This window comes from Leptopilina heterotoma, unplaced genomic scaffold (genome assembly GCF_015476425.1).
Source record: "Leptopilina heterotoma isolate Lh14 unplaced genomic scaffold, ASM1547642v1 Lhet_343, whole genome shotgun sequence".
Lineage (NCBI taxonomy): Eukaryota > Metazoa > Arthropoda > Insecta > Hymenoptera > Figitidae > Leptopilina > Leptopilina heterotoma.
In genome coordinates, this window is record NW_025111029.1 from 277,401 (window position 1) to 852,689 (window position 575,289).

Here is a 575,289-nt window from a genome sequence, read left to right on the forward strand (position 1 = left end):
TCCAAAATTAATTATTTAAAAAAAATCTTATTTAAGACCTAACAGACAATTATTGAAAAAATACTAGTTGTGTGCAAAAGACTCGAAACCCGATCGAATATTCTGTTCACCAAAATGTCATGCTCTTTAAAATGAAATAATATGTTTTTTAAATAATAACTAATTACTTAATTATTACAAAAAGTAAAGCTTAGGGGAGAGTCTCCAGTTGTGAGACACCTCCAGTTGTGAGACAGTCAATTTTTTTTAACATGCAATATTAAAAAGCCGATTGGTTTATATAAAAACATTTCTTTTTATATGAGCCAACTTTTTCGTGTACGCCGAAGCGGATATATAAACTGTTTTTGTTAAATACCAACACTGTGTGTGATAATCGACTAAAAAGCGTTTTTTCAATAAATACAAAGTACTTTTTTCCAAGTTAATTAATTGGAAAAGGTAAATGTAATGCATTTTCTTTTAGTGTTTTCCTTATATTTTGTGATGCAATATTGCATTGTTCCAATCTACGGTTGAAAATAATTTAATTTTCCTTTTTCAAAATAGCGCCAATTTCTGGGTGTGAGACACAGCATATCACCAGTTGTGAGACGGTGTCAACACCCATCTGGGCAGCATAAAAAATACGACTTTGCAGGCATACTATTTAAATGTTGTTTTGATTTTTTTTCTAGAATTTTTGGGCATGTCAAGTGGAAAAAAGTCAATTGATTCAGAAGAAATCAATTTTAATGCTCTTGTTCAAGCTATTAAATTGTGTTTATTTGATAGTCATATTTTGGCGAATAAATATTATTATTTAGTATATAATAATATATATTATTAATATATTTAATTATTTCTACTAAACATAACGTTTTATGTCAAACTTATTAAATTTTAGCAATTTTTAATGAGTGTCTCACAACTGGAGACATTTTTTTTTTTTGAAAAAAGCGATGTGCTCGGAAAATGTATCGTAAAATTTTTTGAGTTCATCGAAACACTATACTTTCTTTTAATAAAAGTTGCGTATTTCTGTTACCTTTCGAACGGTGTATTTTATTAACAATTTCGTTTACCCGTTTACAATTTACGGGTCAAAAATGAAACCCGTCTCACAACTGGAGACTCTCCCCTATATATAATCTTAAAATGTTTATAGACAGACAAAAATCTATCAATCTATACAAATTATATTTATTTTTAGTTAAGATGATTATTAATCATCATAATGTAATTTCAACTTAATTTGAAGTCAAAATTTAAACATTTTTATCACATATAAAACGGAGGTCCAAAAATTTTTTAAATGCACATAATGATAGAAAAAACATTGTATTTTCTGGCACTATTTTTAAAAAATTTCTAAGAATTTGAAAAAAAACCATAAAAATTTAGTTTTCTTATAGAAGTCCTATTGGAGAAATGTTAAAAAGACTTTGGAGATGAAATTATTTTAGTTATTGCATAAATTCAGTTGAATAAAATTGTTTAATTTTTTTTAATGATAAGTAAGTGCTAAATTTTTACTACGAAAATGGTTAATAATATTATGAGAGTAGATTTTATAAAATTAATCGAGACATCAAAAATATCACTTTCAGAAGAATCCAGTCATAATTAGAACATTCAAGTCATGTCTAAATTAAATAATTTTTATCTTTAAACTTTGATCAAAATCTTAAACTAAAAACAACTAGTAACAAAAAATTTTGACAATCGTAATATTAATACAGATAAAAATTTTATCATTTTTAAAGAAAAATAACATGTTGAATGGAATTTTTTTTAATATCTTCCATTAACCAAAAAAAAATTCCAGAAATTTGTTCAAATTTCATGCTATTTCCAGGTTTTCCAGGTTGTGTGGCAACCATGAAAAAGCACTTTTACGCAAATGTCTGTAGTTCCGCCATTTTGTAATATTTTTTACATATTTTTTATTGCAATTTTGTATTTTCTTAACATACCACATCATTTAATTCTATTCCCTTACCTTTCATAAAAAGAAAAATTCTTGAAAACAGGTGTTTTTTGGCGTTTACAGTGGTCTTAACCCTTAAAATTATGCTTGTTAAATGCGGAATTTGGTATATAAGCTTTACGATAATAAGCCTCAAGATAAGAAAGGTTTATTTGTTCGTAAAATATTTACTTTGTTACAAATTTTTATTAATTAATTAATAATTCGAAAACATATAAAACGGCATTTTTTCATTTCGGTCATTAAAAGTACACATATTAATCTTTACTTTAAAGAAAAAAATTTTTAAAAAGTTAAAAATATTTTTGATCTTGAAAAAAAAGTATAAATACTCTTAGTCTTGTTCAACTTATTAAATGTATTTACTCAAACTTTTTAATATAATTTAAATCAATTGCTTGTAAATCATTAGAAATTCTTTAGTGCAACGCTTTATTATAAATTTTCATCGAAATGGTATTGTTTATAACGAATTCTTGAAATGGTACGACCTATGGATCGTAAACTAAAAATAATAATGATGTTTTTAATACATTAAAAATATTCTAAAAAAATGTTAATGCACATTAAAATAAAGTTAAAGATCTGATGGTTAATTTTTTCATATATATTATTTATAAAAAGGAGAAATAATATTGCTTTTATAAATATTCAAATTTTACATATCGGCCCGAGTAAAATTCAAAGAAGAAAGACTTTAATATTTTCAAATTAATTTTGCACAACTTAAATTCTTACTCTTGAGTATGAAATGAAGTAGTTTCAATAGAAAAAATATAAATATAATTTTAAAAAAATTAATTGAAAAATCGAATATTAAAAATATCACTTTCAGAAAAATTACCCTTATGTATAGGTAAGTGTGTATTATTGTCTCACTTTGACATAAAAATGCCTGTGATTTTAACTGTTTAAGGGGACATTAATTTATAACTACATAATAATGAATATTGTTAAAACACTGTTTTGTAAAATACTTGTTTTTTCATCACAAATAATTCCTAAATTTTAACCTGGAATTTTTAATATTTTTGACCTGGAAAAAGCCTGGAATTTTGAAATCTAGATTTTGTGGCAACCATGTTTTTCTTGGAAGAGCTGCGCGGCACGCGGCACACAGGGTATACAAAATTGAATCTGGAACTAATTAAAAGATTTTTTCTTTATCTACATAATAATAACTAGATAAATACGTAAGGGATTTAAAAAATATTTATTTTTGTGTAATTGGCGAGAATTTGAGAAAAACCTCATTTTTTGATCAAAAAAGGCACTCAAATGTTTATAACAAATGTTTAAATTAATTTATCGAAAAGCCACTAAGTGTTTCTCTTTTGAAATGTTATTATAAAGATGTAAGAAAAAATCCGATTAAAAATAATGAATATTGTTTGAGTTATGCTGCGTGTCGATTTCAAGAAACGTGTTTTAAGAAAAACGCGTTTGAAGTTTAGAGATTTTAGAGATATATAAAACATACCTATGGAAAAGTGGAAAGTTTTACTGTTAAACATTTTTTACAATTAATCTACAATTCCATTAACATAAAGACATCATTCAGTATTTGTATCATCATCTGAGCAGTTCCTGTCCAGCAGGAAATCGATCAAGATTTTTTTGATGGAATGGGATTTGGCTATTATTACTATAGTGACATAAATTCATACCAATTATTTTTTCAAAATTTTTCAAAATAGTGGAGATACGGGACTTTTTAATTTTAAGCAACATTTTTTTTGAAACGCTGTAACTAGAGTTTTAAGTATTCGATTTTCATTTTCAAAGTCGCTAATGATTTGTTTTTAGATATACTATTACAAAAAATTAAGTAATAAAAAATTTTTTTTTGAAAATTTTGAAGATAAAATTTTTTTTTGATTTTCGGTTTTGAGAATACATTATTTTTAATTTTCTTAATTTTTTCGTCAGAAGAAGCTATAAGTATAATTTACAAGTCCTGCAAGTTTCATCGTCGGACTGCCAGTAGTTTCGGAGAAAAGAAATAAAATGTAAATTTGGTTCACATTGACTGTATTATAAGTCTTGATCAAAAAGAAATCGATTTTTTTAATATATACAGTGGCCTTACTCCTTAAAAAATTTTTAAATATAATTGTTAAATAAATAAATAAGTAATAAATTATTTATTTAATAATTATTTATAAAATATAGTTTAAAATTGAATTTTTTTAAAATAGTACATATACCATTTTTTAGTTTCTCAACATGAACACGTTAGGGATAGGTCCAATTTAAAGTAATTATATTTTCTGTCATACAGTTTTATTTAATTTTTAATTTATTTATTACATTCCTTGGTATTACCAATATTATAGAGTTCTTATAATTAAATAAGTTCGATATTTATAAATTTTCAGAATTGCAGAAGGAGAAAAAGATTCTTTTGATCCAAGATATAAGTTATGGTCCTATTCTTATTCAAAAATAGACAATAACTGAATGAAGAGAAACATTAAGTACAACAATAATTTAATATTAATTTTTTTGTCATTTAGCAAGTATATTATTTAAATTTTAATCAATTCCTTCTTTGCAATTTCGATACTGAATATATATAAAATCTATAAAATTGTTAAGATTTACGTTCCTTTTTTAAATGCTTTAACATATAAGGTACAAATATCACAGTTAATTTGTACATTGGTTACAGTTTTATTACTCTAACTTAAAGATCTTTATGTATTTCACTGTTTGTCACAATTAACAATAATTATTTTAAATCTATATTGTCACAAATTATAAATACCAGTACATAAACTGATTTCTAAATTTTTTAAATTACATCAAATGTAAACTATTTGAAATAAATGCATTAGTCTTAATTCGAAAATAAGAAATGGGAACTAAATTTTTAGTTTATTCGGAAAAATGGAAATGCACTGCTTTTTTCGTTTCTGATTTAATTGGTGAAGCGATTACAAATCGATGTAAATCTGCAGTGTCAATGTACGATATAACTTCATTTAAAACGAGAATGGGTAATTGGAATTTTACTATAATTCGAAAACAGTCGTAACTTAATTCTATTAATCGCTTCTCAAGTTTTGCTTTATTCAGACGGACTTCAAATCGACGGGCAAAATTCGGAAATGAAGTTTTAAAATCAAATGAATTTATGAAGTCGAGAAAATTTTCATTTCGCATTAAAATAGAAAGTCGTCTATGTGACATAGTTAGAAGATCGTACATTGTCACATCAGTTTCACTAATTTTTGTTTTTTTCATTTCTTCAAGTTCGTTGGGGCATTTAGAATAATTGCGATCTAAGATTAAATTTACGCTGTGATCACATGACAAATCAAATATTTTATCGTATTCAGATTGAGATCTTAATAAATCAAATATTGGTTCCATTTCCCCTGGAAGGCAAGTTGCACCATAATGCAGAAGTAGTTTTGTAATATTTATATTTACTTTCAAGGCAATAGCACAGAAAAGTAGAGTCTGGTCGGAAGCAAAGCAATTAACGTTAGCGCCAGCTTCTAGAAGTAATTTAACGCATTCGAAACTATCCATATAAACTCCGATGCAAAGTGGGGTTTCATTTCTCTTAGTGCAAGAATTGATATTGGCATTTTTTGTTAATAAGATTTTAGTAATTTCTACGCAATTGTACTTCACTGATACATGAAGGGGTGAAAGTCTATTTCTGCCTCCATTTACATTTACAATTGCACCACGTGCCAATAGTTCCTGAACAATAGTTGTGCGTCCTCCTTCACAGGCATGATGCAATAGTGTGTAACCATCAATCAAATAAGTATTGAGGTTACAAACATTGGGCAAAAAATTGTAAAAAATATCCGTAAATCCGTATTTAATGGCACCAATTAATACATGATATTCCAGAAATTCTTGCCTCATTTTTTCATCACAGGATGTTTCCTCTTTATTTAAAAGATTTTGCACATTGTTTCTTTGTTCCATCATCCTTGAATGATCTAGAGAGACTAATGACAATTTCTCTGGAATAAGCATATTTTTTATGTCTTCGGTGTTAAGCCTAAAACCATGATTATAAAATAATTCACAGATTAACTTGTTATTACGCTTATCACTACGGTCTCCAGAAATTTTAAGATCAGGTAATGTTTCAAAATAGGTACCCAGAAAGGAAAGGCAAAAAGCCATTTTTAAAGTCATATCACAAGTATTTGGATTCTCACCCAGAAGAATTGTAGCACCAATCAAAGATCGACGTAGAGTTGCGCAATTCAAAGGAATCAGGCCATAATAATTTTTGGCAGTTAAATTAGCACCGTTATTTATGAGAAACTTTAGAAATTCGCCATCGTCTTCATTGGACATATATTTGGCTGCCAAATGTAGTGGTGTGTCATCTGAATAAGTGTCAGTAGCGTTAACGTCTGCACCTGCGCGTAAAAGAAGAATCGAAATTTCTTTATGACGTATTTTGCTAGCAAGATGTAGAGGTGTTCCATCATATGCTGCATCAGCATTCACGTCAGATCCTCTAGATACTAGAAATTCAACAAGATCACAACTCCTACATTCCACCGCTCTATGTAACGCTGTATAATAACTAGAATCTATTTCCTTAATATCCTTATCATTATCAAAAAGCATTTTTATTTCATGCTGTGATAAAATAAGCTTAATACTATCATCATACGCCTCATGATAAGGTGTCCTGCCAAACTCATTACAAATTTTTAGATCAGCTCCATTTTCAAGTAAAAGTTGAATAACACTTTCAGAAGGGTTTATTCCTTTTGAAACAGCAATATGTAGAGGTGTATTTAACTCATTATTTGTTGCATTAACAATAGCTCCTTTTTCCAATAAAATTTTCACGATTTCCACATTTCCAATTTCGACTGCAAAATGAAGTGGAGTCTGATCGTGATCTTGAGTTTCGTCATTTACTTTCACAGGATGTTGCAAAAGAAGTTTTGAAATTTCGAGAAAATTGGCTAAAAGTTGTTCGTACACTTCGTATTCTGCTTGTAATTCGTTACGACGTTGTGGTGAATAAATAGAATTGTTAAGTATACTACAAAGTAGTGAATAACCAGAAGATGATGCGAGGTAATCATCAAAATTGTTTTGAGAAAGAATATGTCTTGCTGCCGACTCATCACCAGAAAAACATGCCGTTTGTAAAGACTGAAGTTCTATCGACGACATTGTCACTTTATTCCTTGAGATTTAGTTTGAATTATTCAATTGGATCAAACTTGTTGACATCGAAATTGAGAAAATCTGGAAACAAACAGTCTGTTAATTTTACTGGAAAATCATTAAGGGGTTACATGGGTCAAAACGTCCAGACAATGTATGTATGTTTAAATTATTTTTTTTTCATAAAATAAATAAATTTTTTTATTTGAGCACTTTTAATTCTTAATGTACACTATTAAATGAGTAACTTGTAAAATTTTCGTGAAAAAATATTTTAATTCAGACCTGTACTAACAGGTTCTTTGAGAACCCTCCCAAAAAAGCAGTGGTCACAATATCATCTGACCAGTTAATCGAAAATCAAAAAACTGAATATTTTCTGTTAGTGGATGAGTATAGCTCGTGATTTAACGAAGGAATATTTTTTTTGTTGATTAGAACCGATTTTACATGGTCTTAATGGTTCTAAAAATTGTAACTTTTGACAAAAGACATTGTCAAAAATCCAATTTTCAATTTTTTTAAAAACCATTCGTTCAGTCACGAGATATATTCACCCACTAAAAGAAAATTTTTTGTATTTTGATTTTAGATGAAGCAGTCAAAAGATATCTTGACCACCGCAAAGGCAATTTTTATGGAAAGGGGCCCGAAGAACTGTTACTACAGGCCTGATTTTTAATATTTCTTACAAAAAATTTGACATCTTATTTATTTAATAGTATACTTTTAGATAACAAAGTGTTCAAATAAAAAAATTTATTTATTTGATGAAAAAGAAATTATTAAAAAAAACATACGTTTTCTGGTCGCTTTGACCCATGTAACGCCTTAAATAAGTTATTATTTAATTGAAAATATCAAAAACTAGCTTTTAAAAGCGCACTCTGAAGAAAGAACCCAAGAAAGAAAAAATTTTAGGTTACGTTAATTATGTTTAGAAATAAAAATCCTCAAAGGATATCAACTCTTAATATAAACCTGTTACGCTCAAATCTTCATTACATCTTAAATAATTTATAAAAACAGATTTCAGCATTAAATTGAGCAAAGAAATTTTTTAATTGTGGTAAAAATAACGCAAAAATAACCTAAATATGTAATTTGATTCTTAGGTGATTTTCTTGGGAGCGCATTACATATTCTCGTTTCTCTTAGAAGCAAAGAAAATACACTACCGGCGGTAATTGTACGATTGCTACTTTTTCATGACTATTAAATAAGTTCTAACTTAAAAAAATATTTAAAATTTTTGCATTATATTTTCAAAAAAACTGGAAAATTACTTTAGAATGCAAGTCATAAATGTTCTCCGTGAGTCCCAAATAACTTGAACCCAAAAGTGCTTGCCCATCTCGGTTCATTTTCTATTTTGTTTTTAGGATGCTTCCTGATGATTTTGAGCCTAATATGAAAAATATCAGTTGGGCCGCTTTAGAAAGACTTTCAATTTTGTATTTGTTTAAGAGTAGGTTAGTCAACATATTTTTCCGAAAATATGTTCAAATAAGTGCCATATCGATTCTGGTCATTTAGAAAAGCTTCAGAAAACAAATAGTGTTGAAAACCTTGCAGAGTGAGATTAACCCATCAAATTAAATGAGAAACTGAAAGATCGTCATAAAGATTAGATTTTTGAATATTACTCCCTCCCAGTTCATACAGTACCGGCCAAAATTGTCATTCCACTCATTTTTGAAGGAATAAAAAAATTTTTTAACATAAAATTTATGAAAACTCAAAATTTTTTTGGTTTATATTTTGAAATACGATAAAATTTTAAAAAGAATAAGACCTCACAGAAGTCATTTGGCTAAAATTTGTAGAAGATATTCTTAAAAATCGTCATTCTCAATGTTTTACAAAAATTTGAATAACTTCTAAAATAATGAACGCTTTTTAATAATCTTAGGCTTATTTTAAAGGTCATTTTCTACGGAATAAAAATTACTTATAGGCATTAACCTGTAATTTTTTATTTGGAATAAGCATGACGTCAAAGTTGGACAAAAAAATTATAAAAATTTGAAATAAATTTTGTGTACTAAAAACTATTCTAGAACATATATATAAAACATAATGTGGTGTAGATTTTTCAAGAAAATTTCATAAAAAAATATGTTTGAATGTAAAAAATTATTTTTCTTTTAATAATATTATTTCAAATTTTTTGAATTTTTTTGTCCAACTTTGACGTCATGCTTATTCCAAGTAAAAAATTACAGGTTAATGCCTATAAGTAATTTTTATTCTGTAGAAAAAGACCTTTAAAATAAGCCTAAGATTATTAAAAAGCGTTCATTATTTTAGAAGTTATTTAAATTTTTGTAAAACATTGAAAATGACGATTTTTAAGAATATCTTCTACAAATTTTGGCCAAATGACTTCTATGAGGTCTTATTCTTTTCAAAATTTTATCGTCTTTCAAAATATAGACCAAAAAAAATTTTAGTTTTCATGAATTTTATGTTAAAAAATTTTTTTTCATTTCTTCAAAAATGGGTGGACTGACAATTTCGGACGGTACTGTACATTAAGCACAAAAATATCGATAGAAAACTAAAAATGTATAAAATTTGCTAAACAATTTTAAAAAAGTACGTAATTTTCATGTTAAAAAAGCGTGGCGGAAGTAGAACTTTTCTCTACTCCTCTGAACAGAGTAGCAAAAGAAAATTTAACGTGACGAAGAAAAATTTTGTCGTGGCGAAAGTAAATTCAGAAAGCACAGTTAGTCCTTGTCTTTTTTATCCCCTTAAATTATTAAAATTATATAAAACACCTAAAATCAAACATTATTTTCCCTTATTTTAAAAAAAAAACTTATAAAAATTGTCATTTTTTAACGTTATTCGCAAACTTTGGAAAAATTTTAGTTTTTTGAAACTTAAAAATCTTTTTTTATTTTTTTTAGAGTTTTTAAACTTAGAAATTTTTTCATAAAAGATAACAAAATAAATTTTACTTCTGAGAAAAATCAATATATAGTTTGGAGTTTTTGACATTGTTTTATTTCCAAAATAAATATTACTTAATTTTAAGAATAGTTTACTAATTTTCAATCAAATTTGCGACAAATATTATAAAGTTTACTCTGCGGAAATAACGATTTTTAATAGCAAAATTTATTATGTATTTTCAAAGTCAACTTTTTTAATACCAAAATTATTTAAATTTTCCTTGAACATTACAATTAGCTGTTAAATATTTGTATTTATCAAGAGAAAATTTTCCAATTTTTGAAACACGTTTTTCCAATTTTTATAAAAAAAATTGTCTTTTAAAATACATAGTAAAAGTTATTACGGAAATAACAATTCTTAGCATTTAAGTTTACTAATGTTTTACTGAAATTTACTTTGTACATATTAAGATTAATGGAATTTTTAAAACAAAAGTAAAATTGTAATACCTATAAATTTTTATTTTTAGAACTGAAATTACAATGAAAAAAAATCACAGGACGCGAAACTTTTATAACTTTTTTCTACAGGGTGGCCGCAAGATTGACTTTATCAATTTCCCTGACATTTTACTGACATAACAACGAATTTCCCTGACAAAAATTTTTTTGTTTAGAGCAAAAAATGTATTGCATGACCGTCTTAATTTCTTTAATTGCCCTGACAAAAAAATTTTTCCTGACATTTCCCTGACTTTACTAACAAAAAATTTTTTTCCTGACATTTCCCTTCTTCTTTAATTGCCCTGACAAAAAATTTTTCCTGACATTTCCCTGACTTTACTGACAAAAAATTTTTTTCCTGACATTTCCCTGACTTTACTGACAAAATATTTTTTTCCCTGACATTTCCCTGACTTTACTGACATGTGGCCACCCTGTTCTAGGTACCGCTCTGTTTGACGCGAGCAATAGAGAATTAATTTTTCTGAATTTTAACGTTCACCATGGATTAGTAGATCTCGAAGGTAATTCGCATATTTAGATAAGAATTAAAAAATCCAGGTTTTGAAGGAGATTTTTTGGAAATTCAATTACTCTCTATTCCTCGCGCTTCTTACCGTGTTGCACAATTACCGCCTGTATATACACATTTATCTTGATTAAAAGTTCCTTTTTTGCTATTATGTAAAATCGAAATATGTTTTTATTAAATATTTTGGACGTAATAAAGACTTGAATATCAATTTTTTGTATTAAAAATTGTTTCTCCTTCCGCACTATTACTTTAAAAAATTACAAACATAACCTAAAAATTTGGGTGAAAAGTGTGAAAAGATTTGTCCTATTCTTTCACTCATAAAATTCTACTTTCTTACACGCTTATTCCTACGTTACTGACTTTAAACATTAATATTTCAATAAAAAAAGCACTAATCATACAACTTTATTACCTTACTATATCCAACGATTGCGACGATTTTTTCTTTGTTGATTTTTGCAAAGCAGGTATATCGGCCAAAACCGCCAAAACACACGTTTGCGACAATTTGTTACGTATGTTTAGGTAACATACGTAAACTCGAGTTTGTTACAGTTTCTCATCCCTGGTTTTCATGCTTGCGATTTAGGCTTTATTCACATGTGGACCTTGCATTCTTATAACGAGGTGTGATTTAGACTTAAAAGTTCAAGGTATAGTATAGTAAACATAAACACAAACACTATACCTGTTTTGGCTGTTTGTTGTCATTTCAAAATTATCAACTGTTTAAACTAAAAAAATAAAAGAGTTGGTGGCTGTTTAAATGGAAATGTATATTTAGTGTATTTAAAATCGTCTTTTCCTTGGATTTAAAAAGTTAGTGAGGATTTTTCTAAAACTTGAGTGTAAATTTCTTTTTTGAAAATGTATTTAAAAAATTAGTGGGGAAAATGTCAATTTTTCATTTTGGTTGATAAGGTAATGTTCTTGTTAATATTTATAAAAATAATATGCATGCATTTGAGAATACGAGCAAGAGAAGGTTAGTTTGTTAATTTTTAGGTTATGTTCTTTGTTATGTCCTTTTGCTCATTCTTAAAATTTACGATTCTACGATTATGCTGAAGCCAAAGTAGAAAAATAAGAATACCCAACCAAAAGAATAATGAAAAAACATCAGAAAAACAATCAGAATTTCTTATTTTTTTTGGGTAGTATTTTCTATTTTTGCAGTTTAATTAAAGGTATGAGAAAAGAACAACTGAAATTCGATAAACTTGAATTCTGCCAAATTATAATTCAGACGAATAAATATTCTACTACATAATTTAAAATTCTTTCTTGTTTTCTTTCTGATAAATTAATATACTTTTAAATTACTATTCAGTTTTATTTAAATTCTGCCAAACAACTTTTCTCAACAATTAAAATTCAATCATATTTAATGTGTGACCCATTACTATTCTTACGAATAAAAATTCTACAACATTGATAATCGATTTAATGGAAATTCTGTCAAGCTCACGTTCTAAGAATTAAATATTCCGCTACAATTATATTCTAGAGAATAAAATTACCTACACTTTTATTTTACTGCCAACTTTTTTATCAGACCTCTACACTGAAAAAAATATATAATACTTCCTCTATGAGGAAGTAGTTGAATCAAATAAAAATTAATTGACTCAATCAAATGGTTTAATTGTCTATTATCCAATAAATATTTATTTAAACTAAGTAAATATTTACTAGATCGGAGTACTTTATTTTATCGTATCAAATAAATATTTATTTGTACCAAATACGAATTACTTAAGTCAAATAAATCGAATAATTGGATCTAATAAATATTACTTTAAATCAATTTTGAAAATTATTTGATTCAATAATGCATGGATTTTAATTCAAGTAAATATTTATTTGCTACAATAAGGTTTTCAAACAGAAATTTCTCTACGAAATTGAGAGAAATTTTAAAAAATAAAAAAAGCACTAGAAAGTTCATGAAATTCTCTTTTGATTCAGTGTATAATATGTTACACATAATTAAATTTTTAAATAATAAAATTTATTAGAAAATCACTCTCCTTGCGATTGTCAGGGTTGCCACGCAACCTGAAAACCTGGAAATGTCAGGGAATTTTTATAAACCTTGAAAAAACTTGGAAAAGTCAGGGAATTTTGATTAGAATCCTGGAAAATTATTGTTTTCTAAAGTTATTGTGCTTATTCTTGAAATCCAATTTTACTTAAATATTTCAAAATTAATTTAATTTTAAAAGAGTTGCCTTTCCAATTTTTCTTCGCAATAATTCAATTATTTTCATAAATAATAAAAAAATTTATAGATTTACAATTATTTTCATAAATAATAAAACTCATCGCAAAATTTCAATTATTTTTAATATAATTTTAATGGAATTTCTCGAAAAATGTATAATATTATTCTTAAAAATTTTATTAAAATTCATCAAAGAAATTCAATTATTTTCAAAAGTAATAAAATTCTATGCAGAAATTCAATTATGGTCAAAAGTTTAAAAAAATTATCGTCAAAATTTCAATTATCTCTATAATTATTAAAATTTTTCTCCAAAATTCAATTATTTTAAAAAATTTTAATGAAATTCTTTTTAACAAATTCAATTTTTTTTCAAAAATTCTCCTCCAGTCAATGATTTTCAATATCTACTATTTTAATAAAATTTTCCAAAAGAAATGAATTATTTAAAAAATTTTTTATAAATTTCTTCCCAATAATTCTATTATTTTCAAAAATATACAATTTATGTTTACAGAGATTCAATTATTTTAATAAATATGTAATACAATTTTTTACAGGGATTCAATTATTATTTTCATAAATAATAAAACTCATTGCAGAATTTCAATTATTTTTTATACAATTTTAATCGAATTCCTCGAAAAATGTAATTATTCTTAAAATTTTATTAAAAGTTGTCAAAAGCATTCAATTATTTAAAAATTTGTTAATAAAATTCTTTATGAAAATTAAATTTTGAGAAACATTCAATTATTCAATAAATTATTTATTTTTGTATTAAAAAATAATTAGGTATTTAAAAAGAAATATTATTAAAAAATTTATAGTCAAAATTTCAATTTTTTTTATACATATTAAAATTTTTCTCTGAAACTCAATTATTTTCGAAAATTTTAATAAAATTCTTGGTAATATTTCAATTATTTAAAAAAATTTTAATAAAATTCTTGACAAAATTTCAATTATTTTCAAAAACTTTTCTCAATTCAATCGAATTTTTTACAGAGATTCAATTATTTTTTATACACGTTTAATCTAATTTCTCGAAAAATGAAATTATTCTTAAAAATTTTATTGAAATTCGTCAAAAGAATTTTAATTACCTATTTAAAAATTTGTTGATAAAATTCTTTAAATGAGAGTTCAATTTTAAAAAACATTCAATTTAGATAATAATTGATTTTTGAAAAGGTTTCAAAATATAATCTTTGAGTGTTTGAATTTTTCATACTTTTAACTTAAAATTGTGTAGATTTAATTTTTTTGTAAAAGTTCAATTGAATTTTTTTAAGTTATTTGAAGTTTTTATTTGCTAATATATATTTGATTGAAAAATTTGATTGAATAATCGATGGAATTTCGCAAAAATGAATTGTAAACCAAAGGCTTTGAAAATGTTGAAAGAAATGTTTTGAAAATCATTAATAATAATTAATTTAAAGAAGAATTTTAGTTAAAAATTCTGGAAAACAAAAAAAAAAAAAAAAAAAATAATTTAAAAAAAAAAAAAAAAAAAAAAAAAAGTAAAGTAATTTTGAAAGTAATTTTGAATAAGTTACAGTAACAATATTCTTATAATACAAAATGATGATTTTATCAGTCCAAAATTTTTAATTATTATAAAATATGAAAATATATGTTGCTCCGAGTCGAAGACTCGGAGTGATCGATATTTTCATGTTTTATAACAATTTTTTATAAGATGTTTAATTTCAAAAAGGTTAGAATTAAAAATTTTGTAAAATATAAATGTAGTTTTAAAAACCTGGAAAAATTCCGCTTTTTAACCTGGAAAACCTGGAAAAGTCAGGGAATCGACGTGGAAAATTATATTCGATATGTCTATTTTAATTGCAAGTGTAAAGATTTTAAGATTTCTTATTTTTATAAACTTATTTTAAATTAATATGAATCTTACTAAAATTATTATATTAATATATTTAACACATTTATTATGTATACAATAGATTTTTATATTGTTAAAATAAAATTACCTAAAATTAGTTGAGACTTAAATAATTTGTATTTATTTCTAACATCCATTTACTTGAATGAAATAAATAAATTAATAGTTTCAAATAACTTATTTATTATCGTTTCAATAATAATTGATTTATTTGATACAATTATTTTTTAATTTGTTCTTATTAAATACTTTATTAGCATTAAATGATGCATTATTTGCATTAAATAATTTAGTTTACTTCAAGCCATAAAATGAATTAATTGCGCCAAATAATGTTTATTTATATCAAATATCCAATTAATTCAGTGGAATAAATTAATTAAATGTTTCAGATAACTCATTATTTCGGTTTCAATAAGTCAAATAATGTTTATTCATATCAAATATCCAATTAGTTGAGTGAAATAAATAAGTTAATTGTTTCAAATAACTCATTATTTGTAATAAAAAAATTTATTTATTAGAGTCAATTATATATATAAAAGCTACTTTTTCATATTTTCAATTAAGTAATAACTGTTATTTAATAATTTTCCAGTAAAATTAACAAACTCTTTGTTTACAGATTTTCTCAATTTCGATGTCAACAAGTTTGATCCAATTGAATAATTCAACATAAGTCTCAAGGAATAAAGTGACGATGTCGTCGATAGAAATTCAGTCTTTACAAAACGCATGTTTCTCTGGTGATGAGTCGGCAGTAAGAAATATTCTTTCTCAAAACAATTTTAATGATTACCTCGCATCATCTTCTGGTTATTCACTACTTTGTAGTATGCTTGAAAATTCTTTTTATTTACCACAACGTCGTAACGAATTACAAGTAGATTACGAAGTGTACGAACTACTTTCAATGCTTAAAAATTCTATGTATTCATCACAACGTCGTGACGAATTAGAAGCAGAGGACGCAATGCACAAACAGCATTTAGCCAAGTTTCTCGAAATTTCAAAACTTCTTTTGCAACATCCTGTGAAAGTAAATGACGAAATTGAAGATCACGATCAGACTCCACTTCATTTTGCGGCACATATTGGAAGTGTGGAAATCATAAAAATTTTACTGGAAAAAGGAGCTATTGTTAATGCAACTAATAAAGAGTTGAACACACCTCTACATATTGCTGTTTCAAAAATAAATAATCTTACTGAAAGTATTATTCAACTTTTACTTGAAAATGGAGCTGATTTGAAAATTTTTAATAAGTATAATAGAACTCCTCATGATATGACTTATAATACAAGAATTAAGCGTATTTTATCACAGCATGAAATAAAAATGCTTCTTGATAGTGGTGGGGATATGGAGGAAAGAGATCTTGCTGGTTTTACAGCGTTACATAGAGCAGTGGAAAGTGAGGATTATCATCTTGTTGAATTTCTAATATCCAAAGGATCTGACGTGAATGCTAAGACAGAGTTTGATGAAACACCTCTACATCTTGCTTGCCCAATACATCATAAAGAAATTTCGCTTCTTCTTTTACGAGCAGGTGCAAACGTTAACGCTACCACTCGTGAAGATAACACTCCTCTGCATTTGGCAGCCAAACATTCATGCAATGATGACGATGGTGACTTTCTAAAGATGCTCTTAAGTAACGGTGCTAATTTAAAAGCTGAAAATATTTATGGCCTGATTCCTTTAAATTACGCCGTTGAAAATAAATCTTTCAGAGAAACTACAATTCTTCTGGGTGAAAAACCAAATATTTGCGATTTTCCTCTAAAACTGGCTTTCTGCCTTTCCTTTTTGGGTTTCTTTTCTTACACAGTGCCTAATCTTGAAATTTTTATATGTGGTAGAGATAAACAAGAATACCAGTTAATCACTGAATTATTTTATAATCTTGGTTTCAGGATTAATATCGAAGACATAGAAAATTTATCAATTCCAGAGGAATTGACCACTCTAGATCATTCAACGCTGATAGAACATAGAAACATTGTGCAAAGTCTTTTAAATAAAGAAGAAACATCCTGTGACGATAAAATGAGGCAAGAATTTCTTGAATATCATGTATTAATAGGTGCCATTAAATACGGATTTACTGATATTTTTTACAATTTCTTACCAAATGATTGTAACATTAATACTTGTTTGATTGATGGTTCTACATTACTGCATCATGCCTGTGTAAATGAATGCTCAACTATTGTTAACGAACTTTTGGCACGTGGTGCAAATGTGAATGTAAATGGAGGCAAAAATAAACTTTCACCTCTTCATGTATCAGTGAAATATAATTTCTTAGAAATTACTAGAATTTTATTAACTAAAAACGCCAATATCAATTCTTGCAATAGCGAAAATGAAACCCCACTTTGGATCGCAGTTTATATGGATAGTTTCGAATGCGTTCAATTACTTCTAGAAGCTGGCGCTAACGTCAATTGTATTACTTCCAACAATCACACTCCACTTCACTGTGCTAGCGCCTTGAATAGAAACATAAATATTACAAAACTGCTTTTGCACTATGGTGCCACTTTCTGTTCAGAAGAAACGGAACCAATATTTGAATCTTCAAGATATCCATCTAAATCCGATGAAATAATTCATCTGACATCTGATCACAGCGTAAATTTAAAAGTCTTGGATCACAATTATCCTAAATGCCCTAACGAACTCGAAGAAATGAAAAATACAAAAATTAGTGAAACTGATGTGACAATGTACGATCTCCTGACTATGTCACATAGACGACTTTCAATTTTAATCCGAAATGAAAATTTTCTCGACTTTATAAATTCATTTGATTTTAAAACTTCATTTCCGAATTTCGCCCGTCGATTTAAAGTGCGTGTAAATAAAGCAAAACTTGAGAAGCGATTAATAGAATTAAGTTACGACTGTTTTCGAACTATAGTAAAATTTCAATTACCCATTCTCGTTTTAAATGAAATTATATCGTACATTGACACTGCAGATTTGCATCGATTTGTAATCGCTTCACCAATTAAATCAGAAACGAAAAAAACTGTGCAATTCCATTGTTCCGAATAGACTAAAAGTTTAGTTCCCATTTCTAATTTTTAAATCAAGAACAATGCATTTATTTCGAACAGTTGATGTAATTTATAAAATCAATAATTCAGTTTATATACTGAAATTTTTAATTTATGACAATATAGATTGTAACAAACATTAAAATACATAAATATTTTAAGGAGGTTCTATTGCTTGACTTAAATAATCAAAACAGAAACCATTATTTTGTGATTTGACTTGTTTGATACTTTGAAACGTCTGGCAACACCGAATTTCTTTAGTCTTGTTGTAAAAGGTTGGTACGACTTGTTTACATTCAGTTTTGAGTAGCAAATTCTGTGCAATGTATGTACCTAATGACATTTTTTTAATAGATATTTAATCATTAGATATCTGTTTCGTATTAATAAATGTTTCATGAATTTCATAATGTTAAATACTTCGTAGTGAGTAAATATATATGAAAAAGTACTCAATTTTCATAAGACTCAATGTAAAAAGTTAAAAAACCAAACGCTTATAACTTTTTTCACAAGTACCCTCATGTCTCCAAAATTTAACTACATATTTTTCAAACCTTTATCCAAGTTTCATTCAATTCTTAATGCTAATTCTATTTGCCATCCTTAAGTTAGAGTAATAAAAATGTAACCAATGTACAAATTAAGTGGGTTATTTGTATCTGACAAGTTAGAGCATATAAAAAAGCAACGTAAAATTTAACGATTTTATAAATTTAATAATTTTGTAAATAAAATTTTTTATAAATTTTATGTAATAAAAATTAAAATAAAAAATATTCAATCGTTAAAGTCGTTAAGTGAACTTATTATATTTTCAAGCAATTGTTATTTATAAGTGTCTGATAATAAATTATAACATAAGAAACAAAACAATGTACAATTAAACAATCTATGAATAATCTTCGTTAAATTAGAACACAATGAAATTAAATTATTAAACTTTTACAAAATAAACTAATTTCAATTTAAGCAATGTACAATTAAACATAATGTCAACAGTTAATTAAATTTAAGTATTGTACAATGAAGAAATTATCAGAACCTGCTAAATGGCATACAAAATTTGATATTAAAATATTCTTGTACTTAGTATATCTCTTAATTCAATTATATTTTGATATTATTCAATTATAATTTTGACATTTTATAATTATCGAACTTTTTTAATTATAAAAGTTTTCTATTATTTGTAATATAAATGAATGTAATAAATTAATTAGAAATTAAATAACTGTGTAAGAGTAAAAAATTACTTTAAATCGGACTTACCGTAACGTGTTCATCTTGATGAACTAAAAAAATGTTATATACTATTTTTAAAAAATTCAGTTTAAAATCTGCTATAATTAAAATATTTTTAAAAAAACTCAATCTTAAACCTTGTGAAAGTCCATTATTTTATAATACCATTTAAAACCTTGTACAAATGTATTTGCTACTTTTCCAGAATTAGTTATTTAAAAAAAAATTTTATTTAAGACCTGAGATTCAATTATTTAAAAAAATTCAATTTTAAGCCTTGTGAAAAAAGTCAATTATTCAAAAAATACTAGGTGTGTGCAAAAGGCTCGAAACTCGATCGAGTTTATTCGAGCCGAGTCGAGCTGTATAAAAAACTATAGAAAAATATCGAGTACTCGAATATTTTCGAGCTCTTTGGGCGGTATTCATAGTCGATACTTATTTCTTAAGCAGCGACTTAAGCTGCCACCTAGATTCATAGGGCCAGTTTCACCAAACTAGTTCAAGCACTGGGGCCGTATTCTCGAATCGATGACCCTAGATGTCGCATGCGACAGACCATTCGAGATGGAAAAAGCTATTCTCGAACGCTTGTCGCATGCGAGATTTCATGTCGTATGCGATAATTTCCGAATGGTTCATCTCGAGTGGGTAGTGGCCATTCGAGATGCAAAGTCGTATACGAAATGCTAGTAAAAAATAAGGTTGTGTGTCATTCTTGTAATAAACGTATATAATATAAATTAGTATTAGTGTGCATGAACCGCATGCTAAAGTAGAAAAAATATACAAAATAACCTAAATGTGTTGTTTAAGAATTAAAAGTAAACTTGTGAAATAAAAGTTTATGTAAATAATTTATAATATGCAAAATTTATAATGGATAAATTGCACATGTTTGTGTTATTTTTGTGAATGAATCATGTAAACAATATAAATTTTTTTAATTTTTTAATCTTCGTTTCATTTTTTCTGTCTGTTCACACTTTAAAGTTAGTTTTTGTGTATGCTTTTGTTTTTTTCTTTACAAAATATTGTTTTACAAATTGAAAGTATGCTCTTTTTTAAGATTTAAAATAAAATAAAATTTAAAATTATAAAATTACAAAAAATTTTGATTAACAAATAAATTTTCTTTTTGCAAAAATAGGAAATATATATATTTATTAATTAAAATTATGCATAATATAAAGGGATATATCCCTTTATTATGCATAATTTTAATTTTTCAATAACAATATTGTTCACAAACTGATTCTTTTCTTTAAAAAAAAAATATTACATATTCCAGTTTCTTAACATTTTTGTAAAAAATTCTCAATTTACAAATGCTAATATTAAAACTTTAATATAAAAAAAAATGTTGTTACATTTATTTACGAATTTCTTTAATTATAAAATTATTCGTAATAATATCAGTAACTTCTATTTAAATAAATATTTGATTGTTATTATTTTTCCATTATTTTATTACATTTAAAAATAATTTAATTTTTGTAATCATTTTGTAACGTACGTCTACAAAATTCAATGTATTTAGTGTTTTTAACTAAAATTCTTCTATAAATTCATTATTTTTAATAATTAATTAAATATATATTGCCAAATATAACTAATTTCAAAAGAATTTGAATTATCAAAATTTTAAATTAAATTCATTCAAAATTAAAATTTTATAAAATTTCAAACTGAAACCGCTTAAAGTTAATTTGTTTATAAAAATTGTAAACGCAAAATTGAATTGATTTTGAAATATTTAAATGAACGGATAACTATTTGTATTTTTCTCATATGTCAAGTTCTCTTCCTCCTCAATTATGATTGGCAGATAAGTATTTGGAAACGACGGCAACAATGTATGAATGTCGCACACGGAAATTTTCGAACAACCTATCTCGAACGGTCATTGAGAATAGACTTTCAGAGTCGCATGCGACATTAACCATTCGACATTTTACGCATGCGAGAATTGTCGAATGCTTTCGAGAATACGGCTCCTGGGGCCGTATTCTCGAATCGATGACCCTAGATGTCGCATGCGACAGACCATTCGAGATGGAAAAAGCTATTCTCGAACGCTTGTCGCATGCGAGATTTCATGTCGTATGCGATAATTTCCGAATGGTTCATCTCGAGTGGGTAGTGGCCATTCGAGATGCAAAGTCGTATACGAAATGCTAGTAAAAAATAAGGTTGTGTGTCATCCTTGTAATAAACGTATATAATATAAAGTAGTATTAGTGTACATGAACCGCATGCTAAAGTAGAAAAACTATACAAAATAACCTAAATGTAATGTTTAAGAATTAAAAGTAAACTTGTGAAATAAAAGTTTAATGTAAATAATTTATAATATGCAAAATTTATAATGGATAAATTGCACATGTTTGTGTTATTTTTGTGAATGAATCATGTTAACAATATATTTATTTTATTTTTTATTTTTTTTAATTTTTTAATCTTCGTTTCATTTTTTCTGTCTGTTCACACTTTAAAGTTAGTTTTTGTGTATGCTTTTGTTTTTTTCTTTACAAAATATTGTTTCACAAATTGAAAGTATGCTCTTTTTTAAGATTTAAAATAAAATAAAATTTAAAATTATAAAATTACAAAAAATTTTGATTAACAAATAAATTTTCTTTTTGCAAAAATAGGAAATATATATATTTATTAATTAAAATTATGCATAATATAAAGGGATATATCCCTTTATTATGCATAATTTTAATTTTTCAATAAGAATATTGTTCACAAACTGATTCTTTTCTTTAAAAAAAAAATATTACATATTCCAGTTTCTTAACATTTTTGTAAAAAATTCTCAATTTACAAATGCTAATATTAAAACTTTAATATAAAAAAAATGTTGTTACATTTATTTACGAATTTCTTTAATTATAAAATTATTCGTAATAATATCAGTAACTTCTATTTAAATAAATATTTGATTGTTATTATTTTTTCATTATTTTATTACATTTAAAAATAATTAAATTTTTGTAATCATTTTGTAACGTACGTCTACAAAATTCAATGTATTTAGTGTTTTTAACTAAAATTCTTCTATAAATTCATTATTTTTAATAATTAATTAAATATATATTGCCAAATATAACTAATTTCAAAAGAATTTGAATTATCAAAAGTTTAAATTAAATTCATTCAAAATTAAAATTTTATAAAATTTCAAACTGAAACCGCTTAAAGTTAATTTGTTTATAAAAATTGTAAACGCAAAATTGAATTGATTTTGAAATATTTAAATGAACGGATAACTATTTGTATTTTTCTCATATGTCAAGTTCTCTTCCTCCTCAATTATGATTGGCAGATAAGTATTTGGAAACGACGGCAACAATGTATGAATGTCGCACACGGAAATTTTCGAACAACCTATCTCGAACGGTCATTGAGAATAGACTTTCAGAGTCGCATGCGACATTAACCATTCGACATTTTACGCATGCGAGAATTGTCGAATGCTTTCGAGAATACGGCCCCTGAACTCGTTCAAAGTATGAGTTGAACGAGATCAAGTCTCTGCGTACGTTTCACCATCTACTTAACCACGTTCAACTCGGTTGAACTAAGTTTATATTTTAATCGCTGAATTTTGTCGGTTTAAGCAGAGTTGACCGCGTTCAACTTGCCGAACTCTCCCGAAGCGCAGTGCGAACTTTTACGATTTGTTGATTTTCTTAAGGGACCACTACCTATAGGTATAAAAAATTAATTAACATTCAGTGTATTATTTACTTAACAAAATAAGTGGAATCATTATATATACAAAGCATTCTATCCTAAACTGACCCACTATCAAAACAATATTGCATGTAGATGCTTTGTTTCAACAGATTTAACTTTATTAAATGTAAATTAAATTTAAAAAATATAAAGAAAGAAGGATTTTAACAAAAGAAAAATAAATCTGACAAATGTTTAGAAATATTCATATAAAAGCCTTTACAAATTTTAAATGGTCATTTAATTGACATTCGTATTGAAATTTACAAATCTGATCTACTACACCACAATCACAAAATATGTATGCACTATTATGTTATTAAATTAAGAAAATATAAAAAAGGACTTTAAAAAAAGTTTGGCTCTCTCTGTCTAATTTTGCTTTCAACAAAAAATTTAAATTTTGTAATTTTTGAAATAACTTTTTTCTTTATTAAAATTTTCATTTACTCTTGTCAAAATTGTATTTCTGCCATGAAAACGAATCGATTCATGTATATAAAGTATATATTTTATCAATATTTATAAAATTAATCGGACGATATTTTTATTTTTAACAAAAAATTCAAATTTTGTATTTTTTGAAATTTTTTTAAATACTTTTAAATAATTATTCTAGAATAAGAAATTAAGCAATTGGTATATATTATATTGTGGAAGCTAAATGATCATGAAAAGAACAATGTTTTTTACTCCACTACTCATTTTTTATTAAGGTTTTAATTTAAAATAATAGATATTAAGCTCAAAAGAACCTATGCGACATTTATATTTTAGGTTAGTTCAGTTGTTTATTTACATTCCGTGGTTAGATTTAAGCGCCATAACCACTAGGAAATTCTAGGGAATGTAGATTAACTAAACGCGTTCATTTTAAACTGGGATTAGGCTGGTGAAACGCACTAGCGGTTAACTCTGACGATCAAGAGTTGAACGAGTTCAGTTGAACCAAGCTTAACCGCCAGTTGGTGAAACTGGCCCATAGTCGTGCAATAAGCATTGCCTTAAGCCGCAACTTAAGCATATGCTTGACAAAGTAAATGCTTCGATTTTGAGATGCATAGTCCCATCTTAAGAATGACAAGTATTCATAGTCAAATAAGATGATCTTATTTGACATTGCCGGTGAACTTATTTGAACGAATTGAGGTTATGATTTTAAGTCAACGTTTTACATGACTTAAGCAATTACTTATTGTCTTTTTATAAATATTTATAATAAAAATGAAAAGATTTTTTGTTAAAAACAATTTAATAATAATTAAAATTTAATAATTTAGAAAAAAGGTTCAAAATTTATAAAATTTTCACGAGAAATAAAAAGTATTTTTTTTCATCGAAATGTTGAAAAAACATTTCGATATGCATCCACACACATACATCCGGAGAATTTGTTCCCCATGTTGAAATATTTATATACGCTATACTTGAAAATTTGTAAAAATAATTGATTCTAAGAAAATCGACACCCTATGAGAGGAAATAAAACTGTTAATATTAAATAATTATTAAAAAATACTATTTTTAAAAATTTTGTAGTTCCAAATGAAAGTTAATTGTTTTACCCCTTTTATATGCACTCTTGGTTCATTGTTTTAGGAAAAATAAGATTTTTTTATAAAAAGTTGCAAAAAAATTCATTTTACAATAACTTTTTTTAAACAAAATTTTTTCTGTCGTTTGTTTGTTAGAGACAATGGCCAAATAAAAATGCTTTTTTTCATTTCGATTATAAAAATACTCCTTATTTTTTGTAAAATTTCACTCATTCTGACTCAATAATTTTTTTTAGAAACAATATAATAATAGTTAAAATAATTTTTTCTATTTTTTAATACAGAAAAATTTAGAATCTAAATATAATATTTCGTGAGGAATAAGAATATTTCAATTTTCATCATTCTGGTAGTCATTTCTTGTATCCTTTTACTTTATAACTTTTATCCTAAAAATATTAAAATATGCATATTTTTCAGTTTTTTTGACCCCCCCTCCTCTCCCTTATCAGATATTTTATGTGCATTAGCGTCATTTTTTCTAATGAATATAAGCTATCTACTATCGCTTATTGGTAGGTACAAGAGAATATTGACGGAAAAAGCCGAACGCTCAATAAGATCATCTTAAGCATTTGCTTGGTCAAGAAGTTCTTAAGCTGCATTTCCTTTACCAAGCAATTGCTTATTTTTGACTATGAATACATACGGTCTTAAGCTCGACTCATTCGAATAAGACCGACTTGATCAAGCAAAGCTTAAGTCCTTGCTTAAGTCGGGACTATGTGTGTTCTGACAGTTGGCCTACCCATGCAGAAATTGAGATTGGAATTTTATGGGGTCCTAGCCAGAATTCCCTATCTGTAGTGGGGAACTGATTAGAGAAAATCGTTAGAACCCAACTACTTTCATAACGGTCGGCAGATGGGGTATAGACTAGAATATCTAGTCGGGAACTAGTATTAAAACTAGCTGTGTGTTGATAGGGCCCCGACTAGAATTTTCTAGTTGACTTTTAAAAATTATTATTTTTCAACTTAACCTATTTATAATTAAATTCTTCATTCATATTAACATTATTAATGAATGTTGTACACGAAAAACCTGAAACTTGAGTTGAAAAATCTCGTGCCCATGGGGGATCGAACCTTGGACCTTGGGGACTCCAGTCGGATACACATACCTCCCGGCCGTGATAGCTTGGAAGCACCTCCGCTTAAATAACATCCCGTGCAGCAATTCACCATTTGCCCCTATCTCTAGTAGGGCTCTCGCTAGATTCTAACTAGAATCTCTAGTCTAGAAAAACTAGTCGGGTTCCAATCAAATTCTAGTTAAATAATTTTTACCAGCATTATTTTTTAAAAAATTTTGCATATTATTTAATTATTTCATTTTTTAACATATTTGAAACCCAATTTTTAATATTGTAGAACATTCTTACATAAAATTCCAATAAAACAATTTTATTAAATAAAAATCTTTTATTTAATAAGTAAATTAAAAGAATAAGACACAAATAAATATTAATTATGTGAGTATAATTAATTTTTATTACCTAAATATTGTAATATTATCCGTAAAAATAATTATTTAAAAATATATGTAAGTGCAATTATACTTTAAAATGTTTTTGACAATTCATAAAAATATTTATTTATAGAAAGACAATTTATGTATATTACTTGTACACTAGTTTGTCGCTAGTTGGAAATCAATAAGGTCCTAGTGAGTTTTTCTAGTCTGAATTATCTAATAATTTCAATTAATAATAATTCTTTATAATCTAATAATAATTTAAATTAAAAAATTATAAAGTTATTAAATTATTTAAATTATTAAAATAATAAATAATAATGTCAATTAATAATAATTCTTTATAATACAAAATTAGTAATAATAATTCTTTAACTAGAATTTGATTGGAAACCGATTAGTTTTTGTAGACTAGAGATTCTAGTCAGAATCTAGCGAGGTTCTAGACAGATTTTTCTAGAGTAGATTTTCTAGGATGGTTCTAATCAGAATCCAACATTTGGTAGGGACAAGTAGGGAAATTTCTACATGGGTAGCTTCAAGTCATTTAAGAAAAAAAAAAAAAAAAAAAAAGTCGGGACTATGAATACCGCTCCAAGACGTTACCGCCAAACAATAATAATTGAAAAACAAATTTAAAGCCATGAAAAAATGAGGGTTAATAATGGTTAAAAATTTGGATTGATTTCGGACTAATACGAAATTTGTCCGAAACAGCGCGGTTTATGGTCAGGTTTTTGAATAATGAAAAAGCCAATTTCGAAATACTTTCAATGCAAAAACATTTAAACAATTTTTTACGAACGTTCCAAAACTCAATTACATATTATTATATGTATTTAAAATTTTTGAATAATATTATTCAAAACTTTAAATTTTTAAAAATGGTAACAAATTAATAATTTTTTATATTTGAATATTATTATACATTTACAACAATTATAGAATTTCAAAGATTTGGTAAGAATTCAATTTTCTTTCAAAAATAAGTTTCGCAGAAAGAATTCAATTATTTTCAAAAATTTTGATATTCAATTATTTAGATGAATTCAGTTATTTTTAATACAATTTAAATTGAATTCTTCAAAAGAATTCAATTAATTTCAAAAATACAATTTTTCGAAAAAAAATTATTTCCAATAAATTTTAATAAAAATTTAATTTAATTATTTTCAGTACAATTTTAATCAAATTCCTTGAAGGAACTTAAAAATTTAAAAAAATTGAATTTAGATTTTGACAAATTTTATTATTATTTTCTATTTTAGACATATTAGTTTCATAAATTAATTTAATTATTTTAAATAAAATTATAATAAAATTTCAATAAAATTTCTCAAAAGAATTTAATTATTTAAAAAATGTCGAAAAAATTAATTTCAATACATTATTAATTGAATTTCTTGCAAGAATTTAATTTATTTTTAAAGTTTTAATGAAAATCTTCGAAACAATTCAATTATTTTCAAACAATTTAATAAAATTCGTCACAAGTATTGAATTATTTTCATAAAGTTATCAAATTCTTCGGAGGGATTTATAATTATTTTTATTAGAATTTTAATACAACTTCTAAATAGAATTTAATTTTTTTTTTAAATTCCAATAAAATTCCTGGAAAGGTTTTTGAATTATTTTCACAAATTTCGATAAAATTCTTCAAAAGAATTCGCAATTAACTTTAGAACAATTTTAATTACATTCGTTGCATTTCTTGAAGGAATTTGATTAATTTCAAACGTTTTTTGTATAAAATTATTTTAAACAATAATTCAATTCTTTTAATTAATTTTAATAAAATTTTCTGCAAGAATTAAATTGTATCAGATTCGAAATTATAAATGTTAAAATATAAGAATAACATTCTTTTAAGAAAAGTGTCAACTTTAAAATTTTTAATGTCTGCTTATTAACTCAAAAATTTGATAAAATAAAATAATTTCTAAATTTTTCTGGGTAACGTAATTTTCAATATTTTTAAAAATATTGAAATTGAAAAAAATATTTCACTCATTTGAACATTTAAAACTTTATTTATCTTTCATTTATTAATATTTGCATTTGAAACCTAGTATTTTGTTACTTTTAACAACAAAAAGAAATTAAAAAATAAGATTTGTAAAAATTTCTAAAAAAGTCTAAATTTAAAGGTTCTTTTAATTTGCTTTCTTAAATTTATGATAATAAGTTTAAAATTTCTGAAAACTGAAAAATGACGTAGTTATAAAAAATTTTATTAGTTTCGTAACCCGAAATTAGAGAGATATTGGAAATTACAGGAAAATAAATTACTGACAAATAGGAAAGAATGTATGTATTAAATTTTCATATTTTATGAAACGTAGTATTTACAGATTCTCACAGTTTATAGGAATAAACACATCTCTGAGGGTTAACAAAAAAAAAAAAACATTTTTTGTTTGTCACATTGCTAAAACTTTTTAAACAAACTTTTTAATAAGCGATTAGTTCGTTAGTATTAATGTATCGACATCAAAAAATATTGTTTCAAAGCTCAAAGCTTAGTTATCTGTGTAATCGTAATTTATGTCTATAAATTTGAACTCGACAATCAACTTAAATTGAATAATTATTATTAAAGTTTAAATTACTATTCAGTACATTCTTGGGAACAAAAGTTTTAACTTCTTTTGATTTTGTACATTCTGAAGACATTCTTCTGTATATTCTTCATCGTAGAAGAAAGACGCTTAACAAATTATACATAAAAAATATTTCCGTTAATTCGGTATAAAAATTACATTTTAGGAACAAACTGCTGAAAATCTCCGCAAATCTATAATAGAGAGATACTGAAAAATAAGTCCGATGTCAGCTCGAGAAATTCGAATTTTGTGACATTTTTGAACCAAACTAAACATTAAGGTAGTGCACTCGTTGATGAACTCTTTTCTTTTCTCTGCAACTTCGACAACTTCGACTACATTATAAAGTAATTCCATGGTAAGTGATCATAGAAATTTGGACACCTTCTTTATATAATCTCTAGAAAATCGCACAAAACTATTAAAGATTGTGTATAATCGAAAACAAAAATAAATAAGAATAAAAAGGAAAAAGTATGAAACTGTTTACATCTTGCAATCAGCAGGGTTGACACAAATATTTAATTTTATTTTTTCCAGATTTCCAGACCTTTTCCTGACTGATTTTGACTTTTTCCTTGACCCTAAAGAATATTCTGATTCACTCTAAAAAATATTAGATACTCAAAAAAATGTTCTATTACATTTATTTGCAAATTTTTTAATTGTAAAATTATTCAAAAACATCAATAACTTATTTTTTAAATAAATATTTAATCATTATTTTTTCCGTAGGAATTAAAATTCTTCAAAACATTCAAATTCAAACCTTTTTGAAATTCAACAATTTATAAGAATATATTATTACAAAACACGAAGAAGGTGATCACTCGACTTTAAAAAAATGTATTAAAATTCAATTATTTAAATTAAAAAGTAAATAATTTATTGAATAATTGAATGTTTGTTAAAATTGAATTTTCATAAAGAATTTTATCAACAAATTTTTAAATAATTGAATCCTTTTGACAAATTTTAATAAAATTTTTAAAAATAATTATACATTTTTCGAAGAATTAATATATATAATTGAATTTCGGAGAAGAATTTTATTACTTTTGAAAATAATTTAATTCTTTCAAACCAATTTTATTCAAGTTTATAAAAAATAATTGAATTCTTGCGAAGAATTTTATTATTTTTATAAATAATTGAATTCTTGCAACGACTTTTATTATTTATAAAAATAATTGAATTCTTGAAAAAAATTTTGTTAAATTTTTTTTAAATAATTGAATTCCTGCGTGAAAGTTTTATTACTTATGAGAATAATTGATTATTTCGAAGAAATTTATTTCAAATTTTGTAAATAATTGAATTCCTGTGATATTTTGTCAAGAACTTTATTGAAATTTTTAAAAATAATTGAATTTCGAAGGAGAATTTCATTATTTATACACTGAGAAAAAAATTTAATTGTTTCAAATAATCGATTAATTGACTATTATCAATTAAATATTTACTTGAATCAAATAATATTTATTGGAGTCAATTAAATGATATTTGAACCAACAATTACAGTATTTGAAGCAAATACCACATTTAATTGACTTGAATAAATATTATTTGATTCAAGTAAATATTTAATTAATAATAGTCAATTAATTGGTTATTTGAATCAAATAAATCTTTTTTCAGTGTAAAGATGATTGAAATTTTGATAATTTTTAAAAATATTTTTGAACATAATTCAAATTCTGTGAAGAATTTTTATAACTTTTAAAAATAATTAAATTTCTGGAATCATTTGTAAAATTTCCAAAATTCAATTTTTTTTAAAGTACTTTTAATTAAATTTTCCTATCAATTTAGTATTTATGAAAATTGTAAAAATTATTCATTAAATAATTTATAAGTCATAATTTTATGATAGGCCTTGAAATATTAAGTTATTTGAAAATAAATTATTGTAAGTTATAGAAAAAATTGAAGCTTTTGTATTAAAATTCGTGGTGATTTCATAGTTTACAAGACAAAGAAATTAGTCTTTAAAATAATATAATTTTTGGAGCGTAGCAGGGTTGGAAAGAACTAATTGAGAGTTTAATTACACATATTTCACGAAATCACAGTTTTATTCCGTTACATTATATGAAAAGTACAATTTTATTTATGATTTGAACACAAGAGACAATCTTACTGAGAGTTAAGAAAGAAAACAATACAATGGAGTACTTTTTATTTTAATATCATATGCAGCTGTAGTATTTAATATGATATTATAGTGATTCACTTAATAATGGAAGAACATATTCTAATTTCAATAAACTTAAGTTTGCTTTTATAAAATACAAAAAATAATTAGGCAAGTGATATTTAAAGTGCCTAAATTTACATTTATACCGGCATTATTTCAGAATACTTTGTTTTTAAGCATCAAGCTTAGTTGACAATGTAATATATGTTGTAGTAATATACATTTGTATATTCGAAGGCAATTATTTATTTACTATCAAATTATTGTTTAATAATTCTAAATGTTGAATTACTTTTGTCAATTTAACAATAAATATATTTTTTATGAACAAGCTGCTGAAAATCTTCGCAAATCTACAATTGACAGATATTTGAAAATTTGATTGACTTCAGCTTTGGAAATTCGAATTTTGTGACATTTTTTAACCAAACTGGACATGAAACTAAAACATTCGTTTATAAATTTGTTTCTAGTTTCTGCTAGTTCGACATTTGCTTTTATAAACTCAGCATACGCTGGAAATTTTTCTTCGGAAGATTCGATTGCTTTTAGAAAGTTCCTGTTGCTTGCGTACTCTGCAAGTTTATCAGCTGATTTGGTTAAAGCATCATAGAAAGTGATATTTAAATCATTGCTTACTTTCGTTTTTCGCATTCTGACCCTCTCCTTCACACATTTCTTTCTCCACATATCAAGTTTGTTGCTTCGGCAAAATTTTAACAAACAAGAATGACGATTTCTGATTATTAACACTAAGCGAGCTACTATCAACTGCAAAACTGTTTTACCCTTATCAGAGTCTGACGAAGTATCCTGTAGATTAACACTAAGAAGATCGGCATAGGTTTTAGAATAATGGATCACAAGTAATTTGGATTTGTAGCTTTTATCATTAGGACTCAATTTAACATCGCAACATGATTTCGAGTCATCGTATTCCATCAAAAGATTCAGTAGTTCCGGCGTACGCTCAAGTAGATAGTGGTCGTTTAATAGTCTTTCTGAAAAGTGTTCGATTTTTTTATCGGATAGATAATTAAATATGCATCTGAGGATTTCGGGACGAAATGCAGAATTATCGGCTTCATTCTTCGGTGTTTGCCCACTTGAACCTTGATTTGGATTATTTTCTTCGACGTTATTAGATGAAACCTTTATTTGAGCTGCGGTTGTTATTAACATGTTTAACCCCGTGTCACTAGTTTCATTGATTGAATACCGAATTAACAACTCTGTGACTTTTGTCAATTTCTTGAATGTTAAAATAGAAGTAGGTCTGCGAAGAAAAATTGATGAAAATATGTCCAAAATCATTACTAATGGTGATCTTTTGCCATTACAGATTATAGTGGGGTCAGCACCGTTTTCTAGGAGATATTTTACAACAGATGGCTTTCCTGCAATTGCTGCAAAATGCAATGGGGTGAGACCATAATCAGTTTGTAAATTAATATCACCTCCTGCTTTCAAGAGAAGCTTTACTAATCCCGGGTGCTCGAGTGTTGCGGCAACGTGAAGAGGAGTTATTACCTTAAATAAGCTATCGACGGGGTAACCAGCTTTTAGAAGATTTTCTAATATTTCTTCATTGCCAGTTTCAGCAGCGATGTAAACTGCCAATTTTTTAGCGAATAGATCGGATTCATATTCGTTTGTTGGTTCGTTTACAATTGCCTTAACAGCTTCCGATTGGCCCGCTCGCACCGAAAAATGAAGCTGCTTCTCTTTACAATGCGCTTTTGCATAGATTGTCGACAACAATTTTACTAAATACTCCCACATGTCATAACGTTTCAAATTAATTACCTCATAAAATATGTCATCTACTGTTTCTGTCTTCACACCAATGTCCACTAAATACTTAAAAATATTCAAGTGATAATTCTTTATACTTGTTTCAAACAAGTTGAGTCTATCCTTATTGATAGTTTCACTGCTTTTTAAACCGTTTTTCATGAGATATTCTAGAATATCCAAACGTCCGGACGATACGGCAAGTTTAAGAGAAGAATCATTATCAGCTGGAACATCGACTTTGTTACATCCATTCACCATGAGCAACTTTACCATTTCAAAATTTCCTTTCCCAACTGCGTGACGAAGAGAAGTCATATTTGTCAAATCGTCATCACTTAAAACAGCACCGTGTTTAAAAAGAACTTCAGCTACCTGAACGTTCCCATTCGTCAATGCAGCGTAAAGAGGTGTTTTACCCTGACTATCTTTTTCCTCAAGAATCGCGCCATTATCTATAAGTTTTTTTGCAAATTCAGAACGATTGTACAAAGCTGCGTAGTGAAGTGGTCGTTCATTCTTAAGATTTCTTGCGTTCACGTTACTCTCTTCTAAAAGAAGTTTGAAAACCTGAGGTTGGTTCCCCATTATCGTCAGATGCAGAGGTGTGTTCCCTGTTTCGTCTCGCTTGGCGGTGAACAATTTTGCTATCTCCGTATGCCCTCTTACAGTCGCTACATGCAGCAATGTCCTGCCACGAATTATTTCCCTCGACGAATGTTTCATGAGTAGAGACTGAACAAGATTTAAGTCTCCATTGTGAACTGCGAGAAACAGTTCATTGTAGTCAGTAGTGTCGATGTAATCATTATCAAGATCCATGGTGACAAATAGGAGAAACTGAATCGAATGTAGTCTACTGTTTCTCTAACGGTGGTTTACAATCTCAATTATAGGAAGTATTATTCTCCACTTACAAATTCTACAACAAAAATTTAAAAAAATGTGTCAGGGCTTCAATGATTTAAATCAACTTGATATAAATCATGATTTTAATGTTGATTTAAATCTTGACATTTAAATTAAACTGCGAAATGCATTAGGAACCGAAAAGGCTGTAAAATTAGTATTTCTGTTTAAAGTTTTGAATTCAAAAAAGTAAAAAAGAATATGTTACAGAGATAATAATATCAGAATATACTAATTATTAGTTTTTGTTTATTTCACAGAAGTTATTGAAAGATGATAAATCAGTATCTTACATTTGAGCAAAGAAGCATTAAATATCAGTATTCTCTTAGAGTTTCCTAAAGTTTTTAAATTTTATTATAACAAGAATATATTATGTAGCTCTTATTCAGAGTGGCCACAAGTTAGGGAAAAACTATGCAAATCAGAGAATTTTTTTAGTCAGAAAAAAATCAGGGAATATTAATTCAGGGTTCCTACAGAATCTGGAAATCATGGAAATCATGGAAATGGTATCGAATTTTAAATTCGGATTTCTGTAGGAATCCTGTAATCGAAAGAAACCACAAATATTAAAAAACTTTGATAAATGTCAATTTGGTTTTTGTATTTATAATATTTAATAAATGATCATTCATTTAAATATAAATTTAACATTTAAATAAATACGGGCATCACAGTACCTTTTATCCTCAAAAAAGGGAAAAGGATCATTTTTTCCCTCAAAAAAAGGACAAAAAATATATACCAATCAACAAATTAAAATGTGTTAAAATTTATATTAACAATGTATTAATACACAAATTTCTTACAGTTTTGGATTCTTTGGTAATAAACTGTGATGCCTGTAAAATAAATACATAAATATAGCCTTTTGCCATCTGCAAACAATCAAACGAAATATTTCGCCATCTTGTATCATTTGTCATTTGACAGATTAACATTTTAAAGTTTAACGGAGCAAGAAGAAACTAAATTTCCATAAATTAAAGTGAGTATTTATGAGATTTGATACCAATTTAACTTTTTCAACAGCTGGTACATGTAAAGGTGAGTGTATTTTAACGTAAACTTGAAAAATACAAATCGGTACACACAAATTACATATGCTCCTATTTGTGAACGAGAAGTAAAATCTATTTATAAAAATACAATTTTTACATTATATAAAAGTAGATATTATTTTAAATAACCTTAATACTCGAATTTTTCAAAAATATTGTTAACTTTCAAATAAACAGACTTTTAATGTATTAAATCATTGGACAAAATTGTCAGTGTCAAAGTGAGTGTTGTTTCTTTGTCAATAGAGCCTTAACATTGAGGTTATTGAGTTCTAACTTTTGTAATTTATTTTAAAAAATCTCAAAACATCATTTTTTATAACCCCGTAGTTAATAATTTAACAATTTAAAATTAATAATATTAAATTATTGCAATAAATTAATAAATTGACTAAAATATTGGAAGTGCACTAATTGGTACACGTCTTTCCACAACTTGGGACAATTAGAATGTAAGCGTTTACAAATTGGTACTTTAACATTTTTTCATAAAAACGCAATATTTTACTATATTTTGACAATAAAAATTTATTTAAAGTTGTATTTGTTTAAAAATTGATATATCTTCTTTACATAAGAAAAAGATTTTTGTAAAAAGAAAATAAAAGGCATTTTTTAACTATTAAATGTAGAGGAAATTTAAGTAGTCTACAAATAGGGACATTTACCTTATAAAAATTAAACAAATTAAAGCAAAAAAAAAGAGAAATGATATCAAAAGCGTCAATTACAGCTTTTACAGCAACGGAAACAACGTGTATTTTGAGGTTATGTTGTGCACCGTAACTATATATAAAGCACATGCGACTTTTTTTGTGTAATTTGTTATTGTTTGTAATATATTGTCTTTACTTATTATCGATATATGTATATTTTTAAAAAATTGAAAAACACTTAATAAATACATAATTAAATTAATTTCGTTTAAAAATACTAACCATGATTAATGCAATATCAACATATCGCTTTTATAAACTCGACGATTTTACATGACGAAACATTAAACTTTAAAATATTTGGATTTTAGAAAACAAGATTTTCTAACTTGTATATTTATTTTATTTTATAATACGTATAACAATTTATAGAACTTGAATTGTAATTGTTGTAAATCAAGAGCATCAAGAGACAATTGACATTTATAACCATAAATCAAAAATGATAAATGTATTAACAGCAGTAGAATGGAAACTTCAGCTGCAAAGTTATAAGAACTATTAAGTACAATTCACAACTTCCAAATTGCAATCATAGATTAGGCCGACCCACAATAGTACAAATATTTGCAAATGTGTGTCAGAATGTATATTGTGCTAATAACAATTCAAACTAAAAACTCGATGAAAATGATATTCCAGAAGCAAAATTAATGTTTGAACAGGTAGAGAAAAATACTGTCTGTCAATTAAAAATATGGTTATAAAGCTGAAGTCAGTGTTTAAAGGGTAAAAAAGTCTATATTGTTTACATGTAAATAAGGTTATGTTATGAACATAACCTTACCCAAAGGTCTCATTTTCGATATACTTGACAATAGTTTTGCAATTACTTCGAATATTTTCATTCCTTATATTTCAATTTCTAAATGTTAAACGGTTTTGGGAAAGAAATAAAGTAATAATTTCCAGTCAAATAAGACTTGCAACGAGCATCACTTTTGCAATTCCCAAAACAATATTTTTTTTGTGCATCAATTTTTTTCCTTTGTGGATTATTTTTCTCAGGGATACTGCTCATATTTAATACACGCTAATTTTTTTTCTACATTCATTAGTAATATTTTTTAATTACTTTTCACTATTGGCACTGTGCATTTTGTACAAAAAGTGCTCGAAACTTTGTCGGAAGTTCTATATATATTCCGCGCTTGCGCAGTACAGATTCCTTAAATGAAAAGGTCTATTGTTTTGGATAGAAAATCTACCAAAATGAATAATTGTACTTGATTGGATTTGAATAGAAATAGGATATGCCCACTAAATTTTCATCTCCTTTTAAAAAATTGTCACGCGACTAATATAAATAAAAATAAAAAAAATTTCAATTTCACCCAAAATTTTTTTATTTTCACCAGAAAAATATTCACTTACAATATCCAAAGAATTTTCACTTCCAAAACATTCTTAATTTTACTTTTGCAAACAAATTTTCAATTTCACGAAAAATATTTTGACTTTTAATTTCAGAAAATACATTTTCATTTTGAATCAAAAACTTTTTACTTTCAATTATCAATTTCACCAAAAATATTTTCACTTTTACTCAAAAAATTTCCACTATGAAATTCACCCAAAATATTTTCACTTTGACTCATTGTTCTATTAAAAAATGTCAGATAGTCTACTATCATACGTATATGAGTATTGACTCATACTGAAGAGAAGTTCGTGAAAAATAGAAAAGAACAATTTTAGACAAACATGTATTTTATTAAACGTTGCATCAATTTGATATCTTATCGCAGTGTATAAGAATAAATTAAGGCCTCACAGAGGTTAAAAAAGAAAAAACTTATTTTTTTATTCAATGTTAAATAACTAAAATTTTTTAAATAACATTTTTAATAAACGTTTAATTAATATTAATAATTACTTTTAATACATTTATCGAAACAAACCCTTAAATCACAATTTCTTTATAGAGGAAGACAGACGCATAAAAAATATACAAAACAAAATATTTGCGCTAATTCAGTATTAAAGTTAGTAGTTAGATCTTAGGAACAAGCTGCTGAAAACCTTCGTAAGTCTACAATTGTGAGATATTGAAATATATGAACCATATCAGCTCGAGAAATTCGAATTTTGTGAGATTTTTTTATCAAATTGAACATTAAGTTATTGCACTCGTTAATGAACTCTTTTCTTTTTTCTGCTATTTCGACATTTGTCTTCAAGAAATCAGCGTAGATCGGGAATTTTGTATCAGAAGATTCGATTGATTTTAAAAAGTCACAGTTGCTCGCGTACATTGCAACCTCATTAGTTGATTTCGTTAGTACAACATAGAAAGTAACGATCATATTTTCATTAATTTTCGTCTTTTTCAAGACCTTTTTCTCCTCTAAACACTTTTCTCGCCAATCATTAAGATCATTGTCTTTGGAATACTCTACCACACCTTGATGATTGTCTTCGGTCAACAAAACTAAACGCGCGACAATTAACTTAAAAAATGCTATTTTCTCCTCTGAGATTTGGTAATCATTATCATCACCTTCAAAGGAGAAATCATTATTTTCAATAGACAAAAGATCACTAATGTTTTTAGAGTAGCAAATTACAATTAATTTGCACTTGTGACTTGTATCCGTATCATAAATTTCCATAGAACAACATGATTTGGAATTGTTATAATCCATCATAAGTTGTAGCAATTCTGGTGAATGACTAAATGAATAAGACTCATTTAGAACTTGCTCAGAAAACATTTGCAATGCTTCATCACTTAGATAACTAGACATACATTTATCGTTACAAATTAGTCCTTTTGGCTCGGAATTAGTGATATTTAACACTTTAATTCCAATTGCCAACAAATATAAGCTCTCAATAGTCTCGGTGTTTGAATAACGAATTAACAACTCCGTTACTTTGGCCAATCTCTCAAACTTAGAAACAGGAATGCTTGTGGGAAACTGACTTGAAGAAAACATGACCACGGCCATTGCTAATGGTGTTTCGCTGCAATTACAGGTTAGAGTGGGATCAGCACCGTTTTCTAGGAGATATTTTACAACAGCTGGCTTTCCTGTTGTTACTGCAAAATGCAATGGAGTGAGACCATGTTCAGTTTGCAAATTAACATCAGCTCCAGCTTTTAGAAGATTCTAATATTTCTTCATTTCCAGTTTCGGCAGCAATGCTATCTAGGGTCCAAGGACCCCTTAAAGTAAAAATTGTCCAGAACGAAAAATTTACATTGGAGTAGGAGAGACAGATATACAGTCTGTTTCTCTTACTCCAATGAAAAAATTTAAGGCCTAAGCACAACTGCTTCGCGAAAGTCGTTCGCGAACGCAAAGTACGAGTTAGAAAAGGACAGAGATATATTTGTGTCCTTTTCTATCTCATGCATCTTGTTCGCGAATCTATTGTGCGTTGGACTTTACGTTTCCTTTCCGTTCCGTTTTGGCCATTATGCAGAAAAATTTAGTTTCATTGTTAAATATTTATCAAAATATATTTTTGACTTATACTTTTTATACATTTTTATGAATATAATTATATTGACAATATCAGAGAGTTGTCGTGTAAGTTTGGAAAATCAGAAAATCTTATCCAAAGTAGGGTAAAAATATCAAATTTTTATTCAACGAAAATTCTAATTTTTAGTGTCGTCGTGGAAAATATTGAAAACCTTAAATTGTTAATAAATTTTCTTTCTTTCCCTTAAAAAATAATTAAAGCCAATCGAAAGTAATGAAATCCTTGAACATTTAGTGATTATACGTGATAGAAACGTGGAGGTATGTACAATAAGCGCCTTTTGGAGTAAATATTTTTAGAAATTAGAAGCAATGACTTCAAGAAAGTTATAAACATTACTTTATTATATGCATTTATTAAAAACTTCATAAAAAATACATTCTTTAAATATATATATATATATATATATATATATATATATATATATATATATATATATATATATACACGGAGAAACTTTTTCTTCTAATATTAAATATATTTGGTTATCTTTATTCTAAAAGTACGTTAGAATGTGAGGATTTTTCGTGCGTTGTGCTAATAATATCAACATTAATACGAAAATATGATAAGTTCGTTATATATTAAGCAACCTTCGGTGTACAAAAATTACTATCTGCGTTAGAAATAGTCATATTTTTCTTTAGAAAAGAATAAAATGCTAGTTTTTGTTTGTGAAATAATACGGTAATTCTAACCTTTTTTCCACATATAGATAGAATATATAAGAGACATTCTAACGTAACATACCAATTTTGGAAGGACTGCGGGCGGACATAACCGATTTCGCCCGAGCATCACCGAGTCCATCACCTGACGTCGCGAACTAACCCTAATGTTTTCGAAGTTGAAATTCACACGTGTATGAAAGAAAAAAACCTTTTATTAATAAACGTGAATGTCTCCTCATGCCAAATTAAATTCAAGAACTGTTCCTCAATATAACATAATTTTTTTCACGACTTTTACTTATTTACATAATTTGATTAGAAAGTTATTTAAAAAAATGCTCTCTCTCGAAGGTACATATTTTTCCACTCGTTTAATATATAAGGACGATTCAGCTGTGTACTTCTAACGAATCGTGCGATCTTTCGGTTTCCGTGACCAATCGTCGTGTCTTTACTTGCGTGTGCGTGTGTGCCCTGCTGGAAGTAAATAGATAGAAACCTTTTCTCTTTTAATCCCTTTCTATTGCTAATATAGAAAGAGATATGAATATTGTATAACTTTTAATCTCTTACCTATACTTCTTTATGCCTTTCTATTCCTACCTTTATCAACTTGTTCGCTATTTCTTTTAATCACCTTTTTTGAATAACTTTTAATAGCCTTTTTAAACCCTTCTATCTCTTTTTATATACAATCTTATTGCAACTTTTTGTTATCCCTTTCAATCACCTTTTCTCTATTACTTTTAAAATCCTGTCTATTTCCTTGTATCTCTTTCAATGTTAGACCTTATAGACACTATTCTTTATACCTATTAATAACCTATTCTCAATACCTTTTAATAACCTGTCTATAAACTTTTATATCTTTTTATGACAGAAGTTCTTGATAATCTTCTTTGTCCACATTTATAACCTTTTCTTAATAACTATTGATATCATATTTATACCCTTCCATCGCTTTTTATGTAGGATCTTATTAACACTTATTTATTCCCATTATTAAGATAGAAATGCGAGACTGCAAAACTTTAAACTTTTTCTATTCCTTTTTATCATTCTTCTTTTCCGAATGGTATTCTTTTTATCTTTTTTCAATCCCATATTCTATCTCCTTACTTCATTTAGAAGAGATATATAGGGATAGACAAGAATATGGGGATTTGAGGAGATATAATAAGTTATCATTCTCTTCTAATCTACTATAGTATATCCCTTTCTATATACATCTTCTTCTTCTTCTTCTTATTATAGTCATGGGTTGAACACAACTCACGACACATTGGCAACGTACTGTGGACTAAAGCCTTGTACATACAGCCATGATCTATCTGAAACATAAGTAACAAGCCGCCTCTCCACCGAGTCCACACCGTACTCGGAGGTAAAGCAGCACACAATCTCCCTCTCTCTCCAACCGTAGTTGAAGAGAGAGAGAGAACGACACAGCACCAATCGAGCGGACTCGTGAACGCATGGAGAGAATTTTAATCAAAAAAAAATAAAAAAAAAAAAAAAAATAAATAAATAAATAAATAAAAAAAATAAAAAAAAAAAAAAAAAAAAAAAAAAAAAAAAAAAAAAAAATTGTAATGATACCTGGTAGAAGAATATAAAAGTTAGACTTTTATATTACAAAGTTTTAAGAATCTAAATATAGGTGATACTAGTCTGAGTGTTGGATTGCTTAAAAACTGAATACTGCAAAATGGAGGAGGGCAATTTAGTGCTTTGGAGAATGATTTTAGTAGTGGTTTCCGATATAAATCAAATTTAGGACAAGCCCAGAGGATATGATCTATATCTTGCATCACATTCGGGTTACAAGAACATCCTGGAGAACTTACAAGGTTCTTCCTGTACATGCTTGCGTTTAAAGAGTAATGGTTACTCCTCATTCTGCCTATAGAGGTTATCCATTCTCTGCGTGAAATAAATGTATGGAACCAGGGTTTGCTTCGGATCTGATAGAAGTTTTTCATGTATAGTATGCCTTTGATTTCGCCAACAGTTTTAAAAAATTCATCACAAGTTTTAGTTAGTTCAATTTTTGGACATGTATAGAAGTCTGAAAAGGGCAGAGCAATGTTGAGTAAGTCTCCATTGTTTGCTGCTTCTTTGGCAATTTCGTCAGCTCGTTCGTTTCCCGAAATTCCCATATGTCCGGGAATCCAGATTAACCAGACTTCTTTGTTTAGATTAGAAAGGGTGGATAGTCTATTTCTAATAAGGAAGATAAGGTTGTTTTTAATATTGGTAGGATTAACAGAGGCAATACTTTGTAAGACACTTAATGAGTCGGAGTAAATAACTGAGTGTTGAAAGTTCTGTGTGAGTATAAAGTCTAGTGTGTATAAGATAGCAATGGCTTCAGTTGAGAAGATTGATGCATGGTTAGGTAGTTTCCAGGAGTTGAAAAAATTGTGAGAGGTACAAACAGAGGAGCATCCGGTTGCAAATTCGGAATCGGAATCCATCTTAGAACCGTCTGTGAAAAAGGATGCATAATTTTGAAATTTATGTTGCGTTAAATCTTTAAAGACTTCAATTCTATATACATACTCATAAAGATATACGCGCATGCGTCGATTTTCCCAGCTGTTATGTGTTATGGCGTCGGGTCAGTAGATCCGTAGATCAGAAAGCGTGTGTTATGCACTGTGCGATTTTACGTTTTTGTTTGAGTTTAACTTTCATATTTTTGTAGTTTATTGTCAATATATTTAACCAATAAATGCTTATCAGTAATAGACAACCAAAATTAGTTTTAAACTCACACAGCACCGAAACTTTTCTAAAAATATATTAAAGATTTACTTGCAAATTTTTTATAGTTAATAGTAATGAATTAGAACAACACGATTAAGAAACTCAATTAACAACAATAGAGAAAGCTTTTAATTGAAATTAATCGATTTCTTCTATAAGGGATATCTCTGTTTTTACTTTCCTGTGGATTAGAAAGGATGTGAAAATGGATAGAGAAAGACAGCAATGTGTGAATAGAAAGAGATAGAAAAGTTCTATCTTCTTTAATTCACCACTTTGCATCCCCAATTTTTTATCTCTTTTTATATATTTTTTCTATATATTTCTATATCTGAAACTGTATATAAAGAGATTAGAAGGGATAAAAAGATATATAAATATAAGGTTATAGAAAGAGATAAACAATTTGTATCTCTTTTAAGTATCCATTTTGCATCTCCAAACTATTATACCTTTTAATCTTTTTTTATCCCCTTTTTTTAATCTCTTTGTATCTCTTTACTTCCAGCAGGGTGCGTTATTAATATAGGTTAGGTTCTTACGTCGTGTTAAATACATTTACCTACAGTTACAGTGACATTCACTAATGCCATCTACCATCAGATCCAAGTATCACTATCGTCTCTATGAGTATCTATAGACAATTAATTTGTTGTGTTTCTTTTTAATTCATGGCTTTCCCAACTTTGCAAAAATTATTATTTTCTTTCTAAAACAACATACTAATTTTCGTTAGTTTCCTTATGAAGAACTGTAAAATATATACTGAATGAGTGTTTTTGATAGTCTCAATAGCAATTTCTATAACCTATGTCGTTTTTCCCTTGAATCTAACCTAACATACTAAAATGTCTCATCAGTTTTAAGAATTAGTGGTATTAAAAGTTTCTCCGTGTATATAACATTACAAATGCAGTACACTGTAAAAAATTTTTGGGGAAAATTCCCCAAAATCTTGGTGACGCAATTTTAACCAAAAAAGGTAAATTTCCACCAAGAAAACTTGGGGACTTTTCCCCAAGAAAACTAGAGGAAATTTCCCTTTAAAATCTTGTGGAATTTTCCCTTTGAAACCTTGGGGAATTTTCCCTTTATAATCTTGGGGAATTTTTCCCAAAAACTCGAGGAATTTTCCCTTAGAAACATTGGGGAATTTTCCCCAAAAACTGGAGGAATTTTCCCTTAGAAATCTTGGGGAATTTTCCCCAAAAAGTGTAGGAATTTTCTATTAGAAATCTTGGGGAATTTTCACCAAAAACTTGAGGAAATTTCCCTTTAAAATCTTGTGGGATTTTCCCTTTGAAACCTTGGGGAATTTTCCCTAAAAACTCGAGGGAATTTCCACTTAAAATCTTGTGGAAATTTTCCTTTGCAACCTTGGGGAATTTTCCCTTTGAAATCTTGGGGAATTTTCTCTAAAAGCTGAGGGAAATTTCCCATTAAAATCTTGTAGAACTTTCCCTTTGTAACCTTGGGGAATTTTCCCTTTTAAGTATTGGTTAATTTTTCCTTTATAATCTTGTTGAATTTTCCCTTTAAAATTATCAGGAATGTTCCGCCTTAAAGCATTAAGATATTTTTACTATAAAATCTTAGAAAATATCCCTGCAATATCTTGAGGAATTTTTTCTTTGAAACCCATGCCAATTTTCTTTCTAAAAGCTTGATGAATTTTTCACAATTATGAAAATTTATTAGTAGGAATAAAAAAATTTCAAACAAATTTTTAAAATACTGTTTATTATATTTCTGTGTGAACAAAAATATTTTCAAAATACTAAAATTAGTTAAGAAAAATTTAGAATTATGTTAATTAAAAGTATTTCCACTGAACTTTACGACATTATCAATCAATTTTTTTGCTTTCGGATCACATACAGTCTTCGGATAATTCTTAGTTTTCCGTTTATTGCCTTCAGGGGGATTGATGTCCAACAACATACTGTAAAAATAAACATTTTTTTATATTATGCAATTAACATAAAAATATTTAAAAATTGTATTAAACAGCAATATATCGACCAAAGACTTTGGCTGTAATAGAAATTGGTTTTTGACTTTTTTTAAACTAATTATTATTTTACATTTAACTTTAGATATGTAATTGAAAAAAATTAATTTTTTATTTTAATTAAAAAATTTAAAATACTCATTTTAATTTGAAGTGAAACATACGACTTTTTTTAACAAAAGATTTTTTTTCAATAAATAGAAAAATGAAAATATATACGAATAAGAAAGAGAAAAATTATATAAAATTAATAAAAAATATTTACCGCTGAATAAATTCGAGTGACGAAGATTGATTTTCGAGGTAATTGTAGCCGAACACATAGTAGGTTAAAATTAAAAGTAGAACTGCTTCTAAGACTGAATTTGATTCTAGCACAATATTTTTTTCTATAACAATTGCGCAAGAACACGTTTCATCGTAGATCGACATTCCTGAAAAAATATAATTTTGTTAAAATGACATAATTTTACAGTTAATTTAAAACTTATTTATGGAAATATATATACCTTTGACGATTAACATTGGCCTAGAAGATTCTTTTATTTCTCTCATTGAATCATCCGAAGTTGTAGCGTCCTAAATAAAACATGAGTAATTTATTTCCATACATTAAATAATATTAACTATAATTTGATATAAAATTCTATTCTTACCACTAAAGTAAAAAGCTCTTGTTCTTTGAAGTGTGATGCGATGATGGGTAGAAAAACGAGACTTTTTGGTTTCTTGCTCTTTAATTGATCTTCAGCTTCACTTGCTTTTTTTAAATGTTCTGCTACTTTTACCACATTTAAGGGAGAATTCTTCTTTCCATTATAAAAAGAGATGTAACTTCGAAAGTAATCATATATTGCAGGTATTTTTAATTCTATGTTACTATTCCAAACCTTTTTTACATCTTTTCCAAGTAGGGTATTTGCGTGGGTAAGGAAGTAAGTTGTTACTTGTAGATGAGGCCAACAGTCTTTTAATACATCCTCCAATTTTAAATCATATTTTTCTCGGTTGTTAATTGATACTCTTTGAGAAGGGTAAGTCTCAGACAGTAACTTTCGCACTCTATCGTCGTCAAATTCATCTCCATGAAAAAGCGAAATTAATAATTGCTTTTTTTCTTTCTGGCTTTCGTTACTTTCGTTTTCTGAAAGTGAGGGCTCGAAAGCCACACAGCCGTATAGGTCTTGATCTTTGCCATATCTCTCTGGACCAAAAAACTTACGTTTGTTACTTGTGCAGTCTGCGACGTCATAATTAAATGTTTTGCGTTTCCTACTATTTGGCTTTATGTATCTAAAAAGTTGTAAATAGAGCATTTATAGTTTCATTTCATAATTAAAATTTTAAAAACTGTTTTAATATTACATCTGTAATATTTAATTTATACTTACTTTATTCTTTCATAAATGCGTGTTTTTAATGAATCCACTCCATCCGAAAAAATTTCCGTTTCATCGTCATTTTTCCATGTGGTATGCTCAAAGGATCTTGGAAAACGTGCAACAGTTTCTTTAGCTACTCGTGTCGCATCTTTAAATTCAATAGCTTTAATGTCCATCATATAATCAGCCAAATTTCTTATTAGTTGCATTGTTTGTGAGACAGAATTATTTTGAATGTTTTTAAAACCTAAAGGTGTTATTTTTTCCCAAACCATAGGAGATATGTAATTTCCAGTTGCTGTCGAATTTTTAGATGAAGGAGTTGAATCTCTAGAAATGCCCCCAGGAGTTGAGGAAATTTCATTTTCTATAATAACAAAAATTTGTTTATTATTAGATCATAATATGTCTTGTGAATATCATTTTCATAGAATTTCGAAGAAGTAAAAATTGTTACCTCTTAAAAAATCAGTATTAGTTGTATTATTTTGAAGAATATTTATAGAAGGTGAAACTGCAGACTCCCAAACTTCATTTGTAGGAAGTATCATAAATTTTGAAGGATAAGCTTTGACGTACGTTGACATACTTTTAAAGCCTTGAAACTCTGCTCCATCTTCATCGAGAACAAACTGTGGGACATAATTTGATTAAATAAGCAAAATTTTGGTAATATATAAATAATATTAAACTATAATATACGTATTTCGATGTTAACGTTGTTTTTCATGAAGAAAGAAAAATATAAATGTATATACCTTGTAAATCTGATTCGGATCAAGATTTAAAGCCTGACAAGATTCGGAAACTAATTCGTCGAAGTTGGAACATGCTACCACTATCGTTTTATCCCTTTTTCTATCAGTGATTTTAAAGACTGCTTCCATATCGTCTCTGTGAATGTAAAAGTAAATTACTAATTGCATTTCTTAATCATTTGTATGGAAGATTTTTAAACTGTTACTCACTGTCAATATAAAAACCAATTGATTATTTTACTTTTGCCATACAGACAGTTATAAGCATTATACGTAAATTATATGTAAGTATTAAATAATTTGTTTTAATTTTATTATAATTTTAAAAATGCATGTGAGTTAATAAACCTATAACTAAAACTATTATGATTTTAAAATTTATAGTGAAGTAGTAACGAGACCATGATTAATTTTTACATATGATGTAGTATTTTCTACATAGATGTGAAGTGGTTCATATGTCATTAAGTTTTTAATTGCAATACATTCGTATCGTAAGCAGTTATCTAGCCTATATAGTCGAAGATGATGTTGAAATGTAGTTTTTAAAATTTCCAATACAAAGTACAAGCATCCTTTGTCATCGCACAATATAATTGCAATTCTTCCCATTTCGACATTTTCCTGATAGGCGGTTTGTCGAACAGCTACAATGCCTCCTTTTTTGTAGTTATATCCTTTTAATTCAGCACTTGCACATTCAGTAAGTGATGAATTTATTTCAGCATTAAATATTGCTTGTTGTATCTCTGCTGAATAACGGAAATTAAAAAAATCAGTTTCTTCATTTAGACGCAGTTCGCACCTCAATCCTGCTCCTGAACGTAAAAGGCTTTGGAGCAATTCATGCTTTTCAGTTAATGATAAAGTAACATTTTTAAAACATTTAATATTTCTCATAACCCTCTTGAAGAAAGTATGTTTACTTTCAAACCGTAATGTAAATAATTTTTTAACAGGACCTAATTGACGTATCACTTCTGGGTAGTGTGTTAAATAGTGATGTTTAGGACGTAGTTTAATTGTTGGAAACAATTTTTTTCTTAATGTTAGGTATTCATTTATAATATCTGCTAAATAGGGTATAAATGACAAATGAATTTGTGGTGCACAAACAATTTCAACTATCTCGGAAAGTTTCAAAAAATATTCCCATACTTCATCATTCGTATCAATTTTATATCCTATATAAAAAGGAAGAAGGCGGATTAAGGTAAGAAGTTGCCACGCGTTACCTACAATTTTTTTTTTTTTTTTTGATATAATGGCAGGTTTATCTCTTTGATCAGTAGGACTGTATTTAAAAGTTTCTATCTTCGAATTTAAAAACTCGTAAGTGAACCAACCTTTAGAAACAAAATAATCCAAAATTAAGCTTAAATCATATGCTGAAATGCCTTCCAGTAAGTCATGCGCCATGCACGGTGGTAGTCCTGAATTGCACACGTGAAAACTTTTCAAAGAATTGAATACAGAATTAAACTTAATACCTTGATAATGTTTTAATTTTTTCAAATTCTTTAACGCATTGAGATAAGAAGTAACAGTTCTTTTTTTATAAGAATACGGTATGTAATCTTTCCTATGTACTTCATTATTGTCTACATTATCATCTTCCTCTTCTTCTGTATCGTCTTCTTCGTCTTCTTCCTCTTCATCATCATTTTCGTCTTCTTCCTTTTCATTATCATTTTCGTCTTCTTCCTCTTCTTCCTCATTTTCGTCTTCTTCCTCTTCTTCCTCATTTTCGTCCTCTTCTTCACAAATTCCATTTTCTTCATTAAGTTCATCTTCGACTACAACTATTTCTTCTTCAGTAGTCTGACTATTATCATCAAATTGTTTTGGTATTTCTCGTTCTTGTTGACATCTATCACATTTATTAAATACAAATTCTTTTCGAGTAATAAGACAAAATCTGCAGAAATATATAGAAATACTAAAATTTTCCTGATACCCGCCTAATCCATGAGCTCCTAAATTATCATTTGCTATGAAAATCACACCAGCTTTGACAATTTTATTTGGAAAGGCTTCAAAACCTTCAGTTTCTAACTTTATTAAATCTTTTACGAGCCTTCCAAAAACTTTTTCATGACAAAATTCTTTTTCTTTACATAATAAAACAAGCTGAATTGAATTCATTTGATACCGCAAATAATCGGGCAAATTTCCCAAAGTAAAATACACAGCTAGAATTTTATGCTTTTTACGTGACGAGCCAATTGGATTTACTACCTCAAAACTATCCGTGTAAAGTATGATCTGAAGAGCTTCAGGATTTTCTAAAAAATATGGATTGGATTTGAACATTAATCCATCTGTGAAGTCTTTAAGAATTTGGGTATCATTTTGAGGTAATTTTAAATTAATATCAAAAGACTTATTTTTGAATAAAGCTTTTAATGTTTCAATAATCGGCACATAATGAAAGTGGGCTTTTTTCCCTCGAATTTTTCCTAAAGACACAAGTTCTGGTTTTACATATGTAAAGTGTTTCTTATAAAATTTCCTTCTTTTATAATTTGTTTCGAAGTTAGACTTGCAAATTTGCAGTGGATCAGTTGAGAAAACTGCTTCAACAATTTTATCTGTTTCATCATTTATAATTAACAGCGATAATTGTTTGTTTAAGTTTTCTTTTAAAACATTAAGTCGTTGATTGTCAATATTTTCTAATTCTTCTATAAAGAATTGAATTGTTGATACAGGAACTAAGAATTGAGCTTCTAATTTTAAATACAGTTGGGCTAAATTGATTTCAAAAAGGTTATTACAAATATGATCATTTATAGAATTACTGGAATTAATATGAATCTCATTTGTATTAATGTCATGATTTGCTAAACTTGTATCTGGATGGTTTTCTTGATCAAAACATTGAGCTATTTCAACATTTTGCATAATAGTTAACTCGGTTGAAGTAGAAAGCGATGAATTTTTGTGCCTTGACAAGTGACTAGTGAAGGAACTAACATTGGAATATTTTTTATTACATACATCATACGGACACTTAACATTTTCTCCGGCTCTAATGTGTTCTTTTAAATGTTTGATAAAAGTCTGGTATCTAAAATGTTCTTTTTGGCAATTGATAACACTGCAAATAAATGTACTATTTTGTTGAACTAATTTTTGAGACATTGTTTCATATAAATTGCAACGTGATTTTAAAGGGTGTTTTTTATTTACATGCATTTTTAAAGATTCTTCTGATTCAAATAACATTTTACAGGCATTATATCCACAATGCTTATATCTGCTGAGATTTCTGTGAAAAGATTGATGGGTGATATGTTTGGAAAGAATCACTGTCTGATGATCACAGAAGCGGCACAGGAACATGATTTCATAAAATATTTAGACCGATTCCTGTGAAATAATTATTACACTACTTTAAAATCAATCTCTATACCTACACAATATTATTTATCTTTTTTAATTTACCCAAATAACACATTAACCCAAGCAAAAATTTATAACTGACGCAGTACTGCGCCAGTACTGGCGGAGTACTGACATTTAACGGGAATGATAACGCTTTTTACGACAAGTTCGATGTTACTAGCGCATTACTGACAACCAGTACTGGCGCAGTACTAGTTCAGTACTGGTAAATTTTTAATTTAATACTGATTCTATCTAAATAACTGTTTTTTTAATAACAATTTTAGCAAATAGAAATGTCAAACACATTCAAATTTGATCCAATGTAAATTATGTCAAACGAAATTTTGATTGTATAAAAATTTGATTTATGGAATTTAATTTAAATGAATCTGATAGTAATTAGTAAAAATTCTCAGAAACAAAAGTTTACACTGAGAAAACAATTTATTTCATTCAAACATAATATTTTGTTTATATCAAACTTTGAATATCTTTGCTATACAGTCAAACATATTTAACATTAATTCAAACATATTTTTTGGTTCATTTTAAAAAAAATATATTTAATTCAAACATATGTTATGGTTGATTATAAATTATTTATAATCAACTTTAAAGTTTGAATCAAACATAAAATTTGTAAACATAGTTTTTGTTTAAATCGAAGCAGAAAATATATTTGAATTAAACATAAGTATTCAAACAAATAATATTTTTGAGTCAAAGCAGTAAATATTTTCTATATATTGGGCTTACAAACTAATTTAAATTAAACAAAATAACTGAAAATAATTTTTCTCTTTGAATTAAGTATAATGTTTTCTCAGTGTAGTTAAAAAAATTTCTGGCACATAAGATTATATTTTTCAAATTTCATCATATGTCTCGTATTTATTTATTATTATTGTTAATCAATCTTGATTAGAAAGTAAAAGATACTTAAATAAAAATTAAATTAAATAGTGAAATAAGACTTTTTTTACTTACTCTCTAAATTTTTTTTAATTAGTAAAAGTGTTTACTAATTTAAATTAGTGACTGACTTTTTGCTTTCGAATTAGTAAATGTTAATAATAAATAGTAATTTCTACTAATTTTTTAGTAAAATTTTCTAATTCAAAAGCAGAAAGTCAGTCACTAATTCAAATAAAAGTAGTAAAAATTTTTATTAATTCAAATTTAGAGAGTACACACAAACATTTCTGCAGTACTGGCGTTAAAAATTGTACCAGTACTGCACCAGTACTGGTTTTCCAGTGTTGTCCTCGCAATACTGGCACAGTACTAGCATAGAACTGGCATACCAGTCTTAAAGGGCAGTACTGGCGTTGCCAGTACTGGTGCAATACTACGCCTGTTATGCACCCTCACTGGAAAAAAATTTAATTGATTCAAATAACCGATTAATTGACTATTATCAATTAAATATTTAATTGAATCAAATAATATTTATTGGATATTTTTTCTATTTGTAGGACCTTAATTTTTATATATATAAACTTTATAAAATTTTGTGGCCTTTGGTCCGTAAAAGTAAGGTGTTGGTTTCAAGAAATAATTTAATTGAAAATAATTTTATTTCTATCTAATGCATTTTCGCTGTTAACACAGCTCATCAGTAACTACAATAAAAATATACCTGTCAGTTTAAGAGTACACATGTAGTTCAAAGTATAATATAGAGAAAAAATATATATCTTACCGCATTTGGAAATTAATAAAAAACAATAAAAATTTGAAATATAAATATTATAAGAAAACATAACCTCAGTCGACAAAAACAATTAAAAAATAATATTTATTATTTTTTAATTGTTTTTTTTAATTATTTTTTAATTGTTTTTTTAAATAATATTTATTATTTTTTAATTGTTTTTATCGACTGAGGTTATGTTTTCTTATAATATTTATATTTATATTTCAAGTTTTAATTGTTTTTTTATTAATTTCCAAATGCGGTAAGATATATATTTTTTCTCTATATTATATTTTGAACTACATGTGTACTCTTAAACTGCCAGGTATATTTTTATTGTAGTTTCTGATGAGCTGTGTTAACAGCGAAAATGCATTAGATAGAAATAAAATTATTTTCAATTAAATTATTTCTTGAAACCAACACCTTACTTTTACGGACCAAAGGCCACAAAATCTTATAAAGTTTATATATAATATTTATTGGAGTCAATTAAATGGTATTTGCTTCAAATTAATCGGTTATTTGAATCAATTAAATTTTTTTCAGTGCAGTGAAAAATATTATTTAAACCAAATATATTTAATTTGAGTTAAATAAACGTATATTTGTCTCAGAACCAACTAGACTTTTTATTTGTTTTAAATAAAAATTTTATTCGACATAAATAAAACATATATTTCAGCCAAATAAATTTTTATTTAAGCCAAATAAAATTTATTTGAAACAAATAAAAACTCTAGTTGGTTCTGAGACAAATATACCATTTCTCTGAGTGTGAATACTGGCATTTGATATAAATTTTTGCTTGTGAATCAAAATAATCAAAATATCTTAAATTGGCAAAGTATTTAAAAAAAATTTTGAAAGAGTCTACCCTTTAAAATAAAAACTTCGGAAATAATTTATGAGAAAATAGTTTCTTATTATTCTACACCCAGAGAAAAAAGTTATTTATTTTAACTAAAAGTGTATATTTAAGAAAAATTTATTTGTTGCAAATAAATATTTTATTTAAAATAAATAAACTAATATTTATTTCAAATAAATGCACTAATTAATCTAAAATAAAGAAATATATTTGCAATTTATGAAATAGTATATTTGTAGCAAATAAAAAATATATTTGATTCAAATAAATGTTTGTTTGACTTATAAGTAGACGCCTGCGCATATTGCATTGCTATAGTAAAACAATAAGATGTTTTGCTTTTAACAGTTTAACGCGTACAATTATAAGAGGTTTATTCATCATGAATAGTTAACAAATTTAATTGATTTAAGTACAGAATTTTTCTTTTTAAGTGAAAATTTTAATTAGTACAAAGTAACAGATTTGTATGTGATTTCATTTACATTTTAGTGTCTTATTTGAGATTTTGTGAGAAAAATGTGACAGTGGACTTTTACATATGAAGTGAAAAAGTAAAGTAAAATGACTAACAATAAAAAAACCTGACTTTATTTAACAAATATTCTTATAAAAATAAACATTTATTTTAATGAATATTAAAAGTTCCATTAGTGATTGTGATTGTTAAATTTATTTGAAGGTTATAAGTGAATTTTAATATTTTAGAATGCTTACAGGATTTATTAAAATGAAAAGTGTTTTTTATTTGTTCTAAATATAAAATATATTTAAAGAAAATATAAAATTTTTTTCATTTAAATAAAAATGGATATTTAAACGAAATATATTAATTCAAATAAAAAATATTATTTGAGCTAAATAAAAGTTTAGTTGGTTCTGTGACAAATATCCTTTTTTATTTGTTTGAAATAAATTTTATTTAATTCAAATAAATCATTTCTCTAGGTGTAATGGAGTGGTTTAACAGATGTGATCCAGGGATTCCCACAATAAACTGACCCTTCAATTGTAATTGCAGGTAACCAGGTATCTTCAAATGGAGGTTAGATATTTCATGCGACTCATAATAAAAGATTGAGGTTTTAGGCTTTTGCAAAAGTTCTATTTTATGACTTTTACTTTTATATAAATGCAACCATTTAAAAAAATAAGATTTTTCCTCACTAATAATTTCGTTTAAGGAAAACGAATGCCATATTACGAGTCATATAAGAGATACTCTATTTGAAAACGACCTCCTCATAAACATTTGCCAATGTAAGGTAATTTTTAAATAATTATTTCTCCTATTTAATAAAATCGAACTATATTTGTATTATTGGTGGTTTAAAAAAAATTTATTTACTTTATAATAGAAAACAGAATTTTTAAAGAAATAATATAAATTATTTAAAAAATTATGTTTGAAAGATAAATATTTTAATTTCATAAAATTTATTGAAAACAAATGTTGCTATGTTAGGTAAGCATATTTTAATTTTTAAAATTCTTTTTACTATTGTAAAGTTAAAAAACTTTTATTTTATAACTAATAATAGTAAATACACCAGACAAAAATATTATTTAAATTAAATATATTTTATTTGAGCTAAATAAACGTATATTTGTCTCAGAACCAACTAGAATTTTTATTTCTTTTAAATAAAAATTTTATTCGACATAAATAAAAATGTATTTGAGACAAATACAATTTTTTTTAAGGAGGTTCTCCGGCTGCTACTCTTGAAAAAATCGATTTTCTTCTAATTTTATTTAAATTTTGAGGAAATGTTTCTTCGAGTGCGCTCTAAATGTGGTAGAAATTTCAGAACCCTTTACCATGTCAAAAAACGAGACATCGTAGTTGGCATTTTTCATATTTTCAAAATAATCGCATGTAGAAGCTGAAGTATAAACTTGAATATTTCAAAATTTAGCATCGCAAAGGGTTCTGAAATTTCTACCACATTTAGAGCGCACTCGAAGAAACATTTCCTCAAAATTTAAATAAAATTGGAAGAAAATCGATTTTTTCAAGAGTAGCAGCCGGAGAACCTCCTTAAGTCAAATAAAATTTATTTGAAACAAATAAAAAGTCTAGTTGGTTCTGTGAAAAATATACCATTTCTCTGGGTGTAAAGTTCGATTTTGTTAAATAGGAGAAATAATTATATAAAACTAACCTTCCATTGGTAATTCTTTATGGCTAGAGGTCTTTTTCAAATAAAATGTCTCATAAATCGAGATAATGTACATATAAGTAATATAAAATTTTTGAATTTATTTTATCCAATACTTTTTATAATTTTTATATTTGTCTTAAATAAAATTTTTATTCGACATACATTAAACATAGGGTAAGTGCACTAGTTTCTGCGGAATTCCAGCCAAGATATCTTTTGTATAAAAAAAAATAGTTATAGCAAAAGAAATAAATTTAAAACTTATTAAACTAATTGTATGTATTCTTAAAAAATTGATACAAAAAATTAATAGCCTATAAAATTATACAATTTAATTAAAATTAAATAATTAAAAAGAATATCAAAAGCATCTAATTTTGCGCACTGAGTCAATTGCTGTAACTAAAATATTTAAAACTAATTAAATTGAATTCTATAAGTTAATTATTATTAATTATTAAATTAATATTATTTGGTAAAATATAAACAACTAACCAAATTTTTTAATAAAACCAAACATTTGTTTAAAATACTTAACAATACTTTTTTCAGTTTAAAAGTATACATACTTATACACATAAATTTTATAAGTACACAGAAAAAACGATAATCTAATTTTAAGAAGCATAATTAAATAGGAGCCATGAATACTACACCCAGAGAAATTGAATATTTGTCTCAGAACCAACTAGACATTTTATTTGTTTCAAATAAATTTTATTTGGCTTAAATAAAAATTTATTTGGCTCAAATATATGTTTTATTTATGTCGAATACAATTTTTATTTAAAACGAATAAAAAGTGTAGTTGGTTCTGAGACAAATATACGTCTTCTTTAACTCAAATAACATATATTTGGTTTAAATAATATTTTTCTCTGGGTGTATGAATAATACAAATATTCATTAAATATATTACACCCAGAGAAAAATTTTATTTAAACCAAATATATTTTATTTGAATTAAAGAAGACGTATATTTGTCTCAGAACAAATTACACTTTTTATTCGTTTTAAATAAAAATTGCATTCGACATAAATAAAACATATATTTGAGCCAAATAAAATGTTACACTTACATTATAATTATATTATATTTTTAAATTTGATTTACCTTTTTTTGTAATCCTTAAATGTCGTTCCAGAATATTATTAAATATTTGCGAATTCACTACACATCCATCACTATATATTCAATAACTTTTAATAGTTTTTTCACTTGCGGTTTTACTCTTCCGAAAGCTGAAGAGCAACTGACGTGTAAAACCAGTTTGTAAGACTTTTCCAAGACAATTTCTGGAAAAATGTCTACATTTTCGTACATTTCTTCCTATATTTCAATAGAAAAAAAATTCCCAAATTTTGAAGCTAAATAAATTTATAAGAAAAAAACGGGTCTTAAGAAACTCGTAAAATACGTCCTCTTGCAACGAGAAACCCATGTTGTTGGGCATCCTAAGACAAACCAGATGTATGACAAACCTTTCAAAACGAGAAAATTCTTCAAAACATTTTATATTTTTGACAAAGAGCAAAAAAATTTTAAGGCCCATGGCATAAATCTTTTACAAAACTTAACTATTTATGACAATGCTTTTTGTTGTAAGTAAAAAAATAGTTCATAATTGTTTGTTGAACATGTTTCAGTAAGAAATTGTTTACCAAAGAACTGATTGTATTTTTAAGAAATACATTCACTATAAATGGAACAAAAAATTTATGTAATTCATACTGAAAGTAGTTTTAATTATATAATTATTCTAATAATTGTAAAATTGAATTAATGTAATTTCTTCTAAGTGCGTCTTCCAGTAAAAACTGCTTTTTAAAATTCTAAATTAGACAATATTCATTTCTCCGAAACATTATTAAAATTAAATAATAAAAAATTTAACTATAATATCTAAATTAACTCATTTTGGAATAATTACACAAAATCTTAGTGAAATTTATTTTTCTTTTTATTTTGTGTATAATTTCATAAAATTTAAAAAAGTTTCTTCAACTTTGTGGAAATTTTCACTAATTTTGGAAAATTTCCACAAAACTTTCAAAAAATAAAATTTTTTACTATTATGAGGAAAATTCCCTAAAATTTTATACAAATTTCCCTATTAGATTGTTGAAATTTTCACTATATTGTGGAAAATTGCACAAAATTGTAGTGAAAATTTTTTCCCCTTCCAATTTGTGGAAAATTCCCTAATGCTTTATCACTTTTCCCCAAGTTTGAAGAAAATTTCACTAATTTGTGGAAAATTCCACAAAATCGTAGTAAAAATACTTTTCCCCATGAATTTGTGAAATATTCCACAAGAAACCTGAGGGAAAATTCCACAAATTTTTTACAGTGTATAAAAATAACAAATTTATGCAATCTTTGAATTTTAAATTAAAAAATATAGGAATTTTTCTAAACCAAAAAGTATAAAACTGATAAGGCTACTTTTAAAACAAAACAATATTAATAGTAATTATTATATACAAATATATTTACATTTTCTATTGAAACACTTTTCAAATGAAAAAATACTGAAAATGTAAAAAAAATAAAGGAAAATAGTGTTTGAATTTTAAATTCCCAAAAAAAGTAACGATTCTTTTTAAAAGGTATAATCATGGAGGAATTTTTGCGCCTTTTTAAATTTTATTTTTTTCACACTCTGAAGCTATACGTCTTTCATTGTAGTGTCTCTCCAGAATCAACAATACCTCGTAAAATTTTGTTTAAATCCAAAGATGAAACTTGATCGAGTTTTGTTTGCAGTTTTGTTATCTCGTTAACTGATAAATTTAATTGTTGCCGTAAGCCTTCGTTTTCTTTTTTAAGATACGAAATGTGTTCGATTAGATACGATTGAGAATTAACTTTATCGTTCTCTTTGGCAATTTTTCTGTCTTCGCCATTTGGATCAATATTTCCCTTATCTGTAGACATTGAGCAATTTTCAATTTTTGATTTTTTGTTCTTCTCTCCTTCCTCCTCTTGTCCGGGTTCGGAAATAGCAGCAAATGAACGTTTCGATGTCGACGGAGTATTTGTTTCGTTGATTTCGCCAGCTGCCGAAGAAACAGATTTTTGACATTCTTTGTTTCCCTTCGATTGCAAAATTAAAAAATAATCTTCATTTTCAATTGAGGATAATATAACGAATGGCACTGACAGGGGCGCATGATTATTCCCTAAATGTCATTTTTCCGAAATGTCATTTTACCGAACTGCACTTTTGCGAATAGTAAATTTTGCGAAAAGACAATTTTGCGAAATGTCACTTTTGCGAATTGTCATTTTTTCGAAAAGCTATTTTTGCGAATTGTCATTTTTTCGAATCGCAATTTTTACGAATTGTCAATTTTCCGAAAAGTCATTTTTGCGAATCGCCATTTTTACGAATTGTCAATTTTCCGAAAAGTCATTTTTGCGAATTGTCATTTTTACGAAAAGACATTTTTGTGAAATGTCATTTTTGCGAAAAGAGATTTTTCTGAAATGTCATTTTTACGATTAGTCATTTTTGCGAAAAGTCATTTTTGCGAATTGACATTTTTGCGTATTGTCATTTTTGAGAAATGTCATTTTTGCGAATTGTCACTTTTGCGATTTGTCAATTTTTCGAAAACTCATTTTTGCGAATTGTCATTTTTACGAAAAGACATTTTTGTGAAATGTCATTTTTGCGAAAAGCTATTTTTGCGAATAGTCATTTTTACGAATTGCCATTTTTGCGAATTGTCAATTTTCCGAAAAGTCATTTTTGCGAATCGACATTTTTACGAATTGTCAAATTTCCGAAAAGTCATTTTTGCGAATTGTCATTTTTGCGAAAAATACAATAGAAACTTGTAGGTATCTATAAATCCACTATTGTATTTTTCGCAAAAATGACAATTCGCAAAAATGACTTTTCGGAAAATTGACAATTCGTAAAAATGGCGATTCGCAAAAATGACTTTTCGGAAAATTGACAATTCGTAAAAATATCGATTCGCAAAAATGACAATTCGCAAAAATAGCTTTTCGCAAAAATAACAATTCGTGAAAATGGCAATTCGTAAAAATGGCGATTCGCAAAAGTAACAATTCGCAAAAGTGACATTTCTTAAAAATGACAATTCGCAAAAATGGCAATTCGTAAAAATGACTTTTCGCAAAAATGGCTTTTCGCAAAAATGACATTTCACAAAAATGTCTTTTCGTAAAAATGACAATTCGCAAAAATGAGTTTTCGAAAAATTGACAAATCGTAAAAATGGCGATTCGCAAAAATGACAATTCGCAAAAATGAGTTTTCGAAAAATTGACAAATCGTAAAAATGGCGACTCGCAAAAATGACTTTTCAGAAAATTGACAATTCGTAAAAATTGCGATTCGCAAAAATGACAATTCGCAAAAATAGATTTTCGTAAAAATGACAATTCGCAAAAGTGACATTTCGCAAAATTGGCTTTTCGCAAAAATGACTATTCGCAAAAGTGCAGTTCGGTAAAATGATATTTCGGAAAAATGACATTTGGGGAATAATCATGCGTCCCGCACTGACAATTTTCCTCCAAAAATAAATCGAAACTTTGCCCTGGAGAACGAAAGAAAATGTTGTGCTTCACAAAAAATTGAATTCGATTCAAATCGCAAAACAACGGGAAAACTAAATTCACTCCACTTATTTATACTTTCAGAATCAAATTCATTGACGATTTTAACAAAAAAGAGAATATTTGGTTTCCCTACTAAAAATAAAATCAGGAATGGTCAGACAAATGGTCAGGCCGCCTGACCACTTTAATCCAGTTTTCTTACGATTCTGGATGGATCTCGTCAGAAATCTATCACAACTGATCAGGAGGAAGTTTAAAGTGGTCACAAGTTTGCTACTATCCCCTCCTCTTTGTTGACCCCGCCCATATTTGGTGACTATTTGAGACCATTTGTATCTCATTTTTGACCATATATTTAAGCCACTTCTGTTTTATTTATTTAAACAATATGCAAAAAGTTGCAACAAATTAATTTTAAAAAATATATTTTATTAATTAATATCAATTTGTTTACATATACGGAACAACTTGAAACTAATTCCCGGAATTAAATTAAAATTTGGACCCTACGGGGATCGAACCCCGACGCATGACCTAACCTAGTACCTAAACTAACTGCCCTAACGACCGCGACTACCGAACCGACTTACATATTTCTGGATTCAACTGTTTATATAAAGAGCAACTGTAAAATAGTAAACTTCAATTACCAATATTATCAATAAATCAGAATAAACTGTTAAATAATTTTTATTAATTAATTATATTTCAATTTAGTCATAATAGGTTATGTGAATTAATAAAAATTAACATTATTAATTGAATGAATAATAAATTAAGTCTTAACTTTACAATTTGGAATGTTTCATAAACTATACTACGAATACAGATTAATAGTAATTATTATTATATCTGTATTTAAAATGAATTTAGTATTTAATATTAATTTAATTTAACATTATAATTTATAATAATAATGAATTATTAATGCAATATTGAAATATTTATAAATTTTAAATTTAAATTATTAATAATCATTATAGTAATAAATTGTTCTATTAATGAATTATAATAATTTAAATTTAACTGTATTTCAATTATAATGCAAATACTTCTTATAATAAGTACTGGTATAGTAAATTACTAATATTATGAAACAAAATTTATTATTAATTAACTATATTAAATAATTACAAGTAAATATACATATATTAAATAAATATATTATATAAATATATTAAATAATGTTAAAAGAATGGTCCGAATGTTTTGATTTATTTACCTACTTTTGCTGTATAATTAATTCAATAATTATACCAATTTGAAAAATGAGAACTTTTGTCAAGTTAAAAGAACAATTTTTATAATAGAATAATGTATTCTGAAATGTAAAAAATAAATTTGAAAGATTTTATATGTATATATAAATTTTCATGAGACTTTATACTAAAATTAGAAAGATGTACCAAAATTTTTATAGGTTATGTGTTCACACATTTCAGAAATAGTCAAGAATTTCAGAAATGGTCAGGAATTTCAGAAATGGTCACAGTTTCGAAAATGGTGGGAGTAAAGTGGGAGGAGCTTGGATATAGTGTTTGGTTAGGAATGGTGAGAAACGTTCGAAAACGTCAGAAGTGGTGAGACTGTTCAGGAATGTTCAGAAATTCTGACCATTCATGACGATTCCTGATTTTATTTTTAGTAGGGAGGGTAAGAATATCAAATTTTTATTCAACGAAAATTCTAATTTTTAGTGTCGTCGTGGAAAATATTGAAAACCTTAAATTGTTAATAAATTTTCTTTCTTTCCTTTAAAAAATAATTAAAGCCAATCGAAAGTAATGAAATCCTTGAACATTTAGTGATTATACGTGATAGAAACGTGGAGGTATGTACAATAAGCGCCTTTTGGAGTAAATATTTTTAGAAATTAGAAGCAATGACTTCAAGAAAGTTATAAACATTACTTTATTATATGCATTTATTAAAAACTTCATAAAAAATACATTCTTTAAATATATATATATATATATATATATATATATATATATATATATATATATATATATATATATATATATATATATATATATATATATATATATATATATATATATATATATATATATATATAACATTACAAATGCAGTATAAAAATAACAAATTTATGCAATCTTTGAATTTTAAATTAAAAAATATAGGAATTTTTCTAAACCAAAAAGTATAAAACTGATAAGGCTACTTTTAAAACAAAACAATATTAATAGTAATTATTATATACAAATATATTTACATTTTCTATTGAAACACTTTTCAAATGAAAAAATACTGAAAATGTAAAAAAAATAAAGGAAAATAGTGTTTGAATTTTAAATTCCCAAAAAAAGTAACGATTCTTTTTAAAAGGTATAATCATGGAGGAATTTTTGCGCCTTTTTAAATTTTATTTTTTTCACACTCTGAAGCTATACGTCTTTCATTGTAGTGTCTCTCCAGAATCAACAATACCTCGTAAAATTTTGTTTAAATCGAAAGATGAAACTTGATCGAGTTTTGTTTGCAGTTTTGTTATCTCGTTAACTGATAAATTTAATTGTTGCCGTAAGCCTTCGTTTTCTTTTTTAAGATACGAAATGTGTTCGATTAGATACGATTGAGAATTAACTTTATCGTTCTCTTTGGCAATTTTTCTGTCTTCGCCATTTGGATCAATATTTCCCTTATCTGTAGACATTGAGCAATTTTCAATTTTTGATTTTTTGTTCTTCTCTCCTTCCTCCTCTTGTCCGGGTTCGGAAATAGCAGCAAATGAACGTTTCGATGTCGACGGAGTATTTGTTTCGTTGATTTCGCCAGCTGCCGAAGAAACAGATTTTTGACATTCTTTGTTTCCCTTCGATTGCAAAATTAAAAAATAATCTTCATTTTCAATGGAGGATAATATAACGAATGGCACTGACAATTTTCCTCCAAAAATAAATCGAAACTTTGCCCTGGAGAACGAAAGAAAATGTTGTGCTTCACAAATAATTGAATTCGATTCAAATCGCAAAACAACGGGAAAACTAAATTCACTCCACTTATTTATACTTTCAGAATCAAATTCATTGACGATTTTAACAAAAAAGAGAATATTTGGTTTTTGATAATTTTCATCTAGAATGTAGTCTTCGTAGGATTTTGACAAATATTCAACAATTAGTTCCTTTTTGTTCGAAATGCAATTTTCACAAAGAGACTTCTTAGAATTGTTCCGTTTTTCAGTTTGAGTGATGACAATTTTTAGCTTTTTTATCTGTGGATTGAGATGTAGGAGAAATTCCCAATAATTTTTTTTTGTAATTACATGATTAGAGGAGAGGGCATCGATATGAATGAGTAATTTTTTTGGAAACTTGTCGTATATTTTCTGTAAGACGTTATTGAGTTTTGAAGCCACGTCCATAAAGTTAATGAGGCCCATTTTCAGTAATCTAGATTCAAGGCACTTTGATTCCATGTCACTTTCTTCGTATGTCGATGTGAGATAACCTTTAATACTTCTTGAAGTCTCTTCTGTAATATTTGGAAAAGTAGAAGACAGAAATTCTAAATTTATATTAAATTCCTCCGCTGTATTCAGAATGTTTAAGTATCGATTAATTAGTTTACAATTCATGCTGTGAATTTTACTCTGAGGATGTTCTTCGCAAAAACTTGCCACTGGACAATGAGGACAATTTGTTAGAGTTTCTTGTTTTGTTTGACGACACACGAAACACACTCGCGCACGAATAAACATTACAAATTCCAATGGACTTATTTCCCTTTCTAATTTGACAACTATTTCTTCGTAAATTACAATTAGCCTTGTTTGCCAATAAGACGTAGGTAAATTTGTAAACTCATCATAAATGTGCGACAATCCCTTTTCAATCAATAATGTTTTGATTACGTTGCAAAAATATTCGTGAACTTGCAAATGCTCTAATCGATGTGCTTCGGAGCAATAGGAAATCATGTTGCATTCACATCTTTTTAAATTGTCCCTCGATTTACAAATATAGCACTCATTGGGCAGAAATCTCTTCATCTTGAAAGAATTCATGTTTTTGAATTTCTTTTCTAAATGTTGATGACGAAATTAATTTTACGAGAACCTGCGAATAGAAATTTCATAAGTGTGAAATTTTAGAGAAAGATATAAGCTAAGCAAAAAATTTGAGGTTATGTTTATAATTTTTGGCGTAAAAAAACAGAAAGAAAATTTTAATTATTAATACAAATTATTTAAATTCAACTCTTCGTTACATCCAAAGTAGTCAATAAAAACTGGTTTCAAATTTAAATATTTGAAAAAGAACTTTTTATCAAGATAAATCCAACACAAACATAACCTATAATTCGTTTGCTTTTATATATAGGTATGTACGTTTCTCTGGGAGCGCGTCACATTATGAATACTTAGAATTTTCAGGAAACATAAGAATAACTTTAAAAATATTAAGTATGTAGAAAAATTTTCTTTTATTTTACTTACAGGTTTTAAACTTTCAATTGTTTATAACAACAATAGAGAAACATCTGACATTTAGTGTTTTTCGTAGTGTTTTTGTTTTGCTTTTTATGCAAACATAGAATAGTTAAATAATTGAGAATCAAAACCAGTACTGATAATTTATACGATATTGGCAGAAAAAAATTTACTAAAAAATGTCAGAAGATCCTTCACACCACTTCACACAAAACTATAAAGGTGTATCTACAATAATATTTAGGGTCCAAGAACCCCTCGGAAAGTAAGAATTTCACACCTCTGCAGCAGCTGAAGTTTCTATTCTATTGCGGATAATACTTTTATGGTTATAAGTGTTTTCGACCTCCTCTTTATTTACAAATCAATTGCACTTAGATACTCATGTAAAATAAATAAATACAAGTTAAAAAGTCTTGGTTTCTGTAATCCAAACATTGTAAAATGCCATCATTAGTTTAATGTTTCGTCCTGGAAAATCTTCGAAATTATAAAAACGATATGCATTGATATTGCATTCTATTGCATTCATCATGGTTAGTATTTTTAATAGAAACTAATTTAATTATGTATTTATTTATTATTTTTATTCATTTCTCGGTATTTTTTTTAACTATATATAGATAATAAGTAAAGTTATAACAATATCACAAAAACTTGATCTGTTATTTTATTTTTGACAGAAGCAAAAAATTTGAGGTTATGTTTTAAATTTTTTGAATTTTTTGAGTAAAAATACAGAAAGAGAATCAATTATTAATTAAAAATTTTTGGTCTTCAAGTCTTCATTATATTCAATATATTTAATGAATATTGGTTTCAAATTCAAATAATTAAAAATGAACTTTTAATCAAGATAAATCTAACTCGAACCCAACCCTGTTTAAAAAATTTGATAGAAATGGAAAGAAAAAAATTTCTTTCCATTTCAATCCTGTTTCTGAATCCAAAATTTTCAAAAATTACAATCAGTTTCAATCACATACTTTTAATAGAAAGTCTATCCAAATCAATACTTTGTCTATCCGAAAATTGTCCCATGTTGTCCCACTGATTTCAAAGAAAGTCTTATCAAATTCTATCAAAATTGATTATTAAAAATTGTTTCCAATCCAATAAGATTTTTTGATTTAAATTCTATCAAATCCTATATCGAAAAATGACAGAAAGTTCTTTCCTATTGTATCCAAGGTGGTTACAATTAAAAACATATGCTTTGAAAAAAAATATTTGTGGAAAAAATAATAAAAGATTCTTATGACCATTAATAACATTATATTCTTAGCACACTCCAAACATTTTAATTAAACTAGAAGAAATAAATTAAAATTTTTACCCTATGGGAATCGAACCCCGCACCTATGACCTATCTATCTAAACGCTTAACGACCGCGGCTACCGAATCGACGTGAGAAATATTTTTCGACCTGTCTATATAAACTGCAACTTTGAAAAACGTAAGTTTATGTAAATATTATAATTTTTGTAAGTACCTATAAAAATACAAGCAGAAATTAAAATATTTATAGAGATTTGCAATATATGCTATTATGTTAAAAATATTAATTAAATATTTAATAAATTTTTGCTTAAATGTCATTTGACTGCTTTGTAATTTTTTGCAAATCTTTGCAAAAAATAACATCAAACAATATAAAAAAATAAAAAACACAGCTCAACTGTGTTAAAAAAATTTCGTTGATTTTCTAAAATGTTAAAACTTTTATGAAAATCTGTAGTTCACAACAAAACAATAAAGGGGCGCATGATTATTCCCCAAATGTCATTTTTCTAAAATGTCATTTTATCGAACTGCACTTTAACGAATACTTATTTTTGCGAAAAGCCAATTTTGCAAAATATCACTTTTGCGAATTGTCATTTTTTCGAAAAGCTATTTTTGCGAATCGTTATTTTTACGAATTGTCAAATTTCCGAAAAGTCATTTTTGCGAATCGCCATTTTTACGATTTGTCAATTTTCCGAAAAGTCATTTTTGCCAATTGTCATTTTTACGAAAAGACATTTTCGAGAAATGTCATTTTTGCGAATTGTCACTTTTGCGAATCGCCATTTTTACGAATTATCAAATTTCCGAAAAGTCATTTTTGCGAAAATTCCTATAGTGAATCTATATATGCATACAAGCAGATTTACTATAGGAATTTTCGCAAAAATGACAATTCGCAAAAATGACTTTTCGGAAAATTGACAATTCGTAAAAATGACAATTCGCAAAAATAGCTTTTCGCAAAAATGACAATTCGTAAAAAATGACTTTTCGCAAAAATGACTATTTGCAAAAGTGCAGTTCGGTAAAATGACATTTGGGGAATAATCATAAAATTTGATAGAATTTGTATCCAAACCTTTTGATAGAGAAATAATGGATTTTCATGTGGAAAGAATTTGATAGATATTCAATCAAAACTCATGGATAGCAAACTATAAGAATTTCCGACTCACAGAATTTGATAGAATTTGTATCCAAATCTTGGATAGAGAAATATTAGATTTTCATTTGGAAAGAATTTGATAGATATTCAATTAAAACTCATGGATAGCAAACTATAAGAATTTCCGACTCATAGAATTTGACAGAATTCGTATCTAAACTCTTGATGAGACGCATGCTTGTTCCCGAAATCTTTTTTGACCAAATAGTTATTTGATATAAAACTATTTAACTTAAAATTCACATAATATGCACATTATTTGACATAAATTTCATTGCACACAAAAACCATTTAACATAAATATTATTTATCATAGAATTCATTAAACAGAAATATTATGTTACATAAAACTCAGATAACTTAATTCCCATTTGACATAAAAATTATGTAACATAAATTTCTATTGACATAAAAATCATTTAACATAAATTTCTTTTGACATAAAATTCATTTAACGTAAATTTTATTTGTTATAAAATTCATTTGACATTAATTTCATTTGGCATAAATGTCATTTAACGTAATTCTCATTCGACATAAATATCATTAGACATAAAATTAGCTTGACATAAATTTCATTTGACGTGAATATCATTTAATATAATTATTATTTAACGTAAAATGAAATTTATATAAATTTCATTTAGCATAAATTCCATTTAACATAATTCTCATTTGGCATAAAATTTACTTGACATAAATTTCATTTGGTATAAATCCCACTTAACATAATTCTCATTTGACATAAAGTTCATTTGACATAAAAGACATTTAACACAATTCTCATTCGTCATAAAAGTCATTCAACAAAATTCTCATTTGACATAAAAATCATTTTACACAAATTACATTTTACATAACAATATCGGCGCGAATTTTAAAAGTAACAAATTAGATATTATCAACAACATTGTGATTCGCCAATTTTGAAATTCGCGCCTATATTTCTATGTCAAATGATCTTTATGTAAAATTAAATCTATGACAACTGAATTTTATGTCAAATGAGAATTATGTGTAATGAGTTATCCGTCAAAAGAAATTTATATTAAATGAACTTTATGTCAAATGAAAATTATGTTAAATGGGATTTATACCAAATGAAATTGATGTCAAATGAATTTTATAACAAATAAAATTTACGTTAAATGAATTTTATGTCAAAAGAAATTTATGTTAAATGATTTTTATGTCAATAGAAATTTATGTTACATAATTTTCATGTCAAATGGGAATTAAGTTATCTGAGTTTTATGTAACATAATATTTCTGTTTAATGAATTCTATGATAAATAATATTTATGTTAAATGGTTTTTGTGTGCAATGAAATTTATGTCAAATAATGTGCATATTATGTGAATTTTAAGTTAAGTAGTTTTATATCAAATAACTATTTGGTCAAAAAAGATTTCGGGAATAAGCATGCGTCTCCTCTTGATAGTAAAATATTGAATTTTAGTATATTATTAACTTTTATAGATAATACATCAAAACTTATGATAGGAATGGATTTAATTTTCTACTTTGGATAGAAGTGGATTGGATTTTCAATATTTGATTAAATTGGATTCGAATTTCAAGGAGTGAAGGAAGAAAATTCTATCAATTCCTATCCATTTTAATAATTTTTTTAAACAGGGAACCTATAATTCGTTTGCTTCTTAGGCACCTATACCTTTCATCGCTTTCATCATTATATCAATATATAAAATGTTTTTAAATTGCTTTTATTATTATAAAGAAAAATTTTTCAATAATTTATATTTCACAAAATAAAAAAAAAGTTATTAACCCGTTGCCTGTTTGCGACCCAACGTTGGGTCGTGAAAAAAGATGGCCCAGACTGTTTGCGACCCAACGTTGGGTCGTGAACGTTTTAGCAAAAAATAGAAATTTGTTGTTTAAATTATAAAATAAATTCTTTTATATCATTATTCACATACTATAGGTATCAATGATACTAGAAAAAATAATAAATAAATAATTGTTTATTATTTTTAAATAATATAACAATTTAAAAGATTTTGATGGACATTTTGGGGCACTAAAATGAGTATTTTTCCAAACAGTGAAGGGGTTAAAATCCGTATTATTCTCAAATTAAACTATAATTTAAAAATATACAAGTTTTGAATAAATGTGAAAGTTGAAATTATTAAATTTATTAATAGAAAAATAAACTTTCTGAAATATTATAAATAATACTATTATTCAGATATATTAAAATAAATAGATTATATTAAAAAAATAAGTATGTTATTGCTTTTTTATATTTTCTTTTTGTTTGATTTAAAAATATTAATAAGAGTTTTAAATAGTTAGTTAGGTAATTAAATTTTAATATAATTAGTAATAGAATAATTATTAAGTTGTAAAAATCATCTAGTGAGAGTTTTCAATTTGCCTATTGGCCCTTAAACAAGTATTTCAATTCTGAAAACTAACACTTTAAGCAGTAAGTCAAGAAAGTCTTACGGAACTATTCCTGAAACGGTAGTGTCCATCAAAGAGGTATTCAAAATAAACATTAAAATTTTATTTAATTCCTTAAACGTGTCGTTTGAATTGTTTTTGAACTTTTACAGTTCTAGCTTGTAAGAAATAAAGATATAAAATTAAATTTTAACCATTATAACTAAAAAAATAATTTTAAATTTATAGTTGTGTGTCACTATATATCCCAACCTTATTGAAAAATTCGGTAAAAATATAAGGAAAGAATTTTCTTCGTGTATTCAGGGTGTCCAGCTACCTTAAAAACCTTAAAATCCTTGAAAAGTACTTGAATTTTTTTTGCTCCTTGAAAACCTTGAATACACCTTGAATTTTGTGACAAAACCTTGAAAAATTAAAATTCTTAAAAATGAGATTTATTTCCTTGAAGTTTTTAAGTTGAATTCTTTTCAATATTTTAATTATCTTTATAAATATAAAAATTCTTCGCCGAAATTCAATTATATTCAGGAACTTTAATCAAATTCATTGCAAAATACAATTATTTTCATAAATAACAATATTCATCAGAAGAATTCAATTATTTTAAAAATTAATTAAATTTTTGGCAGAAATTCAATTATTTTCAAAAAATTTTAAAAATTGTGATCAACAATTCAATTATCTTTAGAAATAAATAACAATAATCTTCGACAAAGTTCAATTATTTTGAGGAATTTTAATAAAATTCATTGCAAAATTCAATTATTTTCGTAAATAATAGTATTCATCACAAGGATTCAAATATTTTCAAATATTTTTAATAAAAATCATAGCAAAATTTCAATTATTTTCAAAAAATTTTCTTACTTCGAGATGGTTTTCAAAATTCTACTATTTTAATAAAATTTCCGAAAAAATTTAATTATTAAACAAAAGTTTTTAAAAAATTCTACACAAACTTTCAATTATTAAAAAAAAATTAATTAAATCAATTAAGGAGGAATGGGACACACATTAAAAAAAGTCAGAAACTCTTCAAATTTTGGGGATGAGTTTCTAATAATATTATAAAACAGCTCACAGAGTTTGAAAATTTTTGTCTGAATAGTTTAAAAGTTATAAATTTATTAATTTAACATTGTCTCTTATGGAAAATTCAAATACTCGGTTCTTATCAAACATAAAAATGATATTTCCAGAAGTCAACTTTTTTTGTCTTAAATATATATTGAAGTTCAATATCTCAGCTTCAATAAATAATTAAACTTTTATATACTTACAGACTAAATAACAAAGAAAATAATTTAAAAAGTAGAAAAATACAAGATTTTTGACATTTGCACATAAAAACATGGCAACGTTGTAAAGAAAAAATTATTGCTGGTAAAGAAGATAACTATTTATCCATTCATAGATACGCATCAGTTTAATATATCTCTCTCACTCACTCCCATAACTATTTCCGTCATGACAGTGCTACCAACGTTTGAAAAACAAAGATATTAGTTTACAACGTTGTCACGTTTTTTAGCTCATTAAAACCATTTATAAATAAATAATTACATTAATAAAAAAATGTACTACCTCATTATGTGCTATAATTTTACAAATGAAATATTTTTCAAGTGTATGTGCATTACATTTACTAATTGATTCGAACTTATTTTTCAACATTTTTCATTTTCTTAGTTTACATCTTAGTACAACCACTTCTAAAAGTTTTGTTTCGTACTGATAAAAAATGTTTATATCTTTTAAAAAACAATATCATTTTAATGTAATTAATGTTTTTCAGTCATAATTAGTTACCATCTTTGTTTCTTAATATTTAAACTTTTCTACATAGCGTTAATTTCAAAATAGAGATTTTCTCTAAACGTCATTAACTTTTTGTCACATTCTTTGTCCCATTCCTCCTTAATTAATTAATTAATCAATTATTTAAAATAGAATTTGCATAATTTTTTTCCGCAAAAAAATTCAATTATTTAAAAACAATTTTGATTGATGTCTCTTAAATCAATGTTCTTTATATTTCTAACATTTTATTAATAAATTGTATTTAAAGTTATTTATGAATAACTTTTGTATGTAGAAATTATAAAATTCTTTATAAGTACTCTCTAAATTTAAATTAGTAAATATGTTTGCTAATTTGAATTAGCGACTGACTTTTTGCTTCGAAATTAGTAAATTTCACTAAAAAAATTAGTAGAAATTATTATTTATTAGTAAAATTTACTAATTCAAAACCAAAAAGTCAGTCACTAAATCAATTATTAATAATTTTTACTAATTCAAATTTAGACAGTAAGTAAAAATTTACTTGAAATGCACTATTATACTCGATTATAAATAATAAATATTTTGAAAATTAGTACCCTAAAAATGGACCTTGAAAAAAATTATTTTGACCTATGACTGATTCAAAAATCTTCATTTTCTTTATTCATAATGAAGTATAATTTCTAAAGTGATTATTGCTTTATAATTCACCATATTTTAATAATAGATTCTCTACCAATAATTTATTTTTTAATTAATAAAATATAAGCAGTTACCCCTAATACAGTCGTACCTTGATCATCTGCATCTGTGTTATCCGAACTGAAAATTATTTTATCCGAACTTTTCCACCACCTTAGACCCTAATTTTCATATTTTTACATTTATGGGTACATTAAGGGTGCATTTTCAACTTTTTGTTATAGAATATTTAAGTGGAGCAATGATTCCTATTTGAATTGCAAATCATCGCCAAAGGAACAGAAAACTACCTCTGAATCTAAATCTTTTATTTGTTGCCATGGATTTTACGAATGATTACAACGACATTTCTGGTTACAATGACCTGTTTCTCGCAGTCCATAATGGAGACTTAAATCTCGTTCATTCTCTGCTCGAGAAATATTCGGCGACAGAAACTATACGTGACAGGACGTTGCTGCATGTTGCGGCTGCAAGAGGTCATGCAGCGATTGCAAAACTGTTCATCCCTAAGCGAGACAGAATTAGAGATACACCACTGCATCTGGCGATTAGGGAGAATCACCCTGAAGTATTCAATCTTCTTCTAGAGGAAAGTAACCTGAATGCAAAAAATTGCTGGAGCCAATATCCACTTCACTATGCAGCCATCTATAATCGCCCTGAATTCGCAAAGGTACTGATAGATAATGGCGCCATTATTAACGTTACTGATCATAATTCACAAACGCCACTTGATGTTGCCTTGGAGGAAGAAAACGTTAAAGTAGCAGAAGTTTTGTTTAAACTTGGTGCTGTTCTAAGTGACAACGATTTAAAATGTGAGGTATCTCTTCGTTCCGCAGTTGGGAAAGGAAATTTTGAAATGGTAAAGCTGCTCATGGCGAACGGATGTAACAAAGTCGATGTTCCAAATGATGATGCTATTTATTCAAAATCTTCTCTTAAACTCGCAGTATCGTCCGGTCGTATGGACATTTTAGAATATCTCTTGAAGAATGGGGTAATAAACAGCGCTACAGTTAATGCGGATGAATTACGTTTATTTTCGGCAATTATTACGGGTTGTGGTAGTTTAACTACTTTCAAATGTTTAGTCGATCTTGGTTTTAAGACGGAAGAGGCAGAACGTATATTTTTTTGTTCAATGGTTCAAAGTTTCCATGACATATGGCGATGTTTATTGACATGTTTCTCAAAGATTAATGCAAACACCATTTTCAAAGAGAAGCAGCTTCATGTTTCAATTCGAATGGGCCAAATGAAATCGGTTAAAGCAATCGTAAACGAACCAGCAAGTGAATATAAATCGGATCCTTTTGCTAAAAAATTAGCTGTTTACATTGCTGCTGAATGTGGCAATGATGAAATATTAGATATTCTTTTAAAAGCTGATTATCCTGTCGATAGTTTATTTAAGAAAACAAGTCCTTTACACGTTGCAGCAACATTCGAGCACCCGAGATTAGTAAAACTTTTCTTGGAAGCTGGAGTTGATGTTAATTTACAAATTCAGTATGGTCTAACGCCTTTACATTTTGCAGCATGTGCAGGGCAGCCAGCAGTAGTCAAATTCCTCCTTGAAAATGGTGCTGATCCCTTCATATCCTGTACGTTTAGTGGTGCACCATTACAAATGTCCTTGAAACTATCTTCACCCATGTTTTCTTCCAGACCTATTTCTCGATCAGTGTTTGAGGGATTGGTAAAAGTGACGGAGACGCTATATCGGTATTCAAAAACCGAAGATGTTAAAAACCTAGTTGGAGATGCAGCTAGAATAAGAGTTTCAAGTATCAATAATTCAAATCCAGAGTCAAATGGACTACCATCGGACCCATGTGGTTCTGAATTTCGTCCCGAAATCGTTAGATGCCTATTTAATTATCTAAGTGATGAATTAGTTGAATATTCTTCAGACGAAGTGTTAGATGATCCGTTTCCATTAGCACATACACCAGAATTGTTGCACCTTCTGATAGATTATAATGATTCCAACTGGTGTTTTCGAATCCGCATAAGTGATGATGAGATCAATTACAAGTGCCAATTGCTCCTAACTAGTTATTCTAGAAACATTGATAATCTTTTAAATACCGCAGAGACCATTAACTTGAATATGGATGATTGCAAAAAGGCCCACATAGAGGGTAAAATAGCTTTTTTAAAGCTGATAGTATCGCGAGTAGTACTGTTAACCTCAAATTGTTATCAACCTTTGATTGCATTTTGTTCAAAGAATGATTTTAATGATTGGCGAAATAAGTGTTTAAAGGAGAAAAGGATAATGCAAAGGACGAAAGTTGGTAAAAATCTGAAATTCACTTTCTATGATATATTGACGAAATCAATTGATAAAGTTACGATGTACACGAGCAACAATGACTTTTCAAAAGCAATCGAATCTTCTAATAAAAAATTTCCGATATATGCTGATTTTTTGAAATCAATTCTCGAAATAGCAGAAAGAAGAAGAAATTTCATCAACGACTGCGTTAGTTTAATGTTTGATTTGGTTCAAAACCGTCAGAAAATTCGAATTTCAAGAGCTGAAATCAATCAGATTTTCAAATATCTCTCAATTGTAGATTTGAGAAGATTTTCAGCGGCTTGTTCCTAAAATGTAATTTTAATACATTTAAAGCAAAGATCAGTTTTTATGTATAATTTGTTATTCATTTTCCTTCTATGGTGAAAAAATTAATGTAATAATATTAATGTTCATTAATGTAATAGAATATAATTTAAATTTTATAAATAAGTATTAAGATCACGTTAATTTCACACTATAAATTTAAAGATGTATATTGAAATTACACCGTTAACTAAGCTTTATGCTTTAAAACAATGTTTGTACGTCGGTATATTTACATTAACAATCTGAACGTTTTTTAAAAGTTTGTTTAAAATATTTTAATAATATGACATTGAATCAAAAATAAGCTTTTTTATCCCTCAGTGAGGCCTTTATTTTTATATTCACTTATGAGAACCTGTAAATAATAATACGTTTTATAAAGTACTTAATACCTTAAAATTGTTCTTTTGTTTTTGTCAGTAATTTGTGTACCTGTGATTTCCAATAACCCTCTCATTTCAGGTATGCTTTAAAATTGTCATATTTTTTAAGGCTTATTCGCTTATTTGATTCTAAAATTTACGATACTTAAATGACAATAGTAATTGTGCTTATTATTGTGTATTACTAAAAATATTAACTTTTCAACTTTTTTTTTATTAACTTTTTATGGGGACAGGTCGAAATTTGACGTTTTCAGCCTTAAAACCGCTTATTTAAGAAAAATTATATCTAATATTAGACTCAAAGGGAACTTTTAAGATTTTGTTTCTAAATTTCTAAATTATCTCTTAACGTTGGAATTGTAAAACAATATGAAAATTATTTATTATTTTTCCTTTACAACATGGAAAAAAAATCAAGTTCTGCTCTACTTATTACTTATTTTTAAAAATGTTAGATTTTTTAAAATTTTAATATTTTTGGATACAATGAATGAAAAACGTTATATAAGAAGTAAGAAGATGCGTCTGAAAAATAAATACAAAATCAAAGAAAAACAGTTTAGTGTCCTAAGATTTTTTTTTAAAGTCAGTGTTAAAAACTTTTTTCTACAAAATTGAAAATGCAAAAACAATACAATTTAATTTTATGAAATGAGTTCTCATAAAGCATCAAAGCCATACTATAAAATTGTTTCAGAAATAATAAAACAAATCACAAATTATCAGACTCATAAAAAGCATCAGATTTGGGGAATAATCATAATGTCTGATGTTTTGTCATGATTCCGCATTATTTTTTTTTTAGTATCTTTATAATGAGAAAGCAATAATAATTTATTTTAATAAGTGATACAAACTTTCTTATTTTTGTTACAGAACATTTAATTGGAGCTGTTTCTCCTATTCGGAATTGTAGATCACTATCAAAGCTGCAGTAAAGTTCACAGGGATTTAATTCTTCAATTTGTTGCCATGGATATTTCGAATGATTACGGCGATACTTCTGACTACAATGAATTGTTTCTCGCAGTCCACAATGGAGAATTGGAACTTGTTCATTCTCTGCTCGAGAAATATTCGACGACTGCATGTGGCGACTGCAAGAGGACATGCGGAGATTGCAAAACTGTTCACCACCAAGCGAGACGGAGATGGTAATACACCGCTGCATTTGGCGATTAGAGAAAACCAGCCGGAGTTATTCAATCTTCATTTAGAAGATAGTAATTTGAACGCAAAAAATCTTGATAATCAAAGTCCACTTCACTATGCAGCTTTATATAATCGCCCTGAATTTGCAGAGTCACTTCTAGATAATGGTGCATTTATTGAGGAAAAAGATAGATATAGAAGAACGCCACTTATGTTGCATTGTCGAAAGAAAACGTTCAAATGGTTGAAATTCTTTTTAAACATGGTGCGCTTTTGAGTGAGAACGATTTAACAAATATGGAACCTCTTCAAAATGCAGTTTTCAGAGAAAAACTTGCAATTGTAAAGTTGCTCATGATGAACGGATGTAACAAAGTCGATATTCCAGTTAAATATGTTTCTTCTCTTAAACTTGCAGTATCGTCCGGTCGTTTGGACATTCTAGAATATCTCATGAAGAATGGAGTAAAAAGCATCGCAACAGTTAAGGAAGATAAACTAGGCTTATTTAGATCAATTATTTTGGAAGGCAGTTTGGATACTTTAAACTTTTTAGTCGATATTGGTATTAAAGTACAGGATTTAGATGATGTATTTAATAGTACATTTTATTTGAGTCGTTATGACATGTGGAAATATTTATTAACAAGTTTGTCGAAAATTAGTGCAAAAACGTATTTTCAAGAAAAACAGCTTCATTTTTCTATTCGAACGGGCCAAGTGGAGACTGTTAAAGAAATGGTAAATGAACCATCAAACGAATATGAATCGAACACTTTTGCCAGAAAATTAGCCGTTTACATTGCTGTTGAAAGTGGCAGTGAAGAAATGTTAAAAATTCTTCTAAACGCTGGTTATCCTGTTACTGACAGTCTGTTTAAATTTATAAGTCCTCTTCACCTTGCAGCAACATTCGAGCACCCGAGACTAGTGAAACTGCTATTGGACGCTGGAGCTAATGTTAATTTACGAACTGAAGATTATCGCCTTACACCACTGCATTTCGCAGCAATGTCAGTGCAGCCAGCTGTAGTTAGATTTCTTCTAAATCATGGTGCTGATCGATCTAAAGCCTCTAAATTCGGTGAATCGCCGTTGGAAACAGCTTTGAAGATTCAGTCAGGCCTGCATCGTACCGTACCTGTTACTCCTTTGGTGTTTGATGAATTGGTAAAAGTGACGGAAATGTTAATTCGGTATTCGAATAGTAAAACTAATGAAAGATTATTTGCACATGCAGTTGGAATAAGAGTTTCATCAAGTATCAATAATTCAAAGCCAGTGTCAAGAAAAATAATGTCGGATATAGGTGATTGTGTATTTCGTCCTGAAATTGTTAGATGCATATGTAATTATTTAAGTAATAAAAAAGTCAAAAGTTGCTCTGAGACAGTTCTAGTTAAAAACAGTTCTTTACTTTTTCACCCACCAGAGTTGTTAGAACTTATGATGGAATGTAATGATTCGAAATCATGTTATTATGTGAAAATAAACTATGCTGACAGAAATTCCAAGAGTCAATTACTTATAATTGGTTACTCTAAAAACGTTGATAATCTCTCAATTGTTGTTTATGAAATTTCTAATTATTATAATGTTTACGACGACGAAGAAGTCTGGAAGAATAAAATTAATTTTATAAAATTGATAGTATGTCGTCTAGTATTGTTAAATACAAAGTGTGATCGAATTGACCTTGAGGAATGTGATTTAATTGATCTTATTGATGTTATTGATTGGGAGAAGAAGTGTATAGAGGAGCAAAGAGTCATGCAAAAGACGAAAGTTAATAAAAATCTGAACTTCACATTCTATGATGTATTAACGAAATCAATTGATGAAGTTGCAATGTACACGAGCAACAATGACTTTTTAAAAGCAATCGAATCTTCTGATAAAAAATTTCCGATCTATGCTGATTTTTTGAAGGTAAATGTCGAAATAGCAGAAAGAAGAAGAAATTTCATCAACGATTGTGTTAATTTATTGTTAAATTTAGTTCAAAACTGCCATAGAATTCGAATTTCTGCAGCTGAAATCAATGAAATTTTCAAATATCTGTCAATTATAGATTTGCGAAGATTTTCAGCAGCTTGTACCTAAAATGTGATTTTAATACGTAATTAGCGAAAATATTTTCTTATGTATTTTTTTACTGTACAAAAAAGATCCCTGAAAAAAACTTCAAATTTAGTGACATGTAACATTAAAATATTTTAGTATAATGTGATATTATATGTAAAAAATATGCTTTTTCATTTTTATCTCCCAGTGAGGCCTTTATTCTCATAGAGAATATACATGTATTTGTTATAATAATATACATTTTATAAAAAATCTGAAACTTTAAACTTGTTTTCATATAATATATTTGTCAGTTATTTCTTTTCCTGTAATTTCTAATAACGTTTTAAGGGGTCACCGATTACGAAACTGCCTTCACATTTTCAAAATTAAAAATGGTGGATCCAATATGGTCGACATTTTGTTTAAAACTTTATACTCCGATTACCTTAATATTACAAATATTGATAAAATTTACCAAATTCCAAAAAATTTCAAAAGATTTTTTAATATTTCAAAATGCATTTTCAAGGAGAGGAATAGTACTTTCAGATGTCGAATCGACCTTTTTGAAAAATTAAATGTTACATATAACCTCAAATATGGTCAAAAAACACAATTTTTGCATTTTTAGATTAGAATCTTATTCAAAAACATGACGTGCTCCAAAAATTTTTGCAATAACTATAATACAGTTCTTACAAATAGGGGTTTAAAAAAGTGTGTTTTTTACCAATTCTGCACCAGAAATTCTTCTTACACAATTTTAAATAGTTTATTAATAATTATTATTCTTAAAATAATAGTGGAACACCCACAGTAAATTCTAAAAATTGTCTTTGAAAAAGATTTATTAAAAATAATTTAATAACATAAAAATATTTTATAGAATTACATATTCCTTTTAAATATAAAAAATAAAACATTAAACGGAATTTAGAAAAGTATTCTTTTATATCGAAATAATAATAATATATATCCATGACAGATATTTACATTTCATTTCAACCTTCTTTCAAATTTTAAATCCTTAAAAATGTTAAAGAGAATAAGAGAAAAAGAATATTTGAATTTTAAATTCAAAAAAGAATATAAATTAGAAGAATCTTTTTTAAAGATATAACCATGGGGGAATTTTTGCGAAATTTCAAAGTTTCCCTTTTTTCACACACGACTAATTCGTATGTCTTTCATTGCAGTGTCTCTTCAAAATCGACAATACCACGTAAAATTTTTTCTAAATCGGAAGAAACTTGATTGAGTTTTGTTTGCAGTTTCGTTACCTCATTAACTGATGAATTTAATTGTTGTCGTAAGCCTTCGTTTTCGTTTTTAAGGTACGAAATGTGTTCGATTAGATATGATTGAGAATTAACTTTATCGTTCCTTTTGGCAAGTTTTCCTTCTTCGACATTTGGATCAAAATTTTCCGCATCGATGGACTTTGAACAATTTTCAGTTTTTGATTTTTTATTCTTCTCTCCTTCCTCCTCGTCTCCAGGTTCAGAAATAGCCACAAATGAACGTTTCGATGACGATGAAGCAGGTGCATTTGTTTTCTTGTTGATTTCGCCAGTTGTCGAACAAACAGATTTTTGAAGTATTTTGTCTCCCTTTGATTGTAAAATTATAAAATAATCTTCATTATCAATTGAGGATAATGTACTGAATGGTGTCTTCAGTTGTCATCGTAAATAAATCGAAACTTTGCTGTAGACGACGAGAGAAAATGTTGTGCTTTACAAAAATTGGAGTTTGATTCGAATTGCAGAATAATGGGACAATTTAATTCACTCCACTTATTTAATCCTTGAGACAGTCTTTGAATATTGATCTCAACATAAAACAGTATGTCCGGTTCTTGATAATTTTCATCCAGCATGTAATCTTCGTAGGATTTTACCGAAGCTTCAAGAATGAAGTTCCTTCCCTCTGAATGACAATTTTTACAAAGAGACGTCTTAAATCCAGATGGATCTGTAATTGTAGTCATGACAATTTTTAATTTCTTTATCCGTGGATAAAGGTGCAAGAGAAATTCCCAAAAATTAACTTTTGCTACTGAATAATAATAGGAAAGGTCATCAATGTGAATTGTCAATTCCTCTGGAATTGTGTCGTTTATTTTTTGTAAAGCGTTATTTATTTTTAAAGCAAAGTCAATAAAATTAATGAGAAAAACCAATCAAAATAATAAACAAACTCCTCCTATTTTCAAAATCAATTTTTCTATTTGTTGGTTAAGTTAAACAAAATGAAGAAAATAATAAATATTTAAAAAATAAAATATAATATAACCTCAACCCCCAAAGAAAAAATGGTTGCTTTAGACCAATTAAAATAATAAACAAACTCCTCCTACTTTCAAAATCAATTTTTCTATTTGTTTATTAAGTTAAACAAAATGAAGAAAAGAATAATATTTTTAAAATAAAACATATAATCCCAGCCCCCTTAGAAAAAATGGATGTTTTAGACCAATCAAAATAATAATCAAACTCCTCCTACATAAAGAAAGAAAATTTTCTATTTGTCGCTTCAGTTAATAAAATATGAAGCGAATATATAAAATTTAAGGTCAACCCTTTACAAAAAATATACTTCTAGCCAATAAAAATAAGATTCAAACTCCTCCTACTTAAAATTAAAGTCTACTATGAACTATATACAAAAATAGATTGAATCTCCTCCTATATTTTTTCGGAAAGGGTTGTGGTTAAATTTCATATTTTTTTAAAGTTTAATATTTTCTCCATTTTGTTCTATTAAACACACATGAGGAAAAATATCTTTCATTCAGAAGGAGGAGTTTAAGTTTTATTTTAATTGGTTTAAAACATCCATTTTTTCTTTTGGGGGTTGGAAAAATATATTTTATTTTTTAAATATTAATTTTTTCTTCATTTTGCGTTTAACTTAATCAACAAATAGAAAAATTGATTTTGAAAATAGGAGGAGTTTGGTTGTTATTTTGATTGGTCTAAATCATCTATTTTTTCTTAGGGGGTTGGGATTATATGTTTAATTTTTTAAATATTAGTTCGATTCTCCATTTTGTTTAACTCAACCAATAAATAAAACATTGCATTTTGAAAATAGGAGGAGTATATTTTTATTGGCCAGAAGTTTTTTTTTCCTAATGGGTTAAGACTAAATGTAACTTTTTAAAAATTAAATATTCCCTTTTCGTATTGTTAAACCAATGAATAAAAAAATTGCTTTCTTTAAGAAGGAGGAGTTTGAATCTTATTTTTATTGGCTAGAAGTATATTTTTTGTAAAGGGTTGACCTTAAATTTTATATATTCGCTTCATATTTTATTAACTGAAGCGATAAATAGAAAATTTTCTTTCTTTATGTAGGAGGAGTTTGATTATTATTTTGATTGGTCTAAAACATCCATTTTTTCTAAGGGGGCTGGGATTATATGTTTTATTTTAAAAATATTATTCTTTTCTTCATTTTGTTTAACTTAATAAACAAATAGAAAAATTGATTTTGAAAATAGGAGGAGTTTGTTTATTATTTTGATTGGTCTAAAGCAACCATTTTTTCTTTGGGGGTTGAGGTTATATGTTTTATTTTTTAAATATTTATTATTTACTTCATTTTGTTTAACTTAACCAACAAATAGAAAAATTAATTTTGAAAATAGGAGGAGTTTGTTTATTATTTTCATTGGTGTGAAGCAACCATTTTTTTTGGGGGGGGGTTGAGGTTATATATAATTATTGATTGATCCTTTCTCCTTGTGAGGTTTTTCCCTCCGTTTCAACGGAATATTATTGTTTTATCATTTGTAATTCCCGGTTCGTCATACCGACAATAGGTGTTGTTGTCGATGACCCTCAGAACAGTAGGAAATCGTGTTGCATTCACAACTTATTAAATTTTCTCTCGATTTGCAAATGTAGCATTCGTTTGGAAAGAATCTGGCACTCTTTGAATAAATATCGCTCATTTTTTGTGTCAAACAATCAGTGTATTTCGAACTGTTTTTCGAATTCTGTAAATAAAAAAAATAGTAAATTAAAAAAGAAGTTATTTTTTAGCTTATTGAATCAGCTGCATACTTATAGCTATACCTAATCAGCGATTTGCCGCTGATTCATATTTAGAGAGCAGGATAATATTTTGGATCCTGTAAAAGATCCTTCAGGGTTTATGTAAACGAACCTTAAAGGACCCCTTCAGGATCCTGTAAAAGAATTTCTCAGCTTGTTAGAATAGAAAATTTTAAAATCGTAAAATTTATTTGATAAATTCGCTTTACTTTAGTAAAAATTATCAACTTTATTTTTTCTTTTCACATTATCTTTATTTTATGTCATATTGTATATCAAGAATATAAGACGATACGTAAAGGGTATAAATATAAGCTTCACTTTTGAGAGAAACCTCACTTGCTGTTCTTAAATTGTGTACTATTATTTTAAAACTGTGCAACAAATAATACATTTAAAACTTCAATATATATAGAATATATAAGTTTTACTTGAAAATGGGTTGGGGAAAAAGCTATTTCTTGCTACATACTATGCTGTGAGTAACATACTGTACATTTAATCATTTTTTAAAAATAAATTTACTTATTAGTCGTAATTTTTATTATTTCCACAAACTTAGGGGATCCCACTTATCGACATTGCAGATCTAGAATGGTTAAAAATGTGCAACGACCGTTTCTTGAAAAATATAAGGAATTATGACCTATAAATTTGTGAAAGTCATTTTTTATTATAAATACATAGGATGAGTATTTTATTTGTTGTAATTATTAAAAAAAATTATTGTTAGAAAGTTAAATATGGGCAGTTCCCCTGTAACAAATCTTTGACTACTAGCTCAAACTGCAACGACCATTTCTCGAAACTGCCCATATTTAATTTTCTAATAATATATTTTTTTTAATAAATACAACAAATAAAATACTCATCCTGTGTATTTATGATAAAAAATGAGTTTTCCAAATTTACAGGTAATATTATCTTATATTTTCCAAGAAACGGTCGTTGCAAATTTTTAACCATTTTAGATCTGCAATGTCGATAAGGGGGATCCCCGGATTCAGCCAAAGTATGAACTCAACGAATCAAACAAGAGCACGCGGAGTTTGCGCATAAAACTCATATGTGCTCGTAACACTGCTTGCTTCTGCCCTCTACTGGCGACTTGCACTATGTACCGATTGTGTACCGCATTGAAAGCAGCCTACGCCGCATTGGACTCATATTTGACAGTTCAACTTACCTTCTTTTCTTAAAATTTCATTTCTACACTCACTATTATTATTTTCTCATTCCTTTAACTCGCATATTTCTCCACTGACACTAATTATTTCCTCCTGTCACGTATTTTCGTTTTTTTAAAGCTTAAAACTGGCACCGCATTGCAGGACCCCTTGATTTCCGTATTCACCACGACACCCAATGCGGTATTTCGCGAATACCGCATTGGCAGGTTGGCACTTGCAATACGAAATCCCGTAGTACCTCCCAATACTTTTTTTTACAGGGTTTTCACACAGCACGTTTTCGGAATTTTTAACTATTTGAATAACACTTAATTTAATAATCACTCACATTATTTCTATATATCCGTCATGACACACATTGTCAATTGTGTCTCGATTGCTCTGATTGCACTTTAAAGTTAACCTCAAATTAAAATCATATCATACACATATGTAAAACATATATGGTATACAAGAATTTGAATGTGTGAGTGATGTGCAGAAGCACCGCGCCGGCGACTTTTCGAAACGAAAAACGCCTGTATCTTGACTCATCCCCACTACCGAAGTTTCTCCTCCTTCTTGAATCGGACCAATCGGACTACTTCGTCAATCTTCGGTCTATTAAAGGCGGAAATAATTAAAATATTAACAAAGCGAAAATTTCTCATTCAAATTTAAATTATATATAAAAATATAGTAAATTAAATTCTTTTATTTCGTTGTAAATTTAAATGTGTGATTTTATTGGGAAAAAATAATGTTTTCGTGATCGCGTTCTCATTTAAAAAGTAATAAGAAAAAAATATTTTAAGTCGGGATTTATAATAGATTTATAATAGAGAAACAGTTTTCAACGGTTCGGTATCACGGTCTCATTTTGAGAGGATAAAATATTTCGGATTCATATTTAGAGGGGTGATAGAGGAATTTTACCAGATAGAGGCGCACTGCTCTCCGTTTTTGCAATAATTTTGCGAGAAAATTATTTGTTTAACGATTGAAAGTGGAGTAATTTGAGGTTTATATTATTCCTTAGTTCGAGTCGCGACCACTTCCGAGAATTGGCGCCACCTCCTTGACCACTGACATCCACAAAAGATCCACTTGTCTGTGTGATCGCCGCCGTATTGTCCGAAACTTTCGCAAAAAATGCCAAAAATACAACTTTTCTAATTTCGTTTTTCAATATTTATTTCAAAAATTACTTGCAAATTTTGAAAATATTCTTTATCAGAAAAGATTATATTATTAATTTAAATTTTTTATTATTAATAATATTATTATTACATATAATAATAATTATTATTATTTATAATTAAAAAATTTCAGATAATTAATTTGATTATTACACAAAAAAAAATTTTATTTGATTCCAATAAATATTATTTGATCCAAAGTAAATATTTAATTGATAGTAATAGTCAATTAATCGGTTATTTGAATCAAATAAATTTTTTTTGCAGTGTAAATTAAATATCCTCTGGTCCAAGGTGATAAATAATTTTTATGGAGTGACAATGGACAGTTATTATTGAATAAAATCAACATTTTTTATAATAGTGACTGCTGAAGAAAATTAAATTCCTTTGACTTACGATATACGACTTCTTTCAAATTTTAAAAAAGACAGAAAATATTTGTTTAAAAATTGAACAATTTTTGCATTATAGCAATATTAATATTTGTAATAATATGATAATATTTTTTTATTATTGTTTGATACAAAATATTTATCATTTTTCCAACTTGTATTTTTAAAAAAATTTACTTTTTTTATTTTAACAATTTTTAGTATTTTTCCAAATAGAAAAAGACAAATAAAATATTACTAGAGATATGACTTCAGATACTTGTGGTTTTGAAAAATTCACCTTTTTTAGTAGTTACTATTGAAAAAATATTAAGTTTTTTTAGTAGTGATAATCGATAGTCACTAAGCAAAAATTATTAAGTTTTAATTTTAAAAATTTTAATTTTTAAATATAATATTAAATTCAAATTTTTTAAACTTATATTAAATTAATTTTGTATATGTATAAAAAAATGAATTTTTCCACTACGATCTTATTTGAAAAATTTAATTTTTAACTTTTTATTTTTCTAAAATAAAATTTTCACTTATTGTAACACATTTCAATTTTCAATTGACTGAAGATATCTATAATTAAGACACATTCTATAATTAAACAAATTTTATAATAAAAATATTTTATTATTTTGATTTAAAAAAAATTTTAAATTAATAATTAAAAAATTTTGTTTTTATTGAAAAGAAATAATTAATAAATTTTGTTTATAAAAGAAATTAATTACAATTAATAATCAAAATATTTTATTTTAATTGAAAAAGTTAATTAAAAATAATAATTATATTTCTTTATTTTAAATTAAAAATTTTTTTTAAACTTTATTTTGAAAAATTGTTTTATTCGTTTTTATTGTTATCACAAAAACACTCTGTTTTCAAAAAAGAAAAGTAGTGATATTGGCGAGAAATAAAATTCTAGCCAATTCCAGCCTTTCATGACTCAAAAAATGCGATTTCCAAGTGGTAACCTTGGAAACGGCGAAAAGTTGAAGAGGGCAGCACTAACATACACTTGTGACGCGCCGAGTCTGATTCGCGCGGTAAAACTCTCAAAATTCAAATTTCAATTGTGAATTTAATATACTTTAGAGTTTAATTTTTAGAATTAAATTCAAAGCGGAATTCTCGACGATAATGACTGTTCGTTTTCCACAATAAAGAGCTAGGAAGCTCAACTCCCGCGGTGAAATATTTGATCTACTGTTTTATCAAATGAAAATGCAAGTTAAAATTTAAGGATGATTTGTTTAAAATGAAACTTCTAAGTTCTTATAAATTTATCTTTATTATTATTATCTCAAAGTTAACGTTCTTCCAATTCCGAAGTCGAACAGTATCTAACTTCTCGTTTTCCTCCGAGACCCTACGGTCCCATCCTGGGGGCCTACGCCCCCATCCCCGAGTGCCAGGAAGGAAGGCGAAAGTACGCCTCCTTTACTCTAATTCGTTAAAAAGATGAAAAACCCAAAAAGGCGGAAAAAGAAGGTGTTTCAGATTTTTTCTAACTAGTCCATGCAGCAGGGATGACGAAACAAAAGAATCCCCTTTTTATTGCTCAGGCAAAAAAGAGGGTCTTGGGGTTTCATGGTAAGTAGATGAGCGATTTACTCGAGTTTCTTTAAGAAGCAATAAAACCATAACTGTGAATTTCAAAAACGTGACAAATAAGTAAAACATGTACTTATTTTTAGTGTTATACTCAAATAATCCTAAAATATTTATTACGGGAAGGATTAAGTTTCGTCGCCTCCACTGCATGCTCTATTGTATTTGAGTTTATGATTTTTCCACTTAAGATTTTACTATGGGAAAGTATTTTGTCGATTTGCCCATTTTGCTTGCCAATATTCTAAATTATACGTAGAATTCTCAATAAATTAAATGTATTCATTATATTATTATATTAATTTGAATTAAACCGCGAATTTTAGTGCTGCCTCTATCGAGAGAGGAGCGTATCATACACATACGTCACACACTGAAAATTCAGTATGCTATATTTATATCGGTAGTCCCCACCACAGACCCTCGCCACATCTAGTATGTTTATCTAAGTTTTACACTTAAATTTTTATTTTAGAAACCTTGAAAAAATTTGTTAAAGATTATGGTAGGATTTCAATATGAAAATTTGCTTTGAGAAAAGAAAAAACATTTAACTTTTTATATAAATTGATTAGAACATTCATAATGACAATAATAACAGTCAAATTATTAAAATTTTTTTATAAAACTACATTTTTGGTCCTAAATATAAAAATGAAACACAAAAACATTATAAGGAGTGATTGAATTTTTAATTCAAAACAATAGTACAAATTTCCTTAACTGAAAATAAAAATGCGATAAGTATTCTTCTAAATCGTTCTAAATCGAAATAGTGCGATAATTGTATTCATTATACTACATAATATATACTTAAATATTACATTTTTTAGTAATATTTTACAAAACACTGAAACAGTAAACAGCGATATGAAATAAGAAAGTAATAATTGAATTTTTAATTCAAATAAACATAAAAAATAGAAGATTCCTTTTAAAGAAATAAAAATTAAGACATTTAAATACGGATTAAACTTAGTTGTTTTTACACAATGAATCTGTGTCTTCAAGTTCAGTGTCTGTAGTATCGACAATATCGCTTAATTTTGTTTATTAATTTGTCCTTTTTGCAGGTTCGAGTTTTGTTTGCAGTTTCGCTACTTCATTCAATGATAAATTTAACTCTTTTCATAAGCCTTTGTTTTCGTTATAAGGTACGAAATATGGCCGAGTAGATACGATTGAGAAAAATTAACTACATCTTTGTTGTCGAAACTTTCCAAGTTGACGAGAATTTTTTTATTACCTTCGAAAAGAAGGTAATTCTCTTCTAAATTCTTCTTTTCCGTATTATTAGGCCAGTCGGTGAGCGCAAAAACTGCCCAAAAATACAAACAGCAAAGCCTTAACAGTTTCTGGTAGTTTGGGGGCTCCTTATAAGAGCCCCACAGTTTGCTCTCGATTTCCGGGTGCGAAACACAGTATAAACAAAATCGCCAAAGTTTGGAAAACATGGTTTTTCGATGCTCGTTGCTTCCGGTTAAGTTTTAGGAGGAAAAGTTGTTATTGAAAGTTATAGAGCTTGGAAATACCTTTTAAATGATGGGTCATACGTTAAAAAAAGGTTAATTAGTTTAATTGCAAATGAATTTAAACCATTAAAAATAGCACTTCTTTAATTGTTTAATAACTTTGTTGATAATTAGCAAATTTGTTCATAACTTACCAGGAATGTTCTCCTTGCGTAGCTGAATAAATCCCAAAAAAATTAACTAGATCGGACAAATAGTTTATGTTTTATTCCATTTGTTAACTAAAAACATGTAATTTTTCAACGGAATTTCCCCACTTTTGGTTCATCGAATTTCGATTTTTTTTTTGGAAAGTACACTTAAGAAGTCAAACTTTCATCCTATTTAAATGGCCAATTGATTTTTTTTATCTAAGTGCATAATAAAAAGGGTTAAAAAAGATTGTGTTTTTTTGTCATAAACAAATGGAATTACTCAGCCAGTTTTCACTTTATCAATTACCTATAAACGGCATATAATTCCATTTGTTTCCACAAAATTAAAAAAAAATCCAACCTACCTTGAAGGGGGGGGGGGAGTTAACTTGTTTTTTAAAAAAATTCCTGACAACCCTGTTAAAAGTAGAAAGATAGAAATGGATAAAAGTTTTCTATCCTAACTAAGTATATACTTTGCATCTTTTAAAAATTATCTTTTTCTATCCAAAATTTTCTATCTATTTAAATATAATATAAAACTATAATTAGATCATTAGATAGAAAATATTGAAGATTATTTAAAATAGATTATGTTTTAAAAAATATGATATAAAAAAGTTAAGATAAATAAAGATTGATTAAATTTTGAATTAAGAATGTATTAATAAGGATTGAAAGGATAGGATCATGATTGGTTTAGATAACATTCTTGAGATCTATTTATATACAAATTTATGTGTCTGAAAAGAAGGATACATATGGATTGTCATGGATAACTAAAGGATAAAAAAGGAATGACACGAATAAAATATGATAGAATTAATCTATCTTTATTAATCTTTTGGATTAAAAAATATTAAATTGGATAGAATTTGTATCCATATACTTCCAACAGGGAAGTTAATTATTAATATTTTTTATTGAAACTCGCACGACTTTTAGTTCAAAACATGTATTTTATGAAAAAAAAAATTGAACTTAACGTTTTGTGCTTTTATTTTTCATTTATATCAAGTGAAAGTACAAAAAAAGTTAATAAAATTACTTTAACCCATAAAAAATAATTATTTTGCTACTACAACGCTTAAACTCGATGCTACACGCTTATTGGTTAATAATTTCAGATTTTTTTTAAATAACATTATATTAAATTAAATGAAATATGATGTACGAAGAAAAATTTTTGTTAAATATAATAAATAATAATAGAAATTTGTTGTTAAAAAAAAAATTTTATTTCTACAAAAAATATTTTATTTAAAAAATATATAAATTTATATTTGGATTCAGCATAAAAAATACATGGAATTAAAAAAAAGATTAAAATCGGTCAATGATTAACGAAGTTATGACCATTTTTGCGAATTTGAACGGCTGAATTCAGTTTTGTGGCGGGCGAGAATCAAGCGCCACCGAGTTCTCCCACTCCGCCGTCCGAAAGTTGAAAAAGAATGCATGTACAGTCAGGTCCCCATACTGTTAGATTCCAAACTGTTATGTCCTCAGTAGTGTTATGTTTTTGCAAAACCTCCAAATTCAGAAGTGTTAGGTGACGTCACGTTACGTCACCAATTTTCAGGGCCGTATTCTTAAGCCCAAAGAAAAGGGGGCATATACTTCTAGGCCAAACTTGAGGTGTATATATTTACGTTCTTGAAAGGTGCGCAGTAGGCATACTTTGAGCACATAACAGAGCTGAGTCTGGAGGAGTGGGAAATTTCTGGAAATGTAACAGTATGGGGACCCGACTGTACTTTCACTTGATATACACGGAGAAAAATGGAAAAATGATTTATGCAGTCAGTGTAGTACTCCTTTATAGAATAATATGTGACAGGTACACACTATAGTATTAGATGTTTCATAGCTGAGCACTTTGGGACTCAATACAAGTTATCCCATTCATCAGCTTAAATAAGACTGTTTATATAGTCTAAGAGGGAATAAGAGTATAAAAAATTGGAATGAGAAATTACTTTCTCATGTAATTGTTAAAAGAACGCGGCAATGTACAAAACACAAGTCAATAATAGAAGCGAATATTGAACAAATAGTACTCAGTCCAGTTCTTTCGAAAAATGAACGCCGTGCACATAAAGTAGATACCTACTCAAAAACCACAAGTCATTCTCTCTCTCTCACACTAATGGTCGTTCACTTATCTTACCGTTTCACTTACTCTTACTACTCTCAACTATTATGCAGTGCAGTTAAGTAAATTAAATTATTAAATATTACTTTGAGAATTATTAATTATACATTTCATTCAAGGTCAATTCACTATTTTGTACACGGAAAAAAAAGAATAATCAAATTTACCATGAGGAGTGTCAAACTTGAAAAAGGTTAGGAAAAAATTAATGTTTTTTATTATTAAATTCTAATAACCGTATCAAATTTAAACTAGTTAACAATATTATTTATATTCAATATTATGAATATTGTTGACATCCATACTTACATTAATTACAAAGTAAAATCCACGCATGATCTAATGTATTTCATTGGTAAGGGATGTTTCTTAAATAGGAAATTTTCCCCATCGATTGCGTAGCCGAGAGGCTTAATGTAAAAGCGTGCGATTTATGATTATGCGTATATTTAGTTGTGTGTTTAGGTAGGTGTTTCAATCCCGTATGATTGTAAGATTTTCCGATGCATTTAGTTGTTAATTGTAAGTATGAAGATGTGGGAAGAATAAAACTTGTGAATTAATGAATGTGAATATATAAAGAGTGCATTTAACATATTTTTCTTTTTTTTTTTAATGATTGGTTATTGTTTTTTTATATAAAATTGACGAAGTGAATACAAGGAAACACTCGTTTCGCGTCGCGTCGGCCATTTATTTTGACAGGTTCCGCGCCTGCGTTCCCTTATTGTGAAAATTTCGAAGTAGGGGACTGAGTCCAGTTTCTCTACTATGCACACTGCAGCGCGCCTTATAATCTTCGCCTGTGTTTCAATGCTGTTTACAGTGACATTTGGAACTAAGGCCCTCTATACACTATACGCAACACCCTAAGATGCTTGATGGAAATGAATTAATGTACTTTTACTGGACTGAGTCCAGTTTTTTCAATATTGACTCCCAGTTTTTCAAACTCCATTTTTCTCAGTGTAAATAAAAAATAAAAGCACAAAACGTTAAGTTTAATTTTTTTTCATAAAATACATGTTTTGAACTAAATGTCGTGCGAGTTTCAATAAAAATATTAATAATTAACTTGTCAGGAATTTTTTTTAAAAAAAGTTAACTCCCCCCCTTCAAGTAAGGTCGGATTTTTTTTTAAAAGTTTTGTGGCAACAAATGGAATTATGCATAAACTATTTCTCCGATCTAGTTAATTTTTTTGGGATTTATTCAGCTACGCAAGGAGAACATTCCTGGTAAGTTATGAACAAATTCGATAATTATCAACAAAGTTATTAAACAATTAAAGAAGTGCTATTTTTAATGGTTCAAATTTATTTGCAATTAAACTAATTAACCTTTTTTTAACGTATGATCCATCATTTAAAAGGTATTTCCAAGCTCTATAACTTTCAATAACAACTTTTCCTCCTAAAACTTAACCGGAAGCAACGAGCATCGAAAAACCATGTTTTCCAAACTTTGGCGATTTTGTTTATACTGTGTTTCGCACCCGGAAATCGAGAGCAAACTGTGGGGCTCTTATAAGGAGCCTCCAAACTACCAGAAACCGTTAAGACTTTGCTGTTTGTATTTTTGGACAGTTTTTGCGCTCACCGACTGGCCTATATCGTCTTCCGCACTTTTTTGTCCATCTTCATTTAAATCAAGCAATTCGTTGTCGACAGACTTTGAAAATTTTTCATTTTCTTCGTGAATTGATAGGTGTTGTTGTCGATGACCCTCAGAACAGTAGGAAATCGTGTTGCATTCACAACTTATTAAATTTTCTCTCGATTTGCAAATGTAGCATTCATTCGGAAAGAATCTGGCACTCTTTGATTAAATATCGCTCATTGTTTGTGTCAAACAATAAGTGTATTTCGAACTGTTTTTCGAATTCTGTAAATAAAAAAAATAGTAAATTAAAAAAGAAGTTATTTTTTAGCTTATTGAATCAGCTGCATACTTATAGCTATACCTAATCAGCGATTTGCCGCTGATTCATATTTAGAGACCCTGTAAAAAAAATAGTATTGGGAGGTGCGGGATTCCGCATTGCGAGTGCCAACCTGCCAATGCGGTATTCGCGAAATACCGCATTGGGTGTCGTGGTGAATACGGAAATCAAGGGGTCCCAATGCGGTGCAAGTTTTAAGCTTTGAAAAAACGAAAATACTTGACAGGAGGAAATAATAAAAAGCAGTGGAGAAAAATGCGTGTTAAAGGAATAAGAAAATACTATTAGTAAGTGTAAAATTGAAACCTTAAAAGAAAACGTTTAGATGAACTGTAAAATATGGGCCCAATGCGGCATAGGCTGACTTCAATGCGCCACAGCAAAAGCAACTTTGACTGGTTTGAATGACGTGAAATAGGTAAACAAACATTTTCTAACACATTTGTCTCCGTACACAGACACTTTTCACTAAATCTGCCAACGTACAATTGGTAAGCATCTTCTAAATTACAATAATTGAAAATATTGTTTAGATTCATGCAGAAACGTGGTTATAAAATAAAAAATTGGAAAGTAATGTAATGCAAATCATATGTCAGCTGGGCCACTGTGTTCGCTCGATTCGCTCTGCTTGCTTCTGCCCTCTACTGGCGACTTACACAATGTACCGATTGTGTACCGCATTGAAATCAGCCTATGCCGCATTGGGCCCATATTTTACAGTTTATCTAAACTTTTTCTTTTAAAGTTTCAATTTTACACTCACTATTATTATTTTCTCATTCCTTTAACTCGCACATTTTTCCACTGACACTTATTATTTCCTCCTGTCACGTATTTTCGTTTTTCTTAAGCTTAAAACTTGCACCGCATTGGGACCCCTTGATTTCCGTATTCACCACGACACCCAATGCGGTATTTCGCGAATACCGCATTGGCAGGTTGACACTCGCAATGCGGAATCCCGCGTACCTCCCAATACTTTTTTTTCTACAGGGGAGCAGGATAATATTTTGGATCCTGTAAAAGATCTTTCAGGGTTTATGTAAACGAACCTTAAAGGACCCCTTCAGGATCCTGTAAAAGAATTTCTCAGCTTGTGAGAATAGAAAATTTTAAAATCGTAAAATTTATTTGATAAATTCGCTTTACTTTAGTAAAAATTATCAACTTTATTTTTTCTTTTCACATTATCTTTATTTTATGTCATATTGTATATCAAGAATATAAGACGATACGTAAAAGGTATAAATATAAGCTTCACTTTTGAGAGAAACCTCACTTGCTGTTCTTAAATTGTGTACTATTATTTTAAAACTGTGCAACAAATAATACATTTAAAACTTCAATATATATATAAAATATATAAGTTTTACTTGAAAATGGGTTGGGGAAAAAGCTATTTCTTGCTACATACTATGCTGTGAGTAACATACTGTACATTTAATCATTTTTTAAAAATAAATTTACTTATTAGTCGTAATTTTTATTATTTCCACAAACTTAGGGGATCCCACTTATCGACATTGCAGATCTAAAATGGTTAAAAATGTGCAACGACCGTTTCTTGAAAAATATAAGGAATTATGACCTATAAATTTGTGAAAGTCATTTTTTATTATAAATACATAGGATGAGTATTTTATTTGTTGTAATTATTAAAAAAAATTATTGTTAGAAAGTTAAATATGGGCAGTTCCCCTGTAACAAATCTTTGACTACTAGCTCAAACTGCAACGACCATTTCTCGAAAACAACGAAACAAAATAATTTTTCCATTTGGGAAATTTAATTTTGTAGGAAAATACGGAGGATGAGACCTATTTGCCATGCAGAAATAAATAAAAACTTTATTTTTTGTAAAGTGTATATGTGACAGTTGTTCGGTGACACATGATATTTAATTTACTAACATTAATTTTTCTTTAACAATTTGAACAAAATAAATGTCTCACATTGTGTATCTTTCATCAGTAATGAATTTCCACTCGAAAAGAAGACATTATATTTTATTGTTGTTAATTTAAAGTTAAAAATAATCAAAATTTGTCACTTTTGGAACCTTTGGCGCCATCTCTTGGTTCTATAAACTACTAAACATCTGTCACATGTGTTCTTGTTGCAAATTTATATACAAAACAGTTTACATAAATTAAAGTTTTTTATTGTTGTTTTCAAATATGTAATGAATCTTATTATGTGTATTTTTTATTAAAATTAAGTTAGACAAATGGAAAAATTATTTTATTTTGTTGTTTTCAAGAAAAGGTCGTTGCAGTTTGGGCTCTTGGAAACTGCCCATATTTAATTTTCTAACAATATATTTTTTTTAATAAATACAACAAATAAAATACTCATCCTGTGTATTTATGATAAAAAATGAGTTTTCCAAATTTACAGGTAATATTATCTTATATTTTTTAAGAAACGGTCGTTGCAAATTTTTAACCATTTTAGATCTGCAATGTCGATAAGTGGGTTACTTTAGATAATTTCCATTAACGGTGTTGCGCAATTTCAAACAGTGGTCGCCTTTTAAAAATGGCTGTTTGAACGTAAACATAATTTGAAAAGGATTTTTCTCCTACACAGGAAAAAAGAAGTGTTATTTTAACACTAAAAGTAGTGTTAAAACTACACGCAACATTTTTAACCGACACTGTGTGATTTTAACACTACAATCTGTGACGTCAAATACAGTACATGGGACTGCGGCCTTAGTGGTGCCCGATATTTAGTTGTGGAGGACCCTTAATTTTCTTGACACGGACCTGAATGTTTTAGTTCTTGCTTGCTTCGAACAGTGCACAATATTCCCGACGAGTGCACTATTGTAAGATCCTACTGTACATTTTAAATAGGGGTTAAAATAACACCAAAATTGTGTTAAAACAACAATCTTTCATTTGTGCACAAGAAATTGAAAATCCAATAAAATACACGACGTCAGGAAGTAAAATGAGAAAATTATATGTGCCATTAGGCGCTGCCCTCTGGTGGTAATTTTATGTATCGCGCATTTGTTTAACTTTTTCCTATTTTACTTCCTGTCGTTGTAAATCTAAACAAATCTTTTATTTCTTGCGCGCAAATGAAAGATAAAATATTTAGGATATCTTGTATTTTCTCCGATTTTGCAATAACTGCCCGAATGGGGAGAAAAATCATTTTAAAATCAAGTATACATTTGAGCAGCCATTTTTAAAAGGTGATCACTGCGGAACACCATTAATTATACTATTTTAAACAATTTATATAAGTATATATATATTTATTTTTTTTTAAGGGGGGGGGGGGTTCGCTTCCCTGCGTGCTCCGCGCGCCAACCCCCTGATTATTTTTTATACACTGAAACCCCACTTATTTGAACATGGCTCGCACAATTTGACACAAAGTGTCGCGTTTATTTGTATTTTGGTCGACATAACCTATATTGGTGACGTAATTCAATGAATTGACATGATTGGTTGGTTTTGTTTGAACTCAACCATGGAGTAGTATAAGGAGACCGAACGACATGTATTGAAAGTGGACCTGATTTCGGTTCCCTCTTAACATCGTGAAAACACCGAATGCAACACTAGCGCTACTCGCGGAAAAATGAAGAAATAAACTGCATTTTTTTAATAATCACATGCCAGTTTACTATTTACACTTGGCGAATAATAAATATTTATCACTATATTTGACTACGCTATAACCATACTACGCTGCACGTTGCTGCACATACATTCCAGTAAAAAAAAAAGTATTCAGAATAGAGAAAAAGTATTGGTGGAGACGTTCGGTGAATGCGTTTTCGCGACAAAACCGTATTGGTGGGTTACGGTGAATACATTTTGCTTACCGTGAATACATTTTTTTTAAACTCTCGATTTAAAGATTCCTAAGCAAAGTTGAGAATATTTATAAAGAGCGTAAGTGACCTGAAGTACAAAAATGACGATTGCGAGAAGGAAATAAGAAATTTGGAGAAAAAACGAAAAATTAAATGTGACAAACCTACAACGTATGATGATGAAAAGGAACATTGACGATACCGACAGAAACTTGAGAAATCCAAGTAAATGTATGTGAAACATTAAGTTCCGCCGGTAACGTCAAAGTTCCTTTTAATCATCATACGTTGTGGCACAGAAAAGCATATGGTACTTGATCAACATTTGACAATCTGTTTGTCACATTTAATTTTTCGTTTTTTCTCAAAATTTCTTATTTCCTTCTCGCAATAGTCATTTTTATACTTCAGGTCACTTGCGCTCTTAATAAATATTCTCAACTTTGCTTAGGAATCTTTAAATCGAAAGTTTAAACAAAAAAGTATTCACGGTAAGCAAAATGTATTCACCGTAACCCACCAATACGGTTTTGTCGCGAAAACGCATTCACCAAACGTCTCCACCAATACTTTTTCTCTATTCTGAATACTTTTTTTTTTACTGGGATAATTGTAGATTATATTATGAATTTCCATGATAGTTATCACTTTTCTCACAAGTAGCGCTAGTGTTGCATTCGGTGTTTTCACGATGCTAAGCGAGTACCAAAAAGTGGTACACTTTCAATACAGATTTCGCACGGTCGTTCGGTCTCCTTATACTACTCCATGAACTCAACCAATAGGTATGTTTTCGTTGCCTGCACTGAGTGTAACTTTTACACCACCTCAAGAGTAGAAAACGCAGAAACGGGGAGGTATACAAGCGCCGATTACATTTATACATGAGATAAATTTAATTTTCAACCTGTAATTATAGGTATGTTTTCGTTGCCTGCACTTCTTACACTTTAACACCTAACCTGCACTATGCTGTTCTCTTTGCCGGATGTGACGCAATTTTACCATACATTTCGCTACACTTTCCCCTGTTTAAAAAATTTGATAGAAATGGAAAGAAAAAAATTTCTTTCCATTTCAATCCTGTTTCTGAATCCAAAATTTTCAAAAATTACAATCAGTTTCAATCACATACTTTTAATAGAAAGTCTATCCAAATCAATACTTTGTCTATCCGAAAATTGTCCCATGTTGTCCCACTGATTTCAAAGAAAGTCTTATCAAATTCTATCAAAATTGATTATTAAAAATTGTTTCCAATCCAATAAGATTTTTTGATTTAAATTCTATCAAATCCTATATCGAAAAATGACAGAAAGTTCTTTCCTATTGTATCCAAGGTGGTTACAATTAAAAACATATGCTTTGAAAAAAAATATTTGTGGAAAAAATAATAAAAGATTCTTATGACCATTAATAACATTATATTCTTAGCACACTCCAAACATTTTAATTAAACTAGAAGAAATAAATTAAAATTTTTACCCTATGGGAATCGAACCCCGCACCTATGACCTATCTATCTAAACGCTTAACGACCGCGGCTACCGAATCGACGTGAGAAATATTTTTCGACCTGTCTATATAAACTGCAACTTTGAAAAACGTAAGTTTATGTAAATATTATAATTTTTGTAAGTACCTATAAAAATACAAGCAGAAATTAAAATATTTATAGAGATTTGCAATATATGCTATTATGTTAAAAATATTAATTAAATATTTAATAAATTTTTGCTTAAATGTCATTTGACTGCTTTGTAATTTTTTGCAAATATTTGCAAAAAATAACATCAAACAATATAAAAAAATAAAAAACACAGCTCAACTGTGTTAAAAAAATTTCGTTGATTTTCTAAAATGTTAAAACTTTTATGAAAATCTGTAGTTCACAACAAAACAATAAAGGGGCGCATGATTATTCCCCAAATGTCATTTTTCTGAAATGTCATTTTATCGAACTGCACTTTAACGAATACTTATTTTTGCGAAAAGCCAATTTTGCAAAATATCACTTTTGCGAATTGTCATTTTTTCGAAAAGCTATTTTTGCGAATCGTTATTTTTACGAATTGTCAAATTTCCGAAAAGTCATTTTTGCGAATCGCCATTTTTACGATTTGTCAATTTTCCGAAAAGTCATTTTTGCCAATTGTCATTTTTACGAAAAGACATTTTCGAGAAATGTCATTTTTGCGAATTGTCACTTTTGCGAATCGCCATTTTTACGAATTATCAAATTTCCGAAAAGTCATTTTTGCGAAAATTCCTATAGTGAATCTATATATGCATACAAGCAGATTTACTATAGGAATTTTCGCAAAAATGACAATTCGCAAAAATGACTTTTCGGAAAATTGACAATTCGTAAAAATGACAATTCGCAAAAATAGCTTTTCGCAAAAATGACAATTCGTAAAAAATGACTTTTCGCAAAAATGACTATTTGCAAAAGTGCAGTTCGGTAAAATGACATTTGGGGAATAATCATAAAATTTGATAGAATTTGTATCCAAACCTTTTGATAGAGAAATAATGGATTTTCATGTGGAAAGAATTTGATAGATATTCAATCAAAACTCATGGATAGCAAACTATAAGAATTTCCGACTCACAGAATTTGATAGAATTTGTATCCAAATCTTGGATAGAGAAATATTAGATTTTCATTTGGAAAGAATTTGATAGATATTCAATTAAAACTCATGGATAGCAAACTATAAGAATTTCCGACTCATAGAATTTGACAGAATTCGTATCTAAACTCTTGATGAGACGCATGCTTGTTCCCGAAATCTTTTTTGACCAAATAGTTATTTGATATAAAACTATTTAACTTAAAATTCACATAATATGCACATTATTTGACATAAATTTCATTGCACACAAAAACCATTTAACATAAATATTATTTATCATAGAATTCATTAAACAGAAATATTATGTTACATAAAACTCAGATAACTTAATTCCCATTTGACATAAAAATTATGTAACATAAATTTCTATTGACATAAAAATCATTTAACATAAATTTCTTTTGACATAAAATTCATTTAACGTAAATTTTATTTGTTATAAAATTCATTTGACATTAATTTCATTTGGCATAAATGTCATTTAACGTAATTCTCATTCGACATAAATATCATTAGACATAAAATTAGCTTGACATAAATTTCATTTGACGTGAATATCATTTAATATAATTATTATTTAACGTAAAATGAAATTTATATAAATTTCATTTAGCATAAATTCCATTTAACATAATTCTCATTTGGCATAAAATTTACTTGACATAAATTTCATTTGGTATAAATCCCACTTAACATAATTCTCATTTGACATAAAGTTCATTTGACATAAAAGACATTTAACACAATTCTCATTTGTCATAAAAGTCATTCAACAAAATTCTCATTTGACATAAAAATCATTTTACACAAATTACATTTTACATAACAATATCGGCGCGAATTTTAAAAGTAACAAATTAGATATTATCAACAACATTGTGATTCGCCAATTTTGAAATTCGCGCCTATATTTCTATGTCAAATGATCTTTATGTAAAATTAAATCTATGACAACTGAATTTTATGTCAAATGAGAATTATGTGTAATGAGTTATCCGTCAAAAGAAATTTATATTAAATGAACTTTATGTCAAATGAAAATTATGTTAAATGGGATTTATACCAAATGAAATTGATGTCAAATGAATTTTATAACAAATAAAATTTACGTTAAATGAATTTTATGTCAAAAGAAATTTATGTTAAATGATTTTTATGTCAATAGAAATTTATGTTACATAATTTTCATGTCAAATGGGAATTAAGTTATCTGAGTTTTATGTAACATAATATTTCTGTTTAATGAATTCTATGATAAATAATATTTATGTTAAATGGTTTTTGTGTGCAATGAATTTTATGTCAAATAATGTGCATATTATGTGAATTTTAAGTTAAGTAGTTTTATATCAAATAACTATTTGGTCAAAAAAGATTTCGGGAATAAGCATGCGTCTCCTCTTGATAGTAAAATATTGAATTTTAGTATATTATTAACTTTTATAGATAATACATCAAAACTTATGATAGGAATGGATTTAATTTTCTACTTTGGATAGAAGTGGATTGGATTTTCAATATTTGATTAAATTGGATTCGAATTTCAAGGAGTGAAGGAAGAAAATTCTATCAATTCCTATCCATTTTAATAATTTTTTTAAACAGGGTCTGCACCTACTCTTGAGGTGGTGTAAAAGTTACTTAGTGCAGGCAACGAAAACATACCTTATAAAAATAGGCCACTTTTGACCAACATTTTGACACATAATTTCGACATCTACAGCAGCACTCACAGCTTTGGTGGAACAACTAGAGTAAGGGAGAGAAAACATATAATTTGAAATGTCTGACTCTCTTACTCTTATGTGGTTACCATGACCACCTGCAGGCAGGCAGGCAGCAACCAAAGGTGTGAGTGCGCCATGAGAGGGCCCTTAAGTCAAAAAAGCGACCTCATTAGGGTCATTCCAAGCGTTGATCTCTTACGTCATAAAATTAAAGTAAAAAAAAGCCTGAGGGTATAGTCCCATGGCAGCGTTTTACGTTGCATTTTGAAACTAGGCCATAAGTGCAAATATAGCAAACATATATCTCTATCTCTCTCACACTCATGGCCTAGTTACAAAACGCAACGCAATACGCTGCCATGGGACTCCACTCTCATGAAGACCCTACAAAGGGCCATTACCTTAGATCAAATGTGACTTATTTTCTAACCTATCCCATGGTTAAATTTCTACACAGAATAGGTTGAAAAATTAGTGAATTTTGACCTAAATTTTGACGTAAGGGAACAACCCTTTGAAGGACCCTAATGAGGTCGCTCTTTGATGTAAAGGTTAAAAAATAGGTCATATTTGACCTAAATTTTTACCTCGGGTAATAATCCATTAGAGGATCCTCATGAGGCTTCTTTTTGACCTATAGATTAAAAATAGGGTGATATTTACATATATTTCGAACAGGGGTTATCTTCAATATGAGACATTCCACGCCAAACCAACATATCGTAAAAATTCACATTTTTGATTTGGCTCTAATATTTTTTATCTTTTATTACTAGTTGAAAAAGAGCTTTACGATTTTTTTCAAATTTTTTTACCCAGCCGTTTACAAGATACACTGAAAAAAAAGTTCATTGAATCAAGTAAATGCATTTTCTTGACCTGATTTATTTGAAACAAACCCATATTTTCTTATTGGAAGAAATTTATTTTCTTGTGTCAAGTAATTCTGAGCATTAATCAAAGTTATTGAAATAAGAAAATATGGGTTTGACATAAGTAAATATCTTACTGTTTCAAACGAACTGTTTTACATGCACCAAGTCTCGAAAAAGTATTGAATCAAGAATATCATGTTCTCACGTCAAGTAATTTACCTTGAGTCATTTGGTATCTTGAGTCAAATCATTTTTTTATTTCCTTTAAAGCAACTATTTATTTCATCCAACACCCATAGTCTTGAGCCAAGAAAATGGGAAGATTAATACAAGTTAATAATTGTTTCAACTCAATTAAAAATTATTTTGTTTCAAAGAAATATTCATTAATCTAAGCATTTCTTTTACTTGAAACATTTCTATATTCTCATGTTTCAAAAACATTAATTTCTTGCGAGAATGTTATATTTTCTGGAATGAAATATTTTATTTATTCAATTCAATTAAGTGTAAGATCTTGAATTAAATCATTCTTTTGTTTCCTTTATAAAAGTTTTTACTTAATTCAACGCTCAAATAATCCTGATTCAAGAAAATACGAAGGTTAATATAAGTAAATATTTGTTTCAAGTTGATTAAAAATTACATTCAATTAATCCCATATTTATTTGAAGAAAGAAATTCATTTTCTTGTGTCAAGTAATTATTAGCATTGAACAGAATTCTTGAATTAACAATTTAGTATTTGGCGGAACTCAATATGTAATTATTTCAACCAAATATTTTACTTTTCCGAAGTACCAAAAAGTATTGAATCTAGAATATCATGTTCTTAAGCGAAATAATAAAGTATTGTCTGGAGAATTCATGTTTCTTGAATCGAATCATTTTATTTATTTGCTTTGAAACTTTTTTTTACTTGACACAATGCCGGTGTTCTTGATCCAAGAAAATATTTTTCTTCAAATGTATATGCAACTTAAATATCAGTTTTTGAAAACTGTCCATTGAGGCTAGGATGGCATAGTGGTAGCGTGACGGCTTCTGGCGCGTGCAACCCGAGTTCAATTCCTCCGACCGTGGAAAATTTTCTTTCAAGGTATATTTGTTGTATTTGTGTTAAGTATTAATTAAATGTAAATATGTATGTAAAATAACAATTAATTATTTAAATAAAAAATATAAATGTTAATTAATTAAATAATAAAAATGTTTGACCTAAGTATTAGAAAAGATGGGATGGGGGTAAGGGGGAGGGGGGTAATTTAAGTAAATAATTTACTTGTATTGAGAAAGTATTTTTTTGATTGAAATCTATAAATTTTCTCAAATCAAGAAAATATTTTCTCGGACAGAGAACATACTTTCTAGATTTGATACATAAATGATTTTGAATTAATATATTCTGCATTTCTTACATGCTACTTAATTTCTTGATCGAATTCCATATTTTCTTGGATCAAGAATATCTGCGTTTTCTCACAAAATAAATGTTTTCTTCATTTAAATCTTGAATTACTTGAACGAATGTTACAAAAAATTGAATGAATCAAATAAAATAATTCAATCATCTATATATATTCTTAGACCAAGAAAATATTTTATTCATTTAATACATTTTATATTTCGTACAAGTAGATTAACTTCTTGGTCGAATTCCATATTTTCTTGGATCAAGAATATCTGTTCTTCTCACAAAATAAATGTTTTCTTCATTTAAATCTTGAATTACTTGAACGAATGTTACAAAAAATTGAATGAATCAAATAAAATAATTCAATCATCTATATATATTCTTAGACCAAGAAAATATTTTATTCATTTAATACATTTTATATTTCGTACAAGTAGATTAACTTCTTGGTCGAATTCCATATTTTCTTGGATCAAGAATATCTGTTCTTCTCACAAAATAAATGTTTTCTTCATTTAAATCTTGAATTACTCGAACGAACGTTACAAAAAATTGAATAAATCAAATAAAATAATTCAATTAACTATATATATTCTTAGAACAAGAAAATATTTTATTAATTTAATACATTTCATATTTCGTATAAGAAGATTAACTTCTTGGTCGAATTCCATATTTTCTTGGATCAAGAATATATGTTCTTCTCCCAAATATCCTATGTCAAGAAAATCGTTTTCTTGAATCAATACTTTAATAGTCTTGGCCGTATTCAATCCCACGATTTGCTTCAACCAAGAAAAATTTTCTTGGTTCAATACTATTTTTTTTTCAGTGTATGAATTTTTCAAAATTTTACGTTTTGAAAAAAAATTTTTTTTTGAATGCTCATAACTTCTACAAATGTGGATCAATTTTAAACTTTCTTATATGAAAATTGTTTGTTTTTTCCTGAACTTTTCGAAAATTTTATGAAAAAAATAAAAAAAAAATTTTTCATTGCATTTTAAAAAATTTTTAGATTAAAATTTAATTTTTAAATCTGTTTGTATCCTTCGATTTTTTTAAAAAAATTAAAAAAAAACTACTTCCTTTTACGCAAATTTTAAGCCCTGTCCCGTCGTGGGAAAATGATTTTTACTATTTTTTCAGAATTTTTTTAAATTATCAAAATTTAGTATTTACTCATTCAGCCGCTGCATGGCACTGCCCTGCGCAGCGCAGCGATTTTTCAGCATTAGGTTTTGTCTAATATATTATTTCAATGAAACTACGATTCTTTAAAACATACAGTGACACGAAAAAATAAATTGTTATTAATCGAGTGATACATGGGTAAGAATTCCTGAAGTGGGCACCTATTTTTCATTCGGTCTGTGGATTTTTCTCATTCTTATATGTTTCGATAGCCTATGATGTTATAATAAAAACCTGTGAATAGTTTTCCGAAATTCGAATATTTGCCAAAGTTATTCAAGGTCAAAGTTATTTGTAGCGTTTTAGTAAATAGCTAATTACTAAAACGCTACAAATAACTTTGACCTTGAATAACTTTGGCAAATATTCGAATTTCGATCGGATGAACCGATATATCGGTTCATCCGATCGCGAGTAATTAGCTATTTACTAAAACGCTACAAATAACTTTGACCTTGAATAACTTTGGCAAATATTCGAATTTCGATCGGATGAACCGATATATCGGTTCATCCGATCGCGAGTAATTAGCTATTTACTAAAACGCTACAAATAACTTTGACCTTGAATAACTTTGGCAAATATTCGAATTTCGGAAAACTATTTACAGGTTTTTATTATAACATCATAGGCTATCGAAACATATAGGAATAAGAAAAATCCACCGACCCAATGAAAAATAGGTGCCCACTTCAGGAATTCTTACCCATGTATCACTCGATTATTAACAATTTATTTTTTCGTGTCACTGTATGTTTTAAAGAATCGTAGTTTCATTGAAATAATATATTAGACAAAATCTAATGCTAGAAAATCGCTGCGCTGCGCAGGGCAGCGCCATGCAGCGGCTGAATGAGTAAATACTGAATTCCCAGTAAGAAGTAAGGAATTAATAAGAATTCGAAATTTTTAATTCTTTTGAATTCCGTTTGTGACCAATTCTTTTCATTTTCATTTGGAGAAGCCGAAAAGAAGGTAAGTTTATTCTTTTGAATACCGTTTTAATATTTTAAGCGGAAAAAAGATTTGACGGTTCGAAGATGTGAACCCTCAAGCTTCATTGTCGGAGACAAACAGCTTGTCCGCTCAGCTATTTAAACTGTACTATGACTACCGAATTTTAGAAGCACTTATCTCAAAGTGTTGCAAACTTCAAAGGAATTAAAATATTAAAACAGAATAGACAGGAATTGAACTTACCGAGTATCATACAGTATTCCGGAATTCACAAAAATTTAAAAATTAAAGAAATATTAAAACGGAATTGATTGGAATTCACTTTCAAGAAATCTTTGACTCAAAAAGGAATACATAGGAATTGGACAGAAACGGAATTCAAAAAAATTGATAATTTAACATTTTCTGTAAAAAATTAAAAATGTCCAATTCTTCTCAATTCCATACTTCTTACTGGGTTTCGATAATTTAAAAAAATTCTGAAAAAATAGTAAAAATCATTTTCCCACGACGGGACAGGGCTTAAAATTTGCGTAGAAGGAAGTAGTTTTTTTTGAATTTTTAAAAAGAAAAATCGAAGGATACAAACAGATTTAAAAATTAAATTTTAATCTTACAATTTTTAAAAATGCAATAAAAAATTTTTTTAAAATTTTTTTCATAAAATTTTCGAAAAGTTCAGGAAAAAACAAATAATTTTCATATAAGAAAGTTTAAAATTGATCCACATTTGTAGAAGTTATGAGCATTCAAAAAAAATTTTTTTTCAAAACGTAAAATTTTGAAAAATTCATATCTTGTAAACGGCTGGGTAAAAAAATTTGAAAAAAATCGTAAAGCTCTTTTTCAACTAGTACTAAAAGATAAAAAATATTAAAGCCAAATCAAAAATGTGAATTTTTACGATATGTTGGTTTGGCGTGGAATATCTCATATACTATAGGGTGCCCTTAGTATTTGACCTGTAGGCTAAAAATAGGTCAAAATTGACCTAAATATAAATATACTACATTGGGCCCTTAGAATTAAATTGACCTATATATAAATATACTATAGTGGGCCGTTAGAATTAGACCTGTAGGTTAAAAATAAGTCAAAATTGACCTATTTTTTGACCTGGAGTTCTTTTAGTAGGATCTCTTTGACATCCTGTATGAGCGATGTTGAGCTTTTGAGTATATATTTGATTGTCATTCGATTGACATTTGATTTGAGTAATGACATTTGTAATTTGACATTTGAGTATACATTTGATTGACATTTCTCTGGACTTCACAGGCGACTTCAGCATCTTGCTGACCACTTCTTCCATTCTTGAAATGCACGCTGCCTCTTCCTCCCGCAGCTTAATGCATTCATCTTGATCTTTGTTAAGGTACTGCCACAGCTCTCTATTTACAGCTGCCTGCGCAGGCAGCCGGGCTCAATTAGGCGGCAGATTTAAATTAATATTTTCTTTTTAATTAAAATCATTATTAAAAATGAATAAAAAATAATTATTATTATAATTTTTATTATTATCTTCAATTTAATTTAATTTCTACAATTTAAAATAAAAAATTATTAATTTAATTTTAATATTAATTTAAATGTGCCGCCTAATTGAGCCCGGCTGCCTGCGCAGGCAACTGTAGATAGAGAGCTGTGGCAGTACCTTTATAGTTAGTAATGTCATTCGCAGAAGCAATAGGTACGTTTTCGTTGCCTGTAAAGGCCTTTCTCCAATAGGTTTTAAAAAGTGTGCGAATGACTGCGTCTGCGTAATGTATGGTAAAATTACGTCACATCCGGCAAAGAGAACAGCATAGTGCAGGTTAGGTGTTAAAGTGTAAGAAGTGCAGGCAACGAAAACATACCTATTAGGTATGTTCTCGTTGCCTGCACTTCTTACACTTTAACACCTAACCTGCACTATTCTGTTCTCTTTGCCGGATGTGACGCAATTTTACCATACATTTCGCTACACTTTCTGCACCTACTCTTGAGGTGGTGTAAAAGTTACACTTAGTGCAGGCAACGAAAACATATCTATTACTAAAGACAGAAATGCAGCTAGCTTAACTTGTAACACTGCTCATGCATCCTCTTCTCTCCACCTGTCCACGATGATCTGTGGTACTTCCAACGCCCTGTTGCCCTCCTGTTTCCTTAGGCCACTATGCCCACCGTTCTTGCGCCAAGCACTTCTCGATCGGAACCATATAGTGAGGTATAACAAGCGTTGACAAAAGTTAAAATAATTAATCAATGTAATATTTAAATAAAAACGAAAATTTATATTTATTTCTAGATCTGCATTGACATTCGTTTCCAGTTACGATATGAGTTCAGATGAGCTTGGTAAGTATAGACATTATAAACAACATGATAAATTTGCAAAAATAAATAAGTTATATAATTATGCATTAATAGCAAGACTTCTAGAATATGCGATTGACATTAACCAAGATCCTTGTGAAAATTTTTATGACTACGTTTGTGGTAACTGGAATAACACTTTTATAAGACCTGAGCATTATGATGTTTGGGATAATGATGAAATATCAAAAGATAGTATGATCTATAAAATTAAAAGTAAGTCAAACAAAAGAATATTTTATGTTCTGTTGAGGAAGGGGGCCGTCCAAGAATTACGTAAGACATTTAGGGGGAGGGGGGGGGGTCAGCAAGATCTTACGAACAATAGGAAAAATGGCGCTAATGTATGTAAAATATCTTACGAGGGGGAGTGGGGGGGTCAAATTTTCCAAAAAATATCTTGTAATTTATGGACAGCCCCAAGGATTCCACGGGTATAAATCACAATTTTCCGTGAGATGATATCAATTTTGTTAAAAAAATTTAGGCATATTCTATAACTTCAAAAATACTCAAGTAGTTAAAATTTCATGTCCCCATCAGTAGGGACTTGAATTAAATTTTTATTTAATTTTTATATTTTTCATTGTTTTTTATTATAGCAGTTTTAGAAGATCAGCATAATTATATTAATAAGCAATTACTTTCAAAGGAAAAAGCATTCTATCATGCATGCATGGATACAGGTTAGTGTAAATAAATATTATAAGGATAATAATCCCTGTTTGGGGTCATTATTAAAATGTATTGCAGGTCATTCGTTTGAAGAAGGAAAAAGACTGTATAAAAATATGGTAAGAGAAAGTCAGAATGCTGGACCAGAGTGGCAAGATGTAGCTGAATATTATGCTAATAAAATTGGTGAAATCTCTCTTTTTCATATTACATTAGGTCCCCATAAAGAACTGCAAGTAAGATCTTGTTTTTCATATTTAAAGCAAAAAATTTTATGTTAAGTTTTGGTTATAATAAATATTTGTTTCGTGTTTACTGTATTTTCTAAAATATTTGTAAATTAAAATACAACTTTCATTTTTCTAGATTCTTAGACCATCTCAGACGATATCAAACAGTAAACCATATTCACAGATGCAAAGGTCATTCCTAGACATGTATTTAAACAGTAATGCCTCCTATATGTGGTATAATGATAAACAACCAAAAACTTCCAGCTTCAAAAGAACTTTTAAAAATTTTTTATCATCTATAAATAAGGTAAAATTACGATAAAATATAATTAAATAAGATAAGTAGTCAAATTTTAGGTTTTGATCTCCCAGTAAAAAAGGCAGAATTGGCAGTGATCGAATAGAATTGTCGGTTAGTTTCTGCCAATACGTTTTCGAGTGAAAACCGTATTGGGGGCATTCTGCCAATCCTGTCCTCTGAAACCTTTCGATTTCACGTTTATTGATCGACTCGACTGTGTACTGTTCATCTATTACCATAATGTGATTTAGGGAGCTTTCGACGTTCGCGCTGAGGGCGCTGTGAGTATAAGTCACATCGCTTATCTAGAAAATACTCTTAATCATATGGTAATGGACCAACAGTTTATCAAATTTCATTTATTAAAGCTGCGGTTACACCTCTGCAGGCTACCTGCCTGCGCAGGCAGGAGCAACGAGAGTAAGGGAGAAGTTTGAAGTCACTGACTCTCTTACTCTTGTACGTTACCATGACACAACCTGCAGGCAGGCAGGCTGCCTGCAGAGGTGTAACCGCAGCCTTACATTTTAACAAAATTTTATATTTCCTTTTCGTTATCAGCATTTTTACATATTAAATCAATCAGTCTTTTTGATTAAAATGCCAAATCGAGTTAATAAACGTGAAATCGAAAGATTCAAGAGGACATAATTGACTGCGTGAAAGCAGGATTATCAGAATGCCCCCAATACGGTTTTCACTCGAAAACATATTGGCAGAAACTCACCGCCAATTGTATTCGCTCACTGTCAATTCTGCCTTTTTTACTGGGCTTATAACTAAAATTTAATTTTGAAAATTAATTTCACAGCTGGTTTATAGTCAATCACTTCCATTGATTCCAGTCACTATTGAAAGATTTCAAAAAATGTATGAAGATACTTGTCCTTCATTGAACTCTGTAACTAAGGTAAATTTATAAAATACTTTCTGAACTGAAAATGATTTTTTTTACTTTTTCATATAAAAAATGCTTGTCTACATTCTAAATTTGAATTTGAGAATGTTTTGCCTTCTGTACAAATTAGTTTTTTTGTGGTTTTTTGACTTGATTATTGTTGTATTATGCTTGTCTGTTTATATTTATTAGATAGATTGGTTACAATTTCTTCAACAACTTTCGGGAGGTAATATTGGTACTCTTGAAACATCGCACGAGGTAGAAATTGATTGGTCGTATTTAAAACATTTATGTGAAATATTGAGTTCTGTACAACATAGCGTAATCGGTAATTGCATTTGATGAGGAATAAAATTTATTTTTCATTAGTAAAGTATATTTTTTTATTAATAAATAATTTTTCAGTTCGATATTTGCAGTACAATTTTGAAGCAAATGATGATGTAATGTACTTTACTTCAAAGAAGTTACAAAGAATGAATCATAAGGAAAGGTATAGAGAAAAAAGTTTCAATAAAAATTAAATTTGATAAATTATAAAAATGTAGCCTAATATTTTCTTCTGGCCGCAGGTTTTTATGAAATATTAATGAAAAATGTTTCTCTGTGCATGTGTTTTTCATTTCTTTATATATAATTAATAATTTTAATAAGAATCTTTCTTAAAATAGATCGTACTCTTGTATCTTGAAAATGCCATTAACAGAAGGGTATTATAATGTTCTGGCTCCCAAAGAATATATTTCTAGAAAGTTTTCTTTCGTAAGTTAAGATCAGAGTTAAAACATAGCGATTAATTAAAAAATTACATAATAATATTACAAATTTGAACGGAAGCTTTTTAAACTGAATTAACAGTAGCCACATAGCACCGAAGCTTTTCTAAAAATTTATTAAAGATTTACTTGCAAAGTTTAGTGAAAATTGAGTAAAGATTCAAATGTCCCACTTCAATAAATCTTTATCGGCAAATTTTTCTAAAAATTTAGCTTAAAACTTACCTGAACATTTAATTTAAATTTTCGACTTCTCTCTTACAAGCGAAAATGTAGTTTATAACTTTCCTGAAAATTTAAATTAAATTTTCGCTTATATACAGTACCTAGGCGAAATTTTTTTTTAAATTTTCAGGAAAGTTTCACGCAAAACATTTATTGAAGTGGGACATTTAAATCTTTAAACAATTTCTACTAAACTTTGCATGTGAATACTTCGAAGTTTGTAAGTAAAACTAATAAAATTTTTAGAAAAGTTTCGGTGCTTTGTGGGATATTGTAGTAGATACTAAGACTTTCGTATTACATCTATTTAAAATCTAATAATGATAAATAAATATTTATAATTTTATCACTGCAATAGTTACTACTAGTACTTAAAAAATTACAAATCGAATTGATAAAACAAATTGGTAATAGTTGGTTGGATGATGGCTTAAAAGAAAAAGCAATGCGTGTGGCGGGACAAATAAAGCTTTACCAAAGCAAAATGAATTTTCCTATTATAAAAAACGAGATAGAATTAACTTCATATACGGTGAAAATCAAATTTTGTATAAATTTAATACTAACAAATAGTAAATATTATAAATTTATTAAATACCTTAATATTTAAATTTTTACAGTTTGAAGTTACTCCTGTTGCTGTGCAAAATTGGCTCAATTATAAGAAAGCCCAAACAGTAAACAAATTCAATTTGTTTTTAGTTACCACAAAAGGAAATAGGTAAAAATATAAACTCAATGTCAATAAAAACTTTTGTCAACACAGACAATTCAAAAGTATAATATAACTTTTATCAATTTTTTTTTCCTAATATAAAAATATGATAAGTAGAATTTTGAAAACTAAAAATATTACTTATTTAATAAAAATGTATAGGTTAAATAGAAGAAGTAAGAGGGATATAGAAATGAATGCATTCTACATGAGTCGTGGAAATATAATGGGTAAGTTGAATCAGCAAAAAAAAGGCACGCAAAGAAAATAAAAAATATGTTTCTTTTATTTTAGTGATATCACTTGCATTCTTGTTTCCACCCTTGTTCTACTGGGATGCACCAGTGTAAGTTAATATTTAAGAAGAAAAATCATAAACATAATTCATATTTAATAATTAATTTCAATAGGGCTTACAACTTCGGAAGAATAGGATTTATAATAGGTCATGAAATTTCTCATGCTTTCGATTATACGCGTTTTTTACCAGAATTTGGATGTAAGTATATACGCTTATTAACTAATTCATATTCATATGAAACTTTAAACCCTATTGAAAGTACCCACATGGGATCTTACGTGGGTTCTTATACAAAAACCTGTATAAAATGCCAGTTTCCACGTAAGAATCCACATGGGATCCCGCATGTAAAAGCACATGTATATTTGGGACACGATTTGAAGCAGGAATTCATGTGGGTTATTTACATTTCGATGTGATAGAAAATAATAACCATTTCTATAAAATAATTAATTAAAAAAATTAATATTTTTAATAATAAATAATAATAATAAATAAAATAATTATTAAATAAATAAATTTATTATTTAATAAAAGTTAATAAATTTTTTTTTATTAATGGTTTTCTAATGGCTTAATGATTATTTAATTATTGGCCTAATAATGGGCCATTAATGGTTGCCAATTATTGGCATCGGCGTGAACAACCCACGATTTTACCATTAGTGGTCCATTATTGGGTGCCAATAATAAACCTAGAGAAAACCAATGGCTCTCAATATTGGGCCATTAATGCACCAATGGTAGACTAAGGCTGGAGTCCCATGGCAGCGTTTTGCGTTGCATTTTGTAATTAGGCAATGAGTGCAAATAGAGTAAACCTATATATCTGTATCTCTCTCACACTCATGGCCTAGTTACAAAGCGCTGTCATGGGACTCCAGCCTAATGGCTATTTCCCATTGGGTGATGATTTGACATGCTAATACAATTTATTATTTAATTTTTAATTAAATAATTTTTAATCCTTTGAAAATTCTCACAATGTATCCCTAATTTAATAACATATCAAATCTTTTGTGAAATCCTATGTGAAATCTTATATATGAAACATGAAAACCCATATGAAATCCTTTATGGAATTCTTTATGTATTCTCACATAAGAATTCATGTGGATTTTTATGTAGATACACAAACTCAAATTCCCACATGAATTCCTGCTTCAAATCGTGTCCCAAATATACATGTGCTTTTACATGGGATCCCATGTGGATTCTTACGTGGGATCTGGGATTTTATACAGGTTTTTGTATAAGAACCCACTTAAGATCCCATGTAGGATCCCATGTGGGTACTTTCAATAGAGAATAGAAGATTAGAAAGTTGGTTATAAAATTTAAATTAAACTTCTACTTAACCACATGGAAAGTTCCCCGAAGAAGTGATCCTTAACTATTGTAATTCTTGTTGCTATTCCGATGAAATCCTTCAATTATAATCTATTATTTTCAGATCAACCTCAAAATCTTGATCATTTCAATGAGATAATGACTAATAAATGGCAATGTTTTGAAAACCAATTCGACCAACTTAATGACGTAATTATTGTTCCCAATAAATAATTAATGTATAAATAAATGTTCTAAACTGAAGGAGTTAACGGTGTTGCGCAATTTCAAACAGTGATCGCCTTTTAAAAATGGCTGCTCAAATGTATACTTGATTTAAAAATGATTTTTCTCCCAATTCGGGCAGTTATTGGAAAATCGGAGAAAATACAAGATATCCTGAATATTTTATCCTTCATTTGCGCGCAAGAAGTGCTGCCCTCTGGTAGTAATTTTATGTATCGCGCATTTGTTTAACTTTTTCCTATTTTACTTTCTGTCGTTGTAAATCTAAACAAATCTTTTACTTCTTGCGCGCAAATGAAAGATAAAATATTCAGGATATCTTGTACTTTCTCCGATTTTGCAATAACTGCCCGAATTGGGAGAAAAATCATTTTCAAATCAAGTATACATTTGAGCAGCCATTTTTAAAAGGCGATCACTGCGGAACACCATTAATAGCTTATAATGAGTATACAGTACGAAAACCTACCACGTCAGTCATATCCTATGAGTGGGAGTGAGACAGACTTATGTACGGAAGCGCCTACCCGCCACCTCGAGGCACTGAGGCATAAACTAGTGGTAAAGCAGTTTTAGCGAGGCATACACGCATATAGGCCTGTAGGCCTACTTGCCTTTGTGCTTTGTTCATGTTTTGTTAGTGGACTGACAATTTTGACAAAGTTAAAATTATAAATATTCAATACTTTTCAAACAAAAATTTTAAATAGTTTTAACCTATTCGACACATTATAAGTGATATATGTAAAAAAATAAATATATTTTGTGAAATTTATTTGATTTCCTTTGCGACAAGGTAAGTTACATTATGCATAATTTTAAGGTTATGGTTGTGTTTGTTACATGTGATGAATTTTATTAATAATAATAATAATAATAATATTTATCATTATTTACATTTTCTATGTGATTCAATGTTTATATAAAAAAATTTAATTTGTTTACTCGACAAATGGTACGCCCTCGACAATTGATGCATTTATCCTACTTTTAAGTTTCTCTATTTCCAAAATGTATTTTAAAAATTTTTTGGTCAAATTAAAATTTTTTTCCTATTAAAAGTTTCACTTCTCAACAGAACACAACTTCATGTTATTGTTATATTGGAAAATTTTAATAATAAATTCCACATTCTACATACACTTTTTTCAATGAAAATGTAATTTTTCATAGTACATTAAAATAATAATAATAATAATTTAATCAATAATAAATAAAATTCATCACATGTAACAAACACAACCATAACCTTAAAATTATGCATAATGTAACTTACCTTGTCGCAAAGGAAATCAAATAAATTTCACAAAATATATTTATTTTTTTACATATATCACTTATAATGTGTCGAATAGGTTAAAACTATTTAAAATTTTTGTTTGAAAAGTATTGAATATTTATAATTTTAACTTTGTCAAAATTGTCAGTCCACTAACAAAACATGAACAAAGCACAAAGGCAAGTAGGCCTACAGGCCTATATGCGTGTATGCCTCGCTAAAACTGCTTTACCACTAGTTTATGCCTCAGTGCCTCGAGGTGGCGGGTAGGCGCTTCCGTACTTATGCGATTCCCATACTTTCCTATGACTGACGGATAGCTTTTCTTACTGTATATATATAGATGAATCTTCTAAAGGTATTTAAAATTTGGTAAACGGGGTTTGGTAAATGATCAAGAAATAATTTTATTTGAAATAAGTGTGTATTTAATTCTGTCGTGCCCCCGAGAAACCCAGCCAGTGAACTTTATTGAACATTGTTACACAGGGGTTTTTTGGAGTCGTTTATTACGAATCTAAAGTCAGATTTTCAAAATTCAAAATGACGGACATTTATTTCAAAATTGCTCAAATTTGTATATAATTTGTTACTTGGGGGGTTTCAGGATCGCTGATTACGAATCTGAAGTCAGATTTTCGAAATTCAAAATGGCAACCCTGAAAACCCCCGAGTTTCTATTAACTGAGGGTGCAGTCCCATGCTGAGCAGAAAACACAATGCAAAGCAGAATTTCGTGAGAGTGGAAAGGATAGTGATAATATCTGACTATCTCTCTCGCACTCACGAAATTCTGCTTTCCCTACTAAAAAAATAATAAGGAATCAAGACAACACATCAGAATTCTGATTATTCGTCAGATTTTCTGATGATTCTTCTTGACTCTGATAATTTGTCATTTCTCTGATTATTTCTGACAGAATTTTTAGTATGGATTTGATGTTTTGTGAGAACTCTATCAGCTTCTCACTTCACTTCACAAACCAGGCTGACCATACTTGATGCGTATCTTTTAATTTCTTAAAAATGAAGTTTCTTAGAATAAATTTTAGATATTTCGAATCATGAAATATCACAGATTTTAAATTTTTAAAATATAAACTTCAATTAGCTAAATTAAACAAATTTCAAGTCATAAGATTTTTGTTTAAAAAATCATAAACCTTCAGAACAATGCCTTTTTTTGCCCACTCGACTCAACTCAGTCACAATGACCAAATTGATACGCACCTTTCTTTAACAATAGATTTTCTGAATCTATTGTGATGATTTAAAAACAAGAATTTTATAACTTTAAAATTCTGCATTTTAACTAATTCAACTTTGTAACATAAAAATTTAGTATCTATGGTATTTTACGATTCCAAATATCTAACATTTTTTAAAAAAAACATTTGTTAAAATAAATTATAAGGTTTGGGTGATAATTAAAAAAAAGATTTTTAAAATAAATTTTAGATATTTGGAATCGTAAAATACCATAGATTCTAAATTTTTATGTTACAAAGTTGAATTAGTTAAAATGCAGAATTTTTAAGTTATAAAATTCTTGTTTTTAAATCATCACAATAGATTCGGAAAATCTATTGTTAAAGAAAGGTGCGTATCAATTTGGTCATTGTGACTGAGTTGAGTCGAGTGGGCAAAAAAAGGCAATGTTCTGAAGGTTTATGATTTTTTAAACAAAAATTTTATGACTTGAAATTTGTTTAATTTAACTAATTGAAGTTTATAATTTAAAAATTCAAAATCTGTGATATTTCATGATTCCAAATATCTAAAATTTATTCTCAGAAACTTCATTTTGAAGAAATTAAAAGATACGCTTCAAGTATGGTCAGCCTGGTTTGTGAAGTGAAGTGAGAAGCTGATAGAGTTCTCACAAAACATCAAATCCATTCTAAAAATTCTGTCAGAAATAATCAGAGAAATGACAAATTATCAGAGTCAAGAAGAAGCGTCTGAAAATCTGACGAATAATCAGAATTCTGATGTGTTGTCATGATTCCCCTACTAAAAATAAAATCACAAAACGACAGAAATTTAGTCAGAATCTTTGACGTTTTTAGGCTGCATTTGTTACGATTGCAGCCACAGAACGTCAGGCTTGAGTCATGTTTAATCAGAAAGCTTCAAAAGTAGTCAGGTTTTTTATACAAAGTCGACACCCTTTTTTACCTGCGGAAAAAGGTTAACTGACCGTCATAAAATTGAAGGGAAATCTTTTTATTTGTTTATATTCATATTTATTTAAACATTATACTTGTTTTTCATCGACTTAGAATTCATCTAACAATATGCTCTTATTATGCATGCAGTATATTCTTTAGAACTTAAATTCAAAAATGATATCCTTTTTTATTTAACAATTACGGTTTTCGAGATACGTTACAGTTTCCTTAAAAAAAAGGTTTTTTATAATAAATTTTAGATATTTGTAATTGCGTGGAGATTTCTAGATTTTGAATTTATATTCATTTTACTTGAAATTTTAAAATTGCAAAACTTTTGAGCAATAAAAATTAGGTTAGAGACCCGAACCTCGTAACAACCCTGGTAAAAATTTCGGACTAATTCCGGATTAAATACGGACAGATTAGTACGGATTAGTCCGAAAATTGTACGAATAAGGTCCGAAAATGATCCGCGCTAGTCTGATATCAATCCGAACAAAAACCTGAATTCGAAAACACTCCGGAGTAATCCTAAATGTCTACGAATTCAGTTCGTAATTAGTCCGCAACAATCCGAATTTATGGCCCGTGAAGAATACTTCTGAAATAAGTACGGAATTATCCGAAATCAATATGTAAAGAATACGGAATCAGTCCGCAACAATCCGAGTTTAATCTAGTTAAAAAACTTAATCCGCAAAATGTCCGGAGCAATCCGAACTCTGTAAGCAAGAAATCCGGTATTAGTCCGCAAAAATTTGAAATTAAGTGTGGCAAAATCCTATTCTGAAAGAAGTACGAAACAATCTAAAAGCTGTATGTAACGAATCCAAAAATTGTCTGCAACAATTGGGATTAAATCCAATTGAAAGACATAATCCGAAACAAATACGAAATAATCCGAAATATGTATGCTAAGAATTCAGTAATAGACAGCCACCCGAATCATATTACATCCCTGGTAAAAATTTCGCATTAATCCAAATTAAATGCTGGTAAATTAGTGTGGATTAGTCCGATAATTGTACGAAAATGATCCGCGTTAATCTAACATCAATCCGAGTGAAATTGTGAATCCTAAATTCGTCTGGAGTAATCTTAAATGTCTATGAATTATGTTCCTTAATTATTACGCAACAATTCGAAATTATGTCCGTCAAAAAACTCATCTAAAATAAATACGAAATAATCCGAAATCAATATGTGAAGAATACGAATTCAGTCCGCAATAATCCGAATTTAATCCAGTTAAAAGATTTAATCCGAAACAAGTATGGAACAATCCAAAATCTGTATGCAAAGAATCCGGTAATAGTCAGCATCAATCCGAATAATATATCTGATCAAAACACCACAGTCCGAAAATAAGTCTTATTATTATAAGAATTTGTAAATATATACAATCCACAGACAGTTCAAAACAATCCATATTCAATCCAATTCAAAGACATAATCCAGAATGAATTTGGTATAATATTGTATTTGTGTATTAAAAACAGATAAATTAAATAAATAAATGCAGATAAATTCAAACTATAATTATAATTTCGTAGGACAAAAACCAGATTAATTCCGGATTTAATAATTTCATATTTGCAAGTTGCGTATTATCAGACTAACTTCGGATTAGATCGGACTAATTCCGGATTCACTGGTTATACACAAACCGCATTGAGTTTGAATTTATCCGGACAAATTCCGAGCGACAAAAACCTGTCAATAAGCAGACTGTTTCGGATTAGATGCGGATTCACTGGTTAAACCAAGCGAATTACTTCTGCATTTACTAGTCGCATATGATCTGACTAACTGCAGACTAAACCGGACTAATTACGGATTCAATAGTTATAAAAAACGGTATTGATTTCAAACTTAATTCATGGTAAAAAAAACTTCACAATCCGTATACTGTTGCTGACAAATTCCGGATTAGTCCGAAATCGTTCCCACTTTTTATTCAGGGTATTTACTTATGGTAAATAAAATATTTAATTTTGCAGTCAATTTGTTTTTACAAATTTACTAGTATTATTAGTTATCTTGTTTCAATATTAAAATTAACACTGACTATGTGTTAGTTTCTTGTCATTTCTTTTCGTGGCACTTGATAAATTCTATTAAGAATTTGAACTCCCATGCGAGCGTGGTATAGTGGTTAGTGTATTCGATTTCGGTGCGTTATAATGTTAGATAGGTGTAGGTTCAAATCCCCAAGCGTTAGAAATTTTAAGTTAATGTAAATATAATTGCGATAGGTAAATCGAAAAATAAGTTGAATGTACCATAAAGTAATAATAATTAATATGTGTAACTTGTATAATTATTTTTTTATTAACATTCACTAAATTGTCCAGACTAATTTTTGACTGTTTCGGACTAATTCCGGATTCACTAGTTAAAATTGACTGATTAATTTCGGACTTCACCAAACCAAGTCCGGTTTCACTAGTTGTTCACAAACCGTATAGAGTTCGGATTTTTCCGGATCAATTTCGGGTGACAAAAACCTGACCATAAACCGCATTGTTTCGGACAAATTTCAGATTAGTTCGAAATCTGTCCGGTTTTTTAACCAGGGAATAGACCCGCAATTCTATTGTGAAAAAAGGGCTACGCACAAATTTCAAGTTTTAACGGTACTTTACTTTTACCGGCTATATTTCGGTGAAGGGCTGTAAATAAAAAAAAAGATTTCAATGCTCAATAATCACAATCCATAAACATCAGGATTTAACAGGAGCATAAAAAATCCTTTAGTCAGAATTAACCAAAAGCTTCAGGAATCGTCAAAGTAGTCACAAAACATCAAAATTTCTGACGTTCTCTCTTTATTTCTGATTTTATTTTTAGCAGGGTCCTCATTATTTTTTTAGTAGGGTGTGTGGTGTGTCGATGATTCGGATTCAGATTTTGCAAAAAGTGCTTGTGTGCAGAGAAAAACTCGTTCGAAAATGATTGTTTACCAATTTCACGTCATTGAAACCAGGCAGTACCGATCTTGTAGGGCGACAAGTGTAGGTCGCACATAACCTACAAATTTTAGAGACCACACCTAGAGAAATGATTTATTTGATTTAAATAAAATTTTTTTCAAACAAATAAAAAAGGATATTTGTCACAGAACCAACTAAACTTTTATTTAGCTCAAATAATATTTTTTATTTGAATTAATATATTTCGTTTAAATATCCATTTTTATTTAAATGAAAAAAATTTTATATTTTCTTTAAATATATTTTATATTTAGAGCAAATAAAAAACATTTTTCATTTTAATAAATCCTGTAAGCATTCTAAAATATTAAAATTCACTTATAACCTTCAAATAAATTTAACAATCACAATCACTAATAGAACTTTTAATATTCATTAAAATAAATGTTTATTTTTATAAGAATATTTGTTAAATAAAGTCAGATTTTCTTATTGTTAGTCATTTTACTTTACTTTTTCACTTCATATGTAAAAGTCCACTGTCACATTGTTCTCACAAAATCTCAAATAAGACACTAAAATGTAAATGAAATCACATACAAATCTGTTACTTTGTACTAATTAAAATTTTCACTTAAAAAGAAAAATTCTGTACTTAAATTAATTAAATTTGTTAACTATTTATGATGAATAAACCTCTTATACTTATACGCGTTAAACTGTTAAAAGCAAAACATCTTATTGTTTTACTATAGCAATGCAATATGCGCAGGCGTCTACTTATAAGTCAAACAAACATTTATTTGAATCCAATATATTTTTTATTTGCTACAAATATACTATTTCATAAACTGCAAATATATTTCTTTATTTTAGATTAATTAGTGCATTTATTTGAAATAAATATTAGTTTATTTATTTTAAATAAAATATTTATTTGCAACAAATAAATTTTTCTTAAATATACACTTTTAGTTAAAATAAATAACTTTTTTCTCTGGGTGCATCGAACGCATTGGATTTTTGCATTGAGCTTCAATGGGAAAATCGAATCGACTTTGACATCCCCTTAAGCCATCACTATATAAAGACTATTTTTTAAATTATAATTTAAAATATTAATATTTTTTTAAAAACAAAAATGTTGCTGTTCCTAAACACGAATATAGAATACCCTGTTTGAAAAATTTGATAGAAATGGAAAGAAAAAAATTTCTTTCCATTTCAATCTTGTACCCTATGGGAATCGAACCCCGCACCTATGACCTATCTATATCTAAACGCTTAACGACCGCGGCTATCGAATCGACGTGAGAAATATTTTTCGACCTGTCTATATAAACTACAACTTTGAAAAACGTAAGTTTATGTAAAATATTATAATTTTTGTAAGTACCTATAAAAATACAAGCAGAAATAAAAATATTTATAGAGATTTGCAATATATGCTATTATGTTAAAAATATTAATTAAATATTTAATAAATTTTTGCTCAAATGTCATTTGACCGCTTTGTAATTTTTTGCAAATATTTGCAAAAAATAACATTAAACGAAATAAAAAAATAAAAAACACAGCTCAACTGTGTTAAAAAAATTTCGTTGATTTTCTAAAATGTTAAAACTTTTATGAAAATCTGTAGTTCACAACAAAACAATAAAGGGGCGCATGATTATTCCCCAAATGTCATTTTTCCGAAATGTCATTTTATCGAACTGCACTTTTGCGAATACTTATTTTTGCGAAAAGCCAATTTTGCGAAATGTCACTTTTGCGAATTGTCATTTTTTCGAAAAGATATTTTTGCGAATTGTCATTTTTGCGAATCGACAGTTTTACGAATTGTCAATTTTCCGAAAAGTCATTTTTGCGAATCGCCATTTTTGCGAAAAGTCATTTTTACGAATTGTCACTTTTGCAAATTGTCATTTTTGCGAAAAGCTATTTTTGCGAATTGGCATTTTTGCGAATCGCCATTTTTACGAATTGTCAATTTTCCGAAAAGTCATTTTTGCGAATTGTCATTTTTGCGAAAATTCCTATAGTGAATCTATATATGCATACAAGTTTACTATAGGAATTTTCGCAAAAATGACTTTTCGGAAAATAATTGACAATTCGTAAAAATGGCGATTCGCAAAAATGCCAATTCGCAAAAATAGCTTTTCGCAAAAATGAAAATTCGTAAAAATGACTTTTCGCAAAAATGACTATTCGTAAAAGTGCAGTTCGGTAAAATGACATTTGGGGAATAATCATAAAATTTGATAGAATTTGTATCCAAACCTTTTGATAGAGAAATAATGGATTTTCATGTGGAAAGAATTTGATAGATATTCAATCAAAAATCATGGATAGAAAACTATAAGAATTTTCGACTCATAGAATTTGATAGAATTTGTATCCAAATCTTGGATAGAGAAATATTAGATTTTCATTTGGAAAGAATTTGATAGGTATTCAATCAAAACTCATGGATAGAGAATTATAAGATTTTTCGACTCATAGAATTTGATAGAATTCGTATCCAAACTCTTGATAGTAAAATATTGAATTTTAGTATATTATTAACTTTGATAGATAATACATCAAAACTTATGATCCCAGTAAGAAGTAAGGAATTAATAAGAATTCGAAATTTTTAATTCATTTGAATTCCGTTTGTGACCAATTCTTTTCATTTTCATTTGGAGAAGCCGAAAAGAAGCTAAGTTTATTCTTTTGAATACCGTTTTAATATTTTAAGCGGAAAAAAAAATTTGACGGTTCGAAGATTTGAACCCTCAATAAGCTTCATTGTCGGAGACAAACAGCTTGTCCGCTCAGCTATTTAAACTGTACTATGACTACCGAATTTCAGAAGCACTTATCTCAAAGTGTTGCAAACTTCAAAGGAATTAAAAAATTTAAAAATATTAAAACGGAATAGACAGGAATTGAACTTACCGAGTATCACACAGTATTTCGGAATTCACAAAAATTCAAAAATTAAAGAAATATTAAAACAGAATTGATTGGAATTCACTTTCAAGAAATCTTTGCCTCAAAAAGGAATACATAGGAATTGGACAGAAACGGAATTCAAGAAAATTGATAATTTAACATTTTCTGTAAAAAGTTAAAAATGTCCAATTCTTCTCAATTCCTTACTTCTTACTGGGATAGGAATGGATTTAATTTTCTACTTTGGATAGAAGTGGATTGGTTTTTCAATATTTGATTAAATTGGATTCGAATTTCAAGGAGTGAAGGAAGAAAATTCTATCAAATCCTATCCATTTTAATAATTTTTTTAAACAGGGTACTGGTGGAATGACAGCAAAAGAAAATTATGCTGATACACAAGGACTGAAATTGGCATTTAAAGCAATGAGACGATATTTTGAGGTATTTCCAGATGAAGAAACTCAGAAATTAGGATATCTCTATCGTATCGATGCAAACAAACTATTTTTCATAGCCTTTGCGAATGTGAATATCAATTTTCTACTCTTCAAAAAAGAAAACAGTTTAGAATATAATTTTAAATTTAATGTCGTTAAAACACTAATTGAAAGTCGCTATAAAGTATTTTTTTTATAAAACTAAAATGTTTTCTACTTGCAATATAATAAAAACTATTATATTAGTATATAAATTAATATACTTGTATAAGTAGAAATAAATACATTTATAAAAATTGTTTTAAAAATGTTGACAGAGATTTTGTGAAAGTAGAAAAGTTCCATATTCCAGCCAAACTCATTCACCAGCCATGATAAGAGTCATTGGAACTTTACAGAATATGAAGGAATTTGCAGAAACATTTAACTGTAAAATTGGGTCACCAATGAATCCTTTAAGGGAGAGATGTGATTTTTGGGAAGCAACAAATTGACAATCTCCGTAAATATAATGTATACCTTTGGATAAATTTTGAAAAAATTATCTTTATCTAAAGAATCTAATGCAATTTTGTTAGACAAGAATCAATAAAAAATATCTAAAAATCAAATCAATAAAGAAAAGGCTAATTTATTTTACTCTTGCGGCTAAATAAAATTTATCTAATGAATAATTCTCGGTACCTTATACTTTTTTTTTAAAATCAACTTTTCTATTTTTCAAATTACAAGTTTTCTAGTATACATATAGTCATAATAATATTACAGCTAGTTACTGTACATTTATCTCTTCAAATATTACAATTTTTTATTACTCACAAACTGTTATCAGTTTTTCCCCCTACTATTAAAAATAATTTTTTCAACTCAATAAATTTATTAATAGACGAATTTTATTGTCTATATTTCTAAAATAAAGAATTTTGTTTATTTGTACTTTTATAAAACAAAAATTTTCACAATCTTGTAAAATTTAATTATTTTCTTCTACCCTCAAAGTTAAACAAACACTTCAATTTTTTCTATTTCTGACAATAGTTTCTTTTTATGTTCAAAAATTAAAAAAATTACTCATCAAAATTTCAATTATCTTTATAAATAATAAAATTCTTCTCTGAAATTCAATGATTTTCAAAAAATTTAATAAAATTCTTGACAAGAATTGAGGCCTTGGATCCAATATCTCGCCCGACGCTCGGAGGAACGCGAAACTGCCAGTCAGTGGGCAGTGAGCGCCTCTGGGCCACTCACTGCTACCCGACTGGTATTAGCTCAATTAGCCTCAATTGAATTATTTTAATAAATTTTCCTCATTTCAATTATTTTTAATATTTACTATTTTAATAAAATTTTCCAAAATAATTCAATTATTTACACAAAATTTTAATAAAAATTTCACAGGAATCTAATTACTTACTTACCAATTTTTTATTTTTTAATGAAGTTTCTCGAAAGAATCCAAATATATTCAGAGAATTGAACAAAATTCTTTACAAGATTTAGTTAATAAAATTGCAATTTTAATAAAATTTTCCTATACAATTCAATTATTTGCAATACAATTTTTTACCACGCTTTTCCTCATTTCAAATTCCCTGACTTTTCCAGGTTTTCCAGGTTAAAAAACGGAGTTTTTCCAGGTTTTTAAAACTACATTTACAATATTTTAGGGGAGAGTGGGGCAAACCGGACCCCTCTCAATATTTCCGAAATGGCGAAATTGGAAAAAGTGTTGTTTACAAATTTAAAACAACCATGTTTAGTATACCTTATGTTTAATTATTCAATCTGACAGTTTTAGCTTGCGTTTGTGCGACGAAGGGAGCAAAAGTTTTTTTTTTAGTTTTTTTCTACACTTTTACGAATTTTTTCATTCTAAATTCAATAAGAATGATAAAAGTAAATAAAAATTTCATTTCTAAGAAGAATTTAAGGTTAACTTAAGAAGCAGTCAGAGAAGCAGGCGCAATGCGCCTATACATCATATAGGGTTTCGTGGCCTAAAATGACAAAAAAATAAATAAATAATAATTTATTTAGAAATTTTTTTTGTACTTAAAATTCAAAATTTTTTCGTATTGAGATTTGATAATTTTCTCTTTAGCAAAAGTTTAATTTTTCTGAGCAATTATTTTTTGTTTTAAAATATATTAAAACCATCAAATTAAGTTTTATGTGCATATCTTACTTACTGTTTATTATTTATTAATAACAATTACAATTTTATTAATAAAGTAACGAAATTCACTGACATTGACAATGAATGACAGTAGACCTTTCAACATGGAATAAATTACTGAAATTACTTAAAGCCCTAAGCACAACTGAGTCGGGTACGGGAGACGACTTCGGGATATGGGCTTCCTAACCTCAAAATGTATGTATCTTACATATCCCGTAACCGTCTCCCGCACCCAACTCAGTTGTGCTTAGGCCTTAACACAGAAACACAAATATAACTGCAATCTGGCTGTGACTGGTGTGAACGCGACAAGAAGACTATGGCTGTTTTCGAGGTTCACGCTGTCAGCGCTGAGAAAATAGAAAACGTGGTTGGTTGGGTTAGGGGAAAGGTGAATTTTGATTGGCTAAAATCTAAATTACTAGATTTCATGCTCGGTTTTCACGCTGTGTCATATTGAAATCAGCATCAAATTATAGCTCCAAATCTGGTAATTTATATTTTAGCCAATCAAAATTCACCTTTCCCCTAACCCAACCAACCACGTTTTTTATTTTCTCAGCGCTGACAGCGTGAACCTCGAAAACAGCCATAGTCTTCTTGGAACGCGAGTTCGATATTTGTCGCCATATTTTTTCGTCTGACCGAGGTGCAAATGCACCTTTAGGCATTGTAAACATACTTCACATACTTGTAAAAAAAAACAGCTTTATTTTGAAATCTGCGCATGCGCAGCCCGTTTTGTTACCACAGCTGAAGTTTCCATTCTATTGCGGTTTAGGGTTGTAAAGTTTCATGAAACTTTGGAAAATGAAATGTTTCATGAAAGTTTCAATGCTTCATGAAACATTTCAAAGTTTCAAGTTTTAAGCGGGAAATTTCAAATTCAATGCAAGAAAGTATAATAATTAACGCATATTATTATCGACAAAAACATGAAGTATTATTATTTACTTTAATATCTTTCTTTAATTTTTATAAATAAAATAAATAATTAAAAAATATATTAATAATTTAATTTTAAGTCACTCGTTAGAGGTAATATTTTAGGTAATTTTTAGTTAATATTAACATAACTACTCTCGTGTTTTCGGATGTAAACAAAAAATTTTCATTAAATTGTTTCGAGCTAACCTAAAATTTCTAGAGATTATCTAACCTGAACTGACAACTGCGCATGTGCAAATAAAGCTTAATTATTGGTTCTTCAATGTTTTATGAAATTAATGAAACTTTCGCTTATGAAACATTGAAACTTTCAAATGAAAGTTTCATTGTTTCAATGAAACGTTTCATCACTCACAACCCTAGTTATTTAAATGTTTTCATGTTTTCAACTGCCTCTTGTTTGTTCTGACAGTTGGCTAAGCCTCAAGTCATTTAAGAAGAAGAAGAAGAACTGCCTCTTGATTTACAATTCAAATGATATAAATTGTAATTAGATACTTATATAAAATAAGTACAAGTTAAAAAGTCTTGGTTTCTGTAATCCAAACATTGTAAAATGCCATCATTCGTTTAATGTCTCGTCACGGAAAATCGTCGAGTTTATAAAAGCGATAATGTTGATATTGCATTAATCATGGTTAGTATTTTTAATAGAAACTAATTTAATTATGTATTTATTATATAATAAATATATATCAGTTTTTATATATTTATAATTTATATCTCAGTTTCTATAAATAGATTTTGATAATAAATAAGTAATGTTAACAATGTCACAAAAGCTTGATCCGTAGTATTTTTTTGACATTTTTACACAACACATTTTAAATGCATGTGAATAAATATTTAGAATTAAATTTAATTATAAAGAATTAAGATGATATCAACTTATCAAAATTCAAATGTGTTCAATTTTGGCTTAGAATTGAAACAAATATAAATGTAAACAGATGATTCTCTTGAAAGAAATTGAAAACTGAAAGTTGAAAGACGAAATTAGTCTTGTATAAATTTAAAACTTATTAAACTAAAAGTTCGTGCTATTTAGATAATAAAACAATAAAAACTTTATTAAAATTAATTATTTAAACAAATTAAAGCAATAAAAAATATATCAAAAGCGTAATTAGAGGTTATGTTGCGCGCCATAATTAAAGCGCGTGCATTCAATATGGAAATAGATAATGTGGTCTCTACTGTATGTTTAAGATCAATTTACAAAATATTTTCAAATCTATGATATTATTATAAAGAAAAATGACGTTTAAATTTTTATTTAATATATAATTTATAGTCTGATTTTCACTCTCTTAAGAATATTCTTCTTTAATTTTAACAAAAAATTCGGGTGTTTTTCAGTTGTAAGAGAAGTATTATATATAAATATATTGTTCGCCTTTGAAAAAAAAATCTTTTATTTCAATTTTTTACTCTAAACTTTGAATTTTTATACCTATATAAGGATAGTTTTTTCGATTTAGAAAAAACAGGGTTATGGAGCACTTCTGACTTCATATTTGTTTTCAGCGAGCAAAAATACTATAAGACATGTATTTTATTTTTCAACTTTTATTTTTTTTGTGCCTGTGTAATGAAGGATAATTTATAAAATGATTATTGTTTTATAATTCACTATTTTAATATCAAAATTTCCACCAATAAATTGATATTTTGTAATAAATAAAAAATGTAAATAAAATAGTAACAAGTTATTAACACAAAAATTTCATACCTACCTTCAATAACTAAAGCAAATGCAGATGTTAATGATGAAAGTACCTCACTAATAATGTGAGAATTATAACATTTAGAAAAGCCAATGGGAAAAGTTATTTCTTTCTAAAATATAATTACTATGCAGTTGTACCTCAATTATCTGAACCTCTGTTATCCAAACTTTTTCACCACCTTAAACCCTAAATTTCATGTTTTTACATTTTTGGGTACATTGAGGCTACAGTTTCCAAATTTTTGTTATAGAATATTTAAGTGGAGCAGTGCTTCCTATTTGAGATTGCAAATCACCGCCAAAGTGACAGAAAAATATCTTCGAATCTTAATCTTCTATTTGCTACCATGGACCTTGCAAATGATTGCAACGACACTTCTGGAGACAGAATTAGAGATACACCTCTGCATTTGGCGATAAGGGAAAATCAGCCTGAGACATTCAATCTTCTTTTAGAGGAGAGTAACCTGAACGCAAGAAATCAAAATGGTGAAACATCACTTCACTATGCAGCTTTGCATAACCGCCCTGAATTCGCAAAGACACTTATAGATAATGGCGCCATTGTTAACGTTATCGACCTTTGTTCACGAACGCCACTTGATGTCGCCTTGGAGGTAGAAAACGTTAAAGTAGCAGAAGTTTTGTTTAAACATGGTGCTGTTTTAAGTGACTACGATTTGAAATACATGGGACCTCTTCGTTCCGCAGTTAGAAAAGGAAATTTGGAAATGGTAAAACTGCTCATGGCGAATGGATGTAACAAAGTCGATGTTCCAAAAGATGATGCCAGTTATATCGAATCTTCTCTTAAATTCGCAGTATCGTCCGATCGTTTGGACATTCTAGAATATCTCATGAAGAATGGGGTAAAAAGCAGCGCAACAGTTAATCAGGATAAATTACACTTATTTACAGCAATTGCTTCGGGCTACGGTAATTTGGCTACTTTAAAATGTTTAGTCGATCTTGGTTTTAAGACGAAAGCGGCAGATTCTGTATTTTATACTTCAATGTATATAAATATCCATGACGTGTGGCAGTATTTATTAAAATGTTTCTCGAAAATTAATGCAAAAACCTATTATAAAGAGAAGCAGATTCATTTTTCTATTCGAATGGGCCAAGTGGAATCTGTTACAACAATCGTAAACGAACCAAGAAATAAATATAAATTGAACGCTTTCGATAGACAATTGGCTGTTTACATTGCTGCTGAAAGTGGCAATGATGAAATACTAGAAATCCTTTTGAAAGCTCATTATCCTGTTGATAGTTTATTTAAGAAAACAAGTGCTTTACACGTTGCAGCAACATTCGAACACCCGAGACTAGTGAAACTGCTATTGGAAGCTGGAGCTGATGTTAATTTACAAACTGAAGATGGTCTCACTCCATTATATTTCGCAGCATGTGCAGCACAGCCAGCTGTAGTGAAATTCCTCCTTGAAAATGGTGCTGATCCCTCTAAACCCTCTAAATCCAGTGAATCACCGTTGCAAGCGGCTTTGAAGTTATATTCGTCCATAGTTTCTTTCAAACCAATTTCTCCATTAGTTTTTGAGAGTTTGGTGAAAGTGACGGAGACGCTAATTCGGTGTTCAAAAACTGAAAATGGTAAAGGCTTACTTCCATATGCAATTAGAATAAGAGTTTCAAATAACAATAATTCAAATCTGGAATCAAAGGAAATAATATCGGACCCATGTGATTCTGAATTTCGTCCTGAAATCATTAGATGCCTATTTAATTATCTAAGTGATGAATTAATTGAATATATTTCTGAAATAGTGGTAAATAAGTCGTTTCCAGTAGAACAGACACCGGCATTGTTTCACCTTCTGATGGAATATAATGATTTCAACTGGTGTTTTCATATCAGAATAGATGATGTGGAGAATAAGTACAAGTGCCAAGTGCTCCTAACTAGTTACTCTAGAAACATTGATAATCTTTTATATACTGCAAAGCACATTATCTTGTATAAGGATGGTAACATATACAAAGAGTTCGAAATAGATGGTCAAATAGTTTTTTTAAAGTTGATAGTCTCACGATTAGTTTTGTTGACTACTAATTGTTATCTACCTTTTATTGAATTTTGTTTAGAGAATGATCTTAATGATTGGCGAGAAAAGTGCTTGAAAGAGGAGGTGGACATGAAAAACACGAAAATTAATGAAAATATGATCGTTACTTTCTACGACGTATTAACGAAATCAACAAATGAAGTTGCAATGTACGCGAGCAATAATGATTTTTTAAAAGCAATCGAATCTTCTCTAACAAAATTTCCGATATATGCTGATTTTTTGAAGGTAAATGCCGAAATAGCAGAAAGAAGAAGAAATTTCATCAACGACTGTGTTAATTTAATGTTAAATTTGGTTCAAAACCGTCATAGAATTCGAATTTCTACAGCTGAAATCAATGGGATTTTCAAATATCTGTCAATTGTAGATTTGAGAAGATTTTCAGCAGCTTTTTGCTAAAATGTAATTTTAATACATTTAAGACAAAGATCAGTTTTTATGTATAATTTGTTGTGAATTTTCCTTCTACGATGAAGAAATTTTCATTTAAGGATTCCTTCTCATCAATGTTATAGAATATGGTTTAAATTTTATAAATAATTATTAATATAACATTAATTTTAGAGTTTAAATTTATAGACGTATATTGAGATTACACGGTAAACTAAGCTTTACGCTTTAAAACAATGTTTTGTACGTCGACACATTAACATTAACAAATTGAACGCTTTTTAAAAGTTTGTTTAAAATATTTTAATAATGTGACATTGAATAAAAAATCAGCTTTTTCATCCCTCAGTGAGTTCTTTATTTTTATATTCACTTATGACAACCTGTAAGTAATAATGCTTTTTATAAAATACTTTATTAAATAATACAGTATTTTTAGTTTTATCATTTATATACGCGATTTTAATATTTTAATATACTTTGCTCCGGGACTCCCATTTGTAATTGCATATTAAATACATTCATTTAGTATATATTTTCAAGTTCTACATAAATCTTATTTTTTAAATTTCAGAATTTTAGAAGTTTAATATTTTCGACTGCAATGAACGAAAAGCGATAGAATAGGAAATCAAAAGATACACGCAGATTAAATTAACAACATACAAATTAAACAAAATCATATTGATGTTATATTTTTACTATGCATGAAATTTAATGCAAATTTAAACCAAGTCAACAATTACTAACTACCTAACTAACAACCATTACTATCTTACTAACTTAATAACTAACTCACTAAGTTAGTAAGTTAGTAACTAAGCTAGTTAGTTAGATTGGTAGTTAGATTGTTAGTTAGTTAGTAGTATTTTATTAAATATTAAAATATGAAGTGTCGGAGTTTTCAAAATAATCAAAGCCATTCTATAAAATTATGTCGCAGACAAAATGAAAAAATTTATGAATTTTATCAGATTCATCATTATTTTTTTAGTACTGAACCCTTCCTCTTTAAGGAAGCAAAGAGGATTTATTTAAATAAGTGATACAAACTTTCTTATTTTTGTTACAGAATATTTAATTGGAGCTGTTTCTCCTATTCGGGAGTGTATAGATCACTATCAAAGCTTCAGTAAAGTGTATTTGGATCTAATTCTTCAATTCGGTGCCATGGCTAGTTCAAATGGTTACGGCGATACTTCTGACTACAATGAATTGTTTCTCGCAGTCCACAATGGAGAATTGAGTCGAGTTCATTCTCTGCTCGAGAAGTATTCGGCGACGGAAACGATTCGTGGCAGGACGTTGCTGCATGTGGCGACTGCAAGAGGACATTTAGAGATTGCAAAAATGTTCATCACTAAGCGAGACGGGGATGGTAATACACTGCTGCATTTGGCGATAAGCGAAAACCAGCCTGAGGCATTCAATCTTCTTTTAGAAGATAGTAACTTGAACGCAAGAAATCTCAAGGATGAGAGACCACTTCACTTTGCAGCTTTGCATAATCGCCCTGAATTCGCAAAGACACTTATAGACAATGACGCTTCTATTGGAGTGAAAGATAGTAAGGGAAAAACGCCACTTGATGTTGCATTGGCGAAAGGAAACGTTCAGGTAGCACAAGTTCTTTTTAAACATGGTGCGGTTTTAAGTGAGAACGATTTAAAAAATATGGAACCGCTTTGTAACGCAGTTAGGAGAGGAAATTTTGAAATGGTAAAGCTGCTCATTGCGAACGGATGTAGCACAGTCGATGTTCCAAATGATGATCGCAGTTATTTGGAATCTTCTCTTAAACTTGCAGTGTCATCTGGTCGTTTGGATATTCTTAAATATCTCGTGAAGAATGGTGTAAAAAGCATCGCAACAGTTAAGGAAGATAAACTAGGCTTATTTAGATCACTTATTCACCAAGGCAGTTTGGATACTTTAAAATGTTTAGTCGATATTGGTATTAAAGTAAAAAACTTAGATGACGTATTTAATGCTACATTTAATTTGTGTCGTCATGACATGTGGAAATATTTAGTAACAAGGTTGTCGAAACTTAGTGCAAAAACGTATTATAAAGAGAAGCAGCTTCATTTTTCTATTCGAACGGGCCAAGTGGAGACTGTCAAAGCAATGGTAAATGAACCATTAAACGCATATGAATCGAACACTTTCGCCAAAAAATTAGCCGTTTACACTGCCGTTGAAAGTGGCAGTGAAGAAATATTAGAAATTCTTCTAAACGCTCGTTATCCTGTCACTGGCAGTCTGTTTAAATGTATAAGTCCTCTTCACCTTGCAGCAACATTCGAGCACCCGAGACTAGTGAAACTGCTCTTGAAAGCAGGAGCTGATGTTAATTTACAAACTGATCATGGTCTCACTCCTTTACACTTCGCAGCAACTTCAGCGCAGCCAGCTGTAGTTAGATTTCTTCTAAATCATGGTGCTGATCCCTCTATAACCTCTAAATTTAATGAATCACCGTTGAAAGCGGCTTTGGAGGTTCATTCAGGCTCGTATTGTCCCATACCTGTAACTCCTTTAGTGTTTGATGGATTGGTAAAAGTGACGGATATGTTAATCCAATATTCGAATAGTAAAACTTATGAAGATTTATTTTATTACGCATCTAAAATAAGAGTTTCACCAAGTATCAATAACTCAAAGCCAGTGTCAAGAGAACTAATATCGACTGTAGGTGATTTTATATTTCGACCTGAAATTATTAGATGCATAACTAATTATCTAAGTGAAGAGGAAGTTAAAGATTTTTCTGAGACATTTTTATTTGAAGAAAGTGATTCATCTCTTTACCCACCAGAGTTGTTTCAACTTATGATGGAATTTAATGATTCAAAATCATGCTTTGATATAGAAATAAACACTCGGAATAAAAATAACAAGTGCCAATTGCTCTTAATTAATTACTCGAAAAACGTTAGTAATCTTTTACATACAATTACGGAAATTATTGATTCTTGCGATGAAGATGACGACAATGACGTGGAGAAGAAGAATAAAATAGATTTATTAAAATTACTAGTATGTCGTTTAGTATTATTGAACAAAGATTGTGATCTAACTGAGTATGAAGAATATGAATTAATTGATGATCTTATTGATTGGCAAAATAATTGTGAACTGGAGAAAATTGTCATGAAAAGTACGAAAGTTAATAAAAATTTAAATTTCACTTTCTATGATGTATTAACGAAATCAATTGATAATGTTGCTATATACGCAAATAACGATGATTTTCTCATTGGAATAAAATCTTCACAAATAAAATTTCCTGCATATGCTGATTTTTTGAAGACAAGTGTCGAAATGGCCGAAAGAAGAAGAAATTTCATCAATGAGAGCACGACATTAATGTATCGTCTAGTTGAAAAATGTTACAAAATTCGAATTTCTACTTCTGACATTCGTCACATTCTCCAGTATCTCTCTATTGTAGATTTGCGAAAATTTTCAGCCGCTTGTTCCTAAAATGTAATTTTATGACAAATAACGCAAAAATCAGTTTTGTTGAATAATTTATGTATTTTTTTGTTCTGCGATGAAGAAATTGTAATTTAAAGATTTATTTCCATGAAGGTGTTGAAAAGTAGTTTAATCTTTAATATTAATTATTATTAACATTTCTACATTAATTATGAAGAGTTAAAATTTATGGATGTATAATATGTATATTGCGATTACATCGTTAACTAAGCTTGAAGCTTTAATTCAGTGTTTTGTACATTGGCTCATTAAGATTAGTAAATCAAACGCTTATTAAAAGTTTGTTTAAAATATTTTAGTAATGTGACAATAAATAACAATTAGATTGTTTTAACAGTTTTTGAAATTATAAAATCAGTTAAGAAATATAAATATAAGTAGAAAATAATAATTGAATTTTAAATTCAAGACAAAACGAATGTATGAATATTGTTTCTAATAAAAATAACAAAAAAGTATTTATCTTTTTGGTGATTTTAAGACTTATTCTTAAGTACTGAATCAATATCAGCAGTTGTATTCACAATATTACATAAAACTTTCCTCATTAATTTATTCTCTTCGTCTAAACGAAGTTGAGTTGAAAGAACTTGTTCATATTTTATTTGTTGTCTTGCCACCTCCTCGACAGATGCATTTAATCGTTTTCGTAACTCATCGATTTCATTATTAAGATATGAAATGTGATCGATTAGAAACGATTGGGAAAGATTATTTTGAGAATTTTCGACATTTTCCAAATTGGCACAAAGTTGTTTCTCATTTTTTTCTTCTGCTTCGCGCTTTTCTATTTCCACATTACTTTTTTCGTCATTCTTCTGTTCGACGTCTTCTGTATCTGAAGCTTCGTTGTCGATTGATTTTGAACAATTATCATTTTCTTCAGGTTTGGAATTCTCAATCACAGTATTTTTTTCGACTTCCTCTTCTTTTCTTTCTTTCACCTCTGCTCCGGGTTCTGAAATAATTACAAAAGAACAAACTGATGATGACGATGGAGAAAGTGTTTTATCCTCGGATTCTTGTTCCTTTATTTGTTCATCATTTGACGTACGAACTTCCAACGGAGTAATTTTCGAAGCATCTTCTACAGTATCTGTAATTATATTTTCAGCACAGTTGAGAATGGAATCAATATTTTTAACTAAAACATTTTCAGTCGTGTTTGTCCCATTTTTTCCACGCAGATTTCGTCCGTTACTGCAACATTAGTTTTTTCAAGTACTTTGTTCTCCTTTGATTGCAAAATTATAAAGAAGTCTTTATTTTTAATTGAGGATAATGTACTGAATGGTGCTCTTATTTGACCTGCATAAATAAATCGAAACTTTACTCTTGAAAACGAGAGAAAATGTTGTGTTTTACAAAAATTAGAATTTGATTCAAATCGCAACATAATGGGAAAATCAAGTTTACTCCAGTTTAATCTTTCGAAATTACATTCATTGACGATTTTCACGTAAAACAGAAGGTTCGGTTTTTGATAATTTTCATCCAGCATGTAATCGTCGTAAGATTTTGACAAATATTCAACAGTTAGTTCTTTTTCGTTCGAAATGCAATGTTCACAAAGAGACGTCTCTAAATTGTCCCGATTTTGAATTGCAGTGATGACAATTTTTAACTTTTTCATCTGCGGATTGAGATGCAAGAGAAATTCCCAATAATTTTCTTTTGTGATTGAGTGTTCATAAGAAAGGGCATCGATGTGAATTGTCAATTCCTCTGGAATTGTTTCGTGTATTTCTTGTAAAGAATTATGAATTTTTGCAGAAATGTCAATAAAATCAATGAGATTCATTTTAGTTAATCTCGATTTTAAACTATTCTCGTCCCTGTCATCAAAATCGAATATTTTTGTAAGAGCGTCAATACCCATAAATGTAGTTTTCTCTTTGACAAATGGAAAGGCAAAGGATAGAAAATCTAAATTAGTATTTAATTCATCAGCCGTTGTTAATATTTTTAAATATGTGCTCATTACTTTACAATTCTTATCATGAAATTCATCATGTTTATGTTTCTTGCAAAAGGTCGCTACTGGGCAATGTGGACAATTAATTAAGTCCTCTTGTTTTGTTTTGTGACAAACGAAACAAATTCGTGGACATTCCAACATTACAGATTCCAGTGGACTGATAGTTCTTGCCAGTTTCTTTATGATTTCATTCCGGATTACTTCTCTTTTTGTATCCCATTCGAGATCAAATATATAAATAAGCTCTTCATAAATGTGAGTGATTTTTCTTATTTTTAGCAATTCTTTTATTGCTGTGCAAAAATCTTTGTGTGTTGATTGATGTTGTTGTCGATGATCCTCAGAACAGTAGGAAATCATATTACATTCGCATCTTATTAAATTTTCTCTCGATTTGCAAATGTAGCATTCATTCGGAAAGCATCTGGCACTCTTTGAATAAATAGGCATCTTTTGGGTAAAACGGTAAGTCAACTGGTTTTTCGAAATCTGAAAATAAATAACAACAGTAAATTTAAGAAGAAAAATTGTTCTCTCTTATTATTTATAACCAAAGTTCTTAATTATATTATATGAAAATGCAAAATTATAAAGTCAGAAATAGTTTCAGAATTGCCACAAAACACAGATTTTTAAAATTCCATGACATCCAAGTTTTCCAGACCATTTTTAAAAAAATCCAGACCCAAAATTTAAATTGTTTTGATAAATCTTTAGCTACTTACATCTTACAACAAAAAATATAAAATCTTTCAAGTTAATTATTAATGTTTAATTTTTTAAATAATTTAAATTTAAGTTAAAATTTGTGAGATTATTTATGAAACACTCCGAAGAAAAGTACCTTAGAAAAAAATCGCTGTAAGGTTATATTTTGTGTTATTTTTACCTCAATTAAACGTTTTTATTTAATTTTTTAAAAACTAAATTTAATTTTTATTAATTATTTTGATTGTCATGAAGATTTTAATATTGATTATTTATATTGAGAGTTAATCCGCTTTGTGTAATTTCATACAAAAAATTACAAACATAACCTACGCATCGAAAAATTTAAATTTTGTGTGCAATTAGTTTTTGTTTCGTCTTTAATTATTTATAAAAAGTAATTACAGTTTAGAAGAATAATGTATTTAATTATTTTCAAATTTTGCAATTAAAATTCTTCAAAATTTGATTTTCAAAAATTTTATTTAAATCATTTAAATACTCGAAAAAAATCAATTGTTTTCAATAAAATTTTACAAAATCGTTTTACCCAGTGAGAAATTGCCAATAGACTTTAAACGGTCCAATATCGGTCCAATATTGGTTGCCGTGCTGGGTGCCGATTGACTCCCAATATTGGACCAATATGGGCTGATGCTTGGGATGTAACGGCATCGCCAATCATCGGTTGTTAATATTGGTCCAATATTGGCCGAATATTGGCAACCAAGAGAAAAAAAAAATTTTAAATAAATTTTTTTAATTAAATAATAATAATAATAAATTAATGTTTATAATTTTTGTTTATTATATTTATTTAATTATTTATTTTTAATAATTTATATAAATAATATATTATTTATAAATAATAATTATTTAAAAATGCAGCAGCTATTAGAAAATAGCATTCTGCAAAAAAATTCTATCATTGAAAAATCAATGATAGGTGAGAGAAATCCGCGTCTTTAAATAGATTCGCAGATGATAGACAAGAGATATCCGCGTCATTAAACGGATTCGCAGATATACTCTGGTCTCGCGACGAATCTCTCGATACTTATATACACTGGAGTCGCCGTGTCAGTTGCGAGAACGGTTACAGCGTCCCTCTTTCGGCGGAGATAAGAATTGTCACGTAAACTGCGGGTATAATAAGGCGGTCGGTAAAGCGATTTAGCAGTTTACGTGACAATTCTTATCTCCGCCGCAAGAGGGACGCTGTAACCGTTCTCGCAACTGACACGGCGACTCCAGTGTATATAAGTATCGAGAGATTCGTCGCGAGACCAGAGTATATCTGCGAATCCGTTTAATGACGCGGATATCTCTTGTCTATCATCTGCGAATCTATTTAAAGACGCGGATTTCTCTCGCCTATCATTGATTTTTCAATGATAGAATTTTTTTTGCAGAATGCTATTTTCTAATAGCTGCTGCATTTTTAAATAATTATAATTTATAAATAATAAATTATTTATTATTTACATGAATTATTAAAAATAAATAATTAAACAAATAAATATATTAAACAAAAATTATAAACATTAATTTTTTATTATTATTATTTAATTAAAAAAAATTTATTTAAAAAAATTTTTTCTCTTGGTTGCCAATATTCGGCCAATATTCGACCAATATTAACAACCGATGATTGGCGATGCCGTTACATCCCAAGCATCAGCCCATATTGGTCCAATATTGGGAGCCTTTATTGGACCGATGATCGGTCTCTTGGCTCCCAATATTGGACCGATATTGGTCCGGTGAGAAATTTCTCACTGGGTAATTGTATATTTCGAAAATTTAATTAGAAAAATCGAAATAAGTTGCAAATTATACTAAAAATATGGTATTTTGTTGAAATTATTGTAAAAAAAAGTAGAAAAAGTCACAATTTTTTAAAATAAATCGAAAAAAATCTTTTTTTTTTTGAAAATATAGTCGAAAAAGTCATAATATCCGCAGCTAAGTTTTGTATTTTGTATAAATTCAGAAACTGTAAAACGGAAATAAACTTTTGTCAAGGTCCCTCTGGAATAATATTTATATTTATACATTATTGAAAATTAATATATAAATATCACTTCAGAAAATCTGTATTTTTTTAATTGATAAACTAAATTTATGAATTTTCTATAGACAAACAACGGAATTTTCAAGAAATGTGAAAATATAAAACAGAAAAGTCTACTCATATTTTACTTACAGGTTTAAACTTTCAATTAACAATTAACAATAACAACAATAGAGAAGAAACCGAAAAATCCAACATTAAATTTTTTTTGCAAACATAGAATTGTTAGACAATTGAGAACCATAATAACTCTTATTTTAATATTATGGTCTTTAGTTATAAAGAATAAGGTAACAATATTTAGGGTCCAAGGACCCTTCAAAAAATATGAATTTCTTTATGATGCAGAGAATTTTATCACAATTTTAATAAATTCTAAAAAAAGAAAAATACATTGATTTTTTATATAAATTTATTGGAACTGTAATGACAGTTATATTTAAATATTTTTTATAAAAATACAATTTTAGTTTAAATATAAAAATGAAATACAAAAACATTATAAGGTGATTGAATTTTTAATGCAAAACAGTGTTGAATAAAAATATAAATTCGATAATCAATTTTTTAAACCGAAGTAAAACTAATGGTATTCATTAAATAATACATCACATTTTTTTTAACAATATTTTTCAACTAGTCACTGAAACAGTAAACGAAGATGTAAAATAAGAAAGCAATAATTGAATTTTAAATTCAAAACTAAAATATAAAAATTAGAAGATTCCTTTTAAAGAAATAAAAATGGAGTCATTTTTTCAATACGGATTAGACGTTGTTGTTTTCACACAATGAATCTGTGTCTTTAATTGTAGTGGCACCAAAGTCGACCCCCACAATATCGCGTAACATTTTCTTTATAAACTCATCTTTCTTGTGCGAATCTAAGGAAACTTTTTCAAATTTTGTTTGGAATTTTGTTACCTCATTAATTGATAAATCTAACTGTTGTCGTAAGCCTTCGTTTTTTTTTAAGATACGAAATATGTTCGATTAGATACGATTGAGAATTAACTTTATCGTTCTTTTTGGCAATTTTTCCTTCTTCGACATTTGGATCAAAATTTTCCTTATCGATAGACTTTGAACAGTTTTTACAAATTTCAGTTTTTGATTTTTTATTCTTCTCTCCTTCCTCCTTTTCTTCAGGTTCGGAAATAGTTGCAAACGAACGTTTCGATGATGACGATGGAGAAATTGTCACACGATCTACGGCTTTTTGTTCTTTGTTTCTGTTTCTTTCAACAAGAATTTCAGTTGTAGTTGTACCAATATTTTCCTCGGTGATTTCGCCAGTAGCTGTATCACAAGATTTTTCAAGTACTTCGTTTCCCTTCGATTGAAAAATTATAAAATAGTCTTTGTTTTCAATAGAGGATAATGTACTGAATGGTGCTTTAATTTGTCCCTCGTAAATAAATCCAAACTTTGCTGTTTTACACAAGAGAAAATGTTGTGTTTTACAAAAACATTCTATGTTGAACCACAAATAAATTTAATTGTTGTACACTTAAATTTATAAAGAATAATAGGGTCCTTGGACCCCCTTAGGGTGCGATTCCATGTAAGCAGAATAAGTCCACCGAAAGCAGAAAATCATGAGTGGAAAAGAGATAGGTAGATATTGTTGTTCTTTTCACTCTCATCAATTTGATTTGATTTTCTGGTATGTATAAAAAGCACCTTTATCGCATATAGAGATTATAAACATACAAATTAATTAAAACATAATATTAAAAATTAAAAGCTATTTGAAATTACGGGAAAAGAGGAATTACTGACAAATAGATTAAATAATTCAAATCTAAAAACAATTTTAAGGTTATTCAGATTTTTTTATGAAATGTATATTATAAACTCATGTATTCTCTGTGAGAATAAAAGCCTCACTGAGGCGGTTAAAAATAATAAAAGCTTATATTTTATTTAATGTCACATCACTTAAAATATTTTAAACAAACTTTTAATAAGCGTATAATTTGTTAATGTTTATATGTGTCGACGTACAAAACAATGATTTAAAGCGTAAAGCTTAGTTTACCGTGTAATCTCAATATACGTCTATAAATTTAAACTCTAAAATTAATGTTATATTAATAATTATTTATAAAATTTAAACCATATTCTATAACATTGATGAGAAGGAATCCTTAAATGAAAATTTCTTCATCGTACATAGACCGAAAATACATCCTAAATTATTATTCAACAAAACTGATTTTCGCGTTATTTGGCATGAAATTACATTTTAGGAACAAGCGGCTGAAAATCTTTGCAAATCTACAATAGAGAGATACTTGAACATGTGACGAATATCAGAAGTAGAAATTTGAATTTTGTAACATTTCTTAACCATACAATACATTAACGTCGTGCTCTCATCGATGCAATTTCTTCTTCTTTCTGCTATTTCGACATTTGCCTTCAAAAAATCAGCATATATCGGAAATTTCATTTGTGAAGATTTTATTGCAGTGAGAAAATCTTCGTTGTTTGAGTACCCTACAACTTTATCCATTGATTTCGTTAAAACATCTAAGAAAGTGAAATTTAAATTTTTATTTACTTTCGTCCTCTGCATGACCCTTTTCTCCTTTAAACACTTCTCTACCCAATCAATAACATCAATTAAATCACATTCCTCAAGCTCAATTCGATCATACTTTGTAATTAACAATACTAAACGACAAAATAATAATTTTAATATTTCTATTATATTCTTTTTCTCTAAGTCATTGTAGTAATCTTCATCGTAATCATTAATAATTTCTGAAATTGTGCCTAAAAGATTAGGAACGTTTTTTGAGTAACCAATTAAGAGCAATTGGTGCTTGATATTTTTAATGCTAGTGTATAATTCTATATCAAAACACGATTTCAAATCAATATTATATTCCACAAAAAGTTTAAACAACTCTGGTGGGTAATCAGATAAATCACTTTTTTCAAATAAAAATGACTCAGAAAAATCTTTAACTTCCTCTTCACTTAGATAATTAAATATGCATCTAACAATTTCAGGACGAAATACAGAATTACTTACAGCAGATGTTAGTCTTTCTGACTTTGGTTTTGAATTACTGATACTTGATAAAACTCTCATTTTAACTGCATAGTGAAATAAATCCTCAGTGGCTTTACTATTCAAATACTGAATTAACATATCCGTCACTTTTACCAATCCATCAAACACTGAAGGAGTAACAGGTATTAATATATGAATTATACCTGAATGAATCTTCAAAGCCGTTTTTAACGGTGAATCACAGCGTTTAGAGGTTATAGAGGGATCAGCACCATGATTTAGAAGAAATCTAACTACAGCTGGCTGCGCTGCAGTTGCTGCAAAATGTAATGGTGTTCGGTCCCAATCTTCAGTTTGTAAATTAACATCAGCTCCAGCTTCCAATAGCAGTTTCACTAGTCTCGGGTGCTCGAATGTTGCTGCAACGTGAAGAGGACTTATACATTTAAATAAACTGTCAGCAGGATAACCAGCGTTTAGAAGAATCTCTAATATTTCTTCACTGCCACTTTCAACGGCAATGTAAACGGCTAATTTTCTGGCGAAAGTGTTCGATTCATATTCGTTTGATGGTTCATTTACAATTGCCTTGACAGTTTCTAATTGGCCCATTCGAATAGCCAAATGAAGCTGCTTTTCTTTAAAATACGTATTTGCATTAATTTTCGACAACCTTGTTACTAAATATTTCCACATGTCATAACGACTCAAATAAAATGTACTATTAAATACATCATCTAAATCCTGTACTTTAATACCAATATCGACTAAAAAGTTTAAAGTATCCAAACTGCCTTCCAAAATAACTGTTATAAATAAGTCTACTTTATCTTTCTCAACTGTTTTGCTGTTTTTTACTCCATTCTTCATGAGATATTCTAGAATGTCCAAACGACCAAATGTTACTGCAAGTCTAAGAGAAGATTTGGGAAAAAAGTCACCATTATTTGGAATATCGACTATGTTACATCCGTTCGCCATGAGCAGCTTTACCATTTCAAAATTTCCTCTTCCAACTGCGTTACGAAGAGGTTTCATATTAGTTAAATCGTTGTCACTTAAAACAGCACCATGTTGAAAAAGAATTTCAGCCATTTGAACGTTTCCTTTCGCCAATGAAACATCAAGCGGTGTATTGCCCTTTATATCTTCTACCGCAATAGTGGCACCATTACCCAAAAGTGTCTTTGCTATTTCTGCATGTCCTCTTGCAGTCGCCACATGCAACAATGTCCTGCCGCGTATCGTTTCTGTCGCCGAATATTTCTCGAGCAGAGAATGAACTCGACTCAATTCTCCATTGTGTACTGCAAGAAACAACTCATTGTAGTCAGAAGTATCGTCGTAATCTTTAGATCTATCCATGGCAACGTATTGAAGAATTTGGTCCGAATACACTTTACTGAAGCTTTGATAGTGATCTACAATCCCGAATAGGTGAAACAGCTCCAATTAAATATTCTGTAACAAAAATAAGAAAGTTTGTATCACTTAACTTATTTAAATAAATTCTTGCTGCTTACTCATAATAGAGAAAAGATTGCATACTAAAAAAATAATGAAGAATTATGACAAAATATCAGACATTTTGATTATTTTTTCTTTTTTCTGATGCCTTTTTATGACTCTGATGATTCGTGATTTTTTCATTCTCTCTGACATAATTTTATAGAACGGCTTTGACATTTCTGAGAAATCTAACACTTCATATTTTAATATTTCATATTTAAAACTTTAATATTTAATAAAATTAAATAAGTATTTAAGAAATACTGCCCAATATCACCAGAAGTTTTGATAAATTTTTTTATGTTTTGTTATTATTTTTTTAATATGGTTGTATTGGTAAAAATTTTCAATTGTGATTTTTTGACATATTTCAATGTAGTTTGACCTCAGGAGACCAAAAAACGTGTTTCTGAAAATTGTCCGTACGTGTGTGTGTACTAAAATTAAATTAGCCTCAATATCTCAAAACCAGAAAAAACTATAGCTCTTCCCAGCTTCAAAATTTTCAACAATTTTAAGTCTCCCCAGAGGACATGAAATGAAAGTATTTTCAATCCATTTCATAAAGTTAAACTATATTTTTTGGCATTTCTAATTTAATCTTGATGTATTAAAATAATACTAGAGTGAATTAAAATAATCTGAAAAACTTTAATCCATCTAGAATTAAATGGACACCAGATATGATTAAAATAATCCATTTTAGTCTTATTGTTTACTACACTGAAAAAAAATTAAATTGAATCAAATAAAAATTAATTGACTCAATTAAACGGTTTAATTGTCTATTATACAATAATAGCTCGGCTATTCGATCTTTTTGCACACCTCTAGTAGTTACTAATTGTTGATAAGGCTTGATTTGCAGTAAAATTTCATGCATAATAAGAATAACACCAATTCTGAATTTATTTAATTTTTATGGTGTGTTAATTTAATTTGCAACGTTTTTTAATACCTCACAATTTACTGTGCATCTTTCGACTTCTTATTTGAAAGTTTTTCGTTCACTGTAGCCGGAGATATTAGACTTTTAAAAATCTAAAGCTTTAAAAAATAATATACTAAATGAATGTATTTAATATGTAAATGCAATTGAGAGACCGCATGCAAAGTATTTGAATCTACTATGAAAAATTGAAAACCAAATAATTAATATTCAAAAAATTAAAATTTGAACCTCTGTCGTAATGTTATTATATTTTTTATTGGCGATTTTTATAAACGCTTCTTTCACGATATTGAACAATTAGTCGCTTCAATTATTAACAATTTTAAATTCATCAAAAAATTAAAGTTTCTGGAAAATAAATTAAATCGTAAAAGAGTTAAAAGTTACATATTACATTTTTCGTACTATAATTTCAGGTATTAAAAGAATTCAAAAACAATTTGTTAGCCTTACGGCTACATAAGGTCCATTTTGAATGGCTGAAATGTTACTGGCTTTTTTTTCAAAATATACAACTTCTTTAACATTTTTTACTGTTTGTTGCATGGGTCTTACATGTTTGACGCGAAAATTGACTAATGAACAATGCAATGCTTGTATGCATTTAAAGAATTACTTTAAAATTTCATAATATTTCACATTTAAGAATTCGGAAGGTTGCATTCAAGTTAATTTTAACTTTCGCAGGAAACATAATTGATAATGTGTGGGTAACAGTTTGCTGTTCATCAAATTCAAAGTATATATACACTGGAACCTCGATTATATGGTGTGATCGTGTGTTTATATATTTTAAATTTGTTGATAGGTCTCCGGACCTCTATTTTCCGTAAAAGCAATTTCCGTTTAAACAAGATTCCAGTGTAATATGCAAATAAAAGCCTTAAAAAATTTATGACAATTTTAAAACACACCTAAAATGAGAGGGTTATTGGAAATTACAGGAAAACAAATTACTGACAAAAAGAAAAGAATAATTTTAAGGTATTAAGTATTTTATAAAACGTTTATTGTTTACAGATTCTCATATATGTGTAAAAATAAAGGCCTCACTGAGGTATATAAAAGCTTATTTTTGATTCAATATCATAATTATTAAAATATTTTAAACAACCTTTTAATAAGCGTTTAACTATAGTTTAACATTAACTATATTAATGTTAATGTTCTGACGTACAAAACATTGATTTAAAATTATGTTAACGATGTAATTCCAATATATATACATCCATTTGGAACTTTATAATTAACGAAAATAGTAATTAATCATAATTACTATTGAAGATTAAATTACATTTTAAAATATTGGTGAAAACAAATAATTAAATGAAAATTTCTTCATCGTAGAAGGAAAATGCATAACAAATTATACACAAAAATTACTCTTTGCCTTAAATGTGCCTATAATAAAATTACATTTTAGGAACAGGCTGCTGAAAATCTTTTCAAATCTACAATTGACAGATATTTGAAAATCTGATTGATTTCAGCTCTTGAAATTCGAATTCTATGACGGTTTTGAACCAAATCAAACATTAAACTAGCACAATCGTTGATGAAATTTCTTCTTCTTTCTGCTATTTCGAGAATTGATTTCAAAAAATCAGCATATATCGGAAATTTTGTATTAGAATATTCGATTGCTTTTAAGAAATCATTGTTGTTCGTGTACATCGCAACTTTATCAATTGATTTAGTTAATACATCATGGAAAGTGAATTTAAGATTTTTACTAACTTTCGTCCTTTGCATTATCCTTTTCTCCTTTGCACACATATCTCGCCAATCATTAAAATCATTCTTTAAACAAAATGCAATTAAAGGCAGATAACAATTAGCAGTTAACAACACTAACCTCGCTACTATTAATTTTATAAACTCTGGTTTACCCTCCATGTGTGCCTTATTGTATCCATCACAATCCTCATTCGAGATAATTGACCTTGCAGTATTTAAAAGACCATCAATGTTTCTAGAGTAACTAGTTAGGAGCAATTGGCACTTGTAATTGATCTCATTTTCACTTATGCTGATTCGAAAACACCAGTTGGAATCATTATAATCTATCAGAAGATGTAACAATTCTTTCGCATGTCCTATTGGAAACGGATTATTTAACATTTCTTCCGAAGAATATTCAACTAATTCATCGCTTAGATAATTAAAAAGGCATCTAACGATTTCAGGACGAAATTCAGAATCACATACGGCCGATGGTAGTACATTTGACTTTGGATTTGAATTATTGATACTTGAAACTCTTATTCTAACTGCTTCTGGAACTAGGATTTTAATATTTTCAGGTTTTGAATACCGAATTAGTGACTCCGTCACTTTTACCAAACCCTCAAACACTAATGGAGAAATAGGTCTGCAAGAAAACGAGGGTGAAAATAACTTCAAGGCCGTTTCTAATGCTGATCCGCTGAACGAACTGGATATGAAGGGATCAGCACCATTTTTAAGGAGGCATTTCACTACTGCTGACTGCCCTGCACATGCTGCGAAATGTAAAGGAGTGAGACCATGCTCAGTTTGCAAATTAACATCAACTTCAGCTTTCAAGAGAAGCTTTACTAATCTCGGGTGCTCGAATGTTGCTGCAATGTGAAGAGGACTTGTAAATTCAAATAGACTGTCAAAGGGATAACCAGCGTTTAATAGAGTTTCTAATATTTCTTCATTGCCACTTTCAGCAGCAATGTAAACGGCCAATTTTTTAGCAAAAGGGTCCGATTTATATTCACTTGCTGGTTCGTTTACGATTGCTGTAACAGATTCCACTTGGCCCATTCGAATTGAAAAATGAAGCTGCTTCTCTTTAAAATACGTTTTTGCATTAATTTTCGAGAAACATGTCAATATATATCGCCACACGTCATGAAAATTTTGAATCATTGAACAATAAAATATAAAATCTGCTTCTTCCGTCTTAAAACTAAGGTCGACTAAACATTTTAAAGTAGTTAAACTACCGCAACCCGTAATAATTGCCGAAAATAAACGTGATTCATCCGCATTAACTGTAGCGCTGTTTGTTACCCCATTCTTCAAGAGATATTCTAAAATGTCCATACGACCGGACGATACTGCGAGTTTAAGAGAAGATTTTGAATAAATGTTATCATCATTTGGAACATCGACTTTGTTACATCCGTTCGCCATGAGCAACTTTACCATTTCCAAATTTCCTTTCCCAACTGCGGAACGAAGAGACGCCTCACATTTTAAATCGTTGTCACTTAAAACAGCACCACGTTCAAAAAGAACTTCTGCTACTTTAACGTTTCCTTTCTCCACGGCAACATTAAGTGGCGTTTGTGAATTATGATCAGTAACGTCAATAATGGCGCCATTATTTATAAGTATCTTTGTAAATTTAGGACGATTATACAAAGCTGCATAGTGAAGTGGATTTTGGCCAAAGCAATTTTTTGCATTCAGGTTAATTTCCCCTAAAAGAAGTTTGAATACCTCAGGATGGTTTTCCCTAATCGCCAGATGCAGAGGTGTGTCTCTAATTTCGTCTTGCTTAGGGAGGAATAGTTTTGCAATCGCTGCATATCCTCTTGCAGCCGCCACATGCAGCAATGTCCTGCCACGTATCGTTTCCGTTGCCGAATATTTCTCGAGCAGAGAATGAACGAGATTTAAGTCTCCATTGTGGACTGCGAGAAACAGGTCATTGTACTCAGAAATGTCGTTGTAATCATTCGTACGATCCATGACAACGAATAGAAGATTTGTATTCCAAGTAGTTTACTGTCGCTTTGGCGGTGATTTGCAATCAAATAGGAGGCACTGCTCCACTTAAATATTCTATAACAAAAATTAGAAAATGTGCCCTTAATATGCCCATAAACAGGGTGTCCAGCAAGGATTGTGAGAAAAATTCTGACTTTTTCCCCGACTATTAAAATTTACTAACGTTATTTCTGCTTTTTTGGGACAAAAATAAGAATACTAACTTATTTAACAAAAAATTAATATCTAATGATAGTACCGAACTTAAATAAAAACCATTTAAGTCCTGTTAGATAAAAAAAATTTTAATCTTTTGATAAATTTCTAGAAATTTCCTTGACTATGAATAAAATTCCCTGACTTTTCCCTGGCCGCTGGACACCCTGATAAATGTAAAATTATAAAATTTAGTGTTTTAGGTGCCGAAAAAGTTGGGATAAATTGATTTTCAGTTTAGATAACAGAGGTTCAGATAATAAAGGAATAACTCTTCTCATTGGTTTCTCTAAGTGTTACAATTCATTTTCACATTATTATTAAGGTAAGTTCATCATTAACACTTGCAGGTGCTTCAATTACTGCCCCGTGTATAAATCTATCCTGGAAGTGTATAACTATCCAGTGGAGCTAGATTCAAGCCAGCAGCTGGAAGGGAAAACCGAACAGAAGCATATCGAGTTCCTATCCAGGTCTACTGTCTAGTTTCTGTTTTAACAAAATAGACCGTTGATAGCCATATCAAATATATACATATATGTACATAATTCAAATTTTATTTTATTTACTTTTTTAAAAATAAATAATGCATGGGTAATACATAGTTCACCCATCACATTTTGGATTAAAAAAGAAGCATATTATTTTTAGTATGAAGTATAGGTATGTATAAAATTATTGTGTAAATAACTTGTCACTACTCACTATTTTATTTATTTAAAAATAACAAATTATCGGTAGAAAATCTATTACTAAAATTATGGTGAATTATAAAACAATAATCATTTTATAAATTATACTTCATTATGAATAAAGAAAATGAACATTGTTAAATCAGTAAAAGTTTAGGCTTCACGGAGAGACAATATATTTATATTAAATTTTGCAAAAGTATTTTACAAATTGGGGAAAAAGTGCGACACAGAAAAATTTTGATATAAAAAATACTAAATTTTTAATAAAATTTATGTAAAATTTAGTAAAGTTCACGGAGAAAAAAGGAAAATTAAGGTTAATTAAACGTACTATGACGAATGTAAATTTAACACTCCTCAGGTTAAGTTCTAAACAGAAGAGTATCAACTTTTTCAAATTTGACACTCCTCAGGGTAAATTTGATTATTCTTTTTTCTCCGTGTTGTATTAGAATTTAATGTTTATTTTGAATACCTTCTTGATGGGCACTAACGTTTCAGGAATACTTTGGTAATACTTCTTTGATCTGCATAGAATTTTAGTTTTCAGGAATGAAATATTTAAGAGCCCCGGAGTCAAATAAAAAAAGTTGATTTTTTCAATTTATTTATACTTATTATTTTATTATTCATTAAATTAAAATTTAATTATCTAATTATTTATTTTAAACACTTATTAATTTTCAAATATGTAATAAATGTTTTTAAATCATACAACAAGAAAATATAAAATAATCCATTAATTAATTATTTAATAATTTCAACTTTCATTTTTATTCAAAACATGTATATTTTTAAATTTCAACTTAAAAATTTGAGAATCAGCATTTTAATAAATTCTTGTTTTACTGTATTAAATAGAAATTTAAATATTTTTCTTTATAATTATAAAATTATAATTTTAAAACATTTTATAAATAGATCTTAAATATACAGTAGAGACCACGCATATTATTTTGGATTTTCGAGTATCCGGTCAAATTTCAAATATTCTTTTTTTAATTTTAAAGTTTATAAGCATTTGATACAATAAATTTTTAACTTTGACATGAAACGTTGCGTTCTAATGTATTTTAATGATTTTAAGAGAATGTTTAAATACAAATCCAAATAAATACCTAAAATGATAAAAAAAACTAAGTGTAGCGCTGGTGCACTCACCACACCAATATAGTTTTCATTATAACTTTTAAAATACTTGTCGCTCATAAATTTTCTCGACGGATTTTGATTCCTTATAGTTTTTATTCTATGTTTATTAATTTCACATTTTTCCATTCTTAAACCAGTTTTGTAATTTTTCATGAAAATTCAACAAGTTGCCCAGAAATTACAGTATAGAGATCGCATTATCCGGACTAATGGATAACCTATCCGGATATTCAAAAAATAAAAAGTATATTTTATTTTATTTTTATTTTTTATTTATTTTATTTTTTTGTATACAAAAAAACGAATTTTCGGTTTATAATTTTAGGTATTCATTTGTACAGGTATTTAAATAAGACTAAAACGAAAGTCAACATTAGTAACTTTATAGTTATATTCATTCAATTTTAGTCAATTTTTATAGAAAAATATTTGCTCTTCTAAATGGAATAAACACAGCGGGTCTCTATTTTAATTTGTCTAACTATTGTCGTTTTTAATTTCTTTCAAGAAAATTCGTCTGTTCACGATTCTTATTTAATATTGTACACATTTTAATTTTAATAATTGTTTTGAGTTGACATCTTAATTCTTCAATTAAACTTATTTTGAAAAACTTATTATCACATGCAGTCAAAATGTGTAGTATATAAAAATATCAACAAAAAATATATAATATGTCAAACTTTAGTGATACAAGTAAATAAATACATAATTAAAACATTAGTTTTCTATTAAAAATACTAACCATGATGAATGCAATATCAACATATCGCTTTTGTGAACTCGAAGATTTTCCGTGACTAAAAGTTAAACACGTTAAACTAATGATGGCATTTTACAATGTTTCAATTACAGAAACCAAGACTTTTTAACTTTTACTTATTTTATATAAGTATTTATTAATAATTTATAGAATTTGATTTGTGAATACAGAGCTGTCACTGTCAGTCGAAAACATTTTAACGTTTATAACCATAAAAGAAAGTTTCCCAATAGAATGGAAACTTTAGCTGTGGAAAAAGCATGTAAAGGTACTCTCTCACCTTTAAGGTCATGTTATTCAGTGGTCACGTGCCCCATATACTTTACTATGGAAAAACTTCACACTGAATAACATGACCTTAAGTGGAGCAATAAGCGGGTTACACAACTCAAAATGAAAAGAGCATCTGACGCATCTGACTATATTTATCCTTTTCTACACCGTTTTATTTTTGGCAATTGCTCTTTGTAATGTATCTATTCAGTTGAATGTTTAAAAAGTTATCAAAAGTTGATAAATTCATAAGATGTGACTTGTAATTTTTATGTATTTTTTATTAGAAAAAATTATCAAAATCTTTAAATCACTTAATTATGTTAAAGTTTAATTAAAAAACAGAACGACATTGATATAAATAAATAAAATAATGCAAATTTTGTAGGAAAACGATTTGTTTCAATTTCTATTAATAAGAAAATATGAATTTATCAAGTTTTAAAAACTTGCTCTTCACTTGTATTATTTAAATTTGTAACGAAGTAAATTCGTTACTTATAAGGCGAATTATCGTTCTTAGTCCAGTGCTATAGTTTGTGACTTCGTCTCCGTCTTTTCTATCGCTCCGTCGCATTTTTCCCAATTTTGGTATAGTCCGTTGGTCAGCGTCTAGTGTCTATCTTCCGTCTTGTCCCTTCCCTGAATAATTTCTCGAGTAATTGAGAAGTGGGAGAAGTCAGGTGATGAGTAGCGACCCTTTCCCTCTTTCTTATAGGTAATTTCCATTGATTGAAAAAGGAAGGATGCATGGGAAAAATTAGAGAGTAGGATGAAGAAGGATTTTCCCAAAATCTACTGCAGGCTTCCAGGAAGGCGTTGGAACCATTCATAAATTCATTATTCGCAAGCAAGTGTTACGAGCTGGTCGAGTTTTTCCAAATTGAGCATTTCTTAAGATTTTATATTAATTTTCATTAAATTTTGATTTATAAATTTTGATTGTATTTTTCTTAATTAAATTTTCTAAAATAAAGTTATAATAGTTTAGTGAATTTTTAAGCGTTTTATTGAGTCTTTCTGAACTTTATTTCTTTGGAGTCGCCGGAAAGCCGTTGCAGAAAGGACGCCGTTGGTTGTTGGCGAGGGTTTTCATCGCAGGTTTGATTTTATTTTTGACTGGAGATCGATGCATCGTCGATCGTGTTCTCAGCAGTTCCTCCCTTTGTTTTATTTTAATTTGTCTTTCGTTTTTGTTAGCGTTGTTTTGTTGAGACCTTTTTGTGTGTTTATTTTAGAGTTTAGTCGCGACTTAGAGTTGGTAAAATATCGAATTTCGGGACTACGATGCAATAGCTATCTTCTTTAATTTATTATTTAATTTTCTATTTAAAAGTCCCGTTATAAATTAATATTAAATATTTCCAATTTGATATATGTGCGGTAATTTTTCAGTTAAGCAGCTTCTGTCATATCTAAAAATCTAATGCTTTTTGTTTAGTATTTTTGTTAATTTCTAGGAGGGTAAAAAAATTAATAAATGATTTTAGAAAATTTTTTATGCACATCAAATTTCTCGCAATGAACTTGTTAATAAAATAAATGTAAAATGGTTATAATTTAAAAACTTAAACATTAAAAAATATTAGACTGAAATTATTTTAAAATATACAGGCTTGATTTGAATAATCTGGGTCAGGTATGAAAATCAGTTTCATCCTCAAAATATTTTTTTTAAAGAATTTTAAACAAAACGTATTTTTTCATCGTCTTAAAAAATATTTTCGATTTCTGAATTATTTTTAAATACTTTTAATGAAAGGAATAATTTGTTTATTGCTAAAATTTTTGAACAAAATGTAGATTATTATTAGCATTATCATAATCTTCAACAAAATTTACATTTTGCTCAAAACAAAAACCATTCCAAAAAGGCTGCAAAATTAGTATTTCTGTTTAAAGTTTTGAATTCAAAAAAGTAAAAAAGAATATGTTGCAGAGATAATGTAATGAATATCAGAATATACTAATTATTAGTTTTTGTTTATTTCACAGAAGTAATTAAAAGATTAAAGAATCAGTATTTTATATTTGAGCCAAAGAAGCATTAAATATCACTATTTCTCTTACAGTTTCCTAAACTTTTTAAAACAAATTTTATTATATAAGTAACTAGAAAACGTATCTTTTATTCAGCGTGGCGACAAGTTAAGAAAAAACTGAAAATCAGAGAATTTTCAAAAATTCTTCAAAAGTAAGGGAATTTTAATCGAAAAAAAGTAGAAATTAAAAAATTTTGATAAATGTCAATTTAGTTTTTAGATTTTTAATAAATGGACATTGGCCGTTTATATCAATAAATAAAGCCGATTAAGCACGATTTAAATTGAAAATTTGCATTTACTTTTTTTATAATAATAATTTCAAACACATTAAAAATTTTTTAACAAACAATTTTTAATTATCATATTTTTTTTATGAATAAAATTGTTCCTTAAAAAGCATTGTTGCAATTTTAATTAGCAATGCAAAATATAAAATAATTTAAAAATTTGTTAATCAGGTAAAATGAAAAATTAGTCTGGAAACGTCAGGAAATTCTGAAAATTAAATTTCGCAGCCACCCTATTATTATTAATTTTATAATTTTTATAATATTAGGCAAATTATTTGAACCAAAACTTCAATTGTAAAAATAGTTATAAAAATAGTTTTTAACTAATAAGGACGATATTAAGTCCAGCATGGAGACTTAAATCGGGTTCATTCTCTACTCGAGAAATATTCTTCGACGGAAACGATACGTGGCAGGACGTTGCTGCATGTGGCGGCTGCAAGAGGACATTCAGAGATTGCAAAACTGTTCATCACTAAGCGAGACGGAAGAGGGAATACACCACTGCATCTGGCGATTAGAGAAAACCAGCCTGAGGTATTCAATCTTCTTTTAGAAGAGACTAATTTGAACGCAAAAAATCTCAAGGATGAAAGGCCACTTCACTATACAGCTTTGTATAATCGTTCTGAATTTGCAAAAAAACTTATAGATAATGGCGCGATTATTGAAGAAAAAGATAGTGAGGGTAACATTTACTGGTTCTGCTCTTAAACTTGCCGTATCATCCGGACGGTTGGATATTCTAAAATATCTCATGAAGAATGGCGAAAAAAATAGTGAAACGATTAATGAAGATGAACTCGGCTTGATTGAAACAAGTATAAAAATTAGGAACTTGAATATTTTTAAATATTTAGTACATATTGGTGTAAAAACAGAAACGCTAGATGTTCTATTTAATGATATAATTTTTTGGAGCCACCTTAAAATATGGGAATATTTAATAAAAGTTCTGTCAAAAATCTATGCAATAGAATAAATGTGGCAAAGGGTAATGGGAAAAATGATTCAAATCCAGAGTCAAATCTATTATTAGACGATGAGGATTTTGAATTTTGGCCTGAAATCGTTAGATGCATATTTAACTACCTAAGTGATACAAAAATTAAACTTTATTCTAAGAGAGCTTTCAAAACTATTGATTTATTAGAACATTCACCAGAATTTTTACAACTTATGATGGAATATAATGATTTGAGATCATGTTTTAAATTCGAAATAAGGGATCACGATATAAGTTACAAGAGCCAAGTGCTTATAATAGGTTACTCTAAAAATGTTGATGATCTTTTAAATATTAAAGTGGACTGTTTCTCGTCTTGTTTAAATGATGAAAATGATCAAGAGGATATAACGGATTGTTTTAAGTTGGTTGTAGCGCGTTTAATATTGTTGACGAAAGAGTGTCATCCAGGTGTGATAGAATTTTGTCAAAAGAACAATCTCAATGATTGGAGAGTAGAATGTATAAGGCAGAGAGATATTATGCGAAAGACAAAAATTGACATTGATTTAAACGTCACTTTCTACGATGTCTTAACCCGACCAGTTAATAAACTGGCCATGTACGCAAACAACAAGAATTTTGTGAAAGCAATTGATTATTCTCAAGCAGAATTTCCAGCGTATGCTGAGTTTATAAAAGCGAATGTCGAACTGGCAGAAACTAGAAGAACATTTATAACCGAATGTGTTTGTTTAATGTTTAGTGTGATTAAACAAAATCATAAAATCCAAATTTCAAATGCTGATATTTATCAAATTTTTCAGTATCTTTCAGTTGTAGATTTGCGAAGATTTTTAGCAGCTTGTTTCCTAAAATGTAAAAAATACTGAATTAACGCAAATATTTTTGTATGTATAATTTATTATGTTTCTTTTTCACGATAAAGAAATTGTCGTCTAAGTCGCAATGAGAAGTAATTTAAACTTTTTAATAATGAATATTAATATTAATTTATTATAGAGTTTAAATACATAGATGTATATTGTGATTACATTATTTTAAGCTTTAAGCTTTGAACCATTTTTTGTACGTGGGCTTAAAATCATTTACAAATTAAACGATATTTTGAAAATGTTGTTAAAAATATTGTAGTGATGTGATATTAAAATAAAAATGATTTTATTTTACCTTTTCATAAAATATATGCTGTAAATCTTATAATTATTTAGGTTTACTTGCATCCATTGCTATTGCTATTTCTCCCTTACAGATAAAACTAATCTAAAAATAAAAAAATTATGATTAAACATTTAATTTATTCTATTAATAATCATGCAAGTAGAATTATAAAAAAGGGCCCAAGATAAAGATTGCTTCGATTTTATTTTGAATACCAGAGAATAATTTCTATTTTAAACTCACAAAATTCAATTTTAGAACATTTTTTATACACATCAAATTTATCACAATGAACATGTTAATAAAATAAATGTAATGAAATAACTCAAATCATTTCAAAACAGACAGGCTTGATTTATTGGTCGGGTCTGAAAATCAATTTCATCCTCAAAATATTTTTTTTAAAGAATTTTAGACGAGATTTTTTTTTTAATTCTGAGAATATTAACTTTAAAAGTCGGAAAATTCGTTTATCAAAACAGTAAGAAAAAGACTTTGACGTCTTATAACTTTTTAAGTATTTAGGGTATATCGATTTTTCTTTTTGCAGGTGAAATCCAAATTAAGAAAATAGCGGCCTCTTTACTATAAAAAACTTAAAATTTAAATTGCTCAAAAGTCCCATCTTTATTATCCTTTACCTTTAAATACCAATCCGTGTGTCTTTTAATATTATTGTTTCCTCATAGAAAGCTTTATAGTGATGTCGATTTCTGAATTATTTAAAAAAAACTTTCAATATGAAATGAAAAATTTGTTATTTTCTTATTATACAGGCTAAAATTATCTCTACTATGTACTATATGTATTGTTACCTAAATTTTAAATTATTGCTAAAATTTTTGAACAAGATGTAGATTATTAGCATTATCATATTCTTGAACAAAATTTATATTTTGCTCAAAACCACTCCAAATTATTGTATTACTACATTTTTAGTTATAGGCTTTTATTATTTTTTATATTTTCCATCTTTAATTATGTGTTGATATATAAGTTTGAAAGAGTTCATTTTCAACCCAGTTGAATTCGTTACATGGGTCAAATTATTTGAACCCAAACTTCAATTGTATAAAAATAATTTTTCCAAAAATATATAAATGAATATTTTATAATATTTTATAATGAGGCGCAGGTGTTCTTTAAATCCGAAGTATATTGTTGGTTATTGGAAATTACATGAAGAGAAGTTTGTGAAAAATAAGAACAATTTTAAACAAACATATATTTTATTAAACGCCTTATCAATTTCAGATGTTCACAGTGTATAAAAATAAAGGCCTCACAGAGGTTAAAAAAGTGTATTTTTTGATTCAATGTCATATTACTAAAATATTCTAAACAAAATTTCTAATGAGCGTTTAATTTGGTAAATGTTAATTTGACGACGTACGTACAAAACATTAGTTTGAAGCTTAAAGCTTTGTTAACGATGTAATCATAAAATATATATACATCCATAAATTTGAAATTTGTAATTAACTTAATATTAATAATTACTTTTTAATACATATATGAAAACAAATCCTTAAATCATAATTTCTTTATCGCGGAAAACAGACACATAAAAAATTATACAAAACAAATATTTGCGCTAATTCAGTATTAAAGTTAGATCTTAGGAACAAGCTGCTGAGAACCTTTGTAAATCTACAATTGTGAGATATTGAAATATATGAACCATATCAGCTCGAGAAATTCGAATTTTATGAGATTTTTTTATCAAATTGAACATTAAGTTATTGCACTCGTTAATGAACTCTTTTCTTTTTTCTGCTATTTCGACATTTGTCTTCAAGAAATCAGCGTAGATCGGAAACTTTGTATCAGAAGATTCGATTGCTTTTAAAAAGTCACAGTTGCTCGTGTACATTGCAACCTCATTAGTTGATTTCGTTAGTACATCATAGAAAGTAACGATCATATTTTTATTAATTTTCGTCTTTTTCAAGACCTTTTTCTCCTCTAAACACTTTTCTCGCCAATCATTAAGATCATTGTTTGTGGAATACTCTAACACACCTTGATGATTGTCTTCGGTCAACAAAACTAAACGCGCGACAATCAACTTAAAAAATGCTATTTTCTCCTCTGAGACGTGGTAATCATCATCATCACCTTCAAAAGAGAAATTTTGAATACACAAAAGACGACTAATGTTTTTAGAGTAGCAAATTACAATTAATTTGCACTTGCGACTTGCATCCGTATCATAAACTTCCATAGTACAGCATGATTTGGAATTGTTGTAATCCATCATAAGTTGTAGCAATTCTGGTGAATGGCCGAATGAAATAGAGTCATTTAGAACTTGCTCCGAAAAAATTTGCAATGCTTCATCACTTAGATAACCAGACAGACATTTGACAATTTCAGGACGAAATACAGAATCTTCATCATTATAAATTAGTCCATTTGATTCTGAATTACTGATATTTAACACTTTAATTCCAGCTGCCAGCAAATATAAACTCTCAATAGAATCGGTTTCTAAATAACGAATTAACATCTCCGTTATTTCGGCCAACCTCTCAAACCTGAAAACAGGAATGCTTGTGGGAAAATGATTTGATGAAAACATGACCATGGCCATTGCTAATGGTGTTTCGCTGCAATTACAGGTGAGAGTGGGATCAGCACCGTTTTCTAGGAGATATTTTACAACAGCTGGCTTTCCTGAGGTTACTGCAAAATGCAATGGAGTGAGACCATGTTCAGTTTGCAAATTAACGTCAGCTCCAGCTTTTAGGAGAAGCTTTACTAATCTCGGATGCTCGAATGTTGCTGCAACGTGAAGGGGACTTATTATCGTAAATAAACTATTGACAGGATAACCGGCGTTTAATAGAGTTTCTAATATTTCTTCATTGCCAATTTCAGCGGCGATGTAAACTGCCAATTTTTTAGCGAAATCGTTCGATTGATACTGATTTGTAGGTTCCTGGACAGTTGCTTTGATAGTTTCCACTTGACCCATTCGGATAGAAAAATGAAGCTGCTTCTCCTTAAAATGCGTTTTTGCAAAAATTTTTGTCAAACATGTTAATATATATACAAATAGGTCGTAGTGTTTGTAGGTAATTGTATCATATAATACATCAGCCAGTCTTTCTGTTTTCAAACCTACGTCCACTAAGTATTTAAAAATATTCATGTGTTTATTCTTTATACTTGATTGAAACAAGCGGAGTTTGTCCTTATTAAACGTTTCACTGCTTTTCACGCCATTTTTCATGAGGTATTCTAGAATTTCCAAATGACCACAAGATACCGCGAGTGTAAGAGCAGAATCATCAAATATTGGAATATCGACTGTGCGACATCCGTTCGCCATGAGCAGCTTTACCATTTCATAATTTCCTTCCTTAACTGCGGAACGAAGAGGTCCCATGTATATCAAATCGTTGTCAGTCAAAACTGCACCGTGTTTAAAAAGGATTTCTGACATTTGAACGTTTCCTTTGGCCAATGCAACATAAAGTGGCGTTTTTCCCTCTTTATCTTTTACCTCAATAGAGGCGCCATTATCTAGAAGTGTCTTTGCAAATTCAGAGTGATTATACAAAGCTGCATAGTGAAGAGGCCTTTCGTCCTTAAGATTTCTAGCGTTCAAGTTAGTCTCGTCTAAGAGAAGGTTGAATACCTCAGGTTGATTCCTCATTATCGACAGATGCAGTGGAGTGTTTCCTGCTTCGTCTCGCTTGGTGGTGAACAATTTTGCTATTTCCGTATGTCCTCTTGCAGCCGCCACATGCAGCAATGTCCTTCCTCGTATCGTTTCCGTCGACGAATATTTAGCGAACAGAGAGTGAACAAGATTTAAGTCCCCATTATGGACTGCAAGAAACAGTTCATTATAATCAGTAGTATCGTCGTAATCCTTCGCAAGATCCATGGCAAAGAATTGAAGAACTAGATCCAAATGTACTTTACTCAAGCCTAGATGTTAATGGTCTAAAAATCTCCAATAGGCCGAATTGCTCCAAATAAACATTCTGTAACAAATATTAGAAAATTTGTATCACTTATTTAAAAAAATTCTTATAATCCTTATAAATACTCTCACATACATGTATCTAACAAAAAATTTTATGAATTTTCTAATGTTTAGAATTTTTGAAAAAATTGCATTCACTTTTTTTCGTTGGTACAGTTTCAGAATAATAAATATTTAATTATTATCTATTATGTGTTTTTCCGCAGGTATTAAAATTTCATTACTGTAACTTATTATTATTATTATTTTAATTAAAATTTTTTACAATTTACAACTTTTCTAAAACTTTAATTTGAAGCTTTTTAAAATTCAATCAATATTAATATGTATTAGTAATAATAATTTAACATTCTAAAATATGGAAATGCAAAATACGAGGCGCAGGAATTCTTCCCAAAAGACAATTGATCGTATAGACATTCGCTTGAACAGCATTTGATCGAAAATCAAAATCATTATTTCACAGAATGTGAAATTTTTTCTCTTTCAAATTTTTTCGATGAAGTTAATTAAAATTGTATTTTATTCAATTATTGTTAGAGATAGAAAGAATTTTAAATTAAATGTAATATTTTCCTTTTTCTTAAGTCTGTTAAGTTGAACAACAAAATTCATCATTTTCTTAAAAATTCTAAAAATTGAATATTCTTCCAGTACTTTGGATAATATTCCCTAACAAAGAAAACAATTTTATAAAAGATCGATCAATCTTTTTTAATGAAATATAATTGATAAGTCTTAAAATAAATATTTATATTTTTTCTTACAAAATAATATTAGTGTTTTTAACAAAAGATTACAAAACTTCCGGTCAAGATAAAAATTCACTGTTATTTCCCGGTTCTTACTGGTCCAAAAAAAATTTTGCGTTGGTTTAAGATATATTTTGACTGTTTCATCTAAAATCAAAATAAAAAAAAAATTTCTGTTAGTGAGTGAATATACCTTGCGTGATTGAACGAAGAGTTCTTTTTTGTTGCTGATTAGAACCGATTTTACATGGTCTTAATGGTTCTAAAAATGATAACTTTTGACAAAAGACAGCACAGTAAACGAAAACTAATTGAAATTAATTAAAATGAATTCACGCCTTCTACCAGTCTTAATTTATTTCAATTCGTTTGAATTTGATTTCATTTACTGGGTCAAAACTGTTACTAATTAAAATGATATGGGTGATTCTCCTGAAAGGGACCACTTCACGTGTCTCCAACATGAGGTTCATTATTTAAATTAATTTTTCATTAATATTTTATCAAGTTTAAATTTTTTGAAAAATTTATTTATAATCTACGAAGATTTATCTATCTTTATATAATCTTCTATTGCTTATATTTAAATTTCTTTCTATTTAAAAAACATATTTAATTTTGTCATCGAATTTTGGTTAAACAGAATGTATATTTTATAATTATATTTTAACGTATTTAAACAATTTCAACATATTTATGATATATATCAAATTAAAGTTCAGAATATAAGGATTATTTTTTACTTACATTTGTTTAAAATAAGGTAAAAAAAGTTATTTAAATTATTAATTAAAATAGTATTATCAATGAGAGTAAAAATTAAATTCATCTCCGAAGCCTCATTTTCTATATAATAACATCATATTTTTTAACGTTTTAAACATAATATGTAATCGATGTGAAAATATTTGATGATTAAAATTAAAAATATTGTTTAAAAAATTGTAATATTTTTAAAATTAGAAAAAATGAGAATTTTTTCATTAAATTATCAATTCATCTCCGAAGCCTTTTTTATATTTGATAGCCGTTTTCTTTTGTTTTTAATTTTTTAATCATTGTTTTGAAATATTTAAGGGCATTTGAACCATGATGACGTCACAGATTTAAAACTAATGCTTTGCACAAACTGTGACGTCATCAAGGTTCAAATCCCCTTAACCCTCAAATTAAATTATTAATTTAATAAAAATAAAATATACAATCAAAAAGTGCAATAAATTAAAACATAACAATTTATTATTTAAAAAAAATATTCCTACCGAGTTTTTTTTACAAAATAATTAATTTAAAAGTTATAATTAATTATACTTAACCTCTAGAACACATGATAGTAAAATGTTCCTGGAGGTCTTATTTCTGAAAATTAATTTTGCGCAACTTATATTTTTATCTTTAAACATTTTCTAAACTTATTTATGAAAGAAAAGTAACAAAAAAAGAATAATTTGATTTTTTGGAAATTCAACCAAAAAAGGGTCCCTTTCAGGAGAATCACCCATATACGAATCGATGGCTCCTAAATGAAAACATATTATTCGCGAGAGCTTTTGTAAAACACGTAACTCACGAAAACAAATAGAAAACATGCTTATTTAATTAAATTGAGTTTTTTTAAGGCTATGTTAGAATTTTTAATATTTATTATTTTTAAAGTGTAAACAAATTGCAAAAATATAAGTTAATAAAATTGTTTTATTAAAGCTAAATTAACTTTAAATAATAAAAATTCATATTGCTGCATTTTATACTTAAAATAAATGACAAAATTTAGAAAAAAATTATCCTAAAAAATATTTCAGATGAATAACGCTTTTTCTATTTTTTTTTCGTAAGAGTTAAGAGTTTTATAATTTCTCTCGCGAATAATGTGTATTCATTTAGCAGCCATCGACATGCACCAAAAAAAGTATAAAACTGTCAAAAAATATAGTGTCACTTATTTGTGACAATTGTAATCTTTTTTGTGAAATATTGACTCCACTTATCGATATAGATTTAAAACATATTTAATAACATTTAATAAAAACATAATTAATTTTTTATTAAAAATATACATACCATAATATAATATTTACATTTATCACTTATAAACATGACAATTTTCCGCGAGGAACATCAAACTAATGAAGACATTTTGCTATATGTTTGGATTATAGAATTTACAAGATTTTTTGACTTCTATTTATTTTATTTTATAATATAATAACTATATACAATTATAGAATTTTTTGGTTTAAAAATCAAGAGGCAATTGAGAATGTTTATATAACGTTTATAACCATAAATGAATTAAGCGCAATAGAATGGAAACTTCATCTTGAAACGGAGTAAAGCGGATTACACACAGTTACACATCTCAAAATGAAAAATGTGAGCAAAGGCCATAACGCAGAATAGATCTGTAACCGGAACCGCAATCGTAAGCGTAACCGTTAGAATGAGTTAAAGAAGGATAGGTATATTGTTAATCTTTCTCCAACTCATTCTTACGCTTACGGTTACGATGCGGTTCCGGTTACAGATCTATTCTGCGTTGGCCTCATGGTGCAGTCCCATGCTGAGCAGAAAACAGAATGCAAAGCAGAATTTCAGGCTGAATTCCCATGGCAGCGTTTTGCGTTGCGTTTTGTAACTAGGCAATGAGTATGAGAGAGATAGAGATATATGTTTGCTCTATTTGCACTCATTGTCTAGTTACAAAACGCAACGCAAAACGCTACCATGGGACTCCACCCTCATGAGTGCAAGAGAGCGAGATAGTCAGATATCACTATCCTTTCCACTCTCTCGAAATTCTGCTTTGCATGCTGTCCACAATAGGCTCTATTTATGTTCTAATCGGGCACAGAAGACAGCGAAGACAGAACTCAGCTTCATGGAAAAAAGTTATTGTAGAAAGCTCATTAGAATGTTACTAGGGAGTGGGGGTAAATGTAATGTCAGTGAGGTCAGTGATTGTCGTGATTGTCGAAGTGACAACAAAGAACAAACCGCGGAAGACACAATAATACTGTTCATACTGAAAAATAAATAATAAACGTTGTTTTTTTGTAAAATAAGAAGATTTAAAACGTTCGAAATACTAAATCCGACTATAACTTATTATAAACACGTGTAGTTGTCTTCTTAGTTGCTGACGTTGCTGATAAATCGCTGTGTACTGATGAGGTTAGGACTATTTGTTTATTGTTTACAACTTTACACCGTTTTATTGTTGGTAATAATTGTTCTTTGTTATGTATCTATTGAATGTTTAAAAAGCAAATAATGTGAAATCATCTGGTTTTGACTGTACGTACCGCACTCACTGCCTTTAACGAGTTTTTTGCCCGCCTGTCAATTTGGAGCATTTTTTTACGGAGTGTCTATTTGGCCCGTCAGCGGGCCAAATAAGTTACTTTTATTATTTAGCCCGTCACCCCACTTCCATGCATTTCAAGACGGGCCAAATAAAAAAAGTAGTTTATTTGGCCCGTCAGATAACAAATTAGCTGTAATTAATAACATTAGATTATTATTATTTCTATTTTTACAAATAGATTAATTTAATCACCAGGTACTATTTTTTACATGAATTTGACAGGTAATGTAATAAGAAAATTCTTCTTAAAAATTTTAATAAAATTCATTGAAACGATTCAATTATTTTTAAAAAACATAAACGAATTTTTCACAAAAAAATTAATACTTTGGTAAATAATCAAATTCTCTAAAACTTAATTAGTTAAAATATCTAGTATTTCAAAACAACTTCACGAAAGAATTTAATATTATTAATAAACAAAATTTTGATAAAATTCTACGTGAGAATTTAATTATTTTCATAAATAAATAAATTTTTCGCAAGAGTTCAATTATTTTTATAAATAAAAAAATTATTTTCAGAAATTCAGTTATTTTAAAAAATTTAAATAAAATTCTTCTCAAACATTTAATTATTTTTATAAATATTAAAATTTTTACAGCAATTATAACTTTAAAAAAAGTTATAAAGTCCTTTGGAAAATTTCATAAACAAAATTTTAAGAAATAATTAAATTTAAAAAAATCGCACAAATTCAAGACATTCTCATTTTTTATGAGAATGTAAAAATTGTATTCTTCGGAAATTTTTATTATTGTAAAAATATTTTAATTTTTATATTTTTAAAAAGTTAAATTTTAGAATAATTACAGTTAAAGTGAAAAAAGTGAAATTATTGAAAAAGTAAATAAGTACTTAAATATTTATTTAACTATGAATAAAAATTAGCCTTTTCAAGAAAAGTAATTGAAATTTTTTTTAGTTAAATTCCCATAAATAATTTTAAAAAATGAAATTAACTTTCCAATTAATTGGAAATTTTGTCAAATTTCATTGAATTTTGATTTATATTCGAAAAAATGTTATTGTTTACTTTTAAAAATTATTTTTAAATGTAATTTATAATATTATGTACTATAAATAATTATGTTTATAATTTGCATCTTTACTTTGAGGTTAAAATATACATTACCTTTTAAATTGATGTAAAAAAAATTTATGGTGATTAAATTAATCTATTTGTAGAAATAGTAATAATAATAATAATCTATTGTTATTAATTACAGCTAATTTGTTATCTGACGGGCCAAATAAACTACTTTTTTTATTTGGCCCGTCTTGAAATGCATGGAAGTGGGGTGACGGGCCAAATAATAAAAATAACTTATTTGGCCCGCTGACGGGCCAAATAGACACTCCGATTTTTTTATTAAAATATTCCAGTTGAATTCGTCACTTGACTGGTATTAGCGGAGTATATTCTTGAGTCGGTCAAATTATACGAAACTAAACTTACATTGTATAAAAATATTTTTTAAGAAGCGAAGACGATAGCAAGAACTTATTTGAACACACGCAAAAAAAATGTTTGGTTGGTTCAACAGAAAGTTCGTTTGCTGCAACCGAACTCTCTTGTTAAAATAGGACTGACCGTACACTCGGTTTTTAGTAACCAAACAAATTCGGTTGCATTTAGTTCCGTTGGATTAACCAAACTGACCGTTTCTGAAAACCAAACTCTATTTAAATGTGTTAATTTTTTTGTTTTTGAATTTTGAATTTAAAAATAGGTTTTCTACTTTTTTTACATTATAAAATTTTTTAAAGGTTCTAAAATAAAGAGATTTTTTAGAACACTAAAAAATATAAATTTAATAAAGGTTTAAAAATCTTAAGGCATGGGTAATTTTAGATTTTGAATAATGTTCATTTTTGAAATATGGAATTTCCTCTAAAAACTAATCTAAACTTTTCAACGTTTTTTGTAAATTTTTTGCAACAATTAAAGATTTAAAAAGAAGAAGGAGAAACGCAGAGAACTTTATTTCATTGAAAGTACCAATATTATTATCTTGTTTTATATCTCGTTAAAATTTTAAATTTTATTTTACTTACTTTAGAATTATATTTATAATTTATAAAGTTGAAATTATGTATACTTAGCGTTGTTATATGATTATAAGTTATATGATTCGCAAGTCAAAATATATATTAGTAATAATATAAGGAAACATGAAAATTAATTATTAAATAAATTTATTTCGTAGCAGTATAAGCATGTAAAAAGTGCCCCCTCCTGGATTAGGTCCATATTTAGGGAATAATTTTGACCTGTTATGAAACTCATTTTTACCAAGTTTCAATTCGAAAAAAAATTTTGTTTAACGATTTTTTTGAAAAATTCAAAAAAATTTAATTTTCTCCAAAATATGGCTGAACCCATTTTCTTGAAAAAATTTTTTTTGCACAATACAATATGAACAGTTGATAAAAAAATTGTCGACCAAATTCTTACAAAGAAAATCAGTAAAAAGACAGTAAAAAAAATTTTTTTTTTAAACATTTTTTTGGACAAAATTTTTTTTTTTGCACCACTGCACCGACATTTTTTTCTATAAAATAATTATCATTTCAAAAGTAACATAATTTTTGCAAGATGATTGAAAAGGTACTTCATACTTTAAAAAATAAAAAAACCGATTTTTGGCCCCTAAATAGTACCTACAGTTTTCTATATGAACGAGAGGCTAACATTTTTTTAAATTAAATTATTAATAATTAAATTAAATTTCTAAAAAAGCTAATAATATATGCCTATTTATTGTAAATATTGATTTTTTAATCAACTTTTCAAAAAAATTTACAAAAAAGTAAAGCTATCACTGGAAATTAATGATACATAACTGAAAATTTTAATAATTTATACAATGATTGCAGCAATCGACAAATTTGACAAAAAAAATTTTTTTAATAAAATTGTTTTAGAAATTTTTTTAACTTAAGCATATTTTTTAAAAATTGGAGAAAAAGTTTGAAATTTACATAGGTGGATCATTCAAGTTTTATCTTTAATTTAAGACCAAAAGAGTTTAAAAATCTTATTCGGTTCGTGAGATATATCATTATAAACGTCCGAGCATGTTTTTTGACAATATACTTTTCCAAAGTCCATTTAATCAGCAGTTGTTTATAATCTCCACTCATATTAATATTCTGCTGACTCCACTGACAGATTGAAATTTAAAAACATACATGAAGTAATGTTTTTAAAGTAACAAATGAATGAGTTTGGTTACCATAACCGAAACATTTTGATTTTTGCAACCGAACAAGTTCGGTTGAGACAACCTGCCCTTTGTTTCAATTAACCGAACTTTTTGTAACCAAACCCAGATTGGTCAATTTTACTGGACCATTTTTTTGCGTGCAATTAATTAAAATTTTATAATTTTTGTTCCAGAATACAGAATTTGTGCAATACTTCCCGTTTTAGATTGTAAATCACAGTCAAAACGACAGTGGGCTACGGATTTGGATCTAATTCTTAAATTTGTTGCCATGGATAGTTCGTCGAATGATTACAACGATACTTCTGACTACAATGAACTGTTCCTCGCAGTCCACAATGGAGAGTTACATCGTGCTTTCTCTCTGTTCGATAGATATTCGATAACAGAAACGATACGTGGCAAGTCGTTGCTGCATGTGGCGATTGCAAGAGGACATTCAGAGATTGCAAAAATGTTTATCCTTAAGCGAGACAGATATGGCAATACACCGCTGCATTTGGCGATAAGAGAAGACCAGCCTGAGTTGTTCAATCTTCTTTTGAAGGAAAGTCACCTGTTGAACGCAAGGAATTTTGGGAATAAAAGTCCACTACACTTTGCAGCTTCTTATGATTACCCTGAATTTGCAAAGCCACTTCTAGACAATGGCGCCACTGTTGAGGTAAAAGATAAAGAGGGAAATACTCCACTTTATGTTGCACTGGCGAATGAAAGCCTTCAGGTGGCAGAAGTTCTTTTTGAACATGGTGCAGTTTTGAGTGACAACGATTTGACAAATATGGAATCTCTTCGTAACGCAGTTTGGAGAGGAAATTTAGAATTGGTACAGTTGCTCATGGTGAATGGATGCAGCAGAGTCGATATTCCAAAAATTGGTAATTCTGCTCTTATACTTGCAGCAACGTCCGGTCGTTTGGACATTTTAGAATGTCTCATGAAGAAAGGCGAAAAAAGTAGTGAAACGATTAATAAAGATGAACTCCACTTGTTTAAAACAAGTATAGAGAATTATCGCTCGAATATTTTAAAGTATTTAGTAGACATTGGTGTGAAGACAGAAACAGTAGATGACATATTTTATGACGTAATTAATTTGAAACGTTATGACATGTGGGAGTATTTAGTAAAATTGTTGTCGACAATCTATGCAAAAGCGCATTGTAAAGAGAAGCAGCTTCATTTTTCGGTGCGAGCGGGTCAACCGGAAGTTGTTAAGGCAATTGTAAACGAACCAACTAACGAATATGAATCCGACCCTTTTGCTAAAAAATTGGCAGTTTACATCGCTGTTGAAACTGGCAACGAAGAAATATTAGAAACTCTATTAAACGCCGGTTATCCCGTCGATAGCTTATTTAAGGTAATAACTCCTCTTCACGTTGCAGCAACACTCGAGCACCCGAGACTAGTGAAACTGCTCTTGAAGGCAGGAGCTGATGTTAATTTACAAACTGAACATGGTCTCACCCCATTACACTTCGCAGCAACTTTAGCGCAGCCAGCAGTAGTTAAATTTCTCCTAGAAAACGGTGCTGATCCTTCTAAAACCTGCAATTTCAAAGGATCACCATTATCAATGTCCTTGAACATGTTTTCAGAAATATTTCGGGGAAGGAATATTACTACTTCAACGTTTGAGAAATTAGTAAAAATTACAAAGATGTTGATTCCACATTTGAAAAGTGAAGAATGTAAGGGCTTATTTCACTATGCAATTAAAATAAGAGTGTTAACTAGTAATGAGAAAAATGATTCAAATCTATTATTACACTATAATCATTTTGAATTTCGGCCTGAAATCGTTAGATGCATATGTGCCTACCTAAGTGATGAAGACATTAAACTTTGTTCTAATAGATTTTTAAATATTATTCATTCTTTAAAACCTACACCAGCATTGCTACAACTTTTGATGGAATATGATGATTCGACATCATGTTTTGATATAGAAATAGACAATTTCTATGTAAGTGACAAGAGCAAATTTCTTTTGATAGGTTACTCTAAAAACGTTAATGATCTTTTGAATATTAAAGCGGAAAATTTCTCGTCTCATTATAATGATGAAGATAACAAAAGGGAAAGAACGAATTGTTTTAAGTTGATAGTAGCGCGATTAATATTGTTGACCGAAGACTGTCATCCAGGTGTGTTAGAATTTTGTCAAAAGAACAATCTCACTGATTGGAGAATAGAATGTATAAGGCAGAGAGATATTATGCAAAAGACGAAAATTGACATTGATTTAAACGTCACTTTCTACGATGCCTTAACCCGACCAGTTAATAAACTGGCCATGTACGCAAACAACAAGAATTTTGTGAAGACAGTTGATTATTCTCAAGCAGAATTTCCAGCGTATGCTGAGTTTATAAAAGCGAATGTCGAACTGGCAGAAACTAGAAGAACATTTATAACCGAATGTGTTTGTTTAATGTTTAGTGTGATTAAACAAAATCATAAAATCCAAATTTCAAATGCTGATATTTATCAAATTTTTCAGTATCTTTCAGTTGTAGATTTGCGAAGATTTTCAACAGCTTGTTCCTAAAATGTAAATAATCCTGAATTATAAGGCAAATATTTTTGTATGTATAATTTGTTATGTTTCTTTTTCACGATAAAGAAATTGTCATTTAAGTTCAATGAAAAGTAATTAAAACTCTAATAATTATTATTATATTAAGTTGATTATAAAGTTTAAATACATAGATGTATTAAGTAATTACATTTCTAAGCTTCAAACCATTTTTTGTACAACGGCATAAAATCATTAACACATTAAACAATATTTTGAAAATTTTGTTAAAAATGTTGCAGTGATGTGATATTAAAATAAAAACTACATGAATCACTAAAAGTTTTGCTAATTTTGAGTCAATGGACAAGTTTTTCTTAATTCATCAGGTACAATTTCTGATTGCTTTAACGCATTGGAAAGGATAATCTTCTGGATTTGAAAATGATTATAGACTGGAAGTAAAAGATTATAGTATGTACATAAATATTTAAAAATTAAAACGCATTTGAATTAATTGTAGAATTTGATACAGTCAGACAAATATTGAGTTGATTATCAATTAACAGTAAGAAATTTTTTTTGTCAATTTCATTACTTATTACTTTTTTCAAGAAAATAAAATATGAAGTATACCTGATATTCTTTTAAAATACTCAATTTTGCATGTACACTTGATTACATTGAATAAGAATTTTGAACTCACCTTTAAAGGGGAAAAAAGTTATTGTAGAAAGTTCATTAGAATGTCACTGAGGAGTGGGGGTGAATGTAATGTCAGATTGTCGGAGTGACAACAAAGAACGACAAAGAACAAACCGCGGAAGACACAATAATACTGTTCTTACTGAGAAATAAATTATAAACGTTGTTTTTTTGTACAAATATGAAGATTCAAAACGTTCGAAATATTAATTCCGACTATAACTTATTATAAACACGTGTTTCTTAGTTGCTGAGAAATCGATGTGTATTGATGAGGTTAGGACTATTTCTTTACAACTTTACATTGTTTTTCTATTGTTGGCAATTGCTCTTTGCAATGTATATCATCTATTGATTGAATGTTTAAAAAAAGTAAATGATGTTAAATCATTTGCTTTTGCCTGCGTGTCGCACTCTTCGTCTTCAACTTAAGGTGAGTTTTCTGCTCACCTATAGAAATCGTTTACTCCTTATAGGACAAGTTTCTTTTTGTGAATTCATAATATTACGTTCTCAAGAAAAGTTAAGGCGGTCATAAAAATTGCTATAACTTTTTTTATTTTTCATATTTCTGCAAAAATGTTTAGGAAAGTAATTTTATGAAAATAAGGAAAATTTTAAAGCAAAAAAAAATTGATTTTTTTGAATTCTTTGATTTAATAATAAAGTGCAAAACTGATAAAATGTAATTTTTGACTAAGAATTATAAGAAAAAGGGCCCAAGATAAACATTGTTTCGATTTTATTTTCAAAAAGAGAATAATTTATATATTTTAAACTCAGAAAATTTAAGTTTATAGAACATTTTTATACACATCAAATTTATCACAATGAACTTGTTAATAAAATAAATGCGGTCATGATTTAAAAACTTAAGCATTAAAAAATATTAGACTGAATTCATTTTAAAACAGACAGACTTGATTTATTGGTCGGGTCTGAAAATCAATTTCATCCTCAAAATATTTTTTTTAAAGAATTTTAGACGACACGTATTTTTTCATTGTCCTGAAATTTTTTTTAAAGTTCTAAGAATATTACACTGTTAAAAATCGGACTCCAACTTAACACCGAAAGATTGATAATTATAAACTTTCAATCTCAAAAAGTGTGAATACTTTCATTTGATTGTATTTACTAAAAGGTTGAAACCGCAATAAAATGCAAGAATTCACACTTTGCGATATTGAAATAACATTATTTCAATCTTTTTGGTGTAAAGTTGGAATCAGATTTTTAACAGTGTAATTTTGAGTGATTATTGATAAAATTTTTGAACAAAATGTAGATTATTTATCATATACTTGAGCGAAATTTACATTTTGCTTAAAAATAGCTCATTAAGCACGATTTAAATTGTAAATTTGCATTTACTTTTTTTATAATAATAGTTTCAAACACATTAAAAATTTTTTAACAAACAATTTTTAATTATCTTATATTTTTTTATAAATAAAATTGTTCCTTAAAAAGCATTGTTACAATTTTAATTAGCAATACAGAATATAAACTAATTTAAAAATTTGTTTATCAGGGAAAATGAAAAATTAGTCTGGAAAAGTCAGGAAATTCTGAAAATTAAATTTCCCAGCCACTCTATTATTATTAATTTTATAATTTAAATAATATTAAAAAAACGAATTACTTAAAAATAATTATTAAAAAAATAGTATAAAAAATGTGATTGTTTTGATTTTTTTGTAAAAATCATGATTTTTATCAGACCAGAAATTTTGCTTCTTCAATTATTTATTTTTAATTACTTATAAAAGGGCAAAGTTTTAGTAGTGCCCAATCGTACAAAGTACTAAGAGTAAAACTAAAAAGTTAACATTAAGTGGCCGCATAACAAAAACTATTATTAGTATTATAATTTGTATCTAAATGAAAAAATGTCAAAATTACAAAATAAAACCCAGTTCTGATGAAAAAAAGACGTGTTGATATGCAAGTTTAAAAGAGTTCTTTTTCAACCCAATTAAATTCGCTACTTGGGTCAAATTATTTGAACTCATACTTTTCAATTGTATAAAAATATTTTTTAAATAATGAGGACGATAATAAGAATTTATTTAAATAACTAATTAAAATTTTATAATTTTTGTTACAGAATAAAGAATTTATGCAATACTTACCATTTGAGATTGTAAATCGCCGTCAAAGCGAAAGTGGGCTTCGCATTCGGATCTAAATCTTCAATTTGTTGCCATGGATACTTCAAATGATTACGCCGACACTTCTGGTTATAATGAATTGTTTCTCGCAGTCCACCATGGAGACTTAAATCTTGTTGATTCTCTACTCGAGAAATATTCTTCGACGGAAACGATACGTGGCCGGACATTGCTGCATGTGGCGGCTGCAAGAGGACATGCAGCGATTGCTAAACTATTCATCCCTAAGCGAGACGGAATTAGAGATACACCTCTGCATCTGGCGATTAGAGAAAACCATCCTGAGGTATTCAAACTTCTTTTAGAAGAGACTAACTTGAACGCAAAAAATCTTCGGGATGAAAGACCTCTTCACTATGCAGTTTTGTTTAATCGTCCTGAATTCGTAAAAAAACTTATAGATAATGGCGCGATTATTGAGGAAAAAAATAATGAGGGTAAAACACCTCTTTATGTTTCATTGGCGAAAGGAAACGTTCAAATTGCCGAAATTCTTTTTAAACATGGTGCAGTTTTGAGTGATAACGATTTGACATATATGGGACCTCTTCGTACAGCAGTTGCAAATGGGAATTTTGAAATGGTAAAACTTCTCATGATGAACGGATGCAGCACAGTCGATATTCCAACATTCAGTGATTCTCCTCTTAAACTTGCAGCATCGTGTGGTCGTTTAGAAATTCTAAAATATCTCATGAAAAATGGCGTAAAAAGCAGTGAAACGATTAATAAGGACGAACTCGGCTTGTTTGCAACATGTATAAAGTGTTTCAATTTGAATATTATTAAATATTTAGTGGACGTAGGTGTGAAGACTAACATTAGATGTTATATTTAGTAATATAATTTATTGGAGCCGCCTTGAAATGTGGGAATGTTTAATAAAAGTCGTGTCGAAAATAAATGCAAATACGCATTTTAGAGAGACACAGCTTCACTTCTCTATTCGAACGGGTCAATTGGAAACTGTCAAAGCAATTGCAAACGATCCGACAAACGAGTATCAATCGAACGCTTTCGCTAAAAAATTAGCCGTCTACATTGCTGTTGAAAGTGACAACGATGAGATATTAGAAATTCTTTTAAAAGCAGGTTATCCTGTTGATAGTTTGTTCGAAATTACAAGTCCCCTTCACCTTGCAGCAACATTCGAGCACACGAGATTAGTGAAGCTTCTCCTAAAAGCTGGAGCTGACGTTAATTTACAAACTGAGCACGGTCTCACTCCTTTACACTTCGCAGCAACTGCAGCGCAGCCAGCTGTAGTTAAGTTTCTCCTAGAAAATGGTGCTGATCCTTCGAAAACCTGTAAATACAGAGGGTCACCACTATCAATGTCTTTCAACATGTTTTCACGCTTATTTCGTGGAAGGAGTATTTCTGCTTTAACGTTTGAAAAATTGGTAAAAGTAACAGAAATTTTGATTCCACGTTTGAAAAGTAAACAATCTGAGGAGTTATTTTCCGATGCAGTTCAAATAAGAGTGTCAACTAGTAATAAAAAAAATTATTCAAATTTGGAGTCAGATGTGCTAATCTTAGACGATGATAATTTTGAATTTCGGCCTCAAATCGTTAGATGCATATTTAATTATCTAAGTGATGAAAAAATTAAACGTCTTTCTGAGGAAGAATTCAATAGTGACTGTCCATCAGGTCATACACCAGAATCGCTACAACTTTTGATGGAATATAATGACTCGAAATCCTGTTTCGATATAGAAATAAACGATTACGATGTAAATTACAAGAGCAAATTGCTTTTGATAGGTTACTCTAAGAACATTGCTGATCTTTTGAGTATTAATGCGGATTTTTTTTCGTCTAATTTTGATGATGAAGATAACAAAGAGGATATAACGGATTGTTTTAAGTTGGTAGTAGCGCGATTAATATTGTTGACCGAAGACTGTCATCCAGGTGTGATAGAATTTTGTCAAAAGAACAATCTCACTGATTGGAGAGTAGAATGTATAAGGCAGAGAGATATTATGCGAAAGACAAAAATTGATATTGATTTAAACGTCACTTTCTACGATGTCTTAACCCGACCAGTTAATAAACTGGCCATGTACGCAAACAACAAGAATTTTGTGAAGACAGTTGATTATTCTCAAGCAGAATTTCCAGCGTATGCTGAGTTTATAAAAGCAAATGTCGAACTGGCAGAAACTAGAAAAACATTTATAACCGAATGTGTTTGTTTAATGTTTAGTGTGATTAAACAAAATCATAAAATCCAAATTTCAAATGCTGATATTTATCCAATTTTTCAGTATCTTTCAGTTGTAGATTTGCGAAGATTTTCAACAGCTTGTTCCTAAAATGTAAATAATCCTGAATTATAAGGCAAATATTTTTGTATGTATAATTTATTATATGTGTCTTTTTTATGATAAAGAAATTGTCTTCTAAGTCCAATGAATGTTATGAATGTAATGAAAAGTAATTTAAATTCTTTAATAATTATAATTAATATTTAGTTGAGTATAGAGTTTCAATACACAGATGTAAACTGTGATTACATTGTTAAGTTCTAAGCTTTGAACTATTTTTTGTACGTCGGCATAATATCATTAACAAATTAAATGATATTTTGAACATTTTGTTAAAAATGCCAAAGTGATGTGATATTAAAATAAAAATTATTTTTCTTATTTTTTAAGGCTCTCAGTGAGGCCTTTGAACACTATGATAATCTGTAAATATAATATTATGTTTCGTAAAAATATATGTTTGAAATCTTATAACTATTTGGGTTTATACTTACGAAAAGCACACATAGCTCCTATTGTTCTAAGACTTTTTGTATATATATTTCTGTTTTGATGCATTTATTACGAAAATAATAATGAAAATTGAGACAAATTTTATTTTCATTTAAAAAAACATAAAAAAACAAAAAATCGTGATATATTTTAAGTTTAATTTGTGAAATAGAACCTGTTTCTATAAATTTTCACTCTAAATTTGAATCTCTGAAAGTTTCACTAATTTTTGAATTTGCATTGGAAAGGGAAATCTTCTGGATGTGATTCCCAACTCAATATTCTATGAAGAATCCTTTATGACATCCTTTTATTGTTCCCTACATACGATCCTGCAAAGAATTACGAAAAAGATAAATTTACAGTATATAATAAATAAATCTAAATTCAAATTACTGGGATTATAACTAAATCAATCAGTATAGAGTTACCAGATGATGTTTATTACGAAAAGTAGCACATGATGCAAAAGAGAGGATATATTTTTATAAATAATACAATAAACAACTTCAACACTTTCCTGCAATAAAATCAAATTCAGATGTTCAGAAGTGATCATTTTTAAAAATAATACGCTGTAATTAACGCACTTACCCTACAATCCCTATGTTACATCCCGAGCAGAAGGCGAGTTTGATAGGTTAGGTTAAAGAATTTTGGAGGAATGGTAGGCTGATTATGGTCAAGTTGGTAAAGCTTGACCTTTATTTTTAAGTAGGATCGTTTGCACTTGTCAAAACTACGGGTTTTGAGTTACAACAACAATAAATATTCCCTTTTTAACAATTTATTTAAATATTCAAGAGTATGTTTACAAAATTATACAATGTTACTTACTTTTAGTTTACAGATTAGTCGTAGATTCAAAATTGAAGCGCTGGTCGATATAAGTTTGGTTTTCAAGATGTTGTTTCAATTGAATGAAACTGAGAAAGTTTGTTATGTTACACTTATGTAACTTTCACAACTTTAGAGTTTTTGCGTTTGTTTCAAGAGTTAGTACCGTTTCTAAGTGTTACTTATCGTCACTTGCACCTAATTATGGAAAGAAACTTGTTTCTAAGTGTGAGAAAAGCAACTTGCACAATAATTGAGTACAATTCGGTCTGCAATTGCCAATTAAAGAAAGAATTGGTGAAAAACTACAATTAATGAAACTTGACACGCAAAATACGACAGTTAATACATTAAAATTATTGATTCTAAGTGTCAAATTGCTTTTCTTGCACCTTTTACGGAAAGAAACTTGTTTCTAAGTGAATAACAAAATTGACTTGCACAATAACCGAGTACAACTCGAACTGCAGTTGCCGATTAAAGAAAGAATACAATAAATAATGAAAAACTGAAGGGTCGCTCTACAATGACTACTGGTCTTATAAACCGCACCGGAACTTTTGACAATTTGTGTTAAAAAGCTTTGCCTTATATACTATAAAATTATTAAAAAGTGGGAGAGTTTGTAGACAATTATGGGGGTAAAAGGTGTCAATTCTTTAGAATAATACTTATTCATTATAATTCTATTTATAATTGAGAAAAGAAGAAAGAATGCGATTTCGACAAATGATCTAAATATCTACCTCAATTATGGAAAAAGTGAAGCTAGAGTTACAAGAAGTGATTCACAGAACTCGGGTTGCGTAATGAGGTCATAGCGGCTGAGTGCGAGCTTGCGTGAGTCACTCCTTGACTCAACGCATTGTTTCTTATTTTTGTCAATTTCTATCTCTGGTTTTGTTTTTTAATCATTATTCTAATATGTAGGACGAAGTATAGAATTTCAGTTATAACTTCTATCTCAATTTCGGAATATTAAATGCTTTTATCGTGTTTATTATATGTTATAAAAATAGTTACATCGCAGTTACATAAACAGTTTCTTAAAAATGTACCTGGGATGTAACACCCTACAATAAATTTTAGATATTTGTAAAATCATACGAAATATTCTAAATTTAATTATATTTTAAACTTATAATTATTGTTTTTATTTAAATTAAAAAAATGGTTGGTACGGTTGGTAGATAATTGTTGTTCTTTTCCGCTTTCGGTCGATGTATTCTGCTCACATGTGATCGCACCCTTAATTTGACGTTTTGTTCCCAGTTCACACCTCACTTTTCTCGTTGAAAAATGAGGGAAGATTTGAATACCTATTAAAATTCAAATCTTCCCTCATTTTTCAACGGGAAAAGTGAGGTGTGAACGATCTTCTGCCTGCGCAGGCAGGCAGAGCTGTGAGTGCTCCATTATACCCTACAATAAATTTTAGATATTTGAAATCGTATGAAAAATTACAAATTCTAAATTTTATTATTTTAAACTTTCAATGCTTAAATTAAAAAAATGTTTGATCTTAAATTTTTAGTCACACGCATAACAATATTTAGAACTCGTGTATTGTTAAAGTTAGGTTAAAGTAAAGGAATTGCCGTGGGAATTGCAATATAAACGCAATTCCCATATTTTTCCGCAAATTTTTTTTCTACCGATGGCGGTGTAATTGCACCTTTAGGGTGGAGTCCCATGGCACCGTTTTGCGTTGCGTTTTGTAACTAGGCCATGAGTGTGAGAGAAATTGAGATATATGTTGGCTATATTTGCACTCATGGCCTAGTTAAAAAACGCAACGCGAAACGATCCCATGGGACTCCAGCCTTAGGCGTTGTTTACATGCTTGTAGAAACAGCATTATTTTGAGGCTTTGTTTCACAGCCGAAGTTTCCACTCTATTGCAATTAATACTTTTATGTTTATAAATGTTGTCAACTGTGTCTTGATCGTCTTGCCGTCTTGATTTACAAATAATATTCTATAAATTGTAATTATAATTATATATGTATAGTATATAAAATATAAATAAAAGTTAAAAAGTCTTGGTTTCTGCAATCTAAACGTTGTAAAATGCCATTATTATTTTAATATTTCGTCACAAAAAATCGTCGAGTTTATGAAAGCGATATGTTGATATTGCATTAATCATGGTTAGTACTTTTAATAGAAACTAATTTAATTATGTATTTATTTATTTGTTTCTCGGTTTTTTTTAAATATATCGACAAGTAAAATTTAACAATATCACAAAAACTTGAACCGTTGTATTTTCTGACATTTTTACACTGCCCATTTTTAATGCATGTATGGGAATAAATATTACGAATAAAAAAAAAATACTCTTCACTTTTCTTGAAAATTTCACGAATTCTGACCCATGTAATTCTGTAATTCTTCAATGCGCAGAGTCTCTGAGATATTGAGTCTTATTCGAAGTCATTAAAAAACCATTTGAAAATTTTTAACATGAAAATCGAACTTTTCTGAAAAAAATATAGTTTTTCTCATATATCTTCAATTCTTGAATAAAAATTTTCCGAATAGAAATTACTATTTATACATAATATTAAGAAACAATTTTTGTCTACATTTCATAATTACATCGTTTCCTCCTCAAGATTTTTATTTTAGGAATACATATTACAAATAAACATCATTGACAATCATTGTTACATATAATTTATAATATCAAAAAACCACAAAATATCTTTTTTTTATGAAAATTTCTAATTAATTAAATTAAATTTGTCCGGATAATCGAAAATCCGAATATATACCTATATATTTAAGTTCAATTTATAAAATATTATTTTTATATTATGTTTAAAATATTAAAACGTTTATAATTAAATATAGAAAAACGTTAAAATTTTAAAATATACATATTTTGAATAAAAAAGTAAAAGTTAAAATTATTAAATTAATTATAATATCTTTCTAAAATATTAAATAATTCTATTATTTAGTTTTAATTAAATGAATAAATCATATTCAAAAAAATAAGTATTTCATTGCTATTTTATATTTTCTTTTTGTATACGATTAAAAATTATTTATTACATATTGGACCCTTAATTAAGTGTTTAAAATAATTAATTAGGTAATTAAATTTTAATTTAATTAGTAATACCAAAATCCTTCCTCTATGAAGAAGCAATAAGAATTTATTTAAATAAGTGATACAGACTTTTTTATTTTTATTACAGAATATTTAATTGGAGCTGTTTCTCCTATTCGGGATTGTAGATTACTATCAAAGCTGCAGTAAAGTTCACAGGGATTTAATTCTTCAATTTGTTGCCATGGATATTTCGAATGATTACAACGATACTTCTGGCTACAATGAGTTGTTCCTCGCAGTCCACAATGGAGACTTAAATCTTGTTCACTCTCTACTCGAGAAATATTCGGCGACGGAAACGATACGTGGCAGGACGTTGCTGCATGTGGCGGCTGCAGGAGGACATGCTGAGATAGCTACACTGCTCACCACCAAGCGGGACGAAACAGGAAACACACCTCTGCACCTAGCGATAATGAGGAACCAACCTCAGGTTTTCAATCTTCTTTTAGAGGAGACTAACTTGAACGCTAGAAATCTTAAGGACGAAAGACCTCTTCACTATGCAGCTTTGTATAATCACTCTGAATTTGCAAAGACACTTCTAGATAATGGCGCCTCTATTGAGGTAAAAGATAAAGAGGGAAAAACGCCACTTTATGTTGCATTGGCCAAAGGAAACGTTCAAATGTCAGAAATCCTTTTTAAACACGGTGCAGTTTTGACTGACAACGATTTGATATACATGGGACCTCTTCGTAACGCAGTTAGGAGAGGAAATTTCGAAATGGTAAAGCTGCTCATGGCGAACGGATGTCGCACAGTCGATATTCCAACGTTTGATGGTTCTGCTCTTAAATTCGCAGTATCGTGTGGTCATTTGAACATTTTGCAATATCTCATAAAGAATGGCGAGAAAAGTAGTGAAACGATTAATAAAGATGAACTCCACTTGTTTAAAACAAGTATACAGATGAAGCGCTTAGATATTTTGAAATATTTAGTAGACATAGGTTTGAAGACAAAAACAGTGAGTAATACATTTTTTGACATAATTAAGCATCGACGCTATGAAACTTGGGAATATTTATTAAAACATCTATCGAAAATTAATGCAACAACGTATTTTAGAGAGAAGCAGCTTCATTTTTCAGTGCGAATGAACCAAGTGGAAACTATTAAAGCAACTGTTAAGGAACTTAAAATACCACTGTATCAATTCATTCCTTTCAATAGAAAATTGGCCGTTTACATTGCTGCCGAAACTGGGAATGAAGAAATATTAGAAATACTTTTAAACGCTGGTTATCCCATTGACAGTGTTTTTAAATTCATAACTCCTCTCCACGTTGCAGCTACTTTTGAGCACCCGAGATTAGTAAAATTACTTCTGAAAGCAGGAGCTGATGTTAATCTGCAAACTGAAGATGGTCTCACTCCACTACATTTTGCAGCAATGTCGGTGCAACCAGCTGTCGTGAAATTCCTCCTAGAAAATGGTGCTGATTCTTGTAAAACCTGTGGTTGCTATAAAGAACCACCATTTGGATCAGCTGTAGCCATGTTTGGGACAAATTTATCTTCTAGAAGCATTCCTGTTGTTATGTTTGAGAGACTGATAAAAATTACGAAAATGTTAACTACCTCTACGAATGTTGAAGAAATCGATAGGTTATATTTAGCGGCAGTTACAATAAGGGTGCTAAACATCAACAATTTAAATCAAGAGACAAATAAAGTAACATGGGCCGATTATTCTGAATTTCGTCCTGAAATTATTAAATGTATGTCTAGTTATATAAGTGATGAATCATTGAAAATTAATTGTGAGATGGTCTTTAATGAGTCTCCATCAGGTCTTACGCCAGAATTGATGCAACTTATGATGGATTATGATGATTCAAAATCATGTTGTACTATCGAAATAAACGATCCGGATGTAAGTTATAAATGCAAATTGCTTATGATTGGTTACTCTAAAAATATTGATAATCTTTTGAGTATCAATAAAGTTGAAGATTTCATATTTGATATTGGTTACAAATTCGTCAAAAAGGATAGAACAGAATTGGTAAACTTGATTGTAGCGCGTTTGGTATTGTTGACCGAAGACGGTCATCCTGGTGTCTTGAAATATTGTCTGGACAATGATGTCAATGCTTTGCTAGAGAAGTGCTTGAAAGAGAAGGTGGACATGCAAAAGGCGAAAGTTAATGAAAATATGATCGTTACTTTCTACGACGTATTAACGAAATCGACTAATGAAGTTGCAATGTACGCGAGCAACTGTGACTTTTTAAAAGCAATCGAATCTTCTGATACAACATTTCCGGTGTATGCTGATTTTTTAAAGACAAGTGTCGAAGTTGCAGAGAAAAGAAAAGAGTTCATCAACGAGTGCACTACCTTAATGTTTAGTTTGGTTCAAAAATGTCACAAAATTCGAATTTCTCGAGCTGACATCGGACATATTTTTCAGTATCTCTCTATTATAGATTTGCGGAGATTTTCAGCAGTTTGTTCCTAAAATGTAATTTTTATACCGAATTAACGGAAATATTTTTTATGTATAATTTGTTAAGCGTCTTTCTTCCACGATGAAGAATATACAGAAGAATGTCTTCAGAATGTACAAAATCAAAAGAAGTTAAAACTTTTGTTCCCAAGAATGTACTGAATAGTTATTCAAGCTTTAATAATAATTATTCAATTTAAGTTGATTGTCGAGTTCAAATTTATAGACATAAATTACGATTACACAGATAACTAAGCTTTGAGCTTTGAAACAATATTTTTTGATGTCGATACATTAATACTAACGAACTAATCGCTTATTTAAAATTTTGTTTAACAAATTTTAGCAATGTGACAAACAAAAAATGTTTTTTTTTTGTTAACCCTCAGAGATGTGTTTATTCCTATAAACTGTGAGAATCTGTAAATACTACGTTTCATAAAATATGAAAATTTAATACATACATTCTTTTCTATTTGTCAGTAATTTATTTTCCTGTAATTTCCAATATCTTTCTAATTTCGGGTTACGAAACTCATAAAATTTTTTATAACTACGTCATTTTTCAGTTTTCAGAAATTTTAAACTTATTATCATAAATTTTAAATAGCAAATTAAAAGAACCTTTAAATTTAGACATTTTTAGAAATTTTTACAAATCTTATTTTTTAATTTCTTTTTGTTGTTAAAAGTAACAAAATACTATGTTTCAAATGCAAATATTAATAAATGAAAGATAAATAAAGTTTTGAATGTTCAAATGAGTGAAATATTTTTTTCAATTTCAATATTTTTAAAAATATTGAAAATTACGTTACCTAGAAAAATTTAGAAATTATTTTATTTTACAAAATTTTTGAGTTAATAAGCAAACTTTTTAAAAAATTTTAAAGTTGACACTTTTCTTAAAAGAATGTTATTCTCGTTATTCTTATATATATTTTAACATTTATAATTTCGAATCTGAAACAATTTAATTCTTGCAGAAAATTTTATTAAAATTAATTAAAAGAATTGAATTATTGTTTATCGAAATTTGTGAAAATAATTCAAAAACCTTTCGAGGAATTTTATTGGAATTTTCAAAAAAAATTAAATTCTATTAAGAATTTGTATTAAAATTCTAATGAAAATAATTATAAATCCCTCCGAAGAATTTGATAACTTTATGAAAATAATTCAATACTTGTGACGAATTTTATTAAATTGTTTGAAAATAATTGAATTGTTTCGAAGATTTTCATTAAAACTTTTAAAATAAATTAAATTCTTGCAAGAAATTCAATTAATAATGTATTGAAATTAATTTTTTCGACATTTTTTAAATAATTAAATTCTTTTGAGAAATTTTATTGAAATTTTATTTAAAATAATTGAATTAATTTATGAAACTAATGTCTAAATAGAAAATAATAATAAAATTTGTCAAAATCTAAATTCAATTTTTTTTAATTTTCAATTTCCTTCAAGGAATTTGATTAAAATTGTACTGAAAATAATTAAATTCAATTTTTATTAAAATTTATTGAAAATAATTTTTTTTTGAAAAATTGTATTTTTGAAATTAATTGAATTCTTTTGAAGAATTCAATTTAAATTGTATTAAAAATAACTGAATTCATCTAAAGAATTGAATATAAAAATTTTTGAAAATAATTGAATACTTTCTGCCAAACTTATTTTTGAAAAAAAATTGAATTCTTACCAAATCTTTGAAATTCTATAATTGTTGTAAATGTATAATAATAATTATTCAAATATAAAAAATTATTAAATTGTTACCATTTTTAAAAATTTAAAGTTTTGAATAATATTATTCAAAAATTTTAAATACATATATAATAATATGTAATTGAGTTTTGGAACGTTCGTAAAAAATTGTTTAAATGTTTTTGCATTGAATGTATTTCGAAATTTTAAGCAAATAAAGAACAATAAAAAAATTTATTTTGCAAAAATGATTGCAAATTCAAAGATTGTGAACGCACCCTTATTTTGACGCTTTGTTCCCACAGCTGAAGTTTCTATTCTATTGGGTTTAATACTTTTATGGTTATAAATGTTTTCAGTGGTTTTCAACGTTTTCATCCTTTTCATCTGACAGCTTTTTATTCACAAATCAAATTCTATAAATTGTAAATAAATACTTATATAGAATAAGTACAAGTTAAAAAGTCTTGGTTTCTGTAATCGACATATTGTAATCTGCCATCGTTAATTTAATGTTTGTTTCGTCACGGAAAATCGTCGAGTTTACAAAAGTAAATAAATGTTGATATGGCATTAATCATGGTTAGTATTTTTAATTAGAAACTAATATAAACGACAATAAGTAAAGTTAACAATATCACTAAAGTTTGACACATTATATATTTTTTGTTGTTGACATTTTTACACGCTACAAATTTTGAGTGAATGTGAGAATATAAGTAATTATTTTATGGATTAACTTAAATTATAATATATGTTCAACCTGATTTTTTTAATATAAAAGGGAACAACAAAGTTCGAAATTTTTTGCACAAATGTTATCTGAGGAAAAGAAGTTATTCCTAATCGAACAGAGTGATTAGTATCTATAATAAATGTGGAAAAAGAATTGGATCTGAGGCGGGGAAATAGAAATTATTTCAAAATTTCTGAATTTTCGAAACATCCGTGTCAAAAAATCAAAATCATTGCCCTCCCCGACCTGGTTCCAGTTGAAAATAATTTCTTATGATTCCTGAAATTAGTATTTTTTAATAAATGTAGAAAAAAAATTGGATCTGAGGCGGGGAAATAGAAATTGTTTCGAAATTTCTGAATTTTCGAAAAATCGGTAACAAAAAAAATGTCAAAATCGTTGCCCTCCCCGACCTGGTTCCACTTGAAAATAATTTCTAATGGCTTCTAACATTAGTATTTATAATAAAAGTGGAAAAAAATTGGATCTGAGGCGGGGAAATAGAAATTATTACGTATTATGTTTTTCGTCGAACAAACGTTGGTAACTTCAGTTTCATCTTTATTTGCAATTTTTTATTTTTATGATTTACTGCGTTTTATAATAATTTCCAAATCATTTCTATGAAATTCAAGCCTTCTTTTTATTTTGTATTGACTTACATTTTTTCTTCAACTTTTTCTTTTTATTCTTTCTACATTTTTCTCAAAAAATTTTTTTTTATTTTATTCTTTTTGAAGACATAACCAGGTCCTGCTTCAATAAATTCATTTCTTTCAAAAAACTAAACAATTTAATTACTCCATCCAAACAATTATTCGCCACATCGAAATATATAAATCTCACCTGGAAATTTATTTACAAATATTCATATTCCGAAATTAGTAATAATAATAACAATTATGTTTTAAATGTGCAAACAACATAAAAAAGAAATGCTAAAGGGAGCTTATGCGTACGTGCATTTAAAAGTGATACACATTTTCTCATTTTTGTTATAGAATATGTAAGTGGAGCAATGCTTCCTTTTTGAGATTGCAAATCACCGCCAAAGTGACAGTAAACTACCTACGAATCTAAACCTTTTGTTTGTTACAATGGATCATACAAATGATTACAACGATAGTTCTGGTTACGATGAATTGTTTCTCGCAGTCCACAATGGAGAATTGAATCTTGTCCATTCTCTGCTCGAGAAATATTCGGCGACGGAAACACTTCGTGGCAGGAAATTGTTACATGTGGCGGCTGCAAGAGGACATTTAGAGATAGTAAAACTGTTCATCACTAACCGAGATGGAATTAGAAATACACCTCTGCATCTGGCGATCAGGGAAAATCACCCAGACGTATTCAATCTTCTTCTAGAGGAAAGTAACCTGAACGCAAAAAATTCCTTTCACCAAAATCCACTTCACTATGCAGCCATCTATAATCGCCCTGAATTCGCAAAGGCACTGATAGATAATGGCGCCATTATTAACGTAAAAGATCATTGTAGAAAAACGCCACTTGATGTTGCATTATCGGAAGAAAACGTTCAAATTGCCGAAATTCTTTTTAAACATGGTGCGGTTTTAAGTGACAGCGATTTGACATATATGTGGCCTCTTCGTGACGCAGTTAGGAAAGAAAATTTTGAAATGATAAAGTTGCTCATGATGAATGGATGCAACAAAGTCGATATTCCAAATGACGATGGCATTTTTTCTCGATCTTCTCTCAATCTTGCAATATCGTCTCGTCGTTTGGACATTCTGAAATTTCTCATAGAAAATGGGATAAAAAATAGTTCAACAGTCAATAAGGATGACTTATGCTTATTTAACATAATTACTAGAATTGGAGGTGGTTGTGTAACTACTTTAAAATGTTTAGTCGATTTTGGTTTTAAGACGGAAGAGGCAGATGTTATATTTTACAGACCAATTATTTGGCATTTCCATGATATATGGCGATATATATTGACATGTTTCTCAAAGATTAATGCAAGCACCTTTTTTAAAGAGAAGCAGCTTCATTTTTCAATTCGAATGGGCCAAGTGGAAACTGTTAAAGCAATCGTAAACGAAGCTTCAAATGAATATAAATTGAGCCGTTTCGACAAGAAATTGGCCGTTTACATTGCTGCTGAAAGTGGCAACGCTAAAATATTAGAAGTTCTTTTAAACGCCTCTTATCCTATTGATAGTGTGTTTAGCATTGGAAGTCCTTTGCACATTGCAGCTACAGTCGAGGACACGAAATTAGTGAAACTGCTCTTGGAAGCTGGAGCTGATGTTAATCTGCAAAATGAGAAAGGTCTCACGCCATTGCACTTTGCAGCATGTGCAGGGCAACCAGCAGTAGTCAAATGCCTCCTTGAAAATGGTGCTGATCCCTCCATAGCCTGGATGTTCAGCGGAGCACCATTAGAAATGGCTTTGAAGTTATATTCACCCTCGTTTTCTTGCAGACCTACTTCTCCATTAGTGTTTGACGGTTTGGTAAAAGTGACGGAGTCGCTAATTCGGTATTTAGAACCTGAAGAGATTAAAAGCTTAGTTCCAAAAGCAGTCGGAATAAGAGTGCTAAGAATCAAGAATTCAAATACAGAGTCAAATGAACTAACAACAGGCGATGGTGATTCTGAATTTCGTCCAGAAATCGTCAGATGCCTATTTAATTATCTAAGTGATGAATTAGTTATATGTTCTTCTGACGGAGCTTTAGATGATGCGTATCCACTGGGACATACACCAGAATTGTTGCACCTTCTGATAGAATATAATGATTGCACCTCATGTATTGATATGAGAGTGAGGGATCGGGAGAACAATTACAAGTGCCAATTGCTCCTAACTGGTTACTCTAGAAGCATTGAGGAACTTTTAAATACTGCAGAGTCAATTATCTGGAGTAAGAATAATGATGACTACGAAAAAGCTGACATGGAGGGTTTAATAGTTTTTCTAAAATTGATAGTAGCGAGACTAGTATTATTAACTACAAAACATTATCTACCTTTGATTAAATTTTGTTTAAAGAATGATTTTAATGATTGGCGAGAGAAGTGTTTAAAGGAGAAAAGGGTCATGCAAAGGACGAGAGTTAATAAAAATCTGAACATCACATTCTATGGTGTTTCATTGAAATCAGTTAATGATCTTCTAATGTATGCAAGCAACAAAGAATTTCTGAAAGCATTTAAATCTTGTCAAGTACAATTTCCGGTATATGCTGATTTTTTAAAGGCAAACGTCGAAATGGCAGAAAAAAGAAGAAATTTCGTCAACGAGTGCTCCAAATTAATGTATCGCGTGGTTAAAAAATGTTACAAAATTCAAATTTCTAGTTCTGATATCTGTCATATTTTCCATTATCTGTCAATTGTAGATTTGCGAAGATTTTCAGCAGCTTGTTCCTAAAATATGATTTTAATATTTAATTAACAAAAATATTTTCTTATGTATAATTTGTTATGCATTTTCAGTCTGCGAATATGAAATTTTTATTTAAAGATTCGTTCTCATTAATGTATTCAAAAGTAATTTAATCTTTAATAATAATTATATTCATATTATTACGTTAACTATAAAGTTCAAATTTATGGATGTATATATTGCGATTACACCGTTAACTAAGCTTTAAGCTTTAAAACAATGTTTTGTACGTCGTCACTGTAACATTAACAAAACAAACGTTTATTAAAAGTTTGTTTAAAATATTTCAATTATATGACATTAAATAAAAAGTTATTTCTTTATATTTTTTAACCCTCAGTTAGGCTTTTATTCTTATACACTTGTGAGAATTTATAAATAATAATACTTTTTATAAAATATTTGAAACTTTAAGACCCTATGCTTATACGCAATAAGTGACTGTTATCGACAATAAACGACAATTCGGTTGTCTGGTGGGAACTATGCGGAAATTACATATTCAAAAGCGCTAGAGTGGGGATAAGTCAGCGTAGGCAGAGGGTTAAACTTGTTTTTTTCTTTTTGAGTAAATTCTTTTCCTGTAATTTCGAATAATTTTCTATTATTGAGTGTGTTTTAAAATTATTATATATTTTTTAAAAGGTTGCATCTCATATGATGGGTTCAAAAAATAGCAAAATTTTGTTTTAATTAATAAATTTAATTAATTAATTAATTAAATTTAATTAAATTAATTATTAATTAATTTAATTTAATTTAATTTTTATTTAATCTATAAATTGATGTATAGATAATAAAAGTTTTTGAACAGGAAATCTAGCTTTAGAAAATTCATAAATTTTATGATTGGTATACGCATGTATAGAGTGTTAACAAGAATAATTAGAATATATTTCAGTATAAGTGATGTAAACTCTCTTATTTTTGTTACAGAATATTTAATTGGATCAATTCTACCTATTCGACATTGTAGATTACTTTCGAAGTAATTTTTTCTTTCATTCGTTGCCATGGATCGTTCGAATGATTACAGCGATACTTCTGACTACAATGAGTTGTTTCTCGCAGTCCACAATGGAGACTTAAACCTTGTTCATTCTCTGCTAAAAAAGTATTCGGCGACGGAAACAATTCGTGGCAGGACATTGCTGCATGTGGCGACTGCAAGAGGACATGCAGAGATCGCAAAACTGTTCATCACTAACCGAGACGGAAGAGAAAATACACCTCTGCATTTGGCGATAAGCGAAAACCAGCCTGAGTTATTCAATCTTCTTTTAAAAGATAGTAACTTGAACGCAAGAAATCTCAATGGTGAAAGACCACTTCACTATGCAGCTTTGTTTAATCGTTCTGAATTTGCAAAAAATCTTATAGATAATGGCGCGATTATTGAAGAAAAAGATAGTGAGGGTAAAACACCTTTTTATGTTGCAATGGCGAAAGGAAGCGTTCAAATTGCCGAAATTCTTTTTAAACATGGTGCGGTTTTAAGTGACTACGATTTGAAAAATATGGCACCTCTTTGTAACGCAGTTGAGGAAGGAAATTTTGAAATGGTAAAACTGCTTATGGTGAACGGATGTAACACAGTCGACATTCCAAGTAAATATGGTTCTTCTCTTTACCATGCAGTATCATCTGGTCATTTGGAAATTCTAAAATATCTCATGAAAAATGGCTTGAAAAGTAGTTCAACAGTTAATTATGATAAAGAAGGCTTATTTAATTCAAGTATTTCAAAAGGCAATTTAGTTACTTTTAAATATTTAATCGATATTGGCATTAAGACACAAAAATTATATAATATTTTTAATAGAATAATTATTAGGGGTCATCATGAAATGTGGAAATATTTATTAACAAGTTTGTCGAAAATTAGTGCAAAAACGTATTTTAAAGAGAAGCAGCTTCATTTGGCTATTCGAATGGGCCAATTAGAAACTGTCGAGGCTATTGTAAATGAACCATCAAACGAATATGAATCGGACAGTTTCGCCAGAAAATTAGCCGTTTACATTGCCGTTGAAAGTGGCAGTGAAGAAATATTAGAAATTCTTCTAAACGCTCGTTATCCCATTGCCACTCTGTTTAAATTTATAAGTCCCCTTCACCTTGCAGCAACATTCGAGCACCCGAAACTAGTGAAACTGCTATTGAAAGCCGGAGTTGATGTTAATTTGCAAACTGATTATGGCCTCACCCCATTACATTTCGCAGCAATTTCAGCGCAGCCAGCTGTAGTTAAGTTTCTTCTTAAAAAAGGTGCTGATCCCTTTAAAATCTCCCAATGCAGTCAATCACCGTTAAAAATGGCCATAAAGATATTTTCTCCGTTTTGTGATCCTGTACCTGTTTCTGCATTAGCATTTGAGAGATTGGTCAAAATAACGAAGATGTTAATTCGATATTCAAAATCGGAAGCTATTGAAAGTTTACTTTCACCTGCAGTTAGAATAAGGGTTTTATCAAGTATCAATGATTCAAATTCAAAGTCTGATGGACTACTATCTGACGTAGGAAATTCCGTATTTCGTCCTGAAATTGTTGAATGCATATTTAATTATCTAAAGAAAGAAAAAATTAAATGTTGTTCTGAGTCAGTTCTAAATGATGATAATGATCCATCTGAATATACACCAGAGTTGCTACAACTTATGATGGAATACAATGATACGAAATCTTGTTTCAATATAGAAATAAACGTTTCCGATAGAAATTACAAGTGCCAATTACTCATAACTGGTTACTCTAAAAACGTTAAAGATATTTTAAGTGTTATTTCTGAACTTTTTTATACTTACACGGAGAGAAAAATCAATCGTTTATAGCATGAATGCTTTGTATTTTAAAAGTATGAAATGTTAGTATACTATGACTGCAAGAAAGTATACTGCGATTGCAAGAATCCTATGCTTTTTCGGTATTAGACCCTTGCAACTGGCTATTAGGCCACGCCCAGAGCCTGGGCCGACCAATCACATTGCAGAAAACTTTTACCGAAATCGCATAGGTTTCTTGCAATCGTAGTATGAAGAACTTCATGCTAAAAAGCCCAGATATTTCTCTCCGTGTACGATGAAGATAACGACAATGACGTCGAAAAGAAGAGTAAAATAAATTTCTTAAAATTGTTAGTATGTCGTTTAGTATTGGGGGCCGTCTATAAACCACGTAGCCCCATTTTTTGAGAATTTTGACCCCCCCCTCCCCCCATGTAGTACGCTATTACATGTATTAGCGCCATTTTTTCCTCTTGTCGTAGTCAATTGCTTGACCCCCCCCTCCCCCTCAAGAGGCTACGTGGTTTATGGATGGCCCCTTGTTGAAAACGAATTGTGATTTAACTGAGTATAAGAAATGTGAATTCATTGATCTTAATGCTTTGCGAGAGAAGTGCTTAAAAGAGAAGGTGGACATGCAAAAGACGAAAGTTAATAAAAATCTGAACTTTACTTTTTATGATGTACTAACGAAATCAATTGATAAAGTTGCAATGTACGCGAGCAACAATGACTTTTTAGAAGCAATCGAATCTTCTGAAATAAAATTTCCCATGTATGCTGATTTTTTGAAGGCGAATGTGGAAATAGCAGAAAAAAGAAGAAATTTCATCAACGACTGTGTTAGTTTTATGTTTCATTTGGTTAAAAAGTATCACAAAATTCGAATTTCTAGAATTGAAATCAATCAAATTTTCAAATATCTGTCAATTGTAGATTTGCGAAGATTTTCAGCTGCTTGTTCATAAAATTTAATTTCAAAACAATTAACGTAAGGGTTCGTTTTAATCAATAATTTGTTACGCATCTCCTTTCTACGATAAAGTATTTTAATTTTAAGGATTTGTTCCCATGATTGTATTGGAAAGTAATTTAATCTTTAATAATAATTACATATATTAATATATTATTTCATTAATTATGAAGCACAAAATTATGGATATATTTTGGAATTACATCGTTAACTAAGTTTTAAATCAATGTTGTTTTCGTCTACACGTTAATATTAATTAATTAAACTTTAACATAATAAAATATTACTTTTTAAAATATTTATGGAATTTAAAAATCCTAATCGACCCAAAGGCTTCCAAAATTCAAGTTATTTTGTTGATATTAAGAAGCAAAAATGTTACAAACTTTCAGAGTAAAGCACTCCCGGCAGCCGTTTTCTAATAAGACTTATATTATTATACATATTATAAAAAAATTAGATACTAAATGTTTATGTTGATCAGTATACATAATTATCGTTGTATCTACAATAGCTTGCAAATGTATTTATTATGTCTAATTCAAAGTTAATTATCACATTCTATACATATAAATTATAACGATAATTTACTTAAAATCAGACAAATCAAATGCATTTTCGGCATATTATTTTTTTCTTTCGACTGAGGTGTAAATGCACCTTTAGGCATTGCTAACATGCATGTAAAAACAGCCTTAATTTGGGGCTTTGTTCCCACAGCTGAAGTTTCCACTCTATCACGATTAATATTTTTATGGGTATAAATGTTGTCAACTGTCTCTTGATTTACAAATAATATTCTATAAATTATAATTATTAGATACTTATATAAAATATAAGTAAAAGTTAAAAAGTCTTGGTTACTGTAATCCAAACGTTGTAAAATGCCATCGTTATTTTAATGTTTGTTTCGTCACGGAAAATCGTCGAGTATATAAAAGCGATATGTTGATATTGCATTAATCATGGTTAGTAATAATAGAAACTAATTTAATTATGTATTTATTTATTTGTTTCTCGGTTTTTTTTAAATATACCTACAACAAGTAAAATTAATAATATCACAAAAACTTGATCCGTAGTATTTTCTGACATTTTTACACTGCCCACTTTTAATGCATGTATGGGAATAAATATTTCGAATTAAAAAAAATACTTTTCATTTTTATTGAAAATTTCACGAATTCTGACCCATGTAATTCTGTAATTCTTCGACGCGCAGAGTCTCTGAGATATTGAGTCTTATTCGAAGTCATTACAAAAACATTTGAAAATTTTTAATATCAACATCGAACTTTTCTGGAAAAATATAAAGTTTTTCTCATATCCTCAATTTTTAAATAAAAATTTTCCGAGTAGAAATTACTATTTATATATAATATTAAGAAACAATTTTTGTCTACATTTCATAAATACATCTTTCTTTCTTTCTTTTGGTTAAATGGCCTCTGGTCCCATAGGTATGGAACAACTAATAAAATCATAAATACATCGTTTCCAATCATTGTTAGATAATTTATAATATCAAAAAACCTATATATTTAAGTTCAATTTATAAAATATTTTTATATTATGTTATTTTATTATTATAAAGAAAAACGTTAAAATTTTAAAATATAGGTACATATTTTGAATAAAAAAGTAAAAGTTGAAATTATTAAATTAATTATAATAAAAAAAATAATCTTTCTAAAATATTAAATAATTCTATTATTTAGTTTTAATTAAATGAATAAATGATATTAAAAAAAAATAAGTATTTCATTTCTATTTTATATTTTCTTTTTGTACGATTCAAAAATATTTATTACATATTTGACCCTTAATAAGTGTTTAAAATAATTAATCAGATAATTAAATTTTAATTTAATTAGTAATAACATAATAATTAATTAAATATAAATACACTACCGTCGGAATTATCGGTACAAAAAAATTGTATTGTATATTGTATTGTAGATACCGATGCAGCATAAACATTTGCGCACATTCTGTTAGATCAGCTGAAAAAAGCATCACAAAATCTGAAGAATAATCAAAATGTCTGATGTTTTGACATAATTCCACATCATTATCTTTTTAGTACTAAATCCTTCCTCTATGAAGAAGCAATGAGAATTTATTTAAATAAGTGATACAGACTTTTTTGTTTTTATTACAGAATATTTAATTGGAGCTGTTTTTTCTATTCGGGATTGTAGATCACTATCGAAGCTACAGTAAAGTCTATAATGGATTTAATTCTTAAATTCGTTGCCATGGATCGTTCGAATGATTACAACGATACTTCGGACTACAATGAATTATTTCTCGCAGTCCACCATGGAGACTTAAATCTTGTTCATTCTCTACTCGAGAAATATTCGGCGACGGAAACAATTCGTGGCAGGACATTGCTGCATGTGGCGGCTGCAGGAGGACATGCAGAAATAGCAAAGACACTTTTAGGTAATGGAGCCACTATTGGGGTAAAAGATATTAAGGGCAATACACCGCTCGATGTTTCATTGGAGAAAGGAAACGTTCAAATGGCCGAAATTCTTTTTCAACATGGCGCTGTTTTAAGTGACAACGATTTAACTAATATGAAACCTCTTCGTAACGCAGTTGAGGAAGGAAATTTTGAAATGGTAAAACTGCTTATGGTGAATGGATGTAACAAAGTCGATATTCCAAATGATGATCGCAGTTATTTGGAATCTTCTCTTGAACTTGCAGTATCGTCCGATCGTGTGGACATTCTAGAATATCTCATGAAGAATGGCGTCAAAAACAGCTCGACAGTTAATGAAGATGAACTACGCTTATTTAGATCACATATTTTGAAAGGCAGTTTAGATACTATAAAATGTTTAGTCAATATTGGTATTAAAGTACAAAATTTAGGTGATGTATTTGATGCTACAATTAATTTGGGTCGTCATTACATGTGGAAATATTTAGTTACAAGGTTGTCGAAAATTAGTGCAAATAATACGTGTTTTAAAGAAAAGCAGCTTCATTTGGCTATTCGAATGGGACAACTGCAAACTGTTAAGGCAATTGTAAATGAACCATCAAACGAATATGAATCGGACACTTTCGCCAGAAAATTAGCCGTTTACATTGCTGTTGAAAGTGGCAGTGAAGAAATATTAGAGATTCTTCTAAACGCTGGTTATCCTGTTACTGACAGTCTGTTTAATTGTATAAGTCCCCTTCACCTCGCAGCAACATTCGAACACCCGAGACTAGTGAAACTGCTATTGGAAGCTGGAGCTGATGTTAATATACAAACTGAAGAGTGTGGCCGTACACCATTACATTTCGCAGCAATTGCAGCGCAGCCAGCTGTAGTTAAATTTCTTCTAAAAAATGGTGCTGATCCCTCTATAACCTCTAAACGCGGTGAATCACCGTTAAAAACGGCTTTAGTGATTTATTCAGGTTGGATATATGTATCCATACCTTTAACTCCTTTAGTGTTTGATAGATTGGTAAAAGTGACGGACATGTTAATCCAGTATTGGAATAGTGAAGCTAATGAGGATTTATTTTTTTACGCACTTAGCATAAGAGTTTTAAATATCAATAATTCAAATCCAGAGTCAAAGGAAATAATATCTGACCTAGGTGATTCGGTATTTCGTCCTGAAATTGTTAGATGCATATTTAATTACCTAAGTGAAGAGGAAGTTAAATGTTGTTGTGAATCAGTTTTACTTGAAGAAGGATATTCATCTCGTTACCCACCAGAGATGTTACAACTTCTGATGGAATATAGTATTGATGTGAAATCGTGTTTTGATATAGAAATATATACTTGCATTAAATATATCAAGCACCAATTGCTGTTCATTAGTTACTCGAAAAACGTTCGTAATCTTTTAGACACAATTTCAAAAACTATGAATGATTACGATCAACGTTACTACAATGACGTAGAGAAAGAGAATATAATAGAATTATTAAAATTATTATTTTGTCGTTCAGTATTGTTGAATAGAAATTGTGATCTAACTGACTTTGAAGAAAGTGAATTAAATGATCTTATTGATTGGCAAGAAAATTGTATACTGGAGAAGATTGTCATGCAAAGTACGAGAGTTAATAAAAGTTTAAATTTCACTTTCTATGACGTATTAACGAAATCAATGGATAAAGTTGCAGGGTACACAAATAATGAAGATTTTCTCACTGCAGTGAAATCTACACAAAAAATATTTCCGATATATGCTGATTTTTTCAAGGCAAATATCGAAATAGCAGAAAGGAGAAGAGATTGCGTCGATGAGTGCACGACGTTAATGTATCGTATGGTTGAAAAATGTTACAAAATTCGAATTTCTAATTCTGATATTCGTCACATTCTCCAGTATCTCTCTATTGTAGATTTGCGAAAATTTTCAGCCGCTTGTTCCTAAAATGTAATTTCATGACAAATAACGCAAATATTAGTTTTGTTGAATAAGTTGTTATGCATCTCCTTTCTACGAAAAAGGAATTTTAATTTAAAAGGATTTGTTCCTTTGGAATCTATTGGAAAGAAATTTAACATTTAATAATAATTATTGTTAATTATGAAGAGTTTAAATTTATGGACGTATAATAAGTATATTGCGATTACATCGTTAACTAACCTTGAAGCTTTAAATTAGTGTTTTGTACGTCTGCTTATTAAGATTAACAAATTAAAAGCTTACAAAAAATTTGTTTAAAATGTTTTAGTAGTGTGACAATAAATAAAAAATACGCTTTTTTTCTTTTTCAGCCCTCAGTGAAGCGCCATATCAATACGAAACCAAAAGTAATTTTTTAAAATTATGTTTATTATTTTCTAACTTTAAAAATTTATTATCGGATTTATCATGATAATTAGGGGAATTCATGATGATAAAGAATATTCTCGAAAATTGCAAGTAATGTTAGAAATAAATATTGAAAAACGAAATTACAAAAGTTGGATTTTTGGCGAAAGTGAGAGACTTGAACTAAGGAAATGTATTAAACCTCAAATTACTCCACTTTCAATCGTTAATAAAATAATTTCCTCGCAAAATTATTGCAAAAACGGAGAGGGCCGCTCCTCGGAGAGTCTTCCTCTATCACCCCTCCAAATATGAACCCGAAATATTTTATCCTCTCAAAATGAGACGTCTATACTGAACCGTTCAAAACCCCCTTTTTCCGTATATTTCAACAATTTTTTTCAATAATTATTTATCAAAATTTCTCTAAATTCCGAGAGGACCGCTGGTCCCAGAGCATTTCTCTATATTTACCAAAAAATACCGACTCAAAATATTCTTCTCTTCTTAAATGAGACGTCTATCACGAAGCCATTATTTTTTCCCGGATGCCCTTAAGCACCTCACTTTTTGAGATAAATTTTCATGTCCAAAAATACCCAGCAAAATCTGTTCACAAAAATTCCATGCTCTTTAAAATCAAATAATATATAAATTTAAATAATAACTAATTACTTAATTATCATCTTAAAATATTTATAAACAGACAATAATCTATCAATCTATATACAAATTATAATTATTTTTAGTTAAGATGATCACGATCCAACACATTGATAAATAATGTTTAAACGCCATTTTCATACGGTTGAAAAAAATAATGAATGACTTTACGTCCTGTCGTCAGCTATCTAAAAGCGACATTTTTGTACATGTGGGATGAAAAATAGTTTAAAATTAAATTTTTTTAAAATAATTGAATTTCAGGTGTTAAATGGAATTTTTTTTTGAAATAATTGATTCATAAAAAGTTGCATTACAAGTTCTATATGATTAATTAAATTGCACAAGAATTTAAACTGTATTTTTATAAATTAATTGACTTTCATACGGTTTAAAATTAAAAACTTTTTTTAAACAATTGAAATTCAGCAGGTTTTAAATTGAATTTTCTGAAAATAATATACGTACTATTTTCTTTTATTCCTCAAAATGAACACGTTAGGATAGGTCCGATTTAAAGAAATTTTTTACCATTACACAGTGTTATTAAATTTTTAAGTGATTTATTACATTAATTGCGATATTTCAAATAATATAAAACTTATATAATTAAATAAGTTCGATAATTATAAATTTTCAGAATTGCAGGAGGAGAAAAAGATTCTTTTGTTCCAAAATTTGTTATGGTCCTATTCTTATTCGAAAATAGTCAATAAGTGAATAAAGAGAAGTTAAACTAAGTGCAAAAATTATTTAATATTTCATTTTTATGTCATTTAGCTGAAACTGATAAATTTTTCAATTGTACATTACATAAATTTTAATTAATTCCTCTTCTTCTATTTCGATATTGAATATTTTAATGTTACAATTTATTAGACACTGATGACATATTTAATTGTATGCAGCGTGTTGTGTTCTAATTTATCAAACATTATTAATAAACTGTTTAATATTGTACATTGTTTTATATTTTGTTTTTCTTTAATAAAAGTTCTCTTTAATTTTTAATTCATTATTTTAAATCTATAGGTATTGTCATTAACCATAAATATCAGTACATAAACTGATTTCTAAATGTTTTAAATTACATCAAATTTAAGCTGTTCAAAATAAATGCATTGTCCTTAATTTGATACTTAGAAATGTGTATTAAACTTTTAGTTTATTCGGAACAATGGAATTGCACCGTTTTTTTCATTTCTGATTTAATTGGTGAAGCGATTACAAATCGATGTAAATCTGCAGTGCCCATGTATGATATAATTTTATCCAAAACAAGAAAGGGTAATTGAAATCTTTCTATAGTTTGAAAACAGTCGTAACTTAATTCTATTAATCGCTTTTCAAGTTTTGCTTTATTTACACGCACTTCAAATTGATGGGCGAAATTTGGAAATAAAGTTTTAATATCAAATGAATTTATGAATTCGAGAAAAATGTCATTTCGCATCAAAATAGAAAGTCGTCTATGTGACATAGTTAGGAGATCGTACATTGTCACATCAGTTTCACTAATTTTTGTTTTTTTCATTTCTTCAAGTTCGTTAGGGCATTTAGGATAATTGCGATCTAAGACTCTTAAATTTACGCTGTGATCAGATGTCAGATGAATTATTTCATTAAATTTAGATGAAGATCTTGAAGATTCAAATATTGATTCCGTTTCCCCTGAACAGAAAGTGGCACCATAGTGCAAAAGCAATTTTGTAATATTTATGTTTATATTCCAGTCGATAGACCTGTAAAGTGGAGTGTGATTGTTGGAAGCAATACAATTAACGTTAGCGCCAGCTTCTAGAAGTAATTGAACGCATTCGAAACTATCCATATCAACTGCGATCCAAAGTGGAGTTTCATTTTCGTAATTGCAAGAATTGATATTGGCATTTTTTGTTAACAAAATTTTAGTAATTTCTACGAAATTGTACATCACTGATACATGAAGTGGTGAAAATTTCTTTCTGCTTCCAATTACATTCACATTGGCACCACGTGCCAAAAGTTCTTTGACAATAGTTGAGCATCCTCCTCTACAGGCATGATGCAGTAATGTAAAATCATGAATCAAACAATTAACATTACAATCATTTGGTAAGAAATTGTAAAAAATATCCGTTAATCCGTACTTAATGGCACCTATTAATACATGATATTCCAGAAATTCTTGCTTCATTTTTTCCTCACAGGATGTTTCTTCTTTATTTAAAAGACTTTGCACAATGTTTCTATTTTCTATCATCGTTGAATGATCTAGAGGAACTAATATCAATTCCTCCGGTATTGACATATTTTTTATGTCATCGGTGTTAAGCCTAAAACCATAATTATAAAATAATTCACTGATTAACTGGCATACAGATTTATTTCCATGTTGTGTGAACATTCTTAGATAAAGTATTGTGTCATTATGAAATCTCAGAAAGGAAAGGAAAAAAGCCATTTTTAGAGTAATATTGCAAGTATCTGGATTTTCACCCAGAAGAATTGTAGCATCAATCAGAGATTGACACTGAACGGCGTAACTCAAAGGAATCAGGCCATCATTATTTATAGCTGTTAAATTAGCACCGTTATTTATAAGCATCTTTAGAAATTTGCCTTTGTCTTTATTGAAATCATATTGGGCTGCCAAATGCAATGGAGTGTCATCTGCAACAGTAGTAGCGTTTACATCTGCACCTGCTCGTAAAAGAAGAAGCGAAATTTTTTTATGACGAATTTGGCTAGCAAGATGTAGAGGTGTTTTTTTACACTTTGTCTTAGCATTCACTTCAGATCCTTTAGATAGTAGAAATTCAACAAGATCGTAACTACGACTTTCAACCGCTCTATGTAACACTGTATAACCACTAGAGTCTTTTTCCTGAATATCTCCACCATTATCAAGAAGCATTTTTATTTCATGCTGTGATAAAATACGCTTAATACTATCATTAAACGCCTCATGATAAGGTGTATTGCCAACCTTATTACAAATTTTTATATCAGCTCCATTTTCAAGTAAAAGTTGAATAGCACTTTCAGAAAGATTGTTTCTTTCTGAAACAGCAATATGTAGAGGTGTATTCAACTCTTTATTAGTTGCATTAACAATAGCTCCTTTTTCCAGTAAAATTTTTATGATTTCCACTTTTGCAATATGTACCGCAAAATGAAGTGGAGTCTGATCGTGATCTTGAGTTTCGTCATTCACTTTTACAGGATGATGCAAAAGGAGTCTTGAAATTCCGAGAAAATTGACTAGAAGGAGTTCGTACACTTCGTATTCTACTTTTAATTCTTTATGACGTTGTGATGAATAAGAAGAATTTTCAAGCATACTACAAAGTAGTGAATAACCAGAAGAAGATGCGAGGTAATCATTAAAATTGTTGTCAGAAAGAATATTTCTTACTGTCCACTCATTACCAGAGTAACATGCATTTTGTAAAGACTGAATTTCTGTCGAAGACATTGTCACTTTATTCTTTGAGACTTATGTTGAATTATTCAATTGGATCAAACTTGTTGACATTGAAATTGAGAAAATCTGTAAACAAAGAGTTTGTTAATTTTACTGGAAAATCATTAAAAAATAACAGTTATTACTTAATTGAGAATACCAAAAACTAGCTTTTAAAAACACACTCCGAAGAAAGAACCCCATCAAGAAATAAAAAAATGTTAGGTCATGTTTATTATTTTTGGAAATAAAAATACACCTAGAAGATCAACTTTTAATATAAACCTGTTACGATCAAATCTTCATTACATCCAAAATAGTTTATAAAAACAGATTTAGCATTAAATTAAATAATTTTTTTAATTTAGATACAAATGACGCAAAAATAACCTAAATATGTAATTTGACTCTTAGGTGATTTTCTTGGAAGCGCGTTACATATTCTCATTTCTCTTAGAAGCAAAGAAAATAAACTATATCGGCGGTAATTGTGCGATTGCTACTTTTTCTTGACTATTAAATAACTTCTAACTTAAAAAAAATATTAAAAATTTTTCTATTTTATGTTCAAAAAAACTGGAAAAATAACTTTAGAATGCAGGTCATAAAAGTTCACTGTGGGTCCCCCATATCGATTCTATCCATTTAGAAAATTTAGCTTCAGAAAACAAGTATTTTGTGTTGAAAACTTTGCAGTCTCGGTCTCGTCTCGAAATTCAGTAACGAGACCGAGACGAGACTAACACGCGTCTCAGAGTCTCGTCGAGAGTCTCGACTAAATGACTTTTCATAAGTAATTTCGTTAAATTTTTTTTGTAATAAAGTATCTCTAATTTTAATCATAATAGTTATTTATAGTTAAATAATCTAATAAAAATAGAGAACCTACAGTACATTTTGTTATTTCCAATCAATTATTTAGAGTAAAAATTTTATTTTTCTTCTCATTGAGAGGCTATTCTCTTTAGCAGGTTCAGTAGTAACTCGGCTTAGAAATTCATTAAAGATAAGTCGATCACATCACTTTTGTGCTTAAATTAAATTAAATTAAATAAATAATATAATTTTTATTTGCTTTATTCGAAGATAATTAAATCTAAAAAAATTATGACAAAAAATTCTAATAATTAAGTAGTTTTTAAAAATATTTTTATGTACTTTTTCGAAAACAATTGAATTTCTTAAAAGTGTTTTTTTATTATTTAAATAAATTCATGAATTTTAATGAAATATTTTGAACACAATTTTTATCTGCACTGCACACTGTACAAATTGTAAAATGTTAAAAATCATTCTAAAATGTTATTATTTTTTGTATGCATTTGAATTTTCGGAAATATATATAATTAAAAGTACTGAAAATAGTACATTTTAAAAAATTAGAAGCTAATTTTCATTAATTCTCATTTTTATATTTACGTTCAAAGATTTCTAAGTTTAAAGATTTCAATTATTTTGAAAATTTGCAATTAAAATTCTTCGAAAGTTGATTTTCAAAAATTTTATAAAATTTAAATTATTCAAAATCTTTTTAATTGTTTTACTTCGAAAATTTAAATAGAAAAATGATTCAAAAATAATTATTGAAAGATTTGTTTATAATTATTTTTCGCACTATAAAAATCGGAACGAGTTACATTTAATATTAAAAAATATGATATTTTGTTGCAATATTTGGAAGAAAATTCGACAAAGTCGCATTTTTTGAAAATATGTCGAAAAAATCCCAATTTACAGATTATACTTTTTAACATCTGAGATATTAAACCATATTATTGAAATTATATAAAACACCTAAAATCATACATTATTTTCCCTCATTTTTAAAAAACACTTATAAAAATTGTCATTTTTTTACTTTATTCGCAAACTTTGGAAAAATTTTAGTTTTTTGAAACTTAAAAATCTTTTTCTACCTATTGTTTCTCAGAGTTTTTAAACTTAGAAATTTTTTCATAAAAGATAACAAAATAAATTTTTCTTCTGAGAAAAATGAATATAGTTTGGAGTTTTTATTGAAACTAATGTATTATTTTCAAAATAAGTATATTTTACTAATTTTCAATAAAATTTGCGACGGATATTACAAAATTTACTCTGGAAATAACGTTTTTTAATAGTAAAATTTATTATTTTCGAAGTCAATTTTTTTAATATAAAAATTATTTAAATTTTCTTTGAACATTACAATTAGCTGTTAAATATTCCTATATTTTTTAAGAGCAAATTTTCCAATTTTTGAAATAAATTTTTCCAATTTTTATTAAAAAAAATTGTCTTTTAAAATAGTAAAAGCTATTCCAGAAATAAAAATTTTTAACAATAAATTTTACTAATTTTCTACTGAAATTTACTTTGATTAAGATTAATGGAATTTTTAAAACAAAAGTACAAGGTTGTAAAATAAATTTTTATGTTTAGCACTGAAATTACAATGAAAAAAAAATCACAGGACGCGAAATTTTTATAATTTTTTTCTACCCTGCTAAAAATAAAATCAGGAATAATAAGAAAACTTCAGAAAATTTGATGTTTTGTGACTACTTTGACGTTTTCTGAAGCTTTTGGTTAATTCTGACTAAAGGGTTTTTTATACTACTATTGAATCCTGATTATTATGGATTGTGATTATTTCTTATTGTGGGTCTGTTGTTATGAGCTTCGGGGGTCTCCAACCTGATTTTTATTGCTTAAAAGTTTTGCAATTTTAACATTTCAAGTAAAATGAATATAAATTAAGAATCTAAAAATCTCCACGATTACAAATATCTAAAATTAATTATAAAAAGCATTTTTTAAGGAAACTGTAATGTATCTCGAAAACCGTAATTGATAAATGAAAAAGAATATCATTTTTGAATTTAAGTTCTAAAGGATATATTGTATATAAATAATAAGAACATAACGTTAGAATTCTAAATCGATAAAAAATCCTCGTTTTTAAGAAAATTTTCTGGAAATTCAATTATTCTCTATTACTGGCTTCTTACCGAGTTGCACAATTACCTCTTGTATACTTATATTTTTATCTTCATTAAAAGTTCCTTATTTGTTATGTAAAATCGAAATAAGTTTTTATTAAATATTTTGGACAAAATAAAAACTTAAATATCAATTTTCTGTATTGAAAATTGTTTCTCCTTCCGCACTATTACTTTAAAAAATTACAAACATAACCTAAAAATTTGGGTGGAAAGTGTGAAAAGATTTGTCCTATTCTTTCACTCATAAAATTCTATCACTGTAAAAAAATCTGGTGTAAAATAACACGAAACTTGTAATTTCACACATCAAAATTATAGGTTGTATACGTAGTAAATTTATTTCGTTCCAATAGTTGTTTTACTATTTTTAATAATTTTACATTATACGACTATGTAATTTAATAGTTTTGTGTAAATTTACTACGTCCGACGTAGGAAAATTTGATCACTATGTCCGACGTGGTATTTTTACATTGCGTGTATTTCTACACTTTGATGTAATATTACGTCGCACGAACTGTACAATTACATGGCGAATGTAATTTTCTTATTCCTTTAAAATTTTCAAAAAAATTTCAAGTTTTTATAAATAACTCTAAAAAAGTGTATATAATGTACATTTATAGAAAGTATATGCTAATTTATAAGTAAATAATAATATTACAAAAAGTTTTGGGCTACATTTCATAAATACAAAAAGTTACGACTGAAAATATTTCAAAAAATATTTGCAGGTTATGTAGATTACAGTCGGCGTGTAAAAATACCACGTCGGACATAGTGACCAAACTTTCCAACGTCGGACATAGTAAATTTACACCAGATTTTTTTACAGTATACTTTCTTACACGCTTATTCCTACGTTACTGACTTTAAACATTAATATCCTTTCTTAAAAAAGACATGGAGTGGAAAGGTCGAATGTATCGAAAAGTATCGAAGTAAAGAATGGGCAATGAGAATGTAAAATCTTAATAGAAGGGTGTTTTTAATCCTTTCTTAAAAAAGACATGGAGTGGAAAGGTCGAATGTATCGAAAAGTATCGAAGTAAAGAATGGGCAATGAGAATGTAAAATCTTAATAGAAGGGTGTTTTTAAAATTGTTTGTACATGTGAAAGTGGCGCTGCAGTCGTATGTTATTTAAAAAGAGCGCGAATATATAAATTTTATTTTTGTTAAGAGAAAGTACTCATATTAAATCTTATTTTGCATTGTCAAAAAAAACGTCAACATTTTAAATATAAATAAGCAAATTATTAACTGAAAAAAATTGAATATTATTATTAATGAAATAATGGACTTGGACAATGGACATATAAAAACTAGCACCGAAGACGGCCGCTTGCGGCCGTCGGAGGAGCTAGTTTCAATAAAAAAAGCACTAATCATACAAATTTATTACCTTACTGTATCCAAAGATTGAGACGATTTTTTCTTTGTTGATTTTTGCAAAGCAGAAGCAAAACGGGTCGAGTTTGTTACACTTTCTCATCCCTGGTTTTTATGCTTGCGAATTAGGCTTTATTCACATGTGGACCTTGCATTCTCATGACGAGGTGTGATTTAGACTTAAAAGTTCAAGGTATGTACAGTATAGTAAACATAAACACAAACACTATACCTGTTTGACTGTTTACATGTTGTCATTTCGAAATTATCAATCGTTTAAACTAAAAAAATAAAAGAGTTGGTGGCTGTTTAAATGGAAATGTATATTAAATGTATTTAAAATCGTCTTTTCCTTGGATTTAAAAAGTTAGTGAGAATTTTTTTAAAACTTGAGTGAAATTTCTTTTTTGAAAATGTATTTAAAATTGTCTTTTCTTTGGATTTAAAAAATTAGTGGGGAAAATGTCAATTTTTCATTTTAGATGATAAGGTAATGTTCTTGTTAATATTTATAAAAATAATATGCACTGTAAAAAAATCTGGTGTAAAATAACACGAAACTTGTAATTTCACACATCAAAATTATAGGTTGTACGTAGTAAATTTATTTCGTTCCAAAAGTAGTTTTACTATTTTTAATAATTTTACATTATACGACTATGTAATTTAATAGTTTTGTGTAAATTTACTACGTCCGACGTAGGAAAATTTGATCACTATGTCCGACGTGGTATTTTTACATTGCGTGTATTTCTACACTTTGACGTAATATTACGTCGCACGATCTGTACAATTACATGGCGAATGTAATTTTCTTATTCCTTTAAGATTTTCAAAAAATTTTCAAGTTTTTATAAATAACTCTAAAAAAGTGTATATAATGTACATTTATAGAAAGTATATGCTAATTTATAAGTAAATAATAATATTACAAAAAGTTTTGGGCTATATTTCATAAATACAAAAAGTTACGACTGAAAATATTATTTCAAAAAATATTTGCAGGTTATGTAGATTACAGTCGGCGTGTAAAAATACCACGTCGGACATAGTGACCAAACTTTCCAACGTCGGACATAGTAAATTTACACCAGATTTTTTTACAGTGCGTGCATACATTTGAGAATACGAGCAAGAGAAGGTTAGTTTGTTAATTTTTAGGTTATATGTTCTTTGATATGTCCTTTTGCTCATTCTTAAAATTTACGATTCTACGATTATGCTGAAGCCTAAGTAGAAAAATAAGAATACTGATTTGAATTTTCTTTTAAGGGTCAGAATTTCCCAAACGGATCACCTAAATCTAAAAAATTTTCATTTTGAGCCAAAATATATTTGTTTTACTCCCCTACTAAAAATAAAATCAGGAATGGTCAGACAAATGGTCAGGCCGCCTGACCACTTTAATCCAGTTTTCTTACGATTCTGGATGGATCTCGTCAGAAATCTATCACAACTGATCAGGAGGAAGTTTAAAGTGGTCACAAGTTTGCTACTATCCCCTCCTCTTTGTTGACCCCGCCCATAATTGGTGACTATTTGAGACCATTTGTATCTCATTTTTGACCATATTTTTAAGCCACTTCTGTTTTATTTATTTAAACAATATGCAAAAAGTTGCAACAAATTAATTTTAAAAAATATATTTTATTAATTAATATCAGTTTGTTTACATACGGAACAACTTGAAACTAATTCCCGGAATTAAATTAAAATTTGGACCCTACGGGGATCGAACCCCGACGCATGACCTATCTAGTGCCTAAACTAACTGCCCTAACGACTGCGACTACCGAGGTCTATTAAGTTGGCACCACTACTTTTATATTTTGAGTTATCAACTATGTCACAATTTAGGGCTCAAATAGGGCTCTTTAACGCTCAAAAATCAAAATTTGTCGCTCCTCATTTTTAAAAAAAAAACTTTGATTCTGCTAGCTTAACGTTAAGTTGGCATAAATTACTCTATAACTTCAATAAACAATTACAAATCAAAAAAATTTTAACGCTATAATTTAGGGCTCATTTAGGGCTCTCCGATAGACAAAGAACAAACTTCTTAAAAATACTCTTTGTCTAAAAAATTGCCCATCCACATTTTTTTTTAATAAAACCTTGTTTTTGCTAACTTAACGTTAAGCTAGCACAAATTACTTTATAACTTGAATAAATAATTACATATCAAAAAAATTTTAACGCTATAATTTAAGGCTCATTTAGGGCTCTCCAAAGGGTAAAGAACGAACCTCCCAAAAACTACCCTTAAACTTAAAAAATTACCTTAACTACTTTTTTATATTTAAAAAATTTTTAAAAAATGACCTTTTTTATCTAATTAATTTTTCCAGCCTTAAAAATTTATTAAATACTATTTTTATTTGTAGTTAGAAACTCTGAATCTAAAAATCACTCTCAAAACATTTATTTAAAATAAAGGACGTTAATGTTACCTCATCATTTTTCTGGGGCCATATACGCTCTTAAATTATATGAAACTAATTAATAATCAAACATTTTTTAACACTATAATTTTAGGCACATTTAGAACTCTTCAATTAATTAAAAAACAATTTCCTAAAAATACCCTTTGCCTAAAAAATCTTCGCACCCCCATTTAAAAAAAATACCTCGTTTTTGCTTGCTCAACTTTAAGTTGACACAAATTATTCTGTTACTTCAATAAATAATTATAAATCAAACAAATTTTAACGCTATTATTTAGAGCTTATTTAGAGCTAATTTAGGGCTCTTTGATGTATGGAGAACGAACTTCCGAAAATACTCTTTGTCTGAAAAATTGCTTATCCACATTTTTTTTAATTAAACCTTGTTTTTGCTAACTTAACCTTAAGCTAGCACAAATTACTCTCTCACTTTAATAAATAATTACATATTTATTAAACAATATTGTTCTGTAAAATCTCTAAAAGTTAACTACCATATCTAAGAAGCTTTCAGTGAACTTGTTGCTGTTACAACCAACATAAGTAAAAATTAATGAGTGTTAGCTATCACAATTAACATTTTTTATTCTTAGCTATGCCTATTATAATAAACCATATGTTAGCTGCGATGGCTAACTTTTTCTACGTATGAGTTGTTTTACCTTTCATTTTTTGAAAAATCACTGTGCTTTTTTTAAAAATGTATTATTATATTTTTTTGTATACTTATTTGTCAAAATTGTTTATAAAATCTTTCACTGAAAAAATATTTATTTGATTCAAATAATTCAAATTATTTGAAAAATATTTAATTATTATTATTATTTTTTTTTTAATTGATTTTTAGATTCAGAGTTTCTAACTACAAATAAAAATAGTATTTAATAAATTTTTAAGGCTGGAAAAATTAATTAGATAAAAAAGGTCATTTTTTAAAAATTTTTTAAATATAAAAAAGTAGTTAAGGTAATTTTTTAAGTTTAAGGGTAGTTTTTGGGAGGTTCGTTCTTTACCCTTTGGAGAGCCCTAAATGAGCCTAAATAATTAATTTATTAATTTAATTGAAAATAAAGTTGAGGGCATTTTATGAAATCCACGAGGGCACCGCGTGGAAAATCCATATGGAATCCATGAGGATTTTCCTCGAGGGCACCCATGAGGGAAAGCATGTCACGCCTTCGAGGGCTCCGCGTGGATTGCCATTATGGATTCCACATGGCAAGAGGGCAATCCACGAGGGCCCCGCCGGGGGCCCTCACCATTTTTCTGCACGGGTATACATTATATAAATATATTAAATAATCCCGTGCAGAAAAATGGTGAGGGCCCCCGGCGGGGCCCTCGTGGATTGCCCTCTTGCCATGTGGAATCCATAATGGCAATCCACGCGGAGCCCTCGAAGGCGTGACATGCTTTCCCTCATGGGTGCCCTCGAGGAAAATCCTCATGGATTCCATATGGATTTTCCACGCGGTGCCCTCGTGGATTTCATAAAATGCCCTCAACTTTATTTTCAATTAAATTAATAAATTAATTATTTATTAATAACAAATTTGTCCAATTATTCATAAATAACATTCTTATTTAACAATTTTTACTTTTTTTAATTAAATCGTGACAAAAAAAAAAAAAAAAATCTGACGCACACGGGAATTGAGCCTACGACCTACTGACTACCAGACAACACTCTTACCACTATGCTACGGGACCTACTTGAAAATTATTGCTTTAATGTAGGTGACTTGCTGACTTGCTTTTGATGATTCAATAAATTATTTATTAACACTAATACACCATGACAAATAATTAAATAGTTTAATAATAATAATAACAATATCAATAATATAATAATAGACCATAAATATTCATAAATTAATATTTTTATAATTTCAAAAAAAAAAAAAATGTCAAAACATATGTGTTAAAAACGCGTTTTTCATAGTTTAAAATCATTATAAACATTAATTTTTGTATGTAAAAAAAAATTTTTTTTTTGGGCTTAGAAATTTTTTCTAGTTAATGATGTGGGCAATCCATGAGGGCCCTCGCGTGGGCCCTCATGGATTTGCCCTTAGGTAAGTTCAATATTTTCAAAAAAAGTAACATTAAATATTTGTTAAAAACGTGTTTTTCTTTTTTTAAAATGATAGTAAACAATAATTTTTTGTTGTAAAAAAAATTTGTCGTTTGGACTTAGAAAAATTGTTGAGCAGGGCATTCATAATGGCTAAGAGCAGGGGCCATGCTGGTGCCCTCGTAAATTTCCATAACTTTGTGACAGGATTTCTGGAAAAATGTCACTTAATGTTTATTTCAGGTGCTTTGAAACGTAATTTAATGCATTCTGAACTAAAGTTTTTCAACAAAAAATTTTTTTTTTTAAAACTTAGATAAATTTTTGAGCAGGGCAACCGTAAGGGCAAAGAACGGGGCCCCTACTGGTGCCCTCGTGGATTTCTCCTCATGGATCTTCCACGAGGGCCCCCGACAGGGGCCCCGGAGCTGTGGGGCTCAAACGTGGCTTTTTCCACACGGGATGTTAAAAGAATGGTCCGAATGTTTTGATTTATTTACCTACTTTTGCTGTATAATTAATTCAATAATTATACCAATTTGAAAAATGAGAACTTTTGTCAAGTTAAAAGAACAATTTTTATAATAGAATAATGTATTCTGAAATGTAAAAAATAAATTTGAAAGATTTTATATGTATAGTATATAAATTTTCATGAGACTTTACCAAAATTAGAAAGATGTACCAAAATTTTTATAGGTTATGTGTTCACACATTTCAGAAATAGTCAAGAATTTCAGAAATGGTCACAGCTTCGAAAATGGTGGGAGTAAAGTGGGAGGAGCTTGGAAAGTATTTGGTTAGGAATGGTGAGAAACGTTCGAAAACGTCAGAAGTGGTGAGACTGTTCAGGAATGTTCAGAAATTCTGACCATTCATGACGATTCCTGATTTTATTTTTAGTAGGGTCTTAATGTGGTTAAGAATAATCCCTGAAAATATTAAGCCAACAAATTTTTTTTGTAAAAGTTATTAACAATTGAGTTTTTAGTACTGCTAAATTAAAAAATTTTTTTTTTAGTTCCAGTTGACGGATTTAAAAATCAAAATATGTATTATTTTCGCCTTGAATTGCACTATTTGAATATTTTCCTTTAGTTTTTTTAATTTTTTATATTATTTGTTTATAAAATGTTAATAAAGAAATATGTTCTTCACGTCCTAACAAAAAATTAAAATTGTATTATATATTCTTTAAATGTCTCCGAGTATGAAACTTAAATTAAAGGAGATAAAATTTATAACAGATTCCTCTAAACCGATTTTTGAATTTTTATTTGTTTATATTTTTTTGTTACTCAAAGTTAACAATTTACAATATTTTTAGAAAAATCATGTTTATTTTTTTATTTTTCCATTGCACATGATCGAAATCAATTTAAATTAGTCTAGTATGTGTACCAGATAAATAATAATATGCATAATGCAATTTATTTAAATTGTTGAAAACAATATTAATTAACAAATAGATAACTTTGGTCATTGTTCATAAAACAATTGTTTTTTTGCAAACAAAATGTTTATGTAAGTAATTTATGCTTATTTTGCTAAAAAATTATTTTGAATTTAATAAATTATTTACTTAAATTACCCCCCCCCCCCCGTTACCCCCATTCCATCTTTTCTAATACTTAGGTCAATCATTTTTATTATTTAATTAACATTTATATTTTTTATTTAAATAATTAAATAATTGTTATTTTACATATATACTTACATTTAATTAATACTTAACACAAATACAACAAATATACCTTGAAAGAAAATTTTCCACGGTCGGAGGAATTGAACTCGGGTTGCACGCACCAGAAGCCGTCACGCTACCACTATGCCATCCTAACCTCAATGGACAGTTTCCAAAAACTGATATTTAAGTTGCATATACATTTGAAGAAAAATATTTTCTTGGATCAAGAACACCGCCATTGTGTTAAGTAAAAAAAAGTTTCAAAGCAAATAAATAAAATGATTCGATTCAAGAAACATGAATTCTCCACACAATACTTTATTATTTCGCTTAAGAACATGATATTCTAGATTCAATACTTTTTGGTACTTCGGAAAAGTAAAATATTTGGTTGAAATAATAACATATTTAGTTCCGCCAAATACTAAATTGTTAATTCAAGAATTCTGTTCAATGCTAATAATTACTTGACACAAGAAAATGAATTTCTTTCTTCAAATAAATATGGGATTAATTGAATGTAATTTTTAATCAACTTGAAACAAATATTTACTTATATTAACCTTCGTATTTTCTTGAATCAGGATTATATGAGCGTTGAATTAAGTAAAAGCTTTTTTAAAGGAAACAAAAGAATGATTTGATTTAAAAATTTTATGACTAATTCAACTAAAAAATAAATTTTTTAATTCAAGAGAAATATAATATTATTTTAAGAAATTAAATGTTCTTGAAACATGAGAATATAGAAATGCTTAAAGTAAAAGAAATGCTTAGATTAATTAATATTTCTTTGGAACAAAATAATTTTTAATTGAGTTGAAACAATTATTAACTTGTATTAATCTTCTCATTTTCTTGGCTCAAGACTATGGGTGTTGGATGAAATAAATAGTTCCTTTAAAGGAAATAAAAAAATTATTTGACTCAAGATACCAAATGACTCAAGGTAAATTACTTGACGTGAGAACATGATATTCTTGATTCAATACTTTTTCGAGACTTGGCGCATGTAAAACAGTTCGTTTGAAACAGTAAGATATTTACTTATGTCAAACCCATATTTTCTTATTTCAATAACTTTGATCAATGCTCAAAATTACTTGACACAAGAAAATAAATTTCTTCCAATAAGAAAATATGGGTTTGTTTCAAGTAAATCAGGTCAAGAAAATGCATTTACTTGATTCAATGAACTTTTTTTTCAGTGTACTATCAGAATAAAATAAAATTTTTAAAAGTATTAATTAATTTAATTTCATAAATAATTAATGTAAATTCCCTTGCAGAAAAAAGTATAAACAACCTGATCAGTGGGGTCCAAATGTGACCCTGATAAGGCCCTGATGTGGTTTTTTTAAATATTTCTGTCTAAAATTATTATTTATCATTTTAATAATGGAAAAAAATTTAATTTTAAAATAATAATAGCAAATTGTTTGTTTTTGTTTTCAAATATTATTTTAAATAATACAAAATTATTGTTTAAACTCATATTTAAAAACAAATATTTTTTTGTTATTAAAATCTGTAGGTAATAATTTTATATTATTTAAAATAATATTTTTAAATAAAAACAAAGAATTTTTTGTTATTAAAATGTATAAGTATAGGCAGAGGGTTAAAACTATATAAGAAATTAAAATTCGTTGAGGAAATTTATGACCAATTCTATACTAAAAAACGACTTGCATAAATCGATATTCGGTCAAATTAGATTTCTGGCAAATTGAAACTCGATAAACTTGACTTTCTGTCAAATATTATAATTCGAACGAATAAATATTCTACTAAATTAAAATTCTTTCTAATAAATTAATATTCTTTAGAATTTCTATTCAGTTTAATTTAAATTCTGGGAAACATCTTTTCTCAACAATTAAAATTCAATCATATTTAATTTGTGACTACTCATTACTATTCTTACGAATAAAAATTCTACAACATTGATAATCGATTTAATGGAAATTCTTCCAAGCTCACGTTCTAAGAATTTAATATTCTGTTACAATTATATTCTAGAGAATAAAATTCTATGAAATAAAAATCCGTATTTCTAAAAAAATTCACAAAAACAGTGTTCTTTTCCCAATGAAACCCTTACACCGCCCCCCCCCCCCCTCTTAATACCTACAGAATAGAAAAAATTTTATTTATGGTAAGTAGCAACACCTAATATTTAATAGTTAATTAGTTATCGTCTTTTAATCCTTTAATGGCTAGTGGTACACATACGTATCACCTACTTCAAAAAATCATAACTTTCTTAAAACTTAACGCATCCACTCAGCTAAGGTCTCATTTTGAAGGAGGGAGCGAGAGTAACAAATACATATGCATGTAATTTTTTTAAAAAAACTACCCTTTTTGAAATACACCCCTTCAAAAAACGAAAGAAATGACAAAAATTAAAAAAGGTATAAATTTAAAAAAAAAAAATTTCGGCTTCCACAGTAACATACACTACCGTCCGCAAGCCGTGTTTGATGTCATTTCGTTAACTATTTGTTGAGTTGTGAAGTGAGAAGGAAATAAAATAAATTATCAAATTTTCTCATTTTTGTCTCTTGACTTCAACTTTTTCAAAAATCTAAAAAAATTTAGATAACACTTTTTCTTACAACGTATCCCCCTCGTCCATATTTTTACTTTGGGGCCTGACCCAATATTCCTTATGTCCATACTCATATATTTAAATCTAGTTTTTGACATTTTCAATTAAGTAATAACTGATATTTAATGATTTTCCAGAGAAATTAACAAACTCTTTGTTTACAGATTTCCTCAATTTCGATGTCGAGAAGTTTGATCCAATTCAATAATCCAAAATAAATCTCAAGGGAAATAAAGTGTGACAATGTCGTCGATAGAAATTCAGTCTTTGCAAAATGCATGCTTCTCTGGTGATGAGTCGTCAGTAAGAAATATTCTTTCTCAAAACAATTTTAATGATTACCTCGCATCCTCTTCTGGTTATTCACTGCTTTGTAGTATGCTTAAAAATGCTATTTATTCATCACAACGTCGTGACGAATTACAAGCAGAGGACGCAATGTACAAACAACATTTAGCCAAGTTCCTCGAAATTTCAAAACTTCTTTTGCAACATCCTGTGAAAGTAAATAACGTAACTCAAGATTACGATCAGACTCCACTTCATTTTGCGGTACAAAATGGAAATGTGGAAATCGTGAAAATTTTACTGGAAAAAGGAGCACTTATTAATGCAAGAAATAATGAGTTAGATTCACCTCTACATCTTGCTGTTTCAGAAAGAAACAATCTTTCTGAAAGTGTTATTAAACTTTTACTTGAAAATGGGGCTGATATGAAAATTTGTAATCAGTTTTCTAAAACATCTCATGATGTGTGTGTTAATGCAAGTGTTAAACGTATTTTATCACAGCATGAAATAAAAATGCTTCTTGATAGTGGTGGGGATATTGAGGAAAAAGATTTTAGTGGTTATACAGCGTTACACAGAGCGGTGGAAGGTGAGAGTTATGATCTTGTGGAATTTCTACTATCGAGAGGATCTGACGTGAATGCTAAGACAGAGTTTGATGAAACACCTCTACATCTTGCTAGCCAAATTCGTCATAAAGAAATTTCGCTTCTTCTTTTACGCGCAGGTGCAGACGTTAACGCTGTCACTGATACAAATGATACTGCATTACACTTGGTAGCCAAACATTTATCCGATGAAGACGATGCCGAATTTCTAAAGATGCTTGTAAATAACGGTGCTGATTTAACAGCTATAAATGATGATGGCCTGATTCCTTTGAATTACGCCATTGAAATTCTAGCTTTGACTGAATCTACAATTCTTCTGGGTGAAAAACCAGATACTTGCGATATGACTCTAAAACTGGCTTTTTGCCTTTCCTTTCTGGGTTCCTATTATGAAACATTACCTGATCTTAAAATTCCCAAAGACCGAAGTCATAAATGTATAAGCCAGTTAATTAGTGAATTATTTTATAATAAGGGTTTCATTATTAATATCGAAGACATAAAAAATATGTCAATTCCAGAGCATTTGACATTAGTCTCTCTAGATCATTCAACGCTGATAGAACATAGAAACATTGTGCAAAGTCTTTTAAATAAAGAAGATACATCCTGTGATGAAAAAATGAGGCAAGAATTTCTTGAATATCATATATTAATAGGCGCCATTAAGTACGGATTTACGGATATTTTTTACAATTTCTTACCGAATGTTTGTAACGTAAATACTTGTTTAATTGATGGTTTTACATTACTGCATCATGCTTGTAGAGGAGGATGCTCAATTATTGTCAAAGAACTTTTGGCACGTGGTGCTAATGTGAATGTAAATAGAGGCAGAAATAAATTTTCACCCCTTCATGTATCAGTGAAATACAGTTGCTTAGAAATAACTAAAATTTTACTAACTAAAAATGCCAATATCAATTCTTGCAGTAGGAAAAATGAAACCCCACTTTGCATCGCAGTTTATATCGATAGTTTCGAATGCATTCAATTACTTCTAGAAGCTGGCGCCAACGTTAATTGTATTAATTTCGAAAACCACTCTCCACTTTACTATGCTAGCGTTTCCAATAAAGACATGAATATTACAAAACTGCTTCTGCACTATGGTGCCACTTACTGTCCTGGGGAAACAGAAATTATGTCTAAATTTTCAAGATCTCCGTTAGAAAACGATGAAACGATTGATTTGGCATCTGATCACAGCGTATATTTAAACTTAGATCGCAATTATCCTAAATATCCTAACGAACTTGAAGAAATGAAAAAAACGAAAATTAGTGAAACTGCTGTGACAATGTACGATCTCCTAACTATGTCACATAGACGACTTTCTATTTTAATGCGAAATAACGATTTTCTCGACTTTATAAATTCATTTGATTTTAAAACTTCATTTCCGAATTTTGCCCGTAGATTTGAAGTCCGTCTGAATAAAGCAAAACTTGAGAAGCGATTAATAGAATTAAGTTACGACTGTTTTCGAATTATTGTAAAATTTCAATTACCCATTCTCGTTTTAAACGAAATTATATCGTACATTGACACTGCAGATTTACATCGATTTGTAATCGCTTCACCAATTAAATCAGAAACGAAAAAAGCAGTGCATTTCCATTGTTCCGAATAGATTAAAAGTTTAATTCACATTTCTAATTTTCGAATCAAGAACAATGCACTTATTTCAAACAGTTTATATTTGATGTAATGTAAAAAAATTTTGTATCAGTTTATGTACTGAAGTTTTTATTTCATGACAATATATAGATTTAAAATATTTATTGTAAATTGTAACAAACATTAAAATACATAAATATCTTAAGTTAGAGTAATAAAAATGTAACCAATGTACAAATTAACTGGGTTATTTGTACCTGAAAAGATAAAGCATGTAAAAAAGCAACGTGAAATTTAACAATTATAAATTAAAAATTTTAGAATAAAAAAATTAATAAAAATAAAAAAAATTTGTTAAAGTCGTTAAATGAACTTATTATATTTTCAAACAATTGTCATAAGTGTCCAATAAATTATAACATAAAAAAATTTAAACAATATACAATTAAAAGATTTTTCAATTTTGATAAATTAGAAAACAAAAAAATTCAATTATTAAAGTTGTACAGAATGTACTAATTAAGATCAAAGAAATGTACAATTAAATATGTCATCAGTTATTTAAAATTGAAGTATTGTACAATTGAAAAATTAATCAGAACCTTCTGAATGACATAAAAAAATTAATAGTAAATTAGTTTTATATTTAGTATTTCTCTTCATTATTATTGACCAAATCTTTGAATAATAATAGGACCATAATTTGTATCTTGCAACAAGAGAATCTTCTTCTCCTTCTGCATTTCTGAAATTTTACAATTTTCGAACTTATTTGATTATAAATTTTTCTTATTATTTTGAATATCATTTGAATGTTATAAATATATTTAAATAACACTGTATGACAGGAAATAATTACTTTAAATCGGACCTATCCTAACGTGTTCAGTTTTTAGGAACTAAAAAATTTTATAATCAGGGTTTCAGGATTAATATCGAAGACATAAATAATAATAAAAAATATGTCTACTTTCTATTTTAATACGAAATGAAAAATTTCTCGACTTTTTAAATTCATTTAATTTCAAATCATCATTTCCGAATTTTGCCCGTCGATTTGAAGTGCGTGTAAATAAAGCAGAACTTGAGAAGCGATTAATAGAATTAAGTTTCGACTATTTTCAAACTATAGTAAAATTTCAATTACCCATGTTTTGAATTCTGAAATTTTAAAATTGTAAATAATTTACATAATATTTATAATTATTTAAAACCAACTGAAGTTCAATTATTTGAAATAAATCCAATTTAAAAACCTTAAGAACGTCAATTATTTTATAAAAATACAATTTAAAAACCGCTTGTAAAATTTGATTAATTACGGAATATGTAACTGCAACTTTTCTAGAATCAATTATTTTCATATTTTAATAATTTTTAATAATTTACGATTTTTATAAAATTTACAAAAAGAAATCAATTATTTAAAAAAATCTTCGCAGGAATTCAATTTTTTTTATGATTAATAAAAATTTCTCAGGAAATCAATTATTTATATTAGAATTTGCATAAAATTAATACACAGAGATCAATTGTTTAAAAATTCTTGTAAAATTCTTCGTAAGAATTAAATTAATTTTATAAATATATTTAAATTCTTTCAAAAATTTCAAAATTTTTCACATAAATTTAATTCTTTTTAAACATTCCAATAAAATTTTTCGCAATAATTCAATTATTTTAATAAATAATAAAATTCTTTTCAGGAATTGAATTATTTTTGAAAATTTTAATAAAATTCATCGAAGGATTTGAATTATTTTTAATATTAATTTACAGGAATTTCGCGAAATATGTTATAACTCTTGAAAATTTAATTTTAATTCCTCAATTATATTTAAAAAATTTTTTTTTCAAATTCTTTGGAAGAGTTCAATTATTTACATAAATAATTCTTCGAAAGAATTCAATTATGTCGACGAATAACAAAATTATTTCCAAAAATTCAATTATTTTAAAAAATTCTAATAAAATCGTTCGCAAGAATTCAATTATTTTCATAAATAATATAATGCTTTTCAGGAATTCAATTATTTTCAAAAAAATTTAATAAAATACCACACAGACATTCAATTATTTTCAAAAAGTTTAAGATAATTCTCTGTAAAATTTAATTATTTTTAAAAACTTTTCGCAATTGAATGCTTTTCAATTTCTACTGTTTTCATAAAATTTTCAAACAGAATTCAATTATTCAAACAATTTTTTGTAAAAATCTTCAGAGCTCGGATCGTCTTTAAGACTCAAAAAATGTCGCTTTGATCACATAAATTTACAACAAAAGTCACGAAAAGTCGCATAAAATTTCCAAGAAAAGTCGCAGAAATTAAATTATTTTCAAAATTTTTTTTAAATTTCTCGTTAAAATTTTTATTATTTTTATAAATAATAAAATTCATTCTGGAAATTTAATTATTTTCAAAAGTTCTGATAAAATTTTCTGCAAAATTCAATTGTCTTCAAAAGTAAAAAAATTCTTCACAGAAATTCAATTATTTTCAAAAAATTTTTTTTTAATTCTCTTCAAAATTTCAATTATCTTTCTAAATATCAACATTCTTTTGCAAAATTCAATTACTTACTAATGTTTTATAAATTTCTTCCCAATAATTCAATTATTTGCATAAAAAATAATTTAAAATGTTTTTTTATAAAGTCTTTTAATATAAATTAATTATTTTATCACTCAGTCATCTTTAATTAGTATAAAACATGAAGACATCGATTGCTCCGAGTCGAAGACTCGGAGTGATCGATTTCTTCATGTTTTATAATAATTTTTTATAAGTTGTTTAATTTCAAAAAGGTTTGAATTTGAATCTTTTGAAGAATTTTAATTCCTATGGAAAAATGATAATTAAATATTTATTTTAAAAAAGAAGTTATTGATGTTTTTGAATAATTTTACAATTAGAGAAATTTGTAAATAAATGTAATAGAACATTTTTTTGACTCAAACTGTTTCCTTTAAATTTAAAAAAAAAATTAAATTTCATTCGCATTTTACTAAAAAAAAAAGTCAAGAAAGTCGATTATTCGCATTTTTTCACAAAAAAGTCGAAAAAGTCGCACAATCCGAGCCCTGAATCTTCTTAAGAATTCAATTATTTTCATGAATAATAAAAATTTCTCAAGAATTCAATTATTTGAATTAGAATTTACATACAATTAGTCGGGAGAAATTAATTATTTAAAAATTTTTAGAAAATTCTTGACAAAAATTAAATTATTTTTATAAATATTTAAATTCTTTCATGAACAATAAAATTCGTTGTAGAAATTCAGTTTGTTAACAGGATAAGAAAGAAGTAAATATTTTTGATGAAAATTAAAAAAAAATTCAGGTATATAAAATATAGAATGAAATTTTTGTCAGTTTTGTGACGTGTCTAAAACCAGTTTTTTTGGTCGTCAAGTTTAATTTTTTCGATAGCCACTTTTTTACTACTACCTTTTACTACTTTTTTTAAAAATTAATTATCGAGTGCAATATTACGTGGTTTCTATAGATGAATTAATAATAATAGTTGAAACTGAAAATACAGTACCGTTGCTATAGAAGTGATGAATATCTCCAGAATGGCTTGAATGATTTCAACATAATTACTACTAAAATAATTAGTACTATAATAATTAGTATAAAAAATTATACTAAATTATAAAAAAAAATTATACATAATTAGTAATAAAAATAAAGAAAGAAACCTAATATTTTATCAGTGTGATGACGAAAAATGGTAAAGAAAAAAGTTTTCCTTTCATCATTGCCTTTTTTATACAAGTTTTTGCAGAGACATATAAACTGAATAAAATTTAATTTAATATTTATACACAAGTATGTTTGAAAGATGCATATTTTTGAATATTATTGTTAATTGTATGTTTAAAAATATTATCAGTGTATTTGAAATAACATAATTTGGCTAATATATAGAGCGATAACGAGATAAGAGAAAAATTAATTAATGGTAATTAATTAATTAGTTAATCATACAATTATTTGTTTTTCATAACTTGAATAAATATCAAACATTCACATTGAATCCACCATTTTGGAGAAGATTATAAAATAGATAAAAGAAGGAAAAACAATTTTTTCCTCCGCATTTTTACGTCAGTAACAAAATATTACGTTTGTTTTATTTCATTTCGTTAGTATAAAAGGCTCCTCACACTGCAAAGATCTCGAATTCACTCGAATTTTTCTGAGAATATTATCTATTTTGTTATACTCACAGTGACGGTATAGTGCTTTTTATATGGTTTCGCAATAATTATTTTCCCCCACAACACCGAAAATTTTCTACAAATTTATATAATATTTATATATATTCAAATATATAAATATATATATATATATATATGGGCAATTCCACGTGAGATTTTAGTCGACCTCTTAAAATTCGCCAAAAATATTTTTTTTCTATTCTGCATCGAAAAAAAACAGATACGTATTTTTTTATTTTTGTTTAATTGTCCAAATTTTCGAGTTATGAATTTTCGAAATTTTGGACTTTTAATTGTAGACCTATATTCTGTAGCTTATAAGTCCGAAAATATTGAGTTTAGAAAAAAGTTGTCAAAGAATGAAAGTTGTAGTTTTCTTTCGACTTTTAAGAAATGTAAACAAAAAATTTTTTTTTAATTGTTTATTAAAAAAAAATTTTTTTTTATAAACAAATTAATTTTTTTTAACTTTGGGCCGGATTTTTTTTTTTATTTTTTTGTACCTTATAATATAGAGAAGATTTTCCAAAAAGTCCCGAAATGGGCCTGATGTGTTAAATGAGTTTTAAAACATTTTCAAAAATCACTTGCAAGCATCACAGAGGGATTTTTTTTACAATTAACTTTTTAAAACTATCTACAGCGTAGACCCTTTAATTTAAAACAAAGAACACTCAAATAGATTAAAAATTATACGCTGTAGACAGTTTTAAAAAGTTAATTATAAAAAAATCCCTCTGTGATGCTTGCAAGTGATTTTTGAAAATGTTTTAAAACTCATTTAACACATCAGGCCCATTTTGGGACTTTTTGGAAAATCTTCTCTATATTATAAGGTATAAATAAATTTAAAAAAAATAAAAAAAAATCCGGCCTAAAGTTAAAAAAAATTAATTTATTTATAAAAAAAAAATTTTTTTTAATAAAAAATTTAAAAAAAAATTTTTTGTTTACATTTCTTAAAAGTCGAAAGAAAACTACAACTTTCATTCTTTGACAATTTTTTTCTAAACTCAATATTTTCGGACTTATAAGCTACTGAATATAGGTCTACAATTAAAAGTCCAAAATTTCGAAAATTCATAACTCGAAAATTTGGACAATTAAACAAAAATAAAAAAATACGTATCTGTTTTTTTTCGATACAGAATAGAAAAAAAATATTTTTGGCCGATTTTAAGAGGTCGACTAAAATCTCACGTGGAATTGCCCATATATATATATTAAATATTTAGGTACACTTTCAATGTCTGGAATATTTAAATGCAAAGTTTAGAGAAAATTGTGTATAAAGATTTAAATTTCCCGATTAAATAAATGTTTAAGGTCAGAATTTCCTGAAAATTTAAATACATTATAGCTGAAAATTTAGCGTGAAACGAATATAGAATTACTAATTAATTTATTAATTATTAATTTTTAAATTAATTAATTACTAATTATTAGAATTATTAATTTATTAATTAATTAGAAAATTTAATTTAGATATTCCGGAAAGTTTCACTATGAGCATTTATTTAAATCTTCATGCAATTTGCATTTTTAAATACTTCAAACATTGCAAATAAATATTTAATAAATTTTCTGTGCTGTGGAAATTCGTTTATCTGGGATATGTATATAAATGTTTTTTAACTATATACATTTAAAAATAAAAAGTTTTAAATAAGTAAAATTTATATCATTAATAATATTTTCAGGAAGGTAGTTAAAAATGAGGGGACACACGTTTATATTTATGCTATTAGCAGCAGTATTAGTATTGTTGAGCAGTGTTGCGTCGCAGCCACCTCCAACTCCTGCACCAACACCTGGACCCTCACCCGGACCATGGTGTCTCCGAAGTGGCAGTCGATGTAGAATAGGTGACGGAGGAAGAACTTGCTGCTCAGGACAATGTTTGCAGAGTCCTTGGCAACGAATTGGAGTGTGCCGCCTTTTTTGATACTTTTAAATATTAACAACAAAAAATTTAGTATAATTTTATTATTATTATTATTATTATTATTATTATTATTATTATTATTATAATAGTAGAGATAATCTGTCCTCACGTAAAGTTCCAAATTGTTTTATTGTTCGAATTGTTATATGTCGAAAGTTTGACAATTAATTTGTAAATATGTATATGTAATAATAAAGTAAGTAAAGGAAGAAAATTTAATACTTAAATTTAGAAAACTCAATAAAGATGTACAGTTGCAATTTTTAAAAATAATTAATTATTTTCGTATTTAAATATATAATCAGGATTGCCACAAATATTTAATTTTATTTTTCCCTGACTTTTCCCTAATTTTCAGACTTTTTCCTGACTGATTTTGACTTTTTCCCTGACCCTAAAGAATATTCTGCGATTCACTCTAAAAATTATTCGATACTCAAAAAAATGTTCAATTAATTTATTTACAAATTTCTACAAAAGTAAAATTATTCAAAAACATCAATATTAACTTCTTTTTCAAATAAATATTTAATCATTATTTTTATCCGTAGGAATTAAAATTCTACAAAACATTCAAATTCAAACCTTTTTTGAAATTCAACAACTTATAAGAATACTTATTATTACAAAACATGAAGAAGGCGATCAATCCGAGTCTTTGACTCGGAGTGATCGCCTTCTTCATGTTTTGTAATAATTTAAATTACCATAAAATTTTTCAAGAAAAAATTAATTATTTACAGAAATCCTAATAAAATCCTTTGCAAGAATTCAATTATTTTAAAAAGTATATAGTAAAATTTCTCAAAAAAATTCAATTATTTAAAAAAAATGTAATAAAATTCGTTTTGCAAAAATTCAATTATTTTTATAAATAATAAATCGATTATTCGGTAATTTATTTTTAAATAAATTTTTATTAGAAAATTCTGGAAGAATTCAATTATTTAAATAAAAAAATAATAATTTATTGAATAATTGAATGTTTGTTAAAATTGAATTCTCATACAGAATTTTAACAACCAATTTTTAAATAATTGAATTTTTTGACGAATTTGAATAAAATTCTTAAGAATAATTACATTTTTCGAGGAATTTGCTTAAAATTATATCAAAAATAATTAAAATCTTGCAATAAGTTTTATTATTTATGAAAATATGTAATTAAAAGTTTATTAAAATTTTCCTAAAATACTTGAATTTTGGAGAAAAATTTTATTATTTATAAAGATAATTGAAATTTTTACGAGAATTTTTTTTTTAATTTTCTAACATAATTGAATTTTTGCGAAAAATTTTCTTACTTTTGAAAATAATATTGAATTCTTCCAACGAATTTAATTTAACTTTATAAAAATAACTGAATTTCTGTAAAGAATTTTATTATTTACTAGCTGTCGGACCCGTCTTCGAAGGGGTTTTAGTTTCGGCTAATACATAATTTGATAGGGTTTCTACCAACCGGGAAATAGCCGGGAATTAAATTTTACTGGGAAAAACTATTAATTAGTTTAATTGTGTCAAAATTAGACAATAGAAATTAAAGTAAAGGGCAGTTTTTAAAATCAAATTAATATAATAAAACTTTTTTAATTTGGTATGAAAATTCCCGGTTTTTCCTGGTCAAATTAAATTCCCGGCTATTTATCGGTTTCCCCGCGCAATTGGTAGACACTCTGTCAAATGTATTTTAGTAGAAACTAAAACCCGTCAAAGACTGGTACTGTATATAACGTATTTACTTAAAAAAGAGTATTTTCATAAAATGAGTCAATTTTTGTAACCATCTGCAGATTTATTTATGGCTAGAACTTAAAATCAAGTAAATTTAAATTTGTTTAAAAAAATAAACCGGGTAAAATTAAACAAACATAGAGACCCTGCTTAACTTTTGTCTTTACATATTGCTCAAAACATCTTTAGAAGTTTAATCTAAAAGTAATATAACCCAGTAGCATAATACAGGTGACTTACAATCTTGACATCCTGCGATATCATTTTTTTCATAAAATATTTATTATAAAACATCTCCATTTTTAAAGTTTCTGAACTTCTTTCAATTAAAGAATGCTGAATGAATTGGATAAATAATTATGAATTGCATTATTTTGACGTCAAAATCTTAATCAGAGACCCCAAAAATACTACTGAATTAAACTTGATAGTAATTAACAACAATTATAATTTTTTCGATTTTTTGATATCGAAAATATTTTTATACTTACATCTTAGTCATATCATTTTTTGTGCAAAATTATGCGAAAATGTGACTAAATAACATGTAATACTCAATTATAGAGAGTTTAAAAAGCAATTTATTAAGAAATATAAAGTTTGAAAAATTTCGATTTCTTGAATTTTTTAAAAAAAATTTTATACTTACATCTTAGTTATAGGACATTATTTTTGGCAAAACTATTCTAAAATGTGACTAAATAACATGTTATACTCAATTATAGAAAGTTTGAAAGCATTTTTTAAAAAAATGTAAAATTTGAAAATTTTTGATTTTTGAATTTTTTGAAAAAATTGAATATCTCCCGTTCTAATTAATATTTTTCAAATCTGTGAATTTATAAACCTTCCTTGGCCCAAGGTCTAACATTCTGCAAAATTTGGTTCCAAATGGTTCAGCCGTTTTTAAGTGATGCGCGAACAAAGATTCTGTGACATACCGACACACATGCATACATACATACATACATACATACATACACGAAATTTTTTATTGGCATATTTGGAATCCTTGATGCCTAAAACGAATAATTATGTGCGAAATTTAAAGTTCTGAGCAATGTACAGACAAAAGTCTGATTTTATATATATAGATAATTTTATTACTTTTGAAAATAATTGAATTCTTACAACGAATTTTATTCAAGTTTATAAAAATAATTGAATTTCGGTGAAGAATTTTATTATATATAAAAATAATTGAATTCTTGAAAAGAACTTTGTTAAGTTTTTTTTAAATAATTCAATTCTTGCGACGAATTTTCTAAAAATCTTTTTAAATAATTGATATTTCTCGAAAAATTTTATGAAATTTTTTTATATTAAATAATTGAATTCCTGTGAAAATTTTATTACTTATAAAAATAATTGAATTATTTCGAAGGAATCTATTAAAAAGGGCTTAGGGGGTTAAGTGTGCAAAAACTGCCCCCGCATCTATTTTTCTCAAATTTGGCCCATATATTACTATCCATATGACTATAACTTTCTGCAATTTTGAACTCAAAATTCGCTTTTTTGGGGGAGTTATGGAGGGGGAAAGCAAAATCAAAAAACTTATTTTTCTCGAAAACTACTGAACCGATTTTAATGAAATTTTAAGAGGTTGTAAATATAGATAAGACGATTTTAAAAAAAAAATCAAAATTTTTTTTTCAAAAAAAATTTTTGAAAAAAATTTTTGAAATTTTCAAAATTTTTTTTTAGGGTTATTTTTTGAAGTGACCACTTTCTCTTTTGTTGTAAAAAGTACCTTATAATGTTCCCTTTAACATATATTTTTTCCAAATTTTTTAAAAATATAGTTTTTGAGTAAAATGTCAAAAACCACCACGTACGGTAATGCACATATATACATATGGGCAATTTCATGTGATAGGGTATAGCCAAATAAGTATGGAAAAAGTGACCCGAATATATTTTTCCCATTCATTCCTACCCACTTAAAAATAACTTTTTGAAATTTTTAACTCAAAATTTTGAGTTTTTTGGAACTTATGGAGAGGAAAAAAATCGAAAAACGCATTATTCCCAAAAACTACTGTATGCATTTTAATCAGCTTTGAATATGTTGAAAAGACAATTAAAGAGATTCCAAAAAAAAAATTCAAAATTTTTTTTCAAAAATTTTAAAAATCTTTTTTTTTGAAAATTTTAAAATGAAAATTTTTTGAAATTTTCAAAAAAAAATTTTCTAGTTCTATTAAAGTGACATTTTTATGTATTTTCTCATTTCATTCTCTTATGTGATCTACTTAATAAAAAAATTTTGTCCGACATGATTTTAGGGTGTGTCACGGTAAATAACCCAAAAACATACCCGGTACATTTTTATGTTGTATGTAAATGATTAATTTTAAAAAACCTGTCAAATATTTTTGCAACTTATTACTAGTGGGTTATTGAGGTTGCTAAATACAAATCTAAAGTTGATATAAAAAAATATTTTTAGACAAACAAAAAAATTTGGAAAATTTTAAAATCAAATTTTAGGATTTTTTGAGTTTTTTTTACCGTGTTACACTCTAAATATCTCAATATCGACATCATTTTTTAAAAAGTAAGACTGTTAAAAAAGTTAAATAAAAAAGTGTGATCTACCGCTTCAACGATCCAAAAAGAAAAAAATTTTAAATGCCCAATCAAAATAAAATTTTTTGGATTTTTCTTTGGAAATAATTTTTTTTAACATCGATTACAGATTTGTATTCAGAAAACCCCTAAGTATTAATTTGTAATTAAATAAATAATTAATTAATTAACCATTTACATACAATATAAAAATGTACCGGGTATGTTTTTGAGTTATTTACCGTGACACACCCTAAAATCATGTCGGACAAAATTTTTTTATTAAGTAGATCACATAAGAGAATGAAATGAGAAAATACATAAAAATGTCACTTTAATAGAACTAGAAAATTTTTTTTTGAAAATTTCAAAAAATTTTCATTTTAAAATTTTCAAAAAAAAAAAGATTTTTAAAATTTTTTGAAAAAAAAATTTGAATTTTTTTTTGGAATCTCTTTAATTGTCTTTTCAACATATTCAAAGCTGATTAAAATGCATACAGTAGTTTTTGAGAATAATGCGTTTTTCGATTTTTTTCCTCTCCATAAGTTCCAAAAAACTCAAAATTTTGAGTTAAAAATTTCAAAAAGTTATTTTTAAGTGGGTAGGAATGAATGGGAAAAATATATTCGGGTCACTTTTTCCATACTTATTTGGCTATACCCTATCACATGAAATTGCCCATATGTATATATGTGCATTACCGTACGTGGTGGTTTTTGACATTTTACTCAAAAACTATATTTTTAAAAAATTTGGAAAAAATATATGTTAAAGGGAACATTATAAGGTACTTTTTACAACAAAAGAGAAAGTGGTCACTTCAAAAAATAACCCTAAAAAAAAATTTTGAAAATTTCAAAAAATTTTTTCAAAAATTTTTTTTGAAAAAAAAATTTTGATTTTTTTTTCTAAAATCGTCTTATCTATATTTACAACCTCTTAAAATTTCATTAAAATCGGTTCAGTAGTTTTCGAGAAAAATAAGTTTTTTGATTTTGCTTTCCCCCTCCATAACTCCCCCAAAAAAGCGAATTTTGAGTTCAAAATTGCAGAAAGTTATAGTCATATGGATAGTAATATATGGGCCAAATTTGAGAAAAATAGATGCGGGGGCAGTTTTTGCACACTTAACCCCCTAAGCCCTTTGGTATATTATTGAATTCTTGTGAAATTTTGCAAAGAATTTTATTAAAATTATTAGAAATAATTGAATTTCGAAAAAGAATTTTATTATTTATAAAGATAATTGAAATTTTGACGATAATTTTTTCTAAATTTTTGAACATAATTGAAGTTTTGCGAAGAATTTTTATAACTTTTGAAAATAATTGAATTTCTTTAAAAAATTTTATTATTTATATAAATAAATGAATTCTTGTAACGAATTTTATTCAAGTTTATAAAAATAATTGAATTTCGGCAAAGAATTGTATTACTTGTCAAAATAATTGAATTCTTGAAAAGAACTTTGTCAAATTTTTTTAAAATTATTTTTTTAGAATTTTTAAAAATTAACTTGAACAATTTTAATTAAATTGCAAATTTTCAAAATATTTATTATTTTTAAAAACAATTGAATTCTTGTGATGAATATTGTAATTTATCTGAAAATAATTGAATTTTCGGGAATAATTTTGTTATTTATCAACAGAATTGAATTTTTTTTTTGAAGAATTATTTAAATGTAAATAATTGAATTCTTGGGAAGAATTTTATTAAAATATAAAATAATAATTGAATTATTTAAAAAAAATTCAATAGAAATTATGTATTTAAAAGAATTGATTTCTTTTGAACAATTTTATTAAAATATTTGAAAATAATTGAATTCCTGTGAAAAATTCTAATATTTTTGTAAATATAATTGAATTTCTGCAAAGAATTTTGAAAAAACCTTTTTTTTAAATAATTGATTTTTTCGAGGAAGTGAAATTAAATTTTTAAGAATAATTATATTTTTTGATCAATTCTTGTAAAATTATATTAAAAATAATTGATGTTTCTCAATGAGTCTTATTATTTTGGAAAATAATTGAATTATTTCGAATAAATTCATAAAAAATTTGAAAGTAAGTGAATTCCAGTGATATTTTTATTATTTATGAAAATAATTAAATATTTGTGTCTAGAATTATATTAAATTTTTTTTAAATAATTGAATTCTTTTGGAAAATTTTATTGAAATGGTAGATATTGAAAATCATTGAATTGAGGAAATTTTTTGAAAATAATTGAATTTCTGCGAAGAATGTTACAATTTATAAAGATTTATAGAAATCAGAATTCGTAGTAATTTCAGTTTATGAGGCAAACAAAAAAACATACAAAATTCAGAATTTTCTTACGTATTCTAAAAATTTCATGTTTTCCAGTACTTTTAACAAAAATTCCTGACCAATTTTACTTTTCCTGATTTCCTCGATCTGTGACAACCCTGAGATATTATAATAGAAAACCTACAAAATTTTCATTCGTTACCGAGATGCAGAAATAAAAAAAGTTGTTTATAAAATAAAATGTTCTTTTATATTGTTTAAATAAAATAGAAACAACTACGTTTGTTATAGGTAATTACTGAATAGAACTCAAACTACTTTTTCACATTAAATTAAAGTCATGGTGAATTTTGATGACTTATATATTAAAGTACTAGATATAAATGTAGAAAATATTTTTCAAAAACTATCCTTTGCGTCTAATTCTTTCTATATAATTATTTTTCCAATAAAAATTAAAAACAAATTATCGCTGATTACTTGAAAAAAATAATAAATTCACTATTAATGTTACGTAACTATTGTTCTAAACATAAAATAATGTTAATGCTTTGGTTTTCGTGAAAGTTACTATTTTTATGGATCATGCAAAGGTAAAAATGTTGATAAACTTATAAATATTTTAAACGAACAGAAATTGATATATATATTTTTTTTTTAAAAAAACAAATTTAGTTTAGAACTAATTTTTAAATTTTTAGTTATAAATAAATTAAATCACAACGACGTCCTTATTCTTTCTGTTCTTAATTTCATGTCATCTCGTTTTCTTCCCTAATTTTTAAGATAAAACGAAAAAAAAGTAACAATTTTAATATAAGTAATTCTCAAAAGGTACTACTTGATTTTGTTTTTTATTAATATAATTAGTTATTTTCTATGATCTCTTAACATACATCTACTTTCATTTCTACATAGCAATGTACGAATATATTTATAAGACTCTATGTATATATAACTACATAAACTGTACAATGGAACACAATTAAGTTCCCAATATGTGCAGACGATTTTCCTTTTGTCTGTTTTTTTTCATTTTTTGTTTTCTTTAATTTTTCTAGAACCGACAATAAAGAAACCGTGTATTTTTAAATACCAGTTTCCATTTTATAAACGCGTTCTATAGATTTTATCCAAGAAAGTGTTCAAAAATTGTCGTTAAATCTATGAAAACGTACAAGTAGAATACTGCATCTGCATATTTAGAAAAAATTTCTTTTTTTCTTCTCATTTTCAGAATAGCCAATTAAGTGATTATATCAATTAATGAAGTCATCACAGAGGTATTATTATTTTTAAAAATATTTTCACTTTAATGGGAACATTTTATGATTGAGTTAAATTATTGGCAGTTTTAAGCGGACAATTCTCGCGGTATTATCCTTATTTTTTTTAATAAATTGTGAATGAAAAAATGAAATTAAGTAAGCCGTGCGTGGATTGAATAAAGAGTTGAGAGGATCTTATACGAAGTTAAATAACTTTAGAAATACATAGTTAATTTTCCCGTGTTTTTCAATTATTTTTCTTTTCATAACTTTTTTTTTAAAAAACTTTTTTCAGTTTTTTCGAGAATACAGTTTTGGAAAGTCAATTATGTAAAACCTTGTTCTTTTTTTTTGGTTTCTACGGGTTTCTTTAATAACAAGAAAAATATATTTCAAATATAATAAATAATATAGAATTAAAACGCGAAGTTTTAAATTTTGAAAGAAAAAAATTTTTTTTACGTTTTCAAAATTAGAAACAATCTTTTTTTTTTTTTGTTTTCCATTTAATTTTCTTGGATCCTTTCCCCTTTTTTGTGTTTAGTCTTTTGTTTGATTTTCTGTGTTGTATTGGTTTTCCGGATTTATCACAGTTTTACGGAGACCAAAAAACAATTGTTTTTAGATTTAATCTAAATAGTCCCACCATTCTTTTTCGTATCCCTCGTGAACATGTTCAAGCAGAACTTTTCGTCGACTGTCGCAGTATCTGGAAGAAAAGAAAATTATTGAATATTTTTAAATGTTTTAAATTTCATGACTGACCAAAAATAAGAAGTTATTTAAAAATGATTTTCAGTAGAAAATGAATAAAAGAAATTTACCTGTACTTATCTTGTACTTTTTGTTTTATATCAGCAAGATTTTCACTCGTAATTTCTCTCTCCAAATATTCAGACAAACATTCTGTTGCACCTTCAAGATCCTTTTGGTTGTCCTCGAAAATCACAGATTGATTATTTTTCCTTAAGTAGTATGCAAAAACATACGTGTACATCATTGTTTGCCGGCAGGAGCATAGAATGTCAACGGCTTTCTTCAAAAACTGGACCTGCAATTCAAATTTTAATGCAATTATTTATTATAATGCATTAATAATAATAATTCATTTTTTGTAAATAAAAAAAAGCTTTCTTTCTTTCTTGTTCTTTTTCATGATATTTTAGAAAAAAAAGATTGTTATTAAAAATCGTAAAGCTTGAAAATACGTCTATAAATAAAAAAAATGTATAATTTCGAAAACGATTTCCTTAAAAAGGTTTTGATTTGCGGTGAACATCATCATTAATTAACACATTATCGGAAGTCAAAAAATGAAATGAATTTGGTTAGAAGAATAATTTTGCCCAACCCTAACGTTTTTTTTTATTGTTTTACTTTTTAAACCAAAAATTCTACAAAATCCTCTTCAAATACTAACTAACAATATGCAAAAAAATGAACATGTAAACTTTTACCGTTACTTTCATAAAAATTCACAAAAAGATCCTTCTTTCACCCGTTAGACCCTACCCCCCCTTAAAAAAATAAAATAAAACTTAAAACCAGTTTATTGATTTTCTATTTTGTAAATGTTTCTAATTTAAACCTCATTTCGAAACTTAGCGCATTGAAGCAAAAAAATAAATAAATAAAATCAATAAATGTTTTAAATTAATGAACATTTTTTAGAATTACATATTAAAAACAATACTAATACAATACGGCAAAAGATAAGCGCACATTCTAGGTCAATTATTAAGAACCTTCTAAATAATAAATTATTATTATTATTAATTATTAATTAATATTTATTAACAAACTAATATTGAGATTTAGTTTAAAAAATTGTGATGAAGAAATATAAATGGTACAAATTTATTTGTCTTTTTCTTTTTCAAAAAAGAAAAAAACATCAAATAGAAATTATACAAATTTTTTCCATTTATTTCTAAAAAATAAATTATAATTTTGATAAAAATAAAGATTGAAAAACAGAAATTGCACCTTTGTTTACAAACGAAACTAAAAATTTGAAAGATTTAATTTTAAAATTCTGAAACAATTTATTTATTTATATTTATTTATATTTATATTTATAATTTATTTATTTTGATACTTGAATATCGGAAATTAATTTTAAAAAAATTGAAACAATTGAAAACTTTATAAAATTTCATTAAAATAAATTTTATATTTTAAAAAATTTTATTTTGTCATCTATAAATATAATTGTATTTTTGAAAGTATGTACATTAATTTATGATTTTGTAAAAATTATTCTTTTTAAATAATTCAATTCCCGTAGTTGAATTCTGATAGAAATTCATTTTAAAAAAATTTTAGTTAAAATCTTCGACAATAATTGAATTTTTAAAGCGTTATAGAAGAAACTGTAGAAATTAATCAAATTTTAAAAGATTTTTAAATTAAATTCTTTAAAAATTGAAGAGAAACAAAAGTATAAAAATATTAAAAACTTTTATTTTGAAAAATTAAAAATTATCACATTATTTTTCTTTAAAAATTTTAAAAGTTTTGAATAATTTTATTCAAAAATTTTAAGAAAATAATTGAATTTTGCAAGAATTACAGTTACAATTTGTAGAAGTGATAAAATTTCAAAGGGTTTTTCATTGAAATTATTTGAAATTTTAATTCCTGTGAAAAAATAAATTTAAATTTTTCTTTAACAGAAAGTATTAATATTTTGAATAATTTAATTTAGAAATTACGAAAAAATTTGTTTCTTGGAAAATTGTAATTGGATTTTTTTAAAAATAATTTTATTTCCGAAAATAATTTTAAGAAATTGAAACAATTAAAATTTTTGTTAAATTTCATTGAAATAAATTTTATAACTTAATGGATATTATTTGTTTACTTTTAAAAATTATTTTGAAATATAATCGTATTTTTGAAGAATTCTATTTAAAAATTTGTAAATAATTGAATTTCGAGAAAATTTCGAATTGAACTTACTATTAACAGTATTGTTCCATTCATACTCGAAAATTCAATTATTTAATCAAAAATATTTAAGTTGTTTAAAATATCTTGGCGATTTCTACAAGAGTAGTTCAAATAATTATTAATTTTTTCAAATTTAAAGGAAAACTGTTAGAAAAATTACATTTCTTAAAAAATTTGACGCGGTGTGTGTAGTCATACTAGTTTTTGTATAATTTAAAAAAACTAATTAATTTTTTCAATAATATTATTTACAAATTAAGAACACGATTTTTTTTCTCCAAAATGTTAAAAATAATTCTAAAAAATTTTAATGTTATTACTATTTGTTCATATTTGAATTTTTGGAAATATGTAATTGAAAATGTTGAAAACAATCGAATTTAAAAAAATTAGAATGAAAAATTCTAATAATTCCTTTTTTCAAAAATATTCTAATATAATTTTTGGAAGAAAATTTTCATTAATTTTCAGCCATTTTCATTTTTAAACATTTGAAGATTTTTAATTAAAATTTTTGAGGTTTCAATTATTTTCAAAATTTGCAATTAAAGTTTTTTAAGATTTTCAAAAATTGTAATAAAATAGTTGAAAAAATCAATTATTTTCAATTAAATTTTACAAAATTTCAATTATTCAAAATCATTTAATTGTATATTTCGAAAATTTAATTTAAAAAAAATTAATTCTTAGTTATTTTTTACATTATAAAAATTGAAATAAGTTTCATTTTATAATAAAAATGTGGTATTTTATTGCAATATTTGAAAGAAAAAGTCGAAAAAGTCATAATATCCGAGACCTGACTTTTTAATTAAAATATTTTCAAGTTTATTATTTAAAAAAATTAATTCTTCATTGCAAACGATCTTTAAAAATCTTTAAATAATTATTTTAATGTGCTATTTTTTAAAACAAAAATTTGATTACGTGAAAATCAGGGTTGCCACGCTTTTGCTCATTTCAAATTCCCTGACTTTTCCAGGTTTTTAAAACTACATTTGTTGACAACAAAAATTTATTTTGTCTTTCCCTGACTTTCCCTTGAATTCCAGACAAAATTCTTACTTCTCCTTGACTTAAAGAATATTCTCATTCAGTTTAAAAATTATTACTCAGAAAAATGTTCTATTACTTCTTTTTTAAATAAATATTTAATCATTATTTTTTTTTCATAAGATTTAAGATTTTCAAAAATTTCAAATTCAAACTTTTTGAAAATTAAACAATTTTTAAAAAATTATTATAAAACAAGAAGACTGATAAAATCATTATTTTTTATTATAAGAATCTTGTTATTGTAACTTCATAAAAATTATTTTAATTTCAATTCAATTATTTTCTAAAATTTTTAACTAAAATTCTTCGGGTGTTTAAATTAATTATTTTTTATAATTTTTGAAAAATTTCTTTGAGAATTTTCAAATTCTTTTCTTTACAATTCAATTTTACAAAATTTAATCGATTATTCGGAAATTTTTCAATTAAATATATATTAGAAAATAAAAACTTCAAATAATTTCAAAAAAGTTTCATTCAACTTTTTTAAAAAAATTAAATCTATACAATTTTCAGTTAAAAGTATGAAAAATTCAAACTTTCAAAGATTGAAACCATTTCAAAATTCAATTATCTCTAAAAATTCACGCTATAATACTTTCTCTCCAAATTTGAATAATATCATTTTTCCAGAAATTAGATTAAAATTTTATTAACATAATTGAATCTCTAAAAAATTTGATTGAATTGAGAAAAATATTTGAAAGTAATTGAAATTTCGCAAAGAATTTTTGGAAATAATTGAACTTTGAAGGAGAATTTTATTATTTATGAAATAATTGAAATTTTTAGGAGAATTTTTGTAAACTTTTGACTATAATTGAATTTCTGAGAAAAATTGTATTACTTTTGAAAATAATTGAATTCTTGAAACGAATTTTAATAATATATTTCTTTTTAAAATATTTGAATTATTTTATGAAATTTTATTGAAATAATAGATATTAAAAATAATTGAATTTTGATAAATTATTGAAATTAATTAAATTTCTACAAAGAAATTTATTAAAATTATTTTGTAAAAAATGAATTGTTAAAAAAATTTCATTAAAAAAAATAAAAAAAAATTTAATTTAATTTAATTTAATTTAATTTAATTTAATTATTTATTATTTTTTATTTTTTTATTATTTTTTTAATTTAATTTTTAATTAAATTAAATTTAATTAAATTAAGGGTAGACCCCACCTTAATTTTGACCCCTTTAAAATAAAATTATTAAACGAGGTAATATTTTTTTTCTTGCATCATTTTTAACCTGAAAACATATGAAATGGTCAAAAATATTTAATTTTAATTTTTGAAGAGGTTAGAATTTTTTTCTTTTGACCTATTGCACATTATTGCAAATCCAAGCGAGAAGTTGTTTAGAATGGTAAAATATGCATGGAAAAAAGTTTTCGTTAAAAAATATTAAAAACTGTAAGAGAAGATCGATTTTTAATATTCAAATCTTTAAATTGTGCCAAAATTTCTGAAGTCCTGAAACTTTATTTTTTTCCAATTTGATGCTCTGAGTCGAAAAAACATAGTTAAAATTGACGATTACCTCATTTTCATGGTAAAAACTATAATAATCATGGTTTTTTTGATTTATTTCGGTATATATAAAGTATACCATAAAAGCTTCGGACTATGATTTTTATGGAATTTACCACGAAAATGAGCTAAATGTCAATTTTAACAATATTTTTTGAATAATAGCATCAAATTACGTAAATATACACAATTTGAAAAAAAATTAAAGATTTAAGGCTTTCGAAATTTCGGCAAAATTTAAAGATTTGAATATTAAAAATTGATCTTCTCTTACAGTTTTTAATATTTTTAAACGGAAATTTTTTTCCATGCATATTTTACCATTCTTAACAACTTCTCGCATGGATTTGCAATAATATGCAATAGGTCAAAAGAAAAGAATTCTAACCTCTTCAAAAATTAAAATTAAATATTTTTGACCATCTTATATGTTTTCAGGTTAAAAATGATGCAGGAAAAAAAATATTACCTCCTTTAATAATTTTATTTTAAAGGGGTCAAAATTAAGGTGGGGTCTCCCCTTAATTTTCAATTAAAATGAATTGTTATTAAAATTTATGAAAATAATTTAATTCTTTTAAGAAATTTAATTAAAAATGTATTGACAATAATACTTAAATTCTAATAAATAAATTAAAGGAAGGCTTTTTAAAATAATTGAATTTCTTTGATGAATTTTAATAAAATTTTTAAGAATTTTTCATAAACATTTTTCGTATATTCCATATTAAAATTGTATTCAAAATAATAGAAATTCTGCGATGAATTTTATTACTTATGATATGAAAATAATTGAAAACCTATATAGAATTTTATTATTTATGAAAATAATTGGATTCCTGGTAAAAAATGTTATTCTTCATGAAAATAATTGAAATGCGAAGAAATTTGTCGAAAATTTGTAAATAATAGAATTCCTGCGAAATTTGTATTATTTAATTAATTCATTCAAGATTGGAATTTTCTAAAATTTCAAATTAGAAAATTTTGAAGTTGAGCTATTTATGAAAATTGTAAACGAGACTCTTTTAAAATTCCCCGACATTTCCAGGGAATTTGTTAAACAAAAATAAATATAATCCATTAAACTTACCTCGATCCATGACATGTTGTGTTGCTGCATTTCCTCCATTTTCTCCTTAACGCTGGCATAGAGTTTATGCTCAAACTTGAGTGATTGCATGTGATTCATGTAACGATTACAGTAAAATAGATAACGTTGAAGGGCAGCTCGAGATTTTTCCTGAGCGTCTCTAGCAGTTTTGGCGTCATCTTCATCATAGCGATTGCAACTGTACCAACTTGAGCCGTGAGGATCCCAGGGTCCCAAGCACACCCAACAAAATTCCGTCTTGCAATTTTGATTTTTACAAATCATATGATTACAACCGCCGTCCTTTTCAATTGTAACGTTGCATCTTGGACATTCCTTTGTATTTGCCGCAATCCAATTTGAAGTCTCCGAGTCGTCGTCGCATTTTTTAATCCACTTTCGTAATAAATGACACTTAACAGGGTCGTGCCAATTTTCTCCGCAGAGAAAACAAAAAGTGTGAGCACACTTGCAAGTAACGGGTCGCGATTCAACGTATTGAACTTTTATCGCATTATTGCAATCTGGCGATGGACACCACCTCAAAAGCCTGTTACACTGAAAGAAGAAGAAGAAACAATTCATCAGGATTTGAACAATAAGAATAATAGTTGCATTAGCGCAAATTTTTTTCTTGATACTATCAGACTTCGTACTCGATAAATAAAAAAAAAGTAGCAAAAGGTAGCTTTCAAACTAAAAAAGTAGTAAAAAGTAGCTATCTAAAAATTAAACTTGATGACCAAAAAAACTCGTTTTGCCACTTGACAAAACTGACAAAAATCCCAATCTAATATTTTATATTCCTGACTTTTTCCTAATTTTCATCAAAAATATTTACTTCTCTCTTATCCTGATAATAAATTGAATTCCTGCAACGAATTACATTATTCCTGAAAGAATTTCAATATTTATAAAAATAATTTCATTCTTGCGAAGAATTTTTAAAAAATTTTTAAATAATTCATTTCTTTCGATTAACTTTATGCAAATTCTAATTTAAATAATTGAATTCCTAAGAAATTTTTATTATTCACAAAAAGAATTGAATTCTTACGAATATTTTTACAAAAAAATTCTTAAATAATTGAATAGGGGAGAGGGCCCCAAGGTGGTCAGGGCCCTAAGGTGGTCACCCTAAGAAAATTTTTGTATATTAGTTTGTATCTTCCATTTTTTTTTGTTATTGTTATTGTTTGAGAAGACAAAGATTTTAGTAAAGTTTTGAGGTAAATAGTCGTATGAGCCTCTTTCGAAATTAACCATTTTAAATTAGTAAAAATCGTTATAATTATCTTTATATATCGTACAATAATATTCCAAATGAATATAATTAATAATGTGCTTTAAAAATTTTTTTCATTAACGTTTAAAAAATTGTGTCTTGGCCCTAAGGTGGACACTTTTTTGGCCCCAAGGTGGTCGCTTTTGATTTTTTATGAAAATGTGTTTATACGCCATATTTATCAACATTTATCACTGTGAATGTGAATTTTATCAATTTTTAAGTTTTATGTTGAATAATAATGAAATAGAATTATTTTCAAAATTTTACCTGTCTAATACATACACAAAAAGTATCATTTTTGACGAAAGGACAAAGTGCAAAAAAAATATGTAATATGTTTCTGTGATCCTGAAAAACAATTCATATTAAATAAACAACTTAATAATACGTTTTTTACATTTTTTAAAAACTTTTTTAGTGAATTTTTGTATGGTGACCATCTTGGGGCCACTTTTTTAAAAGTCGAATTTTCAACTTTTTTTAAAAAGTGCCATAACTTTTTTTTATTAATGAAATGAAAAAAACTTTATGATAGGAAGTTAGGTAATAAGATAAAGTTTCAAACGCCGTATTATTGACCTTTATATATAATTTCATTTGATATCTACAGTCGCTCAAAAGATGGGTGACCACCTTAGGGGCCTCTCCCCTACTGTTTGGAAATTTTATGAAAACAGTAGAAATTGAAAATCATTGAATTGTGAAAAGTATTTAAAAATAAATAAATTTTACAAAAAATTCTATAAAAATTTTTGAGAATAATTGAATGTCTGTAGCATTTTATTAAATTTTTTTTGAAAATAATATTGAATTCCTAAAAAGGATTTTATTATTTTATGAATATAATTGAATTCTTGCGAACGATTTTATTAGAATTATTTAAAATAATTGAATTTACAAGCGAAAATTTATTACTTTTAAAAATAATTGAATTCTTCTGATGAATATTGTTATTTATGAAAATAATTTATTTTTGTAAAGAATTTAATTGAAATGCCTCAAAATAATTGAATTTTCGGGAATAATTTTGCGGTTGTTTATCGAAATAATTCAATTCTTGCTTAGAATTTTATTAAACACTTTTCTAAATAATTGAATTCCTGGGAAAAATTTCATTATTTATTAAAATAATTGAACTATTACTAAAATTTTTATTAAAATGTTTAAAAAGAATTAAATTACTGTGAAAAAATTTGTTATTTTAAAAATTTGTTAAAAATTTGTTATTTTTTTCTCGAAATAAAATAAATATGAAAATTTTATTTTAAATAATTGAATTCTTGTGGAAAACTTTATTCGTGCCAATAATTGAATTTTTCGATTAATTAATTTAAAATAGTATTAAAAATAATTGAGATTCTTCGATGAGTTTTATTATTTATGAAAATAATTGAATTCTCTGCTTAGAATTTTATCAAAAATTTAATTAAAAAATTGAATTTCCTTGAAAAATGTTATTATTAGTGAAAGTAATTAAATTATTGTGAAGAATTGTTTGAAAATTTTGTAAAATAATTGATTTTTTCGAAATTTTTTTGAAAATGCTATTCTAAATTAACTAAATTCCTGAAAAATTTTTATTATCCATAAAAATAATTGAATTCTTACGAAATTTTTTTTTAAATAATTGAATTCTGTTTGAAAATTATATGAAAATAGTAAATATTGAAATTCATTCAATTGCGAAAAGTCTTTAAAAGTACTTAAATTTTACAAAGAATTCTATTAAAATTTTTTTGAAAATAATTGACTTCCTAAACAGTATTTTATTATTTATGAAAATAATTGAACTCTTGTGAACGATTTTATTACAATTTTTAAAAATAATTGAATTTCCAAGAAAACATTTATTACTTTAAAAAAAAATTGAATTCTTGTGATGATTATTGTAAATTGTTTTTTATGAAAATAATTGAATTTTGTAAAGAATTTTATTGAAATGCCTCAAAATAATTGAACTTTCGGGATTAATTTTGTTTTTTATTGACATAATTGAATTCTTTCGATGAATTTATATAAATAGTTGAATTCTTAGGAAGAATTTTATTTAAATCTAAAAGAAGAATTGAATTATTTCAAATAAAAATTAAAATTGTATTTAAAATATTCGATGTTTTCCGAACAATTTTATTAAAATATTTGGAAATAATAATTGAATTCCTGTGAAAAATTCTAATATTTTTGTAAATAATTGTATTTCTCCAAAGAATTTGAAAAAACATTTTTTTTAAATAATTGATTTTTTCGAGGAATTGAAATTAAATTTTTAAGAATAATTACATTTCTCGATCAATTCCTGTAAAATTATATTAAAAAGAATTGAAATCCAGCGAAGAATTTCATTATTTATGAAAATAATTGTATAGTTGCAATGAATTTTATTAAAATTTTCAAAAATAATGGAATTCCTGAGAAGAATTTTATTATTTATGAAAATAATTGAATTATTGCGAAAAATTTTATTAAAATGTTTAAAAAAGAATTGAATTTCTGTGAAAACTTTTGTTATTTTTGAAAATAATTGAATCCCAACAAAAACAACTTTGATGCAATAGATTCCGCCAAGTAACAGTTTTTGTAATTGTCCAAACAATTAGTGAAGTAAAAGTTTACCAAGTAAAATTTATAACTTAAGTTTTTAAATTGATTGATTTTATTAATATTACTAATTACATTTCCGAAGATTTTAAAATTGCCTTAAACAAAAATTTTTTATTAAGGCGAATAATATTAGATTTCAGTTTTTTCTTATGTTAATCATAAAATTAAATTTCATATTTGTTACAAAATTTTTATACAAAATATATGTAACGTGAAACATTGATTCAATTTGGAAATGTAATTAGTATTGTTAATAAAATCAATTAATTTTAAAACTTTAGTTATAAATTTTACTGGGTAAACTTTTCTTTTCTTTTTCAATTTTTTTTTAAATTCATACATTTTAAAATAAAAACGACATGTATGTCAAAAAGTCGCTATTTTTTCAGTTTTTTTTTTGCTTAAATTCTATAAAATTATCAAAAATAATGAATAAACTTAACAGAATTCTTTTGTTTATCATTCTTTATCAGACAAAAAAAAATTGTGCAAAATCGATTCATATTTACTCGAGTTATTCCATTTTGTCTATAAACAGTCGATATTTTAAGAATTTAATAAATATTATGAAAATTTTATTTTAAATAATTGAATTTTTTGATTAATTAATTTAAAATAGTATTAAAAATAATTGAAATTCTTCGATGAGTTTTATTATTTATGAAAATAATTGAATTCTTGCTTAGTATTTTATCAAAAATTTTTTTAAAAAATTGAATTTCCACGAAAAATGTTATTATTAGTGAAAGTAATTGAATTATTGTGAAGAATTGTATAAAAATTTTGTTAATTGATTTTTTAGAAATTTTTTTGAAAATGATATTTTAAATTAATTGAATTCCTGTGGAAATTTTATTATTTATGAAAATAATTGAATCTTGGATGAATTTTATCAATTTTTTTTAAATTGAATTCTTTTGCGAAATTTGATGAAAATACTAGATATTAAAAATAGAATTTCGAATATTTTTTGAAAATAATTGAATCGTTTTAAAGAATTTGATTATAATTTTCAAAAATAGTTTTTTGATTTCTAGTCCTGGCGAATTTAAAGTAAATTCTCAAAAAAAACAGAAATAGTAGCTTTTAGTGTCTGAAATCTAAAAAAGTACCCAAATAGAATCATAATGTAAAAAAATTAGTAAATAGCAGATTTTCGTAGATGAGTGCGAAGCCTGTAACTATATTACTCACTTCAACGAAACTATTTGTTATGAGATGTTGATATTTCAGTTTGACTTTGGAATCTTTAACGAGTCGCATTACACTTGCGTCGTCAACTAAAATGTCACAAGCGTGCGCTGCGCAAGCAATTGTTTGACCCACGCCTTCCTCCATTATTTTTGTCGTTAAATATTCGCCCCAACATCCAGTGCAAAAACGATGCCCACACTCCAGTCCAGTCATCATCTGAAATCAATTTTCAGTTTGGATTTCAACATTCTTTGCAGAAAAGTAATTATAATAATCGAATATGAATTAAAACTTACAGGCACTGGTAAAGATATAAAACAAATTGCACATTCTTCCGTTCCATTCGTTGATGTGCGTCTGATCTATAAAGAAGGAGATAATTTCAAAAAAATGTCCAATTAAAACATTTGGTTTATTTTTAAAAGTTTTCCCTAGAATACACTTACCAATGAACTTTGGGAAGCTCTATTCCGATTAATTACAGGACCTTGTCTGAAAGGATTAATAACTCTGGCTTCTGCAAATAATTTCTCTTGATCGCCGTCGTAAAAACGTTCCATTAACTTTTCTTTATCCCATTTGAAATGATTAAGTAAAATTCGCGTTGTAGTCGCCGGTATCTGAAAATAATTAACGTCACATTATTTTCTTTTTTACTACATCTATATTTTGAATAGAAAAATAGCTTTCATGGTCATTTTTTTTAATGCTAATAATTAAAACAAATTCAAATTCGAAAAAACATGAAAAAATGTCTTTAACCTTAAAAAAAGATGGTCAAAAATATTTCATTTTAATTTTTGAAGTTGTTAGAATTTTTTTTTCTTTTATTGCAAATCCATACGAATTGTTCAAAATATTGTAAAATATACATAGAAAAAAATTACTGTTGAAAAATATTAAATACTGTAACAAAAGATCGATTTTTAATATTCAAATGTTTAAATTTAGCCGAAATTTCAAAAGTCCTGAACCCTTTAATTTTTTTCCAAACTATGTATACTTACGTAATTTGATGCGCTAATTCCAAAAAACATTAATAAATTTGACGTTTAGCACATTTTCATGGTAAGAACCATAAAATTCATAATCTGAAGCTTTTTTTGGTCTATTTTATATTTACCGAAATAAATGCAAAAAGCCATGATTTTTATGGTCTTTACCATGAAAATGAGGTAAACATCAATTTTAACTGTTTTTTTAGAATCAGCGCATAAAATTTTTTCCTACCGAGTACGGAACTCTAAAAAATTAAAGGTTCAGTGTTTTCGAAATTTTGGCAAAATTTAAAGATTTAAATATTAAAAATCGATCTTCTCTTACAGTTTTTAATATTTCTTATCGCCAATTTTTTTCCATGATATTTTACAATTTTAAACATCTTCATGGATTTGCAATAATATGTAATAGGAGAAACGAAAAAAAATTCTAACCTCTTTAAAAATTAAAATGAAATATTTTTCACCAAATTATGTGTTTTTAGGTTAAAAGAGATGCAAGAAAAAATATTATCTAATATTAGAAAAAATATTTAACGATTTAATTTTAAAGAGGTCAAAATAAAGGTGGTGTGTTTCCTTAAACATAAATACGATCGTTTTATTTTAGGGTAATTTTTGACAAATTTTAATAGATTTTTCAAGTTTTTTAACATATTTTTATGTTTTTTGAGCTCAGGAATTCAAAAATCACATTTTTAAAAAATTACATTCCGTATGTGTGTGTAAACATTACATTTTCATATTTTAGGGATGCATTTTTCTTTTAATTTTAGGTCCACGTGTGGGTATAAAATGAGAGAACTTTGAGCCACATTAAGAAAGATTAAATATTTTTTTTTTGCATTTTGAAAATCAGAAACAACCGTTTTTTGCCCATAACTTTGAAAAAATTTTAATTAGTTTTTATCGTTTTTATGAATAATTAAATTCATTTGGCGAGTTTCTTTAAATTTTTTGAAAATAATATTTTTTTTTGATAATTTTAATTAAAAATTTTGAAAATAATTGAATTAAACAAAGAATTTTTTCAATTTTTTAAAATAATCTTGTCTGTTTATAATTATAATTGAAAATTTGATAAATTCAATTTTATTAAAATGTAATTATACTAATTGAATTTCTGCAAAGAATTTTATTATTTATAAAAGTAATTGAATTCTTTCAAAGAATGTTATTATTTATGAAAACAATGAAATGTTTGGGTAGAATTTGATTAAAATTTTTGCAAATAATTGAATTGTGAGAAACAATTGAATTATTCATAAAGATAATTGAAATTTTGAGAAGGATTTTAAAAAACTCTTAAACATAATTGAATTTCTGCGAAGAATTTTATTACTTTTGAAAACAATTGAACTATTTTTTTTAGAATTTTATGAAAATTTATAAAAATAATTGAATTCTTGTGATGAATTTTTTTTAAATATAATATTCAAAAGAACTTAGTTAATCTCAAGGATTTTGCTATTTATGGAAATAATTGAATTCTTGAGAAGAATTTTTTTTACAGTTTCTAGAAATAATTGAATTCTTTTGACAAATTTTAATAAAAATTTTAAGAATAATTATATTTTTCGAGGAATTTGATTAAAGTTGTATTAAAAATAATTGAAATTCTGCAATGAGTTTTACTATTTATGAAAAGCATTGAATATATTGCAAAGATATTTTTAAAAATAAAATTATAATTACGGTGACTAAGCAGGGTGGCCACTTTTTTCATAAAAAAAATTCACGGTCATTTCCCGGTCATAAAAAATAACTCTAAAAATAAATTACTCCATGAAAGATTGAAAGAATTTTCTGATTTTTAGACAAAATTTTGACTTTTTCCCAAACCCTAAAAATATTTTAGTTTACTCTAAAAATAATTGAAACTCCAAAATATGTTTATAATACATTTTTTTAAATATCTTAATACTAAAAATAATTTTGAACTTAAATAGATTTTTTGAAACAAATATTTAATTATTATCCATTATTTTTCTATATAGGTAATCAAATTTCAAATCCTTTAAATTTGAATAATTTTGAAGAATTGCTACTGTAACTTATTAAAAATTATTTTCAAAATTTCAATTCAATTATTTTAATAGAAATTTTAACTAAAATATTTCTAAAATCCACTTGTTTACAAGACAATTTCATGTAATTTTGAATAATTTGAAATTTTTTCAATTAAATATTACATATTTAAAAACATAACTAATTTGAAAAAATGTGAATAAAAATATTTCAAAAAACTAACTTATTGAGAATTTTTAATTAAAATTTTTTAAAATTCAACTTTTCTAAAACTTAAATTTAAAACTTTTTAAAATTCAATCTATAATAATATTAATTTAACATTCTAAAATATAGAAAAATTTGCTTATCAATAATTGCAAAAAAAACTAATTGATATTAATGCAAAATACGGTTTTTTAAAATTTTATTTTCTAAGAAAAGAAATTTTATTTATTTTTATTAACTTTATTTATTATTTAAAAATTATTTTTTATAAATTTCGTATCACTTTTGTTCTAATTAGTTCAAATTTTCAATAATTCAAATTTGTTTTGTTATAATATTATTGCAAAAAAAATCTTTAAATTGATTTATTTTTCACTATTTTATAGGATGTCAAATTTTGTCTTTAAAATTTTTTTGACAAATTTAATTAAAATTATATTTTGTTTAATTATTGTTAGAAATAGAAAGAATTTTAAATGAAATATTTAATATTTTCTTTTTCTAAGTCTGTTACGTTGGACAACAAAATTTATGATTTTCTTATAAATTCTAGAAATTGAATATTTTTATAGTACTTTTCATAAAATTCCCTGACAAAATAAATAGATTTTATAGAAGATTATTCAATCTTTTTTAATGAAATATAAATAATAAGTCCTAAAATAAATATTTTTATTTTTTCTCACAAAATAATGTGTGTTTTTAAAAAAAAATTTCCAAAATCCCGGTCAAGATCAAAATTCACTGTCATTTCCCGGTTTTCCCGGTCCAGCGGCCATCCTGCTCAGTGACTAACTTCCCTTGATTATTTTCGAAAAATTTAAATAAAATTCTTTAAAAGAATTTAATTATTTTTAATAGAATGTAAAGAAATTTCAATTATTTCAAAAATTTTCAATTATTGGTTTATAAAAATTCAATTATCTTGAAACAACAGAATTGCTGCAACGCGCCCTCTTTTTTCTCAGTGTATATTTTTTAAAATTAAATAATAAAAATTTTATTTATTAATCTTCGCACTAATAAACATTAATACATTAGAATGTGACTCTTTATAAGATTCAATAATATCAATAATACTATCAATTATTAAATTAAAATACTTTGAAAATTCGATTTGTTAAAAAGTTTTTAATGAAATTTTGTAACAAATTTAATTAAAATAATAAAATTTTTTTTAATTTGGTGAAAAAATTCCCGGTTTGGCATAAAATTCCTGCCTTATTCTCGGTTTTTACCAGTCAAATTAAATTCCCGGCTATTTCCCGGTTTTCCCGATTAGCAGGCACTCTAAAAATGTCTTTATTGCAAAGATAGTTTATTTATGAACTTTCATTTTTTTAAACGTTCTTTTTTTCTTAACAAGCATTCCAAAAGAAAGAATGAATGAAAGAGGAAAGTTTACCTCGACAACTGTGTTTACATCTTTTATAGAATCAACCATATGTTGAACAATTTCTTCTGTTGATAAAACTTCAAAAGGATAATCGTCGACGTCACTAGCTCGTTCTCTAGGACTTGCGGCTTCAATTTCCATTGCAAATTCCATATTATCATCGCCACTGGATTCGTTACCCGAATCTACATCGTACGTTTCTTCTTCGGAATCCATTATTCTTTCCAATAGATTTCTTTCTCGTTATTACAATAGCTCTTGGCCTCCTTCTATAAACACAGAAGAAAATTCAAATAAAAAATGTGAAAGAGTTCAAATTGTCTTTTAAGGGTAAAATTACTACTTATGAATAAAGCTCATTCTCCATCAAGTAGTAACTTTTATTTTTATATTAATTTTTTTGAAATTTCCCCATGTAGATCTATTTAATAAAGCTTGAAAATAATTATTTTGTTGATATTTGAGCTTAAATTTTTTTTTTAAATTATATTAAAAATTCAAATACAATTTATTATTTTTCTAAGTATTTGAATTTTTGGAAATATGTAATTGAAAATAATTGAATTTTAAAAAATTAGAATGAAAAAATTCTAAGAATTACTTTTTTCAAAAATATTTTAATTATAATGTTTAGAAGCTAATTTTCATTAATTTTCATTTTCAAATTTACACTTGAAGAGTTTACATTGAAACTTTTGAAAATTCATTTATTTTCAGATTTTGTAATTAAAATTCTCCAAAAGTTTATTTCCAAAAATTGTAATAAAATATTTTTAAAAAATCAATTATTTTCAATTAAATTTTACAAAATTCCAATTATTCAAAATATTTTTAAAATTTTAATTGGATATTTCGAAAATTTAATTAAAAAGATTAAAAAATAATTTTTGAAAGATTTTTCTATAGTTATTTTCTAGACTATAAAAATCAAAATAAGTTTTATTTTATAGTTTATACTATAAAAATGGTATTTTGTTGCAATATCTGGAAGAAAAGTGGAAGAAGTGGGAATTTTTTAAATCGTTGAAGAACTCAAATTCCATTTACCAATCGAACGGAAATTTAATTTTCACGCTTTTGTTCAGTCACGTTTATTTTTAACCTATAAAATGTTTTGTTAATGATAATGATAACAAATTTTATATTTTTAAAATAATACCGCTTACTTTTGACAAAATTTGTCCGAAAACATTGAAATATTAATAAAAAATTCAAATTATTTTTTTCTCTTTTTCCCTTTGATCTTGAACGTTAAATTTAAAAAAATGATAACTTCCGTAATTTTGATCAAATAAAAAAATAAAAAAAACAGGTATTTACTTATTTTTCATATAGAAGTCGAAAAAAATTGTTTTAATAAAAAAAAAATTTGAGTAAAAATTTCACGAAGAAACCAATTAATACTTTTTGTTATTTAACGGAATTTTAAACTTTATAATCATTGTTTACTCGAGTGGTAGGTGTTGAGAATAGAAATTTATTATAATTTTTTTCTAATTGAATTTTATTTTTATAGATTTTCTAAGTATTATAAATATAAATTACAATAAATTTCACACTATGAAATTGTGTGTAATATAACTTATATTATATAGAACAATTAATTTTTAAAATTTGCATGGACTCTAATTTATAAATTAGCATAATTTTTAACTTGAGAAATTGGAAGTAATATGATTGTTAAAAATAAAATATATTTATTTCTCATAATTTTTATGAAATCTAATTATTATTTGAAATAGTTACTGTTTTACATATTTTTTAAATAACCAAAATTTAAAATTCTCGAGCTATTATTTTACATAAGTTGAAATTAATCAAAGTTTTATTTCTTATAATTTTTATTGCACAGAATAATTATTTAATATAATGTTTATTTTATAAACTTTTCATATATCTTAATTTTTATGCCACCGAATATCTAATTCGCAGAATATTTTACGAATTAACAATAGATTTTTATTAATCCGTGGAATATTCTATGAATCACGTATTCGGTGACAAAAATTAAACCATATTAAAAGTTTAAAAAATAAACATTATATTAAGTAATAATTCTATGCAAAACAAATAATAAGAAATAAAACTTTCATTAAAAATTAAAATTATGTAAGATAATAATTCGAGGATTTAAATTTCCGTTATTTTAAAAATATGTAAAACAGCAGACTTCGCACTCAATAAATAATTTTAAAAAAGTAGGTTTCAAACTGAGAAAATTAGTAAAAAAAAGTAGCTAATGAAAAATTGAATTTGACAACCAAAAAAACTCCTTTTAGACACTTCACAAAACTGACAAAAATCCCAATCTATATTTTACGTTTTTGACATTTTCCTAGTTTTCATAAAAAATATTGACTTCTTTCTTATCCTGCTAATAAACTTAATTCCTGCAACGAATTTTATTATTCATCAAAGAATTTAAATATTTATCAAAATAATTTATTTCTTGCGAAGAATTTTATAAACTTTTTTAAATAATTGATTTATTTCGACTAATTTTATGCAAATTCTAATTTAAATAATTAAATTTCTGAGAAATTTTTTTTATTCGTGAAAAGAATTGAATTCTTACGAAGAATTTTACAAAATTTTTATTAAATAATTGAATTCTGTTTAGAAATTTTATGAAAATAGTAGATATTGAAAATCATTGAATTGCGAAAAATTATTTTAAATAATTAAATTTTTCAAAGATTTCTATTAAAATTTTTAAGAATAATTGAATGTCTGTGTATCATTTTATTTATTTTTTTTTTAAACAATTGAATTTCAAATAAGCATTTTATTGTTTATGAAAATAATTGAATTCAAAGCGAACAATTTTATTAAAATTTTTTTAAATAATTGAATTTCCAAGAAGAAATTTATTACTTTTCAAAAATAATTGAATTCTTGTGATGAATATTGTTATTTATGAAAATAATTAAAGTTTGCAAAGAATTTTATTAAAATGCCTAAAAATAATTGAATTTTCGGGAATAATTTTGTTATTTATCTTTAATAATTGAATTCTTTTGAAGAATTATTCATATAAATAATTGAATTCTTGGGAAGAATTTTATTAAAATCTAAAAGAATAATTTAATTATTTCAAAAAAATTTAATTAAAATTGTATTTAAAATAATTGATTTCTTTCGATCAATTTTATTAAAATATTCGAAAATAATAATTGAATTCCTGTGAAAAATTCTAATATTTTTGTAAATAATTGAATTCTTCCAAAGATTTAAAAAAACATATTTTTAAATAATCGATTTCATTGATGAATTGAAATTAAATTTTTAAGAATAATTACATTTTTTAATCAATTCCTGTAAAATTGTATTAAAAATAATTGAAATCATGTGATGAATTTTATTATTTATGAAAAGAATTGAATAGTTGCAAAGAATTTTATTATAATTTTTTTGAAAATAATTGAATTCCTAAAAACTATTTTATTCTTTTTGAATATAATTGAATTATTGCAAAAAAATTGTATTAAAATGTTTAAAAAGAATGGAATTTCCAAAAAGAAATTTATTACTTTTAAAAATAATTAAATTTTTGTAATGAATAATTTTATTTATGAAAATAATTTATTTATTTATTTATTTTCTTCTTTAATTTAAATATTTATTACAATAATTTTTTGTCGATATAAAATAAATGAATTATTAAGTTTCTAAGTGTGAAATTTAAGTTTTTAATTTTTATTGCAAACAATAAATTATAAAAACATTTCTAATAAAAAGTGTTTCGTTCATTTGAACGTTCAAAACTTGTGGATCATAGAGAATTTCATTAAAATGACTCAAAATAATTGAATTTTTGGGAGTAATTTTCATATTTATCGACATAGTTGAATTCTTAGAAAAAAATTTATTAAAATTTTAAAAAATAATGGAATTGAAAATAATTGATTTTTTCGAGGAATTGAAATTATATATATTTAAGAATAATTACATTTTTAAGCAATTCCTGTAAAATTGTATTTTCAAAATTGAAGCCGCATGAGAATAATTGAATTTTTCGTTTAATTAATTTAAAATAATATTAGAAATAATTGAAATTCTTCGATGAGTTTTATTATTTATGAAATAATAATTGAATTCTTGCTAAGAATTTTAACAAAAATTGAATTTCCACGAAAAATGTTATTATTAGGGAAAGTAATTGAATTATTGCGAAGAATTGTATAAAAATTTTGTTAAATAATTGATTTCTTCGAAATTTTTTTGAAAATGCTATTCTAAATTAATTGAATTCCTGTGGAAATTTTATTATTTATAAAAATAATTGAATTTTGGATAAATTCTATCAATTTTTTTCGAATAATTGAATTCTTTTGCAAAATTTTGTGAAAATACCAGACATTAAAAATAATTGAATTTCGAATATTTTTTTAAAATAATTGAATCGTTTTGAAGAATTTGATTATAATTTTTGAGAATAGTTTTTTGATTTCTAGTCTTAGCAAATTTAAAGTAAATTCTCAAAAGAACAGAAATAGTAGCTTTTTGTGGCGGAAATCTGAATAAATATCCAAATAGTAGCATAACGTAAAAAAAGTAGTAAGTAAATAATGGTTTTAGTAGATGAATGCGAAGCCTGAAAACATTAATTATTTCAAATAATATTTAGATTTCATAAAAATTGTAAGAAATAAATATTATATTTTTAACAATTATATTACTTTCCATTTCACAAGTTAAAAACTATGTTCATTTATAATTAGATTCCATAGGAATTATAAAAAATAATTATTATACTTAAAAAAATTTAGTTCATATTTTTTATCATAGTGTGAAATTAATTGTAATTTATATTTATAATACTTAGAAAGTCTATAAGAGTAAAATTCAATTAGAAAAAAATTACAATAAATATCTATTCTCAATATCGTAATAATGTTAACATTAAATTAGACACCTACCTTTCGAGTAAAGATTATTGTTTAAAGTTTCGATATATAACAATTATAAATATTAAAATTTGGGTGAAATCATGCGCCCAATTACGATTCTAGATTAATAACCAAAAAATCGTCTTGCGAAACATTTTTTTATCTTGTTCTGAATTTTTCATTTTAGTAGATCTATATGTGTCAGAATTTAAGTAAAAAAAAAAATAAATATAAACGTCTATATTTTAAACTTGCGAAAAATACAAAGGAAATTTTCTAGGAACAAAGAAACAAGGAGCACACACACTCACACACTATTGACATATACATGACAATAATGTCATTTTATTTTTCGAAAATCTCGTGTATGAACAAGTCAAAACAAGCAGACGACACCCACCATTTTTTTTTCTAAAATTTCCTTTTCATTCACAATAATATTTACAACACATTTTATAATTAAACCATTCTCTCTCTTTCTCTTGTGGTTAAGAGGAAAAAAAATTGAAAACTATCTCTCGGGGAAAATAAATAACGAAAAACAAAAACACTTTTTGTTGTTTGAAATTTAACATTCCGAGGATGGTTTTGATATTTTGAACTCATTGAAAATTAAAACACTCGCGATGTGTAAATTTAAAGAAGTGAAAGAGTTATTAACCTGCTTTTTTTTCTTCTTTCTCTTTTTTAAAAAGAAATCAGTGGATGAAGGAACGCTGATTCATGGATGCAGACGACTAATTGTCATTGGAATGAATCTTCCACTCTATTGTCCGTACTTTAAATGTTATACGAAAAGCAATAGATTAAAGTCACACTTTAAATATTATTATATTTATTAAAATAGTTCTTTTTTAACCTTAAAAATGAGAAAACGACACAAGTTTTTCGAATGAAAAAAGTGTTTTTTTTCCTCTTTTTTTTTGTTTCACGACAAAATGCAGTCAAACCATAAGAATGCAGACTGTCTTGTTTCTCGGGGACTTGTGACGTCACTTTCGTTGTCGCTCCCGTTCTAGCCTTGGTGGGTATATCTTGTTGAACTCGTTCATATATAAAGTGTTGTACACTATTTAGAACACACACAATCTATTTGCCACTGACAGCAGTCGAAGAATAATCACCAACTTTCATAAATACTAAATTTTCACTGATAATTAGAATTTCCCATAAATTTTATGATACTTTAAAACCGATATTAAGTCAATTCCAATGCACAAAACACAAGAAAAAAATTAACATAGAATGTGATATTCTCACTGCCTATCACCCCTAAAATGCATTAAGTAGGGTTGGGATGGGAGAGTCGATTATTAGGTCGAATTTTCAAGAAATCGATTCATCAAACTAATGACAATCGATTGTGACTTACAATTTATGTTTAAAAAAAAAGAGATAAAACTAGAATAGTTTTTTTTAATCGTGATTACAAACTAGTTGTAACATCTAAAATAATTATAGTAAGAACATAAAGTATGGGTTAGAAAAAGATAAACTGTCTATTTGATTGATGCGCGAGCGCAAAGCATGAGTTAGAAAAGGACAGATATACATATATTTGTTTTCTTTTCTATCTCCGTCTCGTTCGCGAAGCTAATTAGACTAAGGTTGAGTCCACAATAGGCACTTTTCTTAAAGCGATGCATACCATCTACATCGATTTCTATTGTTCGAACAATGGAAATCGATGTAGAGGGTATGCATCGCTTTAAGAAAAGTGCCTATTGTGGACTCAACCTTAAAGCGATGCATACCCTCTACATCGATTTCCATTGTTCGAACCGTTCGAACCGTTCGAACAATAGTAGAAATCGATGTAGATGGTATGCATCGCTTTAAGAAAAGTGCCTATTGTGGACTCAACCTCAAACGACTAAAAGAATAAGTCCTAAAGTCCTCTAAAAGAAACTAATTTTTTTATTCTAATACTTAACTATTCTTTTAAAATAAAAATTAATAGTACGTATATTCTCTAAGAAAAAAAAATGCAAAGCAGAAAAAGCTCGAATTGAAAAAAGTCGAACTCGAAAAGTATCGAAGCAAGAAATAAGCATAGAGAATAAAAAAGAACATAGAAAGCGCACCTCAAACTCTAAATGTAAACAAAATAGATGGAGCTGTCTTGGGTTTGTCTGGTTTATCTCAAGAAAAATTTATAAATAAAATGATTTTATTTATAAATAAAATGAAATCATAAATAAAAAAAGAGGGATATCAAATAATAAAAATATAATAATTAAAAATATAAAATAGAATTTAATTAAAAATTAAAATAGAATTAAGAATAAAGCAGCAACAAAGTCGACCGCCAAGCGGTCGACGAGGGCTCTGGTTTTATATAAAAAATTATTAAATTAAAAAACTGAACATTAGAACTTTTAAAAATTGAACAAAAATGAAGAAGGAATAGAAGCAACGAAGACGGCCGAAGGCCGTCTGAGGCGCTAGTAGTATTAAAATATACAATTATCTTAATTTATATACACTCAATAACATATATGCTTTCCTTCCGGTTTGGACAACTTTATGAAAAGTGGTGTGCCTTCTATAAAAATGTTTTAAGTCTGCGGCGTGGTTGGTTAAGCAAGGGGAATTGTGAATTTTGATTGGCTAAACTTCTTAGCCCCCTAGTGTTGTTTTTTACATTTAAAAAAATACATAGATGGTAAACTCATATGAAAAATTTCCATGTGCTGAAAAAAGTTCTGTCACTTAAAAAATAGTATGTAAAAGAGAATTTGATTGAAAAAACATTACAGTTTACGCGAATCGTGACAGACAAATATTCTTTCAAATATTTATTAAATTAAATAGAAATTACATCAAAATAATGTAAATTTGATAAAATAGACATCACGTAAAATGGTATTTCTTTTACATATACACGGAAAAAAAAAGTACGTGAATCCTTCCTTGAAAGTGCTTGACTTTTGGATAGGACACAAAATACAAGGCTGTATTATATACTTTTTATTAGAAAATATAGAAAAGTCCTAGAGTTATTCTAGTACTAGTATGGGCAACAGTGTTTTTTAAATTTTAACGAAAAGTCATTTGTTCAGTTTTATAAAGTACGTGAAAGATTAGTTGACTGCGCTTGAAAATTCTGTAGAGCATGCGCAGTGTGCGTTGCGCGTTTCTACCCAAGGTAAATGCCAGCTGATCGTCTGTTTCCGTTTGTGTTAATTTCAGATGTGAATATACTATTATTTTATGAAGAACAAATAGTGTTAATATATATTTGTCTTCAAGAATTGACTTTCAAAAAAATATTTTTTGTTTTGTGTTTCTCACAAAACAGAATGTTATGTAAGTATCAGTTTTCAGTGAAATAGCATGTCTCAGAAGTCGTGAAAAATTTCACCATGTGGTATATAAGAACAATTCGATATGTACTTTTAAGTGTTAAGTGTGTGTTTATATTTAAGTTATACGCGAATATATGTGTGTGTTATAGGTTAGTTCATAAGTGTTGACGAACGTCGAAAAGTGATACAATAATTGTTCTTTGTTTGTGTGATTAATTATCAATATATGTGAATGAATGAGTGAATTTCAGAAAAACTGTGTGAACAAGTAGAAATTATTTTTTTTATTTTACAATTTTTTTGAAAGTCAATGAAATTCTCAAGCAAGGTACTAGAATATTTCATTGACTGCTTTTGAAACTCTCATGCAAAATGACTGTTGAGGAGTAAATTGTCGAAAGGTATAGAAACTGATTTTATTTTGCAATGAGGAAAACAAAAGTTATTTAAAAAATACTGAAACCGTAGAGGGAATCCCTCCCTAGGTGTGTGACGGAGGGTTAACTTTAATCCATTTTTTTTATTTATTATTTGAGATGAAATTTTACTCAAGACAAAAACAAACATGAACGTATACAATGAATAAAAAATATAATATTAAATAAAAATTTTAAAGTTTTAAACTTTTTTTAAAATTTTTAAACTAAGGCAAGCTTTGCCGGCTACTTATTAAAAACATTTTCACTTTTTAAACAATATGCTCTTTTTACAACATTAAAATAGTTTTTAATGTTAATACTTTTTTTACTTTCACATTTTTTTATAAAATTTAGTTGAGATTTATAACCGATTTCAACACAACAAATAAAATAATGAATGAGGTAACGAATATTGCTGACGAGTAGTGAGTACTGCGCCATCTCGAGGAACTTTTTTGCACATTAAAGTGCAAACCACTAAGCTGACTACTTTCTGGGAAAGACGGACAGGGGTGACCAAGTCAATGAAACTTTCACGTACTTTTTTTTTCCGTGTACATTTCGATTAAAACAAATTATTGACATAAAGTAAATTGTGTAATATGAAAATTTACATAAACAAAAATTCCATTAAATAAAAAATCGATTCAATATAAATTTTGATAAGTAAAATTTTTATCAAATAAAAATTTGATAAACGCAATTTTTTTAACATAAAAATTTTGGCGTGCAAAAATTACATATATTACAAATAAAGAATATTTTATAAAAAAATTTTATCAAATAAAATATTAGACAATTAAAACTTTTAATAATTTTAGATAATGTCTGTAACAATCTTAATAAATAAACAATCGTTCACAATTCTATTTAAATTAAATAATAATCTTATAAACGAAACTTTCTTTCAATATAAATTGTGTCTTATAAAAATTTATACAAATTTCAGTTCTGTAAATTGTAAATTTGTTAAAACGACAAATTCTATTAATGAATAAAATCAATCAAAGAAAAATTACATTCGATAATTTTTTATTGAAATGAGCAAGGATTGTGCTGTATGAAAATTCTGTTAAATAAAAAATTCAACACATGAATTTTCTATTAAATAAATTTCCTGATAAACAATAATTTTCTTTAACAAAATTTACTAGAAATAGAATTTTTAATCAAAGAATCTTTAGCTCAATAAAAATTCTAATATTTAAAAAATATTGCAAATACAAATTCTTTTATTTGAAAAGTAATGTCACTTAATATTTTTATTTTTAATCATTGAACTCTAGGGGATAATCATGCGCGCCGTGTGGATTCCCCATAAGTATTTTAGGGCCAAAGCAGAATGAATACGGATTACGGGAAGAGGATCCGTGTTCATTCAGCATTGCTGGGTTTACGTACCATAAGACTGCACCCTTAGGTTAAAGTATCGATCTGCACGAGCGGTAATAATTTTTCAAATGTTTGCAAGATTGCGTTTAATTTAAGAAAATAAGCTGTATAAATATTATAAATTAACTAGTTAATTAATTAAAAAATATTATTTTTATTATTTTTTGCATCAGAAACTGATGAAACTTATAATTTCTTTTACTTTTTGATTTTACAGACTGGCCGGACTGGCCTATAATCCTAAAATTAATTTTACAATTTTATTCTTTAATATTCAGTTCTTTATTCCTTATTATATAAACTTTGGCATAAACGAAGAAGCGTATAATTTTGTGTAAATAACAAAACTTGAGCACCCTTCTGTTTCTAATCTATATTATAAAAATATGATTTATATTAAAAGTATTATGAATGTTAATAATTACATTTTTAAGTAAAGAAAAAATGAATTCCTTCCTGTATCGAGAAAGTTATGACATCTTTTCCAAACTTTGCATTCGATGAGAATAATATATAAAATATTTAAATTTTATTAAATTAAATTTTACTAAATTAAATTAATCATTAAATTAAATGTTATATTAAATTAAATATAATATAAAATTAAATTAAATCAATTTTTGAAAATGGTTAAATTTTCATAATAGCCTATTCAAACAAATTAGAATATTAGATTATTTCATGTTTGACGATTGTACAGTTTTCCGAGTCATCAATTAATTCTGTTTTTAAAATTATTTCATTTTCATTTGAATATAAATAATTCAATGATTGATTGTTACTTTTATCCACAAGTACATTATCGATTAATCTATTTTTCATACTTTCTTCGAATACGCTGTGCGATATTTTTACACAATAATCTAAATGAACTTTTTGTTTCTTTTGAATCGTTATATCTGGAAAAATTGAAGGTATTGCGTTGTTAGATAAAATTGGTCTTTTTCTTACTTCCTTCAAAACAATTCCATTTTTTTTAAAAACATTCCTCTCTCTTTCAATAACGTTTTCAGAAAAATGAAGCTCGCAAAGCCTGTAATTTTTTTTCCATTTTGTTAGGGTTGTTTTTTCTTTTAATATTTTCTCCCATTCTTCTCTTTGTGCATCCTATAATATTCAAAAAAAAACATTTTTACTTTAAACTCAGTCAAATAATAATATGAAAATTTTACAAATATAAATAATTCTACTTACGATAAAAGGAGTGAATAATGTTAGTTTATCTGAAGTCCGGTCTCTATAGGATGTTTTGCATCCTGGGATGCAACAAGCCATATTAATGTACTTATTTATTAGTAAACTGTGAAAGAAACAAAAATTTATTAAAAATAATTCGTTACATTCATTTAAACAATAAGAGTTATAAAAATTATATACTATTAAATATTACCTTTCTGGCAAATTCTGCTAAAATAAAATATTTTTATATCGAAAGACATATGGATAGGAGCGACAAACAAACAACATTTCATTTATTTTGATTTTCTCTCTTAAGGTCTTTCTGCAATACGACCTAAAAGTATGGGTTACGAATGCGTTGCCATCGCAATCAACGTAGAGTTTGCGAAATATATGATGTTGGGATCCTATTGGAAAAAGGCCAAAAAAGGCCTTTAAAGCCAACGCATGAGATAGAAAAGAACACAAATATATCTCTATCCTCTTCTAACCCATTAAGGCGCTCTCACAGCTAGTAGGCAGCATACAAATTTGAATTTACTATCTCTTTCACTCTAATTGATTTTCTCTCTTACTCCAATTACTGCCTGCGCAGGCAGGCAGAGCTGTGAGAGCTCCATTATGCTTTGCGTTCTCGATGTTCTGTATTTGAATTTGAATTCAATTATTTTTAAAAATAACAAAATTTTTCACAGGAATTCAATTCTTTTTAAAAATTTTAAAAAAATTCTATACAAGAATTAAATTATTTACATAAATAATAATATTCTTCTCAGGAATTCAATTATTTTTGAAAATTTTAATGAAATTCTTTATGCAACTATTCAATTATTTTAATAAATAATAAAATTCATCGTAGGATTTCAATTATTTTTAAAACTGATAAATTTTTTCTTGGAAATTCAATTATTTAAAAAAATTGTAATAAAATCGTTCTCATGAATTCAATTATTTTCATAATTAATAATATGCTTTTTACAAATTCAATTATTTTCAATATCGAGTATTTTCAAAAAAATTTCGTAAAAGACTATTTAATTATTCAAAAAAGAATTGATAGAATTCATTTAAAATTGAATTATTTTCGTAAATAATTAAATTTCCACAGGAATTCAATTAATTTAAAATATAGCATTTTCAAACCAATTTTGAAAGAATCAATTATTTAACAAAATTTTTATACAATTCTTCACAATAATTCAATTACTCTCACTAATAATAACAATTTTCTTGGAAATTCAATTTTTTAAACAAATGTTTGATGGAATTCTAAACAAGAATTCAATTATTTTCATGAATAATAAAACTCATCGAAGAATTTTAATTATTTTTAATACTATTTTAATTTGATTAAACGAAAAATTTAATTATTTCACAAAAAAAGTTTTCCACAAGAATTCAATTATTTAAAATAAATTTTTATAATACATTATATTATTACGAAAAAATTAACAATATTTATAAAATTCTTATGAAGAATTAAATTATTTTCAAAAATAACAAAATTTTTCACAAAAATTCAATTCTTTTTAAACATTTTAATAAAACTTTTCGCAATAATTGAATTATTTTCATAAATAACAAAATTTTTCCCAGGAATTCAAATATTTTTGAAAATACAATTTTACAGGAATTGCTCAAAAATGTAATTATACTTAAAAATTTAATTTAATTTCCACGAAAAAATTAATAATTTAAAAAAATGTTTTTTTTAAATTCTTTGAAAGAATTCAATTATTTACAAAAATATTAGAATTTTTCACAGGAAATAAATTGATTTTAAATATTTTAAAAATATTGTTCTAAAGAAATCAATTATTTTAATTACATTTTTTAAAAATATTTTAATTATTCTTTTAGATTTTAATAAAATTCTTCCCAAGAATTCAATTATTTACATAAATAATAAATTTTTCAAAAGAATTCAATTATGTCGATAAACAACAAAATTATTCCCGAAAATTCAATTATTTTGAGGCATTTTAATAAAATTCTTGCCAAAATTCAATTTATTCGCATAAATAACAATATTCATCGGAAGAATTTAATTATTTTTAAAAGTAATAAATTTTTTCTTGGAAATTCAATAATTTAAAAAAATTTTAATAGAATTATTTGTAAAATTTAATTATTTTTATAAACTTTTCGCAATTCAATGATTTTTAATATCTACATATTTTCATAAAATTTCCAAACAGAATTCAATTATTTAAGAAATTTTTTGTAAAAATCTTCGTAAGAATTCAATTCTTTTCACGAATAAAAAAAAATTTTCATGAATTCAAATATTTAAATTAGACTTTGCATAAAATTAGTCGAAAGAAATCAATTATTTATAAAATTTTTATAAAATTCTTGACAAAAATTAAATTATTTTTATAAATATTTAAATTCTTTCATGAACAATAAAATTCGTTGTAGAAATTCAGTTTGTTAATAGGAAAAGAAAGTGGTAAATATTTTTTATGAAAGTTAGAAAAAAGTCAGAAAAATAAAATATAGAATAAAATTTTTGTCAGCTTTGTGAAGTGTCTAAAACGAGTTCTTTTGGTCTTCAAGTTTAATTTTTCGATGGCTACTTTTTTTATGTTGAAAGCTATTTTTTTAAAATTAATTATTGAGTTCGAACTCTTTTAATTGTGTAGCCCATTTATTTATTTATTTTTAAAAAATTACTTTATTATTTACAACAGTATTAAGTTATTTATTTTAACGAAATTATATTATTATTATTATTATTATTTTATTATTATTATATTGTTATGAAATTATTTATTCTTATCTATTTTTATTTATTAATATTATGTACTGTTTAATATTTTAATAATTTTTTTATTTTATTTATTATTCTAACGAAATTATATTGTTATGAAATTATTTATTCTCATCTATTTTTATTTATTAATAAATAAAAATTTTAAATAAAAGTTTTATATTTTAATTATTTTGTTTAATAATGAGGACAGAAATATATCGCTATCCTTTTCTAACTCATGCTTTGCGTTCGCGAAGCCATTGTGTATAGACCTTAAAACTCTCCTTGTCTCGAAAGCAGCTGAAAAGAGAAGGAGAGAAGTACACCGAGCTGCCCTCTCTCTCACTCGTTTCAAGACCTGCACTAGTAGCTGCTACGAATCCAGATCGTATGTATATGTATATCACTGGTTTCATCACCACTACATCTGCAAACTCGTTGGTTCATGGAGGAGTTTGCAAAATCGGCTCGAATGTTAATTGGCGGCGACAGCGGCGCGGCAAAAAAAAAAGTATGTCGGTATTTGTCAGTCGTCGTCGTTTCCAGCCTGACGGTCACAACGACATCAACTTGTAAAACAGAAAAATTAAGTTGTTGGTATTGTCCCCGAAAAATCATTGGCGAAAGTGACGAGCGCGGTAAAAATCAGCCAGCCACCGGTCGTCGTTTGGTAGACGCGTAACTCGACTCGAATTGTTTTATTGTGTATATATACCTGTGTATAGTGTATTTTAAGAGTTTTTAAACAATAGTTTAATATTACCCTCCCCCCTCCCAAAAAAAGCATTAAAGAGCCATTTTTTTTCTCAAAATCCATCAAAAAATAATCGGAATTTCCAAAATCGGATTCAGTTTTTCGTGATTCTATCCTCTCACACAAGTGTCCATGAGAAAATGTTGATTCGAGGCCATCGCCAAGAAAAACTTTAAAACGCCGACGAATAGCCCACTCGCTTCGTGCTCGCATCTTTTGAGATTGAAATTGTTTTTTAAAAAAAAGAAATTTAACCATTTTTGCGAAAGAATAGAAAACACAGGATTGGTGGTGGAGAGGGGAAAATTTTCAGTTTTCCGGGAGATAGGGAAAAAATCGGGAAGGAAAAATTTGTTGGAAATAATCAAAAGACGTCAAAAGGTGATGTGTGGCCCTCCATGAAATTTCGTTAGTTAGCACGCCGTGCCGGTTTTTTTGTGCATATTTCGCGAGTTTTTTTTTTTTTTTCTTCGAAAGAGAGAGAGAGAGAGAAAGAGAATTTTTACGATATCCAAGGCTAACCTAAAAAAATAATTTCCCATTCTTGCGCCCTCTCGCGAGTGTTAGTTTCTTTTATTTCGTGTATATTGTTTTCGCTTCGTTTCGCGTTTCTCTCCGAGCAAAACTTACCAACTTTAATCCATTGTTCGAAGGGAGAATTGTGAAATTAATCTCTGCGTGGAAAAATTGAGAGAATTTAACAGTGAACCAGTGTCATTTGTATATTTGAGACTATGAAGTGGCTAAGTGCGGGAAGCGCTGCTAGTGGGGGCGGGGGTGCAGGTGAACCGGCACCCCCGATGCAGTTACACCATCCTGCAAATGGACACATACCTGTTGTAAGTTTTTTTTCCTCTTTTTTATTCCTTTTCAATCTTTTCTCTTATCGACAATTATTCTTTTTTTTATCCCCCTTTCACACATACACTCTTTTCTCTCACTTCTACATTAGGAGTCTTATTTTGCATCTGTGTTTTATTTTATTGACCTTATGTCCTTTTCGGATTTTCTAACTGTCAATTTTCATTTCTTTTGGTAAATTATCTAGTTAAATTTTTCCAGGAAAAAGTAATTTCCCTTTCTTTTTAGAATTAAATAGCAAAAAAAAATTATTGATTACACGCTACAAACATGTTTTTGAAAAATTAAACTTCAGCAATGCGAAAGCTTTTTTTCGTAAAATTTCTTTTTTGTACTTTTTCAACTTTTGAGGTTTCGTTTCTTTCTGGCTTTTTTTGAAAAATCAATTCAGGTAAAAACAATGTTAATTATTTTTATCTTTCGTTGGAATAAATTTGCATTTTTCGTATTCCTGGCATAAAGGATGGACATATATATATATATGTATATATATAATATAGAAGTAGGAGAAACGTGAAGTTGTTTCCTAATGTGTGAAGGTAGTGAAAATATCGCCGGCGATAGTTATTGAAAGTGAATATTAAAAATATTTTTAAAAAAAATAAATTTTCAGTTCCTTATCGATACTTAAAGAAAATATTTCAAAGATGAGCCTAAAAGTCCGCAATGTTTTTGAAACGAAAAATAAATTATTTTCTTTTGAAGTTAAATTTGTATCTAATTTCCATGTTAGTAAATTTTAAAAAAATTATTAATTATTAATTACTTAATTACTTAAATACTGCTTTTTCGACTTTTTTCGCCTTATGAAAAATTGCGACTCTTTAGGCTGTTCTTCCAAATATTGCAACAAAATAATAGCACTTTACATTTTTAGTATAAAAATGGCAACTTATTTTGATTATTATAGTTTGAAAAAGTCAGGGAAAGTAAAATTGGTCAGGGAAATCAGGGAAAAGTCAGGGATTTTTAGTAAAAGTACTGGAAAAAATTGAATTTTTAAAATTCATGAGAAAACTCTGAATTTTGATGTTTTTTTTTGTTTACCTCGTAAAATATGAAATTACCACGAATTTTAATACAAAACGTTCAATTTTTTCTATTTCTGACAATAATTTCTTTTTAAATAACTTCATTTTTCAAGAACTATCATCAAATTATTACTTAGAAATTATTAAATTTAACGAATAATTTTTACAATTTTCATAAATATTAGATTAATAGAAGAATTTTAGTTAAAAATACTTAAAAAAAAAATTGAATTTTGGAAAAGTTACAAATGATTCCAGAAATTCAATTATTTTCAAAAGTTATAAAAATTCTTCGCAGAATTTCAATTATGTACAAAAATTTTTTAAAAATTCTCGTCAAAATTTCAATTATTTTTATAAATAATAAAATTCTTCTTCGAAATTCAATTATTTTTAAAAATTGTAATAAAATTCTTGGCAAAATTTCACAGGAATTCAATTATTTACAAAATTTTTAACAAATTTCTTCGAAATAATTCAGATTATTTTCATAAGTAATAAAATTTTCACAGGAATTCAATTATTAATATACAAAATTTCATAAAATTTTTCGAAAAATATCAATTATTTTAAAAGATTTTTATAAAATTCGTCATAAGAATTCAATTATTTAAAAAAATTTAACAAAGTTCTTTTCAAGAATTCAATTATTTTTATAAATAATAAAATTCTTCACCGAAATTTAATTATTTTTATAAACTTGAATAAAATTCGTTGCAAGAATTCAATTATTTATATAAATAATAAAATTCTTCATAGAAATTCAGTTATTTTTATAAACTTGAATAAAATTTGTTGGAAGAACTAAATTATTTTCAAAAGTAGGTAATAAATTTCTTCGCAAAAATTCAATTATTTTCATAAATATTACAAATTTTTACAAGGATTCAATTATTTTCATAAATAATATAACTCATCGGAGAATTTCAATTATTTTTAATACAATTTTAATCGAAATTCCTTGAATAATTTTATTAAATAATATTAAATATTAAATAATTTTATTAAATAATAATTTTATTAAAATTCATCTAAAGAATTCAATTATTCAAAAATTTGTTTGATATGATTCTTTATGACAATTCAATTTTAAGAAATATTCAATTATTCAATAAAGTATTTATTTTTGTCCTTTAATAAAATTGAATTCTCGTAGCATTTTCTAATAAAAATGAATTTAAAAATGAATTTCAGGTAAAATTTTAGATAATTGAATATTTAAAGCATTGTAGCGTGAATTTTTAGAAATAATTAAAATTTTGTAAAATTTAATTGAAACTATTTAATTTTTTTCAAGTAATTTATAAAGATTTTTAAAAATCAACTTTTGAAGAATTTTAATTGCAAATTTTGAAAATAATTGAATTATCCAAATCAAGCTGAAAATAATTGCACCTAGCTATCACCACTCATTTAATTTTTCAAAATATTGTGTTGGTTTTAAAGGATAAAAATATTTAATTACAAAATTTAATTTTCAAAATTAAATGGGTGCCGCAGTTTCAGCTTTATATTCTCCAAAAAATTTTAATGAAAAATCTTCAAGTGTAAATTTGAAAAATGAATATTAATGAAAATTAGTTTCTAAAAATTATATTTAAAATATATTTTTGAAAAAAGCAATTCTCAGAAGTTTTTTATACAAGTTTTTTAAAATTCAATTATTTTTGAATATTTTCAATTACATATTTCCAGGTAATTCAAATACATACAAAAAATAATAAAATAAAAATTTTTACAATTATTTTTAACATTTTGAAAAAAGACATTCATTTTCTAAATTTGTAGTTAAAAATGCAAAAAATTAATTAGTTTTTTTAAAATAGACAGAAATTCTTTTATGAAATTCAATTTTTTTCGAAAAATTACACTAGAATATTTTTAAAAAAATAATTCTTGGAATTATTCTACCATAATTTTTTATTGAATTGAATTCTCGTAGAATTTTCCAATAATAATTGATATAAAAATGAATTCCAGATAAAATTTTAGATAGTAATTGAATATTGAAATCATTATATCATGAATTTTGAAAAGGTTTCAAATTAAAATATTTGATTATCTTAATTTTTCATACTTTTAACAATTCTGTAGAATTAATTTTTTTGATAAAGTTTAATTAATTTTTTTTCAAAACGAAAAATTCAATGTGGCCAAATATTTAAAGAATTAACTTTTTCCTAGAAGACAATTACTTATAAATAACTAAAATTTGATGCTGAAATAATAAGTATATCGTGACATTAATTTTCATATTAGTTTTTAAAAACGCTGTGATATTACTTAATCTTTTTTTCTAATACTAATAATTATAGTGAATTTTAAATAATTCTATTATTTTATTGTTTAGAATGTTGGAAAAAACGATATTTAAATTAATATTTTATTGTTATTATAATTTTTATTATTATTAATCCTCTTTGAAGCAAATTCGATACTTTGAAAATTTGACGCTTTAAGAATTCTGTTGGATATTTTATTAATATTTTATTGTTATTATAATTTTTGTTATTATTAATCCTCTTTGAAGCAAATTCAATACTTTGAAAATTTGACGCTTTAAGAATTCTGTTAAATGACAATTAGTAAAGAGTAAAAATAAAGACAAATGAAGATTCGATAAAGTGATAATTCTGGCATTTAAAAATTCATCTTACTCGCAATTTCTTTTAAATTAAAATTTTACTAACTGAAAATTCATTAAAACATTAAAACTTTTCTCTTAAAAAAAACTTGTTTGCGTAAAAACTTTGAAGATGATCCATTTTTGAACGTTCAAATGAAGGAAATATTTTTTATTCTAAAAATATTTTTATAAATTACCGATTGTAATAAAAATTTTAAAAAAACTAAATTTACCGTTTAGAAAATTTTTAATTAATATTTTTCAATATGTTGCCCAAAATTATTTAAATCAAATTTTAATTTGAAGAAGAAACAAATAAATTTCGTTAGATCCCTGAAATTAGCGTCGACGCTCAGCGACGCAAAACTATTATTTGCGATTTTTAGAGATAAAAATGTCAGTAATTTCACTTTTTCATTCAATTTGGGAATTAGAAAACCACTTTTTAGCCTTAAACCTTTGAAACAATTGTTGCATTTCTTTCGATTTCGTGAAAAAAAATTGTTCTCGATGCTCAGCGTCGACGCTAATTTGAACGCAGTTGAATGTTTAGAACTTGAGGAACTGTTCAGAAAAAAATTATGAATTAAAAAAAGAAATACATTTAAAAAATACAAGATTTTATATCTTGATACTTACAGATATTTGATATCTGTACTTCATTGAAGTATATTTATAATTTTGTAAAAATACGAAATATATTATAAATATAGTGAAAAAAAATGGAGGACAATAATGAAAAAAAATGTGAACAAACAAAAATAGAAGAAAAAAGATGAGAATATTCATAATATGAATTATATAAACTTAAAACAAGAGAAAATACATAAATATATTGCAGAAACAAATAAATGAAGGTCGCTTAACAAAAAGAAAAGAAAAAAATGATTTAAGTAATATAGAGACAGTGTTTGTTATTTTTGTAACTCCAAATACTTTGCATTGGCAAAAGAATTGAAAACTTTTCAAATACTGTTTCACTTTTAGAATTATATATAGTGTTTAAGAATATTGAAGTTTTATCGAAGAATATTTTTCATATTTAACCAAATGCGAGTTGAAAACAAAAACGATATATTGCAGAAAAAATTTCAGGCTTCGCATTCATCTACTAAAATCTATTATTTATTACTTTTTTACGTTATGCTACTATTTGGGTACTTTTTTTAGATTTCAGCCACTAAAAGCTACTATTTCTGTTTTTTTTAGAATTTCCACTACTTTAAATTCGCTAATACTAGAAATCAAAAAACTATTCTAAAAAATTATTATCAAATTCTTTAAAACGATTCAGTTATTTTCCAAAAATTTTCGAAATTCAATTATTTTCAATATCTAGTATTTTTATAAAATTTAGCATAAGAATTCAATTATTTTTAAAAAATTGTTAAAATTCATCAAAAATTCAATTATTTTCAAAAATAACAAAATTTTTCAAAAAAATTGAATTATTTTCAACAATAACAAAAACAATTTTTCGCAATAATTCCATTATTTTCATAAATAATAAAATTCTTCTCAGGAATTCAATTATTTTTGGAAATTTTAATAAAATTCTTTGCAAGTATTCAATTATTTTCGTAAATAATAAAATTCTTTGCAAATATTCAATTATTTTCATAAATAATAAAATTCATCGCAGGATTTCAATTATTTTTAATTATTTAAAATTTGACAAGAATTGCTCAAAAAATGTAATTATTCTTAAAAAATTAATTTAAATTCTTCGAAAAAATGTTTTTCTAAAATTCTTGGGAAGAATTCAATTATTTACAAAAATATTAGAATTTTTCACAGGAATTCAATTATTTTCATTTATTTCAATAAAATTGTTCAAAAGAAATCAATTATTATAAATACAATTTTAATTAATTTTTTTTTGTTATAGTTCATTTATTCATTTAGATTTTAATAAAATTCTTCCCAAGAATTCAATTATTTACATAAATAATTCGAAAGAATTCAATTATTAAAGATAAATAACAAAATTATTCCCGAAAATTCAATTATTTTGAAGCATTTTAATAAAATTCTTTGCAAAATTCAATTATTTTCATAAATAACAATATTCATCACAAGAATTCAATTATTTTTAAAAGTAATAAATTTCTTCTTGGAAATTTAAGTATTTTAAAAAATTCTAATGAAATGATTCGCAAAAAATCAATTATATTCATAAACAATAAAATACTTTTTTTAGGAATTCAATTATTTTCAAAAAAAAATTTAATAAAATGCGACACAGACATTTAATTATTCTCAAAAATTTTAATAGCTACTTTTATTTACTACTTTTTGCTACTTGTTTAAAATTAATTATTGAGTGCGAATTCTGAAATTGTTTGAATTGGAAAAGATTGGGGATTTAAATTCTGTACAAGAGATAATCCTTAAAAGGGCATAGGAAAATTTTTATTGCAATTTTTTGAAGTTTCACCTCAACATTTTTGCTTTAAAAAATACCTTATTATCTCCACTTTAAGATGTTCCTGAAGTTAGTGTCAAAAACTATTATTTTAGATTTTAGATATAAAAATCATAATTTCACTGCTTTTATTTCCCTTGGGAGTTGAAAAATTCAACAGTGTACATTTCTAACCCAAAACTTTAGAAAAACTTGATTTATGAAACAAAAATGTATTAGTTTAGTTTAGTTTATTTACGGTATGATACACCCTTTTTTTACATAATTAAATCTTAATTTATATAAGTAACAAAAATTAAATGATTTTTATAAAATATCGATAATAAAGTTTACAATATAATCATAATAGCGCTAGGGATATTCTCGGAGAAAAAATAATTATTAAAATAGAACTGACAAATTTAGAATTCTAATTGTAATATTTGGATTCAAATTTAGATCATAAAATAATTAAGTAATTAAGTTAGGTAATTAGGTAATGAAGGAATTAATAATTTCAGGGTCATGTTGCCGGTAGGACACGTGTTCCATACACTTCACTATTGTCGCACGTGACCACTGAATAACTTGTCCTTAAGGACCTTTTAATTATGACTAATTAGCAGGACTGCTTGGGAAGAATCCGACAAAGAATTGGAAGAAAAGTTAATCTAGTGTCATAATTTCGTATCTTTTAAAAGGAACAAATTAAATTTTAAATTCGATTTAGTGGACAAGTAGATATTGTAATTTTCAACATTGTAATCAATTAAATTACAGGCTTGCCACGCAACCTGGAAACGTGGAAATGTCAGGGAATTTTATAAACCTTGAAAAAACCTGGAAAAGTCGGGGAATTTTGATCAGAATCCTGGAAAATTATTGTTTTCTAAAATTATTGTGCTTATTCTTGAAATCGAATTTTTCTTAAATATCTCAAAATTAATTAAATTTTAAAAGAGTTGCATCTACAATTTTTCTTCGCAATAATTCAATTTTCCAAAAGAATTTCATTATTATTAAAAAAAATTTGAATAAAATTCTACGCAAACATTCAATTATTTTCATAAATAATAAAATTCATCGCAGGAATTCTATTATTTACAAATTTCTTCGCAATAATTCAATTATTTTCTTAAATAATCAAAATTTTTACAGAGATTCAATTATTTTCATAAATAATAAAAAACTTTATAGGTTTTCAATTATTTTCATAAATAATAAAACTCATCGCGGAAATTTCAATTATTTTTAATACAAATTTTGATGGAATTTCTCGAAAAATGTAATTATTCTCCAAAATTCAATTATTTTCAAAAAGTTTATAAAATTCTTGACAAAATTTCAATTATTTTCAAAAACTTTTCTTAAAAAAATAAATCAAATTTTTTTTTACAGAGATTTAATTCTATTTAATACAATTTTAATCTAATTTCTCGAAAAATGAAATTATTCTTAAAAATTTTATTGAAATTCCTCAAAAGAATTTTAATTACCTATTTAAAAATTTGTTGATAAAATTCTTTAAATGAGAATTCAATTTTAAAAAACATTCAATTGTTCAATAAATTATTTATTTTTGTCTTTGAATAATTAAATTCTAGTATTCTCGTTAAAATTTCAATTATCTTTAGAAATAATTCAACTCTTCTCTCTGAAATTCAATTATTTTCAAAAATTTTAATAAAATTCGTGGCAAAATTTCAATTATTTTTAAAAATTTTCCTCAAACAATGATTTTTAATACTTACTATTTTAATAAAATTGGCCAAAAGAATTCAATTGTTAAAAAAAATTTAATAAAATTCTACGCAAATCTTTAATTATTTTCATAAAATAATAAAAATTTCACAGGAATTCAAAATCAAATAATAAAAATTTCACAGGAATTCAATTATTTGAATTTTTTTTATAAATTTCTTCGCAATCATTCAATTATTTTCATAAATAATAAAATTTTTACATGGATTCAATTATTTTCGTAAATAATAAAATTCTTTTTAGGAATTCAATTATTTTCATTAAATAATAAAAGTAAAACTCATTGTAGAATTTCAATTATTTTTTAATACAATAATTTTAATCGAATTTCTCGAAAAATATAATTATTCTTACAAATTGTATTAAAATTCATCAAAAGAATTCAATTTTTTAAAAATATATTTATAAAATTCTTTATGAGAATTCAACTTTAAAAATATGCAATTATTCAATAAATATTTTTTTTGTAGTTCAATAATTGAATTTTGAAAAGGTTTCAAATTAAAATCATTGAAAATCTGAATTTTCCATATTCTTAACTAACAATTCTGTGGAATTAATTTTTTTGAGAAAATTTAATTGAGGATTTTATTTTGAAATTATTTCAAGTTTTTATTTCCTAATATAAATATTTAGTTGAAGAATTTACAAATAATTCAAATTTTGTAATATTGAATTGTAAACAATTTGAAAATTTTCAAAGAACTTTTTCAAAAATTATTAAAAATAATGCATTTACAGAAGAATTTTAGTTAAAAACACGAAAAAAAAATTTAATTTTGGAAAAGTTACGAAATTATTGCAGAAATTCAGTTATTATCAAGAGTAATAATATTCTTTGCAAAAATTAAATATTGTTAAAAATAATAAAATTCTTCTTAGGGATTACAATTATTTTCACAAATCGTAAAACTCATCGCGGAATTTTCAATTATTTTTAAGACAATTTTAATCGAATTTCACGAAAAATGTAATTATTCTTAAAAATTTTATAAAAATTCGTCGAAAGAATTAAATTATTTAAAAATTTTGTTGATAAAGTTCTTTATGGGAATTGAATTTTAAGAAACATTCATTTGTTCAATAAATTATTTAATTTTGTATTTGAATAATTGAATTCTAGTAAAATTTTCTAATAAAAATTTATTTAAATATGAATTTCAGTTCAAATTTTAGATAATAATTTAATATTAAACTCTCTAAATTTGAATTAGTAAAAATGTTTTCTAATTTGAATTAGAGACTGAATTTTTGCTTTTGAATTATCAGATTTTACTAAAAAATAGTCGTTTCTATTAGTTGAATTTTGAAAAGGTTTTAAATTATAATCTTTGAATGTTTAAATTTTTCATACTTTCAACTAAAAATTGTGTAGATTTAATTTTTCTGAAAAAGTTTAATTGAATTTTTTTCAGTTATTTGAAGTTTTTATTTTTTTAATATATATTTTCGGAAGAATTTCCGAATAATCGATGAAATTTCGTAAAATTGAATTGTAAACAAACGGATTTGAAAATTTTCAAAGAAATTTTTCAAAAATTATTAAAAATGAATGAATAATTAATTATTTAAAGAAGAATTTTAGTTAAATATTTTGGAAAACAATAATTAAATTGAAGTGATGAAAGTAATTTTGAATAAATTAGAGTAACAATATTTTTATAATATAAAATAATGATTTTATCGTTCGGTCATTTTTAATTATTTATAAAACATGAAGATATCGATTGCTCCGAGTCGAAGACTCGTTCGACTCGGAGTCATCGATTTCTTCATGTTTTATAACAATTTTTTATAAGTTGTTTAATTTCAAAAAGATTTGAATTTGAATCTTTTGAAGAATTTTAATTCCTATGGAAAAATAATAACTAAATATTTATTTAAAAAAGATAAATAAATGCGGAATACAGTATTATATGAAAGTTCCATGTATTTTTAAAAATTTATTGAAATTATTTAATTTTGTAAAATATAAAAGTAGTTTTAAAAACCTGGAAAAATTCCGTTTTTTAACCTGGAAAACCTGGAAAAGTCAGGGAATTTGAAAAGAGCAAAAGCGTGGCAACCTTGATTAAAAGTTGGATTTGAATAAAAATTACAATTTTACTTGAATAAGAAACGATTTGGGTATAACATAACCTAGAATTTAACGAAAATTTATCTGATTGACAAAATACTGTAATTTTTCATCAAATGCAACTTGTTGGAAATTACATTCTTTACTCTTCGGCTAAAAGAAATTTAAAATTTAATTTATCCTTTTCTTATAATAGGCATCATAGATAGTCCAATTTTTTCCTCTTGTCCCTTTTTCAATTTTGTCACCTTTTCCCCCTTTTTTTGGTGATTTGAATAGGAAGGAAAATATATGAAAATGATTTATTAAGATGATAGAATTGTTGGATTATAATACTAAATGGTAATTTTTCTTTAGGATTCCGATCAGGGTACTCAAATTATGGCTGGTGGTGATGGAGTGAGAATTCAAAGTGGACAAACTCATCAAATGGGAATCAGCAGACCCCAAGACGACGCAATGGTTGGCTACGTATTTCAACGGCCAATTGAAGCAGACTTCAATGCTCAGTCTTCTGGATTTCATAATAAACAAGCACCTCGTGCTTGGGCATTGGCTGATGAGGCTAATATTGATAGTGTATGTTATTTCTTTTCTTTTTTTTCTTTTTCTCTTTCAATCAAATTTTACACTTGAAACTTTGGAAAATATACAATTTTTTCTCTAATATTATTTCAGAGTCAAGAAAAATGGAAATATCCGCTAAATAAACTGGGTCTTTTGCAACAAAATCAACCACAACAACTTGGATTACAAACTATGAACAACGTTCATACTGTACCCTATGAAATTCATCCAATGCAATTAAAGGTAATGCTCGCCGAGTCAAAATTTAACAATTCAAGAATTTTAAAAATACGGTCAAATAAAAGGGGAGAAAAATTTTTTTAAAAATACGGGATTTGTGGGGACTTCTAGAGCAAGGTTGCCTCTTTGGTTAGAGAATTCAGGGAAATGTCAGGAATTTTTACTAAAAGTACTAGAAAAAATTAAATTTTTAGATTTCATAAGAAAATTCAGAATTTAGATATATTTTTTGATTTTTTTTTTGTTTTTGTTCATAGTCATAAACTATGAAATTACCACGAATTCTAATACAAAAACTTCATTTTTTTTTATTTCTGACGAAAAGGAAAACCTGGAAATGCCAAGGAATTTTAAAAACCTTGAAAAAAAACCTGGAAAAGTCGGGGAATTTTGAGGTCTGTGAAGCTGGCCGAACCACTTTTATAAAAATGAATTTAAATTATACCATTAATTAGTGCTCAATTAGTGCTATTTTTGTACCATATTGCCGAATTTAGTGCTCAATGTTTATTTAAAAAAAACAATGGTTCTGCTGAGTGAACGTTCCGCTGGCCGGACCATAACGAAAAACGCTTTAAAAACGCCAACAGAATATTTATAAATAGCCTATTATTTAGTGCTCAATTAGTGCTCAAAGATTAACAAAATAAAAAATTTTTTTATTAATTATTTATTTAAAAAAAAAAAAATTTTTTGAATGAGTGAGTAATCCGTTAGCCAGACCATAACGAAAAACGCAATAAAAACACCAACAAAATATTTATCGATAGCCTATTATTTAGTGCTCAATTAGTGCTCAAAGATTAACAAAATAAAAATTTTTTAATTAATTATTTATTTAAAAAAAATTTTTTTTCGATTGAGTGACTAATCCGCCAACCGCACCATTACGACAGACACGTCAAAAATCACAACAAAATATTTATCAATACCCTAAAATTTAGTGCTCAATTAGTGCTTAAATATTAACACAATAAAAAATTGTTTATTAATTATTTATTTATAAAAAACATTTCTTCGAAAGAGTGAACACGTTAAAAATGTTTTAAATTCGTTTTATAATTCGTTTTCTTAGCCTATAATTTAGTGCTCAAATAGTGTTCGCAGATTAAGAAAATAAAAAATTTTTTTTATTAATTATTTATTTAAAAGAAAAACTTATTCAAATGAGTGAGCGAACCGCTATCCGCACCATTACGAAAAACACATTAAAAACGCCAACAAAATAGTTATCAATAGCATATTATTTAGTGCTCAATTAGTGCTGAAAGATTAACACAATTCAAAATTTGTTTATTAATTATTTATTTAAAAAACTAACTTATTAGCTTATTACTAACTCAGCGATCCGCTGGCCGGACCATAACGAAAAACACGTTAAAAACGCCAACAGAATATTTACAATTAGCCTATTATTTAGTGCTCAAAGATTAACACAATTCAAAATTTGTTTATTAATTATTTATTTATAAAAAACATTTCTTCAATAGTTCTAGAGTTCCTGATAGTTTTTAGAAATAGTTCCGGCAATTAAATAGTAAAAAATAAGTTTTTTCATAATAGGGGGTCAACTTCACACAGTCCCTCACTATTGAAAAAGTGGATTTATAATTAGAGTTTTGAGTTGTTTTAATAGAGTTCTAGAGTTCCCTTCCTTTTCAAAAAATCTAAATTGTTACGTTACAAGAGTTCTAATCAGATTTCTGTGAGCCCCCAATACTGTTCGATAAAATAACTATAATAGGTAACAATTTTCTTAAGACCCAAAAACTACTGAATTACAAGACCTTAAAGTTTCAAAAAAATTCATTTTTTTGTTAAATTTAGAGTTCTAAGAGTTCTGATGAGAGTTCTGCGAGCCCCCAATAGTGTTCGATAAAAAACCCTGAAACCAATTTTTTCAAAACCTAAAAACTATTAAACTACAAGACTTTTATGTTTCAAAAGAAATTTGGTTTTTTTAAATTGAAAGTTCTATGAGTTCTAATCAGAGTTTTGTGAACCCCCAATAGTGTTTGATAAAAAACCCTAATAAGAATTTTTTCAAAACCTAAAAACTACATAACTACAAGACATTGAAGATTCAAAAAAATTTGTTTTTTTTAAATTAAGAGTTCTTGTAGTTCTGATCAGAGTTCTGTGAGCCACCCATGGAGTTCGAGAAAAAACCCTAATAACAATTTTCTCAAAACCCAAAAACTACTGAATTACAAGACTTTAAGGTTTGAAATTAATTTGTTTTTGAATAATTGAATAAGTTCAAACACTTAGTCATGTAAAGTTGGCACTACTTTTTAAAAAAATCAAAATTTTAACAAGAGTTCTGGGCACTTTAGCAATAGTTCTCGAGTTCTATAACGATTATTATTTAAATAGTTCTGATGATTGACAAAAAAAGCGACAATGAAAAAACTTGGTGTTAACTTTGCATAGAACTATTATTTATGCAAAAAAGAGTTTTGTTCTCATATTCTGAAAGAGAATAAAGAGTTCTACAGTTCTCTACCAAAAGAACAAGAGTTCTGCAAAATTTCGAAAGTTATTAACAAATTAACCCCTTGGCTATCAACGAGATTTCCACTGTTCGGGCCAAAAGTTTGTTGAAAAAATTTTTAATAGATTTTTATGAAACTTGGTACCTTAAGGTTTCTAGGGTCGCTGATTATAATATATAATAATATATTATATAATATTATCTCTCTATATTACAAAAAGATATCGCCGCCGCTGTTTCAAGATTTTTTGACCTACAGGTCGAGAGTTGACCTGTAGTTTTTCCCTCAAAATTTAGGTCAATTTTGACCTAGACGTCAACATTTGACAAACAATTTTCGCTACCCTCAAAATGTAGGTCAATTTTGAGGGCAGTTTTGACCTACGCATCAAAATTTGACAAAGAATTCCCGCTACCCTAAAAATTTAGGTCAAGTTTGAGGGCAGTTTTGACCTAGACGTCAAAATTTGTCAAACAATTTCCGCGCGCAGACTTAATGATGAGGTGAAGTTTGCCATCTGACCTAACAATGTAAGGTAATTTTATAATTGTGTTTGCTCTTACACCTATCATTTTGACCTAATTTTGACGTTTCATTTTTTACTCTCTCATTTAGTTACGTCATAATCTATGTGTAATTTGACTTTTATTTAACTACAACTTAAAGGGTTAATCTGACATCAGTATGATAATTTTTGGTAAAATCAAATGTCAATAAATACCCTGACATTAGCTGATGAATTTAATTTTTATAGTTTATTAAAATTTTTATATATTTTTTTACTTTTATTTTTTTATACAGGGGAGGATGGGGCAAGGATAGTAAGTTTTTGCTTATGCTCAAAAATCGAGTAATTCATGGTATATTCGCATTTTAACACCAAAAGATGATAGTAAAAATTGGAAGTCAATCTGTCACCATTTGCGAAGTTAGGAGTTTATTTTTGAAAATAGTCTATTTTGCTAAAATGTCAACGTTATGTTTATCATATTGTTTTCTATATTAGAGTTTCAGAATATTTATTTACGTAAGTGTTTTTCGGAGTGGAATTTCCTGCTGAACACGAATATTGTATTTATTTTCAAATTAATTCACGTCGTTCCTTAAAATTTAGAAAAAACTGAAATATGGGCTCAAGGGGCAAGGATAGTTATAGAGATAATACGGCACGGTAAAATCCTGTTAATGCCATTGCAAATTTTAAAAAAGTGTTTAATTGTTCTTTTTAGGTTGATATACATAATGGTGCGTAATTATATATGTAAAACAAAGCTTATTGACCAAGCAATTGGTAGTTGTCTGAAGATTTGGGGTTCACAAAACTCTGATTAGAACTCATAGAACTTTCAATTTAAAAAAACCAAATTTCTTTTGAAACATAAAAGTCTTGTAGTTTAATAGTTTTTAGGTTTTGAAAAAATTGGTTTCAGGGTTTTTTATCGAACACTATTGGGGGCTCGCAGAACTCTCATCAGAACTCTTAGAACTCTAAATTTAACAAAAAAATGAATTTTTTTGAAACTTTAAAGTCTTGTAATTCAGTAGTTTTTGGGTCTTAAGAAAATTGTTACCTATTATAGTTATTTTATCGAACAGTATTAGGGGCTCACAGAAATCTGATTAGAACTCATAGAACTTTCAATTGAAAAAAAAAAAATTTCTTTTAAAACATAAAAGTCTTGTAGTTTTGTAGTTTTTAGGTTTTGAAAAAATTGTTATAAGAGTTTTTTATTGATCTAGATGGGGGGCTAACGGAACTCTAATTAGAACTCTTGTAACGTAACATTTTAGATTTTTTGAAAAATTCTCGTGTTTTCAATTATTTGTTTATGACTTCGGATTATCAGAACTATTCAGTCATGTAAAGTTGGCACTACTTTTTTGAAAAATCAAAAATTTTACAAGAGTTCTAGGCACTTTGGTAATAGTTCTAGAGTTCTCTAACGATTATTTAAATAGTTCTGATGATTAACAATAAAAAAAGCGACAATGAAAAATCATAGTTCTAACTTTGCATAGCACTATGATTTTTGCAAAAAAGAGTTCTGACCTAATATTCTGAAAGAGAATAAAGAGTTCTAGAGTTCTTTACTAAAAAAACAAGAGTTCTGCAAAATTTCAAAAGTTATTAACAAATTAAAAAAACATATGAAAATAATATTTTGCAAGTTCTGAATAGAGTTCTGGCATCGTTGCGAAGAGTTCTATAAGTATGTCTAATGACATTTTGTTCTAAATCCAAAATCAAAAAAGTTACGGGACTATGAAGTTTTTTAAAATTTTCAAAATTTAAAATTCAGAGTTCTGAGAGTTTTGTAAAGAGTTCTGGCATCGTCATAAAGAGTTGTATAAGTATTTCTAGTGACATTTTGTTTTAAATCCAAAATCAAAAAAGTTACAGGACTTTGAAATTTTCATAAATTTTCAAAATTTTAAAATTCAGAGTTCTGAGAGTTCTGAAAAGAGTTCTGGCATCATCGTAAAAAGTTCTATAAGTATTCCTAATGACATTTTGTTTTAAATCCAAAATCAAAAAAGTTACAGGACATTGAAATTTTAAAAAAATTTGAAAATTCAGAGTTCTGAGAGTTCTGAAAAGAGTTCTGGCATAATCATAAAGAGTTCTATAGGTATTCTTAATGACATTTTGTTTTAAATCCAAAATCAAAAAAGTTAGAGGACTTTGAAATTTTCATAAATTTTTAAAATTTTTAAATTCAGAGTTCTGAAAGTTCTGAAAAGAGTTCTGGCATCATTAAAAAGAGTTCTATAAGTATTCCTTATGACACTTTGTTTTAAATCTAGAATCCAAAAAATTACAGAACTTTAAAATTTTCAAAAAATTTAAAAATTCAGAGTTATGATTAGAGTTCTGGCATCATAATAAAGAGTTCTATAAGTTAGTATTCCTAATGACATTTTGTTTTAAATCCAAAATCAAAAAAGTTACAGGACTTAACTGTTTGAGGAAAGTGCAACATGATTGTCCCAAAATTATTAAACATTAAATCCTCAGAATTCTGAATTTTTAATTTTTTTAATTTCTTGAAATCTTCAAAGTCCTGTAACTTTTTTGATTTTGGATTTAAAACAAAATGTCACAAGAAATTCTTATACAACTCTTTATGACGATGCCAGAACTCTTTACAAAACCCTCAGAACTCTGAATTTTAAATTTTGAAAATTTTAGAAAACTTCATAGTCCCGTAACTTTTTTGATTTTGGATTTAGAACAAAATGTCATTAGACATACTTATAGAACTCTTCGCAACGATGCCAGAACTCTATTCAGAACTTGCAAAATATTATTTTCATATCTTTTTTTAATTTGTTAATAACTTTTGAAATTTTGCAGAACTCTTGTTTTTTTAGTAAAGAACTCTAGAACTCTTTATTCTCTTTCAGAATATTAGGTCAGAACTCTTTTTTGCAAAAATCATAGTGCTATGCAAAGTTAGCACTATGATTTTTCATTGTCGCTTTTTTTATTGTTAATTATCAGAACTATTTAAATAATCGTTAGAGAACTCTAGAACTATTGCAAAAGTGCTCAGAACTCTTGTAAAATTTTTGATTTTTCAAAAAAGTAGTGCCAACTTAACATGGCTCAACTATTCGAATAAAATGTAGGGAACTCTAGAACTCTATTAGAACAACTCAAAACTCTAATTATAAATCCACTTTTTCAATAGTGAGGGACTGCGTGAAGTTGGCCCCCTATTATGAAAAAACTTATTTTTTACTATTTAATTGCCGGAACTATTTCTAAAAACTATCAGGAACTCTAGAACTATTGAAGAAATGTTTTTTATAAATAAATAATTAATAAACAAATTTTGAATTGTGTTAATCTTTGAGCACTAAATAATAGGCTAATTGTAAATATTCTGTTGGCGTTTTTAACGTGTTTTTCGTTATGGTCCGGCCAGCGGATCGCTGAGTTAGTAATAAGCTAATAAGTTAGTTTTTTAAATAAATAATTAATAAACAAATTTTGAATTGTGTTAATCTTTCAGCACTAATTGAGCACTAAATAATATGCTATTGATAACTATTTTGTTGGCGTTTTTAATGTGTTTTTCGTAATGGTGCGGATAGCGGTTCGCTCACTCATTTGAATAAGTTTTTCTTTTAAATAAATAATTAATAAAAAAAATTTTTTATTTTCTTAATCTGCGAACACTATTTGAGCACTAAATTATAGGCTAAGAAAACGAATTATAAAACGAATTTAAAACATTTTTAACGTGTTCACTCTTTCGAAGAAATGTTTTTTATAAATAAATAATTAATAAACAATTTTTTATTGTGTTAATATTTAAGCACTAATTGAGCACTAAATTTTAGGGTATTGATAAATATTTTGTTGTGATTTTTGACGTGTCTGTCGTAATGGTGCGGTTGGCGGATTAGTCACTCAATCGAAAAAAAATTTTTTTTAAATAAATAATTAATTAAAAAATTTTTATTTTGTTAATCTTTGAGCACTAATTGAGCACTAAATAATAGGCTATCGATAAATATTTTGTTGGTGTTTTTATTGCGTTTTTCGTTATGGTCTGGCTAACGGATTACTCACTCATTCAAAAAATTTTTTTTTTTTTAAATAAATAATTAATAAAAAAATTTTTTATTTTGTTAATCTTTGAGCACTAATTGAGCACTAAATAATAGGCTATTTATAAATATTCTGTTGGCGTTTTTAAAGCGTTTTTCGTTATGGTCCGGCCAGCGGAACGTTCACTCAGCAGAACCATTGTTTTTTTTAAATAAACATTGAGCACTAAATTCGGCAATATGGTACAAAAATAGCACTAATTGAGCACTAATTAATGGTATAATTTAAATTCATTTTTATAAAAGTGGTTCGGCCAGCTTCACAGACCTGGAATTTTGATCGAAATCCTGGAAAATTGTTGTTTTCTAAAGTTATTGTGCTTATTCTTGAAATCTAATTTTACTTAAATATTTCATAATTAATTCAATTTTAAAAGAGTTGCGTTTCCAATTTTCATAAACAGATAAACTTCAAAAGGATTTAATTTGAAATTTTGGAAAATTTCAGTTTTCAATGAATTTAATTAGAAATCTTATTTTTTATTAAAATTAAAAATAAAAAATTTTTAGAAGAATTTTAGTTAAAAAAAAAACTAAAAGATATTGAATTTTAAAGCAATTACAAATGATTGCAGAAATTCAATTATTTTTAAAATTATAGTAAAATTTTTCTCAGAAATTCAATTATTTTTTAAAAAGTTAATAAAATTCTTGCCAAAAATTCAATTATTTTCAAAAACTTTCTTGAATTCGATGATTTTTAATATCTACTACTTTAATAAAATTCTACGCAAATATTTAATTATTTTCATAAATAATAAAAATTTCACAGAAATTCAATTATTTACGAATTATTTTCATAAATAATAAAAATTTCACAGGAATTCAATTATTTACAAATTATTTTCATAAATAATAAAAATTTCACAGGAATTCAATTATTTACAAATTATTTTCATAAATTATTATTCAATTATTTTCATGAATAATAAAATTTTTTTTGGTATTCAATTATTTTTATAAATAACTCATCGCAGAGTTTCAATTACGTTTAATATAATTTTCATTTAATTCCTCGAAAGATGTAATTATTCTTAAAAATTTTTTTTAAATTCATCAAAGAAGTTCAAGTATTTTAAAAACCTTTGCTACAATTTATTTATTAGAATTTAAGTATTATTTTCAATACGTTTTGAATTAAATTTCTTAAAAAAATTAAATTATTTTTAAAAATTTTAATAAAATTTTTTATTACAATTACATTTCTTTTCCAAATAATTTGAATAAAATTCTTCGTAGAAATTTAATTAATTTCAAAAATTTGTCCAAATTAAATTATTTTTAATATCTTTTATTTCAATAAAATTTCACGATACAATTCAATTATTTAAAAAGAAATTTTAATGAAATTCATCTCAAGAATTCAATTATTTTTAAAAATTTTAATAAAAATCTTGGCAAAATTTCAATTATTTTCAAAAACTTTTCTGAATTCAATGATTTTTAATATCTACTATTTCAATAAAATTTCCCAAAATAATTCAATTATTAAAAAAAAATTTTAATAAAATTCTACGCAATTATTTAATTATTTTCATAAATAATTAAAATTTCACAGGCATTAAATTGTTTTTAAAAATTCTTATAAAATTCTTTAGCTAAGTTCAATTATTTTTAATACGATTTTAATCAAATTTCTCGAAAAATGACATTTTTATTAAGGGGTTACACCACTGTAAATGCTTCAAAAACAACGTTTTTTTCAGGAATTTTTTTTGAATGGAAGGAAATGACATATAGTTATAATGTTTTAGGAAGTTATTGACTGTATATTCAAGTAAAAAATTACAAATTTTTATTAATAAATATTCCAAAATGGCGGCACAGGAACTATTTTAGTAATGCATATTTTTTCCCAGGAGCTCTACGGCAAGCAGTATAAGTAATGTAAATTTCAGTCTAGAAACAAATAAATTTTTTTTCTTAATCTACATGAGAATAGCTACAGAAATACGTAGGGGATTTTAAAAATATTGATTGTTGTGTAATTGGCAAGCATTTGAAGAAAAAACTCATTTTTCGACCAAAAAAAACGACACTTAATTGTTTATAACAATTGTGTAAATTAACTTATCAAAAAACCCCTACGTATTTCTGTTCAAAATTTAATTTTAAAAATGTAATAAAAAAACCCGATTGAAAATATTGAAAATTGTTTGAGTTATACTGCTTGCAGATTTCAAAAACTGTGTTTTGAGAAAAACGCGTTAAAAGAGCGACACTACTACAGCGGGCTGTAAGAAGCATTTGTTCAATAATTTTTTTTAGTGTAAGGAAAGGAAATACAGTAACAATATTTTAAGTAGTTATTAACTTATATATTCAACTTAAAAATTACAAATTTTAATTAATAAATATTCCAAAATGTCCGCACTGGAGCCATTTTTGTAATGCATGTTTTATGTAAGTTAAAATTCTTCTCCGGTAAAAAAGCTTGAAATTTCAATGAAATCGATTTCAGACATGTATAAATCCTTTTTTTCCTTATTCTAGAAGGTTCAAAAAAATTTTTAAGCTAATAAAAAAATAAAAAAATTTTTTTAATGTCTACAGTGGTGTAACCCCTTAACATCTGTCAAAATAATTCAATTATTTAAAGTTTTGTTTATAAAATTCTTTATGATAATTGAATTTTAAGAAACATTGAATTATTTAATAAAATATTTATTTTTGTATTTAAGTAATTAAATTCTCGTAGATTTTTCTAATAAATATTAATTTAAAAATGAATTTCAGTTAAAATTTTAGATTATAATTGAATATTAAAAACATTATAAAAAATGAAGAAATCGATTGCTCCGAGTCGAAGACTCGGAATGATCGCTTTCTTCATGTTTTAAAATAATATTCTTATATGTTATTGAATTTGAAATTTTTGAAAATCTTAATTTCCCTAAAAAAAAATAAGAATGATTAAATATTTATTTAAAAATTAAGTTTTTGATGTTTTTGAATAATTTAACAATTAAATAAATTAGTCAAAGTTTTGTCTGGAAATCAGAGAGTTAATTTAATATTTTGGAAAATTACAATTTTTTATTTTTTAAAAATCGATTCGTCAGATTTCGAGGAAAAAATGTGTTTTCAAAAATGTGCTTAAATCCTTCATCAGAAAGTCCTCTTAATTATAAATTTTAAAGAACTTAGGTTTTTGAAAAATTTTAATAATTCAAATTCTTCTGAAATTAGTTAAATTCTTTAATATCTATTTATAATTAATTATTATAAATTAATGGGTTTTGTATTTAAGTAATTAAATTCTCGTAGATTTTTCTAATAAAAATTTAATTAAAAATAAATTTCAGATACAATTTTAACTAATAATTTAATATTAAAAGTATACATTATAATAATCGTAAGTTTCCTTTCCGTTAGCAAATTATCTGCATTCATTTGTTTGTTTTGAAAATTTAATTTTGTGGGTTAAGTATTGGCATTTTTTATATTTTTTAATGTCAAACTTTTTAATGTGGAAAATACTTTACTTATTAAATTGTCTTGACTCTTAGGTAAAAAATGTAAAATTATCGAAAATTATCAAAAATTCAAAAATCCGAATTTCTTAAAATTTAACATTCTTCTCTCTCTTTTATGGGATTTAGCTTCATTATTTTTGTGCTTTTGGAAAATACTTTACTTATTTAATAGTCTCGACTCTTTAGTAACAAATGTAAAATTATCGAAAATTATCAAAAATTCAAAAATCCGAATTTCTTAAAATTTAACATTCTTCTCTCTCTTTTATGGGATTTAGCTTCATTATTTTTGTGCTTTTGGAAAATACTTTACTTATTAAATTGTCTCGACTCTTTGGTAAAAAATGTAAAATTATCGAAAATTATCAAAAATTCAAAAATCTGAATTCCTTAAAATTCAACATTTTTTCCTCTCTTTTATAGGAATTAGCTTTATTATTTTTGTGCTTTTGGAAAATACTTTACTTATTAAATTGTCTCGACTCTTTGGTAAAAAATGTAAAATTATCAAAAATTCGACAAAATTCAAAAATCCGATTATCTTAAAATTCAACATTTTTTCTTCTCTTTTATGGGATTTAGCTTCATTATTTTTGTGCTTTTGGAAAATACTTTACTTATTAAATTGTCTCGACTTTTTGGTAAAAAATCTAAAATTATCAAAAATTCGACAAAATTCAAAAATCCGATTTTCTTAAAATTCAACATTTTTTTTTCTCTTTTATTTGGATTTAGCTTCATTATTTTTGTGCTTTTGGAAAATACTTTACTTATTAAATTGTCTCGACTCTTTGGTAAAAAATGTAAAATTATCGAAAATTATCAAAAATTCAAAAATCTGAATTTCTTAAAATTTAACATTCTTCTCTCTCTTTTATGGGATTTAGCTTCATTATTTTTGTGCTTTTGGAAAATACTTTACTTATTAAATTGTCTCGACTCTTTGGTAAAAAATGTAAAATTATCGAAAATTATCAAAAATTCGAATTTCTTAAAATTCAACATTTTTTCCTCTCTTTTATGGGAATTAGCTTTATTATTTTTGTGCTTTTGGAAAATACTTTACTTATTAAATTGTCTCGACTTTTTGGTAAAAAATCTAAAATTATCAAAAATTCGACAAAATTCAAAAATCCGATTTTCTTAAAATTCAACATTTTTTTTTCTCTTTTATTTGGATTTAGCTTCATTATTTTTGTGCTTTTGGAAAATACTTTACTTATTAAATTGTCTCGACTCTTTGGAAAAAAATAAAAAATTATTAAAAATTATCAAAAATCCGAAAAATTGAATTTCTTAAAATTCAACATTTTTTTTCTCTTTTATACCATTTAACTTTATTATTATTTGAATTTTTGTTCAAGAGAAAAAATGGAAAACTGAAAAAATTTAGAATTTTTTAAAAATTACAGGCCTTTTTCATGATTTCTCTGATTTCCAGAAGCCTTTTAAAAATTCCATACCATTTCCATGATTTCCATGATTTCCAGATTCTGTAGGAACCCTGCTTTTGTCTGACTTTCTTCTAAATTATCGAATTCAGTGATTTCTGGGGTGAATTTGGTTAAGTTGTAAAATGATTAATTTCTATTTGAATTCGTTTTTTTTTGAATGTAGAAAATCTGATGTTAATTTAATTCTTTTTTCGTTATGCACGGCAAAAAATATTTAGCTGGATGAACTACAGATTTCACTTTAGTAGCGAAATTATTCAGTGCTTCAATTAATACTTTCGTTATTCTAGAGAAACTTATCGCTATTTCAAGAAAAACTTTTTTCAGTGTGTAATAATTATTATTTCTTTAAAAAGTATTTAATTTAAAATGGCTTTTTAAAATAAGCAATGCAAAAGATGACCCAGATACTAATTGTAATTGTTCTAGCCATAGTTTAAGTCTAGTAATGTAAATTCTATTTAAATTGAGACCATTGAGTGAAATTATTTGAATTTTAGTTAGTTAAATCTCTTTGTTAGGTTATAATAATTATTTCTTTAAAATTTTTTAAATTGTTTAAAATAAGCAGCCCCATACAACATTCCCGCGCGCTTGCGCGCGGATAGTTTGGCTAGTTATAGCATGAATTTTTAGAAGTAATTGAATTTTGACAAGATTTCAAATTTAAATCTTTTGACAAAATACACTATAAAAGATACAAAATTAAATTTCTTTAAAATTCTTCGTTCAATCACGAGAACGAGCCTAATTTTTAATGTTTTTTAACAATTAATTACTTATTTTATAATGTACTTTCAGATATCAATGTGTTCAGATAAAAAAATTTGTTTATTTTATAAAAAAAAATTATTCAAAAAAAACATGCATTTTCTGAAGGTTTTGACCCATGTAACCTCTTAATTAAGTTTAACTATATTTTTTGCAATTTTTAATTTTTCAAAAAAAACGTTTCTTGCCTATAACTTTAAAAAAAATGTTAGGACACCTATAATTGTTTTCCCTAATTTTGTTGAGTTTTTTTTAACGCATCTTTTGAGCTTTTATTGAACATTTTTTGTCCATATTAACTAAATTTTTAAAAATCTAAAATTTTGGAAAGTAAGACATTCTTTTAAATGTATTTTAAAAACCAAAAATTGTAAAGATAGTCTTATTTTTTTTTAAATGTGGAAGTAACTTTTCAAGTTTTATAAATAACTTGTGTACTTTAAAATTCGCTTTGATTCACCTATTTTTAAATCTAATTCGATTAGAAAAACGAAATTATTGTTATTTTAGAAAACATAAATTATGGAAAATATCATTTTCAAAATTTAAAGTATTGAATATCTGATAATTTTTAGATTTATTATTCATTTAATACAGATTTGTACTTCCGTTTCTTTTGCTAGGACAAAAAAATGTCATTTTAAATTTAATCACCCGTATAAATGGAAGATAAATTTGAATTAAAAAGGAACATTATTTTATTAGTTACTGATAAATTTGACTTAACTTTTCAGAGTGCAAATCCAAGTGCAGAACATCTTGTCTATTTGAACAATCAGATGACTGCTCAGCAACAAGTCGCTTTATTTCATCACCAGCAACAACAGCAACAACAATTTCGAAATGGACAGGTGAGTTCAAATTATATTTTCAATTTCTATAAATTTTTATTATTTCTTCATTAATTCATGAAAATTTCAATTTATTTGAATTTTCTCCTAAAATTTGGTATTCTGTTGCAATATTTGAAAGAAAAGTCTGAAAAGTCGCAATTTTTTAAAATAAGTCGAAAAGAGTCGGATTTTTTGAAAATATTCGAAGAAAGTCGAAAAAGTCATAATATTCGAGACCTGAAAATGGAAATTTTTATTTGAAGTAATTTTTGTTTGGCAGAATTTAATAGAATTTTTTAAATCGAATTTATATTTCAATTAATTAATTTTAAAAAATTTTTTAAAATAAATCGAAAAAGACGGATTTTTGGAAAATATTTAAAGAAACTCGAAAAAGTCATAATATTTGAGGCCTGAAAGTGGAAATTTTTATTTGAACGAATTTTTATTTGGCAGAATTTAATAGAATTTTTTAAATCGAATTTATATTTTAATTAATTAATTTTAAAAAAAATTTTTAAATTTAAAACATTTTTTAAAATAAATTGAAAAAAGACGGATTTTTGGAAAATATTCGAAGAAAATCGAAAAAGTCATAATATTCGAGACCTGAAAATGAAAAACTTTATTTGAACGAATTTTTGTTTGGCAGAATTTAATAGAATTTTTTAAATCGAATTTATATTTTAATTAATTAATTAAATTGAAATGTAAAAAGTTTCATTTCATCTAATTTTTATTATTACAATTTTTATTTGAAAGAATTCTTTGGAAGTCAGTTAAGAATATATAAGAATTTAATTTTAAAGAATAATTGTCTTAAAAATTAATTTGAAAAAGTAAAAATTCGACTAGAAGTATGTAAATTCATTCTATTTAATAAAATATATTTTCCTAAAGTTTTGAACGTTCAAATGAAAGAAATATTTTTCTATTCTACAACATTTTTAAAAATTACTAAACTGAAATGAAAAAATAATGGAATTGCGATTATTTATTTATAGTTAAAATAATTTTTTAATTATAGAATCAATATTTTTTAAATAAAATTCAAATTAAAAGAAGCAATAGAAATATCGTCGTTCATGTGAACGTTCGAAACTTTAGGAACATTAAAATATTGTATAAATAAAATATTTTATTTAATAAAATTCTGTCAAATGACAATTTTATTCTAATGAATAAACCTGACTTTTTTTCAACTCATTTTTTCACAAGTTCAATATATTGCTTTTACTGACTAAAGAAGAAAGAAGTTTGAATGATGCATTTTAGAAAATAAACTATTATTTGCGACAATAAAACGAGGGGTATTGGCGCAATTTCTAGTGTTAGTGCGCATGTAAAATAAGAGTAAACATAATATTTAAGGATAGTAAATTCTAAACATGAGTCGTTACATTTGATAGAATTGTTAAAACACCAAACTTTTATTTATAAATTATAAATAATTTTATTTATAAATAAATCGTTTGACCGAAATTCAAAATGGTCGAATAAACAACTGGCAGAAATATTTCCTCGCAAATTTTGAAATTGAGCAATTAAAAATCATTGAAAATTTTGTGATTTGGCAATATCAGAATTTTCAATGAAATACCCCTGACAGTTGTTCGTTCATTTGCGAATGTTAATTAAATTGATCAATGAATATTGTAAACTGTGGGTTTTAAATAACGCACATTTGATTCTGGTACTGAACATGAACAATCAATTTTTCGATTTTTAATAATTAAACGAATTCGGTTATTAAAGATTTATTTTTTTACATTTGTCGATTTTAATGTTTCAAAAAGAGAAAAATTTAATTGAAGTTCTTTCAATACGATTTTGTGTCAAATTGTTCATTTTAAAATAAGGCTGAGAACATAAAAATAAACTAAATATTTAAGGAATAATTTAAAGTTTAAGAAAACTCGAAATTAAAATTTTTTTTTTACTTATTTCAAAATTAATCTAATGGAACGAAGTTGATGTTCACAACGTTGATCAACGTTTCTATTTCTGGCAATAATTTCTTTTCAAATAACATAATTCTTGAGGAACTATTATAAAATTATTACTTAAAAATTATTTTAAATAAGTTTTAGTTGTTAGTTTGTGATGTTCATGTAGCTATTAAGCAAAAGAGTTTTGTTATGGAATTTGTAAAGACTCTTTAAAAGAGTATACAATGAAATAAATTTATTATTACTTAGCAATTATTTAATGAATATTTTTACTAAAATATTTTAAAATTAATTCAATTTTAAGAGTTGCGTTTACAATTTACATAAATAGATCAACTACAAAAGGTTTTAATTTAAAATTTTGTAAAATTTCAATTTTCTATGAATTTAATTAGAAATTTTAATAAAATTTTAAAATTTTACGCAAATATTTAATTAATTTCATAAATAATAAAAATTTCCCAGGAATTCAATTATTATTTACATATTTTTTAAAATTTCTTTGCAATAATTTAATTATTTCAATTATTTATTATTATTATTATTATTATTATTATTATTATTATTATTATTATTCCACAAAAAATGAAATCATTCTTAAAAATTTTAATAATATTCGTCAAAAACATAAACATTCAATTATTCAATAAATTATTAAGCTTTGTACTTAAATAATTAAGTTCTCGTAGAATTTTTTAATAAAAAATTGATTTCAAAATTAAGGTTATAGTTAAAGTTTTTTCTAATAATTGAATATTAAAAGCATTATAGCAGAAATTTTTAGAAATAATTAAATTTTGAAAAGGTTTCAAATTAAAAATTTTAAATCTTTGAAAATTAACATTTTTCATACTTTCAACTAACAATTCTGAAAAATTTAATTTTTTTGAAAAAGTTTAATTCAATTTTTTTTTAAAATTATATTTGAAGTTTTTATTTCCTAAAAAATATTTCATTGAAAAACTTCAAAATAATCGGAATTTCATAAAATTGAATTTTAAACAAATTGATTTGAAAATTTTTAAAGAACTTTTTCAAGAATTATTGAAAATAATTGTTTTGAAGAAGAATTCTGAAATTATTACAAATTTTAGAAAATAATAATTGAACTGACATTGAATTTTGGTGAAGTTACAAATGACTCCGAAAGTTGAATTATTTTCAAAGATTTTATTAAAACTCTTGGAAAAATTTCAATTACTTTAAAAAAATTTTTTCAATTTAATGATTTTCAATATTATCTACTATTTTAATAAAATTTTCGAAAAGAATTCAATTATTTAAAAAAATAAATTTAATAAAATTTTATTCAAATATTTAATTATTTTCATAAATAATAAGAATTTTACAAGAATTCAATTATTTACAACTATCACTTGTAGGAATTTATCCATTAAAGAGCAGTTTCTCCTAATTTTTTTTTTAAAAAAAGCTTTATTTTTGTACCGAATATACTATCATTATTCTTAATAATTTAAAAGGTTAGGCAATTTATTATGTAACCTGTCTTAATTCCCCCTCTGTTACATTGGAAATTTTTTATGTAAATTAATTATCTTGAAATAAATAATTCTATTATATTCCTATCTTTCTTATCTTTGAACACATGTTTAATACTTTGTCAAAGAAATATGCACATGAAAATATAAAAGTAATTAAAACAAAATTATTCCCAAAATTACTATGTTGTAATAATTTGGCAAATAAATATATTTAAACTTAGCTTATGAAATTTAGAGTTGTTCCAAAAATGTAGTATACGAATTTCTTTAATTGTAAAATTATTCGAAAACATCAATAATTTTAATTTAAATAAATATAATTAATTATTATTATTTTTCATATCAATTAAGATTTTCAAAAATGTTCAAATTCAAGCCTTCTTGAAAATCAATAACTTATAAAAATATTATTAAGAAACATGCAGATGACCGAATACAAATTTCTATTAATTATTAGCAACATTTACTAATTCAAAAGCAAAAAGTCAGTCACTAATTCAAATTAGTAAACATTTTTACTAATACAAATTTAGAGATTATTTTTTACTATAAGAATATTTTTACTGTAACTTCTTTAAAATTATTTTCATCATTTTAATTCAATTATTATTTTCTACAATTTTTAACTAAAATTCTTTTTTAAATCAATTATTTTTAATAATTTTTCAAAAAGTTCTTTTTCATGAATTCGATTAAAATTATATTATAAGTAATTTAAATTTTGCGATGCGTTTTATTATTTATAAAAATAATTGAAACCCTGTGAAAAAATTTTATTGTTCTTGAAAATAATTGAATTATTGACAAGAAATTTTTAAAAATATGTAAATAATTGAATTCCTTGGAAAATTTTTATTATTCGTGAAAATAATAAAATTTTGCGTAGAATTTTCTCAAAAAATTTTTTAAATTATTGAAATCTTTTGGAAAATTTTATTAAACTGGCATAGATATTGAAAACCATTGAATTGAGGAAAATTTTTGAAAATAATTGAATTGAGGAGAAGAATTTATTATTTATAAAGATAATTGAAATTTTGACGAGAATTTTTAAAAATGTTTGAACATAATAATTGCAATTATTTGTAACATCTCCAAAATTCAATTTTTTTTAGTGTTTTTAATTAAAAATTTTCTAAAAATTCATTATTTTTATTAATTAAATAAATACATATTAAAAAATTTAACTAATTTCAGAAGAATTTGAATTATAGAAAATTTTCAAAAATCCAAAGTTCTTTAAAATTCTAATTAAATTCATGCAAAATTGAAATTTTATAAAATTTTCAATTTAAAACCGTTTGAAGTTCATTTATTTATGAAAATTGTAACCGCAACTCTGTGAAAATTCAATTACTTTTGAAATATTTAAGTAAAATTATTCATTAAATAATTTATTAGTAATAATTTTGTGATAATTCTTTAAGAATTAAGTTATTTCAAAAAAAAATTACTGTTAAAAATAGAAAAAGTTAAAAGTTTTGTATTAGAATTCGTGGTAATTTCCTAGTTTATGAGGCAAACAAATAAGACATTAAAATTGAAAATTTTGTTTTGAATTCTAAAAATTAAATTTTTTCCAGTATAAATTCCTGACTTTTCCCTGAGCAATTCTACTTTCCCTATTTTATTCAAAAAAAAAATTTTTAAATTCTTATTTGTTTAAAAAAAAGTCAATTTTTTTACATTATAGAGGCGATATGACAAAAAAATTTGAATCATGTCAGGGTTGCTACAGGTCAGGGAATTCAGGGAAAAGTCAGGGAAAATTCAGAAAAATGTCTTACGTAATTTATGGACAGCCCCTATCATAAAATTATGACTTATAAATTATTTAATGAATAATTTTTACAATTTTCATAAATACTAGATTGATAGAAGAATTTTAATTAAAACACTAAAATAATTGAATTTTTGAAAAGTTACAAATGATTCCAGAAATTCAATTATTTTTATAAATAATAAAATTCTTCACCGAAATTCAATTATTTTTATAAACTTGAATAAAATTCGTATCAAGAATTCAATTATTTTTATAAATAATAAAATTCTTCGCAGAAATTCAGTTATTTTAAATTTTTTAAAAATTCTTGTCGAAATTTCAATTATCTTTATAAATAATAGAATTCTTCGCAGAAATTCAGTTATTTTTATAAACTTGAATAAAATTCGTTGCAAGAATTCAATTATTTAAAAAAAATTTCATAAAATTCTTGGCAAAATTTCACAGGAATTCAATTATTTACAAACTTTTTAATAAATTTCTTCGAATTAATTCAATTATTTTCATAACTGATAAAATTTTCACAGAGATTCAATTATTTAATATACATTTCATAAAGTTTTTCAAGAAATATCAATTATTTAAAAAGATTTTTATAAAATTCGTTGCAAGAATTCAATTATTTAAAAAAATTTAACAAAGTTCTTTTCAAGAATTCAATTATTTTTATAAATAATAAAAATCTTCACCAAAATTCAATTATTTTTATAAACTTAAATAAAATTCGTATCGAGAATTTAATTATTTATATAAATAATAAAATTCTTCGCAGAAACTCAGTTATTTTTATAAACTTGAATAAAATTCGTTGCAAGAATTCAATTATTTTTATCAATAATAAAATTTTTCACTGAAATTCAATTATTTTTATAAGTAATAAAATGTTCACAGGAATTCAATTATTTAAAGTACAAAATTTCATAAAATTTTTTGAAAAATATCAATTATTATTTAAAAAGATTTATTTAAAATTCGTCTCAAGAATTCAATTGTTTAACAAAAATTAAACAAAGTTCTTTTCAAGAATTCAATTGTTTAACAAAAATTAAACAAAGTTCTTTTCAAGAATTCAATTATTTTTATTTATAATAAAATTCTTCGCAGAAATTTAGTTATTTTTATAAACTTGAATAAAATTCGTTGGAAGAATTAAATTATTTTCAAAAGTAATAAAATTCTTCTCCGAAATTCAATTATTTCAGACAAATTTTAATCAAATTTTTGGGAAGATTTTAATTATTTTTCTAAATAATAAAACTCAACGAAGGATTTTAGTTATTTTTTATACAATTTTAATCGAATTCCTCGAAAAATGTAATTATTTTTAAAAATTTTATTAAAATTCGTCGAAAGAATTCAATTATTTAAAAATTTGTTGATAAAATTCTGTATGAGAAGTCAATTTTAACAAACATTCAATTATTCAATAAATTATTTATTTTTCAATTTAAATAATTGAATTCTTCCAAAATTTTCTAATAAAAATTTATTTAAATATGAATTACCGAATAATCGATTTATTATTTATAAAAATAATTGAATTCTTGAAAAACGAATTTTATTACATTTTTTTTTAAATAATTGAATTTTTTTTGAGAAATTTTACTACTTTTAAAAATAATTGAATTCTTGCGAAGGATTTTATTAGGATTTTTGTAAATAATTAACTTTTTTTTGAAAAATTTTATGGTAATTTAAATTATTACAAAACATGAAGAAGGCGATCACTCCCAGTCGAATAGTATTTGAATATTTGTGGTGTTAATAATCTAAATGAAAAATAAAACCCACTGAATTTTATAGCAGTGGGTCTAAATTTTATGATTGCGCATTGAAAAAGATTTTTAAAATTAGAGAAAAACTTCTTTATTAGAAAAAGGGTACAAATCAGCAAAAAAAGGAGTAAAGGAGACAAATCATAAAAAAAAAATGAAAATGGTGATAAAATTGAAAAAAGGGATCAAAAAGGGTCAAAACGAGAAAAGGGGACTAACTATCTATGATGCCTGAGCCATCCTTAAAATTTTCAAATTTTTTGCAATAGATCTAAATTTTGAATTCTTAGAAATAAATTCGTTGTAAAAATCCACTTTTGTAATATTGCATCAATTGTTGGTCCGCATTCCTAAAGAGTTATTATTTTGTTTTTTCCATCCAGTTCGCAAATCGATAATATAAAGATATAAAATAATAAACGAAAATAGGTATAGGTTTTTAGTTTTTTCGATTCGATTTTAGTAAAAAAGAAAAGGTTCCGCACGCAATAATACAACGAAGGGAGAGTATAAGTAGTAGAAGAAGATGTAAAATGTAGAAACAGGAAAAGTTGTCTCCCTCTTTCTCTCTGTTTCTCTCCTTCTGTTTTTTTTGCTGAAAGGTGCGCGCAAATGCTCTGCGTCATTTTCCTCTATATCGGCTCTTGCTTCTCTCATCGCATGTGTGTATTAGAGAGAGTATAGAGCAAGACTAAAAACACACGATGGATCTCTCTCTCCACACAGTTGTTGTTCTGTCAGTGTCCAGCAGCTGGCGCCAAGTGTTCGAGCGTCGTTCTTTGTTTCGCCGCGAGCAGTCTCCATCCAACAGGCAGGCCGGCGAACAAAATTCGAGTGAGAGACGGCTTCGCGAAAAACTCTCGATTTTTTAAACACAAAAAAAAATTTTAAAGAGAGAGAGAAACAAAATTATTAGTTGTTGAAAAAGAAACTTTTTAGGGGCTGTGTCATTTTTTTCCGTCGGAAGTATTGACCTGCCTTCTCTAAAGGAGAAACGTCAAAAAAAAATACACAAAAATAATACCAAGTGTTAATTTGAAGGGGTTTTAAGGTGTTTTAAAGTGTTTGGAGGTGTTCAAAGGTGTTGAAAGTTGTTTTTTTGGGGGAGAAAATTTTGGGTAAAAATTGAATAGAAAGAGAGTAAAAAGGGGGGAAATTGTTTGACATTTTGAGTAACTCTGGGCAGTCGCCAGGCCGGAGTGGATGTTACGTACCTGCACCGCCTCTGCATGCAGCTAGCGAGTTTTTGAACGAGGGAAAAGGTGCGCGGTAGCGTTTCGTTTCGTTTCGTCTCGGTGAAGTGAGGCCACTGGCAGATAGTGTCATGCTATAGAGGCGAAGAGAGAGAGAGAGAGAGAGAGAGAGAGTGGGTGTTTGCCGAGCGGAAACAGAGAGAGAAAATCATCGGGGAGTGGGCAGTGCCGACTCTGTTGGATGCCGCACCCTTTCCCTACAGTCGCGCCAATAATTCTTCCTCCAATAATTCGCCCTCCTCTCGAGTTGATTTATTTTTGTCAAACTGACAGTTTATTAAATGACAGGAATCATAACATTGACTACTGGCAACGGCGACTAGCGGCCCGAGAATATTGCCCTAAGAAACAAGTGCAAACAGAGAGAGAGAGTGGATTTTTTTTTCTTCTTAATTTGTGTGGTGTAGCCCGGCACCAAGACGGGCGGTTTCACTGTGAATTTCTCGGAGGTGACGGGGCCCGAAAGAGCCTTGGAAACGGTGGAGAGTTTCGGTGTGGGATACGGACAGGGAGCAAACACAGGCTGGATGAAGCCGCCAGGGGATCTCTTTCTTTACTGTGACATGAAGGATCTAGGAGCAGACATGGTACAAAACATTGCAATGATTTTTCAATTCACTTTCAGCATTTCTTCTCTCTTTCGGTTCTAAGTGAAAGATGATCGATTAGTTACGAGAACACATTGGCAATTGAAAAACAAAATGTTTTTTTTTAACGGTGTATAATCAATAGTGGCAAGTTGGGATTTTTTTCTTTTTGAATTAAAATTCGCCGACTGGGTGAAATGGTATTTTTAAAACACCTTTTTCTAAATAGAGTTAGAGGAAAGGAATTCTTTTTTTTATTTGATGTCTGTAGGATTTAACACGGTATTGTTCTTTACTCGAGGAGTGGAATTACAATGCGTTGACTTTACTAGCCGTCAGGTGGCTACAATACTTCGAGAGAGTTCCTTTTTTTCAATCCACGGCTTTTGTTTATTATTGAATTGTTGTTCGGGGTTGACACAGGTCTTCCTGACCTATGTCAACACCGAAAAGTCAGGGAAAGTAGAATTCGTCAGGGAAAATTTGGGGAAAGTAAAATTCATCAGGGAAAAGTCGGGGATTTTTATTAAAAGTACTGGAGGAAATTTATAGAATTCATAAGAAACTTCTGAATTTTCGTGTTTTGTTTTTATCTGCCTCGTAAATTAGTAAATTACCACCAATTCTAACATAAAACCTTCAATGATTTCCATTTCTGACAAATAATTTATTTTCAATAACTTAATTCCTGAAGAACTATCATAAAATTATTATTTATAAAACGTTACTGAAGTTGTCATCGACGATGAGCCAAATAAAAAAAATAAATACTTTTTCGAAGGTTTTAAGTTAAAAATGTATTCTGGAAAAATTTTTTAACTCCCGAGGGAAATGAAAGAGGTGAAGAATTTAGTGTCATTTTCAACTCTAAAAACCTTAAATAGTAATTTTCGACGCTAACTTCAGGGATTTCTTATAAATTATATAATGAATAATTTTATACTTAAATATTTCAAATTATTTTTTTTTTTTTTTGAAAATTTCACTACTTTATATTCGCTAATACTAGAAATAAAAAAAACTGTTCTTAAAAATTATAATAAAATTCTTTAAAACGATTCAATTATTTTCAAAAAATAATTCGAAATTCTATTTTCAATATCTAGTACATTCATAAAATTTTGCAAAAGAATTCAATTATTCAAAAAAGATTGATAAAATTCATCCAAAAATCAATTATTTTCATAAATAATAAAATTTCCACAGAAATTCAATTAATTTAAAATAGTATTTTTAAAAAAATTTCAAAAAAATCAATTATTTAACAAATTTTTTTATACAATTCTTCATAATAATTCAATTATTTTCCTAAAGAATAAAACTCTTCGAAGATTTTAAATTATTTTTAATACTATTTTAAATTAATTAATCAAAAAATTCAATTATTATCACAAATAAATTTTTTCACAAGAATTCAATTATTCTCATAAATAATAAAATTCTTCTCTTGAATTCAATTATTTTTGAAAATTTTAATAAAATTTTTGGGAAGATTTTAATTATTTTTCTAAATAATAAAATTCAACAAAGGATTTTAGTTATTTTTTATACAATTTTAATCGAATTCCTCGAAAAATGTAATTATTCTTGAAAATTTAATTTCAATTCCTCGAAAAAATCAATTATTTTGAAAAAATGTTTTTTTTTAAATTCTTTGGAAGAATTCAATTATTTATAAAAATATTAGAATTTTTCACAGGAATTCAATTATACTTTCAAATATTTTAATAAAACTGTTTGAAAGAAATCAATTATTTTAAATAGAATTTTAATTAATTTTTTTAATGAAATAATTCAATTAGTCTCTTAGATTTTAATAAAATTTTAATAAAAATTCTTTCCAAGAATTCTATTATTAAAGATAAATAACAAAATTATTCCTGAAAATTCAATTATTTTCAGGCATTTTAATAAAATTCTTTGCAAATATCAATTATTTTCATAAATAACAATATTCATCACAAGAATTCAATTATTTTTAAAAGTAATAAATTTTTTTCTTGGAAATTCAATCAGTTAAAGAAATTGTAATAAAATCGATAGCAAGAATTCAATTATTTCCATAAATAATAAAATTTTTCTCAAGAATTCAATTATTTTTGGAAATTTAAAAAATATTCTTTGCATCTATTCAATTATTTTCATAAATTATAAAATGCATCGCAGAATTTCAATTATTTTTAATCCAATTTTACAGGATTTGCTCAAAAAAATGTTATTATTCTTAAAAATTTATTTTCAATTCCTCTGAAAAATCAATTATTTAAAAAAATGTTTTTTTTAAATTCTTTGGAACAATTCAATTATTTACAAAAATATGAGAATTTTTCACAGGATTTCAATGATTTTCAAATATTTTAATAAAATTGTTCGAAAGAATTCAATTATTTTAAATGCAATTCTAATTAATTTTTTTTGAAATATTTCAATTATTCTTTTAAATTTTAATAAAATTCTTCGAAAGAATTTAATTATGTAGATAAATACAAAAATTATTTCCTAAAATTCAATTATTTTGAGGCATTTTAATAAAATTCTTTGCAAAATTCAATAATTATTTTCATAAATAACAATATTCATCAGAAGAATTCAATTATTTAAAAAATTTTTGTAAAAATCTTGGATAAGAATTCAATTCTTTTCATGAATAATAAAAATTTCTCAGGAATTCAATTAATTATATTTCGAATTTGCATAAAATTAGTCGAAAGAAATCAATTATTTAAAATTTTTTATAAAACTCTTCGCAAGAATTAAATTATTTTTATAAATATTTAAATTCTTTCATGAATAATAAAATTCGTTGCAGCAATTCAATTTTGTGGTACCATCTTTGAGAAACATAAGGGGGTCGGGTATGGGACCACCCTCCCCTATAATTTATATTTTGAATGCCTAAAGCAATATTATTGCGATAAACATTTGAATTTACAGAAGAAATAAATAAATTTCGTTCTCATTTGGACGTTTAAAACTTTAGGGTCATATTAATTTAAAACTTTAATCGAATTTCAAATTTCAATAACTATAAATATGCAAATTTTTAATCAATATCAAATTCAGTTGCTTTATACATTTATATATCAATTTATCCAAATTTTGATCGTTTCTAAATTTAATTTAATGTGAAATTTCAAACGATATTGATTTCCAAATATTCTAATCTTATTGAAGCTTTCATTTCATCGTTTCGGATTTGAATCTATAAGCATTATTTATACATTTATTTATATTTTAATTTAAAGGTGTAAACGGAGTCAGACTTTTTTTTCCTGTGAATTTAAATTTTAATTCATAGAAATTTATCACATTTTTAAAATTATTTCAATAATTTCAATGCGAGAGATAAAAATTTCAATTTACCGTCAATTGAATCAACTGAAAACTGAATTCATTTCAAAATTCAATTTATTTCAACTTTCATTGATTCAAATTTTAATTAATTTATTGTACAAATATCCAGACCTCGAATAGTGTAATTTTTACAAATTTTCTTCAAATGCAACAAAATTCCACTTTCTTTGTATTCAATGAAAATAAATTTAATTTTTATAATGTAAAAAATAACTATATGAACATATTTTTTACAAATTATTTTTGAATAATTTTTTTAAGATAATTTAAATTTCTTATTATTATATCAATGGTTTTACTTTGAAATAACAAACAATAAATATTTAAATAATTATTTTACAAAAATGATTCAAATTTGAAGGATTTTATTTGAATATTCTTTAATAAAATTAGGTTTTTGAAAACTTGTAATTAAAATTTTTTGAAGATATACTTGAAATCCCGAAAATAATTTTTTTTAAAATTGAAACAATTGGAAATTTTCTAAAATTTTATATATTTCAAAGAATTTTATTTTTTCATCTTTAAAAATGATCTATAAATATAATTGTATTTTTGAAAATACATTATTTTATGAATTGACAAAAATTATTCAATTTTAATAATTCATAATTCTCGTATAGTTGAATTCTGATAAGAATTGATTTTAAACAAAATTTCAGTTAAAATTATTGAATATTTAAAGCGTTATAACAGAAATTTTAGGAATTAATTAAATTTTAAAAGATTTTTTTAAATTAAATTCTTTGATTATTTAAGGGACGCAAAAGTATAAAAATATAAAAAATTTTATTTTAAAAAATTAGGTATTAATTACATTCCTGTGGAAAAATAAAGAAGAATATGTTTTAAAATTTTTGTTTAACAAAAAGTATTGGAAGTTTTGAATAATTTAATTTAGAAATTCTGAAAAAAATTTTTTCTTGAAAAAATGTAATTGAAATTTTTTAAAAATAATTGTATTTTCGAAAATAATTTTAAAAAATTGAAAGAATTGGAAATTTTGTCAAATTTTATTGAAATTAATTTTATATTTTAATGAATTTTATAATTTGTTTACTTTTAAAAATTATTTTGAATTTGGAAATTGTAATTGAATTTTTAAAAAAATGAAGAATTAAACTTATTACTATAGGTTTGTTCCAGTGATACTCGAGAGTTCAATTATTTAATCAAAAATATCCATTTTTTTAAAAACATTTAACATTAGTAACAAAATTTTTGTTATAAAAAAGCAGAAATAAGATTAAATGGGGAAATGTTTCTAAAAGGTTTTTTCCGTTTATCAATTTTTCGTAGCATTTTGAAGCCAAAACATAAACAGAAAATAGTTTTTAAGTTATTTAAAGAATATTTTATTATTAAATATTAAATATTCTGAAAGCTTAATCAAGAAAATATGAACAATAGCAAGTTCTAAAATTATTTTCGAAAACTCGTAACAAGCCTTATATAATAGTATTAATATATAGATTTATTATTTTTTAATAATTTTTTTTTTTATTTATTTATTTATTTTTTTTATTTTTATTTATTTATTTATTTTTATTTTTTATTTTATTTTTTATTTTTTATTTTATTTTATTTTTTTTATTTATTTTTTTTTTTATTTAGATTTATCTCTCGGCGGTATTATATTAGTTACATTGATGATTTTGGTACAAAAGTTCCAAGAATTGTTTGTTTCAAAAGTACAAAAGTTCAAACACAAACGTTTACTAAAAAGAAAAGTTCCAAGAATAGTTGATTCTAAATGTAAATTAAAATAAAAGTTTCAAAATATTTTATTTTTATACATCCAATAAAGAACACTAGCCTCCAAATGTTTGCAATATAAAAATCTCCATCGATTTCGAAATAAAACTATTCTCTTCGTTTTCTCTCAATATTTCAGTCTCATTAATTTTTAGTAATTTGAAATTTTATTTAAATTGTAATAAAAATTTTATCAAGAAATATTACTTATTTGCTTGGAATTTTAAATAAAATTAAAATTTTGCTAAAAAAGTTATCGTGAAATATTACTTATTTACTTTGAAATTGACATTAAAATGTTTTTTTCAAAAACAACTGAATTATAAAGTGATATTAATAATGATTTCATAAAATCCTTTTTATTTTTGGACACTGTTTTTAATAGAAATCTGTTATGCTCAGTCACTACGGAAAATATTTTATTGAACATTGTAATTTTACTCGTAAAATAGAATTTATTTTCAAAAATTTGAATGAAATTCTTGACAAAATTTTAATTATTTTCAAAAATTTTTTTCAATTCAATGATTTTCAATGTCTACTATTTTAATGAAATTATCCAATAGAATTCAATTAAATAAAAAAAAATGTTAATGAAATTCTAGGCAAAGATTTAATAATTTTCATAAATAATAAAAATTCCACAGGAATTAAATTATTTACAAATTTTTTTTAAATTTCTGCAATTAAATTATTTTCAACATTAAAAATATTTTCTTCAGTAATTCAATTTAATTTTCATAAATAATAAAATTCTTTTCAGCAATTCAATTATTTTCATAAATAATAAAAATCATCGCAAAATTTCAATTATTTTTAATACAATTTTAATTTTTTGATAAAATTCTTTATTAGAATTCAAATTTAAGAAACATTGAATTATTCAATAAATTATTTATTTTTGTATTTAAATAATTGAATTCTCGTAGGATTTTCCAGTAAAAATTGATTTAAAATTGAATTTTACTTAGAATTTCATATAATAATTGAATATAAAAAGCATTATAGCGTGAATTTTTAGAAATAATTGAATTTTGAAAAGTTTTTTCAAATTAAAATTTTTGAAATTCGGAATTTTTCGTACTTTTAACTAACAATTTAGTAGATGTAATTTTTTTTGAAAGAGAATTGAAGAATTTTCGAATAATCGAAATTTCGTAAAATTGTATTGTAAACAAAGGGATTTGAAAATTCATAGAGAACTTTTTCAAAATTTATTAAAAATAATTGATTTAAGGAAGAATTTTAGTTAAAAACACTAAATAAAAATTAAATTTTGAAGAAGTGACAAACTATTGGAGAAATTCAACTATTTCCAAAGTAATAAATTTTTTTTCGCAGAAATTCAATTATTAAAAATTTGTATTAAATTTCAATTATTTCAAAATTTTTCCTCCATTCGCATTCAATGATTTTCAATATCGACTATTTTTTTTCTTTTCATTATTTATTTTAATAAATTTTTCCAAAAGAATTCAATTACTTAAACAAAAATTTTGATAAAATTCTACACAAACATTTAATTATTTTTATAAATAATAAAAATTTCACAGGAATTCAATTATTTACAAATTTCTTATAAGTTTCTTCACAATTATTCAATTATTTGAATGTATAATAAAATTTAATTATTTTTATAAATAATAACACTCATCGCAGAGATTCAATTACTTTTAATACAATTTTAATCGAATTCCTCGAAAAATGTAATTATTCTTAAAAGTTTCTTTTAAATTTTCTTAAAGAATTTAATTTTTTAAAAATTTCTTGATAAAATTATTTATGAGAATTTATTTTTAAGCAAAATTAAATTATTCAATAAATTATTTATTTTTTGTATTTAAATGATCGAATAAATTGTCTTAGAATTTTCTAATAACTGATTTAAAAATGAATTTCTGTTAAAATTTTAGATAATAATTGAATATTAAAAGCATTGTAACCTTAATTTTCATAAGTAATTGAATTTTGAAGAGGTTTCAAATTAAAATCTTGGAAAATTTGAATTTTTCATACTTTTAACTGACAATTCTGTATAATTTTTTTTGTTTGGAAAAGTTTAATTGAATGTTCTTTTAAATTATTTGCAATTTTTATTTTCAAATATTTATATTTAATTGAAGAAAAAAATTCACAAAGAACTTTTTCAAAAATTATTAAAAATAATTAATTTAAAGAAGAATTTTAGGTAAAAATTGTAGAAAATAATAATTGAATTAAAATGATGAAAATAATTTGGAAGAAGTTACAGTAAAAATATTCTTATAATGTAAAATTGTGATTTTATCCCTCTGTCATTTTTAATTATTAGAAAACATGAAAAAATCAAAGACTCGGAGTGATCAATTTCTGTATGTTTTATAAGAATATTTTTATAATTTATTGAATTTCAAAACGGTTTGTATTTGAAATTTTTTTGAAAATTTTAATTTTTACGGAAAAATAATAATGATGAAATATTTATTTCAAAATGAAGTTATTGATGTTTTCGAATAATTTTACAATTATTAAAGAAGTTTGTAAATAAATGCGATAGAACATTTTTTTTGAGTATCAGATAATTTTGAAACTGAATCAGAATATTCTTTAGGGGCAGGGAAAAAGTGAAAATGTTTTCTGGAAATCAGAGAAAAACAAAATTAAATTTTTGTGTCAAACCTGTAGATGGAAAATAAGTGAAATTTTTTTTAATTTTAAAAGTTAAAATTTTTGTAACCTTTATTATTTTGAGAATATTTTTCTAATTTTAATTAATTTTGAAACTTAAATTATTCAGAAAGTGAAGTTGATATTAAATAAAAAATTTTGTAATTTGCATAGAATAATAATAATAATAATAATTTAAATACTGAAGTTTGCATGTAACTTTTGCTAGTACAATGAATATTAATGAATGCAAGTAACTTACATTTTAAAGAGAATAATATTCTTGAAAGTAATTATATAATAATTTAATAAATTCTTCTGGAATTAAAAAACGAAGAGAATGCAACATATTTCAGGCATGTTGATTCTACTTCTCCTGTCAAGTTAAGAACTTTATTTACTGAACTTAAAAACATGTATTCTGAATAAATACGCTAAAAGTTAAAATATTGTTACACACGTGTATAAAAGTGGAAATTGAAATTCTGTTTTTGAGTATTGATATTTTTCTACTCTACGGAATTCTTCATCATCATGTGTCATGACTGAGAAGGATTTCAAAACTTAAAATGCTTTGTTTTTGCTATATGCAATATTGACGTGGATCCTAAAGGTTTTTTTAACAGAAAGCGCATTGTAGTTTCTGAATAAGACTTCCGTAAAATATTTACGACTTCTTAGATCTTTATCAAATACTCTTTACAGAGAAAACCTTTTATTTTACTTCTTGAGGCAGGAAAATGGTGTTAACAAGTATAGATATTTACAAAAATTTTAAGAAATATCTTTTTGTAAAATTGTTTTAGGTTCGAATAGAAATGTTATTCAACAGACATTTTAATACAATTGAAAAATATTTATTTGGAAAACAAAATTTTAACCCTAGAACAGATTTTTTTTATCCTTTAACGGAAAAATTTTCAGGGAAAAGTCAGGGATTTTTAGTAAAAATACTGGAAAAAATTGAATTTTTAAAATTCATAAGAAAACTCTGAATTTTGATGTTTTTTTTTTGTTTGCCTCGTAAACTATGAAATTACCACGAATTTTAATACAAAACCTTCAATTTTTTTTATTTCTGACAATAATTTCTTTCTAAATAACTTAATTTTTCAAGAACTATCATAAAATTATGACTTAGAAATTATTTAATGAATAATTTTTACAATTTTCATAACTACTAGATTGACAGAAGAATTTTAGTTAAAAATACTAAAAAAAATTGAATTTCGGAAAAGTTACAAATGATTCCAGAAATTCAATTATTTTCAAAAGTAATAATAATTCTTCGCAGAACTTCAATTATGTTCGAAAAATTAAAAAAAAAATTATCGTCAAAATTTCAATTATCTTTATAAAAAAAAAATTCTTCTCGAAATTCAATTATTTTTAAAAATTTTAATAAAATTCTTATCAAAATTTCATAGGCATTCAATTATTTACAAAAGTTTAAATAAATGTCTTCGAAATAATTCAATTATTTTCATAAGTAATAAAATTTTCACAGGAATTCAATTATTTAATATACATTTCATAAAATTTTTTGAAAAATATCAATCATTTAAAAAGATTTTTATAAAATGCGTCGCAAGAATTCAATTATTTAAAACTTTAACAATGTTCTTTTCAAGAATTCAATTATTTTTATAAATAATAAAATTCTTCACCGAAATTCAATTATTTTTATAAACTTGAATAAAATTCGTTGCAAGGATTCTGTTATTTATATAAATAATAAAATTCTTCACAGAAATTCAGTTATTTTTATAATCTTTTGAATAAAATTCGTTGGAATTATTAAATTATTTTCATAAGTAATAAAATTCTTCGCAGAAATTCAATTATGTTAAAAATTAGAAAAAAAATTCTTGTCAAAATTTCAAGTATCTTTATAATAATAAAATTCTTCTCAGAAATTCAATTATTTTAGAAAAATTTTAATAACTTTTTGGGAAAATTGTAATTATTTTTAAAAATAATAAAACTCATTACAAAATTGCAATTATTTTTAATACAATTTTAATCGAATTCCTCAAAAAATGTAATTATTCTTAAAAATTTCTGTTAAAATTTGTCAAAAAAATTCAATTATTTAAAAATTTGTTGATAAAATTCTTTATGAAAATTCAATTTTAACAAACATTCAACTATTCAATAAATTATTTATTTTTTAATTTAAATAATTGAATTCTTCCAAAATTTTCTAATGAAATTTGATTTAAAAATGAATTACCGAATAATCGATATATTATTTATAAAAATAATTGAATTCTTGCAAAACGAATTTTATTACCTTTTTTCAAATAATTATTTTTTTTTGAGAAATTGTACTACTTTTAAAATAATTTCAATGAAAAATTAAAATTATTTTTATGCAATAAATTTTAGCTTAAATTATTTTCTTTCTAAAAATTATGAAACTGGAGTTTTCTAAATTCAATAAAATTTAAATTTAAAAAGTTTTATTTGAAGCTAAAAACAAATGTTCAGTTTGTGGTTTTGAATTTAATAAAATTTAAATTTAAAGTTTTATTTGAAGCTAAAAGCAAATGTTTATTTTGTGGTTTTGTCCAAGGAGTTAGGCATATCTTAAATATAAATATTTTTAGTTTACTTAGACAATTTGTAAATTAGAAATTTAAAAATATTTTTAAAAAATATTTTCTTTTGTTTATTGAGAAATTATAATAACCGTATTTTTTCTTTTTCAGGTCTCTTTCACTGGCGGAGTATCGGTAAATATTATTTTTTTTAAATCTATTTGTAGCTTTAGGCATTGTGAGTCATCACGTTTTATTGGAAAACTGTGTAGAAAAAGTTAACAATATTATTAATATTTGTGCTTAAAGAATGATAAAAGACAAAAAATGTTCCTAACTATATCAGTTATTTAAAAATACAGATTAATTTTTTTATTAAGCGTACTTTTTTCATATTCTGGAAGATTAACATTTGTTTGTAAAATTTTAGGTTATGTTACTTAAACTGTTTTCTATTGACGGAAAATTCTAATATTTATTTTGATACCTTTAATCAGGGATGGCAACCGAAACCAATAACCGAAAAAAAAGAAATTTTTAAATAACCGAAAACTAGAAATCGAAACTGAAAAAAATTATCTGTAACCGGAGACCGAAACCTGTATTATAAAAATTTATAGGTTTGCCACAAGTCAGGGAATTCAGGAAAAAGTCAGGGATTTTTATTAAAAGTACAGGAAAAAATTAAATTTTTAGAATTTAAGAAAAAATTCTGAATTTTGGGGTCTTTTTTGTTTGCCTCACAAACTATGAAATTACCACGAATTTTAATACAAAACCTTCAAATTTTTCTACTTCTGACAATAATTTATTTTAAATAAATTAATTCTATTGAAGAACTGCCATAAAGTTATTACTTATAAATCATTTAATGAAAGTATTTTTTTGAAAAACTTTCATTTCAATTCCGTTGAAATTAGTTTCAATTTAAAAAATTTTAACGCAATTCTTTGAAATAATTCAATTATCTTAATAAATATTAAAATTCTTTCCAGAAAATTTCTGTTATTATCAAAAATTTAATAAAAAATTCTCGTCAACATTTCAATTATCTTTATAAATAGCAAAATTCTTCGCTGAAATTCAATAATATTATTCAGGAATTTTTCTAAAATTCATTGTAAAATTCAATTATTTTTAAAAGTTTTTCGCGATTTAATAATTTTCAATATTTACTATTTTCATAAAATTTATCAAACAAATTTTATTAGGTACTAAAAAAAATTTTATTACAATTTTACGAAAACATTCAATTATCTTCATAAATATTAGAATTTCATTTAGGAATTCGAATTATTTTCATCGCAGAATTTCAAATATACTTTTAATACAATTTTAAATAAATTCCTCGAAAAATGCAATTAATCTTAAAAAGAAATTTTAAGAAACATTTAATTATTCAATAAAATAATAAAATTAGTGTCAATAATTCAATTATTTTCATAAATAACTTTTAATTCGTCGCAGAAAATCAATTATTTCCAAAGGTTTTATGTAATTTTGCAAAAGAATTCAATTATCTTAATAAACAACAAAATTATTCCCGAAAATTCAATTATTTTTAGGGCATTTTAATAAATTTTTTCCTAAATTCAATTATTTTGATAAAAATCAATATTCACCACAAGAATTCAATAGTTTAGAAAAATAATAAATAATATTATATAATAATAATAATTCTCAAAATTTTTTTAAAAATTCTTGTCAAGAATTAAATTATCAATATAAATAGATAGCGAAATTCTTCTCAAGAATTAAATTATTGTCAAATATTTTAATAAAATTCTTCGCATGAATCGAATTATTTACATAAATTATTATTTAAATTCTTCTCAAGAATTCAATTGTTTTTAAAAATAATATTAATTCTTTAATAAAATTCTTCAAAAAGTTTTCAATTATTTTAAAAAATTGTTATAAAATTCTTTTATATAATAAATTTCAGTAAAATTTCAAATTTAATTTCTTTAAAAAATCATATATTTTCAAAAGTTGTTAATAAAATAAAAATTCTTCGTAAAAATTAAATTTCAAGTTTTTATTTTCTAAAGTAATATTTAACTGAAGATTTTTCAAATAATCGAAATTTCATAAAATTGAATTGTGAACTGATGGATTTAAAAATTCTCAAAGAGCTTTTTTAAAAATTATTAAAAATAATTGATTTCAAGAAGAATTGTAGTTAAAAATTCAAGAAAATGTTTATTGAATATTGAAATGATGAAAATAATTTTGACGAAGTAAAAGTAAAAATATTTTTTTATAATATCAACTAATGATTTTATCACACGGTCATTTTTAATTATTATAAAACATGAAGAAAGCTATTACTCCGAGTCGAAGACTCGGAGTGATTGATTACTTCATGTTTTATAATAATTCCCACAGTTGTTGAATTTGAAAAAAGTTTAAATTAAAAATTTGTTAACATCTTAATTCCAATGAAAAAATAATAATGATTAAATATTTATTTAAAGAAGAAGTTATTGATGTTTTTGAATAATTTTACAATTAAAGAAATTACTAAATAAATGTATTACTCGATGTATTAGAGAATTTTTGTGAGTATTTAATCATTGTTGGAGTGAATCAGAATATTTTATTAGAGTCAGGGAAAAAGTGAAAATCAGTCAGGAAAAAGTCTATATACAAATATAGCAAGTGCTGCAAAGTTCACGGTCAAAAAAACGGTCAAAAACGTTCACGTCAAAAAAACAACAAAAATTAGCTTTTAGATAGTAGGTTCGACTCCATATTTCCATGATTTAATATTAATAGTAACAGATACAAATAAAGCTGATTGCTTTGTTGTGTTCTTCGATGAAAGTTTAAATAAGTTTCCACAATAGCAGCAGCAGCAGCAGCAGTTGGACATTTCCGTGGGATATTGAAACAAGACAGTTAACAACTTACACAAGTCGATATCTAACCTCTGCATTTTTACACCGCAACACAACAAACTGATTCTGTTTAATAATTTAATTGTTTCCATCAGAAACTGTTGATTCAATAGAAGACACAAAACAGATTTTCATGTATAGAGAGCAAATGTCAATTTGAAAATGATCAAGTTTCGTATATTCAGGATCAAGGCCATTCTACGTTTATGCTCATAAGAACTTTACTTGTGAAGCTTACGCTATCAAAATAGAGTTGAGTGATAAGTTGTTGCTTTTAGAGGAAAGTAGTTGCCTCCAAATTTAGTTAAGTTTCAAATGGGTATTGAAAACGATCCTAACTGGGATTATGAGTTGTAATATGTTTACGATATTGTCAGAGATGCATTTAACGATAAGCTTTACGAGTTTATTCGGTTTAATTTTAATGGAATTGAACTCTTTCTAAAACATTCTACTCGATGCTATTGTCTTTAAACTATTATTTTTTTCTTCACAGTAAAATATGTAGTTTATAGCAAATATAATGTTTATCTACTCGTAAATAAACCGTTCCTTCATAATGTTGTTTACCTTTGAGTTCATTGACTTATTTTAATACTTAGATATATTGTTGTGCCTATACCTTTCCAAATTTCAGGCTTCGTACTCATCTATTAAAACCTACTATATTTACTACTTTTTTAAGTTAAGCTACTATTTGGGCACTTTTTTAAAATTTCAGTCACTAAACGCTACTATTTCTGTTTTTTTTTTTAGAATTTCCACTACATTAAATTCGCTAATACTAGAAATCAAAAAACTATTGCCAAAAATTATAATCAAATTCTTTAAAACGATTCAATTATTTTCAATATCTAATATTTTCATAAAATTTAGCAAAATAATTCAATTATTTTCAAAAAAAGTTGATACAATTCATCCAAAATTCAATTATTTTCATACATAATCAAATTCCCACAAGAATTCAATTAGTTCAGAATAGCATTTTCAAAAAAATGTCGAAAATATCAATTATTTAACAAAATTTTTATACAATTCTTTACAATAATTCAATTACTTTCACTAAAAATAACATTTTTCATAGAAATTCAACTTCTAAACAAAATTTTGCTAAAATTCTAAGCAAGAATTCAATTATTTTCATAAATAATAAAACTCATCGAAGAATTTCAATTATTTTTAATACTATTTAAAATTAATTAATCGAAAAATTCAATTATTTTTACAAATAAAGTTTACCACAAGAATTCAATCATTTTCAAAAATAACAAAATTTTTCACAATAATTCGATTATTTTCATAAATAAAAAAATTCTCCTCAGGAATTCAATTATTTTTGAGGCATTTTAATAAAATTCAATTATTCAACTATTCAATTCTTTTCATAAAATGTTCGAAATTCATCGCAGGATTTCAATTATTTTTATTACAATTTTACAGGAATTGCTCAAAAAATGTCATTGTTCTTAAAAATTGAATTTCAATTCCTCGAAAAAATCAATTATTTAAACAAATATTTTTTAAAATTCTTTGGAAGAATTCAATTATTTACAAAAATATTAGATTTAAATTTTTTTGAAATCATTCAATTCTTCTTTTAGATTTTAATAAAATTCTTCCCTAGAATTCAATTATTAACATAAATAATTCTTCGAAAAAATTCAATTATGTTGATAAATAACAAAATTATTCCTGAAAATTAAATTTTTTTTGAGGCATTTTAATAAAATTCTTTGCAAAATTCAATTATTTTCACAAAAAATAATATTTATTACAAGAATTCAATTATTATTAAAAGTAATAAATTTTTTCGTCAAAATTTAATTGTTTTCAAAAATTCTAATAAAATCGTTCGCAGGAATTCAAGTATTTCCATAAATAATAAAATTCTTTTCAGGAATTCAATTATTTTTGAAGATTTTAATAAAATTTCTATGCAACTATTCAATTATTTTTATAAATAATGAACTTCACTGCAGGATTTCAATTATTTTTAATACAATTTTACAGGAATTGCTAAAAAAATGTAATTATTCTTAAAAATTTAATTTCAATTCCTCGAAGAAATCAATTATTTTAAAAAATGTTTTCTAAAATTCTTTAGAAGAATTCAATTATTTACAAAAATATTGGAATTTTTCACAGGAATTCAATTATTTTTAAATGTTTTAATAAAATTGTTCGAAAGAAATAAATTAATATTTTTATTAATTTTAATTTTATTTTATTAATATTTTAAATAATTATTTAAAATACAAGTTTTATTAAATTTTTTTGAAATAATTCAATTATTCTTTTAGATTTTAATAAAATTTTTCCCTAGAATTTAATTATTAAAGATAAATAACAAAATTATTCCCGGATAATTCAATTAATTTTAATCAAATTTTTTGCAAAATTCAATTATTTTCATAAATAACAATATTCATCACAAGAATTCAATTATTTTTAAAATCAATATATTTTTTCTTGGAAATTCAATTATTTAAAAAAAAATTTAATAAAATCGTTCGCAAGAATTCAATTATTTTCATAAATAATAAAATTCTTCTCAGGAATTCAATTATTTTTGAAGATTTTAATAAAATTCTATGCAACTATAATTCAATTATTTTTATAAATAATAAAAAATTCACTGCAGGATTTTAATTATTTTTAATACAATTTTACAGGAATTGATTAAAAAATGTAATTATTCATAAAAATTTAATTTCAATTCCTCGAAAAAATAAATTATTTAGAAAAATGTTTTTTAAAATTCTTTAAAAGAATTCAATTATTTACAAAAATATTAGAATTTTTCACAGGAATTCAATTATTTTCAAATATTTTAATAAGATTGTTTGAAAGAAATCAATTATTTTAGATACAATTTTAATTACATTTTTTTGAAATAATTCAATTTTTCTTTTCGATTTTAATAAAATTCTTCCCAAGAATTCAATTATGTACATAAATAATTCTTCGAAAAAATTCAATTATGTCGACGAATAATAAAATTATTCCTGAAAATTAAATTATTTTGAGGCATTTTAATAAAATTCTTTGCAAAATTCAATTATTTGTTATTTGAAAGTAATAAATTTTTTCCTGGAAATTCAATTATTTTTAAAAATTCTAATAAAATCAGTCTCAAGAATTTAATAATAAAATGCTTTTTAGGAATTAAATTATTTAAAAAAAAATGAATAAAATTCTACACAGACATTCAATTATTCTTAAAAATTTTAATAGAAATCTTTGAAAAATTTAATTATTTTTTAAAAATTTTTTGCAGTTCAATGATTTTTAATATCTACTATTTTCATAAAATTCACAAACAAAACTCAATTATTTAAAAAGATTTTTATAAAAATCTTCGTAAGAATTCAATTTTTTTCATGAATAATACAAATTTCTCAGAAATTCAATTATTTCAATTGGAATTTGCATAAAATTAGTCGAAAGAAATCAATTATTTATAAATATTTATAAAATTTTTTGTGTCTAAAGCGAGTTTTTTTGGTCATCAAGTTTACTTTTTCGATCTATACTTTTTTAGTTTAAAAACTACTTTTTGCTACTTTTTAAAAATTATTTATGGAGTGCGAAGTCTGAAATTTAATTACATTCAGTTATGACTTTAGTATCGAAATGAGAATTGGAATGGTGAAAAATATAGTTTAAATGATTTAAAATGTAAAAACAAGTATATTGTAGGATAAAGTAATTAATTTACCGACAGTAATGCGAATCTTAAAAGAAAAGATACTTTGTAAATTGTAACATTGAGTGTAACTCTTCAAAAACTGCATATGCATCTGAAAGTTACGGTCTTTATCAACTTCTTTTAGCACTAAATATTTATCTATAAAGATAGGAACTTTCTGTCCTAGTTCTGTAACATAATATTGAAAAGAATATGAAATAGGTGAGCGCATTTACTTAAACCAATATTAAACACTTGCTGACAGTTTAAATAAAATTACCAGTATGCGTTGTGTTTAGACAATCATCTCATACCACTAAAGGTTAAAACAAGTTATCTTCACTTCGGTGGCTAATTTTCAACTTTCTGGTCTTTATGGAGTTAGAATCAATTAGCATCATGAACAAATGAACATTTTAAACAATTTTTTAAATAATTGGTTGGTAATTAAAGCATTTATTTTAAATCCACACCTCGATGAGACAAAAATATTTATTTTTAGTGATAATTTCAAAAAATTGGTGTGATTACATATTATAGAACCATGTGTTACTGTTTATTTAGTAGCTAATAAAAACTTTGCAAAATGTAACAACAGAAGTTATAAATCATGAAATTATGAGTGCGAAGAAACAGTAAAAACGAAGTTTCTGCTATAACGTATTTATAAAAACAAAAGTAGGCAAACAAAATTTTGTAATTAAAGTTTAGGAAGTTTTTACCGTCTCAGAATTATCGACAAATTTATTACCGCAATGAGTTAGTTGCATGGAAATGGCAACTGTTTTTTAATTGAAAATATTTGTTGAAAGATTCAAAATAGTCGTAAAAAGTTTGTTGAAGTTCAGCTTTGTTTTTAAAAACAAAAAAATAAAAAAAATAGGATCAAAATTCGGTAACCTTCTTGTGTTTGTTCTCGGTAACTAAAAATAAGTTAGGCAAATTACAGGCCCTCAGAAACATATTTTTATAAAAATCCAACAAGTTTTTAAAATTTGTCCGCCATTTTGAATTTTTAAAAACTGTCATCGGATTTGTAATCATCGACTCAAAAATGAACCCAAAGTAAGAAGTTTCATGTGAATCCGAACAATTTTTAGAAGGTTCGCCATTTTGAATTTTAAGAAACTGCAACTTCAGATTCGTAATCAGCGATCTCGAAAACCCCCAAGTAGTCATTTTCATTAGTTTAGCTTTATTTAATTTTCGATTTTGTAATTTTGTCGTAAATCTTGCCATAAACATTCTTTTTCTATTATTGTTATAAATAAAAAATTGTTAATTCTTTATTGCAATATAAATTTTTTTTCACAAAGTTGAATAAATGAGGCGCATGATTATTCCCCAAATGTCAATTGACCGAACTGTCATTTTAACGAATTGCATTTGTTCGAACTGTTATTTTAACGAAATGTCACTTTTGTGAATCGACATTTTTACGAATTCATACTTTTGCGAAAAGTCATTTTTGCAAAATATCATTTTTACGAATTGGCATATTTACGAATCGTTATTGTTCCGAAATGTAATTTTTGCGAATTGTCGTATATGCGAACTGCCATTTTTTCGAATTGTCATTTTTACGAAATGTCATTTTTGCGAATCGCCATTTTTACGAATTGTCACTTTTGCGAAAAGTCATTTTTGTGAATTGTCATTTATGCGAACTGACAATTTTTCGAATTTTCATTTTTACAAAATGCCAATTCGCAACAGTGACATTACGTAGAAATGAAAATTCGTAAAATTGTCAGTTTGCATAAATGACAATTCGCAAAAATGACTTTTCGCAAAAGCGACAATTCGTAAAAATTTTATTTCGCAAAAGTGCCAATTCGTAAAAATGTCGATTCACAAAAGTGAAATTTCGTAAAAATGACAATTCGTAAAATTGTCAGTTTGCATAAATGACAATTCGCAAAAATGACTTTTCGCAAAAGCGACAATTCGTAAAAATTATATTTCGCAAAAGTGCCAATTCGTAAAAATTTCGATTTACAAAAGTGACGTTTCGTTAACCACTTGAGCGGCAGGGCGTCAGAATTGGCGTCAGCGTGCAAGTGACAGAAGCGGCAAAAATGCGAAAAAGGCGTCAAAATTTGACTACTATTTTCTCATTCTGTAAGGAGATTTATAATATCACAACAAAGTATTTTTCTTTCTTAAAGTGAAAGAACAGACCTGTAAGCAAAAAAAATGTTTTTTAAAATATTTAAATAAGTTTTCAAGGATCAAAGCTAACAATATTTAATAGTTTGATATTAGTGGCGTTTCAATTTCTACCACAAAAAGTCCAATTTTTCTTCACGAAATCGAAATATTTAAAAAAGCATTTTTTTGTTTAAAGATCTGCTCATTTACTTTAAAAAAGAAAAATACTTTGTTGTGATATTATAAATCTCCTTACAGAATGAGAAAATAGTAGTCAAATTTTGACGCCTTTTACGCATTTTTGCCGCTTCTGTCACTTGCACGCTGACGCCAATTCTGACGCACTGCCGCTCAAGTGGTTAATATGACAATTCGTAAAAATGATATTTTGCAAAAATTACTTTTCGCAAAAGTGGCAATTCGTAAAAATGGTATTTCGCAAAAATGACTTTGCAAATTTGGCAATTCGTAAAAATGACAATTCGTAAAAGTGACATTTCGTTAAAATAGCAGTTCGGAAAAATTATATTTCGGAACAATAACGATTCGTAAATATGACAATTCGTAAAAATGATATTTCGCAAAAGTGGAAATTCGTAAAAATGACAATTCGCAAAAGTGCCAATTCGTAAAAATGTCGATTCACAAAAGTGACATTTCGTAAAAATGACAATTCGAAAAATTGTCAGTTTGCATAAATGACAATTCACAAAAATGACTTCTCGCAAAAGTGACAATTCGTAAAAATTATATTTAGCAAAAGAGGCAATTCGGAAAAATGTCGATTTACAAAAGTGACATTTCGTTAATATGACAATTCGTAAAAATGATATTTCGCAAAAATTACTTTTCGCAAAAGTGGCAATTCGTAAAAATGTCGATTCAAAAAAGTGACATTTCGTTAAAATAACAGTTCGGAAAAATTATATTTCGGAACAATAACGAATCGTAAATATGACAATTCGTAAAAATGATATTTCGCAAAAGTGGTAATTCGTAAAAATGACAATTCGCAAAAGTGGCATTTCGTAAAAATGGAGATTCGCAAAAATGACATTTCGTAAAAATGACAATTCGAAAAAATTACATTTTGAAACAATAACGATTCGTAAATATGACAATTCGTAAAAATGACTTTTCGCAAAAGTGTCAATTCGTAAAAATGTCGATTCGAAAAAGTGACATTTCGTTAAAATAACAGTTCGGATAAATTCAATTCGGTAAAATGACAGTTCGGTAAAATGATATTTGGGGAATAATCATGCGCCTCCTGCCTTTAGAATAGTGTTACCCCTTAAGTAGATTTGAATAAATTGGAAAGATAATGTGAGGTTATTTTTTTAAACTTGTTGCATTTATATTGTATGTGAATGTTCGTCCACTAAAAAGAATTTTTTGCATTCTAGATTGCTCCCTCGGCGAAGAAGCTCTGGGGTGTGGACGAGGGTGGATCCAAAGATGAAGGTGGTGTAAAAGGCGGTGGGATACTACACCTGGATGCCCATCAGATGTGGAGGGATTCAACTTGGAGTACATCAGGTAAAATCTTGCTCTAATATTTTCGTTTTAGGTACATGGAAAAACTGTTGAAATGACTGCTTACCTAATGCTTACCACCGTAAGTGCCATGTTTCAAAAGTCACCTTTAATATTTAGAGAGTTGGGTTTCTATTCAAGGCGATTAGAATCCTTTTCGTTCAATTTCGAACCCATGAACTTGCTGATCAGCTAGTTTGGGATAACTGCTGACTACTTGAAAAGCAGTTCTTACACTAAAAATAAGTTCTACTCACAGTAATGCTACAATCATCTCAACAGTTTTTTTTTGAGTAATGCAACGGTGATACTTTGGATTAAGACTGGAAGAATGTTTAGGCTGACTGTTAACTTTCGTTGTACTTCCTTCTAAAATTTTATCGCCTGAATTTTCATTTTTTGGAAAATTTTAATGATGCTTAAATCGAAACTAAACTCTCTTAATGGTTTTTTGTTATTATTGGGTTCTTTTTCCTCTTTCTTCATTCCACGATGTCAATGTGGATTGGATTTTTAATTTTTTACACAGAGGTTTAGTGGAAAAATCGAATCGACTTTGCCTCGTAAACTATGAAATTACCACGAATTTTAATACAAAACATTCAGTTTTTTCTATTTCTGACAATAATTTCTTTTTAAATAACTTCATTTTTCAAGAACTATTATAAAATTATTACTTAGAAATTATTTAATAAATAATTTTACTTAAAAATTTCAAAATCAATTGGATTTCAAAAGAGTTTTGTTTAAAATCTTCATAAATAGATGGACTACATAGGTTTCAATTTAAAGTTTTAGAAAATTTCAATTTTTAATAAATTTAAATAGACATTTTAAGAAAAACTTATTACTTATTCTCGTCAACATTTCAATTATCTTTATAAATAATAAAATTCTTCTCCGAAATTCAATTATTTTCAAAAAATTTAATAAAATTCTTGGAATAATTTCAATTATTTTCAAAAAATTTTCCTCATTTTAATTCTTTTTAATATCTACTATTTCAATAAAATTTTCCAAAAGAATTCAATTATTTACACAAAATTTTAATAAAAATTTCACAGGAATTTAATTAGTAACATTTTTTATATAAATTTCTTCGTACAAATTGAATTATTTTTGATTTTTTAATGAAGTTTCTCGAAAGAATTCAAATATATTCAGAAAATTGAAAAAAGCAGTTCTGAGAAATACAAGTATTTCGAAAAATTAAAATAAAATTCTTTTAAAAAATGTTGACAAAATTGAAAACAAGATTTAGTTAATAAAATTGTAATTTTAATAAAATTTTTCTATACAATTCAATTATTTTCACAAATAATACATTTTTGTACGGGAATTCAATTATATTTAAAAAAAATTGAATAAAATTCTTTCCAAGAAATCAAATTTATTATTTTAAAAAATTTTGATAAAATGCTGTATAAATTTGAAAAATTATAATAAAATTGATCACAGAATACAATTATTTTCGCAAAATATAACATTCTTCTTAGGAATACAATTATTGTCAAAAATGTTTGTAAAAATCTTCGAAACAATTTAATTACTTTCGTAAAAAATAAAATTCTTCCCAAGAATTAAATTCTTTTCAAAAATAAAATTTTTCACTGGAATTCAATTATTTAAAAAAATAAAATAAAATTCTTCATCAGATTAAAATTATTTTCAATTTTTTTAATGAAATTTCTCGAGGGAATTTAATTATTTTCAAAAAGTTCTGAGAAATTCAATTATTTAACAAAATTTTGAATAAAATTCTTTACAAGAAATTAATTATTTTCATAAATAACAAAACTTATCGTAGAATTTCAATTATTTTTATAAAATTTTAAATAAAATGATAGAAAATTGTATTTTTAAATTTTTTTTTAAATTCACCGAAAGAATTCAATTGTTTTTAAAAAATTTGATAAAATGCTTCATAAAAATTCAATTTTAAGAAATATTCTATTATAATAAATTATTTATTTTTGTATTTAAATAATTTAATTCTCGAAAAATTTTCTATTAAAAATTTATAAAAAATGAATTTCACTTAAAATTTTAAATTATAATTGAATATTTATTTACTTTAATTTTTTTAATATTTGTTAATTTTTAAAAATAATTGATTTAAGAAAGAATTTTAGTTAAAAACACTAAATAAAAATTAAATCTTGAAGAAGTTTCAAACGATTGCAGAAATTCAATTATTTTCCAAAGTAAAACAATTTTTTCGCAGAAATTCAATTATGTTCAAAAATATTTAAAAATTCTCGTAAAAATTTAAATTACCTTTATAAATATAATAATAAAATATTTTTCTACGAAATTCAATTATTTTCAAAAAATTACTTTCATTTAATGATTTTCAGTATCGAATTTTTTATTTATTTTATTATTTATTTTAATAACATTTATTAAAAGAATTTAATTATTAAAAAAAAAGTTCTAATAAAATTCTACACAAACATTTACCTATAATTATTTTCCTAAATAATAAAAATTTCACAGGAATTCAATTATTTACTAATTTCTTATAAATTTCTTCGCAATAATTCAATTATTTTCAAAAATAATAAAAGTTTTTACTTAAATTTTAATAAAACTTAGAGCAGAATAAATTTCAATTATTTTTTAATAGAATATTAATCGAATTTCTTGAAAAATGTAATAATTGTTAAAATTTTATTAAAATTCGTTGAAGGAATTCAATTATTTAAATTTTTGTTAATAAAATTCCTTATGAGAATTCAATTTTAAAAAACATTTAATTCTTCAATAAATTATTTATTTTTGCATTTAAATAATTGAATTGTCTTAGAATTTTTGAATACAAATTTATTTAAAAATTAATTTTAGTTACAATTTTTAATAGTAATTGAATATTAAAAGCATTATAACGTAAATTTTTAGAAATAATTGAATTTTGAACATAAAGCTGAAACTGGCACCTCCTTATCAGCATCCTCTTAATTTGGAAATTAAATTTTAAAGTTAAATATTTTTTATGAAGCTGCAACTTCCACCTAGTTATCAGCTCAAACCTTGTTATCCACTTAATTTTTTCAAAAATTTATGTTGGTTCTAAACAAAACAATATTTAACTTTAAAATTTGATTTTCAAAAATTAAGTAGATGCTGATAACAACCTATTATTGAAATAGTGACAGAAGCTGTATTTAGAATTAATAACACTGATTCATCTGGATCATAATCTGAGCATTTGCCGAAAACTTCCTATTTGTCCGAATATGTCTCCGAATCTTAAATAAATATGTGAATTCAAAACAACTGTTCATAGGCCTCTTCAATATTAAATTATTGGAAAAATGTACTACTATGAAAAGCCGCGTTGCTTGTCGGGAAGTTCCGTCATTTAGGATGATCGACATTACCAACATTGAGATGAATATTTTATTTTGAAAACAAAACATTTTGTTTGTATTGATTAAAAATGTTGAGAATAACGATCGCTCGGAGTTTTTTGCTTGTATTATTGAAGAAAAACTTCATCATTGCTGCTCTTAGGGGATTTAAGATATTCATTAGAATACTAATATTTTTATATACAAATCACAGTTGGAATAATAATCTCAATTTTTGAACTTAGTAAACAAGTTCAGTAGTCAATACGCAAAACATTTCAAAATTAATACTCAACTTCAAAAGGTTTAAATTTGAAATTTTATAAACTTTCAATTTTTAGTTTAGGTTTTAAATTGATTTCGCTTCAAATGAATGAAACTTGAAGAGTCTGTTATGTTATATTTATGTAATTTTCACAACTTGATAGTTTTTGTAATATTTTAATAGGTTTCACGTTCTCTAAGAGTTACTTCACGTCACTTGCATCTGTTACGGAAAGAAACTTGTTTCCAAGTATGCGAGAAGCAACTTACGTTTTTTTATGGGAAAATTCTTTAAACAACTTTTGTATTCAGCATTTTTGTCCTACTGTTTATTTAAAAATGTTTTTTAAAATTAATTAAAATTCATCTGACAAATGGAAATTTTAAGTTATTTTCTACTGAAAACATCACTGTGAAAATCAATAATAACTATTTTCGTTTTATTTTTCCCGTGAAAAATATAATTGGTCAGGGAAATCAGGGAAAAGTCAGGGATTTTTAGTAAAAGTAGTGGAAGAAAATGAATTTTTAAAATTCATGAGAAAACTCTGAATTTTGATGTTTTTTTTGTTTGCCTTGTAAACTATGAAATTACCACAAATTTTAATACAAAACCTTCAATTTTTTTATTTCTGACAATAATTTCTTTTTAAATAACTTCATTTTTCAAGAACTATCATAAAATTATGACTTAGAAATGATTTAATGAATAATTTTTACAATTTTCATAAATACTAGATTGACAGAAGAATTTTAGTTAAAAATACTTAAAAAAAATTGAATTTTGGAAAAGTTACAAATGATTCCAGAAATTCAATTATTTTCAAAAGTAATAATAATTCTTCACAGAACTTCAATTATGTTCGAAAAATTTTTAAAAAATTATCGTCAAAATTTCAATTACCCTTATAAATAATAAATTCTCGTCAAAATTTCAATTATCTTTATAAATAATAAAATTCTTCTTCAAAATTCAATTATTTATAAAAATTTTAATAAAATTCTTGTCAAAATTTTACAGGAATTCAATTATTTAAAATACAAAATTTCATAAAATGTTTCGAAAAATATCAATTATTAAAAAAGGTTTTTATAAAATTCGTCGCAAAAATTCAATTATTTAAAAAAAATTTAACAAACTGCTTTTCAAGAATTCAATTATTTTTATAAATAATAAAATTCTTTACTAAAATTCAATTATTTTTGTAAACTTAAATAAAATTCGTTGCAAGAATTCAATTATTTATATAAATAATAAAATTCTTTACAGAAATTCAATTATTTTTATAAACTTGAATAAAATTCGTTGCAAGAATTCAATTATGTTCAAAAATTAAAAAAAATTCTTCTTAAAATTTCAAGTATTTTTGTAAATAATAAAAATTCTTGGCAAAATTTCACAAGAATTCAATTATTTACAAAATTTTTAATAAATTTCTTCGAAACAATTAAATTATTTTCATAAGTAATAAATTTTTTACAGGAATTCAATTATTTTAAATACAAAATTTCATAAAATTTTTCGAAAAATATCAATTATTAAAAAAGGTTTTTATAAAATTCGTTGCAAAAATTCAATTATTTAAAAAAAACTTAACAAACTTCTTTTCAAGAATTCAATTATTTTTATAAATAATAAAATTCTTTACTAAAATTCAATTATTTTTATAAACTTGAATAAAATTCGTTGCAAGAATTCAATTATTTATATAAATAATAAAATTCTTTACAGAAATTCAATTATTTTTATAAACTTGAATAAAATTCGTTGCGAAGATTCAATTATTTTCAAAAGTAATAAAATTCTCCGCAGAATTTCAATTATGTACAAAAATTTTTTAAAAATTCTCATCAAAATTTCAATTATTTTTATAAATAATAAAATTCTTCTCCGAAATTTAATTATTTTAGAAAAATTTTAGTAAAATTCTTGGGAAATTTCACAGAAATTCAATTATTTACAAAAGTTTTAATAAATTTCTTCGAAATAATTCAATTATTTTCATAAGTAATAAATTTTTTACAGGAATTCAATTATTTTAAATACAAAATTTCATAAAATTTTTCGAAAAATATCAATTATTAAAAAAGATTTTTATAAAATTCGTCGCAAAAATTCAATTGTTTAAAAAAATTTAACAAACTTCTTTTCAAAAATTCAATTTATTTTAATAAATAACAAAATTCTTTACCGAAATTCAATTATTTTTGTTAACTTGAATGAAATTCGTTTGATGAATTCAATTATTTATATAAATAATTAAAGTTTTTACAGAAATTCAGTTATTTTTATAAACTCGAATAAAATTCGTTGGAAGAATTAAATTATTTTCAAAAGTAATAAAATTCTTTGCAAAAATTCAATTATGTTAAAAAATTAAAAAATAAATTTTTGTCAAAATTTCAAGTATCTATAAATAATAAAATTCTTCTCCGAAATTCAATTATTTTAGAAAAAATTTTAATAAAATTTTTGGCAAAATTTTAATTATTTTCATAAATAATAAAACTCATCGGAGGATTTTAATTATTTTTAATACAATATTTTAATCGAATTCCTCGAAAAATGTAATTATTCTTAAAAATTTTATTAAAATTTGTCAAAAGAATTCAGTTATTTAAAAATTTGTTGATAAAATTCTGTATGAGAATTCAATTAAATTTTAACAAACATTCAATTATTTAATAAATTATTTATTTTTTAATTTAAATAATTGAATCCTTTCAGAATTTTCTATTAAAAATTGATTTAAAAATGAATGACCGAATAGTCGATTTATTATTTATAAAAACAATTGAATTCTTGCAAAACGAATTTTATTACATTTTTTTAAATAATTGAATTTTTTTGAGAAATTTTACTACTTTTAAAAATAATTGAATTCTTGCGAAGGATTTTATCAGGAATTTTATAAATAAATGTAATAGAACACTTTTTTGAGTATCTAATAATTTTTAGAGTGAATCGCAGAATATTCTTTAGGATCAGGGAAAAAGTCAAAATTAGTCAGGAAAAAGTCTGGAAATTAGGAAAAAGTCAGGAAAAAATAAAATTAAATATTTGTGTTAACCCTGTGAAAAGAATAACCCCCCACCCCTTTTTTAAATTATAAAATTTATTTAATTGCAAATGAACTTATTCCCGCTGTTGAATTTCAGATCATGCAGTATCACAACCAATCTCCATGAGCGCAGGCAGAAGAATGGCCGTTAGCACTGGATTTCATCATCAAGCCTCGGAAGTTGGAGCCGTTCTCAGTCCCAGGAGCAGGTGAGTTCCTTGAAATGAGAATAAATAAATTTACTAATATTTTTTTCCCCTAATAATTGAAAATTAAAACCAAAAATGTGTTTAACTACAAGTAAAAAATATATTTTTAGTGAAACTGGCGGACTTGGGGTGAAAATGGTTGAATATGTTCTCGGTGGTTCGAGCCCTACAACACCAAAAGACTTGGACCCAAGAATGGTTTCTCTTAGATTAGTAAGTAATCCAAAAGTTATATATATCATTTGTTCTCTAAATCGATTCGTTAATTTTCATCCAAAGTTTGTTGGAAGTTCTTTGATTTTTTACTTGTAGTAAAAAATTAATTTCTCCAAAGTACCACGCGGGGTCCTCTCCATATAATGTATAGTTTTCGTTTGAATAATTATTCCTCTGTAATAGAATTTTTACTTTTTATAAAAGTGATTAACCTTGAAATTTAAAATTAATTTTCGATTAATTTCGAATCTTGATTGAAATTTATTAATAGCAGAATTTTCGAAAAGTTGAAAAGTATGAGGGCAATAATAAACTTTAGATGAAAGTTACTGAATTGGTGGATGTGATATTTATTGAGGAGTTTTTATGTCAAAAAAATGAGTAACGATTTCTTTTTTTTTTGCCAATGTTTAGAACACAGACGCTGATAAGAAAGAAAAGGAGAAAGGCTCTACAAGTCCTTTTGATAATTCAAAAGATGACAATGGTCCTCAAGGCAATGGACTTACATCACAAAATGGTTTAGATGATGACAAAGGGTTTAAGTACGTATTACAACACGAAATGCCATTTTTGTACCGGAATCTTTACGTTCGGTGATTGATAGGTCGGGGTCAGGTTGACAGTTTGGCAAATTTCGAGGTTTCAAATAATTACGTTTAATTACGTTTAGATTCGTTGATGACTAAGGCTCAGATTTTATCAACATTCGAAATAATATTCTCTGATGGGTTTTTCTTCTCCTTCTTCTCTTTGTATGATTTGTAAGAAAAAACTATCGGAACCGAAAATAGAAGATAAGTTTATAACAGAAGAAATTAAAAGTAATTGAATTTTCATTCTCACGAATTTTCTGTTGCACAAAAATCTATCGGAGAAGAAAAATAATTTGTAGAAATTTCTACTGCTCATAAATAGTATTTATAGGAATTTTTAGGTTATAAAAATAATATATTGCCGTTGGTACTTTAAAAGATTTTCTTTTCGAAATATTAACGAAAATTCATCTTTTTTTAAAAAATATAATTTTTCTAACAGTTTTTCTTTAAATTTAAAAAAAAAATTCAGAATTATTTGAACAACTCGTGTGGAAATCGCCAAGATATTTCTGACAACAACTTGAATGTAAAATATTTTTGATTGAATAATTGAACTTTCAAGTGAAACTGGAAAAATCCTGTTGATAAGTTTAATTCTTCATTTATTTAAAATTCAAATTTTTTCCAAATTTTCAATTAGAATTCTTCGAAAATACGATTATATTTCTAAATAATTTTTAAAAGTAAACAAATTAAATTTATTTTAATAAAATTTTACAAAATTTCCAATTGTTTCAATTTTTTAAAAATTGTTTTCGGAAATTCAAGAATATTTTCAAAAAATGTTAATTTCAAATTTCAATCATTTTTGTAAAATAAATATTTAAATACCTACTTATTTTTCTTTATTTGCTTAAAATTTCGAAATACTTTCAATTTAAAACCATTTAAAAAATTTGTTATGAAAATTTGAACTGTGCAACTCTTTCCAAATTCAATTATTTTTTTAGAATTTTTGAGTATTATTGAAAACTTTTCATTTCCAAAGAAGGTAACAAATTAATAATTTTTTTAAACTTAAATATTATTATACTTTTACAGCAATTCAATTATTTAAATAAAAAAATAAATAATTAATAACATAATTTATTTAAATAATTGAAATCTCAAATTTTTTTTATAAGAATTCATTTGAAAGAGAATTTCAGTTAAAATTTTAGAAAATATTTCTAGAATTGAAAGAATTGCTGTTCTAATTTTTAGAAATAATTAAATTTCAAAAGCTTCAACATTGAAAGTATTTTGAAATTTTAATTTCTGGTGGGCAAATAAATAACAATAAGTATTCAAATATTTATTAAACAAACAAAAAAAAAAATTTCAAAAAGTATTTTGAAATTTTAATTCCTGGTGGACAAATAAATAACAATAAGTATTCAAATATTTATTAAACAAAAATGAAATAAATTTGAAAAATTTTATTTAGAAATTCTGCAAAAAGATATTTTGAAAAATCGTAATTCAAATTTTTTGAAAAATGGTTGAATTTCCGAAAATAATTTTTAAAAATTGAAAAAATAGTCAATTTTCTCAAATTTTATGTTTAAAAGAATTTTATTTTTTCACTTTAAAAAATAATTCTTAAAAACTTTATTGTATTTTTTGAGGAATTGTAACTAAAAATTTGGAAAATAATGAAATTTTACAAAAATTATTTTATTTAAATAATTTAATTTTCATAGTTGAATTCTGGTTAAGAATAAATTTAAAAAAGAATTTCAGTTAAAATTTTGAAAAATAATTGAATATTAGAAGCTTTATAACACGAATTTTAAGAAATAATTGAATTTTAAAAAGGTTTAAATTGAAATCTTTTTAACATTTTCATCGCTATGAAAGTATAAATGTTTATTTAAAAAAATGATTAATAGATTATTTTCCTTTAATAATTATTAAATTCTTGAATAATTTTATTTAAAAATTCTAAAAATATAATTGACTTTTGGAAAAATTGCAGTTGTAATTTTTAGAAATAATTAAATCTCAAAAGCTTTTACATTGAAATTATTTACAATTTGAATTAAAATAAATAAAAAACAGTTTTTTAATATTTTTTCAACAAAAATAATTATTGATATTTAAAAAAATTTAATGTAGAAATTCTAAAAAAAATTAGGTGTTGAAAAATTGTAATTAAAATTTTTTTTAAAATAATTGAATTCCGCCAAATTTCAGTTATTTTAAATAATAGTACTGCAATTTATAAATTCAACAGTCGAACCTGTTGGAATGCAACTATATTTTAAATATTCTTTTTGCATTCAAAAATGTCAAACAAGAATTATTTTCACTTAGTTCCAGAATATTGTAAAAATATTACAAAATCAAATTAAAAAACAAGTTTTTAAGGATTGTTTACTTTAATAAAATTGAAAAAATCGAGTTGCATTCCGACAGGTTTCACTGTAACCTAAAAATTCATATAAATATCATTTGTAAGCAATAAAAACTTCTACATATTATTTTCCGATAGATGGAAAATTCGTATTAGAAATACGAATAGAATACGTTAGAAAATCGTAATAATTAAGGAAGAATCTGACAAAGAATCGGATCAAAAGTTAGTCCAATGTCATAATTTCGTGTTTTAAAAGAGAAGGTCTTAAATTTTTTATTTCTTTCGGTAGAAGCGTAAGGAATTTAATTTTCTACATTTTGAACAATTTAAAGTTATATTTGAATATAAATTATACTTTTTTGTCAATAATAAATAATTTAAGTAACATAACCTAAAATTAAAAAATATTTCTTATTGACATTGCAAATTTTTATTTAAATGCAACTTTAAATCGTTTTAAATGTTCAAAATTAAATTCTTCGCCTTTCTATCAAAACGAATTTAAAATTGAATTTTTCTTTTTCTTTTAAATTACGAAATTATGACATTACTAACTTTTATTTTGACTGTCCGTCGGATTCTTCCGGGACGCATGATTCTTCCCCAAATGTCATTTTTCCGAAATGTCATTTTACCGAACTGCACTTTTGCGAATAGTCATTTTTGCGAAAAGCCAATTTTGCGAATTGTCGATTTTCCAAAAAGACATTTTTGCGAATTGTCATTTTTACGAAAAGACATTTTTGTGAAATGTAATTTTTGCGAAAAGCCATTTTTGTGAAATGTCATTTTTACGATTAGTCATTTTTACGAATTGCCATTTTTGCGAATTGTCATTTTTGAGAAAAGTCATTTTTACGAATTGTCATTTTTGCGAATTGTCATTTTTGCGAAAAGTCATTTTTACGAATTGTCATTTTTGCGAATTGTCATTTTTGCGAATTGCCATTTTTGCGAATTGTCATTTTTGCGAAAAGTCATTTTTACGAATTGTCATTTTTGCGAATTGTCATTTTTACGAATTGTCAATTTTCTGAAAAGTCATTTTTGCGAATCGACATTTTTACGAATTGTCATTTTCCGAAAAGTCATTTTTGCGAATTGTCATTTTTGCGAAAATTCCTATAGGGAATCTATATGTCCATACAAGTTTACTATAGGAATTTTCGCAAAAATGACAATTCGCAAAAATCACTTTTCGGAAAATTGACAATTCGTAAAAATGTCGATTCGCAAAAATGACAATTCGCAAAAATGACTTTTCGCAAAAATGACTATTCGCAAAAATGACAATTCGTAAAAATATCGATTCGTAAAAATGGCGATTCGCAAAAGTGACAATTCGCAAAAATGTCTTTTCGGAAAATCGACAATTCGCAAAATTGGCTTTTCGCAAAAGTGGCTTTTCGCAAAAATGACTATTCGCAAAAGTGCATTTCGGAAAAATGACATTTGGGGAATAATCATGCGTCCCGATTCTTCCTTAAATAACTGTTGAAACAAAATAAATGCGTCGCTTCACGGTAAAAAGGGACCTACCTCAAAAAAAAATTTTAGGTTATGTTTGACACCAAATATGAAATAATTAATTACATTAGAAATTTTAATTCAATTGAATACTATTTTTCATTTTGGATTTAAGTTGCTTCTTGTGATGCGAAGGTTCTAAATGGTATTTTTCGAATTTGGAGGGAAATAGTCTGAGTTTAACGATTTTCCTGCAATGAGGGCCGCGTTAATGCTTTTAGAGTGAGCTCTTCAGTGAAACATTCATAGGTGTTCGTAGGTAGAATGCAAGGAGAATGAGGCTGAGGTGGCTACGCTTTTGGCACTTTCCAGGACATTAAAGTCACATTCCCCAGTAGTTGAAGTAGAAACTATCTGTAAAGCGGTCAGGAAATTTCGAGTGCCAGGGTCAATAATTAGGTCGATCGAAAGTGTTTTACTAGTATAGAGGTTTCTTATCTAATCTTCAGTTAATCTACAGTTGGCACCTAAGTCGTAACCCTATTGCACCTGAAAATTCCGACAGTTACTAAGCAAGTATTCAGCAAGCATTTCAAATTAGATATTTATTCTTCCCCAAACAGGCAAAATTTCTTTACCTCACAAGTTGCTGAACTGCTGTGGGCGAACAAATTTAATGCTATTTGTAACAATCATTATTAATCATTATTATTGTAATCCTCGCCTCGGAAACAATTTTTTTCTTTTGATAATTATTTATTTTAATGTCAGAAGCAATTTTAAAAAAATTCCAAGAGGTTCCAAGTCGGGAGAAGTAGTGATTTTTTTTGTCACGGATTTTCCGAAAATTTCGAAATTTCAAGTAAATTGCTAATCCCTTGCTTTGAAAGCAATTTTTTTCTTTTGATAATTTTTTATTTTAATATTAGAAGCCATTTAAAAATGATTCTAAAAGGATCTGAGGCGAGAAAAGCAGAGATTTTTGTTTTTAATTGAAAATCCGCGATTTTTGAAAGATCTACGACAGAAAAAATTCAAAGTTCTCTTGGCATCTTTTTTAAATGGCTTCTGATATTAAAATAAATAATTATCAAAAGAAAAAAATTGTTTTTAAGTCGAGGAATGAAATATTTACTTGAAATTACGGGATTTTCGGAAAATCCGTGACAAAAAAATCAAAATCATTGCTTTTAAATGGCTTCTGACATTAAAATAAATAATTATCAAAAGAAAAAAATTGCTTCTGAGACGATGAAACAATAATTTAGTTAAAATTGCATGATTTTTAGAAAATCTGTGAGAAAATAAGAACAACTCTTTCCCAACCTTTCTCTTGATGTTAGGGTTTGAAGAAGTTACTTGGGTTAAAAATAAACAAATGATTGAATTCAAAAAATACGTCTTTCATTTTGAATTTTTTGAAAATGGACTTCAGATTCGTAATCAGCAACCCCGAAAAGAAAAATGTTTTCTCACTCACAAATTCTGGTCGTCTGAAAAGTTCTTAACATTTTTGGACCCACATTTAAGATTTTTCTGCTCACAGCGAAGGGGTTAAGATTTGTTTATCTATACAATCATCTAGTGAATTTAATAATGACGCCAAATGGATCACGAAGGCATCTCTGATAAAACTTCTAAAATTCCGGAGGTAAAAAATTATTTTTACTGAAATTAGCCGAATGTTCCGATGAAAATTATAATGCAATCAATATGTTATGGTCTCTCTTAAACATCAAGAGAAATTGTCGAAGCATAAACATGTTGCACTGGGAGTAAAGAGAATTTAAAATCCTGTGGACAATACAAAACAAAAGGAGATTGCTATTTTGTTATAAAATTTTAAATCAAACAATTTTTTTTTCTACACTTTAATATGTATTTAACAAACCCTCCAAAAAAAATTCTATTCGTTTTTTTTACAACAGCAGAAGCAGAAATAATTTGGTGCATCAACTGTGTCATGACTCACTCATTTATATTCTGGATAAAAAATATTTCCTCTAAAATATTGTTCCACTAGATGGACCGAGAATAATAACGTGGCTGGACGAACAATTCAAATTTTGCCAAATGTTGTAAAATACATCGATAGAGCCAAGAAGGAGACGCATGCTTATTCCCGAAATCTTTTTTGACCAAATAGTTATTTGATATAAAACTACTTAACTTGAAATTCACATAATATGCACATTATTTGACATAAATTTCATTGTACACAAAAAGGATTTAACATAAATATCATTTATCATAGAATTCATTAAACAGAAATATTATGTTACATAAAACTCAGATAACTTAATTCCCATTTGACATAAAAATTATGTAACATAAATTTCTATTGACATAAAAATCATTTAACATAAATTTCATTTGACATAAAATTCATTTAACGTAAATTTTATTTGTTATAAAATTCATTTGACATCAATTTCATTTGGCATAAATGTCATTTAATGTAATTTTCATTTGACATAAATATCATTAGACATAAAATTAGCTTGACATAAATTTCATTTGACGTGAATATCATTTAACATAATTATTATTTAACGTAAAATTTAATTTATATAAATTTCATTAAGCATAAATTCCACTTAACATAATTCTCATTTGACATAAAATTTACTTGACATAAATTTCATTTTGTATAAATCCTATTTAACATAATTTTCATTTGACATAAAGTTCATTTGACATAAAAAACATTTAACACAATTCTCATTCGTCATAAAAGTCATTCAACAAAATTCTCATTTGACATAAAAATCATTTCACCCAAATTACATTTTACATAAAAATATCGGCGCCAATTTTAAAAGTAACCAATTAGATATTATCAACAACATTGTGATTCGCCAATTTTGAAATTCGCGCCTATATTTCCATGTCAAATGATCTTTATGTAAAATAAAATCTATGACAACTGAATTTTATGTCAAATGAGAATTATGTGTAATGAGTTATGCGTCAAATGAAATTTATATCAAGTGAACTTTATGTCAAATGAAAATTATGTTAAATGGGATTTATACCAAATGAAATTTATGTCAAGTAAATTTTATGCCAAATGAGAATTATGTTAAATGGAATTTATGCTGAATGAAATTTATATAAATTTAATTTTACGTTAAATAATAATTATGTTAAATGATATTCACGTTAAATGAAATTTATGTCAAGCTAATTTTATGTCAAATGAGAATTACGTTAAATGACATTTATGCCAAATGAAATTGATGTCAAATGAATTTTATAACAAATAAAATTTACGTTAAATGAATTTTATGTCAAAAGAAATTTATGTTAAATGATTTTTATGTCAATAGAAATTTATGTTACATAATTTTTATGTCAAATGGGAATTAAGTTATCTAAGTTTTATGTAACATAATATTTCTGTTTAATGAATTCTATGACAAATGATATTTATGTTGAATGGTTTTTGTGTACAATGAAATTTATGTCAAATAATGTGCATATTATGTAAATTTTAAGTTAAGTAGTTTTATATCAAATACCTATTTGGTCAAAAAAGATTTCGGGAATAAGCATGCGTCTCGCCAAGAAGGATAAAAAAACTTCCTTCTTCAGTTAATTGCAAAATTGTTGAAAGCGCCAAAAAAGACAAATTTTTAAGGCAAAAACTCGGTTTTTTTCAAACACTAGCAAGCGATATGAATCCGTTTCTAGTCAAGTTTCAATCCGATTCACCACTTGCTTTATTCTTATATATGAAGAATTAGTTATTTTAATGAAAAATTTAATGTGCAGACTTGTAAAACCTGAGATTTTGGACTCTACTTCAGATATAAGAAAAGTCGACTTATCCGATGAAAAGAATTTATTTACTGTCAGGGAAAATCAACAAATAGTCAGGGAAAAGTCAGGTTATTTGGAAACTAAAATTTGGCGGTCACCCTGCTTAAAAATGTTCAGCGAATATTTTCGGGACATACTACACACTTTGCGAAAATGCAGGAAAAGAAAAGTGACTTTTTGAAATTCCTGACTGTTCCTAACCACTTAGAGAAGAAGTGGATGATAAGATACATGATGCTGGGGATTGATGGTTGGATAAAGGAGGGAGTGAAGCGTGAGAAAATAAGTGGATGGTGTACGACGGATGTATTGGTAGAAGGGTGAAAGTGCAGAGGTAGTTTGAGAGGACGAAGCCAGAATATGTACAAAGGAAACTGTAAACGAGAAGAAGCCCTGGCACAGACGAATTTTAATTCCAATTGAGGGGCCGGATCGAAGAACCGACGCAGTTCAAATGCAGTCCATTTGATTTTAATGATCTATGTCTGGTTCTTGCATTAAGGAATTCAATTATGATTAGCTAGAGGAATTTGTAACTTGAGTAAGGAATTTTGTATTTCAAACTTGTCTGATTCTACTTGAAAAAATCGAAAACTTCTTCGGTCAGGACGAGTAAATAAATACGTAATTTTTTAATGATTTCCCATTAATGAGACTTTCGACTATACATATTGTCTTTCTCTGAACAAATAACGCAAGTTGTAAATTCAGCATCGAAAACCCTATATTTAATAGCGTCAACCGAGTACTTTAGAAAAGTATCTACAATAATTGTTTTTCATTGATTCTATATTTTCAAAAATATAATGACGAACTAAAAAAAAATACAAAACTACTTTTTTTAAATCCGACAAAATATATCCGCAACAGAGGTGCGACTAGTTTGAATTATGAGGAAGTTTTCATTTTCGTGCAATAATCCAAAAAAAAAATCCTAACCACAGCTTTATTGCTATGGAAATTTCTAAATTCTCAAATTAAAAAAGGTTGCCACAGGTTCAGAAATTCAGGGAAAAGTCAGGAAAAGCAGAATTTGTCAGGAAATTCTGGGAAAATTCAGGGACTTTTAAAGGAAAAAATTTAATTTTTAGAATTTATAAGAAAATTCTGAATTTTTGCTCTCCTCATAAACTATAAAATTGCCACGAATTCTAAAAAAACCTTCAATTTTTTCTATTTCTGACAATAATTTCTTTTTAAATAAATTAATTCTTGAAGAACCATCATAAAATTATTAATTATAAATTATTTAATGAAAAATTTTACTTAAATATTTCCAAGTTAATTGAATTTTAAAAGAGTTGCGTTTACAATTTTCATGAACAGATGAACTTCAAATTTCATTTTTTTTTCAAAAAATTTCATTTGAAATTTTTTAAAATTTCAATTTTTAATGAATTTTATTAGAAACTTTAAATAACTTAGATTATTGAAAAATTTTAATAATTCAAATTTTTCTGAAATTAGTTAAATTTGTCAATATATATGTTTAATTAATTGTTAAAGATAATAAATTTTTAAGGGAATTTTAATTGAAAACACTTGAAAATTGAAATTCTGGAGAAGTTACAAATTATTGCAGAAATACAATTATTTTCAAAAGTAATAAAATTCGTCGCAGAAATTCAATTATGTTAAGAAATTTAAAAAAAATTATCGTCAAAATTTCAATTATTTTTAAAAATAATAAAATTCTTCTCTGAAATTCAAGTATTTTCAAAAATTTTCCTTAATTTAATGATTTTCAATATCTACTGTTCTAATAAAGTTTTCCTAAAGAATTCAATTCTTTACAAAAAATTTTAATACAATTTTACGCAAATATTTATTTTGATAAATAATAAAAATTTCACAAGAATTCAATAATTTATAAATTTTTTATAAAATTTCTTCACAATAATTCAATTATTTTCATAAATAATAAAATTTTTTACAGGGATTCAATTATTTTCTTAAATAATAAAATTCTTGTTAGGAATTGAATTATTATCAAAAGTAATAAAACTCATCGCAGAATTTCAATTATTCTTAATACAATTTTAAATTAATTAATCGAAAAATTCAATTATTTTAAATAAAATTTTCATAATTATTTATTTATATTTCAAAAAAAAAATAATTATTTAAAACAATGTTTATAACATTATTACAAAGAATTTAATTGTTTTCAAAAATAACAAAATTTTACCCAGAAATTCAATTCTATTTAAACATTTTTATAAAATTTTTAGCAATAATTCAATTATTTTCATAAATAATAAACTTTTTCTCTCGAATTCAATTATTTTTGGAAATTTTAATAAAATTTTTTACAACTATTCAATTATTTTCATAAATAATAAAATTCTTCGAAGAAGTTCAATTATTGTTAATACTATTTTAAATTAATTAATCGAAAAATTCATTTATTTTCATAAATAAAGTTTTCCACAAGAATTCAATTATTTTAAATAAAATTTTCATAATATTTATTTATATTTCAAAAATAACAAAATTTTACACAGAAATTAAATTCTTTTTAAACATTTTAATACAATTTTTTCCAATAATTCAATTATTTTTATAAATAATAAAATTTTTCTTTGGAATTCAATTATTTTTGAAAATTTTAATATGGTTCTTTGCAACTATTCAATTATTTTCATAAATAATATAAATTCTGCTCAGGAATTATTTAATACAATTTTACAGGAATTACTCGAGAAATGTAATTTATTCTTAAAAATTTAATTTCAATTCTTCGAAAAAATCAATTATTTAAAACAATGTTTTTTAAAATTCTTCTATAGAATTTAATTATTTTCAAATATTTTAATAAAATTGTTCGAAAAAAATCAATTATTTTAAATAAAATTTTAATTAGATTTTTTTTAAATAATTCAATTATTCTTTTAGATTTTAATACAATTCTTCCCAATAATTCAATTAAAGAATTAATGAATTTAACATACATAATATACATTACATAAATAAATAATTCCTCAAAAGAATTTAATTATTAAAAAATTTGTTAATAAAATTCTTTATTAAAATTAGATTTTAAGAAAAGTTTAATTATTTAATAAATTATTTTTTTTTGTATTTTAAATAATTGAATTTAAGTTGAGTTTTCTAATAAAAGTTGATTTGAAAATGAATTTTATTTAAAATTTTATATAATAATTGAATATTAAAAGCAGTCAAGTATAGTGTGAATTTTTAGAAGTAATTGAATTTTGAAAAGGTGTGAAATTAAAATCTTTTAAAATCTGAAATTTTCATAAAAATTGACAATTTTTGTAGAGTTAATTTTTTGGAAAAAGTTTAATTGATTTTTTTTAATTATATAAAGTTTTTAAAAAAAACTTTTTTTTATAATATTTTTTATAGTTTTCTTTATATAATATTATTTGATTTTGAAATTTTCGAAAATTTTAAGTTTTATGGAAAAATAATAACGATTAAATATTTATTTAAAAATGAAGTTATTGATGTTTTCGAATAATTTGACAATTAAAGAAGTTTGTAAATAAATGTAATAGAACATTTTTTTGTAGTCATTTTTGGAGTAAATCAGAATATTCTTTAGGGTCAGGGACTTGAAAATTTCTATCTCGATCGCCCTTCTAATATAATCGCTGAAGTCGCACTCTTAATATATGTCTTATATAAGCATATAAATATTCCCTAAAAATCAAACCCGACGTAGTCTAATTTTTCTCATCTAGAAAAACTTTTCAAATCGCACAATTTTCAAAATTTGACAATTATATTGACATGTGATAATGATAATAAAAATTGACGAAAAGAGAAGGAATACTTGTAGAAACGAATAGAAAAGTTAAAGGGAAAGGAATAATAAAGAGGGAGTTAAAAATAGAGAATAAGGGAATAGAAATTGAGGCGTAAAGGGAAAATAGTCCGATAGAGACAATAGTGATAATAGTGGCGAAGATTTAATTAATTAAATTTCGAAATTGCTTAAAAATAATAGTGTTACTTAAATATAGTCGAGATGTTAAAAATAATTTTATTGAATTATGCAGTCGTACACCGGGAAGTCGACAGCCATCACCAGGAGAAGAGGAGTTTCAAAAAAATGCAGCCACTCTGGCTGTGACCACTGGAGGCGGTGGTGTTGTATTGTTGAAGCCAGGTGTTGATGTTGTCGGTAATGAAGAACACTTTATGGCAGCATTCGCACCTGCCCCGCCTCATCATTTGCAACATCATCAGGCTCCACAAACCCATCATCTTCAGCATCCACATTCACAGCTTTTCGGAGCGCAGGGACCTCCGCCACCGCAAGGTCCGCCGCCCTCTCAACAGCAACAACAGCAGCAAGGTCCTCCACAACCCCAAGACAACACCACCCACTTTGATGTACAGGTAAGAGAAAATCCATCCCAGTACCTATTCATTCACCATTTTTTTACAATTTTGGAGTTTAGCAAAATCACATCATCCGCAAAAATCATTAAAGTTTAAATATATTCTTAAAGTTAGTGACCGTGTATTATTTTAATATTTTTGAATAAAAGGCTTTAAACTTTATCTGACTGCAGGGTTGCCACAAGTCTGAAAATTCAGGGAAAAGTCAGGAATAAAAAAATTAAATTATTATTATTATTATTATTATTTAATTTAAAAAAATTAAAAGTGCTGGAAAAAAATTAAATGTTTAGAATTTACAAGAAAATTCTAAATTTTGTCGTCTTTCTTGTTTGCCTCATAAACTATGAAATTACCACGAATTCTAAAAAAAACCTTAAATTGTTTTTATTTCTGACAATAATTTATTTTAAATAATTTAATTCCATTGAAGAACTGCCATAAAGTTATTTCTTATAAATAAAGTATTTTTTTTTTAAATTTTCATTTCAATTCTGTTGAAATTAGTTTAAATTTAAAAAATTTTAAAGCAATTTTTTTTAAAGAATTCTATCTTAATAAATATTAAAATTCTTTCAAAAAATTAAATTCTTTTCAAAAATTTAAAAAAAAATTCTCGTCAACATTTCAATTATCTTTAAAAAAAGCAAAATTCTTCGCCAAATTTCAATTATATGCAGGAATTTTTATAAAATTCATTGGAAAATTCAATTATTTTCATAAATAACAATATTCATCGAAAGAATTCAATTCTTTTCAAAATTAATAAAATTCTTCGGAGAAATTCAATTATTTAAAAAGAAAAACATAAAAAAAATTGTCAACATTTTAAATATGTTTATAAATAAATAGCAAAATTTTTCGACAAAATTCAATTACTTTCATAAATGATAGTATTCATCAGAAGAATTCAATTTTTTCTGAAAATAATAAAATGCAATTATTTTTAAAAATTTTAATAAAATTCATGGCAAAATTTCAATTATTTTCAACAATTTTTCTTAATTCAATTAATTTAATTTCATATGAATTTCCCAAAAGAAATTAATTATTAAACAAAAATGTTGATAATATTCTACACGAACATTCAATATTCTTTTCTACAAAAGTAAAAACTAATCAAGAATTCATTTATTTAAAATACAATTTGCATAATTTTTTTTTCTAAAAAATAAAATGTTTTAAAATTTTTGAATTGAATTCTTCGCAGTAATTCAATTATTTTCATAAATAATAAAATCATTCGGAAAAAGTCAATTATTTTCATAATAAATAACAATTATCATCACAAGAATTCAATTATTCTAAAAACTAATAAAATTCAATTTCTTTTAAAAATTTTAATAAAATTCATTGCAAAATGTCAATTATTTTTAAAAATAATAGTATTCATCACAAGAATTCAATTATTTTCATAAATAATAAAAATTATTTATTATTATTTATTTATTTATTATTTTCAAAAATAATAAATTTCTTTGCAAAAATTCAATTATTTTCAAAAAATCTAAAAAAAATTGTCAACATTTCAATTATCTAGCAAAAATCTTCGACAAAATTCAATTACTTTCAGGAATTTCATAAAACTCAATGAAAAATTCAATTATTTTTATAAATAATAGTATTCGCATCACAAGAATTACATTTTCTTTTCAAAATTAATAAAATTCAATTATTTTCAAAATTTTTTCTTAATTTAATGATTTTTAATATTCTACTATTTATAATAAACTTTCCTAAAAGAATTCAATTATTTAAAAACCATTTTGACAAAGTTTTACACAAATATTCAATTATCTTCTAAAGTTATGAAAATTCCACAGGAATTCAATTATATTTAAAATAGAATTTGCATAAATTTTTTCGAAATAAATCGATTGTTTGAAACTTTTTTATAAAATTCTTCGCAATAATTCAATTATTTTCATAAATAATAAAACTGATCGTAGAATTTCAATTATTTTTAATACAATTTTACAGGAATTGCTCAAAAAATGTAATTATTTATTTGTGTATTCAAATAATTGAATTCTTGTGGAATTTTCTAATAAAAATTGATGTAAAAATTAATTTTAATTATAATTTTAGATATTAATTGAATATTAAAAGCATTTTAAAATGAATTTTGAGAAATATTTGAATTTTGAAAAGGTTTGAAATTAAAATCTTTGAAAATTGAAAATTGTCATACTTTTAATCTAACAATTTTGTGAAATTAATTTTTTTGAAAAAATTTAATTGAATTTTTTTTGGAATTATTGAAAGTTTTTGTTTTCTAAAAAAATATTTAATTAGAGAATTTTTCAATTAATCGAAATTTCGTGAAATTGAATTGAAAAAAGAATGGATTTGAATATTCTCAAACAGCTTTTTCAAATATTATTAAAAATAATTGTATTAAGGAAGAATTTTATTTACAAATTCTAGAAAATAATTAATTATTGAATTGAAATTGAATTTTGAAGAATTGCAAATGATTGCAGAAATTTCATTATTTTCAAAAGTAATAAAATTCTTATCACAAAATTCAAATTTCAATTTCAATTCAAAGTTCAAATTTTTTTTAAATTCTCGTAAATATTTCTATTATCTTTATGAATAATAAAATTCTTTACCAAAATTCAATTATTTTCTAAAATATTCCTGAATTCAATGATATTCAATATCTACTATTTTAATTAAATTTTTCAAAAAAATTCAATTATATGAAAGAAAGTTTAATAAAATTCTACGCAAACATTTTATTATTTTCATAAATATTAAATTTTATCTCAGAATTTCAATTATTTTCATTAATAATAAAACTCATTGTAGAATTTCAATTATTTTTAATACAATTTTAATCGAATTTCTCGAAAAATGTAATTATTTTTAAAGATTTTATTAAAATTCATCGAAAGAATTCAATTATTTTAAAATTTAGAAATAATTGAATTTTGTTAAGGTTTCAAATCAAAATTTTCGAAAATGTGAATTTTTCATAATTTTAATTACAAATTCTGTGGAAAAAATTTTTGTCAAAAAGATTAATTGAAATTTTTAAAAATTATTTTAAATTTTTATTTTCTAATGTTTATTTAATTGAAGAATTTCCGAAGAACTGAAATTTCACGTAAAATTGAATTGTAAACAAATGGATTAAAAAATTCTCAAAGAAGAACTTGTTTAAAAACTATAAAAAATAGTTGATTTATAAAGAAGAATTTTATTTAAAAATTCTCGAAAATAATAATTGATATGAAATGATGATAATAATGTCGAAGAAGTTATAGTAAAAATATTCTTAGAATGTAAAATAATGATTTTATTACTTACTATTCTTTGATTATTAAAAGCTTGAAGATATTCTTATAAGTTGTTTATTTTCAAAAAGGTTTGAATTTGAATTTTTTGAAAATCTTAATTCTTATGGAAAAATAATAATTATTAAGTATTTATTTAAAAAGGAAGTTATTGATGTTTTTGAATAATTTTACTTTTGAAGAAATTTGTAAATAAATGTAATAGAACATTTTTTTGAGTATCTAATAATTTTTAGAGTGAATCGCAGAATATTCTTTAGGGTCAGGAAAAAATTAAAATTTCAGGAAAAAATGTCAGGAAAAAACAAAATTAAATTTTTGTGGCAACCCTGGTGTGATAACTACAGTCTTTAAAATTCGATCTCGCAGAGGTTTCAAGAGAACCTGAAATTCTGAAATTTCTCCAAATGGAGAAAAAGAAAAATATTTAGAAAGCGAAAAATCGCCCATAATACGCTTTCTGTAAACTACCCAACTGGCACTTACAATTAAAAGTTTAAAAAGAGATGAAAATTCTTTTATAAATAAAAATTCAGTTTTACATTCGGTACAAAATTTTACCGGTAAAATTGACTTTTACATTCGGTAAAAAATTTTACTGTAAAATTTTTTACATAATGTAGAACTTGCCATTAATTTAAAATAAAAATTTTCTAATACAACCTTATGAAAATTTTATTTGATAAAATTTCATCTAATAAATATTGCAGCTAATAATTTTTATGGGATATTTACTTGCGCGCCCCAATGAATAGAATCGAAAAATCAAGAGAAGAAGAGAAATTTACCTTTAAATAAAGTATATATGGAAAATAAAAGCAGAACAGAATATAAAGAAAAAAGAAAAAAGGAGAAAGAAAAAAAATGAAAATTGTAAATGCACGAGATTTGCTTCGTGCGCACCATCGACTATGAGTATGATCAAGAGCACATTTACAATCACGAACCTCCACGGCACGTATTATAATCAACACTATCGACTCTTCTTACGTCATATTCTATATACATTTATTGTATGGTACACACTAGATTGAACCCCTTCGAGGTATATTATTCCAGAGATTCTTTGATCAGTGCCAGCGTAATATTCTCACTATTGATTATCAGCACTGAGCGCCACATGACAAGACAAAGAAATGAAAGTAAAAGTGGAAAGTGCACTTTTTCAAGCTCTCATGTTTAAACAAGCGGAAAAGAAAAAATGACGAACAAAAATTAAATATATATATATCTCTAAAAGTATAGTGCGAAAAAGGACAATTTCAATGGTCTATTAAACTCTTAATGCTGGAAAATAGTTTTCAGGGAGAAAAAAAATTAGTTCATTCGTAAAAATAACATTTTTTCTTTGAGACATTCGCAGCCTTGCCACAGGTCAGGGAAATCAGGGAATTTAGTGAAAAGTCAGGGAAAGTAAAATTGGTCAGGGAAATCAGGGAATTTTATTTTGATGTTTTTTTTGTTTGCCTCATAAACTATAAAATTACCACGAATTTTAATACAAAACCTTCAATTTTTTCTATTTCTGACAATAATTTCTTTTTAAATAACTTAAATCTTTAACAACTATCATAAAATTATTACTTATAAATTATTTAATGAATAATTTTTACAATTTTCATAAACACTAGATTGATAGAAGAATTTTAGTTAAAACACTAAAAAAATTGAATTTTTGAAAAGTTACAAATGATTCCAAAAATTCAATTATTTTCAAAAGTTATAAATATTCTTCGCAGAATATCAATTATGTTCAAAAATTTTTAAAAAATTCTCGTCAACATTTCAATTATCTTTATAAATAGCAAAATTCTTCGACAAAATTTAATTATTTTCATAAATAATAGTTATCATCACAAGAATTCAATTTTTATAAAATTCATTGTAAAATTCAATTATTTTCATAAAAAACAATATTTATCACAAGAATTAAAATATTTTTAAAATTAATAAAATTCTCATGAAAAATTCAATTATTTTCAAAAAATTGTCAACATTTCAATTATTTTTATAAATGAATAGCAAAATTCTTCGACATAATTCAATTATTTTCAGGAATTTTAAAAAAATCGATTGCAAAATTTAATTATTTTCATAAATCATGTTTATCATCACAAGAATTCAATTTTTTTGAAAAGTAATAAAAATTCAATTATTTTCATAAATCACAATATTCATCACAAGAATTTAATTATTTTTAAAAGTCATAAATTTTTGCTTAGAAGTACAATTATTTTAAAACATTCTAATAAAATCGTTCACAACAATATTCAATTATCTTTATAAATAATAAAATTCTTCTTCCAAATTCAATTACTTTTAAAAATTTGAATAAAATTCTTAGCAAAATTTCACAGAAATTTAATTATTTACAAAATTTTTAATACATTTTTTCAGAAAAATTCAATTATTTTATAAGTAATAAAATTTTCAGAGGAATTCAATTATTTATTATACAAAATTTCATAAAATTTTTTGAAAAATATCAATTATTTATAAAGATTTTTATAAAATTTGTCGCAAGAATTCAATTATTTAAAAAAATGTAATAAAATTCGCTGTGTAAGAATTCAATTATTTTCAAAAGTTATAAAAATTCATCTAAAAACTTCAATTATGTTCAAAATTTTAATAAAAATTCTCGTCAAAATTTCAATTAACTTTATAAATAATAAAATTATTCACCGAAATTCAATTATTTTTAAAAACTTGAATAAAATTCGTTGCAAGAATTCAATTATTTATATTAACAATAAAATTCTTCACAGAAATTCAGTTATTTTTATAAACTTGAATAAAATTCGTTGGAAGAATTCAATTATTTTCAAAAGTAATAAAATTCTTCGAAGAAATTCAATTACGTTTTAAAAAAATTTTTTTTAAATTCTTGTCAAAATTTCAAGTATCTTTATAAATAGCAAATTTCTTCGACAAAATTCAATTATATTCAGGAATTTTTATAAAATTCATTGTAAAATTCAATTATTTTCATAAAAAACAATATTTATCACAAGAATTCAATTAATTTGAAAATTAATAAAATTCTTCGGAGCAGTTCAATTGTTTTCAAAAAACCAAAAAAAAAAAATTGTCAATATTTCAAATATATTTATAAATGAATAGCAAAATTTCTTCGACAAAATTCAATTATTTTTAGGAATTTTAATAAAATTCAAATAATTTTTCAAAAAATATCAATTACTTGCAAAGATTTTTATAAAATTTGTCGCAAGAATTCATTTATTTAAAAAAAAATTTAACAAAGTTCTTTTAAATAATTCAATTATTTTTATAAATAATAAAATTCTTCACCGAAATTCAATTATTTTCATAAACTTGAATAAAATTCGTTGCAAGAATTCAATTATTTATATAAATAATAAAATTCTTCACAGAAATTCAGTTATTTTTATAAACTTTTGAATAAAATTCGTTGGAAGAATTAAAATATTTTCAAAAGTTATAAAATTCTTCGCAGAAATTCAATTATGTTCAAAACTGAAAAAAAAATTCTTGTCAAAATTTCAAGTATCTTTATATATTATAATAAAATTCTTCTCCGAAATTCAATTATTTTAGAAAAATTTTAATAAAATGTTTGGGAAAATTTTAATTATTTTCATAAATAATAAAACTTATCGCAGGATTTTAATTATTTTTGATACAATTTTAATCAAATTTCTCGAAAAATGTAATTATTCTTAAAAGTTTTATTAAAATTTATCAAAAGAATCCAATTATTTAAAAATTTGTTGATAAAATTCTGTATGTGAATTAAATTTTAACAAACATTCAATTATTCAATAAATTATTTATTTTTTAATTTAAATAATTGAATTCTTCGAGAATTTCCTAATAAAAATTGATTTATATATGAATGACCGAATAATCGATTTATTATTTATAAAAATAATTGAATTCTTGCAAAACGAATTTTATTACATTTTCTTTTAAATAATTAGATTTTTAAATTTTTTTTAATTCCTACAGAAAAATAATAATGATTAAATATTTATTTAAAAAAGAATTTATTGATGTTTTTGAATAATTTTACAATTAAAGAAATTTGTAAATAAATTTAATAGAACATTTTTTTGAGCATCGAATAATTTTTAGAATGAATCGCAGAATATTCTTTAGGGTCAGGGAAAAAGTTAAAATTTTGTCTGGAAATCAGAGAAAAGTCAGGGAAAAATAAAATTAAATATTTGTGGCAACCCTGATTATTTTCAATGGTCTATTAATCTCTTAATGTTGGAAAATAGTTTTCAGGAAGAAAAAAAATTAGTTCATTCGTAAAAATAACATTTAAATGATTAATAAACAATGAAGGGGATTATTTTCTCTATTCGAAAAGAATAAAGATAAAAAATAAATATTTTAACAGTTCGAATATGATGAAATTTAAAATTAGGTGTTCTATTTTTTTTAGACAATTTCTTTAATTTTTAATAATTTTCAAGAAAAATTTAACAGGAAAGGTTAATAGCTACTCGATTATGAATCTTTGGGAGTAGTTTTCAAATACCTAGCAGGACTTCATATTTTTTTGAGACATTTGAATAAAAATTACAAGTACAATGCTTTTTGTTTTAATAATATACAATTTATTCCTGGCAAAAGTTTTTCTGCTTTTGATTTAATAGAGAAATATATAGAACGCTGTATGTATGTATGCTTAGAAAAAATTCCTAGTGTATTATTTTTGATCTATAGTAAAAGGAATTTGCAATCAGTATTGTTTTAGGGTCGCGTGATAACGACGTTCGTTCTTGACACTTCGTGTACGAAGAGTTGCTTGAAAATATACCAAGAGGGTCTAAAACGAAAGCAGAGGTTGCATGACTCGTTAGTGCAACTGAAGCTCTGCTTAAGAAGACCCTCGTTAAATTGACACTCCACCATTTTTTTTCTTCTTCTCCTTCTTCTTCTTCTACTTCTACTTTTAGTTGTCTTATGTGAGAACACAAAAGTATAATTCGACCAGAGAGAAAAATTTATTTTCCCCACATAATATAAACAGAAAATGGGTGAATCAATGAAAAATAATTACGAGAAGAAAAAGATTCAAACATTTCTTTTGAAAATATTCTGAAAAATTATAATCAAATTTTTTAAAACTATTCAATTATTTAAAAAAAAATATTCGAAATTCAATTATTTTCAATATTTAGTATTTTTATAAAATTTCGCAAAATAATTCAATTATAAAAAAAAAATTTATAAAAATTCTTCCAAAATTCAATTATTTTCGTAAATAATAAAATTTTTACAGAAATTCAATTAATTTAGAATAGCATTTTTAAAAAAGTTTAGAAAAAATTCATTATTTTACAAAATTTTTATACAATTCTTCATGATAATTCAATTACTTTCAATAATAATAACATTTTTCATGGAAATTCAATTTTTTAATAAAAGTCTAAGCAAGAATTCAATTATTTTCATAAATAATAAAACTCATCGAAGAATTTCAATAATTTTTAATACAATTTTAAATTAATTAATCAAAAAATTCAATTATTTTCACAAATAAAGTTTTCGACAAGAATTCAATTATTTAAAATAAAATTTTCCTATTTATTATATTTCGAAAAAAATTAATTATTCAAAACAATATTTATACCATTCTTATAAAAAATTCAATTATTTTCAAAAATAACAAAATTTTTCACAGAAATTCAATTCTTTTTAAACATTTAATAATAAAATTTTTCGCAATAATTCAATTATCTTCATAAATAACAAAATTCTTCTCATTTTTAAAAATTATAAAAAAATTCTTCGCAACTATTCAATTATGTTCATAAAATATTCGAAATTCATTACTGGATTTCAATTATTTTTAATACAATTTCACAAGAATTGCTCAAAAATCTTAACTATTGTAATAAATTTTATTTCAATTCCTCGAAAACTCAATTATTTAAAAAACTGTTTTTTTTTCAAATTCTTTGAAAGAATTCAATTATTTACAAAAATATTGGATTTTTTCACAGGAATTCAAGTATTTTAAATACAATTTTAATTAAGTTCTTTTGAAATAATTCAATTATTCTTTTAGATTATAATAAAATTCTTCCCGAGAATATAATTATTTATGTACATAAATAATTTTTCGAAAGAATTCAATTATGTCGATGAATAACAAAATTATTCCCGAAAATTCAATTATTTTTGAAAAGTTTAATAAAATATTTTGCAACAATTCAATTATTTTCATAAAATATTCGAAATTCATCACAGGATTTCAATTATTTTTAGTACAATTTTACAAGATTTGCTTAAATTTTTTTTAAATTTATTGGAACAATTCAATTATTTACAAAAATATTAGAATTATTCACAGGAATTCAATTATTCTTTTAGATTTTAATAAAATTCTTCCCAAGAATTCAATTATTTACATAAATATTTCTTCGAAAGAATTTAATTATGTCGAAAAATAACAAAATTATTCCTTTAAAGTCAATTATTTTGAGGCATTTTAATAAAATTCTTTGCGAAATTCAATTATTTTCATAAATAACAATAATCATTACAAGAAATAAATTATTTTAAATACAATTTAAATTAAATTTTTTTGAAATAATTTAATTTATCCTTCTAGAGTTTAATGAAATTCTTCCCTAGAATTCAATTATTTACATAAATATTTCTTCAAAAGAATTCAATTATTTACATAAATAATTCTTGGAAGGAATTCAATTATGTCGTTAAATAACAAAATTATTCCCGAAAATTCAATTATTTTGAGGCATTTTAATAAAATTCTTTGCAAAATTCAATTATTTTCATAAACAACAATATTCATCACAAGAATTCAATTATTTTTGAAAAATAATAAATTGTTTCTTGGAAATTCAATTATTTAAAAAAATTCTTCCCAAGAATCGAATTATTTACATAATTAATTCTTCAAAAAAAATTAATTATATCGATAAATAACAAAATTCTTTGCAAAATTCAGTGATTTTCCTAAAAAAAATATTCATCACAAGAATTTAATTATTTTTAAAAGTAATAATTTTTTTCTTGGAAATTCAATTATTTAAAAAAATTCTAACAAAATCATTTGCAAGAATTTAATTATTTTCATAAATAGTTAAATGCTTCTTAGAAATTCAATTATTTTCAAAAAAAATTTAATAATATTCAATAAAGTTAAATGATTTTCAATGTCTACTATTTCCCCAAAAATTTCCAAACAGTATTAAATTATTTAAAAATTTTTTTATAAAAATCTTTATAAGAATTCAATTCTTTTCATGAATTATAAAAATTTCTGAGGAATTAAATTATTCAAATTAGAATTTGCATAAAATTAGTCGAAAGAAATTAATTATTTAAAAATTTTTATAAAATTCGTTGCAGGAATTCAATTTATTTGCAGAATAAGAAAGAAGTAAATATTTTTGATGAAAATTAGTAAAAAGTCAGGTAAATAAAATAAAGAATGGAATTTTTTGTCAGTTTTGTGAAGTTTTTAAAATGAGTTTTTTTGGTCGTCAAATTTAATTTTTCGATAGCTAGGTTTTTACTACTTTTTCAGTTTGAAAACTACTTCTTGCTAATTTTTTAAAATTATTTATCGAGTGCAAAGTCTGTAAAAGAAAGCGAATTAAAATTTCTGCAGCATTCTTCAAAAAAAGGGCAAATTTTTTAAAATCCATTTTTAGAATTAAAATGTTCAATTTTGGAATGCTTCTAGAATAATTGTGGTGGGGTTTTTTTTTTTGCCATTATTGTCTAAAATCGGCTCGTCAAATACGCTTGTCAGTCACAAAATATATTGCGGTATTTTTAGTGGTCTTACATAACATTTAAGGAATGGTTCTACTCCTTAAATCATAACACACTTTTGAATTTCACATTTTGCTTTGCTGCCAACATTACTCTGATTGAAGACGAGACGAGAAATCTATATTTATGTAGAGATAAAATAAATGAAGCTCTCCCTTTGTCAAAGAGAATATTGACTAATCATCATTCTTGTGCTGTTGCATTTAATGATTTCATGCGAAAAAAAATGTTTTTTTTTGGCGTTTGTTAAAATATCCCTTAATTTTGTTGAAAACTTTCGAACCTAAGTTCTAGAATTTTTCGTAAGTTCTAATTTTGACTTAATTTTTACTTAACAAAAAGTACCTTAAAGTGATAAAATAATTCTCAACCACTGTTTAAATACTTTTGTAAAGTTTCCTTTCAACGGAATTTTTATTTTTTTGAATTGATTGAAAAATTAGATTTTGTCAGAATTTTCGATGTAAAGAAATTTTGTATTATAGAATTTTTATTCTGAAATTTTATTTCTTTGGACTTATGTCATTTTTCAAAAAAAAATGTACTTTTCACAATTTTTTTTTCTGAATTGAAGTAAAATTGACCCGAATAGTTTTTTATCCTTTTATTATTTTTATGTGACCGAATTTTATAAAATATATTGAATATAATATTAAAAAAAAATATAATATTACAAATATTACAAAAAGAGAAAAAATGACTTTTAAAAATTTACAGGTATTTTTAAAAAAAAATTTTTTTTAAATAAAATTTTAAAATCAAAACTGATACGGAAAATTTGTAGATTATAATAAAAAAAATACAAATTACAAAAAAAAAATTATATCGATATTTTAATTTCAGAAAATTATGAACAGCGTTAAAATAATTCTCAAGCACTGTTTAAATACTTTCGTAAAGTTTCGAAAAAAAATACCAATAGGTTTTTTAAAAAAAAATTGAAAAATGCGTCTATTTTCAATTTTCGCAAAGTAAATTTAATTTTGTGTGTTTAACGATTTTTCGCTAAATGACTTAAATAATTTTAATTGCGAACGAATGTAAAGAATCATTAATTAATAATTATACAATGTTTTATTAAAATGTATAACAATTTTTTTTTTAATTTTGTGACACTTTTTTTAAGCCTCTGTGAAGGATTAAAATAATAGACCTGGATCGTGAGTTAAATATAAATGTGGTTAAAAACAAATATCAATCCATCCAAGTCAAGGTAAAAATAAAGCACTTAATTTTATTGTTTCGACAGTTCAGCTCCTCATTAGAAGCGTTAAACATTTTTTCTTCAAGTTAAATGAAAGTAATGTAAATAATTGTATTTTGTCAAATTAAATTAGTTTGATTCAGGAAAATTTGTTTAACTGATTCGAATCAATTTAGTCAAATTTAAAAAATAAAATTAATTAATAAATTTTTTTTAACAATTTAGAACAAATTTAATTCAGTTGCAAAAAATTTATTTATTTGTTTGTTTTAACTGATTCGAACGAATTTAATTCAATGAAGAGAAAAATGTATTTATTTATTTAAACTGATTCGAACAAATTTAATTCAATTGAGAAAGATTTGTTTGTTTATTTATTTAATTTAACAGATTCAAACAATTTGATTTATAAACAATTTATTTCCGTTGGAATTAAAATTCTTCAAAACATTCAAATTCAAACCTTTTTGAAATTCAACAACTTATAAGAATATTATTACAAAACATGAAGAAGGTGATCATTCCGAGTCTTGGACTCGGAGTGATCGCCTTCTTAATGTTTTGTAATAATTTAAGTTACCATCAAATTTTTCAAAAAAAAAAGTTAATTTTTTACAAAAATCCTAATAAAATCCTTCGCAAGAATTCAATTATTTTTAAAAGTAATAAAATTTCTCAAAAAATTCAATTATTTAAAAAAAAGTGTAATAAAATTCGTTTTGCAAGAATTCAATTATTTTTATAAATAATAAATCGATTATTCGGTAATTCATTTTTAAATCAATTTTTATTAGAAAATTGTCGAAGAATTCAATTATTTAAATTAAAAAATAAATAATTTATTGAATAATTGAATGTTTGTTAAAATTGAATTCTCATAAAGAATTTTATCAACAAATTTTTAAATAATTGAATTCTGTGGACAAAAATTTAATAAAATTTTTAAGAATAATTACATTTTTCGAAAAATTTGATTAAAATTGTATCAGAAATAATTAAAATCCTGCGATAAGTTTTATTATTTATGAAAATAATTAAAATTTTCCCAAAAATTTTATTAAAATTTTTTTAAAATAATTAAATTTCGGAGAAGAATTTTAATATTTATAAAGATACTTGAAATTTTGACAATAATTTTTTGTTTAATTTTTTAAAACATAATTGAATTTCTGCAAAAAACTTTATTACTTTTGAAAATAATTTAATTCTTGTAACGAATTTTATTCAAGTTTATAAAAATAATTGAATTTCGGTGAAGAATTTTATTATTTATAAAATAGTTGAATTATTTAAAAGAATTTTTGTTAAATTTTTTTAAATAATTGAATTCTTGTGACGAATTTTATAAAAATCTTTTTAAATAATTGATATTTTTCGAAAAATTGTATGAATTTTTGTATATTAAATAATTGAATTCCTGTGAAATTTTGCCAAGAATGTTATTAAAATTTTTTTAAATAATTGAATTTCGAAGAAGAATTTTATTAAAATTTATAAAGATAATTGAATTCTTGTGAACGATTTTATTAGAATGTTTTAAAATAATTGTACTTCCAAGCAAAATTTTATTACTTTTCAAAAATAATTGAATCCTTGTGATGAATATTGTGATTTATGAAAATAATTGAATTTTGCAAAGAATTTTATTAAAATGCCCGAAAAATAATTGAATTTTCGGGAATAATTTTCTTATTTATTGACATGTAAGTAATTGAATTCTATGGAAGAATTTTATTAAAATCTAAAAGAAGAATTGAATTATTTCAAAAAAATGTAATTAAAATTGTATTTAAAATAATTGATTTATTTTGAACAATTTTATTAAAATATTTGAAAATAATTGATTTCCTGTGAAAAATTCTAATATTTATTGAGAATAATTGAATTCTTGCAAAGAATTTAAAAAAAAACATTTTTTTAAATAATTGATTTTCACGAGGAATTGAAATTAGATTTTTAAGAATAATTCCATTTTTTGAGCAATTCTTGTAAAATTGTATTCAAAATAATTAAAATCCTGCAATGAATTTTATTATTTATGAAAATAATTGAATAATTACAAAGTATTTTATTAAAATTTTCAAAAATAATACAATTCCTGAGAAGAATTTTATTATTTATGAAAATAATTGAATTATTGCGAAAAATTGTTATTAAAATGTTTAAGAAGAATTGAATTTCTGTGAAAAATTTTGTTATTTTTGAAAATAATTGAATTTTTTAATTGAATTATTGCGAAAAATTATATTAAAATGTTTAAAAAGAATTGAATTTCTGTGAAAAATTTTGTTATTTTGGAAAATAATTGAATTCTTCCAAAGAATTTTATAAACATTGTTTTAAATAATTAATTTTCTTGAAGTATAATAAATATTATTAATTCAATTATTGATGATAATAATTGAATTTTGGGTGAATTTTATCAATTTTTGTTAAAAATAATTGAATTCTTTTGCGAAATTTTGTGAAAATAGTAGATATTGAAAATAATTGAATTTCGAATATTTTTTGAAAATAATTGAATCGTTTTAAAGAATTTGATTATAATTTTTGAGATTAATTTTTTAATCTGTAGTATTAGCGAATTTAAAGTAGTGGAAATTCTCAAAAAAAAAAAAAACAGAATTAGTAGATTTTTGGCTGAAATTTAAAAAAAGTACCCAAATAGTAGCATAACGTAAAAAAAAGTAGTAAATAGTAGGTTTTAGCAAATGAGTGCGAAGCCTGTTCTTTAATTTTTTTGTTAAATCCTATTTTTTTCTGCCTAATCTCGATGATAATGCAAAGACACGAAAATATTTATTCCTTGAGGGAGAATGTAAATGAAAATATTTGACTGTCTGGAAAATAAACATGTTTGTTTCTCGTCTGAAAATGAAATGTTTCTTACACATTATTTACATTTGGCCAGCAACTAAAGTGCGCCCGAATCGAAGAGAGGTGATGGCGAAAGAGTTAAAAAGTTGGAGGGTGTGTGTGTGTGGGTGGGTTGAAAGAAGGAAATAAAAAATAAAGAGAAAAAGGATGGAGTGTAACACGCTAGTTTGCGTGCTCGTTCATCCCTCGGAATCCGTAGGTTCTCAACTTTCGATAGTCTACATAAAGATATCGTTACGCTTGCGACCCTATTTGCGGAAGTTGTAAATATTAAACTTTATTTCATTCTCTTTTAGTAGACATTTTCTAATAATTGAGATTCTTCAGAAAAATAAACTTCTATTTGTGTTAAAATTACCATTTTCTTTTTAAATTTAACGGGTTTTTCACACAAATCAAAAATGATAAAAAATAAAATATAAAATTATTTAATGAATAATTTTGCTTAAAATTCAAAAAAAAAATAATTGAATTTCAAAAAGGTTTTACATAAAATTTTTAGAAAGTTTGTAATTGGAAAATATTCGAATAGTAATTTCGCAATTTATCATTGAATAGAAATCTAAAAACATCGAAATTCACAGCGACTGAAAGATTTCAGCCCAAATTTTGTTAGAAGTTATGAAAAAAAATTTTTTTTATAAACTTTTTGATAATAGAGAAATTGCAATTATTAAGATTCCCATAATTCAAGTGAATTTTTAAAAATTTATGGACAATATATGTCAGCAGGCGGTATTATTAAAATAATTAATTGTTAAATAAATTAAAACTAAACATGTTTTGCTGACAGATATTAATGTAATCTGTTTCGCAGTTTGCTTAGTTGGCAATATTTTGAATATTTTCTTGCCAATAATTACTCAATATTTCTTAAAATACTTTTTTGAATTTAAAAGAAAAGTAACGCCTAATTTAGGTCAATTTATAAATTTTTATTTTTAACATTAATAATTTTATATTTTTGTTATTCTTAGGTTTTTTTTTTCATTTTGTTTTCATTTTCTTTTTTTATTTTTGTTTTCTTCAAATATTTTTTAAATGAAAATAAATATAACTTTTAGGTTTTAATATTTAAAAGAGTATGAAAAAAAAATTATATTTTCGAACAAAAAATAATTTCTGTTGTGTGGAAAAAAATGTTTTGTGTAATTAAAATAATATTTAAATTGCAATAGAATTTAGGTTTCTAAATTTTTTTTTTTTTTTTTTTTTTTTTTTTTTGAAAGGGATGTAAATAATGAGAGTCGAATAGTAAAAACTAGTGAATCATGTATATCTATATATGTGAGTCTTTTTCCTCCCTTGAATTATTTTGTTTTCTATTTTTCTGGTCTTTTTTATCCAACGCACTCTGGAGATGTAGATCCCTCGAGCATGCACAGAACGTTAAAATTAAGGCACAGCCAATTAAAGCTATGTAAAGCCATCCGTGAACCTCTACAACCTCAAGTAAAAGAGATTTAAAAAAAATCACTTAAACCGTTTGCAAAAAAGTTGAGTAGACGCAGTACTATGTTTTCCACCGCTACTAGCCTACTCGCCACACAGAAAATTCTAAAGAACATTAAACCCTTCTAATTCTCATAATTTATTTATTCACTCATTCATTTATTTATTTATTTATTTATTTAGTAATTTCAATATTTGTCAAATTTTTATTATTTACTTAATTACTCAATAATTTTTTTAACTCTCTTTGTTAGTTACAAAAACTTTCTTTTTCAAATTTAATTAAAATTTAATATTTAAAAAAAAAAATTTTTTTCGAAATATAAAAATACAAAATATAATAAAAACTAAAAATACAATGTTAGTTCAAAACAATTTTTAAAAGTAATAAAATTAAAAGTAAAATTAAAATTCTTTCAAATATAAAATTTATTTTAATGAAATTTGACAAAACATTTAATTGTTTCAATTTTTTAAACTATTTTCAATTAAATAATAACAAAAAAATAATTGATATCTTCAAAAAAAAATTTTAATCGCAATTTTCCAAAAATATATTTTTTTTAGAATTTCTACATTAAATTGTTATGAAAAAAAGAATTATAATTTCGTTAAAAATTGTGATTAAAAACAGAATTTAGACAAATTTTTTTTTCAAAGAAACAAAAAATTTAGGAAACAAAATATGATTCACAAATTAAAATTATGAACATTTTTCCACTTCATTTTATAAAAATCTTTTAATGACCGAATTTATAAAAAAAAATTTTCTTTATTCCTAAAAATTTTTTTAAATTTTGTTAAAAATTGATGATGAAAAAATAGAAATTATACAAATTTTTTTTTATTTATTACCAATAAAACTGAAAGATTAGTTAAAAAATTTTGATTGAAAAATATAAATACTCGAAATTTATTTCTTTTTCAAAAAGAAAAACATAATTTTGTATTTAAAAATTTTAATTAGTAGAAATTATGCAAAATTTTTTCATTAATTTCTAAAAAAAACTTATTTCTTTAAAAATTGCGATTAAAAAAAATTTTTTTTTTTTAAAAAATGCGAAAAATTATTTCTTTAAAAATTGCGATTAAAAAAATTTTTTTAAAATTGTGATTACAAATTTTTGTTTAAAAAAAATAAAAATTTTCTAACCCAAAAAATATGATTGACAAATCAAGATTACGAACATTTTTTATTACCATTATTTTATAAAAATATTTTTAAATTACGCAAATTTTACCAAATGAAAAAAAAAAAAAAAAAAAAAAAAAAAAATTCTGTTTTATTTTCAATTAAAAATTGTAATCGACAAATCGAAAAACTGTATAATTTCAATTTGTCAAGCAAAGTGTTAACGAAAACAAAAATACTTTTTAAAAAATATAATTAATCGAAATTTACTTAATTCTTCAAAAATATTTAAAAACCTTTTAAAATTCAATTATTTCTTAAAATTCCTATATTTTTTTAGCCAGTTTTTATTTTAGTCAATTTTTATTAGGCAGAGAAATTTATTGCTTAATTCAATCAAGAAAATTCGCTGCCTAATAAAAATTCGTTGAAATAGAAATTTTAATAAATAAATAAATTATCCTTTTAAAAATTAAAAATTTAAATCGTTTATTGTAAAATTTCGGTAATTTATTAATTTTTCTTGATTATGAAAAACGGTTAAATGTGGAATTTGAAAATTTGGAATTCTTCGCTACAAAAAGTCTATGGCAAATAAAGAGGTAGATTAATTTTTTTGTCGCATTGAATTTTACATTTAAGATTAAGCATTTTACATTTAAGTAAAAAAAAAAATTATTTTTCCTTGATTTTAAAATTTGAGTTGAAGTTTTCTATTTTTTTTTCTAATGTTGGGACTAAATTTGAAGAAAATTCCACCTCTTTAAGAATAGAAGCCACAGAGAACGTGCTGAAAGGTTTATTCAGAAACTTAATTTTCGTTTGACATGAACACTTTGGCTTTCAGGAGAATTTGTATGCTTTGAATATTAAAAAGATGAATTCTTTAATATTGGTTTTTTCTATTCTTTTTTTCTTTATAATTCCAGAATGTGAGAGTGCATGGAAATTATAAAAATTTCATTTTTCCTGTATATTATTGAGCCACAGTATTGTAAATTCGATTGATTATCTACAAATTATGTAAAATTACTTATTGACAGATAAACTAAATTTTGACACAATTTTATGTTTAATTCTAAAATTTTTTTTATATTCAATTTTTCTTTTCATAAATTATATTTTTTTCCAAATTTTCAATTAGAATTCTTCAAAAATACGATTATATTACAAAAAAAAAAATTTTAAACGTACACCAGTAAAATTCATTAAAATCTATAAAATTTGTTCAACGGTTTCAATTTTTTAAAATTATTTTCGGAAATACAATTATTTAAAAAAAAATTCAATTACAGTTTTTTAAAAAACGAATTTTTTCGAAATTTATAAATTAAATTATTAAAAACTTCAATGCTTTTTTAATTTTTTGTCAAACAAAGATTTAAAAACTTATTATTTATTTTTCCACAGGAATTAAAATTTCAAATAATTTGAATGAAAAACCTTTTAAAATTTAATTATTTCTAAAAATTGCAACAGTAATTCTATCAAAATTTAATTACTTTTTTAGATTTTTTGAATAAAATTATTCAAAACTTGGGTAATTCCAAAACTTTAAGAATTTTTAAAGAAAAATAATGTAATTAATCATTTTTAAAAATAAAAATTTTAATATTTTTATACTTTTGCTTCCCTTAATGTTTTAAAGAATTTAACTTAAAAATCTTTTAGAATTTAATTAATACCTTAATTATTTTCTAATGTTTTAACGAAAATTCTTTTTTAAATAAATTCCTATTAGATTTCAACTACGAGAATTTAATTATTGTTAATTATTAATAAAATTCTTTAAAATATAAAATGAACAATATAAAATTTTACAAAATTTCCAATAGGTATAAAATATTAAATTCTGTATTTTCATTCGGATATAAGTGATAGAAGTCAGTTTTAGTCGGACATGATGATTTAAATTTTTTTTTCGGAATCTTAAAGAAACCACACAGCGAAGATTTATTTAGTGTTTGCCTCATTTAATTTCGTTTGATCGTTCAAAAGTTATGAAATTATTATTCAATATCTTTTTTGTTTATATAAATTTTGTATAAAATATAAATATAAACAATTTTTTTCTTTTTTTTATGCTGAATTTTTTAGAAAAAGAATGAAGTGTTTTGGAAAACACATAGATGGAAAGGAGAAATAACAATTTTAAAATTTTGACATCTCAAAAACTACTGAATATTTTTTTGAAAATTTCCAAATAAAATCTTTGAAATTTCAATCATTTTTGTAAAATAAATATTTAAATACTTATTGTTCTTTATTTGCTTAAAATTTAAAAATACTTTCAATGTAAAATCATTTGAAAATTTTTTTAAGAAAATTGGAACTGCAAGTCTTATAAAATTCAATTATTTTTTAGAATTTTTGAATAATGTTATTGAAAACTTGATTATAATAATTATAATATATAATTAATTAAATAATGTAATAATAATTCTAGGAAATGAAAATTTCGATGAATATTTCGATTTAATGTGAATTTTATCAAACGAAAGTTGGACTTTCAAAAAAAAAAAAAAAAAAATGGAAAACGAAATAAGAGGGAGAAAACTGGAAAACGTTGTTAATTCATTATAAAAATTGTACAAACCTATCATACATGTTATATATATATGTTGACATGCGGAAAGAGTATCTGGGGGTGAAATCATCCTCTTTGAATCCGGCGAAACTCATGCTTTTGTCTCGCCCTTGCGAAGTGGAGACGACGGCTAGGGGCGACAGGGCAGTGTTCTAGGAGTTTACATATAGGGAGTTTGATAATGTGGGTGCGAAGGGGGAGTGCACTAGACAACTGAAAGCATTCTCATGAAGCCCAGACTCTTGTCGTCCGTGTCGAAAGGAATTTGATCAACTTGCAAGCACACTTTTCTATCCTCAGTTAGAGGATTCAGATAAATTAGAAAAGGAACGTGAAATTAAATTTTCATTTTACTCATAATATTACAAACGAAACTCGAAATCTGCGTAAAGGGAACATTAACAGGGTTGCCACAGGTCAGGGAAGTCAGGGAATTCAGGGAAAAGTCTGGGAAAGTAAAAATTGGTCAGGGAAGTCAGGAAAAAGTCAGGGATTTTTAGTAAAAGAACTGGAAAAAATTGAATTTTTAAAATTCATGAGAAAATTCTGAATTTTTATGTTATTTTTTGTTTGCCTCTTAAACTATTAAATTACCACGAATTTTAATATAAAACCTTCAATTTTTTCTATTTTTGACAATAGTTTCTTTTTAATAACTTTATTTTTCAAGAACTATCATAAAATTATGACTTAGAAATTATTTAATGGATAATTTTTACAATTTTTATAAATACTAGATTTATAGAAGAATTTTAGTTAAAAATACTAAAAAAATTGAATTTTGGAAAAGTTACAAATGATTCCAGAAATTCAATTATTTTCAAAAGTTATAAAAATTCTTCGCAGAATTTCAATTATGTACAAAAATTTTTTAAAAATTCTCGTCAAAATTTCAATTATCTTTATAAATAGCAAAATTCTTCGACAAAATACAATTATATTCAGGAATTTTTATAAAATCATTGTAAAATTCAATTCTTTTCATAAAAAAACAATATTCATCGGAAGAATTCAATTTTTTTCAAAATTAATAAAATTCTTTGGAGAAATTCAATTATTTTCAAAAAATCAAAAAAAAAATTGTTAACATTTCAATTATTTTTATAAATGAATAGCAAAATTCTTCGACAAAATTCAATTATTTTCAGGAGTTTTAATAAAATTCATTGCAAAATTCAATTATTTTCATAAATAATAGTTATCATCATAAGAATTCAATTTTTTTTTAAAAGTAATAAAATTCAATTATTTTAATAAATAACAAGAATTCACAAGAATCACAAGAATTCAATCATTTTTAAAAGTAATAGATTTTTGCTTGGAAGTACAATTATTTTAAAACATTCTAATAAAATCGTTCGTAAGAATTCAATTATTTTCATAAATAATAAAATTCTGCTTCAAAATTCAATTATTTTTAAAAAATTTAATAAAATTCTATGCAAAATTTCACAGGAATTCAATTATTTACAAAATTTCATAAAATTTCTCGAAAAATATCAATTATTTAAAAAGATTTTTATAAAAATTCGTCCCAAGAATTGATTGTCAACAAATGAATTCGAACTCTCGGAAAACTATTTCAAAAATTATTAAAAATAATTGATTTAAGGAAGAATTTTAGTTAAAAATACTTTTAAAAAAATTGAATTTTGGAAAAGTTACATATGATTCCGTAAATTCAATTATTTCCAAAAAATATAAAAATTCTTCCCAGAACTTTAATTATGTTCAAAAATTTAAAAATCTTTAATCTCGTTAAAATTTCAATTATCCTTATAAATAATTGAATTCTCGTCAAAATTTCAATTATCTTTATAAATAATAAAATTCTTCTTCGAAATTCAATTATTTTTAAAAATTTTAATAAAATTCTTGGCAAAATTTCACAGAAATTCAATTATTTACAAAATTTTTAAATAATTTCTTCGAAATAATTCAATTATTTTTATAAATAATAAAATTTCCACAGAAAATTCAAATATTTAATGTACAAAATTTCATAAAATTTCTCGAAAAATATCAATTATTTAAAAAGATTTTTATAAAATTCGTCGCAAGAATTTAATTATTTAAAAAAAATTTAACAAAGTTCTTTTCAAGAAGTCAATTAATTTTAAAAAGTAATAAAATTCTTTATAGAAATTCAATTATGTATGTTTCAAAAAAATTAAAAAAAAATTCTCGTCAAAATTTCAAGTATCTTTATAAATATTTGAATTCTTCTCCGAAATTCAATTATTTTAGAAAAATTTAATAAAATTTTTGGGAAAATTTTAATTATTTTCATGAATAATAAAACTCATCGCAGGATTTTAATTATTTTTGATACAATTTTAATCAAATTTCTCGAAAAATGTAATTATTCTTAAAAGTTTTATTAAAATTTATCAGAAGAATTTAATTATTTAAAAATTTGTTAATGCAATTCTGTATGAGAATTCAATTTTAACAAACATTCAATTATTCAATAAATTATTTATTTTTTAAATTAAATAATTGAATTCTTCGAGAATTTTCTAATAAAAATTGATTTAAATATGAAATAAAAATAATTGAATTCTTGCAAAACGAATTTTCTTACATTTTTTTAAAATAATAAAATTTTTTTTAAAATTTTACTACTTTTAAAAATAATTGAATTCTTGCGAAGGGTTTTGTTAGGATTTTTGTAAATAATTAACTTTTTTTTGAAAAATTTTATGGTAATTTAAATTATTACAAAACATGAAGATATCGATCACTCCGTTTCTTCAATTTTTTCATGTTTTATAATAATTAAAGATAACAGAGTGATAAAATCATTATTCTACACTATAAAAATATTGTTACTTTAACTTCTTCCAAATTATTCTCATCATTTTAATTCAATTATTATTTTTTACAATTTTTAAATAAAAACAATTCTAGTAAAGCATTTCTGGTAACTTTTACTACTTTTGTAGTAAATTTTGCTTACGTTTGAAGTAAATTTTACTACGTTCAAGAAACATATTTGTAAAAAAAATAGTAAAATTTAATTGAAATGTTGACAATTTTTTTTTTAGATTTTTTGATAATAATTGAATTTTTCCGAAGAATTTTATTAATTTTGAAAATAATTGAATTCTTGTGCTGAATATTGTTATATTTATGAAAATAATTGAATTTTACAATGAATTTTATAAAAATTCCTGAATATAATATTGAAATGCGGTAAAGAATTTTGCTATTTATAAATATAATTGAAATTTTGACGAGATTTTTTTTTAAATTTTTGAAATTAATTGCATTTCTTAAAAGAATTTTAAGATTTATTAAAATAGTTGAATTCTTTCAAGGAATTGTGTTATTATTATTAAAATTAAAACTAATTTCAGCAGAATTGAAATTAAAATTTTTCAAAAAAATTCTTCATTAAATGATTTATAAGTAATAACATTATGGCAGTTCTTCAATACAAATTAAGTTGTTTAAAATAAATTATTGTTAGAAATAGAAAAATCTAAGTTTTTTTTTAAAAATTGGTGGTAATTTCATTTTATGAGGCAAACAAAAAAGACACCAAAATTTAGTGTTTTCTTATGAATTCTAAGAATTTAATTTTTCCCAGTACTTTTAATAAAAATTCCTGTCTTTTCCCTGAATTCCCTGACCTGTGACAGCCCTGATTATATTTAGATAATAAATTCCTTTTTCTTGTAGTAGAGTTAATTTTTTTTTGGGGGAGAAATAAAAAAATTAGGCAAATGACTGAAAAGTTTGATTTTTTTTTGTATAATTTTGAATTGCCACACTATCGACGTGTTTGATCAAAGACATATGATAGAACAATAATTTAGACAAATTATTGTCTCTTGCCGCTTGATTAATTTTCTGTACGATGAGATTCAATTTTCCAATAAACACTCTCGTCCCTTAGAGATTATATTTACAATAATCGAAATTTATCAAGGGTCTAATTTTCGGTTGGTCGCCTGTTTCGTATTCTAATGAACCGTGTAAAACAAGATTTGATACTCCAGAACTTCTCGCCATGTGAAAACTTTGTTTAGAATCCATATATGTATTAATACAATTACTACAATCCTACTGGTCATTGAAGATATCAATGAACTTTTATGTCCCTGAAGTTAGCGTCGAAAACTATTAATTTTGGTTTGCAAATGTCACTATTTTTACTAATTTCATTCACCTAGAAAGTTAGAAAGAATTTTTAATGGACATTATAAAATTGACCCGAATTTTTAAATTCGGCTCATTTAATATTACGTAAATTAAGAATTCCAGGCTTCGCACTCAATAATTATTTTTTAAAGAGAGTATCAAAAATCAGCTTTAAGACTAAAAAGAATAAAAATAACTAGGTATCGAAAAATTAATTTGACCCTAAAGAATATTCTGATTCATTCTAAAAATTATTATATATACTCAGAAAAGTGTTCTATTACATTTATTTTCAAATTTCTTTAATTGTAAAATTATTCAAAAACATCAATAACTTGTTTCTTTAATTAATATTTAATTATTATTATTTTTCGATGGAATTAAAATTCTTCAAAACATTCAAATTCAAACCTTTTTGAAATTCAACAGCTTATCAGAATATTATTACAAAACATGAAGAAGGCGATCAATCCGAGTCAAAGACTCGGAGTGTTTCCCTCTTCATGTTTTGTAATAATTTAAATTACCATAAAATTTTTCAAAAAAAAATTAATTATTTACAGAAATCCTAATAAAATCCTTTGCAAGAATTCAATTATTTTAAAAAGTAGTAAAATTTCTCAAAAAAATTCAATTATTTAAAAAAAATGTAATAAAATTCGTTTTGCAAAAATTAAATTATTTTTATAAATAATAAATCGATTATTCGGTAATTTATTTTTAAATAAATTTTTATTAGAAAATTCTGGAAGAATTCAATTATTTAAATAAAAAAATAATAATTTATTGAATAATTGAATGTTTGTTAAAATTGAATTCTCATACAGAATTGCATCAACAAATTTTTAAATAATTTAATTCTTTTGACAAATTTTAATAAAATTTTTAAGAATAATTGATATTTTTCGAAAAATTTTATTACTTATGGAAATAATTGAATTATTTCGAAGAAATTTATTAAAAATTTTGTAAATAATTGAATTTCTCTGAAATTTTTCCAACAATTTTATTAAAATTTTTAAAAATAATTGAATTTCGGAGAAAAATTTTATTATTTATAAAGATAATTGAAATTTTGACGAGAATTTTATTATTTATAAGGATAATTGAAATTTTGACAAGAATTTTTTAACATAATTGAATTTCTGCGAAGAATTGTATTACTTTTGAAAATAATTGAATTCTTCCAACTAATTTCTTTCAAGTTTATAAAAATAACTGAATTTCTGTGAAGAATTTTATTATTTATATAAATAATTAAATTCTTGTAACGAATTTTATTCAAGTTTATAAAAATAATTGAATTTCGATGAAGAATTTTATTATTTATAAAAATAATTGAATTCTTGAAAAGAACTTTGTTAAATTTTTTTAAAAATAATTAAATTCTTGCGACGAATTTTATAAAAATCTTTTTAAATAATTGATATTTTTCGAAAAATTGTATGAATTTTTGTATATATTAAATAATTAAATTCCTGTGAAATTTTGCCAAAAATTTTATTAAAATTTTTAAAAATAATTGAATTTCGAAGAAGAATTTTATTATTTATAAAGATAATTGAATTCTTGTGAACGATTTTATTAGAATGTTTTAAAATAATTGTACTTCCAAGCAAAATTTTATTACTTTTCCAAAATAATTGAATTCTTGTGATGAATATTGTTATTTATGAAAATAATTGAATTTTGCAAAGAATTTTATTAAAATGTCCTAAAAATAATTAAATTTTCGGGAATAATTTTGTTATTTATCGACATGATTGAATTCTTTCGATGAATTATTTATGTAAATAATTGAATTCTTTTGAAGAATTTTATCAAAAATCTAAAAGAATAATTGAATTATTTAAAATAAATGTAATTAAAATTGTATTTAAAATAATTGATTTCTTTTGAACAATTTTTATAAATATAATTGAATTTTTTCAACGAATTTTAATAAAATTTTAAAGAATAATTACTTATTTATAAAATTAATTGAATTATTTATGCAAATTCTATTTTAAATATTTGAATTGCTATGAAATTTTTACTTTTGTTTAAAGTAATTAAATATTTGCGATGAATTTTATTAACTTTTTTTCAAATAATTGAATTCTTTTGGGAAATTTTATTAAAATAGTAGAATTTTCAAAATCAAACAATTTTTTATAAAATCAACAATTTTAATTGAATTAAGAAAATTTTTTGAAAATAATTGAAATTTTGGCATAAATTTTATTAAAATTTTTCAAAATAATTGAATTCTTGTGATGAATATTGTTATTTATGAAAATAATTGAATTTTGCAATGAATTTTATTAAAATGTCCTAAAAATAATTGAATTTTCGAGAGGAATTTTGTTGTTTATCGACATAATTGAATTCTTTCGATGAATTATTATGTAAATAATTGAATTGTAGGGAAGAATTTTATTAAAATCTAAAAGAAGAATTGAATTATATAAAAAAAAATGTATTAAAATTGTATTTAAAATAATTGATTGCTTTCGAACAATTTTATTAAAATATTTGAAAATAACTGAATTTCTGTGAAGAATGTTATTATTTATATAAATAATTGAATTCTTGCAACGAATTTTTTCATGTTTTGTAATAATATTCTTATAAGTTGTTGAATTTCAAAAAGGTTTGAATTTGAATGTTTTGAGAATTTTGATGTCTATGGAAAAATAACAATGATTAAATATTTATTTAGAAAAGAAGTTATTGATGTTTTCGAATAATTTTACAATTAAGGAATTTCGTAAATAAATGTAATAGAATATTTTTTTGAGTATCTAATAGTTTTTAGACTGAATTGCAGAATATTAGAGTCAGGAAGAAAGTCAAAATTTTGTCTGGAAATTAGGGAAAATAAAATAAAATTTTTGTACCAACCCTGCTATTGTTATTATCATAATAATTCGGATGTTCGAATTATTGAATATTGTTAATTCCTAATGTTCAGATTAAGTGTCGAGAATAAGTAGAAAATTATTTAATCAGAAAATAAAGAATGAAGCAAAAAGATTGAACAATAGATAGACACGCAGCATTCTGACATTGACATTCGTTATCGCAGCGATCTTGCAATTAATGACATTGCATCAGTTAATTAGTGCCAGAGAGAAGAGCTCTGCTGGGTTCATAGACATTGGGACGATTTTCCATGTCACGCGTGAAGGATTTCCTCTCCGTGTGTGTATACATATATTCTCTCATGTTGTTGTTTCACTTGTACTTTATCCTCTGTTATCCTTCCCAACTCCTCTATATAAGCTTGAAAGTCTCTTTTCTCTCCAAAGCTAGTGAACTCCAAAGCGGAGCTCCAAAGCGAGGTTCTAGAGTAAAGCGAAGGGTTTCTCCAAAAAGGGGGAGAGATAGAGAGAAAGGAAGGAAGAAGAAGAAGCAGAAGCAGAAGAAGAAGAGAAGCACAACATAACCGAAAGAGTGCGAGTGGGTTGGAGACGTAAAGCGAGGGCGTGAGGAAGCGCATTGGTGAGAGACTTGATAGGTGCCTTTGGTATATATGAGAGAATGAGAGAAAGACTCTAAAAAAGAGGGGGAGAAAGCACGAGGAAGAGAGAGAAAGGTGTACGCGTCACACCGGTCGCGTCACTCAAACCAACCGCGGACTATGGTAGCGCAGAGGCTTGCGAACAGTCAGTTCTCAACTGCCTTTCTACGCGGCGGTTTCTAACCAAGTGGATTACTGGGGAACCTAACAGGTTTCTATTTTCTCTCGAAAATCGTAGAGACAATTTTTCTCATCACAAAAATTAGAGAAACATTTATTGCAGACCCAGCAAAGTCTTCCAGCAGGAAACAAGTGCCTTGTTGATTGTTTCCGCAAAATAGGAACAAAAACACTTGATGGAATAATCAAGTGGGATAATCATTTTTAATGGGTGTATTAATGATGACTAGTGACCAATTTTAGGATTTAAAGGGAAGAAATTTGAATGAAGTGTTGTTGAGGGTTTTGTTTTGTTTTGTTTGTGTTGTTGTGATTTAGTGGATGATCCTTTGGGTGACCCTATGAATTGTCGACGGTGATAATTATTTGGTTGAGTGTCTTTGACCTTGACACCTGCGGATAATTGAACAGCTAAATAGGAGGATATTTGACGACATGGTCGTACTTGAGCTTGAGACCATTTACGCGCAGGTCGCACCCCATACGAAATTACTCAACAAGAGATTTGTTGGGGCCCACCAATGGCTTGGACCCCTTAAGGAGGCCCTCGTTGCTCGCCTCGCCGCTGACAAGGTACATTGACTTTTCTCAAGTATGCGGATACACTTTGATTAACGGATTGTTCAGGCCAGGCGCGACCTTCCTTCTCTCGGTCATCTTCACTTTATAAAGCACACAGGAAATCGCCAAATCCTAAAACACTTCTTTTGCTATTTTCTGTGCGCATTTCTTGAAGTGAATTATTGCTAATTAGCGGCGAATATCGTGGGTGAGGAATGGCGACAGGGAAAATTTATTTTCCATTAAAACAACTGATTTATTAACTCAAAACAAAACTTTTCAAAAATTTTTTATTTTTAAACCATGGGCAAAGTTAGACGAAACATGAGAAAAAGAAAAAACTGGTTTTTTTTTTATTTTCAAAAAAACCATAATTCGTCATAGTTTTGAAAATAAAAAAAAAGGTTTTTTCTTCATTCCAAAAATTTGTTATACTTTGCCCATAGGTCGACAGTAAAAAAATAGCAGACTTCGCACTCGATAATTAATTTTAAAAAAGTAGCTTTCAAATTTAAAAAAATAGCTTTCGAAAAATTAAACTTGACGAACAAAAAAAAAAATCGTTTTAGACACTTCACAAAACTGACAAAAATTCCATTTTATTTTACACGAAGAAGTCCACAACGTTTATCAACAAAAAAAATTTGTTTAATGCTATCAAGTATAATTTTTAATTTAATATTTAATTGTAAAATAATTATTATCAAAATATAAACATCAATATTTTTTTTCTAAATATTTTTGTGTCAATATTGCTGCGTCATTTTTAATTAATTTACTAAGTGAACAATTTTTTTTCGTTGATCATCGTTGTGGACTTCAATTTGGTTATTATACTGACTTTTTCCTAATTTTCATCAAAAATATTCACTTCTTTCTTATCCAGCTAATAAATAATTGAATTCCTGCAACGAATTTTATTAGTACTCATAAAAGAATTTAAATATTTATAAAAATAATTTAATTCTTGCGAAGAATTTTATAAAAAATTTTAAATAATTGATTTCTTTCGACTAATTTTATGCAAATTCTAAATTAAATAATTGAATTCCTGAGAAATTTTTATTATTCATGAAAAAAATTGAATTCTTATGAAGATTTTTATAAAAAAATTTTTAAATAATTAAATTCTTACGAAGGTTTTTATAAAAAAAATTCTAATAATTGAATTCTGTTTGGAAATTTTATGAAAATAGTAGATATTAAAAATCATTAAATTGCGAAAATTTTTTTTAAATAATTCAATTTTACAAAGAATTCTATTAAAATTGTTGAGAAAATTGAATGTCTGTGTGGCATTTTATTACAATTTTCAAAAATAATTGAAATCCTGCGATGAATTTTATTATTTATGAAAATAATTGAATTCTTGCGAACCATTTTATTAGAATTTTTTTTAAATAATTGAATTTCCAAGAAAAAATTTATTACTTTTAAAAATAATTGAATTCTTGTGGTTAATATTGTTATTTATAAAAATAATTTATTTTTGCAAAGAATTTTATTAAAATACCATAAAATAATTGAATTTTCGGGAATAATTTTGTTATTTATCTTTAATAATTGAATTTTTTCGAAGAATTTTTTTAAATTTTAGGAATAAATTAATTTTTTTAAAAAAATTTTATATCGAATTAGGTAATTAAGAAAAAAATGGAATTCTTTAATGAAATTCTATTACAATTGTATGAAAAATAATTAAATTCTTGCAAAGATTGTTATTATTTACGAAAAAAAATTGAATTCTTTTGACGAATTTTAATAAAATTTTAAAGAATAATTACATTTTTCGGAGAATTCGATTAAAATTGTATTAAAAATAATTGAATTCTTGCAAAGAATTTTACTTTTAATATATATTTAATTGAAATTTTTCGAAGAATTTATAAAAATTTTAGAAACTAATTGAATTGAATTTAAATTTTTTATAACGATGAAAGAAAAAAATTAAATTTTTTCCACGAATTTTAATAAAATTTTAAAAAATAATTACATTTTTCGGAAAATTCGATTAAAATTGTATTAAAAGTAATTAAAATCCTGCGATGAGTTTTATTATTTATAAATATAATTAAATTTTTTCGAAGAATTTATAAAAATTTTAGAAATTAATTGAATTCAATTGAAATTTTTTATAACGAATGAGGACAAAAATTGAATTCTTTCGACGAACTTTAATAAAATTTTAAAAAATAATTAAATTTTTCGAACAATTTGATGAAAATTATATTTTAAAAAAATTGAAATTCTGCAATGAGTTTTATTATTTATGAAATTAATTAAATTATTGCGAAAAATTTTACGAAAAAGTTTCAAACTATTGATTTTTTTTGAAAAAATTTATGCAAATTCTATTTTAAATAATTGAATTGCTGTGAAATTTTTACTTTTGTGGAAACGAATTAAATATTTGCGTAGAATTTTATTAAATTTTTTTTAAATAATTGAATTTTTTGGGAAATTTTATTATAATAGTAGAATTTTGAAAATCATTGAATTAAGAAAATTTTTTGAAAATAATTGAAATTTTGCCTTGATTGAATTCTTCGTGATGAATATTGTTATTTATGAAAAATATTGAATTATTGCGAAAATTTTTATTAAAATGTTTAAAAAGAATCTATTTGTAAATATTTTGCATGAGCAGGACTTTTAATTACTGTTTACTAGGAGTTTTGCTTCTACAAAATAAAATAATAATTCGAACTGAATTTCTAATGAAAATTTTCTAAACTAAAACATTTCCAATTGTTCCTCAACTTACGAAACTTATTATATTTAATATAATCGAAAGTTTCTCGAAAACGTTCCTTTACGATTAATTTGAATCTGGTAAATATTTCACTAACTGGAGAAGGAAAATTTTTGAAATTTTAATTTAATCAAATGCAAATGTTTCATCTTACAATTAGGCAGAATAAAAATTCAATTCTCTCAATGTTTCTGAAATTTTTAAGACCGTTAATGGCTACATTCTCAAAAAAAAAACTTTCTGGAAAATCGGTTTCCTTGAAGAATAGTGGAAAAGTCGACTCAATGTCTTATTATCTCATTTTGATTATGTAATTTATTTAAAACTCGGACTCCACGTTGTTTAAATTTACAAATGAACCGCCGGATTAAAATATGCTCAGTACGTACGAAATAATTGTTTTCTTGCAAAAATTATATTTGGTAACATTTTTTTTAATTTCTTTGAATTTTTTATAATTTCTTATTATTTCTTATTTTCTTGTAAATACATATTTTCTGTAATTTCTACAATTAGTTAAGCTATAATTAGTTTATTTGATTTATTTCTTTGGAAAAATAATCAAAATTATAATTTTCGTTTCAAATTTGGCGCTATTGTTTTTAGTTCATTGAGCTGTCGCTGTGGTTAGTCCGCGCTGCGAAACTGCCGATTCACATGAGTACATAACCTAAAATTTTTAATTTGCCGAATAAATGAAAATGAAAAATGGGCTAAAAGTACTGTTTACTATTTACAAAAAATAAATAAGAATAGAAATACAAGACTAACATTGCTGTCAGTTATTTTAATAGTTTCAAAATTACATTTATGGTGCTTTCCTTTATTGACTAAACGAAGACAAAAAATTTTTACTAAAAAAGAAATAAGTATTAACGACTATATTATTCAATGTTAATAAATGTTTAATTCTTAAATAATTTAAAATTATTTAACATCTACAACTGCAAAAACGAACTAAAAATATTCACATAACATTTAACAAAATGCGATTTAGGTTAGGTTAAATATTTAATGTTATTTAATAAATATTAAAGAATGGCCTTTCATCTTATAAATATAAATATTAAATTTTGTGAATTAAGGTACTATTTTGTAAAAAAAGTCTAAACTTTAATAATAAAATAGTGCTTTTAAAGCTTAAATAATTAAAATTTTAAATAAAAAATTGCAAAACATTTTATGAAATTACACCTAACCTCACTTTTTCTATCAATTTCGGTTTTATATAACTTTTATAATATTGAATCTGAAATAATTTAACTCTTGTATATAATTTTATTCAAATTTTTTAAAATAATTGAATTGTTTCGAAGAATTTAATTAAAATTTTTGAGAATAATTAAATTCTGTTAAAAAACTTAATCGAAATTTCATTGAAAATAACTGAATTCTTTTAAAAAATTGTATTAAATTTTTTTTTTTAAATAATTGAATTCCTGCGAAGATTTTTAATATTTATGAAAATAAAAATTGAATTTTTTCAAGAAATTGAATTAAAATTGAATTTTTTTAAAAAATGTTATTAGAATTTTTCAAAATAATTGAATTCTTGCAAAGATTGTTATTATTTACGAAAAAAAATTGAATTCTTGCAAGAAATTTTATTGCAATTTTCGATTATTTTAAAGAATTTTATGAAAATTATTTAAAAATAATTGAATTTATACGAAAAATTTTATTTAATTTTGAAATAATTGAATTTTTGAGCAGATTTTTGTTATTTATGAAAATAATTAATTAATTTGTAGGAATTTTTTGAAAATTTTTTTTTTAATTAATGGAATTTCTACGAAGAAGTTTATTAAAATTTTTGAAAATAATTAAATTCTTGCTAAGATTTGTATGATTTACGAAAAAAATTTAATTCTTTCAAGAAATTCTATTGTAATTTTCGATTTATTTGGTAGAATTTTATGAAAATTATTTGAAATTTAATTTTTTTTATTTTTATTTAATTTTTTTTTTTATTTTATTATTTGTTTGTTTCGAAGAATTTTATTAAAATTTTTGAAAATAATTGAATTTTTGCCAAATTTTTATTATTTATGGAAATAATCTATTTATTTGAAATAATTTTATTAAAAGTTTCAAAAATAATAAATAAAAATAAATAATTTTTTTTTTTTAAATAAATAAATTTATTAAAAAATTGAAGTTGATATTTAATATTAAAAAAATTTACAATTTCCATAATGATAATAATTTTTATTAACTTCTGATTACTTAATTTTAAAATTCGCGCCGCAATTTTTTGTTCATTGTCAATTTCGATTTTGTGAAAATTCCATTTTTTTCGAATTCTCCCAAAATGAAAGTTTCTAAAATTAAAAATTCTATTATAAGTGAAAATTCCGACATTTAAAATCCTCTCTCGCTTAAAATTCTAATTAGACATCAAGAATTCTGCATAAGGGAAATTTGTTAAAGAATTTTGTTCAAATAGAAATTATTAAGTTTTATAGAAAAAATTTGCTTTAAGTAAAAATTTTGTTAAAATCAAATTTTTTTTTTTTTTAAGCTCGGCTTAAATAAAAAATGATCACTAAGATTTTAGTAATGTGAGAATTATACTCTGTAAAAATTGTGGCGCTAAAGCTTTCGGCGATAATTTGAAATTTGAGGTATAAAAAATTCTTCTAATTCAATGTGAGGAATATTCATATGCGAATATTTTTAGAAATGGAAAAAGAAGTATACAACGTGAAATGCAACTAAATTACCGTAATAAACGAAAATTTTTCCTTTTAATTTGAAAAAGAAGTGACAAATCTTTTTTGAATAAGAAATAATCCATATTTTCGAGAAAGAATCAATTGTTTGTTATTTTGACGAATTAATTTTAGTGACTTGTATATGCAACAAGTATATACAAAGAAAATTGATTATTCTAAGCGTGTGTTGAATTATTTAGAAAGCACAAGCTGAAAAGCAGCGTTTTAATTATTTAAACGTATTCTGTCGCTTCTAAATACAGTTTTATACTGTACTTACTAGTTTTATATTGTCGTTTACGTTTTATGATAATTCCGATTATTATCTTGCCTGCTCCACATTATTAGAGGATTAGCTTCCATTATAGTATAGATATAAACCTATAAACATATGAGTTTATATGTTACTTGTTTGTATTTCAGTTCAATGCTTGTCATTTTTCTTCTCCAAGGAGGAATTTACTGCAGTTGAAAGAATGTACACTCGAATTTCTATTACACTTTTTACGCTATTATTACTCTTATTATGTTAAATACTGTGCTGCTTATAAAAGTTTATGTAAGGTTATAGAGAAAAAAAATACGGACATTAAATTTAATGTCTACAATGATTTAAATCAGCTTTAAAACTGTGATTTAAATTATAATTTCTGTTTTGATTTAATTTACAAACATCTAAATCGTTATTTAAGAGAAACTTTTCTAAATTTAAATTAAACGATTTAAATTAAAAAAAAAATTTCAATTCATTAAAGCCCCTAAAATCATTCATATTCTCCCTCCCTTTTAACCCCCTTTTTTAAAAAAAAATGTTCAAAAATTTGTAAGTTAAAAAATTTTTAATTATTTTAAAGAAAATAGTTTCTAATTTTTGCAAACATTGGAAAAATTTTAGTTTTTTAAAACTGAATAAATAACAAAATTCTTCACAGAAATTCAATTATTTTTAAGAATTTAAATAAAATTCTTTGCAAAATTCAATTATTTTTAGGAATTTAAATAAAATTCTTTGCAAAATCCAATTATTTTTAAAAGTTTTTCGCGATTCAAATAATTTTCAATATTAACTATTTTCATAAAAATTTATCAAAAGATTTAATTATTAAAAAAAAAAAAATGTTGATACAATTTTACGAAAACATTCAATTATTTTTATAAATAATAAAATTTCATTTAGGAATTTGAATTATTTTCATCGCAGAATTTTAAATATACTTTTAATACAATTTTAAATAAATTCCTCGAAAAATGCAATTAATCTTAACAATTTTATTAAAACTTGACGAATGAATTTAATTTTAAGAAACATTTAATTATTCCAATAAAATAATAAAATTAATTGCAATAATTCAATTATTTTCATAAATAACTTTTAATTTTGTCGCAGAAAATCAATTATTTTCCAAATTTTTTTTAAGTAATTCTGCGAAAGAATTCAATTATCTTGATAAACAACAAAATTATTCCCGAAAATTCAATTATTTTTAGGGCATTTTAATAAAATTTTTTTCTAAAATTCAATGATTTTGATAAATATTAATATTCATCACAAGAATTCAATTCTTTAGAAAAATAATAAAATACTTTGCAGAAATTAAACTATTTTCAAAATTTTGTTAAAAATTCTCGTGAAGAATTAAATTATCAATATAAATAGATAGCAAAATTCTTCTCAAGAATTAAATTATTGTCAAATATTTTTATGAATTTCTTCGCATGAATTCAATTAATTACATAAATTATTATTTAAATTCTTCTAAGGAATTCAATTATTTTTAAAAATTTTAATAAAATACTTCAAAAAGTTTTCAATTTTTTGAAAAAATTGTTATAAAATTCTTTTATCTAATAAATTTCAGTAAAATTTTAATTAAATTTTTTTAAAAAAATTAAATATTTTCAAAAGTTGTTAATAAAATTCTTCGTAAAAATTAAATTTCAAGTTTTTATTTTCTAATAATATATTTAACTGAAAATTTTTCAAATAATCGAAATTTCATAAAATTGAATTGTGAACAGATGGATTTATTTAAAGAAGAAGTTATTGATCTTTTCAAATAATTTTACAATTTAAGAAATTTTTAAATAAATGTATTAGAGAGGTTTTTTGAGTATTTAATCATTCTTAGAGTGAATTATAATTCTTACATTTATAAATTATTTAATTTTGATTAATAGAAGTATTTTAATAGAAATTATTATTTTTTTTCATTATTTGTTTTTTTGATAATAATTCTAATATTATTTTCTTTTCCATTGTTTCAGGTGAGTTAAACAGTCTATGTTTCTTTTCGAGTTTATGTCGTAAGTAAATATTTATTTAAATATATAAAATTATTTATTATAAGTAAAATATATTTTTTATAAAAAAATGTTTCAATTGGTTCCCCCCTGTTCAATTATTTAATCAAAAACATCTTACAAACAAGTTGTTGTTAGAAATATGTCGATTTCTACACGAATTATTCAAATAATTTTTATTTTTTTAAATTTAAAGAAAAACTGGTAGAAAAATATTATATTTTTTAAAAAATGGATAAAAATGAAGAATTTTCGTTAAATTCCACAAAGAAAATCATTTAAAGTAACAACGTCAATTAAAATTTTACGCGCGTGTAGTGATGGTAGTTTTTATATAAAGAATTATAAATAAATATATAAATTTGGAAATAAAAAATTTTTTCCATTTGTTTTATGAAAGTAAAAAAAAAAATTCAATTTAAATTACAAAAATCATGATTAAATGTTTTAATTAAATTTTTATATAATGTTAATGCCATTCGTAAGTTGGATGTAATGAGGATAAATTCAAGGAGTTTTAAGTCATATTTATTATTATTAGAGAACTTTATAGTACTCTCGAAGTCAATAGCAGTCATTCTATAAAAGTAACCTCTTTACACTAATTTATTTATACAACTAACAAGAAATTTATGAATAATATTAAATTTTAAGTAATTCGGGATGAATTTTATGTCCATTTAAATGTAGAAATAATAATTATAATATAAATAAAAAAAAAAAAAAAGTAGAAATAATAACTTAAATCTGAATTTAGATTCTAATACATAAAAGAAATGTATAATAATTAAAGCTATCAAAACAAGTAAAATATTGCACATTATCAGTGTTTTTCAGTCTGTTGTAAAAAGAGTAAAATTTTTAACTTTGAATTTTATGCTACACGATTAGATCATTAATGTCCTTTAATTAAGCAGTAAACAAAGTTTTATTGCTTCCTTATAGAGAAAGTATTGTATAGTAATGAAACTTTTTTTTTCCCCAACGTAGAGGTTAAAAATAAATTTTAAAAAAAAAGTTCATGGGTATTTGTTTTTATTTACATTATTATAGATATTTCCAGAATAAATAAAGTTTGGATCCTATTTCTTTATTTTCTTTTTTTCAAACTGTATTATCGTCTTTATTGATCAATATTGGAAATTTTATTTTATTTTTTTCATTTTTTACCTTATTTTTTTTTATTTTTCATTTTATTTTTCGTGTTTAAAAATATTAAAGAAAAAAAATACATTCTGTTGTCAAAGTACGAAAAAGAAATATTTTCTATAATATTTTGTGAAAATATTATAGAAAATATTTCTTTTTCGAGATTTTAAAAAATGCTTCAATTTGTTACGAAACTTTGTGATTAATGATTAAAAAATAAAATAGGAATTTAAATTTCGAAAAAGTCAATTTTTTATTGTAATTTTTCATTTCTGACCACCAATGTGTAGGCGCCTTAAAAACGCATCGATTGACCTATTTGCAAACCTTTTACGGCCTAACAGTGATAAATTATTGGCTTGTTAATGTAGGAGAGAATTTAGTAATACGCATGACTTTAGGGTATATTTGTGGTCAAGTTTTTATACTTTGTCTTAGATTTTTAATTAGGAGAAAAAAGTTTATCCAGGGCGCATTGAATATTAAAAAAAAAAAAAAAATTATTTTAACGAATTACGAATTTGAAACAATTTTTACTGAAACTAAACTTTATTTGTTCGAATGGTTTCATAAAATTCTTTTTTTTTAACTTTTTTTTTTATTTGACCGAAATTTTAAATAATGACCGAACGGAAATTTCGGCCAAAATTTTACCTCGACTGAATTTTTTTAATTGGTTAAATTTTACTTTAATCTCAACAAACAAATGAATAAATTTTTGGTTTAATTTTCAGTTTTTTTTTAACAAACATTAGTTTGTTAAAATAAAAAAAAAAATTGTCTTTTAACGAGTTACGAATTTGAAACAATTTTTACTGAAGCTAAGCTTTTTTTGTTCAAATGGTTTCATAGAATTCTTTTTTTTAAACTTTTTTTTTATTTGACCAAAATTTTAAATAATGACCGAACGGAAATTTCGGCGCGGATTTTAAAATTGACCGATTACAATTTTTTTCTAATTTTTTACTCCGTATGTTTTTAAGTTGACAGCGAATTTCTTTTTCTATTATTTCAATTTTTTCAAAAATGAAGTTTTGATTAAATGAAAATTGTTATTTTAGATTTCTGTTTTTTTTTAATAGAACTTTTGTGAAGTTACAATTTTCTCGAATAAAAAATTTCGGAACTAAAAATTTTTGCGAAATAAGAATTCTGATTCAAATTTTTTATGAAATATTCATGCGTTCCAAATAAATTATTCACTATCTTTTTCTATTTTGGTTTTTTAAAAATAAATTCTCAAAAATGAAATTTGAAATACAATTTCTGTCCTGAATTGTGACGAATGCAATGGTTGAGGGAAAAACTAACAATAAAAAAAAGAATTTTTTATGAGAAATAATTGTGTAAATTTAATACAGAAAAAAATTTTATAACTCATATTTTTGTTTATTTAGTTCTAAAATAAATATTTTCAAAGAAAAAATGAAAAACTCAACTGTACAATATTTTCATGGTTTTGCATAACTTTTTGAAAAATAATAAATAAAGCAATTTTTAAAATGTTTTTTCAATTTGAATTGTTTCTGAAAATTATTGAATTTCTCTTAAGGGCATGTCACAGTCGTTCTGACATATTGCGCAACATTACTTACCATTTCACATTATTTCACGCTCCAATTTTATTTTCACATTTTACGAAATGAAATTATTTTAAAATTATTAATATTCATATATTTTTTATTTAAAAATAATTATAAATAAGATTATTATGTATATTTATTATTATTATTATTATTATTATTATTATTATTATTATTATTAATAGTAATATTTTTTTATTATAATAATAAAAAATAATAATTTATTAAACATACTTTACTTTGCTTTTTTTATTTATAAATAAATAATAATACTTAATAATAAATAAAGAAATTAATTTATTAATAAATAAATAGATTTTTCTATTTATTAGTATTAATACAATTATAAAAAATAATAATAAAAATGATTTGACAGTAAAATTTCACAAAGAACATGAATAGAAAATCAGCCACGACTTTGACCTTCACTTAGCGGCAAATTATTGTAAACGACATAATTATTTCGTTTTAAAATACAAAAAGACATTTTGAACCCTTATTTTAATTTAAATAGACGATAAATGTTTTGCATAACAAGTGAGAATAATTTCGTTTTGAAAGAATAAAAAGGTGTTGCACGTGTAAATTAAATTTTCCAAATAAGCAGGTGAAATTTAATTTTGTGTACACTTGGAGAAAATGGTTTCATTTATTTGTTGGTTAGCTATATTGTTTTTTTTTCAAAAGGAATAATTTACATATATTTAAAACAATATTATATTATGTAGAAGAAGCATATCAATAAATATTAGTTACTTAAAGTTTTTTTTTTTAAAGTTTATGCAAATTTTATTAGACCTCGAAACTTTTCTTTTTAAACCTTATTACTTAAGTGACTTAATTTGTTTATTAAATTCCTATGCGAATAGTGTTACAAAATTTTTCTTTTTCAAAATCAATAATTTACTTCTCTTGGGATTTTACAGTTTTTTTCCGCAATTTATTTTTATTTTTTAATCTTCGTGAAATTTAAATTAATTTTAATATTTACGGATGATAATTAAAAATTTACAATAGGAAAATATTAATTAGTAATTAATAATAATTAGCAATTCATAATAATTAATAAATTTTTACTAAATAATTATTAACTAACTAGTAATAATTAGTTATTTTTAAGTATTAACTAATTAGTTATTTATAAATATTACCTAATTGGTAATAATTAATTATTTATAATTACAGACTTCGCACTCGACAATTAATTTTAAAAAAGTAGCAAAAAGTAGCTTTCAAACAAAAATTCCATCCTATATTTTATTTTCCTGACTTTTTCCTAATTATCATTAAAAATATTTACTTCTTTCTCTTCCTGCTAATAAATTGAATTCCTGCAACGAATTTTATTATTTATGAAAGAATTCAAATATTTATAAAAATAATTTAATTCCTGCGAAGAATTTTATAAAATTTTTTAAATAATTGATTTCTTTTGACTAATTTTATGTAAATTGTATAAAATAATTGAATTCTTGAGAATTTTGTAATATTCATAAAAATAATTGAATTCTTACTAAGATTTTTACAAAAAAATTTTGAATAATTCAATTCTGTTTGGAAATTTTATGAAAATAGTAGATAATACAAATCATTAAATTGCGAAAAATTTTTTGAGAATAATTGAATGTCTGTGTGGTATTTTATTAAATTTTTCTGAAAATAATTGAATTTGGAAAAAGCATTTTTATTATATATGAAAATAATTGAATTCTTTCGAACGATTTTATTACAATTTTTTAATATAATTGAAGTTCCAAGAAGAAATTTATTACTTTTCAAAATAATTGAATTCTTGTGAGATGAATATTGTTATTTATGAAAATAATTGAATTTTGCAAAGAATTTTATTAAAATTCATCAAAATAATTGAATTTTCGTGAAATTGAAATTCAATTTTTAAGAATAATTACATTTTATGAGAAATTCATGTAAAATTGTATTAAAAATAATTGAAATCCTGCTATGAATTTTATGATTTATGAAATTAATTGAAAAGTTGCAAAAAAGTTTATTAAAATTTTCAAAAATAAATGAATACCTGAAAAGAATTTTATTATTTATGAAAATAATTGAATTATTGCGAAAAATTATATTAAAATGTTTAAAAAGAATTGAATTTCTGTGAAAAATTTTGTTATTTTTAAAAATAATTGAATTCTTCATAAGAATTTTATAAACATTGTTTTAAATAATTAATTTTTTCAAAATGTAATAAATATTATGAAAATTTTATTTTAAATAATTTAACTCTTGTCTAGAATTTTATCAAAAACTTTTTTTTAAATTGAATTTCGATGAAAACAGTTATTATTAGTGAAAGTAATTGAATTATTGTGAAGAATTGTGTAAAAATTTTGTTAAATAATTGATTTTTTCGAATTTTTTTTATTATTTATGAAAATAATTGAATTATTGCGAAAAATTTTATTAAAATATTTTTAAAAAATTGAATTTCTCTGAAAAATTTTGCTATTTTTGAAAATAATTGAATTCTTCATAAAAATTTTATAAACATTGTTTTAAATAATTAATTTTTTCAAAATCTAATAAATATTATGAAAATTTTATTCTAAATAATTGAATTCTTGTAGAAAACTTTATTTGTGAAAATAATTGAATTTTTCGATTAATTAATTTAAAGTAGTATTAAAAATAATTGAAATTCTTCGATGAGTGTTATTATTTATAAAAAGAATTGAATTCTTGCCTAGAATTTTATCAAAACAATTTTTTAAAAAATTGAATTTTCATGGAAAATATATTTTTAGTGAAAGTAATTGAATTATTGTGAAGAATTGTATAAGAATTTTATTAAATAATTGATTTTTCGAAATTTTTTAGAAAATACTATTCTAAAATAATTGAATTCATGTGGAAATTTTATTATTTATCAAAATAATTGAATTTTCAATTTATTTTATGAATTTTTTTTTAAATAATTGAATTCCTTTGCTAAATTTTATGAAGACACTAGATATTGAAAATAATTGAATTTCAAATATTTTTTGAAAATAATTGAATCATTTTAAAGAATTTGATTATAATTTTTGAAAATAGATTTTTTGATTTGTATTAATGAATTTAAAGTAGTGTAAATTCTCAAAAAATCAGATTAATCATCAATTAATTAATAATAATTAATAATCTGCTATTTGTAATAATTAATTCATTAATAATTAGTTGTCTATAATGAAATGGTTCTAATAGTCATTAGAACTGTTTTGAATAAATATATTCATAATAATTAATAATGTACGAGAAATTAGTAATTATTAATAAGTAAAAATTGAAAATATTTTTTTTTTTGCTAATTATTTAAATCGAAATTATTAATATTTTTTTAAAATGAAAATAAATTTAGTTTGAAATGTAAAGTTTCACGTTTCATTGCGTCTTGGAGATTTTTTACCAAATTTGAAAGTAAAGTGCTTCTTTTTAACTTTATGCACTCGCAAATCGGAGAAATTAAATTATTCTCAATTCGAGGCATTTCTGTGCCAAGTAATTTGACCTTTCGGTTATTTTTTTTTCTTCTTTTTTTTAGCAAATTCATTAAATCTGAACTGTTCCTAATGAAATTCTAATGTATTTTCATATTCATAGAATATGAAGTGTGTTTTATCATATAATGCGATTATCGATTGGTATACTTTTTCTTGTTTAATTAAATGAAAATTTCATACAGTTATTAGGACAGAATGTTTTATTGCGAACTCTCACGTTGTAATTAGCAATCGAATGTGTTTTAAGCTTCAATTTTGAGAAATAAAATTAAAAATTAAGACTTTTGTTTTCATTTTTGTCTGATGTAATAAAAATGAGAGAGGTTGACATTGAACTTGAGTGAAAAATGCAAAGTTGTGGATAAAAAAAAAGTGGGTTAAATTTTTCTTGTTTTTTTTTTTCAATAAACGAATAAAAGTTTGGGGTAGAAACGGATAGTGAATAATTATTACATGCAATACTAGGTCATTTACATATTTGTACCTGGGCCGAGCGCATGTACATTCATTGTACAAAAGGCTCCGAGGACGTGGACGTGCATACACTTAGCCTATTTTCAATCCCTGGCCTATAGGCGCAATGGCGGCCAAGAAATATACAATTCTCTCCCGTATACACACAACTCGCACCTTGTCATAAGAGACATCAAATTATCGGCAAATGTAAAGCAGAGACGCGATAAAACCAAGTAAATTGCGTGTAAGAATTTTTGCCCTCTATTTTCGTCTGGCACCGCGACGCGATGTCACGTTTCAATTTAGTTCCATTTTTCAAAAAAAAAAAAAACAAAAAAAAGTTTCCTTTTTATCGAATCTATATTTTTATTGATTAAATAGTAATTTAAATATTTATTGTCATTTTTTATTTTTGTGATATTTATAATAAAATTGTTATAAATATAAACATTGTTAGAAAGCATTTTTTCAAGAAATGAAAAAAATGCTTTAAAAAAAACCATAAAGAGTTTTTACAAATAATTTAAATTCGATTTGTTGTTATTTTTGGAATCAAAACTGAAAGTTACGAAAGTGTGCCAAAGTTTGGTTCTCTAGGTAAAAATGACCTCGGCAGAGAGGGGGAAGGAGTGGTAGCCAATCAGCGTTAGGCAAACGTAACGCGCAAGCGCAGAAAAATGGCGCGCGTATTTCAAACGAATTATTATAAAAAATACTCGATTAACAATTTTATAGAATTTTTATTTGCTGGAATTTAACTTTAATGACATTTTTTTAAAAGCTACTACAAATTTGTATTTGTTTTTATTTCTTTTTTTTTTATTTTATTCTATTTCAATTTTTAATTTAAAAAAAATCGACAAAAAATTCAAGGATCCATTTTAAAAAGGAAAAAAAAATTAAATTTTAAATTCGTTTTGGCAAAAAGGTAAAGAATTTAACTAATTTAAACTTATTTAAAATAATTTAAAGTTTCATTTGAATAAAAAATAATTTTTTGTCAATAAGAAACAATTTAGATAACATAACCTAAAATTTAACAAATATTTTTTACAAAAAAAATTACTAAAAAAAATTAATTGATTAATTAATTAAATTAAAATTAAAAAATTAAAAAATTGTTTTTTATTCAACTGCCACTTTTAATTGTTTACAATGTTCAAAATAAAATTTTTTACCCTTCCACTAAAAAGGAATTTATAATTTAATTCGTCTTCTTCTTTTAAAATTCGAAATTACGACATTGGACGAACCTTTTGTTTTGACTGTTTGTCAGATTCTTCCTTAAACATTAAGCAGAACTTTTTTCTTTTATGAAATAAAAGAAATTTATTTATACAAATGTAATTGAAAATTAAATATTCAGCAAAATTTTTCTCCTTTATTTAAAAGTTATATAAATAATAAATATAATGAATTGTAGTTACAATTTATAAAAAAAAAAACGAGATGAAGAAAAAAAATTTTGAAACTTTATTTCTTTATTTGAAAAAGTAGAAAAATTTTCTAAAAATTGATGCAATTTTCTTTTTTTATTTAATTGATTGAAAATTAAACTTTTGGCAAAAAATTATTCTTCTTCATTAAAAGAATATAATTTAAAAAAAAACGAGATTGAGAAATAAAAAATTAGGAACTTCATTCCCTTAATTAAAAATAATTGAGAAATTTTCCAAAAATTGTTGCAAATTTTTTTTAATATAAGATCAATTAAATTATTTTCAAAAAAATTTTTTATAAGAATTTAATTATTTTCACAAATAAAAAATATTCTTTTTAGAAATTCAATTATTTTCAGAATTAAAAAAATTCTTCGATGAATTAAATTTTGATAAAATTCTTTAAAACAATTCAATTTCGAGGAATTCAATTATATTAAAAAATTTTAAATACAATTTTAATACAAAGTAAAAAAAAATAATTTAAAATTTTAAAAAATAATTAAAAAAATTTTAATACAATTCTTGGAAACAATTCAATTATTTTCTAAAATTGAATAAAATTCTTGGAAAGAATTCAATTATTTTAGATTCAATATTACAAAGGTTGCAAAAATTAAAAAATTATTTTTAAAAAAATGTTATCTTTTAAATTTAAAAATAATTCACTTCTTTACGTAAAAATTTGGAAAGTAATATGATTCTATATTTTTCTCGCAAGGTTTGAATTTTAAATTTAATGTAATTCTAATATTAAAATATTTTGAAGATTACTTAAATATTAGCAAGAATAAATTAAACAAAATAGTTTTAAAAAATTAAAAATTAAATAACTATTTTTTTAATTGATATATTTTTTAATTTAAATTTAATAAATACAATAATGTAAAACAAAATATTTCAATAAAAAAATTTTCCTAAAAAATTAGGAAACAAGAAAGCGAAGAAAAACCACTAAATTCAAACTGCGATTAAACAATTGTATACGGAGAACAATGATTATTATTATTCACTGTAAAAAAAAAGAATTGAAATAATTTTTATTTTGGTTATTATCAATTATTATTAATTATTATTACTAAAATTATTTTTTATTATTATTTTCTTTGTATTTTTATTTAATGAAACTTTTATTAAGCAAAATTTAAAAATTGAAAATAATTCTTTTCTTTTAGTTTAACATTTCATTCACTCTTCGAGTATTTTAGTACAAATTTAACAAAAGTTACAAAAATTTTAAAAATTATTTTTCGTTATTTTTATAATTTTCGTAACTTTTGTTTAACTTTTGTTAAATTTCTACTAAAATACTCGAGGAGTGAATGAAATGTTTAACTATGAAAAAAATTATAAAAATTACTTTTTTTTGAGTTATTTTTCGTAATTTTTATAATTTCCGTAACTTTTGTTTAACTTTTGTTAAATTTGTACTAAAATACTCGAGGAGTGAATAAAATGTTAAACTATGAAAAAAAATTATAAAAATTACTTTTTTTAACATTATTTTTCGTAATTTTTACAATTTCCGTAACTTTTGTTTAACTTTTGTTAAATTTGTACTAAAATAATACTCGAGGAGTGAATGAAATGTTAAACTATGAAAAAAAATGTTGATGACTGGCGTTCTTGGCAAAAAAAAAAAAAAAAAAAAAAAAAGCAAAGCTGATAATGTTTTCCAGAAATGTCGGTAGAGAAACTAATTTTTTTTAATTTCATGGTTTAGTTCCTTAGACGTTGGAAATTTAATTACTTCACTCGAGTTGATACTTTCAGGCAGTTCTCTATGATTTCTCTAACGCTGTCGGTGTACGTTATGGTCTGCTTAGCGCAACTATCGCATCCAACGTTCGAGTTCAAACACTGTGAGGGAAAAAAATCTATAATTGTTACAGATATAGCAACAAAAATATATATTGTGGCAAAGACAATTTTTCTACAATAATTATATTTATTTTTCCTTCCTCATATTTTCTTTTTCCATTTTCTTCCGCCCTTGATGTGATCTATAGAAAACTATAAATATATCTTTATAAAAAAATATATCTGGTGACATTTTTTTCACAGTGAAAAATGGACATTTTTTTCAAACTAAAATATTTGTACGATTGTAGTTTTTCTTTTTTTTTTCCTTTTTTATTAACTGTATCAACATATGTTGGAACCGATTTTTCTTTATCCGTTGTTAGAGTGTTTTATTTAATTGTTTGATAGCACGGAACCTAAAGAGCACGGCAACTCTCGTGAATTGAAAAATCTCCACATTTGTGGAAAGTTTGTTCGCTCTCTGAAATTGAGGAAAGTTTGCCTGCCAAACAGTTATAAAAAATATTTTTAAAAAAAGTTGATGTGAATATTTTTAGTTTTTAAATTTACATCATTTATTAAAAATTAAATTCAAAAATTTCAACCCTCAGTCTATGACACAATAACGATATTGTTCATAAACTCATTCTTTTATTTTGAAAAAAAAACAAATTTTAATTGGAAATTTATTTATTTACTCAATTTTTTTTTTTTTTTTGAAAATGAAAATGAAAATTGTTGAATTTTTAGAAAAAAAAAGAAAAAATTTTACTCAAATTAATGTTCTTTTACATTTATTTAAAAATTTCTTTAATTGCAAAATTATTCAAAAATATCAATAACTTCTTTTTTTAAATGAATTGTTTAAAAAAATGAAGAAATCGATCATTCCGAGTCTTCGACTCGGAGCAATCGATTTCTTCATTTTTTATAATAATTAAAGATGTTCGAAAGATAAAATAATTATTTTATATTATGAGAATACTCTTATTGTAACTTCTTCAAAAATTATTTTTATATTCAATTATTATCTAAAATTTCAACTAAAATACATTTTTTAATTAATTTTTATTAGAATATTCTACGAGAATTCAATTATTTAGATACAAAAGTAAATAATTTAAATTTATTGAAGAATTGAAAGTTTTTTTAAAATTGAACTCTCATTTAAAGAATTTTATCAACAAATTTTTAAATAGGTTATTAAAATCAGTTTTATTATTTATGAAAATAATTGAATTCCAAAAAAGAATTTTATTATTTTTGAACATAATTAAATTCCTGTAAAATGTTTACTATTTATGAAAATAATAAAAATTTTATTAAAATTTTTGAAAATAATTGAATTTTGGAGAAGAATTTTATTATTTATAAAGATAATTGAAATTCTGACGAGAATTTTTGTAAATTTTTTAAAATAATTGAATCCATATCAAAGAATTTTTTTATTAGTGAAAATAATTGAATTCTTATTTAGAATTTCATTCAAATAAACAAAAAAGTGAATTCTTTTGCGAACTTTGTTAAATTTGTATTGAAAATAGTTGAATTTTTTGGAAGAATTTTATTAAAATTTTTGAAAATAATTGAATCCATCGAAAAATTTTTTTATTTTTGAAAATAATTGAATTTTTTTTAGAATTTTAGCGAATTTTTTTAAAAATATAATGAATCCTTTTGAGAAACTTTATCAAATTTGTATTAAAAATAATTGAATTTTTAGGAAGAATTTTAATAAAATTGTTGAATACAATTGAATTCAACGAAGAATTTTTTGTGTGAAAATAATTGAATTCACATAAAGAATTTTATCGAACCTTTGAAAATAATTGAATTTCCCGAAGAATTTTTTAATTTTCGAAAATAATTTTATTTAAAATACTTGAATTTTTTATAAGATTCTTATTATTTTATAAAAATAATGGAATTTTTTTCAAGAATTTTCATTAAAATTTTTGAAAATAATTGAATTTATCAAAGAATTTTTTATAAGTGAAAATAATTGAATTCTAATTTTGAAGTTTATTAAAAAATTAAAAATAATTGAATTGTTTTAAAGAATTTTATCAAAATTTCATTCATTGAAGAATTTTTTTATTTGCGAAAATAATTGAATTGTTTCAAAGAATTTTTTATTTGTGAAAATAATTGAATTTCACGAAGAATTTTTTGATTTTTGAAAATAATTGAATTTTTATTTAGAATTTCATTAAATTTTTAAAACTAATTGAATCCTTTTGAGAAACTTTATCAAATTTGTATTGATAGTAATTGAATTGTTTCGAAGAATTTTATGAATATTGTCGAATATAATTATTGAATTCATCGATGAATTTTTTGTGTGAAAATAATTGAATTCACATAAAGAATTTTATCGAAACTTCTGAAAATAATTGAATTCCCCGAAGAATTTTTTAATTTGCGAAACTAAATTGATTAAAAATACTTGAATTTTTCAGAAGATTTTTATTATTTTATAAAAATAATTGAATTTTTTTATGCAGAATTTTTTATTAACATTTTTGAAAATAATTTAATTAATTTGAAGAATTTTATTAAAATTTTTGAAAAAAATTGAATTGCTACAAAAAATTTCATTAAAATTTTTGAAAATAATTTAATTCTTTGAAGAAATTTAATTAAAAATGTATTGAAAATAATAATTATTCTAATAGATAAATTGTAGCAAAAGGTTTTTAATTACTTGAATTTCTTTGATGAATTTAAAAAAAAAATTTTAAGAATAATTACATTTTTCGAGGAATTAAATTAAAATTATATTAAAAGTAGGTATAATTAAAAGTTATTATATAATTGGGATTTTGTCGAAATTTTTTTGTAAATTTTGAACACAATTGAATTTTGTGATAAGAATTTTATTACTTTTGAAAATAATAATTGAATTTCTGCAATCATTTGTAACTTCACCAATATTCAATTTTTTTAGTATTTTCAATTAATAAATTCTTCTATAAATCGATTATTTTTAATAATTAATTAAATATATACATTGACAAATTTAACTAATTTTAGAAAATATGGAATTATTAAAATTTTTCAAAAATTTTTTTTCATTAAAATTTCTAATTAAATTCGTTTAAAATTGAAATTTTATAAAATTTCAAATTAAAACCGTTTGAAGTTTATTTATTTATGAAAATTGTAAACGTAACTCTTTTAAAATTGAATATAAGTAAAAATAAATAAAATAATAATTTTGATTAAAAAATTTTTACGTTGTATTATTTTTAAAATTGCTATTTTTTTTTTTTGAAAAAGTGAGGAAAAAGTTAGAATTGTTGCTAGTTTGATAAAAATGATGATTAATTTTTGACTTTTTTTTAAATGCAGTTACTAATAAATAAAAGAAGTTTCTAGAGAGCAGTATTTTAGATTAATTCCGTTAAAGTGGAAAATCGAGGAAAAATTTAATTCACTTCAATATTTGGAACTTCGGGTACATGCGGAATGAGTTTCTAATTTGAATTCCACAGTTAAGTGCGGTTAGCTACTGTAACCAAATGTTCTTTGTTTGAAAAGTCTTCTTTTTTTTACACTTGAATTTTCTCCTCGAAACGAAAGTTGAAAATTATTTAAAATACTTTTATTTTCAAAATAAATTAACAAAAGAAATATTTAAATTGTTTGAAAAGTGTTTTCTTTTTCCAACTCATCAATATTTGGGAAAATTGATTTTAATGAATTAATAATTATTTTAAGTTTTGAGATCTTTCAAGTTAATTATTTATAAGCCTTTCATTAAAATCGAATGAATAGTTAAAATGTGGCAGTTATATTTAGTTTAAAGAATAGAATCTGTATGGACATATGTCACTTTCGTTTCTTGCGCGCTATTGGAATATGAACGGGATTCAGAACGGCGCTTTGGCGTCAATTGTTTTACAATCTGTGAACGCTTGTAATCACATTTGCAAAACCTTGGTTTTCAAATGACATTGTTCCCATGGCGAGAAGATAACACAAACATCCATACAACACAGTTTTGTTACAAAAGCAGCTTTCGAAGTGGCAGAGCTGGTCGTTTCAGGCCAATCAATGGAACAGTAGACAATACCAGTTACTACTCCGTTTTCATTATGTGCGAGCATCGGCAGCTGACGTCGCGTCAAACCATGAAAACCAAACCACTTGCCCTGATATCGAGGAGGAATTGAGAAAAGTGCCGAATACTTTTTCTCAAATCTTAATCTAAACATGGAAAATCAATTTCTTTTATTCGTTTTCATTGCCATTGGATTTTTTTTCTCTCGACTTTTTTTTATCCGTCGTCATCATCTGGGGTTAAAAAAAAATACTATTTGTAACGCTTTTCGTTGAAATCTAAGGCGATAAAATACACATTTACATAAAACACGTTCACATGTACATAAAAAATTTACATATACACAAAACACTTTCACATATGCACAAAAAACGTGCACATGTACACTAAATACGTTCACATGTACACAAAACACGTTCACATGTACACAAAACACGTTCACATGTGCATAAAAAATGTACATATACACAAAACACTTTCACATATGCACAAAAAACGTGCACATGTACACAAAACACGTTCACATGTACACAAAACACGTTCACATGTGCATAAAAAATGTACATATACACAAAACACTTTCACATATGCACAAAAAACGTGCACATGTACACAAAACACGTTCACATGTGCATAAAAAATGTACATATACACAAAACACTTTCAAATATGCACAAAAAACGTGCACATGTACACAAAACACGTTCACATGTACACTAAACATGTTCACATGTACATAAAAAATGTACATATACACGAAACTCGTTCACATATGCACAAAAAAGTTGCACATGTACACAAAACACGTTCACATGTACACAAAAAACATGCACATTAAAATTTTAAAAAAATACAAAAATTCACATAACATTCACGAAACACTTAACACATTCGTCGAAATAGTAATTTTATCCGTGGCCTGACAACTAAAATTTAAGAAAAATATAATTTTTAGATTTCAGCCACTAAAAGCTACTATTTCCATTTTTTTTTTTTTTTTTTTTTTTTTTTTTTTTTTTTTTTTTTTTTTTTTTTTTTTTTTTTTTTTTTTTTTTAAAGAATTTACACTTTAAATTCGCTAGTACTAGAAATCAAAAAACTATTCTCAAAAAATGTAATCAATTTCTTTAAAAATCAATTATTTTCAAAAAATATTCGAAATTCAATTATTTTCATAAATAATAAAATTTCCACAGGAATGCAATTAATTTAGAATAGCATTTTCAAAAAAATTTCGAAAAAATCAATTATTTTACCAAATTTTTATACAACTCTTCACAATAATTCAATTACTTTGACTTATAATAATATAATATTTTTTATGAAAATTCAATTTTTTTAAAAAATGTTTAATAAAATTCTAAGCAAGAATTCAATTATTTTCGTAAATAATAAAACTCATCGAAGAATTTCAATTATTTTTAATACTACTTTAGATTAATTAATCGAAAAATTCAATTATTTTCACAAATAATGTTTTTCACAAGAATTCAATTATTTAAAAGAAAATTTTCATAACATTTATTATGTTTCGAAGCAATTAATTATTTAAGACAATGTTTATAAAATTCTTATGAAGAATTCAATTATTTTCAAAAATAACGAAATTTTTCACAGAAATTCAATTCTTTTTAAACATTTTAATAACATTTTTCGCATTAATTCAATTATTTTAATACATAATAAAATTCTTCTCAGGATTTCAATTATTTTTGAAAATTTTAATAAATTTCTTTGCAACTGTTTAATTATTTTCATAAATAATAAAATTCATCGCAGGATTTCAATTATTTTTAATACAATTTTACAGGGATTGCATCGAGAAATGTAATTATTCTCAAAAATTTTAATAGAATTCTTTGTAAAATTTAATTATTTTTAAAAACTTTTCGTAATTCAATAATTTTGAATATTTACTATTTTCATAAAATTTCCAAACAGAATTAAATTATTTAAAAATTGTTTGTACAATTATCGAGTGCCAAGTCTGGAAAATATAAAAATTGATTTCAGTTGAGTCAATTTTCGAAAGACTGAAAAAATCTTTAGCCCTTAATATCAAGTAAAATTGTCACACTATTAAATAAATTGCAAATATTCGAAATGCACATGTACACAAAATACGTTCACATATACACGAGAAACGTGCACATGTACACAAAACACGTTCACATGTCCATAAAAAATGTACATATACACGAAACTCGTTCACATATGCATAAAAAACTTGCACATGTACACAAAACACGTTCACATATACACAAAACACTTGCACATACATTGAAAAAGTTCTTCTATCCGAGGCCTGACAACTAAAATTAAAAAAAAAATAAAAATTCATCTCAGTTGAGTCAATTGTCGAAAGATTGAAAAAAAGAAATAATTCTCCATTAAATATGAAGTAAAAATTTGTTTTAATATTAAATAACGTGGAAATATTCGAGATTCAACAGACTGACGCATTATCGTCGAGTACGTTGCACAGAGCGCATAAACCAAGTCCTAGAAAAATGATAAGGTGTGTACGTGTTTTAAAGCGAAATTAAAGTAACTAGAAGAGACATTTTAATAAGCTCTTAAAAGAGAAAAAAGAATACAATGTTCTAATTTTGTCCACACTCGGTGAATACTTCATGCGCTGGAATTCTTATAATCCAGAAAAGATGAGAGTACCCTGAGGTAACTGACAATATAGCGCGAGAGAGGGAATCTCATTCTAATTCGGGTAACTTTACCAAGCTTTTATATTGTATACACATCATATGCAGAGGGTTTTTGTTAAATAATCTAAAAACAGAATTACAGAAAGAATGAATCTCTTTTTTTTTTCTTGTGGAAAAAAAAAATTCTTCGCGTCAGCTATTAATGTGATTCGACGATGACGTTGCATTTTTGGTGAATTAAAGAAAAAATAAAAATTCCACCTAATAGATACGGTTAATATCTGGACTGAATATAATTCTCTTCTTTTCTCTCTTTCAAATAAATACTATCTAATTTCTATTTATAATATTATTACATTATATAATATTTTATATTATATTTTTTATATTATTTTTTATTTTTTTTTTTATATATTATATTATTTTTTATTATATAATATTTATATAATATTTTATATATTATTTTATAAATATAGAAAATATTTTATTACGGTTTTATTTTAATTGTTTCAAAATTTTTAAATTCATATTCTTTCAATGCATTTTCCAGAGGAATATTATTTTTATTAATGGGGCTAAACTTGTTGACATACATAAAAATAAAAAATGTTTTTTAACACAAAATAAAACTATAGATAAAATTACTGCCGGGATCCCCTTTTAACCTAATCTATTTTTTCCCCTTTTTCTCTTTTTGACCCCTAACAGTAATAAGATTCCTAAAAATTCCTAAAATCATTCATATTCTCCCCTTTCCCCCCTCTTTTTTAGAAAAATTTTCAAAAATTCATATTTTTTGTAAATTAAAAAAATATTTAGTTATTTTAAAACAAAAATTTTCTACTTTTGGCAAAATTTGGAAAAATTTTAGTTGTTTGAAACTAAAAAATCTTTTTATATTATTTTCTCAGAGTTTTTCCACTTGGATTCTTTTTTAAAAGGCAACAAATATAAAATAACTTTTACAACTTACAAAATAAAACCCAAACATTTTAGAATTTCTGTCAACTTCTTTTTTTCACTATTTCTAGAAAAAATTTCTAAGTTGAACTTTTTTTCAAGTTTGAAAATATTTCACTATTTTCTTTAATTATAATTTAATTATTTCTTAACATTGCAACTGTAATTTTTTCAAAATTCAATTCTTTTTTTTAGAATTTTTGAATAAAACTATTCAAGACTTTAAGAAGTTTTTTAAAAAAATAATGTAATTAATAATTTTTGAAAATAAAAATTTTTAAATTTTTGTACTTTTGCTTCCCTTAAATTTTCAAAGAATTTAATTTAAAAATTTTTTTAAATTCAATTAATTCCTAATATTTCTGTTACTATACGCTTTAAATATTCAATTATTTTCTAAAATTTTAACTCAAATTTTTTTTAAATCAATTTCTATCAGAATTCAACGACGAGAATTGAATTATTTAAATGGAATAATTTTTGTAAATTTGTAAAATAAAATTATTTTTTAAAAACCTAATTTTTTCCTAATTTTTAAATTTCCAAATTAAATTTTTCAAATTTCAATCACTTTTCTAAAATAAATATTAAAGAAAATTGCAATTCTTTCAAAATTCAATCATTTTTTAGAATTTTTAATAATATTATTAAAAACTTTTAATTTTTAAGATGAAATTAATAATTTTTTATATTTAAATATTATTATACTTTTAGAGCAATTAGAATTTTAAGATTTTAGTTTAAAAACTTTTAAAATAATAAATTATTTTTAAAAATTGCAACTGTTCCTCTTTATTGAGTTTTTGAAATTTGGGTTAAATTTTCTTACTTCACTTATTTTATTACTAATAAATTAACTGTCAAACTTTTAACGTAACAATTCTAATTACAAAACAATTTGAAATTAAAAAACTCTAACATCACGTGAGGACAAATTATCTCGATTATAATTAAATTATAGTTAATAATAATTCCTATCAAAAGATTTTTAACAAACTTCAACTAACAAAACGTGAAGATATATCTTTAAAGAACAAAATGAGCTCTTGTTTTAAAAAATTAAAAAGTACTATAACTCTTGCAATATTAAATTACTTTCGATATAATTTTTAACTAAAATTCTTTTTCTTAATAATTTTTAGAAATTTTTTCTAGAATTCAATGATTTAAATACAAAAATTGAATTTTTTTTATAACTGTGGTCACAGTTAGTCCCTTTATTTACATAATTCCCCCTTTCCGTTCCCTTAAATTAATAAAATCCCCTAAATGACCTAATATCATGTTTATTCTCCCCTTTCCCCCCCTTTTTTTAAAGGAAAACTTACAAAAATTGTCGTTTTTTGTAAGTTAGAATTTTTTTTTAGTTATTTTGAAGAAAACAATTTCTACTTTTCGCAAACTTTTGTAAAAATGTTATTTTTTTAAAAAATTTAATTAAAATTTAGTAAATTTAAATTAAAATTTTTTTAATTGTAAACTTAAAAATGTATATTTTTATTAAACGGTATTATTATTTATTTCATTATTTCTTTTTTCTGAAATTAATTTTAATATTAATTATTTTCTTTTCCTTTTGTTTCAGGTGAGTTAAACAGTTTGTGTTTCTTTTCGAGTTTATGTCGTAAGTAAATATTTATTGAAATATGTAAAATTATATATTATAAGTAAAATATAATAATTGTGACTCTCTCTCTCTCTCTCTCTCTCTCTCTCTCTCTCTCTCTCTCTCTCTCTCTCTCTCTCTCTCTCTCTCTCTCTCTCTCTCTCTCTCTCTCTCTCTCTCTCTCTCTCTCTCTCTCTCTCTCTCTCTCTCTCTCTCTCTCTCTCTCTCTCTCTCTCTCTCTCTCTCTCTCTCTCTCTCTCTCTCTCTCTCTCTCTCTCTCTCTCTCTCTCTCTCTCTCTCTCTCTCTCTGAAAAAAGTGTCTAAAAAGAAAGAATTTTAAGGTTATGTTTTTGTTAGTTTTACTTTAATTAAAAGTCCGAAATAATAGTTTTCGACGCTAAATTCAGGGATTTCAGAGGATCACAAATAAATCAAAATTTTGTCACAATTCTGAATGAAATAAACATTTTTTTACTTTCTTGCACTTTTAACCGACTGAAACAAGTTTTCAAAACGGTGTTGTGCATTAAAGTCGTTTTGAGGTCTGAATTGTCAATATTTAACACTTTTTATTCATGGCATTAGTTATTCAGAATTTTCTTTGTTTATTTTTTTTAAATAAACAAAGAAAATTCTGAATATAAATAAGTTGCTGTTTGTCCATAGGATCTGTTTTTGGATTAAATTTTCCAGACTTCGCACTGCATAATTAATTTTAAAAAAGTAGCTTTCAAACTAAAAATGTAGTAAAAAAGTAGCCTGTAAAATTGTACAAAAGTAATTAAAATCCTACAATGAATTTTATTATTTATGAAAATAATTTGATAGTCGCAAAAGAATTTTATTAAAATTTTCAAAAATAATTGAATTCCTGAGAAGAATTTTATTATTTATGAAAATAATTGAATTCTTGTGAACGATTTTGTTAGAATTTTTTAAAATAATTGAATTTCTAAGAAGAAATTTATTACTTTTAAAAATAATGAAATTTTTGTGATGAATATTGTTGTTTATAAAAATAATTAAATCTTGCAAAGAATTTTATTAAAATAATAAATAAAATAAATAAAATAAATAAAATAAATAAAATAAATAAAATAAATAAAATAAATAAAATAAATAAAATAAATAAAATAAATAAAATAAATAAAATAAATAAAATAAATAAAATAAATAAAATAAATAAAATAAATAAAATAAATAAAATAAATAAAATAAATAAAATAAATAAATAAATAAATAAATAAATAAATAAAATAAATAAAATAAATAAAATAAATAAAATAAATAAAATAAATAAAATAAATAAAATAAATAAAATAAATAAAATAAATAAAATAAATAAAATAAATAAAATAAATAAAATAAATAAATAAAATAAATAAAATAAATAAATAAAATAAATAAATAAATAAATAATTAATTGAATTCTTGGGAAGAATTTTATTAAAATCTAAGAGAATAATTGAATTATTTCAAAAAAATTTAATTGAAATTGCATTTAAAATAACTGAGTTCATCCAAAAAATTAAAAAAAACATTTCTTTAAATTATTGATTTTTTTTATGAAATTGAAATTAAATTTTTAAGAATAATTACATTTCTCGAGGAATTCCTGTAAAATTGTATTAAAAATAATTAAAATCCTGCGATGAATTTTATTATTTATGAAAATAATTGAATAGTTGCAAAGAATTTTACTAAAATTTTCAAAAATAATTGAATTCCTGAGAAGAATTTTATTATTTATGAAAATAATTGAATTATTGCGAAAAATGTTATTAAAATGTTTAAAAATAATTAAAATCCTGCGATGAATTTTATTATTTATGAAAATAATTGAATTCTTTATAAGAATTTTATAAACATTGTTTTGAATAATTAATTTTTTCGAAATACAATAAATATTATGAAAATTTTATTTTAAATAATTGACTTCTTGTGAAAAACATTATTTGTAAAAATAATTGAATTCTTCGGTTAATTGATTTAAATTACTATTAAAAATAATTGAAATTCTTCGATGAGTTTATTATTTACGAAAATAATTGAATTGTTGCTTAGAATTTTATAAAAAATTTTTTTTAAAAATTGAATTTCCATGAAAAATGTTATTATTAGTGAAAGTAATTGAATTATTGTGAAGAATTGTATAAAAGTGTTGTTCAATAATTGATTTTTTCGAAATTTTTTTTAATTGCTATTCTAAATTAATTTAATTCCTGTGGATTAATTGAATTTTTATTATTTATGAAAATAATTGAATTTTGGATGAATTTTATCAATTTTTTCTAAATAAATGAATTCATTTTCGAAATTTTATGAAAATACTAGATATTGAAAATATTTGAATTTCGAATATTTTTTGAAAATAGTTAAATCTTTTTCAAGCATTTGATAATAATTTTTGAGAAATAAATAGGTTTTAGTAGCTGAGTGCGAAGCATGATTTTCTCTCCTCTTGACCTAAAATTGAAATTCAAATCTTTGAACTTGTTCAGGCAATTTTCGAAAAAATTGAATTGAAACGAATTTACAAAAATATTACAAAGTATTTATTAGTTGAACTTAATCTGACTGATTGTGGAATTGAATATGAATTTGTTGCACCTGCAGCCTGTTAAAAATCGTTAGCCTGTTTTGCTTATTTTAATCAGTTTGCAGTAAAGAAAATGTGCTTCACAATTTTTTTTGAAAATGTGCTTTTTTGATCTGACATAAATTGGATAGTTATCGCGAATAATGGAATTAATGTGAGAGCAAAGTTGCCTTTCCCTATCTTGCGGCACGTCCTACTCAGCGGTAATATGAATCCTTTTCTGGAATAAGAGACGTCTTGGTAATTATGTATTCTCAGAAAGCAAACGCTGCGTCATGACAAAAGGGGAAAACATGAGTGGGAATGGTGGTGAAATAGTTGTGTACGCAAAAGAAATATACACTCAATGGCGAATTTTAAAAAAATAGCTTACTACATTTTTTTTAATGTGCGGTGCATTAAAATCTAGAAATTATTTACCGAAACTAAATTAATTCCCAGGCTCGACAAGTCAGTGTACCTTTTTTTATTTCAAGGAACTTTTGTTATTTCGCTCTAAAGAAATTGTTGATTCTTTTAGCGGTTTTTTTGAATGCTTTTTTGAATGTTCAAAAGAAAAAAAAATGTTTTGCAAAATTATGATTTTTCTTTATATTAACAATGACCTGCGGGACATGAATACTTTGTACTTTTAAATGATGCTAAATCGCGATGCTTCTTATCGGCTTTACTTCCGTTCATGCTTTTTTACTTGAACCAACCAACAGTAACCATTAACGGAAATAACCTCTTCCGTTCCTCTGTTTCTCAACTAACAATTTTTCGTACGCTTGTGCACAAACTTGACATAAAACGAGAAAATTTTTCACATCCTGCAAAAGTACTGCATAATCTTTGATTTATTGTCTTCAAAAAAAAAAAAAAAAAAAAAGAAAAGAAAAAAAAGAAAGGAAAAAATGAATGACAACTTTTATGGGTCTTTATTTTAAATAACTATCAGCAGACTTTCTCTGCATAGATTAGAAGATTAGAAGACTTTAGCTTTTTGGGTTATTATTATTATTTTTTTTTCTAAATTTCCATGTTGGGCAAGTTAAAAAAAAAAAAAAAAAAAAAAAAAAAATTTACCAAATTTTAACCTTTTTGTTTAATATCTATTTTAAAAATTTAATTCTATGACTCAGTAATTTATTAGTTCATCGAAATGATGTTTTTTGGTTCCCTTTTGTTGTTGAGGAAAATTTTAGAATTCTTTAAAAAAAAATCTCTTTTTTGTATAAATAATAATACTGCATGAAGTTGGCATTCAATTTTCTGTTTACGTCTTTTGGTATTAATTACCAGAACTATTCATAGGTGTTCAGAACTATTCATTTGGACCCAGTTTTTGGAGTTCTCCAAAACTTCCAAATCGGCGCATAACTCTAGTGATACCTTTAATTTTCTTTTTGTATTTTTTATTTTGCTTTAAGTATAGCATTAACTGCACTTGACTAGTTTTTAAACGATACACAATTATTGATCTTCACTGTCGTTTAATATTAAACTAGCAACAATTAGAGCACTAACTTCTTCCTTACTTTTTTAAAATAAAAATTAGTAATTTTAAAAATAGTAGAATTTAAATATTTTTAAATTTAATTTTTTTTCATAAAAATGAATTGGAATATAGTTTTAAAATTATTAAAACTATTTTAATTTGAAATTTTAAAAAATTATTTCAATGAATTTAATTAGAAATTTTAAAGAACTTTCTTTTTTGAAAAATTTTAATTCAAATTTTTTTTGAAATTAGTTGAATTTTTTAATATATATATATTTGATAATTTATTAAGAACTATTGTTTTTAATAGACGAATTTTAGTTAAAAACAATTGAATTTTGGAAAAGTTACAAATGATTGTAAAAATTCAATTACTTTCAAAAGTAATAATATTCTTCGCAGAATTTTAATTATGTATATTCAAAAATTTAAAAAAATTCTCATCACAATTTAAATTATCTTTATAAATAGTAAAATTCTCCAAAATTCAATTATTTTCAAAAATTTTCCTCAGTTCAATGATTTTCAATATTTATATACTATTTTAATAAAATTGACCAAAAGAATTCAATTATTTTTAAAAAATTTGATAAAATTCCATACAAACATTTAATTATTTTCAAAAATAATCAAAATTTAACAGGAATTTAATATTCACAACTTTTTTTTATAAATTTCTTCGCAATAATTCAATTATTTTCATAAAAAAAATTTTTTTTTTTAGGAATTCAATTATTTTTATAAATAATAAAACTCATCGCAGAATTTCAATTATTTTTAATACAATTTTAATCGATTTCCTCGAAAAATTTAATTATTTATAAAAATTCATCAAAAGAATTCAATTCTTTAAAACTTGGTTAATAAAATTCTTTACGAGAATTTAATTTTGAGAAACATTCAATTATTTAATATTTTATTTATGTTTGTATTTAAGTAATTAAATAATTGAATTCTCGTAGAATTTTATAATAAAAATTGATTTAAAATTGTATTTTGGTTGAAATTTTAGATTATAATTGAATATTTAAAGAATTATAGCGTGAATTTTTAGAAATAATTGAATTTTGAAAACGTTTCAAATTAAAATCTTTCAAAATCGGAATTTTTCATACTATTAAAATATTCTAATATTTTTGTAAATAATTGAATTCTTCCAAAGAATTTAAAAAAAATATTTTTTTAAATAATTGATTTTTTCGAGGAATTGAAATTAAATTTTTAAGAATAATTACAATTTTCGAGTAATTTCTGTAAAATTGTATTTAAAATAATTGAAATCCTACGATGAATTTTATTATTTAAGAAAATAATTGAATAATTGCAAAGAATTTTATTAAAATTTTCAAAAATAATTGAATTTCTGAGAAAAATTTTATTTAAAATGTTTAGAAAGAATTGAATTTCACATTTTTTCAAAATCTACTATTTTGCTAAAATTTCTCAAAAGAAATTAATTAAAAATTATTTTAAAAATATGTAATAAAATTCGTTGTGTAAGAATTCAATTATTTTCATAAATAATAAAATTTTTCATATGCTTTCAATTATTTAGAAGAATTGTAATATTTATCGAAAAATTTCTTCATTTTCAAAAATTTTATTAAAATTCTTCGAAAGAATTCAATTATCAATTATTTTTAATAATTTATGCAAAAGTTCCTTAAGAATTTTCAAATCTATTTGTTTTAACAATTCAATTTTACAAAACTTCGATTATTACAAAATTCTTCAATTAAATATTTAGAAAATAAAAATTTTTAATAATTTACAAAAAAATTCAATTAAATTTTTTCAAAATTTAATTATTTCTTAAAATTAAGGCTACAATACTTTTAATATTCAATTACTGTCTAAAATTTTAACTGAAATTCATTTTTAAATCAATTTTTACTAAAAAAAAATTCTACGTAAATTCAATTATTTAAATACAAAGATAAATTATTTATTGAATAAATGAATTTTTCTTAAAATTAAATTCTCATCGAGAATTTTATCAACAAATTTTTAAATAATTGAATTTTTCGACGAATTCTCATAGAATTGAATTATTGGGAAGAATTGTATAAAAATTTTGTTAAATAATTGATTTTTTCGAAATTTTTTTTGAAAATGCTGTTCTAAATTAATTGAATTCCTTTGGAATTATTATTATTAATGAAAATAATTGAATTTTGGATGAATTTTATGAATTTTTTTGATTAATTGATTTCTTTTGCGGAATTTTATGAAAATGCCAGAGATTGAAAATAATTGAATTTTGAATATTTTTTGAAAATAATTGAATCGTTTTAAAGAAGTTGATAATAATTTTTTGATTTCTAGTATTAGCGAATTTAAAGTAGTGGAAATTCTAAAAAAAACAGAAATAGTAGCTTTTAGTTGCTGAAATTTAAAAAAATACTCAAATAGTAGCATAACGTAAAAAAAAGTAGTAAATAGTTGGTTTTAGTAGATGAGTGCGAAGCCTGATATATTATTTTATCTAAAATTATTTTAAAAAACGGTAGGTGATCACTTTTTCTAAAAAATATTTTCTAATCCTTTTTGACTAAAAAAAATTCGATTTCTAATGAAATCTGTTTTCTAAAAAAAGTTTTTCTAACAAGTTTAGATTTCTAAAAAAAATTTTCTAAAAAGTTATGATTTCTAATATTTATTTTCCTAAAATTTGTAAAATTTTATAATTTTGATAAAATTTAGAGAATTGTTTAAAAAGTAAGATTTAGAAATAAAAATTATTTTGCATATTTTCTGTTTCTCAATCACAATTTTGTTTACAAAATTATAAGTTTCTTTTTGAAAAAGAAGAAAAAATTTTATAAAATTACTATTTTTTTATCACAATTTGTTAACAAAATTCTGTTTTTCTTGGGAAAAAAAATAATAATTTGCATCATTTTTATACGAAAATTTCAAAAATGAATTCATTTATAAAACACATATTTAGAAAATTTTATAAAACTTTAGGAAAAAAATCCCTATAATTTCTATTTCTTAATTTACGATTTGTAACTATATTATTTTAAAGTTTTGTTAAAAAAATTTGCATAATTTCTATTTTTTACTATAATTTTTTAACAAAATATCAAGTATTTTTTTTTAGAATTAAAAAATTTTTATAAATTTTATTTTTTAATCATTTGCACCTATTAGTTAGAATTTTTTTTTTTTTTTTGAAAATTACCTTTATTAGAAAAAGTAATTTTTAGAAAATGACCTTTATTAGAAGAAAGAAAATTAGAAAATCACCTTCATTAGAAAAAAGTTTTTTAGAAATTCACCTTTATTAGAAAAAAATTTTTTAGAAAATATGTTTTAGAAAAATTGTACCCAAACCTTAAAAAACACCTTATTTTTGATTTGTCAAACAATATTTTTTAAAGAAAAAAAAAACAAAAGCATATACAAAAACTAACTTCAAAGTGTGTACAGACAGAAAAAATGAAAGAATAAAAGAATACGAAGATTATTATAGTTAATAATTAATAATAATAATTGAAAGACAATATTTTGACATAATAAACTTTGTAATGAAATTAGATTTATTTGCCATGTTCCGTCTATTATATTAGCAAGGGACTTGTATGTTGTAATGTACAAGAGACTGAATGTGCTCTAATAACGTTCTAAATGTTTTCATCGATCGAACGACCGACTTGGGTGGGTAAACTGTGTTATAGCGCTGTAGGGATGAGTTGATTGTTTGATGGGCAAGTTAAGAGTATCGCGCCGCAAAGGGATGAGTATTATTGTCTACACGCCTGTTAGGATATTTTCTTAAATATATCGTAACATCTCTTGCTGCCAAAGCGATTACTGATTAGCAATAATCAATTCAAGGCAAAAGTGACTCTTTTTTCTTTTTCTTCAATCGATTCAAGAGGAAGAAAATTTTGGTGCTTTTATTCAAGTGCTCAGAGTTGGGTTCTAGAAAGAAGGCATAGCATTTAAGAAAGGTTATTGCGCTCCCAAAGGAGTGTGTATTAAAAACAAACCATTGCCTTCGTTCTTTTTTTAGGGGATGTTCACCTTTATCATTGCTCCACATCTAAATGCTTATCGCGATAAAAACAAAATTCAAATTATTGTTGTTAGAAGAAGCTTTTATGGAAGATATGTTCCTCTGTTATTAAGTGACTTACGTTTCGGACTGTTATAAAACATTAACTATAATAATCTTCGTATTCCTTCATAATTCATTTTTTTTGTCTGTTCACACTTTGGAGTTAGTTTCTATCTACGCTTTTTTTTTTTTTTTTTTTTTTTTTTTTTTTTTTTTTTTTTTTAATGTATTAAAAAATATTGCTTGACAAATCGAAAATAAGGAATTTTTTCACAATTCATAATAAAATAATATTTGCAATTAGAAAATTTGAAAAAATTATGATTAACAAATAAAAAATATACCCATTTTATTTATTATATTTTTCCTATGACAAATTTTGTTTGACTGATCTAAATTATGCAAATTTTTCTTCTTTTTATATTTATAAAAAATATTAGAAAATTGTTATTGTTCAAAAATAATAAAATTCTTCGCAGAAATTTAATTATATTCAAAAATTTTTGAAATATTCTAGACAAAATTTCAATTATTATAAATAATAAAATTCTCCGAAATTCAATTGTTTGAAAAAATTTTTTAAATGTAATTTTTTGGAGATTTTTTCGCAATAGTAATTAAAGATGATCGAGTGATAAAATCATTGTTCTATATTATAAAACTATTGTTACTGTAACTTCTGCAAAATTAATAATTTTTTCGATTAAAAAATTAATAAAAAATAAAATTACCACTTCAACCATTTTCACGATTTTTTAAAACGTTTCTATAACTTTTCTTTTGGAGAAAATGTAAGAAACAAGTAAAGAAAAGCTAAAAGATCATCGCAAATACTTAATATTCCTGAAGTTTTTATTTAATTTTATGATTCCACTTTTTCAATATTGATGAATAAATATCATAAAATTAGGTTACTTTACAGATAAAACTTTAGAATCATATTTTATTTATTTAGTTCATGTCCTTAAATTCTTTTATCAATTTATAAAAAATAAATTTAGTAATTATTAAAAAACTGGAATAATTCTTTTTTATTCTTTTGTCCTGCAAAGAAAATTAATTATTAGCGATCAGTTTGGTCGAAATATAATGAATTAATCCAGTTGTAAAATTTTTATATTAAAATTAATGTAAATTTTATGTTATGAGGCAGCAGTGAATTTAATTTTCTGTACAAATGAACATTTTTTTATCGGCAATAATAGTGCAAATGGACTGTATAATTATGTGTAGCGAGGATACAAACAAAAATACATGAGTTTGACGTACAATTTAGTAAAAAAACTTTCCCCGAAATTCAATTATTTTCACAAATTTTAATAAAATTCTTTGGCAAAATTTCAATTATTTTCGAAAATTTTCCTCATTTCAATGATTTTTAATATCTACTATTTTAATAAAATTTACCAAAAGAATTCAATTATTTAAAAAAAATTTAATAAAATTCTACTCAAACATTTAATTATTTTCGTGAATAATAAAATTTCCACAGGAATTCAATTAATATAGAATAGCATTTTCAAATAATTTCGAAAAAATCAATTCTTTAATGAAATTTTTTACAATTCTTCACAATAATCCAATAACTTTCACTAATATTAACATTTTTCATGGAAATTTTCACAAATAAAGTTTTCCACAAGTTTTCAATTATTTAAAACAATGTTTATAAAATTCTTATGAAGAATTAAATTATTTTCATAAATAATAAAATTCATCGCAGGATTTCAATTATTTTTAATACAATTTTACAGGAATTTCTCAAAAAATGTAATTATTTTCTTAAAAATTTAATTTCAATTATTCGAAAAAATCAATTATTTAAAAAAAATGTTTTTTTTAAATTCTTTAGAAGAATTCAATTATTTACTTAGTTATTTAGTATTAATTATTTATTATTTATTTATTTAGTATTAAAATTGTTCACAAGAATTCAATTATTTTAAAATATTTTAATAAACTTGTTCGAAAGGAATCAATTATTTTAAATACAGTTTTAATAAAATTTTTATTGAAATAATTAAATTATCCTTTTAGATTTTAATATTCGTAGAATTTTCTAAAAAATCGATTTAAAATTGTATTTTGCCTAACATTTTTGATAATAATTGAATATTTAAAGCATTATGGCATGAATTTTTAGAAATAATTGAATTTTAAAAAGGTTTCAAATTAAAATATTTTAATATTTGTATTTTCACACTTTTAACTGGCAATTCTGTAGAATTAATTTTTTGGTAAAGTGTAATTGAATTTTATTGGAAATTATTTGTAGTTTTTATTTTCTAATATATATATATTTAAATAATATATATTTAATTTCCGAACAATCGAAATTTCGTAAAATTGAATTGTGAATAAATCCAAATTTTAGAAAATAAAATATTTCTTTTAAAGAATTTTGTTAAAATATTTCAAATAATTGAATTATTGTGTAAATTTTATTATTTATGAAAATAATTCAATTCTTGCATCGAATTTTATTACATTTTTGTAAATAATTGAATTCTTATAAAAAATTGTAATCAAAATTTTCTTGTACATTATATTACTTCAAATAATTGAATTCCCGTTAAAATTTTAATACTCGTAATATTAATTGGTTCGTTGGGTTCGTGTTCGATTTATCTTGATTAAAAGTTTATTTAAAAAAAAAAAAAAAAAAAAAAAAAAAAGTTTATTTTTTTTTACCAATTTTTATTAAATATTTTGAATATAATGAAGATTTGAAGACCAACAATTTTTAATTAATAATTGATTCTCTTTCTGTATTTTTACTTAAAAAATTAAAAATATAACCTCAAATTTTTTGCTTCTTAGGTACCTTTCCTCAGAGCGTGACACAAATATAATTGAATTCTTTTGAGAAATTTTGTTAAAATAGTAGATATCAAATATATTTGAATTCCAGCGAAGAAATTCATTATTTGCGAAAATAATTGAATTCATGTAAAAGATCTTCCAAAAATTTTGTAAAATAATTAAATTGTTTCAAAGAATTTTATGAAAATTTTTTGAATTCTGTTTTAGAAGAATTTTATTAATATTTTTAGGAATAATTTTTTTATTTCAATTTTTAGCGTATTTAAAGTAGTGCAAACTTTCAAAAAAAAAAAAGAAAAGAAAAAAGTAGTCATAAATTTAAAAAAAAATATCCAAATGGTGGTTAATCGTAAAAAAAGTAATAAATAGTATGTTTTAGTAGATTACCGTAATTTTAGTAGAAAACCGTAATTAGAACAAAAACATCTTCAAAACTTGATGAGAAAAAATTAGAAAATAAAAAAATGCTTAAAATTAAGAAAGAAAAAAAATGACGCGGTGATCTAATTGAATGCAAAATAAATGAAAGAGGACATTTTCTATTTTATTCTCCAATTACCGTTACACCTTTCTATTTGACAGGGTAACACCGTATTACTATCTAGTGGATTTTCGTGACAAGCGGGTATAATCTAGCATTTGCGACAAGCAACACGCGAACATGAAAAAGAAATAGAAAATAAAGTGCTCCGTGTGTTTTTTTCCGTTCTCCTTGTTTTTTCTCAACGGAAACTGTTTTAGGGTCTGGCATATCTTTTTAGAGAAAATTGGATCAAAATACAGTAGCAATCTATTCGACTCAACAACGTATCATAATCTCCCCCCAAAGGCTGCGAGGCTAATTTAATTAGGATATCGCATAAATTTTATCGTAGAAATGTTCATCTGTTATTTCACCGCATTTTCGTCACCAATTCACATTTGTGAATATTTTTCTTGTACACGCATCGTTCTTTATTTAAGCCTCTATATATCGATTTATCTGTCTGAGAACACACCCTTAATTCCACCTCGTCATTTCATAATGTGGAAAAAATTAACCGTACATATTGTATCAAAATATTAAGGAGTCAATTTTTTATTCAAACTAATAGTTGTGGGGAAAACTTTTAGCCCCCAATAATTATTTTTAACTCTTAAAACGCACCTTGGGTTTGCTCAACCTTTTCACAAAATGTATCATCAAATTTTCAGAAATTTAAATTCATACAAACATTTGAAAATATTTTTATAAAATTCTTTCAAACAATTCAATTGTTATAAAAAATTTTTCGAAATACTTTCGCAAGAATTCAATTATTTTCGCAAATAATAAATTTCTTCGCTAAAAATCAAATATTTTCGCAAATAATAAATTTCTTTGCAGAAAATCAAATATTTTCAATATCTACCTACTATTTTAATAAAATTTCTCAAAAGAATTCAATTATTTACAAGAAAACAATAACAAAATTCAACGAGAAAATTCAATTAATATCATGAATAATAAAATTTTCAAGGGATTCGATGCAAGAATTCAATTATTTTCATAAATAATAAAATTTGCACAGGAATTTAATTATTTGGAATATTTTAACAAAATTCTTTGAAAGAAATGAATTATTTTCTAATATTTCGATAACATTTATTTATAAGAATTTAATTATTTTCAGAAATAATAAAATTCATGGCAATTATTCAATTATTTTTAATACAATTTTAAATAAATTATTTGAAATAACTCAATTATTCTTATACATTTTCATGAAATGATGTAAAAAATTCAATTATTTACAAAACAAATTTCAATGCAAGAATTGAATTATTTTCATAAATATAATAATATTCTTCACAAGATTGCAATTATTTGACATATTTTAAATAAAATTCTTTGAAAGAAATTTCTTATTTTCTAAAATTTAGATAACATTTGTTTATAGGAATTAAATTGTTTTCATAAATAATAAAATTTATCGCATGAATTCAATTATTTTTTATACTATTTTAAGTAAATTCTTTAATATAATTATTGAATTATTCTACTATTTATAACATGATTTAAAAAATTCAATTATTTAAAATTTTTAGATCCGATGCAAGAATTCAATTATTTCCATAAATAATAAAATTCTTCGCAGAATTACAATTACTTTTACTAGAATTTTAAATGAATTATTCGAAATAATTTAATTTTTCTTTTAAATTTTTATAAAATGATTAAAAAAATACAATTAATTACAGAAATTTAATAAAGTTCGTGGCAAGACCTCGAAAAATGTAATAAATTTCAAAAGATTTATGAAAATTCTTCGAAAGAAATCAATAATTTTCAAATTTTTTTGGAAAATCTGATGCAAGAATTCAATTATTTTCACAAATAATGAAATGTTTCGCTAAATTCAATTATTTTCAATATCTTCTATTATAATAAAGTTTCTCAATAGAATTCAATTATTTTTAGAAAAAAATTCATAAAATTCAATTATTTTCTTCACAATAATTCAATTACTTTCACTAATAATAACATTTTTCCTGGAAATTCAATTTTTTTTTAAAAACCTTTGATAAAATTCTAAGCAAGAATTCAATTATTTTCATAAATAATAAAACTCATCAAAGAATTTCAATTATTTTTAATACTATTTTAAATCATTTAATCGAGAAATTCAATTATTTTTAAAAATTTAATTTCAATTCCTCAAAAAAATCAATTATTTAAAAAAATGTTTTTTAAAATTCTTTGGAATAATTAAATTATTTACAAAAATATTAGAATTTTTCACAGGAATTCAATTATTATTAAGTATTTTAATAAAAATGATCGAAAGAAATCAATTATTTTAAATACAATTATAATTAAATTTTTTTAAAATAATTCAATTATTCTTTTAGATTTTAATAAAATTCTTCCCAAGAATTCAATTATTTTCAAAAATAATTCTTCGAAAGAATTCAATTATTAAAGATAAATAACAAAATAATTCCCGAAAATTCAATTATTTTCAGACATTTTAATAAAATTCTTTGCAATATTCAATTATTTTGAATTGAATTATTTTCTTAAATTTTGGTAACATTTTTATAAGAATTAAATTATTTCCACAAAAAGTAAAATTCATTGCAAGAATTCAATTATTTTTAACACAATTTCAATTCAATTATTCGAAATAATTGAATTATTCTTTTAAATATTTTTCTAAATTCAAAGAAATTCAAAGATTTACAACATTTTTTAAAATTCTTTGCAAGAATTTAATTATTTAAATAAATAATTTTTTGAAATAATTCAATTTTGTCGATAAATAACAAAATTATTTCCGAAAGTTCAATTATTTTCATGTATTTTAATAAAATTTTGCAAAATTCAATTATTTTCATAAATAACAATATTCATCGCAAGAATGCAATTATTTCTAAAAGTTATAAATTTCTTCTTGGAAATTCAATTATTTTAAAAAATTGATGGAAAATCTTTTGCAAGAATTCAATTATTTTCACAAATAATGAATTTTTTCGCTAAATTATTCTATCAATTATTTAATTTATTTTTGTTTTTAAATAATTGAATTCTTGTAGAACTTTCTAAGAAGAATTGATTTAAAAAATAAATAAATTTCAGTTAAAGTTTGGATTATAATTGAATATTAAATGCATTATAGTATAAATTTTTGGAAATAGTTAAATTTCTAAAAGCTTTTGATATTAAAATTATTAAATTTTTTAATTCCTGTGGAAAAATAAATAAATATAATTTTTGAACAAATTATTATTCAAGTATGAATAATTTAATTTAGAAATTATGAAAAAAAATTAGTGTTCTGAAAAATTTTAATTAACATTTTTTGAATAAATTTTAATTCCCGTGTAAAAATTAAAAATATTTATTTAAATTTTCAATTCTTTCCAATTTTTGGCGAAAGTCAATGGTTTAAAGAAGGAAACACCACCTCTATAATTTAGATAAATTTACAAATAAATAATAAAAAAATGGAATAGAAAAATAGACAAATATAATTGCAATTTTTAGATAAACTTTATTATTAATGTTCTGAAATTAATGAGAAGTATTTCGTCTAAAAAATGGTTCTAACAAATATTTAAAGAAACTAGTTTTGCGTATTTTCCTATTCGTCTCGTGACAGAAGTTATTCGTTCATGACTAGATAGATATTTCCAACGAAGAAAACAAACGTTGCATTCATATTATGCCAGACACCTTTCATTAAAAACAGATAAACATTTTTATTTTATTTTTCTAATTTTCCACATATTTCCAATATGCATCAAACGTTGCATTCATATTATGCCAGACACCTTTTATTAAAAAGCGATAGAAATTTTTAATTTCCCAACTTTTATTTACAAATTTTAGTTTTAAAAATTTAAATTTCAGTTTAAAAGTTAAATTTAAAAAGTTTTGTTTAAATTTTATTTTTAAACTGAATTTAAAAATTTTAACTTAAATTTCAATGCAGTTAAAATTAAATTTTTGAATTTTATTTAAAAATTTCAAACTTTAAATTGAAGGTCGATCAAAGAACCGACTGTAATTTTTTTCAGCTAAAAATAATTGTCAAATAATTAAAAAAATAAAAAGTTTTAAATAATAATTTTTAAAGGAGCTTTTTTTTTAATTTTTGTACAAATATGAAATTCTTACAAAAAATAAAAATTTAAAATCTTTTTTTAATTTAGAAAAAGAGAATTTTGAGTCTTAAAAAATTATAACCGGTTCTTGGATCCTGACCCTCGATTAAATTTAAAAATTGTAATTTAAATTTAAATTTTAACTTAAAACATTAATTTTTATTTTAAGGAAATAAAAAATTTAACGTAAATTCATTAAAATTAAAAATTATGAAACAAATTTTAATTTTTTTAAGACATTTATTTATTTTACAAAAAGCACATCTATTTTTAGAGAAAGTATTACAAGAAATTTTCTTCTTAGTAAATTGAGATGAATAGTCAGATTCAGGTAAAATCTGAAAATTTTCAAGGTTTATATAACATGAACTTCATTTTGTCTACTTTACTAATTGCGTTCCCATTTCAATTTCTCTCTCTACTCTAGCGGGAACTCCTTATTGCAATAGTGATAATAATTTAACAAGACATTTTTTTTTCATTTACCATCCTCACAATTTTTTCATTATTCATCTATTTTCAATATTTATTCTTGGAATTTATTTGAATCAACTTTCGAATGTAGTTTTTCTTTTTTTTCTGTATTTTTATTGCTTATAGGACGGTTATGCTTGGTTTCCTGGCAAAATGAACTTTCCAATTTCTTCTCTATATACTGTGAACAATTCACAACTATTGGTTTCAAAATGATGTGATGCTGCGCCGAAACAATTTATTTTTCTTTAAATAAAATCAGTTTTAGCAAAAAAAAAAAAAAAAGTTAACAAAATCTTTTGAAATTTCAGAGAAAAAATAAAATTTAAAGCGTCATGGGAATATTTAATATTAAAAATCATTAAAACTATATTTCAATGTTTCGAAATTTATAAACTTTGAGTTCTAGGTTGAGATAAATTTTTTAATAGGTTTGAATTTCAATTGAAGAAAATTTAGTTCAAAGTCACGAATCAAGAGGTGAAGATAAACTTGAAATTTAGGTCAAGTTTCAATTATTTTCATAAATGATAAAATTACCACAGGAATACAATTAATTTAGGATGGCATTTTCAAAGAAATCAATTATTTAACGAAATTTTTATACAATTCTTCACATTAATTTTTAATAATTTTCACTAATAATAACATTTTTCGTGAAAATTCAATTTTTTAAGAAAATTTTTGATAAAATTCTAAGCAAGAATTCAATTATTTTTCTTAATAATAAAACTCATCGAAGAATTTCAATTATTTTTTATACTATTTTAAATTAATTAATCGAAAAATTCAATTATTTTCAAAAATAAAGTTTTTCACAAGAATACAATTATTTAAAATAAATTTTTCATAATATTTATTATATTTCGAAAAAATTAATTATTTAAAACAATGTTTATAAAATTCTTATGAAGAATTCAATTATTTTCAAACATAAGAAAATTTTTCACAGAAATTAAATTCTTTTTAAAAATTTTAATAAAATTTTTCGCTATAATTCAATTATTTTCATAAATAATAAAATTCTTCTCGGGAATTCAATTATTTTCATAAATAATAAAATTCTTCTCAGGAATTCAATTATTTTTCAGAATTTTAATAAAATTCTTTGCATTTATTCAATTATTTTCAAAAATCATAAAATTTATCGTAGGATTTCAATTATTTTTATTACAATTTTACAGGAATTGCTCAAAACATGTAATTATTCTTAAAAATTAAATTTTAATTATCAGAAAAAATCAATTATTTAAAAAAATTTTTTTTTAAATTCTTTGGAAGAATTCAATTATTTTTAAATATTTTAATAAAATCGTTCGAAAGAAATCAATTATTTTATTTTCTTTTTTTTGAAATAATTCAATTATATTCTTTTAAAGTTTAATAAAATAGAATTCAATTATGTATTTAAAAATTTTTTTGTAAAAATCTTCGTTAAAATTCAGTTCTTTTCATGAATAATAAAAAATTTTCAGGAATTTCTCAAAAAATGTAATTATATTACTTAAAAATTTAATTTCAATTCCTCGAAAAAATCAATTATTTACAAAAATATTAGAACTTTTTACAGAAATTCAATTATTTTCAAATGTTTTAATAATAATGATCGAAAGAAATCAATTTTTTTTGTTTACAATTTTAATTAAATTTTATTGAAATAATTAAATTATTTTTTTTCAGATTTTAATAAAATTTTCTCCAAGAATTCAATTATTTAAATAAATAATTTTTTGAAAGAATTCAATTATTAAAGATAAATAACAAAATTATTCACGAAAATTCAATTATTTTCAGGCATTTTAATAAAATTCTTTGCAAAAATCAATTATTTTCATAAATAACAATATTCGTCACAAGAATTCAATTATTTTTAAAAGTATTACATTTTTTCTTGGATATTCAATTATTTTAACAAAATTCTAATAAAATTCTTTGCAAAAATCAATTATTTTCATAAATAACAATTTTCATCACAAGAATTCAATTATTTCTCAAAGTGATAAATTTCTTCTTGGAATTTCAATTATCTAAAAAAAATTCTAATAAAATCGTTTGCAAGAATTTAATTACTTTCATAAATAAATGCTTTTTAGGAATTCAATTATTTTCAAAAAAAATTTAATAAAATGCCACACAGACATTCAATTATTCTCAAAAATTTTAAGAGAATTCTTTGTAAAATATTTTAAAAAACTTTTCGCAATTCAATGATTTTCAACATTTACTATTTTCATAAAATTTCCAAACAGAATTCAATTATTTTAAAAATTTTTTGTAAAAATCTTTGTAAGAATGCAATTCTTCTCATGAATAATAAAAATTTCTTAGAAATTCAATTACTTCAATTAGAATTTGTATAAAATTAGTCGAAAGAAATGAATTATTTAAAAGATTTTATAAACATCTTCGCAAAAATTAAATTTTTTTATAAATATTTAAATTCTTTCATGAATAATAAATTGCAGGAATTGAATTTATTAGCATGATAAGAAAGAAGTAAATATTTCGATGAAAATTAGAAAATTTTGGTCGTCAAGTTTAAATTTTCGATAACTATATTTTTTTTTAGTTTGAAAGCTACTTTTTACTACTTTTTTAAAATTAATTAGCGATTGCGAAGTCTGAAATTTGAATTTTTTTTAGAATATCTTCTGAAAAATAAAAATTAGAATTTTTTACGCATTATTTTTCATTTTTAAGATAAAAAATAGTAGTACCTTAAAAAATACCACTTTTACCCCATTGTTGATGAAAGAAATCAGAATTTCTTATCATATCACTTAAAAATTAAATGATATTTTAAACAAATAAAAATAAAAGTGTTATCCATTTATTGTACTTTTTTTAAATAATAAAACGTACTACCTTCAAAAAATACTTTTTTACCCCATTTGAGGTATAAAAATAAATCTAAATTCTTTAGATTTTAAAATTAAACGATTTAGTTAAATTTCAATGACCTAAACATTTATTGACACTTTAAGAATGCAATGTTAAAATTTTATGCTTTATTTTCGATTTTTGAAATAAAAAATTGGGAAAATTTTTAAAATACCATTTTTACCCTACTTTTAAAGGTAAAAAAAAATATAAATTTATTAGAATGTCAACTTTCTGCTTGTTTTGAAAATGTCATTTTACCCCATTTAGTAACTGATAGTAGATTATTTTTATTATTATTAGCATTATTATTCTGATATTAGATCCATTTGAAATTTGCTTAAACGTTAGAGAATATAGAGAGTGGAAAAATGTTTCTGAACAGGATAACAAAAACAAAGAAAAAGAAAAAGGTGAATGCATTAATTTTATTGAAATTATAAAAATATGGTTCGGAATTCCAAAGCACAAGTCATCTGTATAATTTGTGGTTGAATAATCTTTCACCTTGCCGTATTATGCCACACAATCTCCACATACGCACTCTTACAGGATCGGGCATTATATAACTACTTAAGTAGAAAACGGTATTCCTCGCAGACTATGAGAGACGAGTCGTCTACTCAGAAACTAGTTTCTTCTGAGTTCAATGTAACATGTACCACGGGATCAGTCAACGTTTGTCAAGGTTAAACTGATCTTTCAGATTTTAAAAAAAATTTCCTTTCAACAAAAAAAAACTCCGTCAAACATTACATTGCAATTCATAATTCAGTTTTATTTTTTACTGTACCAACAAAAATTAATTTTTTGTTAAAAAAAAGAATATTTTAAAAAATTTGTTAACAAAGAAAGCAGTGAATTTTCTTTTCGGTTTTTTTGTTTATTACAATTTTCTTTTTTTTTATGTAATTGTTTCAATTATTGCGAATTTTTGAAAAGTATTTTTTGCAAATTTTACAAATTTAAGTTTTCATAAAAAGATAAACTACAAAAAGGTTTTAATTTGATATTTTATAAAATTTCAATTTTGAATGAATTTTACTAGAAAGATCTTAGTTTTTTGCAAGAAATTTTAATAATTCAAATTCTTCGGAAATTAGATAATTTTTTAAATACATATTTAATTAGTTGTTAGAAATAATAGATTTACAGAAGAATTTTATTTAAAAACACTAAAAAAAATTAAATTTTTGAGAAGTTACAAAATGATTGTAGAAATTCAATTATTTTCAAAAGTAATAAAAATCTTCTCAAAAATTCTATTATGTTCAAAGTTAAAAAAAAACTTTTCGTCAAAAATTCAATTATTTTTATAAATAACAAAATTCATGAAAAGAATTCATAAAAAAGAATTGAATTCTTACGAAGGTTTTTACAGAAATTTTTTTTAAATAATTGAATTCTGTTTGGAAATTTTATGAAAATAGTAGATATTGAAAATCATTGCATTGCGAAAAGTATTAAAAAATAATTAAATTTTACAAAGAATTCTATTAAAATTTTTGAGAATAATTGAATGTCTGTGTGGCATTTTATTAAATTTTTTAGAAAATAATTGAATTCCTAAAAAGCATTTTATTATTTATGAAAATAATTGAATTATTTTATTGCGAATGATTTTATTCGAATTTCTTAAAATAATTGAATTTCTAAGAGGAAATTTATTATTTTTAGAAATAATTGAATTCTTGTGAGATTTTCAATTCAAATAATTGAATATTGTTATTTATGGAAAAAATTGAATTTTGCAAAGAATTTTATTAAAATGCCTCAAAATAATTGAATTTTCGGGAATAATTTTGTTATTTTATCGACATAATTGAATTCTTGGGAAGAATTTTATTAAAATCTAAAAAAAAATTATTAAATTATTTTAATAAAATTTAATTATAATTGTACTTAAAATAATTGCTTTCTTTTGAACAATTTTATTAAAATATTTGAAAATAATTGAATTCCTGTAAAAAAAATTCTAATATTTTATGAGAATAATTGAATTCTTCCAAAGAATTAAAAAAAAATATTTTCTAAAATAATTGATTAGATATTAAAAATCATCGAATTGAAATTTTTTTGAAAATAATTTAGAATAATTGAATTTTGAAAACGTTTCACATTAAAATCTTTAAAAATCTAAATTTTTCATAAGTTTAACTATCAATTCTGTAAAATTCATTTTTTTTAATTGAATTGAATTTTTTTTTAAATTTGAATTTGTTTTCTAATATAATTTAATTAAAAAATTTCTGAATAATTGAAATTTCTGTAAAATTGAATTTGTAAAAAAAATGGATTTGAAAACTCTCAAAGAACTCTTTCAAAAATTATTGAAAATAATTGATTTAAAGAAGAATTTTTTAGTTAAAAATTGGAGAAAATAATAATTCAATTGAAATAATAAAAATAATTTTGAAGAAGTTACAGTAACAAGATTTTTATAAAAATAATGATTTTATCACTCGGTCATCTTTAATTATATTTATTTTAATATTTTAATAATTGTGCCTTGAGAACAAATTTTTCAAGTCGAAATAATTGTTTCCAAAAATTGTATACTTGTATATTTTTATATTTTGCAACTTAAATAAATTTTAATTCTCTTGTAGAAAAAAATTCCAATTTTCAGATTATGTCAATTCTTCTTAAGAAAAGAAATTTGTAATTCAAAAAAATTTTATTCGAAATAAAAGTTTTAAAATGGAATAGAAAATATAATTTTCTTAAAACAAAAGAAGTTTTATTGAATGGTTCTTTTTCTTGAAACAGTAAATTTCCTTCTCAACATGGATGTTTATTATCTGCCGAGAAAAAATGTAAAGAAACAACCGTTATGTGTTTGTGTGACCGTAAACAGAATTGTCTTAAAAACTTTCAGGAAGTATTCTTAAAATTTTCATTTTTTTTAAATTCTTGATTAATTCTACCTCTGCAGGTAACATTTTACTTTAAGACAAACTCACAACAATTAGAATGTGTATTTTTAGTATTTTTAGTAATTTTAGTATTTTTAGTATTTTTGGTATTTTTAGTATTTTTAGTATTTTTGATATTTTTATTATTTTTATTATTTTTAGTATTTTTATTATTTTTGGTATTTTTAGTACTTTTAGTATTTTTAGTATTTTTATTATTTTTAGTAACTAACTAATTACATTCTCATAAAAAATTCGAAGGTCTTGTTTTAGTAATAATATATTTTAGTAAATACTAATTAATATTTTTGAAATTTATTTTCTAGAACAATAATTGTCAGGGGGTGGGGGGAATGTTGAAAAAAAATTTTTTTTTTTTCTCGTGAAATTAAAGATGATTTAACGACCTATTATTTATGAGTGCAAAGCCGCACCTTGAAGAACTATCCAATGATAAAATCCGCGTCATTTGACTAAAAGCCACCCTTCTATAAATGTGCTTGGTATCAAGGTGTGGTTTTTAGACCCATATCACGCAACAACCTTTCAAATACATCAACCCACTTTTTATCTATGGATTGCTCTAGCTTATTATTATTTTTTTTTTTAACTTTGGAAAATTGAAATCTTGACAGAAATAAAATGCCCTTTAATTAAGAAAAAGAGAACATGATTTTTATTTTTAGATTTGTAGAATAAAATGTAAAAAATTTACTCTGTAACATTTCTTCTATAAAATTAATAGAAAAGCGTACTTTTTTATTAATTTTATAGAAGGATTGTTAAAATTTTTTATTTAAACAAGAAAATTCTTTTGACCCCCTTAAAAAGGGGGTAAAAGTGTAAAAAATTTCCCTATCGTAATCTATGATATTTTTTATCATAGATTCATAAATTCTCTAAATTTGAATTTATTAAAAATAACTAATTTGATTTATAAATTTCTTTTCGCAATAATTTAATTATTTTTGTAAATAAAAAAATCCTTTTTGAGAATACAATTATTTTTTATAATTATCATTAACAATTTTGTAGAATTAATTCTTTTGAAAAAGTTTATTTGAATTTTTGTTTTAAATTATTTGAAATTTTCATTTTCTAATATATATTTAATTGAAGAATTCCAGTCAATTGGAAATTTGATTCCAAATTCAATTTTAGAAGAATGAGATAATTTCGATTAAAAAAAGAGTTAGAATAATTTTTGATAAAATATTTTGTAAAAGTATTTCAAATTTTAAATTATTGGCATTTATATCAATTTTTTTAAATAAGTTTAAAAAAAGTAGAAAATGAATAAGTAATTTTTTTTCATGCAGGAACAATTGAGTGGAATTATTTTTTGGCTTTGATTTTTCTTTCTTGTTGAGTGCATCTGACTGCACATATTTAGTTATCTTTCTTTTGTGATTTTAAATTGGTGCTTTCTTTATCAAAATAAATATGCGGTTTTAAATTCTATTGGAAATATTAAAATGGAAGGGTTTTTTTTTGTAGTTACTTTGTTAAATAAATTTTTCCGCCTTTAAAACATCTTTAGGGCAGCCTGCATTCTCTACACGCAACCAGGTGAGCTAACGGTTCTTGGACGCGGTTAAGTAACGGACTCAACAGAAAATTGTCGTCTTATTGCCTCATTGTGTTTGTATTTTTTATTACGTATCTTAAGACCCGGCGGATTTTTCCTGCTTAAACTATATTCTTTTATTTTAATTTCCTAAACTGAAACTTATTACGCAACAGATCTGCCAATTTTCATTTAGAATAAAATCTAAAAATTTGCCTTATATTTTACAGAATTTTTTACATTCCCTTCGCTTTTTTTCTTTTTTTTTTAAATTTACACTACTTTAAATTCACTAATACTAGAAATCAAAAAACTATTCTCAAAAATTATAATCAAATTCTTTAAAACGATTCAATTACTTTTCAAAAAATATTCGACATTCAATTATTTTCAATATCTAGTATTTTCGTCAAATTTTGCAAAAGAATTCAATTATTTAAAAAAAAAATGATAAAATTCATCCAAAATTCAATTAAATAAGAAAAAATGAATAAATATAAAATTTTCACAAGAATTCAATTAATTTCGAATATAATTTTTAAAAACATTTCGAAAAATCAATTATTTAACAAAATTTTTATACAATTCCTCACAATAATTCAATTACTTTCACTAATAATAACATTTTTCCTGGAAATTCAATTTTTTAAAAAAAATTTTGATAAAATTCTAAGCAAGAATTCAATTATTTTCATATATAATAAAACTCATCAAAGAATTTTAATTATTTTTAATACTATTTTAAATTAATTAATCGAAAAATTCAATTATTTTCTCAAATAAAGGTTTCCACAAGAATTCAATTATTTAAAATAAAATTATCAAAATATTTATTATATTTCCAAAAAATTAATTATTCAAAACAATGTTTATAAAATTCTTTGAAAAAATTCAATTATTTTCAAAAATAACAAAATTTTTCACAATAATTCAATTATTTTCATAAATAATATAAATTCTGCTCAGGAATTCAATTATTTTCAAAAATAATCAAATTCATCGCAGGATTTCAATTATTTTTAATACAATTTTACAGGAATTGCTCAAAAAATGTAATTATTCTTAAAAATTTAATTTCAATTCTTCGAAAAAAAAATCAATTGTTTAAAAAAATGTTTTTTAAAATTCTTTAGAATAATTCAATTATTTACAAAAATATTAGAATTTTTCACAAAAATTCAATTATTTTCAAGTATTTTAATAAAAATGATCAAAAGAAATTAATTATTTTAAATACAATTATATAGATAATTTCAAATAAAATAAAAAAAAAAAAATATTTGAATTTTTTTGAAATAATTCAATTATTCTTTTAGATTTTAATAAAATTCTTCCCAAGAATTCAATTATTTATATGAATAATTGTTTGAAAGAATTCAATTATGTCGATAAATAACAAAATTATTTCCGAATATTCAATTATATACAGAATTTTTTATAAAATACATTGTAAAATTCAATTATTTTCATAAATAACAATATTCGTCACAAGAATTCAATTATTTTTAAAAGTAATAAATTTCTTCTTGGAATTTCAATTATCTAAAAAAAATTCTAATAAAATCGTTCGCAAGAATTCAATTATTTTTATAAATAATAAAATGCTTTTTAGGAATTGAAGTTTTTTCTACAAAATTTAATAAAATTCCATACAGACATACAAGATACAATTATTGTCAAAAATTTTAATAGAATTCTTTGTAAAATTTAATTATTTTTAAAAACTTTTACAAATTCAATGATTTTCAATATCTACTATTTTCATAAAATTTCCAAACAGAATTCAATTATTTAAAAAATTTTTATAAAATTCTTTGCAACTTTTCAATTATTACCGTAAATAATAAAATTCATTGCAGGATTTTCAGTATTTTTAATACAATTTTACAGGAATTGCTCAAAAAATTTAATTGTTCTCAAAAATTTAATTTCAATTCCTCGAAGAAATCAATTATTTTAAAAAATATTTTTTTCGAAATTCTTTGGAAGAATTCAATTATTCTCAAAAAATATTAGAATTTTTTACAGGAATTCAATTATTTTCAAATATTTTAATAAGATTTTTCAAAAGAAAGCAATTATTTTAAGTACAATTATAATTAAATTTTATTAAAATAATTTAATAATTTTTTTAGATTTTAATAAAATTCTTCCCAAGAATTCAATGAGGCCGATAAATAACAAAATTAATCCCGAAAATTTAATTATTTTTATGCATTTTAATAAAATTCTTTGCAAAATTCAATTATTTTTATAAATAACAATATTCATCACAAGAATTCATTTATTTTCATAAATAATAAAATGCTTTTTAAGAATTCAATTATTTTCCAAAAAAATTTAATGAAATGCCACACAGACATTCAATTATTATCAAAAATTTTCAGAGAATTCTTTGTAAAATTCAATTATTTTTAAAAACTTTTCGCAATTCAATGATTTTCAATATCTACTATTTTCATAAAATTTCAAAACAGAATTCAATTATTTAAAATAATTTTTTGTAAACACCTTCGTAAGAATTCAATTATTTCCATGAATAATAAAAATTTCTGAGGAATTCAATTATTTAATTTAAATTAAAATTTGCATAAAATTAGTCGAAAGAAATGAATTATTTAAAAAATTTTATAAACATCTTCGCAAAAATTAAATTTTTATATAAATATTGAAAATCTTTGATGAATAATAAAATTCGTTGCCGGAATTTAATTTATTAGCATAATAAGAGAGAAGTAAATATTTTGATGAAAATTAGAAAAAATTAGGAAAATAAAATATAGAATGGAATTTTTGTCAGTTTTGTGAAATGATAAAAAACAGTTTTTTTGGTCGTCAAATTAAATTTTTCTATAGCTAGCTTTTTACTACTTTTTTTAGTTTGAAAGCTACTTTTTGCTACTTTTTTAAAATTAATTATCGAATGCGAAATTTGTAAAATTTTTTTAGAAAATCTTAACTTAAAAATAAATTAAAAAGAAAATTAAGCAAATTTTTTATTATATATTTTTGAAAACAGCAATAATTTGCTTTGAATTTTGATTCCTTTTGTTTCATATTATTCGGCGGTATTTTTCGTTTGAAATAAAACATTCGCACAATTTAAATACTGTTTTGTTTAGTTATTTAATTTAAAATTACTTTGTCAAAAATAGAAAAAAATGGAATTCTTCGAAAGCAAACCTGAAAATCAAATAGGCAACCACTCGACTCATATACGAAAGATAAATATGAAAATAGACTTGCGAATGCAAACTGAGAATTTAAGAAGATATTTTAACGTTATAAATCGTTGCTCAAAAGATAATTTTTAGGAAATTGAAAAAAAAATTAAAAAAGAATTTTTAGTTTTAATTTTTTTAATTTCTATTAATGAATTCAACTTTTCACGAAATTATGACAAAATAATCGTGTTGATATTTAATATTTTTAATTACTATTTGAGATTAAATTCACGAAAATCCTGATAAGTGAAGTAATTGGAAAATGAAAAAAATTTTTTGAACAAGTTTATGAAAAAAAGCAAGTGTTCAAAATACTTTCAAATCAAGTAGCGTAGAACTTAGACAAATAATCATTTAAGAGAATCTTACTAAATAAATAAATAATTCTAAAAACAAAATTGATTTCTTTCGAAAAATTTGCTTGAAAATTATATTTTTCAAATAATTGAATTCCTGTGAAGAATTTTATTATTTATAACAATAATTGGATTTTTATCAAAAAAATGAGTTAAAGAATATTTTCCGAAACTTAAAAAAAGGACAGAAAATTATTTTCTTCTGCAACAAGAATAACTTGTAATTTAATATTTTTTTTTTTGAACAAAGAAAAGGAATTATTCGTCAGAGATTACAAAATTAACACTTTAGAAATTGCTGTTTATCATCTAAAACAAATCGAATTTACTTTACAATTGAAATATATTTATGAGCCAATTTCTTTTTAACTGTAAAAATTTTTTTTCCAAGAAATGCATAATTAAGAAAGTTTATTAGTAAATTAAAAAAAAAATTAATGGCACAAATACAGGAGGAAAAATCTGATATTTTATATTGAAACGAATTTTTATGTTTATAGATAATTTTATCTTCTTTTTTCTTAAATTAAAAGTACTTAATCTGTTCTATTTTATGTTAATTACTTATATTTGCATTTCATTTTGTGAAACACAATAATCTCCAGCACTAAAAAAATCAATAGAATACCCCTATTCTATGAGAGATTATGAACCGCGATTGGAAACCTTATAAATTAGTGGCTCACCTTTGTAGACTGCTCTGTTTTCCTTCTACATTTTACAATGGCAACATATTCATTCTGTACTTACAATTAGTTCAAAATACAATTCATTGCTTCGCTTGTTACCTTAATTAATGTAATTAACGGATTTATAATAAAAAAAAAAATTCCTACTTCTCTTTAAATTTTTTCATCTTTTTATGTACACAATTTTTACAGATTTAAGAATTTCTTGATCTGGTTAAATAAATAAATTAAATAAATTAAATAAATTAAATAATTAAATTAAATTATTTAAATAATTAATAAATTTAATGAATAAATGGATGAGATTTTTATCATTAAAAGTGACAGAAAATAGTTTTCGACACGCGCTGAGCGTCGATGTCAACTTCAGGGACCTGAATTATTTAAATTCTATCTAAAAAAGTATTTTATAAAATTTAATAATTTTTTGTATTTTGGCTCTTACTAACATTGACAAGATTTTAGCAAAGTTTTAGCTAAATTGGATAACATTAAATATTTTATATTTTCATTTTAAGAAGTCAGAAATTCAAAAATTCTTTTACTAACTAATTTTTTATTTATAATACAATATAATTTTTTATTTAGTTTTTTAATAATAACAACTTTTTAGCAAACTTTCAACTAAAAGTAATTAATAATTTTTTCGCCCAAAAGTCTAAAATTTTGAAATTCTGTAATTCAAAAATTGTAAAAATATTTTTAATTCCAATTTTCACTAAAAACAGGCTTCGCACTGAATAATTAATTTTAAAAAATCAGCTTTAAGACTTTAAAAAAATAAAAAGTTGTTATCGAAAAATTAAATTTGACGACTAAAGAACTTATTTTTAGTTGATTAGGAAAAATTACAAAAATTTCATTCTGTATTTCCCTGATTTTTTTTACATAAAAAATATTCACTTTTTTTCTTATCCTGGTAATCATTTCAATTCTAAATTATAAAATTCAATTATCTTCTAAACTTTTAGTTAAACTTCTTCAATAATTCGATTGTATTTAAAAATACTTTTTAAAAGTACAAAAGTAAAGTTTTTTTAAATATAAAAATTAATATAATTTAATATAAAATTTATTTCAATTAAATTTGGCAAATTTAATTTGATGTTTTTAATTTTTACGAGAATTTAACTAAATTCAATAAATTTTAATTAAAATTTTTCAAAAGATTAATTTACGTTTTTCATAATTTCTAAATTAAATTGTTCATACTTAAAAATTTTTTGTTTAACAAAATATAATTATATATTTTCCCACAAGAATTAAAATTTAAAATAATGTAAAATTTTTTGAAAATAATTGAAATTTTTCCAAGAATTTTATTAAAATTTTTGAAAATTATTAAAATTTTGCCAAGAATTTTATTAAGATTTTTGAAAATAATTGAAATTTGGAGAATTTTGTTATTTTTAAAGATAATTGAATTTCTGACAAGAATTTTTTATAATTTTTCAAAATAATTTGATTTTTACGAAGAATTTTATAACTTTTGAAAGTAAACAAAATATAAAAATAAAATAAACAAATATTATGAAAATTTTAGAAAATAATTCATTTCTTTCAGAGAGTTTTATTAAAATATTTTAAATATTTTATTCTATTCGAAATAATTTAATAATTAATCATTCAATTTCTTTCAAATATTTGAATTTTATTAATTTTTTTTCTCAAATAATTGAATTCTTTTGAGAAACCTTATTAAAATAGAAGATATTGAAAATATTTAAATTGAGCAAAAAATTTAATTATTTGTGAAAATAATTGAATTCTTGCAAAAGATTTTCCAAAAATTTTTGAAAATTATTAATTTTTTTCGAAGAATTTTAATAAAACAGGAATTTTTCATGGAATTTATTTAAAATTATATTAAATTTCTGTAAATAATTGAATTTTTTAAAATCATTTTGAGAAAATTTAAAAGAATAATTACATATTATTTCGAATAATTCTTTTAAAATTGTAGTAAAAATAATTGAAATTCTGTGAAGAATTTTATTATAATATGAAAATAATTAAATTCTTACATCGAATTTTATTAAAATATTTTCAATTATTTTGAATAATTTGATTGAAATTGTATTAAAAATAATTGAAAAAAATAATTAGAAATTTTTTTTTGAAATATAATTGAATTTTTTGAATTTAAAAGAAAATTTAAAAGAATAATTCAACTATTTCGAATAATTTTATTAAAGTTGTATTAAAAGTAATTGAATTCTTCCCATGAATTTTATCATTTCTGAAAATAATTGAATTCTTATAAACAAATGTCATCAAGATTTTAGAAAATAATAAATTTCTTTCAAAGAATTTTGTTAAAATATTTCAAAGACTTGAATTCCTGTGAATAATTTTATTATTTCTGAAAATAATTGAATTTTTGAGAAGAATTTTATTAAATTTCTGCAAATAATAGGAATTTTTTCTAATCATTTTATGAAAATTTTAAAGAATAATTCAATTATTTCGAATAATTCAATTAAAATTGTACTAAAAATAATTGAATTCTCCTAAAAAAATGTTATCATAGAAAATATTTCATTTCTTTTCAAAGAATTTTATTAAAATACTTTAAATTTTAATAAAAAGTTAAGGAAAGTTTTCTTGACTATTGTATTTCAAATAATTGAATTTCTGTGCAAATATTATTATTTATGATATTAATAGAATTTTATTAATTTTCTTCTAAAATAATTGAATTCTTTTGAGAAATGTTATTAGAATAGCAAATATTGAGAATATTTGAATTTTATTAAATTCCAAAATTGAATTCTTGCGAAAGGTTTTCAAAAATTTTTTGAAAATAATTGAATTGTTTCAAAAAATTTTATAAACATTTTTTGAATTTTTTCTAAGAAGAATTTTATTTTAGTTTTTTAAAAATAATTTTTTTTTCATCTAATGCGACCTTAAAGCAGGGCAGGTAGGGCAAATTTTAAGAAAAAAAAATTTTATTTAATTTTGAATTAAAATAAAAATTAAATTTTAAATTCTGATTTTAATCATAATTTTTAATTTTTGAACTTAAGGTTTTATCTTGAAGTATAAATTAAAGTTTAATTATTCAAAAAAAAAAACACTTTGTAAACCTAAAATGAACAATGTAAGGGGAAAAAAATTCAAGTCCAGATTTTTTCTGATGATTCTCTTGTGTTGAGTACAGATTGTATATAATTTTTACACGTTTTTGTAATTTCCTTGAGGTGTAATAATAAAATAATGATGAATTAAGTTGGCAATTAAAATTGGCCTTAAATAAACAGAATGAAGGGAAGAATGGTTGCAGTAAATTTTAATTCGGTGGATAGAAAAGGGAGGCAAGAATAATAAAGGTTGATAACCGAAACGCGTCGTTGCGTTGCTTAAGATAGTTCGAGCGTGTCGGGAGATGTTGCGCTAACTTACGTTTCTTCATCGCTAAAGCGTTAGCTGTAATAGACAATGACCTCTTGTAAAACTTGAGGCAGACATCCAAGGCGCTCTTTTCCACTTCATGACCGCATTCAAGGTCGAACGCGTCACGAGGTCAAGACTCTTAAAAACGATTTATACTTTACTCCCACATATTCATTTCTTCTTTTCAAAAAAAAAAAAAAAAAAAAAAAAAAAAAAATTGTCTTTAGTGCTTTTTGAAACCAAGATAATATATATTTTACTCCATGAGAACTTTCGTGTAACATTGTATGTCTGCAATTTGTCTACCAGTCGTAATATTTGGTTTGCAACAAATTATGTCCAAAAGTCATGACAGAATTTAAGGTTTTTTTTATTGGTACCACTTTTAACAGGGTTGCCACAGGTCAGGGAAAAGTCAGGGAAAGTAGAATTAGTCAGCGAAAAGTCAGGGTTTTTTTTATTAAAAGTAATGGAAAAATTTAGTTTTTAGAATTCATAAAAAAGTTCTAAATTAAAAAAAAAAAAAAAAAAAAAAAAAAAAAATTCCGAGTTTTTGTTTTTTTTTATATTATAAACTATTAAATTACCACGAATTCTAATACAAAACCTACAATTTTTTCAATTTCTGACAATAATTCTTTTGTAAATGTCTTAATTCTTGAAGAACTATCATAAAATTATTACTTATTTTTATTTAATGAATAATTCTACTTAAATTACAAATAATATCAGAAATTCAATTATTTTTAAAAGTAATAAAATTCTTAATAATTAAATTTTATAATAATAACAAATAATTTCAGCAATTCAATTATTTTCAAAAGTAATAAAATTCTTAATAATTAAATTTTAAAATAATTACAAATAATTTCCGAAATTCAATTATTTTCAAAAGTAATAAAATTCTTAATAATTAAATTTTGAAATAATTACAAATAATTTCAGAAATTCAATTATTTTCATAAATAATAAAAATTTCACGGATGAATTTAATTATTTTCATAAATAATAAAACTCATCGCAAAATTTCAATTATTTTTAATACAATTTTAATCAAATTCCTCGAAAAATGTAATTATTCTCAACAATTTTATTAAAATTCGTCAAAAGAATTCAATTATTTCAAAAATTAATAATAAAATTCTTTATGAGAATTCAGAATTTGGGAAACAATTAAATTATTCAATAACTTGTTTATATTTATTGTATTTAAAATTTAAATAATTGAATTTTCGTAGAATTTTCTAGTAAAAATTGATTTAAAAATGAATTTTAGTTAAAATTTTAGATAATAATTAATATTAAAAGCATTATAACGTGAATTTTTAGAAATAATTGAATTTTTAAAAGGTTTCAAATTCAAATCTTTGAAAATCGGAATTATAGAAGAATTTTAGTTAACAACACTAAAATAATTGAATTTTAGAAAAGATACAAATACAATTTTAAGAAATTCGATTATTTTCAAAAATAATAAAATTCTTCGTAAAACTCCAATTATTTTGAAAAATTATAAAAAATTCTTGTCAAAAATTCAATTATCTTTAAAAATAACAAAATTCTTCTTCGAAGTTCATTGAATTCAATTATTCAATAAATTATTTCATTTTGGATTTGAATAATTAAATTGTAGAGAAAAAAATTAGTTGCGAAGGGGTTTTGAAATTTCTACGATAGATATTAAAGTAAATAAAGGAAAATTTCATGAAAATTTTACTAAAAATTCAGTTGCAAAGGGTTTTGAAATTTTTACGACAACTATTAAACAAAGAAAGGAAAATTTCTTGCAAATTTTAGAAAAAGAAAAAGAATTTTTTGCAAAAAGTTTCTGAATTTTTTATGACAGTTATTAAATAAACAGAAGAGAATTTCTAGAATAAAAAAAATTTTTAATAATTAAAATAATTTAAAATTTTAAAATAATAAAAATTTTAACATATTTTATTTAATACAAGGTCAAATAAAAATTCGTCGTAATACAGTAAAAATAAATTTTTTTTTTGAAAATTTGAAAATAAAAATTTGATATTTTAAACCACTGAATCCATGTAAAAATTAAAAATTTAATTAACAATAAAATTCTCATTAAATAATGCAGTAGTGAGTTTGTAATTTTGTATTTTAAACTTCTATTTTTATAAAAATTATTTGTATTATTTTTTTTGTGAATTAAAAAAAAGTATTTAGCTTAAAATTTAGCAACATTTTTATTGTACGCAATTTGTGAGTTTCTTAAATATTTGTAAAAAGTTCGTTAACTGTTAATTTCAACTTGCTTACTTTCTATTCATTAACTTTTTTCAATGTAGAGAAACTAATTTTAATTTATTTACGTTCTTTAAAAAGTACAATGTTATTAATCAGCAATACAGGAAGTGTGGAATTACGTGAAACAAATGTTTGAGTAACATCACGAATACTTTAAAAGTCCGCGTAACTTTTAAATTATTTATTCAAATTTAAGTTAATTTTTTTGTTTAAATTTATTTTCTTATTTTCAATAAAAAAAATTTATATATTTCAAAAAAAATAGTTTTTAAAAATAAATTTAAATATAGATAAATATTTTTTATAAATAAAATTATAAACAAATATGGCTAAATTTTTCCTTTTTTTGGGGAAAATTTGCATTACTTTAAAACAGTTAATAATTGAAATAAGAAATTATTCTTAAAAATTTTAATAAAATTCTTCTTAGAAACAATAAAAAAAGTTTTTATAAAATTCTTTTAAAAAAAATTCAATTATTTTCTCAAATAATGAATTTCTTCGCTGAAATTCAAAAATTTTCAATATCTGCTATTTTAATGAAATTCCTCAAAAGAATTCAATTATTTAAAAAAAAATAATAAAATATAAAGCGAAAATTCAATTATTTGAAATACAATTTTCAAGAAAAGATTTAAAAAGAAATGAATTATTTTAAATATTTTAATAAAATTCTTCGAAAGAAATTATTTTAAATTATTTAAAATTTTGATAACATTTATTTATAAGAATTAAATTATTTTCATAAGTAATAAAATTTCATTGCAAGAATTCCATTATTTTTAATACAATTTTAATTTAATTATTCGAAATAATTGAATTGTTCTTTTAAATTTTCATAAAATATTCAATTATTTTAAAAAAATTAAATAAAATTCTTTGAAAGAAATGAATTATTTTCTAAAATTTCGATAATATTGTTTATAAGAATTCAATTATTATTTTAAAATAATTTCAATTACATTATTCGAAATAATTTAATTATTTTTTTAAATTTCCATAAAATGATTTAATAAAATTTGATTCAAGAATTTAAATATTTTCATAAATAAAATTCATTGCAGAATTTAAATTATTTTCAAAAGTTTTATTAACATTTTTTGAAAGAATTCAATTATGTTCCAAAAATTTGATAAAATTCTTTAAAAGTATTCAATTTTAAGAAATAATAAATTAGTTAATAAATTATTTTTTTTGTATTTAACAAATTGAATTCTTGTAAAACTTTCTAATAAGAATTGATTTAAAATAAAATTTTTGATTTTAATTGAATATTAAATTGCGTTATAATAGGAATTTTTAGTTTTTTGAAAAATTTTAATTATTAAATTTTTGGAATATAGGTAAATTCGCGTTAATAATAATTTTAAAAATATTTATTAAAATTTTCAATTAATTAGAAATTTTGTCAAATTTAATTAAAATAAATTTTATGTTTAAAAAATTTTATTTTTTTACCTTTAAAAATTATTTTTGAACATAATTGAATTTTTGAAGAATTTCTAACTAAAAGTTTGTAAAAATAACTGAATTTTATAAAATTTTTAAATTAAAGGTATTATTAGGAAAAAAAGTGAATATTTTTTATGGAAGTTAGGAAAATGTCAAGAAAATACAGAATTGAATTTTTGTGATTATTCTGAATCGACTAAAATGAGTTTTTTAATCGTTAAATTTTATTTTTCGGCAGCTAATTTTTATTATTTTTTACTACTTTTTACTATTTTTTACATTTATTTTTTTTTGGTCAATTTTTCAAAATTAATTATTCAGTGTGAAGTCTGAAAAAAGTAAATCAAAACTTTTACAATAAAAACATAATTTGTTTAAAAATTAACCCGAGAAAGGGAATAAAAAACAAAATATTTACAAATTTCGTATAAATAAAAAAGTAAATAAATTATTTTACAGTAAAAATAACAGGTTATTTCGTAATTACCCCGACAATGGGGTAATTTTGTAACAACATTTTTTTGAATATAAAATAAAAATTAAGTTTTTCTAGTTTTGACAAAAAAAGTTTTTGAATATTAAAATTGACGGCACAGCTTCCGAAGGAAGAGGATGACTCAATAGTTAATGAATTTTTTTTCCTACAATTTTGATTTTTATTCAAGACAAAAAAGTAGAAAAAAAGTGTTTCTTTTTTTTTATTACGTAATTATATGCTGATTGATCAAAAGACTTTTTAGAACTCATTTTTTGCCCCATAATATTTTAATGACTCTCAGTTTCCTAAAGAGAAGTAATTCAAGTTAATGCATTTTAGAAAATAAACGATTTTCACAAGTGTAAAATAAAAAAATGGAGCTGCTACTATAATAATAGTAGCAGCTCCTTTTTTTTTTTTTTTTTTTTTTTATTTAATTACCCATTGGTGTGTGGTGTTTATATCGAAATAATCATGAAATCTAGTAGACGAATTATTCATTTATTGACTCGCAATAATATTCACCGAAACATTCCGTTACTCGTGTCTCTTAGTACCAGGTTTGAAAAAAAAATTAAGGACCAAAGACATGGAGAGCGTTAAAGTTGGTGTATATAGAGGCGAACGACGCTTGCTTTGCTTGTCTTGCCGGTGAACGTCCGCAAAAGTTCATTAACCTCAAATCCTCTAGAGAAACACGGTTCTATCCTCATGGCAGAATTAACTTCATCTTGATATTCTTCACTTGTATTCCTATTATTATTATTAATCATTTAATAATTAGGTATTTTCTTATCATGTCAATCACTGTTATAACCCAGTCATAATAATACATCCTGTCACTCTTTTTTTTTTTTCTTTTTTTCTTTTTTAAAGCACTTTTATTATACTCACACATCAATATTTTATGTGACATTTCTACTTATTGCCCGCAACTTTCTTCTCTTTCATTTTTACACCTGTGATTTATATCGAAAAAAATTTGTTTTTCTATTTAACGCCTTAACAATGTCTCAAGGTTCCTCTTTCCTTCAAGGCTCCTTTGCTTCATTTTCAAGGTTTTCAACAAACTCGAGTCCACTTGAGTATTGCGCAAAAGGAGAGGAGCAGATTTTTTATGCAAATTACAATTCTAATCTTTATCATTAGAACTTGTCTTTGACTTTTAGCCTTTTTCTGAGTGATTTCAATTCTAAAATTTCTAAGTTCTAGTCGAAGCGTGTAAATATTAATATTGTAGATATTCGCACTCATCTACTAAAACCAACTATTTACTCATTTTTTTACGTTATGATACTATTTGAGTACTTTTTTTTTAAATTTGTGACACTAAAAACTATTATTTCTGTTATTTTAGAATTTTCATTACTTTAAATTCGCTAATACTGGAAATAAAAAAACTATTCAAAACAATTATAATCAAATTCTTTAAAACGATTCAGTTATTTTCAAAAAAATATTCGAAATTCAGTTATTTTCAAAAAAATATTCGAAATTCAATTATTTTCAATATCTAGTATTTTGAGAAAATTTCGCTAAAAAAATTCAATTATTTAAAAAAAAAATTGATAAATATCAATCAAAAATTCAATTATTTTCATATAAATATAAAATTTCCACAGGAAGTCAATTCATTTAGAATATAATTTTTAAAAACATTTCGAAAAATCTATTATTTAACAAAATTCTTATACAATTCTACACAATAATTCAATTACTTTCACTAAAAATATTTTTTATAAAAATTCAATTTTTTAAAAAATGTTTTGATAAAATTCTAGGCAAGAATTCAATTCTTTTGATAAATAATAACACTCATCGAAGAATTTCAATTATTTTTAATACTATTTTAAATTAATTAATCGAAAAATTCAATTATTTAAAATAAAAATTTTAATATTATTTTTTACATATTTCGAAAAAATTAATTATTTAAATAATATTTTTAAAATTCTTATGAAGAATTCAATAATTTTGAAAAATATCAATATTATTTACAACAATTCAATTCTTTTTAAACATTTTAATAGAATTTTTCTCAATAATTCAATTATTTTCATAAATACCTAATAAAATTCTTCTCAGGAATTCAATTATTATCATATAAATAATAAAATTCACCGCAGAATTTCAGTTATTTTTAATTCAATTTTACAAAAGTAGAATCAAAAATGTAATTATTCTTAAAAATTTAATTTCAATTCCTCGAAAAAACTATTATTTAAAAAAATGAATTTTTTTAATTCTTTGGAAAAATTTCAATTATTTACAAAAATATTAGAATTTTTTACAGGAATTCAATTATTTTCAAATATTTTAATAAAATTGATCGAAGAAAATCAATTATTTCAAATTCTATTTTAATTAAATTTTTTTGAAATAATTAAATTATTCTTTCAGACTTTAATAACATTCTTCTCAAGATTTCAGTTATTTACATATAAATAATTCTTTAAAGGAATTCAATGAGGCCGATAAATAACAAAATTAATCCCGAAAATTTAATTATTTTTATGCATTTTAATAAAATTCTTTGCAAAATTCAATTATTTTCATAAATTTCAATATTCATGACAAGAATTCAATTATTTTAAATTATTTTAAAAAGTTCTAATAAAATCGTTCGCAGGAATTCAATTATTTTCATAAATAATGAAATGTCTTTTAGGAATTCAATTATTTTCAAAAAAATTTAATAAAATGCCACACAGAAATTCAATTATTGTCAAAAATTTTAATAGAATTCTTTGTAAAATTTAATTATTTCTAAAAACTTTTTGCAATTCAATGATTTTCAAAATCTACTATTTTCATAAAATTACTAAACAGAATTCAATATTAAAAATGTTTTTTATTAAAATCTTATTAAGAATTCAATTATTTAAAAATTTTTTTTATAAAAATCTTCGTAAGAATTCAATTCTTTTCATGAATAATAAAATTCTTCATAGAAATTCAATTATTTTTGAAAATTTTAATAAAATTTTTTGCAACTTTTCAATTATTATCATAAATAATCAAATTCATCACTGGATTTCAATTATTTTTACTTCAATTTTACAAAAATAAAACAAAAAATGTAATTATTCTTAAAAATTTAATTTCAATTCCTCGAAAAAACTATTATTTAAAAAAAATGTATTTTTTTAATTCTTTGGAAGAATTTTAATTATTTACAAAAATATTGGAATTTTTCACAGAAATTCTATTATTTACATAAAGAATTCTTCGAAAGAATTCAATTATTAAAGATAAATAACAAAATTATTCCCGAAAATTTAATTATTTTGATCCATTTTGATAAAATTCTTTGCGAAATTCAATTATTTTTATAAATTTTAATATTTATCACAAGAATCCAATTATTTTTAAAATTTGTAAATTTCTTTCTTGGAAATTCAATTACTTTAAAAAATTCTTATAAAATCGTTCACAGGAATTCAATTATTTTCATAAATAATAAAATGATTTTTAGGAATTTATTTATTTATTTAAGTATTAAACGGGACTAGGAATTCAATTATTTTCTACAAAATTTAATAAAATGCCACATAGACATTCAATTATTCTCAAAAATTTTGAGAGAATTCTTTGCAAAATTTAAACTTTTTAAAAAACTTTTAGCAATGCAATGATTTTCAACATTTACTATTTTCATAAAATTTCCAAACAGAATTCAATTATTTAAAAAAATGTTTGCAAAAATCTTCGTAAGAATTCAATTATTTCCATGAATAATAAAAATTTCTCAGGAATTCAATTAATTATATTTCGAATTTGTATAAAATTAGTCGAAAGAAATGAATTATTTAAAAATTTTTGTAAAATTCTGGGCAGGAATTAAATTATTTTTATAAATATTAAAATTCTTTGATGAATAATAAAATTCGTTACAGGAATTGAATTTATTAGCAGTAGGATAAGAAAGAAGTAAATATTTTTGATGAAAATTAGGAAAAAGTCAGGAAAATAAAATATAGAATGGAATTTTTGTCAGTTTTGTAAAGTGTCTAAAACGTGTTTTTTTGTCGTCAAGTTTAATTTTTCGACAGCTTATTTTTTACTACATTTTTTTAATTTCAAAGCTACTTTTTGCTATTTTTTTAAAATTAATTATCGAGTGCGAAGTCTGATATTATAGATAATAATAGACAGATATTGAAGATAATAATAAACAGTTAATAATGGAACAAATAATAACAAGTAATAATGAACCAGTTGAATAAATTGGAATAAATTTCTTATTCCAATGATGTGGGTATTAAATATTAATCGAATGGTTTTGTTTGGATTTTTTCAGCAATTATTTCGAAGTCAACCGCAGGGAGCGACACCACAACAGCTGCAGTTACTTCAACAGCAACAGCAGCAGCAACAACAGCAACAACAGTTTTTGGCTTCACAAGCCCAACAGCAACAGCAGCAACAGCAACAACAAAATTTCCCAACAGCTCCGTACACGGTCATCAGTGGACAGGAGCCCTATGTTGGAGCACTAATTGCAGGCGCACCGCCAGTTGTGCCTCAATATTATAATGTCGGCCCTTGGGTGTATCCGGGATTATTGCCTCAAGCACCACCTCAAGCGCAAGCACCGCCACCACCTAGACGACCACTGACACCATCTTCGGCCGCCGCTGCAGCGGCTGCTGCACAAGATTCTGCAAATCTCGCCCAAACGGTAAATTTTAATTTCCTCCTTTATTTATTTTCTGTAATTAAACTATTATTTATTACCTCATCCCTTGCTTAATGATTCAGACAATTTTTAATTATTTAAAAAAATTAAGCAGTCCGTGCAAAAATAGCCTACGTGCATTTTCTTTTTTGAAAATCATTTTTTTATCTCTGAGATATTGTCATTACAAATTTTTCAAGTCAATATTCGTGAACTGAATATGATATCAAATGAAACTTCAAAAATAAAGAATAAAATAACTAGAAAGTAGAAACAGATAATATTAGAGTGGTATTTTAGCTTCTTTTGTAAATAATTACGTATTTGAAGTCAGAAGTGCAAAATTCAAAATGGCGGAATCAAAATGGCCGTCGTATTTGTAAAAAGTCAATGGATTCGCTGGAAAATTGTTACTCGGATGCTTTTGAGGTCTTTTGGGATTATGAATCAGGGAAATCAGAGAAAAGTCAGAGATAGTAGAATTAGTCAGGGAAAAGTCAGGAATTTTTATTAAAAATACTGGAAAAAATTTAATATTCAGAATTTATAAGAAAATTCCGAATTTTGGTGTTTTTTTTTGTTCGCCTCATAAACTATGAAATTATCACCAATTTAAAAAAAAAACTTAAATTTTTCTATTTCTAATAATAATTTATTTTAAATAACTTAATTCTATTGAAGCACTGCCATAAAGTTATTACTTATAAATCATTTAATAAAGTATTTTTTTTGACAAATTTCAAATTCAATTATGTTGAAATTAATTTCAATTTTAAAAATTTTAACGCAATTCTTTCAAAGAATTCAACTATTTTTATAAATATTAAAATTCTTTCCAGAAATTGAATTATTTTCTAAATTATTTTAAAAATTCCGTCAACATTTTAATTATCTTTGTAAATAGCAAAATTCCTCGCCGAAATTCAATATTATATTCAGAATTTTTTATAAAATACATTGTAAAATTAAATTATTTTCATAAATAACAATATTCATCACAAGAATTCAATTATTTTCAAAATTAATAAAATTCTTTGGAGAAATTCAATTATTTTCAAAAAAAAACCTAAAAAAAATGGTCAACATTTCAAATATGTTTATAAATGAATAGCAAAATTTCTTCGACAGAATTCAATTATTTTCAGGAATTTTTAATAAAATTCTTTGCAAAATTCAATTATTTTCATAAATAATAGTATTCATCACAAGAATTCAATTCTTTTTGAAAAGTAGCTAAAATTCAAATATTTTCAAAAATTTTAATAAAATTTATGGCAAATTTTCAATTGTTTTCAAAATTTTTTCTTCATTTAATGATTTTCAATATTCTACTATTTTAATAAAATTTCCCAAAATAATTTAATTATTAAACAAAAATTTTGACAATATTCTACACGAACATTCAATTATTTTCCAAAAAAAATAAAAATTTCATAGAAATTTAATTATTTAGAATAGAATTTGCATAAATTTTTTCAAAAAAAATCAAATGTTTTAAAATTTAGCATTTGAAACTTTTATAAAATTCTTTGCAATAATTCAATTATTTTCATAAATAATAAATCTAATCGCAGAATTTCAATTATTTTTAATACAATATTAATAGAATTTCTAGAAAATTGTAATGATTTAATAAATTATTTATTTATGTATTTAAATAATTGAATTCTTGTGTAATCTTCTAATGAAAATTGATATAAAAATTATTTTTAGTTATAATTTTAGATAATAATTAAATATTAAAAGCATTATAATATGAATTTTTAAAAATATTTGAATTTTGAATAGGTAGGTTTGAAATTAAAATATTTGAAAATTGGAAATTGTCATACTTTTAACTAACAATTCTGTGAAATTAATTTGTTTGAAAAAATTTAATTGAATTTTTTTTTGAATTATTGGAAGTTTTAATTTCCTAAAAAATATTTAATTAGAGAATTTCCGAAAAATAAAATATAATAATAAATCATTCAGTGAAGTATTTTTTTGAAAAATTTTAATTTCAATTCTGTTGAAATTAGTTTCAAATTTAAAAATTTTAACGCAATTCTTTGAAAGAATTCAACTAGGGGAGGGTAGGCTACATTGAACCGGGTATTTTATAAAGTCCAAGAACTAATAAAATTTTACTAATTTCGATCAGGTTTTTGTATAAAAATTAAGCTGAAGTACTCCTTTAGTTAATACACACGTTACAAACACAAATTATTATGATTAAATAATTAAATTAAATTTTTTTCTAACAAGTCACACTTTTCTTATTTTGAAGGATGTGTCTACATTGAACCACCTCTAATAAAACACTACAATTTACTTCAAAAATAATATTTCCACTTACACATTGTAAAAAATCTTATTTTTCACTCAAAAAATAGAAAATTGTTGTTAAAGAGTTATCATTTGTTAATATAGGAGATTAATATATTTTGATGTCAGGTTAGGTAGGTAAAGTGACAGTTTGAGTTTATCTCGTTCACAATTGTGATGAAAGCATGTCTTCCAGTATTTTTCTTACTAATTAGTAGAGCAGACAACTTTACAACTCTTAAAATTGAAAATTCTTTGCTTTTTCGGGTGGTTCAATGATGCCGCACTCACTGTATTCACATGACATTCACAACAAAAATTGTTTATAATAAATTTGTGTAAGATTTAAAGTTCTTTATCACATCGGAATATTGAAGTTGACACCCTAAGCGAAATAAATCGCAAGTTTACTAATTTTTAAAACTTCCTATTTCAATAAAAAAACGTCATTATAATTCCACCAAATTTTTTGTTTTGTACGTGAAAAACAGTTTTTTTAGTTTTTCTTTGTAAATAATAAACCTACTTGCCCGAAATTTTTGGACATCGTTTGTTTCAGTAAAACTAACTTATATATTAAATAAGAAAAAATTTCACTCAGTCATTTCTCAGAAAATTCAAGTGGTTCACTGTTGACGCTGGTTCAATGTAGCCTACTCTCCCCTATCTTTATAAATATTAATATTTTTTCTAGAAATTCTATTATTTTCACAATTTTTTTTAAATTCTCATCAACATTTCATGGATCTTTATAAATAGCAAAATTCTTCGCCGAATTTCAATTATATTCAGGAATTTTTATAAAATTCATTGTAAAATTCAATTATTTTCATAATTAACAATATTCAGCACAAGAATTCAATTATTTTCAAAAATAATAAAATTCTTCGGAGAAATTCAATTATTTTCAAAAAAACTTTTGAAAAATTGTCAACATTTCAAATATGTTTATAAATGAATAGCAAAATTTCTTCGACAGAATTCAATTATATTCAGGAACTTTTATAAAATTCATTGTAAAATTAAATTATTTTCATAAATAACAATATTTGTCAGAAGAATTCAATTATTTTCAAAATTAATAAAATTCTTCTGAGAAATTAAATTATTTTCAAAAAAAACTTTTAAAAAATTGTCAACATTTCAAATATGTTTATAAATGAATAGCTAAATTTCTTCGACGAAATTCAATTATTTTCAGGAATTTTTTAATAAAATTCATTGCAAAATTCAATTATTTTCATAAATAATAGTATTTATCACAATAATTCAATTTTTTTTTAATGTAATAAAATTCAATTATTTTCACAAATATTTAATAAAATTTATGGCAAAATTTCAATTCAATATTATTTTTTGTTAAAATTGTAAAATAAAATGCAGAAAAAATAGAAAATTCGGAATATAATTTTTTTTGTTTCGTTAGACTTGGAGTTTTATGATTTTATTTTATGTTTTGACAGAAAAAAAATGACGAAATGTGTCACTGTGGTTACGCCTTGGTTTAGACATTGGAGATTTAAATGCCGTGAAGGAACTAACACCTGAATTCCGGTTCATGAATAATATACTTATAAAGGCTATTACTTGAGGATTGAGATGAATAGAAGCGGAATATTTGATTTTAAAACCACTAACAATGAATATGAATTGTTTAATTATTATTATTTATTTGCAAATCTTTTCCAAATTTCAATTCTAAATTTCGAAAGTAGGATAAAATTTTATCACTGACTTCAAATAATCATCTCTATCGAAAGTGTTTCACGTCAATCAAGATTTTAAAGAACGTAATTGTACGTTTTTTTTGACAAAAGAATGTTTATGAGTCATTTTGATTGCAGGGATTACAGTTAGTCGCTTTTTTATTCCCTTAAATTAATAAACTTCCTTAAAACATCTAAAATTATTTATATTCTCCCCTTTTTCCCCTTTAGAAAAAAAAAAAATTTTTTTGTTAGTTACTCTTTTTAAACATTTTAATAAAATTTTTCGCAAAAATTCAATTATTTTCATGAATAATAAAATTCATCTAAGGAATTCAATTATTTTTGAAAATTTTAATAAAATTTTTCGCAATAATTCAATTATTTTCATAAATTATAAAATTCTTCGCAGGATTTCAATTATTTTTAATACAATTTTACAAAAATAGAACAAAAAATGTAATTATTCTTAAAAATTTATTTTCAATTCCTTAAAAAATCAATTATTCAAAAAAAATGTTTTTTTTAAATTCTTTGGAAAAATCCAATTATTTATAAAAATATTAGAATTTTTCACAGGAATTTATTTATTTTCAAGTATTTTAATAAAAATGATCGAAATAAATCAATTTTTTTAAATACAATTTCAATTAAATTTTTTCCCAAGAAGTCAATTATTTACATAAATAATTCTTCTAAAGAATTCAATTATTAAAGATAAATAACAAAATTATTCCTGAAAATTCAATTATTTTCAGGCATTTTAATAAAATTCTTTGCAAATATCAATTATTTTCATAAATAACAATATTCATCACAAGAATTCAATTATTTTTAAAAGTAATAAATTTCTTCTTTGAAATTCAATTATTTTAAGAAGTTCTTCGCAGGATTTCAATTATTTTTAATACAATTTTAATTAAATGTTTTTGAAATAATTCAATTATTCTTTTAGATTTTAATAAAATTCTTCCCAAGAATTCAATTATTTACATAAATAATTCTTCGAAAGAATTCAATTATTAAAGATAAATAACAAAATTATTCCTGAAAATTCAATTATTTTCAGGCATTTTAATAAAATTCTTTGTAAAATTCAATTATTTTTGTAAATAACAATATTCATCACAAGAATTCAATTATTTTTAAAAGTACCTAATAAATTTCTTCTTCGAAATTCAATGATTTTAAGAAATGCTAATAAAATCGTTTGCAAAAATTCAATTATTTTCATAAATAATAAAATTTTTTTAGGAATTCAATTATTTTCAAAAATGTAATAAAATGCCACACAGACATTCAATTATTCTAAAAAATTTTGAGAGAATTCTCTGTAAAATTTAATTATTTTTAAAAACTTTTGGCACTTCATTGATTTTCAATATCTACTAAATTTTCATAAAATTTCCAAACAGAATTCAATTATTTAAAAAAAATTTTGTAAAAATCTACGTAAGAATTCAATTCTTTTCATGAATAATAAAATTTTCTCAGGAATTCAATTATTTAAATTAGAATTTGCATAAAATTAGTCGTAAGAAATCAATTTATTAGCACGATAAGAGAAAAGTAAATATTTTTGATGAAAATTAGGAAAAAGTCAGGAAAATAAAATATAGAATGGAGTTTTGTCAGTTTTCGATAACTAAGTTTTTACTACATTTTTTAATTTGAAAGTTCGTTTTTGCTATTTTTTTAAAATTAATTATCGAGTGCGAAATTTCATTCCGTTAAATTAATATAATTCCTTAAAACACCTACAATCATTTATATTCTCCCCCTCGCCTCTTCTTTAAAGAAAAATATAAGAAAAATGAATATTTTTTATTATTTAAAAAAAAATTTTCTACTTTTTGCAGACTTTGGAAAACTTCTTTTTTTTAAACTCAAAAATCTTTTTATTTTATTTTCTCCGAGTTTTTAAACTTGGATTTTTTTATACTGGGCAAAAAATATAAAATAACTTTAACTACTTACAAAGTAATTTGTCCTTCAACGTGGTAGGAATTTGTTATTAAAAACTGTGGTTTTAGATTTTCCCCCAAAAAATCCGAGCCGTTTGATTTTCGCTACATTAGGAAAATAAATATTTTTCTTCTGCTCGCAGGTTCAGGGTCAATATCAAGTGATACCAGCTTATTATGAAGTGGGCCAGAATGGTTCGATTATGGTTGGCGGAGTACGCGGCTTGGGCTCAGCAGCAACACCAATGCGCCTCGTCAGTCCAGCGCCAGTTCTGGTGAACAGAGCACCATCGCAGCCCCCTCAGGGTCCGCCTGCACCTCCACCGCCCAGTATTTATTCTCAACCAACCCCCACATCTCACAGTAATGCATCGGGAGAATGTTTAGGTGAGTTTACTTTCAAACTATTTTCATTATCACTTTTCAGAACACTTGATCCCCGCGGCTATTCAATGGTAAGCCAAGTTCACAAATTTATATCTGCCGATGAACGTTTCCTAATTTTTCAAATTTTCCCCATTTTTTTCTTCTTACCGGTTTTCGTAAATTTACTAAAGTCATTTTCGTTTATTCTATGCTGCATAGTAATTACTTTGTCATTACATTACCAGGGTTGCCAAAGGTCAGGGAAAAGTCAGGGTTTTTTTATTAAAAGTACTGCAAAAAATTAAATTTTTAAAAATTGTTAAAAAAATTCTAAATTTTGGGGTCATTTTTGTTTGCCTCACAAACTATGAAATTACCACGAATTCTAATACAGAGCTTTAAAATTTTTCCATTTCTGACAATAATTTCTTTTTAAGTAATTTAATTCTTGAACAACTATCATAAAATTATTACTTAGAAATTATTTTATGAATAAGTTTACTTAAATATTTCAAAATTAATTGCATTTTAAAAGAGTTGCGTTTACAATTTTCATAAATAGATAAAATTCAAAAGGTTTTTATTTGAAATTTAAAAATTTTAAAAAACTCTCTTCAAAATTTCTATTATCTTTAAAAATAATAAAATCCTTCTTAAAAATTAAATTATTTTCAAAAAAAATTCTTCTTAATAATTCAATTATTTTGAAAAAATTTTAAAAACTCTTCAAAATTTCAATTATTCTTAAAAATAATAAAATTCTTTTCCAAAATTCAATTATTTAAAAAAAATTTTAAAAACTCTTCAAAATTTCAATTATTTTTAAAAATAATAAAATTTTTCTCAAAAATTTGGATTAAATTTTTCTTAAAAATTCAATTATTTGGAAAAATCTTTAAAAACTCTCTTCAAAATTTGAATTATTCTTGAAAATAATAAAATTCTTCTCCAAAATTCAATTATTTTCAAAAAAATTTAAAAACTCTTCAAAATTTCAATTTTTTTAAAAAACAATAATATTCTTCTCGAAAATCCAATAATTTACAAAAATTTGAATAAAATTCTTGTCAAAATTTCAATTATTTTCCAAAATTTTCCTCAAAATAATTTTCAATATCTACTGTTTTAATAAAATTTTCCATAAGAATTTACATATTTAATCAAAATTTGATAAAATTCTACGCAAAAAATTAAATTATTTTGATAAATACTAAAAATTTCACAAGAATTCAATTATTTACAAATTTTTTATTTATTTATTCAAAATAGTTCTATTATTTTCATAAATGATACAATTTTTTATAGGAAATCAATTATTTTCATAAATAGTAGGATTCTTTTTATCAATTCAATTATTTTCATAAATAATAAATTTCATAGCAGAATTTTATTTATTTTTAATACAATTTTAATCGAATTTCTCGAAACATGCAATTATTCTTAAAAAGATTTTTAAAATTCGTAAAAAGAATTCAATTATTTAAGAATTTGTTGATAAAATTCTTCATGAGAATTAAATTTAATTCAATTTAAATGTCTGTGTGGCATTTTATTAAATTTTTTAGAAAATAATTGAATTCCTAAAAAGCATTTTATTATTTATGAAAATAATTGAATTATTGCGAATGATTTTATTAGAATTTTTTAATATAATTGAATTTCTAAGAGGAAATTTATTATTTTTAGATATAATTGAATTCTTGTGAGATTTTCAATTCAAATAATTGAATATTGGTATTTATGAAAAAAATTGAATTTTGCAAAGAATTTTATTAAAATGCCTGAAAATAATTGAACTTTTGGGAAGAATTTTATTAAAATCTAAAAAATAATTGAATTACTTCAATTTTTTGTGAAGAATTTTTATTAAAATCTAAAAGAATAATTGGATTATTTCAAAAAAATTTAATTATAATTGTATTTAAAATAATTGATTTCTTTCGAACAATTTTATTAAAATATTTGAAAATAATGGAATTCCTGTGAAAAATTCTAATATTTTATGAGAATAATTGAATTTTTCCAAAGAATTTAAAAAAAATATTTTTTAAAATAATTGATTAGATATTGAAAATCATCGAATTAGAAATTATTTTCAAAAAATTTGTCCAATTCTATGTTTTTCAATATTTAATATTTTAATAAAATTTTGCAAAAGAATTCAATTATTTAAAAAAAATTTTGATAAAATTCTACGCAATTTATTTTTAAAAATTTTGATAAAAATCTACGCTATTTATTTTCAAAAATTTTAATAAAATTCTTGGAAAAATTTCAATTTTATTTTCAAAATCTACTATTTTAATAAAATTTTGACAAAAGTTTTCAATTATTTTCAAAAAAATTTTAATAAAATTCTAGAAAAACTTTTAATTATTTTCATAAATAATATAACTCATCGTAGAATTTCAATCATTTTTAATACAATTTTTAGAAATAATTGAATTTCGAAAAGGTTTCACATTAAAATCTTTAAAAATCTGAATTTTTCATAAGTTTAACTAGCAATTCTGTAGAATTCATTTTTTTTTAAAGTTGAATTGAATTTTTTTAAAATTTGAAATTTTTTTTCTAATATAATTTAATTTAAAAAATTTCTGAATGATCGAAATTTCGTAAAATTGAATTTGTAAAAAAATGGATTTGAAAACTCTCAAAGAACTTTTTGAAAAATTATTAAAAATAATTGATTTAAAGAAGAATTTTTGTTAAAAATTCTAAAAAATAGTAATTGAATTAAAATGATAAAAATAATTTTTAAGAAGTTACAGTAGAATATTTTTATATGATAAATATGTGGAAAAATAAGAATGATTAAATATTTATTGAAAAAGGAAGTTATTGATGTTTTCGAATAATTTTACGGTTAAAGAAATTCGTAGATAGAACATTTTTAGTAATGGAATATTTTTTTCGTATCTAATAATTTTTATCTAATAATTTTTTTATTTTTATCTAATTTTTTATATTTTTTAGGGCAAGGGAAGAAGTGAAAATTTTGTCTGGAAAAGTCAGGAAGAAACGAAAATAAATTTTTGTGGCAACCCTGAAATTACACAATTATTTCGCTCATAACTTTCTGTTTACAATTTACCCCGACTATCTAGTCGGATAAATGCAATAAATGCAAAATTAAAATTTTGGGAAAAAGGGCAAATTTTATGAATCGTTCTGAATTTTGTGACAGAGAAAAAAAAATAGTGGCATTAACTGAAGAAGTACTCTAACATCATTTATAGTTTATACTAATAGTTTAATTTGTTTTCTACGTGTTTTTGTCTGTTGTACATGTGTATTTTTTTGTACATAATAAATAAGCAATAGAATGTGCAAAATTCCAGTATCGTGACTAAAAAGTATTATAATATATAATATTGTGAAGATCTAACAATTAACTGTCTCTTTTTTTGTTTTGCAAAAGTGTTTGTCTGTGTGAAATGGTATTTGGTACGTTTTAACAAAGAGAAATGAGAGAAATGAGAGAAAAGAGAGAAAAAGAAAAGAAATTTGCTGGTTTACTTTGAGTATTAAGTTGGGTTGTGTGGGTTGCGGGCTTTTGGTGCAGGTCTGGCGGCGTGCAGTGCAGCGGCAGTGGTTGCTCAAGCTCAGGCAGTAGCCGTGCAACAAGCGCAACAACAAGGATCGGGATTGACCGCTGGCCTCGCAGCTTTAGGCTACGGTGGCTCGCCATTGGGCGCGCTCGGCTCGCCAGCACAACTTCAGAGTACAGGTACTGCTTCAAACACATAACACAAGGCTTCCTGTTTCTTGTAATCTTGTTTCGTCTTCAACGTCTTATGCTGCTTTCTTCTTCTTCATCTCCTCCTCCTCCTCCTCTCATCTTCAGAAGCTAAACGCATGAATATTGAGTGTTTCCAGAAATCGAATTTCCATTTGGTGGATTTTTACTTTTTTCCCCTAAAAAAGATGATGATGCTTCTTGGAGAAATTAAATTAAATATTTTAATCATTTTGCGATGAAAATTAAAAATGTGACGCAATCTGAAGAAAGGGGCCTTAGAAGCAAAAAAAAATATAGGTTATGTTTGCTATTTTTGAAATGAAAATACAACTGTCAATACAAATTATTGATGTTTAAGTCTTCGTTACAACTAAAATATTTAATAAACACTGATTTTAATTTTCAATAAGTAAAAAAAAACTTCCTAACAAGAAAAAAGTAACGCTAACATAACCTTAAAGCGATTTGCTTCTAAGATCCATTTCTTAAGATCGCGCCACAAATGTTTTTTTTTTTTCAATTGCTAATTAATATTATTTTCATTTTTATTTTACTTTTCTAGAAAAACGAGGGCCATTGGAAAGAACATAAGTTTTTGAATCGCTCACAAATTTCTGTTTACAATTACCCCGAGTAATTGTATAATAATAATTTATAATTCTAATAATTCACTTTTATCCCAAAATTGAAGTAAATGTGAACAAGAATTGTTTTAAAGAAAAAATGGGAAAAGTATTCTTAAGAATAAATATTTTATTAAACAAATAACTATTAATTATCAATTATAATAACAAGGCTCGAACTGGGTCAGTAAATTTTCTTAAAGTCGGTAAAAGTCAGTTTTTTTTAAAAAAAGGTCCGTAAAGTTCGTAATTTGATTGAAAAAGGACGAAAATTTCGTCAATTGTGCGATATAATTTGAAGAATTTTGTAGAAGTTTAAAATGATTGCAGAAATTCAATTATTTTCAAAAGTAATAAAATTCTTCACAGAAATTCAATTCTGTTCAAAAATTTAACAAAAATTCTCGTCAAAATTTAAATTATCTTTATAAATAATAAAATTCTTCTCCGAAATTCAATTATTTTCAAAAATTTTAATACAATTCTTGGCAAAATTTCAATTATCTTTATAAATAATAAAATTCAATTATTTTCAAAAGTAATAAAATTCTTCTTCAAAATTCAATTATTTTCAAAAATTTTAATACAATTTTTGGCAAACTTCTAATTATTTTAAAAATTTTTCCTCATTTCAATGATTTTTAATATCGACTATTTAAAAAAAAAATTTCCAAATGAATTCATTTATTTTAAAAAAATATTAATAAAATCGAATAAAATTCTACGCAAACATTTAATTATTTTCCTAAAATAATAAAAATTTCACAGCAATTCAATTATTTACAAATTTTTTTTTATAAATTTTTTCGCAATAATTAAATTATTTTCATAAATAATAAAAATCATCAACATCATTTGTCAAAAGAATTCAATTATTTAAATTGATAAAATTCTTTATGAGAATTCAATTTTAATAAACATTCAATTATACAATGTATTATTTATTTTTGGATTTAAATAATTAAATTCATGTAGAATTTTTTAATAAAAATAAAGAAAATTGATTTAAAATTTTAAAATTTAAAAATTTTTGATAAAAATTGATTGAAAAAGGAATTTCAGTTAAAATTTTAGAAAATATTTCAATAATTGGCAGAATTTCAATGCTAATTATTAGAAATAATTAAAGTTCAAAAGGTTTTATGCACTGAAAGTATTTTGAAATTTTAATTCCCGGTGGACAAATAAATAATAATATTTTTGAAGAATTGTAACTAGAAATTTAGAAAATAATTAAATTTTACAAAAATTTTTCTATTTAAATAATTTAATTTTTATAGTTGAATTCTAGATAAGAACTAATTTAAAAAAGAATTTCAAAATTCAAAAATTCTTAAAAATAATTGATTTTTGGAAAAATTGCAGTTGTAGTTTTTGGAAATAATTAAATTTTAAAAGATTTTACATTGAAATTATTTGCAATTACAATTAAAATAAATTAAATTATTTTTTTTAAATATTTGTTCCACAAATATTATTGAATTTTTGAATAATTTAATTTAGAAATTTTGAAAAAATTTGTTTTTTGCAACATTGTAATTAAACTCTTTTTTGAAGATAATGAAATTTCTTAAATAATTTTAAAAATTGAAACAAATAAAAGTTTTGTCAAATTTTTTAAAAATAATTTTATAATTGAAAGAATTTTATTTTATTAATACCTTTAAAAATTGTATTGAAATATAATCGTATTTTTGAAAAATTATATTTTTTAAAAAGTATGCTTTTGTTTTTTGACATTTTGCTTAAATGATTGAAATTATACAGTTTTTCGATTTGTCCATTGTTACAATTTTTAATTGAAAATAAAACTGAGAATTTAAAAAGATTTTTATAAAATAATAGTAAAAATTAAATTAGATTAAATTAACTTCTGTTTTTTAATCACAACTTGTAACGAAAAATTTTTTTTAAAGAAATTAATGATAAAAATTTGCATAATTTCTATTTTCATAATTACAATTTTTATACAAAATTATGTTTTTCTTTTTGAAAAAGAAGAAAAAAGAAATAAATTTGGACCATTTATATTTTTCATGATACAAATTTTTTAACAAGTCTTTCAGTTTTATTAGTAATAAAGAAAAAAATTTTCATAATTTCTATTTTTTCCCAACAAATTTTTTAACAAAATTTCAGATAATTTTGAGAGATAAAGAAAAAAAAAATGTTTTTTTTTGAAAAAAATTTGTAATAATTTCTGTTTAGTAAAATTTGATTTCTAGAAATTATTTTCATCGATAAATAAAATTTTTTTATGAAAACTCAATTATCGTTTTGCAAAAATTGAAAATTGTTTTCCGGGGATAAAAATTTTCTTTAAAAGAAATTAAGTTATGATACAAAATTTAAAAAATAGAAAATAGTATTTACAAGTAATTTCCTTTAAGAAAAAAATATTAAAAATCGATTTAAGAAAAAGAGATAAAATATTAAAATCAAGAAAATAAAAGCTGAATGTTTAAATTTTATGCACTGTGTTTATTTTTCAAATATTTAACAAACAAATATTTTATCACAGCTAAATGGTCTCACTATTTAGCAAATAGGTCAATCAATGCTTTTCTGACTCATCGATTGTTTTTTTTCGTTCTATTCTTTTTATCTATTCATTTTATCTGTAAATTGGTTACAATTTTAAATTTTACACAAACATTTTATGTGCCTTAACATCTGATATGCTTACATTGTCAGTGATTCAATAAATAAATTTTAAAAATAAAATAATTTCACAAATAAAAATTGTCTGTATTATAGTTTTTTAATAATTTTAAAAAGTTTAGAAGAACAATAAATTTTCCGTTAAAAAGATTTTTAGAAAATTTAAAATCATAAAGTAAAATAATTATCAACTATAACTTGAAATAATTGTTTGTTATCAATATTTCAAAAATATTTATTTAAGCCAAATAATATTTTTAAAATTAAAAAATTAAATTAATTTAAACTTAAATTTATGGCGTATTTTTTATGAAATTTTTTTTTTCTTTTTTTGAAAAATTGATGAAAGAAACAATTTTTATTTTTAAAAATTACATTTAACTTTTTTTGGAAATCTAATAATTTTTTGGCTGAGGGGAGTTTAAAATTTTGTAAATGAAAGAAAAGTTTTTTAATTTCAAATATTTTCTTAAGATTAAACTCACGAAAGTTTGGAATGTCAAATTATACAATTTTTTCAAAAATTAATAATTATAATGAATAATAATTTTTCGCTGTAAATTTAAATTTTGCTTGGAATATTTATGTGCTTTCTTAAAAATTAATATCAATTAATTTTTTTAACAAATGCATATATTATTCTTATATAAGCTTTATAAGTAACAAGTTTTACATAATTTTTTTTTCTATTTCTTTTGCTTCTTATAAAAATTCTTATTTTTCTCTTCAGTTATAAATATATCACCATACTTACGCTTGCTTGCTATTTTCGATTATATAAATTTTTTTTAGAATTTTTAGAGCAGAATTATTAAAGTAATATTAAAAGACAATATCTATACTTAAAACTATTTATTCCTTTTTTTATCTTGAGAAGATTTTTATTTTTCATAAAAATAATTGAATTATTTCTAATTAAAAAATTAGAAATAATTGAATTCCTCTAAATAATTATCTTCTTTATGAAAATAATTGAATTTTTGCGAGAAATTTTTATATTTATTGAAATAATTGAATTCTTCAAAAGAATTTTAATATTTATTTTCAATTCTTTCGAGAAATTTTATTGAAATAATATTTAAAATAATTCAGTTCTTAAAAAGAATTTTAACATTTATTAAAATAATGGAATTCTTTTAAAAAATTTTATTAAAATTCTATTCAAAATAATTGAATTTCTGTGAAGAATTTTCTTATTTATGAAAATAATTGAATTCTTTGGAGAAATTTTATTAAAATTTTATCAAAAGTAATTGAATTCTTGCGAAGATTTTTATTTTTCATAATTTCAATTACAAAATTTGAGAATAAATTTTGTAATAATTTTAACAAAAATAGTTTCAAAAAATATTTTTAAATTAATTAATTTTCCATAATTTTTTGCTAATATGTGATTTTTTTTAATTTTTAAAGATAACATTTTTTTTATTAAAGATATCAAATTTTTTTGGATTGAATAAATTTTAGTGAAAAATAATTTCAATTATTTTTGAAAATAATTGAATTCTTTTGAGAAATTTTGACAACATTCTATTCAAAATTATGAAATTCCTCTAAAAAATTTTAATATTTATTGAAATAATTAAATTATTTCGAGAAATTTTTATTAAAATTACATTTAAAATAATTGAATTCATGCAAAGAATTTTAACACTAATTGAAAAAATTGAATTCTTTTGCGAAATTTTATTATAATTCTATGAAAAATAATTGAATTCCTCCGAAGATTTTTATTGTGCATAAAAATAATTGAATTTTTTCTTATTCAAAAATTTGAGAATAATTTTTGTGACATTTTCAACAAAGATTTCAATTAGTTTTTTTTAAAATTGGATTCTTTCCTTAAATTTTATTGAAATTATAGTTTAAAAATAATTAAATTCCTTTGAAGAATTTTATTATTTATGAAAATAATAGAATTTCTGACAGAAAGTTTAATATTTATTGAATTCTTTGGAGAAATTTTATTACAATTCTAAGAAAAATAATTGAATTCCTCGGAAGATTTTTATTTTTCATAAAAATAATTTAATTCTTTTCTAATTAAAATTTTGAGAATAATTTTTGTAATAATTTTAACAAAATTAAATTTGAATATTTATTGAAATAATTAAATTCTATCGGGAAATTTCATTAAAAATACATTTTAAATAATTGAATTCACGCGAAGAATTTTTATAATATATAAATTGAAAAAATTGAATTCTTTCGATAAATTTTTGGAAACAATTTTAACAAAATTAAATTTGAATATTTATTAAAATAATTAAATTCTATCGCGAAATTTCATTAAAAATACATTTTAAATAATTGAATTCACGCGAAGAATTTTAATATAAATTGAAAAAATTAAATTCTTTCGATAAATTTTTGGAAATAATTTTAACAAAATTAAATTTGAATATTTATTAAAATAATTAAATTCTATAGCAAAATTTCATTTTGTGTTAATTTTAACAAGAATTTCAATTATTTGCTTAAAAAATTTGATTCTTCCGAGAAATTTTATTAAAATTATATTCAAAATAATTGAATTCCTGCGAAGAATTTCAATATTTATTGAAATATGTAATTGAATTCTTTGGAGATATTTTTTTACAATTCTATAAAAAAAATAATTGAATACCTTTGGAGACATTTTATTAAAATTATATTCAAAATAATTGAATTCCTCTGAAGAATTTTATTAAAAAATTTTCACTATAATATACAATAATAATTAATATTCCGGGAAAATTCAAATATTTAATTAGTTAATAACCGAATTTTTAAATAATGCGATTCTGAAATTATTCAAAAATTGAAATTGGTTTTTGAAAATGAATAATTTTTCATAATATGCCTAATAATAATAAATTAAATTGTTCGTTTCGCAGAAATTATAAAATTAATTATATTGATCTGTTTAGTAAAAAAATAGAAAAAATATTTCTATTATTCTTTTTCTTGAAAAAGAATGCATAATTTAAAAGAATTGTTCTGTTTATTTTGCTTCGAAACATTCGCCCCATTCAACGTGTACTAAACAAACAAAATGACAAGTATGCTTTTATTTTTTATGTACCTATCAATTTCTGTTTTTATTGCAATTCACATTGAAGAAGAATTTTAGTTTTTAGAGATGAAATAAGAGCGAAACATTCTCCCGTCAATAAATTTATATGAATCTAATTTTAAAATTTTCTTGAATGACAATGTACAATAGTGCAATAATAAAATATATAAAATATATAAAATATACAAACAAAATAGTGAAAATCTATTTTTGTAAATATAATTGTAAAGAAAGTGTGGCATGCGTTATTTTGTCAAAAAGAAAAAAAATGCTCTTTTTGATTTACTAAAATGTACGAAGAAATGTTCTGTTTCAATTTCAATGATTAAAATCCTTTTTCAGGATTAGGTCTCAGCACATCATCCACAGGAAGAAGGGACTCTTTTGATAGAAATACATCAGCATTCAGCCCTAGCTTAGAATACAGTCGTGCTAAATGGCCTCAAAGTTATGGCGCTCTCGGTAAGTTATTTAATCTTTTTCTTTTTTTTCTTTTTTTTTTTTAATATTCTACAAATCTCCTCTCATAAAACCGAAGTCAAGTTTTTAATCGCATTATCCCTCTGAAACGAACAACACATGTGGGAAAAAACGAGAATAATAGGGACTTTTTTTTTTTTTAAAAAAGGGGATCATGGAAATTTTTTAAATATTTGTCAGAACTTTCATTATTTCTGATTTTTAAAGAATAAAAAAGATTTTTTTTTATAATCTTAAAAATCACAGAGATTATTAAAAAAAATATATTTTTTTAGAAATTAATTCAAGAATAAAAAAAATTTTAGGTTAAAAGCCAGAATAAAATAATTTGTTGAATTTCTTTGAGAATCTTTTTAAAAAAATGTCGAAGGGAATTTTCTATTTAAAAAAAACGAAAAATGGGAAAGAGAAAAAAATCTATGGAACCATAGAAAATCCAATGAGGAAGACAGGAGAAACCTACGAAATAAAAGAAAAATTAAAATAAAAACTTTATGATAAAAGAAAATGAAAACAAAATTTTCGTAATTTTTTTTAAATAAATATTAAGTTTCTGAAGTTAGCGTCGACGCTGAGAGTCGAAAAACATTTTATTCGTGAAAGAGAAAAGAATCAGAATTTTTTTTAGAAGTTTCAGGTTAGAAATAAAATTAGAAAAGTACCCTGAAAAATCTTTTAAGACTCTAGGTGAATGAAAGAAATAAATTAGTGACATTTTCGTCTCTGAACATTCCAAATAATAGTTTTTGACGTTAAGCGTCGACGCTTACTTCAGCGATATGAAATATTTACTTTAATTCTTTTAAGGATTTGACTCAAATACAGAAAAAAAATATTGAAACTTTTCAGGCATTATTTTTATAAACATTTTATTAAACAAATTAATTAATCAACTATTAATTATTAATTTTTTATTAATTATTAATTATATAATAATAATCGAGATATTTTGCCTTCAAGTGAAGATGGACTTTTTATTTTCAAATTTGTTTTACGGTTCAAATTTTCACGTCAAAAGTTTGACAATTAATTTTGAATAGAGTAATTAGTGTTTTAGTGAAATTAATTTTCCTAGAGTTTTAATAATAACAACAGGATTTTCACAGAACAGTAAAGACGTAAAGTAAGGAGAAAATTTTGTTTAAAAAAATATCAAATTATTGAAAATCTTAAATATTCTATGAATTTTCTTTCTCAAATTAAAAAAAAAATCGATAAGTAGAGTTATAGTTGCAATTTTTAGAAACAATAAATTATTTTATCACTAATTTTTGTATTTGAATAATTTAAGACTCGTAAAACTTTTTGATAAGAATTGATTTGAAAAATCAATTTCAGAAAAAAATTGTCAATTTTCTGAAAAAAAGAATTTTAGTTAAAATTTAAGAAAATATTTCAAGAATTGGCAGAATTGCAGTTTTAATTATTAGAAATAATTAAATTTCAAAAGCATTTACATAGAAAGTATTTTGAAATTTTTATTCCCGGTGGATAAATAAATAACAATAAGTATTCGAATATTTGTTAATTAAAAATTAATGAAATTTGAAAAATTTTATTTAGAAATTCTGAAAAATGAGGTTTTTAAAAAATCGGAATATTAAATTATTTGAAAACAGTTAAATTTCCGAAAATAATTTTAAAAAATTGAAAAAATAGGAAATTTTCTCAAATTTCATTAAAATAAATTTTATATTATTTCAAAGAATTTTACTTTCTCACTCTTTAAAAATATTTTTTTAAAATATTATTGTATTTTTGAAGAATTGTTACTGAAACTTTAGAAAATAAGAACATTTTTCAAAAAAGTTTGTATATTTAATTTAAATATTGTTGTTGAATTCTGATAGGAATTGATTTAAAAAAATTTTCAGTTAAAATTTTAGAAAATAATTTAACATTTGAAAAGTTTTAACAGAAATTTTAGTAAATACTAAAAAATACAATTTTTAAATTAAAAAAAAAAATTAAAAAAAAATATTTTTAAATATTATTGTATTTTTTGAAGAATTGTTACTAAAAATTTGGAAAATAATTCAATTTTACAAGAAATTTGGATTTAAATAATTCAATTATCGTTGGATTCTTATAAGAATTGATTTAAAAAACAATTTTAGACAAAAATTTGGAAAATAATTGAATACTAGTAGCGATATAAGAAGAGTTTAAAAATGTAATTAAATTTTATAAGGTTTTCAAATTGAAAGAAATCTTTTTCACATTTTCATCGCCGTGAAAATTGAATAATATTTAAATGTCGTCTTTTTAAAAAAATTATTAATATAATTTTCTTTAAAATTTATGAAATTTTTGAATAATTTTATTTAAAAATTCAAAAAAAAAAAATAGTTTACTTTTGGAAAAATTGCAGTTGTAATTTTTAGAAAAAAGTAATTTTCAAAATGTTTTAAAAGTATTTTGAAATTTTAATTCCCGAAAAAAAATTTTCAAATTGAAACAGAGTCAAAACGCGTCAACCGTGAATAAAATTTTTTTATAAGTTTGGAAAAGTCAAAACATTTATAAAAATCTGTAGTTCACAGCAAACCAAAAAAACACTTTTAACCGTTTTTCAAAATTTTAAATATTTATACCTTTTTTTATAATAAAAAATTTTTGCATTATTTAATTAAGAAAAAAATTAATAACTCATTACTGTTTTGCTAGAATGCAAAAATTTTTTATTATAAAAAAAGGTATAAATATTTAAAATTTTGAAAAACGGTTAAAAGTGTTTTTTTCGTTTGCTGTGAACTACAGACTTTCATAAATGTTTTGACTTTTCCAAAATTATAAAAAAATTTTATTCACGGTTGACGCGTTTTGACTCAACAATTAAAAGTTTAGTCAAATTTCTTTGAAATAAATTTTAGATTTGAAAGAATTTAATTTTTTATCTTTTTAACATTGCTTTCAAGTATAATCGTATTTTTGAAAAATTATATTTCGAAAAATTATGTTTTTTAAAATATAGTAAATTTTTATTAAATTTCAATTAAAAGAAAGTTTTTGGAACTGACCAGTGGACTTTAAAACTTCAAATAATTTTTTTTAAACAAATAAAAACTTATTACCTATTATTTGTTTTAATTGAAATTTCAATGTAAAACCTTTTGAAATTTAATTATTTTTTAAAATTACAACTGTTATTTTTTCAAAAGTCAATTATTTTTTAGAATTTTGGAATAAAATTATTCAAAACTTTAACAAATTGTAATGAAAAATATTAGATTAATAATTTTTTTTAATTAAACATTTAAATATTAGTCAATTTTTACGGCCATAAAGCTGTTAAAAAGATTTCTTTCAATTTAAAAACCTTGCTAAATTTAATTATTTCTTAAAATTAAAATTTCTGTTATAACGCTTCTAATATTCCATTATTTTTCAAATTTTTAACTGAAATTCTTTTTTAAATTAATTCTTATCCTGAATTCAACAACGAAAATTGAATTATTTAAATAGTAGGTACCTATAATAATTTTTGTAAAATTTAATTATTTTCAAATTTTTAGTTTCAATTCTTCAAAAAATACAATAATATTTAAAAATAATATTTTTAAAGAGTGAGAAAATAAAATTCTTCGAAATATAAAATAAAATTCTTTGAAATATAAAATTTGAGAAAATTTTCTATTTTTAAATTTTTTAAAAATTGTTTTCGGGAATTGAACTATTTTCGAAAAAATTTTAATTACGATTTTTTTAATAACTTTATTTCTTCAGAATTTCTAAATCATTTTTTTCAAACTTCATTAAATTTTCGTTTAATAAATATTTGACATTTGTTATTATTTATTTGTCCACCGGGAATGAAAATTTCAAAATACTTTCAATGCACAAAATCTTTTGAACTTTAATTATTTCTAATAATTAGAACTGCAATTCTGCCAATTCTTGGAATATTTTCTAAAATTTTAATTGAAATTCTTTTTCTAATCAATTTTTATTAAAAAGTTCTAAGAGACTTCAATTAGGATTTAAATACGAAAATAAGTAATAATATAATTGATTACTTCTACAAATTGCAACTGTAATGTGGATTTTTTTTAATTTTTGAGAAAAAAATATTCATAGAATATTTAAGATTTTCAATAATTTAATATTTATTGAATACGTTGGTTAAAATTTCCTTACTTACTGTCCTGTGAAAATACTGTTATTGTCAAAATTCAAGAGGAATTAATTTCACTAAAACACTAATCATTCTACATATTTACAAATTAATTATTGAAAATGAATTGAAAAATAAAATGAAAATAAATAATAAATAAAATGAAAATAAATAATAAATAAAATGAAAAATATTTAAAAAAAAAAAAACTTTTGACACGATAATTTAGGCTGTAAAACAATTTACAATCAAAGAGCTCTAAATTCATGTGAGGACAGAATTTCGCGATTATTATTATTATTATTATTATTATTATTATTATTATTATTATTATTATTATTATTATTATTATTATTATTATTATTATTATTATTATTATTATTATTATTATTATTATTATTATTATTATTATTATTATTATTATTATTATTATTATTATTATTATTATTATATTAGCAACAATTCGCGCGTCAAAGCGCGCGGCTAATTTTTTACTTCATTTTTTAAATAAAATTATAAATTTTAAAAATAATAGAATTTAAAAATTTTAAATTCAAATTTTTGTTGAAAATATTAAAATAATTCAATTTTGGTGAAATTGCAAATAATTTATTGCAGAAATTCAATTATTTTCAAAATTATCTTTGTAAATAACAAAATTTTCCCCCAAAGTTCAATTATTTTCAAAAAGGACAATAAAATTCTTGTCCTAATTTCAATTATTTTCAATATCATAATTTTTTAACAAATTTTCTATTTTTTATAAATAAACAAGAGAAAAATTTGCATAATTTAGATCAGTCAAACGAAATTTGTTCGGGTAAATTTTTTATTTATTAATCATCATTTTTTTAAAATTTTCTAATTTCTAATATTATTTGAAAAAATACCTGCATATTTTCGATTTGTCAAAAAAAATTTTTTTTAAAGAAAAAAACAAAAGAATACACAAAAACTAACTTCAGGTGTGGACAGAATGAATAAGACGATTATTACAGTTAATTTATTATGTTTAAATATATTATAGTTTAGTGAGTTTTGAAAATAATGTTCTGAAAAGCGTATAGCAATCTTGAAAAATTGATTTCGGTTTAATTTTATAAGAATTAAAATAAAAAAATACAAAGGAAATTTGCTTAAAATTGTTGTTTTATTTTTGAACATTAACAGGAACAGTAACAGCGTCTCCGAGTCCTTTGGGATTGTCTCTGACACCTCCACCATCAATCGGTGGCTCCTTAGGCGGTTTAGTTGGGGGAACAAACAGAGTTTCTGCTGCACCAGGAGCAGAGGCGAAATTCCGAACAAGCACTGTTCCAACTCTCACAGCAAATGGTGTTTTTGGATCTAGTAGTTCTCTGTTTCCCAATTTGGTTGGCAAGCCCGGCAGAGGCGGTGCTAGTGGTGTCGGTGAAAAAAGCACGGGAGGAAGATCACGTTTGCTCGAGGACTTTCGAAATAATAGGTGATTTATCTCTTCCCCAAAATGAGTATATTTTTTAATTATTAATCGTAATTTTTGTAAAAATTTCTAATATTATTTTATTATAAATCATAAAAAATGCCTTATTTTCGATTTGTCAAACAATACATTTAAAAGAAAAAAAAAATCAAAAGCTTACACAAAAACCAACTTTAAAATGTGGACAAACAGAAAAAAAATGAAAGAATATGAAGTAAATATAAAAGAAGAATAATGAAGTAAACGTAGATTATTATGGTTAATTGTTCTATATTCTTTATTTACTATTTACTATACTTTTGTCCACTATTTCTCCTGGACTGAAAATTGAAAAAAATAATTTTTTAACCCTCGCGATTTATTTTTCAGGTTTCCAAGTTTACAATTGCGTGACTTGGCCAATCATATAGTAGAATTTAGTCAGGATCAACATGGTTCGCGTTTTATACAACAAAAATTGGAACGTGCTTCTACTAGTGAAAAGCAACTTGTCTTTCAAGAAATTCTTGCCTCAGCATACTCCCTCATGACTGATGTATTCGGCAACTATGTCATTCAAAAGTTTTTCGAATTTGGGACACCCGAACAAAAATCAACTCTAGCGCAAAAGGTACAATAACAACGTTTAATCTCTATTTTTCCATTTTTATTTCTTAAAATTCAACTTTTATTCTGTACTATAATAATTCAAATATTTAACAATATTCTAGGCCCCTGAAACTAGCGTCGATTCTTTGCGATTTTTAGGGATAAAAATGTCACTCATTTCACTTTTTTTCATTCAATTTGGGATTTAGAAAACCACTTTTTATCCTTAAACAGGGTTGCCACGCAACCTGAAAACCTGGAAAACCTGTAAAAGTTGAAAAACCTGAAAAAGTCGGGGAATTTTGATCAGAATCCTGGAAAATTATTGTTTTCTAAAATTATTGTGCTTATTCTTGAAATCGAATTTTTCTTAAATATCTCAAAATTAATTAAATTTTAAAAGAGTTGCGTTTACAATTTTTCTTCGCAATAATTCAATTATTATCATAAATAATCAAAATTTTTACAGAGATTCAATTATTTTCATAAATAATAAAAAACTTTATAGGTTTTCAATTATTTTCATAAATAATAAAACTCATCGCGGAAATTTCAATTATTTTTAATACAAATTTTGATAGAATTTCTCGAAAAATGTAATTATTCTCCAAAATTCAATTATTTTCAAAAATTTTATAAAATTCTTGCCAAAATTTCAATTATTTTCAAAAACTTTTCTCCATTTATTCAAATTTTTTTTACAGAGATTCAATTATATTTAATGCATTTTTAATCTAATTTCTCGAAAAATGAAATTATTCTTAAAAATTTTATTGAAATTCGTCAAAAGAATTTTAATTACCTATTTAAAAATTTGTTGATAAAATTCTTTAAATAAGAAATCAATTTTAAAAAACATTCAATTGTTCAATAAATTATTTATTTTTGTCTTTGAATAATTGAATTTTAGTATTCACGTTAAAATTTCAATTATCTTTAGAAATAATTCAACTCTTCTCTGAAATTCAATTATTTTCAAAAATTTTAATAAAATTCGTGGCAAAATTTCAATTATTTTCAAAAATTTTCCTCAATCAATGATTTCTAATATTTACTATTTTAATAAAATTGGCCAAAAGAATTCAATTATTAAAAAATTTAATAAAATTCTACGCAAACCTTTAATTATTTTCATAAAATAATAAAAATTTCACAGGAATTCAATTATTTGAAATTTTTTTATAAATTTCTTCGCAATCATTCAATTATTTTCATAAATAATTAAATTTTTACAGCGGGTTTCAATTATTTTCGTAAATAATAAAATTCTTTTTAGGAATTCAATTATTTTCATAAATAATAAAAATAAAACTCATTGCAGAATTTCAATTATTTTTTAATACAATTTTAATCGAATTCCTCGAAAAATATATCATTATTCTTACAAATTGTATTAAAATTCGTCAAAATAATTTAATTATTTAAAAATATTTTTATAAAATTCTTTATGAGAATTTAATTTCAAAAATATGTAATTATTCAATTAATATTTTTTTTTGTATTTAAATAATTGAATTTTGAAAAGGTTTCAAATTAAAATCTTTGAAAATCTGAATTTTCCATATTTTAAAATAACAGTTCTGTGGAATTAATTTTTTTGAGAAAATTTAATTGCGGATTTTATTTTGAAATTATTTCAAGTTTTTATTTCCTAATATATATATATATTATTTAGTTGAAGAATTTACAAATAATTGAAATTTTGTAAAATTGAATTGTAAACAAATGAATTTGAAAATTTTCAAAGAACTTTTTCAAAAATTATTAAAAATAATGCATTTACAGAAAAATTTTAGTTAAAAACACGAAAAAAAATTTAATTTTCGAAAAGTTACAAATTATTGCAGAAATTCAATTATTATCAAAAGTAATAATATTCTTTGCAAAAATTAAATATTGTTAAAAATAATAAAATTCTTCTTAGCGATTACAATTATTTTCACAAATCGTAAAACTCATCGCGGAATTTTCAATTATTTTTAAGACAATTTTAATCGAATTTTTCGAAAAATGTAATTATTCTTAAGAATTTTATAAAAATTCGTCGAAAGAATTAAATTATTTAAAAATTTGTTGATAAAATTCTTTATGGGAATTGAATTTTAAGAAACATTCATTTGTTCAATAAATTATTTAATTTTGTATTTGAATAATTGAATTCTAGTAAAATTTTCTAATAAAAATTTATTTAAATATGAATTTCAGTTCAAATTTTAGATAATAATTTAATATTAAACTCTCTAAATTTGAATTAGTAAAAATGTTTTCTAATTTGAATTAGTGACTGAATTTTTGCTTTTGAATTAGCAGATTTTACTAATAAATAGTCGTTTCTACTAATTGAATTTTGAAATTAAGGTTTTAAATTATAATCTTTGGATGTTTGAATTTTTCATACTTTCAACTAAAAATTGTGTAGATTTAATTTTTCTGAAAAAGTTTAATTGCATTTTTTTCAGTTATTTGAAGTTTTTATTTTTTTTTAATATTTATTTACGGAAGGATTTCCGAATAATCGATGTAATTTCGTAAAATTAAATTTTAAACAAACGGATTTGAAAATTTTCAAGAAGTTTTTCAAAAGTTATTTAAAATAATTAATTTAAAGAAGATTTTTAGTTAAATATTTTGGAAAACAATAATGAAATTGAAGTGATGAAAGTAATTTTGAATAAATTACAGTAACAATATTCTTATAATATAAAATAATGATTTTATCAGTCGGTCATTTTAATTCCTATGGAAAAACAATAACTAAATATTTATTTAAAATAGATAAATAAATGCGGAATACAGTATTATATGAAAGTTCCATGTACTTGTAAAAATTTATTGAAATTATTTAATTTTGTAAAATATAAATGTAGTTTTAAAAACCTGGAAAAATTCCGTTTTTTAACCTGGAAAACCTGGAAAAGTCAGGGAATTTGAAAAGAGCAAAAGCCTGGCAACCCTGTTAAAGCTTTGAAACAATTTTTGCATTTCTTTGGATTGAAATTTCTTTTCGATGAAAAAAAAATTGTTTTTGATGCTCAGTGTCGACGCTAATATTTTCGTTATTTTTTGAAAAATAATTGTTTTTGGATGAAATTTGAAAAAATCTTTCCTGATGAATCTTGCGTGTCAACTGACCGAAAAATTGATGTCATTGAAAGCTATATCTGAACTAATTTTGTCACTATTTCTGTCTTAATTTTGATACTCTCTTTGCAAAATTTGAATTAAAGTGGAATTTTTCTTGTAGGTGCGAGGTCATGTTCTACCATTGGCTTTGCAAATGTATGGGTGTCGCGTTATTCAAAAGGCACTTGAATCTATTGGACCGGAGCAACAACAGGAAATTGTTCGCGAGCTGGATGGACATGTCCTTAAGTGTGTTAAGGATCAAAATGGAAATCATGTTGTGCAAAAGTGCATTGAATGTGTTGAGCCAAGAGCTTTACAGTTTGTTATTGGAGCATTCGCTGGACAGGTTTATTCTCTGAGTACACATCCTTATGGATGTAGAGTGATTCAACGTATTTTGGAGCATTGCACGCCGGAGCAGACACAAGGAATTCTTCAAGAATTACACTCGGCGACTGATCAACTCATTCAAGATCAATATGGAAATTATGTTATTCAACATGTTCTCGGTGCGTATATTATTTTTTATTTTACAAACGAGATTTTTCATTTTAACTTTACTGTTTTTAAATTTAATTTCAAGTTAGTGTTGATTTTTATTTCAAGTTCATTTTTTTCATCGACATTTAACTACATATACTGCAGGATAAAATTTAGCGAACGTATTTTTCTTTCTAGAAAATGTCGTCTAATTTGTAAAACATATTAAATAAAAGGGTCAATTCATTATATTTCAATCACTTTTTAAAAAATGGATTCTAGGGATCATAGTTAGTTCCTTTTTCCCTTGAATTAATAAAATTCCTCAAAACACTTAAAATCACGTATATTTTCCCCTTTTTCTTGGAAAAATTTACAAAAAGTTGCCATTTTTTGCAAAACAAATGTTTAGTTATTTTGTGGAAAAAAGGGTTCTTCCTCTTTTCCATTTTTTTTTAAATTTACAAAAAAGACAATTTTTTAAAAAACAAATTTTAAAGAAAAAAAATTCTCTTTGCAAACTTTGGAAATCTTAGTTTTTTGAAACTTAAAAATCTTTTTATATTATTTTCTCAGAGTTTTTTCACTTGGATTCTTTTATACAAGGCAACAAATATAAATAACTTTTGCTACTTACAAAGTAAAACCGTAACTGTTTAGAATTATTTATGTCAACTTTTACTAATTTTAGAATAAATTTTACTAACGTTGAAAGTAGAATTTTATTGAATTTCACAAGTTTTTAAACCATTTTTTTAAAATTCCATTCAATTTAAAGAAATTAAGAATATTATTATTTATCTTAAAATTATTTAAGTTTTTAATCATTTTCTTTTGAATTCTGAAAAAATAGATTTTTGAGAAATTTTAATTCAGTTTTTTAAAGTTATTTGAATTTTTAAAAACATTTTCCTAACTAATTAAAAATATAATTGAATTTTTTGAAATTGAATTGAAAATAATTAAATTTGTTAAAGAACTTTATTAGAAATCCAAATTGCATTTAAAATCATTTAATTTCGAAAGAGTTACAATTAAAATTTTAATAAGATCCAAACTTGATATTTTTTTTAAGAAAATGAAGTTTTGGAAAATTCTGTTTAAAATTTTTTAAAAATAAGGTTTTTTAAAATCTAAATTCTATCATTTAAAAATAATTGAACTTTTATAAACAAATAATTGGAAATTTTTGCAATAATTGAAATTTCTTAAAATTAAAAAGTAGTCTAAAAGTTAAAAAGAAGGAAATAGTCGTTTGTGATATTTTCGTAAGCAAATATTTCTTTAATTTCAGAACTTTTTAAAGTGAAATTTTTGAAAATTTCAATTATTTTGAGATAATTAAAAATAATGTTAATTGTTTATTTAAAAATTGTTTAAGTTTCAAATGATTAAAATTCTGAAGAAATAGAAATTTTAATACAGTTTTTTAAAGTTACTCGAATTGAAACAAAATATTTTAAGAATTATAAAAATTAATTGAATTCTGAGAAAGTAAATTGTTAAAGAATTTTATTAGAAATCAAAATCGCTTTTAGGCCTTGGATATTATGACTTTTTCGATTTTTTTCGAATTATATACAAAAATTGTCACTCTTTCGACTTTTCTTCTAAATATTGCAACAAAATACCACATTTTAGTATAAAATGAAAATTATTTCGATTTTTATATAATGGAAAATAAAAATAACCAGAGAAATTTTTTAAAAATTATTTTCGAATCATTTTTTAAGATAAAATAAAATTTTTAAAATATGTTAAAAAATTTTTTGTAAAATTTAATTTGAAATAAATGATTTTTTCAAGTATACTTATAAAATTTTTGAAAATCAATTCTTGAAGAATTTTACTTGCAAATTTTGAAAATCATTGAATTCTCAAATATTTTAATGAAAACTTTTCAAGTGGAAATTTGAAAAATGAAAATTAATGAGAATTAGCTTTTAAAAATTATATTTAGATATTTTTAAAAAAAGTAATTCTTAAATTTTTTTTATTATTACTTTTAAAAAATTCAATTATTTTCATTATTTTCAATTTTCGAAAATTTTAATTCAAATTCTTCAAAGATTTAATTTTCTTTTTTGAAATTATCCAAAAATTCTTTTAAGAAATTCAATTATTTCTGAAAGATTACATTATAATATTTTTAAAAAATAAATTCTTAGAATTTTCTTACAATAATTTTTTAAGATTCAATTGTCTTAGAACAAAGTAAATTAAAATTTTTTAAATTTATTTTGTTAGACTCATTTTTTAAAAGTTTAATTATTTTTGAAAGATTTTACAAATTTCAATTATTTAGAAATTTTTTCAGTTGTTTAAAAATTTTATATGTCAAAAATTGTTCAAAAATATTTTTAAAAGTTAATTTTAAGAATTTATTTATTACAATTTTTGTAATGTAAGCCCGTCTTTACACTAAATAAAATACTTTAGTAATTTAAAAAAACTATAGACAGTTACAATTATAATAAAAAATTGAATTTTTGTATTTAATTAATTGAATTCTTGAATAAGATTCGGAAAATTATTAAAGATAATTGATTTGTTAATGAAGTATAGTTAAAAATTGTATAAAATAAAATAATTTTGGAAGGGTAATAGTTGTAATTTTTAGAAATTATTAAATTTCTGAAAGTTTTATACTGAAATTTTTTAAATTTTATTTCCCATGAAAAAACAAATAAGAAGTACCTACTTAAATATTTATTTAACAAAATTATTGTAGTTTTAAATAATTGAATTTAGAAATCAATGAAAAGTAAGGAATTTCTATTTAAAATTCTAAAAAAGTTAGGTTTTTCAAATATTTTTATTTTATTATTTAAAGATAATTGAATTTTTATTAACAAATAATTTAAAATACTTGTAATAATTCAAATCAATTAGATTTCGAAAGGTCGGGGTAAATATATTTTTTATTCATTGCCTTAATTTGTTAAAAATATAATTTATCTTCATTTTAAACATTTTTTTGAAATTTTTGAAAATAATCGTCATTGTAATTTTATTTTTAAAGTAGGTGTTTACCTATTTAAAAAATAGATTATTTTCAAAAATTATGGTTCCATTTGCTATTAATAGTCAAAGAAATTTTTATTAAAGTTCAATGATGATTTCTTTAAAGATATAAATAATTTAGTTCAGTTATTTAAAATATTTAAAAAATCTTTTTAAAAATATTTCTGTTGCCTAATTTTTTGTTTTTAGTAATATAATTCGTAAAATATGTTTTAATACAAAGTAGAAGGACTTTATAAAATTTTTTACATAAGTTCTAATTAAAGAATGAATAATGAACTAAAACAATTGTTTTTTCCCCTCTTAGAACATGGTAAACCAGAAGATAAGGCGCAATTAATCAGCAGCGTAAGAGGAAAAGTTTTGGCACTTTCACAACACAAATTTGCGAGCAACGTGGTTGAGAAATGTGTGACACATGCTACAAGACAGGAACGTGCTGTACTCATTGAAGAAGTTTGCGGATTTAATGACAAGTTTGTATATGCCTTTTATTATAAATATGTATCTATTATAACCAGGGAACAGTATTATCGCATTTCATTGTCACATCGACAGTTTCCTTTAGTAAGCCGCAGCCGCACACATTTTATTCAATTCAATTTGTATTGAGTACGAGTTGTTGTTGTTCCGTTAAGTTGTTTTTCGAAAACGGAATTATATAGGTCATTTTATTTTATTTTATTTTCACTCGAAAGTCGTTTCAAGCTGTTTTCAGAAAATTCCAAAACTTTTTATTTTTTTTTAAAAGTGATTTACAATTTCTTTACACACAATAAATTTTCGGCAATTACATCAGTAGAATGTGAAAATTGTCTGACTTTTTATTACTGCGAAGAATTGTTTATTTTCTATAATGTAATAAATTAAATTTGTTTTCATTTAGATTTTTCAACTGATAGAAAATAGAAATAACCACAAACTAAAAATTTTATAATTTTATAATAAAAATTTTATAATTTTTACCTATTACACAATTTTTGTATTTAATAGGTTCAAATTGATGCCACAAAATTTTAAAAAATCGAATAATTTCTTCAGAAAAATTGATAACTGGATCTTTTTTAAAAATAGACATTTAAATTTTTTATTTTATTTTTATAGAATAGCATTAGACAATTTTTTAAAATTTATTTCTAAAAATCGTGATTAAGAAAGAATAAATTATGCAAATTTTTTAAACCTTTTTTTAATAATATTTAATATTTTCTTAAATAATTTTTTACTGGAGTGTTTTGCAAAAAATACTTTAGTACGTCAAAATAATTTTTTTGAAAGTAGGATTTTTTTATATTTAGAATACACACTAAAATCTTTTATTCTCTGTTTAATAATAACTTAATAAATCATAACGTTTAGATGGTAAGTATAATTTTCAATTTCACATAAACCTCATTTAGTAGAGTTTAGTTTAAGAATATTTCTTTTTCCTATAATTCCTATAATTTTTATAATTATCAATTATTTTAGAATAAAAAATATGAAAATATTTACAAGAAACAAAATTTTGACTAATGTATTTAAGATCATAATGAGTTATTGTTCGTAAAAATTGGATACAATTTACAATATTATTCACTAATTATCAAAAAGCAAAAAGTTAAATAATATTTAATAACAAATTTAAATTTTAAGGCCAGGTTACTCTGAACAGCTGCTACGTCCCTTCGGATCGTCTTATTGTTTTGTTTCCTTCTATTTCTAGAAAATATTCTGTCCTTTACAGTTAGAGAGGGTCCTTTGTGTATAATATACGGCAGTACAAGTGAAAATTTCGTTGGTGATGGTTGTTCGCTTCAGTCCTCGCACGCGTCGGTAAATTTTTCGTTTGTGTGCTTTCAAAATTTATCATGGACAGAAAAAGAAAAAGTGGTGTCCCACATAAATCAAGAAGGAGTTTTTTGGGTAATCAACATACTTCAAATGATGATACAGAACAAACCAGTGTTGCTGCAAAAAAACTGAAAAACGCCGAACCTCAATTTGAAGTGAAAATCCATCCGTTGCTGACTTACGTGATCGTTCAGTGGTCTGTATTTGCTACATTGCAACAGAGAGTTGTTTGTGCAAAGTGTAAAAAAAAGTGGAATTTGCAAAAAGTGTCGAAAAAGGATTAGGTTTTGATTTACAAATTATCTGCGGTTGTGAGGAGAGTGAACCAATCCCTTCATCTCCAAAAATCAAAAGTGGTTGTGAAATAAACAGAAGAATTGTTTATGCAATGCGCTTGTTAGGAGTTGGATTTTATGGCTTAATAAATTTTTGTGGACTGATGGACATCTCAGCAACTGCATTGAGTATACATGGCTATTATAAATGCATGGAGCAAGTTTATATTGCAATGAAAGCTGTCAGTGAAGTAGTTTTTAAAAAAGCGGCTAAAGAAGAACAAGAAAAGAATAAAGAGAAAGGATTTCCCGAAGATAGGCTTACTGTTTCGGGCCATTTTGAAAAAAAAAAATTTTTTTTAGAGTAATTTCATGTATGAAGTATAATATGTAAAAAAAATTAATAATTAACATTTTTTGTACTATAAATAAAATGTATTGAAAAAAATCACGTTTTTCAGGGTAACCTGGCCAATAATATTTTTCCACAAATTGTACCTGCAGTCAGATTTTTTAAAAATTAATTAAACAAAATTTCTTAATTCTTAATTTTCGATTAAAACCAAATTTTTAGTTTGAGTTAAAGTTGTAATTTTTAGAAAAAGTCAATTTATTCTATTTTATTACTTATTTTTGTATTTAAATAATTGAATTCTCCTTTAACTTTTTTTATAAGAATTGAATTGAAAAGGAATTTCAGTTACAATTTTAGAAAATATTTCAAAAATTGCAATTTAAATTTTTAGAAATAATAAAATTTCAAAAAGTTTTACACTGAAAGTATTTTGGAATTTTAATTCCTAGTGGACAAATTAATATCAATAAATATTAGAATATTTTTTGAACAAAAATTAATTAAATTTAAATAATTTTACTTATAAATTCTGCAAAATTAGATTTTTAAAAAATTGTAATTAAAATTTTGTTGAAAATGGTTGTATTCCAGAAAATAATTTAAAAACATTGAAAAAATAGGAAATTTTCTCAATAAATTGTTGAATAATTTCATAATCATAAGTTTTAAAAATTCACATATTAAATGCGTAATTAATTATTACTGTTAATATTTCAAGAAATTTTAATGTAATTCTTCGCAAGAATTCAATTATTTTTTATATTTTTTGGTAAAAATTCAATTATTTTCAATACAATTTTAATAAACTTCATTAACTAACTTCAAATATTTAATTATAATTTTTAACAAACACGATTATTTTCAAAAGTTCAAAAAAATTCTTTGAAAAAAATTCCTTGAATGAATTAATTTTTTTTAGAAAATTGTAATAAAACTCTGAGAAGAATTAAATTATTTTCTAAAAATTTTGATAAAATCCAATAATTAAATGTTTAATTTCAATTATTAAGAAACACGATTATTTAAAAAAAACTTTAAAGAAATTGTTCTTAAAATTCAATTACTTTCAAAACTTTTCATTGAATTTATTAAAGAAACTTCATTATTTTCAAAAAATTCAAGGAAATTCTTCAAAAGAATTTAATTAGGATTTTCAAAATTTTTAAAAAAATTCTTGTCAAGAATTCAATTATTTTCATAAATAATAAAATTCTTCTAAGGAATTCAATTATTTTCATTAATAATAAAATTCTTCTAATTAATTCAATTATTTTGAAATTTTTTGTTGAAAATCTTTTCAAGAGAAAATAACAATAAGTTTTTAAATATATTTGTATAACAAAAATTAATGAAATTTGAAAAATTTTATTTAGAAATTCTGAGATAATGAGGTTTTTAAAAAATCGTAATTAAAATTTTTTGAAAACAGTTGAATTTCTGAAAATAATTTTAAAATATTGGAAAGATGGGAAATTTCCTCAAATAAACATAAAATAAATTCTATTTTCTCGCTTTGAAAAATTATTTTCCATAATATTATTGTATTTTTTTGAAGAATTGCAACTAAAAATTTGGAAAATAATTAAATTTTACAAGAAATTTTTCTATTTATTTCAATAATTCAATTATCGTTGAATTCTATTGAAAATTGATTTAAAAAAGAATTTGAGTTAAAATTTTGAAAAATAATTGAATATTAGAAATAATTAAATTTCAAAAGATTTTACTTTGGAATTATTTGGAATTTTAACTGAAATACATAATAATAAGTTTTTAAATATTTTTTAAACAAAAGTTATTGATTTTTTGAATAATTTAATTTAGTTTTTAATTTTTAATTTAATAATTCTTCAAACAAATTAGGTTTTTGAATAATTGTGTACTTACATTTTTTTTTGAAAATAATTGAATTTACAAAAATTTTTTTAAAAATTAAAACAATAAAATTTTTTATAAAATTTAATTGTAATAAATTGTACCTATATTTGAAAGAATTTAATTTGTTGTCTTAAAATTAGTTGAAGTAAAAGTATTATTAAAATTATTATATAAAATAATTATATTATTAAAATTAAATTAATTAAATTTTTAATAAGTTTTGCTAGGTTAATTTTAATATAATAAAAATTGATCATACTCAAAAATATTCTCTACAACTATTATTAAAACTTTTCCAAATAAAAATTTGGAATTTGGAATTTTGAAGAACTGAACTGTTTTATTTTCTATTTTATATAAATAAAACAAAATCTAATGTTTTCATTTTATTTATAAAATATAAAACAGTTCAAGTTTTCAATTCTTCGAAATTCGAATTTCCAAATTTATATTTGGAACATTTTTAAATAGGTCGTTAAAGATTAACTAACTAATGAATTAATGTTTTTTTGGGGGGGGGGGGTGGAATATTATTATTTTTATCGGGGAAAAAAAAAATATTATTTCAAGTTCAATTAGAAATAGTATATTAATAGAAATAATAATATAGAATTAATTTTCTTAATTAAATTTTTGTTTTTAATGAAAAAAATGTTTTTTTTAATTTTGCAGTGCATTGAATGTAATGATGAAAGATCAATACGCAAATTATGTGGTGCAGAAGATGATTGACGTTGCAGAGCCAGCGCAACGTAAAGTTTTAATGCACAAAATTCGACCGCATTTGGGTAGTCTTCGCAAGTACACATATGGAAAGCACATAATTGTGAAACTCGAGAAATTCTTCATGAAAACAGCATCGGCAATGGGAGTATCGACACCAGCGAATGCATCGACAGGCGCCGGCGATCTTGGACCAATTGGACCGCCCGCATCATCAGCAGGTCCAGTTCCAACACCCGCCCAACAAACCGCCCAAGTCCTATAAAAACCAAGAAATGGGGGAAAAGAAAAATGAGAAAAAAAAAGAAACCATCCTTCTTTTTTTTCTTTTTAGAAAAAGTCGTATTTTAAAATAAAAACTTTTTACGACAGTTTTTCTTTTTTACAACAACAAAATATTATGAAAAGAAAGTAAAATTTTTTTTTCAATTTCTGTCATGGAAAGTTGTTGTTTTCCCGCGAAAAATCGACTCGAAATTATTTAACGAGTCATTTTTTGAAAAACTTAGAATTTTTCAAACAAAAAAAAAAAATAAAGTCGCATCTAGACTATTTTCTAGGATAGAGACCATAGTGCTTCATATGCATTTATCGTTGGAAAAAAAAATCACGCGATATATTAGATTTTTGTGACCGAACTTTTAAAAAAATGGCGGTAGAAAAAGAATTCAGAAAAAATAGTGTGGCTTAGGAGCCGAAAAACTGACGTGTTTTTTTTTAGGAATAGCGTTTAGAGCGTTCGACATGGGAGTGAAATCGAGAGCGTCCCCCCGACATTTTTGAAATAATAAAAAAATACTTGACCGACCGCTGACTCTGTCCTGACGTGAGTTCTTTATAAAAATTTCGAAAATAACCGAAAGATCGACGAATAGAGGCCAGAGAGGTTCGTTTTTTACCCCCTCCCCCAACCCCCCTCTTTTTTTATTCTCCTCTTCTACCTCTACTGTTGTTTCTTCTATTTTTTAAAAAAGACTTGTGAATATTGTGTATTATATATAAACTATTAATTAAATAATTCAACTACAATTATTGTAGTTCCGATAAACGACGATTTTCTTTTTCCATTTTTCACGATTGCAAAACAAAAAGAAACAATTTTCATTCGTGTCGGAAAAAGTCGTTTTTTTACCCCTTCCCCCCACCACCCCCCTTCTATTTTTCACAATGTAGATGAAAACACAATTTGTATATTGTATAAAACGGTGTGTAGAAAAAAAAAACGCCGCTCAAATCGACGAATCACAGCGTGTAAAATAGCCTTCGCGAATTTGTACTTTTTGTCCCCGAAACAAAAAAAAAAAACACGAGAATTTTTAAAAACCCCCTTCCCCATGGATTTTCGACGAACAATAATTTTTTTTTCACGACGGGGGCGAAAGAAATGAAAAATTTGTACAATGTATAATAATTTTTTTGTTATTGTAGTTATAGAAAATGTCAAAAAGAAAGAAAACTGTTTTTTTTGTGTGTAAATTTAGAAGAGAGAAAGGGAGTATTTTTTTTCTTTTTTTTTGCTTGTAAAATATTGTAAATATTACCGATTTATTAGAGTCGATCTTATTAATTATCCTTTATTTTTTTTTTTTTGAAAAAAACCGACTTTCGCTTTTTCTTCATACAAAACGAAAGTTTATCATCATTTATTTGTAAAAAATAATAGTTATTCCCGTCTAATAAATTTTTTTTTTTCAAAGATGAATCTAAAATCCAAATGGGGTGAAGGTGGAGAAAAATTCCAATTTTTTTATAAAAGACAGACATTCCAGTCAAATATCTCCGTCTCTCGAGTCGCTTCGTCGATAAAATAAATATTTAAAAATATTCCTTTCTTTTTTCAAACTTTGTAATTTTTAAGAACTAACGATAGTTCCTTTAAAAAAAGCAAAAAATCCATAATTGTGTAAATCGCGCGTCATTTTTTTGTAAAAATGAAAAAAAATAATAGACAGTCAATGTTTTTGTCTGCCTTTCTAAAAAAAAACTTTTCACTCTTTCTCTTAAAAAAAACTTTAAAAAAAATCCAATATTGCCGAAATAAACGGAAGAATTTTTTATATTAAGGCAATATTAGTGTTTAATGCAAAAAATATATATAAAACTATAAATATATATATAGTGTGTCCCCCCTCCCCCTTTCCCCCTCATTCTACGTTTATATTCTTAATCTCGTTATTAATTATGAACATCGTTCGATTTAACTGCCTCTTAACAGGTACTTTTCACTATCGCTCTATTAATCGCTCTAGGCAAATCTATAAATATCTATAAATATATAATATACGTAAAAAAAGAAATATTCAATTGAATATTTTCAATGTCTCAAAGCGGTAGAACAAGAATTTTTTTTTTCCTCGCAATGATCTTTTCTCTTTCTGTGCGCGTATTTCTCGGGGGTGTAATTTAAAATGCAAAACAAAAAAAAAATTCTTCAAGAAAAAAAAATCGATTTTTTGATTATAAATAGTGTAAATTTTTTATATAGCGGTTATCGGCGAATACACCTGCGCACTCTGACTACTACGACGACCTTGTAAAAAAAATAATACAAAAAGAAAAAAATGATTAAAAAAAAACGGACAAAAGAGATGCAGGGTGATAATGTAATTTCGACTTTTTTTTTACTTTATTTTATCGACACACCATTGTGTGTTTTATTTTCTTCTTTCTTTTTGTTTCTAAGATATACTGAATCGATCCGATGTGTTGAACATTCATTCCGGATTCAGTGGACATTTTTTTTTCTCTTGCAAATCGTTTAATTCAGGAGATTATTAGTTTCTCGAACTTTTACTATTTTTATGCTTGTAAGCTCACTTTTTTTTTATTATTTGTTCCACTAGTGGAATTTTTAGTTTCGGCTCGAAATTATGAGAGAGAGAGAGAAAAAGTTCAAAATGGAATGTAAAATTTTTTGAAATAGAAACAAAATTTGATTTTTTCGGATGGAGTAATTGTAAATTTTTCAATTGTAAGATTTCTTTGAAGTTGAAAAAAAATTTCTTCTAAAAAGAAATTCTGAGAAGAAATAAAAGAAAGTGTAAAAAGGAGAGGATTTAATGTACGACGAGTTTTTTTTGAGAAAAATGAATTTTTGAAAATTAAATTTCGCTCCTTTGAAATCGAAAAGAAAGTGTTCCGATTATGGAATATGATCACAAATGTTAAAGAAATTTTTCCTTAGTGGAAATAAAATATGAATTGGATTTTTTTACACTTTCTGGGCAAAAATTAAGTTGTGCAATTTTTGGAAAAAAATCAAGTCCGTAATTTTATTGTATTTTTTTCTTAAACTGTTGTAAATTGAAATTTTATTGTATTTTATAAACAAATTTATTTTATAGAACAAAATTAAAAAACTAAAAACTAAACGAATCTTCGAAAGTTCTAAGCAAATTTTTTTTAATTTGCACAAACAATTTTGGATTGAAATAAATTTTTCTTAAACAGTTTTTAATCTAAAAATAGTTTAAATATTTTATAATAAATCAATAAACTTATTTTACAGAACAAATCTAAAAAAACTAAAAACTAAAAGTATCTTCGAAAGTTCTAAGCAGATTTTTTTAATTTGCCAAACAATTTTTCGATGGAAATAATTTTTTCTTAACCAGTTTTCAATTTGAAAATAGTTTATTATATTTTATAAGAAATATATAAAGACAGAAACCAAAATCTAAACGAATCTTCAAAAATTTGAATAGGATTTTTTTTTAATTTGGATGAAATTTACTATTAATTAATTTTCTATTAAATTTTGAAGGAAAAAAAATAGAAAAAAATGCTTTTTGTCAAACAAGTTTGGATAAAAATAATTTTTTCCTAAAAATTGCATAACTAATTTAAATCTAAGTATAAATTCAATATAAATTAAACTTAACTTTAATTTAAATTTAACATAAATTTAATATAAATTTAAGTTAGATTTAGATGAAATTCAAGTTAAATTGAACTATTTCATAAAAATGAATTAAATCTTTCATAAAATTATTTTTATACTAATTTTTTGCGAGAGAAATTCAATGGTCAAAAAATATTTTTTGGCCCTTTTTGAATGTTTACTTTTTCCAAAACTTCATAAATCATAAAATCCATCCGTAATTTTGTAAAACTGTTGTAAATAGGTTTTTGTATCTATAAAAAATTGTTGAATGAAAAAAAATTGATTTTTTACTATTTTTGAAACAGTTTTTTTGGAAAAAATTCTGTTTTTATGTTGAAAATACTAAAAATGAATTTCCAAACAAAAAAATGGAATAAAAATAGTATTTTTCGTATTTTCAATCTAAAAAGTTTTTTTTACAAAAAAAATGATTCAAAAAATGTAAAAATCAATTTTTTTCGAATTTTGCCAGAATTTTTCACGAAAATTTAAAATTTCCATAGTTTTTGAATTTATTTTCAACTCAATTTTTTCATTCGCCGATTTTTTTAAAGATAAAAAAATATTTTCTATAGAAAAATTACGATTTGATTTTTAAAATAAATTATCAATTTTTTAAAAGAAAAGTAAAATATTCAAAAAGGGAAAACATTTTCTAATTGAATTGCTCTCGCAAAAAAATTACTATATAATAATAAATTTGTCGAAGATTTCAATCATTTTCTTGATTTAGTTAAAAATGTAGTCGAAGAAAATTGAAAAGTAATTAAATTAATTTAGAATTAATCATTCCCAGAATGTTCCGAAAAAAGCAAATTATTATAAAAGAAGAATTTTAAAAATTCTTTCGGTTTTTTCGAATTTTTAAAAATGCAATTTATTTTTTGCTTAATTCCATTTTGAACTTGAAACGAGCACCAAGTGTAATATAGTAACAGTGAAAGTTGAGACAAAGTTTCCTACTTTTCTCAATCAGATGATGTCCCTTGCATAACTACGAAATTATTTCAATGTTAATTTCAAAATAGAAAAGAACTTTTTTTATTTTTAAAAATATTCTTCTTATTCAAAAAAAAAAAATTTCTTTTAGTCAAAAATCCATTTCTTTAGTCAAAAGAAAACGCTTTTTTCTCCAGGGAAAATTGCTTTCTAGACAAAGAAATTTTTTTTTCAAAAACGGGTCTTGTTTTTCTTTTTTTTCCAATTAGACAGTTTCGAGAAATTATAAAATTCACTCTTCGACTATAGTTTTTAAGTTTTTTTCTTCTACTGTCTAATGGAAAATATTTACATTCTCTTCGTGTTTTAATTTAAATTTTTTTCTTTTTTTAATTTAGAATCTAAACAAGACCAATTCGTTGTTTGCAAAACATCATTGTCTCAAAGTTACGTTGCGCGTCCTCCAAAAAAAAAAAAAAAAATCGCGACGTAACGAGAGCAGGAAGGCGATTTAATATAAAATATATATTTATATATTTGTATATATATATAAATATATATAAATATATATTTATAAATATAAAAATATCTGTATATGTATACTTAAACTTTAAATATAAAAAAAACCTTTATCGGTATGATATATGTATATATGTATATATATGTATATATACATATACATACGTATTATATATACATATATGTATAATAAGTAATATTTAAATATTGTAACAATTGTATATGATTTTACTACTACACGCTAATTGTATTATATATATAATGAAAGATCTATGAAACCTCCTCCCACTTGTAGAATGCGAATATACACGAAAAAAAATGTTTTTTTCTCTTTTTTTTATATTTGCACACCCGACTCTCAACACATATTCCCCCCCACCCATTATTAAAAAAAATTCATTCTCGTAAATATCATACCGATTTTTCAAACTGCCATGGCACTTGTGTATAAATGGTCCTTTTAGGTTGAATGGAAGGGTCAAATATAGTAGCGTTTCTTTCTAAAATAGAAAAAAAAAATGAATAAAAAAAAAGATTTTTTAAAAAGAAAAAAATGAAAAAAAATTGAAAGAAACGTCACGGAAATGGTGCGCCCTGATATTAAGACTGATGTACAGTAGCGCGCTATCTCCCGAATAAGTCGCATCTTTTCAAAATATATACATTATAATGAAAAAAAAAGAAAAAAAAACACCACTTAATACATTTATCGATTGTTGTGTTATAATTGGCGTGCATATTACTTACGAGGCACAAGAAATAGTGATGTTTATAAATACATAACTTTTAAGATTGATATTTGTTATATAAATATATATATATAGAGATAATGTATAATTTTGATTCAACTGCCCTGAAGAATGCCTTTTTCTTCGATTATTCGATAATTTTTTGGTTTTTAAAATATTTTAGGTTTAGTTTTACCTTTTTTTTAATCGAGAAAATTCTCTTTGAATTCTTTTATTTCCTAATTTACAAGTATTTCGTCGCTTTGGACTTTTTTGAAAAATGAAAAAATCGACTCAAGTAAATTTAAACGTTTGAAACTTTTTCTTTTTTTTTCTATCGAGAAAATTCTCTTGAAATTGTCTTTGAATTTATTTTTCTCTTAATTTACATTTCGTCGCTTGTTACTTTTTGAAAAAATTGATCCATGTAAATTTAATCGTTTAAAAACTCTTTCTTATGGGAAAGGCTACATTTTCAACAAAACCAAAAAAAAATAATTTAAATATTCGAATTTTTGCGAGAGGAATTCAATGGTCAGAAAATAAAATCGGCTGGAAAATATTTTGTCTCTTTTAGGAAAAAAAATAAAAAAAATTTTTTTTCTGAAAAATTGCAATATTTAAAAAATTTATGCGTCATTTTGTTGAAAATATTTTTTGAATCGACAAAAAAAATTGACAAATGGAAAAATTGATTTTACTATTTTTCAAGAATTTTTTTTAGTCTTTAATTTGAAAATACTAAAAATACTATTATTATTCAATTGTTTTATATAAAAATCCATTTTTTCTAATTACAGATTGTAATTTTTTATAAAAAATTAAAAAATATTAAATATAAAAAGTTATGATCTGAAATTAGTTTAAAAAAATAAAGAAATGGATTTTCAAATTAACGAATTAAAATTTCGGATTTTAATTTGTATGTATAAAAAATAAAGAATATAAAAAAATTATGATCAGAAATTATTTAAAAAAATAAATAAATGAATTTTTAACTAAAAAAATTTAATAGTAATGGTATTTTTTTTAACATTTTCCGTTTTTTTAACAAAAAAATGCTTTAAAAATTGTAAAATAAATTTGTTTGTAAATTCAAAAAATAAATAAATAAATAAAAGTAGTTTTCTTGGAAAAAAATGCTCCAAAAATAGAAAAAATCAATGTTTTTATATGGAAATTTTTTTTTGGTTGATTTAAAAATATATTTTTAACAAAAAAACTGCTTTTAGGTTAAAAATACTGAAAAAATGCCATTGTTATTCAATTTTTTTATTTGAAAATTCATTTTGTTTTTCTAAGTTCAGATTATAATTTTTATACATTAAAATAAAAAATATAAAAAAATTATGATTTGAAATTAGTTAAGAAATAAAGAAATTAATTGTCAAATAAAAAAATTGAATAATAATGATATTTTTTAGCATTTTCAATTTTTTTACAACAAAATGCTGCAAAAATTGTAAAAATCAATTTTTTTTCATGAATTCAAAAACTTATTTTCCATAAAATTTCGCATGCGATTTTCAAAATCTATCACAATTTTTGAGAAAAATATAAATTTTAAAAATGATAAAATATTTTCTAACCGATTTTTATTTTATATGATCATTGAAAATTTATCTCGCAAAAAAAAACCCTAAAAATAATTTTATGAAAATTTCGAAATATTTTCTTGTTATAGTTAAAAATGTCGGTGTAAATGAAAAGAAAAATATTAAACTTGAATTCTCTCTAAACATTTTTTTTAAATCTGCCGAATTTTTCTTGCTTTTATAAACTTGCGATATTGTCAAAAGAATTTTCTTTATTTTTAAAAATAATATTAAAAATAATTAATAAATTGAATAAATATAATAAATATTAAAATTACACAGTTTCTTGAATAAATGAAATAAAAAATTGTAAATTAAATGAAATGAAAAGAGAAGAAAAAAAAATTTTCTGCGACAAATACTTGAACATGGGAGTGAAAAATTAATCAATTGTACGTATATAAGAGAAATATTTGTAACTATAATTTTTATCGCATGTAATTATTTCTTATTTATAATTATTGCAAAAATTTGTACATTCTTTTTATTTGTATAAAAAATAAATAAATAAATAAAATGGCACTCTTTAGGGTTTGTAACATAAAATTATTAAAACAAAAACTTAATAAATAAAAAAGTATATAACAACAAAAAAAAAACCAATTTCTAATGTCACTCCTAAAAGTTGTAAAAAAAAATTTTTAATTTCCTGTACATTTCTCTTAAAACTACTTCAACCAACAGTGTTGATAATAATTGATATTTCAAATTTTTTTTCTATCAATTTATAATTTATTTTCATAAAATGACAATAATATTTCGTCAAATTAAAAGAAAAAGGTAAAATGAAAATTTAACTATTTTTTTCCATCATTAAAAATAATTTCATTAACGCTGTTGGTATAAGTTGTGTTATGTATTTATTTCCAAAAATTTGAACAAATTTTTAAAATTCGTAAATAATTATAATATTTTATTTGGAAAAAAACAAAAGAAATTGAAATATAAATAAAAAAATATGAGTGGGATGGATGAGAAAAAAAAATTGCATAACTTGTATATTAGTGTATAGAATGTAGAAACGACGATAGCTGCAAAAAGAGGATCATTTTCGACAATGTTTTTTACAACAGGCAGAGCGAATAGATACGTCATTTATTATAAGATTTCAAAAAAAGAAAACAGAAAATAAGTAGTTCAAGCGACTTCACATTTTATATATATATATATATATATTTAAATAGCGAGAAGAAATTTTCACATTTGTGTTAGAAACACGTACACTATTTATTTCCTTTTCAAATAAATAAATAAATAAAAAATGTTCAACAAAATTGTATGAAAAATAATCAAAATTTTTTTTTGAGAAGTATGAATTTTTCATCGACATTTTTTTTAAATCTGTCGAATCTTCCATTTTGGTATTTTTTCCTTCTTCTCATTTTTATAAATACAATTTTTATTTTTTGTTACATAAAAAATTTTGAAAAAAAATTTAATTTAATTACAAATTTTAAAAAAATTAAACAAATTTTTAAATTAGAATTTTCATAAATAGTAAATAATAATATTATTAATATAAAATAATTATATTTTTTATAATATTAATAATATTAACAACTTTTTTTTTAAAGACATTACGATGAAAGAAAAAACATTTATGGATTTTAATCCATTTTCAAATATTAACAATAGTTTATAAATTTGTTTGTAAAACATTTGGTTTTTAAGTGTTAAAAAAATATTTAAAATTAGTACTTCTCAAAAAAAAAAATTTCTGGATAATTTCATACAAAAATAAATTTGAAAAAATAACTTCTTTTGTAGAGTCGTTTAGTAGAATTTTCCCTTTAAAAAAAATCAAGCAAACTGAAAATAGAAGTCGCCATTTGAATATTTATTGAATAAAAAAGTTATAAATAATCAATTAACTGAGTACTATATATAAATATATATATATATGTTTCAGTATATTATAAATATTTTCTTTTCGAGCGCCTTGAGATTAAAGAGCTTTCTGTTTGGCGCACTTATCGTCGTAGATGCAGTTATTAATTAATCACATTTATAGAATTATTGTATGCTTTCGTCGCTTTGAGTTTTCGTCTTTGATTTTCTCTTTTGTACGCAATCAAGTACTTTAGGACTTATTTATTGTCGTCTCCACCACATTTTAGTTTAATTTTTCAACTGCCTGCATTGCTTCTATTTTCTTTCTCAAAAAAAAAAACAAGAAAAGAAATTTTCTGATATTTGTACAATAATTTAATTAAATTGCGTTCATATTTTGTCAACTGCATTTAATTTTAAGCAAACTTCTTTTTAGTATTAAAAAAACAATTTTGTAAATTTTCTTCATTCATTTAAATGCAAATAAAAAAACAACTGCATGAAATAATTTTTGTAAATTTAATAAAAAAAAAAATGCAGGGTATGTGATGAAAAAAGTTTATTGAGAGCAATTGCAGGTGGATTGTATTTTTTTTATTTCAGCAGCATTTCATCCATAATAATAGGCGTATATATATAGGTACATATATATGTGTATTTATATGAACTAATAATTTTTTTATGTATATATTTATATATGTACGCTTTTAAATAAATAGAGAAATTTTTACCTCTCTTGTCTACGTTTAAATACACATACAACACATTTAAAAACAAAATGGTAATCAATTAAACGTAATCTAAATGTAACATGTATATGATGGTTGTACAAATGTAACATTTTTTTCCATTATGTATGAAAACAATATGATTATTAAAAAAAATTGAAAAAATGACAAAAAAAATGGTGAAGAATTGGTGACGCAAAAAAGAATGTTTTATTGAATCTAAAGAAGCAAAGTAAAAAAATCTTATGACGTGACGATTGTTGTGTCACACTCGTTTGGTTTATTCACCCAAGAGTGATTTACCAGTAAATTACTACTACTATAAATTATTATAAAATACAATTTCTGTAATATTATGATATAAAACCATACATTGAATGGCATTTAATGAATTTCTTTTTTTATTATAATATAAACCTTTCCTTCTTGTTCCTTTGTCTTTGAATTTGTTTTAGAATTCAAGAAATTAAATTCTAATACATTTTTATAAAATACAATTATTTTAAAGTACTTTTTCAAACTTTTGTCACATTTTTCTTTAGAAAAAGAATTAGAAATAAAAATTTGTCTTGATTTACTTTTGGATTTTCTTTCATGTTATCTCAAAACCCTGGCGTAATGGGATTAAATAGATTTCAGATTCGGTTTCATCGACCCCAAAAACATAAAGCAGCGATAGTAAGACTTAAAAATCAAAATTTTTTCTTGATTTACAAATTTTGGGGTCAAATGTCGAGTTTTTTTGAAGTTATCTCAAAACCCTGACGTAATGGGGTTAAATTGACTTCAAATTCGGTTTCAGTGACCCTAAAAACATAGAATAGTCATGGTCGGACCTAAAGCTTAGATCATAAATTTTCTTTGTGTGCCAGTCTAATTTTTTCAAATTTTGTCCTCCGTATTGGATCCGCCTTTTTTGTTTTTTAAAAACGAACTTCAGATTCGTAATCAGCGACCCCGAATATCCCCAGATACCAAATTGCAGGAAAATTCAATAACTTTTTCAAAATTCGTCCACCATATTGGATCCGCCATTTTAAATTTTTAAAAACGGACTTCATATTCGTAATCAGCGACCTCGAATACCCCTAGATATCAAATTGTAGGGAAATTCAATGATTTTTTTAAAAATTCGTCTGCCATATTGGATCCGCCATTTTGAATTTTTGAAAACGGACTTCAGATTCGTAATTAGCGACCCTAAATTTCCCTAGATATCAAATTGCAGAAAATTCACTAATTTTTTTAAAATTCGTCCGCTGAATACGATTTTCACCTTAGTTTTTCAAAATTCAAAATGGCGGATCTAACATGGCTGACGTATTTTTAAAAAATTTATCAGATTTATTCGAAACTTGTTACCTAGGGGTTTTTGGGGTCGCTGAATACGAATTTCACCTTAACTTTAAAAATCCAAAATGGCGGATCTAATATGGCTAACAAATTATTTAAAAATTTACTAGTTTTTGAATTTTTGAAAACTAAGGTGAAATTTGTATTCAGCGACCCCCAAAACCCCCGAGTATAACGTTTCAGGTAAATCCAATAATTTTTTTAAAAATTGGTCAGCCATATTGGATCCGCCATTTTGAATTTTTGAAAACTAAGGTGAAATTCGTATTTAGCAACCCCAAAAACTTCCGAGTATCAAGATTCAGGCGAATTGGGTGAATTTAAAAAAAAATCGACGCCATATTGGATCCGCCATCTTAAATTATAAATATTTACGAGTTTTTTTTTATTGTTTAACATTATATAATATTTTTTCAGTATTTTAAAGTTGTTTTTTTAATAGAATCTTCTGTTTATTTTTATTTAAATCTTCTTTACAGTCAGTTATTTTGGATGATAAAGATTCCCTCTTCGCATCTTGTGAAGTATATTTCGATACAACGTTTTAAGTTTCCGACGTCGTTAATCTCCAAGACCTTTCCCAATCTGGTTCCGAATTAATTGCTTCGAGATTTTTCGATGAATTCCTTGTCACCCTTATTTTTGTCTATGATGAACGACAGAACTTCTTCCATTCTGTCAGGAACCTCCATGAACACTATTTCCTCTAGAACTCCGTTTAATATAAGTACGTCATCGTCACATCGAACTGTCGAATATGCATCCCTTCTTGAGCACCGATGGTTCGAACAGAGCTTAAACGTGCGACCGGCGCGTAGGTCTCGTGAAAGTCCCTGTCAAACACCTGAGAATAGCCTTGAGTGATAATTCTGGCTTTCTGTTAAAAGTCATTTCTGTATTTTGAATTTGGTTCCTTATTGCGAGAAGTTACTTTTACTTTTAGTTGTTGGTGAGACTGATATTTTTCTATAGTGAGTAAGCGATGTTCTCCTCGAGTCAGTTTAGCTTGAGCACATGTATAGAATAGTCAAAGTTCACACTGTAAACTCTTTTTGCCTTGATTAAATAAATATTAGTTTAATATCTAATATATACTTTCATTATTTTACATTTAATTAGGTTCCAAAAACTTCACTTTCCCCCTCTCCAACTGTCCATCGGATCGTAAGATTCAGAACTGTTTAACGCCTATTTGGATCCAAAATTTAATATAAAAAAACGAATGCACTCTTTACCTTGAGGTCTACGGCATCGGACTTCAAAGTATGGCGCAGAAAATCCCCTTACGAGAACAAAATGTAAATAAGGCCCAAAATCACGCGGGCGATCGTTTTACTATCGTGCTAAAAGTTCCCCCCAAAAAGTCCGTTTCTCCGAATCCAGCCGCATTTCCCCGAATTGCATCAGCCTCTCCGAAATTTCTTGGGTGTCACGTAATTGCCATTTACAGGCGCAACATTTTGCAGGCAATTTTATACCAACAAATAATTTTCCTACATTATCCCTCTTGTTTCAGGTGAACCTGTTCAACGGAAGCAAATTTTACGCTGTTATACAAAAAAACATAAAATTTCTCACAACAAACCTGACATCATTCATATTGTCACACTTAGATACATCTCTCTTTTTCTATATACATTGATATCGTTGATGAAATTTTTTTTACAAGAAAACAATAATATAAAATCATAATTATTACATAATATTTACAATTATTATCATTATTACATTTCTATACTCCTTATTATCATTACAATTATCATATAAAGTTTGCCTATAAAATGAGAGCGATCTAGGCATTTCTAAACAATAAATGAAACATTAAATTCTCTGTACATATTTTCTCAAATTAAACTGATTGTAAATCCCGACAACACGATCACCTTCAATCCCGCACAATTAACTCATAAGAATTATTATCGAATATTCGCGAAATCCTATATGGTCCATAGTACAAATGAAAGAATTTTCTGGTCACTTTTTTAGCGCATCCGATAATTTCGGAACACTGAGCAAAACTAGGTCACCTTCATTCATTTCGATTCTGGACGGATTTTTTTGAGACTTGGCCCTATTTTCGAAATTCTTATTAAGATTTTCTTTAGCGAGCATAGTTCTAAGTTTTTTCGTCATCGCATCCGATTCAGGGAAAGGTATTCATTTTTTTTATTTCATTCGCCGCCTGCACACCATAATGCAACTCATGGGGAGCGAAACCGATGCTACGATTCGTCGTCGCATTGAAAAAAAATTCTATGTCGGAAATATGTTTGACCCATCGCGTATGCTTATCACTGCAAAAAGTGCGAAACATACGTCCTAATTCCCTCATCATGCGCTCTACGGGATTACTCTGCGGATGACGAATCGAGGAATAATTCACCTGTATCCCTGCTTCTCGTAAACTATCCCCTTACTTCGGCGACGTAAAAATGCGATGAAGCTTGCCCATTTCAGGGACGTACGAATTAAGAACTTTCCTTAACATCGTTTGCGTATTTTCTTTCCTTATCGGAAATAGTTTAATATACTTGGAGAATGCGTCATACATAACGTAAATGTATTCCATTCCCGCCACCGAACGAGGAAGCGGGCCATAGAAATCAACGCAAACCAAATCCCCGGGACCCGACGAATATACTCTGCGATAAGCACATTCCATTTGAATATTATTCGGCTTTACTCTCTGACAGAGGTAGCAGAATAATACAAAATTTTTTACGTCGCGATTCATCGTTTTCCAAAAATAGTATCGTTTAATATAAGACAAGGTTTTATAGACTCCGGGATGTCCGAGTTTCGAATGCACACAATCAAGCAACTGAGGTGATAATTCCGCAGGAATCACGATTTGCCATTGATCCCCCACTCTCTCTTAATGGAATAAAATATCACCCTCAACAATATAAAAATTCTTACATGAATTATCCCCAATTTTATTATATAATTCCTGAATCACGGGATCTCTTTTTTGTAAATCAGATAAACTTTTTAAAGACTCTTGCAAATTAACGGTTAACTCAAGGTTATTAACATCACACATGACTATTTTATTTTCTACAGGAAACTTGAGCACGTCAATTGATAAACTATTTGGAACGACAGATTCAAATTTACCTTCCGGGTTTCGACTCAGAAAATCCGCGACTATATCATCTTTTCCCTGTACATGGGAAATATGAAAATCATATTGCTGCAGCGCAAGATTCCATCTCAACATACGCGCATTTAAATGAGGAGCAGTAAACAAAAACGTAAGGGCCTTGTGATCCGTTATCACTTCAAATTTGGTCCCAAGTAGATAGTTACGCATTTTTGAGATATAATATACGATCGCGAGGAGCTCTTTCTAAGTGGTCGTATTCATCTTAGCTGCGTTTAAACATCTTCTGACCAAAGAAATGATTCGATTATCCCTCTTTTTATTTGTTTGATAAAGCACTCCGCTAATACCTGCATCGGACGCATCAGTCTGCAGTTTATATGTCACACCCGGAATATAGTGACTTAATTATACACAGTTTACAAAAGCCCGTTTCATAGCTTCAAACGCAACCTCATGCTTGTATCCCCACTCCTATACACTTTTCTCCTTAAGAATATTTCGGAAGGGATCGATCAAATTCGCGTGACGACCTGTAAACTGACTATAATACATACACACACCGATGAACTGTCGAAGTTTTTTTTCGATTTTTAGGCAATTGAAATTTTGAAATAATGTCCAATTTACTAGAAGGAGGGCGAATCCCTTCTGTCGTCATTTAAAACCCAAAAACTCTACTTTTTTTGAAAAAATTATGACTTCTTTAAACTTAAGGTAAAATTATTTTTTTGTAGAACTTCAAAAATAGAGCAAATTTTATTTACATGATCAACAGCTGTTTCCGACGTCGATATTAAAAGGTCATCTACATATGTTGTCAAACAATTATTAAATTTGTAACGAAGCGAATCGTTACTTATAAAATCTTAGCGACCGAGAGTATTTCGTCTATTTTGCTATAGTGAGAGAGAGTTCCGTCTCTGTTTTCAGTCATCGCTCCGTCGCAGTTTTTCCAAGTTCGCTATAGTGTCGTTTAGAGCCTCGTGTCCGTCTCTCGCAGAGTCCAGCAGAGAATGAATTGCGCATGATTGATTTGACGTTTGCAGTCATGTGACGATTAGCGACCCTTTCCCCTTTTTCTTATAGGTTTTCCCATTGATTGAAAGGAGAAGGGTGTATGGAAATTAAGTACGGAAAGGACTGAGATGGATTCTCCGAATTTGAATGCAGGCTTCCAGGAAGGCGTTGGAACCATTCATCAATTCATTATTCGTTTGCCTTGAATTCGAGTCGGTCGAGTTTTCGTTTTACTCCCTATGAGGAGGATTTGCTTATTAATTAATTTTGTTAATTTTACTTATTTTCCTTATCTTAATTTTAGTAGTGTATAATTTAGTTTAATTGTTAAATAAATTCAAGTATTTTATTGTTAATTTTGGTGTTTAATTGGAGAGAATTCCCAATTTACATTTTCGAAGCTAACGGAAAACCGTTGGAGTAGAGACGCCGCAGGTTGCAAGCAGAGTTCGACAACGAAGGTTTGGAAGTTTGATTAATTCTGGAGATCGATGCATCGTCGATTCCTTCTCAGCAGTTCCCCCCTTTTGAGACTATTATTTAGTAGAATTTATTTGATTTGAGATTTATTAATTTGTTGTATTTAATTGAGATGAAATTAGAAGTTGAAATCGCGAAATATAGAGACCAAGGGTTCGAAAAAATTCTAAGTATCTGGTAAACGATGCAATAGTTTATTTAAATAATTTCGTTTAACTAACTATCAAATTACCCGCTACAAATTGGCGCCCAACGTGGGGCCCACGCTGAGATCTCCAGAAATTTAAAGTGTTGTTTGACGTAGTGTTTTGTGACCAGAGGAAATTTGTTAAGTGTAATTTTTGGTAATAAAATTTGTATTGTCCAAATTGTTGAGACCCCAAGATAAGAAAATTAGTGACCAGAAGTGTGACCAAAAACAAGGAAAAAATTCTTGTGACCAAACTAGTGACCAAATTTGTGACCACTCTTAAGCCTTCGCGGAAAATAAATTTGAATTATTTTTGCCCCAACGACCTGAAAAATTTCTCATTGCATCTGAAGGTGCATTTGTGTTGAGAAATTTCCTTTTTTTTTGCGAAATTGAAAAACGAAAGGTGCGTCGGCTAGAAATTTGCCGGCTAACGGTCTTTGCATTTTTCGCTTGGGGACGCGATAGTTTTGGCGGGTGGCGAATTTGGCGGGAGCACGGAGTAAGGGGAGGACGCTGGTAGCGAGCAACGTGCTGACACTCGATGGCACGCATTGTGTAAATAATCACAAGCCGGCGTGTCATTGACATTCTCTAAATCGTTATTTTTCTCTTAGGAAGGTTTATCTCCGAATTAAAATTTTTCTGAGCGATTTTTCGAGATATTGAGTGTCTATTTATTGCCCTTGGAATAAATTTTGGAAAAACGTAGAGAGCTTTAATAACAAGTTCAAATCGAAGTTACCGGCTCGAATAGATTAGCGAATAATTGTGGGATTTAGAGATTAAAGAAAATAATTTTTTTTGTGCGTATTGAGAGATAAAGTGAATGTTGAGCGAATTTTTAGATTTATCGAAAAGGATTAGAGACCTTTCAGATTGCGCCATGGAGTTTTATCGGAAACGCATGTATGACCTTTTGAATCACGAATCGGTTCTGCCCATTTGGAGACAAATTGAGTCTATGACTCAAGATGAAATAGTGGCGGAATTGGAACTACAAAACGTCAGTACCCTGGGTTCGTTGCAAGTGATTAGGGAACGCCTTTTTCGTTTGCGTGGGAGAATGTTATTCGGGGAAATAGTTTCAATTCCGTGGAATCCGGCATTTGATGCAGGTGATTCACAGGAGACATTTATGATCAAGGCTTTCGGTGAGATAATTACGTTAGAGACTGACGAACCGATCAATCTCGAGGTTAGTTTGGATGAGAATCGCGACAATACTGCAATAAATACGACGGTGATAGAAATGCCCATTAGTGACCAATTGCAGTCCAGTATGGAGATGGGAAATCTTGTTCCCGAGGGGTTGGGCGGAGCGGCGTTAGTCACCGTTTCTGTGCCAACCACCACCATACCGGTCACCACCATGGCCAGTAGCAGCTATGCGACCAGTACGACAAGTGCGACGTGGTCGTTACACACCGGTTCAAACACCCAGTGACTGTCAGATTCTTCGGCCACCGGGAAACCAATCTTGCGACCAACCTTGCGATCTATCCTTACGACCGAATTTGAGTCCTGGGAAAGTCCGGGCACAATTGGACTCGACCAATAAGCCCAATCTGACTCCAACGGTAGTGTCTAGTGGAGCGATTTCCAAGTTAATTAACAGGCAAAGTCTGGGACAAACTAATGTTCAAAGCATGCCAGGCCAGCGCCGAGTTAGTTTCGCCAGTACCCTTGGCGAAAGAAAAACACAAACCCCACGGTCAAGTTATAGTGACCAACAACCCCAACCTGCGGGGCGCCCTGTTCAAAGCCAGTTTTCGAGCAAATTTGCCCAAAGTATGGTTGGTGGGGCGCAGCCATGGCCCTGTCCAGATCCGTCTAATAAGTTGTATTCCAATATCAATGCGGGCGAACAGATGGAGTTTAGTACTCACGAATCGTGTTCCAGCATTGAAAGCGAGACAAATTCGGCCCTTTATAGCCCCCTGTTAGGTAGTAGTTCAAGACTAGGATTTCGACTAGTCAAATTATTCAAAGATTGGGATATTCGTTTTTCGGCCGCGGACAAGAAAGACCCGGAGGAATTCTTAGACCGCATAAATGATTGTAAACAATCAAACTCAATTAGTGACCGAGACCTATTGCAGGTACTCCCTAGTGTTTTGCGACGATCGGCGAGTCACTGGTTCCGTATCGTCAAGCCGGAAATTACTACCTGGGGGCAGTTTAAAAAATTATTCAAACGTGAATTTTTAGAGACCGTGGACGACGAAGATGTTTATGACGAGTTAAAGGCCCGCACCCAGGCCAAAGGTGAGAAAATTACGGAATATTTGTTGAGCTTAAGGTCAATTGCTCAACATTTCCGTAAACCCATGACGGATTATGAAATGTTGCGAGTCGCGTATCGTGGTTTAATACCCGAGAATAGGCGTTACGTGTCGTCTTTCAGTGTTAATAGTGTCGAGGATTTAGAGAAAATTCTCCGTAATTTTGAGAAAATTAAAGAGATCGATAGGCGTTACGTTCCACCCCCACCTAGAGACAAAATGATTTTCCCCATGGCAGCCCCCAGGCCTCCCCCCAGATCGTCAAAATTGGACGCGTTGTTAGAGAGTTTGGCGTCAGAGACCGGGGATGAGACTATAGAGGAGAATCTCAAAGTAGCGAATAAGAGGAAAAAGTGTAAGAAGCCTACGAAAAAGAAGGCGATTCAGGAGAGCGAATTATGTGCTATCGCGGCGCCAACCGGGTTCCCACAGTCGCGCTATATGGAGCCGAGACAAATTCCAGTTCGCGCCCCCCAACCGGGACCCTCGCGCCCCCCCCGCCGTGATGAATTCCATACCAGAGGTGACCCAACCGACCCCACCTCCAGGAATTAGAGTCAATAATAATAATATGCCCAATACGCGTCAATCTAGTGACCAGCGTACGTTTGTAGGAACTTGCAATAATTGCAAGGCCGAAGGGCATAAAGCTGTTGCATGCCCGTCTCGAGTATGTTTTCATTGCCATGGTATAGGACATTATGCACAGCAATGTCCATCAAAAGTAAATAAAATTCCTATTTCGTGTCAGGTCTGTGGCACCAGTGGTGCGGTGTTTGAGAATTGTGTTAATTGTAGCGCTATACGTGCCATGTTGGGAAACGTGCAAGGGGGGGAAATACGCAACCTTCCCCCCCAGTTCCCAAACCCCAAGCAGTAGCCTCGCACGAGCACGAAATATTCTTTCGCGTTCAACGCATGGTTTATTCGTCACAGGAAGATTGCCCCTGTACCCCTACTCAGAGACCAGGGGGGGGAGGTTGGGTGTTCTCCTGTGGTACCGCACAGTCTAGCGACCGCCGAAAGGCACACCGAACGGGTTGAGAGAACGAGGAGGGCGCGACGAAACTCTTCACAATTCGACCCGTTCTTCTAGCGACAATCGTGATTCCAGCACGCAAATTCATACTGCAAGTGCAGTTGCAACGGATGTTGAATTTAGGGAAGGGGGAAATGCACAAAGTGCATATGGTCCAGGAATTGAGGGCGAAATTATTGATGCTTCGTGTGAGGAAAATAGATATTTTCTTAAGCTTTTTATAGCTGACCGCCCTTATTTAGCCCTTTTTGACCCCGGAGCGACCATTTCTGCAGTAGGACCCCATTTAGCGAGATTATTTAGAGACAAATTAGAGACTATGGATTCCGTGATTTCTAGTGCCATCGGGGGTGAAACTAGGGTTTTGGGTAAATTGAGATTGTGGTTCACGATAGATGGCGTTTCGCAATCTTTTGAGTTAAGAGCCATAAACTCATTGAGACAAGATTTGATCCTCGGTATGGATTTTTGTAGGGATATGGACATGGATGTTCAACTGGGGAGGGGGTTATGGCGCATTAACGGCCAGGCTTGGCACGAGTTTGCCAATGGACCGGGTGAATTATGCGAAGGACAAGTTTCTGCTGAATGTGCTGGTATATGCGAATTATCCACAGCGTAAAGACAGGAAATACAACAACTTGTCGATGAATTAGTGTTGCCCTAGCGCCAAGAATATGGCGTTACCACCCTTACCGAGCATAATATTGTAGTGATCGATTCCACCCCCATTAAGCACCGACCCCGTAGAATGTCCCCCATGATGTTGCAGTGGTTGATAGAGGAAATCAAGAAACTTTTAGAGCAGGGTATTATCGAGAGAGCTTCAAGCGAATGGAGCACGGCACCGGTTATTGTTAAAAAAGGGGATGGGTCCCTTATATTGTGTTTTGATTTTAGAGACCTAAATGGCGTGACCGTAAAGAATGCATACCCCATACCCAGCATTGATGGTATTTTGGACAAATTAAGGAAGGCCAGGTATATCTCGAAAATTGACCTAAAGATGGCGTACCATCAGGTACCCATGGGCGAGTCGAGTAAACATTTTCCGGCGTTTTCCGTCCCCGGGTTGGGTTTATTTCAATTTAAACGCATGCCTTTCGGTCTCACAAATGCCCCTATGACCTTTCAACGATTAATAGACGCCCTCTTCGGTCCAGAATTTGAACCAGTTGTGTTTGGTTATCTGGACGACATCATAATTGTGAATGATGATTACGAAGAGCACGTGCAGTGGCTCAGGACAGTTTTGCTTAGGTTGGCCCTAGCGGGTTTAGTAGTTAACCCTACCAAATGTGAATTTGTTTGTTCGAGAGTAACATACCTTGGATATGTACTTGATAGTGACGGTTTGCGACCCGACCCCGACAAGATTGCCCCCGTACTAGATTACCCCGCGCCCCAGAATATCAAACAATTGAGGAGATTTTTAGGGATGGTGGGTTGGTATACGAGGTTTATAGCCGGCGATAGTGAGCTGAAAATTCCCTTATTGCGACTCTTACATAAAGGAAGAACTTGGGAGTGGAGGGAAGAGCAGCAAAATTCTTTTTGTGAGTTAAAAAAGAAATTGAGTTCCGCCCCAGTTTTAGCCCGACCTGACTTTTCGAGACCTTTCACTATACAATGTGATGCTAGCGACTATGCCTAGGGGCAGTTCTTACCCAAGAATCTGAGGATGGCGAACACCCCATAGTCTATATTAGTAAAGCCCTGACACCCGCGGAGAGAAATTATAGTGTCACCGAAAAGGAGTGTTTAGCGTTATTATGGGCAATTAAAAAGTTCCGTCCTTAGGTTGAGGGTTATAAAATTTACAGTTATTACGGACCACAGCGCGTTAAGGTGGTTAAGAAACCTTAAACAACCGTCTGGACGTTTAGCACGGTGGGCACTCGAATTACAACAGTGGATTTGATATTGTGCATAGGCGCGGTATTCATCATATGGTGCCGGATGCACTTTCGAGAATGTTTGAGAGGGAGGGTGATGTTGCTTCATTCGAGACCATTAGTGACCCGTGGTATATTAAGAGACGAGAATTAATAGAGAAATTTCCCCAGCGTTTTTTGGGTTGGCAATTAATTGAGGGTCGTTTGTATAGACAGCGAGAGGACCCTTTATTGAGCCTGTTTAGCGACCCCGGCGATAGTTGGAAACTTGTCATTCCTGTTGAGCACCGCGAGAGAATAATGAAAGACGCGCATGATGGGTTGTCAGTGGGACATTTGGGCGTAGACAAAACTTATCACCGCGTAGCGACAGAATACTATTGGCCCGGTATGTGGTTTGACATACAGCAGTATGTCAAGGCGTGTGAGGAGTGTCAACAATTTAATTTAAGGCGTCTCACGAAGGGCCAATGGGACTAATGGGGCAGAGAATCGTTGAAACTCCCTGGACGGTGGTAGCGGTAGACTGTATGGAGTTTCCCCCCAGTAAAAGTCAATGTTCCCACTTAGTAGTGTTTCAGGACCTATTTACTAGATGGATTGAGGTTAAACCGTTGCGTTCGGCGGATGGGAAATCGATTTCTAGAGCAATTGAGGAATTAATTGTTTTCCGTTGGGGAACGCCGCGTTTCTTATTTACGGACAATGGGAAAGAATTTGATAATAGAGTCCTGAAGTCCACATTAGAGGAGTATGGCGTGCAACATTTGACTACCCCCCCCTATCACCCCCAAGCAAATCCCGTTGAGCGCAGTAATAGAACCCTGAAGACCATAATAGCGACCTTTGTCGGCCAAGACCACCGAGATTGGGACAAACATGTTCACGAGTTTCGTAATGCCGTGAACACTGCTGTCCAGGCCACAACCAAGGTATCCCCAGCTTTTCTGAATTTTGGTCGACAACCCCTACCGGTTAAAAGTTTGAGACGCGAACTAGAAGTTGTGACCACCGTAGACCGTATAACCCCTGAAATTTGGATAGAACGGATGAAGCGTTTGGACGAGTTGCGAGATTCGGTAGCACATTTCATTGATAGAGAGAGAGAAACAAACAACTTATTACATTCGTAATAAAAGATTAGCGACCTTTAGAGTGGGTGATATGGTATGGTGGAGGTCCCATAAGCTTTCGAACGCAGCTAAAAAATTTTCCGCTAAATTAGCCCCAAAATTCGAGGGACCTTTCGAGATTGTCCGCCAGTTGTCCGACAATATCTACGAGCTTAGGACGGAAAATAACCGTCGTATCACCAAGGTGCATGTGTCTGATCTAAAACGTTTTGTACCTCCTCGTGGTCAAGATTGAGTTGTGTGTTTCAAATTTAATTGTAGTGATTATTTTCAGTTTGATGCCCAAGGTTAAACAGGACGATGGTTCTCCTTCTTCAAAGCCGAGAATCAGGAGTGTGTGTGTGGTGAAGGAACCGTTCAAAATGAATCGCAATGGCGTTGGACGCGGTCGTCGCCTTCGTGAGCAGCTGGAGACGCTGCGAGCCATTGGTGCCACCCCGCCCCCCGCTCGGGAGCCGATGAATGCGGAACAATTCGATGAGTTGTTCGATCAGGTACTTCGTAGCGGGAGTACGGTCGAGAGAAGCCGAAGTCCCTTTCAGCCAGTGTAGGAGGTGGTAGAGGCGTTGGAGTAAGTCATTGAGTCGGTGCCGAGTCAATCCCCGGAGTCGTTACCTCCACTAGCGCAGTCTCAGTGGGAGAATTGGTCTGGCCGACCGGCGCCGGATGGAAGCGAGGATCCTCAAGTTCCCCTCGAGAATCCAGCGGAGTTCGAGAGTTGGTTGGCGGTGGTGGAGTTGCAGACGCTGGTGGGCAGCGAAGCGGCCGAGGCTCGGCTAGTAGTTGTCCCTATTAGCCCGGTGGTTGAGAGACGACGTCGACAGGCAGACTGGGACTATGTGAGCAGCCAGAGCATGAACGAATTAACCCCAGTGGTTAATAGAAATGTGGATTTGCCCCGGAATGCTCCCCCGCCGGATCGTAGCCCGTTGCAGACCGACAATGGTCCAGCGTTGTCGTGGATGTCCTCACCGAGCCGAAGTAGCGACCATTTCCCCTCCAGCAGCAGTTTTTCCACCCCTTCGGGTTCATCAAGTTCCCCTAGCGCCCCTCCTTCATTGATGTCTTTGCGACCCTTCCCGGTGACTCCGGAGCCCTCTTTGCCGGTGTTGCTCACGGGTCGTTTGTTCTCGGATTTGGAACCAATCCCTACCGATTCTTCATTGGATCCTCCCCCTGGTGTATGCCATAACTGCTGGCAGCGAGGGCATCGTCTTAGCGATTGTCAACAGTCGTTACGTATGTTTTGTAACAATTGCGGAAGGCGTGGAGTGAGAATGACGAGTTGTCCTCGTTGCCGAGAGGCGTACCGGAGACAACAAGCCACTAGTGACCGCCGTATAACACCCCCCCTGCCTCGCGACCGCCAGGCGACACCCTCTCTTTGTAGTGACCGTCATGTGCCACCCCCCCGGCCTGGCGACTTTTCGCGTGACACACCACGAGTCCGTCCGCAACCTGTTGGTGGTGTTTTACCCTCATCGCGGGATAGAGACCCCCAACCGAGTACCAGTCGTGGTGCTGTGGAGTCTGGCTCTTTGATAGAGCAAATTATGAGCCTTGAGAGGTTCGTCCGAGATCTGCCGCCTGAAATGGCTCGAGAAATAAAAATGCAGTTCTGGCAGAGCCAGAAACGCTAAGTTTTATTTTGTACTAAGTGTACTAGTGACAATAATAAATTTATTTTTAATTTGAGTTCTTTTTCTTTTTTCTTCTTTTGTTGTAACCCTTTAATTTATCGGCAATTTTACTACAAGAGTAATATTGGCCTAGGGAAGGGGTTTGTAACGAAGCGAATCGTTACTTATAACATCTTAGCGACCGAGAGTATTTCGTCTATTTTGCTATAGTGAGAGAGAGTTCCGTCTCTGTTTTCAGTCATCGCTCCGTCGCAGTTTTTCCAAGTTCGCTATAGTGTCGTTTAGAGCCTCGTGTCCGTCTCTCGCAGAGTCCAGCAGAGAATGAATTGCGCATGATTGATTTGACGTTTGCAGTCATGTGACGATTAGCGACCCTTTCCCCTTTTTCTTATAGGTTTTCCCATTGATTGAAAGGAGAAGGGTGTATGGAAATTAAGTACGGAAAGGACTGAGATGGATTCTCCGAATTTGAATGCAGGCTTCCAGGAAGGCGTTGGAACCATTCATCAATTCATTATTCGTTTGCCTTGAATTCGAGTCGGTCGAGTTTTCGTTTTACTCCCTATGAGGAGGATTTGCTTATTAATTAATTTTGTTAATTTTACTTATTTTCCTTATCTTAATTTTAGTAGTGTATAATTTAGTTTAATTGTTAAATAAATTCAAGTATTTTATTGTTAATTTTGGTGTTTAATTGGAGAGAATTCCCAATTTACATTTTCGAAGCTAACGAAAAACCGTTGGAGTAGAGACGCCGCAGGTTGCAAGCAGAGTTCGACAACGAAGGTTTGGAAGTTTGATTAATTCTGGAGATCGATGCATCGTCGATTCCTTCTCAGCAGTTCCCCCCTTTTGAGACTATTATTTAGTAGAATTTATTTGATTTGAGATTTATTAATTTGTTGTATTTAATTGAGATGAAATTAGAAGTTGAAATCGCGAAATATATATATATATATATATATATACAGTACCGTCCGAAATTGTCAGTCCACCCATTTTTAAAGGAATGAAAAAAATTTGTTAACATAAAATTCATGAAAACTAAATTTTTTTTTGGTTTATATTTTAAAAGACGATCAAATTTTGAAGAGAATAAGACCTTACAGAAGTCATTTGGCCAAAATTTGTAGAAGATATTTTTAAAAATCGTCATTTTCAATGTTTCACAAAAATTTGAATAACTTCTAAAATAATGAACGCTTTTTAATAATCTTAGGCTTATTTTAAAGGTCATTTTCTACGGAATAAGAATTACTTATGGACATTAACCTGTAATTTTTTACTTGGAATAAGCATGCCGTCAAAGTTGGACAAAAAAATTCAAAAAATTTGAAACAATATTATTAAAAGAAAAATAATTTTTGAAATTCAAACATATTTTTTTATTAAATTTTCTTGAAGAATCTACACCATATCATGTTTTATATATGTTCTAGAATAGTTTTCAGTACAAAAAATTTATTTCAAATTTTTCCAATTTTTTTGTCCAACTTTGACGTCATGCTTATTCCAAGAAAAAAATTACAGGTTAATGCCTATAAGTAATTCTTATTCTGTAGAAAATGACCTTTAAAATAAGCCTAAGATTATTAAAAAGCGTTCATTATTTTAAAAGTTATTCAAATTTTTGTAAAACATTGAAAATGACGATTTTTTAAGAATATCTTGAAAAAATATTTGCCAAATGACTTCTGTGAGGTCTTATTCTTTTCAAAATTTTATCGTCTTTCAAAATATAAACCAAAAAAATTTAAGTTTTCATAAATTTTATGTTAAAAAATTTTTTTCATTCCTTCAAAAATGGGTGGACTGACAATTTTGGCCGGTACTGTATATATATATATACGCCAGTTCTACGTTGTGATATATTAAATAACGTCCTACGTTTTCTTTATTACATTAACTAATATGTTCTTATAATATTGTTCATTTATATATATATATTTACCAATTTACACATATTCGTTTTCGGTAATTTCATATAGCGTCTGATACTCTATTATATAATTCCATTTTATATCATATTACTCAACTACACCATAACATTATCTTCGTAATTATAAGATTAACGTTAAATTAGTTATTAAGATTATTAATGTAATGTTTTTTTAGTAAATTTTATTCTTGTAATGCGTCCTAGGAACTTTTGGTTCCCCTTCTGCCTTAACAGTTGCAAAAAAAATCTACCCCTTCCACTCACGAGAATCTCCCTTCACCATCCTTATTCCTTTCCTACTCCACTCATTCGTCGTTTACACACGAGTGAGGGTACCTTGTTACTCCACACACCCATCTTCTTTTACTCTCGTCTATATTGCACGTTCTTTTGTTTCTTTTTATCCTTTTGCATGTAATTTTTCGCTCTCGTCGTTTATACACGCGACTCTTTCTCTCTCTCACTCACTCGTCGTTTACACACGAGTCTCTCTTTTTAGCTTTCTCTCTCACGCACTCGTCGTTTACACACGAGTCTCTCTTTTTCGTCCTCTCTCTCACTCACTCGTCGTTTACACACGAGTCTCTCTTTTTCGCTTTCTCTCTTGCGCACTCGTCGTTTACACACGAGTCGCTCTTTTTCGCTTTCTCTCTCATGCACTCGTCGTTTACACACGAGTCTCTCTCTTTTTAGCTTTCTCTCTCACGCACTCGTCGTTTACACACGAGTCTCTCTCTTTTTAGCTTTCTCTCACACACACTCATCGTTCACACAAGAGTCTCTCTTTTTCGCTTTCTGTCTCACGCACTCGTCGTTTACACACGAGTCCCTCTTTTTCACTTTCTCTCACAGGCACTCGTCGTTTACACACGAGCCTCTCTCTTTCGTTCTCTCTCTCACTCACTCGTCGTTTACACACGAGTCTCTCTCTTTCCCTTTCTCTCTCACTCACTCGTTGTTTACACATGGGTCTCTCTCTTTTGCTTTCTCGTCGTTTATACACGAGACTTTCTTTCTCTGGCATGTTATTTTTCTTTTAGCTCGTTGTTTACACACGAGTTATTCTTTCTCATTGCATGTAAATATTCCACTCGTTGTTTACACACGAGCCCCTTTTTGCTTTTAATTTCTTCTCGTTGTTTATACACGACATAATTCATTTCTTTTGACCTTTTATCTCTCAATGTAGACATACTTTTGACACCCTGTACCCAAAGTAATAATATCGTTGGCCCAGGTTCGCCTATCGCGAAATCACCTACACCAACCTATGACGATGTGGACGCCAGACCCTCTCATTGCCGACAACAAACATAAAAGTTTGTTATCCCGATTCAAATTATTGACGTCCTATTCAATAAGTAGTGCAAATAATCAGAATTAATCTGCCTTCGCCTTTTAAGAGTGCGGATTCACGAGAGCTTTCGACCGATTTAAAACAAGCGAATAGGTTTTTGTTTTCTGGGTGAAATCGGTCGTGTGACCATTAGTGTTTGTTGAGTTAGAGTTAATTTTAGTTTTTGAGTTTTATTAATTAGTTATTAAGTCTGGAAATTAGTTTTAGTAAAATATTATTATTCGTAGTTTTAATTGTTTTTATTGAGTTCTTAATAAATAAGTTAAGTTTCAAAGAATATTTATTTTTTAATTTGTTGTGCACCTTGCTGCTGGCGGTTCCTCAACGCAACGTCGTCGACGAAAATTGGGCAATAAGTAGTAAGTTATAAATTGTTCAACAAAAAGGATTGAAAATTGAAGGTTGCCGCACCTCGAGATTTTATCACAGTGGTTCCCCTCCATGAGTATTTTGTTTGAGAGAGATTGTGGTAAAGAGTAGTCTAAAAATTGAGGAAAACGGTGCAGATTTTATTATTAGAAGTCTTAAATAATATAATTAATTTTCCCCATTACAAATTGGTGCCCAACATGGGGCCCATGCTGATATCTTCAATTTTCAATCAGTAATTTTGTGTTGTTCAGCGAGTAGAGGTTTTTGGCGGTTGAGTGTTTAAACCAGCGTCTTGCGAAGGACAAACGAGAGCCGTGCAAAAACGACCGTTGCGTTTGGTTTCCTTCGTAGAGAGAGTGAGGAGTATTGAAGTTTTCTTTGTGTGTTGTCATTGTGTTGCCTTTTTCTTTGTGTGAAACATTAAATTTTTTTGTCATTTCAAATTATCAGATACGATCACCGCACAGTGGTTTAAAACTGGAATTTACTGTTCATAATCGACTACAGATCACATCATTCTTAACCGATTTTCAATTTTTTTTAAATTACTTATAACAAAGTTCTTAAGAGAACTGTGATTTTCGATTTTTGTTGTTGTTTAATTGTTAAATAAACAAATATACAATGTAAATTGCACATTTTAACAAAATATCATTTTGTTTCTGCAGAAAAAGCTGAAATTAACTAGATATCTCTCAGAAATGTTACAACTGCACTCATAAAAAAATAATAATGCAAAAACATTATACAATACATTATACAATAAATATTAAATACCTAATAAACAATTGTTTTAAACAAATTATCGTAGAAGCTACTGTATCAGGATATTAGGCTTGAAACTTGTTACTCGGGGGTTTTTGGGGTCTCTGATTACGAATCTGATGTCCAAATTTCAAAATGGCGGATCCAATATGGCGGACAAATTTTTAAAAATTGTCAGCATCTGCCTGATATTTGTTACTCGGGGCTTTTTGGGGTCTCTGATTACGAATCTGATGTCCAAATTTCAAAATGGCGGATTCAATATGGCGGACGATTTTTTAAAAATTGTCGGCATCTGCTTGAAATTTGTTACTCGGGGGTTTTTGGGGTCTCTGACTTATAAGTACTAACAGCATCTGATTTTGCTTAACATCCTTAATTGCGGCGCTATGTGCTTTATAGTCTAACCCTTATCAACGATAATTTATTACTTAAGCTTCATCATTTGCTTTAGTGGCCCTAAAAAGGGCCGATTGAATATTTTTGTTTATAGTCATTATTATGAAACAAGATTTTTACTTACCTGGTAAGTATTTTCCGTTCATTATTGAATAAGTTCGTCACGTAAGCTTCATCGTTTGCATGTATGGCCCTAAAAAGGGCCGATTGCATATATGTATTAAAATACTTTTTTTCGGGTCCTTTAGACCCGAAAGAGAAACGATTGAATCTGATTTGGAATCAGAAATTTTGCAGTTGATCGATCAGTACGAAGATCAAATCAATTAATTGATAATTGTAAGTAGTTGAATGGTAATCTTACATAAAAGTATTTTAATACATATATACAATCGTTCCTTTTTAGGGCCACTAAAGCAAATGATGAAGCTTAAGTAATAAATTATCGTTGATAAGGGTTAGGCTATAAAGCACATAGCTCCGCAATTAAGAATGTTAAGTGATATCAGATGCTGTTAGTACTTATAAGTCAGAGACCGCAAAAACCCCTGAGTAACAAATTTTAGGCTGATGCTGACAATTTTTAAAAATTCGTCCGCCATATTGGATCCGCCATTTTGAATTTTGAAATTTGGACATCAGATTCGTAATCAGAGAACCCAAAAACCCCCGAGTAACAAGTTTCAAGCCTAATATCCTGATACAGTAGCTTCTACGATAATTTGTTTAAAACAATTGTTTATTAGGTATTTAATATTTATTGTATAATGTATTGTATAATGTTTTTGCATTATTATTTTTTTATGAGTGCAGTTGTAACATTTCTGAGTGATATCTAGTTAATTTCAGCTTTTTCTGCAGAAACAAAATATATTTTGTTAAAATGTGCAATTTACATTGTATATTTGTTTATTTAACAATTAAACAACAACAAAAATCGAAAATCACAGTTCTCTTAAGAATTTTGTTTTAAGTAATTTAAAAAAAAATTGAAAATCGGTTAAGAATTGTGATCTGTAGTCGATTATAAACAGTAAATTCCAGTTTTCAACCACTGTGCACCGTGATAATTAAATGACATAAGAGTGAAATTGGAGAAAAAAAGTGCGAATTTCTTCTTGGTGAACTAGTCAACGGTTATTGTTTCAAATAAAAGCGACGCCGCGAACCGCGAAGAGGCGGAAAAACGCAACGCGCGGCTCAAAAGGAGCGTGATCACTGTTGATTATTTAAAATAACTGAAAAATTATGATTAATAAAATAGGGTGTGAAAGCGATATTATAAAATTGGAATTTTTTGTGGTTAATTAAGTGAATTAATTATTAGCGATCACCGCCCATGAATTAAGATTTTTTTTTACTGAAATTACACAAAAACGTCGAATTAAAGAAATTTGCCAGTGAAACCCGTTCAGTTTTTTCTTCGCGTACGCGAATATTAGTGTGCGGGCGTTGGTATTTTCGCGCTTAGCGTTATAGCGTCAGGCGGGAACAGAAGCCAAACGTGTGCGGAGCGTTGGCGGGAATTAAGCGTCACTAGTGATAGAATAGTGAGCGTTGTTACGATCAGCGTGGTCTCTCTCTCAGTGAAAATAAATAATTTATTTATTTGATTATTAATTTAATTTATTTTTACTATTTTATTTAGTTATTGTTTTTTTTGAGAGAGAGACCCGGAGAGTGTGTATGAGATATTTGTGGAAAAGGAGTGAGGATTGTTAATGCTTGAGGAGATATCGTTGATGTCGAAGATTGTGAGATCACTGACGAGTGACGCGATGGAATCTTATAGACGGCAAATAATTTCGCTACTCGAGAATAAGGAGATACGACGAATATGGGAAAATATTTGTGAGATGTCTGAGGACATTGCCGGCGTTTTTAAATTATGGGCGGCAACCTCAACCGGTAAAAAGTTTACGTCGTAAGGTAGAGAGCCGGAAATTGGTCGAACGAATCAACCCGGAAGTTTGGTGTGGTCGACTAAGAAAGTTAGATGCTTTAAGATATTTGGTGGCCCGTTTTATTGACAAGAGTAGGGAAAAACAAGCGGAAAACTATCATCGAAATAATCGGGAAGCAACCTTTAATGTCGGTGATAAGATATTGTGGAAGACACTGTGACGTGGCACAATTTTTTAGAGAAACTTGTAAACAAATTTTGTTTATAAACATTATAAATAAACAAACTTCCTTGCGCCGTTGTCAGTGGCTACAGCAGTTTCTCAGTTCTGGTCAAAATATTTGTTTATCGAATTTATTTATTTATATTGTTGTATTTTCTTTTATAAAAATATTATCGAGCGAATTCAAAATCAAGACGTTTCCCGGCTATCGTCCTGCGGGCAAAAAAGAACAATCATCACACCTGCGCAGATTCTACATTCCCTTCATTCCCAGCTGAAAACTACAACGTCAACCAAATGAAAATTGAATTGACTGGATATACCTGTCACTTTTAAATTCGACCCACACAAAAGTCAACTTACAAATAACCCTTTGAGTAAATTATATTTATTTTCTACATTTACCAAATTTTACTGGAATCTCAAAAATTTGAAGAGTTTGACTATCGAACAGGATGGTCCCTGTCATTTCTCTATATTGCAAAGAGATACCTTTTGCCCAGGCCCGAATTCTCATGTCACTAATCTATATTTTTCCCTTTTTAATTTATGATTGATTTTTGATTTATTACTTTCCCTGTTATCAGTGACAATTAGAGAATTTAGGAGGTTGACGTCGTGGAATTGAAAAGTAAAAATCTCAGAAAGCGAGAAATTGCAACTTAAAATAAACCCCGGTTTCACTATTTTTGACAGTAATTACGCTCCTGTTTTCGGAGGAGTAATACTAGTTTGGGAGCATTGCAACCGGCGGGGTGAACGGAGGGGAGGAATCAAGGCAGCATGCTGACCAAGCAAAACCTAATCGCTCTCTGGATTTGGTAGCCCTTAAAGACAGCCGCTTTTGAAGAGAGTTACAATTTTCTTTGCGAATATAATTTCGAATTTTAATTCTTTCTGATAAAATTATTGTATGTGTGTGCGGATCCTTCGACTTCTCTTCCCTGCGTTGGAAATAAGAGACAAAATGTAAGTCAAGTCACAATTCTCCTTAACTCTTTTATTTTAAAAATGTAATTTTCTTTCTTTTAATTTTTTTTGGGCAATGATAATTGATTTGTCCCTAACTTATTAGTTGAGAAAACCCCTATTTTTATTGATGAGACCCTATTTGTTAAATGGAGTTGTCCCATTTGTAATTTTTTTTATTCTTTAAAGTCCCTGTTACTACTAAAATTAGAATTGTCCCTCTTTTGAGAGTGATTTGTCCCTTTTTCTCTTGCAGAAGACAGAAAACCTTGCTAATTATAAAAACCGACTTGCCCCAATTCATAGTTTAAAAAGGAGAGGAATACCGTTTTTGTACTAATTACCGCCGACTTAACAAACAAACGGAAGATGCGCCACAGTGTTTGCCACGAATTCACGAAACCCTAAAGAATATCGGAATGGCTCGAATCTTTTCAACACTCGATTTCAAAAGTGGTTATTGGCAGATCCGTCTAGCTCTCAACTCTCTGAAGTGCATAGCATTCTCTGTACCTGGTGGAGGGCAATATCAATATAAGGTAATGCCTTCGGACTCAAAAACGCGCCTGGAACGTTTCAGAATCTGATGCGAGAAGTCCTAGCAGAACAATGGAACGTTTTCGCCATGGCCTACCTTGACGACATTATCATCTAGTCTACCACTTGGGAAGACCATCTGCAACACATCTCACTTGTCTTCGAATGACTCTCTATTTACGGTCTGACGGTCTCCCCTGCAAAGTGTATATTTGGACAAACGACACTGCCGTACTTGGTCCACCTCGTCAATTCAGATGGTAACGCAGCACAACAAGGACACCTCGACTCGATACGAGACTTCCCAATTCCAAAAACACGAAGACAGCTTCAGTCATTCATAGGGACATGTAATTGGGTTAAAGAATATATTCCAAATGCATCGGAAATAATGACACCATTGACAAACTTGCTCTCACCAAAGCGACCCTATAAGTGGACCCCAACCCTTCAACAATTCTTTGAAGAAATAAAAGAGGCGTTTTCTAAGCCCATCAAGCTCAGCCGACCCGAACCGGATCTACGCTTCGTTTTGTAAACTGACGCAAGCGCCAAAGGTATGGGGCCGTATTGATATACGCCTCTGGAAGGCGTACGTAAGATCATCGCCTTCGCTAGTGCCAAATTTTCACCGGCCGAGAGTCGGTATCATTGCAACGAACAAGAGTGTCTCGCGATAATGTGGGCCGTCAAAAAGTTCAGACCCTAACCTTGAGGACCGTGCTTTCACTCTACGTACAGACAGCAAGACCTTGCCGTGGTTAAAGGCACAAAAGGACTCGCGTTAAACTCACGAGGTGGTACATGTTACTCAGCGAACTCTCTTTTACTATTGAACGTGTACCTGGCAAAGACAACGAACTGCCAGACATCCTTTCGAGGAACCCGTGCACAGAAGAAACATCTTCAGGCGAACCCGAACTGGAAAGGATGTTTCCGTCTACACGCTGCGCTCACAACAAGAACCAGGAACCCTCCGTTCCGGTCTTGAGCGCCTTGTATACCACCCCGTTAGCCAAAGACTTGGTGCTGGAGCAACAACTCTACCCGATCATTTGCCGTGATATGGATCGCTGGCGACGAATTTCTCTAAACCCAATGAACACACAGGAGGATCAGGATTTTCTTACAAATAATCGTCTGGACGAGCAAGGTTTCTGGCGTAAGGAAAAATCTGACGACAAATGGCGGCTCCACGTGCTCATAACACTGCGTCCCCGTATTCTTTGGGAATTCCGCGATGCTCCACTCTCGGGACACCCTGGATCGGATGAAACAATACGAGACATTTGTCAACGTTTCTTTTGTCCCGGAATGCACCGAGATATACGGCGATATGTGTCTGGTTGCCACTTGTGTATATGCTGCAAACCAGTGCGACAAGACCTAGCGCCTAATATGCGACTTCGCGCCGCAAAACATGCTTGGGAGACGATAGCCGTCGACCTAATGGGACCGTATCCCCGCACCAAGGACGGAAATCGTTTTATCTTGGTTGTGACCGACTTATTTACCCGATGGGTGGAAGCGTTTCCCTTACGCGCTTCAGATGCCCCACGTTTAATGCGGATCTTGGAGCCACAAGTCTTCTCTCGCTATGGCTACCCCAAGCGAATACTTAGTGATAACGGTACTCAATTTACCGGTCACATCTGGGCTGAAGCAGGGCAATGATGGGACTGCCAGTTATGGACCACATCCGTCTACCACCCAAGAGCCGACCCAACGGAGCGCCGCAACCAAGAGATTAAGAAGGGTTTAAAACTCAGATTACACCAAGGCAACCAAAACACCTGGGACCGTAATATTTCAGAAATACTTTTCGGACTCCGTCGTCGACCCTTACTATGGCTGGTGAACAACCACCAACGAACACTACGGCTGGCGGACGACCACCGACTCTTAACAACCAACAATGTTCATAACGAAGGACCAACCGAATATCGCCTTGGATGACGCCAAGGCGGATGTAGGTCTACAGGATGTTCCAGATGAGTTTATCCAACCACCAGAGAACGCCAGGGGGCGTTACCGGCTAGGCAACAGAAGATGCGTTACATATAGGGACAATCGGCCCTATACAAGACAGGAACGACGTGGATAAGATACAACAAACTGGAGAAACAAGATACGATTGACTCGTTGCAAAGGTCTATCCGGGAGAGGGTGGAGTTGTTATACCACGGGCCAGACAGGTTTTCCGCAATTTGGCGCCGAACCGAAAAACTCATTACGTGAATAGCGAACACCTCATTCACGTAATACAGAGCTATTGTGATGGCCTATATTGAGTCACCACTCGACACCTTTAACCCTTAATCTCTTCCAAATTTTTTAATCTTTCACTTAAAACAAAGTTCAGTAAAATCGGTTAAAAAATGAAGGCTCTAGACTATTATAAACAGTAAATTGCAGTTTGGTCCCACTGTGCTACGTCCGGCACACACCGGGAAAGTAACAATATCGCGCAGAATTCAGATACGCTTACAATACAGCTTTCCATGACTCCTTAAAAGTTTCCCCACCCTTCCTAAATTTTGGACATCACCCTAACGCCATTATAATGAATTACGTAATAAACTAAACAATAGTCCTCCTAAAATAGAACAAAGAGATCCGACCCTTTGAAAAGAAAGAATGAAAAAGATCCAGTTAATGAAAGATTGGGTAATTGAAAATAAGGACAAAGCCTATCAAAAGCAATCACGTTATTATAATCAACATCACCGAGCAGTGAATTATTTAGTAGAAGACCTTGTTCTCACTCGCTGTCGCATTCTTTCCTCCAAAATCAAAAACATTACCTCAAAACTACAGTACGGTCGCGCTAATCCGACACCTGGTTAATCCGACACTCCTTGTAATCCGACAACAATTAAGATGACCGTTTTCCCCCACCTAAGATAAGTGGGGGGCGCGACGGAAAACCTCAATATATTAAAATAAGTACACTTGCTAATATTTATCGATTTATATATTAATATTTTATTATATAAAACAATTCAATTGTTATTTACTCATTTTATATAAATATGTAGTGCTCAAATAAACAAATTGAAATAAAGAATGATTATAAAGATTATAACTATGGATATACAAGTCTAAATGTCGGATTACAGAGTATGTGTTGAAAAATTTGTCCGAACTACAGAGGTTTGTTTAAGTACTCGGTAATCCGGACAAATCGCTAATTCGATATTTTCGTGCAAAGCAAATGTCGGATTAACGCGACCGTACTGTATCTCCTAAATACTCTGGACCGTGTAAAATTACAAAAATTCGTTATCAAAATGTTGTTGAGCTAAGTGATCTGTCCCTTAAACACATTGGAAAATTCCACATAAAAGATACCAAGCCATTTTTATGTACTGATTTTAATTCTGATTTGTAGATACGGATCGCTATTGGTCAAACTCGTCCCATCACCATGGAGACTGAAAAAGTCGACTACCTCAAAAACACCATTGTATATTTCACAAATATGGCACACCGTCTAATCGTGGACCTGGAGAAGGAACAAGCAAAGACGAAACAATACCCGAAGTTCCTTAAAGAAGAAGCGGACTGTTTAAAGGAAAAGGAGGAGGAAAATTCAAAATTGCTTCTTAAAGTCCATGAGTTGGAGCGCCTTATCGAGGAATATCAACAACCAACAGAACTCGACAATTCATGGAACCCTACAGATGAGGAGCGGAGTACGACCTAGCCAGGTTGGCGAGATATAAAGCCTTACCAAGCTATTCTGTCCCGCATCTTCAAACTCTACCCTGGTCTCCAGTATGCAATGAAGTTCCTGTTGCAAATAATGAAATTCCTCTTGTCGACATGACCCAAGATACAATCTTAACTCCGCCTTACGCCCCTCCCGTTTCTCCAGATTTGACGCAATTCATCTCCAACGAACACGAGATTAATGACAATCCTGCTAACCTCTCATTTAGCATTATTTCGGAAGAATCGGAAGACGAAATTATAATTGTCGACACCGACACACCTCCTGAAAACAACCGGTCTAGAGTTCCCTCCATTTCTGACTTGTCCACTACCAACTTCTTCATCATTTACGACGACTAATTTCTTGGCGACCTTCCTGATAATTTGCAGAACACATCAGTGACTCCTAGACCCTCGACTCCTATAGAACAGGTTATAGAATCCCTTGATGACATAATCAGAATCGACATCGAAGAAACCTTTGACGACCCAACACCCGTACACAGCCCAGCGCCTTCCTTCGAAATAATTATTGAAGATCCTCCGCACCACCCTATTTCGGAAGTTGTCCCCGAAATTACCACCAATCTCCTTGAAGTTAACGTTGATGAACCTCTTTCTGATCCTCTTTCGGAACTAGAACACACTATCTCTTCCGGAGTTGACTCCGAAGATCCTCTTGCTAGCTCCCACGAATTCGCCCAACCCGAACAGGTCAAAAGTTCCCCAGTGATAACTGTAGATCCACTTACACCTGATTTCAACAACAACAACTTCGAATTCTGTCTAAAAGACTATTTAAAAAGACCTCATCCGATTCGACCTAAAAACTTCGAAAGACCAAAGAAATCCCAGAGGGTTATTCCTCAAGAATCACTTACGAAACCAGAAACTCCACAGTCTAACTCTTTTGAACCATAACCCGAATTCAGACCACCATCGCCATTTCCGCTTCTTCCTCGAACTGAAAATGCAAACCCTGCCTTCTGAAAAATGTAAAAAGACCTCCAACTCCAAGTATGAACTGATCTCAGTAAAAAGAAAATTTCTACGTATTATTATTATGACTAGTATTATAATTGTCGATATTGAAATCCGTCGATAGGTTGTAAATTAAAATTATATTAAATAAATATATATTTTCTTAAATTTCATAAATAACCCGACTTAATTTATTCAACTTAGTTAGATACCCTACTCCTTTTAAGATTTAAATAAACACAAAACAGTATAAAAAATTAATCTTGTTTATAAAATAAAATCCTCTTCAGAGACATTTAATTAGAACTTTAGATTTAAAAATTTGCTATTATCGAAATCAAAAATTGCTCTCAAGAAATCCACATACGCACAAAGACTAATTGGTAAGTTCATTTTAGTATATTACTGATAATTTAATTGATTTGATGTAAGGGCTGAGAAACTCTACAATTACTGTTAAATGAGCCGGGACCGCTTGCCTTCGCAAGAGGCCGTTTTCGGCCCTCTTTTAGAAAAGGAGTGTTGTGACGTGGCACAATTTTTTAATGAAACTTTTAAACAAATTTTGTTTATAAATATTATAAATAAATAAACTTCCTTGCGCCGTTGTCAGTGGATGCAGCAATTTCTCAGTTCTGGTCAAAATATTTGTTTATCGAATTTATTTATTTATATTGTTGTATTTTCTTTCATGAAAATATTATCGAGCGAATTCAAAATCCAAATTTTACTGGAATCTCAAAAATATTAAGAGATTGACTGCTATTGAACAGGATGGTCCCTGTCATTCTCTATATTGCAAAGAGACATCAAAGAGACACCCCGAATTCTCATGTCACTAATCTCTATTTTTCTCCTTTTAATTTATGATTGATTTTTGATTTATTACTTTCCCTATTATCAGTGACAATTAAAGAATTTAGGAGGTTGACGACGAGGAAAATAAGAATTGAAAAGTAAAAACCTCAGGAAGCGAGAAATTGCATCTTAAAATAAACCCCAGTGTCACTATTTTTGACAGTAATTACGCTCCTGTTTTCGGTGGAGTAATACTAGTTTAGGGCCATGGCAACCGGCGGGGTGAACGGAGGGGAGGAATTAAGGCAGCATGCTGACTGAGGAAAACCTAATCGCTCTCTTTGGATTTGGTAGCCCTTAAAGACAGCCGCTTTTGAAGGAAGTTTCAATTTTCTTTGCGAATATAATTTCGAATTTTAATTCTTTTTGATAAAATTATTGTGCGTATGTGCGGAACCTTCGACTTCTCTTCCCTGCGTTGAAAATAAGAGACAAAATGTAAGTCAAGTCACAATTCTCCTTAACCCTTTTATTTAAAAAATGTAATTTTCTTTCTTTTAATTTTTTTTGGGAAATGTAACAAGTGGTTCAGCCAGCCTCGTGGCCAAACGAGAGTGTGTTAGTGAATTAGTAGTCATTTTAGCAATTTTCTTGTTTCCATAATTTCAATTTTATTCAATTTCAATTTTGATTATTATAAAATGTTATCTTATATAATTTCGTTTATTTGAACGTTCAGAATTTTAGTAAATCTTATAACAGTTACAAAATACAAGCAAGAAAATAAAGAGTAATGGGAAGGATAAAAAATTAAAGTAAGTAAGATCTGTATATTTAAGGAAAAAATTTTTAATACCTGTAAAAAGGAGCAAAAGTGTCAAATGAGAATTGACTATACGTTAGAAATATTTAATAATAATTGTTTTAAAATATTTTATCAGAGTATTATTTTATATTATGAGACTAATTAAATTATTATAATAAAACTAAGTATCTGTCTTCTTGTGAATGTGATACTAGTTTATTATTGAATTCGTCCATTTATTATAATGCATAAAATTTTTTTAATTCAAGTTCTTGCGATATTTATATTTATAGTTTTAAAAACTATTATTATTCCTTTTAATTTTTTACATTTACTATATTTTAATTAAGTAACTTACAAAAATCCAAAAAGCAATAAATAAATTATCCGCGATATTTATCTCATCCACGATATTTGACACTCGAAAAAACCCTCAAGTCATTTTAAGACCCGCGAGATTACAAGCATTTGAGTCTTCTATTTAATTATTTTTTTAAATATTGAAACTATTTTCTACAACATTGGCAATTTTTTAAAAAAAAGCTTAAATATTCATTTAAAATAAAAAACAAAATATTCATTTATTATTTTTAAACCACTTGGAAGTATGACTTATTCAAAATTCCTCGATAATACCCACATTTACCCTATTGTTGTTAATTTCGTCCCTATTATTTTCTGTAAATTGTAAATTAAGTTGTCTCATTTACAATTAATTCGCCCCTTTTTTATTAAGAAAATCCTATTTTAAATAAATGGAGTTGTTCCATTTATAATTGCTATTTGATTATTTTTTTTTATTGTTTATACTCCTGCCCTATTGGCCTTACGCACTTCGACAAGAGTCCCCGAGAAATACTTTTTTTGGATTAAGCATAACCATTCTACTTTAGAAAATTTCTATATATTAACCTAATTTTGCGTCTACAGCCGACTTTATTAGGAGTACTCGCATTACGCCTGGACCACCCGTCAATGGGTTTTCTCGCCAGAGAAGAGGGAAACTGTAGAAAACCCTATTTTAATTAAATGGAGTTGTTCCATTTATAATTATTCTACCGTGATAATAATTATTTTTTTTTCTGAGAAACTCCTGTTTTGTAATGGAGTTGTTTCATTTCTAATTAATTGTCCCTTAATTTATTAATTTAGAAAATGATACTTTATGTTTGTTGCGTCTGTCTTATGATTGATTTGTCCCTAACTTATTAGTTGAGAAATCCCCAATTTTTATTGGTAAGACCCTATTTGTTAAATGGAGTTGTCCTATTTGTATTTTTTAAAATCCTTTTAAGTCCCTGTTACTACTAAAATTATAATTGTCCCTCTTTTGAGAGTTATTTGTCCCTTTTGCTCTTGCAGAAGAGAGAAAACCTTGCTACTTTTGAAACCGACTTGCTCCAATTCATAATTATTTCGCTCCGTTTTCCTATTGTTATGTGTAATTTTAAGACGTATTTTACAAAATTATGTTAATAACTTTTTGGTTGACCACATATTTTATTTATTTCATTTTCACCTTGCGAGACAGAAAATTGTAAATGATTGATTGTAAGATTTTCAAAAATTTGATTGTTAATAATAAATTGTTATTAAAAATATAATCTTCTGAATATGATTTCCTCGAACCCTCCCTCCTTCGTATTTGCTAGTCGACCGGCATTGAAATTAATAATTATCTCAAAATTTAATTAAAGAATTTTTAATATCTTTCTTTTGTGTTATTTTTTATAGAATTTAGTTCTATTGCTTTCGTGGCTTTTGTCTTGGATATTTAATATCCCTAATTTTGAAACTGTCCCAAGAAAGCACTGGCGCTCAACATTTCCGTTTGTTTAAAATCCTTCTAAATCGAGATATTATTTATTAATTTCAAACTTTGTTGTCCGAACTTAAAACCTTTGGCATATTGTAAATATTTTCTTTTTTTTGTTTAATTTATTTGTTTATTTTATAACTATTTGTTTTATTTATGAAAACTGGATTTGTTTACAAATATTCTCGTGTTTTGTAATTTTATATTTGTTGGTTCACTAAATTTTGTTGATACTAAAAAGGTCTGGTTACAACCCATAAGTTGTAAATCGCGAATCAGCGATTTTTGGCAAAGCTAGCACCAAATCAAGGCCTAAGCACAACTGAGTTGGGTGCGGGAGACGGTTACGGGATATGTAAGATTTATATAAATTTTGAGGTTGAGAATCCCATATCCCGAAGTCGACTCCCGCACCCGACTCAGTTGTGCTTAGGGCTTTACAACGGCCCGTTTGAAATCTTGAGACAGTTTTCGTCTTCTGTATACGAATTAAAATGCGAAGATAAACGACGTGAGGCGAAGGTTCATGTTTCTGACTTGATGCGGTACATTCCTCTTCGGAATAAGTAAATTAAATTGAGATCTATAATTGATTTTTTGCAGGTTAGCGGATGACAAGAGTACAGAGGAAACTCGCTGTGGTTAAATATGGTGGTGGTGAACCAAAAAGTAGAATGCGGTCGAATCGCTGCGGACGCAGAAGAAGAGATCGTCTGAAAGAGCGGAGTCGCGCTCGCGCCAACTACCGGAGTTTGACCCTCCTAGGGGGGCTCAACCTCGAGAAGTGGTAGGATTCGTGGAGGAACCTTCTGGAGGTGTGAATCGGCGAGAGCTAATAATGGATGGATTAAAGGATTTAAAAATCGAAACTGTAACATTTTAAAACGAATTTCGGGTGAAAGTAATTCAGTAGATTCAAAGTATGGCTGCAAGGGGCTGTAGAGGTAATTATCGTGCACCAGTGTCTTCCCCTCTACACTGAATATTACTCCTTATTTACTCACGAATAATTAAGAAAAGAAAAGTGAGTATTCTTAATTACGTAAAAAGTTATTCAGGTTTTTCTCTGAGCGTGCCATGCGCCATGCGTGACAGGCGTAAACATCGTCCCGGGACGGACAGTGGGATTTTTTTTACAATTTACTGTTCAGAAATGTCTACAGCCTACAATTTTTGAACGATTTGAGTGTTCTTTGAGTTAAATTAAAGGGGAATAAATTCTTTTTAAAATTTTAATTGTTGATAATTTTTTAGTTTAATTAAGGTTAACAAATTAATACAAATTTTTTTAAAACGGACGTTTATTTTCTTATTCCGCTACTGCACATGATCTAAATCAGTCCAAATTAATACAATATGGCCACCAGACAATTAATAAAACGTAAAATAATTTATTTAAATCGTTGTAAACAATATCAATTAACAAATAGATAACTTTGATTCCTCTCAATTAAATTTTTTTTAATGTTTAGTTTTTATTTAGGTTAATTTAAAGAATATAAAAATATAACTATAAGTACTTATTTTAAGTTTACATCATATTTATAATAAGTAGTTATACTTATATTCTAATATTTTTTAAATTGACCAATATAAAAAACTACACGTGAACAAATTTTTTTATTGGTGAAGAAGAACAAAAGTTAAATTTTACGTTTCATTAATTGCCTGGTGGTCATATTGGATTAATTTGGACTGATTTAGATCATGTGCAGTAGCGGAATAAGAAAATTAACGTCCTTTTTTTAAGAAATTGTATTAATTTGTTAACTTTAATTGAACTAAAAAATTATAAACAATTAACATTTTTAAAATCGGCCTCAAGGAATGTCTAAAGAATTTATTCCCCTTTAATTTAAATCAAAGAACACTCAAATCGTTCAAAAATTGTAAGCTGTAGACATTTTTGAACAGTAAATTGTAAAAAAATTCCACTGTCCGTCCCAGGACGACGTTTACGCCTTTAACGCATGGCGCGTGGCGCGCTCACAATGAAAAAGTTTTAGGCCGTTGGTTGTACTGGTTTTCTTAAAACGCCGGAACAAGTGTTTTCCTTCTGACCAGTACGTCAGACGTCCTTTTTCTAGACAATAGACTTACCTTTTCTGTTCAACCGACGTGCCGATAGCTGTTTTCCTAGTCCACAAAACAACGCATGCGCTGAAAAAGTATGTCTACTGTCTATTATTTTTTTATCTTCTCTCTCTCTTTCTCTTTCTAATAACCTAAAAATTCACTGAATTAATTATTATACATGAATAATAATCCAAATCATACATTTTAAACTCAATCATAATAATTTTTAAACAATAAACAATAAATATTTTAACAATGAATTAATATATAAAATTGCTTAAATTATTATAATATTCATTAAATAAAACAATAATTAACAACTTATTGTTTAATTATTGATTTCATTGTTATTAATTTTTTTTAGTCGGAAGTGGAAAATCTATGAATTTAGATACCTGGATAAAAGAATCCCAGGTTATGTGGGGCTAACCGCTTTTGTTCTGGTCGACCCACTAAAAACCACTCCCGTCTTTTTCCGAACTTTGTTTAACCCACGGAACCACCTATTGGCTTCGAACTTCGTGGGGTGAAGGTCCCATTATGCCGCTCACGCGACCCTTACGTGCCGCTTTTTTTCCGTACTCTTATTTTTGGTCCTTGCGAGAGTCTTTTTGGCCTCCTCAAGGTCCGACCTAAAGACTCCGCATCCACCACTGCCTGCGATATGGTTTGCGTCAACCTTGTCGCCGCACTCTTCCTTGCATAAGAAGCAGGTTGGGCTGCTTTTGCAAGACGCAGACCTATGACCAACCTCACCGCACTGAAAGCACGCAGCCGATCTGTCCACCGCCTTACAACCTCTTCGTATGTGGCCGTATCCCAGGCATCTATTGCACCTGACGACCATACATCTTTTCCTGATTGGGCACGAAATAAAGCCTACCTTTATGCGTTCCAACTTTTCAAGCTTTTCAGCTTCCTCCAAGCTGGTGACTACAATTGCGAGCTTCAAGCCTCGCTTGTTGGGCCCTAAGACCGTCACTCTTCTACTAGTTGATGGTGTTCCTAAAATTTTCACCAACGCTTCCTGGACTTCGGCATTGTCAGTAATGCAATCCAGGTCACGGATCTCCAGTCTAACCCTTCGATCCGCTATCTGCACTTTACCAAGCTCTCCTACAATTCTTGTCCCTCCTCAGTGAACTTCTCCTTACCTTTTAATCCTTCTATTTTTATAAGAAGGTCACCCTTCTTTGTAGGTCTTGCTCCTACCACACTTGTCTGGCTGGCGTCAGGTTTGGATTCTTTTTTAATCTTTCCCAATACATCAGCAAAACTAAATCCCTTGGCCACCTTGACAATCATTGTTGATTGTCGCGGTAACCTTGGTACAATCCTGTCAGGATTCGCGTTCGACGTCCTGTCACTCTTAGACAATTTGGGAGGCTTCACCTCATCTTTCTTTTTTTTCGAGCTTTTTACCTTTTCAGGGCTGCTCAATCTCCTTTTCTGAGACGCAATAGCAACGTTTTTCAACACAATCGAGTTGAACCTGTCTCTTCTGCGTCTTCGGTCCTGCCGTGCCTCTTCTGCCCAGACTAAACCCTGGTAAAGACGCTCGTCTGTCTTTTTCGCTTCGGTATGCTTTTCCTTGACTTCCTGAATGAGCTATTTTAGACTTTTCAATCAATCCTTAATAGTCATATTGACATTCTTCTGCACCTCGCAGGTCTTAAGCATTTTGCAGACCTCCTCTGCAATGATATCAATGCATACTGCCTCCTCCTCTCGCAGTTTAATGCATTTGTCCTTGTCTTCGTTGCAGCTTGCGATGTCAAGTTGAGATGCGTTGCTAAAAACAGAAACGCAACTGGCCTGACTTGCCACACTGCTCTCACTTCCACTTCTATCAACTCTGTCCAAGACTATTCTTGGTACTAATAAAGCGTTGTTGCCCTCCTGCATCCTTGGGCCACTGGCCACAGCCTCTGCGCTAGGCGCTTGACGGACGGAACCAGTGAGGGATTTAGCCGAAGCATTACCCCGCAGGTACTCCTTATTTTCACAATCGCTCATTTTGGTCTTGCTGTTTGTCCCGTAACGAGGGACAATCGGTTATATGGGTGTGATATTAGTATTTTGTGAATATTTGTGCTGTAATTAGTGTAAAAGCGATGAAATTGTATGTAACCCATATGTGTGTAGAGAAGTGTGGGTGTGTAGTGTACTGTTTGGTTGTCCTTTAGTGGAAAGCCCCGCCACCACTGCAAGGTCCACCGAACATATCCAAGATGCCAGTCGTGTCTGGCAGCGAACCCACGTCTCCCATCAAAGAAATCAGCCCATCAAAGAAATCAATGATGTTCGGCAGTGGATCCATTCTTCTTAGCACATCAAAGAAATCAATGACATTTGGCAGTGGGCCCGCTTCGCCCAGCACATCAAAGACATCAATGATGTCCGGCAGTGGACAACCATCGGCGGAGCATTGTAATTAATTAATAATAATTATAAACTTTTGAACAATTTATGAACAATTAACCATAGAATCTATTGTTAATTAACAAATTGATTAAATATTTATTAAATTGTGCGAATTACACTAAATTAATTTTAAAAACTTAGTAATTAATAATTTTATTGTTATGAACAACAATAACCATAATTTTAAAATGTTATTAAACAAAATTCTTATTTTTATTGTATAAATATACGAAAAATCATAGAAAATGTTAAAATGAAAGAAAATAGCCATTTTTGTAAATTCTAGAAATTGGAGTTGGAAAGGGAAATGAAGTTGAGGATGGTCAAGACTCAGCCCCTTTTTCAAGGATCCTCCTACGCGTTAAACCCCTAAAAATAGGACAGACCCAAAATTAACCAAATAGGCCCATTTTCTTAACGCATTTTCTCGCCATTTTCTTTTCTTGAACCAATCCAAAAATTGCCAACCTCTTTTTCCCTTTCCATAACTTTTTCCTCCCTAAATTTTCCTCCCTTAAGAAAATCAGTAGTGGGAATTGAGATATAAATATATGTGTTTCTTAAAGAAGCAGTCAGTCAAAAATATTCATCCAACATCTTACAAAATTTGCAAACAAGTGTCAAAATTCCTAAATCTTAAAAATTATTTAAGTTTTAAAAGTCTTTGAAAGTTTTATTTTCAAATTTTCAAATTCTACATTATAATTAAATATTATCTAATTATATCCCTACTTAAAAAATACACGTATAAATACACCTGTAAAAACACATGTAAAAACACGTGTATTCATATGTGTATTTATACGTGTTATAATTCGTACGAAATTGAAACAACACTTATACGTATATTTATACGTGTATTTATGAAACTATTAAAATTTTTATTTTTATTTTCTTATTGTTAATAATTATGTAAAGGATTAATTTTTTTCATGTAATTTATTTATTAATTCAAAAACGTACATACATTTAAAAATTATAAACAATTAAACTACGCTATAAAAATTAATGTAAAATTATTATTAAGTAGATTTATAATAACATTTTGTAAAAATCCAAAAACGTGAAATAATATCCCTACTTAACTTAAAATCAAAAGATAAAATCCCTACTCTCTAGAAATAGACACTGACCTAGGGTACGTCCCCTTAAGTCACAACCTACAATAATGGGATGGGTCTCGAAGGCCCAATCCTAAAACGACAGTCCCAAATTTTCCTTGCTTTTCTCCATTTTCTTTCTACCATTTTCTTCCGGAAAACCAATCCTCAAATTATCCATTTTCTTTTACCATCTCTCTAAAAATATTTTCCTAAAATTTAGAAACTCCCTAAAATCCTAGTGGGGACAAACCATTAAAAACAGCATCCCCAAGAGGATGGCATGTCAATCTCAGTATTTATACACAGTTCAATACAACTCAATCTCAGTTCTCAATACTAAAACTCAAGTTCTAATTTCCAAGTTCAAGTCTTTTTGAAAGTAATACGTGTTTAAAATACAAGTCTCAAGTCTTATATCAGTTTTAAAAATAATTAAATTAAACCCAAGTTATTCAGCAATTTTATCAAAATCATAAATCGATATATCGATATATTATAGAATCGATTAATCGATACTAATAATCGATATAATACAAAAATTCGAGTTATTCCACGTTTTGGAAACAGCAACTACAAGTATATTTTATAAAATAAAAAGTGAGTAAAAATAAGTTAACGTTTTTCTTTATTAAATTCATCTTTCTCTTCTCAACTTTCTCAAATCTTGTCAAAATTTCCCAAATCCGAAAAGGAAGGTTCTACGACTGAGAACTATAATTTTCAAATACCTTTTTAAAAAACTATTTTTGAATCCTGAATTTGTTACCTATGTTATCGAAAGCTGTTATCTTACTTTCTTGTGTTCGATGATTTGCTTTCATTCCTTATAAATTAATTTCCAAAAATCCTAATATCATTTCAAAACAAAATAAAACTCGAAGTGTCCTGAACTATTAAGCGAGAGCTTAGGTTCAAATCACACACATATTTCCATTTATTAAATATTAATTTATTCATTAATTGAATTTAAAATAATTATGTTTAGTCCATAGGACGTACCATACTTAATTTTTGGAGACCCCGGAGGGATAATTCGAGTTTAATTTTGTTAAGTTTTCTTCTTTTCTTCTATTTTTTCTATACTATCTAAAATGTTTTATAAAATATATGTCTTTCGTTTTATCACTATCGTTCTCATGTCCATATAATAAGTCCTATTTAAAACAAAAATTATTTAAAAAAATTAGAATTTCCTTTAAAAATTATTTAATAATAAATAGTCTTTTATTATTAACAATTTTCATTAAACCTTTTTATTTAGGGGAGAGTAGGCTACATTAAACCAGCGTCAACAGTGAATCACTTCAATTTTCTGAGAAATGACTGAGTGAAATTTTTTCTTATTTAATATATAAGTTAGTTTTACTGAAACAAACTATGTCCAAAAATTTCGGGCACGTAGGTTTATTATTTATAAAGAAAAACTAAAAAAAACTGTTTTTCACGTACAAAACAAAAAATTTTGTGGAAATATAATCAAGTTTTTCTTTGAAATAGGAAGTTTTAAAAATTAGTAAACTTGTGATTTATTTCGCTTAGGGTGTTAACTTCAATATTCCGATGTGATAAAGAATTTGAACTATTACATAAATTTATTATAAACAATTTTTGTTGTGAATATCATGTGAATACAGTGAGTGTGGCATCATTGAACCACCCGAAAAAGCTAAGAATTTTCAATTTTAAGAGTTGTAAAGTTGTCTGCTCTACTAATTAGTAAGAAAAATACTGAAAGACATGCTTTCATCACAATTGTCAACGAGATAAACTCAAACTGTCACTTTACCTACCTAACCTGACATCAAAATATATTAATCTCCTATATTAACAAATGATAACTCTTTAACAACAATTTTCTATTTTTTGAGTGAAAAATAAGATTTTTTACAATGTGTAAGTGGAAATATTATTTTTGAAGTAAATTGTAGTGTTTTATTAGAGGTGGTTCTATGTAGACAGATCCTTCAAAATAAAAAAAGTGTGACTTGTTAGAAAAAAATTAAATTTAATTATTTAATTACAATAATTTGTGTTTATAACATGTGTATTAACTAAAGGAGTACTTCAGCTTAATCTTGATACAAAAACCTGATCGAAATTAGTAAAATTTAATTAGTACTTGGACTTTATAAAATACTCGGTTCAATGTAGCCTACCTTCCCCTACAATGTATTTTTACGAAAAAGATTTATAAAATTCAGAATTTTACTCAATCCATAATATTTACTGCCACTCAACGCAGCAAGCGTAGTTACGTGCATAACGTATACGTAGTCGTTCCCCATTAAGCCTTCGTGCGTTTTCTCTCACTCCTATAGCAGTTAGTCTGCTCAAAGACTTTCACTCTCTTCCTTAAATAATAAATTTTAAATATTTTTAAAAAATAATTTTTTATATATAAATAATATTTTTATAATAATTAATTAATAAAAGTAACAAACATTTTCTTTTAAATATCAAACAAAAATTTAAGAAATTTCAAATTTGCCGCTCAACACGACAAGATATCACGTGTTCAAAATTTTATACTGCTGTGCATAGTCAGACGCTCCCCACTACCGCGCATCATACCACGCGCCTGGTAAGCCAGAGTACCGTCCGTTTCTACTTCGCTATTCACGAGCCAAGTATAACGGGGACTATCGCGAATTAGTACCCGTTCTTTTAATCGATAAATCCATGTGTTATCACTCGAAATGCAAAGTCCTTCCCGATTTTTAATATTTTTTTGAAATTTTGAATTGGTTCTTAGTAATTCCATGTTTAATTAATAGATTTTAAAAAGAATTATTTACGGAATAAACTAAATTCCAAGATTATTAAAATAAAATTTTTAATAATATTTCAAAAATTATTTACAGAACAAACTAAATTCCAAGATTATTAAAATAAAATTTTTAATGATATTTCAAAAATTATTTACGGAATAAACTAAATTCCAAGATTATTAAAATAAAATTTTTAATAATATTTCAAAATTATTTACGGAATAAACTAAATTCCAAGATTATTAAAATAAAAATTGTTAATAATATTTCAAAATTGTTTAGGGAATAAAATAAATTCCAATTAATTAAAAATTCTTATTTTTTATAATAAATACATCTTTTTAAGAATAACCATTCAAACTAAAACTGTTATATTCGATTTTATTTTTTGATAGTTATCATTTTTACCTTTGATAATGCTCATACCCAATGACGATATAATGGTTAAACTCTGTAATAGGGTTAATAAAATTGAAGAAACAGTAGAAATTAATTCTGACATCGATAAAGACCATTGGGAAACTACTGCCTATTTATGCGATGAGTCAGTGAAAATAATAAAAGCTTTCATTTTGTTAACCTCTGTTAATCGCCAGTTGATTAATATTGTCCGTGAATTAGTACCTGCTACTACAGTAGAAAATAAAGAAAAATTAATAAATGAATTGAACGTTGCTTTTGCTCGATTGAATATTAAATAATTAAATTTTAGTAAAATTTTTTTTAAAAGAAATGAGTTATGTGCCAGTCCAAGTCAACTTAATTAAGTGTCCCTATGATCCATCTCATAGATTGAGACCAAAAAGAATTATGGTTAGTCACTTAATTAAATGCAGAAGGAACAATTATCCTCAATCTGAAGAAAAAATTATCTGTCCTCATACAGGATTACATGAAGTAAGAGTTTTGGAATTGAATTATCATTTAGAAATTTGCAAAAAGAAATATTTTAAAATTTATAAAAGTTTATAGAAAACTCTAAAAAGGAATTATTGAAAATATTCCATCTCCCTATTCAGCTCCAACTAAACAATTTTATAAAAATAGAATTGTTATAAGATTTTAAAAATCCTATTATTTCCTTCTTCCAAAGTAAATAAAAGAAGAAAAATTTATTTCAAAATATTAAAATTTTGAACCAAATTTTACAGTTCATACGCGCAGATACACAATAGCTGCATAAGCGCATGCGTATCACTGCAGCGTTGAATATTTTAATTATTTTAAATTAAAAAGGATAATTAATTTTAATTTTCTATAAATTAAAATTAATTGGAAAATTTCTACTTTCTCGAATAGGTTATATCTATTTTTGAAGAATCAGAAAATATCCTTATCCATGGAAAACAATCCTCCTTTAAAAGAAAATTCCTGTAATAAAAGGAAAAAAGGAAATAAAAAATTCGTAACTATTCCCAATAGTTCATAGATGTATTATAATTTGATTAAGAAACCTGTCAAAATTGTTCCTACTGCAATTGTTAAGCCAACATTACGGGTTCCTATCCAAATCGAGCAAGTGCAACCCCAAAACTTTGTTGAAATAGATTTAACATTTGAAGAAGCAATATTATTAAGGACTCAAGCTCTTGCTGAGGAGAATCTAGTCCGAAATTCTACATTCCCAGAAATTATCGATTTAACGGAATAGTGATTGATTCTTACATTTTTTTTAGTGTCTCAATATTTAACGGCACCAAAGAAGTTAACTGGAAAACAAAGAAAAGCTATTAATAGGAGGCTAGCCAAAGTTAAAGCAGCGAATGGAGAATCTTGGTTACCAATCCAAGAATTTAGGAGATTAAAAAGAGAGCGAGAAGCTCTTAAACAAAAATTAGTCGTTATTGAAGAAGAACCTTTAATATTCCCACCCCTTCCCAAAGAAGTGGAAACTGTACCACTTTCACCTCTTCCTAAAGACGAAGAAGTGAAAACAATTCCTTTCTTTTCCAAATAAAAAGAAAATTGTTCGACCGTAGTTCACCCTAATGTTTACAAAAGTCTTAGTTTAGATACTAAAATAGCATTAATGCGGAAAAACTTAAGTAAACATATGATAGTACCTAATAGGTGTGTGAATTGTTTGGAAGATTGGAGGAAAAGTTATAAAATTAAAAAAAAATCTGATAATAATAAAAACAAAAAATAATTAATTAAAATTCTTTTTTTTCTCATTTCCATCCTCTTTAAAAAAATAAAAAAATTATATATATATATTTTTTTATTATTAATGACCCTGTAAAAAAAAAGTATTGGGAGGTACGGGATTCCGCATTGCGAGTGCCAACCTGCCAATGCGGTATTCGCGAATTACCGCATTGGTTGTCGTGGTGAATACGGAAATCAAGGGGTCCTAATGCGGTACAATTTTTAAGCTTTAAAAAAAACGAAAATACTTGACAGGAGTAAATAATGAAAGGCAGTGGAGAAAAATGCGAGTTAAAGGAATAAGAAAATACTAATAGTGAGTGTAAAATTGAAACTTTAAAAGAAAAAGTTTTGATGAACTGTAAAATATGGGCCCAATGCAGCATAGGCTGATTTCAATGCGCCACAGCAAAAGCAACTTTGACTGGTTTGAATGACGTGAAATAGGTAAACAAACATTTTCTACCCAGTAAAAAAAGAAGTATTGAGTGGAGCGTTTAGGAATTGAGTGAAGCTCTGAGCCAATACGGATTCGAGTAAAAACCGTATTGGGACGTTTGACTCAATCTTTTTTTCATCCGCCGAATACGGTCTTATTTTAGCATTAAAATTAAAATCACATGAGCAGAGTACACATTATAAATTGAAAGCACAATTATCCTGGAATGTAAAAATGCCGATTTCGATAAGAAACAGTGAATATTTGTTAAAAATTGGTAAAAACAAAGTTTGACAAGCGCGACTGAATTTACCATGTGAATAAATGAAGTGGTAAGTTTAAATGAACTAAAAGAAATCTACTGTTACTGACAGAAAGTTCCTAGAGAATTGTGGTAAATTCAACAAAACAATGAAATTTCATTGTTTCACAATTCTCTAGGAACTTTCTGTCGGTAACAGTAGATTTTTTTTAGTCCATTTAAACTTACCACTTCATTTATTCACATGGTAAATTCAGTTGCGCTTATCAAACTTTGCTTTTACCAATTTTTAACAAAAAATAAAAAATATTCACTGTTTCTTATCTAAATCGGCATTTTTACATTCCATGACAATTGTGCTTTCAATTAATAATGTGTACTCTGCTCATGTGAATTTAATTTTAATGCTAAAATAAGACCGTATTCGGCGGATGAAATAAAGATTGAGTCAAACGTCCCAATACGGTTTTTACTCGAATCTGTATTGGCTCAGAGCTTCACTCAATTCCTAAATGCTCCACTCAATACTTTTTTTTTTACTGGGTAACACATTTGTCTACGTACACAGACACTGTTCACTAAATCTGCCAACGTACAATTGGTAAGCATCTTCTAAATTACAATAATCGAAAATATTGTTTAGATTCATGCAGAAACGTGGTTATAAAATAAAAAATTGGAAAGTAATGTAATGCAAATAATATGTCACCTGGGCCACCGTGTTCGCTCGATTCGCTCTGCTTGCTTCTGCCCTCTACTGGCGACTTGCACTATATACCGATTGTGTACCGCATTGAAAGCAGCCTACGCCGCATTGGACTCAAATTTGACAGTTCAACTTACCTTTTTTTGTTAAAGTTTCATTTTTACACTCACTATTATTATTTTCTCATTCCTTTAACTCGCATATTTCTCCACTGACACAAATTATTTCCTCCTGTCACGTATTTTCGTTTTTTTAAAAGCTTAAAACTTGCACCGCATTGGGACCCCTTGATTTCCGTATTCACCACGACACCCAATGCGGTAATTCGCAAATACCGCATTGGCAGGTTGGCACTAGCAATACGGAATCCCGTACCTCCCAATACTTTTTGTTTTACAGGGGAGTGATAAAAGAATTACTCGTCAAGGAGCGAAAGGCGACCCAAAATTATCAGAAGAAATTCAACAATTTAATCCTTTCGGTAAATCCCAAATAGTACCACATTCGTCTACGAGTGTTGTAAAGCCTCTTTTAGATTTTTCTACTGATTCTGACATACACGACGATACTACAATTAAACATATACAAAAAACTGATACACCACTAAATACAAATGTACAATTTATTGTACACCTCTACACCTAACCCTACAAATTTAGACTATTCAAATGATACAGACGATAACACTATAATTTCTTTAGATTTAGAAAATCTTAATCAAGTTTTATTAGGAAACAATTTTTTAAATCCAAAGTAAAAAAATATTGAACCTAATATAAATTTAAATAACGTTGACCTACATCCAGTAAACATGGCTTTACCAATTAATCAAACTGTCAGTTTGACAGATGCTCTTAAGACAATTCCCGAATTTGACGGTACAAATATTTCCGTTAATGAATTCATTCGAGGATGCTCAGAAGCTAAAGCTATGGTAGGAGAAGCTGCAGAAGAAAATCTTACTAGATTAATTAGGACGAAAATTTACGGAGAAGCTAGAGAAACAGTAATCGGACAAACATTTAGAAATATAGAAGAAATTAGTAATTTCTTTAGGGAAATTTATGCAACAACCAAAACTGTAAGACAATTGTATGGAGAATTAGGTAACGAATTTCAAAAAGAAAACGAAAACGTTTTAACTTTTGCAAATAAGATTCGAGATATAGGAACGAGAATCTTAGATGCACAAAAAATAATGACCAATGCTGCAGTTACAGAAGCGTTTAAAACCGAAACTCAAAACGATGTTATTGAATGTTTTAAAGAAGGCCTTTTGCCTGAGATTGAACAAAGAATGACTGATCAGGTCAATATAAATGACCTTATTAGGGAAGCTATTAAAATCGAGAAAAAAATTTTAGTTCAAAGAGAAAAAAGACTAGGTAGTTTAGAAGCAAAAACACAAAAAAGGAGAGAAATTTTCCAAACTAATGAACAAAGTTCCCCTCAACCAGAAAAAAATAACTTTAATTATGATAGTACTGTGTGTCAAATTTGCGATCGTAAAGGACATTCTGCATTACAATGTTTCAAAATCGAAACATGTCCAAATTGTAAAAAAATAGGACATGATGCGAAATTTTGTAGAGAGAATGGCCCGAAACAATGTCAGATCTGTAATAAAACTAGTCACATTGCAAAAAATTGTTTCCAAAACCCTCTCAATAAAAATTCTTTAGAAAAAACCTAAACTCACCAGAATTAAATAAATTTATTCCTGATGAAGAACCATTATTTTAATCAGAACCTGTCGATATTAAAGATTATTTGCGTCTAGATCATTTAAATACCGAAGAAAAAGCTCATGTTTTACAGTTAATTAGAAAATATAGGCATCATTTCTTTCTTGCAGGTGATGAACTCACTGGTACAGACAAAGTCATGCATAGGATCCCTACTACAGACGATATTCCTGTATTTTCTAAACAATACAAATTCCCTCACTCAATGAAAAAAGAAATCCTAAAACAAGTTAAGGAATTGTTAGATGCAGGGATTATTAAACCGTCCAATTCTCAGTACAGCACACCATTGTGGATTGTTCAGAAAAAACCTGATTCAGAAGGGAATATCAAGTGGAGGGTAGTCTTAGATTTTCGAGCCCTTAACGAAAAAACCTTAGGTGATGCGTACCCATTACCTAATATCACGGAAATTTTTGATCAAGTAGGTGAAAACATATTTTGCAAGTTAAAAATACAACAAATTAATCTATTTAAACCGATTCCTGTTTACTTTATTTTTTCTATGTAAAAAAATGTAGGAAAAAAGGTAGAAATTGTGATGCAAAAATGTCACTCCCCCTTAATAATTCTGCACCAGAAAGTACCCTTAATAATCCTATTAAATAAGGATTCATAATTCTGCACTATAAGACAACACATAATTTGTTTGTTGCACAAAATATGATTTTTAACACTACTTTTTACAGATATGCGAAGAGAATGAAGAAAATTGCGACCTGAATTTAAGTACTACTTCTCAGAATACTAATGATAATCATAAAAGTGAATATGATGACACACATGACATAAACGAAGTTTTCGACAAAAATGATGAAGAAGATGACAGCGATAATGAAAACCATCCAAATGACTTTTCAATTAATGAAATTAAAGAGAATATGGAAAGTGATGCAGACCAATTTGTTGCCTTTAAAGAATTGTATAAAGTAATACAATCGCCAGATATATTAAATAATATAACTACACCTGCATTTGTAAGTCGAGGAGAACTACTAATGATATATTTAAAATATGCTATTGTAAATTACTTGTCACATACAGGTGTAGAAAAATTATTTAAGACCGTTAACACCATTTTTGCATCACGTGTTTTACCGGAGAGTAGATATATGATTGATAAAATGTTTTTTACAACAAGTTACATTAATTATCATGCGCTTTGTTCTGATTGTAGTACGTATCTTGGTACATTTGTTAGATCTGACCGTGAAAAGGAATGTAGTAGTTGTAAAAAAAAAGTTTACCTTTATGATAAATATTTAAACAATTTTTTCGTAACATTTAATGTAAATTTTGATATTAAAGAGCTGCTGGAAAGCAACTCAGAATATTACAAGTATGTTGTACAAGAACGAACGCATGAAAATGGTATATTTAAGGATATCTATGATGGAGTAGCTTATAGAAACTTTATAAATAATTTAGATCCTGAAATTAAAAACCGGTACGCCACATGTATTTTTAATTGCAACGGAGCTGTAAGATTTGAAAATTCACCTCATTTAGCTTATCCCATCTATTTAATGGTTAACGAAGTACCGTTACATGTTAGGACATCACAACCAATTGTTAGGGGATTGTGGTTTGGGAAAGGTAAACCCAACATAAATGTCTTTTTAAAAGCTTTTGTGGATCAAATGAATGATATGAATGAGAATGGTATTCCTTGTAATATAGATAATAAAATAATCAACATCAAACCTTATGTAATTTGCTGTTGCGTTGATTCAGTCGCCCGTGCTTTAATGCAAGGTATTACTTTATACAATGGCCAATGTGGGTGTGCTTGGTGTCTGCAAAAAGGTAAATATATACCAAGATTTAGAAGTACTCGCGGTGCTTGGAAATATCCATTATTGTCAGTCATGCCTAAGGAACGAACTGAAGAACATATGTTACAATGTATGTAACTGCTTGTAAATCCTGCTAATAATACTGTTGAAGTACAAGAAGTAGAAGAGTTCTCAGATATTGAAAACCCTGATAATAATAATGATGAAATGTTAGCTTCAGAAGAATCTTCAGATATTGAAAGTAACTTTCCATTAACTTTTGGAGTAAAAAGCGTATCCCCTTTAATAAATTTAAAACAATTTAATATTGTTTCAGGATTTTCACCAGATCCATTACATTTTGCATACTTAGGAATAGCTAAACAATTCACTAATTATCGGTTTGTTAAAAAAAATTCACCCTTGTCAAGGACTTTGAATAAAAAAGATTTGAAGAAAATTGATAAGTTACTAGACAAAATATCTGTTCCTCATAAAAGTATGCGCTTAACTCGGCCAGTCACTGATAGATTATGTTGGAAAGGAAAAGAATGGTAAAATTGTATACTTTATTACAGTTTACCTATTCTAAAATTATATTTATCGCCAAAACTTTGGAATCATTGGTCTCTCTTCGTTCACGCAATACATATTTCTTTGCAGAACGTTATTACGATAACTGAACTTCAATATTTAGAATTCCTTGTCAAAGAATTTTTGTTGGGAACTGAGGAAAATTACACAAAATTTGAAATGACTTACAATGTTCATCAGATACAACATTGGGTCACATCTCTTGCTAACTGGGGTCCTTCTTATTGTCACACAACTTATCCATTTGAAAGTGCTAATGGAAAACTACTAGATAGAATAAAATCTGCCAAAGGAGTTACACATCAAGTAGCACGAAGTTTATGTTTCAATATATGTGATACTATTTTAAGAAATAAAATTTTACCCTTCTCTTCCGCTAGTATAAAAGAATTTTATTTAAATTTAAATGAAAAAAGTACAAAAAAACTTTTAAACTGAATACAATTAGATATTTTAGATCTACTAAAAAAGTAGAAGATACTGTAATAAATCAATTAAATCTCTCACAGAAAACAGTTTCATACAAAAAATTGTAAAAGATAAGTGTATCTATTCAATAATCAAATCTAGAACGAAGCGCTCTGATAACACTTACGCAGAAATGAAAGACGGATCATTTATAAAAATAAAACTTTTTATTGTAGATGAAGCGACTAACTCTAAATATACTCTTTGTCAAACATTTATAACTGAAAATGCATGTCAGAATAACTGTTTTCATTAACGTACAAAATGTAGAGTATATTTGTTCTCTTCCAAATTTAAATTCATTTGAATAATTTTTTGAGTTTGTTGGTAACAAATTATTGTAAATCAGTATGTGTGTTTGTTAATAGCATTTTTTGTGAACACGATGACTAAAAAAGATTATATAGAATTTTATTAAAAATTAATATAAATATCTCAAAATAGACAATCAAAATTAACGCACTAGAATTAAATTATTAATGATTTTTATAATTTAAAAATATTCTTTCCACGGTTAGAAATGTTGTAAATGAAGTGAAAATTAGTAAAAGTAATCTCGAATTTCTTAAGTAATAAAACCAAGACGTGTGATATTTAGATAATTAAAACTGCGTAGACATTATAACTTAATGTATCCATTTAAATGTAGTGTATGTTGCATGAGTATATCACACTGCAAAAAGAGGTGTCTTATTTTGAGACGTCCGTAACATATAATGTAAAACAAAAATATAAATTATAATAAAAAACGTTTTTGCATATTCTTATTTATATTTTTTGTCATTTTTTCTTCAAATGTAAATTACAAAAAAGGCACAATATAATTAAAATTTTATCCAGAATTACATTTTATTATTTATTTTGGTACTATTATGTTGCATACTTTATATTCCTTTAAACAATTGATTATTATTAAAAAAAATTTTCTTCAGTAATTAAGACAGATGAAGATTCTTATCTATTTTTCAATTTATCAAACTAAATTTGATATTTCATTAAATAACTTATTAAGGCTTCCACATGAAAATGTTCTTAAGAATTAAAACGAGAAATTCCTGTGAGTAACATTCGAGACATTCTCGCGAGTTGTTTAAACAAATAATTATTATTTACAAACTTTATTTTTTACAATAATATTCGGCTTTAAAAATTTCAAAATTAAGATAGGCTATAAGGTTTTATATGCTATTATGTGTTAAAAATTAATAAATAACAACAATTACTTGTTTAAACAATCCCTGAATTGTTAAATTCGTTAAATATATTTATGTTATACTACTCAGCTTGGATAATTACAAAATTTTAAAAAAATTCTAGGTAATGTGTGTCAAAAGTTGATAAATACAATAATTATTTATTTAAATAATTGTTTATTTGTTGAAATCATAAAATATATCCATTACCTACAACTCTGCTTAATTAATTGCAAAATAGAAAAAATTACAAGTTTCTAGATACTTTGATTCAAAAAGTAGTCAATAGAAACAATTATTTGTTTAAACAATTGTTGAATAGATAATATTACATTTAATGTTTATTTATTACTATAATTAGATAGACAAATTTCATTATTTTTTTATTATAATACACTTCATCCTGTATCCAAATCCAATTTCAACATCACAACTTTTAATTCTATTAAAAGTGAGTACAAATTTAATTTTACTGTGTTCTTTCTTTTCTTTCTTTCTTTACAACATTCCTAACTCTAGAAAAGTTTCATACGTCTTATACGAATGATTCTGTACGGTGTTCGCGTAAATAAAATACTTGCTAATATAATTGAAGTAATAGAAGATAATTGCAATCCGTTGGATAGTTACTCTCATTTAACTGCTCCTCGAGAGGCAGCACGCGATTGTTTCGAAACGGGATTGAATAGAGATTTGAGAATACGTCAGAAATAAAAAATGAAAACGTGCTTGACAGGAAAAGCGAAAACGACGTCGAAAATAAAAACAAAACTCCCTTCGAGAAAAATGTTTAGAGAAATAACAAAACCGTTTTCGCCCTTATAATAATATGAGGGGCCGAGCCTGAAAATTTGCCGCGAAAATATCCGACAAGCCAAATAACGCAAACAAGAAGTCACAACAATCGCACGAAGAAGGAAATGGAGAGAAATGTTATTATAACTGCGACAGAACTGGATATTTAGCTCAAAAATGTACCAATTAAACGCGTGATAATGTCCTCTGGAACAGATAAAAAAACTCTCTCCTAGTGTAAGCATGGACAGCCCTGCCGGAAGAATAGAATGAAACAGCACTGAAATTGTAGTGACCTCAGTACTATTTCAGACTGTTTTATTTTTAATGTTTCAGTAGACATTTTTAAAGTCCTTTAACAATAGTTTCAAATGTAGGTTATGTCAACAAACTATTGTCAACAGTCTAGAAGTGAAAATTAAAAAGGTTACCAAAATTTTCAAAGAAATTATCGTTAAATTTTAAAATTATATTGCAACTCCTGCTTTAACAATAGACCCGAAAGCCTATTTTTGTATGGGATTATAATTTTATGGCTTAAAAAGTTTACAATTTAAATAATACAATTTTTAAAATAAAAAATTTTTAAATCTGTGATGTTTTATGATTACTAATATCTAAAATTCATTATAAAAAATTTTTATTTAAAAAAGTTATGAACTATCTCGCAAACGTAAAAACGGATATTATTTTTGAATTTTAATGCACATGAACTTTTAGCATATATAATAATTATTTGTAAAGAATCTGAGTTCATGAAAAACAAATATAATGTTGAAGTATAAATAAAAATTATTTTTAGCATTAACAAATAAATATTCGTCCTTTAACTTAATGACGGTTAGGCCATAAACACCACTTATAGCAACCCTTTTGCAGGTAATTTTTTCCAGTACAATTTCAGTGCTAACACGCAGCAAATTTTCACTGAAATAGCACTGAGCTCTCAGTCTAATTACCCAGTACATTTTCAGTCTATTCTTTCGTAAGAGAGTAATGATCTTAAATTGAAAAGGGGTAGTTTCCTAGTTGACACTGGTGCTAAATTAAATCTAGTTAAGCAAGGTTGTCTAAGAAATACCCTCTTTATATAGAGTAAAATAAAGTATGATTTATTCGGCATCGTCGTACAGGGCGTATCGACTCTCGGTGAAGAATTCTTAAATTTTAACGAGATTCCTTGTCCCTTTCAAGTTGTTCCAGATAATTTTCCATTAGAAAGCGACAGCATGCTTGGTATGCCCTTTTTAGCAGATTCGGCGATTGACCTAAAAACAAAAACAATAAAACATGAATAGTCAAATTTCCTTTTTTAAACCCCCCCAAGGAAAATAGCGAAAATACTAGTAAGATCCAGAACTAAACAAATTGTAACACTACCGCTAGCAACTCCGGATATAGAACTCTCAATTTCTCCCGATACACTGTAAGAATTTGAAATTTTTAGTACCAGATACGCGTAATAATCGGATAGAGAAATTAATAAAAGAGCTTCACTAGAAAAATGTGAGTGAAGAAGATAAGGATTGTTTAATAAATTTCGTTACAAATTTTCCGTTTTAGTTCTTCCTAAAAGGGGACAATTGGAATGTACAAATGTCGTAAAACACAAAATTAATACTACCGATGACATCCCGGTTAACAAGGGCAATTATCGTTATCAAATTGATCACAAACATTTTATACGAGAAGAAACATCAAAATTAAAAGAAAATGAAACAATTTCTGCGTTAAAATCCCAGTATAATTCCCCCGCGTTGGTGGTACCAAAGAAACGTCATTCTCAAGGTAATTTTCAGTACCGAATAGTTATCGACTATCGCGAGCTAAACAAAAAGACCGTGGGAGACGCGTATTCCTTTCCAACTATAACCACAATTTTAGATCAACTAGGGGAAGTTCGATATTTTTCGACACTCAACTCAGCTTCCGGGAATCATCAAATCAAAAACGATTCCTCTAACAAACACAAAACCGCTTTCTCTACATTTTTTGGTCATTTTGAGGTCAATCGCATGCCTTTTGGTCTAAAAACCGCAACAGCCACATTCCAACGTATGGTGGACCTTGTGTTGTCCGGATTACAAGGTGTAGAAATGTTTGTCTACATGGACGACATTGTGATTTATGCTAATTCCTTACAAGAACATAACGAAAAACTCGAGAAATTACTCGGTCGTTTGAAAACTGCAGGATTAGTTCTACAACCGTTCATAATTACAACCGATGCTTCTGATTATGCAATCGGAGCCATTTTAAGTCAAGATAAAATTGGTAAGGATCCACCCATTGCCTATGTGTCTTGAACCTTGGATAAATCCGAATTAAACTACACGACAACGGAGAAAGAATTATTAACAATCATATACGCCGTGAGACACTTTCGACCATACATATGTTTATGGTCAAAAATTTTCTCTCGTTACTGATCAGTTACTGATCAGTTTAGTTGGATCAACTCAAAGATTCAACGCTTGGTTCCCGACTTGCTTAATAAAAAATTCAGCTGCAATAATACGATTATAAAATCGTATTCAAGCGCGGATCCCGCAGAAAAAGTTTTTCTAAGCTATGGCAACGAGCGTGTCGTTGACATTGATACAGAGAATCAAGATAAGGATGTTTCTGAAAGTCAATGCGTTATCGAAAAGATGGATGAAATAATAACGACTGAGTCAAGAATGAAAAAAAATCGGGAAACTAATTTTCCCTGTATTTGATCATATAACAAAACGGAAAATAGTATAGGAGAGAAGAACTCTTAGAAAACGAATTAAAATTAAAAACGATGACATCATGCCCAAGAATCACAACAAATGTTGTGGATTGTTGAATGTCAAAGAATACCAGTCAGAGCGTTGATAGATAGCGGTAGTTAAATCGCATGTATATCCGAAAATTTTAAGTACGTGAATATAGAAAAATTAAGAAAATGCGAGAGTTTACCATTAGTTAATGTTTGCGCAATAAGAGCTACGGGAGGTAGGCCTATCAAAGTTAGAAAACAAACATACATAGATTTAGAAATAGAAGAAAAAAGATATAAACAAATTATGTTTGTAGTGCCAAGTCTATTGCAATAATGTATGTTAGATATCGACTTTTTAAAAGAACAAAACTGTACAATAGATCTTAAAGCTGATGAGTTAGTATTAAAAAACAATAAGGTTGAAACTCCAATACAATTTATTAAAGAAGATGAGTGCGACGAGAATTATGAAAAGGAAGAAATTAATTAACAAGTTAAGATAAACGCAACCGAGGGTAAAATCTGTGAAGAGATACCAGGATGCACTCCCTTTGCGGAAACTTCCTGCTATCTTGGAGAGATACATCGACCTCCACGTCCGAACATACATGTTCACGAGCTCTTGGATATCATAGACGTCGCATCAATGCTCCGGCAATGCTATAACGTCTATGTAACTAACGAAGGCAGTTCTGGGCCCATCCTGGCCAGATAGTAGTACCCTGTTGAGGCCCGATTGTCCATCGACACGGGACAAAGAATTAAAAAAATGAAATGGTTAAAGATTCAAATAAATTACTCCAAGTGGGTACCTCTGTAGAGGGTAATCCCACCACCGATTCTGATCAGATTGAAGCCCGGTAGTCGGTGTAAATGGCACCAAGAATTATGGAGGGAGCCAAAGTAAAAATTCCGAGGATGTGGGACTTAGCAGATTCGAAGGTAATGTTTTAGAGCAGGTCGATCTGATCCCTAAAATACTGGAAAGTATGTGGCGTGCTTGCAAAAAGCAAAGAAACATTTATAGCAAGGATGTTCAGGATGGAATGGTGGCATTGGGGAAGGTGCACGAGGTGCTTTGCAGTAACCTGCGATTTATACCTAAGCCCTTCATAAGCCCAAGCAAACCAAGGTCGAATCCAGAAAATCCTAGATCGATGTCGCACGCCGCATCCAGCGAGTGCAAGTCCATTGACCCAAGGAAGCGCCCTAGAGACTATGAAGGTCCGGAGACTGATTCTACTGTGACCACTCCCAAGGGTAAGAGGGTTAAGAGCAAAGACATCAAGGCAAACCCTACTGCTATGGAGGCGGAGGTGAGTAAGGCTGCTTCGGCCAGGGTTGCTCCTTATTGGGAGGCAACTGTGGAAAATAAGCCTGAAAACGAAAAAAAACTTCGAAACCGTCTCCAATAGGAAACGGGAGGCCCGTAAGAGAAAGGCCTTGAAGAAAGCAGAAGAGAGGGAAGGACTTCAGAAGCGCCCCCCCAAAAATTGAAACCACGGAAGCAATAAAAATTTCGGCTCGGAATCAAGAGACCTACTATGATCTTATAAAACTGGCAACAACTTCGGTACAGCTAGAGGAAACTGGCACCGAGATTCTAAAAATTAGGAGAACTCTTTAAAAGGAGGTTCTTGTTGTGGTCAAAAAGTGGGGCGAAACTTCGAAGTTCGCTAATAAACTTTCCTCCGTCTTTCTGGACAAGACCGAGGTTACGGCTCTTGTCAGTAAAAACAAGGTGCTCATAGGTTGGATAAACGCATCCATTCGAACGCACTTAGAAGTGACAAGATGTCAAAAGTGCCTAGCCTATAGACACGTGACCCGAATTTGCAAGGGCCCCGACAGAACCAAATACTGTCGGAGATGCGGCGAAGCGGGACACTTCGCCAAGAGTTGTACTAGCGACAAGCCAAAGTGTATAACGTGTACAGATTTGGGAAAAACGGAAGTCAACCATATCCCTGGAAGAATTTCTTGTCCGGATTACAAGGAGAAACTGGAGAAATTTAAAAGAGCAAATCCCTAAAGCTCCTTCTAGTCAACCTGCATACAAGTAAGGATGCACAGGTGCTCCTGATGCAAACAGCTAGGGAAAATGAGGTCGATATCCTGTTCTGCAGTGAGCAGTGTCAAGAAAGCGACCTCGCACCTTGGTATCAGGATAAGGCGAAGAGAGCCGCCATCAAGCTGTGCAACCCAGAATTGCGGGTTGAGAAGTTCTTAGAGACAAGCAGCGGGTTTGTGTGGATAGAGGTGGCTAATATACGTATGTATAGCTGCTACTTCTCACCCAACAACCCACTAACCATCTTCGAAGCCAATATAAAAGACCTAGTATCGAGCCTCATAGAATCCAAGCTAGATGGCATCATCACTGGCGATTTTAATGCAAAGTCGTGGGGCTCCTCAAGACTCGAGGGTGGGTCCATTTGTATGGTATGTATCTTACGATGATTTTCTGTGAATGGATCTGCCCGAAGCGAAGGTGCGGTGATCATTGGCTTTGCGGACGACGCGTTGTTTGTGTGCACTGCCGAAAGTCAGGAGGTTCTTGGGACATTGGTGAACGAATTTCTGCGACTAGCAAAAAGTTGGCTGGATACCAGAGGTCTTGAAATAGCCCTGGAAAAGACCGAGGCACTGCTAGTCACAGACAGACGTGGTTATGAGCTCCCACGAATCGTGATAGACGGATTCGAGGTCAAGTGGAGTAAACAAATTAATTATCTTGGTGTGGAGTTAGATGGAAGGTTAAACTTCCACCACCCCATGGCTACGGCGTCAAATAAGGCAATCGAGTGTGCGGCTAATCTTTCACGGCTAATGCCAAATTTTAGCGGACCCCGTGAACAAAAAAGAAGACTGGTGGCGAGTGTCGCCCACGCTAGAATTCTCTATGCAGCACCAGCGTGGGCCCCATTCCTGAGGAGTAAAAGATGTGTGACCATCTGTGAAAAGATACTGTCGGCGCAGAGATCGATAACAACGCGTATCATCTCTGCATATAAGACAGTATTTACGAGTGCTGTGGAGGTCCTTGCAAGTGTCCCGCCAGCAGATCTTTTGGCGAGAGAAAGGGAAGAAATGTTTCTTTTTTCTAAAGCAAGAAAGATGGGGTGGTGAGGAAAAAGGTCGATGGACTTATCGCCTTATCCCGGCACACAAGAGATAATATCAAATGTAATAAAAAGTAATGCGATGATTCCTGCACATATCCAAAAGTCATATAAGGACCTTTCATGGAAATATAAAAATATTTTTGTTAAAAAACCCGGATTGATTTCTTGTTACACACATGAAATTAAAATTAAATATGGCGCTGAGGTGAAATCTCGAACCTATTCACTACCCATAAAATTAGAAAAAGAAATATAAATTACACTAAAGCAGATCATCGATTGGAAAATAATAGAGAAAGCTGAATATGCAAAAACTAATCCATTAGTACCTGTAATAAAAAGGATTGGAAAATTAGATTATGTTTAGACACAAGAAATCTTAAAACTTTATTAGAAGAGGATCACGAAGGAACAAAAAAATCGAAACACTATTACAAAGACGTACCGGTAAAAAATATTTCACTCACTTAGATATGAATATGAGATATTGGCAGATTTCACTCAAAGAGAAATCGTAGAAACCCACAGCATTTTTAAACAAAGGATGATGTTACCAACATAATGTTACTGTACAATAGGAAAAGCTTCATGTTAGTCATAGACTATAAGTGTGAGAGAGACAGACTTATGCGATTCCTATACTTTCTTATGACTGACGCATATATGAAGCCTTGGGTACCTTATTTTCTATTATATATATATTTAAAAAATTAAGGGTTATAAAAAACGAACCGTTACAAGTATTTAGTAAAAATATAGAAACCGCTGTTTCTACTCTAAAAAAAGCCCTTGAGTTATCACAAATTAAATCGTTTAGTATCTCTCGCGCCGGAAACGGATTCGATATAATGTCATGGTCGACTATAGAAAGTATTTCGCTTTTTTCTGTCTCAAAAATCGTTTCTCCTCACGTTGCAATAGCTCTTCTTTAAAGTCTAATTTGTATATTTAGTTGCCCTGAAATCATACAAACGGATTAAAGATCTCAATTAATGAGCAATATTATGAAAAATGAGTTCAAATTGTTTGTATATGATTAAAAATTAAAGTGTTTTTAGTAGCATAGTTACAATTATAATTAAAACTGATTTTTAAAAAGTCTAGTTGTACTATATGTTTAATATTTTTCCTTTTTTGGTAGTTAATTATCACTTTTATTTGGTTTTTTAAAAACTTTTTTTTTGCTCTTTGAAAACTCTACATTGTAAATTTACCAAATATTTAAAAAAAATTTTAAGTAAAACTTCCTTTTTTCTACAAGTTTTGTACAATGTAAAATTAATAAAATCAATTTTAATTATATTTTTTTATGAGATAAAAATAACTATTTTATTCCAAGATGATATATGCATTTTGTTGACTTTCGTTAAATAGTAATTTTTATTTTAATATTCATTAATGTTATTACTATTAGTATAGGCTCAAAATTTCTGAAGCGTGCCACTAATTTTTCGATAAAAATATTTTTATATTTCATTTCAATAATTTTATAGTATTTTCGTACCATAATATGACCCCAAAGTTGTTTTTGCAAAATTTTAATTTTTTTAAGAGTTATTGTTTAAACAATATTTAAGCATCAAATTACTTAAACAGTTTTTTCTAGCGTTCTATTTGATAGATTTTAATAAAATTTGAAATGAGTAATATACAATAACCCTGCTTTCAAACAAAAAATATTTGTTAAATTTTGTGTATAATTTGTTTAAAATAGCAACAATTGTTATAAACAAATAGAAATAAAATATACTTCTCTGCCTAATTTCGTATTTTTTCTTGTCAATTATGATACCCTCTTTTATGACGAGTATTTCCCAAAAAAAAAGTTAGTATTTTGCATTAGGTCAAAAGTTATTAATATTTTAGTGACCGCGCGCGCTGCGCTATTGACGCGCTACACGGTAAGATTTTCTTACAATTTATTGTTCAAAAATGTCTACACCCTACAATTTTTGAACGATTTGAGTGTTCTTGGATTTAAATTAAAGGGAATTAAATTCCTTAGACATCCCTCGAGTCCGATTTTTAAAATTTTAATTGTTTATAATTTTTTAATTTCATCAAAGTTAATAAATTAATACAATTTTGTAAAAAGGACGTTTATTTCTTATTCCGTTTACTGAACATGATCCAAATCAGTTTAAGTCAATCCAATATGATCACTAGGAAATTAATAAAACATAAAATAATATATTTAAATTGTTGTAAACGGTAGCATGGTGGGATACGAGCCCACGACCTTTCTATTGCCGGTAGACTGCTCTGATCACTGAGCTACATGCACCCCATGAGCTTATAGAGATTTATTTAAGATATTTAATTTGTTTGTAAAAATTTGATTCGGATAATTGATAGCTTCTTTCTCCTTTAATATTTAACGGCCGAATGATAAATTCACTTTCTATAATTATAATTGCCTATGAATTGAAATACTAGGCTTACCATCTTTAAGAATCTTCCTACTTTATCATTAAAATAATGTAGGAAGGGATAGTATATTTCAAGGAACTCGGAGAGTCTCGGGGTGCATGTAGCTCAGTGGTCAGAGCAGTCTACCGGCAATAAAAAGGTCGTGGGCTCGTATCCCACCATGCTACCGTTTTTTTCTGAGTTCTTTGATAATTTTAAAATTATTAAATTAATTTCGAAAATATTTTTCAGATTAAGCAGGTTTCTGTATTCGGGCAGCTGTGCTGTCGATACATATGACATCCATGAGCTTATAGAGATTTATTTAAAATATTTAATTTGTTTGTAAAAATTTGATTCGGATAATTGATAGCTTCTTTCTCCTTTAATATTTAACTGCTGAATGATAAATTCACTTTCTATAAGTAAGTATAAATACTTATTTTAAGTATACAGACTATTTAAAATAAGTACATACTTATACTTACATTCTAATATTTTTTAAATAAAGCTATAAAAAACCACACATAAAAAAAAATTTTTTTTGGTGAAGAGGAACAAAAGTTTACTATTTGTTAATTAGTAATGTTTTTAACAATTTAAATATGTTATTTTTTAAACAAGGAGGATATACATTCTCTACATGAACCTAAATAAAAAACCACAAGCGAAAAAAAACCTTTTTTAATAAATAGGAATTAAAGTTATCCATTTGTTAATTAATATTGTTTACAACAATTTAAATAAATTATTTTATGTTTTATTAATTGCCTAGTGATCATATTGGATTGACTTAAACTGATTTGGATCATGTTCAGTAAACGGAATAAGAAATAAACGTCCTTTTTACAAAATTGTATTAATTTATTAACTTTGATGAAACTAAAAAATTATAAACAATTAAAATTTAAAAAATCGGACTTGAGGGATGTCTAAAGAATTTGATTCCCTTTAATTTAAATCCAAGAACACTTAAATCGTTCAAAAATTGTAGGGTGTAGACATTTTTGAACAATAAATTGTAAGAAAATCTTACCGTGTGGCGCGTCAATAGCGCAGCGCGCGCGGTCACTAAAATATTAATAACTTTTGACCTAATGCAAAATACTAACTTTTTTTTTGGAAATACTCGTGATAAAAGAGGGTATCATACTTGACAAGAAAAAATACGAAATTAGGCAGAGAAGTATATTTTATTTCTATTTGTTTATAACAATTGATGCTATTTTAAACTAATTATAAACAAAATTTAACAAATATTTTTTGTTTGAAAGCAGGGTTATTGTATATTACTCATTTCAAATTGTATTAAAATCTATCAAATAGAACGCTAGAAAAAAATGTTTAAGTAATTTGATGCTTAAATATTGTTTCAACAATAACTGTTAAAAAAATTAAAATTTTGCAAAAACAACTTTGAGGTCATATTATGGTACGAAAATATTATAAAATTATTGAAATGAAATATAAAAATATTTCTATCAAAAAATTAGTGGCACGCTTCAGAAATTTTGAGCCTATATGATTAGTCTATTAATAATTAGTGTTTTATTATAATTATAAAGTTTTAATAACCATATTTTTTAGTTTACGTGTATAATTAGACCTTTTTATTATCATACACAAGTTTAGTTTAAGGTTATCTCATTTATTTTATAATGCAAAGTAATAATTATCACTTTTTGAATCATGAATACCTTTTTTAACAAAAAATTCTTGTATATTTTTTCGATAAATTTATACAATTAGTACTTCAAACTAATTAGTAATTTTGTGATGATTAAAATTATTTAAATCTTCTGCTATTAAAAAATTTTTTTCTTCGCGCTATTAACCCTCTGCCTACTCATGTGACCTTTATCGTCTAAAATCGTCTATTTGAGGTTTTGGAAAGGGATTGACCAATGACAGTCTTCATTTACATAAAATTACGTGTGTTAGTGAAATTCAAACGCATTCTAAATCATCAGCGTCGAATCTACAATTCGTTGTAGTGGCACAGGGCTCTTTAATTTTTTTTACTATTTACATTGCTTTGCATTTTGAGGTTATGTTGCCAATGCTCAGTTAATTTAGAACGATTACAGTCCTGAGCTTCTGCACTAACACTCGTGCATTCTATGTCAGTGAATTGATCACGTGGTGTCGGTCACATAGTGGGGATTTTCTAGCGAATGCAGAGGGTTAACACTCCAAACTCTCACTCCGAATAAATTCACGGAGCACAAAATTAGAGTACAAAAAAGGTTTCAACGCACTCCTTTCTTTCAATTTTACAAAAAACCAGAACTGAACGTAACCTTTTTGTAGAATTTTACTATAATCTAAAGTTCAGATAACACGCCTGACCTTCTCGGCCAATGAAAAGCAAGTGTTACTAAATTAACTTTTAAAAATAATTGAGAACCTCTTCGCGCTCTGAGTGCACTCCAAGAGCGAATGTCGGAAACACCCTGAGTAATCTTAATGCGTATGATAGAATTAAGTAATATCAATTTACGGGGGTGACACTCTCGAGTTGAAACTAACCATACTGTTGACTGGTGACCACCGTGGCGCTGGCTGGTTAGTTGGCCGATATTGAGTAAAAATGCATTAGAAAAAAAGAAAATTTTATTTTACAATCAATAATATTAATTTAATGCTATTTATTTGTATATAATATTAATCCAGTATCCTTTTAGCATTTTTATTAATATTAAAAACTTAGAAAAAGCGTTTAATATTTTATTTATAATGAAAATTGTGCAACAATTCATGGCGGGAAATTTAAATTAATAAAATTATAATTATTTTTTATTATTTTAATTATTGCTACTAACTATTATTTAATAATATTTTACAGTATAAAAAAAATTTGTTTGATAATTTATTTATTATATTATTATTTAGTATTTAATTTAAAATTCCCGCCATGAATTGTTGCACAATTTTCTTTATAAATAAAATGTTAAACGCTTTTTCTGAGTTTTTAATATTATAAAAAATGCTAAAAAGATACTGGATTAAAATTATATACAAATAAATACTATTAAATTAATATTATTGATTCTAAAATAAATTTTTCTTTTATTTGTAATGCATTTTCACTCATTATCGGCCAACTAACCAGCCAGCGCCACCAGTGGCGACGGTCAACTCTCAAGTTAGTTTATTCTAATGGGAAACTGCAGCAGTGTCACCCCCGTGTATCAATTCCATCATACGCCGTAGACTTAAAACATTCTTATAGAAAACACGCCACTTTTCAAAAAGTTGTCCAAATCGGAAGGAAAGCATATATGTTATTGAGTGTATTTATGCGAAACGTACAAACTGAGACCAATGGTTGCCGTGACGCTTGGCGGATGTTTTATGACCAAGGGTAGTTGGTTCTCGTCCATTTGGCTTGGTGTTTTTCCGGCACGTGAGATAATCTGATCCTGAGGTTTGATGTCCGTGTCGAGTTCTAATGGTGTGTAGCGGACAATAACATATGCACAAAAAAATTTTTTTTGTGATCCAGAGGATAGAACCTTTCATTCCTACGTTTTAGGGGTCGCTGAAACCGAAAATGACCATAAAAATTTTTTGTATTTGCCAGTTTCCCCGCTACCACCCCCTTTACACACCCACACGACAGTGAAGAGGTTGGCATTTCAGTTTTCAAAAAAGTCGAGTAGGGTGTCTATTCTTATATATTTTGGGTCGCTGAAACCAAAAAAGACCACTAAAAACCAATTCGTCTATCCCTTTACCCCCACGAACGCCCTTTATACACCCTTAGAGGAAGTTAAAATATCTTTTTTCACGAACATTGGAATGCGGTGTCTATTCCTATGTTTTTTGGGTCCCGGAAACCGAAAAAAACCACCAAACATAAATTAGTCTTCTCCTTCACATCCTACCCCTCTCTTACTACCCCCTAAAGGGGATTAAAATTTTCAGTTGTATGAAAAGTATGGACAACTTTTCATGAAACCAAAAAATTCAACATCTTCTCTAGAGATACTAAGGAGGTGGAGGAAGGGACTAATTTATGTTTGGTGGACTTTTTCGGTTTCAGGGACCCCAAAAATATAGGAAAAGACACCGCATTCGACTTTTCGTGAAAAATGAAATTTTAACTCCCTCTAAGGGTGTATTTAGGGCGTTCTGGGGGATAAAGGGATGTACGAATTTATGTTTGGTGGACTCTTTCGGTTTCAGGGACCCCAAAAACATAGGAAAAGACACCGCATTCGACTTTTTGTGAAAAATGAAATTTTAACTCTCTCTAAGGGTGTATTAAAGGCGTTCTGGGGGATAAAGGGATGGACGAATTTGTTTTTAGTGGTATTTTTCGGTTGCAGCGACCCAAAATATATAAGAATAGACACCCTACTCGAATTTGTTTGAAAACTGAAATGCCGACCCCCTCACTCTCGTGTGGGGGTGTAAGGGGGTTGGTAGCGGGAAAACTGGCAAGTACAAACATTTTTCATGGTCATATTCGATTTCAGCGATGCCTAAAACGTACCCACATAGCACCATGTTTTGAGGTAAGATTACCTCTGCGGACATCTGTAAAGTTTGTAAAGTTACCTCGTAAACCTGTAGTAAACATGAGATGCTTTAAAAATTTCCGCCTTACAGTAAGCTTACACGTAAGACCCATAGTAATGTTACAACTGACAATCATGGTAAGGTTACGCGGAAAACATGTGGTAAGGTTACAACTGACAGTCATGGTAAGGTTACGCGTAAAACATGTGGTAAGGTTACAACTGACAGTCATTAATGTTTAAAACCAATGTACATAGTGTCCTATGTTAAAGAATGCATTTGTTATAACTTTGTTATGTAATTAGACCTTGAGAATTCTAAGATCGCTCAAATTTTTGCAAATTTAGTCAAGAATATGCAAGTCCAATAGTGCTAAAGTGGGACCTTTTCATCCGGACGTACACATATTATAAAAATTATTTATATTCTTAAGCTTATTACAGGGCAAGGATTGTCTAGACTCAATAAAGTCGCTTTAGTCGCATAAATTTTTAACAAAAGTCACGAAAAGTCGCATAAAATTTCTGAAAAAGTAGGAAAAAAGTCGCATGAAATCTTAGAAAAAACGACAAAAGGAAAACACGAAATTTACAAAATTTTTATTAAATTTATCTTTAAATTTTCAATTATCTTTATAAGTAATAAAATTCATCCTAGAAATTCTATTTTCAATTTTTTTTTAATTTCTTGTCAAAATTTTAATTATTTTCATAAATAATAAAATTCATACTAGAAATTTAATTATTTTCAAAAGTTCTGATAAAATTCTTTGTAAAATTCAATTATTTTCAAAAGTAAGAAAATTCTTGGCTGAAATTAAATTATTTTCAAATTTTTTTTTAGTCTTCTCAAAATTTCAATTATTTTTATAAATATCAAAATTCCTCTGCAAAATACATTTACTTACTAATGTTTTATAAATTTATACCCAATAATTCAATTATTTTCATAAAAAATAATTAAAATTTTTTTTTATAAAGTTTTATAATATAAAATAATGATTTTATCACTCGGTCATTTTAAAATATTATAAAACATGAAGACATCGATTGCTCCGTGTCAAAGACTCGGAGTGATCGATTTCTTCATGTTTTATAACAATTTTTTATAAATTGTTTAATTTCAAAAAGGTTTAAATTTGAATCTTTTGAAGAATTTGAAAAAAATTTGTAAATAAATGTAACCGGACATTTTTATTGTTGTTTGTAATAAATCAAGGGATTTTACATAAATTCGAATTTAAAATGTCAAGCCTTTTTTAAGTTTTTTTAATTTAAATTGAGATCATTTATAAATTATTGAAAATTATAACGTTAGTTCAATATTATAAGAATAGAACTATATTTTAAATTATTAATAAAATTTTGTGAGCACATGGAGGAAAAATGATTAAAACAAAAATGTATATTTTCATTCTTTTCTATGCAGTAATGGAATAACTACACTTCCTTCTGAAGTTGGAATTTTCCACACCTTTGATATGACATCTGTTAACAATACCCAAATTTTTCCATCTTTGTTACCAGCGTGTGCTATGTAGATACTTAAAAGTCTTGAATCGGGCTCGTCGTACAAGTTGCCGCTTAAACAAAGCTTCTGTCCTATTAGCCGAATGTCTTGATCACTAAATTTAACAATATTCTCTACTGTTAGAAAGGTTCCGTCTTTCAACATAACACAGTTATTTTTCATATCAGTGCACTTTATTGTAAATCCTTTGCTTTCTAAAACTTTATATTGCTCAGGAATATTTGATAAGAAATCTTGAGTTAAAGGTCCACTGTTATGAGGCTGCTTTAAAATTAATTCTTCAATCGAAGAAGTATTATTTAGCATGTCCTCAACCTCTGCGTACCTTCGAGCTAGTTGCTGCAGTGGCCTATCTCCTTTTCTTATCATCCTCTTTACAGTTGACATATAATTTTCGTATTTGAAAGCGCTGAAATTGCCCAGAGACCCATATCGCTTAACATCTTCACATATATGTAATAAGTTATGGACATTGTAAGAAATAAATTCCTTTCCATAGAGTGATTCGAATTGTTTAACAAATAATTGTAGCATTTCGTGAGCAGCATCGATGTTCCTCGGGTCGCAAATATTTTGTTGACTTGACAAGATCGAAATTGATGTATGTAGCAACAGAAAGTGAGAATAAATTTCGTTTGGAAACCCTTTTACATTTTTTAACACAACAACTCCTGCATATAATAAAAACGTACGGAATTCCGTCGCTTTCCAGAACTTATATTCCCACAATGATCTTGGCTTTCTGTTGAACTCATCTGGGATTGTGTTTCGTAATAAAAGCAGTCGGTTTGAAATTGTATTCAATACGTCAGCAGGTAGCCTTACTTTAGATTTACCAAGTACCCATAAAGATATTAATTTTTTTGTAACTCCAAGCAAAATTAGATGCATGTAGTCGAGCGGAATGGAACTAATACAGCCAAATCCCGGAAGTTTTGTTAAAACTGTCTGTACATCTGATTGTAAGGTATTATATTTATTAAGCAGAAAATCTTGATCATTTTTTAATGAAAAAGGCCCTATGCCAGGAAAACATACTCTTCCCTTCTTCTTTTTTCCTGTCTTGGTAACTGGTCTATGACATTCCCCTGTAATTAAGCATTTCGAACAACAATCGTAGCCCGTATGACCTTTTAAATACAACACAAACGATTTAGCTGGGGCGTCACAAACTATGCCTTCAATTGATACGTTGCAATTTTTTACCCCATTCTTGCAAACTTTTATTGCTTCTTGAACAAACAAATCAAGAAATTCATTTGCATCGACTGGTTTTTTCGTTCCATAAAAAGCACCGACGGGGAATACTGTTTCAGAATCCATTTCGGAGCACAAGATTAACCAGAAGGAGTTAGATCCGCTTTTGGAAATAGGTACGCCATCCACATTGAACATTAATTTTATATTTTTATCCTGCACACCTTTTTGCTTTCTTTTACGAAGTATATTCTCAATAGCTCTCTGCAATCCAAAGTGATGATAATCTCCGCCACACATTTCAATATTTTCTGTCTTCCTGAGCGTCCCTAACAAGGTTCGTGCATCCAATGGTAAAGTTGCATCAAATACTCTTAACAAGAGTAATAAAGCAGTGAGTGCAACCAAAGTTATATGAAATCGTAATGCCCACTTACGAAGGTTTATGTGAAACGTAGTTGCATTATCAATGGTCTCATTTCCATATGAATAGTTTGAAAATTCATCATCATCTGCACCAAGATCACTGTCAGTTTTTCGTGTGTCTTCATTGCACGTTATTTCATTATCGCTGTCCGAAGATTCATCATTTAAAATGAATTTTTCATTTGCGTTGAATTCCGTGTTTGGAGATTCGTTTTCAATATGTGAAGCACTTAAATTTTCATTATTGCTGGTATGTAATGAAGAAAGCGAATTAATGTCATCAAATTCCATTTTAAGTGATTCGTTTTCAAGACGAGTAGATGGTGACGAATTTAAATCTATGTTCCAGACATCAAGATTTGATCGAGATCGGTAGTGTTGAAAGGAAGGTAATTCGACATTGGATGAAGAAGATGCTATATTAGAGGCTCCTGCACTTTCATCTTGGAGGTTTTCTGATGAATTGGTCTGAGATTGTAGAAGATTAATGTCAGTTTTTAGTTGTTCTTCAACCATTTGTCGCACGCGGCGTGAAGACAAGCCACATACTTTTGGCGGTTGTTTCTTCGTGACATTCTTTATAGTATCTGAAATTTTTTAAATATTGCAAATTTTTCTTAAATGTATTTGTATTAAAGGGAGACTTTTAAATTCTACCTTTTTAATTACAATAAAATAATTTAAAAATCCATCCGTAAATTTTCAAAAATTTTATTTTTATATTCAACAAAAATTGGACAGCTCAAAATCTTTTATTTTACCATTTTTGTAGCATCTTCTTATTCAAAAATAACTTTTTTCAATTCAAAAAGTTTTTACTTAAAAAAAACTAATTATAGGGGAATATAGTCGAGGTCGGCCCACCTTTTGATTTTTGTTTATAACTTTTTTTTTAAAAAATGAATTTGGATAATTGAAGTATATTGTTGGAAAGTCCTGTTTATAGAAACATTTTTTCTGTACAAAGTAAATTGATTGGTTTTAAAATGAAAAAGTTATAAAGAATAAAAAAAAAATTTGCAGTCCAGGTTGGTCCTAACAGTCAAGGTCGGTCAATGTTTAAAATTCAAAGGGCATTAATCGTTAAAAAATAAAATAACATGTTTGGAGTTACGGAAAATTGATTCTTTATTTTTTGCAGCTTGTAACTTAATGAAATAATAAAATAATAAAAATAAACAACATAAAAAAATAAATATAAATAAAAAAAAAATTTTGCAATGAAATATTAATAAGATTATCAATTATATTATGAGTTATTCAGAATTGCAGTTTTTGCAAATGAAGTAGCTCGTTCTCATCTTTGCGCATTTTAAACACAAAGTGGCCGACCTTGACAGTAAGTAACATTACCGAATTGTTTTAACCATAAAGAAATACGTTTTGGAATTCGATTTTCACTTTGTTTTTCTTTCAACCATAAGTCCCACAAAATTTCTGCATGCTTGCCTTGACGATTCAATTTTTTTTAATCTTTTATTAATGGTTTTTCACATGATGCACAAAACTTTTTTTGTACCGACGTCACAGAAAACACAATTTTCGATTCTCCGAAAATGTAATTGAACAAAAAGTTAGGTTCCACTAAGACAAGCTTCGACAAGCATGCGCGTAGGTGGCGCTAGTGAATTTCCAAAAAATCGCTTATGGACAGTGGTCCAATCTCAACTATACTCCCCTAACATTTTTAATTTTTTTCAAAATTATTGATAAAAATCGTAGCGTTAGGTAATGTGTCAAACTTAATTCGAAAACATATTCTATCCATGGGGTTAAAAAGATCTAATTATTTTTATGAATAAAAATCAATTAAAAAGTTAATTCTAATCACCGACCAATCATTCTTTATATCTACTTTTGAGAAACACTGTAGGTTTTTGAGCTCTGTACTTCTCTTATTTTAAAATATGGTTTATCAGTCCGTAATAGAAATAATGAATATTTTTCAGGCTTCGTACTTGTTGATTCATTTAAAAAAAACAAAAGGTAGCTTTAAGACCGACAAAAAGTAATAAAAAGTAGGTTCTTATCAATTCACAAAATTTAGATTCAGAAATTCCCTGACATTTTCCTCATTTCATCAAAGATATTCTCTTGTTTTCTAATTCTGGTAATAACTCTACTTATTATTCTAAAATTTAATCATATTTCTAAATTTTTAATTAAAATTCATATTATTCATTATTGCTTTTTTACAACAATTAAAATTCTACAAGAATTCAATTATTTAAATATAGGCCTCGGATCGACTTTAAGGTGCAAAAAAAGTCGCTTTAGGGGGAAAACCACATTAGACGTCTGAAAAAATCGATTTTTTCTTTTTTGCATAAATTGTTAGTTAAGGTATTCAAAAATAGGCTGAAAAAGTTTTAAGAGCAAAATTCGACGTCCTCGCTGTACTGGTGATGAGCGGAGCGCGCTCCAGGTTACCGTAGATTAGTAGAATAGGCGTAGTACTTTTGAGACAAAGGCGAGCAGAAAGGCACGAAAAGAGGAATTATTAGACTTACATGCTACTTATGAAGCAGATGAAAGGATATATATGGTGCTGGAATAGCCAATTAAAGTGTAAGCACTTTAAAAATTTTTTTTTGTTTAAATATCAATTTTTTGATACTTTTTTCAAATGCGTTTTTCTCAAAACAGGATTTTTGAAATTGCCGTGCAGTGTAGCTCAAAAAGTTATTGACCGATTTTAAAATGAAAAATTGGAAATTGTTCATTATTAAATTTATTATTAAGTGAACTAAACTAAAAAAAAATTTTAGTACCTTTTTTTTAATAAAAATTGCAAAAAAGTAGGCAAAAAATCGAATATTTTTTTCAAAGTAGTGTCAATTTTTCAATTTTCAATATTTTTACTTAAAAGTTAGTTCACTTAATAATAAAATATTTCTAAAATGTATATAAACTTGATTTTTTGCTTTCGGACAAAATTTGTGGGCTCAGGACTGCACGGCAGTCATGAACTCCGGCGGAGCAGCTGCTCCCAATTTGAAAGATTTTTTATATAAACGCTTAAAAAAAATATGACTTACAGTTAGATATATGTGAAACATGGTGGAAATGTTTTATTTCATTCAAAAAAATTCTTACCTTAAAAAAAAAATTCGCGAAGAACGGCTAAAAAAGCAGCGTTCTAATGTGGTTTCCCCCCTTTAGTCGATTTAAAATAGAAAAAAAGTCGATTACTTAATTCAGTGTCATCACAAAATTTTTATTTTTTATTCTTTTGATCTTTCACTGATTTCTAAATTTAATTATTTAAAACTTGAATAATTTCGTTAAATAAATATTTGAATACTTCTGGTTTGTTTTATACGGGAATAAAATTTAAAAAATTTCTATTTAAAACCTTCTGAAATTTAATAACTTCTAAAAATTACAACTTTAATTCTCTTAAAATTCAATTATTTTCTACCATTTTTAATCAAACTTCTTCTCGAAATCAATTATTTTTAATAATTTACCGAAAGTTCTTAGAGAATTCAATTATTTACAATTTTAAATACAACTTTAATTAGAATGTTTTCAGGATCTTAATTTTTGTCAAATAAATCTGTTTATATTGTGACCTTGGTTCCAAAGGACCCAAGGCAGTATAAACAGACAATATAAACAGATTTATTATTTAAATACAAAAATTCAGTTCTTTATAATGATTAATTAATTTTCAAAAAATTATAATAAAGAAATTCTTAAAATTAATTTTTCAAAAATATTTAGAAAATAATTTATGAAAGATAATAGTTTTTCAATTATATAGAATTGAAAATTTTCAAAACAATTGAAATTTGGTCAATTTTATTAAAAAAATAATTGAATTTTTAAAGAATTTAAATTATTAATATAAACGCGATTTTTCCAAAATTTTAATAAATCTAAGAGTCATATGTTGTTAAAATGATAAAAATAATAGTAAAAACTTTTAATGTTATTATTTTTTGTATGTAGGTATTTGAATTTTTGGAAATTTCTATTTAAAAATATTGAAAATAATTGAATTTTAATAAATTAGAATATGAAAATTCTAAGAAATCAATTATTTTCAAAATAGCAATTAAAATTCTTTTAAAGTTTATTTTCAAAAGTTTTTATCAAACACTTTTGAAAAAAATCCATTATTTTCAATAATTAAATTTTACAAAATTTCAATTATTGAAACTTTTTTATTGTAAATTTTGAAAATTTATTTAGTAATTTATAAAAATAGTAGAATTGTTTAGAAGATATTATTAAAAATTTTAGGAAATAAAATATTTGAAAATATTTAAATTCTTCCGAGAAATTCAATTAAATATGTTTTAAAAATAATTGAATTTTTGCAAAAAATTTTACTATTTATAAAAATAATTGAATTCTTCAAATGTTGATTTTCAAAAATTTTTAAAAATTACTTTAAAAAAAATCAATTATTTGCAATTAAATTTTACAAAATTTCAATATTTATTGAAACTCTTTTCAATTGTAAATTTCGAAAATAAATTGCATTTTATACTAAAAATTATTGCAATATTCGGCAAAAAAGTCGAAGAAGTCGTAATTTTTGAAAATAAGTCGAAAAAAGTCCCATTTTTTGAAAATAGTCGAAAATGTTATAATATCCGAGGCCTGTAAATACAAAAATAAATAAGTGATTGAATAACTGATTATTTTATAAAGTTGTACCTATTCTAATAAAGACTTTAGGCAGCATTATTAAAAAAATAATTCAATTCTTGTAAAGAATTTTAATAAAATTTTTGAAATATTTGCATTTTTCGAGGAATTTATGAAAATTTTATTTTAAAATAGTTGAAATCCTGCAAAGAATATTATTAAGGAGTTTTATGAAAATTTTTGATATAATTAAATTTTTGCGAAGAATTGAATCATTTTTTTAGATAATTGAATTTCTGCGAAGTATGTAATTATTTATTACGAAATTAATTGAATTATTACAGAGTTTTAAATAATTGCATTAAAAATAATTGAATTGCTACGAAGAATTTTAATACTCATGAAAATAATTCAATTCTTTAAAAGAATTGTATCACATTTTTTGATAATAATTTAATTCTTTTAAGGAAAAAATTTTAATTTTATTGAAAATAAATGAATTATTATATACAAATTTTATTAAAATTATTAAAAATTGTTGACTTTTTTTGGAAATATTTTGCAAATAAAAATCTTTTAATAATTAATTTTCATTTTGTGTGTTGAAAAAATCAGTGCTGTAAGTTACATTACTATAGTCTTCAAAATAATAATATGTAAGTACAATATAATCTCATTTATCTACTTTAGATGTATGTGCTTTACAAAATTATTTTAAATTACTTATCTACATCAATAAATTTACTAACATTACTGATTTTAGAAATTCCAAACAAATGATTCTTTAATAAATGAATCACACTATTATTAATATTATTAATATAAGGAGAAGACTGAGGAATGAGAAACTAAACTAAGTTTTGTACATTTTATATTTAATTTTTCAAATAAATTGAATTATTTATAATAATAGACGAATGTCACGTAGTCAACAAAGAATGATTTTTCTTACCTATATAATTTTTGACCGGGTGATAAATTCTACTTTATATATTAATATTATTAGTATAATATCAATAAGCCGAAAATACCACGTGTTTATTTTATGATTTTGAGGTTATGCGTCAAAAAATAATAAAATTACTTACAATTTTTGTTCTTTCACTACAAAAATTTGTAATAAATTTGAAGAAACTCTTTTTTTCTCATTCAGTAATAGAACCAAAATATTAACTATAAAAATTGACGGAAATATATTGAAAAAATCAAAAGGACACTGCACTTATAAATTATCATTTGTTGTCTTGAAACTTCTAGCTAATGACTACACTTACTGTAGCATATTCACATTCACGGCACCATCATCTGCGCAACTTTAAGGCGCATCCGTATATTGTAATTTGTTTTCTTTAAATGCACTTGAAATTGTTATATTTTTACTGTGCTTTGATTAAATTTAAAGATTGTTTTTCGATAAACAGGAAATGTATTTGTAACGCATATGAGGTTTACGCATTTCATTGTACAGAGAATTATCAAAACATCAAAATTTTAGCTTATCGCGTGCCGTCTTAGAATGCATATCGTTTGTATTCAGGAAGTTACGTCATTTTAGTCACAAAATCTTGACGTCATTTCTCCAGTTTGAATAATAACACGACTTTAGATGACTTTTATAATTTTTTTACAACAAAATGGGTAAACATAAATGTATTTCAAAGAAAGACTTCTTGTTTATAAAAAAGTAGATATATATATGTAACATAAGTTTAATAAGAATATGTTCTAAAACACAGAAATATCATGTATAAATTGCCTTAGAACTGACCAGTAGATGGAGCTATGAGCGAAAACAAAAATCAAGCGTGCTTTAACCAGAACTCAGAATTGTATATAGTATAGTATATATACAAAACGTTCACCGGTCGCCAGTAAGAGCACATGTCTTGTTCATTAATTTGCAGTGAAGAAGTTTCTCCCATTTTTCTCAAAATTTACATTCATATATGTATTGTTTGTCTTTGTGAAAAAGTGTTTTGTGTTTATATATAATAAATCAACTGAAAATTGTAAGTAATTATTTCATTTTGTAACTTTCATCTTTAAAATCATACATAAAATACACATAAGCGTAGCAGTCCTTTACGATATTTTATTTAAAAAAGTACTTCCCAATTATTACTTATTCGAGTTTCTACAAACTTCTAAAAAATTGTTTCAATAAGCTGATTTTAGTGATTCACAAGATTAAAAAATATTGTAAAATTTTAATTTAGTGAATAAATTGAAATTAAAAATATATTACAAAAATACAATTTTTTGTATACATCCAACTTACTTACTACTAAAATGATGATTCACTTTTTGTTTTAACCTAAAGTTTTAAATTTTCTAATTTCACAATTACATTAGAGAGGATTTTAATCTTAATTTCGCTATAGTTCAATTTGAGGATCAGACGGTGGAAGCGATTAGAATAGAATGGGCAGAAATTGACTCTGTAGGCAACATTTCAGAATCGTATTTCCCTCCAACCAAAAACAAAGCGTACTTAAAAGACATTCTGAAAAATAATCCACATACGGATGAAACATGGACTAATAAGGGAAAACTATGGCCCGTTATAAAAACTTTTCGTTTCGTCAGTATGTATCTTCTCAATTGTTTTTAAATTAAAAAATTCCTGATTTTAAATTCTAATAAAGGGAAAAATAAAGCAAATTATCGAAATTGAAATAGTGTAAATTATGTATCAAAAAAATTAAAATACTAACCTCTGGAAAAAAAGAGGGTGTAAAAAGGCCAAAGTCGGTCCAACAGAGTACCAGGAGAGAGGGGTACAATGTTGGGCTAACAATGGCACAAAGGACAAATCCTCTAACGTTGGTGGTCTATAGCGAGGGCTACCCAGATGTGGCGCTCACTGATGAGCAGTTTGGACTTCTTAGGAAGACCGTTGTGACGCTCACCTGTGAGGAGCCGGTCGAAAGGTGGCCGCGTTTTGAGACTTCCTTCTGCAGAGGAGGAGTCTTTATCTTCATCGCTTCCAACCCGGAGGCTGTGGAATGGCTGACAAAATGTGTGGCCGACCATGAGCCCTGGAAGGGAGCGAGGTTGAAAATTGGTGGGGTTGAGATGCTCCAAAGAATGGTAAAGGCTACTGCGTGGTTCCCGGGAGAAACGGCGGACGGTCTTGCGACATTTGGAGGCTTTCAACCCCACGTTGAAGACATCGACTTGGCGTTTGCTGAATGTTGATGGGTCTCAGGTGGCGAACAGGGGGGACAAGAGTTTTCTTCTTGTCTCTGGAATATGTCCCAGTAGCGTGGAGGGGTACAAAAGTTGTATTCATACCTAAAGCGGGCAAGAACGGTTATACCTCACCGAAGGAATTCCGTCCTATTAGCCTTACATCCTTTATCCTAAAATTAGTTGAAAGGTTGGTGGATAGATATATTCGCAGTGAGATTTTGGAGCGGTTCCCGCTACAAAAGGATCAATATGCGTATAGAGCGGGATGCTCTACGGAAACAGCTCTGGCTAGAGCAGTAGACCTAATTGATGGGCAACTGCAGAATCAGGGCTTTGCTGTGGGTGTTTTTATGGACATAGAAGGAGCTTTTAGTCAGGCCTCTCCGGAATCCATAAAAAGAGCTATGACAGCTTTTAATATTCCTACAGGAGTGGTTGATTGGACCTGTCATATGTTAAAAAACAGGAACCTCTTATCAACTAAAGGAGACTCAGTCCTGAAAGGGACAGTCAACTCTGGATGCCCCCAAGGAGGTGTTCTTTCACCCTTGCTCTGGTCCTTGGTAGTGGATGAACTACTGAGAATTCTGACCGAAGCAGGATACCATGTAATTGGTTATGCGGATGACATTTTGTTAATCGTTCGCGGTCCCCACCTTGAAGTTATACTCGAAGTGGCCCAAAAAGCGTTAAACCTGGTAGATAAATGGTGTGAGAAGGTGGGTTTATCTGTAAATCCGGGGAAAACGGAAGCGGTTATCTTTACCAGACGGTACAAGTGGAAAGCCTCGTGCTCACTTACGCTGTCCGGAAAAGAGATCAAATACACAGAGCAGGCAAAATATCTAGGAGTAATCCTGGATAGCAAACTGCTCTGGAAAAAGCATTTAGAGGAAAAATGTAAGAAACTTACAGCTGCTCTTTGGCAATGTAGAAGGGCCATTGGTGGTAGCTGGGGTCTCAAACCGGATACACTATTGTGGATCTATGAAGCAATTCTGCTCCCTAGGCTGACCTATGCTTGTGTGGTCTGGTGGGGTAGAGTTGAGCTAAAAACAGCACAAACAGAATTGGAAAGGGTAAGGGGGATGGTACTTAGAGGCATAACGGGGGCGGTGCGTACAACTCCCACTGCTGCCCTTGGTGCCCTCTTGGGGCTAGAACCCTTACACCTTACAATTAAAGCAGCGGCGGTTAAGGCTGCCCTGCGGTTGAGTGGTCCTGTGGGCTGCAGGGAGGTGGGCAGATGGCGTCTCCCAAAGAAATTGGTGAGAATCCCCCTTCTAAGTATGATTAGGGACAGAACTGTTCCTTTGTATCTCTTCGACAAAAAGTATAGGATTAATATACCTAGTAGAGAAGATTGGATAAATGGACTGACAAGTATTCCAGCTGACGGTGAAGTCTGGTACACAGATGGATCAAAAGGCGGGAATGGAGTCGGTGCAGGAATCTATCATGTAACCTCCCAAGTGGGACACTCCTTTAAGTTAGGGACCACTGTTACTGTGTTACAAGCCGAAATTGTGGCAATATTTTATGGTGCCTTGAAAAATTGTCACAACAAAGATATTTTTATCCTTTCGGATAGCAAGGCGGCCATTTTCTCCTTGAAACGATACGTATCAACATCACGGCTGGTCGGTGATTGTCATGAATCACTTAACAAACTAGCTGAAACGAACCGCGTTACCCTCCTGTGGATCCCTGGTCACAGTGGATTCGCGGGAAACGATAGGGCGGATGAGCTAGCCAAAGAAGGGGCTAGAAAACAACTTATTGGACCTGCACCTCCCATTGGTGTTTCCAACAAATGCTTGACACTGGAAATTAAACAGTGGATAGCTGCGGAACACCAAAGGGAATGGCAGGTAACTAAGGGCTGTAGACAAGCCAAGGTACTCATGGGAAGTAGTATTAACCCTATGAGGAAAGCGGAATTCCGCAAATTAAATAGAAAAGAGGCAAAGATCATAACGGGGCTATTAACTGGCCATGGTGATCTGCGCTATCATAGGCACAAAATGGGGATCCTAGATGACCCGAAGTGCCGTAGGTGTGGAGAGGAATATGAAACCCCGATACACATCTTGTGTCACTGCCCTGCACTTGTGAAGGAGCGGGAACACATTACGGGCTACTTCTTTCTGGGGGAGACCGTTATCGCTACCAGAAACCTGGCCGATGTCCTCCTGTTGTGGAAAGGACTTCGGATATAGGGGTGGTTATGGGGAACGTAAAGGGATTACCCAAGCGTTAGTGGCGTTGACCTGCAAGGTCCTAGGTCCACAACCCTCTTCTTAATAATAATAACTTCACAGGAAATTAAATTAGAATAAGAACATCCTTTTTAAGAAAAGCAGGGTGGCCACATGTCAGTAAAGTCAGTAAAGTCAGGGAAATGTCAGGAAAAAATTTTTTGTCAGGGAAATTAAGAAAATTGGGAATTTTTTCGACTTTTCTTCCAAACATTTCAAGTATTCATTTACAATTTTTAAAAATCAATTTTTGAAGAATTTTAATTGCAAATTTTGAAAATAATTGAAATATCAAAAATTTTAATGAAAAATCTTTAAAGGTAAATTTAAAAATGAAAGTTAATGAAAATTAGCTTCTAATTTTTTATAATTCAATGTTTTCAGTATTTTCAATTACATAATTCCAAAAATTCAAATACATACATACAAAAATAATAACATTTTTAAATTCTTTTTATTATTTTGGAGAATACAATCAAGTTCAAAATTTATAATTAAAAAAAAAAATTAATTAGTTTTTTAAATTATACAAAATTTTTTTTAAGGAATTCAATTATTTTTGAAAAATTACATTAAAAAATTTTTAAAAACTGATTATTAGAATTGTTTTATAATAATTTTTTAAGATTCAATTATCTTCGAACAATGTAAATAAAAATTTATGAAAACTTACTTTTTGGAGTTATTAAAATTTTTGAAAAATCATGGTCCTGTTTATAATTAAAATTCTTCAAAAATTTGATAATTTTTATTTACATTTTTCAAAAATTCAGTTATTTTTTAAAGATTTAACCAAATTTTAATTGTTTAGAAATTATTCAAAACTGAAAAACTATTATATTTATATAATTACAATTATTATAAAAAATTTAATTTTTGTATTTAAATAATTGAATTCTAGAAGAAATTTTGGGAAATTATTTAAATTAATTGATTCAGAGATGAAGTTTAGTTGAAAATTGTAGAAAATAATTGAATTCAGGAAGGGTTTTAATTGTAATTTTTAGAAATTATTCAAATTCATCAATTTTACCCATTTTCCGTAAACATTCATATTTTCCTTTAAAAAGAATTTTGTCAGGTAAAGTAATTTTAATGTCAGTAAATTGTCAGGGAAATGTCAGGAAAATTGATAAACTGAAACTTGTGGCCACCCTGAAAAATTAGATTATTATGTTAAGCATATAGCTGACATTATTCATCATTTGGTAAAAGCGTTATCCTATCATGTAATATTGTTTTAATTTTTTCTTTTTTAAAAAATTATTATAAATATAATTTATTATTATTCATTTATTATTATAATATAAACATTATTATTATTATTATTATTATTATTATTATTATTATTATTATTATTATTATTTTTTTTTTGCTTAGGGAATTTTGGGAAATCTGCCTACAGATACCTTAGACTCCGCACTCCAAGGTTATGTGGGGTTGGTGTATTATTATTATTACTAGCAGAGCTACGCGCGCTAAAGCGCGCGCAATATTTCTGTTTTTGTCTTATGATACTCAAGACCTTATTTTATTGTGTGTATATAAAAATGTGACTAAGACTTTCTGATCCGTTTTTTTCTTCTTCTGAAATATTAGAAAAAGATTACAAATTTGTTTAAAGCATTTAAAAAAAACATAAAACACGAAAACCAAAAATTAAATTTAACACACTGAACAGTTTTACGACATAAATATAATAATATTTTTTTATTTTTATAATTATTTCTTTAAATTGTCAGTTTTCTGGAAAAATGTATTATTTCAAGAATTCGTTATCAGCAAAAAAGATTTGAAAGTCACCCAAGTGCGAAATTAAAAACGGCCCAAAACTGGCCAGTGACGGCATAGTCAGTGCCTACTCTTGGCAGACAATAGTGGCCCGACTGTCGGGAGGTTAACCGCGGTAGGCCGTCGGCAGCCAATCATCGGCCGATTCTCGGTAAACATTAATGGCCCATTATTGGCTGCCATTACTCCCCAGTGTTGACAAAATTAAAAAAAAATATATTTTTTATTTAATTAACTAATTAATTTATAATATTTATACAGCTTATTTCCCTAAATTAAACGCAAACTTACAAATATTTGAAAAATTCTTACCGCTCGCGGGGATCGATACCTGAACCTGACGCACCACAGCCTAGCACTCTGACCACTCTGCTACTCTGACTTGAAGTCGAGAAAGCAAAAGGGTTCTTATAAGCTACACTACACTGGCCGATACTGTGCCATTATTGGGCCGAGCTACGTCCCAATATTGGCAATTATAATTTGCCATCATAGATACAAAATGATAGAAATTAATGTGCTATTCCTGGGCCAAGCTACGTCCCAATTCTGGCAATTATAATTTGCCATCAAAGACACAAAATTTTTGCCACTAATGTGCCATTAATGGGCCGATGGTCGGCACATCACTGGCAATTGATTTTTGCCATTAAAGATTGATCAACTTTGCTATGAATGTGCCATTATTGGGCCGAGAGCTGACCCAGTCTTAAAAATTTGAAAATCTGACCATCGGCGCCATCATTGGCCCATCAATGGGACATTTGAACACCAGTAATGGCCCAGTAACTACTGCCAATTCTCGGCAGACATTACTAGACCAATGATGGGCCATTTTTGCAGTCTTGGCATTTCGCACTTGGGCAGTTACAAAACATGCCTTTTTTAAACTCGTATAAACTATTCTATATTGTACAATGTTTATAAAACGTTAATGCAATTACAGATCTTCTTCAAGATGATAAGGAGGTTCTTTCGCAAATAGAATTAACATTACCAATTTGTTGAAATTTGTACCACTGTTAGATAAAGGTTTTAAAAAAATGTAGTTAAATTTTTGACCTGTTGGTACTTGTGAAAAAAATTATAAGCGTCTTTGTTTTTAACTTTTAACATTGAGTTTTGTGAGAATTTGAGTACATTTTCAAACATATTTACTCACCACAAAGTACTTAACATTAAGAAATTAATGAAACATTTTTTAATACGAGACAGATATATTGATTAAGTATCTGTTAAAAAAAGTGCCATTAGGTACCTGTGAGAGTTGCAATAAATTAATTTGTAAAAATATTTTATGTTTTATACAGTATATTGATCAGTTATTTAAACGTCTGGCAACATTGCACACAATTTTCGACTCAAAACTAAATGTAAACAAGTCATACCAAACATTTGCAACACGACTAAAGAAATACAGTGTTGCCAGACTTTCAAAGTACCAAGCAAGTCAAATTACAAAATAATGGTTTTTGTTTCGATTAGTTCAGTCAAGCGATAGAAAAACTTTATATAAATTCATTATACATTAGAAGAATTATTTTATTGAAGTATTCTTCCTTCTTTGGCAAATCATTGACACCGAGATTTATTGATAGTCATGATATAAGCCGAGTATAAGCTTAGGGGCCGTCCATAAACCACGAGGACAATTTTTTATTAATTTTCGATCCCCCAATCTGATATGGAACAAAAATTTTTACTTTATGCAATTGACCTTAATTTTGTCACTCGGTGGTTTTTAGGGACTCTGCTTACGAATTTAATGTAAGTTTTCATAAATTTAAAATGGTGGATCCAATATGGCAGAATTTTCTTTTAAATTTATGCAATTCACCTTAATTTTGTTACTCTGGAGTTCTAATACCAGTCACGTAGCTATTAATGTCCTAGGAGCGCTCACTGAAAATTGACTTCTGTTTTAGCACTTGCGTCGACGCACGACCAGCGAGCGTGTATAGAAAAAAAATTTTTAATTTCTCTTTCCCATATTATATTTCCCACTTTGAAATTTTGAAAACAAACATCGTATTTGTAATCAGCGACCCTAAAAACCACCGAGTGACAAAATTTAGATCAATTGCATAAAGTACAAATTTTGTTCCATACTAAATCCGCCATTTTTAATTATGGGAATCTAAAATCGAATTCGTAATCAGCGACCACGAAAACCCCTGAGTGACAAAATTAAGGTCAATTGCGTAAATTTTAAAAAATTTGTCCGACATATTGGATCCGCCAATTTGAATTTCTTAAAAATAACATTGAATTCGTAATCAGCGACCCCAAAAGCCTTCGAGTAAGAAAACTTAGGTGAATTTAATTACATTTTGGTATTTTGAAAAATAGTGACCAACCCTTTCAAAATTTCCTTCATATTTGACGTCATATTTGGTCCGCCATATTTAAATTTTAAATTCTAATTTACGTTTCTTAAAAGTATACAATTTTTGTGCTTCTATGGATAAGAATTGAATATTATTCACGCACGTTCAATTGGTAAAAAATTATCAAACTTGAAAAAATGAAATTTCTTTTGTGTTATTGAAATTAAAACAGCCATATTTAATTTTTGGGTTGAACAAAATTCTTTTTTTCACACCGGAATCGAAAAGAACACACTAAATACCTATAAAAAATATACTTGCGGTATAAAATATGATCCGTTTTATTCATAAAAGTATAGGTTGAAATTGCGCAAAGAATTTTCTTATTTTAGGCGTTAATGGGTTAATCAATATCACCGAAATGGCGAAATTGTCAAAAGTGTTGTGTGTAGTATATATACCTTATTTTTAAACAAATATCTATTCTCAAAATGAGCCTAAGGGGCAAACCGGACATAGGATATTTTCATTGTATCAGAGTTTCATGAAAATTATTATAAATTAGAATGTTTTTTTCATTAAAATATTTACTTTTAACGATAAATAATTGTCTTCCAATGGAAGCGTTCATAAATGATGTCACGCAATTTTTCGGGATTTTAGACCACCCCTCCCCCCTGTCACGCAATTTCACATGTAAAAATACATTGTGTCACGTTTAGTAGAGACCCCCCTACTCCCAAAAACGTGACATCATTAGTGAACGCTTCCAATGAGAATTAGACCCTTTAATATTGTTTCCCTGATAATTTTAAACATTTTTGTTTGGTATTAAAAAAATTATTTATTTAATTAAAGTCCAATCCTGTATTATTATTAACATTATAACAACCATTGTTCACATGATTCTTTATGTTTGTTGTTATAGTAGATTATACAAATGCAATATTATAGATAAAAATCCTAACTGGTCGGTTTACCCCAGGGGGTGGGTCAAGCCGGTCAGTTGGCAAAATTTTTTAAAGTTAACGCATCAACTAAACGATGAAAGATAAAGTATAGGTGTCTGGGGAAAAATGTTGCACAATTAAATGATCTTTCAAACAACACATCGAAAAATGAAATCGGTTGATTTATTTAGTCACATGAGTAAAAAACCGTTAGTATGGCTTTTATGCCCCACTGTATATTAACACCATAGACAGGGAAATGTCATAAAAAAAAATTTTCAGAAAAATTAAGAAAATTGAGACTTTTCTCGACTTACTTTAAAAAATTGCCACTTTTCGTCTTTTTATTCAAACTTCAAACATCAAAATACCACAATTTTTAGTAAAAAAGTGCAAGTTATTTTAATTTTGATAATGCGAAAAGTAACTATAAACAAATTATTAAAGAATTGTTTTTGAATCATTTTTAAGACATAATTTAATTTTTAAAATGTAGGGGAGACTGGGGCGAAAAGTTAAACTGCCAAAACTGTTAAAATTCATTATCTTTCGAACGGGAATAGTTAGAGCATTGCAATTTTAATTATAGAAGGGTGTTATCACCCTAAATACATGGCCGGAGTTGTGTGCAATTCTGTTAATTTTTGTGGTGCCTATATTAAAAGTTTTATTCAACCTACTTTTGAAAATTTTTTCGAAAAAGAAAATATCAACTTTTAAGTATATTTTTTGCATTTATCCTCACCGCAATTTTTTTACTTTATTATTTGGGTCCCCCGAAGAGATACCTGAAGGTATTTGCTAAATATCTTTAGTCAGATTTTTTATATTTGTTTTTAAAGCCAAAAACGCATCCTGGGGCGAAAAGTTAAATGTATTTTTACATGTTATTACAATTTTTTTTTTATTTTTCGTTTTTTTGGGTTTATTTGTTTAAAAATATTTATTTAACATTGGGCAAGTACTCTGTCAAAAAACAAAACCGTTTACATGAAATAAACGAAAAATTTTTTTTTTCTAAATTTCAATTTTTTAACTTTACAACTATTCTAAAGCTTTTGTTAAGTAAACAAAGATCCTTTATTTACTAAATTACTTGTTTACGTATACTTTAACTTATCTACTACTTATCACCTATCAGAAAATAGTTTTAGTAGGCTAAGAATAGAATTTAAAAAAAACAAAATTTTCAAAAAAGTACAAAACATGTATTTTTAGCGAAAATATCAGGAATTTTTTTATTGACAGTTGTAGAGGACAAGTTGCCCTACAATATTGATATACAAATATTTGCATCTAAGCGGCTTATATTGCCAAAAAAATCATTTATGCAAAATTTAACTTTTCGCCCCAGTCTCCCCTATGTGTAATAAGCATCTTTTTGAATAGCTGAAATTTTGTAAAATTTATTTGAAAAATAATTAATTTCTTTTAAGTATTTTGTTATAATTTTTAAAGAATAAAAAGTCTTTAAAGACCTATATAAAAATGAGAATTATTGAAAATTAGCTTCTAATTTTTTAAAAATTAATATTTTCAGTATTTTCAATTCACATTTCCAAAAATCTAAATACATACAAAAATTTAGAATTATTTTTAACATTTTGGAAAAAACATTTATATTCAAAATTTTAATTGACATTCATCAAAAAATTAATTTTTTTAATATTACAAAAACTCTTTTAAAGAAAACAATTAAAATTTGGTAAAATCTTTTAAAAATTATAGAATTTTTATTAAAAAATATTAATAAAAATGATCAAATTTTTGGAGAATTTTAATTATAAACAGGACCATAATTTCTTTAAAAATTCAGTAAGTCCAAAAAGTAAATATTCATAAATTTTTAATTACATTGTTCAAAGAAAATTGAATCTTAAATAATTATAAGAATTAGTTTTTAAAAATATTTGCGATTGTTCACAACCGGAGGCGGCGTGGGGGTCAAAAATTGGTGAAAAATTGCCTATTTGGTTTATGGAACAACGACAAAATTTATACCTCTCACTCGTACCTCGTTCTCGATCTCCCTCTCTTTCACTCCTTAATCTATCTGTGAGTGAAGAAAGAAAAATAATTAGCCAATAAGGAAATAAGACGCCCATTTCGTATTTTGGCTTGAAAGTAAAATTCCCCACTTTTCCTTCCCCTATCAAATTCTGTTCCTCTCTTTCTACCTGACACGGAAAATGGAGAAAACATGATACCCCCTTCTAAACCCAAAAGTGGGCATTACTTTCTTAACTATTCGTCTCTTTTTCCTTCCTACACTAAACTAAAAGGAGAGACAATACCTCCCTCCCTCTCTTTCTCTCTCACTGTGAACAGAATATATAAGGAAAGACTAACTTAATATATATAGATATAATAATAATATTCGCCTCTCTTTCGCTCCTACTCTAAACTAAAAGGGCAGGCGATACTTCCCTCTCTTTCTCTCTATCAATCTTTCTCTCTCACTGCGGACGGAATGTACACGCTCTGGACAGACTGAATGAATTCGAAGATTATTATAGTTAATTATTATTATTATTATTATTTTTTTTTTGCTTAGGGAATTTTGGGAAATCTGCCTACAGATACCTTGGACTCCGCACTCCAAGGTTATGTGGGGTTGGTGTATTATTATTATTATTATTATTATTATTATTATTATTATTTTTTTTTTTTTTTTTTGCTTAGGGAATTTTGGGAAATCTGCCTACAGATACCTTGGATTCCGCACTCCAAGGTTATGTGGGGTTGGTGTGATAAAACAAAAGGAGATAAAAAAAAGAAAAATAAATATATAAAATAGTAAATTTAATAAACTGGCGACCTACTGCCAGCCCGACCCACTAAAACCCGTAACCCTTCTTCTGGAGCCCTTTACCCTCCCTCGGAACTGTCGTAAGACTTTAGCCTTCGAGGGTGGCGCTCCAACTCTGTCGCTAATGTGACTTTCTGCTTTTCTCTGCGGTTATCCTGCGTTAATAGTTAAAAAATTTAAAACTATTTCAATATAAAGCGGAATTAACAGCACAACAATAATTAAAAATAACAAATGTGTAATTAAGTGTAAAAAGTCAAAAGATAAAATTATAAACGGATATATAAAAAAAAGAAAAAATAAACGCGTATAAAAAATTGAAAACATAAAACTGTACAAAGATGAATAATAAAAAAAAAACACAAACAATTAAAAAATGTATAAGGACAAATAAATCACAAAATAAATTAATAAAAAACAAACGAATAAATTAAAAGCTGTTTAAATTACGCTTTTTGGCGGCCGTCGAGATCCTTCCTCGACATAACCGAGATTATGAAGTTCTCGACTTGCCGACAATTCTCCTCTGACTGGGTCATCAGCGATACCATGTTCTCCGGTGTAACTTGACTGTTTACACCTTCGAACATGGCCCGCCTCTCCAAGTCCCATTTCTTGCATGAGAAGAGGGTGTGCTCCGCGTTGTCCTCAGGGAACTGGCAATATGCACACACCTCGTTCTCGCGTAATTTAAAGCGACACAGGTACGAGTTAAAACACCCGTGACCTGTGAACGCCTGAGTCAAGTAATAGGAAACCTGACCGTGTTTCCTATTTATCCAGGTGGCGAGTGCCGGGATAAGGCGATAAGTCCATCGACCTTTTACCTCACCATCCCATCTTTCTTGCCATCTTTCTATGAGCCTGTGCCTCGCTTCTTTGCGGATTAGGCCCTTGCTTGGTCTTAATTCCTCATTCAAGGAACTGCTTTCTTTAGAAAAGAGAAACATTTCTTCCCTTTCCCTCGCCAAAAGATCTGCTGGCGGGACACTTGCAAGGACCTGCACAGCACTCGTAGATACCGTCTTATATGCAGAGATGATACGCGTTGTTATCGATCTCTGCGCAGACAGTATCTTTTCACAGATGGTCACACATCTTTTACTCCTCAGGGATGGGGCCCACGCTGGTGCTGCATAGAGCATTTTAGCGTGGGCGACACTCGCCACCAGTCTTCTTTTTTGTTCACGGGGTCCGCCAACATTTGGCATTAGCCGTGAAAGATTAGCCGCACACTCGATCGCCTTATTTGACGCCGTAGCCATGTGGTGGTGGAAGTTTAACCTTCCATCTAACTCCACACCAAGATATTTAATTTGCTTACTCCACTTGACCTCAAATCCGTCTATCACGATTCGTGGGAGCTCATAACCACCTCTGTCTGTGACCAGCAGTGCCTCGGTCTTTTCCAGGGCCATTTCAAGACCTCTGGTATCCAGCCAGCTTTTAGCTAGTCGCAGACATTCGTTCACCAATGTCCCAAGAGCCTCCTCACTTTCGGCAGTGCACACGAATAATGCGTCGTCCGCAAAGCCGATGATCACCGCACCTTCGGGCAGATCCATTCGCAGAAAATCATCGTAAGATACATTCCATACAAATGGACCCACCCTTGAGCCTTGAGGAGCCCCACGCTGCATCTCTTCCTTGAGAGTGCAGGTGTCTCCCTCATATATAACCCACCTGTCGCTAAGATAATTATCCATTATCCGCAACAAGTAGGGCGGCATGTTTTTCTTTTCTATCGACTCGATGAGATCTTTCCATCTTGCGGAATTAAACGCGTTACGTATGTCAATTGCTACCAACGCGCAGAAGCACTTCTTTTTCCCAGGTCCCAATTTGTTTTTTCCTGCTTTGGCTATGTCCACAACTGCCTGGATGGCATCAACTGTGGACTTGCCTTTACGGAAACCAAATTGGTGATCGGACAGACGATTCTCTTCGGTCAAGTGGCCTTGCATTCTCTGCAGAACCATATCCTCTAGAAGTTTACCCATCGTATCTAGCAGGCATATAGGCCTGTACGATGAAACCTTATCTAGAGGTTTCTCACCTTTCCTTAGGAGGACTAACCTCTGTCGCTTCCAGTCGCGGAAGAACTCTCCTCTCTCAAGGCAAAGATTGAAGCATCGAAGCAGAATCTGGGGTAAAGTGTCGATTACCAACTTTAGGATCTCGTTACTTATCCCATCGATTCCAGGCGCCTTGCCTGTTTTCAATCTTTTGCCTGCTTTTTGCAGTTCACTAAGTGTGAAGAGTTCTTCCTCTTCGACTTTGCAAAAACTCCAGTCCCTTCTAAGGTATGGCTCCGCAGGAGGAAACAAAGAACTTATTATCTTTCTGACCCAATCGGGATTGTCCAGGCCGGGGGTCTTTTGCCTCGTCACTAATTTCTTAGTTACGATTTTAAAAGCCAGACCCCATGGGTCCTTATCGACTTCCTCGATTAGGTCCTTCCAGCTACGGCGTCGCGACTTGCGGATCTCTTTCTTGAGGTCCTTTTTCGCCTCCTTGAAAGCCTCTTTCAGCAAGGGATCTCCCTTAGATCGGGTATATGTCCTTCTTGCTTTGAGGCATTCCTTTCTCAAGGAGGCTAGCTCCTCTGACCACCAGTGCAAGGATTTTCTTACTGGAGTGGCGCCTTTGCGTGGCATTGACGCATTGCAAGCGGTGACTATCATGTTCCTCACCGCTCGCACCTCCCCATCCAGACTGCTCGGCCTCTTCACCCAGCCCAAGTCCTCAATTAAAAGGGCTTCTCTTAGGGACCGGCCGAACTTTTCCTTGTCGAGTCTCTTCATATTCCACGAGGAGGTTTTGCGACTAGGAGCATCCTGTCTTTTTCCTCCTCGTGTGTCTCCCATAGAGACTGAGAACTCAATGTACTGGTGGTCACTTGCGGTATATTCCTCTGAGACCCGCCAGTCGGTTATGCGGCTAAATAGTTTAGACGATGCGATTGTTAGATCTATAATTGATCCGATCGCACCTCGTCTAAAAGTCCATGTATTGCCTCGGTTTACTGCCAATAAGTCGTTTCTGGAGATCATTTCTCCAATACGAATTCCTCTCTTGTCGAGTCTCGTCTCACCCCACTCTGGCGACTTTGCGTTAAAATCACCAGTGATGATGACATCCAGCCTGGATTCTGTGAGGCTCGATTCTAGGTCTTCGATATTGGCTTCGAAGTTTGTCAGTGGGTCGTTGGGTGAGAAGTAGCAGCTATACATACGTATATTAGCCACCTCTATCCACACGAACCCACTGCTCGTCTCCAGAAACTTGTCAACCCGCAATTCTGGGTTGCACAGCTTTATGGCGGCTCTCTTCGCCTTATCCTGATACCAAGGGGCGAGATCGCTTCCTTGATACTGCTCACTGCAGAACAGGATATCGACCTCATTTTCCCTTGCTGTTTGCATTAGGAGCAACTGTGCATCCTTACTTGTATGCAAGTTGACCTGCAAAAATTTTAAGGATTTGCCCTTTTAATCTTTTGCAGTTCTTCTCTGTAAACCGGGCAGGCTCTCTTTTCGGAATCGTGATCCGTCTCTGGCTTTCCCAGGTCCAAGCATGTAAGGCACTTCGGCTTAACTTTACAGCTCTTCGCGAGGTGTCCCTCTCCGCCGCATCTCCGACAGTTTTTGCTTCTGTCGGGGCCTTTGCAGGTTCGGGTTGAGTGTCCGTATGCTAGGCACTTTTGGCACCTAGCTACTTCAACATGCTCGCGAATTGGAGCATTTATCCAGCCGATTTTTATTTTACCAAGCTTTAGCAGAGTGTTACTTTCTGCCTCTGTCAGACGTACCAGAGCAACCTTAGTTCCTCTGTATCGCGGCAAAAGTCGACACTCCATCTTCAGGTCGGGTTTACCCAGCTTTTCTCTTAGTGCTGCAGTTACCTCATCCTCTGAGGTGGCTTCGTCCAAATCCTTAATCTCTAGAGACCTTTTATTCACTAGAGGTGTGACCTCAGCTTTACCATGCAGGGCCGAAGACAGTGCATCTGCAAATTTTAAGGTCTCTCCGCCCTTTTTCACTATCACGAGAACCTCCTGTTTAAAGGTTCTCCTGATTTTCCGGATCACGGTACCCGTATCTTCTGGGTTTACCTTTGCTTTTAGCAGCGGCAAGATACCCTCATAAAGCTTTGGGTCGCTTGCCGTAATTTTAACAGCTTCCGTGCTCCTCAGCTTCAAAGGGGGCTTCGGAAGCTCTTTTTTCTCACCTGAGGGTTTCTCTTTTGGAGTCCGTTTCTTTTTGCTTTTAACAACTTTGAAGCCGTCCCCATTGTCCGCTCCGTCCTTTAAAACGGTCTCAGCATACGAACTCCCCATTACCAGGACTCTATTTCCACTTGCGGAACTACCTAATGGCTTTACTTCGCAAGTGGAAGTCCTCTCTCTTACTCCTCTCTGTCCCTTGTTAACAACAATCTTTCCGTTAACCACCGGGGGGGAGCCGCGGGAGTGGGAGGAGGAACGAGAATTAGTTCCTCCTCCCCCTCCCGCGAATCGTCCCCAGTGATTACTCCAGGTTAACCTCTTCTTCCGTCCACATCTTTTGTCTTCATTACCGAGGTAATGAAGAACTCGATGTGGCGCCAAGAGTCTGCGCTTTGGAGCATAGTTGAGACCATGTCATCAGCGGTGAATTGAGTTTTCACCGCGTCAAACATGGCCCGTCTTAGCTCACTCCATTGCCCGCAGGAGAAGAGAGTGTGTTCCGCGTCGTCTATTTCAGCGCCGCAATACACACATTTCGCCTCTTCTCTGATCTTAAATCTATGAAGGTACTGACCGAAGCAGCCGTGACCAGTCATCGCTTGCGTAAGGTAATAGCCAACCTCACCGTGCTTTCTTTCTAACCAGGTGGCGAGGTGGGGAATCAGGCGGTATGTCCACCTTCCTTTGGATTCCCCATCCCATCTTGCCTGCCAACTATCGACTAGTCTGATTCTTGCCGATTTGCGGATAGCCATCTTTAGGCTACCGCCGCTCTGTTGTTCCTGCGAGACAACTCGTTCTTTATTGAGCTGAAAGACTTCCTGTCTTTCTCTTGCCAACAAATCTGTTGGCGGTGTACTCGCAAGAACTAGAGCAGCGCAATCAGACACCGTCCTGTAGGCTGAGATTACTCTCCGTGCGCTCCCTGTCTGCACAGAGAGCAACCTGTCCAAGATGGCGTGGGTCTTAAGGGCATCAGCCCATACAGGGGCAGCATAAAGCTGCTTTGCTAGACCCACGGTCGCCACCAAGCGCCGCTTCTTTTCCCTGGGACCACCGATGTTGGGCATTAACCTAGATAGGTTACCCATACATTCGGCGGCCTTGAGTGCTGTGATGTTCACGTGAGGACCGAAGCTTAACCTTCGGTCCAACGTCACTCCCAGGTACTTAAGTTGATTTCCCCATGAGACTTCAGTTCCTCCTATTTTCACCTTTGGGGCTTCAAAAACTCGCCGGACTGTAACAAGCAGAGCCTCGGTCTTCTCTAAGGCCATTTGCAGGCCATGACGAGACAACCAACGCTCTATTCGTCGCAGACTTTCATCGAGTTTTATCTCGAGGAATTTGGTTTCCTGCGCTCTACACACCAGAAGTACGTCATCTGCAAAGGCTTTCAGGATCGTGTCTTCGGGCAGCTCCATTCCCAGAAGATCGTCGTACATGACGTTCCATATGAATGGACCCACCTTAGACCCCTGTGGTGCCCCGCAGGTCATCTCTTCCTTAAGATGGAACACATTGCCTTCGTACACGACCCATCTGTCGCTGAGATAGTTGTCTATCATTCGCAACAGATAAGTCGGCACTCCTTTGCGTCTCATTGACTCAATGCAGATGTCCCATCTCGCGGAATTGAACGCATTCCGGATGTCGATGGAAACAAGAGCACAGAAACCCTTCCTCTTCCCCTGATTGACTTCCTTTGCCAGTTTCACAACAGAGAGTATTGCATCAACTGTTGACCGGCCTTTCCGGAAGCCAAACTGGTTCTCTGATAGGCTATTTTCGCCTACCAGGATTCCCTGAAGTCTTTCTAGAACCATCCCCTCTAGAAGTTTGCCCATCGTGTCCAATAAACAAATTGGTCTGAACGATGAGACTTTATCCAGAGGTTTATCGCCTTTCCTAAGGAGAACCAACTTTTGCGCTTTCCAGTCGCTGAGGAACTCTCCGGCTTTTAAACACGCATTAAAGACGTTGAGAAGCAACTCTGGGTATACCGCGACGACCTCTTTTAGGATCTCGCTTGGTATTCCATCCCTGCCTGGCGCCTTGCCATTTTTCAACGCCCTTGCCGCCTTTTTAAGTTCTTCAAGCGTGAAGAGCTCCTCCATCTGTACTACGCAAGTATAGTCCTCCCTGGGGCTCGGTTCCACATGGGGAAACAGCGCTCTTATGATTTTTTGGACCCAAATCGGATCGCCTAGACCAGGGGTTTTTTGTCTTGAAACTAATTTCTTAGTTACAATTTTAAACGCCAAACCCCATGGATCATTCTCGGTCTTCCCGATTAGGTCCTTCCAGCACTTTCGCTGGCTACTCCTTATAGCCTGCTTGAAGATTCGCCTGGCTTTATGCCAATCTTCTTGCAGCGTGAGGTCTCCCTTCGAGTGGGTATATTTCCTCCTCGCTGCATTGCATTCTCTCCTTAAGCGGGCTAATTCATCGCTCCACCAGTACAGAGCACCCTTCCTAGCTTTTGTTTGGCGCCGGCGAGGCATGGAGCAGTTGCAAGCATCCGCTATAATCTGCCTCGCCTCTTGCGCTATACCCTTTGCAGAAGTTGGCTCCTTCTGCCAGCCGGACCTCTTGATGAGGCGAGCTTCGGCCAGGGTCTTTACCAACTTCTCCCTATCTAGTCTCCTGAGGTTCCAAGAGGATTTCTTTTTGCCCTTTTGTGGACGATTGCACCCTCCCTGCTCTTCCTCGGAGACTGAAAACTCAATGTACTGGTGGTCGCTCATGGTCACCTGATCCAGCACCTTCCAGTTCTTTACTCTGCGGGCCAGGCGAGGAGATGCAAAAGTCAGGTCAAGAATTGACCCTGACGCTCCTCGCCTAAAAGTGAGCTGTTTGCCCCGGTTCATCACCACCAGGTCATTCGCCGAGACCATATCGGTGACCAAGATTCCTCTCCTGTCCTGGCGGGTCTCCCCCCATTCCGGCGACTTACTATTGAAATCTCCCGCAATGAGGACATCCCCGCCGAAAGCTTTTACGCTTTCCTCAAGAGAGCGAATCTCGGTGTCGAACTTCTCAAGGGGATCGTTTGGGGAGAAGTAGCAGCTATAAATACGAACACCCGCCACCTCCACCCAAACGAAGCCCTTATCCGTCTCGAGGAAATCGCCTACAACGATGTCCGGGTTGCAAACTTGTATCCCGGACCTCCCTGATGCGTCCTGAAACCAGACAGAGAATTGTGGCTTTCTATACTGCTCACTGAAGATCAGTATATCGGCCTTCCCCTGCCTGGCAGTCTGCATCAGGAGGTCCTGCGCGACTCTTCCTCTTCCGAGGTTAACCTGGAGGACCCCGAACTTTAGCTTTCAAACCAGACAGGATTCCCCAATAAACTGGGCAAGCCCTGCTTCCCGGAAGGTGGCTTATCTCCTTGGACCCCTTGTCGGAGCAAGTCATGCAACTAGCTGGGCTCTTGCAGGACCTGCTCTTGTGATCCAGGCCACCACACTTCCAACAAGCGTTCCTTCGATCTGGGCCACCGCAGCCCCGTGCCAAGTGGCCGTAGCAAAGGCATCTAAAGCACCTATCTACTTCCACTCTAGCCCGGATTCTGCAGTTAACCCAGCCGATCTTAATGCGACCGGTCTTCAAAAGCGACTCCGCGTCCGCATCTGGCAGACGCAGAATCGCCATCTGCGTGCCGCCGTACCGAGCAACTAGATGGCAAGGCACTTCCAAGTCGGGCTTGCCCAGACAACTCCGTACTGCCTTTTGTACTCCTTCTTCGACTACGGTTTCGTCGAGGTCAACGATTTCTACCGACCTCGTCGAGACCACAGTCGTGACTTCCGCCTGACCTTTGAGGACAGTAGCCAGCTCACTGCTGAACCGCGTAAGATCCTGCCCCTTCTTAAGAACCAGAAGAACTTCCTTCTTTCTGGATCTACGGACTGACAGGATCTCAACGTTGTTTTCAACAGGGCTGACCCCTGCGAACATATCATCCATGATCTTGCCATAATCTTCCTCTTTCTTGGCGCTTATTTTTATGGCATCTGTGTCCCTTCTCTTTTTTTTTCTTTCCCCGGGCTTTTTTTTGGGTCCCCCCTCTGGGTCTTCCCCAATTTTTTCTTTCCCACTTTTCTTTTTTTTCTTTTTCCTTTTCCCTGTGGCCTTAATCCAGGTATCCCCATCATCCCCAGCGGTTTCCCGAACCTCATCAGCAGATGGCTCTCTATCAATCTGCCGAGGTGACTCGGACCCCTTTCCTTTCTTCGAAACCCTATCCTGGGGTGTCGTTGAAGCCCCCCTCTTCTTTTTATTTGAGAGGGGAGTCCCCATAGGACTATTGGCATGCTTCGGGATATTTCTTCTTGCCTTTAGGAGGAGAGGGCCAGCTTCTAGTTTTTTAAAAAGCTCTCCCCCCTCCTCTTTTAAATCCCTGGCAATGCCGGCGGCACTTTCACTAAGGTGAAAGGCCTCCACGGCACTGTCCTTTACTGGCTTCGGGTTGTTCTTCAGGATGCCCTCCTTCACAACTTTAAGGGCCCTGGACATTTCCTCCGAAACTTTGCATTGCCTCTCCATAAGAAGAAGCATCTTCTTAAATCCCTCAATCAACAGGGATGTATTTGTTTGCCTTGTAATGGAGGCAAAGGTTTCTACAACCTCTGTCTCCATTTTTGAGTCACCGTTATGGTCAGAAGGACCAGTGTGCTGTTGGCCACCCCCAAAATCCGTGGGCCTTGCGTCGACCACCGAGGCTTTCACCCGATCGGAATCGACGGCAGGATTACCCTCTGTCGAGGTACCTGCTTGGGGTATAATGTTGTTTACATCACACATTTCCATTTTAAACTTGAAAAAAGACTGACTTATATGGGGTGTGATTTGTGTATCGTGTGTATTGTGTTGTGATTAATGTGTAGGTGTTGTAATTGTGTGTAACCCATATATGTGTTAGAATAGTGTACATTTGTTGTGTACTGTGTCTGACGGACCAGAACGACCATGCACATCCCCCGTCTCTCATGCGTATCTCACATTCACGGGGGTAGCGCGTTTATAGCACCCCCCCACATGCAGAAAAAAGGAAGAAACCTCCGCAAAATGTTCCTCTTTCATTCCACATTCTCTTTCATACATCAGTCTCAATTCCATTGAGACAAACCGGATACCGCCAAGGCTGGCCTATTGGACAGACTTCCGGTTCCATAGTGTCATCAATAGAAAAGAGACTGCCCAATCGTGGAAGCGGCCGTCTATAGGCTACTCTGGTTCCGCATTTAGGGCAGGGGCCGTTTATAGGCTACTCTCCTGCCCACATGTACTCCTTCATACACATTTGTGGAAGCGGCCGTTCATAGGCTACTCTGCTTCCCATTCATGGAAGGGGCCGTTTATAGGCTACTCTCCTTCCCTTTCATGCTCTGAATATACCGAACACTTTGGTTCGGATTCTCCTTTGCCCAAACAAAGGGATAAACGCATTTATAGCGCACCCTACGTTCATACTGTACCATTCACACAGACGAGGAATATACACGGACGCACCAGTCCGACAAACTACCCTCCTCCTCCTCCAAACTACTTCACCCATGTACACGCATATACGTAAAAAAAAAATACATAAATGAGTATAAATGCGTATAGAAGATGGAGTCCCGGGCTTGGGACACGGTTCTAAGCGGAGTTATTATTATTATTATTATATTATTATTATTATTATTATTATTATTATTTTTTTTTTTTTTTTTGCTTAGGGAATTTTGGGAAATCTGCCTACAGATACCTTGGACTCCGCACTCCAAGGTTATGTGGGGTTGGTGTATTATTATTATTATTATTATTATTATTATTATTATTATTATTATTATTATTATTTATTTTTTTTTTTGCTTAGGGAATTTTGGGAAATCTGCCTACAGATACCTTGGACTCCGCACTCCAAGGTTATGTGGGGTTGGTGTATTATTATTATTATTATTATTATTATTATTATTATTATTATTATTATTATATTATTATTATTATTATTATTAGTATTATTATTATTATTATTATTATTATTATTATTATTATTATTATTATTATTATTATTATTATTATTATTATTTTTTTTTTTATTCACGGGGGAGAAGAGGAAATGCATTTACGCATCCCCAGGAAGATCCCACTTACCTGGGGTATGTCGGACTCGTACAAAATGCAAGGAAAAAAAAGAAACCTCACATACCTGCTTTTAACGGCAGTCACCCTACCGACTAAAACCTCTTCTTGTTTCCCCTGGGTTTCGAACCTTCTATCCACCTACGGAACTACCTAGTGGCTTCAGACTTCGTAGATGAATGGTTCCATGTAGTCGCTGGCGCGACTCTCCCGTGCCGCTCTTGTTCTGGCCTTATTTTCTCCTTGTCCTTGACAAAGTCTTCTTAGCTTCCTCTAAGGCAGTCCTGAAGACCTTGCACCGACCTGATCCGGCGACGTGTTGGATGTCCTCCTTTTCGCCGAACTTCGCCTGGCATAAGAAGCAGCATGAGCTCTTCTTACAATCTGCTACCTTATGGCCGGCTTCTCCGCACTTGAAGCACGCAGCCGACCTGTCTACCTCTTGGCAATCTCTTCCTATGTGGCCGTAGCCAAGGCACCTATGGCACCTTGTGACCGTAGTTCTTCTTCTGACCTGGCAGGACACGAACCAATTTTAATGTGTCCTATTTTCTCCAGCTTATCTGCATCCTCTTGGCTGGTGACAACGACAGCGAGCTTTACTCCTCGCTTGTTTGGGCCAAGGACCGCCACCCTTCTGCTCCCTGCTGGCACCGTAGAGATTTGCTCCAGGGCATTTAAAACGTCTTCCTTTTCAGTAAGGGCGTCCATATCGCGGATTTCCAACGTAGTTTGCCGGACCGCAATCTGCACCTTACCCAAATCGCCGATTACCTTGTCACCTCCTCGGTGAACAGTTTCTGTTGGAAGACCCTCCAATTTTAATGAGAAGGTCTCCTTTTTTAGTGGGTAAAGCTCCCACAACCCTTGTCTGGCTGGCCTCCAGGTCAGCCTCCCTTCGAACCTTCGCCAGCACTTCAGCGAAAGTTTTTCCTTCGGCCACTTTAACGATCACTGTGGCTCTTCTCTTCTTGACCTGGTCTGGCTTTGGAACCGTTTTGTTCCCCTTGCCTCCAGTCTTTTTTGGTTTCTCCTCCTTTTTTCCTTTTTGGATCCTTCGCAGGCTCAGGATCACTTCTCTTCCGCTTCTGAGCATCCAAGACGACGTTTCTCAACACGATCGCGTTACAGCGATCTCGTCTAGCTCTACGATCCTGTCTGGCCTCTTCCGACCAAGTCAATCCCTGGTAGAGACTCTCATCTTTTTTGGTAGCTGCTGCGTGCTTCTCCTTTACGTCCCTTATGAGCGATGTTAAGCTTCTGAGTCCATCCTTGATTGTCCTATTGACATTCTTCTGGACTTCACAGGACTTCAGCATCTTGCTGACCTCCTCCTCCATTTCTAAAATGCTCGCTGCCTCTTCCTCCCGCAGCTTAATGCATTCATCTCGATCTTGGTTGCAGCTTGCAATGTCCTTTGCCGAGGCATTACTGAAGACAGAAATGCAGCTGGCTTGACTCGTCACGCTGCTCGTACTCCCTCGTCTCTCCGACCTGTCCACGATGATCTGTGGCACTACCAACGCGTTGTTGCCCTCCTGCATCCTTGGGCCACTGGCCACCGCCCTCACGCTCGAAAGCGCTTGACGATCGGAACCAGTGAGGGATTTAGCCGTAGCATTACCCCGCAGGTACTCTTCCTCGTTTTTACAATCGCTCATGATGGATGTTCTTCTTGTTTGCTGGTTTTGGTCCGCGTCGAGTATTTGATTTCCTCGATACCACCTATTTCTAGGAAGCTAACCTATCCGCCACCTGACACGCGTCCGATAGAGGACCAGCAACCCCGCGCAAAAGAACAGGTTCTAATGCGCCCCGGGTAGAACAAAAGTTCCAATTAGAACAAAAGTTCCAACCGGGCACGGAATTATTATTATTATTATTATTATTATTATTATTATTATTATTATTATTATTATTATTTTTTTTTTGCTTAGGGAATTTTGGGAAATCTGCCTACAGATACCTTGGACTCCGCACTCCAAGGTTATGTGGGGTTGGTGTATTATTATTATTATTATTATTATTATTATTATTATTATTATTATTATTATTATTATTATTATTATTATTATTATTTTTTTTTTGTAGTCGGAAGTGGAAAATCTGCGAATTCAGATACCTGGGCAATGAATTCCAGGTTATGTGGGGATGACCGCTCTTGTTCTGGTCTACCCACTAAAAACCACTCCTGTCTTAATTTGGGACACTTGATCCACCTGCGGAACTACCGTCAGGCCTTCAACTTCGCAAATGGTGGTCCCCTTGTCCTACTCCTTAACTGGGCCTTAATCCGCTCTAGCTATGTGGGAACGTGGGTGGGAGGAAAACTAAATGATTCCCTCCCCCCCACGCTCACACACAGCCGAGTACTGGATTCCTCCGGTCAACCTCGTCTTCCGTCTCTATCTTTTTCTTTCATTACTTTAATAATGAAGGATTCAATATGCCTCCACGAGTCCACGTTCTGAACCATGGTAGACACCATGTTATCGGCGTTGATTTCAAAGCCAACTGCCGTAAACATGGCCATTCTATCATGGCTCCAGTGCCCGCAATAAAAGAGAGTATGCTCCGCGTTATCTACTGCAGCGTCACAGTAGGCGCATTTTGCTACTCTCTTAATCTTAAACCTATGAAGGTACTGTCGGAAACATCCGTGACCTGACAACACTTGTGTCAGGTAGTAGCCAACTTCACCGTGCTTTCTTCCTAGCCAAGTGGCGAGGTTGGGGATCAGGCGATATGTCCACCTTCCTTTAAGATCCCCATCCCATCTCTCTTGCCATTGTTCAAGGAGTCTACATCTCGCCTCTTTGCGGATAGCCGCTTTGGCGAGATTTCTACTCTGCTCTTGCGAGGTAACTAGATCTTTGTTACGCTGAAAGACTTCCTGTCTTTCCCTCGCCAGTAAGTCCACTGGCGGGAGACTCGCAAGAACTAAAGCAGCGCTCGTTGAAACTGTTCTGTAGGCTGAAACTACTCTCCGCGCACAACCACCCTGTGCGGAGAGTAGCTCGTCAGAGATGCCGCGGTTCTTTAGGGACTCAGCCCATGCAGGGGCAGCATAGAGTTGCTTTGCTTGAACCACGGTCGCCACTAATCGGCGTTTCTTTTCCCTGGGGCCACCGACATTGGGCATCATCCTAGAAAGGTTTCCCATGCAGTCGGCGGCATTCAGTGACGTGATCTTAGAATGTTGGTCGAACTTTAATTTTCGATCCAACGTCACTCCCAGGTACTTTAAACTGTTTCCCCAGGAGACTTCAGTCTGTCCTATCCGAATCTTCGGGACCTCAAAGGATCTTTTACTTGTGACAAGCAAAGCTTCTGTCTTCTCTGTGGCCATTTGTAGGCCGTTGAGATCTAACCAGAGCTTTGCTCGTCTCAAGCTTTCGTTGACCCTTATTTCTAGAATCCGAGAAGTCCGCGCGCCACACACTATAATGACGTCATCCGCAAAGCCAACCATTATCGTATCTTCAGGTAACTCAATTCTAAGGAAGTCATCGTACATGACGTTCCATATGAATGGACCTACCTTTGATCCTTGGGGAGCTCCGCATGTCATTTCATGTTTGAGATGACATGCATCGCTCTTGTATTCAACCCATCTGTCGCTGAGATAGTTGTCTATCATTCGCAACAGATAGGTTGGTACCCCTTTACGACGCATCGCCTTGATGCAATTGTCCCACTTTGCGGAGTTAAATGCATTACGTATGTCGATGGAAATAAGCGCGCAGAATCCCTTCTTCTTGTCCTCTTTGACTTTCCTCGCATGGTTTACAACAGTGAGTATTGCGTCAACTGTTGACCGGCCTTTACGAAAGCCAAATTGATTCTCCGATAGGCTATTTTCACCTATCAGGATTTCCTGAAGTCTCTGCAGAACCATTCCCTCTAGAAATTTGCCCATCGTATCCAATAAACAAATTGGTCTGAACGATGTGACCTTATCCAGAGGTTTATCGCCTTTCCTGAGAAGGACCAACTTCTGCGTTTTCCAGTCACCGAAGAACTCTCCGTCTGTCAAGCACGTATTAAAGACGTCAAGAAGCAACTCAGGATCCACTGCGACATCTCTTTTAAGATTTCGCTCGGTATCCCATCATTGCCCGGCGCTTTGCCGTTTCTTAACGTCTTTGCCACCTTTTTTAATTCCTCAATCGTGAAGAGCTCCTCGTCTCGTACTACGCAGTGAGTGTAGTCCTCTCTGGGGCTAGGTTCCGCATAGGGAAACAGTGCCTTTATGATTTTCAGGACCCAAATCGGATCATCCAAACCAGGGGTTTTATGCCTTGTCACTAATTTCTTAGCGACAAATTATTATTATTATTATTATTATTATTATTATTATTATTTTATTTTTTTTTTTTTTGCTTAGGGACTTTTGGGAAATCTGCCTACAGATACCTTGGATTCCGCACTCCAAGGTTATGTGGGGTTGGTATGATAAAACAAAAGGAAATACAAAAAAAAGAAAAATAAATCTATAAAAAATTAAATTAATACACTGGCGACCTACTACCAGCCCGACCCACTAAAACCCGTAACCCTTCTTCTGGAGCCCTTACCCTCCCTCGGAACTGTCGTAAGACTTTAGCCTTCGAGGGTGGCGCTCCAACTCTGTCGCTAATGCGACTTTCTGCTTTTCTCTGCGGTTATCCTGCGTTAATAGTTAAAAATTTAATACTATTTCACTATAAAGCGGAACTAACAGCACAACAATAATTAAAAATAACAAATGTGTAATTAAGTGTAAAAAGTCAGAAGATAAAATTATAAACGGATATATAAAAAAAAGAAAAAATAAACGCGTATAAAAAATTGAAAACATAAAACTGTACAAAGATGAATAATAAAAAAAAACACAAACAATTAAAAAATGTATAAGGACAAATAAATCACAAAATAAATTAATAAAAAACAAACGAATAAATTAAAAGCTGTTTAAATTACGCTTTTTGGCGGCCGTCGAGATCCTTCCTCGACATAACCGAGATTATGAAGTTCTTGACTTGCCGCCAATTCTCCTCTGACTGGGTCATCAGCGATACCATGTTCTCCGGTGTAACTTGACTGTTTACACCTTCGAACATGGCCCGCCTCTCCAAGTCCCATTTCTTGCATGAGAAGAGGGTGTGCTCCGCGTTGTCCTCAGGGAACTGGCAATATGCACACACCTCGTTCTCGCGTAATTTAAAGCGACACAGGTACGAGTTAAACACCCGTGACCTGTGAACGCCTGAGTCAAGTAATAGGAAACCTGACCGTGTTTCCTATTTATCCAGGTGGCGAGTGCCGGGATAGGCGATAAGTCCATCGACCTTTTTCCTCACCATCCCATCTTCTTGCCATCTTTCTATGAGCCTGTGCCTCGCTTCTTTGCGGATTAGGCCCTTGCTTGGTCTTAATTCCTCATTCAAGGAACTGCTTTCTTTAGAAAAAGAGAACATTTCTTCCCTTTCCCTCGCCAAAAGATCTGCTGGCGGGACACTTGCAAGGACCTGCACAGCACTCGTAGATACCGTCTTATATGCAGAGATGATACGCGTTGTTATCGATCTCTGCGCAGACAGTATCTTTTCACAGATGGTCACACATCTTTTACTCCTCAGGGATGGGGCCCACGCTGGTGCTGCATAGAGCATTTTAGCGTGGGCGACACTCGCCACCAGTCTTCTTTTTTGTTCACGGGGTCCGCCAACATTTGGCATTAGCCGTGAAAGATTAGCCGCACACTCGATCGCCTTATTTGACGCCGTAGCCATGTGGTGGTGGAAGTTTAACCTTCCATCTAACTCCACACCAAGATATTTAATTTGCTTACTCCACTTGACCTCAAATCCGTCTATCACGATTCGTGGGAGCTCATAACCACCTCTGTCTGTGACCAGCAGTGCCTCGGTCTTTTCCAGGGCCATTTCAAGACCTCTGGTATCCAGCCAGCTTTTAGCTAGTCGCAGACATTCGTTCACCAATGTCCCAAGAGCCTCCTCACTTTCGGCAGTGCACACGAATAATGCGTCGTCCGCAAAGCCGATGATCACCGCACCTTCGGGCAGATCCATTCGCAGAAAATCATCGTAAGATACATTCCATACAAATGACCCACCCTTGAGCCTTGAGGAGCCCCACGCTGCATCTCTTCCTTGAGAGTGCAGGTGTCTCCCTCATATATACCCACCTGTCGCTAAGATAATTATCCATTATCCGCAACAAGTAGGGCGGCATGTTTTTCTTTTCTATCGACTCGATGAGATCTTTCCATCTTGCGGAATTAAACGCGTTACGTAGGTCAATTGCTACCAACGCGCAGAAGCACTTCTTTTTCCCAGGTCCCAATTTGTTTTTTCCTGCTTTGGCTATGTCCACAACTGCCTGGATGGCATCAACTGTGGACTTGCCTTTACGGAAACCAAATTGGTGATCGGACAGACGATTCTCTTCGGTCAAGTGGCCTTGCATTCTCTGCAGAACCATATCCTCTAGAAGGTTACCCATCGTATCTAGCAGGCATATAGGCCTGTACGATGAAACCTTATCTAGAGGTTTTTCACCTTTCCTTAGGAGGACTAACCTCTGTCGCTTCCAGTCGCGGAAGAACTCTCCTCGCTCAAGGCAAAGATTGAAGCATCGAAGCAGAATCTGGGGTAAAGTGTCGATTACCAACTTTAGGATCTCGTTACTTATCCCATCGATTCCCAGGCGCCTTGCCTGTTTTCAATCTTTGCCTGCTTTTTGCAGTTCACTAAGTGTGAAGAGTTCTTCCTCTTCGACTTGCAAAAACTCCAGTCCCTTCTAAGGTATGGCTCCCGCAGGAGGAACAAAGAACTTATTATCTTTCTGACCCAATCGGGATTGTCCAGGCCGGGGTGCTTTTGCCTCGTCACTAATTTCTAGTTACGATTTTAAAAGCCAGACCCCATGGGTCCTTATCGACTTCCTCGATTAGGTCCTTCCAGCTACGGCGTCGCGACTTGCGGATCCTCTTTCTTGAGGTCCTTTTTCGCCTCCTGAAAGCCTCTTTCAGCAAGG

The 575,289-nt window shown here is 26.7% G+C and overlaps 22 protein-coding genes across 31 annotated transcripts; 13 read left to right on the plus strand and 9 right to left on the minus strand.

Moving 5' to 3' along the window:
* Positions 1-4,235: 4,235 nt before the first annotated feature.
* On the minus strand, positions 4,236-36,011 carry LOC122505118 (ankyrin-2-like). Its single transcript, XM_043616578.1, has 4 exons — positions 35,812-36,011; positions 31,436-33,822; positions 29,118-29,244; positions 4,236-7,151 (listed from the first exon to the last, which is right to left on the minus strand). The coding sequence occupies exons 2-4, from the start codon at positions 33,720-33,722 to the stop codon at positions 4,847-4,849; spliced, it is 4,719 nt and encodes a 1,572-aa protein (XP_043472513.1). The 5' UTR covers positions 33,723-33,822; positions 35,812-36,011; the 3' UTR covers positions 4,236-4,846.
* Positions 11,760-18,792, plus strand: LOC122505126 (ankyrin-1-like). 2 transcript variants are annotated; one of them, XM_043616590.1, is made up of 2 exons: positions 11,760-11,998; positions 15,836-18,792. In XM_043616590.1, exon 2 carries the CDS (start codon positions 15,911-15,913, stop codon positions 18,275-18,277), a length of 2,367 nt encoding a protein of 788 aa, XP_043472525.1. In that variant the 5' UTR covers positions 11,760-11,998; positions 15,836-15,910; the 3' UTR covers positions 18,278-18,792. The 2 variants fall into 2 exon arrangements, with proteins under 2 accessions (XP_043472525.1, XP_043472524.1); XM_043616589.1 differs by having other exon boundaries at positions 11,760-11,896.
* Positions 36,012-44,244: 8,233 nt separating the features above from the next.
* LOC122505143 lies at positions 44,245-48,126 on the minus strand. Of its 3 annotated transcripts, none has more exons than XM_043616612.1 (8): positions 48,019-48,126; positions 46,673-46,808; positions 46,372-46,546; positions 45,924-46,281; positions 45,189-45,825; positions 45,042-45,111; positions 44,798-44,966; positions 44,245-44,463 (listed from the first exon to the last, which is right to left on the minus strand). In XM_043616612.1, the coding sequence occupies exons 2-8, from the start codon at positions 46,799-46,801 to the stop codon at positions 44,331-44,333; spliced, it is 1,671 nt and encodes a 556-aa protein (XP_043472547.1). In that variant the 5' UTR covers positions 46,802-46,808; positions 48,019-48,126; the 3' UTR covers positions 44,245-44,330. The 3 variants fall into 3 exon arrangements, with proteins under 3 accessions (XP_043472547.1, XP_043472546.1, XP_043472545.1); XM_043616611.1 differs by lacking the exon at positions 48,019-48,126 and adding an exon at positions 46,883-46,995; XM_043616610.1 differs by lacking the exon at positions 48,019-48,126 and having other exon boundaries at positions 46,673-46,892.
* LOC122505125 lies at positions 47,024-56,361 on the minus strand. The gene is made up of 2 exons (XM_043616588.1): positions 55,909-56,361; positions 47,024-50,044 (listed from the first exon to the last, which is right to left on the minus strand). Exon 2 carries the CDS (start codon positions 50,015-50,017, stop codon positions 47,051-47,053), a length of 2,967 nt encoding a protein of 988 aa, XP_043472523.1. The 5' UTR covers positions 50,018-50,044; positions 55,909-56,361; the 3' UTR covers positions 47,024-47,050.
* A 5,244-nt stretch (positions 56,362-61,605) lies between these two features.
* Positions 61,606-64,066, minus strand: LOC122505144. The gene is made up of 2 exons (XM_043616613.1): positions 63,854-64,066; positions 61,606-63,473 (listed from the first exon to the last, which is right to left on the minus strand). The coding sequence occupies exon 2, from the start codon at positions 63,419-63,421 to the stop codon at positions 61,811-61,813; it is 1,611 nt and encodes a 536-aa protein (XP_043472548.1). The 5' UTR covers positions 63,422-63,473; positions 63,854-64,066; the 3' UTR covers positions 61,606-61,810.
* Positions 64,067-64,173: 107 nt separating this feature from the next.
* On the plus strand, positions 64,174-74,264 carry LOC122505128 (ankyrin-3-like). Its single transcript, XM_043616592.1, has 2 exons — positions 64,174-64,383; positions 71,452-74,264. Exon 2 carries the CDS (start codon positions 71,547-71,549, stop codon positions 73,845-73,847), a length of 2,301 nt encoding a protein of 766 aa, XP_043472527.1. The 5' UTR covers positions 64,174-64,383; positions 71,452-71,546; the 3' UTR covers positions 73,848-74,264.
* A 1,379-nt stretch (positions 74,265-75,643) lies between these two features.
* LOC122505141 (poly [ADP-ribose] polymerase tankyrase-like) lies at positions 75,644-77,747 on the plus strand. Its single transcript, XM_043616607.1, has one exon. The coding sequence runs from the start codon at positions 75,644-75,646 to the stop codon at positions 77,504-77,506; it is 1,863 nt and encodes a 620-aa protein (XP_043472542.1). The 3' UTR covers positions 77,507-77,747.
* A 4,157-nt stretch (positions 77,748-81,904) lies between these two features.
* On the plus strand, positions 81,905-122,743 carry LOC122505140 (membrane metallo-endopeptidase-like 1). Of its 3 annotated transcripts, none has more exons than XM_043616605.1 (18): positions 81,905-82,009; positions 106,594-106,643; positions 106,716-106,877; positions 107,264-107,347; positions 107,415-107,572; positions 107,703-107,876; positions 108,682-108,780; positions 108,961-109,099; positions 109,177-109,264; positions 109,443-109,533; positions 110,131-110,304; positions 110,393-110,493; positions 110,650-110,717; positions 110,782-110,833; positions 110,898-110,986; positions 112,242-112,327; positions 122,050-122,220; positions 122,450-122,743. In XM_043616605.1, exons 1-18 carry the CDS (start codon positions 81,969-81,971, stop codon positions 122,624-122,626), a joined length of 2,004 nt encoding a protein of 667 aa, XP_043472540.1. In that variant the 5' UTR covers positions 81,905-81,968; the 3' UTR covers positions 122,627-122,743. The 3 variants fall into 3 exon arrangements, with proteins under 3 accessions (XP_043472540.1, XP_043472539.1, XP_043472541.1); XM_043616604.1 differs by lacking the exon at positions 81,905-82,009 and adding an exon at positions 92,924-93,082; XM_043616606.1 differs by lacking the exon at positions 81,905-82,009 and adding an exon at positions 92,924-93,082 and having other exon boundaries at positions 122,050-122,136.
* Positions 122,744-124,783: 2,040 nt separating this feature from the next.
* LOC122505127 (ankyrin repeat and death domain-containing protein 1A-like) lies at positions 124,784-133,286 on the plus strand. Its single transcript, XM_043616591.1, has 2 exons — positions 124,784-125,899; positions 130,547-133,286. Exon 2 carries the CDS (start codon positions 130,645-130,647, stop codon positions 132,958-132,960), a length of 2,316 nt encoding a protein of 771 aa, XP_043472526.1. The 5' UTR covers positions 124,784-125,899; positions 130,547-130,644; the 3' UTR covers positions 132,961-133,286.
* Positions 126,951-130,639, plus strand: LOC122505136 (putative ankyrin repeat protein RF_0381). Its single transcript, XM_043616601.1, has one exon. The coding sequence runs from the start codon at positions 127,339-127,341 to the stop codon at positions 129,481-129,483; it is 2,145 nt and encodes a 714-aa protein (XP_043472536.1). The 5' UTR covers positions 126,951-127,338; the 3' UTR covers positions 129,484-130,639.
* A 5,593-nt stretch (positions 133,287-138,879) lies between the features above and the next one.
* Positions 138,880-149,998, minus strand: LOC122505137 (ankyrin repeat domain-containing protein 17-like). Its single transcript, XM_043616602.1, has 2 exons — positions 149,774-149,998; positions 138,880-142,221 (listed from the first exon to the last, which is right to left on the minus strand). The coding sequence occupies exon 2, from the start codon at positions 142,123-142,125 to the stop codon at positions 139,984-139,986; it is 2,142 nt and encodes a 713-aa protein (XP_043472537.1). The 5' UTR covers positions 142,126-142,221; positions 149,774-149,998; the 3' UTR covers positions 138,880-139,983.
* LOC122505119 (serine/threonine-protein phosphatase 6 regulatory ankyrin repeat subunit C-like) lies at positions 144,585-161,540 on the minus strand. The gene is made up of 3 exons (XM_043616580.1): positions 161,338-161,540; positions 156,154-158,522; positions 144,585-146,976 (listed from the first exon to the last, which is right to left on the minus strand). The coding sequence occupies exons 2-3, from the start codon at positions 158,420-158,422 to the stop codon at positions 144,641-144,643; spliced, it is 4,605 nt and encodes a 1,534-aa protein (XP_043472515.1). The 5' UTR covers positions 158,423-158,522; positions 161,338-161,540; the 3' UTR covers positions 144,585-144,640.
* Positions 161,541-162,211: 671 nt separating this feature from the next.
* LOC122505135 (putative ankyrin repeat protein RF_0381) lies at positions 162,212-168,875 on the plus strand. Of its 2 annotated transcripts, none has more exons than XM_043616600.1 (2): positions 162,212-162,496; positions 166,044-168,875. In XM_043616600.1, exon 2 carries the CDS (start codon positions 166,142-166,144, stop codon positions 168,422-168,424), a length of 2,283 nt encoding a protein of 760 aa, XP_043472535.1. In that variant the 5' UTR covers positions 162,212-162,496; positions 166,044-166,141; the 3' UTR covers positions 168,425-168,875. The 2 variants fall into 2 exon arrangements, with proteins under 2 accessions (XP_043472535.1, XP_043472534.1); XM_043616599.1 differs by having other exon boundaries at positions 162,212-162,447.
* Positions 168,876-169,378: 503 nt separating this feature from the next.
* LOC122505120 lies at positions 169,379-215,848 on the plus strand. The gene is made up of 9 exons (XM_043616581.1): positions 169,379-169,529; positions 171,207-172,097; positions 172,159-173,466; positions 178,122-180,353; positions 183,909-186,296; positions 187,391-189,099; positions 192,280-194,473; positions 212,332-212,356; positions 212,404-215,848. Exons 2-9 carry the CDS (start codon positions 171,305-171,307, stop codon positions 214,700-214,702), a joined length of 12,948 nt encoding a protein of 4,315 aa, XP_043472516.1. The 5' UTR covers positions 169,379-169,529; positions 171,207-171,304; the 3' UTR covers positions 214,703-215,848.
* Positions 172,064-173,611, plus strand: LOC122505145. Its single transcript, XM_043616614.1, has one exon. It carries the CDS (start codon positions 172,137-172,139, stop codon positions 173,592-173,594), a length of 1,458 nt encoding a protein of 485 aa, XP_043472549.1. The 5' UTR covers positions 172,064-172,136; the 3' UTR covers positions 173,595-173,611.
* Positions 176,837-180,842, plus strand: LOC122505134 (putative ankyrin repeat protein RF_0381). Its single transcript, XM_043616598.1, has 2 exons — positions 176,837-177,025; positions 178,082-180,842. The coding sequence occupies exon 2, from the start codon at positions 178,178-178,180 to the stop codon at positions 180,461-180,463; it is 2,286 nt and encodes a 761-aa protein (XP_043472533.1). The 5' UTR covers positions 176,837-177,025; positions 178,082-178,177; the 3' UTR covers positions 180,464-180,842.
* LOC122505142 (putative ankyrin repeat protein RF_0381) lies at positions 182,526-189,547 on the plus strand. Its single transcript, XM_043616609.1, has 2 exons — positions 182,526-182,743; positions 187,256-189,547. The coding sequence occupies exon 2, from the start codon at positions 187,333-187,335 to the stop codon at positions 189,151-189,153; it is 1,821 nt and encodes a 606-aa protein (XP_043472544.1). The 5' UTR covers positions 182,526-182,743; positions 187,256-187,332; the 3' UTR covers positions 189,154-189,547.
* On the minus strand, positions 196,093-203,502 carry LOC122505133 (ankyrin-1-like). 2 transcript variants are annotated; one of them, XM_043616595.1, is made up of 2 exons: positions 203,362-203,502; positions 196,093-199,060 (listed from the first exon to the last, which is right to left on the minus strand). In XM_043616595.1, exon 2 carries the CDS (start codon positions 198,983-198,985, stop codon positions 196,694-196,696), a length of 2,292 nt encoding a protein of 763 aa, XP_043472530.1. In that variant the 5' UTR covers positions 198,986-199,060; positions 203,362-203,502; the 3' UTR covers positions 196,093-196,693. The 2 variants fall into 2 exon arrangements, with proteins under 2 accessions (XP_043472530.1, XP_043472532.1); XM_043616597.1 differs by lacking the exon at positions 203,362-203,502 and adding an exon at positions 201,964-202,057.
* Positions 215,849-228,063: 12,215 nt separating the features above from the next.
* On the minus strand, positions 228,064-251,239 carry LOC122505122 (E3 ubiquitin-protein ligase ariadne-1). The gene is made up of 8 exons (XM_043616583.1): positions 250,616-251,239; positions 245,075-245,334; positions 240,883-241,056; positions 240,733-240,798; positions 240,437-240,652; positions 235,354-235,911; positions 229,538-229,764; positions 228,064-229,422 (listed from the first exon to the last, which is right to left on the minus strand). The coding sequence occupies exons 2-8, from the start codon at positions 245,279-245,281 to the stop codon at positions 229,341-229,343; spliced, it is 1,530 nt and encodes a 509-aa protein (XP_043472518.1). The 5' UTR covers positions 245,282-245,334; positions 250,616-251,239; the 3' UTR covers positions 228,064-229,340.
* Positions 251,240-255,363: 4,124 nt separating this feature from the next.
* LOC122505123 lies at positions 255,364-256,839 on the minus strand. The gene is made up of 3 exons (XM_043616584.1): positions 256,464-256,839; positions 256,268-256,373; positions 255,364-256,180 (listed from the first exon to the last, which is right to left on the minus strand). Exons 2-3 carry the CDS (start codon positions 256,346-256,348, stop codon positions 255,743-255,745), a joined length of 519 nt encoding a protein of 172 aa, XP_043472519.1. The 5' UTR covers positions 256,349-256,373; positions 256,464-256,839; the 3' UTR covers positions 255,364-255,742.
* A 2,646-nt stretch (positions 256,840-259,485) lies between these two features.
* On the plus strand, positions 259,486-467,755 carry LOC122505124 (maternal protein pumilio). Of its 3 annotated transcripts, XM_043616585.1 has the most exons (19): positions 259,486-260,600; positions 270,879-271,100; positions 271,200-271,331; positions 284,876-284,992; positions 304,290-304,313; positions 314,264-314,396; positions 321,167-321,278; positions 321,389-321,491; positions 321,909-322,039; positions 333,746-334,088; positions 429,426-429,806; positions 435,924-436,167; positions 439,712-439,876; positions 446,570-446,689; positions 451,992-452,286; positions 452,653-452,893; positions 456,116-456,506; positions 459,809-459,977; positions 464,515-467,755. In XM_043616585.1, exons 1-19 carry the CDS (start codon positions 260,496-260,498, stop codon positions 464,828-464,830), a joined length of 3,744 nt encoding a protein of 1,247 aa, XP_043472520.1. In that variant the 5' UTR covers positions 259,486-260,495; the 3' UTR covers positions 464,831-467,755. The 3 variants fall into 3 exon arrangements, with proteins under 3 accessions (XP_043472520.1, XP_043472521.1, XP_043472522.1); XM_043616586.1 differs by lacking the exon at positions 439,712-439,876 and having other exon boundaries at positions 259,488-260,600; XM_043616587.1 differs by lacking the exons at positions 259,486-260,600; positions 270,879-271,100; positions 271,200-271,331; positions 284,876-284,992 and adding an exon at positions 292,778-293,823.
* Positions 467,756-498,193: 30,438 nt separating this feature from the next.
* On the plus strand, positions 498,194-499,063 carry LOC122505121 (protein NYNRIN-like). The gene has a single exon (XM_043616582.1). The coding sequence runs from the start codon at positions 498,194-498,196 to the stop codon at positions 499,061-499,063; it is 870 nt and encodes a 289-aa protein (XP_043472517.1).
* The last annotated feature ends 76,226 nt before the right edge of the window (positions 499,064-575,289 follow it).

Coding starts and splice junctions, on each gene's coding strand:
- LOC122505126 (XM_043616590.1), top strand. CDS start 15,911: ATGTCGTCGATAGAAATTCAGTCTTTACAAAACGCATGTTTCTCTGGT.
- LOC122505118 (XM_043616578.1), bottom strand. CDS start 33,722: ATGGATCTTGATAATGATTACATCGACACTACTGACTACAATGAACTG. Junction 29,245..31,435: donor GCGAAGATTTTCAGCAGCTT/GTTCATAAAAAA, acceptor TTTATAATGTAG/TCGAAGTTGTCGAAGTTGCA. Junction 7,152..29,117: donor GACATCGGACTTATTTTTCA/GTATCTCTCTAT, acceptor CTAAATCTCAAG/GAATAAAGTGACAATGTCGT.
- LOC122505143 (XM_043616610.1), bottom strand. CDS start 46,840: ATGCAATTAGTAATTTACTTTTACATTCACAGAGACGATATGGAAGCA. Junction 45,826..45,923: donor CGCATTTATGAAAGAATAAA/GTAAGTATAAAT, acceptor ACAACTTTTTAG/ATACATAAAGCCAAATAGTA. Junction 44,464..44,797: donor TCACTCGAATTTATTCAGCG/GTAAATATTTTT, acceptor TTATTTTTACAG/TATGTTGTTGGACATCAATC.
- LOC122505125 (XM_043616588.1), bottom strand. CDS start 50,017: ATGTTCCTGTGCCGCTTCTGTGATCATCAGACAGTGATTCTTTCCAAA.
- LOC122505144 (XM_043616613.1), bottom strand. CDS start 63,421: ATGAATTCTTTCAAGATGAAGAGATTTCTGCCCAATGAGTGCTATATT.
- LOC122505128 (XM_043616592.1), top strand. CDS start 71,547: ATGGATTTTACGAATGATTACAACGACATTTCTGGTTACAATGACCTG.
- LOC122505141 (XM_043616607.1), top strand. CDS start 75,644: ATGGTTGAAATTCTTTTTAAACATGGTGCGCTTTTGAGTGAGAACGAT.
- LOC122505140 (XM_043616605.1), top strand. CDS start 81,969: ATGGGTTGGGGAAAAAGCTATTTCTTGCTACATACTATGCT. Junction 82,010..106,593: donor TTCTTGCTACATACTATGCT/GTGAGTAACATA, acceptor ATTTATTTCTAG/ATCTGCATTGACATTCGTTT. Junction 107,877..108,681: donor TTTTATCATCTATAAATAAG/GTAAAATTACGA, acceptor TTAATTTCACAG/CTGGTTTATAGTCAATCACT.
- LOC122505136 (XM_043616601.1), top strand. CDS start 127,339: ATGGACCTTGCAAATGATTGCAACGACACTTCTGGAGACAGAATTAGA.
- LOC122505127 (XM_043616591.1), top strand. CDS start 130,645: ATGGCTAGTTCAAATGGTTACGGCGATACTTCTGACTACAATGAATTG.
- LOC122505137 (XM_043616602.1), bottom strand. CDS start 142,125: ATGGATAGATCTAAAGATTACGACGATACTTCTGACTACAATGAGTTG.
- LOC122505119 (XM_043616580.1), bottom strand. CDS start 158,422: ATGGATCTTGCGAAGGATTACGACGATACTACTGATTATAATGAACTG. Junction 146,977..156,153: donor ACAAAGGTTCTCAGCAGCTT/GTTCCTAAGATC, acceptor GACAGTAAACTA/CTTGGAATACAAATCTTCTA.
- LOC122505135 (XM_043616600.1), top strand. CDS start 166,142: ATGGATAGTTCGTCGAATGATTACAACGATACTTCTGACTACAATGAA.
- LOC122505120 (XM_043616581.1), top strand. CDS start 171,305: ATGGATACTTCAAATGATTACGCCGACACTTCTGGTTATAATGAATTG. Junction 180,354..183,908: donor GTGCACTACCTTAATGTTTA/GTTTGGTTCAAA, acceptor AGAATATGTAAG/TGGAGCAATGCTTCCTTTTT. Junction 194,474..212,331: donor GCGAAAATTTTCAGCCGCTT/GTTCCTAAAATG, acceptor CTTTGTTTACAG/ATTTCCTCAATTTCGATGTC.
- LOC122505145 (XM_043616614.1), top strand. CDS start 172,137: ATGTGGGAATGTTTAATAAAAGTCGTGTCGAAAATAAATGCAAATACG.
- LOC122505134 (XM_043616598.1), top strand. CDS start 178,178: ATGGATATTTCGAATGATTACAACGATACTTCTGGCTACAATGAGTTG.
- LOC122505142 (XM_043616609.1), top strand. CDS start 187,333: ATGGATCGTTCGAATGATTACAGCGATACTTCTGACTACAATGAGTTG.
- LOC122505133 (XM_043616595.1), bottom strand. CDS start 198,985: ATGTCTTCGACAGAAATTCAGTCTTTACAAAATGCATGTTACTCTGGT.
- LOC122505122 (XM_043616583.1), bottom strand. CDS start 245,281: ATGGATTCCGAAGAAGAAACGTACGATGTAGATTCGGGTAACGAATCC. Junction 235,912..240,436: donor TAACAAATAGTTTCGTTGAA/GTGAGTAATATA, acceptor TTCTTCTTTCAG/TGTAACAGGCTTTTGAGGTG. Junction 229,423..229,537: donor AAAGTACAAGATAAGTACAG/GTAAATTTCTTT, acceptor CTTTTCTTCCAG/ATACTGCGACAGTCGACGAA.
- LOC122505123 (XM_043616584.1), bottom strand. CDS start 256,348: ATGGCTTGTTGCATCCCAGGATGCAAAACATCCTATAGAGACCGGACT. Junction 256,181..256,267: donor CATTATTCACTCCTTTTATC/GTAAGTAGAATT, acceptor TGAATATTATAG/GATGCACAAAGAGAAGAATG.
- LOC122505124 (XM_043616585.1), top strand. CDS start 260,496: ATGAAGTGGCTAAGTGCGGGAAGCGCTGCTAGTGGGGGCGGGGGTGCA. Junction 452,894..456,115: donor AATCAACTCTAGCGCAAAAG/GTACAATAACAA, acceptor TTTTTCTTGTAG/GTGCGAGGTCATGTTCTACC. Junction 459,978..464,514: donor GTTTGCGGATTTAATGACAA/GTTTGTATATGC, acceptor TTAATTTTGCAG/TGCATTGAATGTAATGATGA.
- LOC122505121 (XM_043616582.1), top strand. CDS start 498,194: ATGTTACTCAGCGAACTCTCTTTTACTATTGAACGTGTACCTGGCAAA.